General features: G+C 47.7%; 1 protein-coding gene and 1 pseudogene across 2 annotated transcripts; both read right to left on the reverse strand.

Annotated features, from left to right (window-relative positions):
* Positions 1 to 47822: 47822 nt before the first annotated feature.
* On the reverse strand, positions 47823 to 342256 carry tspan15 (tetraspanin 15). 2 transcript variants are annotated; one of them, XM_070876297.1, is made up of 8 exons: positions 342126 to 342256; positions 266618 to 266803; positions 251386 to 251460; positions 240489 to 240584; positions 193745 to 193867; positions 121886 to 121933; positions 120902 to 121018; positions 47823 to 51433 (listed from the first exon to the last, which is right to left on the reverse strand). In XM_070876297.1, exons 1-8 carry the CDS (start codon positions 342219 to 342221, stop codon positions 51248 to 51250), a joined length of 927 nt encoding a protein of 308 aa, XP_070732398.1. In that variant the 5' UTR covers positions 342222 to 342256; the 3' UTR covers positions 47823 to 51247. The 2 variants fall into 2 exon arrangements, with proteins under 2 accessions (XP_070732398.1, XP_070732400.1); XM_070876299.1 differs by lacking the exon at positions 251386 to 251460.
* Positions 147323 to 148000, reverse strand: LOC139260421 (alpha-N-acetylneuraminide alpha-2,8-sialyltransferase-like; annotated as a pseudogene).
* Positions 342257 to 538944: the final 196688 nt, after the last annotated feature.

Raw genomic sequence — 538944 nt, forward strand, 5'->3', positions numbered from 1 at the left:
TCAACATATTGGTCTAGAAAACCATCCCTTATGCACTCCAGGAAATCCTCCTCCACCGTATTGCTTCCAGTTTGGCTAGCCCAATCTATGTGCATATTAAAGTCACCCATTATAACTGCTACACCTTTATTGCATGCACCCCTAATTTCCTGTTTGATGCCCTCCCCAACATCCCTATTACTGTTTGGAGGTCTGTACACAACTCCTACTAACGTTTTTTGCCCTTTGGTGTTCTGCAGCTCTACCCATACAGATTCCACATCATCCAAGCTAATGTCTTTCCTTACTATTTCATTAATCTCCTCTTTAACCAGCATGCTACCCCACCTCCTTTTCCTTTTATTCTATCCTTCCTGAATGTTGAATATCCCTGAATGTTGAGTTCCCAGCCCTGATCATCCTAGAGCCACGTCTCCGTAATCCCAATCACATCATATTTGTTAACATCTATTTGCACAATTAATTCATCCACCTTATTGCGGATACTCCTTGCATTAAGACACAAAGCCTTCAGGCTTGTTTTTTTAACACCCTTTGTCCTTTTAGAATTTGACACTCCATTATCCCGGCTCACAGTCCCATATCCCAGAATACAATCCCAAATCCCAGCACATAGTCCCAAGTCCCAGCGCAGAGACCCATATCCCAGTTCACATTCCCATATCTCAACTCACGTTTGAATCTCCCAACCCACAGTCCCATATCCCAACATACAGTCCCAAGCCCCAGTTCACAATCCCATATCCCAGCACACAGTCACCTATCCTGGCTCACATTCCCATATTCCAGCTTGCACTCCCATATCCTAGCTCAGACTCCCATACCCGGCTCACATTCCCATATCCCAGCACACAGGCCCACATCCCAGCACAGTCTAATATCCCAACACAAAGTTGCATATCCCAGCACAAGGTCCCATATCCCAGCACACAGTCCCATATCCCAGCACATGGTCCCATATCCCAGCTCAAAGTCGTATATCTCAGCTCCCAGTCCCTTTTCCCAACACACAGTCCCATATCCCAGCACACAGTCCCATATCCCAGCTCACAGTCCCTCATCGCAGCACACAGCTCCTGATTCCAGTTCATTTTTCCATATTTCAGCTCACATTCCCATATCCCATCTCACATTCCCATATCCCAGAACAGTCCCAAGTCCCAGCACACAGTCCCAAGTCCCAGTGCAGAGGCCCATATCCCTGCACACAGTTCCATATCCCAGTTCGCAGTCTCTCATCCCAGCACACAGTTCCTTATTGCAGCTCATTTTTCCATATTTCAGATCACATTTCCATCTTCCAACTCACAGTCCCATATCCCAACGTACAGTTCCATATCCCACCACATGGTCCCAAATCCCAGCTCACGGTCCCATTTCCCAACACACAGACCCATATCCCTGCTCACAGTCCCATATTCCAGCTCACTGTCCAATATCCCTGAACACATTCCCATGTTCCAGCAAAAATTTGAATATCCCAGCACAAATTCACATATCGCAGCTCACAGTCCCAAATCCCAGCTCACATTCCATATCCCAACATACAGTTCCATATCCCACCACACGGTCCCATTTCCCAGCACCCAGTTCCATACCCCAGCTCACAGTCCCATATCTCAGCTCACAATCTCTTCTCTCAACAGACAGTCCCATATCCCAGCTCACAAACCGATATCCCAACACACAGTCCAATATCCCAACACAAAGTTGCATATCCCAGCACAAAGTCCCATATCCCAACATACAGTTCCATATCCCACCACATGGTCTGATTTCCCAGCTCACCGTCCTGAATCCCAACTCACATTCCCATATCCTAGCTTGCACTCCCATATCCTAGCTCACACTCCCATATCCCAGCTCACACTCCCATATCCCGGCTCACACTCCCATATCCCAGCACACATCCCATAGCCCAATACAGTCCCAGATACCAACACATAGTCCCATATCCCAGCGCACAGTCCCATATCCCAGCTCACATTTCCACCTCCCAACTCACAGTACCATATCCCAACAAACAGTTCCAAATCCCTGCTGACGGTCCCAAATCCCAATATCCTTGCACACATTCCCAATTTCCAGCACACATTCCCATGTTCCAGCACAAATTCCAATATCCCAGCACAAATTCCCATATCCCAGCACACAGTCCCAAATCCCAGCTCGCAGTCCCTCATCCCAGCACACCGTCCCAAATCCAAGCTTACAGTCCCAAATCCCAGCTCAGAGTCCCAAGTCCCAGCACACAGTCCCAAGTCCCATCACACATTCCCATACCCCAGCACACAGTCCCATATCCTAGCTCACATTCCCATATCCCAACTCACATTCCCATATCCCAGCTGACACTCCCATATCCCGGCTCACATTCCCATATTCCAGCACGCTGTCCCATAGCCCAACATAGTCCCATATACCAACACGCAGCCCCATATCACAATACAGAGTCCCATATAGCAACACACAGACCCATATCACAACATACAGTTCCATATCCCACCACACGATCCCAAATCCCAACAGTCCCAAATCCAAGCTCGCAGTTCAAAATCACAGCACACAGTCCCACTTCCCAGCACGGAGTCCAATATCACAGCACACAGACCCATATCCCAGCACACAGTCCCAAGTCCCTGCTCAAAGTCCTATAGCCCTGCTCACAGTCCTATATCCCAACACACAGTTCCATATCCCAGCTCGCAGTCCCTCATCACAGCAAAATGTCCCATATCCCTGCTCACAGTCCATTATCCCAGCTCACAGTCCCATATCCTGGCACACAGTCCCATGTTCTAGCACACAGTCCCATATCCCAGCACACAGTCCCATATCCCAGCACACAGTCCCATATCCCAACATACCTATTGTGTTCCTAACACAGATGAGACTGCACACAGGGAGGTTAAAGTAACAGTGACCTCAGTCTTTATTAAGACACTCCAGAGTCAGGAACAGGCCTTAGGGGCCGGCTTATATACAGTTCTCCCAAGGGATGCTGGGATCCCTTGGGACTTCAGGGGATGCGCTCCCTGGTGGCGGAACATGGGAGTGTATGCTTTACAGAGACACAACATCACTCCCCGCCAAAGTCAAAGTGAAAACTATTTACAAGGTGAGGAGGTCGGGAGCCTTTCTTTCCCTGGTGGACCGCCTCGGTACAAATGTCTGTTCTGGTGTGTTGGCTGTGCCCTCGCTGGGCTGGCGTGTTGTTGGCCCTGCAGGGCTGCTGGGCTGTTGGGCGTGATGGGTTTGATTTCCTGGTCCGGGGTGGTGTCGTTCATCCTTTGGGTGTGTGTTGTGAGCTCGAAAAAGGTGGTGTCTGCTGTGGGTTGTTCAGGGCAGTCTGTGAACCGCAGCCTCGTTTGGTCCAGGTGCTTTCTGCAAATTTGCCCATTGTCTAGTTTGAATACAAACACTCTACTCCCTTCTTTAGCTATCACCGTGCCCACGATCCACTTGGGACCATGTCCATAGTTTAGCACATACACATGGTCATTCAGATCAATTTCCCGTGACACAGTGGCGCGACCATCGTTCACATTTTGTTGCTGCTGCCTGCTCTCTATCTGATCATGCAGGTTGGGGTGAACCAGCGAGAGTCTGGTTTTAAGTGTCCTTTTCATGAGTAGCTCAGCTGGGGGCGCCCCTGTGAGGGAGTGGGGTCTCGTGCGGTAGCTGAGCAGTACTCGGGACAGGCGGGTTTGGAGTGAGCCTTCTGTGACTTGTTTAAGGCTCTGTTTGATGGTTTGTACTGCCCACTCTGCCTGCCCATTGGAGGCTGGTTTAAACGGGGCCAAGGTGACATGTTTGATCCCATTGCTGGTCATGAATTCTTTAAATTCGGCACTGGTGAAACATGGCCCGTTGTCACTGACCAGTATGTCAGGCAGGCCGTGGGTGGCAAACATGGCCCTCAGGCTTTCAATGGTGGCGGTGGCGGTGCTTCCCGACATTATTTCACATTCAATCCATTTTGAAAAAGCATCCATCACCACCAGGAACATTTTACCGAGAAACGGCCCGCATAGTCGACATGGATCCTCGACTATGGGCTGGAGGGCCAGGACCACAAACTTACTGGTGCCTCTCTGGGCGCGTTGCTCGACTGAGCACATACGCTGCATTGCCGTACACAGGACTCTAAGTCAGAGTCGATACCTGGCCACCAAACATGGGATCTGGCTATCGCTTTCATCATTACTATACCAGGTGTGTGCTGTGGAGATCCGAGATGAACGTCTCCCTGTCCTTTTTGGGTAGCACAACGCGGTTACCCCACAACAGGCAGTCTGCCTGAATGGACAGCTCGTCCTTTCGCCGCTGGAACGGCTTGATTAGCTCTTGCATTTCAATGGGGATGCTGGCCCAGCTCCCATGCAGCACACAGTTTTTTACTAGGGACAGCAGAGGATCTTGGCTGGTCCAAGTCCTAATCTGGCGGGCCGTGACAGGTGATTTATCATTTTCAAACGCTTCCATGACCATCAACAAGTCTGCGGGCTGCACCACCATCAACAAGTTTTCAGGCTGCACCATTTCCACCCCTGTGGTGGGCAATGGTAGCCGACTGAGAGCATCCGCACAGTTCTCGGTGCCTGGCCTGTGGCGGATGGTATCGTTATACCCTGATAGCGCGAGTGCCTACCTTTGTATGCAGGCTGAGGGATTGGTATTTAACCCCTTGTTTTCAGCGAACAGGGATATGAGGGGCTTGTGATCGGTTTCCAGCTCAAATTTGAGGCCAAACAGGTGATGCATTTTCTTTACCCCGAACACACATGCTAATGCCTCTTTCTCAATCATGCTGTAGGCTCTCTCGGCCTTAGACAAGCTCCTGGAAGCATAGGCGACAGGTTGCAACTTCCCCGCAATGCTAGCTTGTTGTAATACACACCAGACTCCGTACAATGGCGCATCACATGCTGGCATGAGTCTTTTACACGGGTTATACAATGCAAGCAGCTTGTTGGAGCATAAAATGTTTCTGGCTTTCTCAAAAGCAATGAGTTGGTTTTTTCCCCAAACCCAATTCTCACCTTTATGCTTAACCCTGGTAGGAAGTTACCAAAATAGTTGAGGAGTCCCAGGAAAGACCGCAGCTCCGTGACGTTCTATGGCCTGGGCACGTTCCTGATAGCTTCTGTCTTGGCGTCTGTGGGCCGAATGCTGTCCGCCGCGATCTTTCTCCCCAAAAATTCCACTTCTGTTGCCATGAAGACGCATTTCGACCTCTTCAGTCGCAGCCCTACGCGATCCAGTCGCTAGAGGACCTCCTCCAGGTTGTGTAGGTGCTCGACGGTGTCCCGATCCCTGATCAATATGTCGTCCTGAAAAACCACCGTACGTGATACCTACTTGTTTCTCTGGAAGATCGCTGCAGCCAATTGAATTCCAAACGGGCATCTGTTGTAGATGAACAGTCCCTTGTGCGTGTTGATGCAGGTGACGCCCTTCGAAGACTCCGCCAGCTCCTGCATCAGGTAGGCCGAAGTTAGGTCGAGCTTGGAGAACGTCTTGCCTCCTGCCAGCATTGCAAATAGGTCGTCTGCCTTAGGTAGCGGGTATTGGTCCTGTAGCGAGAAACGATTAATAGTTACTTTATAATCGCCGCAAATCCTGACCGTGCCATCACTTTTGAGTACTGGAACAATTGGACTGGCCCACTCGCTGAATTCCACTGGGGAGATGATGCCCTTGCGTTGCAGCCTGTCCAGCTCGATTTCCACTCTCTCCCTCATCATGTGAGGTACCGCTCGCACCTTGTGGTGAATGGGTCGTGCCTCTGGGACAAAGTGGATCTGCACCTTCGCCCCAGAAAAGTTTCCAATGCCTGGCTCAAAAAGGAAAGGAAATTTGTTAAGAACCTGGGTACATGAGGCCTCATCGACCTGTGATAGCGCTCGGATGTCATCCCAGTTCCAGCGGATTTTGCCCAGCCAGCTCCTTCCAAAGAGTGTGGGGCCATCGCCTGGGACAATCCAGAGTGGCAGTTCATGCACCGTGCCCTCGTAGGTGACCTTGACCATGGCGCTGCCCAGGACAGTGATGAGTTCTTTGGTGTACGTTCTCAGTTTCGTCTGGATGGGGCTCATGGCTGGTCTGATTGCTTTGTTGCACCACAGTCTCTCAAACATCTTTTTACTCATGATGGATTGGCTAGCAACAGTGTCCAGTTCCATGGCTACGGGTAAGCCATTCAATTTTACATTTAGCATTATAGGTGGACATTTCGTCGAAAATGTGTGCACCCCGTGTACTTCCGCATTTGCCTCCTCTCTCTGTGGCTCGAAATTGCTTTGATCCATCATGGGCCGATTTTCCTCTGCCATGTGGTGGTTAGCAGGTTTTGCAGAGCTTGCCGTTGGAGGTGCCCCATTGTTCCACAGCTCTTGCAAACATACCCTTTGAAGCGGCATGAATAGGCTGAATGGAAGCCTCCACAACGCCAACAAGGTGTGAATTGATTTGCATTCATCCTTTGTTGCGGACTCTGAGTCATCTGGGTCACCTGAGGCCTGCTGGCAGTTGCAGATTCGTGGTTTCTGCCCTTTACATTTCTACTCGCAAACACAGTTCCAGTTAATTTATGAACATTGCTAGCACTTGTGTGCTGAGAGATTTGTTTGGTGTTATCAGTGATGGACATAAACGCCTGTGCTATCGCAATGGCCTTGCTGAGGGTCGGTGTCTCTACAGTGAAAAGTTTTCATCGGATGGTCTCATGGCCAATGCCCAGTACAAAAAAGTCTCTGAGCATTTGCTCCAGGTAGCCATCAAACGCACATTGTCCTGCAAGTCGCCTTAGCTCGGAGACATAGCTCGCCACTCCTGACCATCAGATCGCTGGCACGTGTCGAACCGATACCTTGCCATCAGTACGCTCTCCCTCGGGTTAACATACTCCAGAACCAGTGTACACAGCTCCTCATATGACTTATCTGTGGGTTTCACTGGAGCCAGAAGATTCTTCATGAGGTTGTAGATCGGTGCCCCGAAGACCGTGAGGAGGATGGCTCTCCTTTTTGCAGCACTTCCTTCTCCGCCCAGCTTGTTGGCTGCAAAGTACTGGTCTAGCCGTTCGACATAGGCTCTCCAGCCCTCACCCTCTGAGAACTTCTCCAGAATGCCCACAGTTTGCTGCATCTTTGCGTTGGATTCATATACTCGTCGCCAGTTATTATGTTCCTAACACAGATGAGACTGCACACAGGGAGGTTAAAGTATCAGTGACCTCAGTCTTTATTAAGACACTCCAGAGCCTGGAAAAGGCCTTAGGGGCCGGCTTATATACAGTGCTCCCAAGGGATGCTGGGATCCCTTGGGACCTCAGGGGATGCGCTCCCTGGTGGCGGAACATGGGAGTGCATGCTTTACAGATACACAATACCGTCGCATAATCCCAGCACAAATTCTAATATTCCAGCACACAGTTCCATTTCCCAACACACAGTCACATATCCCAGCATACAGTCCCCTATACCAGCACAAATTACCATATCCCAGCACAAATTCCCATATCCCAGCAGACATTCCCATATCCCAACTCACATTCCCATATCCCAGCTTGCACTCCGATATCCCAGCTGACACTCCCATATGCTGGCTCACATTCCCATATCCCAGCACACAGTCCCATAGCCCAACATAGTCCCATATACTAACACGGAGCCCCATATCCCAACACAGAGTCCCATATAGCAACACACAGACCGATATCCCAACACACAGTACCATATCCCACCACATGGTCCCAAATCCCAGCCCAAGGTCCCATTTTACAGCACACAGACCCATAACCCAGCACACAGACCCATATCCCAACGCACAGACCCATATCACAGCACGCGGTCCAAAATCCCAGCTCACAGACCCATTTTCCAGCTCACAGTCCCATATCCAGCACACAGTCCATTATCACAGCACAAATTCCCATATCCCAGCACACAGTCCCATATCCCAGCACACAGTCCCATATCCCAGCTCACAGTCCTTCATCCCAGCACACAGTCCCAAATCCCAGCTCAGGGTCCCATATCCCAGCACACAGTCCCATATTCCAGCTCAGAGTCCCATATCCCAGCACACATTCCCAAGTCCCAGCACACAGTCCCATATCCCAGCTCAGAGTCCCATATCCCAACACACATTCCCATATCCCAGCACAGTCCCATATACCAACTCACATTTCCATATCCCTGCTCACAGTCCCATATTCCAGCTCACAGTCCCATATCCCAGCACACATTCCCATGTTCCAGCACAAATTCCAATATCTCAGCACAAATTCCCATATCCCAGCTCACAGTCCCAAATCCCAGCTCACATTTCCATATCCCAACACACAGTCCCATTTCCCAGTTCCATATCCCAGCACACAGTCCCATATGCCAGCTAACATTCCCATATCCCAACTCACATTTGAATCTCCCAATTCACAGTCCCATATCCCAACACACAGTTCCATATCGCAGCCCAGTGTCCCATATCTCAGCTCACAATCCCTTTTCTCAACAGACAGTCCCATATCCCAGCAAAATGTCCCATATCCCTGCTCACAGTCCATTATCCCAGCTCACAGTCCCATATCCCAGCTCACAGTCTGATGTCCCAGCTCACAATCTGATATCCCAGCACACTGTCCCATATCCCACCTCACAGTCCCATATCCCAGCTTACAGTCCCATAACTCAGCTCACAATCCCTTTTCCCAACAGATATTCCCATATCCCAGCTCACAAACCGATATCGCAACACACAGTCCCATATCCCAACACACAGACCCATATCCCAGCTCGCAGTCCTTCATCCCAGCACACAGTGCCTCATCCCGGCACACACTCCCGTATCCCAGCTCAAAGTCCAATACCCAGCTCAAATCCCATATCCCATCTCACATTCTCATATCCCAGCGCAGTTCCATTTGCCAGCACAGGGTCCGTTTTCCCAATACACCGTCCCATATCTAAGCACACAGTCCCGTATCCCAGCTCAAAGTCCCATATCCCAGCAGAGTCCTATTTCCCAACAGAGCCCCATGTCCAAGCACACAATCCCATATCCCAACACACAGTCCCATATAGCAAAACACAGTCCCATATCCCAACGCACATTCCCATAAGCCCAGCACACAGTCCAATATCCCAACAGAAAGTCGCATATCCTAGCGTACAAACCCATATCCCAGCATACAGTCCCATATCCCAGCACACAATCCTATATCCCCACACACAGTCCCATATCCCAGCTCAAAGTCCCATATCCCAGCACAACGTCTCATATCCCAGCAGAGTCCTATTTCCCAAAAGACTCCCACATCCAACCACACAATCCCATATCCCAGCTCACAGTCCCATATCCCAGCTCACAGTTCCATATCCCAGCTCACAGTCCCTTTTCCCAAGCTATAGTCCCATATCCCAGCACACAATCCCGTATCCCAGCACACAATCCCGTATCCCAGCACACAATCCCGTATCCCAGCACACACTCCCATATCCCAGCACACACTCCCATAACCCAGCACACACTCCCATAACCCAGCACACACTCCCATATCCCAGCACACAATCTCATATCCCAGCACACAATCTCATATCCCAGCACACTGTCCCATATTCCAGCTCGCAGTCCCTCATCCCAGCACACAATGCCTCATCCCAGCACATTCCCGTATCCCAGCTCAAAGTCCCATATCCCAGCTCAAACTCCCATATCCCATATCCCAGCTCAGTCCCATGTCTGAGCTCACAGTCCCTTTTCCCAACATACAGTTCATATCGTAGCTCAAAGTCCCATATCCATCTCACATTCCCATATCCGGCGCAGTCCCATGTCCCAGCACGTATCCCATATCCTAGCACACAGTCCCATATCCCAGCATTCCATCCTATATCCCAGCATACAGTGGCATATCCCAGTATACAGTGGCAGATCCCAGCACACAGTCCCATATCCCAGTACACAGTGGCAGATCCCAGCACACAGTCCCATATCCCAGCACACAGTCCCATATCCCAGCACACAGTTCCATATCCCAGCATACAGTCCCATATTACACACAGACCCAGGACCCCGCATACAGACCCACAGTCCCGGGTCCCCACACACAGGCACACATTCCTTGCTCTCCACACACAGAACCACAGTTCTGGGACATCACATACAGTCCCACAAGCCCAGGTTTCCACACATACCCACAGTCCTGGGTCTCCCCATACACAGACCCACAGTCCCGGGTCTCCCCATACACAGACACACAGTCCCGGGTCTCCCCATACACAGACCCGCAGTGAAGCGGGGCGCTACCGATTACGACCGCCGCTAAACTCCCGTGGAATTTAGCAGGAGTCATTAGTGGCGCCGCGCCTAGGGAGGCACAAGCAACCCGAATTTCTCCCCCAAAGACTTTGCAGAAGTAACAGATTTTTTTATTTGACAAACGGTTCTTAAATTTACTTGAAGGCTGCAAGAAGTTGTGTGACACAAGCTGGCGTTGATTGATGATGTCTGGGTTTGTCTACTTTTGAAATGGAAAAGAAAAGTGAACTCTTTCCACAAGCAGCTGTGTGTTGATTTTTGGTTTCTAGTATCAGATTAACTCTGTTTCTAATTCACTAAGTGACAACTTTTGCATTGCTGAATGTAAACATTTTGGCCCCTATTCAATTTTAAGTTTTAATTTGAGTGGATGTTTCCTCACATTAACAGAAAGGGTAAAGTAAATGTTGGTCCCTTAGAGGATGAGACCCGGGAATTAGTAATGGGGAACACGGAGATGGCAGAAACTCTGAACAAATATTTTGTATCAGTCTTTACAATAGAGGACACTAACACTCATCATCATAGGCAGTCCCTCAGAATCGAGGAAGACTTGCTTCCACTCTTAGCATGAGTTCTTAGGTGGCTGAACAGTCCAATACGAGAACCACAGTCTCTGTCACAGCTGGGACAGACAGTGGTTGAAGGGAAGGATGGGCGGGGAGCCCGGTTTGCCGCACGCTCCTTCCGCTGCCTGTGCTTAATTTCTGCATGATCTCGGCGATGATACTCGAGGAGCTCAGCACCCTCCCGGATGCACTTCCTCCACTTCGGGCGGTCTTTGGCCAGGGACTCCCAGGTGTCAGTGGGTATGTCGCACTTTATCAGGGAGGCTTTGACGGTGTCCTTGTAACGATTCCTCTGTTCCCTTTGGCTTGTTTGCCGTGGACGAGTTCCAAGTAGAGCGCTTGCAAACTATGTGGCCTGCCCAGCGGAGCTGATCAAGTATGGTCAGTGCTTCAATGCTGGGGATGTTGGCCTGGACGAGGACGCTAATGTTGGTGCGTCTGTTCTCCCAGGGGATTTGTATGCTCTTGCGGAGACATCGCTGGTGCTATTTCTCCAGTAACTTGAGGTGTCTACTGTACATGGTCCACGTCTCTGAGCCATACAGGAGGGCGGGTATTACTACGTCACTAGACCATGAGCTTGGTGACAGTTTTGAGGTCCTGGTCTTCAAACACTCTTTTCCTCAGGCTGCACTGGAGGCGGTGTTGGATCTCGTCGTCAATGTCTGCTCGTTGATAGGAGGCTCCCAAGATAAGGCCACAGGGAAAGTCGTCGCTAGAGTCCTCCTCAACCGTCTTCTCCCCGTGGCCGAGGAGTTCCTCCCGGAGTCGCAGTGCGGATTTCGTCCCCTCCGGGGCACAACGGACATGATTTTTGCAGCTCGACAGCTGCAGGAAAAATGCAGGGAACAGGGCCAGACCTTATACATGGTCTTTTTCGACCTTACAAAGGCCTTTGGCACTGCCAACCGCGAGGGTTAATGGAGCGTCCTCCTCCGTTTCGGATGCCCCCAAAAGTATGTCACTATCCTCCGCCTGCTCCACGACGACATGCAGGCCGTGATCCTTACCAGCGGATCCATCACAGACCCAATCTATGCCCGGACCGGGGTCAAGCAGGGCTGCGTCATTGTCTCAACCCTCTTCTCAATCTTCCTCGCTGCCATGCTCCACCTCACAGTTGACAAGCTCCCCGCTGGAGTGGAACTAAACTACAGAAACAGTGGGAAGCTGTTCAACCTTCGCCATCTCCAGGTCAGGTCCAAGACCACTCCAACCTCTGTCATCGAGCTACAGTACACGGACAACGCCTGCGTCTGTGCACACACAGAGGCTGAACTCCAGGACATAGTCGACGTATTTACCGAGGTGTATGAAAGCATGAGCCTTACGCTAAACATCAGTAAGACAAATGTCCTCCACCAGCCTGTCCTCGCCGCACAGCACTAACATTATTCCAACACTAACATTATCCCAACAGTGGATAGTCAAGGGGCTATAGCGGGGGAGGAACTTAACACAATCACAATCACTAAGGAGGTGGTACTCAGGAAGATAATTGGATTAAAGGCAGATAAATCCCCCGAACCTGATGGCTTGCATCCTAGGGTCTTAAGAGAAGTAGCGGCAGGGATAGTGGATGCATTGGTTGTACTTTACCAAAATTCCCTGGATTCTGGGGAGGTCCTAGCAGATTGGAAAACTGCAAATGTAACGCCTCTATTTAAAAAAGGAGGCAGACAAAAAGCAGGAAACTATAAACCAGTTAGCCAACATTTGTGGTTGAGAAAATATTGGAGTCCATTATTAAAGAAGCAGTGGCAGGACATTTGGAAAAACATAATTCAGTCAGGCAGAGTCAGCATGGATTTATGAAGGGGAAATCATGTTTGACAAATTTGCTGGAATTCTTTGAGGATGTAACAAACAGGGTGGATAAAGAGGAACCAGTGGATGTGGTGTATTTGGACTTCCAGAAGACAAGGTGCCACATAAAAGGTTACTGCATAAGATAAAAGTTCACGGGGTTGGGGGTAATATATTAGCATGGATAGAGGATTGGCTAAATAACAGAAAACAGAGAATTGGGATAAATGGTTCATTCTTGGGTTGGCAATTAGTAACTAGTGGGGTGCCGCAAGGATCAGTGCTGGGACCTCAACTATTTACAATCTATATTAATTAATGACTTGGAAGAAGGGACCGAGTGTAACGTAGCCAAGTTTGCTGACAATACAAAGATGGGAGGAAAAGCAATGTGTGAGAAGGACACAAAAAATCTGTAAAAGGACATAGACTGGCTAAGTGAGTGGGCAAAAATTTGGCAGATGGAGTATAATGTTCTAAAGTGTGAGGTTATGCACTTTGGCAGAAAAAAATCAAAGAGCAAGTTATTATTTAAATGGAGAAAAATTGCAAAGTGCTGTAGTACAGCGGGACTTGTGCATGAAACACAAAATGTTAGTATGCAGGTACAGCAAGTGATCAGGAAGACCAATGGAATCTTGGCCTTTATTGCAAAGGGGATGGAGTATAAAAGTAAGGAAGTCTTGCTACAGTTATACAGGGTATTGGTGAGGCCACACCTGGAATACTGTGTACAGTTTTGGTTTCCATATTTATGAAAGGATATACTTGCTTTGGAGGCAGTTCAGAGAAGGTTCACTAGGTTGATTCTGGACATGAGGGGGTTGACTTATGAGGAAAGGTTGAGTAGGTTGGGCCTCTACTCATTGGAATTTAGAAGAATGAGTGGTGATCTTATCAAAATGTATAAGATTATGAGGGGGCTTGACAAGGTGGATGCAGAAAGGATGTTTCCACTGATAGGGGAAACTAGAACTAGAGGGCATAATCTTAGAATAAGGGGCCGCACATTTAAAACTGAGATGAGGAGGAATTTCTTCTCTCAGAGGGTTGTAAATCTATGGAATTCGCTGCCTCAGAGAGCTGAGGAAGCTGGGTCATTGAATAAATTTAAGACAGAGATAGACAGTTTCTTAACCTAATAAGGGAATAAGGGGTTATGGGGAGAGGGCAGGGAAGTGGACCTGAGTCCATGATCAGGTCAGCCATGTTCGTATTAAATGGCAGAGTAGGCTCGAGAGGCCGTATGGCCTACTCCTGCTCCTATTTTTTTATGTGCTTATCGTATCAGGAATTGATGAATTAACCCATTGTGGTCATAAGAAAAGCTAAAATGGATGTTCTGTTTTTTCTTTTAAGCTGAGGATTATATGGGTGTTGATGGTGGAAGATTACCAAGAGTGATTCTTTGCATACTTTAAGTTCTTATCTGCAGACATTGATGGATCTCAAATGTCGGAATGTGGTGCCAAAAAATAAATTGAAGACTTTGCCTTTCAAATTTAACCTATTTGCAGTCATTTGTTATTTGCCAAACTACATTGTTCGAGGGCGAAAATAAAAGACTTACATCCAAACGCAAGTACAACTTTTTCTGTCTCTTTTGTAAAAACACCAAGCCTGGGTATATTTTGTTTGTGAAATTAAAATTGATTTGATAAATTGATATGAATAGCTGTTCAAGCACTCGGACAGGCACATTTTTCTGAAGCTTAAGCAGATGATCAAATTTTATTTTTGAACAGGTCCAATCTGAGTGGTTCCATCCAAACCATATATTAAGAAATACATTTGTGGGGAGACAGACTGCTATGTTAAAGGCAACTAACATCCCTCATCTTGCAAATGGAATTGCTCTCTGGAACTGGAATGATGTGAAATGATAGAATGTACTCAGGCACTTATCTTGAGAAATAAAATATACAATAAGAATTTAAGTAGAATGAACAAAAATGTGTTGATAATTGGATTGATTTGGGAACTTTGTTAAATGGTAATTGTTATGTATGAATAAAGAGTCTCACCAGATACTGTGAGCTCAAAGTAAAGTGTGACCGTAGTCTTTTATTACAGGTCTCCAGAGTGCCTCTCCAGCCTGAGACCTCCTTAAGTACAGGTGCTCCCAAGGGATTGTGGGATCCCTTGGGACTCCAGGGGATGAGCCCTCTGGTGGTTAAACAAGGTATTTACAGGTTTACATATATAACAACACACTCCCCCAAAGTCAGTAGTGTAACTATTTACAAGGTGAGTTGATCTGGGGCCTTTCTTTCCCTGGTTGATTGTCTTGGTGCAAATGCTGGTTTTGGTGAGTCATTTGTTGGGCTCTCGTTGGGCTGCTGTGCAGTTGGCTTTGCTGGGCTGCCTGGTGTGATGAGTCCTGCTGGGCTGCTGTGGGTGATGGGTTCTGCTTCGTGGTCAATTGCTGTTTCGGTTGCCACTGGTGTGTGTGTTGGGGGGTCAAAAAAGGTAGGGTGTAATGTGGGTTGCTCTGGATAGTCCGTGAATCTGAGTTTGGTTTGGTCCAAGTATTTCCTGTAGATGAGTCCATTTGAAAGTTTGACCCGAAACACCCTACTCCCATCTTTGGCCACGACAGTGCCAGGAAGCCACTTGTCCATAGTCCAACACAAATACAGGACCATTAATCTCAATTTTGCTCAACACATTTGCACTATCATGATATATACTTTGTTGATGCCGCCTGCTCTTTACCTGTTTGTGTAGATCAGGGTGGACTAACTAGAGCCTTGTCTTAAGTGCCCTTTTCATGAGCAGTTCAGCGGGTGGGATCCCAGTGAACGAGTGGGGTCTCGTGCGGTAACTAAGCAGGACTCGGGATAGGCGAGTCTGCAGTGAGCCTTCAGTTACCCTCTTCAAGCTCTGCTTGATTGTTTGCACTGCTCTCTCTGCCTGACCATTGGATGCTGGTTTGAATGGGGCAGATGTAACATGTTTGATCCTATTGCGGGTCATGAACTCTTTGAACTTGGCACTGATGAAACACGGCCCGTTGTCACTCACAAGGACATCAGGTAGGGCGTGCGTGGCAAACATGGCCCGCAGGCTTTCAGTGGTGGCAGCAGACGTGCTTGCCGACATTATCTCACATGCAATCCATTTGGAGTACGCATCTATGACAACTAGGAACATTTTACCCAAGAACGGGCCTGCATAGTCGACATGGACCCTAGACCACGGTTTGGAGGGCCAAGACCATAAATTTAGTGGCGCCTCCCTGGGTGCATTGCTTAACTGTGAACATGTGTTACATTTGTGCACGTAGGACTCTAAGTCCGCATCGATACCGGGCCACCACACGTGGGATCTGGCTATCGCTTTCATCATTATAATGCCTGGGTGAGTACTGTGGAGATCTTCTTGGGGACCACTACCCGATTACCCCACAGAAGGCAGTCTGCCTGTATAGACATTTCATTTTTGCGCCGCTGGTACGGCTTTATTTCTTCCTGCATTTCTAATGGGACACTGGACCAACTCCCGTGAAGCACACAGTTTTTTTTACTAGGGACAGTAAGGGGTCCTGGCTCGTCCAGGTTCTAATCTGTCGGGCGGTAAGGGTGATTGCTCACTCTCGAATGCTTCCATTACCATGACTAAATCTACGGGCTGTGCCATTTCCACCCCCGTGGTGGGCAAAGGCAGCCTACTGAGAGCATCGGCACAGTTTTCTGTGCCTGGCCTGTGGCGAATGGCATAGTTGTGTGCGGACAACGTGAGCGCCCATCTCTGGATGCGGGCCGAGGTATTCGTATTTATCCCCTTACTTTCAGAAAAGAGGGATATCAGTAGCTTATGGTCAGTTTCCAATTCAAATTTGAGCCCACACAGATATTGAGGCATTTTCTTTACCCCATAAACACACGCTAACGCTTCTTTTTCAATCATATTGTAGGCCCTCTCAGCCTTAGACAGACTTCTGGATGCATAAGCAACCGGTTGCAATTTCCCAGGTTCATTAGCTTGTTGCAATACACACCTGACACCGCATGACAACGCATTGCATGCTAGTACCAAAGGCTTACATGGATCATACAACACAAGCAGTTTGTTTGAGCATAACAGTTTTCCAGCTTTTACAAAGGCATTTTCTTGGCTTTTACCCCATACCCATTCATCTCCTTTATGCAGTAAGGCATGCAGTGGTTCTAACAGTGTGCTGAGACCCAGTAAGAAGTTACCAAAAGAGTTCAGGAGTCCTAGAAACCACTGCAGCTCCGTCACATTCTGCGGCCTCGGTACGTCCTCGATTGCCTCCGTCTTCGAATCGGTAACCAAGATGTCGTCCTGGAAGACCATGGTGCACGGGACCGACTTCAGTAAGCTTTCCATATTTCTCTGGAATATCGCTGCGGCTGATCGAATCCCAAATGGGCATCTGTTGTAAATGAAGAAACCTTTGTGCGTGTTGATGCAGGTGAGGCCCTTTGATGATTCCTCCAGCTCCTGCGTCATGTAGGCCGAGGTCAAGTCCAGCTTCGTGAACGTCTTTCCTCCTGCCAGCGTTGCAAAAAGGTCTTCTGCCTTTGGTAGTGGGTATTGAACCTGCAGGGAGAAACAACTGATAGTTTCTTTGTAATCACCACAGATTCTGATGGTGCCGTCTCCCTTAAGGACTGGAACAATCAGACTGGCCCACTCTTTGAATTCAATCAGCGAAATGATGCCCTCTCATTGCAGCTGGTCCAGCTCGATCTCCACCCTCTCTCTCATCATGTACGGTACTGCTCTCGTCTTGTGATGGATGGGTCGCGCCCCCGGAATTAGGTGGATCTGCACTTTTGCTCCTTGGAACATCCCGATGCCTGATTTGAACAGCGAAGGGAACATTTTTAGGATCTGGGCACACGAAGTGTTGTTGACCAACGAGAGCGCTCGGACGTCATCCCAATTTCAGCGTATCTTCCCCAGCCAACTCCTGCTGAGCAGTGTGGTAGCCCGGTACCACCCAGAGTGGTAACTTGTGCACCGCTCCATTGTAGGAGACCTTTATGATAGCACTGCCGATTACGGGAATCAGTTCTTTTGTGTAAGTTCTCAATTTAGTGTGAATGGGAGTCAGGACTGGTCTTGAGGCCTTGCTGCACCACAATTTATCGAAAGTCTTTTTGCTCATAATGGACTGGCTCACGCCCGTGTCCAGCTCCATTGACACCCGGAGTCCATTTAATTCAACCTTCAGCATTATCGGGGTACACTTTGTGGTAAATGTGTGCACCCCATATACCTCTGCCTCCTCGGTCTGAGGCTCTGGTTCGTCGTGATCTGCCGTGGATCTGTCCTCCTCTGCAACATGGTGGTTTGCAGGATTAGCGGGGTTTGCAGCTTGCCTGGACATATGTTGGAGGTGTCCCATTGTTCCACAGCCCTTGCAAATGCACCCTTTGAAGCGGCATGAATGGAAACGATGATTACTCCCGCAGTGCCAACAAGGTGTTAATGGCCTTGCATTCATCACCCTTGAGAGCAGCACTTGTGTGCTGAGAGATTTGCTTGGTATTGTCACTGGTGGCGATGAACGCCTGGGCTATCGCTATGGCCCTTAGTGGTGGACTCTGAGACATCTGCGGATGTGCAGCTGCAGGCATGTGAGGTCTGCCCTGTACATTGCGATTCGAAAACAACATTACTTTGTTCACAGTACTTGTAGCAGCACTCGTGTGCTGAGATATTTGCTTGGTATTGTCACTGGTGGTGATGAACGCCTGGGCTATTGCTATGGCTTTACTCAAGGTTGGGATCTCTACAGTCAAAAGTTTGCAAAGTATTATTTCATGTCCAAGGCCAATGCCAAATACAAAGAAGTCCCTGAGCATGTGCTCCAAATGTCCTTCAAATTCACAATGTCCTGCAAGGCGTCTTAGCTCGGCGACATAGCTCGCCACTTCCTGGCCTTCAGACCTCTTGTATGTGTAGAACCGGCACCTCGCCATCAGAACGCTTTCCTTCAGGTTAAGATGCTCCCGGACCAGTGTAAACAACTCATCATATGACGTCTCTGTGGGTTTTGCTGGAGCGAGCAGATTTTTCATGAGGCCATACATTGGTGCCCCGCAAACGGTGAGGAGGATCGCCCTTCGTTTGGCAGTGTTCGCTTCTCCTTCCAGCTCGTTGGCCATGAAGTATTGGTCGAGTCGCTCCACGAAGGTCTCCCAATCATCTCTCTCTGAAAATTTCTCCAGGGTGCCCACTGTTCTCTGCATCATTGCGGTGGGGTTCGTCATCTATATGTCGTTGCCAGTTGTTATGTGTGAATAAAGTGTCTGACCATACTGTGAGCTCAAAGTAAAGTGTGACTGTAGTCTTTTACTACAGGTCTCCAGAGTGCCTCTCCAGTCTGTGAGGCCTCCTTAAATACAGGTGCTCCGAAGGGATTGTGGGATCCCTTTGGACTCCAGGGGATGAGCCCTCTGGTGATTAAACAAGGTATTTACAGGTTTACATATGATCATATTTTATTGGATAGTAAAGTTTCCCCAGGGGTCATGAATGAGATGAAATAGTAATATAATGGGAATTTTTCTAAAACCATTTTCCTCTGTGATTATGGGTGAATTTCAGGAATCCAAACAGAGGTTAGGAGAAGATGTGTGAGTGCATCCCTGAGTAACATAAATCACGTGGGCATGATTCCTGAAAAGAATTCAATTTGGTATTGATTTCCATTCTATTGAAAGTCAGGCAAGTGTAGGTGAGAATAATTAATTAATGATTTCTCTTGGAGATGTTTGTGCCTTTGCCTATACTGAACAATGAGTGAAATATATTTGATAGGCTGGCCACTACCCTAGACATTGGGACCATGCAGGGAGAGATGATAAATGATCTCGAATCTTTTGATAAGATAACTTAAAAGCCCAGGAATGGCTTGTATCTGGTCAAGTAAGATATGGTCTTGGGATATATGTGTGTGCTGATGTGATATGTTGCACATGAGGCAACTGACATGCAGAAATGCATGGTGAAGATGCACTGAAGAATGGGTCTCAGACATGCTCAGTTACTTGACAACAGCATGCCATGAAATGGTTAACATGGCTCAGGGGAGTAAGACAACTTTTAATCAAGGCACTGACTTATACTCCATAGCAAAACTGACTTTTTTAAAATATAGAGTTAAATACACTGTTACCTGTCATAGGGATTGAAATTAAAGTAAAAAGGAATATAGGACATTACACGGAAGATGTCTGCTGCAGACAGTGTGCCCAGGACCGGTACAGAGTGTAGAAAAATGTTCAATGACCTTTCGTCAGGGTGAGTACCATTTGCATCTATGCATGCCTCCATGACTTGCGATACCCCACTAGTTACAGCCAGCCAACCCGAAAATGACCCGCTTATTCCTACTCTCTGTTTTCTGTCCGTTAACCAATCCTCAATCTATGCTAGTATATTACCCCCAATCCCATGAACCCTAATTTTGTTTAATAACCTCTTGTGTGGCATCTTATCGAAATGCCTTCTGAAAATCCGAATACACCAAATCCATTGGTTCCCTCTTATCTATTCTACTCGTTACAACCTCGAAAAATTCTAACAGATTCACCAAACATGATTTCCTTTTCATAAAGGTGTATTCACTCTGCCCATTCCTAGTATTATTTTCTAAGTGCACTGTTACCACATCCTTACTAATAGATTCTAGCATTTTCCCTACTACTGATGTCAGGCTAACAGGTTTTCTCTCTCTCTCCTTTCTTAAATAGTGGGGTTACATTAGCTACCTTCCAATCTGTGGGAACCGTTCAAGAATCTATGGAATTTTGGAAGGTGACAGCCAATGCATCCACTATCTCTATCGCCACCCTTTTCAAAACCCTAGGATGTAGGCATCAGTTTCAGGGGATTTATCAGCTTTCAGTCCCATTCATTTCTCTAATACTAATTTATTTCAGTTCCTCATTCTCGCTAGACTTTTGGTTCTTTACTATTTCCGAGAGGTTTTTGTGTCTTCTTCCGTGAAGACAGACACAAAGTATTTGTTTAATTTCCATAACATTTCCTTATTCCCCAGTATAATTTCTCCTGTCTCAGACTGTAAGGGACCCACATTTACTTCCGCTAATCGTTTCCTTTTTACATACCTTTAGAAGCTTTTACAGTCTGTTTTTATATCTCTTGCTAGTTTACTTTCGTATTCTATTTTCCCTTTCTATATCAATTTCTTGGTCCTCCTTTGCTGAATTCTAAAATCCCCCAAATTCTCAGGCTTACTGCTCCTTTTGGAAACATTATCAGTCTCTTCCTTGATTTAATAGTATCTTTAACTTCTCTTGTTAGCCATGGTTGGACCACTTTTCCCGTGGGGTTTGTGTGCCTTAAAGGAATGCAATGTTTGTTGTAAATTATGTATTAATTCTTAAACTGCTAGTTGAGTGGAGTTGAGTCCATGATCAGATCAGCCATGATCTTATTAAATGGCAGAGTTGGCTCGAGGGGCCAAATGGCCTACTCCTGTTCCTATTTCTTATGTTCTTACGTTGCTTGTCTACCGTTATACCTTTTGATATCGTTTCCCAATCTACCTTAGTCCTCATACCTATGTAGTTTGCTTTGTTTAGATTTAAGACCCTAGTTTTGAATTTAACTTAACCACTTTCAAACTCAATATAAAATTCTATCATATTATGGTCACTCTTCCCTAAAGGCCCCTTTACTACAAGGTTATTACTGAACCCTTTCTCATTCTTTTCTCCCCACCTGACCAGTCCATTGATATCTTCCTTCAGTCGACAGCTTTCTTCCTGACTATCAACCAAACTACAATTTTTGTATCATCTGCAAACTTCTTAATCATGCCCTCTACATTGAAGTCTAAATCATTGATATATCACAAAAAGCAAGGGACCTAGTACTGAGCCCTGCAAAACTCCACTGGAAACAGCCTTCCAGTCAAAAAAACATCTGTCGACTATTACCCTTTGCTTCCTGCCACTGAACCAATATTGGATCCAACTTTCCACTTTTCCTTGGATCCCATGAGCTTTTACATTTCTGATCTGTCTGCCATGTGGGACCTTGTCAAAAGCCTTGCTAAAATCCACGTAGACTACATCAAATGCACTACCCTCATCAACCCTCCTTGTTACCTCCTCAAAAAATTCAATCAAATGAATCCCTTCCTTCAACCAATCTTGCTGACTGTCATTGATTAATGTCGTGCCTTTCAAAATGATGATTAATACTGTCCCTCGGGCAATCCCAACCCCAACCAGCCCCCTTACGGTTTTAATGAATGTGGGACAGGGGATGCTTGCCAACTCGCTCCCAGGATGCAGGTCGCCTATTTAAATACGAATATGAACAATGATGGACAGGTAAAGACCATCTGGTCCTTCGAGCCTATCCCACATAATTGTGATACATTGTGTATCACTACATATAGGGGTTGAAATTTGGTATTGCCATTTTGAGGTGGTTTCACCGCCTGAGTGCTGATTTTACCGCCAGGTGTTAGGTGCAGGCTCAAACTGCCAAATTGAATTTTTACACCCAAAGATGAGAGCAGTGCTAAAAAGTGGCATTGCACTCATCCTCGGTGCCAACGGGGCGGGAGTTCAGGAGGCCTACTCAATTTCACAACGGGAGGCTGCTGGCATGCTAGGTGAAAGAACAAGAGGAGAAAAATAAACTAAAACTTCTCCGACCCACACACACTGTTACAACTAATGAAAAAATGCATAAATCAATTTTTAAAAAAACTTACCTTGCTCTCTGGGCGATTCCGCACGAGATCCGCTACGTACTCACCACTTTTTGTAGGCTGTAAGGTCGCCTTGGAAACCAAATATCGGGACAACGGCGCTGGATGACAACACCACGTGTGTGGCGTTAGAGGGCGCTGTGTTACCTCTTGCCGCCTTAACCAAAGACCCAACTGAATTTCTCTGGAGGCGTGGACGCTGTTTACCGCCCACGGGAGGTCTTTGCCGCCCCTCTCTGGTGGTAACGGGTGGTGTTAGAAACGGAATTTCGACCTCATACACTCCTCCCTACCCGAAACTATGTGATCTCCGGGGAGAAGCAAAAAAAGAGATTAAAAACCCAAGTCAATTTGGGTAAAGAAATCAGGGAAATTCCTCTTCGACCCATCTAAGCGATCGAAATTAGTCCAGGAGATCACTCTGGCCTTGAATTCTCTGCAGTACTTACCTTCTGTAAGAGGTGATCGCCGCCACATCCAGAAACAAATCCAGCTTTCGCTTGAAGGAACTCAGCGAGTCTGCATCCACCACTTGAAATGGCAGCAGGTTACAGATGTCTACTATTCTCTGGGAAAAGAACCACCTCCTGACATCTAATCTAGATCGAGCCCTAAATTTGTGATCCCTGGTCCTGCCTAAACTATTTAATTGAAGTAACCTGGAACACCATCTATTCCCTTCATTATCTTATAAACTTCAATCAGATCCCCCCTAAGTCTACGCTGCTCTAAGGTATAAAGTCCCAGCTCTTTTAGTCTATCTTGATAACGAAGGTGCTTTAGACTTGGAATTAGTCTAGTGGCCCTCTTCTGCACACTTTCCAGAGCCTCAATGTCACCCACCATGTGAGGAGACCAAAACTGGACACAGTATCCCAAGTGCGACCTGACTAAGATCTTGTACAAGGACAAAATAGTACACCTCGTCTTATACTCAATTGTCCTATGGATACACCCCAACACCCTATTTGGTCTAGCTATCGCTGCACGACATTGCTCATATACCTTTAAGATTGTATGCACTAGAATGCAAAAATCATTTTCTATCTCCACCATCTTTAATGCCTTTTCCTGGAGGGTGTATGAATGTTCAGCATTTGCCCTGCCCACATGTATAACACTCCATTTATCTAAATTATGCATCGATTTCCAGGCTTGAGCCCAATTTCCCAACATATTATCAGCCTAAAGCAGACGAGCATCTTCTACAGTTCTAACACTTGCACAGATCTTGGTACCATCTGAAAATTTTCAAATTGTGCCCCCAAGCTCAAAATCCAGATCACTAATAAAAATAGTAAAAAGTAACGGTCCCAACACTGATCCCTGCGGGACACCACTGGTGATCAGTCTCCAAACAGATCCAAATCCATCTATAATTACTCTTTGCCTGCTCCTGTCAGCTCGTTCTGAATTCAAATCAATATATTTCCGCTAATGCCAGAGGCTCCGATCTTATAGAGAAGCCTCTTATATGGTACTTTGTCAAAAGCTTTTTGGAGATCTAAGTAGACAATATCTACTGGGATTCCCTCATCCACCAACTTTGTAACTTTTTCAAAAAATAAAATGAGATTTGTGAGACATGACCTCGTTTTTATGAAGCCATGTTGGGTGTCCCTAATATGTCCATTCCTATCCAAGTATTCATATATTGCATCCCTTATGATTCCTTCAAGCATCTTGCCTATTACTGATGTTAAACTGATGGGCCTATAGTTACCCAGGACTGTCTTGTCACCTTTTCTAAAAATAGGGACTACATTAGCCTCCTTCCAATCTGTAGGAACCATTCCAGAATGCAGTGATCTATTAAAAATACAGGGCAGGGGCTCGCACACCACATGTGGGAGCGATCACATTGATGGGAGCGAACTATAGACCCCCAAGCAGTCAGAGAGAGATATAAGAACAAATATGTAGGCAAATTTCTGAGAAGTGCAAAAAATACAGGGCTGTAATAGTAGAAGATTTCAACTACCCTAATATTAATTGAGATAAAATTAGTGTGAAAGGTATAGAGGGTGCAGAATTCCTAAAATGCATTCAGAAGAACTTTTTAGCCAGTATGTAGCAAGCCTAACAAGGGAGGGGGCGGTTCTGGACTTAATTTTAGGGAATGAAGCTGGGCAGGTGGAAGGAGTGTCAGTGGGAGAGCATTTTGGTGCTAGTGATCATAATTCAGTTAGATTTAGGTAGTTATGGAAAAGGACAAAGATAGACCAGGAATGAAAGTTCTCAATTGGTGAAAAGTCAGTTTTACCAAGCTGAGATGGGATTTAGCCAAGGTGGACTGGAAAAAGCTACTTGAAGATAAATCAGAGTCAGAGCAGTGGCAGGCATTCAAGGAGATCCGGAGAGTTCAGAGCAAGTATGTTCCCTTAAAGAAAAAGGGTGGAACTAACAAATGTAGGATAAAGAAAAAAAGTGTGGCTTATGACAGATACAGAGAGCTCAATACTGTAGAAACTCTAGAGGAGTGTAGAAAGTGCAGGGGTGTAATTAAAAAGAAAATTAGGAAAGCAAAGATAGAGCATGAAAACATTTTAGCAAGTAAAATCAAGGAAAATCCCAAAATGTTTTATAAATACATTAAGAGCAAGAGGATAACTAAAGATAGATTAGGGCCTATTAGAGACCATAAAGATAATAATCTGTGTGTGGAGGCGGAAGACGTGGCTATGGTTCTTCATGAATACTTAGAGCGTCTGTTTTCACAAAAGAGAGGGGAAATGCAGACTCTGCAATCAGGGAGGAGGAGTGTGAAATAGTAGATGAAATAAACATAGTCAAAGAGCGGTTTAGCAGCTTTGAAAGTGTATAAATCCCCAGGTCCGGATGAAATGTATCCCAGGCTGTTAAGAGAAGCAAAAGAGGAAATAGCAGAGGCTCTGACCATCATTTTCCAATCCTCTTTGGCTACAGGTGTGGTACCGGAGGACTGGAGGACTGCTAACATTGTACATTTACTTAAAAAGGGAGAAAGGGATAGACCGAGTAATTACAGGCCAGTTAGCCTAACCTCGGTGGTGGGACAGTTATTGGAAAAAATTCTGAAGGACAGGATAAATCTTCATGTAGAAAGACACAGATTAATCAAGGACAGTCAGCATGGATTTGTTAAGGGAAGGTCGTGTCTGACTAACTAGATTGAATTTTTTGAGGGGGTAATAAGGAGGGTGGTGTGTTTGATGTAGTGTATATGGATTTTAGCAAGGCTTTTGATAAAGTCCCCCATGACAGACTGGTCACGAAAGTAAAAGCCCACGGGATCCAGGGCAAAGTGGCAAGTTGGATCCAAAATTGGCTCAAAGTCAGGAAGCAAAAGCTAATGGTTGATAGGTGTTTTAGTCAGATTGGAAGGCTGTATCCAGTGGGGGTCCACAGGGCTCAGTAATAGGTCCCTTGCTTTTTGTGGTATATATCAATGATTTATACTTGAATGTAGGGGCTATGATTAAGAAGTTTGCAGATGATACCAGAATTGGCTGTGTGGTTGATAATGAAGAAGAAGGCTGTAAACTGCAGGAAGATATCAATGAACTGGTCAGGTGGACAGAACAGTGGCAAATGGAATCAATCCAGATAATTGTGAGGTAACTATTTGGGGAGGGATAACAAGGCAAGGATATACACATTAAATGGTAGGACACTGAGAAGTGTAGAGGAACAAAGGGACCTTGGAGTGCATGATCACAGATTCATTATAAATCTACCAAAATTCTCTGGACTCTGGGGAGGTACCAGCGGATTGGAAAGCAGCTAATGTAACGCCTCTGTTTAAAAAAGGGGGCAGACAAAAGGCAGGTAACTATAGGCCGGTTAGTTTAACATCTGTAGTGGGGAAAATGCTTGAAACTATCATTAAGGAAGAAATAGCAGGACATCTAGATAGGAATAGTGCAATCAAGCAGACACAACATGGATTCATGAAGGGGAAATCATGTTTAACTAATTTACTGGAATTCTTTGAGGATATAACGAGCATGGTGGATAGAGGTGTATCGATGGATGGGGTGTATTTAGATTTCCAAAAGGCATTCGATAAGGTGCCACACAAAAGGTTACTGCAGAAGATAAAGGTACGCGGAGTCAGAGGAAATGTATTAGCATGGATCGAGAATTGGCTGGCTAACAGAAAGCAGAGAGTCGGGATAAATGGGTCCTTTTCGGGTTGGAAATCGATGGTTAGTGGTGTGCCACAGGAATCGGTGCTGGGACCACAACTGTTTACAATATACATAGATGACCTGGAAGAGGGGACAGAGTGAGGTGTAACAAAATTTGCAGATGACACAAAGATTAGTGGGAAAGCGAGTTGTGTAGAGGACACAGAGAGGCTGCAAAGAGATTTAGATAGGTTAAGCGAATGGGCTAAGGTTTGGCAGATGGAATACAATGTCGGAAAATGTGAGGTCATCCACCTTGAAAAAAAAACCAGTAAAAGGGAATATTATTTGAATGGGGAGAAATTACAACATGCTGCGGTGCAGAGGGACCTGGGGGTCCTTGTGCATGAATCCCAAAAAGTTAGTTTGCAGGTGCAGCAAGTAATCAGGAAGGCGAATGGAATGTTGGCCTTCATTGCGAGAGGGATGGAGTACAAAAGCAGGGAGGTCCTGCTGCAACTGTACAGGGTATTGGTGAGGCCGCACCTGGAGTACTGCATGCAGTTTTGGTCACCTTACTTAAGGAAGGATATACTAGCTTTGGAGGCGGTACAGAGACGATTCACTAGGCTGATTCCGGAGATGAGGGGGTTATCTTATGATGATAGATTGAGTAGACTGGGTCGTTGGAGTTCAGAAGGATGAAGGGTGATCTTAAAGAAACATTTTAAATTAATGAAAGGGATAGACAAGATAGAGGCAGAGAGGTTCTTTCCACTGGTCGGGGAGACTAGAACTAGGGGGCACAGCCTCAAAATACGGGGGAGCCAATTTAAAACCGAGTTGAGAAGAAATTTCTTCTCCCGGAGGGTTGTGAATCTGTGGAATTCTCTGCCCAAGGAAGCAGTTGAGGCTAGTCATCACAGATAGATAGATTTTTAACCAATAAGAGAATTAAGAGTTATGGGGAGCGGGCGAGTAAGTGGAGCTGAGTCCACGGCCAGATCAGCCATGATCTTGTTGAATGGCGGAGCAGGCTCGAGGGGCTAGATGGCCTACTCCTGTTCCTAATTCTTATGTTCTTATGTTCTATGTTCTCTGAAGATAGCAGGCCAGGTAGATAAGGTGGTTAAGAAGGCATATGGAATACTTGCCTTTATTAGCCGAGGCAGAGAATACAAGAGCAGGGAAGTTATGCTTGAACTGTTTAAAACACTAGTTAGGCCACAGATAAAGTATTGTGTGCAGTTCTAGTCACCATATTACAGGAAAGATGGGATTGCACTGGAGAGGGTACAGAGGAGATTTACGAGGATGATGCCTAAACTGGAGAATTTTAGCTATGAGGAAAGATTGGCTAGGCTGGGTTTGTTTTCTTTGGAACTGAGGAGGCTGAGGGGAGACATTATTGAGATGTATAAAATTATGAGGGGCCTAGATAGCTTGTATAGGAAGGACTTATTTCCCTTAGTAGAGAGGTCAACAACCAGGGGGCATAGATTTAAAGTAATTGGTAGAAGGTTTAGAGTGGATTTGAGGGGAAATATTTTCACCCAGAGGGTGGTGAGGGTCCAGAACTCACTGCCTGAAAGGGTGGTAGAGGTAGAAATCCTCACCACATTTAAAAAGTATTTGCATATGCACTTGAAGTGCCGTAACCAACAGGGCTACGGATCAAGAGCTGAAAAGTGGGATCAGGCTGGATAGCTCGTTGTCAGCCGCGCAGACACGATGGGCTGAAATGGCCTCCTTCCGTGCTGTAAATTTCTATGAGTCTATGTCCCATCTCCCGGAGGATCCTTGGGTTGATTTCATCCAGCCCTGCTGTGCTATCTATTTTCAAGTTCTTAATTTTTTCTAAAACAATATGTTAATCAATGTCAATGTTAATAACAAAACTATTATTATTAAATTCTAATATTCGAGCATCATCTTCAAGGGTGAAGACTGATGCAAAGTACTCATTTAATATTTCCGCCATACTCAGTGAGTCCTTTGTAACCTGTACTTGAACACCCTTGAGTGGCCCAATACAGTCTTTGATAGTTTTGACTCTTCACATAACTAAAAAAGGTCTTCCCATTACTGCCACAGTTGTCTACAATCCTTTTTTCCATTATCCTTTTTGCTGATCTAATAACAACCTTTGTTTTATTTAGTTGCTCCTTGTATTCAACCCTGTTTATTTGAGTATTAAATGTTTTAAATTTCTAGAAACATTTCTGTTTACATCTTATTTGCCTTTGTACATAGCTAGTCAGCCACCTTGGTTTGTTCTTACCATATTTCCTTCTTTTGATTTTGGGTACATGTTTTTTCCACATTTTCAATCTTGTTCTTAAAACTTTCCATTTATATGCAACACCAGTCTCATCACCATCGAGGAGGGTGAGCCTATTTACCCATTCCAAATCATTTGCCATTTTGTAGATGCTTGCACTTCTGAAATACGGTATGAGTTGCAGGTTCTCAGTACATTTAGTTCTACTAGCCAATTGGGATCGTATTCTTCTTCTTCTTCGGCAGTCCCTCAGAGTCGAGGATGACTTGCTTCCACATTAATATTAGTTCTCAGCTGTCCGGTCTGTCGCTGTTGGAGTTGTCCATGAGAGTCCTGACGTTCCAGGTCCCAAACTTCATTTTAAAGTGTGGAAGAAATCTGTGCATTAATTATTTTTACGTGGGGTGGCCGTTGCACACCAATTACTATATGGGCTTGACAGAGCAAGGTCTTGGTCCAATGGCAAGGGGATCCAAGACGATGGTGAGAGGTTGTTTCCTTTGGCTGGAGAGTCTACAACTAGGGGGTCATAGTCTCAGGATAAGGCGTCGGCCATTTAGGACTGAATTTCTTCACTCATAGGGTTGTGAGACTTTGGAATTCTCTGTCCCGGATGCTCTGTAGTTGAGTGTATTCGGGGCTGGGATTGATGGATTTTTGGTCGCTGGGGGAATCAAGGGATGTGAGGATTGGGCGGGAGGGTGGAATTGGGGTGGAGGATCATCCATGATCTTGTTGACTGGCGGAGCAGGCTCGATGGGCCGTATCCTGCTCCTAATTTTTATGTTTTTATTTTCTGCCAGTCAGACCCAAAGGCAGTCATAAAGTGTTTGATTAGTCTTTAGCTATCCATCCCTTAGCAAAATACTGCAAAAGCTTAGCATCCTCGTCTCCTTCAACTACCTAGAAAAGCTGTTAATATTTGGAACAGAGGCTTTGGAGATGGAGCAGGGATTTAACAGAATACCAGAAGGACTTCAGTTATGTGGAGGGACTAGAGAAGTTGGGATTGTTCTCCCCAGAGCTCAGAAGATGAAGGGGGAATTCAATAGAGGTGCACAAATCCATCAGGGAATTTGATAAAGTAGATGAGGAGAAACAGTTTTCATTGGCAGGAGGGGATCAGTAACCAGAGAACACAGATTCAAGATAACTGACAAAAGAATCAAGGGGGAAATGAGGAGAATTTTTATTATGCTGCAAATTATGATGATCTGGATTGCTCTGCCTAAAAGGGTGTTTCATCAAGGTGAGGCCCCTTTAACTGGATGAGTCACACCATTACATCACAGGTCAAACCTCACCCTCACATTGCCATCAGACATCACAATAGGTTTGTAAACTTGGTAAATTTGAGGCAGAGGAGGCTGCAAACCAGTTTAAGTGAAGGAAAGGGAGCAGGACAGACTGTGACCAACTGGCTGATCTACCTAGGAGTGAATGTGGTCAGCAAGAACATCTGAACAACTTTGCTTTGTGAAGGGAACACAAACAAGGAAAACATCATCAACCAGCAGATTGGACAGAAGGTAGTGAACTTGGAACGGTTTGTCTTAACCTGTTGGTCTTGTATTATCATTTGTGAAGGTCATAATGAGGACATAATAGTTTAACAGATAACAGTAATTTTGCTGCACAGTCGCATGGAATACTTTGTTGTTATTGGTAGATCTTCCAGGCCATTGTTCATAGGCCTTCTGAGCCTGGAGCCTGGCTACTGATGGATACTGGGCACCAGTCTCAGGTCCCTCACTGTTGACCCTCACTGACCGGCTCCTCCCAGATGATGAGTTTGGTGCTCACTCCCTGATCGGGAAATGTGAACAACTACTTATCATTGGTAGACCTCCCATGCCATTGCTCATAGGTAGTCAATGAGAGTCATCATGGATTTATGCAGCGTCGGTCATGTCTGACTAATCTAATAACATTTTGCAGGTGGTCACTAACATGGACAAGGAAGTGTGTATGGATGCTCTATCTATGTGGACTTCTAGAGGGTTAAATTATGAGGACAGTCTTTGCATGGACCAGTCTTTAATATTCTAGAGAATATTAAACGGTGATATAATTGAGGCATTTAAGATGATCAAAGGGTTGGTAGGGTAGATCAATAAAAACAATTTCCTCTGGCGGAGGAGTCCAGAACAAGGAGGTTTGACTTTAAAATTAGAGCTAGGATAGAAACATAGAAAATAAGTGGAGTAGGCCATTCGGCCCTTCAAGCCTGCACCACCATTCAATAAGATCATGGCTGATCATTCATCTCAGTACCCCTTTCCTGCTTTCTCTCCATACCCGTTGATCCCTTTAGACGAAAGGCCATATCAAACTCCCTCTTGAATATATCCAACAAACTGGCATCAATAACTCTCTGCGGTAGAGAAATCCACAGGTTAACAACTCTCTGAGTGACGATGTTTCTCTTCATCTCGATCTTAAATAGCTTACCCCTTATCCTTAGACTGTGTCCCCTGGTTCTGGACTTCCCCAACATTGGGAACATTCTTCCTGCATCTAACCTGTCCAGTCCCGTCAGAATTTTATATGTTTCTATGAGATCCCCTCTCATCCTTCTAAATTCCAGTGAATACAGGCCCAGTCGATCCAGTCTCTCCTCTTATGTCAGTCCTGCCATCCCGAGAATCAGTCTGGCGAACCTTCGCTGCACTCCCTCAATAGCAAAAACGTCCTTCGTCAGATTAGGAGACCAAAACTGAACACAATATTCTTCACCAAGGCCCTGTACAACTGCAGTAAGACCTCCCTGCTCCTATACTCAAATGCCCTAGCTATGAAGGCCAACATGCCATTTGCCTTCTTCACCACCTGCTGTACCTGCATGCCAACTTTCAATGACTGATGTGCCATGACACCCAGGTCGCATTGCACCTCCCCTTTTCCTAATCTGCCGCTATTCACATAATATTCTAACTTCGTGTTTTTGCCACCAAAGTGATCCACATTATATTGCATCTGCCATGCATTTGCCCACTCACCTAACCTGTCCAAGTCACCCTGCAGCCTCTTAGCATCCTCCTCACAGTTCACACCGCCACCCAGCTTAGTGTCATCTGCAAACTTGGAGATATTACACTCAATTCCTTTGTCTAAATCATTGATGTATATTGTAAATAGCTGGGGCCCCAGCACTTAGCCCTGCGGCACCCCACTAGTCACTGCCTGCCATTCTGAAAAGGACCCATTTATCCCGACTCTTTGCTTCCTGTCTGCCAACCAGTTCTCTATCCACGTCAATACATTACCCCCAATACCATGTGCTTTAATTTTGCACACTAATCTCTTGTGTGGGACTTTGTCAAAAGCCTGTTGAAAGTCAAAATACACCACATCCACTGGTTCTCCCTTGTCCACTCTATTAGTTACATCCTCAAAAAATTCTAGAAGATTTGTCAAGCATGATTTCCCTTTCATAAATCCATGCTGACTTGGACTGATCTGTCACTGCTTTCCAAATGCGCTGCTATTTCATCTTTAATAATTGATTCCAACATTTTCCCGACTACCGATGTCAGGCTAACTGGTCTATAATTCCCCATTTTCTCTCTCCCTCCTTTCTTAAAAAGTGGGGTTACATTAGCTACACTCCAGTGCATTGGAATTGATCCAGAGTCGATAGACTGTTGGAAAATGATCACCAATGCATCCACTATTTCTAGGGCCACTTCCTTAAGTACTCTGGGATGCAGACTATCAGGCCCTGAGATTTATCGGCCTTCAATCCCATCAATTTCTCTAACACAAATTCCTGTTCCTCCTTCTCACTAGACCCTCGGTCCCCTAGTATTTCCGGAAGGTTATTTGTGTCTTCCTTCGTGAAGACAGAACCAAAGTATTTGTTCAATTAGTCTGCCATTTCTTTGTTCCCCATTATAAATTCATCTGATTCTGACTGCAAAGGACCTACGTTTGTCTTCACTAAACTTTTTCTCTTCACATATCTTTCGAAGCGTTTGCAGTCAGTTTTTATGTTCCCAGCAAGCTTCCTCTCATGCTCTATTTTCCCCCTCCTAATTAAACCCTTTGCCCTCCTCTGCTGAATTCTAAATTTCTCCCAGTCCTCAGGTTTTCTGCTTTTTCTGGCAATTTATATGCCACTTCCTTGGATTTAACACTATGCTTAATTTCCCTTGTTAGCCACGGTTGAGCCACCTTCCCCGTTTTATTTTTACTCCAGACCGGGATGTACAATTGTTGAAGTTCATCCATGTGATCTTTAAATATTTGCCATTGCCTATCCACCGTCAAACCTTTAAGTATCATTCGCCAGTCTATTCTAGCCAACTGATACCATCGAAGTTACCTTTCTTTAAGTTCAGGGCCCTAGTCTCTGAATTAACTGTGTCACTCTCCATGTTAATAAAGAATTGTACCATATTATGGTCACTCTTCCCCAAGGGACCTCGCACAATAAGATTGCTCATTAGTCCTTTCTCATTACACAGCACCCAATCTAGGATGGCGAGCCCTCCAGTTGGTTCCTCGACATATTGGTCTAGAAAACCATCCCTAATACACTCCAGGAAATCCTCCTCCACCGTATTGCTACCAGTTTGGTTAGCCCAATCAATATGTAAATTAAAGTCACCCATGATAACTGCTGTACCTTTATTGCAAGCATCCCTAATTTCTTGTTTGATGCTGTCCCCAACTTCACTACTACTTTTTGGTGGTCTGTACACAACTCCCACTAGCGTTTTCTGCCCTTTGGTATTCCGTAGCTCTACCCATACAGATTCCACATCACCCAAGCTAATGTCCTTCCTTACTATTGCATTAATTTCCTCTTTAACCAGCAATGCTACCCCACCTCCTTTTCCTTTCTGTCTATCCTTCCTGAATGTTGAATACCCCTGGATGTTGAGTTCCCAGCCTTGGTCACCCTGAAGCCATGTCGCCGTAATGCCAATTATATCTTATTCGTTCATAGCTGCTTGCGTAGTTAATTCGTTCACCTTATTACGAATACTCCTCGCATTGAGCCTTCAGGCTTATCTTTTTAACACAATTTGGCCCTTAAGAATTTTGCTCTAATGTGGCCCTTTTTGATTTTTGCCTTGGGTTTCTTTGGCCTCCACTTTTACTTTTCTTCTTTCTATCTTTTGCTTCTGCCCCCATTCTACTTCCCTGTCTCCCTGCATAGGTTCCCATCCCTCTGCCATATTAGTTTAACAGCACTAGCAAACACTCCCCCTAGGACATTGGTTCCGGTTTTGTCCAGGTGCAGACTGTCTGGTTTGTACTGGTCCCACCTCCCCCAGAACTAGTTCCAATGTCCCAGGAATTTTAATCCCTCCCTCTTGCACCATTCTTCATGCCACGTATTCATCTGAGCTATCCTGCAATTCCTATTCTGACTAGCATGTGGCACTGGTAGCAATCCTGAGATCCTACTTTTTAAATTTAACTCTTAGCTCCCTAAATTCAGCTTGTAGAACCTCATCCCATTTTTTACTTATATCGTTGGTACCTACATGCACCATGACAACAGGCTGTTCACGCTCCCCCTGCAGCCACTCCGAGACATCCTTGACCCTTGCACCAGTGAGGCAACATACCATCCTGGAGTCTCAATTGCAGTCGCAGAAACGTCTTTCTATTCCCCTTACAATATAATCCCCTACCACTATCGCTCTCCCACTCTTTTTCCTGCCCTCCTGTGCAGCAGAGCCTTCCATGGTGTCATGAACATGGCTGCTGCTGCTCTCCCCTGGTGAGTCATCCCCCCAACAGCACCCAAGGCGGTGTATCTGTTTTAGAGGGGGATGATCGCAGGGGACCCCTGCACTACCTTCCTTCCACTGCTCTGCCTGATGGTCACCCATTCCCTATCTACCTGAGTAATCTTTACCTGAGGTATGACCAACTCACTAAACGTGCTATTCACGACATCCTCAGCATTGCGGATGCTCCAGAGTGAATTCATGCATAGCTCCAATGCCGCAATGCTGTCTGTCAGGAGCTGCAGATGGATACACTTCCCGTACATTTAGCCGTCAGGGACACTGGAAGCGTCCCTGGCTTCCCACATAGCACAGGAGGAGCATGACATGGGTTTGGGCTCTCCTGCCATGACTTAACCCTGAATTAATTTAAGGTGGCAACAATGCCAAAGGTTTCTTACTGATAAAGGAAAAGAAAAAGAAGAAAAATTACTCACCAATCACCAGCCAATCACTTACCCCCTTGGATGTGACGTCACCCTTCGATTTCTTTTTACTTCTTTTTTGCCTTCGCTCCCGCCTGCAGCTGCACCAGCTGGCTCCTCCTCCGATGTTGGGTCTTTCATAAACCTCCCCCGGACTCCCGCTGCTTGGACTGCCGTTCCTCATCCGACGTTGGGCCTTTTATGGGCCTCTCCCGGACTGCTGCTCCTCCTCTGACATTGGTCCTTTTATGGGCCTCCCCCGGGATTGTACCCTTTAATTTATATTTAGATTATATTGGCCCAGAAATTCCACTTTCTCCTTCCCATGGGTGTTCGACTAGATTTTAGGGAAAAAATACGCACCTACCTGAAGATGCCGCGCCCGCTCAACTTTCCGATGCACAGGCCTGGGTGATGATTGGGACGTCTTCATTGAGCATCTCAGCCAGTACTTCCTGGCCAACGAGCTTGATGGGGATGATAAAGCGATCAAGCGCAGGGCGATTCTCCTCACCGTGTGTGGGTCCACAATATACGGCCTCATCAAGAATCTGCTAGCACCGGAGAAACCAGTGGAGAAGATATACACAGAGTTGCGTACACTGGTTTGGAATTACCCCAAGCTGAAGGAGAGCGTCTGAATGGCCAGGTATCGCTTCGATACGCACCATCGCTCCGAGGGCCAGGACGTGGTGAGTTATGTCGTTGACCTGAGACGCGTTGCGGGAACTTGTGAATTTTCTGGATTTTTGGGGGAAACGCTGTGTGACTTTTTTGTGCTTGGGATCGGCCACGAGGTCATTCTTCGCGAGCTGCTGTCCGCCGAATCCCTAGACCTGAGCAAGGCCATCTCGATAGCCCAGACACTCATTTCCACGAGCGATAATACCAGACAGATATCTTCCCAGCATCGAAGCTCACCAGCAAGTACTGAGAATAAAATTTCATCACTAGGAGGTAGAACTGCATATGGCAAGGCCTCCATGTCTGCAGCTGCAAGACTTAGGATGACTCAGAGTCCACTATCGGGCGTGAATGCAAATCCATTAGCACCATGTTGGCGCTGCGGGGGTAATCGTCCAGCCCATCAATGTCGATTCAAGCACTACGTGTGCAAAGGCTGCGAAACAATGGGGTACCTCCAGTGAATGTGCGAGAGTGCTGTGACTCACCACATGGCAGAGTCGGCAGAGGATGATCGATCCGGCGTGGATCACGCAGAACAAACAAGAGTGGCAACTCAACCTGAGGAAGAAGTGTAAGGGGTACACACCTTCACCATCAAGAGCCCTCCTATCATGCTGAAAGTCAAATTGAATGGTAATCCAGTATCAATGGAGGTGGACAAGGGGGCGAGTCAGTCAATTATGAGCCAGAAGGCTTTTCAGAAACTGTGGGGCAACAAGGCACAAAGGCCCAAACTGAGCCCGATTCAGACAAAGCTGCGCACATACACCAAAGAGCTCATACCAGTCATTGGCAGTGCGCCAGTTAAGGTATCGTACGACGGACCTGTGCATGATTTATCACTGTGGATTGTACCAGGCGATGGCCCAACGCTATTCGGCAGAAGCTGGCTGGGAAAGATTCGATGGAACTGGGATGAAATCAAAGCACTATCTTCAATGGATGATGCCTCGTGGGCCCAAGTGCTGAGCAAGTTTCCATCGCTATTTGAACCAGGCATCGACTACTTCACAGGCACCAAGGTGCAGATCCATCTAGTCCCCGATGTAAGGCCCGTTCATCACAAGGCTCGAGTGGTTCCATATATGATGAGGGAGAAAGTCAAGATCGAACTGGACATACTTCAATGAGAGTGAATCATATCACCAGTCAAGTTCAACCAGTGGGCCAGTGCGATTGTTCCGGTGTTGAAAAGCGATGGCACGGTCAGAATCTGCAGCGGCTACAAGGTAACGATCAACCGAGTCTCGTTACAAGACCAGTATGCGCTACCCAAGGCAGATGACCTGTTTGCACGTTAGCGGGGAGGAAGTCGTTCACCAAGTTGGACCTAACCGCTGCCTACATGACAAGATTGACGTGCATTAACACGCACAAAGGACTGTTTATATACCACAGGTGCCCTTTTAGGATTCGCTCGGCTGCTGCCACCTTCCAGACGAACATGGAGAGTCTGCTGAAATCGGTTCTGCGCACCGTTGTGTTTCAAGACGACATTCTGATCACCGGTTGTGACACCTGCACAACCTGGAAGAGGTTCTAAGTCGACTAGACAGAGTGGGACTTAGGCTGAAACGCTCCAAGTGTGTTTTCCTGGCGCCAGAGTTCAAACTTTTGGGGAGAAAGATTGCGGCAGATGGCATCAGACCCACGGACTCAAAGACAGAGGCCATCAAGAATGCACCCAGACCAAAGAATGTGATGGAGCTGCATTCGTTCCTGGGTTAAGCACTTTACTGGAACCGGCTAGAAGGGCTGAATGGCCTGCTCCTGCACCTATTTTCTATGTTTCTAGCTTGTGATGCATCTTCGTGCAGGGTCGGCTATGTTACAGCAAACCAATGTATCGGGCAAACTTCAACTGGTTGCATACGCGTCTAGAAGTCTGTCTAAGGCTGAAAAAGCCTATAGTATGGTAGAGAAAGAGGCGTTAGCATGTGTATATGGGGTTAAGGTCATGCACCAATACCTAGTTGGACTTCGGTTTGAGCTTGAAACCGACCACAAACCGCTCATTTCGCTGTTTTCAGAAAGCAAAGGTATAAACACCAATGCTTTGTCCCCCATCCAAAGATGGGCACTAACATTGTCCGCCTATGACTATGTTATCTGCCACAGATCAGGCACGGAGAACTGTCCTGATGCCCTCAATCGGCTACCATTGCCCACTGATGGGCAAGTGGCACAGCCCGCAGACTTGCTTCTGGTCATGGATGCTTTTGAGAGCAAGGGGTCACCCGTCACTGCTTGCCAGATCAGGACTTGGATCAGCCAGGATCCTGTACTATCACTTGTAAAAAGTTGTGTCCTCAATGGGAGCTGGTCGGTCATTCCCGGGGAAATTGCAAGATGAAATTAAGCCGTTTCACCGACGCAAAGATGAAATGTCCATCCAGTCGGATTGTCTCTTATGAGGTAATTGGGTGGTTTTGCAAAAAAAAGGCAGGGAAACGTTTATATGTGACCTACACAATACCCATCCAGGCATAGTCATGATGAAGGCTATAGCCAGGTCGCATGTTTGGTGGCCCGGCATTGCAGACTTAGAGTCATGCGTACACCAGTGCAACACGTGCTCACAATTGAGCAATGCACCAAGGGAGGCTCCACTGAGTCTGTGGTCATGGCCCTCCAAACCGTGGTCCAGGATCCACGTAGATTTTGCTGGCCCCTTTCTCGGAAAGATGTTTTTAGTTGTAGTGGACACTTACTCTAAATGGATTAAATGCGTAATAATGTCATCCAGCACATCCACTGCCACCATTGAAAGCCTCCGGGCTATGTTCGCCACTCATGGCTTGCCCGACGTCCTTGTCAGTGACAATGGACCGTGTTTCACCAGCTCAGAATTCAACGAGTTTATGACCATTCAATGGCATCAAGCGTGTCAGGTCTGCCCCGTTTAAGCCCGCATCCAACTATCAAGCGGAACGGGCAATCCAAACTATCAAGCAGAGCTTGAAACGCATGACGGAAGGGTCCTTGCAGACCGCTTATCTCGGGTTCTGCTCAGCTACCGGACACGACCTCACTCGCTCACTGGGGTTCCCTCTGCAGAATTGTTAATGAAGAGAGCACTCAAAAGCAGGTTCTCCCTAGTCCACCCGGATCTAAATGATCACGTGGAAACTCGGCGTCACTGGCAAAACATGTACCACGATAGAGCGGCTGTATCGTGTGACATTGATGTTAACGACCCTGTGTTTGTCCTTAATTACGGTCATGGTCCTAAATGGGTCACTGGCACTGTCTTGGCCAAGGAGGGGAATAGAGTGTTTATAATCAAACTACTGAATGGACAAACCTGAAGAAAGCATTTGGATCAGACCAAACTGCAGTTCAGCGACAACCAGGAACAACCTGAAGAGGACATCACCATCATCGACCCACAACACACCCAACCAGCAATCTACCTCGCTGTTAATCAAGAGGATGAACCCATCATTCCCAACAGTCCTGTCAGACCAGCTGCGCCGCAGTGCAGCAATGGTCTGATCAACTCACCCATACCAGAGTTTGAACTCAGATGATCAACCAGGGAGGGTAGGGGCCCGGATTGTCTCAACTTGTAAATAATTTGTATCAAAGACTTTGGTGGGGGGGGGGGGGAGTGATGTTATGTATGTAAACATTGTAACTGTGTAAGACTTGCCACCAGAGGGTCACCTGCTGCTTAGGCACTCTGGAGTTGTATTAAAGAGATGAAGGTCACATCAGTTTTATCTCACAGTACTCAGTCTTGTGGAGTTCTTCCATACTTAACAGTTCGCCCATTCCACAAGCCTGTCTATGTCCTCTTGAAGTCTATCACTATCCTTCTCACTGTTCACTATACTTCCAAGTTTGGTGTCGTCTGCAAATTTTGAATTTATGCCCTATACACCCACATCCAAGTCATTAATATATATCAAAAGCAGTGGTCCTAGTACTGACCCCTGGGAAACACCTCTTGTTGAAAAACCGTTCACCACGACTCTGTTTCCCGTCACTTAGCCAATTTTGTATCCATGCTGCCACTGTCCCTTTTATTCCATGGGCTTCAACGTTGCTGGCAAGCTTATTATGTGGCACTTTGTCGAATGCCTTTTGGAAATCCATGTACACCACGTCAACTGTATTGCCCTCATCAACCCTCTCTGTCACCTCATCAAAAAACCCGATCAAGTTGATTAAACATGTTTTGCCTTTAACAAGTTCACGATAGCTTTCTTTAATTAATCCGCACTTGTCCAAGTGACTATTAATTTTATCCCTGATTATTGTTTTTAAAAGGTTCCCTACTACCGAGGATAAATTGACCGGCCTATACACCCTTTTTTGAAGAAGGGTATAACATTTGCAATTTTCCAGTCCTCTGGCACCACTCCCATTTCTAAGGAGGAGTGGAAGATTATGGCCAGTTCCTCTGCGATTTCTTCCTTCACTTCCCTCAGTGTCCTAGGAAGCATCCCATCGGGTTCTGGTGACTTATCTACTTTAGATACAACCAGCCCTCTAGTACCTCATCTTTATCAATTCTTATCCCATCCAGTATCTCCTCTACCTCCTCCTTTACTACGTTTATGGCAGCATCTTTTTCCTTGGTGAAGACGGATGCATTTAGTACTTCCGCCATACCCTCTGCCTCCATGCGTAGATTTCCTTTTTGGACCCGAATCAGCCCCACCCCTCCTGTTACTACTCGTTTACTATTTATATGCCGATAGAAGATTATTGGATTACCTTTTATGTTGAGCAGTTGCCCTTGATGAAAAAGATCAAATCAAGCAACGTCTCGCACACACACGGTGAACGTTCATTTGCTAATATAGGCAAGACATCTGCCTTGTAAAGACTACTTTGAAACAATCATCAGCCCTAATGGAAATGAGAAATTAATCCTCTCCCATTTTCTGCCGTTTGCTTGCCATGCCCGAGGCTCAGCAGCGAGGTCGAGGCCCAGGAGTGGCACAACGTGGACCAGTAGCAGGGTCGGGGCCCAGGGAAGGAGCAGCACGGGTTCACAGCGAGGCTCACTGCATTCTCTGAAACATAGTAAGAGGACATGTGGGAAGGAGGGAGGGGAACAGTAGGAATATGTGTGTGTGTGTGTGTGTGTATGTGTGCTAGGCCCATGCAGCAGAGCCTGGTCTGCAATCGTATAATGTTGCGGGCACTGTTGCCCAGATGTTCCCCCACATGGAGGCCTGATAACGAGGTCAGGCTCACTACTAACCACCAGATCCAAGATATGATTGTCCCTAGTTACTTTATTAACATGTTGCGTCAGGAAACAGTCTTGTATATTTTGAATATATTTTTCAGCTGCAAATACCACCACAATAGCAGGTAACCATCGTGCCTCTGAATGCCAGGAAAATTAAAATCACCCACCAGACAAAGGTTGCATTTTATATTAAAAGCATTAGTGATCTGTTTCTAAAATAACTCATGTTCAAATGTCTGATCTGGGGGCTGAACAATTACTTATAATTAATCCCGTGAGCTTGGTCCACTTCACCATTTCAAATTTAACTCTGGCTGGTCGGGTTTCCTGGGGCTCGGGAATCCCACCAGCTAAAGGAAGGCAGGGACTGCTGGATGCAGGAGGTAAGTGCCTTTACAGTGTCCCTGCCACCCACTACAATCGGACACGCACCCCCCCCCCCAACCTTTCTGATTTCCCCCAACCCTCCGACGCCCCTCTCCCCGAGGCCTCCGACCTCTCCCCCCCCCCCCCCTCCTCCCCACCCCACCGCCGGTCGCCATCTTGGCCTCCCCCTTCTGGCCCAATGCTACTCCGCTCCCCAACTACCTCCCCCGGACCCCAATCTTCCACCGGCCCCGATTAACCCCTCTGGTCCCGTTTCTGCCCCCTTCATCCTCCTCCGATTCTGATTCACCCCCCTCGATCATCCTCTGGCCATAGAAATGGGAAATGGCCACAGATGGGGGCGGGGCTCTCACCAAGATTGCGGGCCGGAAGAAGTTGCGGGGGTGCAATCTTCCGAAGGTCAGAGGCCAGAAGCAGCATGGGGAAGGCTGGAGGAGAGGGGGGCGGGGGGGCTCATGGGGGCATCCGAGGCCTGGGGGCGGGGTGTGATTGGTGGCCTGTGAGGGTGATCTGGGTTAGGTAGGGACCTTGCATATAGGAGGCACTTACCTCTTGGATCCTGCAATCCTTGACTTGCTGTATATTCCCCATGCAGTTAAAACCAAAATGGAGGTTAAAAAAGAGGCTTCCAGCCTCATATTTAAATTGACGTCCCGCCTTTGTGGAGCAGGTTGGTCACTGCCCCGTCCTGCTTCCCATCCCACTTCCATTAAAATCGGAAGTAGGTGGGTTCAGGTCGGGAATCCAATATTCAACAATTTAACTACCCCCACACCCCAAATCCACCCATTTTTTAGGTTCAAATTCCCCCCATTGTTATTGGAAAGCCATATGAGCCAAAGAAGCAGAAAAGGTTGTGCAGATGATGACATCTGTGAGATGGAAAGGAGGAGATATGTGGTCAAGGGCTCTCCCACATCAGATGGCAACAGGTTGTCATTTATATCCTCCTCAGGCTGCTGCTGTGCTCACCTGCTTGATTTTCCTGCTGCCCTTAAGTATTTTTTTTCCCTCCATGGGCTTTATGCAGAGATCTCTTTATAAAGATACAGGGTTCAGCATGCAACACACCATCACTATCCTTGAGACTCTAACTGGACCATATTGCAGAGCTCCCTAGAGACCAATCCAGATACCTGAAGGATGTACTTGATATTCCAATAGTGTGGACAGCAGCAAATCCTGGGAGATGGATGTGGGTGGGGGGGGGGGGGGGGAAGGTAAACTCGGGTTGGCAGCAGCCTGCTGTTGTAGTGCTGTAGGTGTGAGATTCACACTCAGCAGCCTGTAGTAGTGCTGTGGGTGAGAGTCGCACTCAATAGCCTGCTGTAGATGTGAGATTCACACTCAGCAGCCTGCAGTAGTGCTGTGTGGGATGCGTATTCCTCATTAAAGTTTTAAAAACCAACTGTACCTGCTTGTTAGTGGCAGCTGGTTAGGCTGCTGCAAATGATGGAAAACCCGAGTGGAATATTCTTAATGTTGCTCACTTTCTTGAAGGGGTCCGAAAACAGGCGTTGAGCCCCTCATTAACATGTGAAAATGGCCTAATGCCATTTAAGATGACAGCTGGGGACACTTGAATATTGTCTGATGCCAATATGACACGGGACATATTTCAGGCATCCTTGGGGCACAGGGCATAGCCCACTGGAAGATGGGTGCAATGATGACCAATTTTTCCCTCATTGTGTCAGCTGCAAGGGAAAGGAGCATTTCACTAAATAATGCAGTGCCCCTGATGAGAAACAAGCTGGACATTGACCGCGTGGAATCATATTCCTTTGATGCAGGCAATGGTGTTGATGAATGGGCCCCATGGGTGCAATCAACCACTCCTTATATTTTAGGGTCCCCTGGAATTCGGTAAAATTGCAGAGATGTCATGCTGCTGCTGATTGTGGGAATTCAGGGCATTGCTGATAAGAACATAAGAAATAGGAGCAGGAGAATATCATACGGCCCCTCGAGCCTGCTCCGCCATTTGATACGATCATGGACTCAAGTCCACTTCCCTGTCCATTCCCTATAATCTCTTATTCCCTTATTGGTTAAAATCTTTACAGCCACTGGTGGAGTGCATCTCCAGCAATAATTTCTCTTCCCTCCTTCACACCATCACCTCTGGGGTTGCCCAAGGAGCCATCCCGCTCTTCTTCTTCTTAGGCAGTCCCTCGTATCGAGGATGACTTGCTTTCACACCAAAAAGAGATGAGTTCATAGGTGTTTCAATGAAGGATCTATTATTCCAGGTTCCGAACTACATGTTGAAGGTGGGGGGGGGGAGCGGGAGATGCCTGTGCATGGATTTTTAAAAATGTGTGATGGCTGTTGCACACCAGCCACCACGCTCTATAGGCTGACCCTCAAATGACTCTGTGCCTCATGGGGTCAGCTTCCACGTGCACACTGATGATACCCAGCTCCACCACTTCTCTCAAACCCTCGACTCCTTCTATGCTGACTGACTACTTGTTCCGACATCTAGTCTTGAATAAGTCACAACTTCCTCTAGCTTCACGTTGAGAAAACTGAAGCCATCTTCAGTCACTCACCACTGTCACGACTACTCAGTCAGGCTCAGCCAAAACCATTTGTAATCTTGCCATCTTGTCACTCCTGTGCTGTGTTAAGTAACATATCCTACCTCTCAGAGATTGCTTACTTCCACCTCCACAACACTGCCCGCTTCCGCCCCTGCACACATGAAATCCTTACACATACTTTTAATATCTCTTGGCTTGATTACTTGAATAGTTTCCTTGTGACTGCCTATCCACTTTGACTTCTATTGATCTTCAGCAACTTCTGCAGCATAAGGACTTGTACCAAGTCAGGAATTAAGAGCATCAGAAATTCAATCCACTAAGAACTCAAATTCCTTGGTCCGGTGGACTCAGTATTGCATATTCACTGTAAATACATGGGTTTTGTCACTACATGAGCACTCTGGAATAATTTGTGATCACTTCTTCTTAGGCAGTCCCTTGGAGTTGAGGATGACTTGCTGCCACACTAATATGAGTTCTCAGGTGACTGATGAGTCCAATGCGGGACTTACAGTCTCTGTCACAGGTAGGACAGATGGTGGTTGAAGGGATGGGTGCTTGGGTTGTCCTTCCGCTGTTTGCGCTTGGCTTCCAGCGAAGAGACTCGAGGTTTTCAGAGCCTTTCCGGATGCTTCTCCTCCACTTTGAGCGGTCTTGGGCCAGGGATTTCCAGGTGTCGGTGGGGTCATTGCACTTTTTCAAGGAGGCTTTGAGGGTGCCTTGAAACGTTTCCTCTGCCCACCTTGGGATCGCTTGCCGTGTTGGAGCTCCGAGTAGAGTGCTTGTTTTGGGAGTCTCGAATTCGGCATGCGAACGCTGTGGCCCGTCCATCGGAGCTGATCAAGTGTGGTCAATGCTTCGATGCTGGGGATGTTGACCTGAGCGAGAACACTGACGTTGGTGTGCCTATTCTGCCAATAGATTTGTAGGATCTTGCGGAGGCAGCGTTGCTAATACTTCTCCAGTGCTTTGAAGTGCCTGCTGTACATGGTCTATGTCTCTGAAGCATATAGGAGGTCGGGTATCACTGCTGCTCTGTAGACCATGAGCTTGGTGCCGGATTTGAGGTCCTGGTCTTCAAACACTCTCTTCCTCAGGCAACTGAAGGCTGCATTGGCACACTGAAGGCGGTGGTGGACTTCGTCATCGACATCTGCCTTTGTTGACAGTAGGCTCCCGAGGTATGGAAAATGGTCCACGTTGTCCAAGGCTTCATCGTGAATTTTGATAATCGGGGGGCAGTACTGTGTGGCCCATGCTCTCGTACGCTTCGGGACTTACAGGATATTTTACAGTCATATGTTGAAAAAGTGTATTTCGCCATTAATTCCATGATGACTATTGGTGACCCTGAAACATGTCTACACTATAATGGAAGTCACACCTCTAATGCTTCCTTTAGTGGCTGAAGTCAGTGGGACTGCAGTGATATCCAAAGGCTCAACATCTGTTAATCCTGGAGTGCCATGTTAAACAGCTCCTTTGCTATCTGTGACCTAACTTCCAATTTACTGAGACATTGAGGTGTCAGTCACTGCTGGAGCCACAGGTGTGTTACACAGTGAGAACGCACATCCCTTTGTGCACACAATTGAAGTCTTGTTGTTAAAATATTAGCACTCAGAATTTATTATTAAACTGTTATACAGAAAAAACATTTTCAACAAAAAAAAATAATTTTTCATTTCAATATCACAAAAGATTAAAATCAAATACCCATAAGTAAACATTAATTAAAAGGCCTTTGTAGTAGTAGTCAGAATCACCAGGCTATCTAAATACAGTGCAGACTCACATAAAATTACTTTTGCTGTTTGGCCAGCATATTAAACAACAGTAGAAGAGACATAAAATGCAATTAAATTATCTCTCTGAACACTACAACTTATGAGTGTTGCCAAAGATAACCAATAATTAGATGGATCTTTCAAAAGAAAGTGCCAGTTATATCTGTCAAACTGGACAAGTTTTGAAAATGATTTTTATACACCACAATTTAAAAAAAAAGAATTTATGTACTAAATTAGGTTGTGAAAAATATGATCCTCCTCTTTGGAACATAGGTACAGGAGTAGGTTATTCAGTCCGTCGAGTCTGTTCGGCTATTCAATGAAATCATGGTTGATCTGTATCTTAATTCCAACTACCTGCCTTGGTCCCGTAACCTTAATACCCTTACCTAACAAAAATGGTTGGTGTGATGAAATGCTCCACGGTGAAATTGTAACCCCGAGAGTGGGGTGGGTGAGTGCACCAATACCTCAGGGCTGAGTGACTGCTAACAGGTGCTTCTGTTACGGTTGACATGGATAAACTGTGTCCATGACAGTATTCCTTGTGGGTAGCCAATGTAGATCTGTGAGCACAGGGGTGAACGGGGACTTGGTGCGAGTTAGGAAACAGGCAGCTGAGTTTTGGATGAGCTCAAGTTTATGTAGGGTGGAAGATGGGAGGCTAGTCAAGTCTAGAGGTAACAAAGGCATGGATGAGGGTTTCAGCAGTAGATGAGCTGAGGCAGGCGCGGAGTCGGGCGATTTTACAGACGTGGTAATAGGCGGTCTTGTTGATGGAGCGGATATGTGGTCGGAAGCTCATCTTGAGGTCAAATACGACACCAAGGTTGACAAGCATCTGGGTCGCCACTGGAAGGTATTTATAGTATGTTCAATAATAATGTCCCTTAAATTCCGGTTGAGCTCTTCCTGCGGGCAAACAACAGAAAAAGAGAAAAAAGATGCGCATTTACCTTTTGCTGCTGTGCCCGTTGGAACTTCTGAGCCTGAGGCCTCTCGTGACTGCGTGTCGCAGCATGTACACGTGGAGACGTGCGCAGGCCGGGAGCTGGAGACAGCACTCAATCAGGTGTAGTATAGATTCTCATTCATAGCTAAATTGATTCTCTGCCTGATTTCCTTGCCTCTTTAGTTATGTTTCACACCAATGGATTAATTCCGCTGGTTGGAAAACCTATCATGAGAAGAGAATAACCACAAGTATCGCTTTCAAGGAGAAAATGTCTGTACATTTTCTCCGACTTCTTATCGATTATAACCTGCGTTATTCAGCCCACTGCACTGCTTTCAACATCTGATTGTTCCAGGAAAGAATGACTTTCACTTTAGATTCAGGCTCATGGCTCAGAAAAATCTCAAACCGCTTCTCATTCAGTGAATTACTTTGAAGTGCAGTGAATACGGTTATGTAGAAAAATGCATCAGCCATTTTGCACACAGCAAGATCCCACAAGCAGAAATTAAATGAATGACCAGTTACTCAGTTCTTGGTGATATTGGTTGAGGGAGAAAGTTTGACCATGACACCAGAGGAATTTCTTGTACTTCTTCAAATAGTGTTAAGGGATTTTAACCACAATCTGAAACCATCAGAACAGGTAGACAGAGCTTTGGTTTAAAATATCAACCAAAGGGCAGCACCTTTGATGACGTAGCAGTCGGTTGGAGCAACATGAAGCAGCAGCACTAACTCCTAACATATGACTGATGGGTCTTGTGGTGTTGCTTACGGTAAATCAGTGGCTCTGCACATGAAAAGCACAGTGCATTAGATTGCTGCTAAAGTGCAACTGTGTGTGGCTTTAACGCTACAAGTTGTGCTTGGCCTGAATCAATAGATGTGTCAGAGAGAGATCAATTTCATTCTAGTTTAACGTGTTTAAGGCCACAAAGTACAACTGTTAAGTAAACAAAGTCTGTTGTGAATCAGAACTTAATGATCGTTTGGTCAGGGAATTGTGCTCATCATTATAAGTGCAGGTTAGAAACAGACATTGTTAAATCATTGGATTTTGAAGTTTGTCTTCCCTTTGCAACAAAGTGATGACAAATCGGGGAGCCGAAATTGCCACTTTCCTTAAGGCCTCTTAATATCGGAAAGCGGCGGCCTTGCTGCGGAGTGCAATGGTCGCCGACTTTTTGTATAATGGCTGCCATTATCAAAGTTCCGCTCCCGTGTTATCCCGGCGGTGTCCCGCTACGCACCCCCCCACCCCGCTCCGTTGCTGCCAATCATGCTAAGCGTGTCATCACAGTGCGCACTGCCGGCCTACACCCCCCACCCCCGATGGCAAAACTCCGCCATGAAAATCTTCGGCCTACCTGGCGGTGCCAAAACAAGCTTTTTAGCGGCGGTCCAGTGAGGGTAAGGCCCTCTACAATGGCGGCGTGACGGCATTTAAAGGGGAGGACCTACTGCCACTGCCGCCATGTTTTTATTTTTCGTCCGACTGCCATGTCAGCCCGACAATTATGCCCCCGGGTTCAGCCGGGCCGCCAACAGGCAGCCTGGCACCCTCTCTTGGGCCGAAACCCTCCCTGGTGGCCTAGTGGACCGAAGTTTAAAGATCGTGCAGGCTCTCCCCTTTAAGTGGAGAGCCTGCCATAGTGATGTGGCGCTGTGATGATGTCATCGTGGCGGCCACTCCGCACCGCCCCAACTTCTGCCCCGCTAGTGGTGTCACCACCGCATATCCGCCTCCATTAAGAGTGACTTCCGGATCTGAGTGAAAAAAATACAAAGAGCGGAATTTTGCTCAAGAGGCCATCTCAATCACCACGGCGGTAAAAACCATAGAAATGGGGTGCATGTGCCCTGTTTTGGCCGGGGGCAATTTCAGCCCCCTGGAGTGGAACAAGTACAGTGACATACTGATTTTACAAATGAGTCAAGATTGGGTATAAAGTTGAGGTTCCAGGGTACATGAGCCTCTCTGCTGAAGCAGAGATGGAACTATAATTGTTACAATACTGCTCCCATTGTGAAAGCTATGAGATTATAGCAGTGTTACTAAGCCCTGGTACCGTCCTGCTTGAGGGCCTCGCAGTGAATAATACAATATACTGCTCTATGCAGTGATGAATGATTGCCTTGATAAACACATGGAGAGCTGCTGTAGGGAATTTGAGAGTGGAGAGGCTGTACTGCCTCACAAAAAGGGAACTATAGTGCAGACATCCTAGCTGCTCTGCACTTCCTAGCCGGCGGGATTGTGAAGGCCTGAGGGCAGGTCATCACAAGTCCCAGGTCTTCTTGGGCAGATTGCTATGTCGTTCAAGAGGGGTGACCAATAAATGGAATGTTTTTTTCTCTTTTGTCTCTCTATAGAGCCTCTTGTTTTCTATTTCTCTATTGTTGGCCCATCTCTTGGACAGCACTCTGTTATACTCTGTAGCCACCTGTTTTTGGGGTGTAATGGAGATTGAATTTGACCCCAGTATATGTAAGAAGTTTGAAAGAAGTGCAACAAAATTTCTTCCACCTTTTGGTGAGACCGTGGCTCACTCTCCACTTGTAAATCTTTAAAAAATATGGATGATACACTACATCCCATGGGCAGAGAGCAGGATGAATTCTGTGCAACAGTCACCACACTCTGTACAAACAACTCATCTCACTACACTGCATTTAAAACACAAGATTAGTAATTGCTTGATAGGCTGATCAAACTGTGCCACAATAAACACATTATTAAACAACTAGCTAGTGCCATATAATAAAGGCCCATAATAAAGACTTTTTAATCAACTAAACTGTATTAAAATGTTAATTGACTATACTAACTGACTTGAAATGCCTAAAAATCAACCCTTTATTATGAATCTTTTGCAGAAAACAAGCTATTGCACTCAACAAGTGAGGAATGTGCCTCTGGCGAAGCACTTGTGTGTTAACACTAGAAGCACTTCGCACACTGCCCAACAATGCGATCACAGCAACCGGCTCCAATCGGCAGTCTTCCTGCACCAAGTGCTTTGGGCAATTTAGTGGTAAGGATTTGCTCACCACAGATCAATGAACCAACACAAGACTCCCAAAGTATATGTTTGATGATTAGCTAAATCATACATTGTAAATTAAATTATATAATTTAACCAGTATAAAAATGTGAAACTTGCATTAAACTCTAAAAATGAACAGAAAACCACCTATTCTTATTCAAGTAAAACCTTCCATTAACATCTTCAATCAGTAGTAAAAAAACCTGCCAATATTTAAGAAATTTACAAACTTTGAAATGAAATTTAAAATGCCTGTGCACCAGGAATCTCAGGAGGGTGTACTAAACAATGTAAACTTTCAGTTAAAAAACATACAATTTTGTTACATCAAAATTAATTTTGCAAAAAAAAAAGTGAAATCACGCCAAACTTCTGACATGTTTGCCAGATACAGCCGGTTTGTTAACTGTTGCCCTTACCCGGTGTGATTTCATGAACCTGTAGGGAGCCTCCCGCCAGCTGTACGTATCGGGAAATTTACCATTCATTTAAATGAAAAGAAAATCACAGCCTGAGATTTCCCGATGTGTACTTCCAGCACACTCCCTACGTACAGCTCACGTTCGCAAAATCGCTTCGCATCCTTTTAACAATTAGACACATACTGCAGTCAAATTAAAGAAAAAAATTAAACAAAAAAAACATTAAAAAATCAGCAGGTTGCCTGTCAGTAGCAGTACAGTATTATATTATTACAGCTTAAAATTCTGCAAAATCACCTGATAGAATAGAATAGATAAATCGGTATGGGATGAACTATATAAGCTCATGGTTTGTACAGAAGGAATGGGTAGAATACAGCTATCTGTGTATACAAGTCCAAATCTAAGGAGGGGCCACATCTGCAATTCATCCCTGACCACAATGTATAAAAGGTTCTTCCTGATTCTTCTCTCAATTTGCGAGGTGCAGTGCAGCAAATGAAGCAGCCATCGTTACTAGAGAATGGTCGTACTCAATAAGCTAAGCTGCGTGTGTGTGCGGCGCAGGCCACTCACAAGCTTTTCCATTAGAAATATCGCATATGCGCAGAAATTTAAAGGAACCACACAGTGAAATAAACAAAGTGCACCTTAGAGGAAACATTGGTCATATTATGTCCAAGGAGCAGTAACGAGATGGAAAGGCAGCAAACATCAGGTTACAGCATGACAGGGAAGCATGCTCGCTCTGATACTAAAATGTGCTGTTCACAGGAAATCACTTTTAGAAAGTGCAGTGGGATATAGTGCTTCATATATAGTAAATGGAAAGAACAAGAGTTTGGGAATATTACAAGGCTGCAAGAAACCTAGGGGAAAAGTGCAGAAAATGCTGTAATACACTGCAGGTCTATCAGAATCTGAAAACTGAATAGATGGATTAACAATTCGGGTGCAGACTCTGTTACCTCTGATCTCCACCCAAAACCGGGCTCTGTCTTCCCTCTGTTCAAATACTGAGAAACATGCTGTGTAGTTCCAAAATTCTGTTTTTCTTTTTATCCCTGAACTATCCGACAGATATGGATTGTGTTCTTAAATTGCTGCAGCATTAATCTCATGCTTTAATCATTATCAGTACTCCTGGATTGTGTTACAGCATTGGAGTGCTCCCCCAGGTATCTGTCATTCTGTATAATTACCCCACACAACAAATTTCACATAGTAGCATCAAGAGTCGGTAAACACCAGCAGCATCCTGTCCCCGATGTGCTGACATCTTCACAGTGATGTCTGTAAGGCTGTCCACTTCCACTCATCAGGCCAACATCCACTGCATCATACTCGTAGATGATATCCTCCAGTCGGGTGGTATACAGCCAAGTTATCACAACACCAAAAAACTGAAAGACAGCGAACAAATGAACAGTGAGTGAAAAGCAGAAATAATGTTCAAAATTGCAATATAAAGCTGCAGGACTAGACAGTGTTTTATAATGGTTTCTATTGTCTTCCACAGAATAGATGTTGGAACATATAACAATGTGCATTTATATAGCGCCTTTAACTTAACAAAATATCCCATGATCACAGGGGGATCGGGCTGGGAGATCCACTCATCCATGAGGGACCCTGTCCGACTTTCCCTCCACTCATTTAAGCAACAACTTGCATTTATATAGTGTGGTTAACACAGTAAAATGTCCCAAGGCATTTTACCAGAGATAATCAGACAAAAACTGCCACCGAGCTAAAGGAGGAGACATTAGGACAGGTGACCTAAAAGCTTGGTCAAAGTAGGTTTTAAGGAGCATCTAAAAGGAGGATAAAGAAGGAGAGTGTCGGAGAGATTTAGGGAAGTGGATCTTACTAGAGAAAGATGCGAGTTCAAGGTTAGGCCGGGGGGAACTTTGGGGGAAGTTTGGGTTGGTGGGCTGGGGGAAGGAACAGATGGTCTCAATCTTAGTGACAAAGAAATCCATTAGTTCCTCGTACTTATTGGAGGTAAGAGTGGAGTGGACAGGGGAGAAGGGTTTAAGAAAATGGTTTGTAGTGAAGAGCCCTCTGAAATGGCCGAGCAAGCCACTCAGTTATACCAAAGCTGCTACAAAAGCATGGACTATAGTAGTTCAAAAAGGTGGCTCACCACCACCTTCTCAACGGCCATTAGGGATGAGCAATAAATGCTGGCTTTTAGCGACGCCCACATCCCATGAACGAATAAAAAAAATATCAGGATGACCTGGAGTAGTTGTGAAACTAGTGCGTCATAAACATCCAAATCTGCAAGTCTTGGACTTAAAGTAGCGAAGATGGGAGCTGTACCGAGGAGAACGACCAGGGTGGAAGAGATTAAGAGGCCAAATTACCCCTGTTGTGAGCCTCCCATTAGCGCCTCCGGGGAGTGCGGAAGTGCTTTTGCTGGGGCGGGGAGGCTACAATCTCCCGTGAATTTGCATGGGAGTTAGCGATGGCGCAAATGCATTAGAACTGCGCACCGCTGGTGGCGCCCCGGGCCGCTGCTTCGGTGGCCACTTTCTGCCCCGTGGTGGAAATTGGCTAGCTCCCCGTGAGGCTGCCGCGGGCGATGTCCATGTCAGCCTTGTGCATCGCGAACCAGGTCGCACACCCATCGCAGGGCGAAACTTAAAGAGGTACACTGTGCCGCGGGCTGCCATATTTTCTTTTACCCCCCTTAACGGTGGGCCGTTGTCCGCTCCTTTCGCCTAGTCTGGGCCACAATTGTGCAGCCCGGCACTCCGTTTCGGTACCGGGCTGCGGCCACGGCACCCCTTAGCGCTGGTGACCCCGTGGAGGCCATCAAAGGGCCTGCAGAGCTCGCAGCGTCTCTCCCCTTTAACGGAAGGGGAGGGGCGTTGAAACGCATCAGCGCTATGCGGAGACCCCGCGTAGCACTCCGCAATGTGCCCGGGTAGCGCCCCCGATCCCGCCCTGTGAGGGGCGGTAACCCGAATTTCACTTCCGGGGTGGGACTTCTGCCCCGCCCTGGAGAAGTTAGCGCCCCCAACCGGGGTGATAGGGAATTTTGGCCCCTAAGGGGCCAAAATTAGTGACGGCCAAGGACCACCCAAAGGACAGGCAGCATATGGCCGCTGAGATACCTGATGGTATTTTGGGCGGGAGTTTCGGAAAAAAGGTCCTTGAACGGGCGCCCGGCAGCAAAAGAGGGACTTAAGCCGTCAATCTGGGCGGCAGCGGGCGGGAGTTCCCGATCTCGGCAGTAAAGGTTCTTGCCGTCCAAGTGCCGCCGAGGATGGAGTTGGGCCCACGGAGGGTCAAAGAGCTGAAAAGAAAAATCAATGCAAAAAAAAAACGGAACACCTTCAGGCGACCCCATGCAGGTAAGTCGCTGTAAGAACATTTTTTTTTAAATGTTCACTAACCTTTTTTTTGCAGGTCTTCATACCTATCGTCGGGGTAGACCAGCCTACACACAGCGGTCCTTCCCCGTTCTAGCGCCGACTCCCGCCCGCACCAATGTGGCATCTCGGCGGGCAGGTTACTTGCGCCACTTGGCCGTCCGCTGATGTCAGCGTGGGGTTTCCGGCGGTTCTCCCCTCCCACCCGCTCCAGCCCAAGTGCAAACTGGCACAGGACGGAACCCGAAGAGGAATGTTGGTGGATCTCGGCGCAGTTGGTGGTCAGGCCATCACATTCGGCCCCAAGGAGTTTTATTGGGGACAAGAGCATCAAAGGTGTAAATGAAGGTGTGAGTGAGCAGATCGGTAGCTGCAGAAGTATTGTGGTGAATGGAGGGCAAATGGCAAGACAGTTGAGAGTTTGAAAGTGCTATTGTAAGTGACTTGGCGGGCGGGAAAGAGTATTTTTCCACCATCGGACACGGAAGCAAGTGGGGTTGGAATGGAGAAAAGAAAATGTGAGTGGTGAGGAATACAAGGAAGTAATCAGAGATTGCCTGTCTGTGATTGAGGCAATGGCAATGGAGAGGCCACATAAGAACATAAGAAATAGGAAGAGGAGTAGGCCATATGGCCCCTCGAGCCTGCTCCACTATTCAATAAGATCACGGCTGATCTGATCATGGACTCAGGTCCACTTCCCCACCCGCTCCCCATAGCCCCTTATCTCTTTATCGCTCAAGAAACTATTTCTGTCTTAAATTTATTCAATGTCCCAGCTTCCACCGCTCTCCAAGGCAGCAAATTCCACAGATTTATAACCCTCTGAGAGAAGAAATTCCTCCTCTTGTGTTTTAAATGGGCGGCCCCTTATTCTAAGATTATGCCCTCTAGTTCTAGTCTCTCCCATCAGTGGAAACATCCTCTCTGTATCCACCTTGTCAAGCCCCCTCATAATCTTATATGTTTCGATAAGATCACCTCTCATTCTTCTGAATTCCAATGAGTAGAGGCCCAACCTACTCCACCTTTCCTCATAAGTCACCCCCCTCATCCCCGGAATCAACCGAGTGAGCCTTCTCGAACTACCTCCAAACAAGTAAATATGGAAACCAAAACTGCACGCAGGTGTGGCCTCACCAATACCTTGTATAGCTGTAGTAAGACTTCCCTGCTTTTATACTCCATCCCTTTGCAATAAAGGCCAAGATTTCATTGGCCTTCCTGATCACTTGCTACAACTGCATTCTATCCTTTTGTGTTTCATGCACAATTACCCCCAGGTCCCGCTGTACTGCGGCACTTTGCAATCTTTCTCCATTTAAATAATAACTTGCTCTTTGATTTTTTTTTCTGCCAAAGTGCATGACCTCACACTTTCCAACATTATACTCCATCTGCCAAATTTTTGCCCACTCATTTAGCATGTCTATGTCCTTTTGCAGATTTTTTGTGTCCTCCTCACGCATTGCGTTTCCTCCCATCTTTGTATCGTCAGCAAACTTCCAAGTCGTTAATAAAGATTGTAAATAGTTGGGGTCCCAGCACTGATCCCTGCGGCACCCCACTAGTTAGTTACTGGTTGCCAACCAGAGAATTAACTATTTATCCCGACTCTCTGTTTTCTGTTAGTTAGCCAATCCTCTATCCATGCTAATATATTACCCCCAACCCAGTGAACTTTTATCTTGTGCAGTAACCTTTTATGTGGCACCTTGTCAAATGCCTTCTGGAAGTCCAAATACACATCCACTGGTTCCCCTTTATCCACCCTGTTCATTACATCCTCAAAGAACTCCAGCAAATTTGTCAAACATGACTTCCCCTTCATAAATCCATGCTGACTCTGACTGACCAAATTTTGCTTATCCAAATGTCCTGCTACTGCTTTTTTAATAATGGACTCCAACATTTTCCAAACCACAGATGTTAGGCTAACTGGTCTATAGTTTCCTGCTTTTTGTCTGCCTCCTTTTTTTAAATAGGGGCATTACACTTGCAGTTTTCCAATCTGCTGGGACATCCCCAGAATCCAGGGAATTTTGGTAAATTACAACCAATTCATCCACAATCCCTGCCGCTACTTCTCTGGTTGAAAATCCATCTATCTGTGATTTGAATACATTCAATGAGCTAGCCTCAACGGCTTCCTTGGGCAGAGAATTCCACAGATTCACAACCCTCTGGGAGAAGAAATTCCTTCTCAACTCGGTTTTAAATTGGTTCCCCTGTAGTTTGAGGCTGTGCCCCCTAATTCTAGTCTCCCCGACCAGTGGAAACAACCTCTCTACCTCTATCTTGTCTATCCCTTTCATTATTTTAAATGTTTCTATAAGATCACCCCTCATCCTTCTGAACTCCAACGAGTAAAGACCCAGTCTACTCAATCTATCATCATAAGGTAACCCCCTCATCTCCGGAATCAGCCTAGTGAATCGTCTCTGTACCCCCTCCAAAGCTAGTATATCCTTCCTTAAGTAAGGTGACCAAAACTGCACGCAGTACTCTAGGTACGGCCTCACCAATACCCTGTACAGTTGCAGCAGGACCTCCCTGCTTTTGTACTCCATCCCTCTCGCAATGAAGGCCAACATTCCATTCGCCTTCCTGATTACATGCTGCACTTGCAAACTAACTTTTTGGGATTCATGCACAAGGATCCCAGGTCCCTCTGCACTGCAGCATGTTGTAATTTCTCCCCATCAAATAATATTCCCTTTTACTGTTTTTTTTTTCAAGGTGGATGACCTCACATTTGCCGACATTGTATTCCATCTGCCAAACCTTAGCCCATTCGCTCAACCTATCTAAATCTCTTTGCAGCCTCTCTGTGTCCTCTACACAACCCACTTTCCCACTAATCTTTGTGTCATCTGCAAATTTTGTTACACTACACTCTGTCCCCTCTTCCAGGTCATCTATGTATATTGCAAACAGTTGTGGTCCCAGCACCGATCCCTGTGGCACACCACTAACCACCGATTTCCAACCCGAAAAGGACCCATTTATCCCGACTCTCTGCTTTCTGTTAGCCAGCCAATTCTCGATCCATGCTAATACATTTCCACTGACTCCGCGTATCTTTATCTTCTGCAGTAACCTTTTGTGTGGCACCTTATCGAATGCCTTTTGAAAATCTAAATACACCACATTCATCGGTACACCTCTATCCACCATGCTCGTTATATCCTCAAAGAATTCCTGTAAATTAGTTAAACATGATTTCCCCTTCATGAATCCATGTTGTGTCTGCTTGATTGCACTATTCCTATCTAGATGTCCCACTATTTCTTCCTTAATGATAGCTTCAAACATTTGCCCCACTACAGATGTTAAACTAACCGGCCTATAGTTACCTGCCTTTTGTCTGACCCTTTTTTAAACATAGTTACATTAGCTGCTTTCCAATCCGATGGTACCTCCCCAGAGTCCAGAGAATTTTGGTAGATTATAACAAATGCATCTGCTATAACTTCCGCCATCTCTTTTAATACCCTGGGATGCATTTCATCAGGACCAGGGGACTTGTCTACCTTGAGTCCCATTAGCCTGTCCAGCACTACCCCCCTAGTGATAGTGATTATCTCAAGGTCCTCCCTTCCCACATTCCCGTGACCAGCAATTTTTGGCATGGTTTTTGTGTCTTCCACTGTGAAGACCGAAGCAAAATAATTGTTTAAGGTCTCAGCCATTTCCACATTTCCCATTTTTAAATCCCCCTTCTCATCTTCTAAGGGACCAATATTTACTTTCGTCACTCTTTTCCGTTTTATATATCGGTAAAAGCTTTTACTATCTGTTTTTATGTTTTGCGCAAGTTTACTTTCGTAATCTATCTTCCCCTTCTTTATTGCTTTCGTGGTCATTCTTTGCTGCCGTTTAAAATTTTACCAATCTTCTAGTTTCCCACTAACCTTGGCCACCTTATACGCATTGGTTTTTAATTTGATACTCTCCTTTATTTCCTTGGTTATCCACGGCTGGTTATCCCTTCTCTTACCGCCCTTCTTTTTCACTGGAATATATTTTTGTTGAGCACTATGAAAAAGCTCCTTAAAAGTCCTCCACTGTTCCTCAATTGTGCCACCGTTTAGTCTGTGTTCCCAGTCTACTTTAGCAAACTCTGCCCTCATCCCACTGTAGTCCCCTTTGTTTAAGCATAGTACGCTCGTTTGAGACACTACTTCTTCACCCTCAATCTGTATTACAAATTCAACCATACTGTGATCACTCATTCCGAGAGGATCTTTTACTAGGAGATCGTTTATTATTCCTGTCTCATTACACAGGACCAGATCTAAGATAGCTTGCTCCCTTGTAGGTTCTGTACCATACTGTTCTAAGAAACAATTCCTTATGCATTCTATGAATTCCTCCTCAAAGCTATCCCGTGCGATTTGATTTGACCAATCGATATGTAGGTTAAAATCCCCCATGATTACTGCCGTTCCTTTTTCACATGCCTCCATTATTCCCATGATTATTGTCCACCCCACCGTGAAGTTATTATTTGGGGGCCTATAAACTATGCCCACCAGTGACTATTTCCCCTTACTATCTCTAATCTCTACCCACAATGATTCAACATTTTGTTCATTAGAGCCAATATCGGCTCTCACAACTGCCCTGATATCATCCTTTATTAACTGAGCTACCCCACCTCCTTTCCCTTCTTGTCTATCTTTCCGAATTGTCAGATAGCCCTGTATGTTTAATTCCCAGTCTTGGCCACCCTGCAACCACGTTTCTGTAATGACCACCAAATCATATCCATTTGTCATGATTTGTGCCGTCAAATCATTTACTTTATTTCGAATGCTGCGTGCTTTTAGGTGGAGTGTTTTAATACTAGTTTTTAAACCATGATTTTTAGTTTTGACCCCTCCTGCAGCCCCTTTATATTTATACATATTGTCCCTTCCTATCACCTTGTGGTTTACATTTGCCCCAGTGCTAATCTGCCCTGTTGCCTCCTGCCTTTTGCATTCTTTCTTGGGGTCCTGTTCATCTGAGCTCTCACCACTCTAACTAGCTCAGAGCCCTCTCCTGGGTTCCGAATACTCCTTGCATTGAGGCACCGAGCTTTCAGGCTTGCCTTTTTATTACACTTTGACCCTTTAGAATTTTGTACAGTGGCCCTTTTTGTTTTTTGCCTTGGGTTTCTCTGCCCTCCACTTTTACTCATCTCCTTTCTGTCTTTTGCTTCTGTCTCCATTTTGTTTCCCTCTATCTCCCTGCATTGGTTCCCATCCCCCTGCCATATTAGTTTAACTCTTCCCCAACAGCACCAGCAAACACTCCCCCTCGGACATTGGTTCCGGTCCTGCTCAGGTGCAGATCGTCCGGTTTGTACTGGTCCCACCTCCCCCAGAACCGGTTCCAATGCCCCAGGAATTTGAATCCCTCCCTGCTGCACCACTGCTCAAGCCACGTATTCATCTGAGCTATCCTGCGATTCCTACCCTGACTCGCACGTGGCACTGGTAGCAATCCCGAGATTACTTCTTTTGAGGTCCTACTTTTTAAATTTAGCTCCTAGCTCCTTAAATTCGTCTCGTAGGACCTCATCCCTTTTTTTACCTATATCGTTGTTACCAATGTGCACCACGACAACTGGCTGTTCACTCTCCCTTTTCAGAATGTCCTGCACCCGCTCCGAGACATCTTAACCCTTGCACCAGGGTGGCAACATACCATCCTGGAGTCTTGGTTGCGGCCGCAGAAATGCCTATCTATTCCCCTTACAATTGAATCCCCTATCACTATCGCTCTCCCACTCTTTTTCCTGCCCTCCTGTACAGCAGAGCCAGCCACGGTGCCATGAACTTGGCTGCTGCTGCCCTCCCCTGATGAGTCATCCCCCTCAATAGTACTCAAAGCGGTGCATCTGTTTTGCAGGGGGATGACCACAGGGGACCCCTGCACTACTTTCCTTGCACTGCTCTTTCTGCTGGTCTTCCATTCCCTATCTGGCTGTGGACCCTTCACCTGCGGTAAGACCAACTCGCTACAGGTGCTACTCACGTCATTCTCAGCATCGTGAATGCTCCAGAGTGAATCCACCCTCAGCTCCAATTCCGCAACGCGGTCTCTCAGGCGCTGGAGGCGGATACACTTCCTGCACACGTAGTCGTCAGTGACACCGGAAGTGTCTCCGTTCCCACATGGTACAGGAGGAGCATATCATGTGACCGAGCTCTCCTGCCATGACTTAACCTTTAGATACACTTAATTTGGCGACAACACTGTTAACAGATTCCTTACTGATATAAAAATAAAAAGAAAAGCTACTCATCAATCACCAGCCAATCACTTACCCCTTTGGCTGTGACGTCACCTTTTGATTTCTTTCTACTTCTTTTTTGCTTTTTCTCCCGGCTGGAGATGTACAAGCTGGGCCTTTATAGGCCTCTCCACGCACCCCGGACTCGCGCTGCTCGAACTGCTGTTCCTCCTCCAACGTTGGGCCTTTATAGGCCTCTCCACGCACCCTGGACTCGCGCTGCTCGAACTGCCGCTCTTCCTCCGACGTTGGGCCTTTATAGGCCTCTCCACGCACCCCGGACTCGCGCTGCTCGAACTATCTTTTTATATTTTGTGCTATCTTCCCTTTCTTAATCATTTTTTTAGTCGTTCTTTGATGGCTTTTAAAAGCTTCCCAGTCTTCTGTCCTCCTACTAGTTTTGGTCACTTTGTATGCCCTTGTTTTTAATTGGATACCGCCCTTTATTTACTTTAGCCACTCTTTTCCTTTTTATATACCTATAGAAACTCTTGTTATCTGTTTTTATATTTTGTGCTAGTTTACTTTCATAGTGTATCTTCCCTTTCTCTTATACCCTTTCCTCTTCACTGGAACATATTTTTCTTGAGAATTGTGGAATATCTCCTTAAATGTACACCACTGTTCATCAACCGTCCTACACTTTAATCTATTTTTCCAGTCCACTTTAGCCAACTCTGCCCTCATACCTTCATAGTCTCCTTTATTTAAGCTTAGTACGCTGGTTTGAGATCCAACTTTCTCACCCTCCATCTGAATTTGAAATTCAATCATGCTATGATCACTCATTCCGAGAGGATCCTTTACTAGGAGATTGTTTATTAATCCTGTCTCATTACATAGGACCAGATCTAAGATAGCCTGCCCCTTGGTTAGTTCCGTTACATACAGCTCAAGGAACCCCACCCTTATGCACTTTATGAACTCCTCAAGGCTACCCTGACCAATTTTGATTTGTCCAATCAATATGGAGGTTAAAATCACCCATGATTATTGCTGTTCACTTTTTACAAGCCCCCACTATTTCCTGGTTTATGCTCCGACCAATTGTTAGGGGGCCGATAGACTACGCCCACCAGTGACTTTTTCCCCTAATTGTTCCTTATCTCCACTCAAACTGTTTCAACACCCTTATCATTTGAGCCAATATCGTTTATTACTATTGCAGTGATTCCATCCTTAATCAATAGAGCTACCCCACCTCCTTTTCCTTTCTGTCTGTCCTTCCGGATTGTCAAGTACCCCTGAATATTTAATTCTCAGTCCTGGTCACCTTGCAACCACGTCTCTGTAATGGTTATCAGATCATACCCGTTTGTCTCAATTTGTGCTGTCAACTCATCTATTTTGTTACAAATGCTACGTGCATTTAGACAAAGTGCCTTTAAGTTTGTTTTTTTACCTTTCTTTCCTGCTTGTTTCCTCGCTGCTTCAAACTCACTTTCTTTATTTTTGCTTGCTAATTTCAGCTTTACTCCCCTCCCTACTGAATCTATTTTCAGGTTCCCATCCCCCTGCCAAGCTAGTTTAAACCCTTCCCAACAGCACTCGCAAACCCCCACCCTCCCTCCACCCCTCACGAGGATATTGGTCCTGGCTCTGTTGAGGTGCAACCCGTCCGACTTGTACAGGTCCCACCTCCCCCAGAAGCAGTCCCAATGCCTCAGGAAACTAAAGCCCTCCCGCCTGCACCATCTCTCCAGCCACGTATTCATCTGCTCTAACCTCCTATTTCTGTACTCACTAGCTCGTGGCACTGGGAGTAATCCAGAGATTACTACCTTTGAGGTCCTGTTTTTTAATCTCTCTCCTAGCTTCCTAAAATCTGCCTGCGGGACCTCATCACTCTTCCTACCTATGTCATTGGTACCGATGTGGACCACGACCTCTGGCTGTTCACCCTCTCCCCGCAGACCACTCGGTGACATCCTTGACCATAAGGGAGGCAACATACCATCCTGGAGTCACGTCTGCAGAAACGCCTGTCTGCTCCCCTGACTATTGAATCCCCTACCACTATAGCTCTTCCATTCTTCTTCCTCCCCCGCTGTGCAGCTGAACCACTGTGGTGCCGTGGACTTGGCTCTGGCTGCACTCCCCAGAGCCACCACCACCCCCACCGGTACTCAGAACAGAGTACCGGTTGGAGAACGAGATGGACTTAGGGGACTCCTGAACTACCTGCCTAGTCCTCCACTTCTGTCCGGTGGTCACCCACTCCCTCACTGCCTGCACACTCTTAAGCTGTGGGGTGACCGCGTCTAGAAGCGTGCTATCCACGTAACTCTCAGTCTCACGGATGCACCGCAGTGACCCCAGCTGCCGTTCAAGCTCCAAAACACGGAGCTCGAGTTGGTGCAGCTGGAGACACCTCCCACACACATGGTTGCTCCTGCTGCGCGAAGACTTTCCACATGCCACAAAGGATGCGCAATCCACAGGACTGGCAAGGTGGAGGGGGTGGTCGTGAATATGGGTAAAAAAGTTCAGAATATGCTAGAAATACACAGATCTGTCAGCCTCTGAAAATAGAAAAGATGGATTGGCACAACTAATTCCATCAAGAATGTTAAGCTATCTTTTGTCAATTAGTTACTAGAGTAGTTACTATGGGCCCAAGTTTCCACAGGATAAAAAACGGGCGCCCCTCCGAGCTGGGCGCCCGTTTTTCGCGCCTAAAACGGCGTCAGAAAAAAAACGCGCTATTCTCGAGCGCTTTGCAGCTCCTTGTCTGTTTGGCATGGCGCCCAGGGGGGCGGAGCCTACACTCGCGCCGATTTTGTAAGTGGGAGGGGGCGGGTACTATTTAAATTAGTTTTTTTCCTGCCGGCAACGCTGCGCGTTGGAGCGGTCGCGCATGCTCAGTGTGAAAATATACATTGGCACTCGGCCATTTTTGTAGTTCTTTGTAGTTGTTTAATTTTTGAACATTTTTTAATAAAATCACATTGCCATCAGCACATCAGCACTGAGGCTACCCTTCTCACTGTCTCCTTCCCCTCCCTCCCCTCTGCGGCAACAAACGGCTGTCTCCTTTCCCTCCCTCCCCTCCACAACAACAACCCGCTGTCTCCTTCCCCTCCACAACAACAACCCGCTGTCTCCTTCCCCTCCCTCCCCTCCACAACAACAACCCGCTGTCTCCTTCCCTTCCCTCCCCTCCGCGGCAACAAACCGCTGTCTCCTTCCCCTCCCTCCCCTCCACAACAACAAACCGCTTTCTCCTCCCCCCCCCCTGCTCAGCGGCACGAACGGCTTTCTCCCCCGCCCCCCCCCCCTCCCGCTCAGTGGCAACGAACGGCTGCAGAATTCTCCCTGGCTGAAGCACTTTCACACAGGTAGGAAGATGGTTTATTTAATCTTTTCTTTGCTTATAAATGTTTATTCAGGTTGGATTTATTTGTATAATATTTGTAGAAGTATAAATAAGGATTTATTGTAGAATTTAATGAGTTCCCTTCCCCCCCCTCGTTCTGGACGCCTAATTTGTAACCTGCGCCTGATTTTTTAATGTGTAGAACAGGTTTTTTCAGTTCTACAAAAATCTTCACTTGCTCCATTCTACTTTAGTTTGGAGTACGTTTTCACTGTGGAAACTTTCAAATCAGGCGTCAGTGGCCGGACACACCCCCTTTTGAAGAAAAAATTCTGTTCCAAAGTAGAACTGTTCTACCTGACTAGAACTGCAGAAAAAAAAATGTGGAGAATTGCGATTTCTAAGATAGTCCGTTCTCCACCAGTTGCTCCTAAAAATCAGGCGCAAATCATGTGGAAACTTGGGCCCTATGTACTTCCAGCATTCTCTCTTTTTACTTAAGCTCTCTGGTTTATTTCTGAAAGGTTAAATGTTTTCAGAGATTTGATTTATGGACATATCTCGCAGATCCTGAAATACGACACCTAATGGACCTGATTTTGTGTAAGAATCGTAACAATAAAGAATAAGATTTTGAAATATTATCTGCTCTTAATGGAAACATTAACTTTTTCTAAGGAAACTTTGAAAGTGAAAATGATATATACTGTGATCTCACCCAACTACAGACAGCAAAAACAGTAAGAGAGACAAGGCCAACATTTATCCCTGAACCAACACTAATATGGCATATGATTTGGCCATTTATCTCATTGTTGTTTGTGTGACTTTGCTGTGCACAAATTGGCTGCATGTTTGCTTACATTACAACAGGGACTGCACTTCAAAGGTAATGCAATGGCTGTGAAGTGGTTGGGATGTGCTGAGGGCATGATACACACTATATAAATGCAATTCTTTCTTTCTTTAACAGGGCCAGCTGAAGAGAAAACTGACCAGTGGGGAAGGACTTAGCTTCATTTCTTTTATTTATCTCAGAACTCCAAAAATAACCAGGAAATCAAAATTAATCTCATAAATAGTACCTAGTTTTGGAAGGATTGTGCCATTATTCAAAAGCAAACAGTGACCACGACACAGTCATCACAGGGAGGACACCCTCCATTGTTTTCTGTGGCATTACCACCGTGCTAAATGCCATTATTCAAGTTTGCAGAAAAGTTCTGAATAAAGTTCTGATTTAAGCAGAACTTTTTGGCAAAACAGGGGTACATTTTCTGGTCCTCTTTCTTTGCAGGGCCTCTGTGGGTAAATAACTTCAGACTCACAGCAATATGGTTGACTTTTAACAGCCCTCTGAAATAGCCTAACAAGCCAATCAGTTGTATCAAACCACTATGAAAAAGTATAAGATGGACCACCCAGCATCGACCTAGGCATCGGATTCTGACACGACAAAGGCACATGCAGCTCAGTCGGCCCTGTGGAGTCCTCCTCACTAACATCTGGGGACTTGTGCCAAAATTGGGAGAACTGTCCCACAGAATAGGCAAGCAACAGCCTGACATAGTCACAGAATAATACCTTTCAGCCAATGTCCCAGATTCTTCCATCACCATCCCATGGTATGTATCGTCCCACCCTCAGGACAGACCCACCAGAGGTCGTGGCATAGTGTTATACAGTCGGGAGAGAGTGACCCTGCGAGTCCTAAACATTGACTTAGGACCCCATGAAGTCTCAGGGCATCAGGTCAAACATGAACAAAGAAATCTGGTAGATGGTAGATTACCCCTACCGCCATCCTCAGCTGATGAATCAGTACTCCTCCATTTTGAACACCACTTGGAAGAAGCACTGAGGGTACAGAATGTACTCTGGGTGGGGGACTTCAACCGAATCCTGAAGGACACAACTGCCAGACTGGGCCTGCAGCAGGTGGTGAGAGAACCAACACGAGGGAAAAAATGATTTGACCTCGTCCTCACCAATCTGCCTGTCACGGACGCATCTGTCTATGACAGTATTGTTAGGAGTGACCATTACACAGTTCATGTGGAGACAAAATCATATCTTCACAATGAAGACACCGTCCATCGTGTTGTGTGGCACTACCACCGTGCCAAATGGGATAGATTCAGAACAGATCAAGCAATTCAAAACTGGGCATTCATGAGGCGCTGTGGACCATCAGCAGCAGCAGCAGAATTGTATTCCACCACAATGTGTAACCTCATGGCCCAGCATATCCCTCACTTTCACATTACCATCAAGCCAAGGGACCAACCCTGGTACAATAAAGAGTGTAGAAGAGCATGCCAGGAGTAGCACCAGCCATACCTAAAAATGAGGTGCCAAGCTGGTGAAGCTACAATACAGGACTACATGGATGCTAAACAGCAGAAGCGGCATGCTATAGACAGAGCTAAGCGATCCCACAACCAACGGATCAGATCAAAGCTCTGCAGTCCTGCCACTTTCAGGCATGAATGCTGGTGGACAATTAAACAACTAACGAGAGGAGGAGGCTCCATGAACATTCCCATTCTCAATGATGGTGGAACCCAGCAGATAAGTGCAAAATTTTGATGTGGACACTATTCTCTGATATTTGTGGCCAATAAGTGAGACTTTCAATAGCTTGCACATTCTTTTTAAAACAACCCCTTAAATATCGGCAAAAAAGTCAAATTGTAAAACATTTGAAAAACAAAAATAAAAAGCTTCAAAAAAGTTAAAATAAAACATGAAATAAGTTCAACTCCCCTGCCCAGATATTTTACCAGCTCACTCCAATAAGATAAATTCACCCTTTGGCACGAACACTTCTTTAATTGGACTCAGGCAGAAAATATTTATTTTGCACTCGGTCTACACAACCTTCAGCCAGAGTGCCAAGTGGATGATCCATCTCGGCCTCCTCCTGAGGTCCCCACAGCACTGTAGGAATACCTTGAACACATGCACTGCAGCAGTTCAAGGCGGCGGCTCACCACCACTCTTTGAAGGGCAATTAGGAATGGGCAATAAATCCTGACCTTGCCTCTGTGGGTAAATAATGGAGTGGCCATATCTGCATGGCCTCTGTGGGTATGTAATGGAGTGGTCCTATTTGCAGGGCCTCTGTGGGTAAAGAATAGAGTGGCAGTATTTGCAGGGTCTTTATGGGAAAACTCTGGGGCAGAAGCACTTCCAGATTCTGGGAATAGATATGGAAAAAGATGGTACACTCTAATTACGCTGACAAGCGGCGGTGACAAAAACTTACCAACCAGATCTGTTGCCTGCAATTCCTGTGCCATGTGGGAACTCCAGGATGCATCATGTGTTCTGGACAATCACGTGTCTAGGAAGTGCCTCCCGCTGCTCGAGCTTGAGATCAAGGTTTTTAAACTTGAGAGTGGCTGGATTCACTACAGGGCATACGGTAAGCTGAAAATATCCTCATTCCAGGAGGTGGTCTCCCCGCACCCATAGAGAGTTCAGAATAGAAAGTGGGGTGGCCACCCGGCAGTGCAGGAATCCTCCGTGTGTGCTCACAAACCGTTTTTCAGTGAGGGTGACAACAACCAGAAGGTTCAGTCCATAGCAAATCCATGGCACCGTGGGGCAAGGACTGCACGGGGGCCGCAGAAATTCAATAGAGGATTCAATAGTCAGAGGGATAAGACAGATATTTCTACAACTGCCGACGTGAGTTTTCCATGGTGTGTTTCCTCCCTGGTGCCAGGGTAAAGGATATCACAGAAAGAGTGCAGAACATTCAGCTGGGGTAATGGGAACAGCCAGAAGTTGTGGTCCACGGTGGAACCAATGACGTAAGGAGGAAAGGGTTGAAGAACTGCATTCAGAGTTTTCGGAACTCAGGATGAGACTAAAGAGCAGGACCTCAAAGGTGGTAATCTCTGAATTATTCCTAGTGCCACGTGCTAGTGAGTATAGGAGCAGTAAGACAAGACAGGTTAATGCATGTCTGCAGAAATGGTGCAGGAGGGAGGCCTTCAGATTTCAGGGATATTGGGATCGGTTCTGGGGCAGGAGGAACCTGTACAAGATGGATGGGTTGCACCTCAAGAGTTTGGACCAATGATCTCGCAGGGAGGTTAACTAGCGCTGTGAGGAAGTGTTTAAACTAATTTGGCAGGGGGAGGGACATCAGGATGAAGGATTAGAGAGGAGAAATAAGGTGCAAAGAGGACTGGGAGAGACAAATAACATTACAATAAAAATTAGTTCAGAAATAAGAAGGATCAGATGGGTGGAAACGCAAGGCAGACTAGGATGGGTTTGGAGTGCATGTGTGTAAATGCACGGAGCATGGTAAATAAGGTTGGTGAGTAGCAGGCACAAGTAGCCACATGAGATTATGATATAGTGACAATAACAGAGACCTGGCTCAAATAAGGGGAGGATTGGAAACTTCAATTTTTTTGTCTTATAATACTCTTGTGAAGTGCCTTGGAATATTTTACTAAGTTAAAGGCACTATATAAATACAAGTTGTTGTTGTTGTTGTTAATATTCCTAGTTGCAAGGAAAAAAAGGAGGGGTATCAGTTTTAATCAAAGATTCTATTACAGACCTGGAAGTGTTGATATACTTGAGAGTTCAAAGACAGAATCTATTTGGTTAGAATTAAGGAACAATAGAGAAGCGCTTACGTTGTTGGGTTCATACAAAAGGCCACCAAATAGTTGGAAGGAGATGAAGGAGCAAATTTCAGAAAGTAGTGATAATGGGGGACTTCAATTATCCTAATATAGACTGGGAAAATAAAAGTGTAAAGGGCAAAGAGGGGAGGAATTCTTAAAATGTCTACAAGTAGAGCATTTTGGAAACAGTGATCACAGTATCATTTGGTGTAGAAAGGGTCATGGAACAATCAAAGGTAAAGATACTCAACTGGAGTCGGGCAAATTTCAGTGAGTTGAAAGGGGATCTGGCCTAGGTGGAATGGAATCAAAGATTGGTAGGTAGAACAGTAAATGAGCAATGGGAGGTGTTCAAAGAGGAGATAGTTCGAGTACAGACTAGATACATTCCCACAAGAGGCAAAGGAAGGGCATCCAAAGCTAGAGCTCCCTGGTTGACTAAAGATATAGAATTATAGAAATTTACAGCATGGAAAGAGGCCATTTCGGCCCATTGTGCCCGCGCTGGCCAACAAAGATCTATCCCGCTTAATCCTACTTTCCAGCTCTTGGTCCGTAGCCCTATAGGTTACGGCATATCAAGTATATATCCAAGTACTTTTTAAATGTAGTGAGGTTTTCTGCCTCTACCACCCTTTCAGGCAGTGAGTTCCAGACTCCCACCACCCTCTGGGTGAAGAAATTTCCCCTCTAATCCCTTCTAAACCTTTCCTACCAATTACTTTAAATCTATGCCCCCTGGTTTTTGCCCCCTCTAAGGGAAATAGGTCATTCCCATTCAGTCTATCTAGGCCCGTCATAATTTTATACACCTCGTTAAGGTCTCCCCTCAGCCTCCTCTGCTCCAAAGAAAACAAACCCAGCCTATCCAATCTTTCCTCATAGGTAACTTCTCCAGTCCAGGCAACATCCTCGTAAATCTCCTCTGTAACTAGTGCAATCACATCTTTCCTATAATGTGGTGAAGAGAACTGTACATAGTACTCTAGCTGTGGCCTAACTAGTGTTTTTTCAGTTCAAGCATAACCTCCCTGCTCTTGTATTCTATGCCTCGGTTAATAAAGGCAAGCATTCCATATGCCATCTTCACCACCTTATCTACCTGGCCTGCTACCTTCAGGGATCTGTGGACATGCACTCCAAGGTCCCTTTGTTCCTCTACACCTTTGTGTCCAACCATTTAATGTGTATTCCCTTGTCTTGTTTGCCCTCCCCAAATACATTCCCGCACACTTCTCCAGATTGAATTCCATTTGCCACTGTTCTGCCCACCTGACCAGTTCATTGATATCTTCCTGCAGTCCGCAGCTTTCTTCTTCATTATCAACCACACATCCGATTTTAGTATCATCTGCAAACTTCTTAATCATAGCCCCTACATTCAAGTCTAAATCATTGATATATACCACAAAAAGCAAGGGACTTAGTACTGAGCCCTGCGGAACCCCGGGGGAGAAATTTGGGCATTTACACCTCCCATTGACGCTAACAGGATGCAAACGACTTTTCGCCCAGGTGCGGCGCTGGTACCGTCTCCCACGATATTCAACGGGGGTTTAGCAGTGGCGGTAACCTATAGCACCCCGCTGGCGATGATGTGTCATCACCGGGTGCAGCAACCCACTTTCATCCTGGAACGCAAATTCGGTAGGGCCCTCCGAAGATGACGCGGGCGATGCATACCGGGTTGTATAATTAAATGGGAGGTGGGGAATGTAAAGAAAAAATAACGGCCTTCTTCGTCCTCGATCGTGGGGTCCGTGCCATGATCTTGCAGCCCTGTGTGTGCCGGGCTGTTGCCACAGCACCCTGCTCCCTGCTGATCCAGGGATGGCCCCTTTTCCCACCCGCAGTCGGCAGCTTGGCCCTGCCCTTTAATGAAGGGGAGGGGGGCCCTTTATACTCGGCAGCATTGTGCATTCCACTGCCCCGCTCCCGCCTCGCCCCACTGAGCAAGTGGTGCACAAAATAATATCAAAATAATAAACTCGGCAACTACAGGCAAGTCAGCCTAACGTCGGTGGTGGGGAAACTTGTAGAGACAATAATACAAAATAAAATTGTCTTATATGAAGCTTGCAAAATGCGTTTGATAAAATACCATAACAGAGACTTGTTAGCCAAAATTGACGCCCTTGAGATTAAAGTGGCAATTGGCTAAGAGACTGAAAGCAGAAAGTAATGGTGAATGTTATTTTTCAGACTGGAGGGAAGTGTACGGTGGTGTCCCCCGGGGTCAGTATTAGGACCATTGCTCTTTTTGATATATATTAAGGGCGTCTGTATTTTTAAACAATTTGTTCATGGGATGTGGGTGTCACTGGCATTTATTGCCTATTTTTAACTACTCTTGAGAAGATGGTGGTGAGCCACCTTCTTGAACCACTGCAGTCCCTGTAGTGAAGGTACTCCCACAGTGCTATTAGGGAGTTCCAGCATTTTAACTCAGCGATGATGAAGGAATGGCGATATACTTCCAAGTCAGGATGGTGTGTGACTTGGAGGGGAACGTGGAGGTGGTGGTGGTCCCATGCGCCTGCTGCACTTGTCCTTCTAGGCGGTAGAGGTCGCAGGTTTGGGAGGTGCTGCCAAAGAAACTTTGGCGAGTTGCTGCAGTGCATCTTGTATATGGTACACACTGCAGCCACGGTATGTTGGTGGTGGAGGGAGTGAATGTTTAAGGTGGTGGATGGGGTGCCAATCAAACGTGCTGCTTTATCCTGGATGGTGCCGAGCTTCTTGAGTGTTGTTGGAGCTGCACTCATAGAAACATAGAAAATAGATGCAGGAGTAGTCCATTCGGCCCTTCGAGCCTGCACCGCCATTCAATAAGATCATGGCTGATCATTCCCTCAGTACCCCTTTCCTGCTTTCTCTCCATACCCCTTGATCCCTTTAGCCGTAAGGGCCAAATCTAACTCCCTCTTGAATATATCCAATGAACTGGTCTCAACAACTCTCTGCGGCAGGGAATTCCACAGGTTAACAACTCTCTGAGTGAAGAAGTTTCTCCTCATCTCAGTCCTAAATGGCCTACCCCTTATCCTAAGACTATGTCCCCTGGTTCTGGACGTCCCCAACATCGGGATCATTCTTCCCGCATCTAACCTGTCCAGTCCCGTCAGAATCTTATACGTTTCTATGAGATCCCCTCTCATCGTTCTAAACTCCAGTGAATAAAGGCCCAGTTGATCCAGTCTCTCATCATATGACAGTCCAGCCATCACTGGAATTAGTCTGGTGAACCTTCGCTGCACTCCATCAATAGCAAGAACGTCCTTCCTCAGATTAGGAGACCAAAACTGAACACAATATTCCAGGTGAGGCCTCACTAAGGCCCTGTACAACTGCAGTAAGACCTCCTTGCTCCTATACTTAAATCCTCTCGCCATGAAGGCCAACATACCATTTGCCTTCTTCACCACCTGCTGTACCTGCATGCCAACCTTCAATGACTGATGAACCATGACACCCAGGTTTCGTTGCACCTCCCCTTTTCCTAATCTGCCGCCATTCAGATAATATTCTGCCTTCGTGTTTTTGCCACCAAAGTGGATAACCTCACATTTATCCACATTATACTGCATCTGCCATGCATTTGCCCACTCACCTAATCTGTCCAAGTCACCCTGCAGCCTCTTAGCATCCTCCTCACAGCTCACACAGCCACCCAGCTTAGTGTCATTTGCAAACTTGGAGATATTACACTCAATTCCTTCATCTAAATCATTGATGTATATTGTAAAGAGCTGGGGTCCCAGCACTGAGCCCTGCGGCATCCCACTAGTCACTGCCTGCCATTCTGAAAAGGACCTGTTTATCCCGACTCTCTGCTTCCTGTCTGCCAACCAATTCTCTATCAATGTCAATACATTACTCCCAATACCATGTGCTTTAATTTTGCACACCAATCTCTTGTGTGGGACCTTGCCAAAAGCCTTTTGAAAGTCCAAATACACCACATCCACTGGTTCTCCCTTGTCCACTCTACTAGTTATTTCCTCAAAAAATTCTAGCAGATTTGTCAAGCATGATTTCCCTTTCATAAATGCATGCGGACTTGGACCGATCCTGTCACTGCTTTCCAAATGCGCTGCTATTTCATCTTTAATAATTGATTCCAACATTTTCCCCATTACTGATGTCAGGCTAACCGGTCTATAGTTACCCGTTTTCTCTCTCCTTCCTTTTTTAAAAAGTGGTGTTACATTCGCTACCCTCCAGTCCATAGGAACTGATCCAGAGTCGATAGACTGTTGGAAAATGATCACCAATGCATCCACTATTTCTGGGGCCACTTCCTTAAGTACACTGGGATGCAGACTATCAGGCCCTGGGGATTTATCGGCCTTCAATCCCATCAATTTCCCTAACACAATTTCCTGACTAATAAGAATTTCTTTCAGTTCCTCCTTCTCACTAGACTCTCGGTCCCCTAGTATTTCCAGAACGCTATTTGTGTCTTCCTTTGTGAAGACAGAACCAAAGTATTTGTTCAACTGGTCTGCCATTTCTTTGTTCCCCATTATAAATTCACCTGATTCTGACTGCAAGGGACTTACGTTTGTCTTCACTAATCTCTTTCTCTTCACATATCTTTCCAAGCTTTTGCAGTCAGTTTTTATGTTCCCAGCAAGCTTCCTCTCATATTTTATTTTCCCCCTCCTAATTAAACCCTTTGTTCTCCTCTGCTGAATTCTAAATTTCTCCCAGTCCTTAAGTTTGCTGCTTTTTCTGGCCAATTTATATACCTCTTCTTTGGATTTAACACTCTTAATTTCCCATGTTAGCCACGGTTGAGCCACCTTCCCCGTTTTATTTTTACTCCAGGCAGGGATGTACAATTGTTGATGTTCATCCATGTAATCTTTAAATGTTTGCCATTGCCTATCCACCGTCAACCTTTAAGTATCATTCGTCAGTCTATTCTAGCCAATTCACGAAGTTACCTTTCCTTAAGTTCAGGACCCTAGTCTCTGAATTAACTGTGTCATTTTCCATCTTAATAAAGAATTTTACCATACTATGGTCACTCTTCCCCAAGGGACCTCGCACAACAAGATGGCTAATTAGTCCTTTCTCGTTACACATCACCCAGTCTAGGATGGCCAGCCCTCTAATTGGTTCCTTGACATATTGGTCTGGAAAACCATCCCTAATACACTCCAGGAAATCCTCCTCTACTGTACTGCTACCAGTTTGGTTAGCCCAATCTATATATAAAGTTGCTCATGATAACTGCTGTACCTTTATTGCACGCATCCCTAATTTCTTGTTTGATGGTGTCCCCAACTTCACTACTACTGTTTGGTGGTCTGTACACAACTCCCACTAGCGTTTTCTGCCCTTTGGTATTCCGCAGCTCTACCCATAAAGATTCCACATAGAGTGAGGGATATGCCGAGCCATGTGCTGATGGCCCACAGCGCCTCATGGATGCCCAGTTTTGAGCTGCTAGATCTGTTCTGAATCTATCCCATTTAACACAGTTGTAGTGCCAACCTGCGTGAGAACACCAGCGGCAGGTCGGAGCCATAAAGGAGCAGCGTGGAGGCCTCGGGAGCGGTGTGGAGGCCCCGACCTGCGTGAGAACACCAGCGGCAGGTCGGGGCTATAAAAGGTGCAGCGTGGAGGCATACTACTTCAGGAAGCAGTGCGATCTGGTGCAGGAGGGCAATGGTAGTAAAGACTGATGTCATCAAGGTCCAGGTCGGTGATTGGAGCTTGGGCAGACACAGCAAGAGCGGCAAGAGACTGTAGAGGGACATGATCGGGGCCCAGGAGAGGCGTGAGTTTGGGGCCAGGGGCAGCACGGGCCAGCTCACTGTGATATGTGTGCACACTAGGTCGTGCATGCAGCAGAGCAGATCTTCAGTCGTCTTGGATAATCCTTGCCACTGGACCAAGACCTAGCTCTGTCAAGCCCGTATGGTGGCTGGTGTGCAACGGCCAACACACAATAAAGAATTCTACCATATTATGGTCATTCTTTCCCAAGGGGCCTCACACAAGATTGCTAATTAGTCCTTTCTCTTTAGAAATAACCCACTTCTGCTGCGATGGAGGAGGAGGAGAGAAGGCAGTGCGCCAGGCGCTTCACTCATGAGGCCAATGAAGCGTTGGTGGGTGCAGTGGAGAGGAGGTGGGCGGCACTGCATCTTCAAGCAGATCTGGAAGGAGATAGCTCTGCTACAGCCACGGTGTCCAGGACTGGCACATAGTGACGAAAAAAGTTTAACGACCTCACGAGAGTCATCAGGGTGAGTAACATTTTCATCTATGCAGTCCTCCATGACTTCAAGGATTAATCTGAGACACTATGTGATTGTTCTCATGCTTTTTGTGCCTCTCTACACTCTGTGGGTTGACTCCCGCAATGCATAACAGAAAGGAAGGCTTAGTTTGGCACCCTATTTGTGTTGAATGATCTATGCACATAATTAACATTGTTCATCGCAATGCACTGCAACTGCTCCTATCGCTTTCTGAAAGATCTCTTACACACCTCATGTTAGATGCCTGTAGACTTTGATAAACTCCTGATGAAGCACATGCAAGATCCAAGTGCATTAAACAGAGGCCCCTAGAATATTCATACAGTATGGCCTAAATTATTTTGGTGGCCATCTGTGCCACAACAGCAGATGGACCTTTTTTTAACCATTCCCATTTTTATCTTTTCAGTCGAAGCACTCCCACAACCGCAGGGAGCAACGGTGGACAAGCGGGGGACCGCCTCAGACACTTCAACTCACTGATGTGGAGGAGAGTGTCAACCCCTGTCGGCGCCACAGGTCGGACAGCTGCCGGTGGGGTTGCTGAGCCCCCTTCGGATACTGAGGGTAAGTCAATGAATCGCGCGACTTAAAACATCGGGACTGTGTTCATCTGGGGACGAGCCTGCGTTCCCAGGTTTGAGGACTCGGAGGCCCCTGGGCCAAGTGGCGTGCAGTAACGCAGTGCTGGGGTGGAATCCCGCAGGCCAGCTCTCCTCGGCAAAGTTGGGCTGCTAACAGACAGGCAGAACTAGAACTGGACCTGGTGGCAGTGTCCAGGGCAAATACAGAAATCAACTGTTGAGATTATTGCTGCACTGGGACGGATCCCCACTGCGACAGTTACGAGGTTGGATTGCAGATTGTCGCTGCGAGCTATGAGTCCAGCGAGGCCATCATTGCCCACATACAGAGACTGGTGGCCTCGAGCAGTGATAGTGGAGTTCCAGAGAGTGTGGCGTGTGCCCTTGAGCACGTCACAGACTCAGGCACATCTTAGATACAAGCTCTGCTTCAGCTTGGGCAAGTGATGCAGTCCATGTCTGCCTCCATACGTTCTGTGGCAGAACAGTAGGGAAGTGATGGTGCTAAAGCAGCCCAGCAAGGTGCTCCTTTACATCATTCTCCGGTTGCTAAGGCACAGCTCTGTCGGCAACGGAGTGGCTCCAGGGAGATGGGAGGTGCTGGCATTCCTCAGAGTGACAGCATTCCGTCTTCCCCCCACTCACTCGCCAACCAAGTACCAATGACGGTTGACCACCTGTGACTGGCAACGCTGAGGAAGTGGTGAGCCAGTCAGAAGCCGGGTCTTCCAGGCCAGGAGCTGCTCCAGTGTGTCCTCTGACGCTGTCTCCATTGTCTCAGCCTCCAAGACAGCAGCCCTCTAGCAGCCTTGCTGCAATCCCTGACGCAACATTGAGGAGGAGCAGCAGGCATGGGAGGAGGATGAAGGGAAGGGGGAGTAAAAACATTAGCCATAATCAGTAGGGCGTCCCAAAAATGTAGAGCACTGCAGTATGTCTTGTTAATTAATGCTGGATATTGGCCAGGATGCAGTTGTTTTTTTCAATTCATGTTGTTGACTGCAGGAATAAGATTTTATTTCTATATTCATGTTGTTGACTGCAGGATGCATATTTTATTTTTATATTAATGTTCTTCACTGCAGGATGCAGATTTTCTTTTGCTATTCATGTTGTTGACTGCAGGATGCAGATCTGTGTTTTTATATGTGTGTATCCGTTGAATTATTGTGGGCTTTACTGGAGGGGTGGGGGGGGTGGTTGATACTGGTTGAATCTTTGATAAAATATTTCCTTCCCCTTAACCATTGCTGTCTTGTGTCTCATTTGCAGAGTAAGTGGGGGAATTGCCAGCATGGTGGCATTGATTCACGAGGCTTCGTTCAAACCCCCCCTTCCCCGTTCAAGCAAAGTGCTCAGAGCCTATAGTCCTCTCAGTCTGGCAGTCCCTGCTTATTGGGAACACTAAATTCCAGTCGCCGTGCGTACTGTGCCCTTGCGACCTGGCTGTCAAAGCGTTAACTCACATGAAAGGCTACTGTAGATTCAAGCAGCCGTCGGCGCTAAACCATAGGAGTGTGTGACTACTCCGATATGAAATGGTCCGACTTAATTTCAAAGATGCCACTATAGTGCCTGCTGCACAATGGGAACGGCAGCATTTTTCTGTCGGCTTTTCGGCCGGACGTTAAATCAGGCCTGAAAATTTCACCCGGGACACTAGCGCAGTGTTGCATAACAATTTACATCATCCTGACGGTCCAAATGGAGGTTGTAGTGGTAACTTTTAACGCCGCAACTTTTAACCCTAACCCTAAACCTATGCCGAAAGTTCCGCCTTTGCGTGAAATCCTGGACGCCCCGTTTGACACCCTGAAACGCCATTTGCCACCCCGCCGTGTCGCTAAACGAGGCGCAAATTGGCCGAAAGTCCTGCCCCATAGCTTACCTTGGTTACTATGCAAAGCCATACTTAAGCTGTTCACTGGTTTAAACAGTGGATGATAAACAGCATGGGAACATTCAAAGTCCCACCATTCAACAGTTTCTTGGGGCTCGCAAGGCCACAAAATGATGAGTACAGTCACCCAACTGTTTGGCAACCACACCCTCAAATTATCTGGACTGTTTGGTGGTGCTCAATTTGTGTAAAGCAAGACACCAAGAGCAAATCAGATGAATGACCAGTTAATGTCATTTCTGGTGGTGTTGGTTGAGATAGAAATGTTGGCTAGGATAACAGGAGAACTACCTACTCTTCAAAAAGTGCCTGGGCATCTTTAATGCACCTGAATGGGCAGACAGGGCCTCAGTTATAATTTAAATGGAGAAAAATTGCAAAGTGCTGCAGTACAGAGGGACCTGGAGGTCCTTGTGCATGAAACACAAAACGTTAGTATGCAGGTACAGCAAGTAATCAGGAAGGAAAATGGAATGTTGGCCTTTATTGCAAAGGGGGATAGAGTATAAAAGCAGAGAAGTCCTGCTACAACTGTACAGGATATTGGTGAGACCACACCTGGAATACTGCATACAGTTTTGGTCTCCGTATTTAAGGAAGGATATACTTGCATTGGAGGCTGTTCAGAGAAGGTTCACTAGGTTGATTCTGGAGATGAGGGGCTTGACTTATGAAGATAGGCTGAGTAAGTTGGGCCTATACTCATTGGCATTCAGAAGAATGAGAGGTGATCTTATCGAAACATAAGATAATGAGGGGGCTCGACAAGGTGGATGCAGAGAGGATATTTCCACTCATAGGGGAAACTAAAATTAGGGGACATAGTCTCAGAATAAGGGGCTGCCCATTTAAAACTGAGATGAGGAGGAATTTCTTCTCTCAGGGGGTTGTAAGTCTGTGGAATTCTCTGCCCCAGAGACCTATGGAGACTGGGTCATTGAATATATTTAAGGCGGAGATAGACAGATTTTTGAGCGATAATGGTTATGGGGAGCGGGCAAGGAAGTGGAGCTGAGTCCATGATCAGATCAGCTATGATCTTATTAAATGGTGGAGCAGGCTCGAGGGGCAAGGTGACCTACTCCTGCTCCTATTTGTTCTGTTCTTATTATGTTTACTGTCTCATCTGAAAGGAGACATCTGAAATGAAAATTCTGAAAAAGATAAGTTTAAGTAAAAAAAATTCTAATGTTCAGTGATAATTGTTAGCACTATACCTTTGGGTTACTGAGAACCAAGATAATGGCTGAAAGCATTTTATTCACCCCTTAGTCCTCGTGGCCCAATGGAGGCTATCAAAGGGCCTGTTGAGCTCGCAGTATCCCTCCCCTTTAACGGAAGAGGAGGGGTGTTGAAATGCGTCAGTGCGACGCGGAGAGGCCATGTAGCGTTCCGCGATGCGCCCGGGTAGCATCCCCGATCCGGCCCAAAAGGAAGTAGAGTGCGTGACATTGTGCTCCGCTTCCTGTGAGGGGTAGTAACCGGAATTTTAACGCTGGGCCGAGACTTCCACGCCAGTCGCATAAAGTGCCGCCCCACCTCGGTTACCACCCCCAAACGGGGTATAACTAAATTTCAACCCCAAAGACTATTAAAGGGAAGTGGGATTGGAGAAATCCATTTGAGATCGGAGTAGTGGGGATAATGAATAGGGACGAGTGGGCTGAAAGTTGGGATGGTGGCCAGAGGCTCAGGCTCAAATATTGTTTCTTTTTTTTTAAAGATTATTTTCTATTTTAAAGGAAAGAGCGAGGTCCTCGAGGCCAACACAGTCTGTTTTCTTCAGGAGGTCGGACAAAGCACAGAAGCAATTAAGGCCAGCAACTAGGTGGGATTCATGGCAGGGCCAGTGGTCAGAGGGAGAGGGAGAGGTGCTCGAGCAGGGCTAAGGACAACAGAAACAAAGGCCAGGGGCGAGGGAGGGGAGAAGAACATGGCCAGGGTGCTTGTGGGGTGTGTGGCAGAGCCAGGGGTGCTAGAAGGAGTGGGACAGGGCCAGAGGCAACAGAAGCCAAGTCTAGGTGTGAGATGGGAGCGGTGTAGGGCTGGGAATGGCAGGAACAAAACTGAAAGGGGCTGTAGAATCAAAGGTTGGTAGAGGCTGTGAAGGCTGGCATTGGGGTGAGGGTGGAAGAGTGGGGCAGGAACAGTGGAAGGTTGATGCATAGATGGGGAGGTAGCAAGTTTGGCTTAGATGGGGAGGTAGCAAGAGGCTTTCAATTATTACTATATTAAAAAAAGACAAATATGTACCTTCTGAGAAGGCAAAATGAAGCGAAAAATGAGTCAGGTGACGTGTTTATTCTCTCTTATTTTTCGATTCTGTCTCCCTCTCCCTAACTCATTTTTTCAGCTTTCTCTGTCCTCATCTGCTTCTAGCTTTCTTCCTTTTCTTTCCTTGAAGGTGGGAGGTACTGAATGGCATAGTGTTATGGAGAAAAGAACTCGAACAGCTGTTGGCTGCATTTTCTGGTTGGAATTGCAGGGAAAATGCACCCTTTCCCAACCCCTTCCTCCATCATTTGCACTTTCCACACCCCCTCACTTATATTGTGTCTTCTATCCCTTTGCCATCCTGCTGCTCTTTCCCCTTCCTGCCACCCCTCACTCACAACACTACACCTGGGGGCCAACTTTGCCCCTCCCAATAAGGCCTCTGGCCGCCTGAAAGCGGCCGCCATGGGGCGGCCTGGGATGGCTGCCGAGTCTCTACGGAGGGTCCGCCATTTTGCAAATTGCACTTCATCAGGGCCGGAGCGGTGTAGGGGGCCGCTCCACCCGTTTTCCCCCCGCGGCGCGACCCCTTACCAACCAGCGGCGACCCCTTCCCAAAATTGCCCCGTGGGAAATATCCCATTTGCGTAATTGCCCTGCGGGAGCGGCGGCACCGCTGGTCAGTGCCCCCGACAGTTTTTTATGTCGGTGCACACCTTGTTGGTCGGTGGCGTGGCTGCCCTTAAAGGCGAGGTGGTGCTGCTGGTGATGCCATTTTATTTTTCATTGTCGGCCGTTTGCCAAGTCGGCTCAACAATTATGCCCCCGGGTTTGGCTGGGCCACCAACAGGCAGCCTAGCACCTCCTCTTGGATGCCAAGCCGCTGGCATGGCCAAAACCCAGTGGACCTAACTTAAAAATATGCAGAGCTTGCAGCGGCTCTCCCCTTTAACTGAAAGAGAGAGACGTTGTGAGGTGTCAGCGTGATGTGGCACGTCCGCGTCGCGCTGACGTCATTAGCGTGTCGCTGATGAGTGATTGGAGCGGCCAATCCGCTACAAGGGCACTTCCACCACTCAGCCGCAACTACATTTGCCCGACCAAAAAAACCATCCAAGTGCCGAATATCAATGGCATCTCCGCCGCAACTGCGGCAGAGAAAAACTTCAAAAAGCGGAAGGTGCGCCCCGTTTCGGGCGGAGGTGAATTTCTACGCCTTGACCTCTTCTCTCAAGCCCTGTATCCTGCCCTCCCCTTTGCTCCGTTATCAGTTGTCCAATTCTTAACCCTGCATCCAATCACACCTGACTCCTCCCAAAGGAGGGTGCCTCCCTTCCCTTTAATTTCCTCAGAGACTTTATTTACTTTCAAAATTTAATTTACTTCTGTTTTAAGAAAGTAAACTAAATAACGATGAGGAAAGATACTTTGCCTTTCTCTGCCTCAATGATCTCAGTAATTAGAATGATTACATTTTCTGTCATCAAAATAATCAGAGGCTTCAATTTTTTTACGAAGAAAATTTATAAAGTTAGGATGAAGAAAAACCCTAACCCTAAATGTAGTGAAGTACATTTCCTTCAAACAGTTCCCATTCTGCCCCCACAAACTTGGCAGAAGTTTGTCAGGATCCCATTTACACATGAAGCTGCGGGGAGCTAATCTCTCCCAGCTAATATGTGTCCTGAAGTTTAAGTAAACACGATCATGTCTCTCTCTGATACACATAGCCTGTCTTACAAAAAAGTAAAATAAACATTAAAATATAAAAACAATTGTCCTCTAGTTTTCTTCCCATATTTTTGAAAAACAAATGAGCAGAAATTTAGCTAGAATCTAAAGGAAAATATTCTAGCAGTTCAGCTGATGAAATGGTATTGGGGCATCCTGGAAAGGTGGGTACACTGCAAATGCTCAGATTGCACAAAGTGCATTCAGCTAACAGAATCACATTACTGGGCAAAAATATCAAGTCCAAGGCTTTTGGGAGAGGCTGAAGCTTTCGTGTAAAACTATTCATGAAGGCTCAAATAGATAAATAACTGAATCAATTGAATCAGATTGTTGTGAAATATTTCAATTTTTGAAATCTAAAATGTTATTTAAAACCTTATTTTGGCAGTAGAAATTTCAAATAACGAGAGAAAAATAGGTAGCTGAAAATCTTTCCAGAAATCATTTGAATGATTTGTTGAGGCGGGGGGGGGGGGGGGGGGGGAAGATAGAAATAACAGTGTCACATTGAGGTTTGACAGTCAACCATGACGTGCAAGTGATGAATAATTTGAGCACCATCCACTGTCATCAAAAGAGAATGTCACGGGTAGTCGTTGAAATTTTACCATGGCAATCTTTGCTGGAAACCAAGCCACATAAGGAGATATTAGGTCAGATGACCAAAAGCCTGGTCAAAGCGGTAGGTTTTAAGGAGCGTCTTAAAGGAGGTGGGAGAGGAAGACAGGCGGAGAGGTTTAGGGACGGAATCCAGAGCTTAGGGCCTTGGCAGCTGAACGCACACCTGACAATAGTGGATCGATTAAAATTGGGGATGTTCAAGAGGGCAAAATTAGAAGAGCACAGATATCTCACATATCTCGGGGACGTTGTGGAGCTGGAGGAGATTACAGATATAGGGAGGGGTGAGGCCATGGAGGGATTTGAAAACAAGGATGAGAATTTTAAAGTTGTGGTGTTGCTTAACTGGGAGCCAATGTAGGTCAACGAACACAGGGGTGATTGGTGTGAGTTAGGACACGGGCAGCCAAGTTTTGGATGATGACCTGAAGTTTACATAGAGTAGAACGTGGGAGACCAGCCCACGGAGTGCATTGGAATAGTCAAGTCTAGAGGTAACAAAGGCATGGATGAGGGTTTCAGCAGCAGATGAGCTGAGGCAGGGGCAGAGACGGGTGATGTTACAGAGGTGGAAATAGGTGGTCCTTAGTTATGCTGCAGATGTGTGATCGGAAGCTCATTTCAGAATCAAATATGACACAAGGTTGTGAATATGTGATTCAACCTCAGACAGTTGCCAATGAGAGGGATAGAGTTGGTGGCTAGGGAACGGAGTTTGTGGCGGGTATCGAAGACAATGGCCGGAATATTCTTTTCCTGGGCGGGTCCGGGTGCGGGCGGTGACCCCATTGCTGGCTCAATCCTACTCCACAGAATGACTTTACATTAATAGGGCCTATTAAGCCCAACCACGCATTACTCGGTCCAATTAAATGATGCGGGTCTGATGACGTCATTCATGATGCGTTTTCAGCCGGGATCTTTAAAGGGTCTATGGCCATATTAGATTTGAAGGTTAATGTAACATAGTGCTGTCAGTGCACTATAGTATTGGAGTGCTGCAAACACTTGGTCAATGATTGCACAGAAGCAGAGGGCTGTGCCCAAGTTCTCCGCTGACTCTCTCCATATGCTTATAGAGGGAGTCCGAGCACGCAGGGAGGTCCTCTTCCCTTCCAATAGGTGGAAGAGACATCCCCAGGAGACCAAAACAGACTGATTGCAGATTGCAGAGGAGGGCACCAGAAGGTATGTGGTCAGGACCTGGGTGCAGTGCTGCAAACATGTCATTGATCATATTAATTCTGGAAACGTGATTACAAAGTCACACTTAACTTCAGCCTGCTGTGCCTCTCATCACATCCCCATCACTCTGCCTTTCCAACCCTACTCCTGCACATAGTTACTCACATCAACATACCATGCACCTCCACCTATCCCTCCCTCTCTCTATCTACATTATCACATCCCTATCTCACTAGCCACCCCTCACACTCACCCTCATCCTAGTGCAATCACACCAACTAACACTCAAGGAGGCCACTTGGCTTTGGCACCTTATTCAATCATAGTCTCCCTCTAAAGATTTAATCCATCCATTCCTTACACTCATTCCATCACTCTCACTTAATCTTCTCGTTTTTCCCTCCTAGGAAAGGAGAGGTTGAGGGGGAGAACCGGTGGTGGCCCTCCATCATTTGCAAACCTTACAACAGCAGAGGAGGCTGCTTTAGAAATATCTGGAATCGCCGAGCAACTGGAGGTGGGAGACGGAGAGAAGGGGACAGCTCAGCAACTTGGTGACAAAATTACATAATCATATAGTTACATGACATACATCAATCACTCAAATGGGGACTGATATCAGCAGCCAGTGAATGGTCATTGTGTGCTTAATGGTATCAGTAGTATTCTTCATATGACAGATCTAACTTATCTCTTTACTCTCCCATAGGTCCATCAAGAGCACTCCTCCCTCCACCCCCCCACCCCTGCCCAGGAGGAAGAGGAAGATGACTCCTCAAAGGAGCCTTCAGCCTCTGAGGGCGCATTGCCACCAGACATAAGTGCACCTAGCAGGTCCCACACGAGATAGAGGAGTGTTGTCACCTGGTGTTTCACAACTCACAAGTGCGCAAGAGCACATGGTGGAGACATAGAAACATAGAAATTAGGTGCAGGAGCAGATCATTTGGCACTTCGAGCCTGCACCGCCATTCAATAAGATCATGGCTCATCATTCAACCTCAGTACCACTTTCCTGTTTTCTGTCCATACCCCTTGATCCCTTTGGCCGTAAGGGCCATATCTAACTCGCTTTTGAATATATCTAATGAACTGGCCTCAACAGCTTTCTGCAGTAAAGAATTCCACAGGTTAACCACTCTTTTGAGTGAAGAAGTTTCTCCTCATCTCGGTCCTAAATGGCTTACCTCTTATTCTTAGACTGTGACCCCTAGTTCTGGAACATCCCAGCAACGGGAACATTCTTCCTGCCTCTAACCTATCCAATCCCGTCAGAATTTTATATGTTTCTATGAGATCCCCTCTCATTCTTCTAAACTCCAATGGATACAAGCCAAGTTGATCCAATCTCTCCTCAAATGTCAGTCCTGTCATCCCAGGAATCAATCTGGTGAACCTTCGGTGTACTCCCTCAATAGCAAGAACGTCCTTCCTCAGATTAGGGGACCAAAACTGAACACAATATTCCAGATGTGGTTTCACCAAGGCTCTGTACAACTGCAGCAAGTCCTCCCTGCTCCTATACTCAAATCCTCTAGCTATGAAGGCCAACATGCCATTTGCCTTCTTTACCGCCTGCTGATTCTGCATGCCAGCTTTCAATGACTGATGTACCATGACACCCAGGTCTCGTTGCACCTCCCCTTTTCCTAATCTGTCACCATTCAGATAATATTCTGTCTTCCTGTTTTTGCCACAAAAGTGGATAACCTCACATTTATCCACATTATACTGCATCTGCCATGCATTTGCCCACTCACCTAACCTGTCCAAGTCACCCTGCAGTCTCTTAGCATTGGAGAGTCCTCGCTGAAGGGCACAGGCCACTCCTAGCTCTGCTCAGCTGCATGCAGATGCTGAGCCTCGGCTGCCACCCAGAAAGAGAGCGATCCTGGAGGTGCAGGAAGAAGTCTGAGGGACATGATAAATTTTCATTTAGATAGACATGGATTAATCAAGGATAGTCAGCATGAATTTGTTGAGGGAAGATTGTGTCTGACTAACTTGATTGCATTTTTGAGGAGGTAACAAGGAGGGTTGATGAAGGTAGTGTGTTTGATGTAGTGTATATGGATTTTAGCAAGGCTTTGGATAAGGTCCCACATGGCAGACTGGTCACGAAAGTAAAAGCCAATGGGATCCAAGGAAAAGTGGCAAGTTGGATCCAAAATTGGTTCAGAGGCAGGAAGCAAAAGGTAATGGTTCATGTGTGTTTTTGTGGCTGGAAGGCTGATGCCAGTGGGGTTCCGCAGGGCTCAGTACTAGGTCCCTTGCTTTTTGTAGTATATAATCAATGATTTAGACTTGAATGTAGGGGCTATGATTAAGAAGTTTGCAGATGATACAAAAATTGGCCGAGTGTTTGATAATGAAGAAGAAAGCTGTAGACTGCTGGAAGATATGAATGGACTTGTTAAGTGGGCAAATGGAATTCAATCTGAAGCAGTGTGAGGTAATGCATTTGGGGAGGGCTAACAAGGTAAGGGAATACACAATAAATGGGAGGACATTAAGAAGTGTAGAGGAACAAAGGGACCTGGGAATGCATCTCCACAGATCCCTGAAGGTAGCAGGACTGGTAGATAAGGTGGTTAAGAAGGCATACGGGATACTTGCCTTTATTAGCCGAGACATAGAATATAAGAGTAGGGAGGTTATGCTTGAACTGTATAAAACACTAGTTAGGCCACAGCTAGAGTACTGCATCCAGTTCTGGTCACCACATTACAGGAAAGATATGATTGCACTAGAGAGAGTACAGAGGAGATTTACGACGATGTTGCCTGGTCTGTAGAATTTTAGCTAAGAGGAAAGATTGGATAAGCTGGGTTTGTTTTCTTTGGAACAGAGGAGGCTGCGGGGAGAGCTAATTGAGGTGTATAAAATTATGAGGGGCCTAGATAGAGATCATTTTTTTCACCCAGAGGGTGGTGAAGGTCTGAAACTCTCTGCCTGAAAGGGTGGTAGAGGCAGAAATCCTCACAGCATTTAAAAATACTTGGATATGCACTTGAAGTGCCGTAACCTACAAAGCTATAGACCAAGAGCTGGAAAGTGGGATTAGGCTGGATAGCTAGATGAGCTGAATGGCCTCCTTCTATGCTTTCTATGATTCCAAGTACAGGGGGCTCTGACAGGTTTTACGAGCGCAATGTCTGAAAATGCTTAGAGAATGGAGGAGTCCATCTCCAACATGAGCACCGTATCGCAGGCAATGGCGACTGTAGGCTCATCCACGGCCACCTACATGGAGTAGTTAATGCGCCACTCATAGGTGCACATGGTCTCTATAGAGGATAGATGGCTCTGTATGGGGAATAGATGGCAGAGGCTCATACACCTCCTCTCTAGGAGGGATGTTAGGGTAGACGTGCGTCCTCATGGCCCCACTGATGTGCAGCAAGGTGCCCTCCAGTTCTTTGACAGCAGGAAAGTGAGCAGGCTGCCTCTACCTCTGCTGAAGCCAAAGGGCTAGCATCTCGTAAAAGTACGTGGAAGAGAAAGATGAAAGATTCACAAGGGTAGCCGCTTAGGTGTTTTTTTCAATGTTTATGTAACGTTTTCGTTAATGTGCTGTCAAACATAAAAATCTTTATTTTCACCACTTTCCCGTCTTGGACACATTTGTGTGCACCTTTGGAAGTGGCTCAGTGAGTTGCAGTGAATGGTGAAACATAACGGTACCTCCAGCAATGGTGGTGAGTGTGAAAGGAATGGCTTGGTCATTGCAGGGATGCTTTATGGTGTTGGTGTGGGGTGGTGCCAACCTGGCGCATCATGTAGCGGCTTTATGGGAGCACAACGCCAAGTGAAGTAAATCTGTAGCCTCCCTGGCATCAATGTGCTCGGGTGCTGATGCTCTCTGTCCTGTGCAGCATCAGGTGATTGTGGAGAAGGTTGGTGGTGTTGTTGTTGTTGGTGAGGCCTCACCTGGAACATTGTGTTCAGTTTTGGTCTCCTAATCTGAGTTCTTGCTATTGAGGGACTGCAGCGAAGGTTCACCAGACTGATTCCCGGGATGGCAGGACTGACATATGAGGAGAGACTGGATCAACTGGGCCTTTATACATTGGAGTTTAGAAGGATGAGAGGGGATCTCATAGAAACATATAAGATTCTGACGGGACGGGACAGGTCAGATGCAGGTAGAATGTTCCCGATGTTGGGGAAGTCCAGAACCAAGGGACATAGTCTTAGGATAAGGGGTAAGCCATTTAGGACTGAGATGAGGAGAAACTTCTTCACTCAGAGCATTGTTAACCTGTGGAATTCCCTGCCGCTGAGAGTTGTTGATGCCAGTTCATTGGATATAGTCAAGAGGGAGTTAGATATGGCCCTTACGGCTAAGGGGATCAAGGGGTATGGAGAGAAAGCAGGAAAGGGGTACTGAGGAATGATCAGCCATGATCTTACTTGAATGGTGGTGCAGGCTCGAAGGGCCAAATAGCCTACTCCTGCACCTATTTTCTATGTTTCTATGTTTCTGCTGGTGTGTCTGGAGCTGCTGGTGTTGGAGTTCATTGTGAGGACCAAGGTGAGACAGTATAAACGATACCCATGTTGATGGAATAGATGGGAGGTGAAGTAGAGATGACAGAAGCAATCTGTCAGTGGTTCTTCCAATGAGATGACACTGGAAGGAGACTTTGCTGGAAAGACTTGCAACCTGCAGAAAGCTCAATCTGTGCTGGGAATGCAGTGAGCAACAGCTTCTGCCTGAGGAAAGTGATCAACTGTCAGGTGGGAACTTTTATCGTACATTTCATGCTATCAACTAATCAGCTGGAGCAATGGCCACTCAACTCCCGCTTTAGGTTGACAGATGTGGTTTCCGAGCAGTGTGGTTCCCATTGACATGCAAGTAAACTTAAAATGTAATGAGTAAAAGGCACTTAACTGTCTGAAAATAAGGTTATAATAATTTCAATTAGGTCACCCACCTCTGCTAGTCGGGTTGTTGCTGCACTAACAAGCGAGCCCGAAGGAAAGACGGGTGGAGGTGGGATGACGGCAGGTTCCTGATCCGCTCCCAAAAATATCAACTTTCCCACCCGACCCGCCTCGATTCCCATCCGGACAACAGAAAATTCTGCCCAATCAGCTTCGGTTTTCCCAATATTTCTGCTCATGCAGTACTGGATGTTCGATAAGCAGTGTGACAAATGAGAGACAATGGAGGGGGGTCGAGAAAGGTGGTGGTGAGGTAGAGCTGTGTGTCGTCAACATACACGTGGAACCAACATTGTGTTTTCGGATGATGTCACTGAGAGGCAGCATATAGATGAGAAATAGGAGGGAACAGCATGTAGATGAGAAATACGATAGACCTTTGGGGGACTCCAGAGGTAACGGTCGGTGCAAGAGCAGGAAGAGAAGCCATTGCAGTTGATTCTCTGGTTATGACTGGATAGATAAAGATGGAACCAGGCAAGTGCAGATCCACCCAACTGGACAATGGAGGAGAGGCATTGAAGGAGGATGATGTGGTCAACTGTGTCAAAATTGCAGGTGAAGAATGAGGATGGTTAGTGCACAGAGAATGTAATTTGTGACTTTGTTAAGGGCAGGCTCAGTACTGCAGCAGGGGTGGAAACCTGATTGGCGGGATTCAAACATGGAGTTGTGGGAAAGATGGGCTCAGATTTGGGAGATGGCAACACTCTCAAGGACTTTGGAGACGAAAGGGAGATTGGAGATGGGGTTGTAATTTGCAAGGACTGAGGGGTCAAGGGTGGATTTTTTGAGGAGCGGTTGATGACAACAGATTTACAGGGGAGGGGCACAGTACCTGAGGAGAGGGAGCCGTTATCAGTATCAGCCAACATGCCGGTCTCATGTGGGAATACACATGGGGAATCAAGACCACGTGAAAATGAAGCAGGGCTGGAGGGTAGGTCTGATTGGGCCAGTGTGCACAGATATAATTCAGTCCCCATTACAATAGCACTTTAAAACTCCCAAATGTCTAGCCTTTGGGTCTGTATTCACCACGATAATTCTGCGGCACCGATCTGCTCAATCACACACTCACCTACACCTTTGATGCCCCTGTCCCCAGCAAAACCTTTACTCTCTCCTGTAAAGTATGCAACTGTGAGTATGCTCACAGGTTGGTAGAGCTGTTGAAAAAACAAAAAAAAACAACAAAAAAAAACCCAAAAAAGGCACTTGTTTGAAAGTTTTGGAGTATCCTCCCCTTTAATCAGGGGACACTTGATTTAATTGTTCTTTTTGTTCACAACAAAAGAGGTAGAGCTGTTGGAGGCATGGCCTATTCACTTGGAGCAGTGAGCTGGTGGAGAGAGGAGCTCTTGCTTGCTTGCCTGTGGAGACCTGTGTGTACACCCCAGGAAGATGAGGTCCTTACTACTAGGGGGATCAAGGGGTATGGCGAGAAAGCAGGAATGGGGTACTGAAGTTGAATGTTCAGCCATGAACTCATTGAATGGCGGTGCAGGCTAGAAGGGCCGAATGGCCTACTCCTGCACCTATTTTCTATGTTTCTATGTTTCTAAGAGGAGGAAGGGGCTGACTGAATACAAAACACCTTGAGGGAGAGGAGGAGAGCAGAAACTACTTCAACACCACTACTACAGAGAGTTGGAGAGAGGGGGAAAGAACATCAACATCGAGTGTGGAAGGAGGGAGAGCTCCCCAAAAAGACTTTGTTTTATCGGTGGGGGGAGGAAAGAAGATTAATTCGAAGGCCAGAACATTGCGGGGGGGGGAGTGTGTGTGTGTGTGTGTGTGTGTGTGGAAGTGTGTGTGGGGCTCTTGCTAAAAACTAGGCCCCACACGCCACTAAAGCACCCCTCCCCCATTGCCTGGCCCAGGTTAGCTGTAGCTGCCTGGGTGAAGACTTCGTTAACACCCTATTTAACATCGTTGGGAATGCTGTGCCTGGGTAGTTCCAGCTATCCCGGGTGAAGACATCTTCTCCCCCCACACGAAGACCATCAAATAAGACTGTGTTTTGTGTTTACCATCTGGGGGGTGAACCCCTGCAAGACCCACCCAACGCTGTGAGGGGAGACCTGCTCTCACAGCTTCCCTCTTTCCCACCCCTCTCTCTCTCTCTCTCTCTCTCTGTCTCTCCCCTCCCTCTCTGAGAGCCCCTTTCTCCTCTTAATTAAAAACAATTCTAAGACAACTGAGCAGAGGGAGCAAGGAATCTCCCCAAATCGTTAAGTAGGGGAGAGGTGTGCCCCTTTAAGAGCTCCCTCTGCTCAAATATTAACAAGGCCAATTTAAGATCTTTCAGGCCTGTGACTTTGGGGTGAGTGTAGCCCTTAAAGGGACCCCATAATAGCGACCCCATCTATGCCCGTGGCAGGGTCAGCAAGGACATGGCGTCCGCAGCCACGGCGCCTCCTGCTGCCCTGCCACCATTCAAACTTATGACAAAAACACATTGGGTCAAGAGCTACACTCACCCCAACATGAGCATCGAGGAGTGCGTGCGGGCAATGGCTGGGGTAGTCGGTCTCTCGGCCATTGTCGCAGCCTCCAAGATGTCCGGCAAGGCTGTGTTCTTCCTGGGGTCTGAGTGGGTGGTGTCCCTGGCCCTTGAAAAGGGGCTCACGGTGGGCGGGACGTTCCTGCCGATGGACCCTCTCGAGGCCACCGCGCAGAGGGTCATCATTTCCAACGTCCCGCCCTTTGTTCCCGCTGAGCTCCTCCCCCCCCCAGCTACATCAACTGGGGGAGGTAAGCTCGGGGATCAACCCCATACCGCTCGGCCTCAGGGAGGCCAGCCTCCGTCACGTGTTCCTCTTCCGCCGCCAGCTTTTTGTTCGGCTGCCGCGGGAAGAGACGACAGAGGGAGCCTTCAATGTGGTCCACGAGGGGACTGCCTACCGCGTCTTCTGGACGCCGGATGGCGTGCGGTGCCACGCCCGTAGGGAGGTGGGGTACGTTCGCAAGAACTGCCCCGCCTCGCCTCCAGGGCCGCCAAAACGCCTATGGTGGCCAAGGTTGGCGCAGCCGCCACTCCTCCCCCAGTAGCGTCCACGTGCCGGGAGCCGTAGGTGCGCGGGCATCGTTGGGGCCTTTGTCTTCATGGCCTCCGGCGGCGGGGAGGGAGTGCGTCCAGTCGGAATAATAAACACCTCGAGGCGGGTCCCCTCAGTGTGCCAGACAGCCCCATCACCGCGCTCGGCTAACCTGTCACCGGCAAGCGCGGGGTATCCCGAGCCCGTGCCCTTGATCACTACCGCGGAGCGCTTACCACCCACGGTCAGGCGTGGGCAAAACAAATCAAAGTGGAGGCCTCGGCAGACATGGAGGTATCCCTGCCTCCGCGCCCCCCCAGTCAAAAATGGAGGCAGCGCTCCAACGAGGCGGAGGAGGAACAACAACGCAAGAGTTGGTGCCCACCGCGTGTCCCACATCCCCCACCAGCGCTCTCAAACCACGCCGTAGGCGGGGGGGGGGGGGGGGAATCTGTCCCCGGGGAGGGTGAGACAGTTGAGGCTGCCCAGCCTCTGCCTCCTGGGGGGTAGGGAAGAAGATCTGCCGTTGTGGGGGGCGTGGGGCTGCCGGAAGAATGCATCGCCGCCGGGTCGAGCATCCTGGGGACTGAGGCGGGCTGGGCTGAAAAGGCCGAGTCTGAGCCTGCCCAGCCAACATCCAACATCCCCAGGATTTGCTCGACCTGGCAGAAAAACAAAATGAAAAAATAAATGCTGAACATCCACCCGCTGGGCCGAGGGGTGGTGGCGGGGAGGGTGAAGAATCCCAACCTCCGCCCCTAACTTTGGAGCCGGGGGACTTGGAGGAACTGGAGCAGTACTTTGGTCCAGTTTCTCCGTGTTCCCCGGTGCCTGGGGCGGAGGGGGACCCCCGTCCGCTGCCGCTTTCTGACCAGGCATCACAAGTAAAAGAGCCCAGGGGGGACTCCTCTGCCGCTGATCCTGGGGGTGGAATCAGGACAGAGCTAGGGCCGGATGGTGCGCGGCCGTGCCATTTGCTGTACCTCGTGCGGTCGACGGGCTGACTGCTGGCGGCGACCTCCCAGAGGGGGACGGGGACTCGGTGGAGGGCGCGGGAGAAGATCTGGAGTCCATCGCCATTGAGGTGGTGGATCTCCTCGTGCCCGCTGCTGAGATCCCCTCATTCCTGTAAAGGAACGCTGTGACTTTATGGTCCAAAGCCAGGGTCGTTGCAACCGAGCCCATCTGGCCCTGGACAAATGGTCCGAGCCGGCGCTGCTCATCACGTCCGTCTGCGCCGCCGCTAAAACCATGGCCGCAGGCGGGCCCTTATCAAAATCACAAAGCTTTGAGCTGCGCCGGCTCAAAACGTTCCTCACTGGGTTGCTGAGGGAGTGGAGATCAACAAACGACTCTGCTCCCCCACCCACAATAGGTTAGGTAGAGGTTGCACTATGCTTTTGCCATGAAGATAATCATAGCCAGCCTCAACATCAACGGCGGCAGAGAGGCACGTCATAGATTTAACAATTTTTCGCTCCTGCGGGAGGGGAAATATGCGGTGTGCTACCTGCAAGAAACCCATACCGTTCCGGGAGACGAGGCCACGTGGCTCCTGGAATGGCAAGGAGAGATCCGCTTGAGCCACCTCACCGCCACTTCTTGTGGGTTGGCTATCTTGCTGGCCCTACATTTTCAGCCGGGGATCTTGGGGGTCGAGGAGCCTGTGCCAGGCCATTTGCTGCACATCACGGTTCGCCTGGGGGACGTGCCGCTCCATCTCATGAACGTGTACGCCCCTCAACCCGGCCCGCAGCAAATGCGCTTCTTTGAAGAAGTGTCCAGTCTTCTTTGCAGTCGCCGACGTCGACAGAGCCTTGTCCTCGGGGGGGATTTTAACTGCACCCTCGAAGCGAGGGACCGCTCCGGTGCCCCACAGAGCATGACGGCGATAGAGAAGTTAACTTGGTGGACGACTGGCGAAATCTCCATCCCGACTCCAGCGCCTTTACTTGGGTGAAGCCTGGAAGAGGATGGTCCAGAATCGACCACCTTTACGTGTCTCGGGTGTACGTCTTCTGCATTCCGGCGGCCTCAATGCGGCCGGCGCCGTGCTCGGACCACCACCTGGTGTGGGCGGAGCTCATTTCGCTCCGTGCGAGGACGGGGTCCGCATACTGGCACTTTAACAATCTGCTGCTGGAGGACGAGCGGTTCCAGGACTCGTTCCGTTGTTTCTGGGCCGACTGGAGAAGGAAGCAGGGGGGCTTCCCCTCCTTGAGGCTATGGTGGGACGTGGGCAAGGCTCACGTCCGTGTCTTCTGTCAAGAGTATGCGAGGGGGTCGACCAAGAGGCGAGCAGCCAGGGTGGGTCGCCTAGAAAAGGAGGTGCTCGACCTGGAATCCCGTCTCGGTCAAGTCGTCGAGGACTCGGCTTTGCGAACAGTGTACGAAGCGAAGGAGGCCGCGCTGAAGGTCCTGCGGCTTGTTGGGTCCCGAGGTGCGTTCGTGAGGTTGCGGATCCTGCGGGACCTGGACCGCGGCTCCCCCTTCTTCTACTCACTGGAAAAAAGACAGGGGGTCCATAAGCAGCTCTTGACGCTGCTGGCCGACGACGGGTCTCTTGTCTCGGATCCGGAGGGCATCAGCAACAGGGCCCCGAGAAAATTACGGGGCTCTGTTCTCTCCGGATCCGTCCAGCGAGGAAGCACGTAGAGTTTTGTGGGAAGACTTGCTGAAGGTCGGCCCGGAGGGCGCCGAAAATCTGGAAGCTCCGCTAAGCTTGATGGAGCTGACCAGCGCCCTCGACCAGCTCTCGAGGGGAAAAGCCCCGGGGCTGGATAGGCTGACCATGGAGTTCCACAGGGCGTTCTAGGACGTCTTGGGGGGGGGCGGGGGCGGGGGGGGGGCGACTACGCGTGGGTCCTGGGGGACAGTCTGGCGACCGGGGAGATGCCCCTCTCTTGGCACAGGGCAGCTGACTAAGAAGGGTGATCTCTGCCTACTTAAGAACTGGCGCCCGATCTCCCTCCTCAGCACGGACTATAAAATCTTCGCCAGGGCGATGTCTGCTCGCCCTGGTGCGGTGCTGGACCACATGATCCACCCCGACCAGTCCTACACGGTCCCGGGCCGGACAATCCATGATAACATCCATCTGGTCCGGGACCTCATCCATCATTCCCAGGAGGCTGGTCTGTCGGTCGCCTTCCTATCCCTAGACCAAGAGAAGGTGTTCGACAGGGTGGACCACGAGTATCTGTTCGTAACTCCGCGCGCTTTCGGGTTCGGGACGCATTTCGTCGCCCGGATCCGACTTTTGTACGCCGCCGCGGAGTGTCTGATTCAGGTTCACGGGTCTTTGATGGCGCCCCTTCTCTTTGGGAGAGGGGTGCACCAGGGATGCCCCATGTCCGGCCAGTTATACGCCATCTGCGTGGAGTCTTTTCTGCGGACGAGGTTGACGGGACTAGCTCTGCAAGGGCTGGCTTACGCCGGTCGAGGATCCCGTTGACCTGCGGAGGATGCGTGAGTGCCAGGAGATTTACTCGGCCGCATCCTCTGCCAGGATCAACTGGGAGAAATGTTCCGGACTCCTGGTGGGTCAATGGCGGGTGGACTCCCTGCCGGAGGAGCTCAGGCCTTTTGCCTAGAGCACGATCCATCTCCTCTATCTGGGAGTCTACCTTCACCCCGATGAGGAAGCCTGGCCGGCGAACTGGCAAGAGCTGGTGGCCAAGGTTGCCGCTCGCCTAGGGCGCTGGACAGGACTGCTCCGAGTGCTGTCCTACAGGGATCGAGCGCTAGTCATAAACCAGCTGGTGGCCGCTATGCTGTGGTACCGGCTGGTCACTTTGACCCCACCCCCTGCGTTTGTCGCCAAGATACAGAAGAAGCTGATGGACTTCTTCTGGAACAACAGGAAGCACTGGGTCTCTGCTGTGGTCTTGAGTCTCCCACTTAGGGAGGGCGATCAGACGTTGGTGTGCGTCGGCGCCCAGCTCGCGACTTTCCGTCTTCAGACCCTGCAGAGATACCTTTACGTTGAGCCCCCTCCTAGGTGGCGTGCGCTGGCGACGTATTTCTTCTGCTAGCAGTACAGCCTCAATTATGACACGCAACTCCTGTTTGTGAGTCTGGGGGCCATCAGGATCGCCATGCGGGGGCTGCCTGTCTTTGTTCCAGACCCTGATGAGTTCCTGGTAAGAGTTGCCACCAAGCGCAGTTCTCCCCCGTCTGGAGTGACGGCTGTCCTTCGGGAGTCGCTGCTCAGAAATCTGTACCTCCGCGGTTTTAGGGGGCAGGCGGCTGAGAGGGCTGTGTCTGGCAAGATGACCAGGGTCAGGGACCTGCTCGATGGAAGAGGAGCGGGCTGGATGGCGCCAGATGAGCTGGCACGGCATCTATCCTGGGCCAATGTCCGGCGTGTGGCCAATGCCATCGAGTCGCTAAAACCAGCACTGGGTCCTAACTCCGTTAGGTGTGTCGAGGAGGCTCAAGCACGTGGGGAGATCCTGTCCGAACTGACTCCCGTCCGGACGGAATTCCTCATTGGCGCCAAGCCCCGAAACCTCCCCCGGGAGCCACCGCCTCACAACTTGAACCTTTTCCGGGAAATCACCTCCGTGCCTTTCAGTTCCTGTACGGGCTGTTCTTGCACACTCTCCACCTTGCCATCCTCGTCTGCCGTCCGGACACGCCATGGCGCACCATCTTACCATCCTGAGGAGGCGAGGGTCCCCAATGGAGTGCTCACTACGTGGGAGTCCTCCCTTTATTGGCCTGGAGAGTGTTGCACGGAGCAGTACCATGCAATAAGTTTTTGTCGGTTCACGGGCTCCCAGGCCGCCTGTAATCTCTGTGGTCTAGAGGTGTCCGTGTTCCATGTATGTATTGAATGTGCGAGGTTGCAGCCCCTCTTCCAATATCTGAAGAGGCTGCTCCTCAAATTCTGGTTGCACTTCAGTCCCACACTCCTGATCTTTGGGCATCATGTGCGGAGGGGAGGGGACAGGTCGGAAGGCCTCCTCGTAAGACTGCTTCTGGGCATGGCCAAGGGGGCCATCAGCTGGTCCAGGCAGGGGGCGGTCGAGGGGGTCGGTCAGCCTGACTGCCTGCCTCTCTTCCGCGGTTACATCCGAGCCAGGGTGTCACTGGGGATGGAGCACGCGGTGTCCACCGGTACGCTCGCGGCCTTCTGCGAGAGGTGGGCACCGGAAGGACTGAAGTGCATCATCACCCCCAGCAACCAAATTTTAATTTGAACCTTTAGTGTCTAAAGTTTAATTTGTTTAAATTTGTCGGTTTTAGTGCCCCCCCCCCTTTTAGCCAGGGGGCACTTGTATAATTTGTGTTCTTCGTGCCCCTCCCCAAAAAAACAAGGTGGCACTTGAAAAGTTTTTGGCATGTGTGTCCCCTGCCTTTTAATCAGGAGGCACTTGATTATTAGTTTACAAGAAAATAGTTGTCGAGCTGTTGATCTGTTAGGTTCCTTTAAAGTTTTATTGTTAATTTGTGGGTTCTAGTGTCCCTTTAATAAGTGGGCACTTGGCTTTATCTGTAATTAAAATAGTTGCAAAGCTGTTGAATTGAGTGGCTTAGCCACTCGGCAGTTGTGAGCCTGATGGTTGAGCTGTTCCATTGCTGTGAGACCCGGAGGAGAAGCTGCTATCACTTCCACAGAGCTGCTTGGAGAGAGGAGGACAGAGCTGCCACTTCACTGCTGCTACAGAGTTGGAGAGAGGATAAAAGAACAAGCTGCAGAAAAGAACACCATCATCTATGTGGAAGGAGGGAGAGCCATCTTTTCAAAATCTACAGGTGGGTGTTTTGGTGCACGGTCCACAAAATACTTTCATTTTTAGGTGGGGGGAGGAAAGAAGATAAAGAAGGCTGGAACATCGGGGGGGGGGGGGGGGTGAGTGTGTGGGGTTCTTATTAATAACTAGGCCCCACATACTACTAAAACCATCCCTCCCCCATTGCCTGGCCTGGAACAGCTGGAGCTGCCTGGGTGAAGTTAATTCACTTAAATTACCATCGTTAAGACCCGGTGGAGGACTGTGCCTGGGTAGTTCCAACTGTCCCGGGTGAAGACATCTTTTACCTCCCCGCTCCGGACCTTCTATAAAGACTTTTTATTTACCATCGGAGTGCACCCCTGCGAACACCCACCCAATATCGTGACCCTGCCCTCACAGCCTCCCTCCTTTCCACCCCACCTCCTTCTCTCTCTCTCTCACTCAGAGGCCCCCCTTCCTCCTTTTAATAATTAAAACTACTGAGCAGAGGGAAAAGGCTCCTTCCCCATTGTTAACAAGCAGGGGAGAGGTGTGCCTCATTAAGCGCTCCCTCTGCTCAAATAAGACCTTAAGGCCCGAGACTTGGGGTGAGTGTAGCCCTTAAAGAGACCCTGTTATGGCGAGTCCATCTTGGCCAGTGACGAGGCCAGTGCAGACTTATGCACGCGTGGCAGCAAAGGCCACGGCGGCTTCTGCTGCTCCACCATGATTTAGACTTATTATCAAAAAGAATGGGGTCAAGAGCTACACTCACCCCAACATGGCCATTGAGGAGTGTGAGGGCAATGACTGGGGTAGTCGGCCCCTTGGCCATTGTCGCCGCCTCCAAGATGTACGGGAAGACTGTGTTCTTCCTGGGGTCGGAGCGGGCGGTGTCCCTGGCCCTTAATAAGGGGCTCACGGTGGGTGGGACCTTCTTGCCGATGGATCCCCTCGAGGCCACCGCGCAGAGAATTGTCATCTCAAACGTCCCGTCCTTTGTCCCCGGTGAGCTCCTCCTTCCCCACCTACGTCAACTTGGGGAGGTGAGGTTGGGATAAATCCGATACCGCTCAGCTTCAGGGAGGCCAGCCTCCGTCATCCTTCCGGCGACAGCTTTTCGTTCAGCTGGCGCGGGAGGAGATAATGAAAGGGGTCTTTAATGGGGTCCACGAGGGGACAGCCTACTGCCGTTGGACGGTGTGCAGTGCCACGCCTGTTTGCAAGAACTGCCCTGCTTCCGAAGCCGCAAAAACATCAAAAGCGGCCAAGGCTGGTGCCGCCGCCACTCCTCCCCCCCCCTTTCCGCCCGTGTGTCGGGAGTCATAGATGCGCGGCATCGTCGGAGGCCTCCGGCGTCGGGGGGGGGGGGAGGGAGAGAATCTGCACAGCCAAACAGTCCCATCACTGCGCTTGGTCCCAACACACCGCCGGCGAGCGCGGGGGCATTCCGTGCCCGAGCCCTTGACCACACCTGCTCCTGCGGATGACAGTCGGGCTCAGGCACGGGAAAGCAAATCAGAAGGAGGGAGTGGAGGCGGAGGCAGACATGGAGGTCCCCCTGCCTCCGTATCCTTCCGGACACAAAAGGAGGCGCCATTCCGGGGAAACAGAGGAGGATCAAGGTCCCTCCGTGCTGGAGGACCTGCCACCAGTCCCAATATGTGCCATAGGTTGAGGGGGGGGTGGTCTGTCCCTCGGGAGGGTGAGACAGCCAAGGCTGTCCAGCCTGAGCCTCCCGGGGATGGGGAAGAAGACCTGCTTGTTGCGCCAAAAGAAAATATGGCCGCCAGGTCGAGCACCCTGGGGACTGAGGCGGGCGAAGCTGAAGAGGCCGAGTCTGAGCCCACCCAGTCAAACTTCAACATCTCCAAGGATCTGCTCGACCTGGTCGAAGAACATTCCCAAGAACCCTCACCTGCTGGGTCAGAGGGTGGTGGCGGGGAGGGTGAGGAACCACAATCTCCGTCCATGACGTTGGCGCCTGGGGAGTTGGAGGAACTGGAGGTCTTTTTTGGCCCTGTTTCTTCATACACCCGGTGCATGGGGCAAAGGGGATCCCTCGTTCACTGCCGCTTCCCGACCCGGCACCCCAGGAGGAGCCCAGGAAGGACTCATCCTGCCATTGATCCTGGGGGTGGGATCGTGATGGAGGTAGGGCCGGATGGTGGGCCGAACCGTTCACTGCACCCTGTGTGGTCGATGGACTGTCTGTTCGTGGTGACCTCCTGGAGGAGGACGGGGGCTCGGTGGTGGGCACAGGAGAGGATTTAGAATCCATCGCCAGTGAGGTGGTGGATCGCCTCGTGCCCGCCGCTGAGTCCCCCCTCCTTCCTGCCAAGGAATTTCGGGACTTTATGGCGGAATGCCAGGGTCGCCGCCATAAAGTCCAGCTGGCCCTGAACACATGGTCCGAGCCGGCGTTGCACATCAGGTCAGTCCATGCCGCCATCAAAATCATAGGCGCGGGTGGGGCCTTATCCAAAAAAGACAATCTTGAGCTGCGCTAGCTCATAACGATCCTCGCTGGGTTGCTGATGGAGTGCATGTCATGACATGACATGACTCTGCTCCCTCCCCACAGTAGGGTTAATTAGAGGTTGCACTGTGCTCTTGTCATGAAGATAACCGTAGCCAGCCTCAACATCAATAGTGGCAGAGAGGTGCGTAGCAAATGTAATAACTTTTTGCTCCTAAGGGGGGGGGGGGGGGGGTGGAAATATGCGGTGTGCTTCCTGCAAGAAACCCATACCGTTCCGGGAGATGAGGCCACGTGGCTCCTGGAATGGCAAGGGGAGGTCCGCATGAGCCACCTCACCCCCACTTTTTGTCGGGTGGCTATCTTGCTGGCCCCACATTTTTAGCCGGAGATCTTGGCGGTCGAGAAGCCTAAGCCAGGCCACTTGCTCCGTGTCACTATTCACCTGGGGGACATACCGCTCCATTTAGTAAATGTGTACGCCCCTCAGCCCCGGTGCGCAGCAAGTGCGCTTCTTCGAAGAAGTGTCCACTCTTTTAGGCTCCATCGACGTCGACGACTGCATTATCCTCAAGAAGGGGAGGGGGGATTTTAACTGCACCTCCACCCTCGAGGCGAGGGACCACTCCAGTGCCCTGCAGAGCTTGACGGCGATGGAGGAATTGAGATACCTGGTCGGGTCCTTTGACTTGGTGGACGTCTGGCGAAATCTCCATCCCGACTCCAGCGCCTTCACTTGGGTGAGGCCTGGAAGCGGATGGTCCAGAATTGACCGTCTGTATATATCCCGGGCGTACGTCTCCTGCTTTCCAGCGGCCGGTGCTGTGCTCGGACCACCACCTGGTGTGGGCGAAGTTTGCTTCGCTCTGCGCGCAGGTGGGGTCCGCGTATTGGCATTTTAACAATCTGCTGCTGGTGGACAAGCGGTTCCAGGATTCATTCCGTCGATTCTGGGCCGACTGGCGAAAGAAGCAGGGGAACTTCCGCTCCTTGCAGCGATAGCTGCAGGAAAAATGCAGAGAGCAGTGCTAGCCCTTATACATGGCCTTCTTCGACCTTACAAAGGCCTTTAACACTGTCAACCGCGAGGGTCTATGGAGCGTCGTCCTCCATTTTGGATGCCCCCAAAAGTTCGTCAACTTCCTCCACCTGCTCCACGATGACATGCAGGCCGTGATCCTTACCAGTGGATCCATTACAGACCCAATCAACATCCGGACCGGGGTCAAACAGGGCTGCGTCATTGCCCCAACCCTATTCTCAATCTTCCTTGCTGCCATGCTCCACCTCACAGACAACAAGCTCCCCGCTGGAGTGTAACTAAACTACAGAACCAGTGGGAAGCTGTTCAACCTTCGCCGTCTCCAGGCCAGGTCCAAGACCACCCCAACCTCTGTCATCGAGCTACAGTTCGTGGACAATGCCTGCGTCTGTGCACATTCAGAGGCTGAACTCCAGGACATAGTCGACGTATTTACTGAGGCGTATGAAAGCCTGGGCCTTACGCTAAACTTCCGTGAGACAAAGATCCTCCACCAGCCTGTCCTCGTCGCACAGCACTGCCCCCCCCAGTCATCAAGATCCACGGCACGGCCCTGGACAACGTGGACCATTTCCCTCGGGAGCCTCTTATCAACAAAAGCAGACATTGATTCAACCCTGCCTCCAGTGCATCAGCGCAGCCTTCGACCTGAGGAAAAGAGTGTTCGAAGACCAGGCCCTCAAATCTACCACCAAGCTCATGGTCTACAGGGCTGTAGTAATACCCGCCCTCCTGTATGGCTCAGAGATGTGGACCATGTATAGTAGACACCTCAAGTTGGAGAAATACCACCAGCGATGTCTCCGCAAGAGCATACAAATCCCCTGGGAGAACAGACGCACCAACATTAGCGTCCTCGTCCAGGCCAACATCCCCAGCATTGAAGCACTGACCACACTTGATCAGCTCCGCTGGGCAGGCCACATTGCCCACATGCCAGATACAAGCCTCCCAAAGCAAGTGCTCTACTTCGAACTCCTTCATGGCAAACGAGCCAAAGGTGAACAGAGGAAACGTTACAAGGACACCCTCAAAGCCTCCCTGATAAAGTGCAACATCCCCACCATCACCTGGGAGTCCCTGGCCTTAAGTGGAGGAAGTGTATCCAGGAGGGCGCTGAGCGCCTCGAGTCTCATCGCCGAGTGCATGCAGAAATCAAGTGCAGGCATCGAAAAGAACGTTTGGCAAACCTGTCCCACCCTCCCTTACCCTCAACGACTGTCTGCCCCACCAGTGGCAGGGACTGTTCAACCACCTAAGGACTCATTCTAAGAGTCTTCCTCGATTCTGAAGGACTACCTATGATGATGATGATGGCGTGGGCAGAGCTTGCTTCGCTCTGCACGTGGGTGGGATCTGTGTTCTGGCATTTTAATAACCTGCTGCTGGAGGACAAGCGATTCCGGGATTCGATTCTGGGCCGACTGGAGAAGGAATCAAGGGGCTTCCCCTCCTTGAGGTTATGGTGGGACGTGGAACGTGGGCAAGTCTGTCTCTTCTGTCAGGAGTATGCAAAGGGGTCGACCAAGAGGTGGGATGCCAGGGTGGGGCTGTAAGAATTCACCGACAATTTTTTGGGGACTTTTTGGACATTGCTACTATATTCACTGTAGAGCAGAAGAGCTGGCTGGGGCAGGTCCAAACATGTTTAACGTGAATACCTATCAGCTGGGCGGGAATGAGAATGGCTGAAAGCAGGAACATCATGGTTGATGGGCACCTTTTGTCATGGGTTACAAGTACTGTTTGGTCCTAGTAGACGTGTTCTCCAAGTGGGTGGAAGCCTTCCTTTGCTGATCAACCACGGCGTTGGCGACGGCAAGAATTTTGGTAAGGGAAGTATTCTCCAGGTGGGGACTGTCACAGATCGCGGAGTCCAACCAAGGGAGCCACTTCACCGGGCAAGTCACGCAGGCCACCTTGAAGGTTCTGGGGATAGAGGGTAAATGGCATGTGGCTCACAACCCACAGTCATCAGGGGTTGTGGAGCGACTTAATTGGACCATCAAAGAAAGGCTGCGGAAGGAAACAGGACAGTCCCCGAAAAGGTGGGATGAGGTCCTGCCGTTAGTTTTGATGGGGGTCTGAGCCAGCCTCTCCAGGAGCCTCCCCGCATGAGCTCATAACCAGGAGGGTCATGCACACGCCTGTGATATTTCTAGAGAGCACACAGCGTGTACACAGCCTAAGATGGCAGAAGGTTCCAGAAGTCACCTGTCAGGTGAACTGGTCTGTTTATTACTAACAGCACTGGCTGCATTATTAACAGCACTGGCTGCAGTAACACAAGAGTCCACAGTGTGGAGCTACAGACATGACGCTGTTCCCTCCTTAACGAAGTTATTATAACAATCATCATACATAACTTGCATGGTTTTACATAACAAAAGATACGGACTTTTTTTGCCATAGTTACAAATCAAGCTTAACCACTTGTTTTCTGTTTCGAAAAGGATACCTTCACTCTCGAACAGAACCTTCCAAACATGCCGTCGAATTTAAGCTCATTCCAGGCTGATCCTGAGGGAAGTTTTCCCCCAAGGGATGCCCTTGATTTCCACTTTAAACTCTCTCTAACTTCAGACTGTTTGTTTGCTTGACTCGGACTGACTTAAATTCTGACTTTCTCTTGGATTTGCTTCCAGTACATTGGATGTAGGATATGCTACTGGTGCATCAAAACTATCTGATGAGTCAGAAATAATTGAATCATTCCCACCTTCAACTAATTCCATATCTGTAGGTAAAATATGATCAATGTGAACAAACCTAACCTGTCCATGATCAAACAACTTGACCAAATATGTGCGAGGACCACACATCTTCACCTCTCTTCCTAGTAATCACTTTAACCATTTATGGTGATGATTCTTCACTCTCACCTTCTGATTTAATTTCACACTTCTCTCTTTTACTCTACCTCTATCATGAATCTCTTTCAGTCTTAATGGTGTCTCTTCTACGGACTGTGCCAAGTTTGGTTTTAACAACGAGAATCTGGTTCGTGGCTGTCGTTTGAGAAACAACTCTGCTGGTGTTCTACCAGTAGTTGTGTGAGGAATATTACGATACGTAATTAGAAAATTAGCCAATTTGTGGTCCACTGACAACTGTCATTTCTTTGGATTTGGATCCAACATCTGTTTGATGAGGGCACGTTTTACAATTTGTACAGTGCACTCTGCTGCACCATTTGAAGCAGGGTGGTACGGTGAAACCTTGGTATGTTTCACACCATTTTTGGAGCACCGGGTACTCCCCGCATGAGCTCATGACCGGGAAAGTCATGCGCACGCCCACCCATGTTCTGGTACCGGTTCTCACCGAAGGTCAAGTGAGAAAAGTAAACCGGGGATAAGTTTGTCAAGAATCTGTATGAGAGGTTGAAGCAGATTCATCGGCAGGCAGCCAGTAACATGGGGATGCAGCACCGGAGTAATCGGTTGCCGCTTGAGCCCCAGAGAACGCACGAGTGGAAGGAAGGAGATCAGGTGATGATCCGAAACTACGCTCGTGTAGTGACGTTTGAGCTACTGTATATGGGACCTTACAGTATAGTGGATAAGGCAAGCTCCATGGTTTACGCGGTTAAACTTCCAAGGCGCACAAAGTGGTTCCACGTGAACCAGTGTAAATTGTTTAACCCGGGGGAAGGGTAAGGAAAGGAAACACCAAGGCACTGTAAACAGCATGGTGGATGTGGGTCTTCCTCCCGTAGTGTGGGACAGCGAGAATTCTGTGGTGGGGGCTGTGAGAAGAAGCAGCAGGATCCCATGGCCAAAGGCGCCGTGGACGCCTCCTTACACGCCGACCAGGAGCCGTAAAAGGCTCGGGCAAGAGGCGCCCTAGCGGGGTGGTACTGTACATAGTTTTCTTTTAAAGTGTTTTGGTTAGTTGACCTGAATGTTTTTCTCTGTAAATATGTTGTACGAATGTGTTTCGTGTTGTATTTTAAGAGATGTATTCGGGTTGTTTAAAAGTAAAGTATATAGGGTTGGTTGGACCACGACGTGTTTTCACCAGCGGACATTTGATATTCCAGAAGGATTCTTGAAATATCAGAGGCAACTGTAAGAATTCGGCAACATTTTTTGGGGACATTTTGGACATTGCTACGATATTCACTGTATAGCAGAAGAGCTGACTGGGGCAGGTCCAAACATGTTTAACTTGAATACACATCAGCTGGGCGGGAATGAGAATGGTTGATTCCATGGTGTAATGGTGAGCACTCTGGACTCTGAATCCAGCGATCCGAGTTCAAATCTTGGTAAAACCTGAATTCTTCAGCGCGGGCGGCTGGTGCTGAAGCCCAGCAGGCCGCTGGCTCTGGCCGACAGGATGGCGACCCGCAGGAGACGGCTGGGCGAGACAACATGCATCATGGAGATGTCGGTGATGATGGCCTGCTGGAAGCAAAACGACTAAAGCGAGAGTGCCTGTGCCAAGCAGATCCAGGCTTTCTACACATGCATAGCCAAAGCGGAGGCTGAGCGTAAAGCAGAAGCAAGTTCGGACAGTATGGAACAGACTGGTAGGTTGACTCCCAAACAAGCCCTGAAGTTGCTCCAGAGATATCCCAACAAAAACCACGTATCGTAGAATTCTGTTCTGAAGCACACGAAAGGCTGCTGACTGCCCTCTTCCGTCTATCTGTGAGGCCTGTACCTGATGGATATCACCGCTGTAGGAATTGCATGAATATATTATTCATCAGCCAAAGACTGATGGAACGGAGACATAGCCCTCAGCTGAATCATCTGGATATCTGGTCTACAAATATTCAAGATGGTGGGTCTGGTTGAATAGAAAATAATGCTGATCTATTTTATTTTGTGAAATACATGTAGACATATTTCATATCTGGTGGTTGTGTTGAGTGTACATGAGGATTCATAATTTATCTTTGCAGTTGTCTGTCTCTTTTGTGAGTTGTGAGTTTATTCTCACTCTTTGGGTCTAATGCACCCCATACAATTCCCATTCATGAAGATGATCTCACCCCAAGTCTCTTGTCCGTGTCTTTCTGTAACCAAGTTGTGAGGGGGTGCACTGGAGCAGTCTGGGCTGATGCTGCCTCCTTGCCTGTGCTGCAGCACCCCACTGTCCACCTCCTCCCCAGTGGTGGGAATGTCCAAGATCAGGAATCTCAATCTGGGATGTTCCAGCTCCGACCCATCTCACACATTTGCATACTACACTGTCTTCAATGTGACGTTCAGCTTCCGAATACTTTCATCTATCGAAGTAAAATCACTCCCTTTTCAAGTAAAAGTCAATCTTAACTTTTGGTGACGTCTATAAGAAAAATCTATGAAAGAAGCAGCTCTGGGAGTTGCATATTACATTTTCAACGGTTTACAGATAGTCGGATATAGTTACAGCAACAGTGAGGTTGACGTTGAACTAATCCCCCTTGGTGTTATTTTCAGTATTGGAGAATATGGCACCAAACTCTGTAATCACAGGAGAAAGGATCTTGTGTTACTATGCACCAATTAACTCGGTCCAATAAATGAAAGCAGGAACATCATGGTTGATGGAATGGGAAGCAATCAGTGAGACATTAAGTTAAGTGGCCGGGGTTTCAGGCCATCGAAAGACAAAGGAAAGCGATTCGACCATAGACTAATCGGAGCCACACATCGAGGTACAGCCCAGTTGACAAAGGAACAAGCCAGAGACTTGATTTTGCTTTTCAGTTCGACAGCCTCAGGGGGTAGTACAGTTGGACTTTCGAGAAGATGCATTTTTGCAAGTATAAAAGAGGCAGTCTTGGCTGCCATCTCTCTCTCTCCCCCCTCTTCTACACCTGCTAGCAACGCACAAGGACTGAACACTCCATCTGGGACGAAGAGAAGAAACACCAGAGAGCCTTGCTACGTCGACTGGGAAGGTGACCTTGAGACTGGAATTGAAGACCCAGAAGATACGCCTCATCGGGAGAAGCAGCGAGTAAGCCAGAGGGGGAATTGACGAGCATTTATCACAGCCCACGCATCTTTAAGACCACCGCATAGTGTGAAAGGGTGTCGCGTATCCCAACAAGCCTTAGGTGTTTTAGTGGGGAGGTTTTTGCAAGGATCATTCTGCGTACGCATATTCTGTTGAACAGATCCAGTGCTGCAATTTTGAATCCAAGTAGGGGTGTTTTAGATGTGGGTAGTTCGCGTTAAGGACCTGTTTAGACAGGCCAGACTGTGTGTTGTACTTTTTTTGTTTGTATTACACTACCAGGGTGTGCTTTTACTGGGTGCAGGTGTGTTTTAACTTGATTAAAAGCATTGTGATGGTAGAGACCGAAAAGATCTGTCTATGACTGTACATTACTGTTCATGACTATAATTCTGGTGTCTAGAACTATTGTAAGAGGGGTGATTTGAAACCACCAGGGGCAAAACCACTTACAGGGCGCCTGGAAAAGGAGGTGCTCAACCTGGAATGCCGTCTGAGTCAAGTCGTCGAGGACCCGGCCCTGCGGACGGTGTATGAAGAGAAGAAGGGCGCGCTGAAGGACCTGCAGCTTGTCGGGTCCTGAGGCGTGTTCATGAGGTCGCGCATCCGGTTCCTCCTTCTACTCGCTGGAAAAAAGACGGGAGGTCCATAAGCAGCTCTTGACGCTGCTGGCCGACGACAAATCTCTGGTCTCTGATCTGGAGGGCATCAGTAACAGGGCCCAAGACTATTACGGGGCTCTGTTCTCTCCGGATCCATCCAGCGAGTAAGGGCGTAGAGTTTTGTGGGAGGACCTGCTGAAGGTTGGCCCGGAGAGCGCTGAAAATGTGAATGCTCAGCTAGGCTTTGCAGAACTGACCGGTGCCCTCGACCAGCTCTCGAGGGGAAAGTCCCCGGGGCTGGACGGGCTGACCATGGAGTTCTGCAGGGCATTCTGGGATGTCCTGGGGGAAAGTTTGGCGATTGAGAAGATGCCCCTCTCTTGGCGCAGGGCAGTCATCGTCCTGCTGCCTAAGAAGGGCGATCTCCACCTACTTAAGAATTGGCGCCCGGTCTCCCTTCTCAGCACGGATTACACAATTTTTGCCAGGGCTATGTCTGCTCGCCTTGGCGCTGTGCTGGACCACATGATCCACCCCGACCAGTCCGACAATGTCCCGGGCCGGACAATCCACAATAACATCTATCTGGTCCGGGACCTGATCCACCATTCCCAGAGGGCTGGTCAGTTGGTCATCTTCCTTTCCCTAGATCAGGAGAAGGCATTCGACAGGGTGGATCACGAGTAACGTTTTGGGACTCTGCGCGCTTTCGGGTTCAGGATGCATTTTGTCGCCCGGATCCGACTTTTGTACGCTGCTGCGGTGTGTCTGATTAATGTTAACGGGTCTTTGACAGCACCCCTCCGCTTTTGGGAGAGGGGTGTGCCAGAGTTGCCCCATGTACGGCCAGTTATATGCCATATGTACGCAGCCTTTCCCGCACCTCTTGCGGAAGAGGATGACGGGACTGGCTCTGCAAGGGCCGGGCGTGGAGATCGTCCTCTCTGCTTATGCCGATGATGTGCTCCTCATGGTCGAGGATCCCGTTGACCTGCGGAGGATGCGTGAGTGCCAGAAGATTTATTCGGCTGCATTCTCCGCCAGGATCAACTGGGAGAAATGTTCCGGACTCCTAGCGGATCAGTAGCGGGTGGAGGAGTTCATACTTTTGCCTGGAGCACAACCCATCTCCTCTATCTGGGAGTCTGCCTCTGACGAGGAAGCCTGGCCGGCGTACTGGCAAGCGCTGGTGGCCAAAGTCGCCGCTCACCTAGGGCGTTGGACAGGACTGCTCTGAGTGCTGACCTACAGGGGTTGAGCACTAGTCATAAACCAACTGGTGGTCACTATGCTGTGGTACCGGTTGGTCCCTTTACCCCCTCCCTCTGCGTTTGTCACCAAGATACAGAAGCAGCTGGTTAACTTCTGGAACAGGAAGCATTGGGTCTCTGTTGCAGCTCTGAGTCTCCCGCTTAGGGAGGACGGTCAGGCGTTGGTGTGCGTGAGCACCCAGGCTGCGACTTTCTGTCTTCAGACCCTGCAGAGATACCTGTACATCGAGCATCCGCCTAGATGGTGTGTGCTGGCGATGTATTTCTTCCGCCAACAGTACTGCCTCAATTATGACACGCGGCTCCTGTTTGTGAACCTGGGGGCCATCTGGACTGCCATGTGGGGGCTGCCTGTCTTTTACCAGGAACTCATCAGGGTCTGCAACAAAGTCGCCACCAAGCGCAGTTCTCCCCCCGTATGGAGTGGCGGTTGTCCTTCAGGAGACGGTGCTCAGGAATCCGTACCTCCACGAGCGCGGTCGAGAGGGCTGTGTTTGGCAAGGCGACCAGGGTGAGGGACCTAATGGATGGCGGAGGAGCGAGCTGGATGGCATCAGAGGAGCTGACACGGCGCCGACGTCCGGTGCGCGGCCAATGCCATCAAGTCACTAAAAACGGCACTGGGCCGTGACTCCATTAGGTGCGTCGAGGAGGCTCAAGCACATGGGGCGATCCCGTCTGAACTGACCCCCGTACGGACGGAGTTCCCCATCGCGCCAAGCCTTGAAACCTCCCTCGGGAGCCAGCGCCTCACAACTTGAGCCTCTTCCGGGAAATCCCCTCCGTGCCTTTCAGTTCTGAGCGGAGGGGATTCCTGTACGGGCTGCTCTTGCGCACTATCCACTTTGCCATCCGGACACATCAAGGTGCACCATCTTGCCGTCCGGAGGAGGCGGAGATCGCTAATAGAGTGCTCTCTATGCAGGAGTCCTCCCTTTTATTTATTGGGGACTGGCCTGGTGTTGCATGGGGCAGTCCCATGCAATCGGTTTTTAAGTCGGTTCACGGACTCCCAAGCTGTCTGTAATTTCTGCGGTCTGGAGGAGTCCGTGTTCCATGTTTGTGTGGAGTGTGTGAGGTTGCAGCCCGTTCTAGTTTTTGAAGGGGCTGCTCCTCAAATTCTGGTTGCACTTCAGTCCCACACTCCTGATCTTTGGGCACCTTGTGCGGAGGGGAGCGGGCAGGTCAGAAGGCCTCCTCGTAGGACTGGCCATAGCCAAGGTGGCCATTAACCGGTCCAGCCAGCGGGCGGTCGAGAGAGTTATTCAGCCCAAATGCCTGCCTCTCTCTTCTGCGGTTACATTTGAGCCAGGGTGTCCCTGGAGATGGAGCACGATGTAAGCTCGCGGCCTTCCGCGAGACGTGGGCGCCGGAGGGACTGGTGTGCATCATCACCCCCGGCAACCAAATTTTAATTTGACTGTTTAATGTCTAAAGTTTCATTTGTTAATTTGTCGGTTCTAATGCCCCTTTTTTAGGGGGCACTTGATTTATATTTAATTAAAATAGTTGTGCCACTTGGTTAATTGTATGTTTAAAATAGTTGAGTTGAGTGGCTTATGCAGTCATGTGATGTTCACAAGACTAAATAAAACCCCAGCCAGTTGGGTTTAGGGGATCCACGATGAGGCATGTGGTTGTGAGCCTGGTGGATGAACTGGTAATGTGTACTGTGATTGTTAAGCCTTTGCTAATGAACCAAGTAGTTCTTAATAGCAATGTGTTGCTATGAATTCTTAAGCAAAGAAACCATGAAGCAAATACATTACATCTCCCACTCTGCTTGTTCCATTTGACACGCCCCCATCTTCGCTTCCTTAAGTGCAAGGAGTGCAGATTTGAATGTTTATGCCGCACAACTGGTTTAGCCATTCATCGCCATCTGGCTGGACCACATAAAGCACTATTGAGCTATCTGCCAACATTTCATACTATTCCAAGAACAAAGATAACCCTCCGCTTCATTTCTCCACTACAAACCGTTGTCTTAAACCTCTTTCCCCTGCCCCCTCCACCCTTATCTCCAACAACAAGTGCGTGGAGCTCATAAACTTCTTTGCGGATGACACTAAGTTGGGTGGCAGTGTGAGCTGCGAGGAGGATGCAATGAGGCTGCAGAGTGACTTGGATAGGTTAGGTGAGTGGGCAAATGCATGGCAGATGAAGTATAATGTGGATAAATGTGAGGTTATCCACTTTGGTGGTAAAAACAGAGAGACAGACTATTATCTGAATGGTGACAGATTAGGAAAAGGAGAGGTGCAACAAGACCTGGGTGTCATGGTACATTAGTCATTGAAGGTTGACATGCAGGTACAGCAGGCGGTTAAGAAAGCAAATGGCATGTTGGCCTTCATAGCAAGGGGATTTGAGTACAGGGGCAGGGAGGTGTTGCTACAGTTGTACAGGGCCTTGGTGAGGCCACACCTGGAGTATTGTGTACAGTTTTGGTCTCCTAACTTGAGGAAGGACATTCTTGCTATTGAGGGAGTGCAGCGAAGGTTCACCAGACTGATTCCCGGGATGGTGGGACTGACCTATCAAGAAAGACTGGATCAACTGGGCTTGTATTCATTGGAGTTCAGAAGAATGAGAGGGGACCTCATAGAAACGTTTAAAATTCTGATGGGTTTGGACAGGTTGGATGCAGGAAGAATGTTCCCAATGTTGGGGAAGTCCAGAACCAGGGGTCACAGTCTAAGGATAAGGGGTAAGCCATTTAGGACCGAGATGAGGAGAAACCTCTTCACCCAGAGAGTGGTGAACCTGTGGAATTCTCTACCACAGAAAGTAGTTGAGGCCAATTCACTAAATATATTCAAAAGGGAGTTAGATGAAGTCCTTACTACTAGGGGGATCAAGGGGTATGGCGAGAAAGCAGGAAGGCGGTGCTGAATTTGCATGTTCAGCCATGAACTCATTGAATGGCGGTGCAGGCTAGAAGGGCTGAATGACCTACTCCTGCACCTATTTTCTATGTTTCTATGTTGTCACTAAAATTGAGACCATGCCTTTGCTGCATCCGTCCTTTCCCCTAGCTCACCAAGCCAAACTTCCCCCATTGTTCCCCCCTGCCCTAGCCCTAAACTCGCATGTTTCTATCCTCTCCCCTCATACACTGTCTGATCTAATTTTGTCTGGGAGACCCACCTCCTGCTCTCTTGACCCTATTCCCACTTAACTGCTGACAACCCAATTTCCCTTCCTGGCCCCCATGCTAGCTGATATGGTAAACGGTTCTCCCTCCTTGGGTGCTGTTGTCCTCCTTTTCAAGTAACATAGAAACATAGAAAATAGGTGCAGGAGTAGGCCATTCGGCCCTTCTAGCCTGCACCGCCATTCAATGAGTTCATGGCTGAACATGCAACTTCAGTACCCCCTTCCTGCTTTCTCGCCATACCCCTTGATCCCCCTAGTAGTAAGGACTTCATCTAACTCCCTTTTGAATATATTTAGTGAATTGGCCTCAACTACTTTCTGTGGTAGAGAATTCCACAGGTTCACCACTCTCTGGGTGAAGAAGTTTCTCCTCATCTCGGTTCTAAATGGCTTACCCCTTATCCTTAGACTGTGTATGCCGTCATCCTCACAAAATCTACCCTTGACTCCTCTGTTGCTAACTATCACCCCATCTCCAACCTCCCTTTCATCTCCAGATTCCTTGAATGCGATATCACCTTCCAAATCCATACCCATCTTTCTCACAACTCTATGTTTGAACCTCTCCAATGAGGTTTTAGTCTCTGCCACAGTACTGATACTGCTCATCAGAGTCACAAATGAATGTGACTGGAGTAAACTATCCCTCCTCATCCTTCTAGACCTTCTTGGAGCCTTTGACCCAGTTAACCCCACCATTCCTCCAACACCTCTTCTCCATTGTCGAGCTGGGTGGGATTGCACTTGCCTGGTTCCACTGTTATCTATCTAGTCGCAGCCAAAGAATCTCCTGCAATGGCTTCCATTCCCACTCCCGCACCGTTACATTTGGATTCCCCCAGGGTCTATTCTTGGCCGCCTCCAATTTCTCATCTACATGCTGTCCCTCTGCTTTTAGTTATCTGTCCAAATGTTTCCTCCTTTGGCTCGGTGTCAATTTTTGTCTGATAATGGTCCTATAATGTTTTATAACGTTAACATAGCTGTATAAATGCAAGTTGTAGCTGTTGTTAAAGCCATACATTCTGTCCTTACTTTTATATAATACTTTGATTTTATATCATTATTTATATAACAAAGAAAGTCTTACATTCCTATAGCGCCTTTCACGGCCTCAGGAATTCCCAATGAGCTTTACAGCCAATTAAGTACTTTTGAAGCGTCGTCAGTGTTGGAAACGCAACAGCTAATTTGCACACAGCAATGTCCCAACCAACAGCAATGAGATAATTATTATCTCAATAATCTATGGATAATCTATATTTAGTGATATTGGTTGAGGGATAAAAATTGGCTAGGGAGATAGCAAAACTTAGGCAATTTGGGAAGCAGAGTAGTAGTTGTTTGGAGCAGAGCAATTTCTATGTAGTAAAGGCTGAATAGTTGAGCGCTACAAAATGGACAGACGCTGGGAAGGTGTAATTACAGCATGACAATTTACAGAGGCAATTTGAATTATAAATATGCACAAAGGAATTTATAATGGAAAATGTGACAAGAAATGTGACAAAAATAAGTAGGGCCGGATATTCGAGAGGTTTGCGACCGGGTTTGCGATTTGACCCTCTGCGGCGAAAACCTGGTCGCAAAGCCTGGAAGGGATCCTCGGGTATCTGTTTGCGGCGGTGCTTCCAAGTACCGCCGGGGAGAGGTGCGCCGACGTGCAATGACTTCGATTGCGTTTGCGATCGAGTTTCGGCACTCTCCCGACCCATACGTCGCGCCCAGAATAGCGACAGGTCAAACCTGTCGGTGCAGCACTGCCAGCAGCGGTAAGTCAGAAAACCTGCAAAAAAGGTAAGTTAAAGTTTTTATTAATATTTTTGCAGCGATTACTTAAGGGTCTTGTAAATCTTTTTGGAATGTTTTTTTTTGAATTTCCCACCCCCCCCCCATCCCAAGGCCTCTTTCGCAGCGCAAACAACCCCGCACTATAGTTGGCGAGGATCGCATTTTGCGCCGCGAATGCTTGTGTAACACCTCCCTTACCGCAGATGTAAAGTGTGAAGTTTTGACAAGAAATACATGCAGATGTATGATTTTTAAAATATATTCGAGAAGAGACCAATTTCTAATTCTTAACCGATCTGCATGAGTCGCTGGTACCTCAGTAATGTAATTACATTGCAGGGTTATATTAAACGCTACAAGGACACCCTCAAAGCCTCCCTGATAAAGTGCGACATTCCCACTGACACCTGGGAGTCCCCGGCCCAAGACCGCCCTAAGTGGAGGAAGCGCATCTGAGAGGACGCTGAGCACCTCGAGTCTCAACGCTGAGAGCATGCAGAAATCAAGCGCAGGCAGCAGAAAGAGCATGCGGCAAACCTGTCCCACCCACCCCTCCCCTCAACGACTATCTGTCCCACTTGTGACAGAGTCTGTGGCTCTCGTATTGGACTGTTCAGCCACCAAAGAACTCACTTCAGGAGTGGAAGCAAGTCTTCCTCGATACCGAGGGACTGCCTATGATGATGATGACATTTATTGATTGTTCAAGGATACTTCAAAAAACAAAAATATATGAAGTGCTATGTGAATATAAAAACTCAATAGTTTTGATAACCAAAAATAATTCCTCTCTTCAGTGACGCTTACAGCCCAGACTTTTAAAAAAATGACCATCTGCTGCACTGCAACCAGTTCATTCACTATACTGGAGTGTAGAACCTAATAAGGTAGGTTTCTCCAAATTTACACCAGCTCTTTATTAGCCATTTTCACGTGTAATTGGAAATTCTATAGCATGGGGGAAGTCAAAAGCTCAAGATGGTTTCCTTGGCCACAGTGTTCCTGAGCTCACTAGATGCCTATAACTTTGTGCTGTCTCTGATGGTAACTCCTAAGACCAAGGAGAATTTGGATCCTGAGTGCTGTCAGAGAAAGGAAGTGCATTACCTTTAAATTAATCATGTGTTGCTGGCAGCAGGAGCACTGTGCCGCAGACAGCAGTCAACTATCTCCAGAGGTTCCTCTGGAGGAGATTAATAACAGTCAGAGAACCCAGTTACCATGCTAACAGAAGCAATAGTGGAAGCTCGGCAAATGAAGGCTGTGTGCTTGGTTAACTCCTGTTTAAAAATAGTACATTAATAAATATTAATCCTCATTAGAACAAATACCTAACGCAATGGAAATTATGAACCATTTGACATTGTGTCTGTGCAATAGATGACAGATGTTGAGTTTACAGTCGCACTGTTTTTTCTCCTCGTACTGTCCCCCTTTTGCACACCATTAATAGGCCCACAGGATAGTTAGAGTACAAATACTGAATCCACTGCACAATCTTTGTGCCAACAAATGTAGATTGAAGAGCTGAAGTGATCCTCTTCTGTTTGTAATAATCACTGAAGCTAGACTGCGAGTAACAATTTACAGTCTGTGAGCTCGCTGTAAATGGTTACCTCCAGTGACCATTAAAATCTAATGGTAACTTAATAATACATTTGTTTCCAAAGTCTGAGATGTTAAAATGTTGTGGTTATATTGCAATAATATGCTCATATTAGTGCAGGTGCTGCTTTAAAATGCTCCAGAACTGGAACAATGTAAGGAGACAGAGAAAGGCAATAGCATACAATTGGCTAGAGAACAACAACTTGTATTTATACAGTAAATTTAATGTACACATTGACTTAAGGTGCTTTATAGATAAATGAAAAGAGGTAAGGACGCCAAGCCATAAATTTAGGAAGAGGTTACTGAAGGTTAGGTCAAAAGAAATGGGATTTGAGAAGACTTTTAAAAGGCAGTTTTGTAAGCGAGGAGGCAGTACATGAGGAAAGGATAGTGTTAACAATGTCGGTTGACACGGGGCACAGAAAATAAGTAATCAGGAGTGGAGTGGGGAGAGGATTATGTGGGAGCAGGAGATAGGCATCATGGAAGAGAGAGGTTGGAAAGGACGAGGGACTAGAAAGCACAAAGTGATGAGCTCAGGGATGGAGTGATTTCACTCACTAACCTGACCAACAGAACTGGTAATGTGTGGGAGAGCGGAAATAGAAACATAGAAAATAGGTGCAGGAGTAGGCCATTCGGCCCTTCGAGCCTGCACCACCATTCAATAAGATCATGGCTGATCCTTCACCTCAGTATCCCTTTCCCGCTTTCTCTCCATACCCCTTGATCCCTTTAGCCGTAAGGGCCATATCTAACTCCCTCTTGAATACGTCCAATGAACTGTCATCAACAACTCTCTGCGGCAGGGAATTCCACAGGTTAACAACTCTCTGAGTGAAGAAGTTTCTCCTCATCTCAGTCCTAAATGGCCTACCCCCTGGTTCTGGACTTCCCCAACATCGGGAACATTCTTCCCGCATCTAACCTGTCCCGTCCCATCAGAATCTTATACGTTTCTATGAGATCCCCTCTCATCCTTCTAAACTCCAGTGTATAAAGGCCCAGTTGATCCAGTCTCTCCTCATATGTCAGTCCAGCCATCCCTGGAATCAGTCTGGTGAACCTTCGCTGCACTCCCTCAATACATTTATAAATACCCACCCCCATCCATCCACAGTAACATGGAAAATTGGCTTTGTCTAACATTACTTGAAATCTTACAAATTCTAACCAAACCATAGCTCTAAAGTGTATACTCAAAAGTTAATGCTGAATGCCTCATATAGCAAGATAAATTTAAAATCTAGGGGCTCCATCTACCAGCTGTCTGTTTTTCCCTGAAAACCGGACAACCGGCAGCGAAAAATCTAGAGAATACGTTGTGCAGTCATTTTCCCACTTTATTCAATTTTCAGGGAGTTCTCAAATGGGCGCTCATAACTCCCGCCCATAAAGGTGGGAGATTGTTTAAATATGCAAATCAGAGTCCTATGCCATTTGTAGGAGTCGTATTGCAAGTTGTATGGAGAAATGGGTGAAGCATGCAAAGTGTGTATTATTCAGTTTTATCAGGAGTTAAACATCCTAACCAGGGTCTCTGACAGAGACCGCTGTGCAGGTCACTCAAAAAATGAAAGTTTTTGCTTCATTTTTATGATTTTTGTAGGGTGAGGAGAAGTTGTCATACTCTCCCCTTCACTTCAACAGGCCTACTGCCAGTTCATTCTCCCTCCTCGCTCTCACCTCCAACAGGCCCACTGCCAGCCCGTTCTCCATTACCCCCCACAATCGACCCACTGCCAGCCCGTTCTCCCCCTCCCCTCCAACAGGCCTACTGCCAGTTCATTCTTCCTCCTCGCTCTCACCTCCAACAGGCCCACTGCCAGCCCGTTCTCCATCCACCCCCCACAATCGACCCACTGCCAGCCCATTCTCCCCCTCCCCTCCAACAGGGCCACTGCCAGCCCGTTCTCACCCTCCCCTCCAATAGGCCCACTGGCAGCCCATTCTCCCTCCTCCCTCCGCCCCTCCAACAGGCTCACTGCCAGGCCGTTCTCCTCCCCCTCTCCCCTCCAACAGGCCCACAGCAGCCTGTTCTCCCTCCTCCCTCTCCCCTCCAACAGGCCCATTGCCAGGCCGTTCTCCCTCTTCCCTCTCCGCTCCAACAGGCCCACTGCCAGCATGTTCTCACACTCCGCTCCAACAAGCCCACTGCCAGCATGTTCTCACTCTCCCCTCCAACAGGCCCACAGCCAGCTTGTTCTCCCTCCTCCCTCTCCCCTCCAACAGGCCCACTGCCACCCTGTTCTCAACCTCACCACCAACAGACCCACTGGCAGGCCGTTCTCCCTCCTCCCCTTCAACTCGCCTATTGCCAGCCCGTTCTCACCCTCCCCTCCAAGAGGCCCACTGCCAGCCCGTTCTCTCTCTCCTCCCTCTCCCCTCCAACAGACCCACTGCCAGCCCATTTGCCCTCCCCCATCTCCCCTCCAACAAACCCACTGCCAGCCTATTCGCCCTCCTCCATCTCCCCTCCAACAAACCCACTACCAATCCGATCTCCCTCCTTCCCTCCAACAGGCCCACTGCCAGCCCGTTCTCATGCTCGCCTCCAACAGAGACCCACTGCCAGCCTGTTCTCCCTCCTCCTTCTCCCGTCAAACAGTCCCACTCCCAGTTCTCCCATCTCCCCCCTCCAACAGGCTCACTGGCAGCACGTTCTCCTTCCTCCCTCCAACAGACCCACTGCCAGCCCATTCTCCCTCCTCCCTCTCCCCTCCAACAAGCCCACTGTCAGCACGTTCTTCCTCCTCCCTCTCCCCTCCAACAGGCCCACTTTTCACCCTCCTGTCCAAAGACCCACTGCCACCCTGTTCACTCTCCTCTCCTCTCCCCTCCAACAGGCCAAAGCCAGCCTGTTCTCCCTCTCCCCTCCAACAGAGCCAGAACCAGCCTGTTCTCTCTCTGCTCCCCCTTCCCTCCAACAGGCCCGCTGCCAGCCCATTCTCACCCGCCCCTCTAGCAGGCCCACTGTCAGCACGTTCTCCCTCCTCCCTCTCCCCTCCAACAGGCCCTCTTTTCACCCTCCCATCCAAAGGCCCACTGCCACCCTGTTCACTCTCCTCCCCTCCAAGAGGCTCACAGCCAGCCTGCTCCCCGCCTCCCTCCGCCCCTCCAAGAGAGCCACTTGCCAGCTTGTTCTCCCTCCTCCCTTTCCCCTCCAACAGACCCACGGCCGGGCCGTTCTCACCCTCGTCTCCAACAGACCCATTGCCAGCCCCTTCTCCCTCCTCTCTCTCCCCTCCAACAGACCCACTGCCAGCCCATTCGCCCTCCTCCATCTACCCTCCAACAGACCCACTACCAATGCGATCTCCCTCCTCCCGTCCAACAGGCCCACTGCCAGCCCGTTCTCCCTCCTGCCCTCCAACAGACCCACTGCCAGCGCATTCTCATCCTCCCGTCCAAAGGCCCAGTGACAGCCCGTACTCCCGCCTCCCTCCGCCCCTCCAAGAGAGCTACTGCCAGACCGTGCTCCCTCCTCCCCTCCAAGAGAGCCACTGCCAGACCGTGCTCCCTCCTCCCCTCCAAGAGAGCCACTGCCAGACTGTGCTCCCTCCTCCCCTCCAACAGGCTCACTGGCAGCCCATTCTCTCTCCTCCCTCGAACAGGCCCATTGCCAACCCATTCTCCCTCCTTCCTCTCCCCTGCCAGCCCGTTCTGACCCTCAACCCATCCATTACCAGTCTGCACTGTGTAGAAGGATGTCGATTTTCCGCTGCTCCTAACTGGCAAGCTGCAGTAGGCATCCATTTGGTGCCCACTGGTTGTTGGTAAAATGTAACTGAAAATGTTTCAGGCTTTCTGACTGGCGATGGCTGTGCTGATATTACTGCCTGGTTTGGGACTGACTTGAAAATCTCCACCCTTTGTCTCTGATCCGATTCTTCAAGAGCCTACTTCAGCATTGTAACCGAGGGAAACCATTTTAAATACCAAAAAAGGAAGTCTGTTTCTGGCTTACTGCACTGCTTATTCTAATAAATCATTTCAGAGTGTATATATATTAAAACAGCAATTTCACGTGCACCGATTCTGTTATTTGATACGAAAATTAATTCAGAATTCATTCCAGCATCATTTAGCTGGCTTCAAGAAAATCTTGGAATCTGGTTTGTTAGTACATGTGCATCATTTCCTTGTATGGAATGAACTGCAGCACCTTTCATGAGCTGAGTGAGGAAATCCATATGAATTAAAAACACATCTCCTGTTAATCTGACTGTCCTTTCCAGCTTTCAATAGCAGTTACTAGTATGTAGGTGCGATTAGTCAAAACATCAGAGTGAGTATACCGCAGACCAACTAACCCGCACTGACTATTTTACTAAAATCAGTGAACGAGGGAAACTTCTCTTGAACTGAGGAGCTCAATTAAGCATTTGAAAAACATGTTCAAGATGATAAAAGCACTCAGAATAGTCAATTGGTGGGCACATCGAAGACAGGTTTTAAAGTTACGCACTCGAAATATAAAGGACAGATTAGAGTGAACATTTTCTCACAGTGGTGAATGTTCGTGACACATGTAATGATTGATGTTAATTCAAGTACAGCATTCAAAAAGGCACTGCATAATAACTGAAAGAAATGTTGGAGTATCTGAGGGGGGAGTGGGAATGTTGGAGTATCTGAGGGGGGAGTGGGAATGTTGGAGTATCTGAGGGGGGAGTGGGAATGTTGGAGTATCTGAGGGGGGACTCAAACTGAGGGCGACTGTAGGAGGACACAGATGAGGGGAATGGAAATGGTGAGGAGGAATGTCAGAGGTTACTGGAGGACACACATTATTTGGGTAGAACTTCAAATTAATGTCGCTCACGCATGAACATTGAACATGCTCGGACTGCAGTCCTGTGATTGCTGTTTGTACACATGTGTTGACCCTTTTGTTTTAAGTAGGTTTACTGCCTGTATAAAAATGGTGCGCATTAGAATATAGTATAAGCACATTCAGCATTCACCTGGAGATTTGCCAATCAGCAGCTCTACCTTATTCAACGACCATAAGTAGGCTCAAGGGGCTGTATGGCCTACCCAATTCCTCCTACTTATAAAGCAATGGCCAGGGCCAACGGTGTAACTGCCTCTCCTTGGGGTCAACTGAATAGTAGCTAGCTTCGTGTAGAGTGTCTTATTTTCTCCTTGATGCAAGATCATTTATACACTAAAAGAAAAGATCTAGAGTATGACCATGGTGAGAGTTATTTGACACTGTACGGTTTTATGCATCAATCCATTTGATGTACAAATGAGAATTCCCCAAAAATGTCATTTCCCATCACTCTCCACATAAACTTATCTTTAATTGGTTTCTCTGGTATACGGTATCTCAGGCAGCCAACTGAAACTGCCACATCAGCACACAATTCAGCCTTGAATTAGCAAATACCCATGAATAGGTCCAGCAATCACTACTCAAGAGGAACAATATTCTGGCCCACTAAAGATACTTTAAAGTTGCAGTACCGTTTTCCCAGGTGTTGGGAGGACAATGCCAGAGATGTGTGTGTGTGTGCTGCGCACTCACATTTATATAGCAAACTGCACCTCTGTTCTCCCAGGGGCCCATTGGAGGTTGATTCGTAAAATAGAAACCTGATCAGCTTTTAAAGAGGATGTGGATAAACATTTATAAAAGAAAAATGAAAAGGAAAGGAGAATGGGATAGCTCTCTCAGAAAGAGGGCACAAGCACGATGGGCCGAATGGGGAAAGTGCAGGGAAATAGGACTAAGGTCCCTGTATGTCCTCCTTATCGCACAGCTGAGATCAGCAACTCCCAATTTTACAGCAGACTGGCTGAAACGGAGGCTCTGCAACAGACATACAGCCTGGTTTTATGCCCTGCCAGCGTCTTTCATGAGTTTCCACACCAGCAGCAGAGCTTTGTAATTTTGTCTCTAAAGTACAGGACAATCGCACTATTCTAACACTGCAATAATACAAGAAAAGTAAAGAAGTTTCCTGTCAGAGGCTCACATTTAATTGCTTCTTTAGTCTCAAGAGTTTTCAAAAGTACAATAAAAATGTTTTAATATTTACTTGCAATGATTTTATTACTGAATACACTTCTCCTGGGATAGTCTTGTCAAACAAATTGTTAAAAATATATTTCAAGAGTAAGCCTGCTCTATATATTGCAGCAGATATATCATATGCTCTCGTGAAACAGAACTAGTGTAATCAATTCAAATCGAAGGAGAACCTGAGTGTTAACACTGTGCTGGTAAGCCAAGTGGTAATTCTCGTGAGCAAGTATTACAGACGAACACATCTTTCTCCTCCTGTTTCTACTTAAAATCAAAATTATTAAGTGTTTGGCAATACAGTGCCCGCTTTTAACTCAGTTATCAGGATCCAGACAAAAGATGGAATCATGGAATAAAGGAGCCTGGAATGTACTTATTTTTCACACTTCTGATCTTACTGGTATTTCTTTAATTCTGGACTCTGATATTCACAATGTGACAATAGCAAAAACGAATGGCTTTCCCATCAGGATTTATTTTGTATTTTAACGTGCTTGCTTCCCTTTTGCTTCAGTGTTGTTTTCTAATTAGTTTCTTCCTGTGTGCTGAATAACAGCAAGAGGCAAAACACTAGTGCTATCCTGCTTACACTTTCAGTCATTCCTTCCCCATCCCACGGCAACTGCCTAAGTCTGAACAGAAGTTTGCCACCAATGTTTGCTTTAAGCTGTGCAGCTGTGCAGCTCTCTGGACCTCCCGGGTAGCCAGCTTGCCGGCTTTTCAATGGGGAAAACTACACATGCGTGGTATATTGAATGGGCCACGCAGCCCCTGCACCCCCCAAAAATTAAGGGGAACATTGCTTGCCACCTTCACATAGCAATCAAGAGGAAATCACCATGGTTCCCTCCAGTTCGCAGCACCATCATCATATTCTGTGAGCAGGTCACCCGGCTCATTCACTTGTGGATTAAGGCCGATGAGTGTCAGAGGGAAACATTATTAATTAGTGCATATGCATGCACAAGGAATAAATACCATGCCAAATCTATACAAACATCATTGAGAAAATCCTGATGATTCTCTCTATGCTTTGGTCATTAAATAAGCCTATAATAAAGCAAAGGTTTACCTGTGGTACTATTATACCCAACAGAAGGCCAGCCATGGCTGCATAATGTCCCAAGAACCAATTCAGCACCGCATTTGTACACCCACCGACATAGATAGTGTGAAGGAGAGTTAAACGCTGTGGATAAAATGTAAAATATGGATCACTGAAGAGTTACCTTTCTCTTAAAAGTTTGATGGTAGTGCTGACACCATGAAATATATCTCCTTATACACATTTACTGGGCTGCATATCAGAACATTCTCCAGCAATCAAACAAGTGTCAAGACAATTTTTAGTGAAGTTTCCATGTAGGGGCCAAAACCAGCCTGCGCACAGGACTCGGAATCAATCTGTATACAGGAATTGTAACCAGCCTGTGCACAGTACTCCTAGCCAATCTGTATACAAGAATTATAACTTTTAAAATTCAGCGGCGGTCCGGATGCCTGCACAAATCAGGCTGTCACTCTGCTTGATTGTCATCATTGTGCCCGTTCTATACAGGCGTAACATTGTTTAATTTAGGTCTCAATGTGCTTAGAGTTGGTATAGCCTGCCAGCATATGGGCATCGCTAGCAAGGCCAGCATTTATTGCCCATCCCTAGTTGCCATTGAGAAGGCGGTGGAGGGCCATCTTTTTGAATCACTATAGTCCATGTGGTGAAGGTAAGGTACTCCCGCAGCGCCTCCAACAACCACATTTCCTTTGTGTCAGGTATGACTCCCGCCACTGGAGACGTCTCCCCCGATCCCCACTGACTTCACGTTTACTTGCTGCCTTGATGTCAAGGGCAGTCACACTCACCTCTTTTATGTTGGGACCAAGGCTATAATGAGTTTTGGAGCTAAGTGATGCTGGTGAAACCCAAACTAATCACACATGAAGGGTGGCTGCTTTGGGGTGTATCCAGCACAACACTTTTAGGAGAGGAAGAAGGGAAAGGGAAACGTTAGCTGGAAATGAAGGGTAAATAAAATCAAATCTTTAAAAAAATACATACTTGTTGATCAAGAGTTTTATAGCCACACATTGTATTGGCAACATCCGTCTGAAAGAAGAAGAAAACACACTATTAACTTTTACAAAGAGCAAACTGTTCCCAGTATAGTAAATTGAAAGAAGTACTGGTAAATCGTTGTTTCACCTGGATGACTATCGTGACACCTGAAACAAACATCACATACTCCTAACCTCTAATACAAACACTACATACATACTTCTGACTCCTAATACAAACACTACATACATACTTCTGAACCCTAATACAAACACCAAATACTTCTAATTCAAATGCAGCATAATTTTGGCAGCTTTTTATTATCAGTGCAATGTATATATTTTTGAGATATGGGAGGGGGAATTGAAACAATTACTTCCTCTGTGCACTTGGCATACCAAAGTTGTAAGCATGTTTATAAAGCACAGGTACACACTTTACTGGACCAAGTGTGAAGAACTCTCGCCCTGCACTGGAGCCTATTTGAGTGTTTGCCAACAAAACTTAGTAATTTCTCCAATCTATCTTCCTCGGCAACCATCTGATTTTCCTCACAATCCGCCACTGATTTTGCTGCCTTTGTTTTAAACCACTGTGGACTAAACAGTTGCACAAATCAAACCTGCCCTCAATCCTGTTTGCTCGATTTTCAGCCTCTTCCCATTAACAGCTGTCATTTTCAAACAGTTAATTCCCTCTATCTCCGACGAGATTGTGGTTTTTAAAATTCTGCCAAAACACTGATCACTTGGATGTGATGTTTTGCTAACTGATCAGTTCTGTGCTGACTGAGATGAGTGCACACTGATAGAACTTTAAAGCAGGACATTAGGAATGAAGTGAGTGTGGAGCCTGGAGTTACCTTATTATGCAGATGTATTGGAGTGATGGGCTGACAGCCAGCATGACTGATCAGCAGGACACACCAAAGGCAAGATGAATGCCGCTGAGAGATCTGGTTATGGTTCTCCTCTTTGAAATTTCTTGCATGCTTGTAATTGAGCTCTATATCATATGTTTTACACGACATATCTCTATTAAAAGATTGAGCTTCATCTTAACTATCTCTTACAGCCCGGCCCACAAGACACAGAAAAGAAACACTTACAATTCGGTTCGACAGGCACAGAAAACTTCCCATAAAAATGGCTGTTTAGATACTCCCTTTATTTGGCAGTGTCTTTGTTGCGGCATTAATCCGGGCGGAGCGGTAAATTTTGTGCCGGCAAATGGATTACGTCTGCCATTGCAAAATTCATCAGCTGGGCCCAGAGATTGGAGCAGAGCGCTAAGGGAGGCATTGCACACCTCTTTTAGGGAGCTAGGCTGGCTGAGCAAGTGAAAATCCTGAGCTCAACAGCCTCGGGGGGGGGGGGGGGGGGGGGGGGGAACTCTGAAAAAAATCCACCAAAAACTTTCCCAATACATAACTCACGCCACCACAACATAAGTTGCAAAAAAAACCGAAAAAAAACAATCACACTTACCTGAGGTCGACATTATTTACCTCACTGCGGCCGCTACAGCTCGCACCGGTCGCTTTCACAGATGTTCCCATTAGGGTGCTCTACAGAGTACTATGGATCGGGCGGCAGCCAAAAATCGAGCCGGCGTTGCAACCAGGGGTGTTGCACACTGGCTCGCCTCTTCCAGGCAGTAGCGCGCTGCGCCCCCTCAAAACTGCCACCGAATGTCCCGGCTGGGCGCTGGAGGCTGGCCGCCAGCCCGGAAGTGAATACTGCCGTCATTGCCGCCCCTCCGGGGTGCTAAGAGGGGCAGCAAAAGACCGAAAATCCGGCCCAACGACTTTTGCTACAATAGTGGGTGGATAGTGGATGCATTGGTTGTAATCTACCAAAATTCCTTGGATTCTGGGGAGGTCCCAGCGGATTGAAAAATCGCAAATGTAACGCCCCTATTTAAAAAAGGAGGCAGACAGAAAGCAGGAAACTATAGACCAGTTCACCTAACATCTGTCGTTGGGGAAATGCTGGAGTTCATTATTAAAGAAGTAGTAGCAAGACATTTGGAAAAGCATAATTCAATCAAGCAGAGTCAGCATGGTTTTATGAAAGGGAAATCATCTTTGACAAATTTGCTGGAGTTTTTTCAGAATGTAATGAGCAGGGTGGATAAGGGGGAACCAGTGGATGTGGTGTATTTGGATTTCCAGAAGGCATTCGATAAGGTGCCACATAAAAGGTTACTGCACAAAAGTTCATAGTGTTGGGGGTAATATATTAATATGGATAGAGGATTGGCTAACTAACAGAGACAGAGAGTCGGGATAAATGGGTCATTTTCTGGTTGGCAAAGAGTAACAAGTGGGATGCCGCAGGGATCAGTGCTGGGGCCGCAACTATTTACAATCTATATTAATGACTTGGATGAAGGAACCGAGTGCAATGTAACCAAATTTGCTGATGATACAAAGATGGGTGGGAAAGCAAATTGTGAGGAGGACACAAAAAATCTGCAAAGGGATATAAAGACGCTAAGTGAGTGGGCAAAAATTTGGCAGATGGAGTATAATGTGGGAAAATGTGAGGTTATCCACTTTGGCAGAAAAAAATAGAAAAGCAAATTATCATTTAAACGGAGAAAAATTGTAAAGTGTTGCAGTATAAGGGACCTGGAGTCCTTGTACATGAAACACAAAAAGTTAGTATGCAGGGACATCAAGTAATCAGGAAGGCAAAAGGAATGTTGGCCTTTATTGCAAGGGGTTGGAGTATAAAAGCAGAGAAGTCCTGCTACAACTGTACAGGGTATTGGTGAGGCCACACCGAGAGTACTGCATACTGTTTTGGTCTCCGTATTTAAGGATGGATATGCTTGCATTGGAAGCTGTTCAGAGAAGCTTCACTAGGTTGATTCCTGAGGGGGTTGATTTATAAGGATAAGTTGAGTAGGTTGGGCCTATAATCATTGGAGTTCAGAAGAATGAGAGGTGATCTTATAGAAACATATAAGCTAATGAGGGGGCTCGACAAGGTGGATGCAGAGATGATAGTTCCACTCATAGGGCAAACTAGTCTCAGAATAAGGGGCCGCCCATTTAAAACTGAGATGAGGAAGAATTTCTTCTCTCAGAGGATTGTATATCTGTGGAATTCTCTGCCTCAGAAAGCTGTGGAGACTGGGTCATTGAATATATTTAAGGCGGAGATAGACAGAATTGTGAGCAAGAAGGGAATAAAGGGTTAAGAGGAGAGAGCATGGAAGTGGAGCTGAGTCCATGATCAGATCAGCCATGATCTTATTAAGTGGCGGAGCAGGTTCAAGGGGCCAAATGGCCTTCTCCTGCTCCTATTTCTTATGTTCTTAATCAATTCCAATTCGGAAAGGGTAAATTCAAGAGTTACATAAATTCTAAGAAAACTTTGGAACAGAAACTTTATACATTTATAGCCACCTGCATCTTCTTGTCTTACAGTAGAAATAACCTTACTGGATTGCTTCTCACAAACACTAAACAATCACCTTGCTCTAGAGCTACAAAGGGCATGTCCCAAAATATAATTGAGAACATTTTAGTCATTCTTAATTTGTTGTAAATGTGATTGTGGTTTTGCCTCTACTCAGCTTTCAAATTCTTTATTTATTTCCAATTTCTTGGATATATAATCGCCGTTTCCTTGTTTGCCCTTATGAGATTACATGGTGCATTCCAAGCTACATTTTCTGCCTTCTAAAGAACAGAATGGGAATTTCTGGATCACCATTTTGTCTAAATATTCTCAACTTTCTATCTGCTCAATCTTTATTCTGTAACCAAGTTTCGTCAAGTCTTCAACCTGAAGGAAGCAGAGCCTGTGTCTAAAATACAGGCCATGATTCCACATAAAGTAGCTCAATGACAGTACTTACAACCCAATCCATTATGGATTTAATCAACAAAATAGCACTGATTCCCAATGTGTATCTGGGAGGTGAAGATGTGGGAGGAATGAGATTGCAAATGGAAGGAGTGAACCTGTGTTGAATGTAAATGTAAACACAATGGGAGGAATTTTAAAACCCCTTCCTCCCCCACAACGGGCAGGAGTGGGTCAACCTCCCCCCTTCCAAATCCATGCAATCTTTCTGTTCCTCCAGATTGTGAGTCCGACCCCCCGCTTTTTCTCCACGATCTTTTCCAACTCCCTGTTATGCCCCACAATCTTTGTCAATTGGCGGGAACCATCCCCAACTGTTCTTGGCTACGGGCTTCTATCACAGGCTTTCCTGCCTGGCAGCTGGCCAATCTTTCAATCTAGCCAACTACCAATTGTGGAACAGAATTAAAAAATGACAACGCAGTCCTACCATTAAATTCTGCAGGACCTCCGTGTAACAAGGATTTCTGGGTCCCTTTCCAAACACACTCCCTCCCTGTAAATATCAGGGGCAATAGGTAGAATATATGTAAATATATATATATTTATAAGCTAACTCGTGTTGTGATTATGGAGTGACATCAGTCCCTGAGTTTTGAAACAAACAGGAATCAATTGTGGGAAGATGTAAGAAAGGAATTTTAATGAGCAGAAATAGTGTCAGCTAGTTTGGATGTAGAGGGGGCGTGTAAGAGATAAATAACTCGTTCTGTAATTAGAATCAAAGAGAAATTGGTCATATCTGACAGTCAATGAACAGAGAATAGTAGTAGTACGCATGTGCGCTTGGGGAAGGGAGCAGTAACCTCATTTGGCGTAGTGACATATCAGGCAATACATATCCGCATGTAGATGGAACATGTTTATGTTGTAATGTCACATTAGGGAGACATAACTAATAGGATGCGTTTATTTGTACTAACTGAATTGCAGCCGTTTCGCTGATTGACTCTCCATTATCATATGGCCTATTGCGGATTGGTTCCCTTGGAGGATAAGCCACACCCAGAAGTTTCTCTGGAATGTGTAAATAGAACTGTCCAGCCTAACTTTGCACATTATAACATGATCCATTTTGACTTCAGAAGTCAGAAAGGACACATCCCTCCCCCAGCCGAAGTCCTTCCTTACCCCAGCGCAAGTGCATCCCTCCCCAAGTCAAAGTCTCTAACCCCAGCACAAGTGCTGCCTCTCCCAGCCGAAGTCCCTCCTTACCCCAGAGCAAGTGTATCCCTCCACCAGCCTAAGTCCGTTACCCAAGTGCAATTGTATGACCTTAACCCCCACCCACTCACTCCCCGCCATAAATGGGGCATCGTGTGCGGATTGTTAATAGGTTTATTGGGTACGAAGTGTCAGTGTCGTGACTTCTGGATTTCATCCATTCCAACGATGACGGGTTTGGGTATTAAGGGGGTTGGAAGAACATGATTTGTCTTCCCTGAATTCCCTCTCCTCCCGTCTCTCTCTCTCCCCCTGTCCGCCCCCCCCACCCCGAGCCAGGCTTTCCTCTCCTCCACAAAACCAGGCTCTCTTTCCCCCCCCCCTCCACCCCAACAAAACCAGGCTTTCTCGCCCCCCCCCCCCAAAACAAGGCTCTCTTCCCCCCCCCCCCCCCCATCCCCCCAAACCAGCCTCTCTTTCCCCAACCCCCCCCCCTGCCCAATCCAGGCTCTCTTCCCCCCCACCCCTGCCCCAAACCAGACTCTCTCTCTCCCCCCCTCAGTTGCCTGCCGGTTCTCTCTGTCTGCCACTCTCCCCCTGGCTCGGGGCTCGGCTGAGGGAGGGCAGTAGGTGGTAATCAGCAGGAGGTTTCCTTGCCCATGCTTGACCTGATACCAAGAGACTTCATGGGGTCTGGATATAAACATTTGAAAAGTGAAAGAATAGTTAAGAGAGGGTGCGACCATTCAGGTTGAGGGCAGCTAACTGTGAAAAATGAAGGTATGGCAGAGATATTAACTAAATATTTTGCATTGGTTTTTATAAATGCTGGTGGGAGTGAAAGTGTCGAGCATGTGAGAGTGAGACTGATTCATGGGACAACTGTTCAAGATAACTGGAGAAAAGGAATTAGTTCTGAAAAAATGAGCAGAACTCAAAGTGGATCAGATGGTTCCACCTTAGGCTGTTCAAACAAGTCAGAGAGGAGAAAACAGACTCTGGGAACAATATTCACTCCTCCTTATCATGCTCAGTTGTGGAAAAATTATTGGAAAAAATCCTGAACGACAGGATAAATCTACATTTAGAAAGACACGGGTTAATCAGAGACAGTCAGCACGGATTTGTTAAGGGAAGGTCGTGTCTGATTAACTTGATTGAATTTTTCAAGGAAGCAACCAGGAGGGTCGATGAGGGCAGTGCGTATTGTTATGCTCATAATAAAGTAATGTAACGAAGTACTGTGAACATGAGTAAGTGTGACCTTAGCTCCTTTATTCAAACTCCAGAGTGCCTGTACAGCATGGGAGGCCTGCTAATAAACAGTGTTCCCAAGGATCCTTGGGACTCCAACAGGTATGCCCTCTGGTGGCAGTATGATACAGGTTACCTAGAGTTGCATACATAACATCACTCCCTCCCAAAGTCAACAGTACACTTATTTACAGGGCGAGACGATCTGGGGCTTTTCGCTCCCTTGTCGATTGTCTCGGTATAAATGTAGGTGTGGGTGAGTTGGTTGGTTCTTCGCTGGGCTGTTGGGCAGCTGGCCTTGCCGGGTTGCTGGGGATGGTGAGTTCAGCTTCATGGTCGACCGTGATGTCGGTTGCCACTTGTGTGTGTGTTGGAGGGTCAAAGTTGGTGGTTGCTCTTCGGGTTGCTCGTGGCTGTTTGTAAATCGCAGTTTGGTTTGGTCCAAATGCTTTCTGCAAGTTAGTCCATTAGCAAGTTTGACCTGAAACACCCTACTCCCTTCTTTGGCTATGAAGGTGTTAGCAAGCCATTTGGGACCGTGTCCAGAGTTGAGTACAAATGCAGGGTCATTGACTTCAATATCGCGTGACAAGTTTGTGCGATCATGGTGCATGGTTTGTTGATGCCGCCTGCCCTCGACGTGATCATGGAGATCAGGGTGGACAAGAGAGAGCCTTGTTTTGAGTGCCCTTTTCATGAGCAGCTCGGCTGGGGAAACCCCTGTCTGCGAGTGGGGTCTGGTGCGGTAGCTGAGCAGGACTCGGGACAGGCGGGTCTGCAAGGAGCCTTCAGACACACGTTTCAAGCTTTGCTTGATGGTTTGGACTGCCCATTCTGCCTGGCCGTTGGATGCGATTTGAACGGGGCAGATGTGATGTGCTTGATCCCATTGCAGGTCATGAATTCCTTGAATTCAGCGCTGGTGAAGCATGGCCCACTGTCACTGACAAGGACATCAGGCAGGCAGTGCATGGCGAATATGGCTCGTAGGCTCTCGATGGTGGCAATGGACGTGCTTACAGACTTATTACACATTCAATCCATTTTGAATAAGCATCCACAACAACCAAAAACATTTTGTCTAGAAACGGGCCCGCAAAGGCAACGTGGATCCTATACCACGGTTTGGAGGGCCATGACCACAAACTTAGCGGTGCTTCTCTGGGTGCATTGCTCAGTTGAGAGCAAGTGTTGCATTGGCTCCAAATCTGAGTCGATGCCGGGCCACCACACATGGGATCTGGCTATAGCTTTCATCATTACTATGCCTGGGTGGGTACTGTGTAGGTCACGCATGAACGTTTCCCTGCCTTTCTTAGGCAAAACCACGCGATTGCCCCACAAATGACAGTCCACCTGTATGGACATTTCGTCTTTGCGCCGCTGGAACGGCTTGATCTCTTCATGCATCTCCGCTGGGACGCTGGACCAGCTCCTATGGAGGACACAGTTTTTTACAAGGGACAGTAAAGGATTCTGGCTGGTCCAGGTCCTGATCTGGTGGGCCATAACGGGTGATGCATCCATCACCAAGAGCAAGTCTGTAGGCTGTGCCATTTCCACCCCGGTGGTGGGCAATGGTAACTGACTGAGAGCATCAGAGCATTCTCCGAGCCTGGTCTTTGGCAGATTACATAGTTATATGCAGACAGCGTGAGCGCCTATTTTTAAATGCAGGCAGAGGCATTGGTATTAATCCCTTTACTCTCTGAGAATAGCGATATGATTGGCTTATGGTCAGTTTCTAACTCAAACTTGAGACCAAACAGATACTAGTGCATTTTTTTCACCCCGTAAACGCATACCAGAGCTTCTTTTTCAATCATGCTGTAGGCCCTTTCGGCCTTGAACAAACTCCTGGATGCATAGGCGACCGGTTGCAATGTTTCCGCGTCGTTAGCTTGTACAGCCCCGTATGAAGACGCATCGCAAGCTAGCACTAAATATTTACATGGGTTATACAAAACAAGCAGTTTGTTGGAATTTAAGAGATTTCTGGCTTTCTCAAAAGCAGTCTCTTATGATTTCCCCCATACCCAGGCATCTCCCTTGCGTAGCAACACATGTAGAGGTTCTAGCACGATGCTTAACCCGGATAGGAAATTACCAAAATAGTTGAGGAGTCCCAGGAACGACCGCAGCTCCGTTACATTCTGTGGTCTCGGCACGTTCTTGATGGCCTCCGTCCTGATGTCGGTGGGTCTGATGCCGTCTGCGGTCTGATGCCATCTGCCGCGATTCTTCTCCCTAAGAACTCGACCTCTGGCGCCAGGAAAACACACTTTGAGCGTTTCAACCTGAGTCCCACGTGATCTAGCCGACTTAGAACCTCTTCCAGGTTCTTCAACCTGTGACCAGTCCTGGAAAACCTGGAAAAAGTGCGCGGAACCGACTTTAGCAGGCTCTCCATGTTCCTTTGAAAGATTGCCACGGCCGACTGAATCTCAAACAGGCATCTATTGTAGATGAACAGACCTTTGTGTGTGTTGATGCAGGTGAGGCCTTTCGAAGATTCTGCCAGCTCCTGCGTCATGTAGGCCGAGGTCAGGACCAACTGGGGGAACGTCTTTCCTCCAGCCAGGGTCGCAAATAGGTCGTCTGCCTTGGGTGGCGGGTACTGGTACTGTAGCAAAAAACGGTTAATCGTTACTTTATAGTCCCCACAAATTCTGACCATGCCATCGCCTTTGAGAACCGGAACAATCGGACTGGCCCACTCGTTGAACTCCACCGGCGCGATGATGTCTTCTCGCTGCAGCCTGTCCAGCTCAATTTCCACTTTCTCTCGCATCATATTTGGCACCGCCCATGCCTTGTGGTGGGTGGGTCGTGTACTGAAAACCAAGTGGATCTGCACCTTCGCCCCCGAGAAACTTCTGATGCCTGGCTCAACGACGGGAACTTGCTCAGAACCTGGGCACATGAGGCGGCGTCGACGGACGAAAGCGCTCAGATGTCATCCCAGTTCCAGCGGATTTTTCCCAGCCAGCTTCTGCCAAACAGTGTGGGGCTATCTCCTGGTACAATCCACAGTGGGAGTTCGTGCACTGCTCCATCATAGGAGACTTTTACTGCTGCGCTGCCAATTACAGGGATCAGCTCTTTAGTGTAAGTTCTTAGCTTGGTATGAATGGGGCTAAGCTTGGGCCTGTGTGCCTTGTTGCACTGCAGCCTGTCGAAGGCCTTTTTGCTCATGATAGACTGACTCGCTCCCATGTCCAATTCCATGGATACTGGAATTCTGTCCAGTTCGACTTTTAGCATGATCGGTGGACATTTCGTGGTGAAGGTGTGCACCCCGTATACTTCTGCCTCCTCGGTTCGAGTCTCTAGTTCAGTTTGATCCGCCATGGATCGATCCTCCTCTGCAACGTGGTGGTTTGCAGGGTTTGCAGCTCGTCTGCACATTTGCTGGAGGTGTCCCATTGTTCCACAGCCTTTCCACACAGTGTTTGAAGCGGCACTGATGGGCTCGATGATCACCTCCGCAGCACCAACAAGGTGTTAACTGCCTCGCATTAACGATTGATGGCGGACTCTGGGTCATCTGAGGTCGTGCAGCTGCAGGCGTGTACGTTCTGCCATATGCATTCCTGCCTGAAAACGTCGTTATTTTGTGTACCGTACTTGCCGAAACCTCTTTATGCTGCAAAATTTGTTTGGTGTTATCGCTGGTGGACATAAATGCCTGGGCTATCGTTATGGCTTTGCTCAGGTTCAGTGTTTCAACGGTCAATAGTTTGTGAAGGATGACCTCATGGCCAGTGGCAAGCACAAAGAATTCTCTTAGCATTTGCTCAAGAAATCCATCGAATTTGCAATGTCTTGCAAGGCGCCTTAGTTCAGCGACGTAGCTCGCCACTTCCTGGCCTTCAGACACATGTAAAATCGATACCTTGCCATCAGAACGCTTTCCTTTGGATTTAGGTGCTCCTGGACCAGTGCACACAGTTCTTCATACGATTTGGTTGTTGGTTTCACCGGAGCTAGAAGATTCTTCATGTGGCCATAGGTTGTTGCCCCACAGATGGTGAGGAGGATCGCCCTTCGTTGGCAGCGTTTTCGTTCCCTTCTAGCTCGTTGGCCGCGAAGTATTGGTCGAGTCTCTCCACGAAGGTCTCCCAATCGTCCCCTTCTGAGAATTTTTCCAGGATACCAACAGTTCTCTGCATTTTCGCGTGATTGTTTGTTGTCTCGTCGCCAGTTGTTATGCTCATAATAAAGTAATGTAACAAAGTACTGTGGACATGAGTAAGTGTGACCTTAGCTCCTTTATTCAAACTCCAGAGTGCCTGTATAGCATGGGAGGCCTGCTTATATACAGTGCTCCCAAGGGATGCTGGGATCCTTGGGACTCTAACAGGTATGCCCTCTGGTGGCACTATGATACAGGTTACCTAGGGTTGCATACATAACAAATATGATGTCGTGTATATGGATTTTAGCAAAGCTTTCGATAAGGTCCCACATGGCAGACTGGTCACGAAAGTAAAAGCCGATGGGACCCAAAGCAAAGTGGCAAGTTGGATCCAAAATTGGCTCAGAGGCAGGAAGTAAAGGGTAATGTTTGATGGGTGTTTTTGTTACAGCACTAGGTCACTTGCTTTTTATGGTATACATCAATGATCTAGACTTGAATATAGGGAGTATGATTAATAAGTTTGCAGATGATATAAAAATAGGCTGTGTGGTTGATAATGAAGAAGAAATCGCAGACTGCAGGAAGATATAAATCTACTGGTCAGGTGGGCAGAACAGTGGCAAATGGAATTTAATCCGGAGAAGTGTGAGGTCATGCATTTGGGGAGGGCTAACAAGGAAAGGGAATACACATTAAATGGTAGGACACTGAGAAGTGTAGAGGAACAAAGGGACCTAGGAGTGCATGTCCACAGATCCCTGAAGGTAGCAGGCCAGGTGGATAAGGAGACTAAGAAGGCATACAGAATATGCTTGCCTTTTTTAGCTGAGGCATAGAATATAAGAGCAGGTGGATTATGCTTGAACTGTATAAAACACTGGTTGGGCCGTAGCTGGAGTACTGTGTGCAGTTCTGGTCACCGCATTACAGGAAGGACGTGATTGCACTGGAGAGGGTACAGAGGATATTTACGAGGATGTTGCCAGGAGTGGAGAATCTTAGCTATGAGGACAGATTGGATAGGCTGGGTTTGTTTTCCTGTAGGCTAAGGGCAGACCTCATTGAAGTGTATAAAATTATGAGGGGCCTAGATATAGTGGATAGAAAGGGCCTGTTTCCCTTAAGAGGGATCAACAACTAGGGGGCATAAATTTAAAGTAATTGGTAGAAGGTTTAGAGGGGATTTGAGGAGAAATTTCTTCATGCAGAGGGTGTGGGAGTCTGGAACTCACTGCCCGGAAGGATGGTAGAGGCAGAAACCCTCACCACATTTAAAAAGTACTCGGATGTGCACTTGCAGGGTTATGGATCTAGTGATGGAAGTGGGATTAGGCTGGATAGCCTCTTGTTGGCCACGATGGGCCGAAATGGCCTCCTTCCATGCTGTAAACTTCTATGATTCTATGCTTTACGACTGGAGAACAGCCAATTTAGCACCTTTGTTCAAGAAGAGAGGAAAAACCGAGTAACTATAGCCCAGTTAGTCTAATGTCAGTTAAACCAGGTAGCTATAGACCAATTAGTCTAATGTCAGTTACACCAGGAAACTGTAGAACAATTAGTCTGTCAGTTATAGGCAAACCCTAAAATCTGTTATGTGAAGTAAAATTAGTGAGCTTTTAGAAATGTACAGGTTAATGAAAAGCAGCCAGCATGGAATTTTTTAAAGTAAGCTGTGTTTTCCCAATTTAATAGAGATTTTTGGAAAAAGGATTTTAAAAATGTATTATTCATTCTCGGGATATGGGTGTCACTGGCATTTGTTGCCCGTCTCTAGTTGCCCTTGAGAAGGTGGTGATGTGTGTTCTTCTTGAACCGCTGCAATCCATGTGGTGATGGTATTCCCAGGAGTGCTGTTAGGTAGGGAGTTGACCAAGCGACGATGAAGGAATGGTGATATATGTCCAAGTCACGATTGTATTCTCATGTATCTACTGTCCTTGTCATAGAAACATAGAAACATAGTAATAGGGGATTAAATCTAATAACAATGGTGCAGCAGGGAGGGATTCAAATTCTTGGGGCATTGGAACCGGTTCTGGGGGAGGTGGGACCAGTACAAACCGGACGGTCTGCACCTGGGCAGGTCCGGAACCAATGTCCTAGGGGGAGTGTTTGCTAGTGCTGTTGGGGAGGAGTTAAACTAATATTGCAGGGGGATGGGAACCTATACAGGGAGACAGAGGGAGACAAAAAGGAGGCAAAAGCAAAAGACAGAAAGGAGATGAGGAAAAGTGGAGGGCAGAGAAACCCAAGGCAAAGAACAAAAAGGGCCACTGTACAGCAAAATTCTAAAAGGACAAAGGGTGTTAAAAAAACAAGCCTGAAGGCTTTGTGTCTTAATGCAAGGAGTATCCGCAATAAGGTGGATGAATTAATTGTGCAAATAGATGTTAACAAATATGATGTGATTGGGATTACGGAGACGTGGCTCCAGGATGATCAGGGCTGGGAACTCAACATCCAGGGGTATTCAACATTCAGGAAGGATAGAATAAAAGGAAAAGGAGGTGGGGTAGCATTACTGGTTAAAGAGGAGATTAATGCAATAGTTAGGAAAGACATTAGCTTGGATGATGTGGAATCTATATGGGTGGAGCTGCAGAACACTAAAGGGCAAAAATCGTTAGTGGGAGTTGTGTACAGACCTCCAAACAGTAGTAGTGATGTTGGGGAGGGCATCAAACAGGAAATTAGGAGTGCATGCAATAAAGGTGCAGCAGTTATAATGGGTGACTTTAATATGCACATAGATTGGGCTAGCCAAACTGGAAGCAATACGGTGGAGGAGGATTTCCTGGAATGCATAAGGGATGGTTTTCTAGACCAATATGTCGAGGAACCAACTAGGGGGGAGGCCATCTTAGACTGGGTGTTGTGTAATGAGAGAGGATTAATTAGCAATCTCATTGTGCGAGGCCCCTTGGGGAAGAGTGACCATAATATGGTGGAATTCTGCATTAGGATGGAGAATGAAACAGTTAATTCAGAGACCATGGTCCAGAACTTAAAGAAGGGTAACTTTGAAGGTATGAGGCATGAATTGGCTAAGATAGATTGGCTAATGATACTTAAGGGGTTGACTGTGGATGGGCAATGGCAGACATTTAGAGAACGCATGGATGAATTACAACAATTGTACATTCCTGTCTGACGTAAAAATAAAAAAGGGAAGGTGGCTCAACCGTGGCTATCTAGGGAAATCAGGGATAGTATTAAAGCCAAGGAAGTGGCATACAAATTGGCCAGAAATAGCAGCGAACCTGAGGACTGGGAGAAATTTAGAACTCAGCAGAGGAGGACAAAGGGTTTGATTAGGGCAGGGAAAATGGAGTACGAGAAGAAGCTTGCAGGGAACATTAAGGCGGATTGCAAAAGTTTCTATAGGTATGTAAAGAGAAAGAGGTTAGTAAAGACAAATGTAGGTCCCCTGCAGTCAGAATCAGGGGAAGTCATAACGGGGAACAAAGAAATGGCAGACCAATTGAACAAGTACTTTGGTTCAGTATTCACTAAGGAGGACACAAACAACCTTCCGGATATAAAAGTGGTCAGAGGGTCTATTAAAGAGGAGGAACTGAGGGAAATCTTTATTAGTCGGGAAATTGTGTTGGGGAAATTGATGGGATTGAAGGCCGATAAATCCCCAGGGCCTGATGGACTGCATCCCAGAGTACTTAAGGAGGTGGCCTTGGAAATAGCGGATGCATTGACAGTCATTTTCCAACATTCCATTGACTCTGGATCAGTTCCTATCGAGTGGAGGGTAGCCAATGTAACCCCACTTTTTAAAAAAGGAGGGAGAGAGAAAGCAGGGAATTATAGACCGGTCAGCCTGACCTCAGTAGTGGGTAAAATGATGGAATCAATTATTAAGGATGTCATAGCAGCGCATTTGGAAAATGGTGACATGATAGGTCCAAGTCAGCATGGATTTGTAAAAGGGAGATCATGCTTGACAAATCTTCTGGAATTTTTTGAGGATGTTTCCAATAAAGTGGACAAAGGAGTACCAGTTGATGTGGTATATTTGGACTTTCAGAAGGCTTTCGACAAGGTCCCACACAGGAGATTAATGTGCAAAGTTAAAGCACATGGGATTGGGGGTAGTGTGCTGACGTGGATTGAGAACTGGTTGTCAGACAGGAAGCAAAGAGTAGGAGTAAATGGGTACTTTTCGGAATGGCAGGCAGTGACTAGTGGGGTACCGCAGGGTTCTGTGCTGGGGCCCCAGCTGTTTACATTATACATTAATGATTTAGACGAAGGGATTAAATGTAGTATCTCCAAATTTGCGGATGACACTAAGTTGGGTGGCAGTGTGAGCTGCGGGGAGGATGCTATGAGGCTACAGAGTGACTTGGATAGGTTAGGTGAGTGGGCAAATGCGTGGCAGATGAAGTATAATGTGGATAAATGTGAGGTTATCCACTTTGGTGGTAAAAACAGAGAGACAGACTATTATCTGAATGGTGACAGATTAGGAAAAGGGAAGGTGCAACGAGACCTGGGTGTCATGGTACATCAGTCATTGAAGGTTGGCATGCAGGTACAGCAGGCGGTTAAGAAAGCAAATGGCATGTTGGCCTTCATAGCGAGGGGATTTGAGTACAGGGGCAGGGAGGTGTTGCTACAGTTGTACAGGGCCTTGGTGAGGCCACACCTGGAGTATTGTGTACAGTTTTGGTCTCCTAACTTGAGGAAGGACATACTTGCTGTTGAGGGAGTGCAGCGAAGATTCACCAGACTGATTCCCGGGATGGTGGGACTGACGTATCAAGAAAGACTGAATCAACTGGGCTTGTATTCACTGGAGTTCAGAAGAGTGAGAGGGGACCTCATAGAAACGTTTAAAATTCTGACGGGTTTGGACAGGTTGGATGCAGGAAGAATGTTCCCAATGTTGGGGAAGTCCAGAACCAGGGGTCACAGTCTAAGGATAAGGGGTAAGCCATTTAGGACCGAGATAAGGAGAAACTTCTTCACCCAGAGAGTGGTGAACCTGTGGAATTCTCTACCACAGGAAGTAGTTGAGGCCAATTCACTAAATATATTCAAAAGGGAGTTAGATGAAGTCCTTACTACTCGGGGGATCAAGGGGTATGGCGTGAAAGCAGGAAGTGGGTACTGAAGTTTCATGTTCAGCCATGAACTCGTTGAATGGCGGTGCAGGCTAGAAGGGCTGAATGGCCTGCTCCTGCACCTATTTTCTATGTTTCTATGTTTCTATGTTTCTATCCCACTAAATACGGTGGTAAGTGCCACACAACACGATGGAGGGTGTCCTCGGTGTGAAGACAGAACCTGTTCTCCATGAGGACTGTGCAGTGGTCATTTCTGCCAATGCTATCATGGACAGACGCACCTACGACAGTTTGATTGGTGAGGACAAGTTCAAGTAGGTTATTTTCTTGTGTTGGTTCTCTAACCACCTATGTCCTTCAGGATTCGGCCAGCTCGGTCAGTGGTGGTAGTAGCGAGCTATTCTTGGTGATGGACATTGAAGTCCCCCACCCAGAGTACACCCTTGCTACCCTCAGTGCTTCCTCAAAGTGGTGTTTAACATGGAGGAATACAAATTTATCAGCTGAAAGAGGGAGATAGGTGAATCAGCAGGAAGTTTCCTTGCCCATAGCGTCCGGAGTTAATGTTGAAGACTTCCAGGGCCTCACCTCCCCCCCCACCCTCCCATATTGTCTGGAGGGTCTATCCTGTCGGTGGAACAGGATAAACCCAGGGATGGTCATGGAGGAGTCTGGGATGTTGGGTGATATATATGATTCTGTGAATGTGACTATGTCAGGCTGTTGCTTAACTAATCTGTGGGTCTTTCAACTTTTGGCATCACTGCCCAGATGTTAGTGAGCAGGATTTTGGAGGGTCGACTGGGCTGGGTGTGTCTTTGTCATGTCCGAATCCAATGCCCAGGTTGCAGCTGAGTGATGCACCCCATTTTATTCTCTGTAGTGATTTGATACAACTGAGTGGTTTGCTAGGCCACTTCAAAGGGTACTTAACAGTCAACCACATTGGTTGGGACTGGAGTCACATATAGGCCAGACCAGGTAAAGGCAGCAAGTGTCCTTCCCTAAAGGACATTAGTGAGCCTGTGGCTTTTTAGGAAAATCCAACAGTATTATGGTCACTTTTACTAATACCATCTTTTTATTTCCAGATCTGGATTTAAATCCTTAAACTACCACAATGAGATTTGAATTCAGGTTCTCTGGATTATTAATCACTACACTACTGTGCTCGCGTAATCTCTCAGTTTAATATGCTTTCACAGAACATGAAACAAACAGGACAGCAGGTATGTAATCAATATAATCTGCCCCGTTCTTTCACACACATCCACCCAGATCACAGTGTATCTTTAGAAAAATCACTAAATAAACTGCACCTGAACAAAGCTTTTAAAATTTGTCCTTTAACCTTTCTTCAAATAATTCTGGTAAACAACTGAGCAAGAACCTCTAGAGACTAACAAAATATAGGTCAGTATTTCAGCTTATGTGTGCTGGGAAATTTGGTGCACTACATATGTTTAGTCTGTAAATTCTGGATTCAGTTAACAGTCACAGCACTTAACAAATATATCAAGTCCAAGTCCATGGGCTTAATTTTCCCCGAGCCTGTTTTCTGGCGTACTTGCCTGAGTTGCGCCGCTTAATTATGTGAATAGATGCGCCAGGAAAGAATCTTCGTAGTTTCCCCAATATTTGGCCTCTAATCTGCAGCCGTGCTGCGTGGCCAGTCACCTCGGGGGGTGGAACCTGCGGCTTGTGCTGGAAAAAAAGAGCCAGGCCTTCTGCGCATGCGCGGGGGAAAAAGTGCCGTTTTTGAAATGGCCGTGCATGCGCAGTAGAGCTCCGAGTTAGCAATTGGCCATTTTTAAAGAGCAACTTTGTGTGTGTGCCAGAAGGAGTGCTGTGTTTTGAAAAATTGCAAACTGCATGCAGAAGCAGTACTGTGCGTCTGAGAGCTTTTGAAAAAGTGCTGTGTGTGTCTGAGAGCAGCTGCAGCAATATAGCAATGTAGACCAAGGACAAAGAATTTCTTGGTGGAAGAAGTAGAGACACTAGTTACTGTGATTAAAAACAGATGGCAGGAGCTGGACACCAGCAGAGGTCACATAAAAGTGCCACCAAAATGAATGAAGAAACCAAGTTGCAGAAGATTACTGTGCAGTGGTGAACATCAAGAGATCTGGAAGCCAGTGTAAAAAGAAATGGCAGGACCTTGGTCAAGTAGTTAGTGTAAGTAATATATTCATTTATTCAATGCAATTGTAAATGTGACCAGCTGTATATGTCCCACTCAGCAGAAAGACACCCTCTCTAAATAGTTGCATTTTCATCTTTGCTGAGGAAATTGGCCCACAACAAAAGGGAAAGAACTCGAACAGGAGGAGGCCTGCCAAATCTGCACCCACTGATACCCTTGGAAGAGTGGGTCGCTGCTTTGATGAGTCCTGCCTGGAGAAAAACAATCAGTACTGCACAAGCTGGGCCCACACTCGAGGGAAAGGTAAGTCCTGAAAATTCATCATGGCCCTTCAAATCAACTTGCTGCCTGGCCTGCTATGTGTGAGCCTACTCATGTCACTCATCCTGCCCCCTCCTCTGCTGCTAACCAGTTGACTGTTCTGTTATATTTTGAAGAATCTGAGGCCAATCCTGAAGATGCAGAAGATTCAGACACGGACGAGCCTGACGAGGAGAACATCTTCCAATCCAACCCTTCAGACCAACATGGGGGTGAGAGAGAGGGAGGGGATGGAGATGGATGAAGGCCACATTGCTCTACTGAATCTTGAGGAGGTGGTGGTCATGGAGTTGACAGCCCCTTCCGTGACTAGCGGATTGAGTGCCGGTGGGACATTCTATGGTTTCCCACCTTCCGAGGCTGCGGGTTCCATTGTTGGGGTGCAACAAGTCACATCCAGGGCCCCATTGTCCCAGGTTGCGGGTCCCAGTGGGATGCAGTGAGACACACCCAGGGCCCCACCGTCCAAGGCTGCGGGTCCCGTGGTATGCAGCGAGGCAGACCCAGGGTGAGGGGAAGGCGAACTCGACCATGCTCTCCTGAGATGCAGGATGTAACAGATGTGGTTCAAATGATGTCATTGAGTGCGGAGAGCACTGACCTTACCCGATCACTCCTGGACACCATCAGTGGGGTGAGTGATGAGGTAGCGGGACTGTCGGGAGAAGTAACAACACTCGCCAGGACCATCAGCGAGGAATAGTGTCCATGAAGGAAGGAATGTCAGAGGTAGTGCAAACCATGTCAATGGCCATGAGGGAGGGAGTGTCAGAGGTAGTGTAAAGCACGGCAGTGGCCATGAGGGAGGGAATGTCAGGGGTAGTAGAGGGAGGGAATGTTTCAGTCCGCTGAGACACTGTCAGGGTGCATGAGGGACAGCATGTGAGAATTAGCTGCTGCAATAAGGGAACACGCCCAGACCCCGCGCCCAATGACAGAATCGACTGCCACTCCCACTGCAATCCCCACACCAGCCTCTGAAGAGCCCCAAGCCGGGCCCTCCACATTACTACCTGACTCCCCCCACCTCCCCATCAAGAAGTGCGCATTACCAGAGATGTTAGAAGGAATAAGCTTGGTACCAAGCCCAAAATCACTGTGCCACCGCCTGCGGGCAGGGGTGGTGGAGAGTCCAAGACCAAGAGCAGCGGGTGGTGTTAGACTGAGGGGGATGAGAGATGGGTGCAGCCTTTCTTTGCTGCTGTTGTTGTTGATGTTGTTACTGTTCTCACATTAAAAGTGTTTTGTAAGTTATGTAAATTTACAAGTTTATAAGTGATCTTAAAGTTTTTAAGAGATCTTAAAGAGTCATACTAAAGTAAAGTTTGATAAGAATTATTTTATTACAGTAAAGTTAAGTACATTGTAAACTTTTGAATAAAATATATTTTACATTAAAACTGAATCATGTTCCATTAACATAACACAACATTACGGAACAGCTCCAAACAATAAACATGTCCACGTGCAATAGTTGTCGCTGAGCCCTCAGGCATCAGTAAAGCATTCATGGATGAACTGCTGGCGTGAGGCTCGAGCAATCGTTAAGGGAGCACGATGGTCCGCCCTCCTCGGCCGTTGTGCTCCGGCCTCAGGCACTTACATGGTTTCCTCATCCTCGTCATCATCCTCCTCCTCCTGCTCATCACCTGCATCTTCCACATCATTATCTTCAGCCACTCTCACTGCAGGTGGGTCTTCCACTACCAGCTGCTGCTGTCTCATGATGGCTAAGTTATGCAGCACACAACAGTGAACTGACCGACAATCTCAGGGGAGTATTGCAAGTAGCCTCCGGAATGGTCCAGGCATCGGAAATGCTGTTTCAAGATGCCAATGGTCCTCTCTATGATGCTGCGCGCGGCAATGTGCGACATGTTGTATTCACGGTCAGCTTCCATCTGGGTTACGCGTAGGGGCGTCATGAGCCAGGTGGCGAGGCCGTACCCTTTGTCTCCCAGTAACCAGCTCCGCCCTTCTGGCTGCTGCTGAAACATGGCAGATATAACATTGTCGTGTAGGATGAACGCATCATGGGTGCTCCCACGGTATCTTGTATCGATTGACATGATGCGATGCATGTCGTCACACACGAGCTGCACATTAATGGAGTGGAAGCCTTTTCTGTTCCTGAACATCTCGGAATCCTCCAAAAATGCTCGCAAGGCGATGTGGGTGCAATCAATGCAGCCCTGTACTTTTGGGAAGCCAGTAATCCTTGAGAACCCCACAGCCCTGTCATGGATTGCTAGGGCGGTCATTGGGAACTTGAAGTCATTCCTCCTTGCATACAGTGCAGCCGTGACCTGGCGAATGGAGACATGTATTGCATGTTGAGAGATGGCGCACACATCTCCAGTTGTAGCTTGAAACAATCCAGAGGCATAAAATGAAAGTGCAGCTGTAATCTTCACTTCAACTGACAAAGCAGTCCTCCTGATGCTTCTCGGCTGCAGGTCAGGTCTCAGCAACTCACAGATCTCACGGACAACTTCTCTGCGGAAACACAGCCTTCTGACACAGTCTGCATCACTCAGGTGCAGGTACGAATGCCTGTCTCGATATTCCCGAGGTGAGTAAGGACTCCTGCCCAGCACCGTACCGGTTCTGATGTTCCTGACGTGATGAGCTCTAATCAATTGTCTCCTACGTAGCACAATGATGCAGAACGCTCGCACAAGGTATGGCATTGTCAGTATTGCCCCCATACTTAAAGTTAAACTTTCAAAGCTCAAAACGGCAGGAAAGCAGGCAGCATAGGTTTGCAGTTCTCTCTCTCCCCAAGGTCTGTATGAATGGACCACACCCAAAGATCTTTTGTCCTCTCCTCTCTCCCTCCACCGCCCCCCCCCCCCACCCCCCTTGAGTCTTGTGACCTCTCTCTCCCTTCCCCCTCCCCAGGCACCAAGCCTTCAGATCGGCTGTCTGCGACCCTCTCCGGTTCCCAAGTGAGGTGTCTTCCTGGTCCGCTGTGGTGAGGACCTGTCTGTGGCCCCTGATTTTGTGCCGGCCAAGGTCGCTCCCTTCACCCCGAGCCTCTCAGGTGCCTTCCCGCCGCTCTCTGGCCCCCGATTTCATGCCGGTCCAGGTCCACTCCGCTTCCCGCCCCTAGCCCAGGCCGAATGGTCTCCGATGTACTTACCTGCGCTGATTCTCTTACATTCCGCAAGGGTTTTCTCGAGTGGCCACATATGCTGGCCTAAGAGAAATGGAGTAACTATTAGCTGGCCAAAGTTGCCTAAATGGCCAGAATTGGCGTAGGTGGCTGGTAACGTCCCTATTGAGAAAAAAACTTACCTAAAAAAAACGTAACTAAGTCAGTTACACTGGTGCAAATTGATTGGGGAAACTGGGGATTTTTAAGTTAGACCAGAAAAAGCAGTGTACTCCAAAAAAAAAGAGCAAATACTTGGGAAAATTGAGCCCCATGTGTATGGAGGTGCTGAGCCCTTCAAGTTAAAATGCTGATGAAGGCATTAATGGGGCGAAATTGGGTAGCGCCACGTTTGGGTGCTAAGTTTTATCTGTTTGAAAATTTAGCGCCTGGCGAGATGGGCTGCAAAATTGTGGGAAATTGGGCACTTTTCCCTCAGAAATTATGGGGGGCGGTATCTGAGACGTTAATGGCCTCAATGGGGTGCTATTACCAGAGCTGCACCCAATTTCAGCTGACTTTCATTCAGTGATAATCGGCCTGCTGCTCAATCCAGTTCTTAAAGGGGATGCCGTTTCAGGCAGCACCTGGTCATTTTCATTATTGCTGGAGTTGACCGAGAACTTCAAGGAAGGTCTGCAATGGCTGCTCCAATACCTCATAGAAGGGCCACTTGTTTCAATGACCTGGCATTGGAGACATTGGTGGGGGCAGTGGAGAGAAGGATGGATGCACTGTTCCCTCCATCTGGGAGAAGGCAAACTCCACAGGTTTTTAGGGCCATGTGGGAAGAGGTGGCCGTGGAGGTGTCGGCCAGCATGTTGGTCGACAGAAGCCCAACATAATGCCGCAAGAAATTCAACGACCTCAGTCGGGTGGTCAACGCGAGTACGTTTGCATAACTCTTGTATATCAGCCTCTGATCCTCTGTCTGTGGACACACTGCAAACCAGCACTTCACCCAGCATGCAGCCACCAACCATCTGTGCCTACTCACAGTCACAGCCTCGTTGCACGCCTTGCCTACATTCACAGCTATTTAACCACGGCAGGCATTTCTTCCACATACATAACTGGACTCCTACTCACACAAATTCCTTTCTTTTGCAGGCCAAGATGGCACACAACAGAATAGAGCAGCAGCAGACTAGAGGGGGGGGGAAGCTGAACTGCACCAGCTGACTGACCTGGAGGAGTGAGTGCTGTGGCTCATTGGCCTGTAGGTGGTGGACACCATGGCCGGCGGAGACGTCGAGCCCGCTAGGGGTAACAATGGTATCTTTATCTCATCCCACTTCCCCATTAAACCAGAAGGCCTCCTTATCACTTTCCAGCTCCTCATTCTGTCTGCCTTTCTTGCTCCATTCCTACCACCCTGCCCTAACCTTAACGCGAAGCTTGTGCCATTTATGCTTTTAAATAACCATGCAGCAGATGAGCAGCCTGTGCCTGAGCCCCCTCTAACTGAGTCACGAGGATGAAGAGGGGAGAAGGAGGAGCCAAGCACGGTGTCATTGCTGCTCTCACCTGCAGGCACCAGCTTAGACACTACCCACTCCTCAGAGATTAGCTTAGTACATGGTTCTGCACTGGGTGATCCCAGCGGACTGCAGCACGTTCAAGGGGAAAGGGAACCTCAGGAGCCACCTCCCCAGAGGGCGAGTTCACACGCGAGTTCTGTTGCACAGGATTCAGATGAGGACCTCGATGGAGAAGTGTTCACACAAAGGGTGATGGCCATGCACTTCGAAAGTGGTAAGGAGCATGGAAGAGTGCACCTCCTGCATTGTACACATCTCTGCATACATCATGGAGCCCATCATTGCCAGTGTGCAGATGATGGTGGACTCCCAGAGAGACCATCCAGATCCAGACCTCATGACATGTGTCATGGGCGATGTGACAGCTTCCGTTGCGACACAGGCGGAAGCAACGCAATGTCCTGGTGCTGCAATAGAGTCAATGGTTGCTTGCATGGATGCTCAGATTGCTCTCATGCAGTCTAAGCTTCATGCCACTCAACATCTTGGTGATGTCATGCAATCTCAGCAGCATGCCACGCAGTCGACCGGGGATCACACGGTGTCGCAGTCCAGCAATCTGTGCTCCAGCAGATTGGTGGGGATGCTGAGGTGCTGCCCTGGGGGAGTTGCAGTGGGTCAGTGGAGCAGGAACCTGCTGTCCTCTCTCAGCATTCCTGATCCCACCACTGCCACTCCGCCATTGCACTTGGCGCTGCCTGTCACCCAGCCAGCCCAGACTGCCGCTGCGCAGCCTAAGGTGGTGCAGTATGCAGCCGGGCCTTCCAGGCCCAGAGTTGGTCGAGGGCGTCCTGCAAGGCCATCTGTCGTCTCTGGCCCTGACACACAGCAGCCTTCCACCAGTCATGCTGCAGCCACAGAGGACACACCGCAGAGGAATATTTGAATAGGTCAACGAAAAAGGGGCTATAAGAAAATGCACAAGGGTGATGAATAAGTACACAATTATATATTTTATTGTTTGATCAATATTGATGTTTGCTGTTGTCTCTCATTTCAGTCTTGGGGTTTTGGTATGGAAGGGCAAATTGATGTGATAATGGGGATGTCCACAGGAAGTGGGATGGAAATCAGTGGAAACGAGCTCCAATGAGATGGTCGCGAACCTCCCTTGCAGGATCGCGATGGAGTTGCTGCCTCCTCTGTCGAGCTGTTGCTGCTCCTCCTCCTCCTCCTGCTGTTGCTCCTGCTCCTCCTCCTGAGGTGGCAATGGCTGTGCCCTCATGATGGTCAGATTGTGCAGCATGCAGCAGACGATGACGAAAAGGGACACCCGCTCAGGCGAGTACTGCAGGACTCCTCCCGTGTGGAACCATTGCTTCAGCACTCCGATGGGCTGCTCAATGATGTTCCTGGTGGCAGCATGGCTCTCATTGTACAAGTGCTGGGCAGGAGTGGTGGGGATGCGGAGGGGCGTCATGAGCCAGGTGGATAGCGGATATCATAGAAACATAGAAAATAGGTGCAGGAGTAGGCCATTCAATAAGATCATGGCTGATCATTCCCTCAGTACCCCTTTCCTGATTTCTCTCCATACCCCTTTAGCCGTAAGGGCCACATCTAACTCCCTCTTGAATATATCCAATGAACTAGCATCATCAACTCTCTGCGGCAGGGAATTCCACAGGTTAACAATTCTCTGAGTGAAGAAGTTTCTCCTCATCTCAGTCCTAAATGGCCTACCCCTTATCCTAAGACTGTGTCCCCTGGTTCTGGACTTCCCCAACATCGGGAACATTCTTCCCGCATCTAACTTTTCCAGTCCCTGAGACAAGTTAGCCATTCGGCACATTGCATTTGCTAGAACAATCCGAAACGAATACCATGCCTGGGTTCTCTCCATAGCTGTACCAGAATGTTACCAGGGCACCAACAGTTAAATTATGAGGAGAGATTACATAAACTAGGCTTGTTTTCCCTGGAATATAGAAGGTGACTTGATTGAGATTTTTAGGATTTGAGAGGAATTGTTACAGTAGATAAAAAACCTTTTCTGCTGGTGGGGAAGCCCAGGACAAGGGAACATAACCTTAAAATCAGAGTCAGGCCAGCCAGAAGAGGTTAGGAAATACTCCGTCACACAAAGGGTGCTAGAAGTGTGGAACTCTCTCACAAAAAGCAGTAGATGTTAGCTCAAATAATAATTATAAATCTGAGATCAATAGATTTTTGCTAGACAAAGGTATTAAGGGATATGGAGCCAAGGTGGATGGATGTAGCCGGAAAGTATCAGGCCGGGGGAGGTGTCTTCACCTCGGAAACAGAAGGCTCTCAGTGGTCCCATTTATAAGGGGCTGCATTTAATTAAAAAATAAAATTTGGTTTCTCTTCAGGAACTCAGAACACGATAACAGCCTTGAACCCCCAGATGTGCCCCACATTCAAAGGTATTGGCAAGATATGTCTCACTAGGCGTATCTCTGGTTACCCAATGCCAGGTCCCTTAACATAGTCAGTCCATGCCCCCAGCCGTGACCCTGTTTAATCCTTATTTATGTCTCCAAAAGACTATTGTGGAATTCAGCCATAAGGCCGAGACTCAGCATATCTGGGTCCTGGCCTCATTTGTGGCCTATCTCACATCCTTCCCTACATCAGTGAAAAAAGTCTGAGCATCTCAAGCCTCTCCTCACCGGAATCATCTAAAAACGCTCTCCACAATTATCACCACAATAACATGCATCAATTAATAAAAATATATTTTGTACTATGATTCACAAACTAATAAAGTTGGTCTCCTGCAGTATATCAATCGTATATTTATTCACATTTATCGGCGTGCAGTTTCACAATGCCTTTCATGTGAAGCTGCAGAAGTTTGTAGAATTCATTCAGCATTGAGTGAATTTTACCTGGCATCATATTGTCATAGTAATGATGGTGGAACTGGTTTCCATGCACATCTTTAGAGAAGGGCCAGAATCCATACACCCATACTTCCTCACACAGCTCCATTGCTGCGCTTAATATAATGAAACCACTAGAAAGACGTTTCTCTTTAACACCTTTACCTTTCCAGAATGGACCAACAGTTTTCATGTATGATGGATTTAAAAATATTGCCTTCTGTTTCATTCCAAAATCTTGCAGAGTGTAAGAAACTTTAAATGAAGGTGACGTGTTCATTGAATAAGAAAATGCAGGCAGCAGAATAAATGTATCTTTATAGGCAGATATATAGTCCACAAAAGGTTTTCTCCTTAAATCCAGACTTTGGTACCTCCTTGTAATGATATTTGGATTGGCTGTCACAATATCTGTTTTCGTTCCCACATCATCCATATAATCCCACCTGAATACAAAGTCAGCCTAATTTATTTCCATTCCACAGCTGCTGTTAGTTAGAACTCCTCCATTAGAACATATCCTTTGCCTTGAGAGCAGACCAGTGTGCCAACCGCGACCTTTATTCGGGGGGCTGGCGCAGGATGAAGGCATCGTGGCTGCTGCCAGAATAGAGAGCATTCACGGTCATTATTCTGCGTGTGTGGTCGCACACCAACTGGACAGTCAGTGAGTGGTAGCCTTTGCGGTTACAGAAGATGAGGGCTCAATTTTCCCCAGTGATTTGCGCCTTTTTTTTTTTAAAAAGAGTAGGACACTTTTTTTGGCCTAAGTTTAAAAAATCCAAGTTTCCCTGATCAATTTGCACCAAAGTAACTCAGTTAGTTACGATTTTTTAGGTACGTTTTTTTTTCAGACAAAGGGGACATAACCTGCCACCTGCACCAATTCTGGCCATTTAGGGAAGTTTGGCCAGCTGAGAGTTACTCCAGTTCTTCTTAGGCCGGCGTATGTGGCCTCTGCAGAAAAGCCTTCTGGAGAGTTAAGGAAATCGGCGCAGGTAAGTGCAGCAGATGCCCGGACAGCAGCAACAGGAGAGGTAGAGCGAGGGTAAAGAGAATGGGGGGGCGGGGTGGAGAAGCCTTTTGGGTATAGTTAGGTGAGGGGATGGGAGGGAAGAGGCTATTAGGCCTGGGACAGGGGAGAGGGAGTGGATAGGACTGGGAGGCCACTCGGCCAGGGCTAGGGATGGGGTAGCGGACCGTGAGGCCATTCGGCCTGGGCTAGGGGAGCAGACTGGCAAGGCACTCTGGGCGGATGGAGGAGCGGACTGGCAAGCCCTTCGGCCAGGGCTAGGGGAGCAGACCAGCAAGGCATTCGGGGCTAGGGGTGGGTGGGGGAGCGGACCGGCAAGGCACTCGAGGCGGGTGGGGGAGTGGACCAGCAAGCCACTCGGCCAGGGCTAGAGGCGGGGGAGTAGATCGGGACGCCCTTCGGTCAGGGCTAAGGGTGGGGGAGCGGACCGGGAGCCCCTTTGACCAGGGCTAGGGGAGCGAACCGGCAAGGCACTCGGGGCTAGGAGCGGGGGAGCAGACCGGCATGACACTCGGGACTAGGAGCGGGAGTGGATCGGGAGGCCCTTCAGCCAGGGCTAGGGGCAGCGGGGTAGACTAGCAGGTCACTTGGTTGGGCGAAGCAGGGGGGAGTGGACCGGCAGGTCACTCAGCCAGGGCTAGGGGAGCAGACCGGAAGGCCCTTCGGCCTGGGATGGGGACGGGATCCGACCGGCATCAGGATGCGGGGGGGAAATGGGACTTTAATAATTGGAGGTAAGTTGCTACAATGTATTTTAATGTGTTGCGAGCTGGCTGTATGTTTCACTTTGCAGCCTCAGCCCGCATTGTATCCCTGGTTACCGTGGCAATCTAATCTTTTTGGCGCAGATCAAGGCTCCACCCCCAAAACTAAAGCTCAGGTTAGGCTGCGCCAAAATGAAGAAATCAAACGGGGAAACATAGACATTTTTTTTGGCATACTTGGGCCCCCAAGAAACGGGTGCAACTCCAAGTATGCCAAAAAAACGCTTTGGGGAAAAGTGAGCCCTCAGGATTGTGATGCGGTGCCCTCAAAGCGACATGCGTGCAGTCGATGGCATCCTGCACCATGGGTTTCGGATGTCCCCAAAAGTACGTCACCATCCTCCGCCTGCTCCATGACGATATGCAAGCTGTGATCCTTACCAATGGATCCATCATAGACCCAATTCACATCTGGACCGGGGTCAAGCAGGGCTGTGTCATCGCCCCAATCCTCTTCTCAATCTTCCTCGCTGCCATGCTCCACCTCACACTTGATTAGTTTCCCCCTGGAGTGGAACTAAACTACAGAACCAGTGGGAAGCTGTTCAACCTTCGCCGTCTCCAGGCCAGGTCCAAGACCACTCCAACCTCTGTTGTCGAGCTACAGTACGCGGACAACACCTGTGTCTGTGCATACACAGAGGCTGAACTCCAGGACATAGTCGAAGCATTTACCGAGGTGTATGAAAGCATGGGCCTTACGCTAAATGTTAGTAAGACAAAGGTCCTCTACCAGCCTGTCCTCGCTGCACAGCACTGCCGCCCAGACATCAAGAGCCACGGCGTGGCCCTGGACAACGTGGACCACTTCCCCTATCTCGGGAGTCTCCTATCAACAAGAGCAGGCATTGATGACGAGATCCAACACCGCCTCCAGTGCGCTAGTGCAGCCTTCAGCTGCCTGAGGAAAAGTGTGTTTGAAGACTAGGCCCTCAAAACTGTCACCAAGCTCATGGTCTACAGTGCCGTAGTAATACCCGCCCTCCTGTATGGCTTAGAGACGTGGACCATGTACAGTAGACACCTCAAGTCGCTGGAGAAATAGCACCAGCGATGTCTCCGCAAGATCCTGCAAATCCCCTGGGAGGACAGATGCACAAACATTAGCGTCTTCGTCCAGGCCAACATCCCCAGCATTGAAGCACTGACCACACTTCATCAGCTCCGCTGGCCAGGTCACATAGTTCGCATACCAGACATGAGACTCCCAAAGCAAGTGCTCTACTCGGAACTCATCCATGGCAAACGAGCCAAAGGCGGGCAGAGGAAACGTTACAAGGATACCCTCAAAGCCTCCCTGATAAAGTGCGACATCCCCATTGACACCTGGGAGCCCCTGGCCATAGGCCGCTCTAAGTGGAGGAAGTGCATTCGGGAGGGCGTGGAGCTCCTCGAGTATCGTCGCCGAGAGCACGCAGAAATCAAGCGGAGGCAGCGGAAGGAGTTTGCGGCAAACCAGGCTCCCTGCCCACACTTTCCCTCAACGACTATCTGTCCCACCTGCGACAGAGACTGTGGTTCTCGTATTGGATTGTACAGCCACCTAAGAACTCATGTTAAAAGTGGAAGCAAGTCTTCCTCGATTCCAAGGGACTGCCTATGATGATGATGCACCATGGGGAAGCCCGCTATCCTGGCAAGAACACTCGTGCTGGTTTTCTCTGCTCATGGGGAAAGAGATGTAGTCCCTCCTCCTTCTGTACAAAGCATCTGTGACCTTGCAGATGGAGCAATGGACGGCAAATGGGGAGATGTTGAAGATGTCTCCTGTTGCTCCCTGGAACGATCCACTGGTGTAGAAATTGAGCGCAATGGTGAGCTTGACTGCCACTGAGGGAATCGTCTTCACCCTGATATAAGGCTCGAGGTCTGGTTGCAGTCAATGACAAAGCTCTGTGACCACGTCCTTGCTGAAATGCCGCCTTCGCACACACTGCTCCTCTGTGAAATTGATGTAGGAGAACTGCTGCCGGAATACCCTGGGAGATTAAGGCCTCCTGTTGCCAGCCCCGTGGCGCCTTCTTCCTCTGGCAAGATGTGCTGCTGCCTCTGGTTGTCCCTGTGCTGCTGCATGTATTTGTCTGTGCCTGTACTTTTGCCTTTCCCTGTTCCTCTCCTTGTGGCTTGCTCTATGGGTCTCCCCCTGTGGTGCTCCCTCTCTCTATGCCTTTCCCGCTGTAATTGGCGGCGCCTTTGTCTTCATCTAAGCATCCTCTGACGGTGACATCAGAGCAAGAGGACGAGTGTCAGCACAGCCCTCATGAAGCAACAAAAATGGTTGAACTTCAAAACTGCCATGAGTTATACAGGGGAAAAGTTGGGAGGCAGAAGATCCTTTGAGCTAAAAATCGCTACTATTGGTCCACTCTGCTTAACTGTTGGAAAGCAGAAAAAGGTAATGGCCGAAAATAGTTTCCAAGATGGCGCCCATAAATAGCGCTGCTGCATCCGGTTCCCGACTGCAAGTTGACAGTTCAATCATCATTGCCGGGTGCTAAGGTAGGTTGCGCGAGGCAATTTGACTTCCGAGGCGGTAAGGGACTCAGCGGGGCGCTCCTGGCAAAACCCCTGCCCAATTTCGCGGGGGACGATTTTTGCGTTGTGCCCGGGCGAAATCCATTTTGCGCCCCAGAGGCGCTAACAGCCATCGATAAAAGGGGCAATTTCGCCCTGTAAAAGTCTCAAAATACAATTCAGTGGGTAAATTCATCTACATTATTGTGAAGTATATCGTTTTGGGAACTTTTTATTTGATTTCAACCTTTATTTTGGACATTAGAAATTTCAGTTGCTGAGAAAAATGTACAAATAAATTTCTTGAAATAATTTTCTGTGATTTATGGGGAAAAGATAATAGAGCACCATCTGGCAGTACCATAGGGAACTGCTACAAGCCAGTGACTGGATTAACAGCGAAAGATTGCCACCTACTGGTGTTACATAGAAACCTCCTCATCATCATCATCATAGGCAGTCCCTCGGAAGCGAGGAAGACTTGCTTCCATTCTAAAAATGAGTCCTTAGGTGGCTGAACAGTCCAATATGAGAGCCACAGTCTCTGTCACAGGTGGGACAGATAGTCATTGAGGGAAAGGGTGGGTGGGACTGGTCTGACGCACGCTCTATCCGCCGCCTGCGTTTGATTTCTGCATGCTCGCGATGATGAGGCTCGAGGTGCTCAACGCCCTCCCGGATGCACTTCCTCCACTTCGGGCGGTCTTTGGCCAGGGACTCCCAGGTGTCAGTGGGGATTCAAAGGAGTTGTAACAGTGAACACGATTAATTCGCAGTAATTACCCAAGGCAAATTCGAGCCCATAAACATTTTAATAATATTTCTAAATTCAAATTTAAAGCAGTATCATTTTGCACTTGCAGTCCTGGGCCAGCATCATGGGAAACGAGGGGAACACCTCGCAGCAACACCCAAGGAGCTACTAAAAATAAATGTAAATTATCAACATTTAAATTTAATAATACTTGCTGTGGAAACAACAGATGGGGCTCAACAAAATCTTTGGCTCCTCAGCAGCATGTGGTAGTGTTATAGCCAGATATTACCTGTCTCAAATACTAATATGGGAAATTCGTATTACAGTGCCAACGACTGCCATCACAGGGAAAAATTGACAGGTAGAGTAAAAACCATCTGGAGACATTTTAACACGAGAATGCCCATAGGAAATGTTTACATAGTATTTTCAGTGGAATGTGAACCCACGTACAGATTTTAATATATTATATAGATAATGTATGTATATATCCCTTACTTACATGCTGAGGTTTAATACCAAAACCCCTTCCTGTTTCAAGCACACAATCACGTGTGTTATCCTATATTTAACATGTTACATCTGTAAATGCAATGGGAAATATGAGGTTGAGGACCTCCTTCACTGAAAATTAACTTGATTTATGTTGAAACACGTCACAATTCTAGGTTATGACAAGAGTTATATTTTTCCAAAAGGATGGCCAATTAGTTTCCATATAATGATGGAACTGTTCAGTAAAGTCTGCTTATAGGTGAGAGAATGGGCTGATTATTATTCAGTAGTTTTGCAGTGTCTTGAGTCACACTTTTGTCACTGAAAGCAGTGGAATTAGTCTTACAGTATAGGACTCTCCCATTGGGAAAGAAACTAGAAAGTCTCCTAAGATGCATGTGCAATTAAAACTTTACTCTCTCCTGTCATCATGGTACTATCTGATGCAGCATGAAAACTTTCAGCAGGTATTTGAGCTTATATAGAAAATCCAGTGACTCTGTGGCATGTCAGAGACTGTGACATGCTAGGAGTTTAGCAACATTTCAGATTCAAATTGAAGAGGTGATATGGCTCTCAGACACAATTGCAAAGGGAATCCTGCAGTCCTTTGTATCTTATGGGATAAGTTCTAATCTTATCCTATTTTTTGGATGTTCAACACATTTTTGTCTTCATTTTCAAAAGAACAGAAATAATTACATATCTTATACTGTAGGAAGATTTTCATTTTCCAATTCATTGCCATCAATCTGAAACCTTCACTTTTCAAGCAGAAGAATAAGCAAGCAAGAAGCAACGGTTTTACTTCGAAATGACTGTATAAGGGATTTTAAAGTTTCCAACCTGTTTTAAATATTTGTAATGTAATTCATTATCACTGACATCACTTTTAAACACAACTCCATGGCAGTTCTTTAAAAAAGAAATAAAGGAAGACTTGGATTTATATGGTGCCTTTCACGACCTCAGGACGTCTCAAATTGCTTTACAGCCAATGAAGTACTTTTGATGTGTAGTCACTGTTGTAATTTAGGAAATGCGGCAGTCAATTTGCGCACAGCAAGGTCCCACAAACAGCACTATGATAACGACCAGATCATCTGTTTTAGTAATGTTGAATGAGTCATAAATATTAGCCAGGATACCGGGGGAGAACTCCCCTGTTCTTCTAAATAGTGCCATGGGATCTTTTACGTCCACCTTAGAGGGCAGATAGGACCTCGGTTTAATGTCTCATCTGAAATTAGGCACCTCCGACAGTGTTGCACTCTCTCAGTATTGCACTAGAGTGCCAGCCTAGATTCTTGTGCTCAAGTCTCTGAATTTTGAATTAATGATTTTAATTCATTAAAGGCCCGTGGCTCAGCCTAGTAATGTAATGAAACACATTACAAGGTAAGGATATAAATCCAAGTCTTTTTTTAAAGAACTGCTATGGAGTTGTGTTTAGAAGTGATGTGGAGCAAATGTAGTAAATGAGTAAATGTAGTTGAGGTGCAGATCAGCCTTGATCTAATTGAATGGGGGAACAGGCTCGAGGGGCTAGTCTACCCCTGTGCCCAAGTACATCATACTGAAGTCTCTATGATTACCCAAAGTGAACATCAACATAACTACTTGGGTTATTTCTGAGCTCTTGTTAGTCACTTCTAGCCTCTAATTTTGTAATGCACATTACTTTGGTTCAGCAGACAACATGCAAAATCTGAAAAACCACAAAAGTCTCAAAGCTCTACCTATGGGCACAGTGAATCTTTCTGTCAGTTCTCGGCTAATAAAGCTTTCATTACTCGGCTAATGGTCTTTGGCAACAGTTCCTCTGCACAATGGTCAAAGATCAGAACAATCATTAATGGAGACACTACAGTCTTTCAGCAAGTTCAAATAATACAGGTGATTAACAACTGAATGCAGTTTTCTATTGCCTGCAAATCATTCACTGTCGATAATCTATCAAAATCTGATTTCATAAAGAAAGCACAACCTACTGTCTTTCAGATGAGACATTAAGCCGAGGCCCCATCTGCCCTCTCGGGTAGATGCGGTACTCACACTTACTGATGGTGTGGCATGATACTCACACTTATTGATGGTGCCACGGTACTCACATCTACACAATATACTAACTCTGGATAAATCACTTCGAATGCTTAGAACTGTGCCAAGACTGCAAACTGTTCAGTACATTTTCAGCCTTCAGAATACAGTAATGTTCCCACTCCTCTGCCTACAAACAAATAACAGCAGCATTAAGTGCCTGGTTCATCCAAAGACCACCCCATAATTGCTAGCTGCTGGTCAGACTTTTCCATCGACCTTTATATAAAATGTATACCTATAGGGAAAACTGTGTATACTAAGGGCCTATTTTCCAAGTTAGTGCTACCAACAGGAAATCAAAGATGCACTTCACACCATTTTCCATTCATTAATTTTGATGTGGCCACTATTCCCTGAAATTTGTGGTCAATGGATGATACTACCCACAGCTTGCACATTCTTTTTAAAGCAACCCATTAAATACCAGCATAATAGTTATATGATAAAACATTTGAAAAACAAAAATAAAAAGCTTCAAAAAAGTTAAGTAAAACATGAAATAAGTTCAACTCCACTTCACATGCATTTCACCAATTCACTCACTCCAATAAAATGAATTCACCCTTTGCCACAAACACTTCTTTCATTGGACACAGGCAGAAAGTATTTTTCTGCACTCGGTCTACACAACCTTCAGCCAGAGTGCCGAGTGGATGAGTCCATATCGGTCTCCTACTGAGGCCAATTCGATTCACTCCAAGTGATATCAAGAAACGTTCGAGCGCACTGGATACAGCAAAGGCTATGGGCCCTGACAACATCCAGGGTGTAGTGCTGAACAGTTGTGCTCCAGAACCAGCTGCGCCTCTAGCCAAGCTGCTCCATACAGTTGCAACACTGGCATCTACCCGACAAAGTGGAAAACTGCCTAAGTATGTCCTGTCCACAAAAGCAGGGCAAATCCAATCCAGCCAATTATTGCCCCATCAGTCTGATCTCAATCAACAGCAAAGTGATGGAAGGTATCGTCGACAGTGCTATCAAGTGGCACTTACTCATCAATAATGTTATGTATTAATGCTTGGGGGTCACCAGACACCAGAGGGTGCCGCGATCGGAGATCATCGGGCTGTATGCATGTGGTCTGTGTGCTTGGTCACCTGTATATAAGCTGTGTGTCTTTGTCAAGCTGGCACTCTTGGGCTGGAATAAAGATGGATCAGGTTGCACCTGCGTGAGTTTACAGTAACCAGACTCTTGAGTCATTACAATTGACGACGAGGTAATTTAAAAACCTTCTCATGCACAATGGGCACTGTTGGAATCCTGGAGAGATTCGTGGAGGGCGAGGATTGGGCAGATTTTATCGACCGCCTGGATCAGTATTTTGTGGCCAACGGCATGGAGGCAGAGGCCTACGCAGCTAAGTGCAGGGCAGTTCTCCTCACCGTTTGTGGTCCGAAAATTTACGGCCTCATGAAGAGTCTTCTCTCGCCTGTATGTCCGGCGGAAAAAGGGTATGAGGAATTGTGTACGTTGGTGGGCAACCATCTGAAGCCAAAAGAGGGGATCATATCACACTACCGTTTCTACATGCATGTTTGTGCTGAGGGCCAGGACGTGCTGGATTTGTCGCCGACCTGCGATGTCTTGCTGAGCCGTGTAAGTTCGGGAACATGCTGGAAGACATGCTGCGTGATGTCTTCGTGATGCGATCTTAAGGAAGCTGTTTGCTGCAGAGACGCTGGATTTGAAAAAGGCCATCGCGACTGCCCAGGCATGCAAGATGATGGATGATAATTGGAGGCAGATATCATCGAAGAGTCGGAGTTCTACGGCAAGTACAGTAAACAACATGGCGTCGTCTTCGGGCAGAGCTGCTTACGCGAAACCTGCCGCTGCTCAGAGCCCGCCAACTGGTTCGAACCAGATTTCACCCTGTTGGCGTTGTGGGGGCCTCATCAGTGTCGGTTTAGACAATACTCATGCAACGGATGTTCGAAAGTGGGGCATCTTCACAGGATGTGTCCACAACGGAGCAAGCGTGATGCGGCTCACCACGTGGTTGATGAGGACCAATTCAGTGATGGCACGGATACGCAACCAGAGGAGGAAGTGAATGGACTGTATTCGTTCCTGAGCAAGAACCAGCCAATAGTTGTTAATGTGAAGCTGAATAGCGTACCTGTATCAATGGAACTGGATACGGGTGCGAGCCAGTCGATCATGAGCCAAAGGACATTCGACAAGCTGTGGGACACTAAGGCCGTGAAACTGAAGCTGAGTCCAGTCAATGCCAGGTTGCATACTTACACTAAAGAACTCATACCGGTGCTCAGCAGTGCAGCAATCGAGGTGTCATATGATGGTGTGGTTCACAACCTACCATTATGGATCGACCGAGGTAATGGTCCAACGCTGTTCAGCAGGAATTGGCTCGAGAAAATCAAGCTGAACTGGAATGATGTCAAGATGTTATCCTCGGTGGATGATACTTGTGTGCTCAAGTATTGAAAAAGTTTCCTTCTTTGTTTGACAATTTTACGGGAGCCATGGTGCAGATTCACATGGACTCCAATGCAAGGCCTGTCTATCACAAAGCTCGGTCTGTTCCGTACATGATGAGGGAGAAGGTTGAAATTGAGCTTGACAGACTCCAGCGTGAAGGGATCATATCACCGATCGAGTTTAACGAGTGGGCTAGTCCCATTGTTCCTGTGTTTAAAGAGTGATGACACTGTCAGGATTTGTGGAGACTACAAGGTTACAATTAATTGATTTTCGAAACAGGATCAGTATCCGTTACCAAGAACTGATGACCTGTTCGCCATGCTAGCTGGTGGAAAGTCGGCGAGAGGTGCGTGGAGAAGCGTCGGGAGTCCGTTGGTGAGGCCTATAAAAGGCACAGCAGGGAGTCCGGGGCCCAGAGTCGGCGAGAGGTGCGTGGAGAGGCGTCGGGAGTCCGTTGGTGAGGCCTATAAAAGGCACAGCAGGGAGTCCGGGGCCCAGAGTCGGCGAGAGGTGCGTGGAGAGGCGTCGGGAGTCCGTTGGTGAGGCCTATAAAAGGCACAGCAGGGAGTCCGGGGCCCAGAGTCAGCGAGAGGTGCGTGGAGAGGTGTCGGGAGTTCGTTGGTGAGGCCTATAAAAGGCACAGCTTGTGCAGCTACAGGGAGAAGACAAAAAAGTAGAAAGAAACAGAAAGATGACGTCACAGCCAAGGGGGTAAGTGATTGGCTGGTGATTGGTGAGTAGTTTTTCTTTTTTCTCTTCTATAACAGTGAGTAAACTTTAGCATTGTTGTTGCTTATCTAAGGGTTAAGTCATGGCAGGACAGCTCGGTAACATGTTATGCTCCTCCTGTACCATGTGGGAACTCAGGGACGACATCAGTGTTCCTGACGACTACGTGTGCAGGAAGTGTATCCGCCTCCAGCTCCTGACGGACCGCGTTGCGGAGTTGGAGCTGAGGGTGGATTCACTCTGTAGCATCCACGATGCTGAGAATGACGTGAGTAGCACATGTAGCGAGTTGGTCTTATCGCAGGTGAATGGTCCACAGCCAGATAGGGAATGGAAGACCAGCAGGAAGAGCAGTGCAAGGAAGGTAGTGCAGGGGTCCCCTGTGGTCATCCCCCTGCAAAATAGATGCACTGCTTTGAGCACTGTTGAGGGGGATGACTCATCAGGGGAGGGCAGCAGCAGCCAAGTTCATGGCACCGTGGCTGGCTCTGTTGCACAGGAGGGCAGGAAAAAGAGTGGGAGAGCGATAGTGATGGGGGATTCAATTGTAAGGGGAATTGATAGGCGTTTCTGCGGCTGCAACCGAGACTCCAGGATGGTATGTTGCCTCCCTGGTGCAAGGGTCAAGGATGTCTCGGAGCGGGTGCAGGACATTCTAAAAAGGGAGGGAGAACAGCCAGTTGTCGTGGTGCACATTGGTACCAACGACATAGGTAAAAAAAGGGATGAGGTCCTACGAAACAAATTTAAGGGGCTAGGAGCTAAATTAAAAAGTAGGACCTCAAAAGTAGTAATCTCGGGATTGCTACCAGTGCCACGTGCTAGTCAGAGTAGGAATCGCAGGATAGCACAGATGAATACGTGGCTCGAGCAGTGGTGCAGCAGGGAGGGATTCAAATTCCTGGGGCACTGGAACCGGTTCTGGGGGAGGTGGGACCAGTACAAAACGGACAGTCTGCACCTGGGCAGGACCGGAACCAATGTCCTGGGGGGGGGGAGTGTTTGCTAGTGCTGTTGGGGAGGAGTTAAACTAATACGGCAGGGGGATGGGAACCAATGCAGGGAGACAGAGGAAAACAAAAAGGAGACAAAAGCAAAAGACAGAAAGGAGATGAGGAAAAGTGGAGGGCAGAGAAACCCAAGGCAAAGAACAAAAAGGGCCACTGTACAGCAAAATTCTAAAAGGACAAAGGGCGTTAAAAAAAACAAGCCTGAAGGCTTTGTGTCTTAATGCAAGGAGTATCCGTAATAAGGTGGATGAATTAACTGTGCAAATAGATGTTAACAAATATGATGTGATTGGGATTACGGAGACGTGGCTCCAGGATGATCAGGGCTGGGAACTCAACATCCAGGGGTATTAAACATTCAGGAAGGATAGAATAAAAGGAAAAGAAGGTGGGGTAGCATTGCTGGTTAAAGAGGAGATTAATGCAATAGTTAGGAAGGACATTAGCTTGGATGTTGTGGAATCTATATGGGTAGAGCTGCAGAACACCAAAGGGGAAAAAACATTAGTGGGAGTTGTGTACAGACCTCCAAACAGTAATAGTGATGTTGGGGAGGGCATCAAACAAGAAATTAGGGGTGCATGCAATAAGGGTGCAGCAGTTATAATGGGTGACTTTAATATGCACATAGATTGGGCTAACCAAACTGGAAGCAATACGGTGGAGGAGGATTTCCTGGAGTGCATAAGGGATGGTTTTCTAGACCACTATGTCGAGGAACCAACTAGGGGGGAGGCCATCTTAGACTGGGTGTTGTGTAATGAGAGAGGATTAATTAGCAATCTCGTTGTGCGAGGCCCCTTGGGGAAGAGTGACCATAATATGGTGGAATTCTGCATTAGGATGGAGAATGAAACAGTTAATTCAGAGACCATGGTCCAGAACTTAAAGAAGGGTAACTTTGAAGGTATGAGGCGTGAATTGGCTCGGATAGAATGGCGAATGATACTTAAGGAGTTGACTGTGGATGGGCAATGGCAGACATTTAGAGACCGCATGGATGAACTACAACAATTGTACATTCCTGTCTGGTGTAAAAATAAAAAAGGGAAGGTGGCTCAACCGTGGCTATCAAGGGAAATCAGGGTTAGTATTAAAGCCAAGGAAGTGGCATACAAATTGGCCAGAAATAGCAGCAAACCCGGAGACTGGGAGAAATTTAGAACTCAGCAGAGGAGGACAAAGGGTTTGATTCGGGCAGGGAAAATGGAGTACATTAAGACGGATTGCAAATGTTTCTATAGATATGTAAAGAGAAAAAGGGTGGTAAAGACAAACATAGGTCCCCTGCAGTCAGAATCAGGGGAAGTCATAACGGGGAACAAAGAAATGGCGGACCAATTGAACAAACACTAACAACCTTCCGGATATAAATAGGGTCAGAGGGTCTCGTAAGGGGGAGGAACTGAGGGAAATCTTTATGAGTCGGGAAATTGTGTTGGGGAAATTGATGGGATTGAAGGCCGATAAATCCCCAGGGCCTGATTGACTGCATCCCAGAGTACTTAAGGAGGTGGCCTTGGAAATAGCGGATGCATTGACAATCATTTTCCAACATTCCATTGACTCTGGATCAGTTCCTATCGAGTGGAGGGTAGCCAATGTAACCCCACTTTTTAAAAAAGGGAGAGAGAAAACAGGGAATTATAGACCGGTCAGCCTGACATCGTTAGTGGGTAAAATGATGGAATCAATTATTAAGGATGTCATAGCAGCGCATTTGGAAAGAGGTGACATGATAGGTCCAAGTCAGCATGGATTTGTGAAAGGGAAATCATGCTTGACAAATCTTCTGGAATTTTTTGAGGATGTTTCCAGTAGAGTGGACAAGGGAGAACCAGTTGATGTGGTATATTTGGATTTTCAGAAGGCTTTCGACAAGGTCCCACACAAGAGATTAATGTGCAAAGTTAAAGCACATGGGATTGGGAGTAGTGTGCTGACATGGATTGAGAACTGGTTGTCAGACAGGAAGCAAAGAGTAGGAGTAAATGGGTACTTTTCAGAATGGCAGGCGGTGAGTAGTGGGGTACCGCAAGGTTCTGTGCTGGTTTGCATTGTACATTAATGATTTGGACGAGGGGATTAAATGTAGTATCTCCAAATTTGCGGATGACAAGAAGTTGGGTGTCAGTGTGAGCTGTGAGGAGGATGCTATGAGGCTGCAGAGTGACTTGGATAGGTTAGGTGAGTGGGCAAATGCATGGCAGATGAAGTATAATGTGGATAAATGTGAGGTTATTCACTTTGGTGGTAAAAACAGAGAGACAGACTATTATCTGAATGGTGACAGATTAGGAAAAGGGGAGGTGCAACGAGACCTGGGTGTCATGGTACATCAGTCATTGAAGGTTGGCATGCAGGTACAGCAGGCGGTTAAGAAAGCAAATGGCATGTTGGCCTTCATAGCGAGGGGATTTGAGTACAGGGGCAGGGAGGTGTTGCTACAGTTGTACAGGGCCTTGGTGAGGCCACACCTGGAGTATTGTGTACAGTTTTGGTCTCCTAACCTGAGGAAGGACATTCTTGCTATTGAGGGAGTGCAGCGAAGGTTCACCAGACTGATTCCTGGGACTGACCTATCAAGAAAGACTGGATCAACTGGGCTTGTATTCACTGGAGTTCAGAAGACTGAGAGGGGACCTCATAGAAACATTTAAAATTCTGATGGGTTTAGACAGGCTAGATGCAGGAAGAATGTTCCCAATGTTGGGGAAGTCCAGAACCAGGGGTCACAGTTTAAGGATAAGGGGTAAGCCATTTAGGACCGAGATGAGGAGAAACTTCTTCACCGAGAGTTGTGAACCTGTGGAATTCTCTATCACAGAAAGTTGTTGAGGCCAATTCACTAAATATATTCAAAAAGGAGTTAGATGTAATCCTTACTCCAAGGGGTTCAAGGGGTATGGCGAGAAAGCAGGAATGGGGTACTGAAGTTGCATGTTCAGCCATGAACTCATTGAATGGCGGTGCAGGCTAGAAGGGCCGAATGGCCTACTCCTGCACCTATTTTCTATGTTTCTCTGTTTCACGAAACTGGATCTGACATCGGCCTATATGACACAGGACCTTGTTGACACTTCAAAGAAACTCACTTGCATCAACACCCATAAAGGACTGTTTGTCTACAACAGGTGTCCTTTTGGGATTCGTTCGGCTGCAGCCATAGTTCAGAGGAATATGGAGAGTTTACTGAAGTCCGTTCCTAGAACAGTCATGTTTCAAGATGACATTCTGGTCACAGGTCGCGACACTGCTGAACATCTGAACAATCTTGAAGAAGTCCTACAGCGTCTGGACAAAGTGGGACTCAGGCTGAAACGCTCGAAATGTGTATTCATGGCACCTGAAGTCAAATTCCTCGGGAGGAAGATTGCTGCTGATGGCATCAGGCCCACTGATTCGTAAATCGAGGCCATCAAAAATGCACCCAGGCCGCAGAATGTGACGGAGCTGTGTTCGTTCCTTGGGCTACTCAATTACTTTGGTAATTTCTTACCCAGATTAAGCACTTTACTGGAGCACTTTACTAGTGTTACTAAGAAAAGACGACAACTGGCTCTGGGGTGCGTCTCAAGATAGAGCCTTTGAGAAAGTCAAGAATCTGCTATGTTCAAACAAGTTGCATGTTCATTATGATCCGTGTAAGCGTCTTGTATTGGCCTGTGACGCTTCATCATATGGGGTTGGCTGTGTACTCCAACAAGCAAATGAATTGGGCAAGCTACAACCTGTTACGTATGCTTCGAGAAGTCTGTCTAAAGACGAAAGAGCTTACAGTATATGATAGAGAAAGAAGCTTTGGCCTGTGTGTATGGGGTAAAAAAATGCACCATTACCTGTTTGGTCTTCGTTTTGAACTAGAAACGGATCACAAGCCACTCATTTCATTGTTTTTTGGAAAACAAAGGTATTAATACCAATGCATCGTCCCGTATTCAAAGGTGGGCGCTGACATTGTCTGCCTATGATTACTTCATCCGTCATAGACCTGGCACTGAGAATTGTGCCGATGCACTGAGTCGTTTGCTCTTACCCACAACTGAGATGGAGATGCCGCAACCTGCAGATCTACTGTTAGTAATGGATGCTTTTGGAGTGAAGGAACCCTTGTCACTGCTCAACAAGTTAGGATCTGGACCAGCCATGACCCTATTTTATCAGTTGTGAAACGGTGTGTACGCAGTGGTGATTGGTCTGCCATACCTATGGAGATGTGTGAGGAGACCAAACCTTACAACCATCGCAAGGGTGAGCTGTCCATTCAGTCAGACTGTTTACTGTGGGGTAATTGTGTAATCATGCCTAAGAAAGGGAGAGAAAAATTTGTACATGAATTTCATAGCACTCATCCTGATATTGTCATGAAGTCCATTGCTAGGTCTCATGTATGGTGGCCTGAAATTGACTCTGATCTGGAATCGTGTGTGCATCAGTGCAATACTTGCATGCAGCTAAGTAAAATACCAGTGGAATCTCCGCTGAGTCTTTGGTCGTGGCCATCCAAACTATGGTCGAGGATCCACATTGATTTTGCGGGCCCGTTCCTAGGAAAGATGTATTTTGTCGTAGTGGATGCATATTCTAAGTGGATAGTGTGTGTTATTATGTCATCCAGCACGTCTACAGCTACCATTGAGAGCCTTCATATCATGTTTGCTATTCATGGTTTGCCTGACATTGTTTTGAGCGACAACGGATCTTGCTTCACAAGTCTTGAGTTCCAGGAGTTCATGAAACTCAATGGCATCAGACAATGAGATCAGCTCCATTGAAGTCTATTTCTAATGGTCAAGCAGAGTGTGTCGTTCAAACGATCAAGCAAAGTATGAAACGTGTAACTCAGGGTTCATTGCCGAGGCGGTTGTCATGTATATTGCTCAGTTACAGGTCAAGACCTCATACGCTTAGTGGGTTTCCTCCTGCTGAACTACTGATGAAGAGAAATCTCAAGACCAGGCTTTCTCTTGTTCATCCTGATTTGAATGATCGTGTTGAAAACAGACGTCAAAGTCAGCAATGGTGTCATGATCATGTTGTCGTGTCAAGTGACATCTTGGTCAATGATCCGGTTTATGTACTGAACTATGGTCAAGGTCCAAAGTGGATCACCGGCACTGTTACATCCAAGGAGGGTAACAGTGTGTTTATTGTCGTGCTCAAGAATGGGCAAACATGCAGGAAACACCTTGACCGGGTTAAACTGCGGCACACAGATGAACTGGAACCGAGTCAGTGATCAACCAACCATTGTTCACTCATCAGAGGACTGTGCTGACGTTACTGACTCTGAACCTTCAGTCTTTGATATGGTCATGACTCAGAACGCTCGCCCAGAGCCAAAGTTGAACTGAAACGATCAACTCGTGAGAGGAAAGCCCCAGACCATCTTAATTTATAAAAAGACTGTTGTTAAGATTTTAAAAGGGGGATGCTGTTATGTATTAATGCTTGGGGGTCACCAGACACCAGAGGGCGCCACGGTCAGAGGTCATCAGGCTGTATGCTTGGGCTGGAATAAAGATGGATCAGGTTGCACCTGAGTGAATTTACAGTAACCAGACTCTTGAGTCATTACAAATAACCTGCTCACTGATGCTCAGTTTGGATTCCACCAGGACCACCCGGCTCCAGACTACATTATAGCCTTGGTCCAAACCTGGACAAAAAGAGCTGAATTCCAGAGATGAGGTGAGAATGACTTCCCTTGACATCATGGCATCATTTAACCGAGTGTGATTCAAGTAGCTCGAATAAAATTCAAGTCAATGGGAATCGGGGGAAAGCTCTCTACTGGCTGGAGTCATACCTAGCACAAAGGAAGATAGTTGTGATTGTTGGAGGCTAATCATCTCAGCCCTGGGACATTGCAGCAGGAGTTCCTCAGGGCAGCGTCCTAGGTCCAACCATATTCAGCAGCTTCATCAACAGCCTTCCCTCCATCATAAGGTCAGAAGTAGAGATGTTCACAAATGATAGCACAGTGTTCAGTTCCATTCGCAACTCCTCAGATAATGAAGCAGTCCGTGCCCGCATGCAGCAAGACCTGGACAACATTCAGGTTTGGACTGATAAATGGCAAGTAACATTTGCACTATACAAGTGCGAGGCAACAACCATCTCCAACAAGAGTCTAACCACCTCCCCATGACATTCAATGGAATAACCAGTCGATTTCTCCACCATCAACATCCTGCGGTGGGGGGGGGGGTCACCAGTGACCAGAAACTTAACTGGACCAGCCACATAAATACTTTCGCTGCAAGGACATGTCAGAGACTGGGTATTCTGCAGCAGGTGACTCATCTCCTGACTCCCAAAGCCCTTCCATCATCTACAAGGCACAAGTCAGGAGTGTGATGGAATAGTCTCAACTTGCCTGGATGAGTGCAGCTTCAATAACACTCAATAAGCTTGACGCCATCTAGGACAAAGCAGTCCAGTTGATTGGTACCCCCATCCATCACGTTCAACGTTCACTCCCTCCACCACCGGCGCACTGTGCCTGCAGTGTCTACCATCTACAAGATGCAACTCACCAAAGCTTCTTAGACAGCACCTCCCAAACCCGTGACCTCTAGCACCTAGAAGGCGCATGGGAACTCCACCACCTCCAAGTCAGACACCATCCTGACCTAGAAGTATATCGCCATTCCTTCATCATCGCTGGATCAAAATCCTGGAACTTCCTACCTAACGGACTGCAGTGGTTCAAGGCGACGCCTTACAAGCACCTTCTCAAGGGCAATATGGAATGGACAATAAATACTGGCCTTGCCAACGACGTCCATATCCCTTGAATGAATTTAAAAAACGCTCTTTTTTTGAAATCATGAAATAAAAATCCCAATGAATTATCCTTAAATAAAGGAATGCTAAAAAGTTTGCTTCATAATTTTTGTCAGTGATGTGCACTGGGTATTTTTAATCTTTGGTAACTTTACACTGTAACACAGAGGCAGAAGGATTTATGGCATTATGAAGGATTCAAGAAGCCATATAGTAAGCATAATCTTAGCAATTTTCCAGTGTACGCCTGTGCAGTGTCTAGTGTTGTCTACAGTGACACCAACAGAGAACCTCTCCAGACACCTTAATCCAAAAATATATTAAAAGTTGCTGTGCAATCATAATCATCAGGCAGTGTTTAACAGAAACAGTCGTACAAAGCTCGCCTTCTAATTGTAGCACACCCCACTATATTTGTAAGATCCCCATCAACTTTTTAAATTGAATTTTTTAACGAAACAGATCCTTTCTCCCCATTTTCTCATTGTTGACTAATTACCATCACACTATTGTTAATAGGTCTGCTGCCAATGTCAGTGCTCGCGCGGTAGGCAACGAGTGCTAGAGAATATATGGAACTGCTGGTCAAACTCCAAAGGGTCAGGCGGTGGGTATAGAGAGGGTGAGCAAGTCTGTTGTAGGTGAAACTCAGAAACGACCCGAGATGAAAACTTGTGATGATCAGGTCTACCCGCAGCTTACTAACTCAATAGCAGAAAGGAGTGCCTCCAGCACCAGATTCAGATTCCAAGGTGGGGCTGGAATTGGTTTAGTTTTACAGATACTTTTCCTCCAACAGCAAATGGCCCAGATTTTGCAATAGTAAGCTCTCAGTGCATACCGTTATTTGGACAGCAACCTCCAGCGTTAAATGTGGAAATCCGTAAGTTGCTGTCTGATTTGCCATGCTCCTCCACAAGATTCACTACACCATGCACAGTACTTACTCATTAGTTACCCACTAAACACAACAGAAAAAGTTATGGCTGGTGCATTCAGGTGGAAGTGAATTTTTAGCAGCCTGGTAAGTCTTGATTACTGCCAAACAACTTCTCTGGCCCTGAAAATTTAAATTTCCAAGTGTGGAGTCTCATTCTTTCAGAATTTAATTATTGTTGGAGATTTAAAAAATATTAAAAATTAACAAAATATTTCTTTAAAAATGTTTTCTTTATTTTTTATCTCTCTAACCCCATCTTTCTTTCCCTCTCTTTATTTCGCTTTCTGTACATACGTTTCCTACATTACAACAGTGACTACACTTCAAAAAAAAAGTACTGCACTTTGGGACATCCGCTGGATGTGAAAGGCGCTATATAAATGCAAGTCAGTCTTTCTTTCTTTTACATTGAATTAAATATTTCAATATATAATTCCTGGTTCAGACTATGTGACCGTGATTTTGCCACACGCAGCGGGATCGATGTGGCTGGGATTGGTGGCGTATGGTAAGCCCGTTCCCAACTCGAGCCCACTCTCTGTCGCGAAACTGCCGATGATTGGGCTTGTTAAGCCCTGCAGGCTTCCCAGCCAATTAAGAGGAAGCCAGTCTGATGACACCATTTGATGACGCACCATCAGCCGGTTTCCTTAAAGGGACCATGGCCACAATGATTTTGACAGTTCTTCTGTCAGTGTTCTGCAGCGTTGAGGTGGTCCTAAGGGCGAAAGGGACCTCCCCAGGACACTAACGCAGCCTGGTTGCACATTCCACAGGAGGGCACAAGCGGGGATGTCGTCAGGAGGACCAGGCTGCAATGGTGCAAACCTTTCAATCATTTCAGTAGATCACGAAACGTTACTGCAAAGCCATACTCAACCTCATCCTACTGTGTCACTCATCACATCCCCATCACTCTGCCTTCCCTACTCCACCCCTGCACATCCTTACTCACACCAACTTATCTTGCACCTCCACCCATCCCTCTCTCGCTCTCTCTCTCTGTCTATCTACTTCATCAGTTCCCCATTTCACACTCACCCTCATCCTTGTGCAATCATACCAACTAACAACACACAAGGATAGGCACTTGGGTCCTTTAGCCAATGTTCAAGTACAGTTAATGTTGATGTGTTGTCAAACATAGACATCTTTACTTTCAGCACATTGCGTTCTTAGACAGATTTGTGGGCACCTTTAGAAGTGGCGCAGTGAGTTGTAGTGAATGGTGAGACATAAGGGTAACCCCCACAATGGTAATGAGTGTGAAAGAATGGGTTGGGCACTGCAGGGATACTTTATGGAGATGGTGTGGGGTGGTGCCAACCTGGCGCATCATGTGGCAGTCAGGGTGTACAACGTGAAGTGAAGTAAATGTGCCCATGGTGAGGCCATCACTGGCCTCCCGGGCAGCAATGTGGTCAGTTGGTGATGCCCTGTGTACTGTGCAGCATCAGGTGATTGTGGAGAAAGTTGGTGCTGTTGGAAGAGATGCTGGTGTGTTTAGTGATGTTGGTGTTAGAATCCAACCATGATCAGCCCTAAGAACCAAGCTGAGATTTTTTCAAGGGCACTGATGTTGCTGGAATAGATGGCAGGTGAGGTTGCAATGACGGAAGCGCCCTGTCAATGGTGAGAGCGGTTGCTCCAAGGAGATGACAGTGAATAGACGGTTCACTACAAACTTTTCCAAAGTGCATTCAGCTCAAAAATCCAGCTTCGGGGTCAGAACCCCACAACCACCCCCATCCTGTTTCGAAATACCTGGAGCTGGGGAAGGGAGGAGAGAGATGACAACAGGGGGGGGGGCAGAGAGATAGAGGTGGGGGGAGAGAGAGAGAGACAACGGGGAGGATGGGGGGGGGGGGGGAGGAAGGAAGAGAGAGAGAGATGACGGCAGGAAAGGGTGGGGGAGAGAGACGGGGGGAGAGAGAGAGAGACAACGGGGAGGATGGGGGGGGGGGGGGGGAGGAAGGAAGAGAGAGAGAGATGACGGCAGGAAAGGGTGGGGGAGAGAGACGGAGGGGAGAGAGATGGGGTGGGGGGGGAGGGAGAGGGAGAAAGACTGGGGAGGGAGCGGTGGACACTGGGGAGAGAGGAGGAGAAGAGACTGGGGAGGGAGGGGCAAGAAAGACTGGGTAGGGAAGGGGAAGAGAGATTGGGTAGGGAAGGGGAAGAGGAGTGACTGGGGAGGGAGGGAGTGAGGTGAGACGACTGAGGGGGTGAGGGAAGGAAAGAGAGACAACAGTAGGGGGGCGGGGGAGAGAGAGAAATAATGGGGGGCGGGGTGGAGAGACGACGGGCGGGGGGGGGGGTGTGGAGTGGAGAGACAACAACGGTGGGGGGAGAAGGGAGGCATTTGCCGGGGGTGGGGGAGGGGGCACGGAGAGAGACAACGGGGGGAGGTTGGAAAGCAAGGACGGGGGGAGGGGAAAGAGGACGGGGGGAGGGGAGATGACGACGGAGGAGTGGAGAGAGCTGATATTGGGGGGGGGGGGGGGGAAGACAGACACTGGGAGGGAGGGGGCGGTGGAGCGATGATGGGGTGAGAGACGGGGGGTGGGTTGGTGGACGGGAGAGAGACGACATGGGGGGGGGGGGGGGGGGTGGGCAGGTGAAGTGGAGAGACAGACGATTAGTGGGGGGGCGGAGTGGAGAGACGGGGAGGGGGCAGTGAAGAGACGACGACGGGGATGGGGCGCGAGATGAAGGGGGAGGGTTGGTGGAGAGACGATGGGAGGAATTGAGGGTTGAGACTGGGGAGGGAGGGGGAAGATAGATTGGGTGGGTGGGGGGGTGGGAGAGCAGTGACTAGGGAGGGAGGGGGTAAGGTACTGGGTAGGGAGGTGGAAGAGGAGTAACTAGGGAGGGAGGGAGTGAGGTAAGATGACCGGGGGCAGGGGGGAAGAGATGATGAGGGGACGATGATGACGGAGAGGGTGGTGGTGGAGAGACCACGTACACGGGGAGGGAGAGACTAGGGAGGGAGGCGAGACTGGGTAGGGAGGTGGCAGAGGAGTGACTGGGGAGGGAGTGAGGTGATGGACTGGGGGGGGGGAAAAGAGAGCGACGACGCTGGGGGTGGGGGGGGGGGGGTGGGAGGAGCGGTATGGAGAGACGATGGGCAGGGGGTGGAGAGACAACGGGGGGGGAAGAAGAGAGATATCCACCGGGGGGCAGTGGGGGAAAGAGAGACGATGGGGTGGAGGGGGCTGCACTATTCCCATATCCCTTGATTCCCTTAATATCTAAAAATCTATCGATCTCGCTTGAATATACTCAAACACTGAGCATCCACAGCCCTCTGGGGTAGAGAATTACAAAGATTCACCACCCTCTGAATGAAGAAGTTTATTCTTATCTCAGTCCTAAATGACCGACTCCTTATTCTGAGACTATGACCTCTCGTTCCAGACTCCCCAGCCAGAGGAAATATCCTCCCTGCATCTACCCTGTCAAGCCCTGCAAGAAATTTGTATGTTTCAATGAGATCACCTCTCATTCTTCTAAACTCTTGATTATGGGGCCAAAATTGAGCTCCCCAATAATGCCCGTTACCACACGTTTGCGGCGGCCATGTGGCAGATAACTTCACACTTCTCCACATTATATTCCATCTACCATGTTCTTGCCCATTCACTTAGCCTGTCTATATGCCCTTGAAGTCTCTTTGCATCCTCGTCACAACTTATATTCCCACCTAGCTTTGTATCATCAACAAACTTGCCTATATTACATTTGGTCCCCTCATTCAAATCACTGATATAGATTGTGAATAGCTGGGGCCTAAGCACCGATCCTTGCGGCACCCCACTAGTTACCTCTGCCAATCTGAAAATGACCCGTTTATTCCTACTCTCTGTTTTCTGTCCGTTAGCCAATCCATGCCAGTATATTACCCACAATTCCATGAGTCCTAAATTTGTTTAATAACCTCTTGTGTGGCACCTTATCGAATGCCTTCTGTAGATCCAAATACATCACATCCACTGGTTCCCCCTTATCTATTTTACTAATTCCAACCTCAAAAAAACTTGCTTGTCAAACATAATTTCATAATACCGTGTTGACTCTGCCCAATCCTATTATTATTTTCTAAGTGCCCTGTTACCATTTCCTTAATAATAGATTCTATCATTTTCCCTACTACTGATGTCAGGCTAACTGGTCTGTAGATCCCCATTTTCTCTCTCCCTCCTTTCTTAAATAGCAGGGTTACATTAGCTACCTTTCAATCTGCGGGAACCTTTCTAGAATCTATATAATTTTGGAAGATGACAACCAATCTCTATAGCCACCTCTTTCAAAACCCTAGGATGTAGGCCATCAGGTCCAGGATATTTATCAGCTTTCAGTCCAATTAAATTCTCCAGTACTTTTTTTTTTACTAATACTAATTTCTTTCACTTCCTAAACCTCGCTCGACCCTTGGTTCTTCACTATTTCTCGGAGGTTTTTTTGTGTCTTCTCCCGTGAAGACAGACACAAAGGGCTGGAAATTCGGTTCCGGCCACTTTGCGGAGTTATTCCTGGCAGGGTGCTAAGTATACCGGCCTCTAAAAGTTTGCGCCTCCGACCGGGAAATTTGGTTGAAACTCTGCAAGAGGGAAAGGGGGTGCTAAATCAGGCGATCTACACCTGTGCTCGGGCGCTACAACCGAAAACCTCAGCGGTAAAATGGGAAGTGAAATGGACATGCTCTGGGCCCCCCCCGATAGATCCCAGGCTCTGCCCCCCCCCCCCCCCGATAGATCCCAGGCTCTGCCCCCCCCCCCCCCCGATAGATCCCAGGCTCTGGGCCCCCCGATAGATCCCAGGCTCTGGGGCCCCCCGATAGATCCCAGGCTCTGGGCCCCCCCGATAGATCCCAGGCTCTGCCCTCCCCCCCCCCCGATAGATCCCAGGCCCTGCCCCCCCCCCCCCCCCGATAGATCCCAGGCTCTGCCCCCCCCCCCCCCCCCGATAGATCCCAGGCTCTGCCCCCCCCCCCCCCCCCCGATAGATCCCAGGCCCTGGGCCCCCCGATAGATCCCAGGCCCTGGGCCCCCCGATAGATCCCAGGTCCTGGGCCCCCCCGATAGATCCCAGGCCCTGGGCCCCCCCGATAGATCCCAGGCTCTGGGCCCCCCAAATAGATCCCAGGCTCTGGGCCCCCCAAATAGATCCCAGGCTCTGCCCCCGATAGATCCCAGGCTCTGGCCCCCCCGATAGATCCCAGGCTCTGCCCCCCCCGATAGATCCCAGGCCCTGCCCCCCCCCCCCGATAGATCCCAGGCTCTGCCCCCCCCGATAGATCCCAGACTCTGGGCCCCCCGATAGATCCCAGGCCCTGGCCCCCCGATAGATCCCAGGCCCTGGGCCCCCCGATAGATCCCAGGCCCTGGGCCCCCCAATAGATCCCAGGCCCTGGACCCCCCCGATATATCCCAGGCTCTGGGCCCCCCAAATAGATCCCAGGCTCTGGGCCCCCCAAATAGATCCCAGGCTCTGCCCCCCGATAGATCCCAGGCTCTGGGCCCCCCGATAGATCCCAGGCTCTGGGCCCCCCGATAGATCCCAGGCTCTGGGCCCCCCGATAGATCCCAGGCCCTGGGCCCCCCGATAGATCCCAGGCTCTGCCCCCCCCCCGATAGATCCCAGGCCCTGGCCCCCCCGATAGATCCCAGGCTCTGGGCCCCCCCGATAGATCCCAGGCTCTGCCCCCCCGATAGATCCCAGGCCCTGCCCCCCCCCCCCCCCCCGATAGATCCCAGGCTCTGGGCCCCCCGATAGATCCCAGGCTCTGCCCCCCCCCCCCCCCCGATAGATCCCAGGCTCTGGGCCCACCGATAGATCCCAGGCTCTGGGCTCCCCCCGATAGATCCCAGGCTCTGGGGCCCCCCCCGATAGATCCCAGCCCCCCCCCCCGATAGATCCCAGGCTCTGCCCCCCCCCCCCGATAGATCCCAGGCTCTGGGCCCCCCCGATAGATCACAGGCCCTGGGCCCCCCCGATAGATCCCAGGCCCTGGGCCCCCCCCGATAGATCCCAGGCCCAGCCGAGTCTTAAAGGTGCGCACTATAAGTATACGCATGTGCGCTTTGAGCAGAGCGGGAAAATGGAGGAGCTGGAAGGTTGCCATTGTGCACGCTTTCTCAGCCCCATGTGTTGTATCTTCCTGGAGGAAGGAGGCCCGCGCTACCAGTTTATTGAAGACTTTGAGGGAGGTGGCACAGGACGTCTCAGCTAGAGACACGGTGCCGCGAACTGCGACACAATGTTGCAAGAAGTTTAATGACCTCACGAAGGTTGTCAGGGTGAGTACCGTTTATATTAATGCACCAATGCCATGATTTGAAATTCACTGTCTCACACAATGTACAGTCTTTGCAGTACCTACCCCTTCTCTACTTGTTCCAGGCCATGGTGTTGGTTGGTCAAGTGACCTGAAAAGTGGAGGCTCAGTTCACCAGTCATGCCCGGCGCATGCAAGCGTCACGCACCTACTCAATTGCATACCACCTCGCATTACCCTTTCACTCTCGATATGCTTTTGCAAAACGCCACCCTGAACCGCAATCCTAGGTGGCTCTCACCTCATCCCACCCTTCCCACATGCTCTGTGAGCAGCCACGCAGATTATTATGGACTTCTTTACACATCCAGACAGCAGGAGTTACTCTACTATGGAAGGCACACGTGCCACACGATGAGTTGTACGCTCACTCACACCACCACCTTTTTCTTATTGCAGGCGAAATTGGCGCAAAATCGTCGGGAGCAGTTGCGCACCGGAGGTGGCGAGCCTGATCTGCAGAACCTCACTCAGGGCGAGGGGCACATGTCTGCCCTCCTGGGCACACCAGTTGGCGTGGTGGCGGGCAGCAAGGCAGAGCCCCCTATGGAGAGTGACAGTATGTGAATAGCGTTTGCGAGTTCCGTGACCCCTGATATCAATTGGCCTACCCTCTTTACATATAAATATTTAATGCCACCTTCCTCTCATCTCTTTGCCCCCTCCCCTTCTGCTAACCACATGCCTGTTGCTTTGAGCTTACAGATGATCAGCCAGAAGCGCAGCAGCTTGCCCCTCATCTTCTACATCAGCCGGGGTGGAAGATGATGAGGGAAGGGATCACTGAGCGGGACACTCCATCAGTTCCACCGAGTGGGGACACCACATCGGTGGATGAGCCTGAATTTGTGGGGTTGGAGGAGTCTGAGGCTCCTAGCCCCGGTGGCGTACAGCAATGCAGAGTGTGAGCTTCCCGGCTTCCCGGAGGGTAAGTCGGCTCAGGAGTCCCGCTGACAGATAGTCAGACGTGGACCTGGACTTGGAGGCTATGTTCAGGGAGACCATGCAAATGCACCGCAAGTTCATGGATGCATTGGAGAAGGCCCCGTAGAGCATGGAGGGACTTGCTCCGAGTGTGGGGGAGGCCGCCTCAAGCAATGCCTGTGCCTCTCAGGAGTCCAACGAGCCCATCCTTGCCCGTTTAGAAGGAGATGGGCCCAACCAGCAATAGTGGAGTCCCAAAGGGAATGGCGCTTGCCATGGTTGACGTGGCAGCAGCTATCACATCACAGGCCGAAGCCACACAAGGACTTTGTGATGTGATGCTGTCAGCGATTGCTGGCATGAACTGGCAGACTGCTGCGTTTCAGGCTCAGCATGCTCTGAGTCAGACGCAAAATGATGCCGTGCACACACTGACTGCTGCCATCCTCTCTGTGTTCCCCGCAGTCCAACAGGGAACTGACGGTGACGAAGCAAGCCAGCAATATGTGCTCACACATCTTGCTCCGGATGCTGATGCTCCGCGCCGGGTGAGTGGCAGTGGGCCGCTGGAAATGGAAGGTCCTGTCCTTCCTTATGACAGCATTCCAGCTCCCATCACTGCCACTTCGCCTTCGCACCTCTACACCCGAGCCATCTCAGATTGCCGCCGCTGATGCTGAGGTGGAGGAGTCCACAGCTGAGCCTTCGAGGTCCGTGGCGTCCTGCTAGGCTGTCTCTACTGGCAGCCTCACACACAGCAGCCCTTAACAAGCCTTGCCATAGGCACAGAGGCAACATTGAGGAGGAGCACTAGGCTGGCAGGGGGGTAAAAATAAGGGGTGGAAAATGTGACTGGAACTCTGAGTGAGGACTTTGCCCACCATGGACAGGTGTCCTCATCGTGTAAATAACGGCTCTAAATATGTCATTGAATTGTTTGACGCAACGTATTGTTGAGAGTTGTTGTGCCTAATATGCCACATGGATGCTGTTGTGAGATAACTAATAGAAGGGGCCTTTATCCAAACTTTATTTGTTTGATGCTCTTTCAACAGGACATTTTGTTTTGTTACTTGCTGGGGAGGGGTTTGTTTGTGGTGTTTGAGGCGATTACGATGATGTCGTCAATAAAATTTTACTTTGACCGGTTTACATTGACGTCTTGTGTCTGATTGTGGACTTTAACGGAGCTGTGCCATTATGGTGGCATATTGCACAGTCAGTATTAGCTGCATTCCTCAGTTTCCTCCATTCAAGAGACCCGATGCATTTTGAGCCACTGACGTGTGGCTCTTGCACCGGCAGCATTGCCACGCAGCCTCCTCCATGGATGGTGCTCCTCCTGGTGTGGCTGGCCATTCAGGGCCTCGCCAGGTTCCTGTGCCTCGTTCTCCTCCTTCCTTTCCCCCCCCCCCCCCCAAGTGAGGCCGTCGTTTGTCTGTATGAGAAGGCAAATCTCTCTCAGCACTTCCTCTTGGAAGCGCATCCTTCTCACACACTGCTCCTCAGAGAGGTGGAGATACGAGCGTTGTTGCCTGCAAACTCCTGTTCAGACATCCGGGGCCTCTCCTCATTCATGACCCTGCATGGCCAAAAGCCCTTGTATCTTCACGCCGCATAACTAGAGTGTGGAGTAGGCTATGCACCCATTACATTATTTCCTTCAAGCTGTAAGGACGCTGTAAGAACCCTGTAATGGCAGATCATTCTTCCGATTTAAACTCAGAGGTTCACGAAGCGTGCTGTGCGGAAACATGGCGCTCAATGTGGCCTCTAATTTATGATCCTCCTCCCTTCCTTTAAATAGGCAGCAGAAAGCGTCAACGGACCGTGGAACCGACTGGTTTCTCTGGCGTGACTAGGGGCAGAGGTTAGATGAGGCATATGCACCTAATTTTGCGGGCGGGCCGTTGCATGACGACTGATGTCATGATCTGAATGAAAGTACTGAGCGAAGCGGTGGTGTTTGGCGCCGCTGCAAAATTGGCACCAAATTTCCCGGCGGGGCGCTGCAATCTGTGCTGCCGGGCAGTAAGCAATTCGACACGCATTACTGTCCCTCAGGGCGCTAACGGAGGCGCTACACAACCGAATTTCCAGCCCTAAGTATTTGTTTAATTTCTTGGCCATTTCCTTATTCCCCATTATAATTTCTCCTGTCTCAGCCTGTAGGGGACACATATTAACTTCCGCTAATATTTTCCTTTTTACATACTGATAAAAGCTTTTTTTACAGTCTGTTTTTATGTCTCTCACTAGTTTACTCTCATTCTATTTTCCCTTTCTTGATCAATTTCTTGGTCCTCCTTTGCTGAATTCTAAAATCCTCCCAAATCTCAGGCTTACTGCTCTTTCTCGCAACATTATAAGCCTCTTCCTTTGATACTATCTTTAACTTCTCTTGTTTGCCTTAAAGAAATGTATGTTTGTTGTAAATTATGTATTAATTTTTTAAATGCTAGCTCTTGCTTGTCTACCGTCATACATACCTTTTAATGCAGTTTCCCAATCTACCTTAGCCAACTCTCCCCTCATACTTACGTAGTTTGCTTTGTTTAGATTTAAGACACTAGTTTTGGATTTAACTAAATCACTTTCAAACTCAAATATAAAATGCTATCATATTATGGTCACTCTTCCCTAAAGGCCCCTTTACTACAAGGTTATTAATTAACCCGTTCTTATTGCACAATACTAGATCTAAAACAGCCTGTTCCCTAGTTGGCTCCTCAACATACTGATCTAGAAAACCATCTTGTATACACTTGTATGAATTCGTCCTCCACACTATTACTGCAAATTTGGTTTGCCCAGTCTATATGTAGATTAAAGTCTCTCATGATTACTGTATTACCCTTGTTACAAGCACCTCTAATTTCCTGATTTATACTCTGCCCTAAGTTACCACTACTGTTTGGGTGACAATAAACAACTCCTACCAATATTTTCTGTCCCTTGCTGTTTCTTAGCTCCACCCAAACTGATTGTACTTCTTGATTTTCCGAGCTAAGATTCTTTCTCTCTATTGTCTTTATCCCATCCTTTCTTATCAGGGCTACCCCTCCTCCTTTTCCATTTTGGTAACTCTTCTAAAAGTTAAGTATCCTGGAATATTTAGTTCCTAACCTTGGTCACTTGTAACCACGTCTCTGTAATGACTATTAGACCAAACATATTAATTCTATCGGCGCTATTAATTCATCTATTTTGTTGCGATTGGTTTGCGCATGCAGATATAGTGTAGAGATAATTCTAGATAAACGCAATTCTGGGCACTGGTACACCACACTTGGGAGTACTGTTCTGATCCCTGTGATAACATGTTTAAAAAAAAAATCAATCGCCAAAAAATTAATACATTCCTCTCAGAAGTTAACAGTGATTAAATGGTAGCCTTAGTATCTTTTGATTCATACTTGCAGCAATTGCGTGTTTAATCAAACACCCATGACTGTGTTTAATTGTGCTTCCAGTGACTGTTTAATCATGCTCCTAGGGATTGTGTGTTTAATCGTGTTCCCAGTGATTTTATTTAATTGAATTCCCAGTAATTATGTGCTTAATCGCACTCCCTGTGATTGTGTGTTTAATCTTGCTCCCAGTGATTGGGCTAGATTTTCCATTATTTTTGCACGCATACCATCCACTTAACGTCCATTTTAATGCTGAAATGACGTGTAACGCCCATATATCGCCCATTTAGTCACAAAATGGAAACTGACGCCCATTTCTCGGTCACTTATTGCTGAGCATTACTTTCCGCATGTGCCTAACGCAAAAAAAAGTAATACCGCCTGCCCACTTTTTTTGTGCAGAATCATCAGAATGCGCAACCCCAGCGCCCATAATATCGCCCAGCGTTACTTTCGGCATGTAATTAATGCCGAGATCTCCTAATACCGACTGTCCACTGTTTTTTGTCGTAAAGATCACATTTGCCGATACTAACGCCCAGTATATTGCCCATCCTTACTTTCGGCACCTTGCTTACATATCAGCGACAATATCACTCGCTGAAAAAAACACTGGGAAAAAGTTGAACTAACTGGAACTACTCACAGCGGTATGGACGCCATGTTCTAAATCGCAGGCTGCATCATTTAAAAGGCTGCTCTGCTTCAACCTCGGGGGAGTTCGGATGTACTCTGGAGGTGATGTGAACATCTGAACAAACATCTTTTCATACTGTGGATGATTGGAATTTACTTTAGGTGTCTTGGTGGGAAACATTCATTCTTTGTGAACAATCGGTGGAAAACAGATAGCTATTGGAATAGGGCCTGTCATTTCTCACCCTCTCTTGATGACCAGCACATGCTGCAGACTCGAGATGGCAGAAGGTACATTCGACAGCATCATGTGCCCAATGTAAGAGATGACAGACTGATGAGGAGGACCAGACGTTACACCCCCTGCAAGTACAGGGAGAAGCAGTCTTACCTCAACTTGTGCGACACCACCTGCCTTAGGAGACTGCGCTTCCATAAAGAGGTTATCAGTGAGATATGCCAGCTCATAAGGGGAGATCTGCAGCCTGCCAGCACCATCAGGACCGTGTTGTCCGTCGAGGTCAAGGTCACCATGGCACTGTCATTCTATGCGTCGGGTTCCTTTCAGGCCTCAGCTGGATACATTTACGGTATATCTCAGCATGCCACACATTGCTGCATTAGACAGGTCACTGAAGCCCTGTACGCACGCAGGATGGACTTTATCAGCTTCCCTATGACCAGGGAAGCTCAGACTGAGAGTGCTTAGGATTCTACCGAATTGCTAACTTTCCCAAGGTGCAGGGAGCAATAGACTGTACACACATCGCAATGCGGGCACCTTTTCAGGATGCAGAGGTTTTTAGGAACTGCAAGGGATTCCACTCCCTGAATGTGCAGCTCGTTGTCGACCACCAGCAAATTATTATGGCAGTGAATGCTAAATTTCCAGGCAGCATCCATGATGTTCACATCCTGCGTGAGAGCACTGTATCTGACGTGTTTAACAATCAGCCACAAGGTCAATGCTGAATGCTTGGTAACAAAGGATATGGCCTCGCCACCTGGCTGATGACCCCCTGCATGACACTCACACCGAAGCTGAGAAGCGATAAAACGAGAGCCACAGAGCCACTCACAATATCGTCGAGAAAAGCATTGGAGTGCTTAAGCAGCGCTTTAGATGCCTGGACCACTCAGGAGGAAAGCTCCAATACCACCCTGAGCAGGTAGCTCAATGCGTGGTGGTGTGCTGCATGCTGCACAACTTGGTTATCAGGAGGGAACAAGAATTGCCAGAAGGTTCTGACGGTCCACCTCAGGAGAGAGAGGAAGGGGAGGACGAGGAGATGGACGCTGACATCGGGCCAGACAATCAGGCTGAAGCTGAAGCCATGCCCCCGCCCCCCCTGCAGACGCAGGAAAGGGCCCGTGGGGGCATCTTAGCTGCAAGATTCTTACGTCAGGAGCTCATCAATGAGCGCTTTGCTTGAAAGAATGTTGGTGGTATTTACAAAGCTGCAATACTGCTGGGTGTGCAGGTCATACATCAATGGTGTGCATCACCTTGGTGACAGTTAAAGTTTAAGTTGATCCAAGTTAAGTGTGATTATACCCTTTGATGTTAAGGAATCACCAGTGTGTAACGGTACAACTATCTGAGCCAATGCGCAACAAGGTTATTTTAAATAACATTTAATCCGACCATTTGTTTGAAATCATAAGTATATCTGTAAAAACCACCCCACCCCACCCCCAGCCACAACAAATTTATCACATTTACATCATTACAATGGTCCCCATTTCCCGCAATACAGAACACAAATGCAAACCAACAAGGTAGCCCCCTCGTCCCTTGCCCCAACCCTCCCACCAAAATAGCAGTAGCAACCTAAAAATACGGCCCAGGCAACACCTGCGACCATGCACCTCACTTTCCTCGCCGCCCCCGCCCCCCACCTCTCCTCCCCACCTCTACCCCTTCCCCTCCTGACTCCAAGCCGCCTGCCTGAGGAGCTCCTCAGGCGATGCTTCATTGGGGGCGGATGGTGCCGTTGAGGGAGATGTTTTGGTAGTGTTGGGGCAGTGGGTGGTGGGGGTGATGGTAACCCCGGGGGCTAGCCAGCTCCGGGCTGTCGCTGCCGGGCATGTAGATGCTGAGCATGTCTCGGAGTTCCCCGTGGAGGGCCCCGCGGGGCGGCTGGCCAGCGGCTGGGAACGACAGAACCGCTGCTTGGACGGATACGGGAGAGGACGGTCCCGAGGTGGGAACGTGCTCCGAGCCAGAAGCAAGATGTTACTCCTGACTCCCATGTGTCGTTGGCAATAGGGGTGCGGCACTTCGGGGTGCAGTGCCGTGCTCTGGGACCACTGGGAGCCCTTTGCCACCAGTGTTCTTGGCTAACAGCTCCAGGGCCTCCTCCACCCCTTCCATGTTATGTATTATTTTTTGGACATAAACTCGGTGCCAACAATGTTCCTGGGTGCTTAGTAGGCTTTTTGCTGCTGGTGAATCTCCCTCGTGCCTCCCACAACAGCAAACAAACACACACCACAGCCACATACGCCTTCAGTCCCTCTCTGCTCCTTCTCTCTCTGTATCCTCTTCTGCGCATGTAATAATGACCCCTGACCTCCTGAATCACAGGAAACAAGCATTGCCATGCCATTGCTAAGGATGGCGACACTTTACGGCAGAAGGTCAGAGAGATTTAACGCTAACGCCCATTTCAGATCGCTCGCGGTAATGCCCAATTCTTAAAATGGAGACTAGGGGCTTTGAAAATGGGCGACAAGCCGGCGATCTGAAAACCCATTTTTACCGCCCAACGCCGGAAATAACGCCCATTTTTGGGTGATCTGCACAAAAGTGTAAAATCTAGCCCAATGTGTTTAATAGCACTTCCGGTGATTGTGTGTTTAATCGCACTCCCAGTGATTGTGTTTAATCGCACTCGCAGTAATTGGGTGTTTAGTTGCATGCCAAGTGAGTGTGTGTTGAATCGCATTCCTCTTCACATATCTAAAGAAGCTTTGCAGTCAGTTATTACGTTCCCTGCAAACTTACTCTCATACTCTATTTTCCCCCTCCTAATTAAACCCTTTGTCCTCCTCTGCTGAATTCTAAATTTCTCCCAGTCCTCAGGTTTGTTGCTTTTTCCGGCCAATTTATATGCCTCTTCCTTGGATTTAACACTATCCCTAATTTCCCTTGTTAGCCACGGTTGAGCCACCTTCCCCGTTTTATTTTTACTCCAAACAGGGATGTACAATTGTTGAAGTTCATCCATGTGATCTATAAATGTCTGCCATTGCCTATCCATCGTCAACCCTTTAAGTATCATTTGCCAGTCTATCTTGGACTTTCAAAAGGCTTTTGACAAGGTACCACATAAGATATTAGCGTGCAAAATTAAAGCACATGGTATTGGGGGTAATGTATTGACGTGGATAGAGAACTGGTTGGCAGACAGGAAGCAGAGAGTCGGAATAAATGGGTCCTTTTCAGAATGGCAGGCATGGTTCAGTGCTGGGAGCCCAGCTATTTACAATATACGTTAATGATTTAGATGAAGGAATTGAATGTAATATCTCCAAGTTTGCAGATGACACTAAGCTGAGTGGCGGTGTGAGTTGTGAGGAGGATGCTAAGAGGCTGCAGGGTGACTTGAACAGGTTAGGTGAGTGGGCAAATGCATGGCAGATGCAGTATAATGTGGATAAATGTGAGGTTATCCACTTTGGGGGCAAAAACACGAAGGTAGAATATTATCTGAATGGCGGCAGATTAGGAAAAGGGGAGGTGCAACGAGACCTGGGTGTCATGGTACATCTGTCATTGAAAGTTGGCAAGCAGCGGTGAAGAAGGCAAATGGCCTTCATAGCAAGAGAATTGGAGTATAGGAGCAGGGAGGTCTTACTGCAGTTGTACAGACCCTTGGATGAGGCCACACCTGGAATACTGTGTTCAGTTTTGATCTCCTAATCTGAGGAAAGACGTTGCTATTGAGGGAGTGCAGCGAAGGTTCAGCAGACTGATTCCCGGGATGGCAGGACTGACATATGAAGAGAGACTGTATCGACTGGGCTTTTATTCACTGGAGTTTGGATGAATGAGAGGGGATCTCATAGAAACATATCACATTCTGATGGGATTGGACAGGTTAGATGCAGGAAGAATGTTCCCGATGTTGGGGAAGTCCAGAACCAGAGGTCAGAGTCTAAGGATAAGGGGTAAGCCATTTAGGACCGAGATGAGGAGAAACTTCTTCACTCAGAGTTGTTAACCTGTGGAATTCTCTACCACAGAAAGTTGTTGAGGTCAGTTCGTTAGATGTATTCAAAAGGGGTGTTTAGATATGGCCCTTACGGCTAAAGGGATCAAAGGGTATGGAGAGAAAGCAGGAAAGGGGTACTGAGGTTGAATGATCAGCCACAATCTTATTGAATGGTGGTGCAGGCTCGCAGGCCTAAATGGCCTACTCCTGCATCTAATTTCTATGTTTCCCAGTGATTGTGTTTAATCACACTCCCAGAGATTGTGTGTTTAATAGTGTCCCCAGAGATTGTGGGCCCAAGTTTCGAGCGGCGCCTAGAACGGCGCAGTCCCGACCTGGATGCCCGTTTTTCGCACCACAAAGTGCGCCTAAAAAATCCCTCCAGATTCTCCACCTCGCTGCAGGTCCTCTGCCCTCGGCACAGCGCAGCAGGAGCTGTAGGGGGCGGAGCCAGGTCTCTGCGCTGAAAACAGTGCCGGGACCTCGGCACATGCGCTACAGTGGGCGCGCATGTTCAGTAGCTCCAGGTGCCCAAAATTGTGTGGGAGGGGCCAAAGCACGCAGCCCCTAGCCCAATGGCCTCACTGTGGCTGCGTGCATAAGGCTCCTCCCACGGCCAGCTCCTGCTTCCTCCGGACCCGACTCGACTCCCGCTTCCCGCCTCCGGACCGGATCCGACACCGACCTGACTCCTGCTTCCCCCCCGCCCCGGGACCCACACGACTCCCGCTCCCCCCACCCCGCCCCGGACCCGACACCGACCTGACTCCCGCTTCCCCCCCGCCCCCAGACCCGACCCGACTCCCGCTCCCCCCCACCCCGACTCTCGCTCCCCCGGCCCCCGCACCGGACCTGACACCCGCTCCCCCCCGCCTCCGGACCGGACCCGACACTGATCCCGCCCCAACTCCCGCGTCCCCCCGCCCCCGGACCGGACCCGACTCCCGCTCTCTCCCCCCCGGACTGGATCCGACCTGATCTCCCTCCCCCCGACGTGACCTGACCTCCCTCCCCCCGACCCGAACCGAACCGACCTCCCTCCCACGACCCCCCCCGACCCGACGCCACCTACCTGTAAATCTGGTGCTGGGGACGGGCCCAGCCCGAAGTCTCGGGCCCGGCCCGTTCAGCCTCCCTCCTCCTTCTCCCCCCCCTCCCCCCAATCTCCTTCTCCCCCCCCTCCCCCCAATCTCCTTCCCCCCCCCCCCAATCTCCTTCCTCCCCCCCAATCTCCTTCCCCCCCATCCCTCCCCCTTCTTCCCCCATCCATCCCCCTTCCCCCTCCCCTCGCTGTCAGAAACACACACACAGACAGACAGAGAGATAGAGACACTGACAGAGACACACTGGGGGGGGGGGGGGGCATCCCAGCACGCTGTTGGAGGGCTCCCGGTGCTGCAGTTGGTAAGTAGAAAATGTTTTATTTATTGATTTAAAAAAAAAATTAATTCTTATTAATTTTTTTTGATTGATTTATTGGTTGATTTATTGATGTATTTATCATTTATTATTGATGATGGTTCTTTATTTGTAAAACTGAAGTGTTTAATGTTTGTAAACTTACCTTTAACCCCCCCCCCCCACCCCACCATTCCCTACGCCTGATTTGTAACCTACGCCTGATTTTCTAACGTGCAGACAAGGTTTTTTTGAGCGTACAAAAATCTTCACTTACTCCATTCTAAGTTAGTTTGGAGTAAGTTTCCACTCACGAAACTTTGAAATCAGGTGTAAGTGGCCGGGCACGCCCCCTTTTGAAAAAAAATTCTTTTCCAAAGTGAAACTGTTCTAACTGACGAGAACTGGAGCAAACTAAATGACGAGAATTCCGATTTCTAAGATACTCCGTTCTACACCAGTTGCTCCTAAAAATCAGGAGCAAATCATGTGGAAACTTGGGGCCTGTGTGTTTAATCGCACTCCCAGAGATTGTGCGTTTAATAGCGCCCCTGGAGATTGTGTGTTTAATAGTGCCCCCGGAGATTGTGTGTTTAATCGTATTCCCAGAGATTGTGTGTTTAATCGTATTCCCAGAGATTGTGTGTTTAATCGCACTCCCAGAGATTGTGTGTTTAATCGCACTCCCAGATTGTGGGTTTAATCGCACTCCCAGATTGTGTGGTTAATCGCACTCCCAGAGATTGTGTGTTTATTCGCATTCCCAGAGATTGTGTTTAATCGCACTCCCAGAGATTGTGTTTTTAATAGTGCCCCCAGAGATTGTGTGTTTAATAGTGCCCCCAGAAATTGTGTGTTTAATAGTGCCCCCAGAGATTGTGTGTTTAATAGTGCCCCCAGAGATTGTGTGTTTAGTAGTGCTGCCAGAGATTGTGTGTTTAGTAGTGGCCCCCAGAGATTGTGTGTTTAATCGCACTCCCAATGATTGTGTATTTAATCGCACTACCAGTGATTGTGTGTTTAACTTTACTCCAGTGGTCAAGTTTAATCGTACTCGCAGTGATTATGGGCCCGAACTTGGTGAAATCCAAGGCCTGTCCAAGTGCCACCCAAAGGACCGCCGAGAGACCGGGCCGTACTTTGGCAGGAAAATTCCTCTAAAGAACTGCCAGTACCGCCTGGCAGCAAAATACTGACTTGCGCCTTAAATCTGGGCGGCAGCAAGCAGGAACTCCGAATCTCGACGGCAAATGCGATCCTTGCCAAAGTGGATTGATTCGGGCCCAGGGAGGGGGAACATGTGAAAATAAAAATAAACAAAAAAACCCCCACTTGAATACTTTCACTCGCGAAAAAAATAAATAACAGATGTTACTAACCTTTTTTTTGCAGGTCTACATACTTACCGTTGGGATTAGACCTGCCTTTACACAGTGGTTCTTCCCCCACTGCGTGATTGTGTTTATTCGCACACCAGTGATCGTGTTTAATCGCACTCCCAGTGTGGTGAACCTTCATTGCACTCCCTCTATGGCAAGTATATCCTTCCATAGGTAAGGAGAAAAAAAAACTGTACACAATACTCATCATCATGGGCAGTCCCTCGAAATCGTGGAGGATTTGCTTCCACTCTTAAAATGAGTTCTTAGGTGGCTGAATAGTCCAATACAAGAACCACAGTCTCTGTCACATTGGGGCAGTTGAGGGAAGGGGTGGGTGGGACTGGTTTGCCGCATGCTCTTTCCATTGCCTGCGCTTGTTTTCTGCATGCTCTCGGCAATGAGACTAGAGGTGTTCAGCGCCCTCTCGGATGCATTTCCTCCACTTAGGGCGGTCTTTGGCCAGGGACCCCCCAGGTGTCAGTGGGGATGTTGCACTTTATCAGGGAGGCTTTGAGGGTGTCCTTGTAAAGTTTCCTCTGCCCACCTTTGGTTCATTTGCCGTGAAGGAGTTCAGAGTAGAGTGCTTGCTTTGGGAGTCTTGTGTCAGGCATACAGACAATGTGGTCTGCCCAGCGGAGCTTATCAAGTGTGGTCAGTGCTTCAATGCTGGCCTGGCTGAGGATGCTTATGTTGGTGCGTCTGTCCTCCCAGGGGATTTGTAGGATCTTGTGGAGACATCGTTGATGGTATCTCTCCAGCAACTTGAGATGTCTGCTGTAAATGGTCCATGTCTCTGAGCCATACAGGAGGGCGGGTATTACTACAGCCTTGCAAACCATGAGCTTGGTGGCAGTTTTGAGGGTCTGGTCTTCAAACATTCTTTTCCTCAGGCGGCCGAAGGCTGCACTGGCGCACTGGAGGCAGTGTTGAATCTCGTTGTCAATGCCTGCTCTTGTTGATGAGGCTCCCGAGGTATGGGAAATGGTCTACGTTGTCCAGGGTCGCGCCATGGATCTTGATGACTGGGGGGCGAGGACAGGCTGGTGGAGGACCTTTGTCTTGCGGATGTTTAGAGCAAGGCCCATGCTTTTGTACGCCTCAGTAAATACGTCGACTATGTCCTGGAGTTCAGTCTCTGTATGTGCACAGACGCAGGCGTTCTGTAGCTCGACGACAGAGGTTGGCGTAGTTTTGGACCTGGCCTGGAAACGGCAATGGTTGAACAGGTTCCCACTGGTTCTGTAGTTTAGTTCCACTCCAGCGGGGAGCTTGTTGACTGTGAGGTGGAGCATGGCAGCGAGGAAGATTGAGAAGAGGGTTGGGGCGATGAAGCAGCCCGGTTTGACCCCGGTCCGGACATGGATTGGGTCTGTTATGGATCCATTGGTAAGGATCACGGCCTGCATGTCGTTGTGGAGCAGGCGGAGGATGGTGATGAACCTTTGGGGGCATCTGAAGCGGAGGAGGACACTCCATAGACCCTCACGGTTGACAGTGTCAAAGGCCTTTGTAAGGTTGAAGAAGGCCATGTATAAGGGCTGGCGCTGTTCCCTGCATTTTTCCTGCAGCTGTCGCGCTGCAAAAATCATGTCCGTTGTGCCCCGTAGGGGATGAAATCTGCGACTCTGGGAGGAGCTCCTCGGCCACAGGGAGAAGACGGTTGAGGAGGACTGTAGCGACAACTTTCCCAGTGGCTGATATCAGGGAGATTCCTCTGTAGTTGCCGCAGTCGGACTTGTCCCCTTTTTTAAAGATGGTCACGATCACTGCATCTCTGAGATCTCCTGGCATACTCTCCTCCCTCCAGATGAGAGAGATGAGGTCATGTGTTCGCACCAACAGTGCCTCTCCGCCATATTTCAGTGCCTCAGCGGGGATTCCATCTGCTCCCGTAGTCTTGTTTTTAAGCTGTCTTATGGCTTTTTCTACCTCGTGCAGTGTTGGGGTTTTGCCGAGGTGGTGGCGGGTGGCATGCTGCGGGATGGAGTCGAGGATACTCGGGTCAAAGGCAGAGTCTCGATTGAGGAGATCTTCGAAGTACTCCTTCCAGCGGGCCCTGACTGCCTCGGTGTCCTTGATGAGTGTTTCCCCGTTCTTGGCCAGCAGTGGGGTGGGACCTTGGGTGTTTGGACCATAGGTGGCCTTGACTGCGATGAAGAATCCTCGCACATCATGGCTGTTGGCCAGCTGCTGTATCCCCAGCGCTTTCTCCATCCACCACCTGTTCTTTAGGTCCCGGGTTTTTTGTTGGACCTCAGTCTTGAGTCGTCTGTAATGCTGCTTTGCTGCTCCCGAGTTGGGTTGTTGTTGAAGGCTCAGAAATGCCCTGCGCTTGTGATCTATTAGCTCTTGGATCTCCTGATCATTTTCATCGAACCATCCTGGTGTTTCCTGGTTGAGTGACCGAGCACTTGTTCTGGAGGCCTGGAGGGCAGACCAAGCATTGTGGGCATTCTGCACCTCAGGGTCATCAAGACGTGTCAGGTTAGCTGGCTGTATAGGGCTCTCTTAGCTGGGTTCTTATGTGCCCTGGCACTGACATTTTTACGGTCCTGCTCCAGGTATGGTCTGACCAGGGCATTATATAATTGCAGTAAGACGTCTTTACTCTTATACTCAAATCCTCTTGTAATAAAGGCCAACATATCATTTGCTTTCTTAATCGCTTGCTGTACCTGCATGTTAACTTTCAGTGATTCGCGTACAAGGACATTCAGGTCCCTGTGAACACCAACATTTCCCAAGCTCTCACTGTTTAAAAAATACTCTGTTTTTCTATTTTTCCTACCAAAGTTGATAACTTTTCTCCACATTGTATTCCATCAACCATGTCCTTGCCCATTCACTTCACCTGTCTCTAGCCCCTTGAAGTCTCTTTGCATCCTCCTCATAAGAATATAAGAACATAAGAAATAGGAGCAGGAGTAGGCCATTTGGCTCCCTCGAGCCTGCTCCACCATTCAATAAGATCATGGCTGATTTGATCTTGGCCACAACTCCATTTCCCTGCCCATTCCCCATAACCCTGGATTCCCTTATCATTCAAAACTCTGTCTATCTCCACCTTAAATATATTCAATGATCCAGCCGTCACAGCTCTCTGGGGTAGATAATTCCAAAGATGCACAATCCTCAGAGAAGAATTTACTCCTCATTTCCATTTTAAATGGGCGACCCCTTATTTTGAAACTATGCTCCCTAGTTCTAGATTCCCCCAAGAGGGGAAACATCCTCTCTGCATCTACCCAGTCAAGCCTCCTCAGAATCTTATATGTTTCAATAAGATCACCTCTCACTCTTCTAAAATCCAATGAGTACAGGCCCAACCTGCTCAACCTTTCTTCATATGACAACCCCTTCATCTCAGGAATCAACCTCGTGAACCTTTTCTGATCTGTCTCCAATGCAAGTATATTCCTCCTTAAATAAGGAGACTAAAACTGTATGCAGTACTCCAGGTGTGGTCTCACCAATGCCCTGTACTATTGTAGTAGGATTTCCCTACTCGTATACTCCATCCCCCTTGCAATAAAGGCCAACATTCCATTTGCCGTCCTGATTACTTGCTGTACCTGCATGCTAACTTTTTGTGTTTCATGTACAAGAACCCCTAGATCCCTTTGTACCTCAGCATTTTGTAATCTCCCCCCATTTAAATAATAATTTGCTTTTTTATTTTTCCTACCAAAGTGGATAACCTCACAGTTTCCCACATTATACTCCATCTGCCAAATTTTTGCCCACTCAGCTTATCTCTATCCCTTTGTAGATTATTTGCATCCTCCTCACAATTTGCTTTCCCAGCTATCTTTGTATCATCAGCAAATTTGGCTCGGTCCCTTCATCTAACTTATTAATATAGATTGCAAATAACTGATCTCTGTGGCAACCCATGAGTTACAGTTTGCCAAGATAAAAAATGACCCATTTATCCCGACTCTCTGTTTTCTGTTAGTTAGCCAATCCTCTATCCATGCGGATATATTACCCCCCCAACCGCGTGATCTCTTATCTTGTGCAGTAACCTTTTACGTGGTACCTTATCGAATGTTTTCTGGAAATCCAAATACACTACATCTGCTGGTTCCCCTTTATCAACCCTGCTCGTTACATCCTCAGGGAATTCCAGCAAATTTGTCAACATGATTTCCCTTTCATAAAACCATGCTGACTCTGCTTGAATGTATTATGATTTTTTAAATATCCTGCTACTACTTCCTTAATAATGGACTCCAGCATTTTCCCAATGACAGATGTTAGGCTAACTGGTCTGTAGTTTCCTGCTTTCTGTCTCCATTCTTTCTCAAATAGGGGCGTTATATATTTGATTTTCCAATTTGCTGGGACCTCTCCAGAATCCAGGGAATTTTGGTAGATTACAACCAATGCATCCACTATCTCTGCAGCCACTTCTTTTAAGAGCCTAGGATGCTGGCCACCAGGTCCAGGAGACTTGTCCACCATTTGTCCCATTAGTTTGTCTAGTACTTTTTCTCTTGTGATAGTGATTGTTTTTTTAAGTTCCTCCCTCCGAATAGCCTCTTGATTATCAATTTTTGGGATGCTTTTAGCGTCTTCTACCATGAAGACCGATACAAAATATTTGTTCAAAGTCTCTGCCATTTTCCTGGTTCCCATTATTAATTCCCCAGTCTCATCCTCTAAGGGACCAACGTTTATTTTAGCTACTCTGTTCCTTTTTATATACCTGTAGAAGTTCTTACTGTCTGTTTTTATATTTCTTGCTAGTTTACTCTCATAAACTATCTTCTCTCTCTTTATTTTGTTTTAGTCATCCTTTGCTGGTTTCTAAAAATTTCCCAATCTTCTGGCCTTCCACTATTCTTCGCAACATTGTATGCCTTTGTTTTCAATTTGATACCATCTTTTACTTAGTTAGCCACGGATGGTTCATCCTTCTTTTACAGTCTTTCTTTCTCACTGGAACATATCTTTGCTGAGAGTTAAGAAATATCTCCTTAAATGATTGCCATTGCTCATCTACCGTCTTACCCTTTAATCTATTTTCTCAGACCACTTTAGCCAACTCAGCCTTCATAGCTGGAAAGTGGGATTAGGCTGGATAGCCTCTTGCTGGCTAGCATGGACCGAAATGGCCTCCGTCCATGCTGTAAACTTCTATGGTTCCTTTGTAATTGTCTTTATTTAATTTCAGGACACTTCTTTGAGACCTAGCTTTCTCACCCTCAAACTGAATTTGAAATTCTGCCATGCTATGATCACTCTTCCCAAGATGATCCTTCACTATGAGAACATGAATTAATCCAGTCCCATTGCACATTACCAGATCTAAAATAGTCTGCTCCCTGGTTGGTTCCACAACATATTGTTCTAAGAAACCATCCCGAATACACTGTATGAACTCTTCCTCAAAGCTACCTTTGCCAATTTGATTTGTCCAATCAATATGAAGATTAAAATCACCCATGGTTATTGCCTTACCTTTCTTACAAGCCTCCATTATTTCTTGATTTATACTCTGTGCTACAGTGTAGCTACTGTTAGGGGGCCTATAGACTACTCCCACCAGTGACTTATTTCCCTTATTATTTCTTATCTCCACCAAAACTGATTCTACATCTTGATCTCCTGAGCCAATACCATTTCCCATTACTGCACTGATCTCATCCTTTATTAGCAGAGCTACCCCACCTCCTTTTCCTTTCTGCCTATCCTTCCAAAATGGCAAATACTCCTGAATATTCAGGTCCCAACCTTGGTTACCTTGCAACCACGTCTCTGTAATGGCTATCAGAGCGTACCCATTTATTTCTATTTGTGCTGTCAACTCATCTATCTTGTTATGAATGCTGTGTGCATTCTTGCTTTCAATTTAGTCTTTTTACCATTTTTCCCCACTCTAACCCCATTTTCTGATGCACTCTTACGTTTATACACTCTGTCCCTTCCTGTCACACTTTGGTTATCATTACCCCTATCGCTACCCTGCAGTGCCCCATGAATCGAAACCCATTTCTCCCACACCAATCTTTGAGCCACGCGTTCATAGCTCTGATCTTATTTACCATATGCAAATTTTCTAGTGGCTCAGGTAGTATTCCAGAGATGATTACTTTTGTGGTTTTGCTTTTTAATTTAGCCCCTAGATGCTCATACTCCCTTAGCAGAACCTCTTTCTTTGTCCTACCTATGTCGTTGGTACCTATGTGGACCATTAAAAGTGGATCTTTCCCCTCACCTTCCAAGTTCCTCTCCAGCCCAGAGGAGCCGTCCTTAACCCTGGCAGGCAATACAGCCTTTGGGACTCATGCTCTCGGCTGCAGAGAACAGTATCTATCCCTCTAACTATACTGTCCCCTACCACTACAACATTGCTTTTCACTCTCCCAATTTGAATTGCCTCCTGTATCACGGTGCTGTGGTCAGTTTGCTCATCCTCCCTGCAGTCCTTGCACTCGTCCACACAGGGAGTAAGAACCTTGTAGCTGTTGGACAAGAGCAAAGGCTGAGGATCCTCTATCACTACATCATGGGTCCCCATACCCGCCTCACTTATAACTTACATATCACTTCATGGCATTGCTCATATATCTTGATAAATTTATACCTTGAGAGTTTGATGCATTAGAACACCCAGGTCCCTTTCTTTCTCCACCTTCGACCCACATGCATAATAACACTGCACTTATCCAAATTAACATCATTTGCCAGTCATGATCTAATCTCTCAACACATCAAGATTCACGTGAAGCTGTCGAGCATTGTCTACAGTCCGAACACTCGCACAGATCTTTGTATTATCTGTAAATTTGCAGATCGCAGCTCAAACAACTACATCCAGATCATTAATAAAAATAGTTATGATCTAATTGAAATGGCGGAACAGGCTCAGGGAGCTGAATGGTCACCTCCTGTTCCAATATCCCCTTCCACCATCTCACCCTCTTTCCTCCTGTTTTGCCCTCTACCCTTCTACTTCAAGACATATCTCCCTCCCCATGTCCTCAGTGCCCCTCCCTTTCCTTACAATTTTTCTGTCTTTCTCTCTCTTTGCTCTCCTGCTATCTCCTCTCCTTCCTCTCATCTCATCCCTACTCTCCATTTCCTGTCCTCCCCTTTCACGCCTCTTTCCTTCTTCCTCTCCATCTCTTTCCTTTCCTTCCCCTCAATGCATCCACACCTTCTCGCCCTCCCTCTCCTCTCCCTGTCTCACCTAATCTCCAGTCTCTCTCCTTTGTCTTCACCCTCTCCCCTATCCACGCCTCCCCTCACCAATGTCCTCGACTCTTTCCTTTCCTTCCACATCCCTGCTGTCTCCTCTTCTATTGAGGGAGTGCAGCGAAGGTTCACCAGACTGATTCCAGGGATGGCTGAGCTGTCATATGAGGAGAGACTGGATCAACTGGGCCTTTATACACTGGAGTTTAGAAGTATGAGAGGGGATCTCGTAGAAACATAGAAGATTCTGACGGGACTAGACAAGTTAGATGCGGGAAGAATGTTCCTGATGTTGGGAAAGTCCAGAACCAGGGCACATAGTCTTAGGGATAAGGGGTAGGCCATTTAGGACTGAGATGAGGAGAAACTTCTTCACTCAGAGAGTTGTTAACCTATGGAATTCCCTGCCGCAGAGAGTTGTTGATGCCAATTCGATGGATATATTCAAGAGGGAGTTAGATATGGCCCTTACGGTTAAGGGGATCAAGGGGTCTGGAGAGAAGGCGGGAAAGGGATAGTGAAGGAATGATCAGCCATGATCTTATTGAATGGCCTACTCCTGCACCTATTTTCTATGTTTCTCTCCACCTCACCCTGTCCCTAGTCTATCTCCCCATCCTTCTCTCTGCTCTCTTCTGTGTCCTGTAAATGCTCCTCTCCACTCTCTTCTACCTCTCTCTTCTCCTCCTCCCCTCCTCTTTGCATTACCCCATCCCTAAACCACCTCTTACCTTCTCCCTTCCTCTCCCCCTCCTTTTGCCTCATTCTATCCCCTGTACTCATTTTCTTTCCTCATCCTTCCCTCTACCTCCTCTCCTTTCCTCTTCCCTGCATTACTCTTTCCTCTCTTAGCTCCCTCTCCTCCTCTACCCGCCTCCCAAAAAAGTGCCCCAGTCTTGACTCCCCATATGTAATGCTACTGGAAGATGACTAGCAAATATATAAATGGTAATCACTTTTTTGTTGCAAGGTTGTTCCTGCAAGTGATCATTACTGTTATCTTCTAGTACTGACGGAAACTTTTTTCATGTGTAAGTACTGAAAATCGTAATTACCACCAAACCAGGGATCAACCCATTGCAGTTATGCTTAATATGCTGTACAATACTGCAACTGCATGACATTATTTAAATACAACATATTACGCCACCAAATGATCCTTCGGAAATCTAAATGTTCCATTGGAATGGTAGCCAATGTAATACTTTTCCATCTAGTTAGAAACAACATTCGTGAACAAGTCATACCTTATTGCGTATACAGCATGAGTAAGGTACACCACAAGCTAGTGGTCCAGTTGCACGGCCTTCACAACTATGGTATATATTTGTTGACCAGTCCATGAAATCTTCTGCACCACAGCATTTAAACTGCAAACAAAAACAGATCGATTCGCAAGTTTAGCACAATCAATATCTCAGCTTACTTAAATATAGCATACTGTAGCTTTGGGAAGGAGTCTGTGGCTCTCGTATTGGACTGTTCAGCCACCAAAGAACTCACTTCAGGAGTGGAAGCAAGTCGTCTTCGATTCGGAGGGACTGCCTATGATGGTGAACTACAAGTTGTCATGTATTCAACCAGCATTGTAACCCATGTATAATCTGACCTAAGTTGTACACTGTGAGAACAATGACCACTAGGTGGTGAACTTGTGGGAGACACTCCTAACCTGGACCTTCAGGTATAAAAGGGGAAGCTCCACCCACTTCCATCACTTGAACGCTATGGAATAAAGGACAGATCACAAACTGACCTTCTCTCAAGCATGAGCCTCATGTGCATTTATACTGTATAGCAAGGACGTATCAATGGCGACGAGAAACTGGGATTTAAACCACGAGAGCATGGCCACGAGCAGAACAGACGAGAGGTACTGTGTTAAGGAATGGTTGGGACAGAGATTTAACATTGTTAAAGCAGCACACAGCAATCGGGCATGCCCCAACATGTAGTCGAACCCAGAGGGGGAGTTCGACAGAGACAATGGCAAGCTGAACAGCGATTCACGCCATTGCAAGGGACAATGCGGCCAGTAATGGGGCCATCAACACCTGTTAATGACGCACTCAAGGGCAATCACAGGGGCAGTCAGGGATGATCGACTGGCAAGGGACCTTTTGTTTCAAACAGCAGCTCATGCTGGAGGCGTGGAGGCACACACTCAGCCGGAGTTTGCAGAGATGAGCAAAATACCTGCAGAAATTACAGAAATGAACGCTGGGGGAAATCGCTGGAAGCTGAAGTTCAGCGAGTTGATGTGGAGCACCGATACAGTTCATACACCAGGACGCCACCGATAATAATGAAAGTGCTCCTCAATGGCATCCCAGTATCAATGGAGCTAGACACGGGGGCCATCCAGTCCCTGATGGGTATCAAACAGTTCGAAAAGTTGTGGGCGTCCAAGGCCAGGAGGCCAAAATTATCGGCGATTGACGCACAGCTACGGACATACACAAAGGAGATCATTCCGGTGCTAGGCAGCGCCACGGTAGTCGTGACCCACAAAGATTCGGAGAACAGGTTCACTCTGGGTTGTCCCGGGGGATGGTCCCGCACTACTGGGGAGGAGTTGGCTTGCTGTCATGAACTGGAAATGGGGCGATGTCAATACAATTTCCTCTGTGGAGCGAGTATTATGCTCAAAGATCCTGGACACATTTGACTCATTATTTCAACCCGGCGGGGTTGGAGACACGGGGGAGGGGGGGCGGTGGGGGGGGAATAGAGACATGGGTTGCTGGGGGGAAGAGGAGAGACCGTGGGTGGGTGGGGGTAGAAGAGAGACACGGGGGGGGGGGGGGGGGAGGGGGGAGGGAGAAGAGAGACACGGGGGGGAGGGAGAAGAGAGACACGGGGGAGGGGGGAGGGAGAAGAGAGACGCGGGGCAGGAGGGGGGAGGGAGAAGAGAGACACGGGGGGGGAAGGGGGGATGGAGAAGAGAGACACGGGGGGGGGGGAGGGGGGAGGGAGAAGAGAGACACGGGGGGGAGGGAGAAGAGAGACACGGGGGGGAGGGGGGAGGGAGAAGAGAGACGCGGGGCAGGAGGGGGGAGGGAGAAGAGAGACACGGGGGGGAGGGGGGAGGGAGAAGAGAGACACGGGGGGGAGGGAGAAGAGAGACATGGGGGGGAGGGGGGAGGGAGAAGAGAGACGCGGGGCAGGAGGGGGGAGGGAGAAGAGAGACACGGGGGGGGAAGGGGGGAGGGAAAGAGAGACACGGGGGGGAGGGGGGAGGGAGAAGAGAGATGCGGGGCAGGAGGGGGGAGGCAGAAGAGAGACACGGGGGGGGAAGGGGGGAGGGAGAAGAGAGACACGGGGGGGGGAGGGGGGAGGGAGAAGAGAGACACGGGGGGCGAGTGGGGAGGGGGGAGGGAGAAGAGAGACACGGGGGGGGAAGGGGGGAGGGAAAAGAGCGACACGGGGGGGAAGGGGAGGGAGAAGAGAGACACGGGGGGGAAGGGGAGGGAGGGAGAAGAGAGACACGGGGGGGAGGGGGGAGGGGGAGGGGGGAGGGGGAGGGAGAAGAGAGACACGGGAGGGAGGGGGTAAGGGGAGGGAGAAGAGAGACACGGGGGGGAGGGAGAAGAGAGACACGGGGGGAGAGGGGGTAAGGGGAGGGAGAAGAGAGACACGGGGGGGAGGGGGGAGGGGGAGGGAGAAGAGAGACACGGGGGGGGAGGGGGTAAGGGGAGGGAGAAGAGAGACACGGGGGGGAGGGAGAAGAGAGACACGGAGGGGGGAGGGGGGAGGGAGAAGAGAGACACGGGAGGGGGGAGGGGGAGGGAGAAGAGAGACACGGGGGGGAGGTGGGAGGGAGAAGAGAGACACGGGGGGGGAGGGGGGAGGCAGAAGAGAGACGGGGAGGTGGAAGAGAGAGACGGGGGGGGGTGGAAGGGAGACACGGGGGGGTGGAAGAGAGAGACGGGGGGGTGGAAGGGAGACACGGGGGTGGAAGGGAGAGACGGGGGGGGTGGAAGAGAGAGACGGGGGGGTGGAAGGGAGAGACGGGGGGTGGAAGGGAGACACGGGGGGTGGAAGAGAGACACGGGGGGGTGGAAGAGAGACACGGGGGGGTGGAAGAGAGACACGGGGGGGTGGAAGAGAGACACGGGGGGGTGGAAGAGAGACACGGGGGGGTGGAAGAGAGACACGGGGGGGTGGAAGAGAGACACGGGGGGGTGGAAGAGAGACACGGGGGGGTGGAAGAGAGACACGGGGGGGTGGAAGAGAGACACGGGGGGGTGGAAGAGAGACACGGGGGGGTGGAAGAGAGACACGGGGGGGTGGAAGAGAGACACGGGGGGGTGGAAGAGAGACACGGGGGGGTGGAAGAGAGACACGGGGGGGTGGAAGAGAGACACGGGGGGGTGGAAGAGAGACACGGGGGGGTGGAAGAGAGACACGGGGGGGTGGAAGAGAGACACGGGGGGGTGGAAGAGAGACACGGGGGGGTGGAAGAGAGACACGGGGGGGTGGAAGAGAGACACGGGGGGGTGGAAGAGAGACACGGGGGGGTGGAAGAGAGACACGGGGGGGTGGAAGAGAGACACGGGGGGGTGGAAGAGAGACACGGGGGGGTGGAAGAGAGACACGGGGGGGTGGAAGAGAGACACGGGGGGGTGGAAGAGAGACACGGGGGGGTGGAAGAGAGACACGGGGGGGTGGAAGAGAGACACGGGGGGGTGGAAGAGAGACACGGGGGGGTGGAAGAGAGACACGGGGGGGTGGAAGAGAGACACGGGGGGGTGGAAGAGAGACACGGGGGGGTGGAAGAGAGACACGGGGGGGTGGAAGAGAGACACGGGGGGGTGGAAGAGAGACACGGGGGGGTGGAAGAGAGACACGGGGGGGTGGAAGAGAGACACGGGGGGGTGGAAGAGAGACACGGGGGGGTGGAAGAGAGACACGGGGGGGTGGAAGAGAGACACGGGGGGGTGGAAGAGAGACACGGGGGGGTGGAAGAGAGACACGGGGGGGTGGAAGAGAGACACGGGGGGGTGGAAGAGAGACACGGGGGGGTGGAAGAGAGACACGGGGGGGTGGAAGAGAGACACGGGGGGGTGGAAGAGAGACACGGGGGGGTGGAAGAGAGACACGGGGGGGTGGAAGAGAGACACGGGGGGGTGGAAGAGAGACACGGGGGGGTGGAAGAGAGACACGGGGGGGTGGAAGAGAGACACGGGGGGGTGGAAGAGAGACACGGGGGGGTGGAAGAGAGACACGGGGGGGTGGAAGAGAGACACGGGGGGGTGGAAGAGAGACACGGGGGGGTGGAAGAGAGACACGGGGGGGTGGAAGAGAGACACGGGGGGGTGGAAGAGAGACACGGGGGGGTGGAAGAGAGACACGGGGGGGTGGAAGAGAGACACGGGGGGGTGGAAGAGAGACACGGGGGGGTGGAAGAGAGACACGGGGGGGTGGAAGAGAGACACGGGGGGGTGGAAGAGAGACACGGGGGGGTGGAAGAGAGACACGGGGGGGTGGAAGAGAGACACGGGGGGGTGGAAGAGAGACACGGGGGGGTGGAAGAGAGACACGGGGGGGTGGAAGAGAGACACGGGGGGGTGGAAGAGAGACACGGGGGGGTGGAAGAGAGACACGGGGGGGTGGAAGAGAGACACGGGGGGGTGGAAGAGAGACACGGGGGGGTGGAAGAGAGACACGGGGGGGTGGAAGAGAGACACGGGGGGGTGGAAGAGAGACACGGGGGGGTGGAAGAGAGACACGGGGGGGTGGAAGAGAGACACGGGGGGGTGGAAGAGAGACACGGGGGGGTGGAAGAGAGACACGGGGGGGTGGAAGAGAGACACGGGGGGGTGGAAGAGAGACACGGGGGGGTGGAAGAGAGACACGGGGGGGTGGAAGAGAGACACGGGGGGGTGGAAGAGAGACACGGGGGGGTGGAAGAGAGACACGGGGGGGTGGAAGAGAGACACGGGGGGGTGGAAGAGAGACACGGGGGGGTGGAAGAGAGACACGGGGGGGTGGAAGAGAGACACGGGGGGGTGGAAGAGAGACACGGGGGGGTGGAAGAGAGACACGGGGGGGTGGAAGAGAGACACGGGGGGGTGGAAGAGAGACACGGGGGGGTGGAAGAGAGACACGGGGGGGTGGAAGAGAGACACGGGGGGGTGGAAGAGAGACACGGGGGGGTGGAAGAGAGACACGGGGGGGTGGAAGAGAGACACGGGGGGGTGGAAGAGAGACACGGGGGGGTGGAAGAGAGACACGGGGGGGTGGAAGAGAGACACGGGGGGGTGGAAGAGAGACACGGGGGGGTGGAAGAGAGACACGGGGGGGTGGAAGAGAGACACGGGGGGGTGGAAGAGAGACACGGGGGGGTGGAAGAGAGACACGGGGGGGTGGAAGAGAGACACGGGGGGGTGGAAGAGAGACACGGGGGGGTGGAAGAGAGACACGGGGGGGTGGAAGAGAGACACGGGGGGGTGGAAGAGAGACACGGGGGGGTGGAAGAGAGACACGGGGGGGTGGAAGAGAGACACGGGGGGGTGGAAGAGAGACACGGGGGGGTGGAAGAGAGACACGGGGGGGTGGAAGAGAGACACGGGGGGGTGGAAGAGAGACACGGGGGGGTGGAAGAGAGACACGGGGGGGTGGAAGAGAGACACGGGGGGGTGGAAGAGAGACACGGGGGGGTGGAAGAGAGACACGGGGGGGTGGAAGAGAGACACGGGGGGGTGGAAGAGAGACACGGGGGGGTGGAAGAGAGACACGGGGGGGTGGAAGAGAGACACGGGGGGGTGGAAGAGAGACACGGGGGGGTGGAAGAGAGACACGGGGGGGTGGAAGAGAGACACGGGGGGGTGGAAGAGAGACACGGGGGGGTGGAAGAGAGACACGGGGGGGTGGAAGAGAGACACGGGGGGGTGGAAGAGAGACACGGGGGGGTGGAAGAGAGACACGGGGGGGTGGAAGAGAGACACGGGGGGGTGGAAGAGAGACACGGGGGGGTGGAAGAGAGACACGGGGGGGTGGAAGAGAGACACGGGGGGGTGGAAGAGAGACACGGGGGGGTGGAAGAGAGACACGGGGGGGTGGAAGAGAGACACGGGGGGGTGGAAGAGAGACACGGGGGGGTGGAAGAGAGACACGGGGGGGTGGAAGAGAGACACGGGGGGGTGGAAGAGAGACACGGGGGGGTGGAAGAGAGACACGGGGGGGTGGAAGAGAGACACGGGGGGGTGGAAGAGAGACACGGGGGGGTGGAAGAGAGACACGGGGGGGTGGAAGAGAGACACGGGGGGGTGGAAGAGAGACACGGGGGGGTGGAAGAGAGACACGGGGGGGTGGAAGAGAGACACGGGGGGGTGGAAGAGAGACACGGGGGGGTGGAAGAGAGACACGGGGGGGTGGAAGAGAGACACGGGGGGGTGGAAGAGAGACACGGGGGGGTGGAAGAGAGACACGGGGGGGTGGAAGAGAGACACGGGGGGGTGGAAGAGAGACACGGGGGGGTGGAAGAGAGACACGGGGGGGTGGAAGAGAGACACGGGGGGGTGGAAGAGAGACACGGGGGGGTGGAAGAGAGACACGGGGGGGTGGAAGAGAGACACGGGGGGGTGGAAGAGAGACACGGGGGGGTGGAAGAGAGACACGGGGGGGTGGAAGAGAGACACGGGGGGGTGGAAGAGAGACACGGGGGGGTGGAAGAGAGACACGGGGGGGTGGAAGAGAGACACGGGGGGGTGGAAGAGAGACACGGGGGGGTGGAAGAGAGACACGGGGGGGTGGAAGAGAGACACGGGGGGGTGGAAGAGAGACACGGGGGGGTGGAAGAGAGACACGGGGGGGTGGAAGAGAGACACGGGGGGGTGGAAGAGAGACACGGGGGGGTGGAAGAGAGACACGGGGGGGTGGAAGAGAGACACGGGGGGGTGGAAGAGAGACACGGGGGGGTGGAAGAGAGACACGGGGGGGTGGAAGAGAGACACGGGGGGGTGGAAGAGAGACACGGGGGGGTGGAAGAGAGACACGGGGGGGTGGAAGAGAGACACGGGGGGGTGGAAGAGAGACACGGGGGGGTGGAAGAGAGACACGGGGGGGTGGAAGAGAGACACGGGGGGGTGGAAGAGAGACACGGGGGGGTGGAAGAGAGACACGGGGGGGTGGAAGAGAGACACGGGGGGGTGGAAGAGAGACACGGGGGGGTGGAAGAGAGACACGGGGGGGTGGAAGAGAGACACGGGGGGGTGGAAGAGAGACACGGGGGGGTGGAAGAGAGACACGGGGGGGTGGAAGAGAGACACGGGGGGTGGAAGAGAGACACGGGGGGTGGAAGAGAGACACGGGGGGTGGAAGAGAGACACGGGGGGGTGGAAGAGAGACACGGGGGGGTGGAAGAGAGACACGGGGGGGTGGAAGAGAGACACGGGGGGGTGGAAGAGAGACACGGGGGGGTGGAAGAGAGACACGGGGGGTGGAAGGAGGGAGAGAGAGATACAGGGGGGCCAAAGCGAGAGACACGGCGTGGGGCGGGGGGGGGGGGCGGGGGAGAAGAGATACAATGGGGAGCAGGGGGAAGAGAGAGTGACGTGGGGGGAGACCCACGAGGGGTTGTGGAGAGAGAGGGAAACACTGGGAGGGGGGGGCGGGGAGTGAGAGAAGGAGATGTGGGGGGTGAGTGAGAGAGAGAGGTAGGGAAGCGGGAGGAGAGAGGGGGAACTCAGGGAAGACGTATCACGTTCTTCCAACCCCCTTTATACCCACAGTGGATGAAATCCGGAAGTCACGACACTGTGACTATTCACTTCATACCCAATAAACCTGTGCCCGCACACAATGCCCCGGGGGGGGGGGGTTCTGTTGGGCGTGGCAGCACTTGCAATGGGGTAAGGTACTCCGGCTTGGAAAGGAATGCACTTGGGCTGGGGTGGGTAAGGAACTTGGGCCCGGGGTGGGTGAGGCAATGAACTTGGGCTGAGGTCAGAGATTTGGGAGGCTTTTGCTGGAAGCTCTATCCTCTCTGTGACTGCAGGGGAGTTCTGAAGTCAGAATGGCTTGAATTAGGTTTTGCAAAGTCACTCAGAACTTGTCAGGGCGGTTCCAATTACACACTCCAGAGAAACTCTCAGTGTGGCTTATCCTCCAAGGGGTCCAATCAGCAATCAGGTCATGTGATAATGGAGTGCCAATCAGCCAGAAACACAGTGCAAATAAGCACATCTTAAATCATAGAATCATATCATAGAATCATAGAGGTTTACAACAAGGAAGGAGGCCATTTCGGCCCTGTAGTTCAGGTGCACATCCAAGTACTTTTTAAATGTGGTGAGGGTTTCTGCCTCTACCATCCTTTCAGGCAGTGCGTTCCAGACCCCCACAACCCTCTGCATGAAGAAATTTCCTCTCAAATCACCTCTAAACATTCTACCAATTACTTTAAATTTATGCCCCCTGGTTGTTGACCCCTCTGCTAAGGGAAATAATCCCTTTCTATCCACTATATCTAGGCCCCTCATAATTTTATACACCTCAATGAGGTCTCCCCTCAGCCTCCTCTGTTCCAAACAAACAAATCCAGCCGATCTAATCTGTCTTCATAGCTTAGATTCTCCACTCCTGGCAACATCGTCGTAAATCTCCTCTGTACCCTCTCCAGTGCAATCACGTCCTTCCTGTAATGCAGTGGCCAGAACTGCACACAATACTCCAGCTGTGGCCTCACCAGTGTTTTATACCGTTCAAGCATAACCCTTCTGTTCTTGTATTCTATGCCTCGGCTAATAAAGGCAAGCATTCCATATGCCTTCTTAACCACCTTATCTACCTGGCCTGCTACTTTCAGGGATCTGTGGACGTGCACTCCAAGGTCCCTTTGTTCCTCTACACTTCTCAGTATCCTATCATTTAATGTGTATTCCCTTTCCTTGTTAGCCCTCACAAAATGCATTACCTCACACTTCTCTGGATTAAATTCCATTTGCCACTGTTTTGCCCACCTGACCAGTTGATTGATATTAAGGGCTAGACTGTCCACTATGGTTGCTATCGCTCAAAAATGGGCAATATTTCCAGCCTTAGTGCTTTTATTATTTTTCAGGATCGCTGGAATATCGCCAATTTTAAAAACCGCTAGATTCGCCTTTTTAATTTGGGCAATAGCCTTAGTGATGTGAAATGGGCCTTACCGATGTGTTCAGTCGTGCAAAGCTGGCGTCCATAGCAACGGCCGTTCTGCGCATGCGCGTTTTTTTTCAGGCAAATAACTTTTCCCACAGGGGTTGGCAGAGAGAACAGGGGACCTGGTTTCTATCAATAACATTATAGAACCTTTCTTTTATTCTAGCCCCTGTTGCTTTATGAAATAAAATCTATCAGCCAACTGAGGTGAACGCCATTTCTTTCCTCATGGGATGCCATACCCTAGTTCTGCTTCTACTTGTACTGTGGACCAGAGGGGAAAAAAAATCCATGATTAATATTAACCCTGGCATTACAGCAATGTACTTGTATGTAACTTTTCTCATTTTCTTCTCCCATCTCTATTCTGCAGCATGTGATTAGTGATCAAGACTGGTTGAGAAATTACAGGCCCCGTCACTATAAATTGCTATAAATGCCCTTAATTTGTCCTCAACAAATACAAAGTGATTAGATGATTGGCAAGAGTCAAAAAGGCCCTTATAATCACTCACAAATTGATTCTCCTGACAGCCTTTTACTACAGATCCTCCCCGTAGTGCTGAGTAGTGCCGAGTTATTACAGCTTTTCTTCTGCCTATTTTTGGGCCAGCGATCATTTGAGTGAAATGCCGAAAGTAGCACTCGCCCATAATCTGGGCCATAATCAGGTGCAAGTTTCCATTATGAGCACTATTCTCGGCCTTGTACGAGGATGACGTCATATTTTTAATTTTAAGTAGGCCGGACGATGCAGCTCATTCAACAGTGCTGAAAGTTGGGCCGGCAATAAATGGGCTATAATCGGGTGCTAATTTCCACTTTTCAGCAAATATGGGCTATAGCCCGCATCTCAGCTCTCATATGGGCACTAAATGGGCAATGATGTGCCAAAAGTCTAGCCCCAAATATTTAAAACCAAATTTTTATTTTTTGAAAAGTAGATTTACATGTTTTAAAGAGGTTAAAAATAACCTACCTTATTGTACAGGTTTTTTTTTAAATGTATAAATGATTAAAAAAAAAAAAAAAAAATGTTATCAAACGCTTACACTGCAAACCTTATGCCTACTTTTACCACGCGTAAGAATTTCATGGGCATTCGCTGGGCAGAATTTGGGAAAATAGTCCAACTCTGCCCAGCGAATGCTATCCGGGAATGCTTCGATTGCGAAAACCCGGAACTTATATGGCACTTGCAGGCCTCGTACGCGTCTGGAGGGGCCGCAAATTACGGCCCAATGAGATTAAAATGAGATAGATAAAGGAGGCTCATGATAAATGTGCGGTACATAATACAGTAGGGAACCAGGCTGAGTATGGAAAGTACAGAGACGATCGAATAAAGGGAAAAAGGGAGTAATGAGATAGTATGAGGATAGATTAAGTGGGTAACATAAAAGGGAAGCAAAAGTCTTTTATAAACATAAATAGTGAAAGTATAGTCAAATGAAGGGCAAGACCAATTAGGAACCAAAAATTAGATCTTCTTGTGGAGACAAAGGACATGACTGAGGTACTAAATTAGTACTTTGTGTCTGTCTTCACTGGAGAGATGGATGCTGTCAATGTAGCAGTAAAGGAGGTAGTAGCGATATTGTATAAGCTATAAATAGATAAAGGGGATGTACTTAAAAGGTCGGCAGTATTCAAAGTAGAAAGGTCACGTGGTCTGGATGGGATCTAACCTAGGTTAGAGGGAAGGAAGGGTTGAAATTGTGGTGGCTTTGGCCACAATCTTCCAATGCTCCTTAGATATGGGGTTGCTGCCAGAGGACCGGGGAATTGCAAATGTTACACTCCTGTGTAAAAAAGGAGTGATAAACATGGCTACAGGCCAGTCATTTTAACGTTGATGGTGGGAAATATTTAGAGACAATAATGCGGGACAAAATTGGCATTTAAAAAATGGGCTGATAAATGAAAGTCAGCATGGATTTGTTGAAGATGAATCGTGTTTGACTAACTTGACTGATTTCTTTGATGAAGTAACAGAGAGGTATGATGAGAGTAATGCATTTGATGTTGTGTAAATGGACTTTCAAAAGACAATGGACAAAGTACCACATAATAGACCTGTTAGCAAAAGTGAAGCCGATGGGATTAGAGGGATAGTGGCAGTGTGTGTACAAAATTGGCTAAGGGACAGAACGTAGAGGTGTACGGTTGTTTTTCAGATTGGAAAGAAGTGTGCAATGGTGTTCCCCAGGGGTCGGTAATAAGTCCACTGCTCTTTTAGATATATATTAATGACCTCGATTTAGGTGTATAGGGCATAATCTCAAAGATTGCAGATAACACAAAACTTGGAAATGTAAACAATGAGGAGGACAATAACAGACTTCAGGAGACATAGACAGACTGGTGAAATGGGAAGACATGGCAGATGAAATTTACCACAGAGATGTATGAAGTGATATATTTTGGGAGGAAAAGAAGGAGACACAATATAATCTAAATGGTCCAATTGTAAAGGGGGTGCAGGAACAGAGAGGCCTGAGGGTCTATGTATACAAATCTTTGAAGCAAGGACGTTATGCTAAACCTTTAATAAAACATTGGTTAGACCCCAGCTGGAATACTGTGTTCAATTCAGGGCACCACAGTTTAAGAAAGATGTCAAGGCCTTGGAGAAGAATGATACCAGGGATGTTGGACTTCAGTTATGTGGAGAGATTGGAGAAGTTGCGGTTGTTCTCCTGAGAGCATGGAGGGGTAAGAGGAGATTTGATAAAGGTGTTCAAAATCATGACCGGTTTTGATAGTTTCTGGTTATTTACACTGTTTCCAGAAGGTGCGGTAATCAGAGGATACAGATTTAAGGCGACTGGCAAAAGAATCGGAGGAGACATAAGGAAACATTCTACTTTTACATCGGGAATGCACTTCCTGATAGGGTGGTGGAAGCAGATTCTATAGAAACTTTTAAAAGGGAATTAGATAAAAACTTGAAGGGGAAAAATTGCAGGGCTATGGGGAAAGAACAGGGGAGTGAGACTTGATGAATAGCTCTACCAAAGAGCTGGTACAGGCACAATGGGCCGAATGGCCTCCTTCTGTGCTGTGTCATTCTATGATTCTATGATAATTTGGTCGCTCGCTTGCCTGACTTTTTTTTCTCGTGTTGTTCCTTCTCTCTTTGCCTCTCCTTTTTGGCTTGTCTCTCTCTCTCTCATTCTTCTGCTTCCCTCTCCCGAACACTTATTTTTGATTCTCTCTCCAATATCTTGTGTTTCAATTTCTTTCCTTTTCTTTCAAGTGGGAGGTGATGGATGACAGCAGCAAAAAGAGTCACCGAGGGCTTGAGGCTGCAGACAGCATTTTCTAATAGAAGGTGTCGAGAAAATGTGGCCTGCATCCAATGTTCTCTCTAAGGTGCAAGTGTGTGCGGCCACGCAGCAATCATGAATGTACTATGCAGTGAAATAAATAGGCCGCTCACAACTTCGAGCTTGAGCAGGGGGGTAAGAGAAGAGGGGTTGTGCATCAAACCCCAAAGGCAAAAGCGGGAAAAAGTGCAGCTGTGATTGGAGGATCAGCGAGTTCAAGAGGGGGGAGGTGGAGGTGTGAAATGAGCAGAGCGTAAGAAAGGCGGGAGGTGAGGAGCCGAACCTGGCCTCAGAGCCCCAAAAGAGTCTGAGCTTCAGAAGGTGAGAGCACTCCAGATTCATTGGTCAAGATCTGTGGGAGGAGACTCGGGAAAATTCTCCCGTAGCTGGTCAGCCTGTGAGGGTAGTGGTTGAACTGGATGAAAATGACATCCCTGGATTAAGAGTGAGATTCGGGATTGCTCCACAAGCCAAAGGTCCCAGAAAAGCCCACAGCAACTAAAGGTCACAAAAACAGTGGGCACGGCCTATCCTGGCCAGATAAATACACACAGTATGGGGTGAAGTTGATCAATGGATTTAGTCTCAATGAGCACTTAATGTTTTCTGATGGTTTATGATGCAGATTGCGTTATTGATCATATATAGGGAGCAAGGCAAATGAAAACCTGTTTTTAGGATTGACTGAGCCAGATACCAACCTGGAAACTGCAGATTAATTGAAGCTGTCTAAGTTAATAGCTATGGATACGACACTAGACTATGTGAACTTCATTTCACTTTTGGCGAGATTAATGGATTTTTAAGGTTGTTTATGATCGAAGCCCAGACTTTCAAGCTGTGTGCATTGTCCCCACTCCTTTTGCATTTCATCACTTCTCCTGAAATTGCAAGTTTTTGTGTCGGGAAAAGATAGCTAACAGCCCAGGTGTGGCATGTATGAGGAGAGATAGAATGGGACCAGTAAGAGAGATAGAATGGGACCAGAGAGAGGGGAGTGAGAATGGAGTGGGAGGAGAGGTGGATTGGGACATGGGAGTAGAGGTAGAATAGGACATGGGAGTAGAGGTAGAATGGGACATGGGAGTAGAGGTAGAATGGGACATGGGAGGAGAGGTAGAATGGGACATGGGAGTAGAGGTAGAATGGGACATGGGAGTAGAGGTAGAATGGGACATGGGAGTAGAGGTAGAATGGGACATGTGAGAAGCGGTAGAATGAATCGTGTGAGGAAAGGTAGAATGGGACCAGTGGGAGGAAAGATGGATTGGTACGTGTGAGATTACAAGTATAATGGGACCAGTTATAGGAGAGGTGGATTGGGTCGTGTGAGGAGAGGGAGAATGGGACATATGAGGAGAGATAGAATGCAACCAGTGAGCGGAGAGGTAGAATAGGAAATGTGAGAGTAGAGCAAGAATGGGACATGTGAAGTATCAAGTTAGGCACCAAAGAGCCCTCGCAAAACTGAAGTCAATGGGAGTCAATGGAAAAACTCTCCAGTGGCTGAAAATGGTTTGGGTTCTCAGAGACCAATCACAGCAGCCCCAGGACATCACAGCTGAGTTCCTCAGGCAGTGTCCCAGCCCAAACATCTTCAACTGCTTTATCAATGACCTTCCCTCCATCATAAGTGATGATTACACAATGTTTAACTGCATTCAGAACTCCTCTGGGTTGACAAGTTGCAGGTAACATTTGTTAATATAAGTGCCAAGCAATGACCTTCGCCAGTAAGAGAAAGCTGAATCACTTAACCCTGACTTTCAAAGTAATCATCATTTCCAAATTCATCCACTATCAACATACCAGAAACTTAGACCAGAAGCTTAACTATATCATTCATATCCACACCATGACTATCGGAGCAGTGCTGAGGTTATATACTCTATGAAGAGTAGCTTACCTCCTTGCCCCATCAGTATCTCTCCACCATCTACAAGGCTCAAGTCAGGCGCATGATGGAACACTAACCACTTGGCTAGATGGGTGCAGCAGCAACAATACATAAGAATCTAGAACCATCCAGGACAGATCCATCTGATCAGTGCCCCACCATAAACTCAATCTCCACCTCCTCTACCCCTGGTGGAATCTGGCTGCCATACATATTATCTATAGAATGCACTGCAACAAACAGCCAAACTTACTGTGGTAAAACTTCCCTCCCGTGCGACTTTTACCATTCAGATGGACGAGAGCAGCAATTTCATGGAAACACCATCACCTCCAATTTCCCCTCCAAATCACTTGAATATATCTTGCTTTATTGTCACTGGGTCAACATCCTGAAATTCCCTTCCGAACGCCACTGTGAGAGTTCCATCATTCTAAGGACTGTGGTGGTTTAAGGAGATAGGCCACCATCTCATGGCAACCTGGGATGGGCAATAAATGTGGCCTCACAAGTGTCGTTCAAACAGGGCTGCGTTATCACTCCAACCCTCTTCTCAATCTTCCTCGCCGCCATGCTCCACCTCACAATCAACAAGCTCCCCGTTGGAGTGGAACTAAACTACAGAACCAGTGGGAAGCTGTTTAACCTATGCCGCCTCAGACCTGGTCCAAGATCACCCCAACTTCTGTCGTCTGTCGTTGAGCTGCAGTATGCGGACGACGCCTGCGTCTGTGCACATTCAGAGGCTGAACTCCAGGATATAGTCAATGTATTCACTGAGGCATATGAAAGCATGGGCCTTACGCTTAACATCCGTAAGACAAAGGTCCTCCACCAGCTTGTCACCGCCGCACAGCGCTGCCCTCCAATCATCAAGATCCACGACGCGGCCCTGGACAACGTGGACCATTTCCCATATCTCGGGAGTCTCTTATCAACAAAGGCAGACATTGATGCGGAGATTCAGCATCGCCTCCAGTGCGCCAGCGCAGCCTTCGGCTGTCTGAGGAAAAGACCAGGCCCTCAAATTTACCACCAAACTCATAGTCTACAGGGCTGTAGTAATACCCGCCCTCCTGTATGGATCTGAGGCATGGATGATGAATAGAAGTCACCTCAAGTCGCTGGAGATATATCACCAACGATGTCTCCGCAAGATCCTGCAAATCCCCTGGGAGGACAGGCGTACCAACATCAGTGTCCTCGACCAGGCTAACATCCCCAGTATTGAAGCACTGACCACACTCGATCAGCTTCGCTGGACAGGACACATAGTTCGCATGCCAGATACGAGACTCCCTAAGCAAATGCTTTATGCGGAGCTCCTTCATGGTAAACGAGCCAAAGGAGGACAGCGGAAACGTGATGAGGACGCCCTCAAAGCCTCCCTGGTAAAGTGCGACATCACCACTGATACCTGGGAGACCCTGGCCGCAGACCGCCCGAGGTGGAGAAAGTCCATCTGGGAGGGCATTGAGCTCTTCCGAGTCTCAACGCAAAGAGCATTAAGAGGCCAAGAGCAGGCAGCGGAAGGAGTGCACGGCAAACCAGCCCCACCGACCCCCCTTCCCTCGACGAATGTCTGTCCCATCTATAATAGGGGTCTGTGACTCTTGTATCGGACTGTTCAGCCATCAAAGAACTCACTTTGAGAGTGGAAGCAAGTCTTCCTCGATTCCGAGGGACTGCCTATGATTGATTATGAGGATTCCAAAAACAAATATTCTACCTCTCCGTTACTATAAATTGTGCGGAAAAGATAATATAGTACCACCTAGTAGCGTGGATGGTAAACATTACAGATCTGTCCTGTCATTTAGCTATTAGATCATCTTGTGGCATGACAGATGAAGGTTACAGGTTAAGTGTCAACATTTGTAACATTGTAATTTCTATAGAAAATATTTACAAAGTAGTTTTCAATGGAGCGCTTGCCCATAACAGATTTTGAATAAAATATATAGATTATAGATTATGTGTTATGTTATCTATTACTATAAAGTAGCATATCCTTGATTGACTGAGTAATAGCACATGAATCTGCTAGTAGTGACCTGGGTTCAAATCCAGCACAGACTGATGGAATGAAAGTCTGCTCTGTCTGCTGGCTGTAAGCAATCCATATCAGTGCTTGATGAATGTTTAGGTGCACTAACATGGCTCACTTTGATGAATACAAAAATTTGCCCAGCAGGCATCTTGTAGCATTTTCTGGTGGCTTTCTGGGAAGCCTACAGTGTTTGTGTGTAAAACCTTGTGGAACAAGCTATTACTTCAGAACTGAACACCTGTAGAAAACTGCAAATCCCTTGGCAGATTTCCAGCAAATAAACAAATTCCTAAAGTACATCAGATTGCCTAGAACTCCATTGCAACGTTTGAAGTGGACCTGAGTCCATGATCGGATCAGCCATGATCGTATTGAATGGCGGAGCAGGCTCGAGGGGCCGTATGGCCTACTCCTGCTCCTATTTCTTATGTTAAGATCATCTCTGATAAGATCTCTTTTATCTTTATGATAGCACAACAAGAATGTCACCCCCTAGCAATTCTGAACTCAACTGCTTAAGATTTTAAGGAATTCTAATTAATTTATTAAAAATTCCATAACCAATTATTTATCAAATTATTATTTTTTTGTCGAGTATGCAAGACACACTAAAAGTTGGCACGATTAATACACATTTAAACATTTTCAAGAGTAACCATTAGGGAAAGATTAGTGTTACAGAGAGAGCAGATGCATTCATTTTATGAACTATTAAAAAATCAACAGTTAATAATTGGGTGGCAGGTAATATTGTTGGAATAAATATGGCAACTGCTCCGTGCATGACCCTCAGGTTCGCTCCTGCCTTCCCCATTCTGCTTCACTCAAGCAGCCTCCTGCTGAGCTTAGCGCTGGAAAGAGCGCGTTACACCACAAGATCTCGGTACTGCTGATAATAATTAGCAGGCATCACCAGCCTGCGCTGTTTCCGGCAGGCTTCTAGCGTACTGGAATTTTTAGTTCTATGTTTCCAGCTGCTATGTATGTGAGAGATACATCATAGGAGTTTATTTTCACCTACCACCTGTGAAACTATAGGGTCCGAAATTACCCCGCGCTGGGTTTGGGGCAGTCACTTTGAATTAAATGATAGTTTAGGGTTGGGTGGGAAGCGCTGCCACTGGCACAGAATTTGCCTCTTAAGAGGCAACAAAAGGTGCGGGACAGTAACCAGGCGTTTGTGGACCGCGACTCTCAATGCTACAATGTGTCACAACATCCCTCCTCTTCTTTTAAAGGGGAGGGCCACTGTGAACTCTGCAGCCTCTTTAATGGCGCCCATTGGATGTCGGCCGGGCCAACAGCCTGGCACTTAAGAGGGAGCTGTCGGTCTGCATGTTGGTGACCTGGCCACACCAACGGCCGCCATTGTCAGGTCTGCTATATATGTGGACTTGTATTTACTCTGTACAGCCGCCAGAGGGCTCATTCCCCGGAGTCCCAAGGGATCTCATAATCCCTTGGAAGCACAGGTATTTAAAGAGGCTTCACAGGTGGGAGAGGCACTCTGGAGACCTGCAATAAAAGACTAAGGTCACACTTTACTTTGAGCTCACAGTGTTCAGTATGACTCTTTCTCCATACACAACAACTGGCGACGACATACAAGTATTGTGAACAAATTGATGTTGTTTTCGAATCGTAACGTACAGGGCAGGTCACACATACCTGCAGCTACACGTCCACAGATGTCTCAGAGTCTACCATCAAGGGTGATGAATTAACACCTTGTTGGTGCTACGGGGGTGATCATTGTTTCCATTCATGCCGATTCAAAGGGTACGTTTGCAAGGGCTGTGGAACAATGGCACACCTTCAATGAGTGTGCAGGCGAGCAGCTAAGCCTGTTAAACATGCAAACCACCACGTTGCATAGGAGGACGGATCCACGGAGGATCACTACGAACCAAAGCCTCAGATAGAGGAGGCAGAGGTACATGGGGTGCACACGTTCACCACGAATTGTCCCCCAATAATGCTGAATGTTGAACTAAATGCACTCCTGGTGTCAATGGAGTTGGACACGGATGCGAGCCAGTCCATCATGGGCAAAAAGACTTTCGAAAGGTTGTGGTGCAACAAGGCCTCAAGGCCACTCTTAACTCCAGTTCGCACGAGACTAAGAACTTACACTAAAGAACTGATTCCTGTAATCGGTAGTGCTACCGTAAAGGTCTCCTACGATGGAGCGGTGCACAAGCTACCAATCTGGGTGGTACCGGGTGACGGTCCCACGCTGCTCGGCAGGAGCTGGCTGGGAAAGATACGCTGGAACTGGGACAACATCTGAGCGCTATCGCCCGCTGACATCGCTGTTCGAACCAAGCATCAGGAAATTCCAAGGAGCAAAAGTGCAGATCCACCTAATTCTGGGGCCGTGGCCCATCCATCACAAGGCGAAAGCAGTACCGTACATGATGAGAGAAAGGGTAGAGAATGAGCTAGACCGGCAGCAACGAGAGGGCATCATTTCGCTGATCGAGTTCAGCGGGTGGGCCAGTCCTATTGTCCCAGTCCTCAAGGGAGACAGCACCGTCAGAATTTGTGGCGATTACAAAGTAACTATCAATCATTTTTCCCTGCAGGACCAATTTCCACTACTAAAAGCCAACGACCTCTTTGCAACGCGGCGGGAGGAAAGACGTTCACGAAGCTGGATCTGACTTCAGCCTACATGACGCAGGAACTGGAAAAATTATCGAAGGCCCTCACCTGCATCAACACGCACAAAGGTCTTTTTGTTTATAACAGATGCCCATTTGGAATCTAATCAGCGGCGGCGATATTCCAGAGAAACATGGAAAGTTTACTGAAGTCGGTCCCGCACACCGTGGTCTTCCAGGATGACATCTTGGTCACAGGTTGGAACATAGTCGAGCACCTGCAGAACCTGGAGGAGGTTCTTAGTCGACTCAACTGTGTGGCGCTCAGGTTAAAACACTCGAAGTGCGGTTTCCTGGCGCCTGAAGTGGAGTTCCTGGGAAGGAGGAATGCGGCGGACGGCATCAGGCCCACCAATGCAAAGACGGAGGCAATCGAGAACGCAACGATGCCACAGAACGTGATGGAGCTGCGGTCGTTTCTGGGACTCTTGAACTACTTTGGTAACTTCTTACTGGGTCTCAGCACCCTTCTAGAACCACTACATGTCTTACTACGAAAAGGGGGCAAATGGGTTTGGGGCAAAAGCCAAGAAAATGCCTTTGTAAAAGCGAGAAAATTGTTATGCTCAAACAAATTGCTTGTGTTGTATGATCCATGTAAGCATTTGGTACTAGCATGTGATGCGTCGTCATATGGCGTCGGGTGTGTATTGCAACAAGCTAATGATTTCGGGAAACTGCAACTGCTTATGCACCCAGGAATCTGTCTAAGGCCGAGAGAGCCTACAGCATGATTGAAAAAGAAGTGTTAGCGTGTGTCTATGGGGTAAAATTCGAATTGGAAACTGACCATAAGCCACTTATATCCCTGTTTTCCGAGAGTAAAGGGATGAATACCAACGCATCGGCCTGCATCCAGAAATGGGCGCTCACATTGTCCGCAGACAACTACGCCATCTGCCACAAGCCAAGCACAGAAAACTGCGCCGATGCTCTCAGTAGGCTGCCATTGCCCACCACGGGGGTGGAAATGGCGCAGCCTGCAGATCTAGCCATGGTTATGGAAGCATTTGAGAGTGAGCAATCACCCGTCACTGCCTGGCAGATCAAAACCTGGACAAGCCAGGACTCCTTACTATCTCTAGTCAAAAGCTGTGTGCTTCATGGGGCTGGTCCAGTGTCCCAGTGGAAATGCAGGAAGAGATAAAGCCGTTCTAGCAGCGCAAAGATGAAATGTCTATACAGGCAGACTGCCTTCTGTGGGGCAATCGAGTAGTGGTCCCCAAGAAGGGCAGAGACACCTTCATCAATGACCTCCACAGTACCCACCCAGGCATCGTAATGATGAAAGCGATAGCCAGATCTCACATCTGGTAGCCCGGTATCGATGCGGACTTAGAGTCCTGCGTTCACAGATGTAATACATGCTCACAGTTAAGCAATGTACCCAGGGATGCGCCGCTAAGTTTATGGTCTTGGCCCTCCAAACTGTGGTCGAGGGTACACGTCGACTATGCAGGCCCGTTTTTGGGTAAAATGTTCCTTGTGGTTGTAGACGCATACTCCAAGTGGAATGAAAGTGAGATAATGTCGGCTAGCACGTCCGCTGCCACCACTGAAAGCCTGCGGGCCATGTTCGCCACACACGGCTTACCCGATGTCCTGGTGAGCGACAATGGGCCATGTTTTACCAGTGCTGAGTTCAAAGAATTCTTGACCCGTAATGGGATCAAAATATCACATCTGCCCTGTTTAAACCAGCATCCAATGGTCAGGTAGAGACAGCAGTGCAAACCATCAAGCAAGGCTTGAAGAGGGTAACTGAAGGCTCATTGTAGACTCGCCTATCCCGAGTTCTGCTTAGCTACCGCACGAGACCACGCTCACTCACTGGGATCCCACCTGCTGAACTGCTCATGAAAGAGCACTTAAGACAATGCTCTCGTTAGTTCACCCTGATCTACATGAACAGGTAGAGAGCAGGCCGCATCAACAAAGTGCAACCATGATCGCGCAAATGTGTCACGCGAGATTGAAGTCAATGATCCTGTATTTGTATCAAATTATGGACAAAGTCCCAAGTGGCTTCCCGTCACTGTCGTGGCCAAAGAGGGGAAAAGGGTGTTTCGGGTCAAACTTTCAAATGGACTCATTCACCGGAAACACTTGGACCAAATCAAACTCAGATTCAAGGACTACCCTGAGCAACCCACCTTGGACCCGACCTTTTTTGATCCCCCAACACACACACCAGTGGCAACCAACACCACGGTTGACCACAAAGCAGAACCCATCATCCACAGCAGCCCTGCAGGGCCCAACACACCAGGCAGCCCAGCGAGGCCAGCTGCACAGTGAGGGCCCAACAAATGATTCAAAAACACCAGCTTTCACACCGAGACGATCAACCAGGGCAAGAAGGGCCCCAGATCGACTCACATTGTATATAGTTACACTACTGACTTTGGGGGGAATGTTGTTATATATGTGGACTTGTATTTACTCTGTGCAGCCACCAGAGGGCTCATTCCCTAAAGTCCCAAGGGATCCCATAATCCCTTGGGAGCACAGGTATTTAAGAAGGCTTCACAGGTTGGAGAGGCACTCTGGAGACCTGCAATAAAAGACTACGGTCACACTTTACTTTGAGCTCAGTGTTCAGTCTGACTCTTTCTCCATACACAACAGTGTCAACTAAAACGACAACCGACAGAAAAAAGATGGCAGCCACGTTGCTACCACCTCCCTTTTAAGGCGGCCGGGGCGCCTCAGCCATCACAGCTTCTCGCCTCGTGAAGCTGTCGGTGCATCGCCCCAAGCCGACCTCGCGACGCGTGGGGCAATTTCCCTCTAGGGACACAAAGGGGTCGGCGCAAGATGGTAAGGGGTTATCGCTGTGCATGCGCCAGTCCGTTAATTGCGGCGCAGACCACTTTTCACCGCCGGAGCCCCGGGGACAATTCCGGGGGTGGAGGGTGCTCTGGAGGCACTAACTGGCCTTTCTGAGAGGGGCAAATTCAGCCCCATAGTGTCTGGCACTGAACAAACAGAAATTTACAAAGTGATGCCAACCAGATTGTCCCCTATCCGTCTCTGGTACACCTATGTTCTTTGACCATTTTTTAAGAACAACATAGAGCAGTTATTTATAATCTCTTCCATCTTTCACAACTAACACCCCTGCCCTCCCTGATCACCCCTCAATGGTCCTACCCTCTCTTTAACTATTAGTTTACTTTTAATAAGCTGTCAAAGTTCTTATTATTTTCCTATTAGTTCTTCCAATCTCCCTTTACCTCCCTACTACACGTTCAATATTTCGTATAAGAACAGAAGAACATAAGAATTAGGAGCAGGAGTAGGCCATTCTGCCCCTCAAGTTCATTCAATATCATAGCTGATCTTCTACCTCAACTCCACTTTCCTGCACTGTCCCCGTATCCCTTGATTCCCTTAATATTCAGGTATAGGTCCAGAGGCAGAGGAAGAAGGAGCGGCTGATAACTGTCCGGGGAGATCCCATGGCCGATTCAGGGAACAAAGTTGTTCGGGCCCCCAGCGGCGTTCAGACCTCTCCCCGGCGACGTCCAGGCGTTTGGCCCCCTTCGGAGACGACAGGGCCTCTACATCCCCGCAGTGCTCCAGGTGTGATCTAGCCAGGGCTTTGTGCAGCTGCAGAGGGCTGGCAGCATCCATGGAACAGTGCCAAGGAAGGTAGCTTACTACTGACTTTCATTTTAAAATTTTAATCAACTTGGAAAACTTTTAAACAACTTGGGAAAACTTTTAAAACTTCGGGAGAAACTTGTAAACAACTTGGAGAAACTTTTAAAACCTCTGGAGAAACTTTTAAAACTCCTGAAGAAACTTTTAAACAACGTGAAGGAACTTTCAAGAATTATTTTCTTTTAAAATTTTTTATTAAGGAATTGAATACTGTACCCCAATCTAACAAGAAAATAGTTTGCCGTGTTTTGTTAGCATTATTTTCAGTCGTTTGAAACCGGAGCAGGTGTGCCTCCGACCAGGACATCCCCCCCCCGCGGCGGGCCTACTTCACTCTCCTCGCCGACGGCTGGACCTCTCCTTCCCCACTGGTGACCGGGCCTCTTCTACTGGTGGACATCACGGCTATGACTCTTCCACCCTCCCACTCCTTGTTGACCTCCCATTCAGAACTCCAGCGGACAATTGACCTTCCTAATGCCTGCCCCCCAACCAAGCTTCGGGCCAACATCTCACCGTAGGCAATTAGGCTCATACAGCTGTGCCTGGTCTCCAGTCGTCTTGGACCCCCTTGCCACTGGACCAAGACCTTGCTCAGCTCAGCCCGTGTGGTGGCCGGTGTGCAACAGCCGCCCCACATTAAAAGAATCCACGCACAGGCATCTTCCACTCCATTAACATGAAGTTCAGGACCTGGAACGTCTGGACCCTCATGGACAATTCCAACAGCGACAGGCCGGAATGCCACACCGCCATAGTTACCCGGGAACTTAAGACGCTTTGACATCAACATCGCCGCCCTAAGCGAGACCCAGCGGGCAGGGGAAGGCCAACTCAAGGAACAAGATGGAGGTTACACCTTTTTCTGGGAAGGAAAACCAGAGGAAGAACGGCGCCTTCACGGAGTCGGCTTCACCATCAAAAATGAGCTGGTTGTCCGCCTCAAAGATTCCCCTTGCGGGGTTAATGAACGCCTCATGACTCTTCAACTCACCCTATCCCGGAACCAATGTGCCACAGTCATCAGTGCCTACGCGCCAACACTCGATGCAACGTGTGACCAAAGAGGGTTTTTGTTCCAACCTCGAACCATCCCTGTCCCTTGTCCCCGCGGACGACAAACTGATTCTCCTAGGTGACTTCAATGCCAGGGTCGGCAAAGACACAGCCCTCTGGGGAGGCATGACTGGCAGAGAGGGGTTAGGGAAAGCCAACTCCAGCGGTACCCTACTTCTGACAAAATTTCTAGTACATGAACTTCTCATCACCAACATCCTGTTCCGACAGAGGGACAAATACAAAGCATCGTGGCAACACCCTCGCTCCAAACACTGGCACCTGCTCGACTATGTCATCGTCCAAACCATGGAGCGCAAGGATGTGCGCATCACCCGCGCCATGACAGGAGCTAACAATTGCTGAACGGACCATCGCCTAACCCGATCCATCATTGACATTAACATAGCCCCAAAGCGGATGGGACAGCAGAAGCAGTGCCGCAAAAAAGTCAATGCCGGGGCACTTAAAAACCCAGCTAAGAGAGCCCTATACAGCCAGCACCTCATAGCTAACTTGACGTGCCTTGATGACCCGAAGATGCTGAATGCCCACAGTGCTTGGTCTGCCCTCCAGGCCTCCATAATCAGTGCCTGCAAAGAGACACTTGGTCACTCAACCAGAAAACACCAGGACTGGTTTGATGAGAATGATCAGGAGATCCAAGAACTAATAAATCGCAAGCACAGAGCATCTGTGAGCCTCAAGCAACAACCCAACTCGGGAGCAGCAAAGCAACATTACAGGCAGCTCAAGGCTGAGGTCCAACAAAAAACCCGGGACCTAAAGAACAGGTGGTGGATGGAGAAAGCACAGGAGACACAGCAGCTGGCCGACAGCCATGATGTGCGAGGATTCTTCATCACAGTCAAGGCCACCTACAGTCCAAACTCCCAAGACCCCATCCCACTGCTGACCAAGAACGGGGAAACGCTCATCAAGGACACCGAGGCAGTCAGGGCCCAGTGGAAGGAGCACTTCGAAGATCTCCTCAATCGAGATTCTGCCTTTGACTCGAGTGTTCTCGATTCCATCCCGCAGCATGCCACCCGCCACCAACTCAGTGAAACCCCAACGTTGCACGAGGTAGGAAAAGCCATAAGACAGCTCAAGAGCAACAAGGCTACGGGAGCAGATGGAATCCCTGCTGAGGCGCTAAAGTATGGTGGAGAGGCGCTGTTGGCGCGGATACATGACCTCATCTCTCTCATCTGGAGGAGGAGAGCATGCCGGGAGATCTGAGAGATGCAGTGATCGTGACCATCTTTAAAAAAGGGGGCCAGTCCGACTGCGACAATTACAGGGGAATCTCCCTATCAGCCACTGGGAAAGTTATCGCTAGAGTCCTCCTCAACAGTCTTCTTCCCTGTGGCCGAGGATCTCCTCCCGGAGTCACATTGCGGATTTTGTCCCCTACGGGGCACAACGGACATGATCTTTGCAGCGCGACAGCTGCAGGAAAAATACAGGGAGCAGCGCCAGCCCTTATACATGGCCTTTTTCGACCTTACAAAGGCCTTTGACACTGTCAACCGCGAGGGTCTATGGAGCGTCCTCCTCCGTTTCGGATGCCCCCAAAAGTTTGTAAAGATCCTTCGCCTGCTCCACGACGACATCCAGGCCGTGATCCTTACCAACGGATCCATTATAGATCCAATCCACAACCGGTCCGGGGTCAAACAGGGCTGCCCCTTGCTCCAACCCTCTTCTCAATCTTCCTCGTTGCCATGCTCCACCTCACAGTCAACAAGCTCCCTGCTGGAGTGGAACTAAACTACAGAACCAGTGGGAAGCTGTTTAACCTTCGCCCCAACCTCTGTCATTGAGCTGCAGTACGCGGGCGACGCCTGCGTCTGCGTACATTCTGAGGCTGAACTCCAGGATATAGTCGATGTATTCACCGGGCATATGAAAGCATGGGCCTTATGCTAAACATCCATAAGTCAAAGGTCCTCCACCAGCCTGTCCTCGCCGCACAGCACTGCCCCCCAGTCATCAAGATCCACAGCGCGGCCCTCGACAGCGTGGACCATTTCCCATACCTCGGGAGCCTCTTATCGACAAAAGCAGAAGTTGATAACGAAATTCAACACCGCCTCCAGTGCGCCATTGCAGCCTTCGGCCATCTGAGGAAAAGAGTGTTCGAAGACCAGGCCCTCAAATCTACCATCAAGTTCTTGGTCTACAGGGCTGTAGTAATACCCACCCTCCAAATGGCTCAGAGGCACATGGACCATGTACAGTAGACCCTTCAAGTCGCTGGAGATATATCACCAATGATGTCTCCGCAAGGCGTACCAACATCAGCGTCCTCGTCCAGGCTAACATTCCCAGCACTGAAGCACTGACCACACTCGATCAGCTCCACTGGGCAGGCCACAATGTTCGCATGCCAGACACAAGACTCCCAAAGCAAGTGCTCTATATGGAGCTCCTTCACGACAAACGAGCCAAAGGTGGGCAGCGGAAACATTATAAGGGCACCCTCAAAGCCTCCCATTTAATATGTTCTTGCCCATTCACTTAGCCTGCCTACAGGAAAGGTGGCTCAACCGTGACTAACAAGGGAAATTAGTGATATTCAAGGAAGAGGCATATAAATTGGCCAGAAAAAGCAGCAAACCTGAGGACTGGGAGAAACTTAGAATTCAGCAGAGGAGGACGAAGGGTTTAATTAGGAGGGAGAAAATAAGAGTATGAGAGTAAGCTTGCAGGGAACATAAAAACTGACTGCAAAAGCTTCTATAGATATGTGAAGAGAAGATGATTAGTGAAGACTAATATAGGTCCCTTGCAGTCAGAATCAGGTGAATTCATAATGGGGAACAAGGAAATGGCAGACCAATTGAAAAAATACTTTGGTTCGGTCTACACTAAGGAAGACACGAATAACCTCCCGAAAATACTAGGGACCGAGGGTCTAGCAAGAAGGAGGAACTGAGGGAAATCCTTATTAGTCAGGAAATGTTAAAGGAAATTGATGGGACTGAAGGCCGATAAATCCCCAGGGCCTGATAGTCTGCATCGCAGAGTACTTAAGGAAGTGGCCCTATAAATAGTAGATGCATTGGTGGTCATTTTCCAAAATTCCATGGACTCTGGATCAGTACCTATGGATTGGAGGGTAGCCAATGTAACACCACTTTTTTTTTTTTAAAAGGAGGGAGAGAGAAAACAGGGAATTATAGACCGGTTAGCCTGACATCGGTGATGGGGACAATGCTGGAATCAATTATTAAAGCTGTAATAGCAGCGCATTTGGAAAGCAGTGACAGGATCGGTCCAAGTCAGCATGGATTTATGAAAGGGAAATCATGCTTGACAAATCTTCTAGAGTTTTTTTGAGGATGTAACTAGTAGAGTGGATAAGGGAGAACCAGTAGATGTGGTGTATTTGGACTTTCAAAAGGCTTTTGACAAGGTCCCACACAAGAGATTAGTGTGCAAAATTAAGGCACATGGTATTGGGGGTAATGTATTGATGTGGACAGAGAACTGGTTGGCAGATAGGAAGCAAAGAGTGGGAATAAACGGGTCCTTTTCAGAATGGCATGCAGTGACTAGTGGGGTGCTACAAGGTTCAGTGCTGGGACCCCAGCTATTTACAATATACATTAATGATTTAGACGAAGGAATTGAATGTAATATCTCCAAGTTTGCAGATGACACTAACCGAGGTGGCAGTGTGAGCTGTGAGGAGGATGCTAAGAGGCTACAGGGTGACTTGGACAGATTAGGTGAATGGGCAAATGCATGGCAGATGCAGTATAATGTGGATAAATGTGAGATTATCTACTTTGGTGCCAAAAACAGGAAGGCAAATTATTATCTGAATGGTGACAGATTAGTAAAAGGGGAGGTGCAACGAGACCTGAGTGTCATGGTACATCAGTCACTGAAGGTAGGCATGCAGGTACAGCAGGCAGTAAAGAAAGCAAATGGCATGCTGGCCTTCATAGCGAGAGGATTTGAATATAGGAGCAGGGAGGTCTTACTGCAGTGAGACCACACCTTAAGTACTGTGTGCAGTTTTGGGCTCCTAATCTGAGGAAGGACGTGTTTGCTATTGAGGGAGTGCAGCGAAGGTTCATCAGACTAATTCCCGGGATGGCAGGACTGACATATGAAGAAAGACTCGATCGGCTAGGCTTATACTCACTGAAATTTAGAAGATTGAGAGGGCCTCTCATAGAAACATATAAAATTATGACGGGTTGGACAGGTTAGATGCAGGAAGAATATTCCCGATGTTGAGGAAGTCCAGAACCAGGGGTCACAGTCTAAGGATAAGAGGTAAGCCATATAGGACTGAGATGAGGAGAAACTTTTTAACCCAGAAAGTGGTGAACCTGTGGAATTCTCTACCACAGAAAGTTGTTGAGTCCAGATCGTTGGATATATTCAAGAGGGAGTTAGATGTGGCCCTTACAGCTAAGGGGATCAGGGGGTATGGAGAGAAGGCGAGAATGGGGTACTGAAGTTGCATGATCAGCCATGATCATATTTGAATGCCGGTGCAGGCTCGATGGCCCGAATGGCCTACTCCTGCGCCTATTTTCTGTGTTTCTATATCCCCTTGAAACCTCTCTGCATCCTCCTCACAACTTACATTCCCACCTAGCTTTGTATCATCAGCAAACTTGGGATATACCTGTATTATATTTGGTCCCCTCATCCAAATCATTGATACAGATTATGAATAGCTGGGGCCAAGCACCGATCCTTGCGGCACCCCACGAGTACAGCCTGCCAACTCGAAAATTACCCATTTATTCCTGCTCTCTGTTTTCTGGCCATTAATCAATCCTCAATCCATGCTAGTATATTACCCCCAATCCCATGAGCCCTAATTTTGTTTAATAACCACTTGTCTGGCACCTTATCGAATGCCTTCTGAAAATCCAAATGTACCACATTCACTGGTTCTCCCTTATCTATTTTACTAGTTACAACCTCAATAAACTCTTAACAGATTTGTCAAACATGATTTCCCTTTTATAAATCCATGCTGACTCTGCCCAATCCTATTATTTTCTAAGTGCCCTGTTACCACGTCCTTAATAATAAATTCTAGCATTTTCCCCACGACTGAGGTCAGGCTAACTGGTCTGTAGTTCCCCGTTTTCTCTCTCCTTCCTTTCTTAAATAGCGGAGTTACATCAGCTACCTTCCAAACTACAGGAACCATTCTAGAATCTATGGAATTTTGGAAGATGACAACCAATGCATCCATCATCTCTATAGCCACCTCTTTCAAAACGTGAAGATGTAGGCTATCAAGTCATGGGGATTTATCAGCTTTTAGTCCCATTCATTTCTCCAGTACTATTTTTTGATTAATCCTCATTTCTTTCAGTTCCTCACTCTCGCTGGATCCTTGATTCTCTACTATTTCCGGGAGGTTTTTTGTGCTTTCTTCCATTAAGACAGACACAAAGTATTTGTTTAATTTCGCTGCCATTTCCTTATTCCCCATTATAATTTCTCCTGTCACAGCCTGTAGGGGTCCCACATTTACTTTCGCTAATCTTTTCCTTTTTACATACCTATAGAAGCTTTTACCGTCTGTTTTTATGTGTCTCACTAGTTTACTCTCGTATTCTAATTTCCCTTTCATCATCAATTTTTTGGTCCTCCTTTGCTGAATTCTAAAATCCTCCCAATCCTCAGGCTTATTGTTCTTTCTGGCAACATGACAAGCCTCTTCCTTTGATCTAATACTATCTTTAACTTCTCTTGTTAGCCACGGTTGGACCACCTTTCCTGTGGGGGTTTTGTGCCTTAAAGGAATGTATATTTGTTGTAAATTATCTATTAATTCTTTAAATGCTAGCCATTGCTTGTCTACCGTCATACCCTTTAATGTAGTTTCCCAATCTACCTTAGCCAACTCGCCCCTCATACCTACGTAGTTTCCTTTCTTTAGATGTAAGATCCTAGTTTTGGATTTAGCTAAATCACTTTCAAACTCCATATAAGATCTATCATATGGTCACTTCCGTAAAGGTCCCTTTACTGCAAGGTTATTAATTAACCCTTTCTCATTGCACACTAGGTCTAAAATAGCCTGTTCCCTAGTTGGTTCCTCAACATACTGATCTAGAAAACCATCTTGTATATACTCCATAAATTCATCCTTTACACTATTATTGCATATTTGGTTTGCCCAGTCTATATGTAGATTAAAGTCCCACATGATTATTGTATTATCTTTGTTATATGTACCTCTAATTTTCTGATTTATACTGTGCCCTACATTACCACTACTGTTTGGGGGCCTATAAACAACTCCCACCAATGTTTTCTGCCCCTTGCTGTTTCTTAGCTCCACCCAAACTGATTCTACTTCTTGATTTTCTGAGCTAAGATCCTTTCTTTCTACTGTCTTTATCCCATCCTTTATTATCAGGGCTACCCCTCCTCCTTTTCCAGTTTGTCTATCTCTTCCAAAAGTTAAATATCCTGGAATTTTCCTAACCTTGATCACTTTGCAACCACGTCTCCGTAATAGCTATTAGATCAAACCTATTAATTTCTGTCTGCACTATTAATTCATCTATTTTGTTGTGAATGCATTCAGATATAGTGCTTTTAACTTTGACTTTTTTCTATATTTCCCTGATGTCACCTTATTCAGTGATGCAATCAACATCTATGAAGAGAACTGGCAGTCGAGATTTTGATGCATACCCTTTTTAGAAAAAGAATAATAAAAGATGGACAGAACAGAGACGTTTGGCAAAGTTTTCACCAAGTGTCTACTTGGTTTCCTGAATGTAGAGCAGAACACACCATGGGAAACAAAAACAGCTTATTAATCTCACTCCACTCCAGAGACTTGAACACAAAATTTAGGCTGACAATCCCAGTGCAGTACTGAGAGTGTGCTGCAATATCAGAGGTGCTATCTTTCGGATGAGATGTTAAACTGAGGCTCCGTCTGCTCTCTCAGATGAATGTAATAGATCCTATGGCGCTATTCAAAGAAGAGCATGGGAGATCCCCCCACCCCTGCTGTCTTGGCTAATATTTATCCCTCAACAACACCACTAAAATAGATTATCTGGCCATTATCACATTGCTGTGGGAGCTTGCTGTGCGCAAAGTGGTTGCTGCGTTTCCTAGATTTCAACAGTGACTACACTTCATTAGCTGTAAAGCACTTTGGGATGCCCTGAGGTTGTGAAAGGCGCTACATAAATGTAAGCTTTTCTTATTATAATTTAATAGTTTTTTTAATAAGCTTTTTTATTATAATTTAATAGTTTAAGGCCTTTGATGAGGTACCACACAGTGGACTCACGACAAAGGTTTCGTCATGTGGAGTCAGGGAACAAATAGCTGAATGGATAGCAAATTGCCTAAAAATTAGAATGCAGAGAGTAGGGGTAAAGTATAATTATTCAGATTAGAGGATGGTACAAAACAGTGTTCCACAAGGATCAGTGCTGGGACCACTGTTATTCATAATTCAATGATTTTGACTTGGGAATAAGTAACAACATTTTCAGATGATAATAAACTGAGGGATACAGCTAACACTGAGGAAGAATGCAGCATAATTCAAGACAGTAGAAAACTTGCAGACTAGGCAGTTAAATGGAAAATTAACTTTAGCATATAAATATGAGGTGATGTAATTTGGTCAGAAAAATAGAAACATCACGTACACCTTAGAAAATAAAAAACTGAAGAGCAAAGGGATCTGTCCGCCACAATCAGTAACCTCAACTGTGGCTCAGTTGCCAGCATTCTTGCCTCTGAGTCAGAAGGCTGTGGATTTAACTCCCACTCCAGAGACTTGAGCACAAAAATCTAGGCTGACACTCCAATGCAGTATTGGGGAAGTGCTGCACTGTCGGAAGTGCCATCTCTCGGATGAGACATCAAACCGAGGCCCCGTCTGCTCTCTCTGGTAGACGTAAAAGTTCCTAAGGCACTATTTTGAAGAAGAGCAAGGGTGTTATCCCCGCTGTCCTAGCCAATATTTATCCATCAACATCTAAAATAGATTATCTGGTCAGTATCACATTGCTGTTTGTGGCAGCTTGCTGTGCGCAAATTGGCTGCTGCACTTCCTACATTACAACTGTGTTTACACTCAAAAAGTAGTGCATTGGATGTCTGGTAGTCATGAAAAGTCTTTCTTTATTCATGGCCCGGCATATACCTCACTCTACCATTACCATCAAGCCAGGGTACCAAGCTTGGTTCAATGAGGAGTGCAGAAGAGTATGACAGGAGCAGTGCCAGGCGTCCCAGAAAATGATCTGACAACCCGGGGTAGCTGCAACATCTAAAATAGATACATGCATATTAAACAGCAGAATCAGCATCAAAGCTTTGCAGTCCTATCACATCCAGTCGTGAATTGTGGTGGACAATTAAACAACTAATGGGAGGAGGAGGCTCCATGACTATCTCCATCCTCAATGATGGTGGAGCCCAGCAGGCGAGTGCAAAAGACAAAACTGAAACATTTGCTACCATCTTTAGCCAGAAGTGCCGAGTGGGTGATCCATATCGACATCGTTCCGAGATCCCCACCATCACAGAAGCCAGTCTTCAGCCAATTAATAGGATTAGATACATAGGATTAGATAGGATATATGGCACATTCGGCCCATGTCGGTGTTTATGCTCCACTCGAGCCTTCTCCCGTCTTTCCTCATCTAAATCTATCTGCATAATCCTCTACTCCCTTCTCCCTCGCATGCTTATCTAGCCTCCCCTTAAATGCATCTATACTATTTGCTTCAACCACACCGAGGTAGCAAGTTCCATCTTCTCACCACACTTTGGGTAAAGTTTTTTCTTCTCAATTCCCTATTGGATTTCTTGGTGACAATCTTATATTGGTGGCCTCTAGTTATGCACAAGTGGAAACATTCTCTCTTTATCCACTCTATCAAAACCTTTCATAATTTTAAAGACCTCTATTAGGTCACCCCTCAGCCTTCCTTTTTCAAGGGAAAAGGGACCCAGCCTGTTCATCCTTTCCTGATATGTATACCCTCGCATTTCTGGTATCATCTTTGTAAATCTTCTCTGCACCCTCTCCAGTGCCTCTATATCCTTTTTATTAATATGGTGACTAGAACTGTACACAGTACTCTAAGTGTGGTCCAACCAAGGTTCGATACAGGTTTAGCATAACTTCCGTATTTTTCAATTCTATTCCTCTAGAAATAAACCCTAGTGCTTGGTTTGCTTTTTTTATGGCCTTTCAACTTTTAGCGATTTGTGTATATGTACTCCGAGATCCCTTTGTTCCTCTATCCCAACTAGATTCGCACCCTCCAAGTAATGTGACCTCCCTATTCTTCCTTCCAAAATGTAATACCTCACATTTATCTGTGTTGAACTTGATTTACCAATTATATGCCTATTCTGCAAGTTTATTAATGTTTATTATGTACAGTTTGGTCTCCTAATCTGAGGAAGGACATTTTTGCTATTGAGGGAGTGTAGCGAAGGTTCACCAGACTGATTCCCGGGATGGCAGGGCTGACATATCAAGAAAGACTGGATCGACTTGGCTTATATTCACTGGAATTTAGAAGAATGAGAGGGGATCTCATAAGAAACATATAAAATTCTGATGGGATTGGACAGGTTAGATGCAGGAAGAATGTTCACGATGTTGGGGAAGTCCAGAACCAGGGGTCACAGTCTAAGGATAAGGGGTAAGCCATTTAGGACTGAGATGAGGAGAAACATCTTCACTCAGAGAATTGTGAACCTGTGGAATTCTCTACCACAGAAAGTTGTTGAGGCCAGTTCGTTAGATATATTCAAATGGGAGTTAGATGTGGCCCTTATGGCTAAAGGGATCAAGGGGTATGGAGAGAAAGCAGGAATGGGGTATTAAAGTTGCATGATCAGTCACGATCATATTGAATGATGGTGCAGGCTCAAAGGGCTAAATGGCCTATTCCTGCACCTATTTTCTATGTTTCTATGTCCTCCTGTTATTTGTTGCAATCCTCCTCAGTATTTAGAAATTATTTTTTTGATTTAAAGTCTAAATCGTTAATATAAATTGTGAACAAAAGTGGTCCCAGTACTGATCCTTGTGGAACACCTACTGCCACTGTGAATAGCTACCTTTTACCCCTACTCTCTGCTTTCTGTCTTGAAGCCAGCTAGCTATCCATTTTGCTACTTGTCCCCTGACTTCGCCACCGCGCCGAATGCTGGGTCGGGCCGCACGCTGCACACTAGGTCCGTGCAGCAGAGCTGGTCTCCAGTCATCTCGATTAATCCTTGCCACTGGACCAAGACCTAGCTCTGTCAAGCCCGTGTGGTGGCTGGTGTGCAACGGCCAACACGTTAAAAAAATCCATGCACAGGCATCTTCCACTCTTCAACATGTAGTTCGGGACCTGAAATATTAGGTCCTTCATTGAAACACCTGAGAATTCATCCACTTTTTGCGTGGATGCAAGTCATCCTCGATACGATGATAACTCCGCATTCTCTGACCTTGTTCATCAGTCTATTATGGTGTACCTTATTGAAGGCCTTTTGAATATCTAGATAAATTACATATACTGCATTACCATTGTCTACTCTCTCTGCTACCTCTACAAAAAATTTGATTCACTCCACATGATATCAAGAAACGGCTGAGCGCACTGGATACGGCAAAGGCTCTGGGTCCCGACAATATTCCAGTTGTCATGCTGAAGACTTGTGCTCCAGAACTAGCCGCGCCTCTACCCATGCTGTTCCAGTACAGCTACAACAAGTCCCTGGAGGTTAATCTCGGGTTTTACAATCTACTGCTCAGCTGACAGAGTATTTTGTTCATGCCACAAAATGATACAGAAACATTGAATCACAAGTGTAAAGAAAATGAGCTTTGAGGAAAAATGAGAGAATTTCAAGCTTTACAGATTGGAAAGGCAACAATTTAATGGGTTCCTCACTGAGGTATATAGGGCTGGATTTTTCGGCTTGTTGTCTCCTCTCTTTTCACCCCGGAGTGACGGCAGTGGCAGCGTTAAGCACTTCCGGGACATTTGCTGCTGGTTTTGGCGGGGCGCAGATCATTACCGCCCGAAAGAGGCGAGCCAGTGTGCAATGCCCCTGGTTGCGACACCGGCTTGATTTTTGGCTGATCCATAGTGCTCCATACTGGAACCGTCTGTGAAAGCTGGCGGTCTAAGCTGTAGCGGTTGCAGTGAGGTAGGTAATGTTGACCTCAGGTAAGTGTTTTTTTTTTTTTTTTTGCGATTTATGTTGTGGTGGCACGAGTTATTTATTGGGAATGATTTTGGTGGGTTTTTTTCCCCCTCCAGGCCTCTCACAGAGTGTTCCAAGGCCAGCTGTTGAGCTCAGGATTTTCACTTGCTCAGCCAGCCTAGCGCCCTCAGAGATACACCTCCCTTAGTGCTCTGCCCCACACTCAGGGCCCAGCTGTTGAATTTTGCTGACTGAGGGGCTGTTCTCGGGTGTAAACTTTACCGCCCCGAAATGAGCAGAACTAAAAATCCAGCCCAAAACATATTAAATTAGGAGAGAAACGGTAAAACTAGAATATTATTTCAAATTAAATCAGGGAAGTTGGGCCAGAGAACATAAATGTAAGTTGGTGAAAACTAAACTGAATACAGATATTGTACAGTATTTTCTCTATTTCACTGTATCTCTGTGCTTATTTATCTTTATCTCTTGTGCACAAATGTTCAGAATCCAGGCCAGGGAAAAGAGGGGAGGGCAGAGTTTTTGAGTGGAACTCTTTGTACTGGAGTCAATGCCCTGCACCAACAGCCAGTCTCTGTGGGCCGCACCAAATGGTCAGCCTTACATCAGTTGGCCAGCCTGAGCACTGGGAAATGGGACAGGCATATCTGGGCTTATGTTGAGGCTGGATCCAGTCAGTAGGAGACAATAGTATGAGAGCAGATATGCAAGCTATGTATCGCATGGTCAGTGCAGTGGGAGATCGGATCAGGACCTCAATCAATGCAGAACTTATTTAGTACTCTCAATTACAGCAAATAAATATCCTATTAACAGATTACTCACTAAGTGTTGCAGAAACATTTTGGAAATGTAGTGTTGTCCAGTTTTGCACACTTTTATTGCATACTACAATTTACCTCCTTCACCCTCAAGAGAATTAAACAAAATTATTTGGTAGAATTGTGATATAAAACAGCTTACATTTATATAGCACCTTTCACATCCTTACAGCATCCCAAAGCACTTTACAATCAACGAAGTACTTTTAAAATGTAGTCACTGTTGTAATATAAGAAACATGGCAGCCAATCTGCGCAAACCAGGTCTCACAAACAGCAATGAGATAATGACCAGATAATTGGTTCTAGTGGTGCAGATTGGGGGATAAATATTGGCCAGGACACTGGGGAGAACTCCCCTTATCTTATTGAAATAGTGTCATGCGATCTTTTACGTCCACCTGAGAGGGCAGAAGGGTCGTTGGTTAAATGTCCCTTCTGAAAAACACGCAGCTCCTCAGTACTGCACGGAAGTGACAGCCTAGATTATGTGCTCAAGTCTCTATGTGAGGGTACATCTAAAAAAAATCAAAGTGTTTATTCTCAATTACAGCAAAATTCTAAAGCGACAAAGTGTTAAAAAGACAAGCCTGAAGGCTCTGTGCTTCAATGCGAGGCGTATTCGTAATAAGATGGATGAATTAACTGCGTAGGCAGCTATTAACAATTATGATATAATTGGGATTATGGAGACATGTCTCTAGGGTGACCAAGGCTGGGAACTTAACATCCAGGGGTATTCAACATTTAGGAAGGATAGACAGAAAGGAAAAGGAGGTGGGGTGGCGTTGCTGGTTAAAGAGGAAATTAACGCAATAGTAAGAAAGGACATTAGCTTGGATAATGTGGTATCTATATGGGTAGAGCTGCGGAATACCAAAGCGCAGAAAACACTAGTGGGAGTTGTATACAGACCACCAAACAGAAGTAGTGAGGTTGGGGACGGCATCAAACAAGAAATTAGGGTGCGTGCAATAAAGGTACAGCAGTTATCTTGGGCGACTTTAATCTACTTATAGATTGGACTAGCCAAGCTGGTAGCAATGCGGTGGAGAAGGATTTCCTGCAGTGTATTAGGGCTGGCTTTCAAGACCAATATGTTGAGGAACCAACTAGAGAGCTGGCCATCCTAGACTGGGTGTTGTGTAATGAGAGAGGACTAATTAGCAATCTTTTTCTGCGAGGCCCCTTGGGGAAGAGTGACCATAATATGGTAGAATTCTTTATTAAGATGGAGAGTGACACAGTTAATTCAGAGACTAGAGTCCTGAACTTAAGGAAGGTAACTTTGATGGTATGAGACGCGAATAGGCAAGGATAGACTGGCAAATGATACTTAAAGGGTTGATGGTGGATAGGCAATGGCAGACATTCATAGATTACATGGATGAACTTCAACAATTGTACATCCCTGTCTGGCGTAAAAATAAAACGGTGAAGGTAGCTCAACCGTGGCTAACAAGGGAAATTAGGGATAGTGTTAAATTCAAGGAAGAGGCATATAAGTTGGCCAGAAAAAGCAGCAAACCTGAGGACTGGGAGAAATTTAGAATTCAGCAGAGGAGGACAAAGGGTTTAATTAGGGGGGGGGAAATAGAGTATGAGAGGAAGCTTGCAGGGAACATAAAAACTGACTGCAAAAGCTTCTATAGATATGTGAAGAGAAAAAGATTAGTGAAAGATAGAAAAAGATAGGTCCTTTGCAGTCAGAATCAGGTGAATGGGGAACAAAGAAATGGCAGACCAATTGAACAAATACTTTGGTTCTGTCTTCACTAAGACACAAATAACCTTCTGGAAATACTAGGGTTCGAGGGTCTAGCGAAAAGGATGAACTGAAGGAAATCCTTATTAGTCAGGAAATTGTGTTAGGGAAATTGATGAGATTGAAGGCCGATAAATCCCCAGGGCCTGATAGTCTGCATCCCAGAGTACTTAAGGCAATGGCCCTGGAAATAGTGGATGCATTGGAAATCATTTTCCAACATTCTATTGACTCTGGATCAGTTCCTATGGACTGGAGGGTAGCTAATGTAACCCCACTTTTTAAAAAAAGAGGGAGAGAGAAAACAGGGAATTATAGACCGGTTAGCCTGACATCAGTGGTGGATAAAATGTTGGAATCAATTATTAAAGATGAAATAGCAATGCATTTGGAAAGCAGCGACAGGATCGATCCGAGTCAGCATGGATTTATGAAAGGGAAATCATGCTCGACAAATCTTCTAGAATTTTTTGAAGGATGTAACTAGTAGAGTGGACAAGGGAGGACCAGTGGATGTGGTGTATTTGGACTTTCAAAAGGCTTTTGACAAAGTCCCACACAAGAGATTGGTGTGCAAAATTAAAGCACATGGTATTGGGGGTAATGTATTGACGTAGATAGAAAACTGGTTGGCAGACAGGAAGCAGAGAGTGGGAATAAATGGGTCATTTTCAGAATGGCAGGCAGTGACCAGTGGGGTGCCGCAGGGTTCAGTGCTGGGACCCCAGCTATTTACAATATACATCAATGATTCAGATGAAGGAATTGAATGTAATATCTCCAAGTTTACAGATGACACTTGTTGTATTCCTAACACAGATGAGACTGCACACAGGGAGGTTAAAGTAACAGTGACCTCAGTCTTTATTAAGACACTCCAGATTGAGGAACAGGCCTTAGGGGCCGGCTTATATACAGTGGTCCCAATGTCCATAGTTTAGCACATACACAGGGTCATTCAGATCAATTTCCAGTGACACAGTGGTGCGACCATCATTTACATTTCGTTGCTGCCGCCTGCTCTCTACCTGATCATGCAGGTTGGGGTGAACCAGTGAGAGTCTGGTTTTAAGTGTCCTTTTCATGAGTAGCTCAGCCGAGGGTACCTCTGACCGAGTGGGGTCTCATGTAGTAGCTGAGCAGTACTCGGGATAGGCGGGTTTGGAGTGAGCCTTCTGTGACTCGTTTAAGGCTCTGTTTGATTGTTTGTACTGCCCTGCCTGCCCATTGGAGGCTGGTTTAAGCAGGGCCGAGGTGACATGTTTGATCCCATTGCGGGTCATGAATTCTTTAAATTCGGCACTGGTGAAACATGGCCCGTTGTCACTGACCAGTATGTCAGGCAGGCTGTGGGTGGCAAACATGGCCCTCAGGCTTTCAATGGTGGCGGTGGTTCCCGACATTATTTCACATCAATCCATTTTGAAAAAGCATCCACCACCACCAGGAATATTTTACCGAGAAACGGGCCCGCATAGAAACATAGAAAATAGGTGCAGGAGTAGGCCATTCAGCCCTTCTAGCGTGCACCGCCATTCAATGAGTTCATGGCTGAACATGAAACTTCAGTACCCCCTTCCTGCTTTCTCGCCATACCCCTTGATCCCCCGAGTAGTAAGGACCTCATCTAACTCCCTTTTGAATATATTTAGTGAATTGGCCTCAACTACTTTCTGTGGTAGAGAATTCCACAGGTTCACCACTCTCTGGGTGAAGAAGTTTCTCCTCATCTCGGTCCTAAATGGCTTACCCCTTATCCTTAGACTGTGACCCCTGGTTCTGGACCTCCCCAACATTGGGAACATTCTTCCTGCATCCAACCTGTCCAAACCCGTCAGAATTTTAACGTTTCTATGAGGTCCCCTCTCACTCTTCTGAACTCCAGTGAATACAAGCCCAGTTGATCCAGTCTTTCTTGATAGGTCAGTCCCACCATCCCAGGAATCAGTCTGGTGAATCTTCGCTGCACTCCCTCAATAGCAAGAACGTTCTTCCTCAAGTTAGGAGACCAAAACTGTACACAATACTCCAGGTGTGGCCTCACCAAGGCCTTATACAACTGTAGCAACACCTCCCTGCCCCTGTACTCAAATCCCCTCGCTATGAAGGCCAACATGCCATTTGCTTTCTTAACCGCCTGCTGTACCTGCATGCCAACCTTCAATGACTGATGTACCATGACACCCAGGTCTCGCTGCACCTTCCCCCTTCCTAATCTGTCACCATTCAGATAATAGTCTGTCTATCTGTTTTTACCACCAAAGTGAATAACCTCACATTTATCCACATTATACTTCATCTGCCACGCATTTGCCCACTCACCTAACCTATCCAAGTCACTCTGCAGCCTCATAGCATCCTCCTCGCAGCTCACACTGCCACCCAACTTAATGTCATCCGCAAATTTGGAGATACTACATTTAATCCCCTCGTCTAAATCATTAATGTACAATGTAAACAGCTGGGGCCCCAGCACAGAACCTTGCGGTACCCCACTAGTCACTGCCTGCCATTCTGAAAAGTACCCATTTACTCCTACTCTTTGCTTCCTGTCTGACAACCAGTTCTCAATCCACGTCAGCACACTACCCCCAATCCCATGTGCTTTAACTTTGCACATTAATCTCCTGTGTGGGACCTTGTCGAAAGCCTTCTGAAAGTCCAAATATACCACATCAACTGGTTTTCCTTTGTCCACTTTACTGGAAACATCCTCAAAAAATTCCAGAAGATTTGTCAAGCATGATCCCCCTTTCACAAATCCATGCTGACTTGGACCTATCATGTCACCATTTTCCAAATGCGTAGTCGACATGGATCCTTGACCATAGTCTGGAGGGCCAGGACCACAAACTTAGTGGTGCCTCTCTGGGCGCGTTGCTCAACTGAGCACACACGCTGCATTGCCATACACAGGACTCTAAGTCAGAGTCAATCCCGGGCCACCACACGTGGGATCTGGCTATTGCTTTCATCATTACTATGCCCGGGTGTGTGCTGTGGAGGTCCGAGATGAACGTCTCCCTGCTCTTTTTGGGTACCACTACGCGGTTACCGCACAACAGGCAGTCTGCCTGAATGGACAGCTCGTCCTTTCGCCACTGGAACGGCTTGATTAGCTCTTGCATTTCAACAGGGATACTGGCTCAGCTCCCATGCAAAACACAGTTTTTTTTACTAGGGACAGCAGAGGATCTTGGCTGGTCCAAGTCCTAATCTGGCGGGCCGTGATAGGTGATTTATCATTTCAAACGCTTCCATGACCATCAACAAGTCTGCAGGCTGCGCCACCATCAACAAGTTTGCAGGCTGCGCCATTTCCACCCCCGAATGTGAATGTTTGAAAATGTATAGAGACATTGAAGTTGAGAACGTGGGAATTATATATGGACAGTATAAGCTAACAAAGAATTCATGGAGGAATAGCCATGAAAATCTCAGACTCGAGACTGCAAAATGTTACAATACTAACACAGCTTGAGAAAAAACCCCACAGCTTGCAAAAAACCTCAAGGTCTTATTAGATCATGTTATTAACCTGAAACATTAACAGAAGGTCTTCGTTTAAAATCAGACCATACTTAGGTCGGCTTATGAGTGGACAAAGGGAAAGAGGGATCAAAGAGGATAGGCTGAACTAGGATGTCACTCCAATTGTATTTTGTTACCTTTTACCGAAAATGTATAACCGTCGTCCCTTTACAATGTAACGTCACTTTGTCCGTAGGAAGTGAGTGCGATCTATCAGAGTTGCATTCCTTCTGTCTGATAAGGTCCCTGATCGGGATTTGCTTTTTAAATAAAAGCTTGCTTTGTTTAAAGCACAATCGGTATTCGACTCAGTAATTTCACTGAACCAGATTGAGGGAAAAGAATCCAGAAATCAACACGTGGTGGGCAATGGTAGCCAACTGAGAGCATCCGCACAGTTCTCGGTGCCTGGCCTGTGGCGGATGGTATAGTTATACGCTGATAGCGCGAGTGCCCACCTTTGTATGTGGGCTGAGGCATTAGTATTTATCCCCTTGTTTTCAGCAAACAGGGAGATTTGGGGCTTATGATCGGTTTCCAATTCAAAATTGAGGCCAAACAGGTACGGATGCATTTTCTTTACCCCGAACATACACGCTAATGCCTCTTTCTCAATCATGCTGTCGGCCCTCTCGGCCTTAGACAAGCTCCTGGAGGCATAGGCGACAGGTTGCAACTTCCCCACAATGTTAGCTTGTTGTAATACACACCCGACTCCGTACGACGACACATCACATGCTAGCACAAGTCTTTTACATGGGTTACACAATACAAGTAGTTTGTTGGAGCAAAATGTTTCTGGCTTTCTCAAAAGCAATGACTTTGGTTGTTTTCCCATACCCAGTTCTCACCTTTATGCAATAACACATGTAGGGCCTCTAAGAGGGTGCTTAATCCCGGTAGGAAGTTACCAAAATAGTTGAGGAGTCCCAGGAACGACAACAGCTCCGTGACGTTCTGTGGCCTGGACGCGTTCCTGATAGCCTCTGTCTTGGCGTCTGTGGACCAAATGCCGTCCGCCGCGATCTTTCTCCCCAAAAACTCCACTTCTCTTGCCATGAAGACGCATTTCGATCTCTTCAGCCGCAGCCCTACGCGATCCAGTCGCTGGAGGACCTCCTCCAGGTTTTGTAGGTGCTCGACGGTGTCCTGACCCGTGACCAATATGTCGTCCTGAAAAACCACCGTGCGTGGTACCGACTTGAGTAGGCTCTCCATGTTTCTCTGGAAGATCTCTGCAGCCGACCGAATTCCAAACGGGCATCTGTTGTAGATGAACAGTCCCTTGTGCGTGTTGATGCAGGTGAAGCCCTTCAAAGATTCCTCCAGCTCCTACGTCATGTAGGCTGAAATCAGGTTGAGCTTGGTGAACGTCTTGCCTCCTGCCAGCGTCGCAAATAGGTCGTCTGCCTTAGGTAGCGGGTATTAGTCCTGTCGCGAGAAACGATTAATAGTTACTTTATAATCGCTGCAAATCCTGACCGTACCATCACTTTTGAGTACTGGAACAATCGGGCTGGCCCACTCGCTGAATTCCACTGGGGAGATGATGCCCTCGCGTTGCAGTCTGTCCAGCTCGATTTCCACTCTCTCCCTCATCATGTGAGGTACCGCTCGCGCCTTGTGGTGAATGGGTCGTGCCTCTGGGACCAAGTGGATCCACACCTTCGCCCCGGAAAAGTTTCCAATGCCAGGCTCAAAAAGGGAAGGAAATTTGTTAAGAACCTGGGTACATGAGGCCTCATTGACATGCGATGGAGCTCGGATGTCATCCCAGCGCTATCCAGTGGATTTTGCCCAGCCAGCTCCTTCCAAGCAGTGTGGGGCCATCGCCCGGGACAATCCAGAGTGGCAGTTCGTGCACCGTGCCCTCGTAGGTGACCTTGACCATGGCGCCGCCCAGGACAGTGATAAGCTCTTTGGTGTACGTTCTCAGTTTCGTGTGGATGGGGCTCAGGACCGGTCAGAGTGCCTTGTTGCACCAGTCTCTCAAACATCCTTTTACTCATAATGGATTGGCTAGCGCCAGCGTCCAGTTCCATGGCTACGGGTAAGCCATTCAATTTTACATTTAGCATTATAGGTGGACATTTGGTCGAAAATGTGCGCACCCAGTGTACTTCAGCATCTGCCTCCTCTCTGAGGCTCGAAATTGCTTTGATCCACCATGGACCGATCTTCCTCTGCCACGTGGTGGTTAGCAGGTTTTGCAGAGCTTGCAGCTCATCTGCAAGCTTGTCGGAGGTTCCCCATTGTTCCACGGCTCTTGGAAACATACCCTTTGAAGCGGCATGAATAGGCTGAATAGAAGCCTCCACAACGCCAACAAGGTGTGAATTGCCTTGCATTCATCTTTTGTTGCGGACTATGAGTCATCTGGGTCACCTGAGGCCTGCTGGCAGTTGCAGATTCGTGGTTTCTGCCCTGTACATTTCTGCTTGCAAACACAGTTCCAGTTAATTTATGAACTTTGCCAGCACTTGTGTTATTTGTTTGGTGTTATCACTGGTGGACATAAACGCCTAAGCTATTGCAATGGCCTTACTGAGGGTCGGTGTCTCTACAGTCAAAAGTTTTTGTAGGATGGTCTCGTGGCCAATGCCCAGTACAAAGAAGTCTCTGAGCATTTGCTCCAGGTAACCATCAAACTCACATTGTCCTTCAAGTTGCCTTAGCTCGGCGATGTAGCTCGCCACTTCCTGACCTTCAGATCGCAGGCACGTGTAGAACCGATACCTCGCCATCAGCACGCTCTCCCTCAGGTTAAGATGCTCCCAAACCAGTTTACAATGCTCCTCATACAACTTATCCGTGGGTTTCACCGGAGCCAGAAGATTCTTCATGAGGCTGCAGGTCGGTGCCCCGCAGACTGAGAGGAGGACCACTTTCCTTTTTGCAGCGCTTTCTTCTCCGTCCAGCTCGTTGGCTACAAAGTACTGGTCTAGCCGTTCGACGTAGGCTTCCCAGTCCTCACCCTCCGAGAACTTCTCCAGGATGCCCACAGTTTGCTGCATCTTTGCGTTGGATTCGTATACTCGTCGCCAGTTCTTGTGTTCCTAACACAGATGAGGCTGCACACCGTGAGTTTAAAGTAACAGTGACCTCAGTCTTTATTAAGATACTCCAGAGTGAGGAACAGGCCTTAGGGGCCGGCTTATATACAGTGCTCCCAAGGGATGTTGGAATCCCTTGGGAGTTCAGGGGATGCACTCCCTGGTGGCGGAAAATGGGAGTGCATGCTTTACAGATACACAACAGCACTAAGCTAGGTGGCGGTGTAAGCTGTGAGGAGGATGCTAAGAGGCTGCAGGGTGACTTGGACAGGTTAGCTGAGTGGGCAAATGCAAGGCAGATGCAGTATAATGTGGATAAATGTGAGGTTATCCATTTTGGTGGCAAAAACAGGAAGACAGAATATTATCTGAATGGTGACAGGTTAGGAAAAGGGGAGGTGCAACAAGACCTGGGTGTCATGGTACATCAGTCATTGAAGGTTGGCATGCAGGTACAGCAGGCGGTGAAGAAGGCAAATGGCATGTTGGCCTTCATAGCTAGAGGATTTGAGTATAGGAGCAGGGAGGTCTTACTGCAGTTGTACAGAGCCTTGGTGAGGCCACACCTAGAATATTGTATTCAGTTTTGGTCTCCTAATCTGAGGAAGGATGCTCTTGCTATTGAGGGAGTACAGCAAAGGTTCACCAGACTGATTCCCGGGATGGCAGGGCTGACATATGAGGAGAGACTGGATCAATTGGGCTTGTATCCTCTGGAGTTTAGAGGAATGAGAGGGGATCTCATAGAACCATATAAAATTCTGACGGGATTGGACAGGTTAGAGGCAGGAAGAATGTTCCCGTTGCTGAGGAGTTCCAGAACCAGAGGTCACACTCTAAGAATAAGGGTAAGTGATTTAGGACTGAGATGAGGAGAAACTTCTTCACTCAGAGAGTGGTTAACCTGTGGAATTCTCTACCGCAGAAAGTTGTTGAGACCAGTTCGTTGGATATGTTCAAAAGGGAGTTAGATATGGCCCTTACGGCCAAAGGGATCAAGGGGTATGGAGAGAAAGCAGGAAAGGGGTACTGAGGTTGAATGATCAGCCATGATCTTATTGAATGATGGTGCAGGTTCGAAGGGCCAAATGGCCTGCTCCTGCACCTAATTTCTATGTTTCTATGTTTCAATTCTAATGCCAGTGGATCAGAAAGATCATTTGCCATGCTATTTTACTACTCCCACCCAAAGGAAAGAATCATAGCACCAGAATGTCAAACAGCAAGTACCAAATACACTGACAATATTCTAATCATAGTGACAAGTTAGTACTTACAGATAAAAGCAGTAGAATATATACACTGAGCATGTCCAATCTGAGAGGAAACCATGGGGTAATGAGAAGTAACCAGGCAATGTTCCACAACCATTAGGGCAGAATGGTAACCTGGTTACAGGCTCTTTAAGGGTTTATTAGAAGGGTATGTAAAAGCAATAGAAGTTAAGACATTGCACTCAGTGCAATTCCATTATAGCAATGGAATACCTAAGATTGTGAATCACTGTATGAGGCAGGTTACAGATCCAAATCCAGATTTTACCAATCCATAGTGCAGTGTGGTAGCACATCACTCCAATTCATTAAAAACATTTGCAACAAATGATAGCATTATTCTGGGGATATATTTAATAAAATAATGTGTAAATAGTTCTCAGCATATCCATCTTCAAAAGGAACTGAAAATTCTGATTAGAGAAAGTCCTTTATTAAGCTTGGTGAAATTGATTGATAAATCGGTTGGCAGTTAATAGTGCAGTATGTTAATGTTCTTGAATAAAATGTTTGCAGATTCACAGCTTAATGCATGAAAGATCCCAGCAACCAAACTTAAGAGAAAAACAGATGCATGATCCATGGCAGAGTGCTTTCATTTAATTGAGTACAGGCCTCTAGTATATTCAAACTGTACCATAAAAACACATTGGGGCTAAAGTTCTGGCCTTGTCGGGTCTGTACGGAATACGTACGGACCCGGTGAGGCCCCACAAAAGCCAGTTTATGGCGCACAATGCGCACGCTTTTCTGATCTTCAAGTTTTGGCTTGACAGATCCACGCATCCCCGCAGCCAGCACATTCGCATGGCGAGATTGGAATATTTGCCCAACTCTTGTCCAACGAATGAGCTTAAAACTCTTGCGCTTGGTAAAAGCAAGTGCATAGTCTACTTTTTACCAGTGTAAGTTTTAAAACATATAAAAATAAAATTTAAATACATTTTTATGTTAAAAACCCTGTCCACTAAGCTAAGTTTATTTTAAACCCTATTAAAACACTTTAAAAAAAAAATCCAAAAAATATGTATTTTTTCTAAAATATTTAATTAATTTTAATTATAATAATTTTAATGATGAGTTTAAAATTTTTTTAAATGTTTTTAATGTGTTTTGAGTTTTTTTTTCTCATTGCTAGCAATAAGAACTGGGAGATACAGAGTTCTCATTGCTATCAATGAGAATACTGTACCGTGATTGGCTGTCCAGTCACACGTGACTCCACCTTTTTCATGCGAACCTCAAGGATGGGGGAACGCTCTGAAGTTGAGGAAGAGAAGGCCTCCCACTGCAATCGCAGGCGCCTCTGGGATCACCAGGTACTTTCGTAAAAATGTCTCGGGCGGAGGCGTTCGTCCGAAGGAAGCCTCCGATCCGAATTTCAGGCCTAATATCAGATCAAGGAACGTGCAAGGCATGAAGCTTGCCCTGGATATAAATTTATTAAAACAATACACTGACAACTGAATAAAGAACTTTAGCTGAGAATTTCTACACATACCATAGAATCAAAATTTTAAAACCTCACAAACCTCCTCTTGGACAAAATCCATTATGTTCTTGAAATCCAGGTCATCATAATAATGCTTAATGCCTTTACGGATGTTTTCATTTATAAATTCTAATGTCTGGAAAACAAATATCCAAAGTTAAACCAGCAGCACAAAACCTTGAAGGTAATTAGTTCAAGCAACTACAGCTAATCAACCCAAATATAATGATGGCTAAAGCTGTAGTTCACACAGACTGAGTATTCAGATTTAATCAATAGATATGCAATTATATACAAGTCAAAAACTATGGGCCCAAGTTTCCACATGATTTGCGCCTGATTTTTAGGAGCAACTGGTGGAGAACGGACTATCTTAGAAATCGCAATTCTCCACATTTTATTTTCTGCAGTTCTAGTCAGTTAGAACAGTTCTACTTTGGAACAGAATTTTTTCTTCAAAAGGGGGCGTGTCCGGCCACTGACGCCTGATTTCAAAGTTTCCACAGTGAAAACGTACTCCAAACTAACTTAGAATGGAGCAAGTGAAGATTTTTGTAGAACTGAAAAAACCTGTTCTACACATTAAAAAAATCAGGCTCAGGTTACAAATTAGGTGTCCAGAACGAGGGGAGGAGGGGGGGGGGGGGGGGGGGTGGGGGGAAAGGAAAGTCATTAAATTCTACAATAAATCCTTAGTTATACTTATACAAATATTATACAAATAAATCCAACCTGAATAAAAATTTATAAGCAAAGAAAAGATTAAATAAACCATGTTCCTACCTGTGTGAAAGTTCTTCAGGCAGGCCTTTAGGAAGCGGTTTGCCGTCGGGATCGAAGGCTGAACGGGCCGGGCCCGAGATTTCGGGCAGTGCCCGTCCCCAGCACCAGAGGTAGGTGGCGTTGGGTCGGGTGGGAGTGGGGGAGAGGGAGAGAGGGAGGTCAGGTTGGGGAGGGTGGGGGGTGGGAGGTCGGGGAGGGGGAGGTCAGGTCGGATCCAGTCCGGGGGCGGGGGCGGGAGTAGAGTCGGGTGGGAGCGGGAGCAGCAGTGGCAGACGTAGACAGGTCCGGTCGGGGGGGGGGGAAGCAGGAGCGACAGGCGGGTCGAGTCGGGTCCGGTCGGGGGGGAAGCAGGACCGGCAGCGACAGCGGCAGACGGGTCCGGTCCGGGGCGGGGGGGAAAGCAGGAGCGGGAGTCGGCAGGAAGCAGGAGCTGGCCTTGGGAGGAGCCTTATTCACGCAGCCCCAGTGAGGCCATTCGGCCAGGGCTAGGGGCTGCGTGCTTCGGACTACTCCCACACAGTTTCGGCGCCTGGAGCTACTGCACTTGCGTGCCCACGGTAGCGTGCATGTGCAGAGGTCCCGGCACTGTTTTCAGCGCAGGAACCTGGCTCCGCCCCCTACAGCTCCTGCTGCGCCGAGGGCCAGAGGACCTGCAGGGAGGTGGAGAATATGGAGGGTTTTTTTAGGCGCACTTTGTGGCGTGAAAAACGGGCGCCCAGCTCGGAGGGGCGCCTGTTTTTTATCGTGTGGAAACTTGGGCCCAATAAGACCAAGAATCAAATGCCACATTACAAAATAAGGAAAAGTCACAACCACATTTGCAATTAAACCACCTTGTGCAAGTGCCTACAGAACAACAGCTACTGAATTCTAATAATAATTTGTGGTGTGACGTGCTTCGAGATGATCCGATGATGTAATAAGGTGCTATATAAATGTAACGTTATTTACTTATATTTATTATATTATTCTCAATTATGCAGAGAGCTCTGCCAGCTGCTGGTAAAATCATCAAATTTATTTAAAAGTAGATTATTCTGCTGGTTCTTTATTAACTTTATGGTCGCAATTTTGCCATCTGTGGCGAGTCAGGTGTGGCCGGCAGCGGTGGCATGTGGGGAGCCCTCTCTGCAACCCGTCCTCTTGAAACAATTTTCCCTAGATTGGGCTTGTTAAGCCCGCCCTGCGAGATTCCCAGCCAATTAACAGGAAGCGGGTCTGATGATGTAATTTGATGACGCGTTATCAGCCAGTTTCCTTAAAGGAACTACGTCCACATTGACTTTGAATGTTCTTCTGTCAGTGTTCTGCAGCATTGAGGGAGGTCCTCTTCCCTTCCAATGTGCGGAAGAGATCTTGCTAAGATACCAACGCAGCTTAGTTGCAGATTGCACAGGAGGGAACAAGCATGGTTGTCATCAGAAGGAGCTGTCTGAGTGGCGCAAACTTTTCAATGATCTCATTGGAACGTTACAGTAAAGCCATACTCAACCTCATCCTTCTGCGCCACTCGTTACATCCCCATCCCTCTGCCTTCCCTACCCTACTCCTGCACATTCTTACTCACACTAACTTACCTTGCACCTCCACCCATCCCCCTCTCTCGATCTATGTTATCACATCCCCATCTCATTAGCCACTTCTCACTCACCTTCGTCCTTGTCCAATTATACCACTAACAACACACAAGGGTAGGCACTTGGGTCCTTTACCCAATGTTCATGCAAAGTTTATGTTGGTGTTGTCAAACATTGACATTTTTATTTTCAACACTTTGCATTCTTGCACAGATTTACATGCACCTTTAGAAATGGCTTAGTGAGTTGTAGTGAATGGTGAGACATAAGGGTGATGAGTGTGAAAGGAATGGCTTGGTCATTGCAGGGATGCTTTATGGAGCTGGTGTGGGGAGGTGCCAACTAGGCGCATCATTTGGCAGCCAGGGTGTACAGCGACAAGTGAAGTAAATGTGGCCATGGCATCCCAGGCAGCAACATGGTTGGGTGCTGATGCCCTGTGTCCTGTGCAGCATCAGGTGATTGCGGAGAAGGTTGGTGCTGTTGTTGTGTTTAGTGATGTTGGTGTTGGGGCTGATTGAGGTGGGATTCTGAGGACCGAGGTAAGATTTTTTCAAGGGCACCAATGCTGCTGGAAGAGATGGCAGGTGAGGTTGAGATGACAGAAGCGCTCTGTCAATGTTGAGAGAGGTTGCTCCAAGGAGGTGACAGTGGATAGAGAGTTCACTGCAAACACTTTCAAACTGCATACAGATCAAAAGTGTCTTTCCAAATCCTGAAGGCTTCAGCTTATGACATTGGAAAGTGAACAGCTGTGAAATGGTAACATCCACATCACTTCTGCAGCTGTCAATTAGTCAAAGCAATGGAGAGTCATTGAGTACCCGACACACTTACCTGGCGTGTTCCCCAAGGGACAGCAAACTCGTCAAAAACTTGGTAAAATGGTAAGTCTGCTTAAAATCCCTTTAAAGTACCTGTTAAGCAAGTTAATTGACTGGCCCGCCGCTTGCCATCAGGTCTGAGATCCGCACGCAGACCTGGCACTTGAAAAACTGACACGGAGGCGGGTTCAGAGTGGACTTCCGACACGCTGTCAATCAGGGCCATTTTGACAGCGGGCCAGCCTCCAAATCCGCACTCGTAGGACTGGCAAGATTCTGGCCTAAAGGTGTAAAATAGACCATGTGACAATGTACCCTCCACACACCTCTGGAATTAAGCCAGGTCCTACCCATGTTCTGGGGAAACACGGCGACCCCTACTGAAAGGGCTGAATGTGCTAGAATAAAAACAAGAAAGTAATATGTGCACTCTCCACAAGGTCATTTTGGTAGGAGTGTGACGTGTGGGAAGTTGGACGTTCAAAATTGAGGATAGCAAAATAAAAGAAGGAATCTTTCTGGCATTCTTCATTCTACATCCTCCACACCGTAGACTTACTTTTTTAGGTCCTTTCTAATATAAATTATTTGGATTTTCATATCTTAGATCACTCTCAAGGGAGAGGCTTACTTTCCAAAACCTCCAAGCATTTCTATTCTTGCCTTGAAATCTAGGTAAACTTTCAATATTTTGCCTGGGAAACTGTCTGAGCACTGTTTTAAACTGTTGGAAATTATCCATAGCATCTTCCCAGTCTTCTATCGTGGTACAGGATCACAGCAGACCTTTTTTAATTTTAAAATATCAAGCAAATGTATTAAACAATGAACAATCAAATAGTACAATTATCCAGTTGTACCACATCCCCTGGGACTGTGTACAATTGCAATGTGACTAGTTTACATTGGCAGTTTCCAAATGTCGACATAGGTATTTATAATGGAAAAAAATTGAAAGTGCGCACAGACACAAGAATTTTATTATATCATAAATTATATCAAAGTTTGATTTTTCATTTGTTCATTATTTGTGTAATAAATTTGTCTCCTATTTTAAATAACGTCTAGTGTCATGCTCTGCCAATTTTGAGAACTGAAGTGAAATCTAATGGAGGCAGAAGGGAGTCCAGTGCCTAAAAGCAATCACCAAATAGGTTTGTTTTGTTTTACCAGTTTGATTTGTTTTACAAGAGCACATTACCAAAATCTTTCTTAGATCTCAAGGCAAAGATTGACACTCTCAAAGATATGGGAAAGTAAGGCTCTCCCTTGAGAGCGATCTAAGATTCAAGAGCTGAAATAATATATTGGAAGGAGATTAGAAAAAATCCAACAAATCCATTCACTGTGCTTCATACCTTTAAAAATAACATTTAAAATCTAATAAACACGTTAAAAACTCAACCATATGGAAAAAAACCCGACTCAGAAATGTACCCAATTCCACCTTGTAATCCCTCCACAACCTTCCCCCGTGTGTAGACTGCCTCTCTCCAGAGGGCTTCTAGCTTGCCATTTCTTCCATTCCCAGAGCTTGGATCCTTCAGTTATTGAATAGCTTTGCCCCTTTATCTTCACTGTCAGGAAGATGTGTATTTTTTACCAGTAACAGTCATGTGATATATTGTTTCTGTGTTATGATGATAGGTGAACCATTAACACATTTAAGGACTGCAGTAAACATCAGAATCCTTGCTCTGGGCCCCTAAGTAACACCATTAAAATCTACCAATACTTAATTAAAAAAAACTAGTGCCTGATGTGAATCTCCATTCCTTAGCCTACCGCAGTTGAGAGGTAGGGGGGGGGGGAAGGAAAACTTACATTTATATATTTATATAGCACCTTACATTTTGTCAGGACAGACTGAAGCACTTCACAGCCAATCAATTACTTTTTAAGTGTAGGCACTGTTATTATGTAGGAAAACATGGTAATTAATTTGTGCACAGCAACATTCCACAAACAGCAACAAGATAAATTGACCAATTAATTTGCTTTTTACTAGTGTTGGCCAAGACACCAGGAAAATTCCCAAGCTCTTCTTTGAATAGTGCTACGAGATCTGTTCTCTGCAGCCAAGAGCGTGAGTCCTGAAGGCTGTGTTGCCTTCCTGGTGCTAGGGTTAAGGATATCTTCTCTGGGCTGGAGAGGAACTTGGAGGGGGGGGCGGGGGTGGGGGGAAGATCCAGTTGTCATGGTCCACGTAGGTACCAATGACATAGGTAGAACAAAGAAAAAAGTCCTGCTAAGGGGATATTGGCAGCTAGGGGCGAAATTAAAAAGCAGAATCACAAAAGGTAATAATCTCTGGATTACTACCTGAGCCATGAGCAAATTGGCATAGGATAAATAAGATCAGAGAGATGAACGCGTGGCTCAAAGACTGGTACGGGAGAAATCGGTTTCGATTCTTGGAGCACTGGCACCAGTACTGGAGTAGGAGGGAGCTGTTGGGATGGGTTTCACTTGAACCGTGCTGGGAATAGTGTCCTGGCGAATCAAGTAACCAGGGCTGTAAACTATATATTGGGGGGAAGGGTTCAGGTGAGCGGAAATGTTAAAAGTCAAAGAGAAAGGAGAAAGTAATTGAGTAGGGATGGGTGAAATGATACCCAGATTGCGACAGGAAGGGACAGAATGTATAAAAATAAGTGTTTCAGAAAGTGGGGTCAAAGCAGGAAAAAAGGGCAAAAAGACAAAATTAAAAGCTCTTTATCTGAATGCACGCAACATTCGTAACAAGATAGATGAGTTAATGGCACAAACAGATTTAAATGGGTATGATCTGATAGCCATTACTGAGTCGTAGTTGCAAGATGACCAAGGCTAGGAACTGAATATTCAGGGGTATTTGACAATTTGGAAGGATAGACAAAAAGGAAATGGAGGTGGGGTAGCTCGGTTCATAAAGGATGTGATCAGTACAGTAGTGAGAAATGATGTTGGCTCAGAAGATCCAGACATAGAATCAGTTTGGGTGGAGATAAGAAATAATAAGGGGAAGAAGTCATTGGTGCGTGTAGTAGTCCATAGGCCCCCTAACAGTAGCTACACTGTTGGACAGGGTACAAATCAAGAAATAATGGAGGCTTTTAAGAAAGGTACGGCAATAATCATGGCCGATTTTAATCTTCATATAGATTGGACAAATCAAATTGGCCAAGGTAGCCTTGATGAAGTGTTCACAGCGTATATCCGGGATGGTTTCCTTGAACAGTACATTGTGGAACCAACCAGGGAGCAGGCTATCTTAGATCTGGTACTGTGTAATGAGACAGGATTAATAAATGATCTCATAGTAAAGGATCCTCTAGGAAAGAGTGACCATAGCATGGTTGAATTTCAAATTCAGTTGGAGGGTGGGAAAGTTGGGTCTCAAACTAATGTTCTGATCTTAAATAAAAGCGATTGCAAAGGTATGAAGGGCAGAGTTGGCTATAGTGGACTGGGATAATAGATTAAAGTGTAAGACTGTTGATGAGCAGTGGCAGACATTTAAGGGGATATTTCATAACTCTCAACAAAAATATATTCCAGTGAGAAGACCTTAAGAAAAGGGAGAACCATATGTGGCTAACTAAGGAAGTAAAGGATGGTATCAAATTGAAAACAAATGGCATACAATGTTGCCAAGATTAGTGGGAAACCAGAGGATTGGAAAAAAAATTTAAATCAGAAAAGGACGACTAATAAAAGAGAGAGGATTATGAGAGTAAACTAGCAAGAAATATAAAAACAGATAGCAAGTGCTTCTACAGGTATATAAAAAGGAAGAGGGTAGCTGAAGTAAACATTGATCCCTTAGAGGATGAGATTGGGGAATTAATAATGGGGAAACAGAGAAAGGGCAGAGACTTTGAACAAAAATTTTGTATCGATCTTCACAGTAAAAACATCCCAATAATAGATAATCTAGGGGATAAAGGGAGGGAGGAACTTAAACAATCACTAAAGAAAAAGTACTCGGTAAAATAATGAGACTAAAGGTGGACAAGTCCCCTGGACCTGATGGCTTGCATCTTAGGGTCTTAAAAGAAGTGGGTGCAGAGATAGTAGATGCATTGGTTGCAATCTACCAAAATTCCCTGGAGTCTGGAGAAGTCCCAGCAGATTGGAAAACTGCAAATGTAACATTCCTATTTAAAAAAGGAGGGAGACAAAAAGCAGGAAACTACAGACCAGTTAGCCTAACATCTGTCATTGGGAAAATGCTGGAGTCCATTATTAAGGAAACATTAGCAGGACATTTGAAAAATCATAATGCAGTCAAGCAGAGTCAGCATGGTGTTATGAAAGGGAAATCATGTTTTGACATATTTGCTGGAGTTCTTTGAGGATGTAACGAGCTGGGTGGATAAGGGGGAACCAGTGGATGTGGTGTATTTGGATTTCCAGAAGGCATTTGATAAGGTGCCACATAAAAGGTTACTGCACAAGATAAGAGCTCACGGGGTTGGGGGTAATATATTAGCATGGATAGAGGATTGGCTAACTAACAGAAAACAGAGAGTTGAGATAAATGGGTCATTTTCCGGTTGGCAAACGGTAACTAGTAGGGTGCCACAGGGATTGGTGCTAGGGCCTTAACTATTTACAATCTATATTAATGACTTGGATGAAGGGACCGAATGTAATGTAGCCAAGTTTGCTGATGATACAAAGATGGGTGGGAAAGCAAGTCGTGAGGAGGACATAAAGAATCTGCAAAGGGATATAGATAGGCTAAGTGAGTGGGAAAACATTTGGCAGATAGGGGTATAATGTGGGAAAGTGTAAGATTATCCACTTTGGTAGGATAAATAAAAAAGCAAATTATTATTTAAATGGAGATTAAAAAATGCTGCAGTTTCGAGGGGCCTGAGGGTCCTTGTGCATGTAACACAAAAAGTTAGTATGCAGGTACAGCAAGTAATCAGGAAGGCAAATGGGATGTTGGCCTTTATTGCAAGGGGGATGGAGTATAAAAGCAGGGAAGTCCTGCTACAATTGTACAGGGCATTGGTGAGACCACAACTAGAGTACTGCATACAGATTTGGTTTCCTTATTTAAAGGAGGGATATACTTGCATTGGAAGCAGTTCAGAGAAGGTTCACTAGGTTGATTCCTGAGGTGAAGGGGTTGACTTATGAAAAAAGGTTGAGTAGGTTGGTCCTATACTCATTGGAGTTTAGAAGAATGAGAGGTGATCTTATTGAAACACATAATATACGGAGGGGGCTCGACAAGGTAGATAGAAAGAGGATGTTTCCACTCGTGGGGGAATCTAGATCTAGGGAGCATAGTTTAATAAGGGGTCGCCCATTTAGAACTGAGATGAGGAGGAATTTTTTTCTCTCAGAGAATCTGTGGAATTCTCTGCCCCAGAGAGCTGTGGAGGCTGGGTTATTGAATATATTCAAGGTGGAGATAGACAGATTTTTGAATGATAAAGGAGTGAAGAGTTATGGGAAGCGGGCAGGGAAGTGGAGCTGAGCCGAAGATCAGATCAGCCATGATCTTATTAAATGGTGGAGCAGGCTCGAGGGGCCAAATGGCCCACTCCTGCTCCTATTCTTATGTTCTTATCTTTTACATCTGAGACGGGCTCTTGGTTTAATGTCTCTTCCGAAAGATGGCACCTCACGGAGTGTAGTAATCACTCAATACTGCTGCTTCTTCTTAGGCAGTCCCCCGGAGTCGAGGATGATTTTCAGTACTGTACTGAAGTGTCAGCCTAGATTATGCACTCAAGTCTCAGGAGTGGGGCTTGAACCCTGTTGTAGGGCACTTTTCAAAGGCAAAAGCACTTGCTGAATATATGTATGCATGTATGTATGTTTAAAATGGCAGCCAGATATAAAATGGCTGCCAGGGATTCCGCAAAGCACTAGGGGAATTCAGCTAACAGTTAGCTTGACTACATTTTTGGGTAGCTGATGACACTGCAGTTCCGTGTACAGGAACACTGGAAAGGGTGAGCTCAGCAGAATGTCCTTAATCAACAAACCACAGACAAGATGTCCTAGCAGAATACTGAACAAAGAAATTCCTGTGACTGTAAGGATAATGAGGTTAGGCGCAAGCAGAACCCGAGGACTGTAGAGATAAGGGGTATTGGAGAATATCACGAGGCCATGAATAAGCCCCAGCTAAAACATGAGATGATCACGCAGTCCCCTGGTGCCTGGGGGCCAATTCCATTCGCCCAGTGGAATCGATTTGTAATTTATAGTCGTTACGATTGGATTGTGTCCAGCCGACATGGGCTGAGTAACTGGAATAAACTATTGTAAAACATATAAATATCGATGAATTTCTTTGTTCGGCGGAGTGGAGTGCCTGGAGTTGGACCAGAGGCTCCCTCCCCGCCGGCATGATAAAAGCCGTTTTGGCGTTGGAACCGACCCAGAGTGTTGAGCGATTGTTCCAGCAAAACATTCGCACTTTCCGTTGGCCGCTGTGCACCATCTGGTCTCCGGGGTACATTTTCAAATCACACTACTGAGTCCGAGAAGTGTCGCTCGATATCACGATCCCACTGTCTAAGTGTGTTCCCTACACCTACTTAGTTCCTGGCTGTCACGTGGGACAAAAGTCCTCTTAATTCAGGCTCAGGCTAGGCATTTGAGATATTAGACCGTCTCCTCGTGTCGATCAACCGGCTTCCACCTTCCACACCCTTTATAATTAAATTTTTTTTTATACTCACCCGGGTTTTTCCAAGGGCGTCCAGCGACTCCGGAAATCAAGCTGACTACGCCACTGTTAGCGCGAATGTTTTCCTGGAAGAATCACTCAACACTCTGGGTCGGTTCCAATGCCAAAACGGCTTTTATTACACCGGCGGGGAGAGCGCCTCTGGTCCAACGCCAGGCACTCCACTCCACCGAACAAAGAAATTCATCGATATTTAAATGTTTTACAATAGTTCATTCCAGTCACTCAGCCCATGTCGGCTGGACACAATCCAATTATAACGACTATAAATTACAAATCGATTCCAGGGGACTGCGTGATCATCTCATGTTTTAGCTGGGGTTTATTCATGGCCTCGTGATATTCTCCAGAACCCCTTATCTCTACAGTCCTCGGGTTGTGCTTGCGCCTAACCTCATTATCCTTACAGTCACAGGAATTTCTTTGTTCAGTATTCTGCTAGGACATCTTGTCTGTGGTTTGTTGATTAAGGACGTTCTGCTGAGCTCACCCTTTCCAGTGTTCCTATACATGGAACTGCAGTGTCATCAGCTACCCAAAAATGTAGTCAAGCTGTTAGCTGAATTCCCCTAGTGCTTTGCGGAATCCCTGGCAGCCATTTTATATCTGGTTGCCATTTTACACATACATACATGCATACATATATTCAGCAGGTGCCTTTTCCTTTGAAAAGTGCCCTACAACAATCCCACAGCCTTCTGAGTCAGAGGCGAGAGTGTTACCACTGAGCCAAGGCTGACAAACAAAACTAAATGCGGTCATGGGAAGCATGACATTAAATGGGCTGACAGTCGATCTTCAATTTATCGTATGATCCAATATGTAAACAGAATATTTGTGCAAGTGTCCATAAACTATTACATTACAGACTACATGATAATTCAGTTGTTTTCTTACACATGATAATTCCAATTATCCAATAATTTGAATTAAGCAATGCAACATCATCAAAGTGGTAAATTGGGCTCAAAACAATCATTTGAATTAAGCTACTTTGAATTAGCTGTATGCTAATTTGTATTATGACTGATAGATGAAATTTTGATTTCTTACCTGATTCCTAAAGATCAGTGCCACAATTCCACCCAACAATTCAAGTATCAGCACAATTGCAAGGGTATAGAGAAACTATTAAAAAACAGACAAAATTAAGCTTATTTCTCCCTTTTCTTCTCAAACTTACAAAACAAGTACCAATATTTTTAGAAATCCTATTCTTTGGTTTCCCCAATAGCTTAGTACACATAAACACTACATAATGTGACACCGAGCTGTGTGAATCAAACTGAGTCCCTGTTCTGTATGGGGTTAGTTAATCTTGACAGATATTACAATTGGTATCAGCATCGACAAGAGGAGAAAATTATGGCAAGGTCAAATGCAATTTTGCTGAATTGTCATATCCTATATAGTCAAATATCACTGTTAAAGCTGACATTTGGGTATGGCTTCTTGGGCAAAGTACTGGAGGGCTGTAAGCACCAACAGAACAATAACCCAACACACAGCATTGCTTTCAGGAGAGGAGGGAAGAGAATTGCAGTGAAAGTACTATTCACCATCAGAGCCTAGAAATGCCTGTTGCCACTTAACACGTTTGTGGGACATTCCTTTGTTTGCAGAAGGCTGCCTTTTCATAATCATAGAATGGAATCATAGAATGGTTACAGCACAGAAGGAGGCCATTCGGCCCGTCGAGTCTGTGCTAGCTCTCTGCAAGAGGTCTTCAGCTAGTACCACTCCCTGCCCTTTCCCCTTGGCCCTGCATTTTTGTTCTCCTTCAGGTATTTATCCAATTTCCTTTTGAAAGCCATGATTGAATCTGCCTCCACAACCCTTTTAGGCTGTGCATTTCAGACCCTAACCACTCGCTGCGTAAAAAAGTTTTTTCTCATGTCGCCTTTGGATCTTCTGCCAATCACCTTAAATCTGTGTCCACTGGTTCCTGACTCTTCCGCCAATGGGAAGTGTTTCTCTCTATTGTAGGGTGTTTGTTTTGTTCAGTCTACTCTGATTCTTAGACCTCAGAACTTATAATGGGCAAGGACAACACGTGGCACAAAATTTTAGGTTTAACCCAGTGTCCGTTTTATTACGCAACAAAAAAACGACTAAAACTACAGGACTAGACTGCTGAGAGAAATTTGACTTTAGACATACAATCACCAGAGATTCGTGGTCGTTGATTCTGTGACCTGTTGATTCGTTTTCTGGCCGTTCTCTGCAGCTTCTGTTCCTTTCCTACCATGCCTGCTTGTTGTTTCTTCCTGTGTTCTTCCTCCTGCTTTTGCTTAACTTGCTTATGTGTCTATGTCCGTATATTTATATCCAGGTTTTGAGTAAGTTTCCCGCTGGGACGAAATTTGATTATCGATCTGTTTAACTGGTTGGTGAGGAGTTTGAATGGCTACTAATTTGCACACGGAGTCGACAATGCACAAGATATTTCCTTATGCTGAATGCTGAATACTGTTAGCCAAAAATTTGTATTCCGTAGAGGTCCTTTGTTGTCTGGTCTTATTACAGACTCGATGTCTCCAGTGGCTGTTTTCCCCACCTTAGTCAATCAAGTTCAAAGCCTCACGTAACAACTCCATTGTTGTTCTGCATGAAGTCAGGTTTATGTCCTCGACAGAATGTTTTTAATTGTCCAGCTTAATTCAAAAAGCTTGGATCAATCAATTTTTTAGTTCATGGTCTGCGTTTTTCTGAAGATTAGTAACCTTACACTATCTACTCTGTCTGGACCCCTCATGATTTTGAACACCTCGATTATATCTTCTCTCAAACTTCTCTGCTCTAAGGAGAACAACCCCAGCTTCTCCAGTCTATCCACGTATCTGAAGTCCCTCATCCCTGGAACCATTCTCGTAAATCTTTTCTGCACCCTCTTCAAGGACTTCACATCTTCCCTAAAGTGCGGTCCCCAAAATTGGACTCAATACTCCAGTTGAGGCCGAACCAGTGTTTTATATAGGTTCATCCTTGCATTCTATTTATGAAGCCCAGGATCCTGTATGATTTTTTTTAGCCACTTTCTCAAACTGCCCTGCCACCTTCAATGATTTGTGCACACATACCCCCTGTTCATGCACCACGTTTAGAATTGGCCTCTCTTCATTCTTCCTATCAAAATGTATCACTTCGCACTTTTCTGTATTCATTTCATCTGCCACGTGTCCAACCATTCCACCACCCTGTCTATGTCTTCTTGAAGTCTACCACTGTCCTCTCACTGTTCACTTTACTTCCAAGTTTTGTGACATATGCAAATTTTGAAATTGTGCCCTGTACACCCAAGTCTAAGGGCTAAAAATTCATTATAGCCTGGTTTGAGACGGTGACATCGCCTGGTCACTAACATTAGCGCCAGGCGATGTCTATCGCCTCCAACCGCTAAATTGATTTTTAGCGCCTCCAAAGTGAAGAGCTAAGGGAAGCATTCCACGCTCCTCTTAGGACGCTAATGGTCAATCGTGGGGCACAAGTGAGGGATCCCAAATTAAGTGGTGGTGCTAGGAAACTGGTATCCTAGTGCCTAAAGGCAGGAGTTGAAAAAAATGCAACGGCGGTCCTTTAAAGAGAGTGAGACGGCAGTGAAAGTGAAAAAAATGGCAAATTAAAAGAATAGGAATGAAAGAAAAAGTCAAGGCCCACATGCTGAGCCCTTTCCTTATCGCCCCGGGAGGATGGGGAATGTCTGCCTTCTCTGTCACGATTAGCAGCAGGAGCTAATGCAAACGAACCCACAGATGTTCGCGACCGCAATGCTAACGGGGCGTTGTAAGCGCAGCTATGTCACCATGTGCGCAGCACTAAATGTAGTGCCGCCAGTGAACCTCCACTGAAGTTCTCAGGAGGCGCTAACAATGCGGCGCTCTGGCGGTATGCGCTTAGCGGCCCCTGTTAGCACCCCTTTCAAGCGCTAACAGGTGCCGCTAAGCAAACAAACTTTTTGCCTGTCATTAATATATATCAAGAAAAGCAGTGGTCCTAGTACCGACCCGTGGGGAACATCACTGTATACCTTCCTCTAGTCCAAAAAACAACCATTCACCATTACTCTCTGTTTCCTTTCACTTAGCCAATATCACATCCATGCTGCCACTGTCCCTTTTACTCCATGGGCTTCAACTTTGCTGGCAAGCCTATTATGTGGCACTTTATCAAAAGCCTTTTGGAAGTCCATGTACAACACATCAACCCTCTCTGTTACTTCATCAAAAAATTCAATCAAGTTAGCTAATCCATGCTGGCTTTCCTTAATTAATCCACACTTGTCCAAGTGACTGTTAATTTTGTCTCGGATCATCATTTCTAAAAGCTTCCCCACTACCGAGGTTAAACTTACTGGCCTATAGTTGCTGGGTTAATCTTTACACCCTTTTTTGAACAAGGGTGTAACATTTGCAATTCTCCAGACCTCCCAAGGAGGATTGGAAGATTATGGCCAGTACCTCCAGAATTTCCATCTTTACTTCCCTCAGCATCCTAGGATGCATCCCATCCGGTCTTGGTGACTTATCTACTTTAAGTACAGCCAGCCTTTCTGCAACCTCATCTTTATCAATTTTTATCCCATCCAGTATATCAGTTACCTCCTCATTCACTACGACGTCACAATGCAGCCACTTCTTCCTTGGTAACGACAGATGCAAAGTAAAAAGAAAAAAATGCTTGTTTCTTTAGCGCCTTTAACGACTACCTGACGTTTCAAAGCACTTTACAGCTAATGAAGTACTTTTGGAGTGTAGTCACTGTTGTAATGTGGGAAACGCAGCAGCCAATTTGCACACAGCAAGCTCACATAAAAAGTAATGTGATAATGATCAGATAATCTGGGTTTTGTTTGTTAATTGAGGGGTAAATATTGTCCAAGACACCGGGGATAACTCCCCTGCTCTTCTTTGAAATAGTGCCATGGGATCTTTTACAGTCACCTGAGAGAGTAGACGGGGCCTCGGTTTTACGTCTCATCCGAAAGACGGCATCTCCAACAGTGTGGCACACCCTTAACACGGCACTAGAGCGTCAGCCTAGATTTATGCATTCAAGCACCTGGAGTGGGACTTGGAACACACAACCATATTTGCACACAGCAAGCTCCCACAAACAGCAATATGATAATGACCAGATAATCTGTTAGTGACCCAAGGGTGAGACGTAGGAAATCCTCTCTCTCCAGCACTGTCATATTCTCCTTAATCTATACTACTACCTATCTCCTTTCTTTCCTTCCCTATCTTTTCTGAACACCATGAACCCAAGTTTCGGGCCGCGCCTAGAACGGCGCAGCCTCGACCTGGACGCCTGCTTTTCGCGCCACAAAGTGCGCCTAAAAAAAACTTAGATTCTCCGGCTCCCTGCTGGTCCTCTGGAGTCAGGCACGGCGCAGCACAAGCTGTAGGGGGCGGAGCCAGGTCCCTGCGCTGAAAACAGTGCCGGGACCTCTGCACATGCGCGCTACAGTGGGCGCGCATGTGCAGTAGCTCCAGGCGCCCAAAACTGTGTGGGAGGGGCCCAAAGCACGCAGCCCCTAGCCCTGGCCGAATGGCCTCACTGGGGCTGCGTGCATAAGGCTGCCTTCCACACCCAGCTCCTGCTTCCTCCTGACCCGACTCGACTCCCGCTTCCCCCGCCCCGACCCAAATGGCCTCCCTCTGCCCCCCGCCACCCCCTACCCCCCGCCCCCGACCCGACCCGCGCTCCCTCCCTACCCAAACCAACCCGACCTCCCTCCTCCCCACCCCGACCCGTGCTCCCGACTCCCCCCCCACCACCCCCCCCCCAGTACCGGACCCGCCCCGACCCGCGCTCCCGACCCAACGCCACCTACCTGTAAATCTGGTTCTGGGGACGGGCCCTGCCCGAAGTCTTGGGCCTGGCCCATTCAGCCTCCCTCCCCCTTCTCCTTTCCCCCCCCCCCTCCTTCCCCTTCTCCCCCCCCTCCCCTCCGTCCCCTTCTCCTCTCCCCCCTTTCCCCTTCTCCTCTCCCCTCTTTCCCCTTCTCCTCTCCCCCCCTTCCCCCTTCTCCTCTCCCCCCCTTTCCCCTTCTCCTCTCCCCCCTCCTTCCCCTTCTCCTCCTCCCCCCCTTCCCTCCCCCTGCCTCCCCTCTCTCCCTCCAACGCCCTCCTCCCCTTCCCCTCGCTGTCAGAAACACAGACACTGACCGAGAGTGAGAGACACACACAGACAGAGAGATAGACACTGAGAGAGAAACACTGGGGGGGGCATCCCAGCACGCTGTTGGAGGGCTCCCGGTGCTGCAGTCGGTAAGTAGAAAAATGTTTTATTTATTGATTTAAAAAAATATATTTCTTATTAATTTTTTTTGATTGATTTATTGGTTGATTTATTGATGTTTTTAATCATTTATTATTGATGATGGCTCTTTATTTGTAAAACTGAAGTGTTTAATGTTTGTAAACTTCCCTTTAAACCCCCCCCCCCCCCACCCCACATTCCCTACGCCTGATTTTCTAAAGTGTAGACAAGGTTTTTTCGAGCGTACAAAAATCTTCACTTACTCCATTCTAAGTTAGCTTGGAGTAAGTTTTCACTGATGAAACTTTGAAAACAGGCGTAAGTGGTCGGACACGCCCCCTTTTGAAAAAAAAATTCTGTTCCAAAGTGAAACTGTTCTAACTCACTAGAACTGGAGCAAACTAAATGGCGAGAATTTGAATTTCTAAGATATTCCGTTCTACACCAGTTGCTCCAAAAAATCAGGAGCAACTGAGGCCGAAACTTGGGCCCCTTATATCCAGGAATATTTAGGACTCAATCCTGCCTTTTTTTGAGCCAGGTGTGAGTTATCACCACAATATCATGGGCCCGAATTTGGTGAAGACCTCCGTGCACCCAAGTGCCGCCCAAAGGACTGCCAAGGTCCCTGACGTTTCTTTGGGCGGGGTTTTCATCACTCAAGTCCCTCGAAGTTCGGCGGGCGGCAAATCTGTGACGTATGCCGCCAATTCTCGGCGGCAAAAGCGCTTGCCGTCCAAGTGCCGCCGAGGATCGAGTGTCGAAGGGCTGAAAATTAAAATCATCATTAAAACAAAATCCATCAGAAGGCCTTCAGTCGCTGCGAAAATTTAAAAAAAATGTTCACTAACTTTTTTTTTCAGGGTCTTCCTACCAACCATTGGGGACAGACCAGCCTGCAGCCAGAGGTCCACCCCTTGTTCTGGCTCACCAACTTTAATTACCACATTTCATGCATTCATACATGCGGTGTAAACCTATCTTAGACCTTCTTATATTCTCTCTTAGTCTGATCCTACCCAATACCCTAAACCCTCAGGTACTGTTCCCCTCTCCTTCAAATCTGCGGTCATCACCCCTTTCCTCAAAAAAACAACCCATGACCTCACTGTCCTTGCTAGTTACCCATCTCCAACCTCCCTTTCCTGTCCAAAGTTTTTCAACGTGTTGTCGCCTCCCAAATCCGTGACCATCTTTCCCGGAATACAGTGTTGGAATCCCTTCAATCTGGTTTTCGCTCCTGCCACAGTACTGAAACAGCTCTCATCAAAGTCACAAATGTCATCCTTTGTGACTGTGAGAAAGGTAAACTATCCCTCCTCATCCTCCTGGACCTGTCAGCAGCCTCTGACACAACTGACCACTCCATCCTCCTCCAATGCCTCTCCACCAACGTCCAGCTGGATGGGACTGCATTCGCTGGTTCCATTCTTAACTATCTAATCGTAGCCAGAAAATCTTCTGCAATGGCTTCTCTTTCCTCTCCTGCATCGTTACCTCTGGTGTCCCCTCCTATTTCTCATCAATATGCTGCCCCTTGGCGATATCATCCAAAAACACGAAGTCAGTTTCCACATGTACGCTGACGACACCCAGCTCTACCTCTCCACCACTTCTCTCGACCCCTCTTTAGTCTCTAAATTGTCAGACTGCTTGTCCGACATCCAGTACTGGATGAGCAGAAATTTTCTCCCATTAAATATTGGGAATGCCGAAGCCATTATCTTTGGTTCCCGCCACAAACTGCGTTCCCTAACCACTGACTCCATCCCTCTCCCTAGCATCTATCTGAGGCTAAACCAGGCTGTTCGCAACCTAGGCGTCATATGTTTGACCCTGAAATGAGTTTTCGGCCACATATCCATGGCATAACTAAAACCTCCTTTTTCCACCTCCGTAACATTGCCCGCCTCTGACCCTGCCTCAGCTCTTCTGCTGCTGAAACCCTCTTCCATGCCTTTGTTACCTCTAGACTCGACTACTCCAACTCACTCCTGGCCACCCACATTCTACACTACATAAACTTGAGGTCATCCAAAATTCGGCAGCCCGTGTCCTAACTCATACCAAGTCACAATCAACCATCACCCCGTGCTTGCTAACCTCCATTGGCTCCCGGTTAAACAACATCTCAATTTCAAAATTCTATCCTTGTTTACAAATCCCTCCATGGTGTTGCCACTCCCTATCTCTGTAATCTATTTCAGCTTCACAACTCCACGAGATGTCTGCGCTCCTCAAATTCTGCCCTCTTGAGCATCCCTGATTATAACCACTCAACCATCGGTGGCTGTGCCTTCAGCTGCTTGGGCCCTAAGCTCTGGAACTCCGTCCCTAAACCTCTCCGCCCCTCTATCTCTCTTTCCTCCTTTAAGACGTTCCTTAAAACCTACCTCTTTAACCAAGCTTTTGGTCACCTGTCGTAATTTCTTCTTATGTGGTCAGTGTCAAATTTCTCTGTTTTGTCTCATAACACTGCTGTGAAGCGTTTTACTAGGTTAAAGGCACTATATAAATAAAAGTTGTTGTTATTTCTTACTCTTGTGCTGTCTCTCCCAATCCTTTGCGCACCTTGTTTCTTCTTTCTAATGTTGCATCCTACCAAATTAATTTAAACCTTCCCCAATAGCACTAGCAAACCTCCCCGCGAGGACATTGGTCTCAGCTCTGGTGACGTGTAACCCGTGCATCTCTGAGCTCCATTCCTCTTTCTCCCAGTTTCCTTTCATGAAGTCCCTCTGCCCCCCAGTTAACCACAATTCCAAAGTTTTGCCTTTACTCGCCTTGGCGGTCTCTCGATTTTGCTGTCCTTCCTCTATCTTAGCCAAGGATGATGCTTGCAACACAGGGTCTGAATCTCTCACTGCTCAATCATTGGTACTGAAATAGTCAATGCTCGGCTGGCTCTGAATCTACTCCTCCGCTTCTCCCCAGGGTCTGACATCTGCCACTGCATCTCTGTGGCTTCTGGCTCTGCTGGAATTCTATTGTTGGGGCATTTTTCATTTGACATTGATAGGTCCATTACTCCTGGCCTAGCTGCTGTGGCTCAAACTCCCAAACAACTTGCATTTTTAATTAGTGCCTTTAACAAAGAAAAACATCCCAAGGCACGTCACAGAAGAGTGAGTAAAACAGGTATCAAGCCAAAAAAGTACATTAGAAGGGATGAGAGATGGGTTTCAAGGAGGGTTTTAAAGGATAGGACAGTGGAAGGGTGGAAAGTCCAGGAAGGAGGTTCTCGGCTGCCAATAATGAGGCAAAGGCAGGGTGCTGGAGTCAGAGAACCAAAGAATTATGTGGTATGTACAGCATAGAAACTGGCCAATCAGTCTAGCTATCCCTCTGTTGGTGTTTATGCTCCACACGAGCCTGCTCCCACCTCTCTTCACCAGCACAACTTCTATTCCTTTCTCCCCATGTGTTTATCTAGTTTCCCTGTAAATACATCTATGCTATTCACCTCAACTACTCCTTGTGATAGCAAATTCCACATTCTAACTACTCTCTGAGTAAAGAAACTTCTCCCAAATTCCTTTTTTGATTTAATGGTGACTATCTTATATTTATGGCCCCTAGTTTTGATCTCCCCCACAAGTGGAAACATCTTCTCTACGTCGACCCTATCAAACCCTTCCATAAACTTGAAGACCTCTATCAGGTCACCCCTCAGCCTTTTTTTTTTTAAAAGAGAAAACATAAGAACATAAGAAATAGGAGCAGGAGTAGGCCATACGGCCCCTCGAGCCAGCTCCGCCATTTAATACGATCATGGCTGATCCGATCATGGACTCCAGTCCACTTCCCTGCCCGCTCCCCATAACACCTTATTCCCTTATCGGTTAAGAAACTGTCTATCTCTGTCTTAAATTTATTCAATGACCCAGCTTCCACAGCTCTCTGAAGCAGCGAATTCTATAGATTTACAACCCTCAGAGAAGAAATTCCTCATCTCAGATTTAAATGGGCAGCCCCTTATTCTAAGATTATGTCCCCTAGTTCTAGTCTCCCCATCAGTGGAACCATCCTCTCTGCATCCAACCTGTCAAGCCCCGTCATAATCTTATACGTTTCGATAAGATCACCTCTCATTCTTCTGAATTCCAATGAGTAGAAGCCCAAACTACTCAACCTTTCCTCATAAGTCAACCCCCTCATCTCCGAAATCAAACTAGTGAACTTTCTCTGAACTGCCTCCAAAGCAAGTATACTTTCTTAAATATGGAAATCAAAATTGTATGCAGTATTCCAGGTGTGGCCTCACCAATACCCTGTATAACTGCAGCAAGACTTCCCTGCTTTTATACTCCATCCCCTTTGCAATAAAGGTGAAGATTCCATTGGCCTTCCTGATCACTTGCTGTACCTGCATACTAACCTTTTGTGTTTCATGCACCAGGACCTCCAGGTCACCGTACTGCAGCATTTAGCAATTTTTCTCCATGTAAATAATAACTTGCTCTTTGATTTTTTCTGCAAAGTGCATAACCTCACACTTTCCAACATTATACTCCATCTGCCAAATTTTTGCCCACTCATTTAGCCTGTCTATGTCCTTTTGTAGGTTTTTTGTGTCCTCCTCACACATTGCTTTTCCCCCCATCTTTGCATCGTCAGCAAACTTGGCTACGTTACACTCGGTCCCTCTATCCAAGTCATTAATGTAGATTGTAAATAGTTGGGATCCCAGCACTGATCCCTGCTAGTTACTGATTGCCAACCCGAGAATGAACCATTTATCCCGACTCTCTGTTTTCTGTTAGTTAGCCAATCCTCCTCTATCCATGCTAATATATTAGCTTCAACCCCGTGAACTTTTATCCTGTGCAGTAACCTTGTATGTGGCACCTTGTTAAATGCCTTCTAGAAGTCCAAATACCCTGTTTGTTACATGCTCAAAGAATTCCAGCAAATTTGTCAAAAATGACTTCCCCTTCATAAATCCATGCTGACTCTGCCTAACTGAATTCTGCTTTTCTAAATGTCCTACTACTGCTTCTTTAATAATGGACTCCAACATTTTCCCAACCACAGATGTTAGGCTAACTGGTCTATAGTTTCCTGCTTTTTGTCTGCCTCCTTTTTTAATTAGGGGCGTTACATTTGCAGTTTTCCAATCTGTGTAATGAAGCAGGATTAATAAATGATCTCGTAGGAAAAGATCCTCTGGGAATGAGTTACCATAATATGGTTGAATTTCAAATTCAGTTGGAGGGTGAGAAAGTTGATTCTCAAACCAGGGTCCTAAGCTTAAATAAAGGAGACTACAAAGGTATGAGGGCACAGTTGGCTAAAGTGGACTGGGGAAATAGACTAAAGAATGGGATGGTTGATGTGCAGTGGCAGACATATAAGGAGATATTTCATAACTCACAACAAAAATATATCCCAATGAGAAGGAAAGACTGTAAGAGAAGGGATACCCATCCGTGGCTAAGTAAGGAAATAAGAGAGGGTAGCAAATTGAAAACAAAGGCATACAATGTGGTCAAGACTAGTGGGAGGCCAAAGGATTGGGAAATTTTTAAAAGCCAGCAAAGAACGACAGAGGGAAGATAGATGATGAAAGTAAACTAACACGAAATATAAAAACAGATAGTAAGAGTTTCTACAGGTACATAAAAAGGAAAGGAGTGGCTAAAGTAAATGTTGGTCCTCTGGAGGATGAGACTGGGGAATTAATATTGGAGAACAGGGAAATGGCAGGAACATTGAACAAATATTTTGTATCGATGTTCATGGTAGAAAATGCCAAAAACATCCCAATAGTGGATAATCAAGGGGCTATAGGTAGGGAGGAACTTAATACAATCACTATCACTAGTGAAGTAGTACTAGGTTAAATAATGGGACTAAAGGCGGAAAAGTCCTCTCAATCTGATGCCTTACATCCTAGGGTCTTAAGTGAAGTGGCTGCAGAGATAGTGGATGCATTGGTTGTAATCTAACAAAATTCCCTGGATTCTGGGGTGGTCCCAGAAATTCAACCATGCTACGGTCACTCATTCCAAGGGGATCCTTTACAAGAAGATTGTTTATTAATCTTGTCTCATTACACAGGACCAGATCTAAGATAGCCTGCCCCCTGGTTGGTTCCGTTACATACTGCTCAAGGAACCCGTCCCTTATGCACTCTATGAACTCTTCCTAGGTTCACTAGGTTGGTTCCGGGGATGAGGGGGTTGACTTACGAGGAAAGGTTGAGTAGGTTGGGTCTATACTCATTGGAGTTCAGAAGAATGAGAGGTGATCTTATTGAAACTTATAAGATAATGAGGGGGCTCGACAAGATGGATGCAGAGAGGATATTTCCACTCATAGGGGAAACTAAAACTAGGGGACATAGTCTTAGAATAAGGGGCCGCCCATTTAAAACTGAGATGAGGAGAAATTTCTTCTCTGAGGGTTGTAAATCTGTGGAATTTGCTGCATCAGAGAGTTGTGGAAGCTGGGACATTGAATAAATTTAAGGCGGAGATAGACAGATTTTTGAGCAATAAGGGAGTAAAGAGTTATGGGGAGCAGGCAAGGGAGTGGAGTCGAGTCCATGATCAGATCAGCCATAATTGGACTGAATGGTGGAGCAGGCTCGAAGGGCCAAATGACCTACTTCTGCTCCTATTTCTTATGTTCTTATCTGGTAGCCATAACAGAGACGTGGTTGCGAGGTGACCAAGACTGGGAACTAAACATTCATGGGTACTTGGCAAGTCGGAAGGACAGACAGAATTTAAAAGGTGGTGGGGTAGCTCTTTTGATAAAGAATGGAATCACTGCAATAGTGAGAAATGATATTGGCTCAAATGATCAGGATGTTGAAACAGTTTGGGTGGAGATAAGGAATAATTAGGGGAAAAAGACACTGGTGGGCGAAGTCTATACGCTGCCTAACAATAGCAATTCTATTGGTCGGAGTATAAACCAAGAAATAGTGGGGGCTTGTAAAAAGGAAACAGCAATAATCATAGGTGATTTTAACTTCCATATTGATTGGACAAATCAAATTGGTCAGGGTAGCCTTGAGGAACATAAGAACATAAGAAATAGGAAGAGGATATGGCCCCCTCGAGCCTGCTCCACCATTCAATAAGATCATGGCTGATCTGGTCTTGGACTCAGCTCCACTTCCACTCCTGCTCCCCATAACCCGTTATCCCCTTATCGTTTAAGAAACTGTCTATTTCTGTCTTAAATTTATTCAATTTTATGTGGTACCTTGTCAAATGCTTCCACAGCTCTCTGAGGCAGCGAATTCCACAGATTTACAACCCTCTGAGAAGAAATTTCTCCTCATCTCTGTTTTAAATGGGTGGCCCCTTATTCTAAGATTGTGCCCTCTAGTTCTAGTTTCCCCCATCAGTGGACCATCCTCTCTGCATCCACCTTGTCAAGCCCCCTCATAATCTTATACGTTTTGATAAGATCACCTCTCATTCTTCTGAATTCCAATGAGTTGAGGCCCAACTTCCTCAATCTTTCCTCATAAGTCAACCCCCTCATCTCCGGAATCAACCTAGTGAACCTTCTCTGAACTGCCTCCAAAGCAAGTATATCCTTTCGTAAATATGGAAACCAAAACGGTAGGCAGAATTCCAGCTGTAGCCTCACCAATACCCTGTATAACTGCAGCAAGACTTCCCTGCTTTTATACTCCAACCCCTTTGCAATAAAAGCCAAGATTCCATTGGCCTTCCTGATCACTTGCTGTACCTGCATACTAACCTTTTGTGTTTCATGCACAAGTACTCCAGGTCCCACTGTACTACAGCACTTTGAAATTTTTCTCCATTTAAATAATAACTTGCTCTTTGATTTTTTCTGCCAAAGTGCATGACCTCACACTTTCCAACATTATACTCCATCTGGCAAATTTTTGCCCACTCACTTAGCCTGTCTATGTCCTTTTGCAGATTTTTGTGTGTCCTTACACATTGCTTTTCCTCCCATCTTTGTACCGTCAGCAAACTTTACACTCGATCCTTTCTTCCAAGTCGTTAATATAGATTGTAAATAGTTGGGATCCCAGCACTGATCCCTGTGGCACCCCACTAGTTACTGATTGCCAACCCGAGAATGAACCATTTATCCCGACTCTCTGTTTTCTGTTAGTTAGCCAATCCTCTATCCTTGCTAATATATTACCACCAACCCCACAAACTTTTATCTTGTGCAGTAACCTTTTATGTGGTACCTTGTCAAATGCTTCTGGAAGTCCAATTACATCACATCCACTGGTTCCCCTTTATCCAAGGTTAATGTGGACACAAAGTGTGCACCATATGCAATAGATTTAATATATAGGGACCTTCATGGTCTGAGGATGTCCCAAAGCACTTCATAACTGATGAAGTATTTTTGAAGTGTAGTCAATGTAGGGAAACGCAGCAGTTAATTTGTGCACCAACATTAGCGTCCTCGACCAGGCCAACATCCCCTGCATTGAAGCACTGACCACACTTGATCAGCTCTGCTGGGCAGGCCATATCATTTGCATGCCAGACACGAGACTCCCAAAGCAAGCGCTCGACTCGGAACCCCTTCACGGCAAAGGAGCCAAAGGTGGGCAGAGGAAACGTTACAGGGACACCCTCAAAGCCTCCCTGAAAAAGTGCAACATCCACACTGACACCTGGGAGTCCCTGGCCAAAGACCACCCTAAGTGGAGGAAGTGCATCCGGGAGGGCACTGAGCACCACACGTCTCATCACCGCGAGTATGCAGAAATCAAGCGCAGGCAGCGGAAAGAGCGTGCGGCAAACCTGTCCCACCCCCCATTTCCCTTGACGACTATCTATCCCACCTATGACAGGGACTGTGGTTCTCGTATTGGATTATTCAGCCACCCAAGGACTCATTTTAAGAGTGGAAGCAAGTTTTCCTCAACTCCAAGGGACTGCCTATGAATAAAAATGATATGGTAGGGAAACGCAGCAGCTAATTTGCGCAGAGGAAATCAGATGAATGACTATATGATCTCTTTTTTGATGGCGTTGGCTGAAAGATGGTCAGTACTCTGGGACAACTTCATGCCCGTCTTCGAAAAGTGTCATGGGATCTTTTAAGAGGGGCAATGGGGGCTTTAGTTTAACATCGTATAAGATGCCACGCCACCTCAGCACTCCCTCAGTACTGCACTGAAGTGCCAGCTTAAATTATGTGCTCAAGTCTCTGCAGTGTCAACTTGGGCCTATGACATGACTCGAAAGTGACAGTATTACCACTGAGCCAAATCAATCTACATCAGATCTTTAAAAAAAAAGGGGGAAATAGTTTGCTTAGACTCCGGACATAAAACACGTCGAATTACTCTTCCCTATCCTAGAAGGTATTGTGTCAAACTAACATGAATCATAGCAGTATTCAGGAAACCAGTGCAGCAAAATAATCTAAATTTTCACTATGTTAAGCAGTAGCAAGGACTAACTGAATTGCCAACAAGTAATTATATAGTTGTAATGCATTAAACTATTTAAAATAAACTGGTTAATGCTTTTGTTAAGATAGCAGAGAGAGAAATTCGATACAAACATATTACGTGTACATTTGATAACACAGTAATTTCCAGGCAACTAAAATTTATCAGGGGTTATATTTCAAGAATTTTTCTCCTAATGCAATCAAGTTTTTCCAAAATGACTTCCGGCAAAACCTTGTTTTGCAAGCTAAACAAATAAAGTGCTCTTTATAATCACGCAACAAAGATAATGACATCAATGTCAGCAAAAAAAATTGGACTTTAGACATGGTAATTATTGGTTCTGAAGTGTAGTAGGAGTTTTATATCCAAAATATACATGACTTCAACAGTAATGATTTCCACTTCACATCATTCTTATTCATAGAAGCAGACTGGATCTGAATGGAGTGGTTAGGCGGAAATATCTAATCCACCAGGTAGGAAAATTACACTGAAAATGCAACTATACATTAGGTTCATTCCACCTTGATGCATTTTATTTAAAACATTGATGTAAAGTTAAAAGCTAATAAGAAAACTGTTGTACAAGGAAGAATATCTTACCACTCTAAGAAGGCACAAGTTATCCCGTAGAGATGCTAGAACCCCAATGAAGGAAACCACAAACATCAGAATTCCCAGCAAAATCAGGATTATAGCTGGAGCTAGAAAGGCACCTTGCAGCGTCTTGTATTTCTGCCTTTCAACCTCTGCGTATATGCCAATACAGAGGATGAAACCTCCTATTATCTGAAAAACAGAAAAATAGTATCAGCACTTTAAAAATAAACTGTATTAAAACTCATAATGTTGATTTCTATAGATTGAATAAGTCTCTATAAAGACCAGGCTCATAGAATACTTTACTAACTCTCCTATATTCTGGGGGGGCTCTTCCAGTAAAACTTCTCCACACCCCGAAATGGTTCAACTTCTTTTTCCAGGCTTTTTTATCGTCACTTTTACATGCAAATGGCCACATGATGACTCCTGTATGTGAACTATATCCTTTATGATTTGAAGCATGTACCTTTCACTCTCTGCCATATTGAACTAGTACAACCAAGGGCTAAGCAGTTACTCTATGTAGCAATGAAGCTACGTAGATTCTTGTTATGTCACCTGTTAATCCAGAAGATGGAACACATCAAACACTAGACACACTGTTCCAATTTATTTACAATTAGTTAGTTGATGTATGGCAACAAAGATATAGTGACAATACTATAATGCCCAATAAGAATTGCATACATAAAAGGGGTAAATTTACAACTATTCACATTTATATGGCACTTTTAACATAGAGAAACATTCCAATGCAATTTAGGTGCATGAAAAAACAGACAGCGAGCAGACAAAAGAGAAATTAGGAGAGGTATTCAAAAAAGGTTTCAGTGGTGGGTTTTAAAGAGGGAGGAACAGGGATTCATGGAAACATTTCCATAGCATGGAGCCTAAGCGGCTGAGTGGTAGGGCAAAGGAAATGGATACACAAGAATTCGGAGTCAGAAGAATGCAGAATCCATTGGTTGAGTTGTAGGGCTGGTGAAGATTACAGAGAAAGGGAGGATCAAGGCCAAAAAGGAATTAAAAACAAATTAGTGAATTTTAAATTTGAGGTGTTAGGAAATTAAGGAACCAATATAAGTCAACAAAGAAAAGGGTTATGGGCGAGCAGGACTTGGTGCGTGTTAGGATGCGGGCTGCAGAGTTTTGGATGAGCTGAAGTTTATGGAGGGTGGAGGGTGGGAGGCCAGTCAAGAAACCAATGAAATAGTTGAGTCCGGAGATAACAAAAGCACAGATGTGGGTTTCAGCAGCAGATGGGTTGAGGGAGGGGTGGAAACGAGCGATGTTAGAGAAGTGGAAGTAGGCAGAGTATATAGGGTTGAAAACTTTGCTTAAAGTTGAACAGGGCACTTACCTCTTTTTCAAACATTAGACCCTCCTTAGTCACACTGTCCTGACAGAAACTGTTTCATTCGAAAAAGCTGAGGATGAAATGGATAAATGTCCTCTTGGCCTCAGGGAGCCTACATATCCATGGAGGTCTATTTACTTGAACAAGTATAGGCCAAAGCCAGAACTACAGAATAGCTACCTGCCCTGACACTGTGCTATGTATATATCTAGGTGCACGCCTAGAAACAGAGAAAGTCGGAGCACTTTTCATTACAACAACATAAGAAATAGGAGGAGTAGGCCATTTGGCCCCTCGCGCCTGCTCCACCATTCAATAAAATCATGACTGATCTGTTCATGGACTCAGCTCCACTTCCCTGCCCGCTCCCTTTACTCCCTTATCGCTCAAAAATCTGTGTATCTCTGCCTTAAATTTATTCAATGACCCAGCCTTCACAGCTCTCTGGGGCAGAGAATTCCATAGATTTACAACCCTCAGAGAAGAAATTTCTCCTCATCTCAGTTTTAAATGGGCGGCCCCTTATTCTGAGACTGTCCCCTAGTTTTAGTTTCCCCTATGAGTGGAAATATCCTCTCTGCATCCACCTTGTTGAGCCCCCTCATTATCATAAGTTTCAGTAAGATCACCTCTCATTCTTCTGAACTCCAATTAGTATAGATCCAACTTGCTCAATCTATCCTCATAAGTCAACCCCCTCATCTCCGGAATCAACCTAGTGAACCTTCTCTGAACAGCCTCCAATGCAAGTATATGCTTCCTTAAATATGGAGACCAAAACTATACTCCAGGTATGGCCCCACCAATACCCTATACAGTTGTAGCACGACTTCTTTGCTTTTAAACTCTATCCCCTTATATTATGTCGTCAAATAATTTGAGTCAAAACAAATTTAATTTTGAAATCTGCTCAAATTAACACAAAGGCTTTCATTACCACCACCTGGGGGCTTCATTCGATTACCCCTGAAAACAGGCGCAGGGATCGCAATGTACAATTGGCCCGCACTCGTTGAGAGGAATGGAGGCAGCATGCGACCTTTATGCCGCCTGCTAATTACAATGATTGCAGTGTTCAGCCCAGCCCTCAATGCGCTGCTGAGTGGCTGAATGCTTAGCAGAGGGCCCAAGTTCACGAGAGGCTAGCTCCAATTAAAGCTGGCCTCCACTTCTTAAAGGCAGTGTGCACCTCTTAAAGTGGACGTGCATTCTGCCTGCAGCGGCTCATGCAACTGGTTGGAAGAGTGAATAATGGCTCAACAGCCCAGAGAGACACTGCAAAGTCAGTGGGAGCAGACAGCCGACAAGATCAATGCTAGCTGTCTTGCCGTGGGACATGGACGCAGTGCTGAAAGAAGTTCAACGACCTCACTTAGAGTGGTCAAGGTCAATGAATGCATCATCAAATGCCGTCTCCCATCAACTAGCCTCACACACTGCTTAATGCACCATTCTCCCATCACTCACCTACCAACAGTCTCTATCAATCACGACTCAAACCTCACATTCATAGTTTCACCTCACCCTTACACACTTACCACTGCTGCAAGCCTCACGCCCATGCACACACTACCAGCTATTCAACCATGACAGCACATCACCCAAACACATTACACTACACTGACTGACAAAACTCCGTTCAGTCTGTACGTGACCCTGAGCTTCAGGTTGCCTGTCATTTTAATTCTCCACTCCACTTCCACTCTAATATCTCCATCCTCAGACTTCTGAACTGTTTCAATGAAGCTCAATGCAAGCTCGAGAAACAGCACCTCATCTTTCATTTAGGCACTTTACAGTCTTCTGGACTCAATATCGAGTTCAACAATTTCAGAGCATAACCTCTGGCCATCTTTGGCTCCCTTTCCCTGCCACCACAGCTGCCGTCACCACCACCACCGCCCCCCACTCCTTTCCCTCCCATCCATCTTATGTTTTTTTTTCTTTTTCTCTTTTTTTTCCCCTTTGTCTCCAAATGGCAGCTGGTCATTATTCCGCCATTCACACCCTATCCAGATTAACATAGAAAATAGGTGCAGGAGTAGGCCATTCAGCCCTTCGAGCCTGCACCGCCATTCAATGAGTTCATGGCTGAACATGCAACTTCACTACCCCATTCTTGCTTTCTCACCATACCCCTTGATCCCCCTAGTAGTAAGGACTACATCTAACTCCTTTTTGAATATATTTAGTGAATTGGCCTCAACAACTTTCTGTGGTAGAGAATTCCACAGGTTCACCACTCTCTGGGTGAAGAAGTTTCTCCTCATCTCGGTCCTAAATGGCTTACCCCTTATCCTTAGACTGTGACCCCTGGTTCTGGAATTCCCCAACATTGGGAACATTCTTCCTGCATCTAACCTGTCTAAATCCGTCAGAATTTTAAAAGTTTCTATGAGATCCCCTCTCATTCTTCTGAACTCCAGTGAATACAAGCCCAGTTGATCCAGTCTTTCTTGATATGTCAGTCCCGCCATCCCGGGAATCAGTCTGGTGAACCTTCGCTGCACTCCCTCAATAGCATGAATGTCCTTCCTCAAGTTAGGAGACCAAAACTGTACACAATACTCCAGGTGTGGCCTCACCAAGGCCCTGTACAACTGTAGCAACACCTCCCTGCCCCTGTACTCAAATCCCCTCGCTATGAAGGCCAACATGCCATTTGCTTTCTTAACTGCGAAGGATGACACGTCCAACAGTGCAGTACTGCACTGGAGTTTCAGCCTAGATTTCTTTGTGCTCAAGTTCCTGGAGTGGGAATTGAACCCACAACCTGCTGACTCAGAGATAAGAGCGCTACCCACTGAGCCACAGCAACAAAATTAGACACAAGTAATGACTTGGCCTACAGCACACCAAATTATACTATTCTACGTTTCAACACAAATCACTTTTATCACACTGGATGATGGACAGTCTTGCCAATTTAAAGATTTTTTTCCTGGAAACAGTACATTAAACAGTAAATTTAAAACTCTACTTTACTCAAAAGTCTGCCCTTTTATCTCCCCAAAATATGTACAATGACATTCTTTCAATATACTGCAAAGTTTTACAATACAACATATTTAGATTATTTTCTCTACTTCTTTCCTGAATGCATGGCCAGCAGCATTTATTGCAAGGGGGTTGGAGTACAAGAGTAAGGGCTTTGGTAAGACCGCACCTGGAGTGCTTTGCACAGTTTTGGTCTCCTTATCTGAGAAAGGACATACATGCCTTAGAGGCGGTGCAACAAAGGTTCACGAGATTGGGATGAGGGAATTGTTCTATGAAAAGAGACTGAGTAGATTGGGCCTATACTCTCTGGAGTTTAGAAGAATGAGAGGTGATATCATTTAAATATACAAGATTCTGAGGGGGATCGACAGATTAGATGCTGAGAGGATGTTTCCCCTGGCTGGAGAGTCCAGAACTAGGGTCATAATCTCAGGATAAGGGGCCAGCCATTTAAGACTTAAGAGTTGAGGGGAATTTCTTCACTCAGAGGGTTGTGAATCTTTGGAATTTTCTACTGGAAAGGGCTGTGGATGGTGAGTCATTGAGTATATTCACAGCTAAAATAGATATATTTTTGGACTCTCGGGGAATCAAAGGATATGGGGATCGGGCGGGAAAGTGGAATTGAAGTTGATCATCAGCCATGATCGTTTTCAATGGCGGAACAGGCTCTTTGGTCCGTATGGCCTACTCCTGCTCCTTATGTTCTTAACAATCTAGCTCTTTTATTCACCACAAAAGCGGTAGAGAAAGAAATACAGAAAAATAAAATTAAAATAGGGCCCCCACACATTTTAGTACAGGTAACACTTGCTCATCACGTAAACCCCTCAATTAAACCTTTAATTATTAAGCCTGATTCAAAAATCCATGAAATTGAACTACTACAGCAAAGGATTACATGCAACAAACTTCAAAAAATTGATATATAGAAAGCAGATCCTGCATAAGATGACCTTGGGTGAATAAACTGGTTAAAACTTTCTATAACCAATTTTGTAACAGATTTTATTCGCTTTATCTCTTGATTACTCTCATACAAGGGTTTTCTCTTTTTCAGTCCAATACAATGTTCTACACACATCATCCAAGAGAACTCAACTGAAACAGCTTCTGTCGTCTGTACATTTGGCACATGGGATATTGGTAGAAACTATGTTTTACAGCTACAAACAAAAAAGATCCCGTAAACACAAAATATTGTGCACATGATAAGCTCCTTGTAGACTACAAGCAGTAGCAATGAGACGAGTGACATTTGATGGTCAGGGTCACAAGTAGAACACTTGAGGTTTTTAACTCATCACATCCCGCTGTAGTATGACTGCCTCAAATTTAAATTCGACTGACCTGGGGTCTATTGACAAGGTGCCACATAAAAGGTTACTGCACAAGATAAAAGATCACGGGGTTGGAGGTAATATATTTGCATGGATAGAGAATTGGCTAACTAACAGAAAACAGAGAGTCGGGATAAATGGTTCATTCTCTGGTTGGTAACCAGTAACTAGTGGGGTGCCGCAGGAATCAGTGCTGGGACCTCAACTATTTACAATCTATATTAACGACTTGGAAGAAGGGACTGAATGTAACGTAGCCAAGTTTGCTGACGATACAAAGATGGGAGGAAAAGCAATGTGTGAGGGGGACACAAAAAATCTGCAAAAGGACATAGACAGGCTAAGAGAGTGGGCAAAAATTTGGCAGATGGAGTATAATGTTGGAAAGTGTGAGGTCATGCACTTTGGCAACAAAAAATCAAAGAGCAAGTTATTATTTAAATGGAAAAGATTGCAAAGTATTGCAGTACAACGGGACCTAGGGGTACTTATGCATGAAACACAAAAGGATAGTATGCAGGTACAGCAAATAATCAGGAAGGCCAATGGAATCTTGGCCTTTATTGCAAAGGGGATGGAGTATAAAAGCAGGGAAGTCTTGCTACAGCTATATAGGGTATTGGTGAGGCCACACCTGGAATACTGCGTGCAGTTTTGGTTTCCATATTTACGAAAGGATATACTTGCTTTGGAGGCAGTTCAGAGAAGGTTCACTAGGTTGATTCTGGAGATGAGGTGGTTGACTTATGAGGAAAGGTTGAGTAGGTTGGGCCTCTACTCATTGGAATTCAGAAGAATGAGAGGTGATCTTATCAAAACGTATAAGATTATGAGGGAGCTTGACAAGGTGGATGCAGAGAGGATTCCACTGATAGGGGAGACTAGAACTAGAGGGCATGATCTTAGAATAAGGGGCCACCCATTTAAAACAGAGACGAGGAGACCTTCAGAGGGTTGTAAATCTGTGGAATTCGCTGCCTCAGAGAGCTGTGGAAGCTGGGACATTGAATAAATTTAAGACAGAAATAGACATTTTCTTAAACGATAAGGGGATAAGGGATTATGGGGAGCGGGCAGAGAAGTGGAACTAAATCCATGATCAGATCAGCCATGATCTTATTGAATGGTGGAGCAGGCTCGAGGGGGCCGTATGGCCTACTCCTGTTCCTATTTCTTATGTTCTTATGTAATACAACTCAGAATTTAATTTGCTCTGTCAAGTGCTCCTCTGCAGTGCCTGGATATAGTTAGTTTAAATCTAAGGTGAACATTAGAGAGCCGACCGGCTCTTGATAACTATGATTATGTACTTTGAATCATAGTAGCTGCTCTGATTAGGAAATGTCACTACATTCTGTTTGTGATTTCTCAATATTCTTTCCTTTTACCTTACGCAGAAAACTAACATAACTTCAGTGACAAAAACTGGCATTTGCAAAAAACCCTTCATTTCAGTAAATGATTTCAATTAGTCTGTGTAGGGCATGATGTTAGTTTACACCAGTTAGTCTCAATGCTGATACCTGTACAATACTTGATCAGAAATTGTATTCTTAATCAGTCACCACTTTAAAGATCTCATTGTAGAAATTACCCTAATAATTTGTGAATAAGTAGATATATAAACAGGCTATGCTCATGAATGGAACACAGATTAGTACTAGGCTAAATATTACAATAGGCATATTGGGAACTACTCAGTTCATACAGGTGGTGCCTTTCGCCATTCATGTACCATTCCATTCATTAATTTTGGTTTTCCCTATCCCCTTATAGGGGGAGGTTGACAGCGCAAGATAATTAGTGTGAATGCTTGTGCTGCAAGATTAGGCAGGAGCGAAACTTTTACAGGGCGTTGGCTGCTATAAATTGATCAACCTGTACACTTATTCAGACTGCCAAACCTGTTATTCAAAGTTCTAACTGTAATTTGAATATAAATCAGCACCTCCCCACCTATTAGAAAGGTAGAAAACTGACTAATAGTTTATAAAAGGTTACAAATACAGATCCTTATAACCTCCAATCCTGCCCCTAACTAGATATTCATCCAGTTCATTTTAAAGTCTTAACTGACACAACATTAAAGGGAAAGGAAAGTCTAGCAAGATTTTGCCCCATCTGCCTCATCCTTCCATAGCAACCTATGTATAGAAACATAGAAATTAGGCGCAGGAGTAGGCCATTCGGCCCTTCGTGCCTGCACCATTCAATAAGATCATGGCTGATCATTCACTTCAGAACCCCTTTCCTGCTTTTTCTCCATAGCCCTTAATCCCTTTAGCCGTCGGGGCCATATCTAACTCCCTCTTGAATATATCTAATGAACTGGCATCAACAACACTCTGCGATAGAGAATTCCACAGGTTAACAACTCTGAGTGAAGAAGTTTCTCCTCATCTCGGTCCTAAATGGCTTACCCCTTATCCTTAGACTGTGATCCCTGGTTCTGGACTTCCCCAACATCGAGACCATTCTTCCTGCATCTAACCTTTCCAATCCCGTCAGAATTTTATGTTTCTATGAGATCCCCTCTCATTCTTCTAAACTCCAGTGAATACAGGCCCAGTCAATCTTGTTGTGTATCTGTAAAGCATGCACTCCCATGTTCCACCACCAGCAAGCTCATCTCCTGAAGTCCCAAAGGATCCCAGCATCTCTTGGGAGCACAGTATATAAGCCGGCCTCTAAGGCCTGTTCCTCACTCTGGATTGTTTTATTAAAGACTGAGGTCACTGTTACTTTAACCTCAATGTGTACAGCCTCATCTGTGTTAGGAACACAATAACTGGCGACGAGAATACGAATCCAACGCAAACATGCAGCAAACTGTGGGCATCCTGGAGAAGTTCTCGGAGGGTGAGGACTGGAAAGCCTATGTCGAACAGCTAGACCAGTACTTTGTAGCCAACGGGCGGGATGGAGAAGGAAGCGCTGCAAAAAGGAGGAGAGCGGTCCTCCTCACAGTCTGCGGGGCACCGACCTACAGCCTCATGAAGAATCTTCTGGCTCCGGTGAAAGTCGTATGAGGAGCTGTGTACACTGGTTCGGGAGCATCTTAACCCGAGAGAGAGCGTGCTGATGGCGAGGTATCGGTTCTAAACGTGCCAGCGATCTGAAGGTCAGGAAGTGGCGAGCTATGTCGCTGAGCTAAGGCGACTTGCAGGACAATGTGAGTTTGATGGCTACCTGGAGCAAATGCTCAGAGTCTTTTTTTGTACCGAGCACTGGCCTTGAGACCATCCTACGAAAACTTTTGACTGTAGAGACACCGACCCTCAGTAAGGCCACCAGTGATAACACCAAACAAATCTCTCAGCACACAAGTACGAGCAATGTTCATAAATTAACTGGAACTGTGTTTGCAAGCAGAAATGTACAGGGTAGAACCCACGAGTCTTCAACTGCCAGCAGGCCTCAGGTAACCCAGATGACTCATAGTCCGCAACAAAGGATGAACGCAAGGCAATTCACACCTTGTTGGCGTTGTGGAGGCTTCCATTCAGCCTATTCATGCCGCTTCAAAGGGTATGTTTGCAAGAGCTATGGAACAACAGGGCGCCTCCAACGAGCTTGCAAACAAGCTGCAAGCTCTGCAAAACCTGCTAACCACCATGTGGCAGAGGGCATGGTCGATCAAAGCAACTTTGAGCCTCAGAGGAGGCAGATGCTGAAGTGCACAGGGTGCACACATTTTCGACGAAATAGCCACCTATAATGCTAAACGTAAAATTGAATGCCTTACCCGTAGCCATGGAACTGGACACTGGCGCTAGCCAATCCATCATGAGTAAAAAGATGTTTGAGAGACTGTAGTATTCAGACCAGCCCTGAGCCCCATCCACACAAAACTGAGAACGTACACCAAAGAGCTTATCACTGTTCTGGGCAGCGCCATGGTCAAGGTCACCTACGAGGGCACGAACTGCCACTCTGGATTGTCCCGGGCGATGGCCCCACACTGCCTGGAAGGAGCTGGCTGGGCAAAATCCGCTGGAACTGGGATGACATCCGAGTGCTATCACATGTCGATGAGGCCTCATGTACCCAGGTTCTTAACAAATTTCCTTCCCTTTTTCAGGCAGGCATTGGAAACTTTTCCGGGGCAAAGGTGCGGATCCACTTGGTCCCAGAGGCACGATTCATTCACCACAAGGCGCGAGCGGTACCTCACATGATAAGGGAGAGAGTGGAAATCGAGCTGAACAGGCCGCAACGCGAGGGCATCATCTCCCCAATGGAATTCAGCGAGTGGGCCAGCCCGATTCTTCCAGTACTCAAAAGTTATGGCACGGTCAGGATTTGCGGCGATTATAATGTAACTATTAATCATTTCTCGCTACAGGACCAATACCCGTTACCCAAGGCAGACGACCTATTTGCGACGCTGGCAGGAGGCAAGTCGTTTACCAAGCTCGACCTGACTTTGGACTACATGACGCAGGAGCTGGAGGTGTCTTTGAAGGGCGTCACCTGCATCAACACGCACAAGGGACTGTTCATCTACAACAGATGCCCGTTTCGAATTCGGTCGGCTGCAGCGATCTTCCAGAGAAACATGGAGAGCCTACTCAAGTCGGTACCACACGCGGCGGTCTTTCAGGACGACATATTGGTCACGGGTTGGGACATCGCTGAGCACCTACAAAACCTGGAGGAGGTCCTCCAGTGACTGGATCGCGTAGGGCTGCGGCTGAAGAGGTCTAATTGGCAACAGAAGAGGAGTTTTTGGGGAGAAAGATCGCGGCGGACGGCATTCGGCCCACAGACGCCAAGACAGAGGCTATCAGGAACGCGTCCAGGCCACAGAACGTCATGGAGCTGCGGTCGTTCCTGGGACTCAACTATTTTGGTAACTTCCTACCGGGGTTAAGCACCCTTTTAGAGCCCCTACATGTGTTATTGCGCAAAGGTGAGAAATGGGTATGGGGAAAAAAACAAGTAATTGCTTTTGAGAAAGCCAGAAACATTTTATGCTCCAACAAACTGCTTGTATTGTATAACCCGTGTAAAAGACTTGTGCTAGCATGTGACGCGTCGTCGTACGGAGTCGGGTGTGTATTACAACAAGCTAACGTTGCGGGGAAGTTGCAACCTGTCACCTATGCTTCCAGGAGCTTGTCTAAGGCCGAAAGGGTCTACAGCATGATTGAGAAAGAGGCATTAGCGTGTGCGTTCGGGGTAAAGAAAATGCATCAGTATAGCATATAACTATACCATCCCCACAGGCCAGGCACCGAGAACTGTGCGGATGCTCTTAGTCGGCTACCATTGCCCACCACGGGGGTGGAAATGGCGCAGCCTGCAAACTTATTGATGGCGGCGCAGCCCGCAGACTTGTTGATGGTCATGGAAGCGTTTGAAATGATAAATCACCTATCACGGCCCGCCAGATTAGGACTTGGACCAGCCAAGATCCTCTGCTGTCCCTAATAAAAAACTGTGTACTGCATGGGAGCTGGGCCAGCATCCTCGTTGAAATGCAAGAACCAATCAAGCCGTTCCAGCGGCGAAAGGACGAGCTGTCCATTCAGGCAGACTGCCTGCTGTGGGGTAATCGTGTAGTGTTACCAAAAAAGGGCAGGGAGACGTTCATCTCGGATCTCCACAGCACACACCTGGGTATAGTAACGATGAAAGTGATGGCCAGATCCCACGTGTGGTGGCCCGGTATCGACTCTGACTTAGAGTCCTGTGTACGGCAATGCAGCGTATGTGCTCAGTTGAGCAACGCGCCCAGAGAGGCACCACTAAGTTTGTGGTCCTGGCCCTCCAGACCATGGTCGAGGATCCATGTCGACTATGCAGGCCCGTTTCTCGGTAAAATGTTACTGGTGGTGGTGGATGCTTTTTCAAAATGGATTGAATGTGAAATAATGTCGGGAAGCACCGCCACCGCCACCATTGAAAGCCTGAGGGCCATGTTTGCCACCCACGGCCTGCCTGACATACTGGTCAGTGACAACGGGCCATGTTTCACCAGTGCAGAATTTAAAGAATTCATGACCCGCAATGGGATCAAACATGTCACCTCGGCCCCGTTTAAACCAGCCTCCAATGGGAAGGCAGAGCAGGCAGTACAAACCATCAAACAGAGCCTCAAACGGTCACAGAATGTTCACTCCAAACCCACCTGTCCCGAATACTGCTCAGCAACCGCACGAGACCCCAATCGCTCATGGGGTGCCCCCGGCTGAGTTACTCATGAAAAGGACACTTAAAACCAGACTCTCGCTGGTTCACCCCAACCTGCATGATCAGGTAGAGAGCAGGCGGCAGCAATAAAATGTAAACGATGGTCGCGCCACTGTGTCACGGGAAATTGATCTGAATGACCCTGTGTATGTGCTAAACTATGGAGATGGTCCCAAGTGGATCACGGGCACGGTGATAGCTAAAGAAGAGAATAGGGTGTTTGTAGTCAAACTAGACAATGGACAAATTTGCAGAAAGCACCTGGACCAAACGAGGCTGCGGTTCACAGACTGCCCTGAACAACCCACAGCAGGCACCACCTTTTGAGCCCACAACACACACCCAAAGGATCAACGACACCACGCCAGACCAGGAAATCGAACCCATCACGCCCAATAGCCCTGCAGGGCCAACAACACGCTAGCCCAGCGAGGGCACAGCCAACACACCAGAACAGACATTTGTACCGAGGCGGTCCACCAGGGAAAGAAAGGCTCCCGACCGCCTCACCTTGTAAATAGTTTTCACTTTGACTTTGGGGGGGGGGGGGGGGGGTGGTCGGGGGGAGAAGAGAGTGATGTTGTGTATCTGTAAAGCATGCACTTCCATGTTCCGCCACCAGGGAGCTCATCCCCTGAAGTCCCTTGTGATCCCAGCATCCCTTGGGAGCACTGTATATAAGCCGGCCCCTAAGGCCTGTTCCTCACTCTGGAGTGTCTTATTAAAGACTGAGGTCACTGTTACTTTAACCTCCCTGTGTTAGGAACACAATAGATCCAGTCTCCCCTCATATGTCAGTCTGCCATCCTGGGAATTAGTCTGGTGAACCTTCGCTGCACTCCCTCAATAGCAAGAACGTCCTTCCTCAGATTAGGGTACCAAAACTGAACACAATATTCCAGGTGAGGCTTCACTAAAGCCCTGTACAACTGTAGTAAGTAAGACCTCCCTCCTCCTATACTCAAATCCCCTAGCTATGAAGGCCAACATGCCATTTGCCTTCTTCACCGCCTGCTGTACCTGCATGCAAACTTTCAATGACTGATGTACCATGACACCCAGGTCTCGTTGCACCTCCCCATTTTCATAATCTGCCGCCATTCAGATAATATTCTGCCTTCCTGTTTTTGCCATCAAAGTGGATAACCTCACATTTATCCACATTATACTGCATCTGCCATGCATTTGCCCACTCACCTAACCTGTCCAAGTCACCCTGCAGCCTCTTAGCGTCCTCCTCACAGCTCACACCGCCACCCAGCTTAGTGTCATCTGCAAACTTGGAGATATGACAATCAATTCCTTCATCTAAAATCATTGACTCCAGAATTTATGCTCGCACTGTCCTACCCAGAAGCCATAGCACGTAGCAATCATGTGAAAAGTGATTCTTGACATCAGTCCTGAACTTACCTTTTATCAGTTTGGGCTAAATAAGGAATTCAAAGAAGTATTGTAATCTTTATTAGCCTGGTTAGCTGCAGTCAAGATTATCTTAAAATAATGCTCAAGATCAACTTTTTCTATTCCACTTAGCTTCTCACATGCTTTTAATGGCAACCTCCCACCCAGACCCCACCACCCCAAAATGCCTCCTTTAAAGATGAAGAATCCAAGGGGTATTATAAATTTGTCCCAGATCTTTCAATCTCCCCCCTAGCTAGTTTAAACCCATTTATCAGATTGTCCTCCATTTTTCTTCCAACGTGCACGACCTGTATCGAATTTCATCTGCCATAATATTGCCTGTTTGCAAGTTTTCTTTAAGCCCTGTGCAATTCCCAAGCTCCTCATCATACTCGAGTGCCCCTCTCTGACACCCCAGCCCCTCAGTTTAGTATTATTCAACCAATTTACTTTGAGTGCTGAATCCAGGTAATTTATGTAGAACAGAAACAGTAGGGGCACCAGTACCGATCCCTGGGGCACACCATTTAATAAGAACATAAGAAATAGGAGCAGGAAAAGGCCATTTGGCCCCTCGAGCCTGCTCCACCATTTAATACGATCATGTCTGATCCGATCATGGACTCAGGTCCATTTCCTTGCCCGCTCCCCATAACCCCTTATTAGTTAAGAAACTGTCTACCTCCATCTTAAATGTACTCAATGACCTAGCTTCCACAGCGCTCTCAGGCAGCAAATTCCACAGATTTCCACAACTCTCAGAAGAAATTCCTCCTCATCTCAGTTTTAAATGGGCAGCCCCTTATTCTAAGATTTTGCCCCCTAGTTCTAGTCTCCCCCATCAGTGGAAACATCCTCTCTGCATCCACCTTGTCAAGCCCCCTCATAATCTTATACGTTTCGATCAGATCGTCTCTCATTCTTCTGAATTCCAATGAGTAGAGGCCCAACCGACTCAACCTTTCCTCATAAGTCAACCCCCTTCATCTCCGGAATTAACCTAGTGAACTTTCTCTGAACTACCTCCAAAGCAAGCATACCCAAGTATATGGGGCCCAAATTTCCCCAGGAGTTGCTCCGTTTTTTTTTTGGAGCAACTTGATTTTTCTGGACTTTTTTTTTAGTTGCAATTCTGGCCATTTAATTTGCGCCAGTGTAAGTGAGTTAGTTAGGTTTTTTTTAAGTTTAGTTTTTTTTTCCAAAAGGAGCGTTATCAGCCACTTACGCCCGTTTTGGCCATTTAAGCAAGTTTGGCCAGCTAAATGTTACTCCAAACTAACTTAGGCCAGCGTAAGTGGGCACTCTTGCACTTTTCAGAAAAACCTTAAGAAATCAGTGCAGGCATCCAGAGATAGGCGGGGGAGGGGACCTTGCAAAACACCTTTACAACATTAAAGAAACGTATTTAAAGCACCAAGCACCAAACAAAGCAGTACAGTTGCATCAAGCACAAAAAGTAATAAGCAATTAATCAATCAATAAAAAACAAATAAAAAAATAGAAGGAACCCTTCACCTAAAGCGCCAAGACCAAAGTAATAAGCAGTCAATCAGTAAATAACAAATAAAAAATAGAAGTCCTACCTTAGGGAACGCAGCGGGCCGCCGATGAGGGAGCCCATTTGGCCAGGACTAGGGACAGTGTGCTTTGGGCCCCTCTCACACAGCCTGCAGCACGTACTCACAGATTCGGCCTGCCAGGAGCTACTCTAGAGCGCATGTGCAGAGGTCCCGGCACGGTTTTCAGCCGGGACGTGGCTCCACCCCCAATCCACTGGGCTACGCTACACCACCACTGAGGAGAGGCTGGGGAGCGGCCAGAATCGGGAGGAAGATTTTTGGCGCTTGGAGGTGGACAAAAGCGGCACACCTCGGGTGAGGGAGCCAGAAAAAAAAGAGTTGGGGAAATTAGAAACCAAAACTGTATGCAGTATTCCAGAGGTGGCCTCACTAATACCCTGTATAATTGTAGCAAGACTTCCCTGCTTTTATACTCCATCCCCTTGCAATAATCGTCAAGATTCCACTGACCTTCCTGATCACTTGCTGTACCTGCATACTAACCGTTTGTATTTCATACACCAGGACACCCAGGTCCTGCAGTCCTGCAGCACTTTGCAATTTTTCTCCATTTAAATAATAACTTATTAGATTTGTTCTGCCAAAGTGCATAACCTCACACTTTCCCACATTATGCTCCACCTGCCAAATTTTTGCCCATTCACTTAGCCTGTCTATGTCCTTTTGCAGGTCTTTTGTGTCCTCCTCACACATTGCTGTTCCTCCCATCTTTGTATCGTCAGCAAACTTGGCTACGTTACACTCAGTCACTTCATCCAAGTCGTTAGTATAGATTGTAAATAGTTAGGGTCCCAGCACTGATCCCTGAGGCACCCCACTAGCTAGTGATTGCCAACCCGAGAATGAACCATTTATCCCGACTCTCTGTTCTCTGTTAGTTAGCCAATCCTCTATCCATGCTAATATGTTACCCCCAACCCCGTGAACTTTTATCTTGTGCAGTAACCTTTTATGTGGCACCTTGTCAAATGCCTTCTGGAAGTCCAAATACACTACATCAACTGGTTCCCCTTTATCCATCCTGTTCGTTACATCCTGAAAGAATTCCAGCAAATTTGTCAAACATGACTTCCCCTTCATAAATCCATGCCAACTCTGTCTGACAGAATAATGCTTTCCAAATGTCCTAGTGGCCTACTCCTGCAATTATTTTCTATGTTTCTATGATAGATTTTATATTGAGTTTGAAAGTGATTTAGTTAAATCCGAAACAAAGGTCTTAAATCTAAACAGAGCAAACTATTAAAGGTAAGAGGGGCGAGTTGGCTAGGGTAGATTGGGAAACTACATTAAAAGGTATGACGGTAGACAAGCAATGGATAGCATTTAAAGAATTAATACATAATTTACAACAAAGATACATTCCTTTAAGGCACAAAAACCCCACAGGAAAAGTAGTCCAAGAGAACAAGAGAAGTTAAAGATAGTATTAGATCAAAGGAAAAGGTTTATAATGTTGCCAAAAAGAGCAGTAAGTCTGAGGATTGAGAGGATTTTAGAATTCAGCAAACGAGTGCCACGAAATTGATAAAGAAAGGGAAAATAGAATGAGAGTAAACTAGAAAGAGACATAAAAACAGACGGTAAAAACTTCTATAGGTATGTAAAAAGGAAAAGATTAGCAAAAGTAAATATGGGTCATTAAAGGCTGAGACAGGAGAAATTATAATAAGGAATAAGGAAATGGCAGAGAAATTAAACAAATACTGTGTGTCTGTCTTCACGGAAGAAGACACAAAAACCTCCCGGAAATAGTGGAGAATCAAGGGTCCAGCGAGAATGAGGAACTGAAAGAAATTAGTATTAGTAAAAAAATAGTACTGGAAAAATGAATGGGACTGAAAGCCGATAAATCCCTTGGACTTGATGGCCTATATCCTAGGGTTTTGAAAGAGGTGGCTATAGAGATAGTGGATGCATTGGTTGTCATCTTCCAAAATTCCATCAATTCTACAACGGCTTCCACAGATTGGAAGGTAACTGATATAAAACCAGCTATTTACAAAAAGAGGGAGAGAGAAAATGGGGAACTATAGACCAGTCAGCCTGGCATCAGTCATAGGAAAAATGCTAGAATCTATTATTAAGAACGTAGTAACGGGACACTTAGAAAATAATAATAGGACTGGGCAGAGTCAACGTGGATTTAGAAAAGGGAAATCATGTTTGACAAATCTGTGAGAGTTTTTTTTAGATTGTAGCTAGAAGAATAGATAAGGGGAAAATTAGTGGATGTAGTGCATTTGGATTTTCAGAAGGCATTCGATAAGGTGCCACACAAGAGGTTATTAAACAAAAGTACGGCTCATGGGATTGGGGGTAATATACTGGCATGGATTGAGGATTGGTTAATGGACAGAAAACAGAGAGTAGGAATAAAAGGGTCATTTTCGGGTTGGCAGGCTATAACCAATAGGGTGCCGCAAGGATCAGTGCTTGGGTCCCAGCTATTCACAATCTCTATCAATGATTTGGATGAGGGAACCAAATGTAATACAGGTGCAATGTCCTGAATCCGGAACTCCGAAAACCAGAATTGTCCGAAAAGCGGACATTTTGCACATAGCTGACTGAGTCGTCTGGAAACCGGACTTTTTTTGAGGCAGCCAAGATGGCGACATCGGGCAGCGAGGAAACCGGTAAAAAGCGCAGTGCCAGGGGGCCGCAGGCAGTGGGAATTGGCGAGCGCCGTAAAGCGGCGCGCGGCAAAACCCGAAATCCAGCACGGATTTGGTCGAGGATTCCGGATTTCAGACAAGAAAATCAATAGTCTGAAATCCGGCATTCGCAACCGAATCCGTGCCGGATTTCGGACCTCGCCGCTCAAAAACCAGCATGGATATGGTCGAGGATTCCGGATTTCAGACTATTGATTTTCTTATCTGAAATCTGGAAAAACCCCAAAACCCGCACGGACTCTGTCCCGAGGATTCCAAACGTTGTACCTGTATATCCAAGTTTGCTGATGATACAAAGCTAGGTGGGAATGCAAGTTGTGAGGAGGATGCAAAGAGGCTTCAAGGGGATATAGACAGGCTAAGTGAATGGGCAAGAACATGGCAAATGGAATATAATGTGGAGAAATGTGAAGTTATCCACTTTGGTAGGAAAAATAGAAAAGCAGAGTATTTTTTAAATGGTGAGAGATTGCAAAATGTTGGATGTTCAGAGGGACCTTGTACACGAATCACTGAAAGTTAACATGTAGGTCCCCAGCAAGCAATTAAGAAAGCAAATGGTATGTTGGCCTGTATTACAAGAGGATTTAAGTATAAATCCTTACTGCAATTATATTGGGCCCTGGTAAGACCCCACCTGGAGTATTGTGTACTGTTTTGATCTCTTTACCTAAGGAAGGATATACTTGCCATAGAGATAGTGCAATGAAGGCTCACCAGACTGATTTCTGGGATAGGGAGATTGTCCTATAAGGAGAGATTTAGTAGACTAGGCTTATAATCTCTAGAGTTTAGAAGAATGAGAGGTGATCTCATTGAAACATACAAAATTCTTATTGGGCTTGACAGGGTAGATGCAGGGAGGATGTTTCCTCTGGCTGGCGAGTCTAGAATCAGGGGTCACAGTCTCAGAATAAGGGGTCGGCCATTTAGAACTGAGATGAGGAGAAATTTCTTCATTCAAAGGGTGGTGAATCTTTGGAGTTCTCTACCCCAGAGAGCTGTGGAGGCTCAATCGTTGAGTATATTCAAGGTAGAGATCGCTAGATTTTTGGATATTAAGGGAATCAAGGGAAATGGGGACAGTGCAGGAAAGTGGAATGGAGGTGGAAGATCAGCCATGATCTTACTGAATGGCAGAGCAGGCTCAAGGGATCGAATGGCCTACTCCTGCTCATAATTCTTATGTTCTTATCCTAGTCTTAAAATAATGCATTCTGCATTCAGCACCTCAATGTACTTGTTGTTAAGTCAACTCTAAGGCTGTGATGGCTCAACAGGGCATAGAAAGGGCTTTAAATAGAACTAACCTCACACAAACTTGGGGTCCCCTGCTGAGCACTCAGGCACTCACTCACTCAGCAGTGCTCTCATCCCTGGGCTGCACGCATCAATAATGTTAATTACCAGGCAGCACGAATGTGCACTACTTTGGGTGCAAGCTGATCGCACAGCACGATCCTCGCGCCCATTTTTGGGCATACTCGAGGTACTCAGAAACAGCAGTGACGGCCTTAGAGCAGGAGGTAGAACAGAGGAGACCTGCAGGGGATCAGGAGGCCCTCCATACTCACAGTAAGGAGGAAGTGGGAGCAGATAGCTGAAGCCGCCACAGCAGCAGTCTTGTCCCGAGGAACTGAATCCAGTGCAGAAAGAAATTTAATGAACTCACACTAGTGGTCAAGGGCAGTGAATGAATCTTCAAATACCATATCCCTCAAACTGGACAACTAGTCTCACGCACTGCTCAATGCACCACACCACCATTACTCATCTACCAACAATCTCCATTGATCACACCTCACATTCATAGCTTCACTTTACCTTTGCACACTTATCACTGCTGCAAGCCTCACACCCTGCACACACTGCCAGCTATTCTACCATGACAGGCACATCACAACACACTCACTGACAACACTTCCCTTTTTCTTGCAGGCCAAGGTTGCACATAACAGGAGACAGCAGCGGTTAATGGGCAGGGGGAAGGCACGGCTGCATATCCTGACCCGGCAGGAGAAGACTGTGCCTCACAATATTAGAGAGGCTTTCACTGAGGCCATGGCGATCATGAGGCCGAAACCATTAAAGATGACGGTATGCTCATTTCTAATCCTCCTTCTCACATTCCAATTCCCCCTCATCCCACAATCTTCTCTTCTTTCTTCTTTCAGATACCCAAGAACGCCAAGCTTCCCAGCCAGTGCAGAAAGAGCAAGTGGAGCGTGATAGAGAGGAAGAGACCCCATCATTCGAGCTGACACTTGCAGGCACCAGCTCAGAAACCTGCACTGTGTGCACTTGAGGGTAGTACTGAGATGGGATCTGCACATGCTGAGTCACCGGGCACGAGTGGCCTGCAGTGGCAAAGGGTAACGCAGTTAAAAGCTCCTGAGGGCAAGGTTGCACAGGAGTTCTGTCGTAGAGGACTCAGATGAGAACTCTGATGGGCCAGCCTTCAGAAGAAGGGTGATGGGCATGCACACAGAAATGCTTGGTGCATTGGCAGGCCTGCCAGAGAGCCTGTTGTCACTGTCAAGGAGCATGGAGGAGTCTGGCACCAACCTTGCGCAGGGCTTTGCGCAGAGCTTGGAGCCCATGATTTCCAGGATAGAAGTGATGGGCAACTCCATTAGAGCACCTGTGGATCGAATCAATCTTCCATTTAAGCTCCAGGGGTCCCTTGCAGCTGATGGGCTGGCTTGAAAAAAACGCGCATGCGCAGAATTTTGAATACGTCGCACAGCCCGTTAAAGGGCCGCTCAAAAAAAATTGCAGGGAACATTGGACCCAACCATGATGCAGGGTCTGATAGGTGATGTCTCAGATTCTACTGCAGCACAAACTGAATCAACCCAACGTCCAAGTGCTGTAGTGGAAGTTCAGACTTTCGTCATGCAAGTTCAGCTTGCTGCCACACAAGATCAGACTGCTCTCATGCAGATTCAGCTTGCTGTCACGCAAGCTCAGATGCTGCCATCATAGCTGAGTTTATAAGTGTGGGAAGGGGCTTGCAGGGTGTCACAGCAGTCCAGCAAGCCGGCATCAACAGATTACTAAGATTACTGAAGCGCCGCCCTGGGGAAATGGCAGTGGCTCCGTGAAGCATAAACCTGCTGTCCTCGCTCAGGATGACAACATTTGAACTTCCACCACTGCCATTCCGCCAGTGTCCTTGCTTTTGTCAGTCAGCCAGCCAGCCCAGACTGCCGAGATGGTGGAGTTTGCTGCCGGGCCTTCTAGGCCCAGAGCTGCTCGAGGTTGTCCTGCAAGGCCATCTGCAGTCTCCCCCACTGAAAGTCAGCAGTCTTTCATTAGCCATGCTGCAGCAACTGGGGTAAGCACCTCGTAGACAGGCACTAAAGGAATGCAAAAGGATGATTAGTTGACTTTGTTATGTGGTATTAAATGATTTATAAATGTGGTTTGAAATGTTTGATTTTGTGGTGGCTTTCATTCAGCATTGTGACCAAGAGGACGCTGTGATGTTCCGTGACAGAGGGATGGTAAGGTGGGGCAGTGCTAAGCAACAGGGATCTGGGATTTCATGCAGGGGAACCAGAGTCCGACAGTGCGCTCACGGACAACCCCTTTGCAACGTGGATATGCAGGCTACCTCTTCCTCCTCCTCCTGATGTGGCTGCAGATCCCATGGTGGCAAGGGCTGCACCCTCATGATGGCCAACTTGTGGAAGTTGCAGCAGACCACCACGAATTCGGACACCCGCTCTGTTGAATACAGGAGGGCTTCTCCAAAGCGGTCAATACAGTGAACTGTTGCTCGAGTACTCTGATGGTCTGCTCAGTAAAGTTCCTCGTGGCAGCATGGTTCTCATTATATGAGTGCTGACCACGAGTGGTGGAGTTGCAAAGGGGTAGTCATCTGCCAGGTGTAGAGCAGACAGCCCATGTCACCTAGTCGCCACCCTCAGGTTCGATGTGGTGGCTGGAAATTGCTGGCATAGCGGACTGGCGCGGGATGAATGCATCATAACTGCTGCCAGAATAGCAAGCATTTACCATCATGATGTGCTGGTCGTAGTCACATGCCAACTGCACGTTGAGAGTGGTAGCCACTGCGGTTATATAACATTTCACCATTGAGATGTGGCGCCCGCATAGCCGCGTGTGTGCAATCGATGGCACCCTGCACCATGGAAAAGCCTGATATCCTGGCAAAGCCACGTGTGCACTCCTTCTGCTTCTCTCTCTTTAGAGAGAAGATGATGAAGTCCCCTCTTCTAGCATACAGAGCCTCTGTGACCTCCGGATGCAGCGATAGGTGTTGAACAGCAACATTTTTGCTATGTCGCCCGTACAGCCGAGTGAAAAAATTGAGGGCCACAGTCACCTTGAGGGCCACTGGCAGAGCCCTCTTCACCCTGGTCTGAGACTGCAGGTCTGGTTCCAAGCCGTGGCAGAGATCAGTGACCACCTTCTTGGTTAAGTGGAGCATACTGCTCCTGGCTTAGGTAGAAGTGCTCCATGAAGATCCTAGGTGGGTAAAGCCTCCTGCTGAGATTCCTCCTCCCCCTAACTCTGTGATTAACTTGTCTTCTTTGCTGCCTCAGCTCCAGCTCCCCGTCATGCTGCATCGCAAGCGGGACTGCAACTTCAGCCCCCATGACTGGGATCAAGTTATGTAGTCAAGGATCTTCCAGTAGCAGTCAACGCCTTCCCAACGTCCAGCAGCACTCCTTGCACATTTTAACAACGTTATAAATGTCTTCCAGCAACCCAATACTCCTACAAACTCTACAAGAGCCAGTACAAAAGCAATAATCAACTTACCTGCAAGTTGGATGTATCCCTTTAAGTAGCGCTGGTCCCTCGTGCAGCTGAACGAATGTTCAGCTGCGTGTGTTTAGGAGAGGATGTTTAATGGAACAGTGACGTTGAAAATGGCAAGTCGTGTGTCAAGTCAGCATTATACACTGGACTGACGTCACAATCTGCCTATTCTGCATATTGCAGGCTCACGCATGTACCGCCCGCGTTATTGCCCTCACCAAGATGATGAACAGCATGGGTCGCACCGGAAGTGGACGGAAGCAAGATGAATGCCATTTATTTATTTTTTTAAATCGGCCGTAACTACCAGCACTAAGAGGCCAAATTTCATGACCAGAGTTGCGGTAAATGTTTTTCGCACTGGACGGAGGTATACAGTGGAGTTCCCCGAGGTTCAGTACCAGAACCACTGCTGTTTTTGATATACATTAATGACTTGGACTTGAGGGTACAGGGCACAATTTAGAATTTTGCAGATGACACGAAACTTGGAAGTGTAGTAAACAGTGAGGAAGATAACAATAGACTTCAAAAGGACATAGGCTGGTGGAATGTACAGACACATGGCAGATGAAATTCAACGTAGAAAAGTGTGAGATGATACATTTTGGTAGGAAGAATGAATCGAATCAATACATGCTAATTGGTACAATTTTAAAGGGGGTACAAGAGAGAGACCTGGGAGTGCTCGTGCACAAACCTTTGGTAGCAGGACAGGTTAACAAAGCAGATTCTGGGCTTCATAAACAGAGGCATAACGTACAAAAGCCAGGGAGTTATGCTATAACTATAACTATATAAAACACTAGTTCAGCCCCAGCTGGAGTATTGTGTCCAATTCTGGGCACCACATTTTAGAAAGGACATGAAAATTTTGGAGACAGTGCAGAAGAGATTTACTCAAACGGTTCCAAGGATGAGGGATTACAGTTACATGGATAGACTGGAGAAGCTAGTGTTGGTCTACTTAGAACTGAGAAAGCTAAGAGGAGATTTGATAGAGGTATTGAAAATCATGAAGGGTTTAGCTAGAGTAAGTAAAGAGAAACTGTTTCCAGTGACTGAAGGGTTAATAACCAGAGGGCACATATTTAAGGTGATTGGCAAAGAAACCAAGGTGACATGAGGAAAAACAATGTTACACAATGAATGGTTAGGATTTGGAATGCACTGCCTGATAGGGTGATGGATACAGATTCAATACTGGCTTTCAAAAGGGAATTGGATAAATACTTGAAGGAGAAAAAATTACAAGGATATGGGGAAAGAGTGGGAGAGTAGGACTAACTGGATTGCTCTGCGAAAGAGTAGGCACAGACTTGATTGGCTGAATGGCCTCCTTCTATGCTGTATTATTCTATGATTCTACACAAATGAAGCATAACTTTCTTCCCTTGAGACAAAGGCCAACAATCTATTAGCCTTTTTGATTGCATTTTGTACTTGTCTACTTGCTTTTTAATGATTTGAGTACTTGGACTCTCTTTGCTCCTCTACAGTTCCTAGTTTCTAACCATTAAGAAAAGATTTATCTTTCTTGGGTTCAATGTTGATGATGACCACATTGAACTCCATTTGCCATAGTTTTTCCCACCCACTTAATCTGTCTATGTCCTTCGCAACTTCCTGCTCCCATCAGCATTACTTACTATTATCCCTCCTAACAGTGTCATTTCCAAATCAAATATCTTTATGCGCACAATATCTGATAATATAGCATTGGCTAAGAGTGAAACAGAAACCCTTGTTACAGTATTTAGCTCACTGAATTAACATGAGACTTATTCTGCTCTCGTAGCCTCTGCAAAGTGGAAGAATAAACACCACCATGTAGGAATTATACACAGTAGGTTTATTGTAAGTAATAGATAAACAGTAGCAATAAGTACAGCAGTTTGTACTTTTTTTAAAAAACAGATTTTTTTTAAACACAATCCCTCCTTGGGTTTAAAAAAAAACAAAAAAAACATGACACTTCAGCAACTACTGATAATACTAAATCAGGATTAATATTCATAACAAAGAACTTGTTTGTGGAGTTTCATTTATCCACCACGGAGTATCAATGCGCCACTTCCGCATATATTGGAGTACAGTGGTATGAAAACAATGACTGAACTGGAAATAAACTGCCTGGGAGCAAGGGGAGTAAATGGAGTTGAGGTACAGATCAACCATGATTTAATTGAATGGCAGAATAGGCTCGAGGGGCTGAATGGCTGAGTCCTGTTCCTAGGTTCCTACCTCCCGTACCCTAGAACCAATGACCTGGGAACACACTGCCTGGGATATACGTCCCGTACCCGAGACCTAATGAAATGGGAACACACTGCCTAGGATATACCTCCCTTACCCTATAATTAATGGTCCGGGAACACACTGCCTGGGATATATCTCCCATACCCTAGACTAATGAACTACCATTGAGCCAAGTCTGACATCTTGAAAAAAGAAATAGTCATTGTGGATTTAGAAGAGGAAGATCCTACCAGTCAAACCTATTTGATTTATTTGAGGAGGTTACAGATAAAGTAAGTACTGCAATTCCCTATGATTCTGTTTATGTAGATTTTCAGAATACTTTTGATAAATGTCCCAATTGAAAGACCTCTGGACAACTTAAAAAATACAGAAAACAGGACCACACAAGAAGCTGGTTTAAAAAAGAAGAAACTGAATACTTGAACTGAGTAGAAGATCCTTGGAGTGACAGCACTCGTCACCTTCAATGTCCAGACAATGTAGCACAGCAACTAAAAAAGCAAATCAATTTTCAATGTATAGTTGATCAGTCAGTTGGAGTATGGTTATCCGTTGTGCTCACCATGCTGCAAAAAACATACACATGATGGAGAAAGCGCAGAGAGCAACAAGGCTGATCCCAAGTGTAAAAGAGATGTGATCGGAGAATAAAAAAGGTTATAGAGCTCTGGACATGGACGTCAATGAGGTACATAAAATATCTAATGATAATGATGTTAATTCTCGAACATTACGCCAAATTAAGCTAAAAGAAAAGGCCAGAGGTGATAAATTTAAAGTGCTGACAAGTTAATTGGAAAAAGATATTAGCAAAAACTTCTTCAATCAGAAGAACGAGAATTAATCTGAATAAGTTAATATGTGGGGTGATGGACACAAAATCATTAGCACCATTCAAAACAGGATGTTATATTGGTTAATACGAGTACTGGACGGATGAGCCCAATACCTTTTCTCCTCAACATAACTTCTTAGGCAAGCAATGCATTCTGTATGATAATCTGTTTCAATGCAAAGTTTTGTATCATCCACAAATTTTGAAATAGTGCCCTGTACACCCAAGTCCAAATCATTAATATATATCAAGAAAAGCAGCAGTCCCAGTATGACTCCTGGAGAACACTATATAGCTTCCTCCAGTCCGAAAAACAACCATTCACCACTACTCTCTGTTTCCTGTCATTTAGCCAATTTATGCTGCTACTGCCCCTTTTATTCCATGGGCTTCAACTTTGCTGGAGCACCTATTATGTGGCACTTTATCAAACGCCTTTTGGAAGTCCATGTACACTACATCAACCGCATTGCCCTCATCAACCCTCTCTGTTACCTCATCAAAAATTTCAATCAAGTTAGTTAAACACGATTTGCCTTTAACAAATATGTACTAGCTTCCCTTAATTAATCCACAATTGCCCAAGTGACTGTTAATTATGTCCCAGATTATCGTTTCTAAAAGCTTTCCCACCACCGAGGTTTCTTTCACCTTTCTCTCCAGGATTATTTTTCTTGTTGCTCGCATCAGTTTCCTCATCCTTCATGTCAGTTTCTTTCTTTCTCTGTTGTATTTCTCTCCAAGTGGTACAGAGCTACTTTATATTCCTAAAAATATTCAATTCTTCCTCCATAGTTCCCCTTTTAACATGTGCTAGCCTAGCTTGCTTACTTTTTTCCTCATCCTCTCAAAATCTGCATTCCTAAGGCAGTGAAGAGTCTCTACTGCACACTTTCTCTTCTCCATTGTAAGCCTGATTTTAAACTCTACTGGTTGCTTTTTGCAAGATGTTCTCCACCTCTACCATCCCCGCTTGCTACATAGAATTGTCTAGTACTTGCATGTCAGTACTCTTTCCAAGTAGCTTCTTGAACCATGTGACTAGTTGTTACGCATCAGATTCCGTACTCTCCCTCACCAACTGCAACCCCCCCCCCCCCCCATAACCATTTGAGTTCGTAGATGTCTACTATAGATATCACATTCAGCATCAAATGTCAATTTTAATTCCCATTAAAGACTATTCAGTTTATCTTTGGTAAGTTACATTATCTGTAACATATTTCCCTAAATTGAATATAAAGTTTCAGCTCTAATTATTTTTCCTTGACCTGGTACACTATAACAGATCTCAGTAGTGTTTTTTCTCTCTTCAATGTCACTTACCTCTGGTACCAGCGTGTGCTCTTCACATAAAAAGCCACACCCCTTCCTAACCTTTGTAACCTACAGAGTTATCTATATCAGTCAAAATTCACCCCTATCTACAGCTTTACTTAGCACTGTGATGTCTCAGACAGAATTATTATCTTTTATAGTAAAGCACCAGAGATCTTTGATTTTAATTGTCAAGATTCCTTCCCTTCAGTGTACAGAATTTTGAGGCATCTTTAACCTGATCAATTTTTTTCATTATCAATATTTTGTGTGTTGTCAGGAAAGATGGTACAGACAAGGACATGGACTCATTTAAGAACAGCTCGATACTTTAATGAAAGATTGTTATTCATTGTTAATCTGAAAGAACAAAATCTAAGGTGTTCTTCATCCAAACCTGCTGTTAGATTGTGCCTGCTTACTTATATCAACGACTGCATTCAAATTGCCATCTACCATTTTTTCTAGTTTCATAGTATCTGTATCCTTTCTAGCTCTCATATTCTTTACTTTCCTTTGTTTTAAGTCTGCTGTTTACCCCCCAGCCAAGCCCCCCCACCCCTCCCCCCGCAACATTCAGCTACCTACTTTAAATTCTCCCTCACTGTTCTATGCACCTTCTATGCAAAGGCACAGGTACCATTGTAGTCCAGATGGAACCATCTCATCTGAACAGTTTTCCCAGCCCAGGAATCATCCGAACATCCTAGGTACCTGAAACCTTCTGTTCCGCTTCATCCTCAAATGCCAAATGTTAATGTACGCATACATTTCTCCTTAATTCGTGGCACCAGGATTAATCCTGAAATTACTGCCCTCGATATCTTATTCTTCAGTCGAGGGCCTAGCTCCTCAAATATCCCCTGCAACAACTCTGTTAAACCCTTCCCTAGGATCACCGTGACTTAGTTTGTCTACCCATTCCATTATGTTCCTTACCCTGATACCTGGGAGGGAATACACCATCTGGTCTCCTGGTGCAGCTGCAAAAACAATCTGCCCATACTGCTAATCATTGAATCCCCACAGGTATCACTTGTCTGTTCTCCTGAATAGACTCACTCTAATCACCATGGCTAGCCGTTCATTCACTGATACAGTGGTCTTGCTCCTAACTACTCTCCCCTGTGCAACAATCCTCTTTTGCACTGAGAACTCTATGCCTTTCAGTTAAGTTCAGACTCAGAGGCGGCTTGCACTGGGAGCTCTCATCTATTCCTGCTCTCCCGCAACGCAATCACTCTCCTCTGCTGCATGACAATCATCTGGAACATACACACCAAAAATCTTTCTTCCTCCTGTATGTTACAGAATTTACACAGCTGGTCCTTGAGCTCAGTGATCCTCTACTCAACCATATGACACTACATGCTGACCTGGGATAGTCTGTGGATTCTGAATAGCAGATATCATTCCTATTCTCACAGCTGCAATGCTGCTCTGTTAACTCTCCCTGATTCTGCATCATTAACTACTGATTCCTTGTGATTTTGATAGTAATTGATTCATTTATCTTTATCCTGCTGTTTATCATTGTAATAAAAAGCTAGCATTTACTTTTTCCATTTTCTTTGGTGAAACATAGGAACATAGAAAATAGGTGCAGGAGTAGGCCATTCGGTCCTTCGAGCCTGCACCACCATTCAATATGATCATGGCTGATCATTTTTGCAACTTTAGCACCCCATTCCTGCTTTCTCTCCATACCCCGTGATCCCTTTAGCCATAAGGGCCACATCTAACTCCCTCTTGAATATATCTAACAAACTGGCCTCAACAACTTTCTGTGGTAGAGAATTCCACAGGTTCACAACTCTCTGAGTGAAGAAGTTTCTCCTCATCTCGGTCCTAAATGGCTTACCCCTTATCCTTAGACTGTGACCCCTGGTTCTGGACTTCCCCAACATCGGGAACATTCTTCCTGCATCTAACCTATCCAATCCCGTCAGAATTTTATATGTTTCTATGAGATCCCCTCTCATTCTTTTAAATTCCAGTGAATATAAGCCTAGTCAATTCAATCTTTCTACATGTCAGTCTGCCATCTCGGGAATCAGTCTGGTGAACCTTCGCTGCACTCCCTCAATAGCAGGAATGTCCTTCCACAGATTAGGAGACCAAAACTGCATACAATATTCAAGGTGTGGCCTCACCAAGGCCCTGTACAACTGCAGTAAGACCTCCCTGCTCCTATACTCAAGTCCTCTCGCTATGAAGGCCAACATGCCATTTGCCTTCTACACCGCCTGCTGTACCTGCATGCCAACTTTCAATGACTGATGTACCACCCAGGTCTCGTTGCACCTCATCTTTTCCTAATCTATCACCATTCAGGTAATATTCTGTCTTCCTGTTTTTGTCACCAAAGTGGATAACCTCACATTTATCTACATTATACTGCATCTGCCATGCATTTGCCCACTCACCTAACCTGTCCAAGTCACTCTGCAGCCTCTTAGCATCCTCCTCACAGCTCACACTGCCACCCAGCTTAGTGTCATCTGCAAACGTGGAGATATTACATTCAATTCCTTTGTCTAAATCATTAATGTATATTGTAAATAGCTGGGGTCCCAGCGCTGAACCTTGCGGTACCCCACTAGTCACTGCCTGCCATTCTGAAAAGGACCCGTTTATTCCTACTCCTTGCTTCCTGACTGCCAACCAGTTCTCTATCCACGTCAATGCATTATCTCCAATACCATGTGCTTTAATTTTGCACACTAATCTCTTGTGTGGGACCATGTCAAAAGCCTTTTGAAAGTCCAAATACACCACATCCACTGGTTCTCCTTTGTCCACTCTATTAGTTACATCCTCAAAACATTCTAGAAGATTTGTCAAGCATGATTTCCCTTTCATAAATCTATGCTGACTTGGACCGATCCTGTCACAGTTTTCCAAATGCGCTGCTATTACATCTTTAATAATTGATTCCAACATTTTCCCCATCACCAATGTCAGGCTAACCGGTCTATAATTCCCTGTTTTCTCTCTTCTTCCTTTTTAAAAAGAGTGGGGTTACATTAGCTACCCTCCAATCCATAGGAACTGATCCAGAGTCTATAGAATGTTGGAAAATGACCAACAATGCATCCACTATTTCTAGGGCCACTTCCTTAAGTACTCTGGGATGCAGACTATCAGGCCCTGGGGATTTATCGGCCTTCAATCCCATCAATTTCCCTAACATAATTTCCTGACTAATAAGGAGTTCCTCCTTTCCTCGGTCCCCTAGTATTTCCGGAAGATCATTTGTGTCTTCCTTAGTGAAGACAGAACCAAAGTATTTGTTCAATTGGTCTGCCATTTCTTTGTTCCCCATTATAAGTTCACCTGATTCTGACTGCAAGGGACCTACATTTGTCTTCACTAATCTTTTATCTCTTCACATATCTATAGAAACTTTTGCAGTAAGTTTTTATGTTCCCTGCAAGCGTTAATCTCCTCTTTAACCAGCAACACTACTCCACCTCCTTTTCCTTTCTGTCTATCCTTCCTAAATATTGAATATCCCTGGATGTTGAGTACTCAGCCTTGGTCACCCTGGAGCCAGGTCTCCGTAATCCAAATTACATCATATCCGTTAACAGCTATCTGCGCAGTTAATTCATCCACCTTATTACAAATGCTCCTCGCATTGAGACACAGAGCCTTCAGGCTTGTTTTTTTAACACTCTGTCCTTTTAGAATTATGTTGTAATGTGGCCCTTTTTGATTTTTGCCTTTGATTTCTCTGTCCTCCACTTTTCCTTATCTCCTTTCTACATTTTGCTTCTGCCCCCATTTTACTTCCCGCTGTCTCCCTGCATGGATTCCCATCTCCCTGCCATATTAGTTTAAACCCTCCCCAACAGCATTAGCAAACTAGACATTGGTTCCGGTCCTGCCCAGGTGCAGACCGTCCGGTTTGTACTGGTCCCACCTCCGACAGAACCGGTTCCAATGTCCGAGGAATTTGAATCCCTCCCTCTTGTACCATGAGAATAAGCAAAAAAATCTATTAAAGAACTGTTGCCGTTTACCTTACTCTCACATTCTAATCACAGTGACTTTGGGCCCAAGTTTCCACATGATTTGCGCCTGATTTTTAGGAGCAACTGGTGGAGAACGGACTATCTTAGAAATCGCAATTCTCCACATTTTTTTTCTGCAGTTCTAGTCAGGTAGAACACTTCTACTTTGGAACAGAATTTTTTCTTCAAAAGGGGGCATGTCCGGCCACTGACGCCTGATTTGAAAGTTTCCACAGTGAAAACGTACTCCAAACTAAAGTAGAATGGAGCAAGTGAAGATTTTTGTAGAACTGAAAAAACCTGTTCTACACATTAAAAAATCAGGCGCAGGTTACAAATTAGGCGTCCAGAACGAGGTTTGGGGGGGGGGGGGGGGGGGGGAGGGAAGTCATTAAATTCTATAATAAATCCTTATTTATACTTATACAAATATTGTACAAATAAATCCAACCTGAATAAACATTTATAAGCAAAGAAAAGATTAAATAAACCATCTTCCTACCTATGTGAAAGTGCTTCAGGCAGGCCTTTCGGGACCGAAGGCTGAACGGGCCGGCCCGAGACTTCGGGCAGGGCCCGTCCCCAGCAGCAGATTTACAGGTAGGTGGCGTTGGGTTGGGTTGGGTCGGTTCGGTTCGGGTCGGGGAGGGAGGGAGAGAAAGAGAGAGGGGGGGGGGGGGAAGAGAGGGGGGGGGGGAGGGAGGGGGAGAGGGAGGTCAGGTCGGATCCAGTCCGGGAGCGGGAGTCGGGTCCAGTGAGGGGGGGGGTCGGGTCCAGTAGGGGGGGGGGGCAGGTTGGGTCGGGTGGCGGGAGAGCGGGTCGGGTTGGGTCCAGTCGGGGGGGGGGCGGGGAGTGGGAACAGGAGCGCGGGTCGGGTCGGGTCCAGTCGGGGAGGCGGGGAGCGGGAACAGGAGCGCGGGTCGGGTCGGGTCGGGTCGGGTCCAGTCGGGGAGCGGGAACAGGAGCGCGGGTCGGGTCGGGTCCAGTCGGGGGGAGCGGGAACAGGAGCGCGGGTCGGGTCGGGTCCAGTCCAGTCGGGGGGGCGGGGAGCGGGAACAGGAGCGTGGGTCTGGCCGGGTCCAGTCGGGGAGCGGGAACAGGAGCGGGTGTCGGGTCTGATCCGGAGGCAAGGGGGGGGGGGGGGGAGCGGGTGTCGGGTCTGGTCCGGAGGCAGGGGGGGAGGGGAGCGGGTGTCGGGTCTGGTCCGGAGGCGGGGGGGGGGGGCGCGGGTGTCTGGTCTGGTCTGGTCCAGAGGCGGGGGGGGGGGGGGGGGGGGGGGGAAGCGGGTGTCGGGTCTGGTCCGGAGGCAGGGGGGGGAGCGGGTGTCGGGTCTTGTCGGGGGCGTGGGGGAAACAGGAGCTGGCTGTGGGAGGAGCCTTATTCAAGCAGCCCCAGTGAGGCCATTCAGCCAGGGCTAGGGGCTGCGTGCTTCGGGCCCCTCCCACACAGTTCGGCGCCTGGAGCTACTGCACTTGCGTGCCCACTGTAGCGCGCATGTGCAGAGGTCCCGGCACTGTTTTCAGCGCAGGGACCTGGTTCCGCCCCTCCACAGCTTGTGCTGGCTGCGCCGAGGGCCAGAGGACTGCAGGTAGGTGGAGAATATCGAGGATTTTTTTAGGCGCACTTTGTGGCGCGAAAAACGGGCGTCCAGGTCGGGACTGCGCCGTTCTAGGCGCGTGTGGAAACTTGGGCCCTTTAAAACTAATCTCGGTTCATTATGCAATTTGAGGCACTGGGGTGTTAGGGAATAGCGCCAGCATGCATCTGACTCTGCCTCACTCCTGTGCAATAACCTTGCTCAGTTTTGAAGCCACAAGCTGAAAGGGTGAGCGTGTTATGTAGCCTCAATATCACGCGGCACTCTTTTTTCACTGCATCATCGGTGACCATTGGTCACGAATCTCTTTTACACCATACATTTTATCTGCTCATGTGGAATTATGTAGTTCCTGCAGCAAATAATGCTGGTCCCATCACGTACTATGGGCTCAATTTTGCATAAACCTGTTTTTTGGCACATTACCAGAGTTACGCCCGTTTTTCTAGGTCAGAAATGCACCGGAAAAAATTTGCCAAAGTTTCCCTGATGTACAATTCGAATTTGGCGTTGCGCAGCATGTCCAATTGCCTTGGGGGGTGGAGCCTGCTGTCTGCGCCGAAAAACGGTGCCGCATCTTCTGCACATGCGGGGCGAAAAAAGTTACGTTTCTGACATCGCTGTAATGGACGCGCATGCGCAGTACAGCTCTGAGTTGGCAATCGCCCATTTTTAAAGAGACAGTTGTGTGTGTGAGAAGGAGTGCTGTGTGAGAGCAATGGAAAAATTGCAGCTGCAGCGATACAAGATGCAACACAGTGCAAGGACCAAGAATTTCTTACAGGAAGAAGTGGAGGCACTAGTTACTGTGATTGGGAACAGATGGCAGGAGCTGGACACCAGCAGAGGTCACATAAAAGTTTTGTGAATGTTTAAAAATGTATAGATACATTGAAGTTGAGAACGTGGGAATTGTATAGGGACAGTATAAGCTAACAAACAATTCATGGAGGAATAGCCATGACATCTCAGACTCGAGACTGCGAAATGTTACAACACTAACACATATTGAAACAAAACCCACAGCTTGCAGAAAAACCTCAAGGTCTTATTAAATCATGTTATTAACCTGAAACATTGACAGAAGGTCTTTGTTTAAAATCGGACTATGTTTGGGTCGGCTTATGAGTGGACAAAGGGAAGGAGGGATCAAAAGAGATGAGCTGAGCTGGGATGTCACTCTAACCCTATCTTGTTATCTTTTGCCGAGAATGTATAACTGTTGTCGCTTTACGATGTAACTTCACTTATCCGTAGGGAGTGTGTACGCTCGATCGAGAATGTATATCCTCTTTCTGATAAGTCTTGCCGGCCGGTAAAATAAAGACTGCTTTGTTCAAAGCACAAGAGGTATTCGACTCAGTAATTTTACTGAACCAGATTGAGAGAAAAGAATCTACATTTACAGTTTCACACAAAGAAAAGAAGAAACGTTGGAACCAAGTTGCAGAAGATTAATGTGCAATGGTGACCACCACGAGATCTAGAGGCCAGTCTGAAAAGAAATGGCAGGACCTTGGTCAAGTCGTTAGCGTAAGAAATATTTTCATTTATTCGATGGAATTGCAATTGTAAATGTGACCATCTGTGTGTCCCACCCAGCAGAAAGACATCCTCTTTAAAAAGTTAGATTTTCATCTTTGCAGAGGAAGGTGGCACATAACAAAAGGAATAGAACTCAAACAGGAGGAGGCCCAGCAAATCTGCACCCACTGCTTTGATGGGTGAAAAAAAGCAATCACCACTGCACAAGCTGGGCCCACACTTGAGGGAGAGGGCAAATCCTGCAAATTCATCATGGTCCTTCAAATCAGCCTGCTGCCTGGCCTGCGATGTGTGAGCCTACGCATGCCACCCACTCTGCCCCCTCCTCTGTTCTGTTGTACTTTGCAGAACTTGAAACCAACCCGGACGATGCAGAAGATTCAGACGCGGAAGAGCCTGAAGAGGACAACATCTCCCAATCCAACCGTCCAGACCAAGAACATGGGGTTAAGGGGGAGGGGATGGAGTTGGATGAAGCTCTCACTGTTTTACTGACTTTGGAGGAGGTGCCGCTCATTGTGGTGACAGCCCCTTCCGTGACTAGTGGTTTGAGTGCTGGTGGGACGTTCCATGATTTGACACCTTCCGAGATTGCGGGTCCCAGTGGTGGGGTGCAGCAAGGCACACCCAGGGCCCCACCTTCGGAGGTTGCGGGTCCCAGTGGTGAGCTGCAGTGATGCACACCCAGGGCCCCACCTTCCAAGGTTGCCGGTCCCAGTGGTGTGGTGCAGCGTTGAATACCCAGGGCCCCACCGTCCTAGGCTGCATGTCCCAGTGTTGGGGTATGAGCCACACCCGTGGGGAGGAGGGATAGGAGAGCTCTCCTGAGGTGCAGGATCTACAAGATGTGGTTCAGATGATGTCACTGCGTGCGGAGAGCACTGACCTTACCTGATCACTCCTGGACGCCATCAGTGGCTGAGGATAGCGGGACTATCGGGAGAAGTAACAGCAATGACAAGAGAAATGGGAATGATATCCGGGACCATCAATGAGGGAATAGTGGCCATGTGGGAGGGAATGTCAGAGGTAGTGCAAACCACATCACTGACCATGAGGGAGGAAATGTTGCAGGTAGTTCAGACAGTTTTACTCAACACGAGGGAGGGAATGTTGCAGGTCTTTGAGACACTGTCAGGGCGCATGAGGGACGGCATATTGGAGTTAGCTGCTGCAATAAGGGAACACGCCCCGACTCCGCGCCCATTGACAGAATCAATTGCCACTCCCACTCCAATCCCAACACCAGCCTCTGAAGAGCCCAAAGCCAGGTCCTCCAACTTCCCCCCCGAGCCCTCAACAGGTGCGCAGTACCTGAGAACTTAGAAAGGATAAGCTTGGTACCAAGCCCAGAAACACTGCGCCACCGCCTGCGGGCAGGGGCAGTGGAGAGTCCAAGACCAAGTGCAGTGGGTGGTCTTAAAATAAAGTGCAGGAGAGATTGGTGGGTGCAGCCTTTAGAAATATAGAAATTTACAGCGCAGAAGGAGGCCATTTCGGCCCATCATGTCTGCGTGGCCGACAAAGAGCTGCACGGTCCTTGGTCAGCAGCCCTGAAGGTTACATATAAACCTATGAACAATAAACAATGGCAGAAAGGTAAAAAGCAACCAGCCCAACCAGTCCCCCCCCACACAACTGGGACACCCCTTACACAAACATTCTACACTCCACCCTAACCGGAGCCATGTGATCTCCTGGGAGAGGCAAAAACCAGATTAAAAACCCAGGCCAATTGTGGAAAAAAAAATCTGGGAAAATTCCTCTCCGACCCATTCAGGCGATCGAAACTAGTCCAGGAGATCACTCTGACCATATTCGATTCCCTGCAGTACTTACACAAGAACATAAGAATTAGGAACAGGAGTAGGCCATCTAGCCCCTTGAGCCTGCTCCGCCATTCAACAAGATCATGGCTGATACTTGCCATCATATCTGCGCCAGCCAACAAGAGGTTATCCAGTCTAATCCAGATTACCAGCTCTAGGTCCATAACCCTGCAGGCTACCTTTTAAATGTGGTGAGGGTTTCCGCATCCACCACCCTTTGAGGCAGTGAATTCCAGACCCTCACAACCCTCTGCATGAAACCCCCTCAAATCCCCTTTGACCCCTCCACCAATAGAAATAGGTCCTTGCTATGCACTATATCCAGGCCCCTCAAAATGTTGAACACCTCAATGAGGTCTCCTCTCAACCTCCTCTGTTCCAATGAGAACAAACCCAGCCTATCCAATCTGTCCTCATAGCTAAGATTCTCCATTCTAGGCAGCATCCTAGTAAATCTCCTCTGCACCCTCTCTAGTGCAATCACATCCTTCCTATAACACGGCGACCAGAACTGCACGCAGTATCCCAGTTGTGGCCTAACCAGAGTATTATACAATTTAAGCATAACCTCCCTGCTCTTGTATTCTATGCCTCGGCCAATAAAGGCAAGCAATCCGTATGCCTTCTTAACCACCTTATCCACTTGGCCTACTACTTTCAGGGATCTGTGGACAAGCACTCCAAGGTCCCTTTGTTTATCTACACTATTAAATGGCCTACCACTTAATGTGTATACCTTTTCCTTATTAACCTTCCCAAAGTGCCTTACCTCACACTGTTCCAAATTAAATTCCATTTGCCATTGCTCTGCCCACCTAATCAATAGATTGATATCCTCCTGCAGTCCATGACTTTCCTCTTCATTATTAACCACACAGCCAATTTTAGTGTCATCTGCAAACTTCTTAATCATACTCCCTGTATTCAAATCTAAATCATTGATATATACCACAAAAAGCAAGGGACCCTGTACTAAGCCCTGCACAACCCCACTGGAAATATCCTTCCAGTCACAAAAACATCCATCAAACATTACCTTTTGCTTCCTACCTCTGCGCCAATTTTGGATCCAACTAGCCATTTTACCCTGGATCCCATGGGCTTTAACCTTCATGACCAGTCTACCATGTGGGACCTTATCAAAAGCTTTGCTAAAGTCCATATACACTACATATACGTATGCACTACCCTGATCGACCCTCCTGGTTACCTCCTCAAAAAATTCAATCAGGTTAGTCAAACACGATCTTCCCTTAACAAATCTGTGCTGACTGTCCCTAATTAATCCTTGCCTTTATAAATGTAGATTCATCCCGTCTTTCAGGATTTTTTCCAATCATTTTCCCACCACTGAGGTTAGGCTGACAGACCCGTAATTACTCGGCCTATCTCTTTCTCCCTTCTTAAACAAGGGTACCACATTAGCAGTCCTCCGGCACCATGCCCAAATCCAAAGAGGACTGGAAAATGATGGTCAAGGCCTCTGCTATTTTCTCTTTTACCGCTCAACAGCCTGGGATGTATTTCATCCGGGCCTGGGGACTTATCTACTTTCAAAGCTGCTAAACCCCTCAATACCTCCTCTCTCACTATGTTTATTTCATCCAGAATTTCACACTCCTCCTCGATAGCAGTATCTGTATTGCCCCTTTCCTTTGTGAAAACATACGCAAGGTATTCATTAAGAACCATACCAACATTTTCTGCCTCCACACAAAGATTATCCTCATGGTCTCTAATAGGCACTACCCTTTCTTTAGTTACCCTCTTGCTCTTAATATATTTGTAGAACATCTTTGGGTTTTCCTTAATTTCATTAGCCAATAATCTTTCATGCTCTCTCTTAGCATTCCTAATATTCTTTTAAAATTTTACCTCGTAACTTTCTATATTCCTCCAAAGATTCTATAGTATTTAGCTGTCGGTATATAACACAAGCTTCCCTTTTTTCTTTATTCTCCCCTGTAAGTCCCTAAACATCTAGAGGGCTCTAGAATTGTTATTCCCACCCTTTTTCTTTTAAGGACACATGTTTGGCCTGAACCTTCCAGATCTCCTCCTTGAATGCCTCCCACTGTTCCAACACTGATTTACCCACAAGTAGCTGTTTCTAGTCCACTGTGGCCAAATCACTTCTCAACTTAGCAAAGTTAGCTTTCCCCCAATTTGGGACTTATATTCCAGGCCTATCCTTGTCCTTATCCATAACTAACAAATCTGACTAAAGTCACTGGCACCCAAGTGCTCTCCCACTAATACCCCTTCAACCTGCTCAGCTTCATTCCCTAAAACTAAGTCTAAAACCACCCCCTCTTGTGTTGGGCTTGTTACATACTGACTAAAAAAGTTCTCTTGAATGCATTTTAAGAATTCCGCACCCTCTATACCCTTCACACTATATTTGTCCCAATCAATATTAGGATAGTTAAAATCCCCAACTATTACTTCCTTATGGTTTTTGGACTTCACAGAAATTTGCCTACATATTTGCTCCTCTAGCTCCCTCCCACTGTTTGGGGGTCTATAATACACTCCCAGCAGTGTGATTGCCCCTTTTTTATTTTTCAATTCAACCCATATGGCCTCATTTGATGATCCCTCTAACATATCATCCCTCCTCACCGCTGTAATAGTTTCTTTAATCAGTACCGCAATGCCCCCTCCCCACCCTTTTTACCCCTTTGCTGTTATTATTGTTGTAACTGTTCTCAAATTAAAAGTTTTTTTGTAAGTTATGTAAATTTACAAGTTTAAAGGTTTTGTAAATGATCTTAGAGTGATCTTATAGTAAAGTTTCATACAAGAATAAATTTATTAAAGTTAAGTACAAAAGAACTGTCTTAAACTTTTGAATAAAATATATTTTACATTAAAACTGCATCATTTCCATTATTTGTTCCATTAACACAACACAATATTACGGAACAGCTCCAAATAGTAAACATGGTCCATGTGGAATAGTTGTTGCTGAGTCCTCAGGCATCAGTAAAGCGTTCAAGGATGAGCTGCTGGCGTAAGGTTCGAGCAACCGTTAAAGGGGCACGATGGCCCGCCTTCCTGCGCCGCCGTGCTCCGGCCTCAGGCACTTGCATGGCTTTCTCATCTTCGTCGTCCTCCTCCTGCTTGTCATCTGCATCTTCCATATCATTATCACCAGCCACTCTCACCACAGGTGGGTCTTCCACTACTAGGTGCTGCTGCCTCTTGATGGCTAAGTTATGCAGCATGCAGCATACAGCACACAACAGTGAACTGAACGACAATCTCAGGGGAAACGCTGTTTCAATATGCCAATGGTCTTCTCTATGATGCTGCGTGTCACAATGTGCAACATGTTGTATTCACAGACAGCTTCAGTCTGTGTTATGCGTCGGGGCGTCATGGGACAGATGGCAAGACCGTACCCTTTGTCTCCCAGTAGTGAGCTCTGCCCTTCTAGCTGCTGCTGCTGAAACATGGCAGATATAACGCTGTCACGTAGAATGAACACATCATGGATGCTCCCAGGGGATCTTGCATCGACTGATATGATATGATGCATGTCGTCACACACGAGCTGTTCATTAATGGAGTGGAAGCCTTTTCTGTTCTTGTACATTTCTGAATCCTCCAAAAAGGTGCTCACAAGGCGATGTGCATACAATCAATGCAGCCCTGTACCTTGGGGAAGCCAGCAATCCTGAAGAAGCCCACAGCCCTGTCATGCATTGCTTGGGCGGTCATGGGGAACTTTATGAAGTTATTCCTCCACGCATACAGTGTAGCCGTCACCTGGCGAATGCAGACATGTGTCGCATGTGGAGAGATGGCGCACACATCCCCAGTTGTAGCTTGAAACGAGCCTGAGGCATAGAATGAAAGTGCAGCTGTAACCTTCACTTCAACTGACAAAGCAGTCCTCCTGATGCTTCTAGGTTGCAGGTCTGTTTTGACCAACTTGCAGATCTCACTTACAACTTCTTTGCAGAAACGCAGCCTTCTGACACAGTCTGCATCACTCAGGTGGAGGTAAAACGCCTGTCTCGATATACCCGAGATGGGCAAGGCCTCCTGCTCACCACCCTACGGGCTCTGATGTTCCTGATGCGATGATGTCGAATCAATTGTCTCCTACGTAGCACCATGATGCAGAAGGCTCGTACACGGTATGGCATTGTCAGTATTGCCCTCATACTTAAATTTAACCTTTGAAAGAAGCTCAAAATGGCAGGAAAGCAGGCAGCACAGGTTTGCAGTTCTCTCTCCCCAAGGTCTGTATGGATGGACCACACCCAAGGTCTTATGACTTCTCCTCTCTTTCCCCCCCTTAAATAATTGCAGTCTTGTGACTTCTCCTCTCTCAACCCCCCACCCATTACAGTCTTCAGAAGCGTTCCAATCGGCACCTCGCTCCCCGGTCTCAGTGCAGAAGCGTTCCAATCGGCACCCCGCTCCCCAGGCTTGAAGCCTTCCGATCGGCACCTCGCTCTCTTTCTCTCACCCCCCGTCCCCACAGCTTGTTTTCTAGCCAAACCCGGAGCCAGTGTCCGGGCACAGGGCCGATTCTGCTGGCCAAAGCTACGACCCTCCAGCCCTGCTTCAAGAAGTTCGATGGTGACGTGAGAGTGAGTAAAAAAATGAATAAAACTTCTGAAATTTAACAAATTTACATTTATTACGTTGACAGTTAAAAAAGTTGAATTTTATTATTGATTTTTTACAGTGTTCTTGACTCCCTCCAAAATCTTCGTTTAAAAACAATGGTTCCTTTCAGCGCCAATTTCTCAATGTGCACTGGTTTTCTTAAGTGTCCAGAAGGTTTTTCAGGAGTGGCCAGGAGGAAAAATGTTGCCAAACTGCGAAAAATTATAAAAACCGGTGCAGACATGAGGGAACGCCCCCCCTCAAAAAAAAAAACTGGCCCAGAAAAATTGTAATTAAGTCAGTTATGCCGGCGCAGATCGCAGAGGGAAATTTGGATAAAATTAAATGCGCCAAAAAAAAAATGGTTGTGCCAAATAAACAGCGCAAATGACCAGGTAAAACGGAGCCCATGATTATTCGAAAAATACCCATTTCATGTTGCCTGTCTAAACAATGAAAGCAAAAACAGCGAGCATTTGGATTCATTACAACATAAAAGTTTTAAAAGGTTTCAATCAGGTAAGCAAAGGCAAACATTTGTCTGGGAAGTATGCCAATGTCAGTTAAGAGCATTTCTAATGCATACTAATGTGTAATCAACCCAGAAATGCTTTTGTTGAAGTCTCCAGGTCACCCATTTATTTGGACATTAGCAACTAAACAGACTGCTACAATTAGGTTTTCAATTGCTGATTGGCAATGAAACCCCATTTCTTTCTACACATGCCCAGTGGTACATGCCTGATGTTGTAATGTTTCTGTTACTGCTGGCTAATAATGTGCAGGGCACTTGCTTTATGTGAAGCTTTAAAAAGACTGGGCCCGAAATTCAGTACCGCTGGAAAGCTGGTGCTCTCCCCACCTTTTTGTGGCCATGAGCGCCAAAGTTTTGGAGTGGCTGGGCCACCCCATATTCAGCTCCAAAAGTGAACAAATGGGTTCCAGTGCTAATGAATCATTCCAAAGATTTTTCAGCGGTGTGGCTGTCTTAATTTGATCATTATTACCAGTGAGAAATTCAGCATGCAGGTAAGGGTTTCTAATGAGCCAGCTGCTCATTAAAGGGCAGGGTTTGCATCAAATAAAAAAGGGAAGGTGGCTCAACCGTGGCTATCTAGGGAAATCAGGGATAGTATTAAAGCCAAGGAAGTGGCATACAAATTGGCCAGAAATAGCAGCAAACCTGGGGACTGGGAGAAATTTAGAACTCAGCAGAGGAGGACAAAGGGTTTGATTAGGGCAGGGAAAATGGAGTACGAGAAGAAGCTTGCAGGGAACATTAAGGCGGATTGCAAAAGTTTCTATAGGTATGTAAAGAGAAAAAGGTTAGTAAAGACAAACGTAGGTCCCCTGCAGTCAGAATCAGGGGAAGTCATAACGGGGAACAAAGAAATGGCAGACCAATTGAACAAGTACTTTGGTTCGGTATTCACTAAGGAGGATACAAACAACCTTCCGGATATAAAAGGGGTCACAGGGTCTAGTAAGGAGGGGGAACTGAGGGAAATCTTTATTAGTCGGGAAATTGTGTTGGGGAAATTGATGGGATTGAAGGCCGATAAATCCCCAGGGCCTGATGGACTGCATCCCAGAGTACTTAAGGAGGTGGCCTTGGAAATAGCGGATGCATTGACAGTCATTTTCCAACATTCCATTGACTCTGGATCAGTTCCTATGGAGTGGAGGGTAGCCAATGTAACCCCACTTTTTAAAAAAGGAGGGAGAGAGAAAACAGGGAATTATAGACCGGTCAGTCTGACCTCAGTAGTGGGTAAAATGATGGAATCAATTATTAAGGATGTCATAGCAGTGCATCTGGAAAATGGTGACATGATAGGTCCAAGTCAGCATGGATTTGTGAAAGGGAAATCATGCTTGACAAATCTTCTGGAATTTTTTGAGGATGTTTCCAGTAAAGTGGACAAAGGAGAACCAGTTGATGTGGTATATTTGGACTTCAGAAGGCTTTCGACAAGGTCCCACACAAGAGATTAATGTGCAAAGTTAAAGCACATGGGATTGGGGGTAGTGTGCTGACGTGGATTGAGAACTGATTGTCAGACAGGAAGCAAAGAGTAGGAGTAAACGGGTACTTTTCAGAATGGCAGGCAGTGACTAGTGGGGTACCGCAAGGTTCTGTGCTGGGGCCCCAGCTGTTTACATTGTACATTAATGATTTAGACGAGGGGATTAAATGCAGTATCTCCAAATTTGCGGATGACACTAAGTTGGGTGGCAGTGTGAGCTGCGAGGAGGATGCTATTAGGCTGCAGAGTGACTTGGATAGGTTAGGTGAGTGGGCAAATGCATGGCAGATGAAGTATAATGTGGATAAATGGGAGGTTATCCTCTTTGGTGGTAAAAACAGAGAGACAGACTATTATCTGAATGGTGACAGATTAGGAAAAGGGAAGGTGCAACGAGACCTGGGTGTCATGGTACATCAGTCATTGAAGGTTAGCATGCAGGTACAGCATGCAGGTACAGCAGGCGGTTAAGAAAGCAAATGGCATGTTGGCCTTCATAGCGAGGGGATTTGAATACAGGGGCAGGGAGGTGTTGCTACAGTTGTACAGGGCCTTGGTGAGGCCACACCTGGAGTATTGTGTACAGTTTTGGTCTCCTAACTTGAGGAAGGACATTCTTGCTATTGAGGGAGTGCAGCGAAGATTCACCAGACTGATTCCCGGGATGGCGGGACTGACCTATCAAGAAAGACTGGATCAACTGGGCTTGTATTCACTGGAGTTCAGAATAATGAGAGGGGACCTCATAGAAACGTTTAAAATTCTGATGGGTTTAGACAGGTTAGATGCAGGAAGAATGTTCCCAATGTTGGGGAAGTCCAGAACCAGGGGTCACAGTCTGAGGATAAGGGGTAAGCCATTTAGGACCGAGATGAGGAGAAACTTCTTCACCCAGAGAGTGGTGAACCTGTGGAATTCTCTACCACAGAAAGTAGTTGAGGCCAATTCACTAAATATATTCAAAAGGGAGTTAGATGAAGTCCTTACTACTCGGGGGATCAAGGGGTATGGCGAGAAAGCAGGATGGGGGTACTGAAGTTTCATGTTCAGCCATGACCTCATTGAATGGCGGTGCAGGCTAGAAGGGCTGAATGGCCTGCTCCTGCACCTATTTTCTATGTTTCTATGTAAGGTCCTGAGGGGGGGGGAAGAAGGTTGGAAGGATGACTGGTGTAAGAGGTGCAAGGACAGCCAACAGGTTCACTGATGGACGATGTGGAGGACAGAAGAAGAATACTGTTTCCTGACGTGGGGAGACCTGGCAGACAGGCAGTACATAATGCATGGAGTGAGATTGCAGGGAAGGTGTCAAGCACCTCCATATATGTGATGAGGCACCCTCCCAGGAGGGTGCTGGCCAGTCTGCATCCGGCCCTTTCAGGGTTGCGATGGGATGACAAGGATCCTCCTCCTCCTTCTCAGGTGATACTACTGGCTCGACCTCCAGCGGCTGTCCCCTCATGATGGCCAGGTTGTGCAGCATGCAGCAGACCACGACGATTATGGAGACCCATTGAGAAGAGTACTGCAAGGTGCCACCAAAGCAGCCCAGGCACTGGAATCTCTGCTTAAGGATGCCTATACACTGCTCAATGATGCACCAGTTAGCACAATGAGCATCATTGTATGCATGCTCTGGTGCTGTCCTGGAGTTCCGCAGTGGAGTGAGCAGACAAGTGGACAGGGGATATCCCTTGTCCCCAAGCAGCCAACTGCAATCCTGATTCGGGCCGGTGAAGACATCGGGCACACTGGTCTGGCACAGAATGAACGACTCATGGTTGCTGTCTCCCTTGCCCACTGCCTGTCTGCACGGTGCTGACGGCGATGCCTTCTTCTCCATGCCGCCCTGATTCTGACCAGGTGTACCAGGTGTCGCCCTCCCAACATTCTTCCCATCCTCAGGGTGTACCCTGCCAAGCAGGTCTCTGCAGCCCACAGGACTCCACTAAAAAGTCAGATCTGAAAGTTGCACAAAAGTGCAGGGGTATGTGCAAACCTCTGAGCAGCACTCAGCAGGTTTAATGGAGCTAAAACAATTAATAAAACTATATGAAAAGCTAAATATTGCAGATGCTGGAAAATGAAATAAAAACACGAATAATTAAGAAAACTATATCAAAACATAAATACTGCGGATGCTTGAAAAAGTAATAAAACTATTTACCTACCAAAGGGCCCCAGCGATGTCACGTTCAAGCACCGCATTGAAAACCTCGCGGGGGCACTGCCGGGGAAAGTCCTACCTTTTCCTCAGTGAATTTCGCCGTCATGGTGGCTTTCCAGAGGCCCACACGCTGCTTCCCTCTCCACTGGAAACTTACCTTTACAACGGCTTCATCGTGCCGTTTCACGCGGAAGTGAACAGCGCTCAAATCCTCCCCGAGCTAAATATGGGGACGGTGAATTTCAGGCCCACCATCTCAACCAGTAATACACATAGGGAGGACGTTTTAAATAAAAAGAACTTTTAAATACGTGAATGAATAAAGAGTGCAAGCGTTTAATATATAAAGTCACCTCAAATAAACTATTTTGGGTAGTCAAAAATTAGAACATCACGAGATAGTGTTCCAAAAAACATTCACAGATTTTAATGCGCACTCTTTCCAGAACTTCTGAAATTTCGGACTTCAGTTGGTTTTCAATGCGACACCAAGTATTTAGAAGTGAACTATTGACTAACCATCAAGAGCACCTGCTTCCCACAGAAGTCACAACTGCCATAAGAAAACTTTAATCAAACATCCTTTGAAATCAAACTCCTGTACCAATCCATCTCAACATATAATTTCAGGAATACTTTATTTTTTTTTAAGCCTAACCCCACTAACTACAAGTTCACTGATAAAAAAATATTCTTACAACAGTAGCTATCCTGGGTATCAGAGAAACTAACAGAAGAAAACGAGAGGGGAAAAAAAGAAAGAGGAGAATGTGAGTGTGAACTGGCGGAAGAGTCACAGAAATGGCAGAGAGAGAGATAGAGTAGTTTTAGAGTGAACATTCTGAAGTTAACACAGATTCCATTTTAAGCTGACAGAGGTACAACTTGTGAAGGATATCATCACTGTGATTAACTGCTCACGTCTCTGAGCATAGAGTAAGGCCATTTGTACAGCAGAACAACACAGAAAAAAATGTGCGTGCCAAGTACACGACCAAGACAAAACAATGGCTGAAGAGGACGACAGCCACAGATGGAGCCTCAACATAATTTTCCAAGAGGGAGCGAAAAAGATGGGACCACAAAGACTAGGCAAAGAGCAGGTATCGTTGCAGGGATAGCCTGCATATTCAAAGTTATTAACTTGTCAGCGAACTGCAAATCTAATCTTACTAAGCTGTATGGCAACCGTAGCCTTTTAAAATAATTGTGTTATAGTGTAAGAAAAAGATTCATGTTAAGGCTGACATATTACGATATGTTTAACAAACCATTTTCTAGGATCAAATCTCAATGTTAAGAAAGGTTAACTTGGCCATGTGAGTCTCTTCTAATAGGTCAATCAATTTTCATAGGCTATGTCAGGAATTATAGGTGCAATATCAGGGTGCAAAAAGATTTACAAAGGATGATACCAGAACTGCGAGGTTATGCCGATCAGGAAAGGATGAACAGGGTGAGTCTCTTTTCTCTTGAAAAGAGAAGGCTGAGGGGTGACCCAATAGAAGTCTTTAAAATTATGAAAGGTTTTGATAGAGTAGATAAAGAGAGGGTGTTTAAAATTGTGGGGAAGAGCAAAACTAAAGGCCATCAATATAAGTCACCAAGAAATCAAATCGGGAATTCAGAATAAACTTCTTTACCCAGAAAGTTGTGAAAATGTGGAACTCACTATCACAGGGAGTAGCTGAGGTGAAGAGCATAACGGGAAGCTAGATAAGCAAATGAGGGTGAAGAGAATTGAGGGATAAGAGTGAGATGAAGGAGGATGGGTGGAGAATCAAGTGGAACATAAATGCCAGCATGGACTGGTTGGGCCGAATGGCCTGTTTCTGTGCTCTGTATTTCTATGTAATATGATAGTTAAAATTCACATGTTTTGATGGTGATGATTAAAATTCACATGTTTTGATGACAGCCAGAACTTTCTGTCCTGTTCATCCCTGTACCATTGTTTTTTAGGACTCTGGCAAGAGGGAGTTAACAGACTCCACCGGCTGTTCTGGAAATCTATGTTGAATGGCTCATTGTGTGGCTATTTAATAACCAGAGTAAATAAAGGGGCAAGCTAAATTGTGTATTTTATAAACTTTAGAAGTTTATAGTTGAAATACATTCCAGTCTGTACATATGTGTAAAGATGGACGAAGATGGTTGATACCCTGAACATATTTACACTGAATACTGGAAGTTCCAAGAGTATATTCCGTATATACAGACTGGGCATGTTCTACTATATACATCATTATATTACAATCTTTTTTTTTAAATCGGAAGAGTGCGAGTGTATTTTCATTCATGGCTGTTAAGGAAACCATGTCAATAGCCAACAAGAGACCACTGCCCATGGATATCCAAACATACATATATCAAACTGCCTGTTCAGTAGCACTAGTGGACCAAGACCATAAAACATCTGAAATACTCACTGCACAGAGGTCACAGAAAAAAATAATTACGTTCCTTAAGCCTTTTGCTCCCATTAGCTGCGTCAGGTTCACCCTTTACTCTGGATCCTACTTCAAGTCCATCTCATTTTCATCTTCCCTGGGTTTGCACAACATCCAGCTATCAATGAACTGATTTGCTGGAACCAACTGGCAGCCGACATACTTAGTTCCAGATTCTCAACTTAGCACACCTCTTTTCCAAGTCATTTTGAGGACATTTAACCTCTTCCACTCTGCTGAAGAAAGCAGCTATTTGGACAGTTAATTATATTTCTGCTGCCAGGATAGAGCCAGCTGTTAGCACAGATCTCTAGTTAGGGAATTTCTCAATGGAAAACAGAGGGGAAAGGTTTCAACACCCACTTCCCGAGCAACAATAGCAATTTATTTGAGGACATAGTTATTTGCAACAGAAAAATGCTCTAATTGGGTTCGCTTGATCACATGACCTGATTGCTCCCCTTGGAGGATAAGAGACCCAGCAGTTTCTCTGGAATATGTAATTAGAACCGCCCAGCCCAAGTTCTCCGTGACTTTGCAAAGTGTAATTCGAGCCATTCTGACTGCCAACTCCAGACAGGAGAGAGCTCCCCACTACCCCACCCCCACCAGCCCATGATCCCCCCCAGCCTGAACACACCCCCCCCCCCCCGCAGCCCAAGTTCCAGATACCCCCCCGCAGCCCAAGTTCCTGCCTGCCCCACCCCAGCCCAAGTTCCTGATAACCCCCAGCCCAAGTTCCTGACCTTACCCCACCCTCTGCCGCACCACAGATGGGACAGTACATGTGGATCACGGATTATTAACAGGTTTATTGGGTATGACAGTGTCGTAACTTCCGTTTTTTATCCACTCCAATGATGTCCCTTGACACATACGCACCATGCTTTCCGAGAAATCCGGTGTGGGTATAAAGGGTTGGAAGAACGAGATCCGGCTTCCCTGAGTTCCCTCTCTCCCATCCGATCCCATTTCCCACTTCCTCTCTCCCACCCACAGTTTCTCTCCTCCAGCTGCCCCCATCTCTCTCGCTCTGCCCCGCTCTCTTTTCTCTCTCTCTGCCGACATCTCTCGCTCTCTCCCCACTCCACCCAGTCCCTCTCTCTCTCTCTCTCTCTCTCTCTCTCTCTCTCTACCTCCCCCCAGTCTCTCTCTCTCTCTCTCTCTCTACAACCCCAGTGAGGCGCTGGCTGTAGAGGGCTCTCTTAGCTGGGTCTCCAAGTGCCCTGGCATTAACTTTTTTGCGGAACTGCTTCTGCTGTCCCCTCTGCTTTTGGGGCAATGTTAATGTTGATGATGGATCGGATTAGGCGGTGGTCCGTCCAGCAGTCGTCAGCTCCTGTCATAGCGCGGGTGATGTGCACATCCTTGCGATCCCTGGCTCGGACGATGACATGGTCAAGCAGGTGCCAGTGTTTGTTGCCATGATGTCTTGTATTTGTCCCTCTGGTGGAAGAGTGTTGGTGATGAGGAGTTCATGTTCTAGACATTTTAGGGTACCGCTGGAATTGGCTTTCCCTACCCCCTTCTCTGCCAATCACACCTCCCCAGAGGGCTGTGTCTTTGCCAACTCTGGCATTAAAATCACCCAGGAGGATCAATTTGTCATCCGTGGGGACACAGGACAAGGATGTCTCGAGGTTGGAATAAAAACCCTCTTTAGCCTCATCCGTTGCATCGAGCGTGGGGGCGTACGCACTGATGACTGGTGCACATTGGTTCTGAGATAGGGTGATACGGAGACTCATGAGGCATTCGTTGACCTTACAGGGGGAGTCTTTGAGGCGGTCGACCAGCTCATTCTTGACGGCGTTCTGCCTCTGGTTTCCCTTTCCAGAAGGTGGTGTAACCTCCACCATGTTCCTTCAACTGGCCTTCCCCTGCCCGCCGGATCTCGCTTAGGGCGGCGGTGTCAATGTCAAAACGTCTGAGTTCCTGGGCAACTATGGTGGTGAGGCGTTCCGGCCTGTTGCTGTTGGGATTGTTCATGAAGGTCCTGACGTTCTAGGTCCCGAACTTCATATTGACCGAGTGGAAGATGCCTGTGCGGGAGTTCTTTTAACGTGGGGTGGCCACTGTACACTGGCAACCACACGGGCTTAGCTGAACAAGGTCTTGGTCCAGTGGCAAGGAGGTCCAAGACAACTGGAGACCAGACACAGCTCGATTATCCTAACTGCCTACGGCGAAGTGTTGGCCGCAAGCTCAGCGTCAGGTAGCGCCACTGATGGTAGGTTGGGGGGGGGGGTCAGGCATTAGGAAGGTGACTTCCAAAGTTATTTTAAAAGATTAAGAGTTGATAAAAGTTCCCAATTTATTTCAAAAGTTTCTAAGATATGTTAAAAAGTTTTAAGAAGTTTCTAAGAATTGTTAAAAATCTAAGATGTAAGTCAATAATAGATTATAAAAGTTTCCCCAATTTAAAAAGTTTTGAAAAGTTGTTAAAAGTCAAAGAACATAAGAATTAGGAACAGGAGTAGGCCATCTAGCCCCTCGAGCCTGCTCCGCCATTCAATAAGATCATGGCTGATCTGGCCGTGGACTCAGCTCCACTTACCCGCCCTCTCCCCGTAACCCTTAATTCCCTTATTGGTTAAAAAAAAAATTCAGCTTTTACCAAGATTTGAACTCGGATCTCTAAATTCAAAGTCCAGAGTGCTCACCATTTCACCATTGAACCAACAATGTAGGTTAATAATAGATGTTGAAAAGTATTTCGGTTGAGAGTCTAAAATGTAAGTTTTAAAAGTTCTCCTAAATTGTTTAATGAGTTTAAATGTTGGCTAAAAGTTTAAAAATGAATTAAAAGTTGGTTGGGAGTATGAGACGACGCCACACCTCGGTCCCTTCAGCCGGTTCGGCGCCGGCCTCGGAGTCCCTTTGGCGGATTGAACGCCGACCTTGGAATCCCTTCAGCCGGCCCCACGTCCTCGAGTCCCTTTGGCAGGTCGTCCCGGAGTCCCCTCGGCCGGTCAGACGTCCTCCGAATCCAGTGCTCCTCCCGAGCTGGGTGGCTGTGGACCGAGCGCTTCTCCTGGGCCGGGTGGCTGGCTGGAAGATGCTGCGCTGTACCGAGCCGGAGCCGCTCTTTGTGATGGGAAGACGATGCAGAAACATCAGCAGAGACCCTTTGGTCCAGGCCGGTGCAGAGTCCCTTCGGCCGGGGACAGAAGCGGCCGGTGCAGAGTTCCTTCAGCCGGGGACAGAAGCGGCCGGTGCAGAGTCCATTCGGCCGGGGACAGAAGCGGACAGCCAATCTGGGGTGCCTTGATGACCCCAAGATGCTGAATCCCCATAGTGCTTGGTCTGTCCTTCAAGCCTCTATAACCAGTGCCTGTGAAGACACTTGGTCACTCAACCAGAAAACATCAGGACTGGTTTGATGAAAATGATCAGGAGATCGAAGAACTAATAGATCGCAAGTGCAAAGCATTTCTGAGCTCAAGCAACAGCCCAACTCGGGAGCTGCAAAACAACATTACAGACGGCTCAAGGCTCAGGTACAAAAAAAACTCGGGACCGAAAGAATAGGTGGTGGATGGAGAAAGCACAGGAGATACAACAACTGGCCACGATATGCGTCGATTCTTCACTGCACCTACTTCAAGGCCACCTACGATCCAAACTCCCAAGGCCCCACCCCTCTCTTGGCCAAGAACGGAGAAACACTCATCAAGGACACCGAGGCTGTCAGGGCCCGATGGAAGGAGCACTTTGAACATCTCCTCAATCAAGACTCTGCCGTTGACTCAAGTGTTCTCGATTCCATCCCGCAGCATGCCACCCACCACCAACTCAGTGAAACTCCAACTTTGCACGAGGTTGGCAAAGCCATAAAACAGCTTAAGAATAACAAGGCTACGGGTGTGGATGGAATCCCTGCTGAGGCGCTAAAATATGGTGGAGAGGCGCTGTTGGCGCGGATACATGACCTCATCTCTCTCATCTGGAGGGAGGAGAGCATGCTGGGAGATCTCAGAGATGCAGTGATTGTGACCATTTTTAAAAAGGGGGACAAGTCCGACTGCGGCATCTCCCTGCTTTCAGCCACTGGGTAAGTTGTCGCTCGAGTTCTCCTCAATCGTCTTCTTCCTGTGGCCGAGGAGCTCCTCCCGGAATCACAATGCGGATTTCGTCCCCTATGGGGCTCAACTGACATGATCTTTGCAGCGCGCCAGTTGCAGGAAAAATGCAGGAAGCACCAGCAGCCTTTTTCGATCTCACAAAGGCCTTTGACACTGTCAACCGTAAGGGTCTATGGAGTGTCCTCCTCCGTTTCAGATGCACCCAAAAGTTTGTCAACATCCTTCGCCTGCTTCACAATGACATGCAGGCTGTGATCCTTACCAACGGATCCATTACAGACCCAATCCACGTCCGGACCGGGGTCAAACAGGGCTGCGTCATCGCCCTAACCCTCTTCTCAATCTTCCTCGCCTCCATGCTCCACCTCACAATCAACATGCTCCCCGCTGGAGTAGAATTAAACTACAGAACCAGTGGGAAGCTGTTTAACCGACGCCACCTCCAGGCCAGGTCCAAGATCACCCCAACCTCTGTCACTGAGCTGCAGTATGCGGACGATGCCTGCGTCTGTGCACTTTCAGAGGCTAAACTCCAGGATATAATCAATGTATTCACTAAGGCATATGAAAGCATGGGCCTTACGCTTAACATCCTTAAGACAAAGGTCCTTCACCAGCCTGTCACCGCCGCACAGCATGCCCACCAATCATCAAGATCCATGGCGTGGCCCTGGACAACAAGGACCATTTCCCATATCTCGGGAGCCTCTTATCAAAGGCAGGCATTGATGCGGAGATTCAACATCGCTTCCAGTGCGCCAGTGCAGCCTTCGGCCGCCTGCGCAATAGAGTGTTTGAAGACCAGGCCCTCAAATCTACCACCAAACTCATGGTCTACAGGGCTGTAGTAATACCCGCCCGGCTGTATGGGTCTGAGGCATGGACGATGTATCGAAGGCACCTCAAGTCGCTGGAGATATATCACCAACGATGTCTCCGCAAGATCCTGAAAATCTCCTGGGAGGACAGGCGCACCAACATCAGTGTCCTCGACCAGGCTAACATCTCCAGTATTGAAGCACTGACCATGCTCAATCAGCTTCGCTGGGCAGGCCACAAAGTACGAAACTCCATAAGCAAATGCTTTATGCGGAGCTCCTTCATGGTAAACGAGCCAAAGGAGGACAGCGGAAACGTTGTAAGGACACCCTCAAAGCCTTGCTGGTAAAGTGCGACATCACCACTGACACCTGGGAGACCCTGGCCGCAGTCCGCCGGAGGTGGAGAAAGTCCATCCGGGAGGGCGTTGAGCTCTTTGAGTCTCGACGCAACGAGCATGAAGAGGCCAGCCGCAGGCAGCGGAAGGAGAGCCCGGCAAACCAGCCCCACCAACCCCTTCCCCCGATGAATGTCTGTCCCACCTGTAACAGGGTCTGTGGCTCTTGTATCGGATTGTTCAGCCATCAAAGAACTCACCTTGGGAGTGGAAGAATGTCCTCCTCGATTCTGAGGGACTGCCGATGATGATGATGACAACCCCAGTCTCTCTCTCTCTCTCTCTCTCTCTCTCCCTCCCTCTCTCCCTCCCTCTCTCCCTCCCTCTCTCCCTCCTTCCCCCCAGTCTCTCTCTCTCTCCCCCCTCGCTCCCTCTCCAATCTCTCTCGCTCTCTCTCACCCCCCACTGTCTCTTTCCCTCCCTCCCTCCCAATCTCTCTCTCTCTCTCTTTCTCTCCCTCTCCCGTCCCCCAAGTCTCTCTCTCTCTCTCTCTCTCTCTCTCCCCTTCTCCCTTCCCCCAGCCTCTCTTTCTCTCTCCCGTTCCCCCCAGTCTCTCTCTCTCTCTCTCTCTCCCGTCCCCCAAGTCTCTCTCTCTCTCCCTCCCTCTCTCCCCCGTCTCTCTCTCTCCCTCCAGTCTCTCCCTCTCTCCACCCACCCCTGTCGCTCTCTCTCGCTCCCTCTCTCCTCCCAGTCCCCCTCTCTCCCCCCAGGCTCGCTCTCTCTCCCTCCCTCCCTCCCTCTCTCTCCCCCCAGCCTCTCCCTCTCTCCCCCACTCCCCAGGCTCTCTCTCTTTCTCTCTGTTATATATGTGGACTTGTATTTACTCTGTACAGCCACCAGAGGGCTCATCCCTTGGAGTCCCAAGGGATCCCATAATCCCTTGGGAGCACAGGTATTTAAGGAGGCTTCACAATTTGGAGAGGCACTCTGGAATAAAAGAGCAAGGTCACACTTTACTTTCAGCTCAGTGTTCAGTCTGACTCTTTCTCCATACACAACTCTCTCTCCCTCCCTCCCCCCTCAGTCTCTCTCTCTCTCTCTCCTTCCCTCCCCTCAGTCTGTCTCTCTCTCTCTCCCTCCCTCAGTCTCTCCAACCTCTCCCTCTCTCTCTCCCCGCCTCTCTTTCGCGCCCCAGTTTGTCTCTCTCTCTCTCTCTACCTTCCCAGTCTCTCTCTCCCTCCGCCCGTCTCCCTCCCTCCCTCCGTCTCGCTCCCTCCCTCTCGCCCCCTCCCCCTAGTCTCTCTCCCTCCCAACCCCCAGTATCTGTCTCTCTCTCGCGCTCTCTCTCCCTCCCCCCAGTCTCTCTCTCCCTTCTCCTAGTCTCTCTCACTCTCTCTCTCTCGCCCAGTCTCTCTCTCTCCCCCCCGTCTCTCTCTCTCTCTCTCTCTCCCTCTGCCCCAGTCTCTCTCTCTCTCCCCCCAGTCTCTTCCCCCCTCTCTCTCCCTCCCTCCCCCAGTCTCTCTCCCCCTCCCCCAGTCTCACTTTCCCCACCCCAGTCTCTCTCTCTCTCTCTCCCTCCCCCCAGTCTCTCTCTCTCTCTCTCTCTCCCTCCCCCCAGTCTCTCTCTCATTCTCTCTCCCCCTCCCCCCAGTCTCTCTCTCTCTCTCTCTCTCTCTCTCCCCCCCATCTCTCTCTCTCTCTCCCAGTCTCTCTCATTCCCTCTCTCTCTCTGTCCCTCCCAGTCTCTCTCTCTCTCCCCCTCCCCCCAGTCTCTCTCTCTCTCACCCCCCAGTCTCTCTCTCTCTCCCTCCCTCCCCCAACCTCTCTCTTTCTCTACCCTCCCCCCCAGCCACACACTTTTTTTTCTCTCTCCCTCCCCCAGCCTCTCTCTTTCTCTCTCTCCCTCCCCCCAGCCGCTCTCTTTCTCTTTCGCTCCTCCCTCCCCTCCCCCAGTCTCTCTCTCTCTCTTCCTCTCCCCAGTCTCTGCCCTCTCTCTCTCCCTCCCAAGTCGCTCCCCTCTCTCCCTCCCCCAGTCGCTCCCCTCTCTCCCTCCCTCCTTCCCCCAGTCGCTCCCCTCTCTCCCTCCTCCAGTCTCTCTCTCCCTCTCCCTCTCCCCAGTCTCTCTCCCTCCCAAACTCCCCCCAGTCTCCCTCCCAAACTCCCCCCAGTCTCCCTCCCCCAGTCTCTCTTTCATTCCCCCCAGTCTCCCTCCCCCAGTCTCTCTTTCATTCCTCCCAGTCTCTCTCTTTCTCTCCCCCCCCGCCCCCCCCCCCCCCCCAAGTCCATCTCTCCCCCCGTCTCTCTCTCTCTCTCTCCCCCCCCCCCCAAGTCCATCTCTCCCCCCTCTCTTCCTTCCTCCCTCCCCCAGTCTCCCCCCTCTCTTCCTTCCTCCCTCCCCCAGTCTCCCCCCTCTCTTCCTTCCTCCCTCCCCCAGTCTCCCCCCTCTCTTCCTTCCTCCCTCCCCCAGTCTCCCCCCTCTCTTCCTTCCTCCCTCCCCCAAGTCCATCTCTCCCCCCTCTCTTCCTTCCTCCCTCCCCCAAGTCCATCTCTCCCCCCTCTCTTCCTCCCTCCCCCAGTCTCCCCCCTCTCTTCCTCCCTCCCCCAGTCTCCCCCCTCTCTTCCTCCCTCCCCCAGTCTCCCCCCTCTCTTCCTCCCTCCCCCAGTCTCCCCCCTCTCTTCCTCCCTCCCCCAGTCTCCCCCCTCTCTTCCTCCCTCCCCCAGTCTCCCCCCTCTCTTCCTCCCTCCCCCAGTCTCCCCCCTCTCTTCCTCCCTCCCCCAGTCTCCCCCCTCTCTTCCTCCCTCCCCCAGTCTCCCCCCTCTCTTCCTCCCTCCCCCAGTCTCCCCCCTCTCTTCCTCCCTCCCCCAGTCTCCCCCCTCTCTTCCTCCCTCCCCCAGTCTCCCCCCTCTCTTCCTCCCTCCCCCAGTCTCCCCCCTCTCTTCCTCCCTCCCCCAGTCTCCCCCCTCTCTTCCTCCCTCCCCCAGTCTCCCCCCTCTCTTCCTCCCTCCCCCAGTCTCCCCCCTCTCTTCCTCCCTCCCCCAGTCTCCCCCCTCTCTTCCTCCCTCCCCCAGTCTCCCCCCTCTCTTCCTCCCTCCCCCAGTCTCCCCCCTCTCTTCCTCCCTCCCCCAGTCTCCCCCCTCTCTTCCTCCCTCCCCCAGTCTCCCCCCTCTCTTCCTCCCTCCCCCAGTCTCCCCCCTCTCTTCCTCCCTCCCCCAGTCTCCCCCCTCTCTTCCTCCCTCCCCCAGTCTCCCCCCTCTCTTCCTCCCTCCCCCAGTCTCCCCCCTCTCTTCCTCCCTCCCCCAGTCTCCCCCCTCTCTTCCTCCCTCCCCCAGTCTCCCCCCTCTCTTCCTCCCTCCCCCAGTCTCCCCCCTCTCTTCCTCCCTCCCCCAGTCTCCCCCCTCTCTTCCTCCCTCCCCCAGTCTCCCCCCTCTCTTCCTCCCTCCCCCAGTCTCCCCCCTCTCTTCCTCCCTCCCCCAGTCTCCCCCCTCTCTTCCTCCCTCCCCCAGTCTCCCCCCTCTCTTCCTCCCTCCCCCAGTCTCCCCCCTCTCTTCCTCCCTCCCCCAGTCTCCCCCCTCTCTTCCTCCCTCCCCCAGTCTCCCCCCTCTCTTCCTCCCTCCCCCAGTCTCCCCCCTCTCTTCCTCCCTCCCCCAGTCTCCCCCCTCTCTTCCTCCCTCCCCCAGTCTCCCCCCTCTCTTCCTCCCTCCCCCAGTCTCCCCCCTCTCTTCCTCCCTCCCCCAGTCTCCCCCCTCTCTTCCTCCCTCCCCCAGTCTCCCCCCTCTCTTCCTCCCTCCCCCAGTCTCCCCCCTCTCTTCCTCCCTCCCCCAGTCTCCCCCCTCTCTTCCTCCCTCCCCCAGTCTCCCCCCTCTCTTCCTCCCTCCCCCAGTCTCCCCCCTCTCTTCCTCCCTCCCCCAGTCTCCCCCCTCTCTTCCTCCCTCCCCCAGTCTCCCCCCTCTCTTCCTCCCTCCCCCAGTCTCCCCCCTCTCTTCCTCCCTCCCCCAGTCTCCCCCCTCTCTTCCTCCCTCCCCCAGTCTCCCCCCTCTCTTCCTCCCTCCCCCAGTCTCCCCCCTCTCTTCCTCCCTCCCCCAGTCTCCCCCCTCTCTTCCTCCCTCCCCCAGTCTCCCCCCTCTCTTCCTCCCTCCCCCAGTCTCCCCCCTCTCTTCCTCCCTCCCCCAGTCTCCCCCCTCTCTTCCTCCCTCCCCCAGTCTCCCCCCTCTCTTCCTCCCTCCCCCAGTCTCCCCCCTCTCTTCCTCCCTCCCCCAGTCTCCCCCCTCTCTTCCTCCCTCCCCCAGTCTCCCCCCTCTCTTCCTCCCTCCCCCAGTCTCCCCCCTCTCTTCCTCCCTCCCCCAGTCTCCCCCCTCTCTTCCTCCCTCCCCCAGTCTCCCCCCTCTCTTCCTCCCTCCCCCAGTCTCCCCCCTCTCTTCCTCCCTCCCCCAGTCTCCCCCCTCTCTTCCTCCCTCCCCCAGTCTCCCCCCTCTCTTCCTCCCTCCCCCAGTCTCCCCCCTCTCTTCCTCCCTCCCCCAGTCTCCCCCCTCTCTTCCTCCCTCCCCCAGTCTCCCCCCTCTCTTCCTCCCTCCCCCAGTCTCCCCCCTCTCTTCCTCCCTCCCCCAGTCTCCCCCCTCTCTTCCTCCCTCCCCCAGTCTCCCCCCTCTCTTCCTCCCTCCCCCAGTCTCCCCCCTCTCTTCCTCCCTCCCCCAGTCTCCCCCCTCTCTTCCTCCCTCCCCCAGTCTCCCCCCTCTCTTCCTCCCTCCCCCAGTCTCCCCCCTCTCTTCCTCCCTCCCCCAGTCTCCCCCCTCTCTTCCTCCCTCCCCCAGTCTCCCCCCTCTCTTCCTCCCTCCCCCAGTCTCCCCCCTCTCTTCCTCCCTCCCCCAGTCTCCCCCCTCTCTTCCTCCCTCCCCCAGTCTCCCCCCTCTCTTCCTCCCTCCCCCAGTCTCCCCCCTCTCTTCCTCCCTCCCCCAGTCTCCCCCCTCTCTTCCTCCCTCCCCCAGTCTCCCCCCTCTCTTCCTCCCTCCCCCAGTCTCCCCCCTCTCTTCCTCCCTCCCCCAGTCTCCCCCCTCTCTTCCTCCCTCCCCCAGTCTCCCCCCTCTCTTCCTCCCTCCCCCAGTCTCCCCCCTCTCTTCCTCCCTCCCCCAGTCTCCCCCCTCTCTTCCTCCCTCCCCCAGTCTCCCCCCTCTCTTCCTCCCTCCCCCAGTCTCCCCCCTCTCTTCCTCCCTCCCCCAGTCTCCCCCCTCTCTTCCTCCCTCCCCCAGTCTCCCCCCTCTCTTCCTCCCTCCCCCAGTCTCCCCCCTCTCTTCCTCCCTCCCCCAGTCTCCCCCCTCTCTTCCTCCCTCCCCCAGTCTCCCCCCTCTCTTCCTCCCTCCCCCAGTCTCCCCCCTCTCTTCCTCCCTCCCCCAGTCTCCCCCCTCTCTTCCTCCCTCCCCCAATCTCCCCCCTCTCTTCCTCCCTCCCCCAGTCTCCCCCCTCTCTTCCTCCCTCCCCCAGTCTCCCCCCTCTCTTCCTCCCTCCCCCAGTCTCCCCCCTCTCTTCCTCCCTCCCCCAGTCTCCCCCCTCTCTTCCTCCCTCCCCCAGTCTCCCCCCTCTCTTCCTCCCTCCCCCAGTCTCCCCCCTCTCTTCCTCCCTCCCCCAGTCTCCCCCCTCTCTTCCTCCCTCCCCCAGTCTCCCCCCTCTCTTCCTCCCTCCCCCAGTCTCCCCCCTCTCTTCCTCCCTCCCCCAGTCTCCCCCCTCTCTTCCTCCCTCCCCCAGTCTCCCCCCTCTCTTCCTCCCTCCCCCAGTCTCCCCCCTCTCTTCCTCCCTCCCCCAGTCTCCCCCCTCTCTTCCTCCCTCCCCCAGTCTCCCCCTCTCTTCCTCCCTCCCCCAGTCTCCCCCCTCTCTTCCTCCCTCCCCCAGTCTCCCCCCTCTCTTCCTCCCTCCCCCAGTCTCCCCCCTCTCTTCCTCCCTCCCCCAGTCTCCCCCCTCTCTTCCTCCCTCCCCCAGTCTCCCCCCTCTCTTCCTCCCTCCCCCAGTCTCCCCCCTCTCTTCCTCCCTCCCCCAGTCTCCCCCCTCTCTTCCTCCCTCCCCCAGTCTCCCCCCTCTCTTCCTCCCTCCCCCAGTCTCCCCTCTCTCTTCCTCCCTCCCCCAGTCTCCCCCCTCTCTTCCTCCCTCCCCCAGTCTCCCCCCTCTCTTCCTCCCTCCCCCAGTCTCCCCCCTCTCTTCCTCCCTCCCCCAGTCTCCCCCCTCTCTTCCTCCCTCCCCCAGTCTCCTCCCTCTCTTCCTCCCTCCCCCAGTCTCCCCCCTCTCTTCCTCCCTCCCCCAGTCTCCCCCCCAGTCGCTCTCTCTCCAGTCGCTCTCTCTCTCTCTCTTTCTCCCCCCATTCCCCCCAGTCTCTCTCTCTCTCTCTCTCCCTCCCCCAGTCTCAGTCTCAGTCTCTCCCTCTCTCTCTCCCCCCCCTCCCCCCAGTCTCTCTCTCCCCCCCCCTCCTCTCTCCCCCCAGTCTCTCCCCTTCGTCTTTCTCTCTCTCTCTCTCTCTTTCTCTACCCTCCCCCCCAGCCTCCCTCTTTCTCTCTCCCTCCCTCCCCTCTTCCTCTCTCCCCCCTCCCCTCTTCCTCTCTCTCCCCCTCACCCCCCAGTCTCTCTCTCTCCCTCCCTTCCCCCACAGCCTCTTTCTTTCTCTACCCTCAGCCATACTATTTTTTACTCTCTCCCTCCCCCCCAGCCTCTCTTTCTCTCCCTCCCCCCAGCCTCTCTTTCTTTCTCTCTCTCTCTCTCTCTCTCCTCCCTCTCCTTCCCCAGTCTCTCACTCCCTCCCTCGCCAGTCACTCTCTCTCTCTCTCTCTCTCTCTCTCCTTCCCCCCAGTTTCCCTCTCTCTCTCTCCCCCCCCCGCCCAAGTCTCTCTCTCTCCCCCCCACCGTCTCTATCTCCCCCCTCCTGTCTCTCTCTCCCCCCTTCCCCCGAGCTCCCCCCGCCAGTCTCTCTCTCTCCCTCCCTTCAGTCTCTCTCTTTCTCTCTCCCTTCTCCCAGCCACGCTCTCTTTCTCCCCCCGCCAGTCAGTCAGTCTCTCTCTCTCTCTCTCTCTCTCTCTCTCTCTCTCACAGAAGGCCGCGAAAATGTTTGTGTAGATAATCACAGTGATAATCTAGGCAAAAGTCCTGAAGATAATTAAAAAGCTAGAAACAGCTCCAGCGGCAGCCTCCACGCGGCTCGACACCATTTCCGGCTTCCTCGTACGTCGTACTGCGCATGCGTGACCGAATCTAGCGCCCATGCACAAAAAGGGGGCAGAGTCAACTGCGTGCATGCACACAAGGACACACAAAAAACTAGTGCAAATAGTCATTTAATTTCTCCATCACTGGTTCGTCACAGTGACAATAGCCTTCAACTGCCAGTTGTACAAATTATAATTAAACTCAAACTTCTGCAGTTCATCTGCTTCTTTTCTGTGTTCTCAAATTTTTATAAATTACCAACATCTGCACATAGTACCTCTATTTTCTTTAAATTGAAACTAAGCTATCTTAACCAATGCTCAAATTCTATTATTGTCATATATGACAAGAATCTTTAAATGGAAAAAATGAGGTGAAGAGTAAATTCTCATAACGCAGGAAATCATGTGCTGAAATCAGAATTTTTGTCTATGAGACATATATATCTTGTATATACATCATTCTAAAGTTATGGTAACCCTAAGGATCCTCGAGGGAAGAGTGATCATAGCATGTTAGAATTTCAAATTCAGTTTGAGGGTGAGATACTTGGGTCCCCAACTGGTGTCCTGAACTTAAATAAAGGCAATTACAAAGGTACATAAGAACATAAGAATTAGGAACAGGAGTAAGCCATCTAGCCCCTCGAGCCTGCTCCGCCATTCAACAAGATCATGGCTGATCTGGCCGTGGACTCAGCTCCACTTACCCGCCCACTCCCCATAACCCTTAATTCCCTTATTAGTTAAAAATCTATCTATCTGTGACTTGAATACATTCAATGAGCTAACCTCAACTGCTTCCTTGGGCAGAGAATTCCACAGATTCACAACCCTCTGGGAGAAGAAATTCCTTCTCAACTCGATTTTAAATTGGCTCCCCCTTATTTTGAGGCTGTGCCCCCTGGTTCTAGTCTCCCTGACCAGTGGAAACAACCTCTCCGCCTCTAGCTTGTCTATCCCTTTCATTATTTTAAATGTTTCTATAAGATCACCCCTCATCCTTCTGAACTCCAACGAGTAAAGACCCAGACTACTCAATCTATCATCATAAGGTAACCCCCTCATCTCCGGAATCAGCCGAGTGAATCGTCTCTGTACCCCCTCCAAAGCCAGTATATCCTTCCTTAAGTAAGGCGACCAAAACTGCACGCAGTACTCCAGGTGCGGCCTCACCAATACCCTATACAGTTGCAGAAGGACCTCCCTGCTTTTGTACTCCATCCCTCTTGCAATGAAGGCCAACATTCCATTCGCCTTCATGATTACCTGCTGCACCTGCAAACTAACTTTTTAGAATTCATGCACAAGGACCCCCAGGTCCCTCTGCACCGCAGCATGTTGTAATTTCTCCCCATTCAAATAATATTCCCTTTTTTTGTTTTTTTTCCCCAAGGTAGATGACCTCACACTTTCCGACATTGTATTCCATCTGCCAAACCTTAGCCCATTCGCTTAACCTATCTAAATCTCTTTGCAGCCTCTCTGTGTCCTCCACACAACCCGCTTTCCCACTAATCTTTGTGTCATTTGTAAATTTTGTTACACTACACTCTGTCCCCTCTTCCAGGTCATCTATATATATTGTAAACAGTTGTGGTTCCAGCACCGATCCCTGCGGCATACCACTAACCACCGATTTCCAACCGAAAAGGACCCATTTATCCTGACTCTCTGCTTTCCGCCAGCCAGCCAATTCTCTATCCATGCTAATACATTTCCTCTGACTCCGCGTACCTTTATCTTCTGCAGTAACCTTTTGTGTGGCACCTTATTGAATGCCTTTTGGAAATCTAAATACACCACATCCATCGGTACACCTCTATCCACCATGCTCGTTATATCCTCAAAGAATTCCAGTAAATTAGTTAAACATGATTTCCTCTTCATGAATCCATGTTGTGTCTGCTTGATTGCACTATTCCTATCTAGATGTCCCGCTATTTCTTCCTTAATGATATCTGTAGTGGGGAAAATGCTTGAAGCTGTTAAACTAACCGGCCTATAGTTACCTGCTTTTTGTCTGCCCCCGTTTTTAAACAGAGGCGTTACATTAGCTGCTTTCCAATCCGATGGTACCTCCCCAGAGTCCAGAGAATTTTGGTAGATTATAACGAATGCATCTGCTATAAACTTCCGCCATCTCTTTTAATACCCTGGGATGCATTTCATCAGGACCAGGGGACTTGTATACCTTCAGTCCCATTAGCCTGTCCAGCACTACCTCCCTAGTGATAGTGATTATCTCAAGGGTCTCCCTTCCCACATTCCCGTGACCAGCAATTTTTGGCATGGTTTTTGTGTCTTCCACTGTGAAGACCGAAGCAAAATAATTGTTTAAGGTCTCAGCCATTTCCACATTTCCTATTTTTAAATCCCCCTTCTCATCTTCTAAGGGACCAACATTTACTTTAGTCACTCTTTTCCGTTTTATATAATCTGTAAAAGCTTTTACTATCTGTTTTTATGTTTTGCGCAAGTTTACTTTCGTAATCTATCTTTCCTTTCTTTATTGCTTTCTTAGTCATTCTTTGCTGTTGTTTAAAATTTTCCCAATCTTCTAGTTTCCCACTAACCTTGGCCACCTTATACGCATTGGTTTTTAATTTGATACTCTCCTTTATTTCCTTGGTTATCCACGGCTGGTTATCCCTTCTCTTACCGCCCTTCTTTTTCACTGGAATATATTTTTGTTGAGCACTATGAAAGAGCTCCTTAAAAGTCCTTCACTGTTCCTCAATTGTGCCGCCGTTTAATCTGTGTTCCCAGTCTACTTTAGCCAATTCGGCCCTCATCCCACTGTAGTCCCCTTTGTTTCAGCATAGTACGCTCATTTGAAACACTACTTCCTCACCCTCAATCTGTATTACAAATTCAACCATACTGTGATCACTCATTCCGAGAGTATCTTTTACTAGATCATTTATTATTCCTGCCTCATTACACAGGACCAGATCTAAGATAGCTTGCTCCCTTGTAGGTTCTGTAACATACTGTTCACAGAAACAATCCCGTATGCATTCTATGAATTCCTCCTCAAGGCTACCCCGTGCGATTTGATTTGACCAATCGATATGTAGGTTAAAATCCCCCATGATTACTGCCGTTCCTCTTTCACATGCCTCCATTATTCCCGATTATTGTCCGCCCCACCATGAAGTTATTATTTGGGGACCTATAAACTACGCCCACCAGTTACTTTTTCCCCTTACTATCTCCAATCTTCACCCACAATGATGCAACATTTTGTTCATTAGAGCCAATATCGTCTCTCACAACTGCCCTGATATCATCCTTCATTAACAGAGCTACCCCACCTCCCTTCCCCTCTTGTCTATCTTTCCAAATTGTCAGATACCCCTGTATGTTTAATTCCCAGTCTTGGCCACCCTGCAACCACGTTTCAGTAATGGCCACCAAAACATACCCATTTGTAATGATTTGTGCCGTCAACTCATTTACTTTGTTTCGAATGCTGTGTGCGTTTAGGTAGAGTGTTTTAATACTAGTTTTTAAAACCATGATTTTTAGTTTTGACCCCTCCTGCAGCCACTTTATATTCATACATATTGTCCCTTCCTATCACCTTGTGGTTTACACTTACCCCAGTGCTACTCTGCTCTGTTGCCTCCTGCCTTTTGCATTCTTTCTTGGGGTTCTGTTCATCTGAGCTCTCACCCACCCTAACTAGCTCAGAGCCCTCTCCTGGGTTCCTATCCCCCTGCCAAGCTATTTTAAAGCCCTCCCAACCATACTATCAAAACCACCCGCGAGAACATTGGTCCCGTCTCTGTTGAGGTGTAACTTGTCCGACTTGTGCAGGTCCCACCTACCCAGAAGCGGTCCCAATTGTTCAGGAAACTAAAGCCCTCCCTCCTACACCAATGGGAGAGTGGAGAGCACCAGTTCCAACTGTCACAGGAGATTGGAGAGCACCAGTTCCAACTGTCACAGGACGGGAGAGTGGAGAGCACCAGTTCCAACTGTCACAGGACAGGAGAGTGGAGAGCACCAGTTCAAAACTGTCACAGGAGAGAGAGTGGAGAGCACCAGCTCAAACTGTCACAGGACAGGAGAGTGGAGAGTACCAGTTCCAACTGTCGCAGGAGAGAGAGTGGAGAGCATCAGTTCAAAACTGTCACAGGACAGAGAGTGGAGAGCACCAGTTCAAACTGTCACAGGAGAGAGAGTGGAGAGCACCAGTTCAAACTGTCACAGGACAGAGAGTGGAGAGCACCAGTTCAAACTGTCACAGGAGAGAGAGTGGAGAGCACCAGTTCAAACTGTCACAGGACAGAGAGTGGAGAGCACCAGTTCAAACTGTCACAGGACAGAGAGTGGAGAGCACCAGTTCAAAACTGTCACAGGACAGAGAGTGGAGAGCACCAGTTCAAACTGTCACAGGACAGGAGAGTGGAGAGCACCAGTTCAAACTGTCACAGGACAGGAGAGTGGAGAGTACCAGTTCCAACTGTCACAGGACAGGAGAGTGGAGAGCACCAGTTCAAACTGTCACAGGACAGGAGAGTGGAGAGCACCAGTTCAAACTGTCACAGGACAGAGAGTGGAGAGCACCAGTTCAAACTGTCACAGGACAGAGAGTGGAGAGCACCAGTTCAAAACTGTCACAGGACAGAGAGTGGAGAGCACCAGTTCAAACTGTCACAGGACAGGAGAGTGGAGAGCACCAGTTCAAACTGTCACAGGACAGAGAGTGGAGAGCACCAGTTCAAACTGTCACAGGACAGAGAGTGGAGAGCACCAGTTCCAACTGTCACAGGACAGAGGGTGGAGAGCACCAGCTCAAACTGTCACAGGACAGAGAGTGGAGAGCACCAGTTCCAACTGTCACAGGACAGAGAGTGGAGAGCATCAGTTCAAACTGTCACAGGACGAGAGAGTGGAGAGCATCAGTTCCAACTGTCACAGGAGAGAGAGTGGAGAGCATCAGTTCCAACTGTCACAGGAGAGAGAGTGGAGAGCATCAGTTCAAACTGTCACAGGACGAGAGAGTGGAGAGCATCAGTTCAAACTGTCACAGGACGAGAGAGTGGAGAGCATCAGTTCAAACTGTCACAGGACGAGAGAGTGGAGAGCATCAGTTCAAACTGTCACAGGACGAGAGAGTGGAGAGCATCAGTTCCAACTGTCACAGGACGAGAGAGTGGAGAGCATCAGTTCCAACTGTCACAGGAGAGAGAGTGGAGAGCATCAGTTCAAACTGTCACAGGACAGAGAGTGGAGAGCACCAGTTCCAACTGTCACAGGACAGAGGCCCCAAGTTTCCACACGCTACAAAACGGGCGCCCCTCCGAAAACGGTGCCTGAAAAAAAACGCGCTATTCTCGAGCGCTTTGCAGCTCCATGGCAGCTTGGCGCGGCACCCAGGGGGGCGGAGCCTACCACTCGCACCTATTTTGTAAGAGGGAGGGGGCGGGTACCATTTAAATTAGTTTTTTTCGTGCCGGCAACCCTGCGCGTGTACGTTGGAGCATTCGCGCACATGCAGTGTGAAGGAAACATTGGCACTCGGCCATTTTTGTAGTTCTTTGTAGCTGTTTAATTTTTTAACATTTTTTAATAAAAGCACATTGCCCTTCCATGATCAGTACTGAGGCTTCTTGCAGCAGTGAGAAGGCTGCAGGAAGCCTCAGAAGTTGAGGCAGCCGTTTCCCGACGGCCTTCCCCGCACCCCCCCCCCCCCCGGCCCCCCGCCGTCGGGAAACGGCTGCCTCAACTTCTGAGGCTTCCTGCAGCCTTCTCACTGCCTGAAGCACTTTCACACAGGTAGGAAGATGGTTTATTTAATCTTTTCTTTGCTTATAAATTTTTATTCAGGTTGGATTTATTTGTATAATATTTGTATAAGTATAAATAAGGATTTATTGTAGAATTTAATGACTTCCCTTCCCCCCCCCACCTCGTTCCGGACGTCTAATTTGTAACCTGCGCCTGATTTTTTAATGTGTAGACAAGGTTTTTTCAGGCCTACAAAAATCTTCAATTGCTCCATTCTAAGTTAGTTTGAAGTAAGTTTTCACTGTGGAAACTTTGAAATCAGGCGTCAGTGGCCGGACACCCCCCCTTTTGAAGAAAAAATTCTGTTCCAAAATGAAACTGTTCTAACTGACTAGAACTGCAGAAAAAAAAATGTGGAGAATTGCAATTTCTAAGATAGTCCGTTCTCCACCAGTTGCTCCTAAAAATCAGGAGCAAATCATGTGGAAACTTGGGGCCAGAGAGTGGAGAGCACCAATTCCAACTGTCGCAGGACGGGAGAGTGGAGAGCACCAGTTCCAACTATCACAGGGTCATTGAAGCTAAAGTAGAGATAGACAGATTTTTGAATAAGGGAGTCAAGGGTTATGGGGAGTGGGTGGGAAGTGGAGTTGAGGCCAGGATCAGATCAGCCATGATCTTATCGAATGGCGGAGCAGGCTCGAGGGGCCAAATGGCCTACTTATGCTCCTATTTCTTATGTTCTTATGTTCCCATGCTGTCCAGGAGGAGTTCCTGCTGCCAGCTTTTTGCCTGTTTAGAGTTCGAGCACACATTTGTCAGTTGCCTAATGATCAACAGACTGGTTATGGAAGTTTGTAATCAAATTGAACCTCAAAAGCAGACAGAGTAATTCAATATCTGAACCAAGCAGGTCTGCAGTATCCCAGAACGATGTTGTTGATTAACCAAGTTGTCTTCTCTCATTGATGGGGACTGGAGGTATAGATTTGTCATTCAGGGCTGGGAGTTTTCATTCAGCACCCTGTAAATCAATGCCCTAATGGGTCGAATAGTCCTAGATACACGACAGCAGCTTGCTTGACTGGTGTCCCTGCGACTGGACTCCCTCCATCACAGCTGCACTGTAACTGCAGTATAATCTGCAGGATGCACTGCAACTCACCTCCCTCCTCTGCGACCTCTAGCACCAAGGACTAGAGATCCTTCAAGTTCCCCTCGAAGTCACAAATCTTCCAGGCAAAGTGAAAGTGACTGCTCTCTACATCAAGGCAGAATTCGAGTGTGGCACCAAGGAACCCCAGTAATACTGGTCAATGAGGATCAGGGGAAAAATCTCCAGTGGTTGGAGTCACACCTGGCACAGAGAATGACGGTTGTGGTTGTTGAATGTCATGCATTTCAGCCCCAGTAAATTGTTGCAGGAGTTTCTCAGGGCAGTGTCCGAGGCCCAACTATCTTCAGTAGCTTCATCAATGATAATCTCTCCATCATAAGGTTAGAAGTGATTGCAGTGCTCAGCTCCATTTGCAATTCCTCAGCTAATGAAGCATTTCACGCTCACATGCAGCAAGACCTGAGCAATATGCAGGCTTGGGCTCATAACTGTCAAGTAACATTTGCATCACACAACTGCCAAGAAAAGATCAACTCCAACAAGGAGCCAAGTCATTTAATGGCATTATCATCACCAAATCCCCCACCATCAACATCCTGAGGGTCACCATTGACCAAAAACTCAACTGGACCAGCCACGTAAATGCCATGACTACTAGAGGCTGAGTATTCTGTGACGAGTGGCTCACGTCCTGATTCCCAAAGCCTTTTCATCACCAACAGGGCACAAGTCAGGACTGTAATGGAATACTATCTACTTCTCCGGATGCGTGCAGCTCCAACGACACTCAAGAACCTTGACACTATCCAGGACAAAACAAGCCGTTTGATTGACACCCCATCCACCAGTGTGTACTATCTACTGGGTGCACTAAAGCAACTCAACAAAGCTTCTTCAGCAGCACATCCCAAACTCACCACCACCTAGAGGGGCAAGGGCCGCAGGTGCATGGGAACACCATCACCTCCAAGTCACACACCACCACCTCCAAGTCACACACCACCCTGAGTTGGAAATATATGACCATTCCTTCATCTTCACTGGGGCAAAATCTTGGAACTCCCTGCCTAACAGCTTTGTGGAAGTACTTTCACCATGAGAACATAAGAAATAGGAGCAGGAGTAGGCCATTTGGGCCCTTGAGCCTGCTCCGCCATTCAATAAGATCATGGCTGATCTGATCTTGGCCCCAACTCCATTTTCCTGCTCGCTCCCCATAACCCTTGACTCCCCTGCAGTTCAAAAATCTATCTATCTCCATCTTAAATATAATCAATGACCCAGCCTCCACAGCTCTCTGGGGTGGAGAATTCAGATTCACGACCGTCGGAGAGAAGAAATTCCTCCTCATCTCCATTTCAAATGGGCAACCCCTTATTCTGAAACTATGCCCCCTAGTTCTAAATTCCCCCATGAGGGGAAACATTCTCTCTGCATCTACCCTGTCGAGCCCCCTCAGAATCTTATATGTTTCAATAAGATCACCTCTCATTGTTCCAATGAGTATCTGCCCAACCTGCTCAACCTTTCTTCACAAGACAACCCCTTCATCTCAGGAATCAACCTCGTGAACCTTCTCTGAATGTCTCCAATGCAAGTATATCCCTCCTTAAATAAGGAGTCCAAAACTGTACACAGTATTCCAGGTGTGGTCTCACCTACAGTTGTAGCAAGACATCCCTACTTTTATACTCCATCCCCCTTGCAATAAAGGCCAACATTCCATTTGCCTTCCTAATTACTTGCTGTACATGCATGCTAACTTTGTATTTCATGTACGAGGACCTCAGATCCCCTTGTACCACAGCATTTTGTAGTCTCTCTCCATTTAAATAATAATTTGCTTTTTTATTCTGCTTACCAAATAGATAACCTCACATTTTCCCACATTATACTCCATCTGCCAAATTTTTGCCCACTCACTTAACTTATCTATATCCCTTTGCAGATTCTTTGAGTCCTCCTCACAACTTGCTTTTGTACCTATCTTTGTATCATCAGAAAATTTGGCTACAGTACACTCGCTCCCTTCATCCAAGTCATTAATATAGATTGTAAATAGTTGAGGCCCCAGAACTGATCCCTGTGGCACCCCATTAGTTAGTTTGCCAATCTGAAAATGACTCATTATCCTGACTCTTTGTTTTCTGTTAATTAGCCAAATCTCGACCCATGCTAATATATTATCCCCAACCCAGTGAGCTCTTATCTTTTGCAGTAACCTTTTATGTGGCTCCTTATCGAATGCCTTCTGGAATCTGAATACACTACATCTACTGGTTCCACTTTATCCACCCTGCTCGTTACATCCTCAAAGAACTCTACTAAAATTGTCAAACACGATTTCCCTTTCATAAAATCATGTTGACACCACACAGACTTCAGCATTTGAAGACAATTGCTTAGGGCAACCAAGCATAGGCAATAAATGCCAGCCTTGCCAGCAACACCCATATCCTGAGAAATGTTTTCTTAAACTACAGCAATGCCCCTACACTGGGAGTCTCAAAGCCAACTTGTGCCTTAGCTACCGAGGCTTAATGAGGTGTCGCCCTGCAACAAAAACGTCTATTTATATAGCGCCTTTAATGTAGTAAAAGTCCCAAGGTGCTTCAACGTGAGCACTATCAAACAAAATGGGACACCAAACCACTAAAGAATATTAGGACAGATGACCAAAAGCTTGGTCAAAGAGGTAGGTTGTAACAGTGCCTTAAAGGAGGAGAGGCAGACAGCTTTAGGCAGGAAAAACACATAATGGTGGAGTGATGAAAATTGGGGATGCGCAAGAGGCCAGAATTGGATGAGCGCAGAGATCTCGGATTTGTAGGGCTGGAGAAGGTTACAGAGATATGGATGGATGACACCATGGAGAGATTTGAAAACAAGGATGAGAATTTTAAATTTGAGGCATTGCCAGACTGGGTGCCAATATAGTTCAGCAAACACAGGGGTAATGGGCAAACGGAACTTGGTACAAGTTAGGATATGGGCAGCAGAACTCAAGTTTACAGAGAGTGCAAAGTGGGAGGTAGCAAAGGCATAAATGAGGATTTCAGCAGCAGATGAGCTGAGGCAGGGGCGGAGACGAGCAATGTTACGGAGATGGTAGTAGGCGGTCTAAATAATTGTAGTGGATATGTGGATAGAGCTGAGGTTGCGAACAGTCTAGTTCAGCCTCAGGCAGTCTCCGGGATGAGGGATGGAGTCGCTGGCTAGGGAACAGAGTTTGTGGCGGGGACAAAAGACAATGGCTTCAGTCTTTCCAATATTTAATTGGAGGACATTTCTATTCATCCAATGCTAAATGTCGGACAAGCAACGTGACAAATCAGAGGCAGTAGCGGGATCAAGTAACATAGAAAATAGTTGCAGGAGGAGGCCATTCGGCCCTTTGAGTCTGCACCACCATTCAATATGATCATGGCAGATCATGCAACTTCAGTACCCCTCCATTCCTGATTTCTCTCCATACCCCTGATCCCTTTAGCCGTAAGGTCCACATCTAACTCCCTTTTGAATATATCAAACAAATTGGCCTCAACAACTTTCTGTGGCAGAGAATTCCACAGGTTCACAATTCTCTGAGTGAAGAAGTTTCTCCTCATCTCGGTCCTAAATGGCTTACCCCTTATCCTCAGACTGTGACCCCTGGTTTTGGACTTCCCCAACATCGGTTCTTCCTGCATCTAAGCTGTCAGAATTTTACATGTTTCTATGAGATCCCCTCTCATTCTTCTAAATTCCAGTGAATGCAAGCCTAGCCAATCAAGACTTTCTTCATATGTCAGTCCCGCCATCCCGGGAATCAGTCTGGTGAACCTTTGCTACACTCCCTCAATAGCAAGAATGTCCTTCCTTCAATTAGGAGACCAAAACTGTACACAATATTCAAGGTGTGGCCTCACCAAGGCCCTGTACAACTGCAGTAAGACCGCCCTGCTCCTATACTCAAATCCTCTCACTATGAAGGCCAACATGCCATTTGCCTTCTTCACCGCCTGCTGTGCCTGCATGCCAACTTTCAATGACTGATGTACCATGACACCCAGGTCTCGTTGCACCTCCCCTTTTCCTAATCTGTCACCATTCAGATAATATTCTGCCTTCCTGTTTTTGTCACCAAAGTGGATAACCTCACATTTATCTACATTATATTGCATCTGCCATGCATTTGCCCAGTCACCTAACCTCTCCAAGTCACCCTGCAGCCTCTTAGCATCCTCATCACAGCTCACACTGCCACCCAGCTTAGCGTCATCTGCAAACTTGGAAATATTACATTCAATTCCTTCGTCTATATCATTAATCTATATTGTAAATAGCTGGGGGCCCAGCACTGAACCTTGCGGTACCCCACTAGTCATGGTCTGCCATTCTGAAAAGGACCCGTTTATTCCTACTCTTTGTTTCCTGTCTGCCAACCAGTTCTCTATCCACGTCAATACATTACCCCCAATACCATGTGCTTTAATTTTGCACACTAATCTCTTGTGTGGGTCCTTGTCAAAAGCCTTTTGAAGGTCCAAATACACCACATCCACTGGTTCTCCCTTGTCCACTCTACTAGTTACATCCTCAAAAAATTTTAGAAGATTTGTCAAGCATGATTTCCCTTTCATAAATCCATGCTGACTTGGACCGATCCTGTCACTGCTTTCCAAATGCGCTGCTATTACATCTTTAATAATTGATTCCAACATTTTCCCCATCACCAACGTCAGGCTAACCGGTCTATAATTCCCTGTTTTCTCGCTTCTTCCTTTTTTAAAAAGTGGGGTTACATTAGCTACCCTCCAATCCAGAGTCTATAGAATGTTGGAAAATGACCAACAATGCATCCACTATTTCTAGGGCCACTTCCTTAAGTACTCTGGGATGCAGACTATCAGGCCCTGGGGATTTATCGGCCTTCAATCCCATCAATTTCCCTAACACAATTTCCTGACTAATAAAGGAGTTCCTCCTTCCCTTGGTCCCCTAGTATTTCCGGAAGGTTATTTGTGTCTTCCTTCGTGAAGACAAAAAAGGTGATGGTGAGGTAGAGCTGGGTGTTGTCAGCATATATGTGGAACCTGACGTTGTAATTTGGGATGATGTCATTAAGGGGCAGCATTTAGATGAGAAATAGGAGGGGGCCAAGGATAGATCCTAGATAAGCCATTGGCTCCGACTGAATAGATAGGATTGGAACCAGGCAAGGGCAGTCCCACCCAGCTAGACAACGGAAGAGAGGCATTGGAAGAGGACAGTGTGGTTAACCGTCTCAAGGGTTGCAGGCAGGTAGAGAAGGATGAGGAGAGATAGTTTACCGCAGTCACAGCACATAGGATGTCATTTGTGACTTTGATAAGGGCGATTTCAGTGCTGTGGTGGGGTCGGAAACTTGATTGGAGGGGTTTAAACATGGAGTTGCAGGAAAGATGGGCGGGGATTTGGGAGGTGCCATCACGTTCAAAAAGAAAGTATGTACTCCGTAAATTATAGTTTGACTTGGAGACTCAGTCACAATGATGGGTTTCCACAAATATCAGCACCCAACTGACCAAGGCCTTTATAATCAAAAGGACACCAAATCTTTGAGACACAAACGCAGTATGCCCAAGTCTCTATAGCACAAAGCATTATTATCTATGTCCACGGAGTACAAGAGCACCGTTGTCTCCAGGTTTCAACAAGAGATTGAATTCAGTTAATGGTAGATTTCTGCAGCCTATAAAGCAAGCTTATCCAATCAGCAGTGGCTCAGTTGGGAGCACTCTCGCCTGAGTCAGAGGTTGTGGGTTCAAGTCCCATTCCAGAGAACTGAGCACATAAATCTAGGCTGAGACTCCTGTGTAGAACTGAGGGAGTGCTGCACTGTCAGAGGTGCCGTCTTTTGGATGAGATGCTAAACCGAGGCCCTGTCTGCATTCTGAGGTGAACGTAAATGATCCCATGGCACTATTTTGAAGAGGAGCAGGGGAGTTATCCCCAGTATCCAGTCCAATTATTTATCCCTCAATCAACATCACAAAAACAGATTATCTGGTCATTATCACATTGCTGTTTGTATGAACTTGCTGTGCCCAAATTGGCTGCCGCCATTTCCTACATCACAAGTGACTACACTTCAAAAAGTACTTCATTCGCTGTAAAGAGCTTTGAAACATCCTGAGGTCATGAATGGCGCTATGTATAAATGTCTTTCTTTCTTTCAATTTCTTTAAATTGTAGGGCATACTGTGACCCTCGTATCTCTACACCCATAGTGGCTGTATCAAACCAGCAACTCGATGTCCAACTGGAAAGGACACAATCATCAAGGCATCCCAGGTCCCCAGCCTTTACCAGGGAAAGGGGTGCATCACCCAAGGGTAAGCCCTGTGTGTGTTTGTGTAGCTGGGCAAGGGGCGGGGCGGCGGAATGTCTGTCACCTTAATGTCTCTATACTTCATGGGAGAGCACGGTCACTCCCAGCATCTTTATATCCTGCGAGATATACTGAAACTCAGCTCTACTGCACCATCACCAGAGTGACACTATAATCTGAAGAGTCCCTGCGCCCCAAAGAAGGAACTTTTGACAACAGTCAGTATATCCCATAGTGGTCAATATTAACTCAGAGTCACTACGCCCCAAAGCAGGCACTGTTGCCCAGGAGTTCATGGAGGGCAATATCGCCTCAGATTCCCTCTGCTCCAAACGTCACCCAGTGTCACATCAACAGGTAGTCCATGCCTATTCTGCCATCTCTGGTGACACTCACCCTACAAACACTGTATCATCTATCAGGCTTGTCTCAGTATTAGCACTTCCACCTCCGAATCAGACAGTCTTGGGTTCACGCCCTAATCCAGAGACTGGAACACATAATCTAGGCCGACACTCCAGTGCAGTTGAGAGGGAGTGCTGTACTGTCGGAGGTGCTGTCTTTCGGATAAGTCATTAAACCGAGGCCCCGTCTGCCTTCTCAGGTGGACGTAAAATATCCCATGAAACTATTTAAAGAGCAGGGCGTTCTTCCTGGTGTCCAGGCCAATATTTAACCCTCAACCAACATCACTAAAACAGATTATCTAGTCATTATCACACTGCTGTTTTGGGGAGCTTGCAGTGTGCAAATTGGCTGCCGTGTTTCCCACATTAGAACAATAACTACATTTCAAAAGTACTTAATTGGCTGTAAAGCTCTTTGGGGCATTTGAGGTTGTGAAAGGCGCTATATAAATGCAAGTCTTTCTTTCTTTCTGATAAGATGTGCCTTCTCCAATGGACATAAAAGATCCCATGACATGGTAAACATTTAGTCCTGAACCATGATTACTAAAAATTGATCATCTGGTCACTTATGTCATTACTGTTTGTGGGACCCTGCTGTGTGCAATTTGGTTGCTGCGTTTCCTACATTACCACAGTGACTATACTTCAAAAGTAATTCATTGGCTGTGAAGCACTTTGGGACATCCTGAAGTTATGAAAAGTGCAAAATAAATGCAAGTTCTTTTTTTCTTATCTGTCCAGTTTTGGACTCCTAAATCTTTTTGCAACACCGATATATTTCAGTCCAGCCACAAGGCAGGGCAATTAGAGCCAGATCCAGACTCTCAATGCTAGGTCCAGGGATTGTGTGCCAGCACTAGGGCTTTTGGTTCAAAATTCAGGTATCAGTCAGGTTCAAGGCTATCAGTGCTGGAATATTTGATGTCAGGTCCATTGCTATTACTGCCATGTACAAGGCTCACTGTGCCAAATTTCAGTGCTAAGGCCCTAGGTGTGATGTCAAGGGCCATTATGCCAAGGCTATTAGGGCCAGGGCACTAGGTGCCCTGTACAAGACTATTAGTGTCAGGATACTGGGTGCCATGTCCAGGGTTAGCAGTATCAGGGCTTTCAGTGCCATGTCAGGGACTCTCAATCATGCTTGTGGTGTCTGGGGTGTATGGGACACTCATTGCCAGGTCTGGGGCTCTCAGTCAGCGCCAGGTCTGGCTGAGGCTCTCGGTCAGTGCCAGGTCTAAAACTCAGTGCCAGATCTGTGGCTCTCATTGCTAGGTCTGGGATCCGCTGCCAGTGCCAGGTCCGGGGCTCTCGGCCGGTGCCAGGTCCGGGGCTCTCGGCCGGTGCCAGGTCCGGGGCTCTCGGCCTATGCATGATCCGGGGCTCTCGGCCTGTGCCAGGTCCGGGGCTCTCGGCCTGTGCCAGGTCCGGGGCTCTCGGCCTGTGCCAGGTCCGGGGCTCTCGGCCAGTGCCAGGTCCGGGGCTCTCGGCCTGGGGCTCTCGGCCGGTGCCAGGTCCGGGGCTCTCGGCCTGGGGCTCTCGGCCGGTGCCAGGTCCGGGGCTCTCGGCCCGGGGCTCTCGGCCGGTGCCAGGTCTGGGGCTCTCGGTCTGGGGCTCTCGGTGTGTGCCAGGTCTGGAACTCTCGGCCGGTGCCAGGTCTGGGGCTCTCAGTCTGGAACTCTCTGTGTGTGCCAGGTCTGGAACTCTTGGCCGGTGCCAGGTCTGGGGCTCTCGGCCTGGGGCTCTCGGCCGGTGCCAGGTCCGGGGCTCTCGGCCGGTGCCAGGTCTGGGGCTCTCGGTCCGGGGCTCTCGGTCTGTGCCAGGTCTGGGGCTCTCGGTCTGTGCCAGGTCTGGGGCTCTCGGTCCGGGGCTCTCGGTGTGTGCCAGGTCTGGAACTCTCGGCCGGTGCCAGGTCCGGGGCTCTCAGTCTGGAACTCTCTGTGTGTGCCAGGTCTGGAACTCTTGGCCGGTGCCAGGTCTGGGGCTCTCGGCCTGGGGCTCTCGGCCGGTGCCAGGTCCGGGGCTCTCGGCCGGTGCCAGGTCTGGGGCTCTCGGTCCGGGGCTCTCGGTCTGTGCCAGGTCTGGGGCTCTCGGTGTGTGCCAGGTCTGGAACTCTCGGCCGGTGCCAGGTCTGGGGCTCTCAGTCTGGAACTCTCTGTGTGTGCCAGGTCTGGAACTCTTGGCCGGTGCCAGGTCTGGGGCTCTCGGCCTGGGGCTCTCGGCCGGTGCCAGGTCCGGGGCTCTCGGCCGGTGCCAGGTCTGGGGCTCTCGGTCCGGGGCTCTCGGTCTGTGCCAGGTCTGGGGCTCTCGGTCTGGAACTCTGTGTGCCAGGTCTGGAACTCTCGGCCGGTGCCAGGTCTGGGGCACTTTCATTACGAGTTGCTCTCACCACACACACACACGCAGTAAACTTTTATCTCGCTGCAGTTGATTCTCCCTGTGCTACTTGACACTTACCCAGAAGATGGTGGCGTATGTGACGAGAGCGAATTTGAGGCAGATGTAGTTGAAGCGCTTGCAGTGGTTGTGCGGCCCTGGCGCGCGCTCCCCCATCCCGGCGGTCAGTTGTTTACTTTCGCCGAGAACCCCGAGAGATGAATTTTGAAAATAATCCGTTTCCGGCGCACCTGCTCGTGGCACCGCCCGGCATCTCCAACCCGCCCCCTGGCGCTCATTCACCAATCAGCAAGTCGGGTATCTGCGACTGTCATTGCAGCTGCCAATCAAAAGCAGAAGATACACCAAAAGCACCGCCTCCCAACGAAGTCAAGCGCCCCCCAGCTGCAATGCTGCATTCCTCTTACTCAAAAAGTGAGACTGGTGAGGTGGGAACGTTAAACTACAGGTGAAATTACAGCAGCTTTAATCAAACACAAAGATGTTTTTATGTGGCGTGATTTCGTCGCTAACCATCAGTGGGATGGCAAATGGGTGGCAAAAATTTTTGATCTTAGAAAATCAACAAAGTCGAAATTCCATTCCATATGCAAAGGATTATAGGAATTCGTGACTGCAAAAGGGTGGCAAGGAATGAAAGACAGGATACAACACTTGAAGGCCCAAAGTACATCACAACACCGCAAACAAAAGCGGTTACAGTAGCATTGTGGTGATGTTACTGGAGGTCGGAAGCGGCGAGGAACGGAGGTCGGAAGCGGCGTGGAGTGGATGTCGGAATCAGGGAGGAGTGGAGGGAGGGACTGGCGAGGTTCGAAAGTCGGGACCGACGAGGTCCGGAGATCGGAAGCAGAGAGGAGAGGAGAGGACGGACGAGGCACAGAGGTTGGAGCCCACAGGTGGAGCAGCGTGGACAAGACCAAGGGAAGGTGCAGCATGGGCCAATAGCGAAGATGTGAGGTCATGAGGCACACAATGCATACTATGAATTCCATGTCGAGAGAGGTCCTGTGGGAAGGAAGGAGAACAGTAGGAGTATGTTTGAGTTTGTGAGTATATATTGGCAAATGCGGCAGAGCCTGGTCTCCAGTCAGCTTGGATCCCCTTGCTCCGTCAAGCCGAGTGGTGGCTGGTGTGCAACGGCCACCCCACATTAAAATAATTCACGCTCAGGCATCTTCCAACGTTTAAAATGAGTTCATCAGTCACCTGAGTACTCATTTTTAGTGTGGAAGCAAGTCATCCTCGACCCTGAAGGACTGCCTATGATGATGATGATGATGATGATGACGACGACGTAACCCAGAGGCCTGGACTAATGATCCGGACACGTAAGTTCAAATCCCACCACAGCAAATGGGGAATTTAAATTCAATTAATTAAATAAATCTGGAATAAAAAACTAGTATCAGTAATGGTGACCATGAAACTATCGGATTGTCGTTAAAAATCCATCTGGTTCACTAATGAAATAAATCTGCCTATGTGACTACAGATCCACTGCAATGTCATCATCATCATAGGCAGTCCCTCGAAACGAGGATGACTTGCTTCCACGCCAAAAAAAGGACAAGTTCACAGGTGTTTCAATGAAGGACCCAAACTACATCCTGAAGGGTGGAAGATGCCTGTGCGTGCATTTTTTTAATGTAGGGTGGCCGTTGCACACCGGCTTGACAGAACTAGGTCTTGGTCCAGTGGCAAGGATTACTCAAAACAACTGGAGACCAGCTCTGCTGCACAGACCTAGTGTGCATATGTATTGTAGTGTGGGCTGGTCCATGCTGCCCCTGGCACCTGGCCCCCGTGCCACCCCTGGGCCCCGATCACGTCCCTCCACAGTCTCTCGTCGCTCCGCCCCAATTTCGTTGCTTCTGCTGTTTCTGGCCACACTCCAATCACCGACCTGGATCTTGATGACGCCACTCTTCACAGCCCTCCTGCACCAGCTCGCGATGTACCTTGCAGTGATATGCCTCCACGCTGCTCCCTGGCCACCGCTCCTTTTATGGCCCCGACCTGCCGCTGATGTTCCCACTGCAATGTGGTTGACTCTTAACTATCTGAAATGGCCTAGCAAGCTACTCAGTTGTAACAATAATAAACTGCACTGGCTGATGCATTGCTCTCTATGTTTTTGTGTTGTTTTTCTACAGACTCATCATTGAGTTTTTAAGAACATAAGAAATAGGAGCAGGAGTAGGCTATTCGGCCCCTTGAGCCTGCTCCACCATTCAATAAGATCATGGCTGATCTTCAACTTCAGCTCCACTTTCTTGCACTATCCCTATATCCCTTGATTCCCTTAATATCCAAAAATCTATCAAACTCCATCTTGAGTATACTCAACAATTGAGCCTCCACAGCCTTTTGGGGTACACAGTTCCAAAGATTCATCACTCTGAGAGGAAATTTCTCCTTATCTCAGTCCTAAATGGCTGACCCCTTATTCTGAGACTGTGACCCCTGGTTCTAGACTCCCCAGCCAGGGGAAACATCCTCCCTGTGTCTACCCTGGCCAGCCCTGTAATGTTGCATGCTTCAATGAGATCACCTCCTATTCTTTTAAATTCTAGAGAATGTAGGCCTAGTCTACTCAACCTCTCCTCATAGGACAATCCCCCACCCCAGGAATCAGTCTGGTGAACCTTCATTGCACTCCCTCAAAAAACTCCAGGTGTGGTCTCACCAGAGCCCTATATAATTGCATTAGGACGTCTTTATTCTTATACTCAAATCCTCTTGTAATAAAGGCCAACATACCATTTGCTTTTCTAATTGCTTGCTGTACCTGCATGTTAATTTTCAGTGATTCATGTACAAGGACACCCAGGTCCCTCTGAACACCAACATTTCCCAATCTCTCACAATTTAAAAAATACTCTGCTTTTCTATTTTTCCTACCAAAGTGGATAACTTCACATTTCTCCACATTATATTCCTGTTATGTATGTAACCCTTGGCAACCACACCACCACCACCAGAGGGCCTACCTGTTAGAGTCCCAAGGGACTCACGTAGATAAACAGGCCTCCCACGCTGTACCAGCACTCTGGATTTCAATTAAAGGAGCTAAGGTCACACATACTCATTACATACAGTACTCCATTTCATCCTTTATTATGAGCATAATAATTGGCGACGAGGTAACGAACAACCACGCGAAAATGCAAAGAACTGTTGGTATCCTGGAGAAATTCTCAGAAGGGGACGATTGGGAGGCCTTCGTGGAGAGACTCGACCAATACTTCGTGGCCAACGAGCTGGAAGGGGACGAGAACGCTGCCAAACGAAGGGCGATTCTCCTTACCGTCTGTGGGGCAACAACCTATGGCCTCATGAAGAATCTTCTAGCTCTGGTGAAACCAACAAACAAATCCTATGAAGAATTGTGTACGTTGGTCTGGGAGCACCAAAATCTGAAGGAAAGCGTTTTGATGGCAAGGTATCGGTTCTACGGTCGGAGGGCCAAGAAGTGGTGAACTACGTCGCCGAACTAAGGCGCCTTGCAGGACATTGCGAATTCGATGGATTCCTTGAACAAATGCTAAGAGACTTTTTTGTGCTTGGCATTGGCCATGAGGTTATCCTTCGCAAACTATTGACTGTTGAAACACCGAATCTGAGCAAAGCCATAACGATAGCCCAGGTATTTATGTCCACCAGCCATAACACCAAACAAATTTTGCAGCATTAAGAGGTTTCGGCCAGTACTGTGCCCAAAGTAACATCATTTTCAAGCAGGAATATACATGGCAGAACGTACACGTGGCTGCTGCACAACCTCAGATGACCCAGAGGCCGCCATCATTAATGTGAGGTAGTTAACACCTTGTTGGCGTTGTGGAGGTGATCATCGGGCCCATCAATGCCGCTTCAAGCACTATGCGTGCAACGGCTGCAGAACAATGGGACACCTCCAGCGAATGTGCAGGCGAGCTGCAAACTGCCACGTTGCAGAGGAAAATCGATCAATGGTGGATCAGGCTGAACTAGAGACTCGAACTGAGGAGGCAGAATTGTACGGGGTATACACCTTCACCACGAAATGTCCACCGATTATGTTAAAAGTTGAACTGAACGGAATTCCAGTATCCATGGAACTGGACACGGGTGTGAGTCAGTCTATAATGAGCAAAAAGGCCTTCGACAGGCTGTGGTGCAACAAGGCACAGAAACCCAAGCTCAGCCCCATTCTCACCAAGCTAAGAACTTACACCAAAGAGCTGATCCCTGTAATTGGCTGCGCAGAAGTAAAAGTCTCCTATCATGGAGCAGTGCATGAACTCCCACTATGGATTGTACCAGGAGATGATCCTACACTGTTCGGCAGAAGCTGGCTGGAACTGGGACGACATCCGAGCGCTTTTGTCTGTCGACCACGCCTCATGTGCCCAGGTTCTGAGCAGATTCCCATCGTTGTTCGAGCCAGGCATTGGAAGTTTCTCAGGGGCGAAGGTGCAGATCCACTTGGTTCCCGGTACACGACCCATCCACCACAAAGCACGGGTGGTACCATATATGATGCGAGAGAAAGTGGAAATTGAGCTGGACAGGCTGCGGCGAGAAGGCATCATCGCGCCGGTGGAATTCAATGAGTGGGCCAGTCCGATTGTCCCGGTACTCAAAGGTGATGGCACGGTCAGAATTTGTGGGGACTATAAAGTAACGATTAACCGTTTTTCTCGACAGGACCAGTAGAAACATAGAAACATAGAAAATAGGTGCAGGAGTAGGCCATTCGGCCCTTCTAGCCTGCACCGCCATTCAATGAGTTCATGGCTGAACATGCAAATTCAGTACCCCCTTCCTATAGAAACAGTACCCGCTACCCAAGGCAGACGACCTATTTGCGACCCTGGCTGGAGGAAAGACGTTCACCAAGTTGGACCTGACCTCGGCCTACATAACGCAGGAGCTAGAGGAATCTTCGAAAGGCCTCACCTGCATCAACACGCACAAAGGTCTGTTCATCTATAACCGGAGCCCATTTGGGATTCGTTCGGCCGCGGCAATTTTCCAACGGAACATGGAGAGCCTGCTAAAGTCGGTTCCACGCACCGTGGTTTTCCAGGACGACATACTGGTCACAGGTCGGGACACTATCGAACACTTGAAGAATCTGGAAGAGGTTCTAAGTCGGCTAGATCGCGTGGGACTACGGTTGAAACGCTCGAAGTGTGTTTTCCTGGCGCCAGAGGTCGAGTTCTTAGGAAGAAGAATGGCAGCAGACGGCATCAGACCCACTGACGCCAAGATGGAGGCCATCAAGAACGCGCCGAGACCACAGAACGTGACGGAGCTGCGGTCGTTTCTGGGACTCCTCAACTATTTCAGTAATTTCCGACCCAGGTTAAGCACCTTGCTAGAACTCCTGCATGTGTACCTACGCAAGGGAGATGACTGGGCATGGGGGAATTCACAAGAGGCTGCCTTTGAGAAAGCCAGGAATCTGTTGTGTTCAAACAAACTGCTTGTCCTGTATAACCCATGTAAACGATTAGTGCTAGCTTGCGATGCGTTGTCATGCGGGGTCGGGTGAGTGTTACAACAGGTTAACGAATCGGGGATTTTGCAACCGGTCGCCTATGCGTCCAGGGGTCTGTACAAGGCCAAAAGGGCCTGCAGCATGATTGAAAAAGAAACTCTGGCGTGCATTTACGGGGTGAAAAAAATGCACCAGTATTTGTTTGGTCTCAAGTTTGAGCTAGAAACTGACCATAAGCCGCTCATATCGCAATTCCCAGAGAGCAAAGGAATTAACACCAATGCCTCTGCCCGCATCCAAAGATGGGCGCTTACACTGTCGGCATACAACTATGTAATCCGCCACAGATCGGGCACAGAGAACTGTGCTGATGCTCTCAGTTGGCTACTATTGCTCACCACCGGGGTGGAAATGGCACAGCCTGCAGACTTGCTCATGGTGATGGATGCATTCGAAAACGAAAAGTCACCTGTTACAGCCCGTCAGATCAGGACCTGGACCAGCCAGGATCCTTTACTGTCCCTGGCAAAAAGCTGTGTCCTCCATGGGAGCTGGTCCAGTGTCCCAGTGGAGATGCAGGAAGAGATTAAGCCGTTTCACAGGCACAAAGATGAAATGTCCTTATAGGCAGACTGTCTTTTGTGGGGTAATTGCATGGTCTTGCCCAAGAAAGGCAGAGAAACATTCATACGCGCCACACAGCACCCACCCAAGCATAGTAATGATGAAAGCCATAGCCAGATTGATGTGGTGGCCCGGCATCGACTCAGATTTAGAGTCATGCGTGCGCCAGTGCAACACTTGCTCTCAACTGAGCAATGCACCCAGAGAGGCACCGCTAAGTTTGTGGTCGTGGCCCTGCAAACCATGGTCTAGGATCCATGTTGACTATGCGGGCCCATTTCTCGGCAAAATGTACTTGGTTCTTGTGGATGCGTATTCAAAATGGATTGAATGTGTCATAATGTCTGTAAGCTCGTCCCCCGCCACCATCGAAAGCCTACGAGCCATGTTTGCCACACACGGCTTGCCTGATCTCCTTGTCAGCGACAATGGGCCATGTTTTACCAGTGCTGAATTCAAGGAAGTCATGACCCGCAATTTTGATCAAGCACGTCACATCTGCCCCGTTGAAGCCTGCATCCAACGGCCAAGCAGAACGGGCAGTTCAAACCATCAAAGTTTGAAACGCGCGTCGGAAGGCTCCCTGCAGACCCGACTGTCCCGAATCCTGCTCAGCTACCACACCAGACCCTACTCGCTCACCGAGGATTCCCCTACCGAGCTGCTCATGAAAAGGGCACTCAAAACAAGGCTCTCTCTAGTCCACCCTGATCTCCATGATCACGTTGAGGGCAGGTGGCATCAACAAAGCATGTACCATGATCGCACAAACTTGTCACGCGATATTGAGGTCAATGACCCTGTGTTTGTACTCAATTATACTCAATTATGGACATGGTCCCAAATGGCTTGCTGGCACTGTCATAGACAAAGAAGGGAGTAGGGTGTTTCAGGTCAAATTGGCCAATGGACTAATGTGCAGAAAGCATTTGGACCAAACCAAATTACGGTTCACTAGCATTTACGAGCATCCCGAAGAGGACACCACCAACTTCGCCCCTCCAACACACACACAAGTGGCAACCGACATCACGGTTGACCACGAAGCCGAACTCACCATCCCCAGCAGCCCGGCAAGGCCGGCTGCCCAGCAGCCCAGTGAAGAACCAACCAACTCACCCACACCTGTCTTTGTACCGAGACGATCAGCAAGGGAGCGAAAAGCCTCGGATCGTCTCACCCTGTAAATAAGTGTACTATTGACTTTACGAGGGAGTGATGTTATTTATCAAAGAATCAAGCAGAATACAGAAACGCAGAGAACTGAAAAAAGAAATAGAGGGTAAAAGAGAGTGTAAGTGAAAAGATTAGCAGGTAACATAAAAGGGAACACTAAAGTCTTTTGTAAACCTATAGGGCTGGACTTTCCATTTGCTGCCGCTACCGCCCGTATCTCGGCGGTAATCGGGTGGCATGAAGTATCGCGTTATCAATACCGCCGGATTACCGCCGAGATCAAAAGCCGCTTTTTTTCCCCGAGCGGTAGCGGTAGTGGCCGATATCATGCCTCGGGTAAGGCCGGTTTCGGCTGCAATAGCTGTACTGTGCGTGCACGTTTTTTTTTCTTTCCCAATGGAAACCAATGCAGGGAGACAGAGGGAAACAAAAAGGAGACAAAAGCAAAAGACAGAAAGGAGATGAGGAAAAGTAGAGGGCAGAGAAACACATGGCAAAGAACAAAAAGGGCCACTGTACAGCAAAATTCTAAAAGGACAAAGGGTGTTAAAAAAACAAGCCTGAAGGCTTTGTGTCTTAATGCAAGGAGTATCCATAATAAGGTGGATGAATTAACTGTGCAAATAGATGTTAACAAATATGATGTGATTGGGATTACAGAGACGTGGCTCCAGGATGATCAGGGCTGGGAACTCAACATCCTGGGGTATTCAACATTCAGGAAGGATAGAATAAAAGGAAAAGGAGATGGGGTAGCATTGCTGGTTAAAGAGGAGATTAATGCAATAGTTAGGAAGTACATTAGCTTGGATGATGTGGAATCGATATGGGTAGAGCTGCAGAACACCAAAGGGCAAAAAACGTTAGTGGGAGTTGTGCACAGACCTCCAAACAGTAGTCGTGATGTTGGGGAGGGCATCAAACAGGAAATTACGGGTGCATGCAATAAAGGTGCAGCAGTTATAATGGGTGACTTTAATATGCACATAGATTGGGCTAACCAAACTGGAAGCAATTCAGTGGAGGAGGATTTCCTGGAGTGCATAAGGGATGGTTTTCTGGACCAATATGTCGAGGAGCCAACTAGGGGGAGACCATCTTAGACTGGGTGTTGTGTAATGAGAGAGGATTAATTAGCAATCTCGTTGTGCGAGGCTCCTTGGGGAAGAGTGACCATAATATGGTGGAATTCTGCATTGGGATGGAGAATGAAACAGTTAATTCAGAGACCATGGTCCAGAACTTAAAGAAGGGTAACTTTGAAGGTATGAGGCGTGAATTGGCTAGGATATATTGGCGAATGATACTAAAGGGGTTGACTGTGGATGGGCAATGGCAGACATTTAGAGACCGCATGGATGAACTACAACAATTGTACATTCCTGTCTGGCGTAAAAATAAAAAAGGGAAGGTGGCTCAACCGTGGCTATCAAGGGAAATCAGGGATAGTATTAAAGCCAAGGAAGTGGCATACAAATTGGCCAGAAATAGCAGTGAACCTGGGGACTGGGAGAAATTTAGAACTCAGCAGAGGAGGACAAAGGGTTTGATTAGGGCAGGGAAAATGGAGTACGAGAAGAAGCTGGCAGGGAACATTAAGACGGATTGCAAAAGTTTCTATAGATATGTAAAGAGAAAAAGGTTAGTAAAGACAAACGTAGGTCCCCTGCAGTCAGAATCAGGGGAAGTCATAACGGGGAACAAAGAAATGGCAGACCAATTGAACAAGTACTTTGGTTCGGTATTCACTAAGGAGGACACAAACAACCTTCCGGATATAAAAGGGGTCAGAGGGTTTAGTAAGGAGGAGGAACTGAGGGAAATCCTTATTAGTCGGGAAATTGTGTTGGGAAAATTGATGGGTTTGAAGGCCGATAAATCCCCAGGGCCTGATGGACCTCATCCCTGAGTACTTAAGGAGGTGGCCTTGGAAATAGCGGATGCATTGTTGATCATTTTCCAACATTCCATTGACTCTGGATCAGTTCCTATCGAGTGGAGGGTAGCCAATGTAACCCCACTTTTTAAAAAAGGAGGGAGAGAGAAAACAGGGAATTATAGACTGGTCAGCCTGACCTCAGTAGTGGGTAAAATGATGGAATCAATTATTAAGGATGTCATAGCAGCGCATTTGGAAAGAGGTGACATGATAGGTCCAAGTCAGCATGGATTTGTGAAAGGGAAATCATGCTTGACATATCTTCTGGAATTTTTTGAGGATGTTTCCAGTAGAGTGGACAAGGGAGAACCAGTTGATGTGGTGTATTTGGACTTTCAGAAGGCTTTCGATAAGGTCCCACACAAGAGATTAATGTGCAAAGTTAAAGCACATGGGATTGGGGGTAGTGTGCTGACATGGATTGAGAACTGGTTGTCAGACAGGAAGCAAAGAGTAGGAGTAAATGGGTACTTTACAGAATGGCAGGCAGTGACTAGTGGGGTACTGCAAGGTTCTGTGCTGGGGCCCCAACTGTTTACACTGTACATTAATGATTTAGACGAGGGGATTAAATGTAGTATCTCCAAATTTGCGGATGACACTAAGTTGGGTGGCAGTGTGAGCTGCGAGGAGGATGTTATGAGGCTGCAGAGTGACTTGGATAGGTTAGGTGAGTGGGCAAATGCATGGCAGATGAAGTATAATGTGGATAAATGTGAGGTTATCCACTTTGGTGGTAAAAACAGAGAGATAGACTATTATCTGAATGGTGACAGATTAGGAAAAGGGGAGGAGCAACGAGACCTGGGTGTCATGGTACATCAGTCATTGAAGGTTGGCATGCAGGTACAGCAGGCGGTTAAAAAAGCAAATGGCATGTTGGCCTTCATAGCGAAGGGATTTGAGTATAGGGGCAGGGAGCTGTTGCTGCAGTTGTACAGGGCCTTGGTGAGGCCACACCTGGAGTATTGTGTACAGTTTTGGTCTCCTAACTTGAGGAAGGACATTCTTGCTATTGAAGGTGCAGCGAAGGTTCACCAGACTGATTCCCGGGATGGCGGGACTGACCTATCAAGAAAGACTGGATCAACTGGGCTTGTATTCACTGGAGTTCAGAAGAATGAGAGGGGAACTCATAGAAACGTTTAAAATTCTGATGGGTTCAGACAGGTTAGATGCAGGAAGAATGTTCCCAATGTTGGAAGTCCAGAACCAGGGGTCACAGTCTAAGGATAAGGGGTAAGCCATTTAGGACCGAGATGAGGAGAAACTTCTTCACCCAGAGAGTGGTGAACCTGTGGAATTCTCTATCACAGTAAGTTGTTGAGGCCAATTCACTAAATATATTCAAAAAGGAGTTAGATGAAGTCCTTACTACTAGGGGGATAAAGGGGTATGGCGAGAAAGCAGGAATGGGGTACTGAAGTTGCATGTTCAGCCATGAACTCATTGAATGGTAGTGCAGGCTAGAAGGGCTGAATGGCCTACTCCTGCACCTATTTTCTATGTTTCTATTTCGGGGGGGGTCAGGGGTCAGCCCACGCATGTGCAGTTGAGGAAGGGAGGGGTAGAGAGAGAGAGGGAGAGGAGAAATCGTGGAGCAGCCTGTTTAGAATAGAGAGAGAGAGAACTTATATTATAAACTTATATTTGGAAGATTTATTTAGCTTAAAAATATATTGCTAATAATATAAACAACCAACCATCACAAAATGGAAGGGCAATTAATGGTTGGGGTCGAGGCCGAGGCAAAAGGAAGAAGAGAGCGAAGAGGTTCACGGTGGACGCCCAAACTGCCTTGGTCCACAAAGGATGTGCACGTTGGGACCAATTGACCCGTGGTGGTCGTGGCAAGCCCAGCCCCCCCGCCCCACCCCCTCCCGCCCCCCACGTCTATCAAAGAATATGGACAAAGATTGTCGAGGCAATGTCCTCGGTTGCCTAGGTCCATTTGGGGCCAGTCCAGTGCTGCAAGCGATGGAACGACATTGTTTTGGCTGTGAGAGTAAGTCATAACTTTAATCATGCACTGATTCATTACTTAAAATGTAAAACTGCTGTACTGTGATTTTGTTAATCTCGCTAAACTTGGAGTTACACATTATTACTATCAACGATGTAATTATATGCTTTCCTGTAATTAATAAGATGTGTTCATCATGCATCACTTGCATGCTAACGGTGCATTAATGGGACAGTGTTGAAAGGCATTGCGGGTGGGTAATTGTGGATGTCTATCTGTGTGTTTAATCACTTGCATGTTAACGATGCATTAGTCACCAAGAACGGGGAAACACTCATCAAGGACACCGAGGCAGTCAGGGCCCGCTGGAAGGAGCACTTCGAAGATCTCCTCAATCGAGACTCTGTCTTTGACTCGAGTGTTCTCGACTCCACCCTGCAGCATGCTACCCACCACCACCTCAGTAAAACCTCAACACTACACGAGGTAGAAAAAGCCATAAGACAGCTTAAAAACAACAAGGCTACGGGAGCGGATGGAATTCCTGCTGAGGCACTGAAGTATAGCGGAGAGGCACTGTTGACGCGAATACATGACCTCATCTCTCTCATCTGGAGGGAGGAGAGCATGACGGGAGATCTCAGAGATGCAGTGAAAAGGGGACAAGTCCGACTGCGGCAACTACAGAGGAATCTCCCTGTTATCAGCCACTGGGATAGTCGTCACTAGAGTCCGCCTCAACCGTCTTCTCTCTGTGGCCGAGGAGCTCCTCCCGGAGTCGCAGTGCAGATTTCGTCCCCATGGGGCACAACAGACATGATTTTTGCAGCGCAACAGCTGCAGGAAAAATGCAGGGAACAGCGCCAGCTCTTATACATGGCCTTCTTCAACCTTACAAAGACCTTTGACACTGTCAACCGCGAAGGTCTATGGAGCGTCTTCCTCCATTTCGGATGCCCCCAAAAGTTCGTCACCATCCTCCGCCTGCTCCACGATGACATGCAGGCCGTGATCCTTACCAATGGATCCATTACAGACCCAATCCACGTCCAGACTGGGGTCAAACAGGGCTGCATCATTGCCCCAATCCTCTTAATCTTCCTCGCTGCCATGCTCCACCTCACAATCAACAAGCTCCTCGCTGGAGTGGAATTAAACTACAGAACCAGGGGGAACCTGTTCAACCTTCGCCGTCTCTAGGCCAGATCCAGAACCACCCCGACCTCTGTCGTCGAGCTACAGTATGCGGATGATGCCTGCGTCTGCGCACATACAGAGGCTGAACTCCAGGACATAGTCGACATATTTACTGAGGCGTACGAAAGTATGGGCCTTACGCTAAACATCCATAAGACAAAGGTCTTCCACCAGCCTGTCCTCGCCACACAGCTGTAAGGGGAGCTTGGGGTGTGGGTTCGAATCCATACTCCCCTGAGGTTCTGTACGTGCGATTTATAACGATGGGTGAGTAACGAGGCACCAGACACAGTGGGTAAGAGTGCAAAATGGCTAATGTTGTTTATTTAGAATAGTAAACACAAAGATAGAGGGCATAGGAAGAGGTCATAAATAGCAGTAATGGCACAATCTCACTCAACAACACGAAAAATTGTCGCAACAGGGAAGGGGAAGATAAGAGGTTGAAACATTCCACTCACACACAACCTCACCTCCCACTTCCACCCTTCTTACCAATTCCTATCCTAAATTGAGGGGTTTGGGCTATACTCAGAATCCTATCAACTCTGGGGTTCTGGGGGCACTTATTTCAGCTCGGGGTCCCTCTGGGGTGGGTTTTACATTGTTGGTCGGTTTGGTTTTCCTCCTCGATGTTGCGTCGGTTTCTTCTATTTGCCTCTCGGTTGGCTCCTAAGCAAAAAGCTGCTGGAGTTAAGCACACCTTCCCCAGAGCGAGGGCCCTGTGAAAAGCTGACTCAACTCCCCTTTAACTCAACTCAACCACAACGAAAACTGACTCCCACCTTCTTAACTCAACTCTACAACTCAATGCAAAAGCTATTAATCATTGATGCCCTGGTGTTGAATCCGGTAAAAACATCATTCCAGATCCCTCGTCTGTGTCTTTTTGGTTTGACGTTGTCTTTGGGTTATAGACGGTACAGCAAAGTCTTATTCACATAGCCAAAATCGAACTCGTAGAATGTCCTGAACATTTCTTGAAGGAGAGCCTGGTAGAGGCGTTCTGTCTCTTTTGGGCACCACTCAGGTAGGTGCACCTTGATAAGGTTTCGGATGATGGATGCCACGGCGCAGTGGACCCCCTGGTATAGCAGCTTGTCCATGGAAACCCAAAACCAAACCGTTCTCTGGTCCCTGGGTGGTGGTAGGGCATATGTCCATGTCAGTTGGTTCGGTCGGGGCTGTGGGCAAGGGCTGTCTGGGGTGTGCACTTAACTCGGTGGCGTGGATGGAGTTGGGGTGGCTTACTATGCATGCAACCATGCTCTGGTCCCATCCCATCCCCTCCCCTTCATCCCGCCACTGTCGGGAGAACGCTCTGGAGATGCCTGCCGGGCATATCTTCTCTGATCCCCACATGCGCACACACACACTCCTAACTCCGCCTCCCACAATTTATCCCAACACACATTCACTCCCCCCTGGGTGCCCGTGATGGTCTGGTAGGTGCCCTTGTCCAGTCTCTCCCAATCTGCTGTCGGGTTTCCCATGTCCTTGCTCAGCTTCCTGAGCCACCACCACCTTCCCACCGGGATGTGCCCCTTACAGGTCAGGCGAACCCTCTTCCCAACCACTACCCTAACCCGGGATGCGGTCACCTCAATGTTGGGGCAGGAGACTGATGCTTCCCCATACGTGACCCCGGGGTGGCTGGAGTATCTAGTGGAATTGGACCCCAACCACCCTGGCCACCTTCCCCTGTGGGTATATATTGTGGTCCCCTCTACCCCTGGTGTCCCTTCTCCTGTGGTGACAGTCGGTGCCTGTCCCGCCTGAGCATCCAAAAATAATGGCTTCTTCAGTCTCTCCCCGGTAGCCGATGCACATTCTGATGTAGGTGCACAGGAGCAGGATTTTCCTCATCTCTGGTTCCTCTTCTGAAAGACAAAATCTCATTTGGTTCAAAAATCCTGAGCCCCCTGGCTCATCCCTCCCCCATTTTCCACTATGTCTACACCTCACAGTTTAAACTGTGTGTGCCTATCGGTCTGACCGCAAATCGCAATTTTACTTTAGAAGTCAAGGGGTTTCAACTAATAAACACTTGAAACAACAAACAAACCTTACACAAAAGAGGAAGTGAGAGAAAAAAAGAAGTCCAGGCTCCCTATCCTATTGGCTCAAAAGCCTCACTGTTATCCTCCCTATATTGCAGAGGCCACCTGAGCCCCACTACACTAGAGAAATCTTTATATATATCTGTACACACCTATTGCTCTCCTTTTTAACCTGCTTGCCACCTTTCCCGGGTGGCTGTGCTAATCCCTGAGATGCTCCTTGGTTTTCCTTTTATGCGGGGGAATGTAGGGGGGAGACCACCTCTCCTTTGGCCTCTTGGGCCGGACCGACCTCCGCGGCCCCTCTGTCTCCCCTGCCAAGGTGTCCCCCGAACTTCGGGTGGTGCTGACTGGGCTGGTACAGCCCCTCACCCTCTCCAGGGATGGCTCACTGCCCTCGGGAGCAACGAAAATTTCCCCAGCAGGCTCCTCACTGCCAGGGACTCCCGTATCCTCTGGGGGCTTTGGGTTGTTCAAGGGTTCCACCTGAAACCACTCGCAGCTGATACTCTCACAGCATTTCCTCAGTTCTTCTAGGGACCACTCACTACTGGGACCTGCCGCCACCCTCTCTCTTGCAGGCTCTGGGCTGTCTGCACCAAAGGCTAGGCTATCCCCAACAGGCTCCTCACTGTCGGCGGCCCCTTCCTCCAGTACAACCCCTTCCCTGTCAGGATACTCTCGTTCCCCCAGGGACCACTCACTGCTGGGACCCGCCGCCAGTATCTCGCTTGCAGGCTCTCGGCTGTCCAGACCGAAGGCTAGGCTAGCCCCAACAGACTCTTCACTGTCGGCGGCCCCTGTCTCCGGTACAACCCCTTCCCCGTCAGGAGACCTTGGCTGCGGGGTCACGTCCAGTGACTGGCTGCCTGCCCTGCACGGCCCTTTTCCCCTAATACCTCTCGGGAAAGTAAAACAGGCTGCTAGGGACGGTGGCACCTTTGGCTGTGGAGTCCGAACGGATCTCCTAATGGGTGGAGGTGAGTCCTCGTACCATATGTAAGGTGGGAATCCCCCTTTCTGTGGGTCACAAATCTGTGGGTAGTTTGTACCTGTGAAGCAACTCACTGCTCCTTGTGGTGGGATCGGTGGGGCTGCAGTGGTGGTCTGGGGGCCTGGGCTTCCCATCAGGATTATCCCTCCGGGCTGCCATTTCCCACGAGGTTTTGCCTTGTTGGAGTTAAACAGTTTACATTGGTTAATGTGAAACCATTTAACCCGGCGGGGCATCTTGACCGCCTATACGATGGGGCTTGCCTTGTCGTCAATGCTGTAAGGCCCCATGTATAGTGGCTCAAAGACTCCCACCCTGGCAAAGTTGCGGACCATGACCTGGTTCTCCACCTGCCACTCGTGGTGTTTGCTCGGTTCCAGCAGCAGTCGGTTGGTCCGATGCTGCTTCCCCATGTTAGTGGCCGCCTGCCAGTGAATCTGCTTGAGGTGCTCCAACGGACTCTTGGTAAAGTGGTCCCTATTCACCTCGATTACCTGAGCTTCCGTCAGGACAGGTGCAAGTACATGGGTGGGGGTTCGCATGGCTCTTCCAGTCATGAGCTCGTATGGGGAATCTCCCCTGCTTTTCGACTGGCTGGCCCGGATCCCCATCAAAACCAGGGGTAACCTTTCCACCCACCTCTGCGGGGAATCCCCAGTCTCCTTCCTGAGTTTTTCTTTCAAGGTCCTATTCATACGCTCCACTAGCCCCAAGGACTGGGAGTTGTAGGCGACATGCCACTTCCCCTCAATCCCCAGCACCTTAAGGGTTGCCTGCATGACCTGTCCCGTGAAGTGGCTCCCCCAGTCGGACTCCACGTACTGTGGAAGTCCCCACCTGGAGAACACCTCCCTAACCAATATCCTGGTGGTCCCCGCTGCTGTGGCTGTTCGGCAAGGGAAGGCTTCAATCCACTTTGTGAAAGTGTCCACCAAGTGAAAGTGTCCACCAAAACCAGGCAGTACTGGTATCCTCCCTTAGCCACAGGTAGGGGCCCTATGTAATCGATTTGTATTGATTGCCATGGTCCCTCTACCCTCCTTGCGTGTCCTAGAGACACCTTTTTCTTCTGGGGATCTGGATTATTGGTTGCACAGACAAGACAGTTCGCGCAAAATTCACGAGTGTCTTCCCAGAGCTGGGGCCACCCCCCGACCTGTTCCACCCGTTGCCAGGTGACCTCCGGTCCGGGATGTCCAGCTCCAGGGCCTGCGTGGACCAGCTGAAGGAACTCCCTCTGGTGCTGCTGGGGCACTATCCACTGCTCTCCTTTAAACAACATCTTCTCCCTAACATGAATGCCTGTGCCTCCGTACGGTCCTTCGACCTTTTCTCTCCCAGTCAGTTTGTCCATGACGGACTTGAGGATTGGATCTCGCGCCTGTACCTGCTGGAGGTCCGGGGCCAAAGCCACCCCTGCGCTCCCTTGTGTCCCCTGTCCGCCCCGGAGAGCTGCGATGGGGCCTGCCTCGAGCGGGTTCCACTTGGTTCCCGTTCGGGCTCCCTCTTTGGCCAGTTGATCTGCCTTTTGGTTCCCTGCAGCCCTGGGCTCATGTTTGTAATGGGCCTTTACTTTGTGAATGCAAATGTCTGACCCGGTCCCTACTGCCTGCATGATGTGCTGCAGTAGGGGTTTTATGGCCAGGGGCTTACCGTCTGCAGATGTATACCCGCGACGGGACCAGATGGCTAGGTTCTCCGTGCAGGCATTGCAGGTGAACATACTATTTGAACAGATGGTATAGGGCTGTGGGAATTCGTCGGGGTGGGTGACTACATACATGACTGCTGACAGTTCAGCATGCTGGGCGCTCTTGGTGGTTGGGAGCTTTATGGCCCTGGCAATGCCTGCCTGGGGAATCATAAATCCCGCACCCTGTGAGCCTTTCCCCGCCACCACCGTGCTGGACCCGTCAACATAGATCTCCCGGCCGTGGGGATGGATCCCCGCCCGGAGCCCTATGTCCATGTCCCAGACCCCCTCAACAGAGCAACGGTGGGCTTTCTCGGGGTACAGCATGTTGGCTGCCAGTCGGGGCTCACACATCCCTTTTACTCTCAAATCCATCTGTGAGAGCAGGAGGGTCCAGCGAGCAATGCGTGCGCTGCTCACTGTCCCATCCTTAATTCTCCCATCCAGCAGCATCTGAGTGGGGGTGTAATGAGTGAGGAGGGCGATTGGGGACACTCCTGTAAACACCTATGACCGCTTCATAGCCTAGTGGGTGGCCAGCAGATGCCTTTCATAGTATGAGTATCACCTCTCAACCTCAGTGAGGACCCTGGAGGAGTAGACCACCGGCCTCAGCTGGCCGTGCCGCTGTTGCATCAACACAGCACTTAAGCTATCCCCGCTGGCTGCTATCTCCAGGAAAAATTCCTCGCCCTCATCTACCGCTCCCAGGGCCGGAACTTTCTGCAGGTCTCCCTTGAGGCGGGTAAACGCTGCATCACAGTCCTCATCCCACTCCCACTCCACGCCTTTGCGCAGGAGCCGGAGTAGGGGGGCTGCAATGGCTGCGTAATCCTCAATGAAGTCCCTGCAATAACCGGTCAGACCCAGGAACGACCTCACCCCTGTAACTGTAGTCGGAGCCAGTAACTCCTGCACTGCCCTCCTCTTAGCCTCATCAATGGCTTTCTCTCCTGCCCGCACAGTCAGCCCCAGGAATTTTACCTCTGTCTGGCCGATCTGTGCTTTCTTAGGGTTTACTTCAAAACCCTCCTCGTGCAGCAGTCCCAACAGCTCTGCCAGCAGGGGACCGTGCTCTTCCTCCGAATCGGGGAATAGCAGCAGGTTGTCCACATACTGCACTAGCTGTCTGGGTCTGCTCAACTCTTTCAGGCAGTTGGCCATACACTGATGAAAAATGCTCGGACTGTTGTGGAAGCCCTGGGGAAGACAGTTCCAGGTATACTGCTGTCCTTTGAATGTAAAGGCGAATTTGTACTGGTCCTCCCGCCGCAGCAGGATGGACCAGAACCCATTCGAGATGTAAAGATGGCTGCGGACGCGGGGATGGCTGCGACTAGGTCGGCTACAGCTGCCACTGTAGGCGCACAGGCAGGGATAATTTTATTGAGGACTCTGTAGTCCACCATGGCCCTCCAAGAATTGTCCGTTTTCCTAACCGGCCAAAGTGGAGAGTTCACATGTGTGGCTATTGGTCTCAACACTCCCTGTCTGACTAGAGATCCCAATGCTACCTCTAGGTCTGCCTCAGCCTCCCTGGGAAAATTATACTGCTTCTGGGGCTTAGACATGGGGTCCCCATCTACTCTGACCTTGACCCCATTTACCCATCCACAGTCGTGCTTATGCCTGGCAAATACCGCCAGGTTGGCCCGCACAAAAGCCTGATAGATCATCGGGGTGCCGTCTACCAGAGCGCCGAGGTCATATCCCTCCTTCGGCTTTACAGTGCAAAGGGAACCCTTCCCCTGCTTCCCCTGATGACTGCTGTATCTTCCCCCTCCCCGGTGTCAGCTGTGCCCCACAGACAGTGGTTCCTCAGGTCAACCAGAATTTTCTGGCTGCTGAGGAAATCTGCCCCTAGGATGCCTTTACCCACTCCCTCCCATGGCAGAAGGACACACTTTCACATGGTGTGGAGGGTGCCAATGTGTATCTGCAGTGGTTTGGAGAAGAAGCCCTCATGTTCTTCTCCAGTGAAGCTGGTTAGGCAGTAGGGGATCCCACTGGATAGGGGTGAGGTGGTCGGGTCGTCTACATAAACCAGGGTGCACGAGGCCCCTGTGTCCAGCAGATACTCCCCCCGGACCCCCTCAACCCCCATCATGACACGTGGTCTGCTCCACGCATCATCGGTGACCGGGCAGAGGTACACGGGTTCCTTGGGGGTCTAGTCATTGGGGGGTGTTGGTCTGGGCCTGAGAAACTTCGCCCCCGGTCACAGCTGCGACCTTCCCAGTCTGAGTGCCTGCAGAGCCGCGAGGAGACTCTTGAGTGTGGGGCAGCAGGGCTGGGCACAGCTGGCTTGGGAGGGCTTGCGGCCGCGGAGACTGGGGCTGAGGTTGGGGCTCGTGGACCTCTCTTTTCCTGCCTCGGAGCCCGGCATTCCCTCCTCATGTGCCCTGTCTTCCTGCACCCGTAGCAAATCATCTCTCTGCCTGCCTGCCAATTCCCTTCTTGCCTCCACTCTCCCTTATCAGAGCCGGGGCGGATCTCATACACCTTCCCCTTGGTGGGTTTCTCCCCCACGGTTCTGCCATTGCGAAAAGAGAGGGTCAGCTGCCTCAGCACTGTCTCCTCTGTGGCTTGGGGGTCTCTGAAATCAACCACAGGTTGGCCTGGGCGCGCAACTCCGGTAGGCTGTTTGCCACCAGTGCACGCAGCCAGCGACCACGTCGGTGTGCATCCAGCCAGGTTTGGTCCAAATTCCCCCCACTGGCTTCCTCATACACTGGTCACAGTCGATCAGCGAACGCCTGGGGGGGTCTCCCCAGGTTTCTGGACAGTGGCCTGTACCCGGTCGAACGGACAGCCGTCGTTCAACCCCATGGCCTCCAGGATTTCCTCCTGGAGAGTGGCGACTGTTCGCTGACCCCTCTTGCTCTCAGCAGAGAGAGCCTGACACAGGGCTGGGTCCAGTGAGAACAGGAGCAGTTTGCTCCGTTCGGCCTCATCGCAGTCATTTATGTCACCTACCTGCTCTACTTCCATAAAGTGGACAGAGGGGTCTCCTTTTCGGGTAAGTTTATTCACATGGGCCATCATCTGCCGCAGCGAGGTCGCATTGTGGGGAAGCACGTATTGGTTCTGTAGGGGACCCTCAGCCTGACCCACTGCAGGTGGTCCGAATCTACTCTGCCTGATGGGGCACATTGGGGCTGGTCCCAGAGGTTTAGATTCCAGCATTTCACCCTGCCTCTTCTCCGGGATCCCCAATGGGGCTGTGGGAGAGGGCCTGTAAGATTCTTCCCCCCTATCCTCCTCCCCACAGCCTGTTTCACTATGCTCCCCCTTCCGCACCTCGGCTGGGTTGATAAGGCACACCACTCCTTTACTGGGTGCCTTGCTTTTAGCCGAGCCAAGGGCTTTTGCCTCAGCTAGGGCCAGAGCTTTGGTGTCGGGCCAAGTGGGGATTCGAGTCTCGGGCACTTCCAGAACTTTTGCTCCGGCTAGAACAAGGGCTGCTTTGGCTTCAGCCAGAGCCAGGGTGAGCCGATCAATTTGTTCCTGAAAGGAACGATGATCCGCCTCCGCCCTGCTGTGGCACACCTGAAGCACAACCTGTAGCTGGAGACTCTTACCCTCTTCCAACCTTCCCTGGTTCTGAGCCTGGGCAAGTTCCTCCTGCAGTCCCCTGACGTAACCTTTTCCCTCAGTTACCTGGGACTGAAGATACGCCCTGTGGTTGCGATAGCTTTCTCCATCCCTCTCTCGTTCCTGCCTCTCCCACTTTAAATCTTGATCCAGCTTTTCCCTTTCTTTGCTGGTCTTTACTAGCTCCTCTGCTCAGCTAACTCTGTCTGCGGGACGTCTACCTGCCTGTCCAAGACCTGTATTTGCTTCTGGAAGCAAATCAGCCACACTGCCTTTTCCACTGATCTTTTATGATCTTTACTCTGGGTCCACCTGGCTGCTGCATCCTCAGGCCGTTCAGCCCTCAGCAGCGCCTGCACCCCACTTTCTTGAGCAGTTTATCCTTGCTGGTACATACCTAGCAATCCAACCCTCCATTTTATACTCCTCTCCACCAAGATTGACTGTCTCTTCACCCTCACTCAACGCACGTCCCTTCGTGGTCGCCATTGTAAGGGGAGCTTGGGGTGTGGGTTCGAATCCACACTCCCCTGAGGTTCTGTACGTGCGATTTATAACGATGGGTGAGTAACGAGGCACCAAACACAGTGGGTAAGAGTGCAAAATGGCTAATGTTGTTTATTTAGAATAGTAAACACAAAGATAGAGGACATAGGAAGAGGTCATAAATAGCAGTAATGGCACAATCTCACTCAACAACACACAAAATTCTCGCAACAGGGAAGGGGAAGATAAGAGGTTGAAACATTCCACTCACACACAACCCCACCTCCCACTTCCACCCTTCTTACCAATTCCTATCCTAAATTGAGTCTGTGAGGGGGTTTGGGCTATACTCAGAATCCTATCAACTCTGGGGTTCTGGGGGCACTTATTTCAGCTCGGGGTCCCTCTGGGGTGGGTTTTACATTGTTGGTCGGTTCGGTTTTCCTCCTCGATGTTGCGTCAGTTTCTTCTATTTGCCTCTCGGTTGGCTCCTAAGCAAAAAGCTGCTGGAGTTAAGCACACCTTCCCCAGAGCGAGGGCCCTGTGAAAAGCTGACTCAACTCCCCTTTAACTCAACTCAACCACAACGAAAACTGACTCCCACCTTCTTAACTCAACTCTACAACTCAATGCAAAAGCTGACTCCAACCTCCAACCTCCAACTTCCAACCCCCTTGTGTGTTTTTGCAGCTTTTTCTTATAGTCCGCTCATCTTCGCGCCAAAACTGCATGCCATTGCCTTGGGTCTTTTTCGAATTAAAAAAAAAAGGGTGTGAATGGCAGTTCGATGTGTATCGATCTGTCTGGAATGGGAGATTAGCCACACCTCCTGTATCCTGTCGCTCGCTGATGGGGTGAATGAAGATGATTGTTCACTATCTCGACAGAGGTGCCACTCTGTCTGGGCTGGCCAAAATGATTGCATTAGACCTGTGGGCCTTTGTTTAATTATTCAAACTGATACCCTTTGTGTTGCCTTGTGTATTACTGGGGAGATTTTGGCCTGGACATGTTGCCTCTTCTGTGAGGGTTTTACACGAAAAGCTGGAGAAATGTCTTTTTAAAATATAAAGTTGCCTTATATCCATTTTCATGGAAGAACTGAATGTACACTCTTCCCCGTTACGGTAGCTGGCTCATCCCCCGTCCGGTTCCGTGCCCCTGCAACACTGTCTGTTACTGTACAGGGTGGCCAGAGTCCCATCATCCTCCGCGGTTTACAGGCTGTTGGCTGCAGTTGGTCATTTTAAACATGGCGTCTTCCCATTCTCCCTGTCACATGTCCCCGTGGTTGGTTTTGCAGAACCTTACACAGCACTGCACCCCAGTCATCAAGATCCACAGCACGGCCCTGGACAACGTGGACCATTTCCCATACCTCAGGAGCCTCTTATCAACAAGAGCAGACATTGACGACGAGATTCAACACTGCCTCCAGTGCAGCCTTCGGCCGCTCTAGGTAAAGAGTGTTTGAAGACCAGGCCCTCAAAACTGCCACCAAGCTCATGGTCTACAGGACTGTAGTAATACCCGCTCTCCTGTATGGCTCAGAGACATGGACCATGTACAGTAGACAGCCCAAGTCGCTGGAGAAATATCACCAATGATGTTGCTGCAAGATCCTACAAATCCCCTGGGGGGACAGATGCACCAACATTAGCTTCCTCGACCAAACCAACATCCCCAGCATTGAAGCACTGACCACACTTGATCAGCTCCGCTGGGCAGGCCACATTCGCATGCCAGATATAAGGCTCCCAAAGTAAGCGCTCTACTCAGAACTCCTTCACTGCAAATGAGCCAAAGGTGGAGAGAGGAAACGTTACAAAGACACCCTCAAAGCCTCCCTGATAAAGTGCAACATCCCCACTGACACCTGGGAGTCCCTGGCCAAAGACCGCCCTAAGTGGAGGAAGTGCATCCGGGAGAGCGCTGAGCACCTCGAGTCTCATCGCTGAGAGCATGCAGAAATCAAGCGCAGGCAGCGGAAAGAGCATGTGGCAAACCAATCCCACCCACCCCTTCCCTCAACGACTATCTGTCCCACCTGTGACAGAGACTGTGGTTCTCGTATTGGACTGTTCAGCCACCTAAGAACTCATTTTAAGAGTGGAAGCAAGTCTTCCTCAATTTCGAGGGACTGCCTATGATGATGATATGAATGGGATAGTGTTGAAAGGCATTGGGGATGGGTAATTGTGGATGTCTATCTGTGTGTTTAATCACTTGCATGCTAAAGGTACATTTATGGGACAGTGTTGAAAGGCATTGGAGGTGGGTACTAGTACCTGAGTAATTATCTTATACCATGCTATTGTCAGCTTTTCAGAAAAAAAATCGCTTTTAACAGAGACGAGCGTAGGGCACACCGGAGGAGGTCCTGCAGAGCTGGAAGAGCTCACAGACTTGGAGGAGCGCTCTGCAGCCCTCACATGATCCCCGGGCCGTGCATAATGTATAATATATAAATTATAATGTAATATAATGCTGGGACCATCATGAAATATTATTATAATGCCACGCAGTCTCTGTAAATTCTGTTCATGTTCATTGCATGTAGTGTCTCTCAGTGATCTATAATGCAGTAATGTTGCGCCTCTTCATATGTCTGCGCAATGTAAGCGTTAAAATGTCACCCTGACCCTCCCAACCTACCTCACTCCCTCCCTTGCCCTTCTGCTTACCTCATCTGTTACGTCGAAGTGTATGGAAAATCACCTGCAAATGATGGGCGGGCGGTTCAGTTTACCACTGGCGGTAATAGGCTGCTGAAATTACCACCGACAGTAAGGGGTAAAAGTATAGTCAAAAGAAGAGTGAGACTGAAGGAAATCTTCTCGTGGAGGCAGAGGGCATGGCTGAGTTATTAAATGGATAGGATGCTACCAATGTCAGGAGGAGGGGTAGTGAAATTGGATAGGATAAAAATAGATAAAGAGAACTTACTTAAAAGGTTGGCAATGCTCAAAGCAGAAAAGTTTCCTGGACAACATGGAATGCATCCTAGGCTGCTAAGGGAAATAAGGGTGAAAATAGCAGAGGCTCTGGCCACCATCTTTCAGTCTGCCTTGGATAGCAGAGTAGTGCCAGAGGACTTGGAGGGTTACAAATGTTGCACTTTTGTTCAAAAAAAGGGGAAAGGGATAAATTTGGTGACTACAGGCTAATCAGCATAACGTCAGTGGTGGGAAAACTACTCGAGACCATTGTTAATAACAAAATTAATTCTCACATTGAGAAGCATGAGGCAGCACAAGCACAGATTTGTTAAAGGAAAATTATGTCTGACTAGCCTGATTGAGTTAATCATAGAAATTTACAGCACAGAAGGAAGCCATTTTAGCCAATCGTGTCTGCGCCGGCCGACCAAGATCTATCCAGCCTAATCCCACTTTCCAGCTCTTGGTTCGTAGCCCTGTAGGTTACGGCACTTTAAGTGCCCGTCCAAGTAGTTTTTAAATGTGGTGAGGCTTTCAGCCTCTACCACCCTTTCAGTCAGTGAGTTCCAGACCCCCACTACCCTCTGGGTAAAGACATTTCCCCTCATATCTCCTCTATACCTCCCTTGAATTACTTTAAATCTATGCCCCTGGTTGTTGTCCCCTCTGCCAAGGGAAACAGGTCCTTCCTATCCACTCTATCCAGGCCCCTCATAATTTTAAACACCTCAATCAGGTCTTCCCACTGTCTCCTCTGTTCCAGAGAAAACAGACCCAGCATCTCCAATCTTTATTCATGGCCAAAATTCTCCAGTCCGGGCAACATTCTTGTAAATCTCCTCTGCACCCTTTCCAGTGCAACCACATCTTTCCTGTAATGTGGTGACCAGAACTACACACAGTACTCCAGCTGTGGCCTAACCAGTGTTTTATACAGTTCAGGCATAACCTCCTTGCTCTTGTATTCCATGCCTCAACTAAAAAAGGCCATTATTCCATATGCCTTCTTAACCACCTTATCTACCTGGCCTGCTACCTTCAGGGATTTGTGCACCTGCACTCCAAGGTCCCTTTGTTCCTTTACACCTTTCAGTGTCGTACCATTTAATGTGTATTCCCTTGTCTTGTTATACCTCCCCAAATGCATTACCTCACACTTATCCAGATTGAATTCCATTTGTCACTGTTCTGCCCACCTGACCAGTACATTGATATCTTCCTGCAGTCCGCAGCTTTCTTCTTCATTATCAGCCTATTTTAGTGTCATCTGCAAACTTCTTAATCATGCCCCCAACATTCAAGTCCAAGTCATTGATATATACCACAAAAAGCAAGGGACCCAACACTGAGCCCTGTGGAAACCCATTGGATACAGCCTTCCAGTCACAAAAACACCCATCAACCATTACTCTTTGCTTCCTGCCGCTCAGCAAATTTTTGATTCAACTTACCACTTTGCCCTGGATCCCAAGGGTTTTTACTTTCATGACCAGTCTGCCATGTGGGACCTTATCAAAAGCTTTGCTAAAATTGAGTAACAGAGAAGGTTGATGAAAGTAGTGCAATAGATGTTGTATAAATGGTCTTTCAAAAGGCATTTGATAAAGTACCACATAACAGATTCATTAGGAAAATAGAAACATGTGGGGGCCGAAATTCACCGTCCCCGAAGGGACAGCAACCGCGGAGTTTGGGCGGGCGACCGAAAAGAATCGATCAGCCACTGCGGTCGGATGATTTTCCCTCCCCGAGCCATATTCAGCCCAGGGGGGGGGGGATTTGAGGCATGTGCACTTCCGCCAGAAACGGTACGGTGAAGCCGCTGTAAAGGAGACATTCCAGCGGAGAGCTCTGCAGCGTGCGGGCCGCTGGAAAGTGGCAAGGACAGAGATTTTCAGCTACAAAAAGGTAAGACTTTTCCCAGCAGTGCCCCCGCGAGGTATTCCAATCGGTGCTCGAACGGGACACTGCTGGAGTGTTGCCACGATTGGGGCCCTTTGGTCGGGAAATAGTTTTATTAATTTTAGTATTTTTATTTAAGATTACAGCATCCACTAATTATTTTTTAATAGTTTTATTAATTATTTTGGCTCCATTCAAACTGCTGAGTGCTACTCAGAGATTTGCACATACTTTTGTACAACTTTCAGGTCTGACTCTTTAGTGAAGTCCTGTGGGCTGCAGAGACCTGCTTGAGGATAGGAGGAGTGTTGGGAAGGCGACACCTGGTACACCTGCTCAGAAGCAGGGCGGCATGCAGGAGACAGAAATAGACAGTTTCTTAAACGATAAGGGGTTATGGGAAGCGGGCGGGGAAGTGGAGCTGAGTTCATGATCAGATCAGCCATAATCTTATTGAATGGCAGAGCAGGCTCGATGGGCCATATTTCTTATGTTCTTATGTAGAAGGCGTCGCCGTCAGCACCATGCAGACAGGCAGCGGGCAAGGAAGGCTGCAGCCATGATTCGTTCATTCTGCGCCGGACCAGTGTGCCTACCGTCTTCATCGGCCCGAATCAGGATTGCGGTTGGTTGCTTGTGGACAAGGGCTATCCCCTGTCTACTTGGCTGCTCACTCCACTGTGGAACCCCAGGACAGCGCCAGAGCATGCATACAATGATGCTCATTGTGCCACCAGGTGCATCATCGAGCAGTGTATAGGCATCCTTAAGCAGAGATTCCGGTGCCTGGACCACTCTGGTGGCACCTTGCAGTACTCTCCCCAGTGGGTCTCCATCATAGTCGTGTTCTGCTGCATGCTGCACAACCTGGCCATCATGAGGGGACAGCCACTGGAGGTCGAGCCAGCAGTGCCATCGAAGAAGGAGGAGAAGGCGCAAGAGGAGACGGAGAAGGAGGATTCCCATCGCTCCAGAGCTAGGAGGCATCGACTCAGCCACCCTGGAAGGGCCGGGTGCAGACTGACCAGCACCCTCCTGGGAGGATGCGTCCTCACATATATGGAGGTGCTTAACACCTCCCCTGCAATCTCCCTCCATGCATTATGTGCTGGCGGTCTGCCAGGTCTCCCCACATCAGGAAACAGTATTATTCTTCTGTCCTCCACACCGTCCATCAGTGTCTCCAGCTCCATATCAATGAACCTGTTGCCACTCCTTGCACCTCTTACACCAGCCATCCTTCCAGGCTTGTTCCAAACTCATCCCCCCCCCCGGGCCTTGCTGAAAACAATGCCCTTTAAAAAGGCCAGGGAGCAGCTGGCTCATTAGAAACCCTTACCTGCATGCTGAATTTCTCAGTGGTGATAACGATCAAATTAAGACAGCCATACCGCTGAAAAATCCACTTTGGAAGGACTCATTAGCGCTGGAACCCATTTGTTCACTTTTGGAGCTGAATATAGGGTGGCCCAGCCACTCCAATATTTCGGCACTAATGGCCACAAAAAGATGGGGAGAGCACCAGCTTTCCAGCGGTACTGAATTTCGGGCCCATGATATTAAAAGGACGGGGTAACTTTGGTATGTAATTGGCTAAGGGATAGGAGGCAGAGAGTAGTGTTGAACAATTCTTTTGACTGGAGAGAAGTATGCAGTGCGGTCCCCCAGGAGTCGGTATTGGGACCATTGTTTTTCTTGTATATAAATGACCTGGACTTGGGTATAGGGAGTACAATATCGACGTTTGCAGATGATGCAAAACTTGACAACATAGTAAACAGTGAGAGGGATAGTAACAAACTTCAGGAGGTCATAGACAGACTGATGAAATGGGCAAACACACGGCAGATGCAACTTAATGCGGATAAGTGTGAAGTGATGCATTTTGGGAGAAACATCATGGAGAGCTTCTATTTTAAGGGGGAGCAAAAATAGATTGACCTCTGGGTGCATATTCACAAATCTTTGAAGGTGGCAGGGCAGGTTGCTAAGGCAGTTAAGAAAGCATATGGGATACTGGCTTTGTAAATAGGGGCATGGAATACAAAAACAAGGAAGTCATGCTAAACCTTTACAAATCACTAGTTAGACCTCAGCTGGAGTATTGTGTACAATTTTGAGCACCACATTTTAGGAAGAATGTCAAGGCCTTGGAGGGGTATGGAGGAGGTTTACCAGGATGATACCAGGGATGAGGAAGATTGAGAAGAGGGTTGGTGCGATGTCACAGCCCTGCTTGATCCCGGTCCGGACATGGATTGGGTCTGTGATGGATCCGTTGGTCAGGATCACGGCTTGCATGTCATCGTGGAGCAGGCGGAGGATGGCAACAAATTTTTGGGGGCAGCCGAAATGGAGGAACACGCTCCATAGTCCCTCATGGTTGACAGTGTCAAAGGCCTTTGTAAGGTCAAAGAAGACCATGTACAAGGGTTGTGCTGTTCCCTGCATTTATCTTGCAATTGTTGCGCCGTAAAGATCACGTCCGTTGTACCCCGTAGTGGACGAAATCCACACTGTGACTCCGGAAGGAGCTCCTCAGCCACAGGGAAAAGATGATTGAGGAGGATTACAACGATGACTTTCCCAGTTGCTAAAAACAGGGAGATTCCTCTGTTGTTGCCGCAGTCGGATTTGTCCCCTTTTTTAAAGATGGTCACGATTACTGCATCTCTGAGATCTCCTGTCATGCTCTCCTCCTTCTAGATGAGAGAGGTGAGGTCATGCATTCGTGCCAATAGTGCCTCTCCACCATACTTTAGTGCCTCAGCAGGGATTCCATCCGCTCCCGTTGCCTTGTTCTTGAGCTGACGGATGGCCTTTTCTATCTCACGCAGGGCTGGGGTTTTGCTGAGATGATATCTCCGCAAGATCCTGCAAATCCCCTGGGAGGACAGATGCACCAACGTTGGCATCCTCAATCAGGCCAACATCCCCAGCATCGAAGCACTGACTACACTCAACCAGCTCCGTTGAGCGGGCCACATTGTTCGCATGCCTGACACAAGACTCCCAAAGCAAGCACTCTACTTGGAACTCCTATACGGCAAGCGAGCCCAAGGTAGGCAGAGGAAACATTTCAAGGACACCCTCAAAGCCTCCTTGATAAAATGCAACATCCCTACCGACACCTGGGAGTCCCTGGCCAAAGACTGCCCTAAGTGGAGGAAGGGAATCCGAGAGGACACTGAGCACCTTGAGTCTCGTCGCCGAGAGCTTGCAGAAAACAAGTGCAGGCAGCGGAAGGAACGTGCAGTCCCACTCACCCTTTCCTTCAATGACTGTCACAGGTGGGACAGACAGAGACTGTAATTCCCGTATTGGAATGTTCAGTCACCAAAAAATTCACTTTTAGAATGGAAGCAAGTCTTCCTCGATTTCGAGGGACTGCCTATGATGACGATGATGATGACCAGGGATGAAGGACTTCAATTATGTGGAGCGACTGGAGAAGCTGGGATTGTTCTTTTTTGAGCATAGACCTGTATTCTACCTGGAGGAAAAAAAATTGCAGGGCTATGTGACAAGGGCGGGCTTGTGGAACTAGCTGAAGTGCTCTTGCAGAGATCTGGCACAGGCTCGACTGGCCGAATGGCCTCCTTCTGTGCTGTAAGCATTCTATGATTCTATTCTATGATTTGCTGATTTCCATACAACTGCATCAATATTACATTACGTTTTACACAGAGCATCAGCATTTGGAATCCTTGTTGGGAAATTCGATGCAAAGTCAAAACATTCTGAGCTCCATGGAGCTGCCCTTCACTCGCTACTGGTGTTCACACACTGTCATGTCATGTGGCTCTTGGGCTCCACAGCACAGGATTGGAATGGTGGAAAGACAATGGGTTCAATTTTCCGTGGTCATTTGAGCCATTTTTTTCCCACATTCCCCCCCGCGATCTGTGCCGGCGTAACTCACTTAGTTTTGATTTTTCTAGACCAGTTTTTTTTTGACATATGGAAGGGATCGCCGCCGGTTGGTATGGGGTCGGCACGTGCACGCCACGGCGGGAAAACGGGCGGAGTGGCCCCCTACATGTTCCCTCATGTCTGCACCGGTTTTTATAATTGTTCGCAGTTTGGCCAACATTTTTTCCTCTTAGGTCGGTGTATTTGGCCACTTTCAAATAACCTTCTGGGCACTTAAGAAAACCAGCGCACATTCATAAATTGGCGCTGAAAAACGCCATTGTTTTTAAATCAAAGATTTTGGAGGGAGTCAAGAACACTGTCAAAATCAATAATAAAGTACAACTTTTTTTTTACCTGTCAATCTAGAAGTGTAAATTTGTTGGATTTCAGAAGTTTCCTAATTTTTTTTACTCACTCACACGCCACCACCGAGCATCTTGAAGCAGGGCTGGAGGGTCGTAGCTTTGGCCGGCAGAATCGGCCCCGCGTCCAGACACAGCGGCTCAGGGCTCGGCTACAAAACAAGCCATGGGGGGCGGGGGGGAGGGTGGAGGAGAGAGAGAGAGAGCACAGTGCTGATCGGAAGGCTTCGAGCCCGGGGAGCGAGGTGCCGATCGAAGCCTTCTGCACTGAAGACTGCAATGAGTGGGGGTGCGGGGAGGGAGGGAGAGAAAGGGAGAAGTCACAACACTCCAATTAGTTAAGGGGAAGGAGGGGGAGAAAGGAGAAGCTACAAGATCTTTGGGTGTGGTCCATCCACACAGACCTTGGGGAGAGGGAGAACTGCGAACCTGCCTGCTTTCCTGCCATTTTGAGCTTCTTTCAAAGGTTAAATTTAAGTATGAGGGCAATATTGACAATGCCATACCTTCTGCATCATGGTGCTACATAGGAGACAATTGATTTGACTTCATCGCATCAGGAATATCAGACCCCGTAGGCCTTACCCACCTCGGGTATATCGAGACAGGCGTTCGTATCTCCACCTGAGTGATGCAGACTGTGTCAGAAGGCTGCGTTTCCGCAAAGAAGTTGTAAGTGAAATTTGCGAGTTAGTCAAAGCAGACGTGCAACCTAGAAGCATTGGGAGAGACTGCTTTGTCAGTTGAAGTGAAGGTTACAGCTGCACTTTCATTCGATGCCTCCGGCTCGTTTCAAGCTACAACTGAGGATGTGTGCGCCATCTCTCCACATGCAACACACGTCTGCATTCGCCAGGTGATGGCTGCACTGTATGCGTGGAGGAATGACTTCATCAAGTTCCCCATATCCGTCCAAGCAATCCATGACAGGGCTGTGGGCTTCTCCAGGATCGCTGGCTTCCCCAAGGTACAGGGCTGCATTGATTGTACCCACATCGCCTTGTGAGCACCTTTTGGAGGATTTTGAGATGTGCAGGAAAAGAAAAGGCTTCCACTACATTAATGTGCAGCTCGTGTGTGATAACATGCATCATATCAGTTCAGTCATTGCAAGATACCCTGGGAGCACCCATGATGCGTTCATCCCATATGACAGCGTTATATCTGCCATGTTTAAGCAGCAGCAGCCAGAAGGGCAGAGCTGGCTACTGGGAGACAAAGGGTATGGCCTCGCCACCTGGCTCATGACATCCCTACACGTAAACCGGACGGAAGCAGACCGTGAATACAACATGTCGCACGTTGCGACGCGCAACATCATAGAGAGGACCATTGGCATCTTGAAAGAGTATTACCGATGCCTGGACCATTCCGGAGGCTACTTGCAATACTTCCCTGAGATAGTCGGTCAGTTCACTGTTGTGTGTTGCATGTTGCATAACTTGGCCATCATGAGGCAGCAGCACCTGGTAGTGGAAGACCCACCTGCGGTGAGAGTGGCTGATGATAATGATGTGGAAGATGCAGAAGACGAGCAGAAGGAGGAGGAGTACGACAAGGATGAGGAAGCCATGCAAATGCCTGAGGGGATTGGCGGAGGAGGGCGGGCCATTGTGCCCCTTTAACTATTGCTAGAGACTTGCACCAGCAGCTCACTCGTGAACTCTTTACTGATGCCTGAGGGCTCAGTGACAATTATTCTACATGGACATGTTTACTGTTTGGAGCTTTTCCGTAATGTTGTGTTGTGTTAATGGAACATGATTCATTTTTAATGTAAAATATATTTTATTCAAAAGTTTACAATGTACTTAACTTTAATAAAATTATTCTTGTATCAATCTTTACGATCACTCTTTAAGATCACTTAAAACTTAAAGAACACCTATAAACTTGTAAATTTACATAACTTACAAAAAACTTTTAAATAGAGAACAGTTACAACAACAATAATAATAACAACAACAGCAACAGCAAAGAAAGGCTGCACACATCTCTCCTCCCCCTTATTCTAAGACCGCCCGCTGTGCTTGGTCTTGGAGACTCCACCACCTCTGCCTGCAGGCAGTGTTTCTGGACTTGTACCAAGCTTATTCTTTCTAACATCTCGGGTACTTCGCACCTCTTGATAGGGGTCGGAGGGGGGGAGGCATCGGCATCAGATAGCATGTTGGAGGCCCCAGGCGGTAAGTTGGAGAGCCCGGCTTAGGGCTCTTCAGAGGCTGATGTGGGGATTGGAGTGGAAGAGACAGTTGATTCTGTCAATGGGCGCGGGGTCTGGGCGTGTTCCCTTATTGCAGCAGCTAACTCCAACATGCCGTCCCTCATGCGACCTGACAGTGTCTCAACAACCTGCAACATTCCCTCCGTCATGTCAAAACTGCCTGAACTACCTGCAACATTCCCTCCCTCATGGTCAGTGACGTGGTTTGTACTACCTCTGATATTCCCTCTCTCATGGCCACTATTCCCTCACTGATGGTCCCAGATATCATTCCCATTTCTCGTGCCATTGCTGTTACTTCTCCCGACAGTCCCGCTACCTCATCACTCACCCCACTGATGGTGTCCAGGAGTGATCAGGTAAGGTCAATGCTCTCCGCACGCAATTACATCATCTGAACCACATCTGTCAGATCCTGCACCTCAGGAGAGCACGGTCAAGCTCTCCTTCCCCTCCTCCCCACAGGCATGGCTCGCACCCCAACACTGGAACCTGCAGCCTCAGAAGGTGGGGCCCTGGGTGTGCCTCGCTGCACTCCACCACTGGGAGCCACAGCCTGGGACGGTGGGGCCCTGGGTGTCCCTCACTGCACCCCACCACTGGGACCGGCAACCTCGGAAGGTGGGCCCCTGGGGGTGCCTCGCTGCACCACACCACTGGCATCTTCCACCCTTCAGGATGTAGTTCAGGACCTGGAATATTAGGTCCTTCATTGAAACACCTGTGAACTCATCCTTTTTTGGTGTGGAAGCAAGTCATCCTCGTTTCGAGGGACTGCCTATGATGATCACACCACTGGAACGGGCAGCCTCCAAAGGTGTGGCCCTGGCTGTGCCTCGCTGCACAACACCACTGGGACCCACAACCTCGGAATGTGGGGCCCTGGGTGTGCTGCGCTGCACCACACCACTGGGACACGCAACCTCGGAAGGTGTGAAACCATGGAATGTCCCACCAATATTCAAACCACTAGTCACGGGAGGGGCTATCACTTCCATGAGCAGCACCTCCTCCAAAGTCAGTACAACAGTGGGGGCTTCCAGCTCCAGCTCCATCCCCTCCCCCTCACCCCCGTGTTGGTCTGGAGGGTTGGATTGGAAGATGTTCTCCTCTTCAGGCGTGTCTGCATCTGAATCATCTTCTGCATCGTCAGGGTTAGCCACAAGTTCTGCAAAATATAACAACAGTCAAATGGTTAGCAGCAGAGGAGGGGGAAGGATGGGTGGCATGAGTAGGCAAGGCAGCAGGCTGATTTGAAGGACCACGATGAATTTGCAGGACTTACCCTTTCCCTTGAGTGTGGGCCCAGCTTGTGCAGTACTGATTTCTTTTTTCCAGGTAGGATCCATCAAAGCAGCGATCTTCTCTTCCAAGGGTGTCAGTGGGTACAGATTTGTCGGGCCTCCTCCTGTTCGAGTTATTATGTGGCACCTTCCTCTGCAAAGATGAAAACCTAACATTTTAAAGAAGGTGTCGTTCTGCTGAGTGGGACATACAGATGGTCACATTTACAATTGCAATTCCATTGAATAAATGAAAATATTATTTACATTAACTACTTGACCAACGTCCTGCCATTTCTTTTTACACTGGCCTCCAGATCTCATGGTGGTCACCATTGTACATTAATCTTCTGCAACTTAGTTCCAGCGTTTCTTCATTTCTTTGGGTGGAACTTTTATGTGACCTCTGCTGATGTTCAACTCCTGCCATCTGTTCTCAATCACAGTAACTAGTGCCGCCACTTCTTCCTGTAAGAAATTCTTGGTCCTTGCACCACGTTGCATCATGTACTACTGCAGCTGCGATTTTTCTAATGCTTTCACACAGCACTCTTTTCACACACACAACTGGCTCTTTAAAAATGGGCGATTGCCAAGTCAGAGCTGTACTGCGCATGCGCGTCCATTGCAACGACGTCAGAAACGTCACTTTTTTCTCCAGGCATGCGCAGAAGGTGCGCCATCATTTTTCGGCGCAGACAACAGGCTCCAGCCTCCGAGGTGACTGGATACGCTGCACGGCGCCAAATTCGAATTATTCATCGGGGAAACTTTGGCAAATTATTTCCGGCGCATTTCTGGCCTAGAAAAACAGACGTAACTCTAGTAAAATGCCAGAAAACGGGCTTGGGGAAAATTGAGCCCAATGTTCATCGGAGAGGCCCGTCTAATTTGTGGAACAGAAATTGCACCGAATACTTACCTCGCAATTCTCCAATATCTGTAAGCCCGTTTCTAGCTCGGCGCGGCACAGCAGAAGCGGCTGGGGGCGGAGCTACAGCCCTGCACCAAAAACAGTGTCGGCAGCTGCGCCATGCACAGTAGCTCCTGGACCTCCCAGCGAGTCCTCTCTCCGGGCGATGACCCTATCCCAGGCCGAAGGGATGTCGCCCCTATCCCGGGCCGAGTGGTCTGACTGCCCTTACTTCTTCCGCAGCAGGCCCGCCCGGCATCTCGCTGGGGGTGGGTCCCGCCCGAAGTCCTCGTCGGCGGCCCGGCATCTCGCTGGGGGCGGGCCCCGCCTGAAGTCCTCGGCGGCGACGGGACCCATCTGACCGGCATCTCTTCAGTAGGCTGTTGGACGGTTCCCGATGCTGCAGTAGGTGAGTAGGAACTTTAAATTTTTTATTTATTGATTGATATTTTATTATTTTATTTAAAAAAAAATTTTGATTGCTTTATTGATTTATTTATCATTTATTATTGATGATGGCTCTTTATTGGTAAAAGTGAAGTGTTTAATGTTTGTAAAATCCCCTAACTTCCCTCTAACTTCCCTCTAACTTCCCTCCACCCCCCCTGACCTCTCGCTCCCTGTGCCTAATTCCTAAAATGTAGGCAAGATTTTTGAGCGTACAAAAATCTACATTTACTCTATTTTAAGTTAGTTTGGAGTAAGTTTTCGCTGCCTACACTTGCAAAACAGGCGTAAGTGGCTGGTAACACCCCCTTTTGAAAAAAAAACTGTTCTAAAACGAACCTATTCTAACTAACTAGAATTGGAGCAAACTAAATGCCGAGAATTGCAATTGCTAAGATACTCCATACTAAACTAGTTGCTCCAAAAAAATAGGAGCAACTCGAGCCGAAACTTGAGCCCGTTGTTACTAACTTAATTCTGCACTGCACCAGGAGTGAAAAATTAAAACATTTGTGCTAGGCTTTGTCTTAACTTTAAGTTTCATGATTACCCATGTACTTCAATGTAAACTCTTGATACGGCTCAGATCACAATAACACCAGCATTAAATAAAATCTCTTAAAATAGAATTACTACCCTGCCAGTGGCCTGTCTCCACGGAGTCTCTCAAAGCTTACAAAAAAGACAATTTCCTGTCATTTCTGTTTGTCATTCCACCCCATTGTGTATGGTGATTGCTCAGTTGTTCACAGCAGTTAAATCTCCACAGATCAGAACTGACCTGATATGGAGGCACGTCTGCAGCATTATCATCTCTTATATCTGAGGTCTGCTGACTGTGTTCTTAACGTCAAACAATTAACAAGCCATAGATCAAAATATTTCTTTTTACGTGTGCTCGTCATGGTGAGGGATGTTAGTGCTCGTGAATGGAAACATTTCCTTTGCTGGCACCCAGGACAGGTATAACACAATCAGATAGGTGCGGAGTAAATCTTCTACTCTACCCCAAACATGCATCTTGCTCTCAACTTCAGGAAAGCATCCTCTCCTGCACTAGTGGAATCGTAAAATGACAGCACAGAGAAAGCCATTCAGCCCATTGCACCTGTGCCGGCTCTTTGAAAAAGCTATTCAATTCGTCCTTATCCCCAGCGCTGTCCCCATAGCACTGCAAATTATTTCTCTTCCAGTATGTATTCAATTCCCTTTTTAATGTTACTATTGAATCAGCTTCCACCATCCTTTCAGGCAGTGCATTCTAGATCACAAAAATTTGCTGCTTAAAAATAAATGTCCTCATGTTGCCTCTAGTTCTTTTGCCTATCACCTTAAAAATGTGGTTACCGAGCTTTCTGCCAATGGAAACAGTTTCTCCTTATTTACTCAATCAAAATCATGAACACCTCTATCAAAAGTCCTCTTAACCTTCTCTGCTCAAAGGAGATCAACCCTTTCTTCTCCAGTCTCGCTACCTAACTGAAGTCGCTCATCCCTAGTGCCATTATAGTAACTCTCTTCCGCACCCTCTCTAAGGCTTGACATCCTCTAAAGTGTGGTGCCCAGAATTGAACACAATACCCAGCTAGCCAGTGTTTTATATAGGTTTAACATAACATCCTTGCTTTTGTACTCTATCTGCTGGATTTTCCGGTGATGTCTGCCTTTTTTTCAACCCGGATGGACAGCAATGGTGGCGATGAGCTCTTCTGGGCGGGCAGTCAGCTTCCAGCGACCTGTGGGGGTTTTATGGCTGGTTTTGCGGGGGTGTGGAGCAGTACCGTCCAGAAGAGTTGAGCTGGTGTGCAGCGTCCCTGGTTGTGACACTGGCTCGCTTTTGAACTCCCGCCTGACCCATACACCCTGCAGTGTGTTCTGCTGGGACCACCTTAAAAAACGGGCAGTCCAACCTATACCAGCTGCAGTGAGGCAAGTAATGCCCATCTCCGAGTAAGTGTGTTTGTTTTTTCTTTTCTTTTTTTTTTTGCGATTTATGTTGGGGTAGCGTGAGCAATGGATTGGAATTGTTTTTGGTGGGGTTTTTTTCCAAGTTTTTTTTTTCTCCCCAGGCATCTGAATGCTCCCGGGCAGGCTCTTTAGCTCGGGATTTTCCCATGCTCAGCCGGCCTAGCATCCTAAGAGAGGTTAGTGCTCCGCCCACACTCAGGGCCCAGCTACCCAATTTTGATGACTGAGACGCAAACTGTTCCCAGGCACAAACTTTACCAGCCTGAAATCAGCAAAGCCGAAAATTCAGCCCACTAATGTCTCTATTAATAAAACCAAGCATCCCATATGCTTTTTTAACAACCTTCTAACTTGTCTTGCCACCTTTGTACATACACCTCCAGTTCTCTGTTCCTTAAAATGCCATTAAAATTGTACCATTTAGTTTATATTGCCTCTCCTCATTCTTCATATCAAAGCTCCCATTAAATTTCATCTTCCATGTGTCTGCCCATTTCACCAGTCTCTCTATGTCCTCCTAAGTCTGTTACTATCTTCCACATTGTTTACTATATTTCCGAGTTTCGTGTCATCTGCAAACTTTGAAATTATGCTCTGTCACCTAAATTTAGAATATATATCAAAAAGAGCAGTGGTCTTAATACCGACCCCTGGGGAACACCACTGCACACTTCCCTCCAGTCTGACAAACAACTGACTCTGTGCTTTCTGTCCCTTCGCCAATTTTGTATCCACACTGCCACTGTCTCTTAAATCCCATGATCTTTCATTTTGCTTGCAAGCCTATTATGTGGCGCTTTGTCAAACATGTTTTGTAATTCCATATACACAACATCAAGCGCACTGTCCTCATCTACCCTCTCCGTTACTTCATCAAAGAACTCAATCAAGTTAGTCAAACACGATTTGCCTTCAACAAATCCGTGCTGACTTTACTAGATGTTCTAGATGAATCTATTTGGCTTGAGTTGACGAACAGAGGGGGAGCTGTTACATTGTTGGAAGTTTTTTTTATAGAGCTTCAAACAGTGAGGAGATAGATGAGCAAATTTGTTAGCAAATTTCAAAGGGGTGCAACAAAAATAGAGTAGTAATATGAGGAGATTTTACCCTTATATAGACTGAGAAGAATATAATGCTAAGGGTAGGGAAGGAGAGGAATTTCTGATGTGTACAGAAGAACTTTCTCGATCAAAATGACTCCAGTCCAACAAGGAAAGAAGCAGTGTTGGATCTGGTTCTGGGAAATGAAGTAGGGCAAGTAGACTGTGTTACAGTAGGAAATCATCTAGCTAACAGTGACCACAACATAATTCAGTTTAAAGTAATTATGGAAAGAGACTAGAAAATATCGAAGCCAAAAATGCTCAACTGGGGAAGAGCTAATTTCAGTGATTTAAGAAGAGACCTAGCACAGGTAGATTGGAAAAGGCAATTGCAGGGCAAAGCAGTAACGGAGCAATGCAGGACATTCAGTGAACAGAGAGTCCAGCTACAAACTAGGCATATTCCTTTTGAAGGGAAAAGGTAGAGCATCCAATGCTAATGCGCTCAGGATAACAAAGGAAATAAAAGTTAAAATTAAGCAGAAAAAGGAGACTTATGTCAAATGAGTGAAGCAAAATTCAGTTAATAACCAGGAAATTATGGAAAGTGCAGGAGGAAAATGAAAAAGTTAACATGGGAGGCAAAGAGATGTTATGTGAAAAGATTAGCAGGCAACATTAAATTGAACCCTAAAACTTTTTATAAAGATATAAAGTGTAAGAGGTTAGCTGAGGAAAATGTTGGGCCTATTAAGGAATCAAAGGGTAGAGGCAGAGGACATGGCAAAAATATTAAATGAGTAAACATAGAAACATAGAAAATAGGTGCAGGAGTAGGCCATTCGGCCCTTCGAGCCTGCACCGCCATTCAATAAGTTCATGGCTGAACATGCAACTTCAGTACCCCATTATTGCTTTCTTGCCATACCCCTTGATCCCCCTAGTAGTAAGGACTACATCTAACCTCTTTTTGAATATATTTAGTGAATTGGCCTCAACAACTTTCTGTGGTAGAGAATTCCACAGGTTCACCACTCTCTGGGGGAAGAAGTTTCTCCTCATCTCAGTCCTAAATGGCTTACCCCTTATCCTTAGACTGTGACCCCTGGTTCTGGACTTCCCCAACATTGGGAACATTCTTCCTGCATCTAACCTGTCTGAACCCGTCAGAATTTTAAACGTTTCTATGAGATCCCCTCTCATTCTTCTGAACTCCAGTGAATACAAGCCCAGTTGATCCAATCTTTCTTGATATGTCAGTCCCGCCATCCCGGGAATCAGTCTGGTGAACCTTCGCTGCACTCCCTCAATAGCACGAATGTCCTTCCTCAAGTTAGGAGACTAAAACTGTACACAATACTCCAGGTGTGGCCTCACCAAGGCCCTGTACAATTGTAGTAACACCTCCCTGCCCCTGTACTCAAATCCCCTCGCTATGAAGGCCAACATGCCACTTGCTTTCTTAACCGCTGTACCTGCATGCCAACCTTCAATGACTGATCTACTATGACACCCAGGTCTCGTTGCACCTCCCCTTTTCCTAATCTGTCACCATTCAAATAATAGTCTGTCTCTCTGTTTTTACCACCAAAGTGACTAATCTCACATTTATCCACATTATACTTCATCTGCCATGCATTTTTCCACTCACCTAACCTATCCAAGTCGCTCTGCAGCCTCATAGCATCCTCCTCGCAGCTCACACTGCCACCCAAGTTAATGTCATCCGCAAATTTGGAGATACTACATTTAATCCCCTCATCTAAATTATTAATGTACAATGTAAACAGCTGGGGCCCCAGCACAGAACCTTGCGGTACCCCACTAGTCACTACCTGTCATTCTAAAAAGTACCCATTTACTCCTACTCTTTGCTTCCTGTCTCTCTGTTTTTACCACCAACGTGGATAACCTCACATTTATCCACATTATACTTCATCTGCCATGCATTTGCCCACTCACCTAACCTATCCAAGTCACTCTGCAGCCCCATAGCATCCTCCTCGCAGCTCACACTGCCACCCAACTTAGTACTTCGCCTCTGTCTTCACAAAGGAAGCGGATGATGTGAAAGTTACACTAAAATAAGATACAAGATAAAAACAATGAAGATTCACAAAAAAGAGTGGAAGGTGAAGTGCTTCAAATAATCGCTGGGGATGTCAGCGCTGGTGACGTTAGTGCTGGTAATGTCAGCAAAGGTGATGTCACTATATCACAGGTACAGGAAATGTCTGTCAGTACATCACAAGTGCAGGAAAGGTCACAGGAAATGTCACAAGAACAGGAACATGCTGAAGAAGAATGTATCAGGAAGGATGATGGCGAGGGTGATGCACAGGAACTGCAATGTATGCGCAGTCCTTCACAGGAATTGTATCATATAGAACAAGAGAAAGTGATGGAACCAACGCTATAGGTCATCTTTATGAATACCGATATGAAACCTATCTCTATTTAAAATGTATGCTGTGCATGAAAGGCCAATGATGTGGCTTAGCTTTCATGTTGATTTAATAATGGCTGTTACCTGATGTCCAGGTTTGTAATGACAAAAGTTCCACTATTTTGTTGCATGCAATTACTTCATGAAAATAAATCTGAATGGCTTGCATAGTGCAGAATGTTATTTAAAGTTTAAAAATGTGTGCTAGCTATACTGCATGGCTTTCAGCAGAATTTTCAGTCTATTGTCAGCTTAAAAACTTTCAGCTGAATTTACGTATGTTTTATGTTTTACATATAAAGTTGTGTTGAAGTAAATCAGTACAATGTTCTTCAAACTAATTTCTCCTGTGATGTATTCTATGTAGTGTATCCTTGTCCTTCTGGACCTGTCTGCAGCCTTTGACACAGTTGACCACTCTATTCTCCTCCAACGCCTCTCCACCATCATCCACCTAGGTAGGACTGCACTCGCCTGGTTCCATTCTTATCTATCTAATTGTAGCCAGAAAATCTCTTGCAATGGCTTCTCTTCCCACTTCCACATCATTACCTCTGGTGTCCCTCAATGATCTATTCTTGGCCCCCTCCTATTTTTCATCTATATGTTGCCCCTTGTCGATACCATCTGAAAACACAGAGTCTCTCCACATGTACGCTGACAACACCCAGCTCTACCTCTCCACCACTTCTCTCGACCCCTGCTTGGTATCTAAATTGTCAGATTGCTTGTCCAAAATCCAGTACTGTATGAGCAGAAATTTTCTCCAATTAAGTATTGGGAAGACCGAAGCCATTATCTTTGGTCCCCGCCACAAACTGCGTTCCTTAACCACCGACTCCATCCCTCTCCCTAGCTTCAATCTGAGGGTGAACAAGACTGTTCGCAACCTAGGTGTCATATTTGACCCTGAAATGAGAATAGCAAGAACGTCCGTCCTCAGATTAGGAGACCCAAAACTGAACACAATATTCTAGGTGTGGCCTCACCAAGGCTCTGTACAACTGCAGTAAGACCTCCCTGCTCCTATACTCAAATCCCCTAGCTATGAAGGCCAACATGCCATTTGCCTTCTTCACCGCCTGTTGTACCTGCATGCCAACTTTCAATGACTGATGTACCATGACACCCAGGTCTTGTTGCACCTCCCCGTTTCCTGATCTGTCACCATTCAGATAATATTCTGTCTTCCTGTTTTTGCCACCAAAGTGGATAATCTGCCATGTATTTGCCCACTCACCTAACCTGTCCAAGTCACCCTGCAGCCTCTTAGCGTCCTCCTCACAGTTCATACCGCCACCCAGCTTAGTGTCATCTGCAAACTTGGAGATATTACATTCAATTCCTTCATCTAAATCATTGATGTATATTGTAAATAGCTGGGGTCCCAGCACTGAACCCTGCGGCACCCCACTGGTCACTGCCTGCCATTCTGAAAAGGATCCGTTTATTCTGACTCTCTGCTTCCTGTCTGCCAACCAGTTCTCTATCCACGTCAGTACATTACCCCCAATACCATGTGTTTTAATTTTGCACACTAATCTCTTGTGTGGGACCTTGTCAAAAACCTTTTGAAAGTCCAAATACATCACATCCACTGGTTCTCCCTTGTCCACTCTACTAGTTACATCCTCAAAAAATTCTAGGAGATTTGTCAAGCATGATTTCCCTTTCATAAATCCATGCTGACTTGGATCGATCCTGTCACTGCTTCCCAAATGCGCTGCTATTTCATCTTTAATAATTGATTCCAACATTTTCCCCACCACCGATGTCAGACTAACCATTGAACTAAGGAAAGAAAGTTGGATATAAACACTTGTCGGCTGACACAGTTTAATAGGAAATACTGTTCATTGTTCTGATTTTCCCTTTCTTGCTTCTTCTTGGCTCTGTCGATCTTGAATTTATCATATAGCACTGCCGATTATTTCCAATCGAATGTGGGATTGTTGCACGTCTTTCTGGTGCAATAACCAGCTCCAGATCTAAACTGGCATTCTCTGCAATTTTAGCTTCTCTAGTTCCAGTAAATTTCCACTGATGAACACTCGTGAAAAATTTTATCTAGTTGGAGTCCGAAAAATAAATTATATTGCCTTTGGCTCCCGCAACTAATGTGCATGCAGCTCGCCATTGTTTTGGTGCGTGCAGTCACTGACTCTAATCAATCTAGTACAGTGATCGTGATTGGCTGATTTTGCAGTACTGACAAATACAGCAGTTGTCATTGGTCATTGAAATAACTCGCAATGAAGTCATCGCTATTGGTTTTGACGTGATTTCTGCCTATTTTCTAATGAAAATTTCTGCAAAATGCTCACTTTTTGAAGATGGGAACATTGATTTTTGTGATAAGTGGTCCGTAAACTAATATTGGTGCGAATATGAAGTACTTCCACAGAGGGGACTACAGGAAAGCTTTTTTTTGAGACTCTGCCCATGATCTACTACTGATACTATAATTCCAGATTTATTGAATTAATTGAATTTACATTCTCCAGCTGCCAAGGTGGGATTTGATCATCCAGGCCTCTGCATTACTAGTCCAGTAACATTACCACTATGCTACCATTCCCTGTCACTCTCATTAGATCCTTGGTTCCCCACAATTTCCGTTATGTTCCTTGTGTCCACTGTAAAAACAAATACAAAACATTTGTTTAACTTCTTTGCAATTTCTCTATTCCCCATTATAATTTCTCTTGTCTCTGCCTTTAAGGGACCAACGTTTATTTTTGCTAATCTCTATTCTGTTTTACATACTTGTAAAAGCTCTTACAATCTGTTTTTATATTTCTTGCTAGTTTACTCTCATTCTATTTTCTCTCTCTTTATCAATTTCTTAGTCATCTTTTTTCTAAATTTTACAAAGCTTCTTGACAACATAGTAAGCCTCTTTTTAACTACTCTAGTTAGTCATTGGTGTACCACATTTTCAGTGGAGTTTCTACTCCTCAAGGGAATTGAAAATTTTGAATTATTTATTTAAATATTTGCCATTGTTATCTACCATCATATCTTTTAATCTAATTTCCCAATCAACCGTCATACCTCCGTAATTGGCTTTGTTTAAAGTTAAGACCCTAGTTTTGGACTTGACCACATCACTCTTATACTTAACATGAAATTCTATCATATTATGATCACTTTCCCGCAGAGAATCCTTTACTATAAGATTACTGATTAACCCTATCTCATTACACAATACTAGATCTAAAATAGCCTGTTCCCTAATTGGTTCCTCGACATATTGTTCTAGAAAGCTGTCTCGAATGCATTCCATGAACTTGTTCTCCAAGCTACTTTTGCCAATTTGGTTTGCCCAGTCTATATTAAGGTTAAAGTCCCCCCTCCCCATTATTGCATTACCCTTGTCATATGCTCCTCTAACTTCCTGGTTTATACTTTGTCCAACACTATGATTATTGTTAGGGGCCTATGAACTACTCCCACCAGTGTTTTCTGCCCTTGTTATTTCTGCGCTTCCACCCATACTAATTATTCTAATTTTGTTTTCATTATTTTTTTGCATATTTATATTCTCTGGTGCATTTACTGGATTAGAAACACTGTTGATATCCTATATTGTCAACACTGACAGGAGATTTTAATAAGATGTAAGCTGTAATCTTCGCTTGACCACCAGATTTCCCTCGTGTCCCTAAGGCACTTTTACATTGAAGAAGACATGTTGGATGCAAGCTCATGTTACTCTCAGCAGCACTTGTAACATAAAGACACTTTTTTACATTTTCATACTGGATCCTGAGGAAATGCCTCTCAAGTGGAGGCTCCTGACCTCCATGTCCTGGTTTTTTCTATTTACGTTTCTCCTGCAACTGCTCCAAATCCTTCGGAGGCAAACAGTAATCTCACATGCACATGCTGGGTTGTAAATAAAGTAATAATTGCACTTACAGAACTAGTAAAGAACATTCTTGTCACAACTAACAGACTAACCTGAGAACAACAAACTGTTTATTTGCATTCCCCTCCCCCCACCACTATCTGTAATGTGCTTGCTACCAGAGTTTGTGGTTCATATCAGTATCAACAACATAGGTAGAAAAAGGGATGAGGTCTTGCAGGCAGATTTTAGGGAGCTAGGAAAGAGATTGAAAGGCAGGACCTCAAAGATAGTAATCTCCGGATTACTCCCAGTGCCACGAGCTAGCGAGTATAGAAACAGGAGGATAGAGTAGGCCGGACGGGTTGCACCTCAACAGAGCTGCGACCAATATCCTTGCAGCGGGAGGTGGGGGTTCCTAGTGCTGTTGGGGAGAGTTTAAACTAATTTGAAAGGGGATGCACACCAGGATATAGCATTAGAAAGGAGAAACAAGGTGCGCAAAGGATTGGGAGAGACAGATAACACCAGAGTAAGAAATAGAACAGTATTAGGTGCAGTCAGACTAAGAGAGAATACAAGGTCGAAGAGAAACATAGAAAATAGGAGCAGTAGTAGGCCATTCTGCCCTTCGAGTCTGCACCTCTGGCTGATCCTCTATCTCAACACCATATTCCCGCTTTTTCCCCATACTCCTTGATGCCTTTTGTTTCTAGAAATCTATCAATCTCCCTCTTAAATATATTCAGTGACTTGGTCTCCACAGCCTTCTGTGGTAGAGAATTCCACAGGTTCACCACCCTCTGAGTAAAAAAATTTCTCCTCATCTCGGTCCTAAATTTCCTACCCCATATCCTGAGACTGTGACTCCTTGTTCTAGACTTCCCAGCCAGGGGAAACATCCTCCCCGCATCCAGTCTATCCAACCCCATCAGAATGTTATGTGTTTCAATGAGATCCCCTCTCATTCTTCTAAACTCTAGTGAATACAGGCCTAGTCGATCCAATCTCTCCTCATACGACAGTCCTGCCATCCCAGGGATCAATCTGGTGAACCTTCACTGCACTACCTCTATGGCACATATATCCTTCCTTAGGTAGGGAGATCAAAACAGCACACAATACTCCAGGTGCGGTCTCACCAAGGCCCTGTATAACTGTAGTAAGACATCCTTGCTCCTGTACTCAAATCCTCTTGCAATTAAGGCCAACATACCATTTGCCTTCCTAACTGCTTGCTGCATCTGCATGTTTGCTTTCAATGACTGGTGTACAAGGACACCCAGGTCCCTCTGTACATCGACACTTCCCAAGTCATCACCATTTAAATAATAGTTTGTCCTTATGTTTTTCCTACCAAAGTGGATAACATTTATCCACGTTATACTGCATCTGCCATGTGTTTGCCCACTCACTCAATCTAAATCGCCTTGCAGCGTCTCACAATCCCACCTAGTTTTGTGCCGTCAGCAAACTTGGAAATATTACATTTGGTTCCTTCATCCAAATCATTTATATATATTGTGAATAGCTGGGGCCCAAGCACTGATCCCTGTGATACCCCACTAGTCACTGCCCACCACCCCGAAAAAGACCCGTTTATTCCTACTCTCTGTTCCCTGTCAGTTAACCAATTTTCAATCCATACCAATGCATTACCCCCAATCCTATGTGCTTTAATTTTGCACACTAACCTCTTATGTGGGACTTTATCAAAGGCCTTCTGAAAATCCAAGTACACTACATGCACTGGTTCTCCCTTATCTATTCTACCAGTTACATCCTCAAAAAACTCCAGTAGGTTTGTCAAATATGATTTTCCTTTCATAAATCCATGTTGACTTTGTTTAATCCCTTTGATATTATCTAAGTGTGCCGTTATCACATCCTTTATAAAAGACGCTAGCATTTTTCCTACTACTGATGTAGTTCCCTGTTTTCTCTCTCCCTCCTTTTTTAAATAGTGGGGTTACATTTGCCACCCTCCAATCTGCAGGAACTGTTCCATAATCTATAGAATTTTGGAAGATGACAACCAATGCATGGCTATTTCCATGGCTACCTCTTTTAGTACTCTGGGATGCAGCCCTGGGGATTTATTGGCCTTCAGTCCCATTAGTTTCTCCAGCACTATTTTCTTACTAATAATAATTTCCTCTTGCTCACTAAACCCTTGGTTCCCTAGAGTTTCTGGGACGTTATTTGCGTCCTTTTCCATGAAGACAGAACCAAAGTATTTATTTAATTGTTCTGCCATTTCCTTGTTCCCCAATACAAATTCTCCCATTTCTGTCTGTAAAGGACCTACATTTGTCTTCACTAATCTTTTTCTTTTCACGTACTTGTAGAAACTTTTGCAGTCGGTTTTTATGTTCCTTGCAAGTTTACTCTCACACTCTATTTTCCCCCTCTTAGTCAATCTCTTGGTCCTTTTTTGCTGAATTCTAAACTGCTCCCAATCCTCAGGCTTGCTACTTTTTCTGGCAACTTTGTATAACTCCTCTTTGGATCTAATACTATCCTTAATTTCTTTTGTTAGCCATGGTTGGGCCACTTTTCCTTTTGTGTTTTCACGCCAGAAAAGAATGTATAACTGTTGCAATTCATGCATTATTTCCTTAAATATTAGCCACCATCATGCCTTTTAATGAATCTTCCCAATCTATCATAGCCAATTCATTCCTCATACCTTTGTAGTTTCCTTTATTTAGATTTAGGACCCTAGTTTCGGATTGGACTGCTTTACTTTCCATCTTAATAAAGAATTCCTGTTTGGTGCCGTCCCCTACACTACCACTAATGTTTGGAGGCCTATAGACAACTCCCACCAAAGTTTTCTGCCCCTTGGTGCTCCTTAGCGCCACCCAGACTGATTCTACATTTTGATTTTCTGAGCCACTATCCTTTCTCACTATTGCTCTGATTTCATTCTTTACTAACAACGCCACACCATCCCCTGTTCCTTTTTTCCCATCCTTCCTAAATATCGAATATCCTTGGATATTCAGTTCCCAACCCTGGTCACCCTGCAACCATGTCTCCATAATTGCAACTATCCGTTTACATCTATTTGCGCTGTTAATTTGTCTACCTTATTACAGATGCCTTGTGCATTCAGATACAATGCTTTTAAATTTGTCTTTTTAACATTATTAGACATCTTAACATTATTTTGTACTATAACCCTATTTGTCTTATCGATATTTTTTCTTACCTGGACCCTATTTGTTAGTGCATTCTTTTGTTTGTATGTTATATCCCTTCCTGACATAATCGGGTTATTCTTACCACAATCACTTTCCTGCATTGCTTACAGTGCAAGTCTGTAAACGCACGAAGCGTGGTAAATAAGGTTGGTGAGCTGCAAGTACAAATAACCACATAGGAATATGATGTTGTGACGATAATGGAGACCTGGCTCAAAAAAGGGTAGGATTGGATACTAAATATTCCTGGCTTTAATGTGTTCAGAAAAGAAAGGAGGTGGGGTGGCAGTATTGTTTAAGGAGAATGTTACAGTGCTGCAGGGAGAGGATGTTCTGGAGGGGCCAAGGACAGAATCTATTTGGTTAGAGTTAAGAAACAATAGAGATGCCATTACACTACTAGATGTATTCTATAGGCCACCAATTAGTGGGAAGGATATAGAGGAGCAAATTTTCAGGGAAATTACAGAGAGGTGCAAGAACTATAGAGTAGTGATAATGGGGGACTTCAACTATTCTAATATAGATGGAGATAGTAATAATCTAAAGGGCAGAGAGGGGGAAGAATTTCTGAAATGTGTTCAAGAGAATTTTCTTGATCAGTACGTTTACGGGTCAAGGAGGAAGGAGGCATTGCTGAATTTGATTCTGCGGAATGAGGTGGAGCAATTGTCAGTAGGAAAACATTTAGGAAACACTGATCATAGTATCATAAGACTTAGATTAGCTATGCAAAAGGACAGGGAGCAATGTAGAGTAAAAATACTTAATTGGAGGAAAGCCAATTTCAGTGGGTTGAGAATGGATCTAGCCCAGATAAATTGGAATCAAAGATTGGCAGGCAAAACTGTAATCGAACAATGGGCTGCCTTTAAAGAGGAAGTGGTTTGGGTAGAGTTGAGGTACATTCCCACGAGGGGGAAAGGTAGGGCAACCAAAGTCAGAGCTCTCTGGATGACGAAAGAGATAGTCAGATGAAGCAGAAAAAGGGGGCATATGACAGATGTCAGGTTGAGAATACAAGTGAGAACCAAGCTGAATATAGAAAGTTCAGAGGGAAAGTGAAAAAGAAAATAAGAGGGGCAAAGAGAGAGTATGAGACTAGAATGGCAACTAACATAAAAGGAATCCAAAAGTCTTCAATAGGCATATAAATAGTAAACGGGTAGTAAGAGGAGGGGTGGAGCCAATTAGGGACTCAGAAAGGAGACTTAAACATGGAGGCAGAAGGCATAGCTGAGGTACTAAATAAGTACTTTCCATCTGTCTTTACCAAGGAAGAAGATACTGCCAAAGTCATAGTGAAAGAGGAGCTAATTGAGATATTGGATGGGCTAAAAATTGGTAGAGGAGGTACTAGAAAGGCTGGCTGTACTTAAAATAAATAAGTCTCCAGGACCGGATGGGATGCATCCTAAGATGCTGAGGGAAGTTAATGTGGAAATTGCGGAGGTACTGACCATATGCTTCCAATCCTCCTTAGATACGGTGGTTGTGCGAGAGGACTGGAGAATTACAAATGTTATACCCTTGTTCAAACAACGGTCTAAGGTTAAACTCAGCAACTAAAGGCCAATCAATTTAATCTTGGTAGTGGGAAAGCTTTTAGAAACAATAATCAGCGAAAAAAAAATGAACAGTCACTTGGACAAGTGTGGATTAATTAAGGAAAGCCAGCATGGATTTGTTAAAGACAAAATGTGTTTAATTAACTTGATTGAGTTTTTTGATGTGGCAACAGAGAGGGTTGATGAGGGCAATGCAGTTGATGTGTTGTACATGGACTTCCAAAAGGCGTTTGATAAATTGCCACATAATAGACTTGCCAGTAATATTGAAGCCTGTGGAATAAAAGGGACAATGGCAGCATGGATATGGAATTGGCTAAGTGACAGGAAACAGAGTAGTGCTGAATGGTTCTGTATACAGTGCTGTTCGCCAGGGGTCCGTACTAGGACCACTGCTTTTCTTGATATATATTAATGACTTGGACATGGGTGTATGGAGCACAATTTCAAAATTTATGGATGACACAAATCCTGGAAGTATAGGAAAAAATGACAGACCTCAAGAGGACATAGATAGGCTGTTGGAATAGACGGACACATGGCAGCTAAATTTAATGCAGAGAAGTGCAAAGTGATACATTTGGTAGGAAGAACGAGGAGAAGCAATATAAACTAAAGGGTACAATTCCAAAGGGGGTGCATGAACAGAGATACCTGGGGCATATGTGAACAAATTATTGTAGGTGGCAGGGCAGGTTGAGAAAGTGGTTAAAAAAGCAAAAGGGATCCTGGGCTTCATAAATAGAGGTATTGAGTACAAAAGTAAGGAAATTATGATGAACCTATATGAAATTGGTTCGGCCGCTACTGAAGTATTGTGTCCAATTCTGGGCACCACACTTTAGGAAGGCTGTGAAGGCCTTAGAAAAGGTGCAGAAAAGATGTACAAGAATGGTTCTAGGGATGAGGGACTTCAGTTACAAGGATAGATTGGAGATGCTGGGGTTGTTCTCCATAGAGCAGAGATGGTGAAGAGGAGATTTGATCGAGGTGTTCAAAATCATGAGGGGTCTAGACAGAGAAGATTGAGAGGAATTATTCCCATTGGCAAAAGGGTCGAGAACCAGAGGACACAGATTTAAGGTGATTGGCCGAGGAACCAAAGGTGACATGAGGAAAAAAATTTTATGCAGCGAGTGGTTAGGATCTCGAATTCCCTGCCTGGTGGTGGAGGCAGATTCAATTGTGGCTTTCTAAAGGGAATTGGATACGTACCTGAATGAAAAAAAGTTGCAGGGCTACGGGGAAAGGGACTAGCTGAATTGCTCTTGCAGAAAGCTGACATGGGCTCGACGGACCAGATGGCCTCCTATGCTGAAATCATTCTATGATTCTATGTAAGCATGCAAGGCAAGAACCATTTGGGGAAGACAGCTGGAAGTATGACGGTCCCAGCAATTACTGGTGCCCACTATTGGGCCTCTGTTGCAGCCTTTGGACAGAATAAGGGTATGGAATGAGAGATTGGCACATATGGACACATGGTGCTTTTTTGGAAGCTGCAGGTTAATTCTCTTGCCTTGTCTTGTCGTTAAGCTGTACATGGCATTGCAGGTGTCAAAGGGCTCAATTTTCCCCGTTCGTTTCCGCCATTTTTTTGGCGTATTTATTTTTTTCAAAGTTTCCCCCTGCGATCTGCACTGGCATAACTGATTTAGTTACGATTTTTCTAGGCCAGTTTTTTTTTATGTTCCCTCATGTCTGCACCAGTTTTTGCAATTGTTCGCAGTTTGGCTTACATTTTTTTCTCTTAGGTTGGCTTATCTGACGAAAAACCTTCTGGTGAATTAAGAAAACCAGCACACATTCACAAATTTGCGCTGAAAGGGAGCAGCATCGCGAGAGGAAGTCGGCGGGTGAGCGGGACTACAAAGGGCAGAGGCAGAGAGGGAGCAGCATCGTGAGAGGAGGTCGGCGGGTGAGCAGCACTACAAAAAGCGGTGGCTGAGAGCAAGCAGTGACAGAGAGGGAGTAGCATTGCGAGAGGAGGTCGGCGGGTGAGCAGGACTACAAAGGGCGGCGGCTGAGAGCGAGCAGCGACAGAGAGGGAGCAGCATTGCGAGAGGAGGTCGGCGGGCCAGCGGGACTACAAAGGGCAGAGGCAGAGAGGGAGCAGCATCGTGAGAGGAGGTCGGCGGGCCAGCGGGACTACAAAGGGCGGCGGCTGAGAGCGAGCAGTGACAGAGAGGGAGCAGTATTGCGAGAGGAGGTCGGCGGGTGAGCAGGACTACAAAGGGCGGCGGCTGAGAGCGAGCAGCGGCAGAGAGGGAGCAGCTAGCTGCAGTTGCAGCAGAGGCGGGTAGTAAACAAAGAAGTAAAAAGTAATCGAGGTGTGATGTCATAGCCAAGAGAGTAAGTGATTGGCTGGCTGATTGGTGAGTAGCTTTTGTTTTTTCTTTTTCTTTTTTCTTCTCATCAGTAGGAAACCTTTGTCATTGTTGCCAAATTAAGTAAATTAAGTAATTTAAGGGTTAAGTCATGCCAGTTGAGCACAGCGCCATGCCAAGCTCCTCCTGTGCTATGTGGGAAATCAGGGACACTAGCATTGTCCCTGACAACTACATGTGTGGGAAGTGTGTCCAGCTGCAGCTCCTGACATACCGCATTGCGGCACTGGAGCTGCGCATGGATTCACTCTGGAGCATCCGCGATGCTAAGGATGTCGTGAATAGCACGTTTAGTGAATTGGTCACACCGCAGGCAAAGGTTACTCAGGCAGATAGGGAATGGGTGACCATCAGGCAGAGCGGTGGAAGGAAGGTAGTGCCCTGCTCCAAAACAGATACACCATTTTGGGTACTGTTGGGGGGGATGACTCATCAGGAGTGGGCAGCAGCAGCCAAGTGCATGGCACCATGGCTGGCTCTGCTGCACAGGAAGGCAGGAAAAAGAGTGGGAGAGCTATAGTGGTAGGGGACTCTATTGTAAGGGGAATAGATAGACGTTTCTGCGGCCACAATCGAGATTCCAGGATGGTATGTTGCCTCCCTGGTGCAAGGGTCAAGAATGTCTTGGAGTGGCTGCAGGACATTTTAGAGGGGGAGGGTGAACAGCCAGTTGTCGTGGTGCATATAGGTACCAATGATATAGGTAAAAAACGGGATGAGGTCCTACAAGCTGAACTTAGGGAGCTAGGAGTTAATTAAAAAGCAGGACCTCAAAGGTAGTAATCTCAGGATTGCTACCAGTGCCACGTGCTAGTCAGAGTAGAAATAGCAGAATAGCTAAGATGAATACGTGGCTTGAGGAGTTGTGCAGGAGGGAGGGATTCAAATTCCTGGGACATTGGGACCAGTTCTGGGGGAGATGGGACCAGTACAAACCGGATGGTGTGCACCTGGGCAGGACCAGAACCAATGTCCCATGGGGAGTGTTTGCTAGTGCTGTTGGGGAGGGGTTAAACTAATATGGCAGGGGGATGGGAACTTATGCAGGGAGACAGAAGTAAGTAAAATGGGGGCAGAAGCAAAAGATAGAAAGAAGAAAAGTAAAAGTGGAGGGCAGAGAAACCCAAGGCAAAAATCAAAAAGGGCTACATTACAGCAAAATTCTAAAGGGACAAAGTGTGTTAAAAAGACAAGCCTGAAGGCTCTGTGCCTCAATGCGAGGAATATTCGTAATAAGGTGGATGAATTAACTGCGCAGGCAGCTATTAACAAATATGATATAATTGGCATTGCAGAGACATGGCTCCAGGGTGACCAAGGCTGGGAACTCAAAATCCAGGGGTATTCAACATTCAGGAAGGATAGACAGAAAGGAAAAGGAGGTGGGGTAGCGTTGATGGTTAAAGAGGAAATTAACACAATAGTAAGGAAGGACATTAGCTTGGATGGTGTGGAATCTGTATGGGTAGAGCTGCGGAATACCAAAGGGTAGAAAACGCTAGTGGGAGTTGTGTACAGACCACAAAACAGTAGTAGTGAGGTTGGGGACGGCATCAAACAAGAAATTCGGGATGCATGCAATAAAGGTACAGCAGTTATCTTGGGTGACTTTCATCTACATATGGATTGGGCTAACCAAACTGGTAGAAATACGGTTGAGGAGAATTTCCTGGAGTGTATTAGGGATGGTTTTCTGGACCAATATGTTGAGGAACCAACTAGAGGGCTGGCCATCCCAGACTGGGTGACGTGTAATGAAAAAGGACTAATTAGCAATCTTGTTGTGCAAGGCCCCTTGGGGAAGAGTGACTATAATATGGTAGAATTCTTTATTAAGATGGAGAGTGACACAGTTACTTCAGAGACTAGGGTCCTGAACTTAAGGAAAGGTAACTTCGATGGTATGAGACGTGAATTGACTAGAATAGACTGGCGAATGATACTTAAAGGGTTGACGGTGGATAGGCAATGGCAGACATTTAAATATCACATGAAAGAACTTCAACAATTGTACATCCCTGTTTGGAGCAAAAATAAAGTGGGGAAGGTGGTTCCCCCATGGCTAACAAGGGAAATTAGGGATAGTGTTAGATCCAAGGAAGAGGAATATAAATTGGCCAGAAAAAGCAGCAAACCTGAGGATTGGGAGAAAGGACTGGCAGAGGAGGACAAAGGGTTTAATTAGGAGGGGGAAAATAGAATATGAGAGGAAGCTTGCTGGGAACATAAAAACTGACTGCAAAAATCTCTATAGATATGTGAAAAGAAAGAGATTAATGAAGACAAATGTAGGTCCCTTGCAGTCAGAATCAGATGAATTTATAATGGGGAACAGAGAAATGGCAGACCAATTGAACAAATACTTTGGTTTTGTCTTCATGAAGGAAGACACGAGTACCCTTACGGAAATACTAGGGGACCGAGGATCTAGCGAGAAGGAGGAACTGAAGGAAATCCTTATTAGTCAGGAAATTGAGTTTGGGAAATTGATGGGATTGAAGGCCGATAAATCCCCAGGGCCTGATAATCTGCATCCCAGAGTACTTAAGGAAGTGGCCCTAGAAATAGTGGATGCACATTGGTGATCATTTTCCAACAGTCTATCGACTCTGGATCAGTTCCTATGGATTGGAGGGTAGCTAATGTAACACCACTTTTTTAAAAAGGAGGGAGAGGGAAAACCGTGAATTTTTGACCAGTTAGTCTGACAGCATGGATTTATGAAAGGGAAATCATGCTTGACAAATCTCCTAGAATTTTTTGAGGATGTAACTAGTAGAGTGGACAAGGGAGAACAAGTGGATGTGGTGTATTTGGACTTTCAAAAAGCTTTTGACAAGTTCCCACACAAGAGATTGTTGTGCAAAATTAAAGCACATGGTATTGGGGGGGTAATGTATTGACGTGGATAGAGAACTGGTTGGCAGACAGGAAGCAGAGAGTCGGGCTAAACGGGTAATTTTTAGAATGGCAGGCCATGACTAGTGGGGTGCCGCAGGGCTCAGTGCTGGGACCCCAGCTATTTACAATATACATCAATGATTTACATGAAAGAATTGAGTGTAATATCTCCAAGTTTGCAGATGACACTAAGCTGGGTGGTGGTGTGAGCTGTGAGAAGGATGCTAAGGATCTGTAGGGTGACTTGGACAGATTAGGTGAGTGGGCAAATGCATGGCAGATGCTGTATAATGTGGATAAATGTGAGGTTATCCACTTTTGTGGAAAAAACATGAAGGCAGAATATTATCTGAATGGCGGAAGATTAGGAAAAGGGGAGGTGCAACGAGACCTGGGTGTCATGGTACATCAATCAATGAAAGTTGGCATGCAGGTACAGCAGGCGGTGAAGAAGGCAAATGGCATGTTGGCCATCATTGCTAGGGGATTTGAGTATAGGAGCATGGAGGTCTTACTGCAGTTGTACAGGGCCTTGGTGAGGCCTCACCTGGAATATTGTGTTCAGTTTTGGTCTCCTAATCTGAGGAAGGACGTTCTTGCTATTGAGGAAGTGCAGCGAAGGTTCACCAGACTGATTCCCGGGATGGCAGGACTGACATTTGAGGAGAGACCGGATCGACTGGGCCTGTATTCACTGGAGTTTAGAAGGATGAGAGGGGATCTCATAGAAACATATAAAATTCTGACGGGATTGGAGGTTAGATGCAGGAAGAATGTTCCCGATGTTGGGGAAGTCCAGAACCAGGGGTCACAGTCTAAGGATAAGGGTAAGCCATTTAGGACTGAGATGAGGAGAAATTTCTTCAGTCAGAGAATTGTGAACCTATGGAATTCTCTACCACAGAGAGTTGTTGATGCCAGTTCGTTAGATATTCAAGAAGGAGTTAGATATGGCCCTTACGGCTAAAGGGATCAAGGGGTATGGAGAGAAAGCAGGAAAGCGGTAGTGAGGTGAATGATCAGCCAAGATCTTATTGAATGGTGGTGCAGGCTCGAAGGGTCCGAATGGCCTACTGCTGCACCTATTTTCTATGTAATTGTTTTTAAATCGAAGATTTTGGAGGGAGTCAAGAACACTGTCAAAATCAATAATAACGTTCAACTTTTTTTTACCTGTCAATCTAAAAGTGTAAATTTGTTGGATTTCAGAAGTTCTCTCATATTTCAACTCACTCACACACCACCAGCCAACGTCTTGAAGCAGGGCTGGAGGGTCGTAGGTTTGGCCGGCAGAATTGGCCCCGCGCCTGGACACAGCGGCTCGGGGCTCGGCTACGAAACAAGCCGTGGGAGGCGGGGGCGGGGGGGAAGGAGAGAGAGAGAGAGCGCGAGATGCCGATCGGAAGGCTTGGAGCCCGGGGAGGGAGAGGGAGAGAGAGAAGTCACTAGACTCCAATTAGTAAAGGCGGTGGGGGTGGGGAGAGGAGAGAGTGGTGCCAATCGAAAGGCTTGGAGCCTGGGGAGGAAGCGAGAGAAGTCACAAGACTCCAATTAAGGGGTGGGGGGAAGAGAGGAGAAGTCACAAGACCTTTGAGTGTGGTCCATAAATACAGACCTGGAGAGATACAACTGCAAACCTGTGCTGCCTGCTTTCCTGCCATTTTGAGCTTCTTTCAAAGATTAAATTTAAGTATGGGGGGCAATACTGACAATGCTATACCTCTGCGAGCCTTCTGCATCATGGTGCTACGTAGGAGACACTTGATTCAACGTCATCGCATCAGGAACATCAGAGCCCATAGGGTGCTGGGCAGGAGGCCTTACCCACCTCGGGTATATCGAGACAGGCGTTCGTACCTCCACCTGAGTGATGCAGACTGTGTCAGAAGGCTGCGTTTCCGCATAGAAGTTGTAAGTGAGATCTGTGAGTTGGTCAAAGCAGACCTGCAACCTAGAAGCATCAGGAGAACTACTTTATCAGTTGAATGCACTTTCATTTATGCCTCCGGATCGTTTCAAGCTACAACTGGGGATGTGTGCGCCATCTCTCAATATGCAACACATGTCTCCATTCGCCAGGTCACGGCTGCACTGTTCGCGCGTAGGAATGACTTCATAAAGTTCCCCATGACCGCCCAAGCAATCCATGACAGGGCTGTGGGCTTCTCCAGGATTGCTGGCTTCCCAAAGGTACAGGGCTGCATCGATTGTACCTACATTGCCTTGTGAGCACCTTTGAAGGATACCGAGATGTACAGGAACAGAAAAGGCTTCCACTCCATTAATGTGCAGCTCGTGTGTGATGACATGCATCATATCATGTCAGTCGAATCAAGCTACCCTGGCAGCACCCATGATGCGTTCATCCTACACGACAGCATTATATTTGCCATATTTAAACAGCAGCAGCCAGAAGGGCAGAGGAAGACAAAGGGTATGGCCTCGCCACCTAGCTCATGATGCCCCTACGTGGAACCCAGACAGAAGCTAACCGTCAATACAACATGTCGCATATTGCGACGCGCAGCATCATTGAGAGGACCATTGGCATATTGAAACAGCGTTTCCGATGCCTGGGCCATTCCGGAAGCTACTTGCTGTACTCCCCTGAGATTGTCAGTCAGTTCACTGTTGTATGCTGCATAACATAACTATCATGAGGCAGCAGCACCTGGTAGAGGAAGAGACACCTGCGGTGAGTGTGGCTGATGATAATGATGTGGAGGATGCAGGTGAGGAGGAGGAGGATAATGGAACATGATTCAGTTTTATTGTAAAATATATTTTATTCAAAAATTTACAATGTATTTAACTTAAATAATATTATTCTCGTATCAAACTTTACTTTAATATCACTCTTTAAGATCACTTAAAAACTTTTAAATCATTTATGAACTTGTAAATTTACATAACTTACAAAAAACTTTTAATTTGAGAATAGTTACAACAGTATCAATAATAATAACAACAACAACAACAGCAGCAAAGAAAGGCTGCACCCATCTCTCATCCTCCTTATTCTAAGACCGCCCGCTGCGCTTGATCTTGGACACTCGACCACCCCTATCCGCAGGCTGTGGCGCAGTGTTTCTGGGCTTGGTACCAAGCTTATTCTTTCTAACATATTGGGTACTGCGCACCTCGTGAGGGTGAGGGTAGTCGGCAGCAGGCGGCAAGTTGGAGGGCTCGGCCTTGGGCTCTTCAGAGGCTGGTGTGGGGATTGGAGTGGGAGTGACAGTTGATTCTGTCAATGGATGCGGGGTCTGGGCGTGTTCTCTTATTGCAACAGCTAACTCCAACATGCCATCCCCCATGTGCCCTGACAGTGTCTCAATGACCCGCAACATTCCCTCCCTCGTGTTGAGCAAAACTGCCTGAACTACCTGCAACATTCTCTCCCTCATGGTCAGTGACGTGGTTTGCACTACCTTTGACATTCCCTCCCTCATGGCCACTATTCCCTCACTGATGGTCCCAGATATCGTTCCCATTTCTCGTGTCATTGCTGTTACTTCTCCCGACAGTCCCGCTACCTCATCACTCACCCCACTGATGGCATCCAGGAGTGATCGGGTAAGGTCAATACTCTCCGCACGCAATTACATCATCTGAACCACATCTGTCAGATCCTGCACCTCAGGAGAGCGCGGTGTTGGCTTGCACCCCAACACTGGGGCCCGCAGTCCGGGACGGCGGAGCCCTGGGTGTGCCTCGCTTCACCACAGCACTGGGACCCGCAACCTCGGAAGGTGGGGCCCTGGGTGCGCCTCGCTGCACGACCCCACTGGGACCCACAACCTCGGAAGGTGGGGCCCTGGGGGTGCCTCGCAGAACCCCACCTCTGGGACCCGCAACTTCGGAAGGTGTGAAACCATGGAATGTCCCACCAGCACTCAAACCACTAGTCATGGAAGGGGCTGTCACCACAATGAGCAACACCTCTTCCAAAGTCAGTAAAACAATGGGAGCTTCATCCAGCTCCATACCCTCCCCCTAACCTCCATGTTCTTGGTCTGGAGGGTTGGATGGGAAGATGTTCTCTGCTTCAGGCTCATCCGCGTCTGAATCTTCTGCATCGTCAGTGTTTTCCTCAAGTTCTGCAAAAGATAACAGAACAGTCAAATGGTTAGCAGCAGAGGAGGGGCAGGGTGGGTGGCATGAGTAGGCTCACACATCGCAGGCCAGGCAGCAGGCCGATTTGAAGGACCATGAAGAAGTTGCCCTCTCCTTCGAGTGTGGGCCCAGCTTGTGCAGTACTGATTGCTTTTTTCCAGGCAGGACCCATCAAAGCAGCGACTCTTTCTTCCAAGGGTGTCAGTGGGTGCAGATTTGGCGGGCCTCCTCCTGTTCGAGTTCTTTCCTTTTTATTATGTGCCACCTTCCTCTGCAAAGATGAAAATACAACTTTTTAGAGAGGGTGTCTTTCTGTTGGGTGGGACACATACAGCTGATCATGTTTACAATTGCAATTGCAATTCCATTGAATAAATGAAAATATTACTTATACTAACTACTTGACCAAGGTCCTGCCATTTCTTTTTACACTGGCCTCCAGATCTCGTGGTGGTCACCACTGCGCAGTAATCTTCTGCAACTTGGTTCCAGCGTTTCTTCATTTCTTTGGGTGGAACTTTTATGTGACCTCTGCTGGTGTCCAGCTCCTGCCGTCTGGTCTCAATCACAGTAACTAGTGCCTCCAGTTCTTCTTGTAAGAAATTCTTGATCCTTGCACTGCGTTGCATCTTGTATTGCTCCAGCTGCGATTTTTTCAATGCTCTCACACAGCACTCAACGTTCTCACACACACAACTGGCTCTTTAACAATGGCCGATGGCCAAATCCGAGCTGTAATGAGCATGCGCGTCCATTGGACCGACGTCAAAAATGTAACTTTTTATCTGCATGTGCGCAGAAGGTGCAGCTTCGTTTTTTGGCGCAGAGAGCAGGCTCCACCTCCCAAGGTGACTGGACACGCTGCGCGGCGCCAAATTCGAATTATACATCGGGGAACCTTTGGTAAAATATTTCTGGTGCATTTCTGGCCTAGAAAAACAGGCATAACTCTGGCAATATGCCAGAAAACGGGCTTGGGGAAAATTGAGCCCAAAGAACTGGCACTTACTGACCCAGGAAAATGGTCTGAAGTCAATGACATACACAGCAGGCACATGGAAGTGATGTTCTGACACTATTCCAATGGCAGCTAGTATGGCTGGTGTGCAACAGCCACCACACGTTAAAAAAATCCACTCACAGGCATTTTCCACCTTTCAACATGTAGTTTGGGACCTGGAATATTAGGTCCTTCATTGAATCATCTGTGAACTCATCCCTTTTTGGCATGGAAGCAAGTCATCCTCGATACGAGGGACCGCCTATGATGATGATGAGTATTACATAGGAATTACAACATGGAAACATGCAATTTAGCTCAACCAGTCCTTGTTAGTGTTTATCCTCCACATGAACTGTATCCTAATTCCATGGGACAGCCCTGTTCCCATATCCGTTTATCTCCATTTCCTTCAACCACCTATCTAACCTATTCTTAAATGTTGACCTGGTCCCTGCTTCAATCACTAACTCCAATTGACTTTTCCAGTCTCACAACCCTCAGTGTAAAGGTTTCTCCTGCTCTCTGTCCTGAATCTTCTACATTTAATTTTCTATCTACGTATGTCCCCTCATTCTAGATGCCTCAGTCATTGTAAACAGTTTTTAAAAATCTTCCATGTCCTATCCCTTCATAATTTTAAACAATTCTAGCAAATCACTCCCTAATTTCCTCTGTAAACAACCCCATTTATATTTCCTCATACCAGGCACTATCCCAGTGAATCTGCACAGTACTCTCTCAATCGCCTCAACATCCTTCCTATAGTTTGGTGCCCAAAACTGGGCACAATACTCCCAACTGTTCACCATTACATCTCAACTTTTATATTCTTGTCATAAAATGCTGGATTCCACTAGCTTCTCATGGCCTTATCTACTTTAGGTGAGGCTTTAAGGCCTTGCGAACCTGAACCCACAAATTCTTCTGCTCTTCCACATTATCCAGCTTTTCCTCCATTCAAAGTATCTTTATTAAAATTATTATTATCCGCTTGGATACCATTCCTTCTAGCTTTATATCCAAATTGAACATATGAACAATGACAGACAGGAAAAGACCCTCTGGACCATCCAGCCTGACCCATTCAATTGTGATACCTTAGGTGAGAAATTCGATTGTGTAGTGCCTCATTTCGCCCCCGGAGAGGCGATAATACGCCTCAAATGGCTTAACGCCCGGCTGTGCAGGTTGTAGCGCCCGCCAGGAAATTTGGTTCCGGTGTACCGGCAGCGCAAAACGCTACCTAACTTCAGTCAGATCATGACGTCAATACACATGCAATGTCCCGCTACCGCTCCCCTCACAAAATTAGATGTGTCTGCCTCATTTAGCTTCCGCTGCTGAACATGCTGGAGAAACCAGGCGGTCCCACCTTCTTTAGGCGATACCTGGAGGCTATTTGAAGGGAGGAGCAACCGGATTAATTGGAGGTCACAGTGAGTGCAACGTTTCGACTGAGCATGGTGTGTGAACCTCTTTGCAGTGGCAGATTTATCTGACCTTACAGGTTCCTAGCAATTTGACTTTGAGAATTAAATGGGTGCATTACTAGCACACCAGCATCGCCTTCTACATGCTCTTATTAGGCGGCGTCAAGATAGAAGGGCTGTTGGCCATGTCGGCCCACGACTGAGAAGACCCCATAGATGTCGGGACAGGAGGCCTTACCCCCCCACGGGTTTACCGGGAGCAATGCTCATACCTCGACATGTCAGAGGAACAGTGTGTCAGAAGGCTGCGCTTCCGAAACGAGGTCCTCGCAGAGATATGCCATCTCCTGCAGCCAGACCTGCAATCTGACATTGGCACCAGGACTGCACTGCCCGTCGCAGTGAAGGTCACTATTCCATGGCCTGCTATGCCTCCGGCTCCTTCGAGGCTGCATCAGCGACGTGACACAGGTTCTGTACAGATGGAGGATGGAGTTCATAAGTTCCCAAGGAGCAGTGATAAACAGGATGAGCGTACATGTGGATTTGCCAGGATAGCGGACTTCCCGATGGTTCAAGGAGCCATTGACTGCACACACTTGGCCTTATGAGCACCATTCCAGAATGCCGAGGTCTTCCGGATCAGAAAAGGGTACCACTCCCTGAATGTGCAACTGCTGTGCAACCACACGCAGCGCATCCATGCAGTGAATGCCCGCTATCCTGGCAGCGCACATGATGCATTCATCCTGTGTGAGAGCAATGTGCCACGAATATTTGAGCCACCACGGGAAGGGTGCGGCTGGCTGCTCGAGAACAAAGGATATGGCCTGGCCACCTGGCTAATGACCCTCCTCCGCAACTCCACCACCCAAGCGGAGTATCGCTACAACAAAAGCCATGCGGCCACCCGCAACAGAATCGAGCAGACAATAGAGGTGCTGAAGCGGGGTTTCCAATGCCTGGACCGCTCTGGAGGCAGTTTTCAATACTACCCTCAACAGGTGTCACTCATTGTAGTGTGCTGCATTCTGCATAACTTGACCATAATGAGGGCCTGGGCATTGCCAGTGGGCATTGTGGCCCCACCTCGGGAGCCTGCCAAACCCCCATTTGGCCAGCCAGACAAGCAAGAGGAGCAGCAGCCACGGAGGAGGCACCATGGCAATGCTGCCGCTGAGAGGGCCATACGTCAGCGGCTCATAATGCATCGCTTCTCTTGAATGAAGTAAGCTGATGGATGCAGCTGATATTGACTGGGCTATGTGCTACGATAATGGCACAGCTCAGTGAATCCACATGAATACACAAGATGGAAATGCAAATGATCAAATTAGCATTTTATTACCTGCATCAAAAGTCTCGACTCAAACAGCGCACCAAAAACCCCTCACCAGCAACATATCTAGCAGACATCTCAAAGCGTTGGAGAAGTGCCTCCACAAGATCCTGCATATCCACTGCGAGGATAGATGCACCAACGTCAGTGTTCTTGCTCAGGCCAACATCCCCAGCATTGAAGCACTGACCAAGCTCGACCAGCTCCATTGGGCGGGCCACAGCGTCCGCATGCCCGACACGAGACTTCCTAAGCAAGCACTCTACTTGGAGCTCCAGCATGACAAGTGAGCCCCAGGTGGGCAGAGGAAATGTTTCAAGGACACCCTAAAAGTCTCCTTGATAAAGGGCAACATCCCCACTGGCACCTGGGAATCCCTGGCCCAAGACCGCCCAAAGTGGAGGAAAAGCATCCGAGAGGGTGCTGAGCACCTCGAGTCTCATTGCCAAGAGCATGCAGAAATCAAGCGCATACAGCAGAAGGAGCGTGCGACAAAACAGGCTCCGCACCCACCCTTTCCTTCAATCACCGTCTGCCCCACCTGTGACAGAGACTGTAATTCCGCATTGGACTGTTCAGTTACCTAAGAACTCGATTTTGAGGGACTGCCTATGATGATGATGACCAGCAACGAATAAAAAATGTAACAAATGCCCCTTGAAAGAGCATAATACACAATCAACTTCAGCAATATGTCTACAAATGCCTCTGCCATTTGTAATTCCATATCAGCTTGCATGTGCCATATTAGGCCCACACCCATACACCAATAGCAGGCGTCAAACAACAGAAACGAGATATTTACAATGATATTTACAGGGTGAACCAAAGCCTTTAATGAGACTTAATCAGCAATTTGCCACCCTTAATCTCATGCCTACTGCTCCTCCTTAATGGGGCCACAGTGCCTGCAGCAAGGCTGCTTGAAGGCTGCTGCGTCTGTAAGACACACACTACAGACGGCCTAGGAGGACGCCCTGGACCAGCTCTGAGCCTGGAAGGCCCAGCTGAAGGCCCACCACCTCAGCATCGGTGGCAGTAGTCTCGAATGGCTGGGGTGTAGACCGAGGCAGGTGCAAAGGTGGAGTGGCAGTTGTGGGAGGCGGAATGCTGTCATCGTGAGCAAGGACAGCACCTTCCATTTCTAGTGGCCCACTGCCACTCCCCCAGAGCAGATTCGGAGCAATCCGGGTATGGTTCTTAATGAATACTTTGCGTCTGTTTTCACAAAAGAGAGGGGCGATGCAGACATTGAAATCAGGGAGGAGGAGTATGTAATATTAGATGAAATAAACATAGTGAGAAGGAAGTATTAAGGGGTTTAGCAGCTTTGAAAGTGGTGAAATCCCCAGGCCCAGTTGAAATGTTCCCAGGTTGTTAAGAGAAGCAAAGGAGGAAGTAGCAGAGGCTCTGACCATCATTTTCCAATCCTCTCTGGCTACAGGTGTGATGCTGGAGGACTGCTAACATGGTATGTTTGATTATAAAGGAAGAAAGGGATAGACCGAGTAATTACAAGCCAGTCAGCCTAACCTTAGTGGTGGGTAAATTATTGGAAAAATTCTGAGGGACAGGATATAAATCTCCATTTAGAAAGACACGGATTAATCAAGGACAGTCAGCATGGATTTGTTAAAGGAAGGTCGTGTCTGACTAACTTGATAGAATTTTTTTAAGGAGGTTCGATGAGCATTTGATGTAGTGTATATGGATTTTAGCAAGGCTTTTGATAAGGTCTCACATGGCAGACTGGTCATGAAAGTAAAAGCCCATGGGATCCAGGGCAAAGTGGCAAGCTGGATCCAAAATTGGCTCAGAGGCAGGAAGCAAAGGGTGATGGGTGTTTTTGTGACTGGAAGGCTGTTTCCAATGGGCTTCCGCAGGGCTTAGTACTAGGTCCCTTGCTTTTTGTGGTATATATCAATGATTTAGACTTAAATGTAGGGGGTATGATTAAGAAGTTTGCAGATGATACTAAAATCGTCTGTGTGGTTGATAATGAGGAAGAAAGCTGTAGACTGCAGAAAGATATCAATGAACTGGTCAGGTGGCCTTGGAGTGCATTTCCACAGATCTCTGAAGGTAGCATTCCAGGTAGATAAGGTGGTTAAGAAGACATACGGAATACTTTTCTTAATTAGCCGAGGCATAGAATACATGAACTGTATAAAACGCTAGTTAGGCCACAGCTAGAGTACTTCTGGATAGCTCTTTGTTGGCTGGCATGGACACAATGGGCCAAAATGACCTCCTTCTGTGCCGAAAATTTCTATGAATCTGTGGGAGCACAGATTGCTGGCCTGCTTCGGCACCGTCACTTCCCTTTTGGACTGTGGGGAACACAGAGAGGTTGGCAGCAGTCAGTGTTTGCATGACACCAATCTGAGACTGAAACGCAGCAGTCTAAGAGTTGATGCCAGCAACCAGTGACTGCATCACATCATGAAGGCCTTGCGTGGCTTTGGCTTGTGATGTGATAGCTGCTGCTATGTCAAACGTGGCAGGCGCCATCACCTTTGGGACTCCACTGTCGCTTGTTGAGCACATCTCCCTCTCGAGCCGGTCAAGGATGGACTCGATGGGCTGCTGAGAGGCACGGGCAATGCTTGAGGCGACCTCCACCAACCTCAGAGCAAGTGCATCCATGCTCTACGGGACACTTTCCAATGCACCCATGAGCTCGCGTTGCATTATCAAGGACTCTCTTGACATAGCTTCCAATTCCAGGTCCACATCTGAGTGTTTCTGAGCAGGACTCATGGGTCGACTCACCCTCCGGGGAGCAGGCCCCCGAGCTTCCCCTCTTGCTGCAGGCCACTGGGGCCAGGAGCCTCTGGCTCTTCAAAGCCCAGGAATAGCGTGTCTTCCACTGAGGTGATGTCCCCACTCGGTGCAGCTCAATATATTACCACCAATACCTGAGGCCTCGATCTTGTAGCGAAGCCTCTTAGCCAAAGCTTTTTAGAGGTCCAAGTAGACAGTGTCTACTGGGCTTCCCTTATCCACCATCTTGGTGACTTCTTCAAAAATACAATCAAATTTGTAAGATATGTCCTTTTTCTGAAGCCATGTTGGGTCTCCCCAATATCCAAATAATCATAAATCGCTTCCCTAATGATTCCCTCAAGCATCTTTCCTATTACTGATGTCAAACTACATCGGATTACATAGGAGATATGACACAGAAACAGGCCATTCAGCCCAACCAGTCCATGCTCCATGTGGAGCATTTATGCTCCATTCAAGCCTTCTCCCGTCTTTTCTCATCTAAATCTATCAGCATAACCCTCTATTTCCTTCTCCCTCATATGCTTGTCAAGCCTCCTCTTAAATGCATCTATACAATTCACTTCAACCACCCCCTGTGGTAGCGAGTTCCACATTCTCACCACTCTTTGGGTAAAGAAACTAATGGGCCTATAGTTACCTACGTCCATCCTGTCACCATTTTTAAAGATAGGGACTACATTAGCCTTCTTCCAGTCTACAGGAACCATCACAGAGTGCAGTGAATTATTAAAAATCTGGGCAGCGGGCTCGCACAGCACTCATCTCCCTGAGGACACTTGGGTGGATATTATTTGCCCCGACTGCTCTATTTATTTTCAGATTCTTAATTTTATCTAAAACAATATGTTCATTTATATAAATATTGCAGCCTGGAGTTTCCACTCAATGATGCTTTTTTCCCGGGACAATTTGCCCGATATCGGCATATGGCACCAGGAAAGAGGGAGCTGTTCCATTGTGATGGACTCTGCTTAAACCAGGCTGGCACCAGTGTCCTGACGAATCAAATAATTAGGACTGTATATGGGGCTTTAAACTAAAAGGGGGGGGGGGCGCGGTCTCAGGTGAGGGGAAATTTAGAAATCTAAAGAGAAAAGTCAAGGCAATGGATCAGTGTAGCAATTTGGGTAAAAATAAGTAGAGTGTGACAGGAAGAGACAGAGCACTTAACGGTAATAGTGCATCAGCGAATAAGGTGAAAGCAGGAAATAATGGTAAAAAATTTAAATTAAAGGCTCTTTATTTGAATGCATGAAGCATTCATAACAAGATAGATGAATTAGTGACAGAAATAGAGACAAATGGCTTTGATCCAATAGCCATTACAGAGACATTGTTGCAAGGTGACCAAGGTTGGGAACTAAACATTCCAGGATACTTAATGTTTTGAAAAGGCAGGCAGAATGGAAAAGGAGGGGGTACCCCTGATAATAAAGGATGACATAAGGTCAGTAGTGAGAAAGGATCTTGGCTTAGAAGATCAGAAAGTAAAATCAGTATGCGTGGAGATAAGAAATAACAAGGGGTAGAAATCAATGGTAGGAGTCATTTATAGGCCCCCAAACAGCAGCTGTACAGAGTATTAACATATAATAGGAGCTTGTAACAAAGATAATACAATAATCGTGGGGGACTTCAATCTTCATATAGACTGGGCAAATCAAATTGGCAAAGGTAGTCTGGATGACGAGTTCATGGAATACATTCAAGACAGTTTCCTAGAACAATACGTCATGATACCAACCAGGGAACAGGCTATTTTAGATTTTGTATTGTGTAATGAAACAGTGTTAATTAATAATCTGATAGTAAAGGATCCTCTGGGGAAGAGTGATCATAATAGAATTTCACGTTGAGTTTGAGAATGAAATACTTGAGATTAAATAAAGCTAATTACATTGGTATGAGGGCTGAGGTGACTAAGGTAGATTGTAAATGAGATTAAAAAGTATGAAGGTAGATGAGCAGTGACAGACATTTAAAGAAATATTCCAAAATTCTCAACGAATATATATTCCATTGAGAAATAAAAACTCAATGGGAAAAGTGATCCATCCATGGCTAACTAAAGAAGTTAAGGAGAGTATTAGATTAAAAGAAGAGGCTTTTAATGTTGCGAAGAATAGAAGTAACCGTAAGGATTGGGAAAGCTTTAGAAACCAGCAAAGGATAACCAAAACATTGATAAAAAGAGAGAAAATAGAATGAGAGTAAACTAGCAAGAAATATAAAAACAGATTGTAAGAGCTTCTCCAAGTGTGTAAATAGGAAGAGAGTAGCAAAATTAAGTGTTGGTCCGTTGGAGGCTGAGAAAGGTGAAATTATAATGGGCAATAAGGAAACTGCAGAGACAATAAACAAATATTTTGTATCTGTCGCCACAGTATAAGACACAAAAACCATACCAAAATTAGTAGGGAACCAAGGGGCTAATAAGAGTGAAGAACTTAAAGTAATTAATAATAGTAGAGAAAAAATACTTGAGAAACTAATGGGACTAAAAGCCAACAAATCCTCTGGACCAGATAGCTATATCCTAGTGTTCTAAAAGAGGTGACTGCAGAGATCGTGAATGCATTGGCTTTGATCTTCCAAAACTCCCTAGATTCTACAACGGTCCCAATGGATTGGAAGGTAGCAAATGTAAGCCTGCTATTCCAGAAAGGAGAGAGAGAGAAAAAGGGGAACTACAGGCCAGTTGACCTGACATCAGTCGTCGGGAAAAATGCTGGAATCCATTATCAAGAAGTGGTAACAGGACACTTAGAAAATCATAATATGATTAAGCACAGTCAACATGGTTTTATGAAAGGGAAACCGTATTTAACAAATTTATCAGAGATTTTTGAGGATGTAAATAGCAGGGTAGACAAAGAAGAATCTGTGAATGTCGTATATTTGGATTTCCAAAAGGCATTCGATAAGGTGCCACCTAAAAGATTGCTTCACAAGATAAGGGCTCATGGGATTGGGGGTAATATATTAGCATGGATAGAGGATTGGTTAACGGACAGAAAACAAAGGTAATTTTCTGGTTGGCAGGCTGTAACTAGTGGGGTGCCACAAGGATCAGACCTGGGCACAATCTATATTAAAAACTTAAATGAATGGACCGAGTGTAATGTATCTAAGTTTGCTGGTGGGAATGTAAGATGTGAGGAGGACATAAAGAGCCTGCAAAGGGATATAGACAGGTTAAGTGAGTGGGCAATAAGGTGGCAGATGGAGCATAATGTGGGGAAATCCGAGGTTATTCACTTTAGTAGGAAGAATAGAAAAACAGAATATTTTTTAAATGGTAAGAAACTATTAAATGTTGATGTGTCCTCGTACAGGAAACACAGAATGTTAGCATGCAGGTACAACAAACAATTAGAATGGCAAATGGCTTGTTGGCCTTTATTGCAAGGGGGTTGGAGTACAAGCGTAAGGAAGTCTTAGTGGTTTGGTGGGACCATTCCTGGAGTACTGTGCAGTTTATCTGAGGAAGGACATTTTTGCCTTGGAGGCGGTGCGGCGAAGGTTCACTAGATTGATCACTGGGACGAGAGGGTTATCCTATGAGGAGAGATTGAGTAGATTGGGCCTATACTCTGGAGTTTAGAAGAATGAGAGATGATCTCATTGAAACATATAGGTAGAGAAATTGCACTCACCCCAAGAGGAGGTGCCGGACTGCCTGTTGGCAGCCCAGCCAAACCAGCGGCAGCCATTGTTGAGCCGACTCCAGAGTCACCGACAATTAAAGTAGGATGGCGGCCCATCCGCCTGCCCCTTGTCGGTGAGGCCTGTCGCACCATTACCGCCTGTTTAAGTCATTGACTTGTTGGGGGGAATTTTAATCCCCAAAAATGGATGGGTTGGGTTTAGGGGGACGTTAAAGTGTTATAAATCTGAATCCCGAACGACACCCTCCTCCAACCCACTCCCAGGAGGCGTGTCACCAATTTAACTATTATGATGAGGTTGACCTGCTTCAGAATTCAACTGCATTTTAAATTTAACTGAGGCTGGTCGGGTTTCACAGAGCTAATGGAAGGTGAGTACTGCTGGATCCAGGAGGTAAGTGCCTTTACACTTACCTCCTGGATCCAGCATCCTTGCCTAACCCACCCCCTGTGATCGGAGACACCCCCTCCATGAGGCCTCGGATTCCGTCCCCCGCCTGGCCTCGGATTTTCCCGGCCGCTTCTGAGCACCCTCACTCGCAACCCGCCTCCCGATTAAAATTCTGGCTGATGAGTCTGGGAAAGGTCTTGTATAATTTTAACAATGTTTTCACCTACACCTCCCCATCATTGATATACCAAGGAAAATGGAACCTGCAAAGTAATTAAAGTCATCCAAATCTTAATCTTCTGTTCTTGTGTTGTTTAGCTGATTGATTGGAATGTCTAAAATTTTATGTGTAAGTTCTGAATATTAAAAACAGTGGGGTTGAAATTGGAGAACTTACCACCCACTGCCGCTGACATTCCTCTCGTCGAACCGCCCAGTGCCATTTTTGTCGTGGCCTGGAGTGGGCAGGAGAGGAGAGCCGCCGGGAAGCGCCCGCCGATGTCAGCAGACGGCCGATGCACGTAAGTACACTCCCGCCCACCGAGATGTCATATTCATGCGGGCGGGAGTCGGCGGCAGGACGGTGGTGGACTGCTGAGTGCAGGCAGCTCTATCCTCAACGGTAAGTGTGAAGTTGCTGTAAAAAAGGTTAGTGGTTTATTTAAATTATTTCTTTACAGGTACTTACCTGGATGGGGTCCCCTGAAGGTCGTCAGATTTTTTTTTTGTTTTTGATGCTTTTCATTTTTCGACCGTCCCTGGGCCCGACTCCATCCTCGGCGACACTTGGGCAGCAAGCGCCTCTGCCACCGAGAAAGAGAGCTCCCACCCCGCCGGCTGCCGCGCAGATTGGCGGCATACGTCACAGATTTGCCGCCCGCTGACCTTCGAGGGACCTGGGTGATGAAAACCCTGCCCAAAGAACCATCAGGGACCTCGTCGGCCATCGCCGGTCCTTTGGGCAGAATTTGGGTGGACGGAGGCCGTCACCAAGTTTGAGCCCAGTAGGTTTAAACGACTGAGCCAAACAAAGTTGAATTGCTACCCCACAGTCTGTGAGTAAAAGGGAGTGGATTACGAAGCCAACACTCTGCTTCTCTCTGTCAATTTAAAAAGCAGTTCGCTGGTTTCAACAAATTCATTTTGAACTGAGGTTTATGCACAGGATCAATAGTATTGTCCATGGTACCCATATAGCTGCTGTACTTTGGGCATAGACATCTCATTTTGCTTGGTGCAGGAATATGGTATACCGTGCCAGAGGCACACTGCACATGACAATGCGCTTGGCCGCTCCTATAGTCCCTGTACATACTGTGTAACGCTGTGACCCGCTTTTAATGTAAATTGTGGAAAAGGCAGAATATGTCACCCAGTCACCGTGGTCTCTTGCATCTTGCTTGATAACCTTTGGGGGTCGGAGAGAAATTTCGCAGAATCTTTTCCTTAAATTGGCCTAGTGTTTTCTGGCTTTTTTTGCCACTCCCAGAACACTGCATAACATTTTTTGGGGGAGGGGGAAGAAAGGGGTGATGGTGTTCAGCGGTCATACCATGCCAGAATGGAACAGGGTGGATGGACCAGTTGGTCTTTTCCTTTCCTTCTTCATCGTATCGTATGTTTGTAAAGACCTGACAGTGTTGCAACCACTAAGTGCAAATGCTTCAATGCAGGGTGCGAATGCTTCAGAAAAACATAAGAAATAAGAGCAGGAGTCGGCCAATTGATCCCTCGAGCCTGCTCCGCCAATCAATAAGATCATGGCTGATCTGATCTTGGCCTCAACTCTACTTCCCTGTCCCTCCCCATAATCCTTGACTCCCCTATCATTCAAAAATCTGTCTATCTCCACCTTAAATATAGTCAATGACCCAGCCTCCACAGCTCTCTGGGGTAGAGAATTCCAAAGATTCGTGACCCTCTCAGAGAAGAAATTCCTCCTCATCTCCATTTTAAATGGGCGACCCCTTAAGGCAGGCTCCTTCACCAATGTTTAACATAGCTTCTTAAAGTGGGCTGTTCAAGTAAAAGAAAATACCTGCCGTTCCACTTTGTTTATTCTTTCTCTTTAAATAATTATTCTTTGCTGCAGAGCTCTGTAGTTGTTTATCACATTTTTAGCTTCACTGCTTACACACAAAATGACTTTAATGTGTACATTTAGCTTCTTAAAGCTTCACTCTAATTGGTACTTCAGTCTCCTAACCCAGGGATATTTCATGGCGTATTGCTCCATTTTCCCAAGATGTTGGAGGAAGAGGTGGAGGATCAAAAGAGTGTATGATAGGTATGCTGGCATCGTCTGCACTTATTTGGAATTTGTCCTGATGTCATCAGCCCTCTGTACAGACTATGGGCTAGATTTTCCACTTTTGTGCAAATCGGCCGAAAAATGGGCGTTATTTCCAGCGTGGGTGGTAAATATATGGGTTTTCAGATCGCCGGATTATCGCCCATTGTCAAAACCCTTACTTTGCACTTTTTAAAATGGGCATTACTGCGAGCGATCTGAAATAGGTGTTAGCATTAAATTTCTCTGACCTTCTGCCGTAAAGTGTCGCCGTCCTTAGCAACGGCATGGCAACACTAGTTTCTCGCGTTTCAGGAGGTTAGGGGTCATCATTACATGCGCATAAGAGGAGACAGAGAGAGAGGGAGCAGCGAGGGAGTGAAGGCGTGTGTGGGTATGGTGTGGGTGCTTGTTTGACTGTTTTGGGAGGTAGGAGCGAGAATTTCGATCTTAATACAAATTGTGAGCAAAAAGTCAGCTATTACCGGCGAGATATTTTCACTAATTTGGTGCCTACAATAGAGGGAATGGAGGAGGCGACACAGCACGCTGTGGAGACTGACACTGGCGAGAGCAGTGAGCTGGGAGAGGAGCAATTGGGAGGACGAAAGAGAGCGAGGAGATTCTTGGACGAGGCAAATGCCTCCCTCAAGCAGGAGGTCGCGTTACGCTGGGGTGAATTGACCCAGGGAGGGCGTGGGAAGCCCATCCCAAAGGCCTACCAGAAGATATGGGTCGAGATAGCCAAGGTAGTCTCATCGGCGACCAACGAGGTGTGTGAGGGCAACCAACGCCGCAAGCAATGGAACGACCTTGTCGGATCCGCAAGAGTAAGTATTACATTTATTTACATCTACTTATATATTTACATAATTTGATTTGTAAGTGTAATGAGTGATTAAAATCAAATGTGAGGTCTTTCACTTTTACCGGGAAGGTTGTACTCAAAACCTGCGTTCACGGTGTACATCTTTAGGTAAAGAATGATAATGATCATAATAATCATGATTACATCTGTCGCTTATGTATTGTATCAGTCTCTGTGACAGTCCCTAGCAATGATATCATGCAATGATCTCATGCCATGTCGTCCTGTTGTTACCTTTTACAGAAGAAGGTTTGAAAGAATAGGGCCAAGCAGAGGCGAACGGATGGGGGACCACTAGTCATCAGCGACATCACTGATATCGAGGAGCAGGTGCTGGCACTAGTGGGGACCCACCCACGGTCGGCCACGCAAACAGCTGCAGAACCTGAAGTGATGCCACGTGAGTAAAGTATACACCATTGCGTGATGTAAAGTCAATAGATGCCACGCCCACTCATATCCGAACAATAATATATGATAGATGATTGCTAAAAGTGTCTTCTCAATAATGCTGGCCTCATGAGAATCATTGCAATGCAGAATGTGTTGAGGGCCATGAAATATGATGTCTGTGATGATTTTGATAGCGGTGGTGCTTTTGTCATGTATATGCTGTGTGTAGCGCTGGAATCACCTTGTGACCCTAGCACCCTCTTCTCCTCTAATAACCTCATTTGTGTTTTGCAGCTCAGCCAGCAGCACATCCCCAGGCAAGACCGCCAAGCCCAGAAGCTGAGGGCGCAGGGCCGGACTCGCCACACGATCCTCCATCTGGTGCTGAGGAGCACCGATTCTTGCCCATGGATCTGCTGGCTCCGTTCTCTACGGATGACATTGTGGACTTTGAGGACCCTGCATCGCCAGGCTCCATAACTCATTCGACCCCAACACAATCTAGTGTTCCTGCGGCCATTCATACCTCCACTGTGGAGTACTGGGCCCAAGCGCCTTGCCACAGGGCACCCCAGGTTTTCTAGACGCGGCAGGTCTCCTCTACGAGCGGCAGATCAGAGCGGCGACATGGTAGACTTGTCCAGGAGGACTGTCAGCAGATCCTCCAGACATTGGGGGACATATCCCGACAGCTGGCCAGCATGTCCGGCACCATGACGGAGTACGTTCTGCGGATGGTGGAGGCCCTGGAGGCGATAGCCAGGAACACTGATGGCAGAGGATTCCCAGTGGTCCCGGAGCGCGGCACTGCGCCCCAAAGTGCCGCACCCTCAATGCCAATGACACATGCGAGCCAGGAGGAACATCTTGCTTCTAGCTCAGAGAAGGTTCCCACCTTGGGACCCTCCTCTCCCGTATCCGTTCAACCACTGGCTCTGCCTTCATCTCCTCCAATGACGCAGCACTTGAGGAGCTCCTCGGCCAGGCGGCATGGAGTCAAGAGGGGAAGGGGTAGAGGTGGGGAGAAGAAGGGGGAGAAGGAAAGTGAGGTGCATGGCTGCAGGTGATGGCTTTGTAATATTTCCAACTTAGTGTATCAAATTTGTTGTAAAGTCTGGGGTACGGAGGAAGGGGGCTACCTTGTTGGTTTTCATTTATGTTCTATGTTGCTGGAAATGGTGACCATTTGAATGATGTCAATGTTATAAATGTGTAGTGGGGGGGGCGCGGTTTGACAGTTATATTTATAATTTCAGACAAATGGTCGGATTAAATGTTTTTTATTTAATATAACCTTGTTACGCATTGTCTCAGATAGTTGCACCATTACACACTGGTGATTCCTTAACATGAAAGGGTATAATTAAACTTTACTTGAATGAACTTAAATTTTAACTGGCACCAAGGTGATGCCCACCATTGATGTCCGAGCTCCACACACAGCAGTGTGTCAGCTTTGTGAATAACAGCAACGTTCTTTCAGACAAAGCGCTCATTTATGAGCTGCTGACATAAGAGTCTTGCAGCTATGTAGTCACTACGGGTCCTTTCCTGCGGTCAGGAGGGGGGCATGGGCATGGTTGAATAGTCAGCCTGATTGTCTGGGCCGAGGTCAGCGTCCACCTCCTCGTCCTCTCTCTCCTGAGGTGGAATGTCAGTCCCTTCTGGCTATTTTTGCCATCTCCTGATAGCCAAGTTGTGCAGCATGGAGCACATGACCACGAATTGAGCTACCACACAAGAGATTAGTGTGCAAAATTAAAGCACATGGTATTTGGGGTAATGTTTTGGTGTGGATAGAGAACTGGTTGGCAGACAGGAAACAAAGAGTAGTAATATATGGGACCTTTTCAGAATGGCAGGCAGTGACTAGTCGGGTACCGCAAGGTTCAGTGCTGGGACCCCAGCTATCTACAATATACATTAATGATTTGGACAAAGGAATATCTTCATGTTTGCAGATGACACTAAGCTGGGTGGCTGTGTGAGCTGTGAGGAGGATGCTAAGAGGTTGCAGGGTGACTTGGGCAGGTTAGGTGAGTGGGAAAATGCATGGCAGATGCAGTATAATGTGGATAAATGTGAGGTTATCCACTTTTGTGGCAAAAACAGGAAGGCAGAATATTATTTGAATGGTGACAGATTAGGAAAAGGGGAGGTGCAACGAGACCTGGGTGTCATGGTACATCAGTCATTGAAAGTTGGCATGCAGGTACAGCAGGTGATGAAGAAGGCAAATGGCATGTTGGCCTTCATAGCGAGAGGATTTGAGTATAGGAGCAGGGAGGTCTTATTGCAGTTGTACAGGGCCTTGGTGAGGCCACACCTTGAATATTGTGTACAGTTTTAGTCTCCTAATCTGAGGAAGGACATTCTTGCTATTGAGGGAGTGCAGCGAAGGTTCACCAGACTGATTCCCAGGATGGCAGGACTGACATATGAAGAAAGACTGGATCGACTAGGCTTATATTCACTGGAATTTAGAAGAATGAGAGGGGACCTCATAGAAACATATAAAATTCTGACAGGATTGGACAGGTTAGATGCAGGAAGAAAATGTTCTCGATGTTGGGGAAGTCCAGAACCAAAGGTCACAGTCTAAGAATAAGGAGTAAGCCATTTAGGACTGAGATGAGGAGAACCTTCTTCACTCAGAGAATTGTGAACCTGTGGAAGTCTTTACCACAGAAAGTTGTTGAGGCCAGTTCGTTAGACATATTCAAAAGGGAGTTAGATGTGGCCCTTACGGCTAAAGGGATCAATGGGTATGGAGAGAAAGCAGGAATGGGGTATTGAAGTTGCATGATCAGCCATGATCATATTGAATGGTGGTGCAGGCTCAAAGGGCCGGATGGCCTTCTCCTGCACCTATTTTCTATGTTTTACCTGATCAGGGTGGTATTGGAGCTCTCCTCCTGAGTGGTCCAGGCATCTAAAGCGCTGCTTAAGCACACCATTGGTTTCTGGACCACATTGCGTGTAGCTCTTTGGGTTTCGTTGTATCGTTTCTCGGCCTCGGTGTGGGTGTCACGCAGGGGAGTCATCAGCCAGGTGGCGAGGCCATATCGTTTGTCACCAATCATCCAGCATTGACCTTGTAGCTAACTGGTAAACATGTCAGATACAGCTCTCTCACGCAGGATGTGAGCATCATGGATGTTGCCCAGAAATTTGGCATCCACTGTCATAATTATCTGGTTGTGGTCGCCAACAAGTTGCACCGTCAGGGAGTGAAATCCCTTACGGTTCCGAAAAACTTTTGCAACCTGAGAAGTTGCCTGCATGGCGATGTGCATACAGTCTATTGCTCCCTGCACCTTGGGGAAGTTAGCAATTCGGTAGAATCCTGGAGCCCTCTCAGTCTGAGCCTCCATGGTCATAGGGAAGCTGATAAAGTCCATCTTACGTGCGTACGGCTTCAGTGACCTGTCTAAAGCAGCAATGTGTGGCATGCTGAGATATAACGCAAATGTCGCCAGCGGAGGCCTGAAAGGAACCGGACGCGTAGAACAAAAGTGCCACGGTCATCTTGACCTCGATGGACAGTGCGGTCCTGATGGTGCTGGTAGGCTGCAGATCTGCCCTGATGAGCTGGCATATCTCACTGATAATCTCTTTGTGGAGGCGCAGTCTCCGAAGGCAAGTGTGCTCAGATAAGTTGATGTAAGATCACTTCTCCCTGTAAGTGCGGGGGGTGTATGGTCCTCCTTATCAGTCTGGTACGTCTTAGATTGGGCACGTAATGCTGTCGAATATATTTTCTGCCATCTGTACTCTGTGCATCTGTGTCGTCTTCAAGACAGGCTGAGAAATGGCTGGCCCCATTCCAATAACTATCAGTATAATACCGATTGTTCACAAGCAATAAATATTCCCACTAAGACACCTAAAGTAAATTCCAATCATCCACAGTATGAAAAGATGTTTGTTCAGATGTTCACATCACCTTAAAAGACCTCCAGAGTACATCCAAACTCCCCCGAAGTTGAAGCAGAGCAGCCTTTTAAATGATGTGACCTGCGATTTAGAAAATGGCGTCCATACCGCTGTGATTAGTTCAGGTTAGTTCAACTTTTTCACAGTGGTTTTTTCGGTGAGCGATATTGTCGGCGAGATGTGTGCGAGGTGCCGAAAGTAAGGATGGGCGATTTTCTGGGCGTTAGTTTCGGCAAATGTGATTTTTACGACAAAAAACAGTGGCCGGGCGGTATTATTAAATCTCAGCATTAATTACATGCCGAAAGTAATGCTGGGCGATATTATGTGCGTTGGTTTCGCTCATTCCGATCTTTCCGCCCCAAAAAAGTGGGCGGGCGGTATTATTTTTTATCGGCGTTACATACATGCCGAAAGTAACGCTCGCCGATAAGTGACCGAGAAATGGGCGTTACTTTCTGTTTTGTGGCTAAATGGGCGTTTTATGGCCGTTACACCTCATTTCAGCATTAAAATGGACGTTAAGTGGGCGGTGTGCATGCAAAAATAATGGAAAATCTAGCCCATCGACATTTGTATTGGACAAAACAGGAAGATATAGCAAGCGGTGACAATAATTCCCCAAGAAAGCTGTTGTAATAAAACTGAAGCATTTTGTCTCTGATTTAGTTTGGTTATTTAATTTTTCATGGTAATTAATGGGTTAAAATCTATCTCCATTTACAGAAATCACATCCTATGTTAACTCAGTACATTGTGATGATTGTTTAGTTGATTGCCACACAATCTGCTTGAGGGAGAAGCAAGCCACTCATTTTAAATACAAGTGTCATATGATTCTTTTTAAGGTATATGTCTGATTGGTAGCTTTTTGAATCAATTGACAGTTATTGAAATTCAAAGGGATTTTCTAAACCCAAATTAGTGGATTTTATTTGGAACGCTCAAAGGTAGTAGGGTAGGTTTTTAACTTGCCACCTGGTGTAAAACTGTGGATGATGGGCTGTCATGGAAATGACGATGGACAGTTTCTATTACAGGCCTATCTGCAACCCCAGTTTTACTGCTGGAGAATTGTAAATCTACCCAGTCGGTCTGCAACTGCCAAAGAGAGTTAGTTAAGGCAAATACCTTCAATAATCAATGAGAAAAGAGGGAAGGAAATTGATTACTCTATAATTTTATACATGAGTTGCAATTTTTTTTTACAATACCAAGAGTTAGCAAAGTTTATGAACTATTGTAAAAAATCTATTTACAGTTACTGCTACTATTAACTTGTTCTATTGCAGTGTTCGCCGCGGCTCAGCGGTAGCACTCTTGCCTCTGAGTCAGAGGTTGTGGGTTCATAATCCCACACCAGAGACTTGAGCACAAAAATCCAGGCTGACACTCCAGAGCAATGCTGAGGGAGTGCTGCACTGTTGGAGGTGCTGTCTTTTGGATGAGATGTTAAAAGAGCCTCATTTTTCAGGTGCATGTAAAAGATTCCATGGCACTATTTCGAAGAAGAGCATGGGAGTTTTTGTCTGTTTTCTTGATTTGGCTGATTACACAGATTGCCAGTTCTGTGGGGTGGGGGATAGCCTGTGGATACACTCTGTCAATACCATCTCTGTGGGACCTGTCAATAACAGACTGCAACTTCAGGATTTTCTGCATGTGAATGTGCCAAATCTCGAAGTTATGATCAGTTTCAAAGGTGGAATAATGGTGAACGCTGCCATAATCCCGACCGCAAATTTCAAATTCCATTAACTAGATAAAATATCACATGCGCAGTAGAATCGGGTCAGTCCCTCCCTCCCCCTCCACCCGACGCTCTGTGGGCCCGCTACCGCGTTTATAGCATGTAAAAGTGTAAAGATAGGATTTTACAATTGCCACTGTGACAGAGCCTACAGTTGTAATGTGTGGTCTCTGCTTTCGTTACTCTATGAAGCGTATTTACTGGCAGCACATTTTAAGGGATTATTTTGTTCTAATGTTTCATAAAGCCTGCAAATAATAAATAGTACAATTGGCAATGCACTTTAAACATAAAACTCTAAAAATATACAAAATAAACCACATATGGGTGGGGGGGGGTTGCTGGCTGAATGAGGTTTTAAATGAGCAATCGGCAAGTTCCATTGTTTGAAATGTACTGCTGCATACAGATATCTTGTCAGCAACATCTTGAAATGGATGAGTCTGGACTTCAAACATAAATTAATGGGATACGGAGCTGATAAAGAGCACATTCAGGTTGTGTACAGGCTAGGTAAACTCTGCAGTGAAAATTCACTTAAATTAAGTTTCACTTTACAATGACAGTGACGTATTTCACATGGAGATGGATCTGCATTATGGCTTGTGTTCAAATCCCTCCATGGCCTCCCTATTTCTGTAACCTCCTCCAGCCCTGCAACCCTCCGAGATATCTGCGCTCCTTCAATTCTGGCCTCCTTAACATCCCCAATTTTCATTGCATCCCACTTGACAGCCATGCCTTCAGCTGCCGAGGCCCTAAGCTCTGTAGTTCCCTCCCTAAACCTCTATGCCTCCCCCCTCGTTCAGCCTCATCCCCCCTTCCCCCCCACGTTCAGCCACTGTTCACCCCCCCTCCCTCCCGTGTTCAGCTTCCGTTCACCCCCTTCCCTCCCCTCCCGCATTCAGCCTCTGTTCACCCCCCTCCCCCCGCGTTCAGCCTCCTGTTCAGCCTCCCCTCCACCCACCGCGTTCAGCCTCTGTTCCCCCCCCCTCCCCACCCCCCCGCGTTCAGCCTCTGTTCACCCCCCTCCCCCCGCGTTCAGCCTCCTGTTCAGCCTCCCCTCCACCCCCGCGATCAGCCTCTGTTCACCCCCCCTCCCCACCCCCCCGCGTTCAGCCTCTGTTCACCCCCCTCCCCCCGCGTTCAGCCTCCTGTTCAGCCTCCCCTCCACCCCCGCGATCAGCCTCCGTTCACCCCCCCCCAGTCCGTGTTCAGCCTCCGTTCATCCCCTCCTCCCGCATTCAGCCTCCGTTCACCCTCCCCCCCCAACACGCGTTCAGCCTCCTGTTCAGCCTCTCCCCCTCCCTCCCGTTCAGCCCCTTCCACCCCCTCCCTCCCTCCCCCCCCCACCCCCTCTCCCCTCATTCCTCGCTGTCAGAAACACAGAGAGACAATGACAGAGAGAGATACACAGAGAGAGACATGGACAGAAACATGAAGAGGCTTCCCTTCACATAAAGATAGAACTTCTATTTTTTATTTGTTAATTAATTACTTATTACTTTCAGTGCTTCGTTTAGTGCTTGGTGCTTTACAGGTACTGCTTTGTTTAGTGCTTAGTGCTTTAAATGTACTTATGCTTCTTTAATGTTGTTGTGAAGGTATTTAGTGCTTTGGAAAATCCTCTAACTTCCCTCCCCCCCACCCCACCCCCCCCCGTTGATTTTGATGTGTCTGCCTCAGCTGGGAGCCTATTTATAAAAAGAGAAACAACTGTCCTCACTCAGCAGATATAAGGCAAAATATCATCGCGAGAGGTTTTAGGCCATTTTAAGTGATGTGTTTAATGCTTTAGTCCTTTGTGTTTAATGCTTCCCACTCCCCGTCCCTGGCTGTGCCTACACTGAACTTAACTCTAGCTAAGGTTTTTCAGAACTTACAAAAGTGGACGCTTGCTCCATTCTAAGTTAGTTTGGAGTAAGTTCTCGCTGCCTAAACTTGCAAGACGGGCCTAAGTGGCTGGACACTCCCCCTTTTGAAAAAAAAACTGAACTAAAACAAAACTAAACTAACTCACTAGAACTGGAGCAAACTAAATGCCGAGAATTGCAATTTCTAAGATACTCCAAACTAAACTAGTTGCTCCAAAAAAATTAGAGCAACTCCACCCGAAACTTGGGCCAAATGGACAATTCTTTTTTAGCTACTGGTTCTATTCTGTGCCTTGACATTATCCTCCTTTTAAAGCAGAACAGCCTTCGCTTTGCTGCTGACTGAAAATTCCGGGCTATTAAGGCATGTGAAGAAAATAGTTGAGGACCCAATTGTAGTGTATGAATAAAGAGTCTGACCAAATACTGTGAGCTCAAAGTAAAGTGTGACCTTAGTCTTTTATTACAGGTCTCCAGAGTGCCTCTCCAGCCTGTGAGGCCTCCTTAAGTACAGGTGCTCCCAAGGGATTGTGGGATCCCTTGGGACTCCAGGGGATGAACCCTCTGGTGGTTAAACAAGGTATTTACAGGTTTACATATATAACAACACTTCCCCCCCCCCCGCCCTCTGCCCCCGCCCCCCCCCCCCCCTGCAAAGTCAGTAGTGTAACTATTTACAAGGTGAGTCGATCTTCCCTGGTTGAACGTCTCAGTGCAAATGCTGGTTTTGGTGAGTCGTTTGTTGGGTCCTCGCTGGGCTGCTATGCAGCTGGCCTTGCTGGGCTGCCTGGTGTGGTGAGTCCTGCTGGGCTGCTGTGGGTGATGGGTTCTGCTTCGTGGTCAACTGCTGTGTCGGTTGCCACTGGTGTGCGTGTTGGGGGGGTCAAAAAAGGTAGGGTCTAATGTGGGTTGCTCTGGATAGTCCGTGAATCTGAGTTTGGTTTGGTCCAAGTGTTTCCTGTGGATGAGGCCATTTGAAAGTTTGACCTGAAACACCCTACTCCTCTTTTTGGCCACGACAGTGCCGGGAAGCCACTTGGGACCTTGTCCATAGTTCAACACAAATACAGGATCATTAATCTCAATTTCACGTGACACATTTGCGCTATCATGATATGTACTTTGTTGAAGCCGCCTGCTCTCTACCTGTTCATGTAGATCAGGGTGGACTAACGAGAGCCTTGTCTTAAGTGCCCTTTTCATGAGCAGTTCAGCGGGTGGAATCCCAGTGAGCGAGTGGGGTCTCGTGCGGTAACTAAGCAGGACTTGGGATAAGCGCGCTTGCAGTGAGCCTTCAGTTACCCTCTTCAAGCTCTGCTTGATTGTTTGCTTTGCTCTCTCTGCCTGACCATTGGATGCTGGTTTGAACAGGGCAGATGTGACATGTTTGATCCCATTGCGGGTCATGAACTCTTTGAACTTGGTGAAACACGGCCCGTTGTCACTTACAAGGACATCAGGCAGGCTGTGCGTGGCAAACATGGCCTGTAGGCTTTCAGTGGTGGCAGTGGACAACTTGCCAACATTATCTCACATTCAATCCATTTGGAGTACGCATCTACAACCACTAGGAACATTTTCCTAAGAGCGGGCCTGCATAGTCAACATGAACCCTAGACCACGGTTTGGAGGGCCAAGATATTAACTTAGTAGCGCCTCCCTGGGTGCATTGCTTAACTGTGAACATGTGTTACATTTGTGCACGTAGGACTCTAAGTCCGCATCGATACCGGGCCACCACACGTGGGATCTGGCTATTGCTTCCATCATTACAATGCCTGGGTGGGTACTGTGGAGATCACTAATGAAAGTGTCCCCGCCCTTTTCTGGTACCACTACCCGATTACCCCACAGAAGGCAGTCTGCCTGTATAGACGTTTCATCTTTGTGCCGCTGGTACAGCTTTATTTCTTCCTGCATTTCTAATGGGACACTGGACCAGCTCCTGTGAAGCACACAGTTTTTTACTAAGGACAGTAAGGGGACTTGGCTCATCCAGGTTCTAATCTGTCGGGCGGTAACAGGTGATTGCTCACTCTCGAATGCTTCCATTACCATAACTAAATCTGCGGGCTGTGCCATTTCCACCCCCATGGTGGGCAATGGCAGCCTACTGAGAGCATCGGCACAGTTTTCTGTGCCTGGCCTGTGGCGGATGGCGTAGTTGTATGCGGACAACGTGAGCGCCCACCTCTGGATGCGGGCTGATGCATTCGTATTTATCCCCTTACTTTCAGAAAAGAGGGATACCAGTGGCTTATGGTCAGTTTCCAATTCAAATTTGAGCCCAAACAGATATTGATGCATCTTCTTTACCCCATAAACACACGCTAACGCTTCTTTTTCAATCAGGCTGTAGCCCCTCTTCTTCTAGACAGACTTCTGGATGCATAAGCAACCGATTGCAATTTCCCAGATTCATTAGCTTGTTGCAACACACACCCGACACCGTATGACGACACATCACCTGCTAGTACCAAACGCTTACATGGATCATGCAATACAAGCAACTTGTTTGAGCGTAACAGTTTTCTAGCTTTTACAAAGGCATTTTACCCCATACCCATTCGCCTCCTTTATGCAGTAAGGCGTGCAGTGGTTCTAACAGTGTGCTGAGACTCCGTAAGAAGTTTCCAAAGTAGTTCAGGAATCCTAGAAATCACCGTAGCTCTGTCACGTTCTGTGGTCTCAGTGCGTTCTCGATTGCCTCTGTCTTTGAATTGGTGGGCCTGATGCCATCCGCCGCGATTCTTCTCCCCAGGAACTCCACTTCAGGCGCTATGAAAACGCACTTCGAACGTTTTAACCTGAGCCCCACACGATTAAGCCGACTAACAACCTCCTCCAGGTTCTGCAGATGCTCGACTGTGTCCCGACCTGTAACCAAGATGTCATCCTGGAAGACCACGGTGCACGGGATCGACTTCAGTAAGTTTTCCATGTTTCTCTGGAATATCGCCGCGGCTGATCAAATCCCAAACGGGCATCTGTTGTAAATGAAGAGACCTTTGTGCGTGTTGATGCACGTGTTCGATGATTCCCCCAGCTCCTGTGTCATGTAGGCCGAGGTCAAGTCCAGCTTCGTGAACGTCTTTTCTCCCGCCAGCGTCGCAAAAAGGTCATGTGTCTTTGGTAGTGGGTATTGATCCTGCAGGGAGAAACGACTGATGGTTACTTTGTAATCACCACAGATTCTGACGGTGCCGTCTCCCTTGAGGACTGGAACAATCGGACTGGCCCACTCATTGAATTCGATCGGCGAAATGATGCCTTCTCATTGCAGCCGGTCCAGCTCAATCTCCACCCTCTCTCTCATCATGTACGGTACTGCTCTCGCTTTGTGATGGATGGGTCGTGCCCCCGGAATTAGGTGGATCTGCACTTTTGCCCCTTGCAACTTCCCAATGCCTGGTTCGAACAGCGAGGGGAACTTGTTTAGGAAGTGTCGTTGATGGGCGACAGCGCTCAGACATCATCCCAGTTCCAGCGTATCTTCCCCAGCCAGCTCCTGCCGAGCAGCTTGGGGCCATCCCGGTACCACCCAGAGTGGTAACTTGTGCACTGCTCCATCGTAGGAGACCTTTACAGTCACACTGCCGATTACAGGAGCAGTTCCTTTGTGTAAGTTCTCAGTTTAATGCGAATGGGAGTCAGGACTGGCCTTATGGCCTTGCTGCAACACAATTTATTGTAAGTCTTTTTGCTCCTAATGGACTGGCTCGCACCCGTGTCTAACTCCATTGACACCGGTAGTCCATTTAATTCAACCTTCAGCATTATCGGGGGACACCTTGTGGTAAATGTGTGCACTCCATTTACCTCTGCCTCCTCGGTCTGAGGCTCTGGTTCGTCGTGGTATGCCGTGGATCTGTCCTCCTCTGCAACATGGTGGTTTGCAGGACTAGAAGGGTTTGCAGCTCGCCTTGTCCCATTGTTCCACAGCCCTTGCAAACGTATCCTTTGAAGCGGCATGAATGGAAACGATGTTCACCTCCGCAGCGTCAACAAGGTGTTAATGGCCTAGCATTCATCACCCTTGATGGTGGACTCTGTGACATCTGTGGACATGCAGCTGCAGGCATGTGAAGCCTGCCTTGTACATTATGATTCGAAAACAACATTACTTTGTTCACAGTACATGTAGCAGCACTCGTGTGCTGAGAGATTTTCTTGGTATCGTCACTGGTGGCGATGAACGTCTGGGCTATCGCTATGGCTTTACTCAAGGCTGGGGTCTCTACAGTCAAAAGTTTGCGAAGTATTACTTCATGGCCAATGCGAAGTACAAAGAAGTCCCTGAACATGTGCTCCAAATGTCCTTCAAATTTGCAATGTCCTGCAAGGCGTCTTAGCTCGGCGACATAGCTCGCCACTTCCTGGCCTTCAGACCTCTTGCACGTGTAGAACCGGTACCTTGCCATCAGAAAGCTTTCCTTCGGGTTCAGATGCTCCCGGACCAGTGTGCACAAATCATCATATGATTTCTCTGTGGGTTTCGCTAGAGCAAGCAGATTTTTCATGAGGCCATACGCTGGTGCCCTTTAAACGGCGAGGAGAATTGTTTGGCAGCGTTCGCTTCTCCTTCCAGCTCGTTGGCCACGAAGTATTGGTCGAGTCGCTCTACGAAGGTTTCCCAATCATCTCTCTCCGAAAATTTCTCCAGGATGCCCACTGTTTTCTGCATCGTTGCAGTGGGATTCGATATCTATATCTCGTCTCCAGTTGTAGTATATGAAGAAAGAGTCTGACCAGAGACTGTGAGCTCAAAGTAAAGTGTGACCGTAGTCTTTTATTGCAGGTCTCCAGAGTACCTCTCCAGCCTGTGAGGTCTCCTTAAGTACAGGTGCTCCCAAGGGATTGTGGGATCCCTTGGGACTCCAGGGGATGAGCCCTCTGGTGGTTAAACAAGGTATTTACAGGTTTACATATATAACACCAATGAGCTAGAGCTCACAACAACAACAACTTGTATTTATATAGCACCTTTAACGTAGTAAAATGTTCCAAGGCGCTTCAAAGGAGTGTTTTAAGACAAAACAAATATATTTAGAAACATAGAAAATAGGAGCAGTATTTTGAATCAGCCACCATTCAATATGATCATGGCTGATCCTCTATCTCGACACGATATTCTCGCTTTTTCCCCATACCCCTTAATGTCTTTTGTTTCTAGACATCTATCTATCTCCCTCTTAAATATATTCAGTGACTTGGCCTCCACAACCTTCTGTGGTAGAGAGTTCCACAAGTTCACCACCCTCTGAGTGAAAAAATTTCTCCTCATCTCAGTCCTAAATTTCCTACCCCATATCCCGACACTGTGACCCCTTGTTCTAGACTTCCCAGCCAGGGGAAATATCCTCCCCGCATCCAGTCTGTCCAACCCCGTCAGAATTTTATACGTTTCAATGAGATCCCCTCTCATTCTTCTAAACTCTAGTGAATACAGGCCTAGTCAACCCAATCTCTCCTCATACGACAGCCCTGCCATCCCAGAAATCAATCTGGTGAACCTTCGCTGCACTACCTCTATGGCAAGTATATCCTTTCTTGGGTAAGGAGACCAAAACAGCACACAATACTGCAGGTGCAGTCTCACCAAGGCCCTGTATAACTGTAGTAAGGCATCCTTGCTCCTATACTCAAATCCTCTTGCAATGAAGGCCAACATACCATTTGCCTTCCTAACTGCTTGCTGCACCTGCATGTTTGCTTTCAATGACTGGTGTACAAGGACACCCAGGTCCCTCTGTACATCGACTCTTCCCAAGCAATCACCATTTAAATAATACTTTGTCCTTATGTTTTTCCTACCAAAGTGGATAACCACATTTATCCACGTTATACTGCATCTGCCATGTGTTTGCCCACTCACTCAACCGCTTTGATTCGCCTTGCAGCATCTTTGCATCCTCCTCACAACTCACAATCCCACCTAGTTTTGTGTCGTCAGCAAACTTGGAAATATTACATTTGGTTCCCTCATCCAAATCATTTAAATATATTGTGAATAGCTGGGGCCCAAGCACTAATCCCTGTGGTACCCCACTAGTCACTGCCCGCCACCCCGAAAAAGATCCATTCATTCCTATTTTCTGTTTCCTGTCAGTTAAACAATTTTCAACCCATGCCAATACATTAACCCCAATCCTATGTGCTTTAATTTTGCACACTAACCTTCTGTGGGTCTTTATCAAAGGCCTTCTGAAAATCCAAATAGACTACGTCCACTGGTTCTCCCTTATCTATTCTATCAGTTACATCCTCAAAAAAACTCTAGTAGGTTTGTCAAACATGATTTTCCTTTCATAACTCAATGTTGACTTTGTTTAATCCCGTTGATATTATCTAAGTGTGCCATTATCACATCCTTTATAATAGACTCCAGCATTTTCCCTACTACTGATGTTAGGCTTAACCGGTCTGTAGTTCCCTGTTTTCTCTCCCTCCTTTTTTAAATAGCGGGGTTACATTTGCCACCTTCCAATCTGCAGTAAATGTTCCATAATCTATAGAATTTTGGAAGATGACAACCAATGCATCTACTATTTCCATGGCTACCTCTTTTAGTACCCTGTGATGCAGATCATCAGGTCCTGGGGATTTATCGGCCTTCAGTCCCATTATTCTCTCCAGCACTATTTTCTTACCAATAATCATTTCCTTTAATTCCCCTTGCTCACCAGACCCTTGGTTCCCTAGAGTTTCTGGGACGTTATTTGTGCCCTCTTCCATGAAGAGAGAACCAAAGTATTTATTTAATTGTTCTGCCATTTCCTTGTTCCCCATTACAAATTCTCCCTTTTCTGTCTGTAAAGGACCTACATTTGTCTTCACTAATCTTTTTCTTTTTACGTTCTTATAGAAACTTTTGCAGTCGTTTTTTTATGTTCCTTGCAAGTTTACTCTCATACTCTATTTTTCCCCTCTTAATCAATCTCTTGGTCCTTTTCTGCTGAAATCTAAACTGCTCCCAATCTTCAGGCTTGCTACTTTTTCTGGCAACTTTGTATAACTCCACTTTGGATCTAATACTATTCTTAATTTCATTTGTTAGCCATGGTTGGGCCACTTTTCTTTTTGTGTTTTTACGCCAGAAAGGAATGTATAACTTGTAATTCATGCATTTGTTCCTTAAATGTTAGCCATTGCCTATCCACCGTCATGCCTTTTAATGAATCTTCCCAATCTATCATAGCCAATTCATTCCTCATACCTTCATAGTTTCCTTTGTTTAGATTTAGGACCCTAGTTTCGTATTGGACGACTTCACTTTCCATTTTAATAAAGAATTCAATCATGTTATGGTCACTCTTCCCTGAAGGACCCCGCACAACAAGACTGTTAATTAATCACTTCTCATTACACAATACCGAATCTAGGATAGCTTGTTCCCTAGTAGGCTCCTCAACACACTGGTCTAAAAAACCATCTCGTACACACTCCAAGAATTCCTCTGTCACAGTATTATTACTAATTTGGTTTGGCCAGTCTATATATAGATTAAAGTCATCTATGATTACGTGCATCTCTAATTTCTTGTTAGATGCCATCCCCTACACTACCACTACTGTTTGGAGGCGTATAGCCAACTCCCACCAATGTTTTCTGCCCCTTGGTCCCTGCACCTTGCTACTGAATCACACGAGGCATGTACTGCAGACACGGTCACTGCGTGACCTTTCTTTATTCCCAGGACCAAGAAGTGATGACCCTGCGTGGGACCTCCCTTTAAATACCTGAGTACCCAGGTGAGGAGTGTCTCCCACAAGTTCACCCCCTGTGGTCAAGGTGTGCATTTCCAGGACATATATACAGTGTACAGTGTGGTTGCATGAAGGTTAGTTACATGAAGGTTACAGTTGTGTGAAGGTTGCATACATGACATCACCTCCCCCCTCACGCCTTTTTGTGTCAAAGGTTAAGTCTTTCAGGTGGTCGACGCTCTCTCATGGAGCGCCGCAGTTGGGGCTCTGGTGGCCGAGCCTTGGCATGCATCTCTGTCACCTGAGGTGATTCCGGCCTGTCCAGGCTGGCCGCAGGGACTGTGCATGTTGGTGAATGTCCTTGTTGCTTGTCCACTGGCAGAGGTGTGAGTGACATCTCATGCTCTTCCTCAGGTTCCTCAGTGTCTATGCTGAACCTTTTCTTTACTTGGTCCAAGTGTTTGTGGCATATCTGCCCATTGTTGAGTCTGACCACTATGACCCTATTCCCCTCTTTGCCAATTACGGTGCCCTCAAGCCACTTGGGTCCCAAAGCATGGTTAAGAACAAATACTGGGTCTTCAATTTCTATACACCTCCCCCTTGCGTTTCGATCATGGCACTCAGTTTGGGACTGGCGCTTGCCCTCAACAATTTCTGCCAGGGCTGGATGAATGAGGGACAGCCGCGTTTTAAGCGTGCGTTTCATGAGTAGTTCCGCTGGCGGGACTCCCGTGAGCGAATGCAGGCGGGACCTGTAGGCCAGCAGGAGGCGCGATAGGCGGTACTGAAAGGAGGGTCCTTGGATACGGAGCATGGACCGCACGTTCCGCCTGGCCATTGGAAGCCGGCTTGAACGGCGCTGTCCGGGCGTGTTTGATGCCATTACCTGACATAAACTCCTGGAATTCATGGCTGGTGAATGTCCAGAATGTCCGGCAAGCCGTGGGTCACGAAAACCGTACGCAGACTCTCCACTGTGATGGATGTCGTGCACGAGTTTAATATGATGCACTCGATCCATTTCGAGTATGCATCGACAACGATCAGGAACATTTTTCCCATGAACAGGCCCGCGTAGTCTACGTGAACACGTGACCATGGCCTGGTGGGCCAGGGTCATCGACTGAGGGGGGCCTCCCTGAGGGCATTGCCCAGCTGGGCACAAGTTGTGCACCTGCGAACCCAGTGTTCCAGGTCTGAGTCAATTCCCGGCCACCATTCATTAGCATGATGCCAGGGTGCTCGCTGTGGAGTTCCCTGATGAATGCTTCCCTTACTTTCTGGGGCATGACTACTCGGCTGCCCCATAGCAGGCAGTCGGCTTGGATGGAGAGCTCATCCATCCGTCTGTGAAACGGTCTGACCTCCTCGGGGCACGCCCAATCCCCAGTCAGAACATATTTCTTTATCATGAACAGGAGGGGGGTCTCTGTTGGTCCAGATTTTGATCTGGCGGGCTGTGATAGGGGAGCCTGCGGTGTCAAAAGCCTCAACGGCCATGACCATCTCAGCGCTTTGCTTCGACGCCCCCTCAGTGGTGGCTAGTAGGAGCCTGCGGAGTGTGTCAGCGCAATTCTTGGTGCCTGGCCGGTGCTGTATGGTGTAGTCATACGCAGCCAGCATGAGAGCCCATCGCTGTATGCGAGCTGACACATTGGCATTGACAGCCTTGCTGTCGGACAACAGGGATGTTAATGGCTTGTGGTCCGTTATTAGCTCGAACCGCCTACCGAAAAGGTACTGGTGCATCTTTTTCACCCCGTAAACACCAGCGAGTGCTTCCTTTTCGACCATGCCGTATCCACACTCTGCCTGAGAGAGCGACCTGGAGGCATAAGGCACCGGTTGGAGTCGGCTGTCATCATTACCCCGCTGCAACACGCACCTAACCCCATAGGATGATGCATCACATGTTAAAACCAGTTTTTTACAGGGGTCGTACAAGGTCAACAGCTTGTTAGAACAAAGCAGGTTCTGAGCCCTATTGAAAGCCCGTTCTTGACCGTCCCCCCAAAACTATTCAAAACCTTTATGCAAGAGCACGTGTAACGGCTCCAACAATGTGCTTAAGTTCGGCAGAAAGTTCCCGAAATAGTTCAAAAGTCCCAGGAATGATCGCAACTCCGATGTGTTGCCGGGCCTGGGCGCCCGGCAGATCGCCTCCTCTTTAGCTTCGGTGGGCCGGATCTTGTCTGCAGCAACCCTCCTGCCCAAAAACTCGACCTCTGGGGCCAAAAACACACACTTGGGCTTTTTCAACCGCAAGCCTACCCGGTCTAGTCGGCGTAGCACCTCCCCCAGGTTTTGGAGGTGTTCCTCAGTGTCTCGACCCATTATAAGGATGTCATCTTGGAATACGATCATTCAAGAAATGGATTTAAGCAAGCTTTCCTTGTTCCTCTGAAAGATAGCGGCCGCCGAACGAATGCCAAATGGACACCTGTTGTAGATAAATAGCCCCTTGTGCGTCGTGATGGTGGTCAGAAACTTGGATTCTTCAGCTAGTTCCTGAGTCATGTAGGCCGAAGTGAGGTCCAACTTGGTGAATAGCTTGCCACCTGCCAGCATGGCAAAAAGGTCCTCTGCTCTCGGAAGCGGGTATTGGTTTTGCAGTGTCACTCGGTTGATGCTGGCCTTGTAGTCGCCACAAATCCTGACCGAGCCATCCACTTTGAGAACAGGAACGAAGGGACTTGCCCAGTCACTGAATTCAACGGCCGAAATTATGCCCTCTCTGAGCAGCCTGTTCAATTCACTTTCAATTTTCTCACGCATCACATACGGCACCGCTCTGGCTTTGTGGTGCACTGATCTGGCGTCCGGGGTGATGCGTATCACTACTTTGGTGCCCTTGAAAGTCCTGACACTGGGTTGAAACAGTGCCCCGAATTTCTGTAGGACCTGTGAGCATGTGCTTCGCTCCACAGCTGAAATGGCATGCACATCCCCCCATTTCCAGTTCATCTCGGCAAGCCAGCTCCTCCCCAAAAGTGCGGGGCCGTTTCCCGGGACAATCCAGAATGGCAGCCGGTTCTCTGATCCATTATGTGTTACCACCAAGTTTGCACTGCCTAGCACTGGGATGATCTCTTTGGTGTACGTCCGTAGCTGTGTGTCAATGCGTTCCAGTCTTGGCCTGCTAGCTCTGTGTGGCCATAGTCTCTCAAATTGTTTGGCGCTCATAAGGGACTGGCTGACTCCTGTGTCCAGCTCCATGTGCACCGGGATGCCATTCAATAAAACTTTCATCATCATGGGTGGCGTTTTGGTTTATGAGCTGTGGACATCAGCCACATGAAACCGCTGAACTTCAGCATCCATGTCTTTGCCCCAAGCATCATTCTGCATTGCAGACCCCTCGTCCGGTTCCTCTGTCTCGTAGATTAGCCTCGCTACAGCCTTCCTGCACATTATGGTCAAATGTCCAATGATGTTGCAATTCCTGCAGATAAATTGTTGGAACCTGCAGCTTTTTGCAGTATGTCTACCCCTACACCTCCAGCATGAGCTGAGGTTGTTGTTAACAAAAGGACTGTTACCAGGCATTCCTCTCTGATTGTCCCTTTGGTTATTTCTAAGCACTCTGATGGTGGGTGTCAATGGCCCACCCTAGAGTCTGTTGCTGCCTGGCCGGTTTCAAAATGCCCTTGCCTGCTTGTGGGGTCCTGAGCCGCGTTCACAATGTTAACTCCCTGGTCCATCGCCACATTGGAACCAGAGCTGCCCGCGTAAATTAGCTTGGTCTCCTCTTCCCCTGCCATGAAGGTCTGAGCTATCAATGTCGCCCTTTCTAAAGTCAAGTCCTTGGTCTCTATGAGCTTCCTGAAAATCCCGGCCCTCAATGAAGAAATACCTTAACATCTCCCCCCTGCGGGTGTCTGTGAACTTACAGAGACTGGCCAAGCGCCGCAGGTCCGCAACGAAGTCCGAGATATTTTGTCCCTCCCGACGCCGGTGTGTGTAGAACTGGTGCCGGGCCATGTGTACGCTACTCGCCGGTTTGAGATGCTCACTGATCAGCTGGCTGAGCTCTTCGAAGGACTTGTCCACCGGCTTCTCGGGTGTGAGCAGGTCTTTCATCAGCGCATACGTCTTTGGTCTGCAGCTGGTCAGTAGATGCGCCCTCCGCTTGTCAGCCGCTGCCGCTCCCAGCCAGTCCTTCATGACGAAACTCTGCTGCAGTCTCTCAATGAAGTTGTCCCAGTCCTCATCCGCACAGTAACGTTCCTCTGTGCTACCGGTGGCCATCCTCGTGGTTCGGTGATTCTCGTTTCTCGTCGCCAAATGTGGTGTCCCTGCACCTTGCTACTGAATCACACGAGGCATGTACTGCAGACACGGTCACTGCGTGACCTTTCTTTATTCCCAGGACCAAGAAGTGATGACCCTGCGTGGGACCTCCCTTTAAATACCTGAGTGCCCAGGTGAGGAGTGTCTCCCACAAGTTCACCCCCTGTGGTCAAGGTGTGCATTTCCAGGACATATATACAGTGTACAGTGTGGTTGCATGAAGGTTACAATTACATAAATGTTACAGTTGTATGAAGGTTGCATACATGACAAGCTTCACCCAGACTGATTCTACATCTTGATTTTCTGAGCCAATATCCTTTCTCACTGTTGCTCTGATTTCATTCTTTACTAACAATGCCACACCAGCCCCTGTTCCTTTTTGCCTGTCCTTCCTAAATATCGAATATCCTTGGATATTCAGTTCCCAACCCTGGTCACCCTGCAACCATGTGTCCATAATTGCAACTATATCATATCCGTTTACATCTATTTGCGCTGTTAATTTGTCTACCTTATTACAGATACCTCGTGCATTCAGATATAATGCTTTTAAATTTGTCTTTTTAACATTATTAGACATCTTAACATTATTTTGTACTATAACCCTATTTGTCTTATCGATATTTTTTCTTACCTGGACCCTATTTGTATGTTATATCCCTTCCTGACATAATCGGGTTATCCTTACCACAATCACTTTCCCGCATTGCTTCCTTTTCTTCTCCCTTTAGCATTCTAGATTTCTCTCCACCCCCGAACTGCCGCCCCCCACCCCCCATTTAGTTTAAAGCCCTGTTTAGCTCCCTAGTTATTTGGTTCGCTAGAACTCTGGTCCCAGCATAGTTCAGGTGTAGTCCGTCCCCATGGAACAGCTCTCTCTTTCCCGAGTATTGGTGCCTGTGTCCCACGAATCGAAACCCACTTCTCCCACACCAACCTCTGAGCCACGCAATCATCTCCCTGATTCTATTGACCCGATGCCAATTTATTCGTGGCTCAGGTAATAATGCAGAGATTATTACCTTTGTGGTTCTGCTTTTCAATTTAGTCTCTAGCTGTTCAAACTCTCTCAGCAGAATCTCTTAGTCCTACCTATGTCATTGGTACCTACATGTACCACGGCAACTGGATCCTCCCCCCCCACTCCAAGTTCTTCTCCAGCCTGGAGGAGATGTCCTTTACCCTGGCACCGGGTAGGCAACACAGCCTTCGGGACGCACGGTCTCGGCTGCAGAGAACCCTATCTATCCCCCTAATTATACTGTACCCCTACTGAAACCACCTGCCGCATTACTCCCCCCACTTGAATGGTTTTCTGCACCACAGTGCTTTGGTCAGTCTGCCCATCCACCCCGCAGTTTGCACACTCGTCCACAAGGGTTGCAAGAACTTCAAATCTATTGGACAAGTGCAGGGACTTCACACCCTCCTGTCCCTGACCACGTGTCAATTCTAAAGTATTTAATCTAGAGGGTGCGGTTGCCTCCTGGAGCAAAAAGTCCAGGTAACTTTCTCCCTCTCTAATGTCTCGCAATGTCTGCAGCTTGGACTTCAGCTGCTCAACTCGGCGCTGAAGTTCGTCGAGCCACAGACACTTGCTGCAGATGTAGTCGCCCTGGACCAAAATGTCCAGAAGCTCCCACATACTACAGCAGTAACACACCTCCTGTTTTCCCATTATATTATTTAATTAATTAGTTTAGCATTTAGTTTAATTAATCAAGTATTTACCCTATATAGTTTATTAAGTTGGTTAAACAAATAAAGGTTAGTTTTTAGTATTTAGTTATATGCTCTGTTAATGTAAAGAAAAATTTAGCCCACAATCATTACCAATCACTTACCTGCCTTACCTGTGATGTCACACAGCAGAGTTTTCCTTAACCGGAGCTGTGCGATGTCCTGGGAGAGGCAAAAGAACAGATAAAAACCCAGGCCAATTGGGGGAAAAATCTGGAAAATTCCTCTCCGACCCAACCAGGCAATCGAAACTAGTCCAGGAGATCACACTGGCCGTATGCTGTGGTCTGCTGTGGCTTTTATCCCCACTCTCCGGCCTCGGTCTGCTCCCGCTCAGGCACCCCGCTGCTCTGCGGAAAAAGTTAGGAAAGTAAGGCAAAGCAACACCTCCCGTCCCCACGTCACCGAACTCTCTTACTTACCAAACTCTTGTTTTCTCAATCTGAGCTGATGCACTCCAAGCATGCAGCCGTAGCTCTCGGTTTTTAAACTGCTTGTGTCTCAGATGATTCATCACTGGTCAGCTGTTCAAAGAACCGGTTTTAACTAGTTTTAACTAACTGGCTATTTGACACCGAGCCACGTAAGAAATTACGGCAGATGGCCAAAAGCTTGATCAAAGAGGTAGGTTTTAATAAGAACATAGGAACAGGAGTAGGCCATACGGCCCCTCGAGCCTGCTCCGCCATTCAATAAGATCATGGCTGATCTGATCATGGACTCAGTTCCACTTCCCCGCCCGCTCTCCATAACCCCTTATTCCCTTATCATTTAAGAAACTGTCTCTTTCTGTGTTAAATTTATTCACTGTCCCAGCTTCCACAGCTCTCTGAGTCAGCGAATTCCACAGATTTACAACCATCTGAGAGAAGAACTTTCTCCTCATCTCTGTTTTAAATGGGTGGCCCCTTATTCTAAGATCATGCCCTCTAGTTCTAGTCTCTTCCATCAGTGGAAACATCCTCTCTGCATCCACCTTGTCAAGACCCCTCATAATCTTATACGTTTCGATAAGATCACCTCTCATTATTCTGAATTCCAATGAGTAGAGGCCCAATCTACTCAACCTGTCCTCATAAGTCAACCCCCTCATCCCCGGAATCAACCTAGTGAACCTTCTCTGAACTGCCTCCAAAGCAAGTATATCCTTTCGTAAATATGGAAACCAAAACTGCACGCAGTATTCCAGGTGTGGCCTCACCAATAACCTGTATAACTGTAGCAAGACTTCCCTGCTTTTATACTCCATCCCCTTTGCAATAAAGGCCAAGATACCATTGGCCTTCCTGATCACTTGCTGCACCTGCATACTATCCTTTTGTGTTTCGTGCACAAGTACCCCCAGGTGCCGCTGCACTGCGGCATTTTGCAATTTAAGGAGCGTCTTAAAGGAGGAAAGAGAGATAGAGAGGCGGAGAGGTTGAGGGAGGAAGTTCCAGAGCTTGGGGCCTAGGCAGCTGAAGGCATGGCCACCAATGGTTGAGCAGTTATAATCAGAGATGCTTAAGAGGGCAGAATTTGAGGAGTGCAGACATCTCGAGGGGTTGTGAGGCTGAAGGAGATTACAGAGCTATGGAGGAATTTGTAAACAAGGATAAGTATTTTGAAATCGAGGTGTTGCTTAACCGGGAGCCAATGTAGGTCGGCGAGCACAGGGGTGATGGGTAAACGGGTCTTGGTGCGAGTTAGGGTACGGGCTGCCAAGTTTTGGATGACCTCAAGTTTACATCGGGTAGAATGTGGGAAGCCAGTCAGGAGTGTGTTGGAGTAGTCAAGTCTAGAGGTAACAAAGGCATGGATGAGTGTTTCAGCAGCAGATGAGCTGAGGCAGGGGCGGAGACGGGCAATGTTACGGAGATGTAAATAGACGGTTTCAGTTATGCCGTGGATATGTGGCTAGAAGCTCATTTCAGGGTCAAATATGACAGGTTGCGAACAGTCTGGTTCAGCCTCTGACAGATGCATAGAGAGTGATGGATTCGGTGGCTAGGAACGCAATTTGTGGCGGGAACCAAAGGTTTCGGTCTTCCCAGTATTTAATTGGAGAAAATTTCTGTTCATCCTGTAGTGGATGTTGGACAAGCAGTCTGACAATTTAGAGACTGTGGAGGGGTTGAGAGAAGTGGTGGTGAGGTATAGCTGGGTGTCGTCAGCGTACATGTGGAAATTGACGCCATGTTTTCAGATGATGTCATCAAGGGGCAGCATATAGATGAGAAATAAGAGGGGGCCAAGGATAGATCCTTGTGAGACACAAGAGGTAATGATGCAGGAGTGGAAAGAGAAGCCATTGCAGGTGATTTTCTGACTATGATTTGATAGATAAGATGGAACCAGATGAGTGCAGTCCCACCCAGCTGGATGGTGGTGGAGAGGCGTTGGAGGAGGATGGAGTGGTAAACCATGTCAAAGGCTGCAGACAGGTTGAGAAGGACTCACCTGCAGTGAATAGTCTGAAACACAGAAACAGAATATCTAGGGGGTGAAATTCCATTGCGCCCCATTGGAGGGCGGTAACATCCGGGAAGCGGGACATTTTGCTCAAAATAACGTACTCCACTTCCTTTCTGGGATGGTAGTGCGGAGGGCATGTCTGGAGCGGGACGCAGTGCTACGTACTGGGTCGTGTCGTGCTGCCACGTATGAGGGGTTCTTTCTTTCATTAAAGGGGAGGGCATGCTGCGAACTCTGCAAAGGGCGAGGGGCCCAACACTTCACCACCAGGGAGGGAGTGCCGTGGCAGCAGCCTGTCACAGAAGTGGAGTGCCGGGCTGTAACATCGCAGCACGCACCCCACGAATTCGACAAGGCAAGTCGGACATATTTTTTTAATTGCTCACCGCACCTCCCCTTTAATTTTCACCCTGTGAGCAGGGTGCGACATGGTTTGCGACCCGACCGGTGGCGGCCTCACAGGGCGCTACTGCAGTTTTGCTCAGGGGTGAAACGGATCACTGCTCACGGAGTTTTACAGGAGGTGGTAGCGGCCCTGCACCCCGGGTGAGAAGATTTTTACACCTGGGCGCTAACAGGAGGCGCAAACGATGCAATTTCTCCCCCTTAGTACCCAATCCTGCCCTTTTTTGAGCCAGGTCTCTGTTATCGCGATGACATCATATTCTCATGTGTCTTTTTGCGCCTGCAGCTCACCAACCTTATTTAGCACACTTTGTGCATTGACACCTATGCACTGTAAACCTATCTTAGATTTCTTGTATTCTCTCTTCATCTGACCCCACCTAATACGGTACTATTTCTTACTCGAGTGCTATCTGTCTCTCGCAATCCTTTGTGCACCTTGGTTCTCCTTTCTAATGCTACATTCTGATGCCCATCCCTCTGGAAAATTAGTTTAAATCCTCCCCAACAGCACTAGCAACAACCGCCCCTCCCCCCGCTGCAAGGAAATTGGCCTCAGTTCAGTTGAGGTGCAACCGGTCCAGCCTGTACAGGTCCCACCTCCCCCAGAACCGGTCCCAATGTCCCAGGAATCTAAAGCCCTCCCTCCTGCACCATCTCTCCAGCCACGTATTCATCTGCTCTATCCTCCTATTTCTATATTCACTAGCTCGTGACACCGGGAGTAATCCAGAGATTACTAACTTTGAGGTCCTGCTTTTTAATCTTTTTCCGAGCTCCCTAAAATCTGCCTGCAGGACCTCATCCCTCTTTCTACCTATGTCAGACAACACAGAAACAGTGGAGGATTTGAGAGAGGTAGTGCTGGGTGTTGTCAGTAAACATGTGGAACCCTCAAGTGTTTTCTGTGATGTAATTTGTGACTTTGATTAGGGCCGTTTCAGTGCTGTGGCAGGGTTGGAAACTAGATTGGAGAGATTCAAACATGGAGTTGTGAGAAGATGGGCCCGGATTTGGAGGTGCCAACACATTCAGGGAGAAAGTATGTTGATGGCATGTCTGACAGTGCAGCACTACCTCAGTATTACATTGAAGTGTCAGTTTAGATTGTGTGCTCAATTCCTGGAATGGGGCTTGAACCCACAACCTACTGATTCAGAGGTGAGAGAGCTACCACTGAGCCAAGGCCGACATAAGAAATTTATATTTACTTAGCAATTCTGCCAGTAAAAGTTCTGTACCCTCCCTTCCAGTGGGAAGGTTATGAAACTCTTTCCCCTGGCAACAGGACCTCATTGATTTGCTTTATATAGGTATACACCGTAGACTAGATTATCTGTCAGATGCCACCTGCGATGGCCTGGAATAATACTGCAATATAGAAATGTTGAGGTCCCCCGCAAACAAAAGGAAACTGCCCCAGAAGCTCCAGAAGGACACCACATTTAAAAAATTTTAAAGAACAAATAAAATTCCTCTTTTTGGGTCCAGGCCACAATCGCGACCTAGACCTTCCTAGTGGACCCGAGGGAATTTAGAGCCACTATATTCCAGATAAGACTGTAAATATTTTGTGATGATGCACACACATAGGAATTTAACACTGAGTGGGACCAAAATTCAGGAGCCAGATAAGGCCTGTTACCATGGTTTTACGGCAACCATGCGGCGGAATTGAGTGGCCACCGCGTTCCAGTCGATTGGCCGCTGCGACCCACATTTTTATGGCGGTGTCCACTCTGCCCCAAACCCCCGACTTCCGCTGGGGAATGGGTCCTGCGTCCGTAATGACGTCATTAAAGTGCACACTGCTGCCGCGCGGCCACGCCACCTATTTTCATTATAAAAAGCCGGCTTTTTTTGTGACAGTGCCCCCGCCAGCTTTTTAAGTCGGTGCACTTTGCCGGGCTACTTGAGACCGCCAGAGGAGAACAGGCGTTTGGTGTGATTGGGTATTTTTTTAGAAAACTTTTTTGGGTTTCTCTGTGGGGATTTGGTATACCTGCATCGGACTTTTGAGAACTTTTTGAGAGGTTAGACCACTTTTTCACTCTCATTGAATAGTCGTGGCCTGTGGGTCTCATTTTCTGCTACACATGGGCCTGCTTGTGAGGGTCGAACCTGCAAACAGCATGGGCTCAGTGTTGGCAGGGGAACGCCTTGTACACATTGCGAGAGACAAGGCGGCATGCAGGAGAAGGTGGCACCATCAGCAACGGGTACAGAGGCAGTGGCCAAGGCAGGCAGCAGCGATGGCTGCCCAACATGGAGAAGGGCCTGCAGAAAGCCACAGATCTCCACGTAGAGAGGGTGGCCAGAAGGGAGATGGCGTGAGGAGAAGGGTCAGTTACACTGACCCCCCTGCACCACATATTGGGCCAGGAGCCATGCCAGCAGCAGCCTGCAGAGGCTCAGGAACATCACTAGGAAGAAGGCGATCAGCCAGGTGCCATCGGAGGGGCCCAGCACAGACCTGGGGGAAGGGGGCCCTACCATCAAAGGGTGTACAGATGACAGTTTTCCTTCCTGGAGCTCAGGGATAAGCAATATTTGCGAAGGCTGCAACTTAGAAAGGACATACTGAGGGAGCTATGCAAAGTCCTACGGCCAGATCTCCAGATCTACAGCCTCACACAAGGCTCAGGACAGCTCTCACCGTTGAGGCCAAGGTCACCATAGTTCTTAACTTTTACGTGACAGGCTCTTTCCAGTCTGCAACTGCAGACATCGCCAACATATCCCAATTCTCCACCCATTGCTCCATCTGGCAGGTGACTGATGCTCTGTATAAGAGAAGAGTACAATATATCTCCTTCCCGATGACCAGTGAGAAGCAGGTGGAGCGGCAGGCCAGATTTGTCAGGATTGCAGGGTTCCCCAGGGTGCAGGAGGCTATCGACTGCATACACGTTGGCCTGAGGGCGCCACTGAACCATCCCGAATTCTTTATGAACAGAAAGGGATTCCACTCCCTGAATGTGCAGCTCGTATGCGACCACCAGCGTAGGATCCTGGCAGTTGATGCCAGCATTCCAGGCAGCAGCCACGATTCATTCATCCTGTGCCAGAGCAGTGTCTTCACCAGGCCAAACCACAATTGTGGATATGCTTGGGGACAAGGGATATCCCCGTCCACTTGGCTGCTGACTCCACTTCGGAACCCTAGGACTGCGGCCGAGCATGCATACAACAATGCTCATTCTGCCACCAGGTGCATCATCGAGCACTGCATCAGGACCTCAAACAGAGGTTTTGTTGCCTGGACTGCTCTGGTGGCACTTTGCAGTACTCTCCTGAACGGGTCTCCATATTTGTGGTGGTCTGCTGCATGCTGCATAACCTGGCTCTCATGAGGGGCCAGCCGCTGGAGGTCGAACCAGCAGAACCAGCTGAGGAGGAGGTGCAGCAGCTGAAGGAGGAGGCACAGGAGGAGGAGGAGAACCAGGATCCCCTTCGCCACTGTCATGTATGTAACCCCTATGTAACACCACTGCAATACTGTATATATTGCACACCTTGACCACAGGGGGTGAACTTGTGAGAGACACTCCTTACCTGGTCATCCAGGTATATAAAGGGAGGTCCCACGCAGGGTCATCACTTTTTGGTCCTGTGAATAAAGGTTCAGGTCGTAGAGTGACCTTGTCCATAGAATGTGTCTCGTGTGGGTTTTGTGCCATTGAGCAAGGACATTACATTGACGACGAGAAACGGGAATCAACGACCCACGAGAATGGCCACCGGTAGCACAGAGGAACGGTACTGTGCTGGTGAGGACTGGGACAATTTCATTGAGAGGCTCCAGCAAAGCTTGTCATGAAAGAATGGCTGGGAGATGCAGCGGCCGACAAGCGAAGGGCCCATCTGCTGAGCAGCTGCGGACCTAAGACTTACGCGCTCATGAAGGACCTACTAGCACCCGAAAAGCCGGCGGACAAAACCTTTGAAGAGCTCAGCAAACTAATCGGTGAGCACCTCAAACTGGCGAGCAGCATACACCTGGCCCGACACAGATTCTATACCCACCAACGTCGTGAAGAACAGAGCATACCGGACTTCATTGCGGACCTCCGGCGTTTGGCCAGCCTCTGTAAGTTCACAGACACCTGCAGGAGGGAGATGTTAAGGGACTTCTTTATTGAGGGCATTGGTCATGCGGGGATTTTCCGAAAGTTAATTGAGACCAAGGACTTGACTTTGGAAGCGGCGGCGTTGATGACTCAGACTTTCATGGCGGGGGAGGAGGAAACCAAAATAATATACACACGCAATTCTGCCTCCAACGCGGTGGGGGATCAGGGAGTCAATATCATAAACGTGACTCAGAGCCCCACAGGCAGGCAAGGGCAGTTCGACACACCCCAGGCAGCAATAGACCCCAGAGTAGGTTTTCACAGAGACAGTGGCAGGCTGAACGGACATTTACGCCATCACAGTGGACAATGCGGTCCGGGATGGGGCCACTGATACCCGCTAACAGGGTACTCAAGAGCAGTCAAAGGGACAATCAGTGAAGAATGCAGGGTCATAGCTCCTTTGTTCACAACAATGGGAATCTCAGCCCATGCTGGAGGTGTGGGGGCAAACACTCTGCCAGGACTTGCAGGTTTCAACAATTTGTCTGCAGAAATTGCAGAAACCTCAGTGGCCATTCAGCTCGAATGTGCAGGCAGCCTGTAACCAGGCTAATTTATGAGGCGGATGGACCAGAAGAGGGGTCTGTGAGGCAGGATGACTCTTGGGGCAAATCAATGGATGCTGAAATTCAGCGGGTTCATGTGGCAAACATTCACAGCTCATACACTAAAACGCCACCAATGATGATGAAGGTTTTATTTAACGGCATCCCTGTATGCATGGAGCTGGACACGGGGGCCAGCCAGGCACTCATGAACATTCAACAATTCGAAAAGCTATGGCCACTCAAAGCCAGTAGACCCAAACTAGAACGCATTGAGACACAACTACGGACGTATACCAAAGAAATCATTCCAGTACTAGGCAGTGCAATGTTGGCGGTCACACACAACAGATCAGTGAACCTGCTGCCGCTCTGAATTGTCCCGGGCAATGGTCCCGCACTGTTGGGGAGGAGCTGGTTAGCTGAGATGAACTGGAAATTGGGGGATGTGCACGCAATGTCATCTGTGGAGCGAAGTTCGTGCTCACAAGTCCTACAACAATTTGAATCACGATTCCAACATGGCGTCGGGACTTTCAAAGGTACCAAAGTAGTGATACGCATCACCCCGGATGCCAGACCAGTGCACCACAAAGCCAGAGCGGTGCCGTATGTGATGCGGGAGAAAATTGAGAGCGAATTGGACCGTTTGCTGAGAGAGGGCATCATCTCGCCCGTTGAATTCTGCGACTGGGCAAGCCCCATCGTTCCCGTCCTAAAAGCGGATGGTTCTGTCAGGATCTGTGGCGACTACAAGGCCACTATCAATCGGGTATCCCCACAAGACCAATACCCGCTCCTGAGAGCGGAGGATCTTTTCGCCACGCTGGCAGGCGGCAAGCTGTTCACCAAATTGGACCTCACTTCAGCCTATATGACCCAAGAACTGGCCGACAAATCTAAACTACTGACCACCATCACTACGCACAAGGGACTGTTCGTTTATAACAGGTGCCCGTTTGGCATTCGGTCAGCGGCAGCGATTTTCCAAAGAAACATGGAGAGCCTGCTGAAATCCATTCCTGGAACAATCGTATTTCAGGACGACATCCTCATCACGGGTCGTGACACCGAGGAATAACCTGGAGGAGATGCTACGCCGACTGGACCGGGTAGGCCTGCGACTCAAGAAGTCTAAATGTGTGTTTTTGGCTCCTGAGGTTGAGTTCCTGGGCAGGAGGGTTGCTGCAGATGGGATTCGGCCCACCGAATCCAAAACGGGCAATTTGACGCGCGCCCAGGCCCAGCAACACATCGGAGTTGCGTTCATTTCTGGGACTGTTGAACTATTTCAGGAACTTTCTGCCGAACTTAAGCACGTTGTTGGAGTCGCTTCACGTGCTCGTGTGTAAGGGTGTGGTTGGTTTTGGGGGGACTGTCAAGAACGGGCTTTCAATCGGGCGCGGAACCTACTTTGTTCAAATAAGTTATTGACCCTGTATGACCCCTGTAAGAAATTGGTTCTGACATGTGATGCATCATCCTATGGGGTTGGGTGCGTGTTGCAGCAGAGTAATGCTGAGGGCCAACTACAACCTGTGGCTTATGCTTCCAGGTCGCTCTCTCAAGCAGAACAGGGATATGGGATGGTTGAGAAGGAGGCACTCGCATGTGTCTATGGTGTAAAAAAAATGCATCAGTACCTTTTTGGCAGAAGGTTCGAATTAGAAATGCCATTAACAAATTACAAGCCATTAACATCCCTGTTGTCAGACAGTAAGGCTGTCAATGCCAACACGTCAACTCGCATACAGCGATGGGCTCTCATGCTGGCTGCTTATGACTACTCCATCCAGCACCGGCCTGGCACCGAAAATTGCGCTGACGCACACAGCAGGCTTCCACTGGCCACCACCGAGGGGGCAGCGGAACAAAGCACTGAGATGGTCATGGCGGTTGATGCCTTTGACAGCGCAGGCTCCCCTATCACAGCCCGCCAGATCAAAATCTGGACAAACAGAGATCCCCTCCTATCTCTGATTAAAAAATGTGTCCTGACTGGGGATTGGGCGCCTGCACACAGAGCATGCCCTGAGGAGGTCAGACCGTTTCACAGGCAGATGGATGAGCTCTCCATCCAAGCTGACTGCCTACTATGGGGCAGCCGGGTAGTCATGCCCCAAAGGGGCAGGGAGGCATTCATCAGGGAACTCCACAGCGAGCATCCAAGCATTGTGCTGATGAAGGCCATTGCCCGGTCACATGTTTGGTGGCCGGGAATTGATTCAGACCTGGAACACTGTGTTCGCAAATGCACGACGTGTGCCCTGCTGGGTAATGCCCTAGGGAGGCCTCGCTCCACCCGTGGCCCTGGCCCACCAGGCCATGGTCACGTATTCATGTAGACTACGTGGACCCGTTCATGGGAAAAATGTTTCTCATTGTGGTAGATGCGTACTCGAAATGGATCGAGGGCATCATTTTGAATCCGTGCACGACATCCACCACCGTGGAAAGTCTACGTGCGGTCTTTGCAACCCACGGCTTGCTGGACATCCTTGTTAGCAATAATGGCCCATGTTTCACGAGCTACGAATTCCGGGAGTTCATGTCGGGCAATGGCATCAACCATGTCAGGACAGCACCGTTCAAATGGCCTCCAATGGCCAGGCGGAACGTGCAGTCCAAATCATTAAACAAGGCATGCTCAGGATTCAATGCCGCCTATCGCGCCTCCTGCTGACCTATAGGTCCCGACCGCACTCGCTCACGGGGGTCCTGCCCACTGAGCTACTTATGAAACTCGGTTGTCCCTCATTCACCCAGTCCTGACCAACATAGTTGAGGGCAAGTGCAAGTCACAAAACGAGTACCATGACCGAAATTCAAGGGGGAGATGTATAGAAATAAATGACCCCGTATTTGTCCTCAATCACGCCGTGGGGCCCAAATGGCTTGAGGGTACTGTAATGGACAAAGAGGGGAACAGGGTCATCGTGGTTAAACTTAACAATGGGCAGATATGCCGTAAGCATCTGGACCGAGTAAAAAAAAAAGGTTCGGCATGGACACTGAAGAACCTGAGGAAGATCATGAGATGGTGCTCACACCACCGCCAGTGAATGAGCAACAAGAACATTCAGCAGCATGCACAGTCCCGGCGGTTAGCCCGGACAGGACGGAATCACTACAGGTGACAGACACTCACACCAAGGCTCAACAACCAGAGCCCCAACTGCGGCGCTCCACAAGGGAGCGTAGACCACCTGAAAGACTTAACCTATGATCCCAATAAGACTTTGGGGGGGGGAGGTGATGTCATGTGTGTAACCCCTATGTAACACCACTGCAATACTGTATATACTTAAGCAATGCTCACCTTGACCACAGGGGATGAACTTGTGGGAGACACTCCTTACCTGGTCATCCAGGTATAGAAAGGGAGGTCCCACGCAGGGTCATCACTTCTTGGTCCTGTGAATAAAGGTTCAGGTCATAGAGTGACCTTGTCCATAGAATGTGCCTTGTGTGGGTTTTGTGCCATTGAGTAAGGACATTACAGCCACCCACCCAGGAGGTGTCGTCGCCATCCAAACCCTGTAAGGGAGTTGCAGAGATGTCTGATTGCTGCTTGATTCATATAATTTCATCCCCACATGACCCTTCAACTTCCATTTTCAGATAATTCATCCCCACATGACCCTTCTGCTTCTACTTTCTGTTAAGTATGGAAGAACTCCACAAGACTGAGTACTGTGAACTAAAACTGATGTGACCTTAGTCTCTTTAATACAACTCCAGAGTGCCTAAGCAGCATGGCAGACAACCTATTATACTCCCTTGCACGAGGTGTGCAGGTGACCCTTGGGCCTCCAACAGTTCCGCCCTCTGGTGCAATATTTACATACATAACATCAATATTTACATACATAACATCACTCCCCCCCCCCCCTCAAAGTCTTTGATACAAATTATTTACAAGTTGAGATGATCTGGGGCCCTACACTCCCTGGTTGATTGTCTGAGTTCAAACTCTGGCATGGTTGAATTGGTCAGACTGCGGCACTGCGACGCGGCTGGTCTGACAGGACTGTTGGGAATGGTGGGTTCATCCTCTTGAATGACAGCGAGGTCGATTGCTGTTTGGGTGTGTGTTGGTGGATCGATGATGGTGATGTCCTCTTCAGGTTATACCTGGTTGTTGGTGAACCCCAGTTTGGTCTGATCCAAATGCTTTCTGCACGTTTGTCCATTCAATAGTTTGACTATAAACACTCTATTCCCCTCCTTGGCCAAGACAGTGCCAGTGACCCATTTAGGACCATGACCGTAATTAGGGACAAACACAGGGTCGTTAACATCAATGTCACGCGATACAGCCACATGATCGTGGTACATGTTTTGCCGATGACGCCGGGTTTCCACATGCTCATTTAGATCCGGGTGGACTAGGGAGAGCCTAGTTTTGAGTGCTCTCTTCATTAACAATTTTGCACGGGGAACCCCAGTGAGCGAGTGGGGTCGTGTCCGGTAGCTGAGCAGAACCCGAGATAAGTGGGTCTGCAAGGAGCCTTCCGTCACGCGTTTCAAGCTCTGCTTGATAGTTTGGATTGCCTGTTCCTCTTGACCGTTGGATGCGGGCTTAAACGGGGCAGACCTGACATGCTTGATACCATTGCGGGTCATAAACTCGTTGAATTACAAGCTGGTGAAACACGGTCCATTGTCACTGACAAGGATGTCGGGCAAGCCATGGGTGGCGAACATCGCCCGGAGGCTTTCAATGGTGGCAGTGGATGTGCTGGATGACATGATTATGCATTCAATCCATTTAGAGTGAGCATCCACTACAACTAAAAACATCTTTCCAAGAAAGAGGCCAGCAAAATCTACGTGGATCCTCGACCACGGTTTGGAGGGCCATGACCACAGACTCAATGGAGCTTCCCTTGGTGCATTGCTCAGTTGTGAGCACGCGTTGCACTGGTGTAAGCATGACTAAGCCCGAGTCAATGAAGGACCACGAAATTTTCGACCTGGCTATAGCCTTCATCATGGCTATGCCTGGGTGGGTATTGTGTAGTTCGCGTATAAACGTTTCCCTGCCTTCTTTTGGCAAAACCACGCCCATTACCCCATAAGAAACAATCCGACTGGGTGGACATTTCATCTTTGCGTCGGTGAAACGGCTTAATTTCATCTTGCATTTCCCCGGGAATGGCCGACCAGCTCCCACTGAGGATGCAACTTTTTACAAGTGATAGCACAGGCTCCTGGCTGGTCCAGGTCCTGATCTGGCGAGCGGGGGCGGCCCCTCACTCTCAAAAGCATCCATGACCATAAGCAAGTCTGCGGGCTGCGCCAATTCCACCCCGATAGTGGGCAATGGTAGCTGACTGAGGGCATCCCCAAATAATAACTTCATGGTGGGGCGGGCAATAATCAAGGGAATAATGGAGGCATGTGAAAAAGGAACGGCAGTAGTTATGGGGGATTTTAACCTACATATCGATTGGTCAAATCAAATCGCGGGGGTAGCCTGGAGGAGGAATTCATAGAATGCATACGGGATTGTTTCTCAGAACAGTATGTAACAGAGCCTACAAGGGAGCAAGCCATTTTGGATCTGGTCCTGTGTAACGAGACAGGAAAAATAAACGATCTCCTCGTAAAAGATCCTCTCGGAATGAGTGATCACAATATGGTTGAATTTGTAATACAGATTGAGGATGAGGAAGTTGTGTCAGAAACGAGCATACTATGCTTAAACAAAGGGGACTACAGTGGGATGAGGGCAGAGTTGGCTAAAGTAGACTGGAAACAAGGACTAAACGGTGGCACAATTGAGGAACAGTGGAGGACTTTTAAGGAGCTCTTTCATAATGCGCAATAAAAATATATTCCAGTGAAAAAGAAGGGCGGCAAGAGAAGAGATAACCAGCTGTGGATAACCAAGGAAATAAAGGAAAGTATCAAATCAAAGACAAATGCGTATAAGGTGGCCAAGGTTAGTGGGAAACTAGAGGATTGGGAAGATTTTAAGCAACAGCAAAGAATGACTAAAAAAGCAATAAAGAAAGGGAAGATAGATTACGAAGGTAAACTTGCGCAAAACATAAAAACAGATAGTAAAAGCTTTTACAGATATATAAAACGGAAAAGAGTGACTAAAGTAAATGTTGGTCCCTTAGAAGATGAGAAGGGGGATTTAATAATGGGAAATGTGGAAATGGCTGAGACCTTAAACAATTATTTTGCTTCCGTCTTCACAGTGGAAGACACAAAAACCATGCCAAAAATTGCTGGTCATTGGAATTTGGGAAGGGAGGACCTTGAGATGATCACTATCACTAGGGAGGTAGTGCTGGACAGACTAATGGGACTGAAGGTAGACAAGTCCCCTGGTCCTGATGAAATGCATCCCAGGGTATTAAAAGAGATGGCGGAAGTTATAGCAGATGCATTTGTTATAATCTACCAAAATTCTCTGGACTCTGGGGAGGTACCAGCGGATTGGAGAGCAGCTAATATAACGCCTCTGTTTAAAAAAGGGGGCAGGCAAAAGGCAGGTAACTATAGGCCAGTTAGTTTAACATCTGTAGTGGGGAAAATGCTTGAAACTATCATTAAGGAAGAAATAGCGGGACATCTAGATAGGAATAGTGCAATCAAGCAGACGCAGCATGGATTCATGAAAGGGAAATCATGTTTAACTAACTTACTGGAATTCTTTGAGGATATAACGAGCATGGTGGATAGAGGTGTACCGATGGATGTGGTGTATTTAGATTTCCAAAAGGCATTCGATAAGGTGCCACACAAAAGGTTACTGCAGAAGATAAAGGTACGCGGAGTCAGAGGAAATGTATTAGCATGGATAGAGAATTGGTTGGCGAACAGAAAGCAGAGAGTTGGGATAAATGGGTCCTTTTCCGGTTGAAAATCAGTGGTTAGTGGTGTGCCACAGGGATCAGTGCTGGGACCACAACTGTTTACAATATACATAGATGACCTAGAGGAGGGGACAGAGTGTAGTGCAACAAAATTTGCAGATGACACTAAGATTAGTGGGAAAGCGGGTTGTGTTGAGGACTCAGAGAGGCTGCAAGGAGATTTGGATAGGTTAATTGCATGGGCTCAGGTTTGGCAGATGGAATACAATGTCAGAAAGTGTGAGGTCATCCACCTTGGGGAAAAAAACCAGTAAAAGGGAATATTATTTGAATGGGGAGAAATTACAACATGCTGTGGTGCAGAGGGACCTGGGGGTCCTTGTGCATGAATCCCAAAAGGTTAGTTTGCAGGTGCAGCAGGTAATCAGGAAGGCAAATGGAATGTTGGCCTTCATTGCGAGAGGGATGGAGTACAAAAGCAGGGAGGTGTTGCTGCAAGTGTATAAGGTATTGGTAAGGCCGCACCTGGAGTACTGCGTGCAGTTTTGGTCACCTTACTTAAGGAAGGATATACTAGCTTTGGAAGGGGTACAGAGACGATTCACTAGGCTGATTCGAGAAATGAGGGGGTTAACTTATGATGATAGATTGAGTAGACTGGGTCTTTACTCCTTGGAGTTCAGAAGGATGAGGGGTGATCTTATAGAAACATTTAAAATCATGAAAGGGATAGACAAGATAGAGGCAGAGAGGTTGTTTCCATTGGTGGGGGAGACTAGAACTAGGGGGCACAGCCTCAAAATACGGAGGAGCCAATTTAAAACCGAGTTGAGAAAGAATTTCTTCTCCCAGAGGGTTGTGAATCTGTGGAATTCTCTGCCCAAGGAAGCAGTTGAGGCTGGCTCATTGAATGTTTTCAAGTCAAAGATAGATAGATTTTTAAGCAATAAGGGAATTAAGGGTTACGGGGAGAGGGCAGGTAAGTGGAGCTGAGTCCACGACCAGATCAGCCATGATCTTATTGAATGGCGGAGCAGGCTCGAGGGGCTAGATGGCCTACTCCTGTTCCTAATTCTTATTTTCTTATGTTCTTATTTATCAGCACAGTTCTTTGTGCTTGGTCTGTGGTAGATAACATAGTCATAGGCGGACAATGTTAGTGCCCATCTTTGGATGCGGGATGAAGCATTGGTGTTTGTACCTTTGCTTTCTGAAAACAGCGAAATGAGCAGTTTGTGGTTTGAAGCTCAAACCGAAGTCCAAATAGGTATTGGTGCATTTTCTTAACCCCATATACACATGCTAACACCTCTTTCTCGACCATACTGTAGGATCTTTCAGCCTTAGACAGACTTCTAGACGCGTATGCAACTGGTTGAAGTTTACCCAATATATTGGTTTGCTGTAACACACAACCGAACCCGTACAAAGATGCATCACAAGCTAGCACTAATCATTTACACGGGTTATACAATACAAGTAACTTATGAGAACAAAGTAGGTTTTTGGCCTTCTCAAAGGCTGTCTCTTGAGATTTACCACAAACCCAGTCGTCACCCTTACATAGCAACATGTGCAACGATTCCAGCAAACTGCTTAACCCGGGTAGAAAGTTACCAAAATAGTTGAGGAGTCCCAGGAACGAACACAGCTCCGTCGCATTCTGTGGTCTGGGTGCATTCTTGATGGCCTCTGTCTTTGAGTCCGTGGATTTGATGCCGTCTGCCGCAATCTTTCTCCCCACAAATTCGACCTCTGGCGCCAGGAAAACACACTTGGAGCGTTTCAGCCTGAGTCCCACTCTGTCGAGTCGACTTAGAACCTCTTCCAGATTGTGCAGGTGTTCGGTGGTGTCACGACTGGTGATCAGGATGTCATCTTGAAACACAACGGTGCGCGGAACGGATTTCAGCAGACTCTCCATGTTCCTCTGGAAGATGGTAGTAACCGAGCGAATCCCAAAAGGGCACCTGTGGTATATAAACAGTCCTTTGTGCGTGTTGATGCACGTCAATCTTTTCGAAGATTCAGCCAGCTCCTGTGTAATGTAGGCGGAGGTTAGGTCCAACTTGGTGAACGACTTCCCCCCCTGCTAACGTTGCGAATAGGTCATCCGCTTTGGGTAGCGGGTACTGGTCCTGTAACGAGACTCTGTTGATCGTTACCTTGTAGTCTCCGTAGATTCTGACCGTGCCATCTCTTTTCAACACCGGAACAATCGGATTGGCCCACTCGTTGAACTCGACTGGCGATATGATTCCCTCTTGTTGAAGCCTGTCCAGTTCGATCTCGACTTTCTCCCTCATCATATATGGAACCGCTCGAGCCTTGTGATGAACTGGCCTTGCATTGGGGACTAGATGGATCTACACTTTGGCGCCTGTGAAGTTGCCGATGCCTGGTTCAAATAGCGACGGAAACTTGCTCAGCACTTGGGCACATGAGGCAGCATCCACTGAAGATAGTGCTTTGATGTAGTCCTAGTTCCATCGAATCTTTCCCAGCCAGCTTCTGCCGAATAGCGTTGGGCCATCGCCTGGTACAATCCACAGTGATAAATCATGCACAGCTCCATCATACGATACCTTAACTGCCGCACTGCCAATGAGTGGTATGAGCTCTTTGGTGTAGGTGCGCAGCTTTGTCTGAATCGGGCTCAGTTTGGGCCTTTGTGCCTTGTTGCCCCACAGTTTCTCAAAAGCCTTCTGGCTCATAACTGATGCCTCCAGCATAATAGGAGGGCTCTTGGTGATGAAGGTGTGTATCCCATACAATTCTTCCTCAGGTTGAGTTGCCTCTCTTGTTTGTTCTGCGTGATCCGCACCGGATCGATCATCCTCTGCCGATTCTGTTACGTGGTGAGTCGCAGTACTCTTGCAGATTCGCTGGAGGCGCCCAATTGTTTCGCAGCCTTTGCACATGTAGTGCTTGAATCGACATTGATGTGCTCGATGATTACCCCCGCAGCGCCACCATGGTGATAATGGATTTGCATTCACGCCCAATGGCGGACTCTGAGTCACCGTAGATCTTGCAGCTGCAGACATGTCGGCCCTGCCATATGCAGTTCTGCCTGCTAGCGACGTTATTTTATGCACAGTACTTGCCGATGAGATTCGATGCTGGGAAGATATCTGTCTGGTATTAATGTCCTAGGGGGAGTGTTTGCTAGTGCTGTTGGGGAGGAGTTAAACTAATATGGCAGGGGGATGGGAATCAATGCAGGGAGACAGAGGGAAACAAAAAGGAGACAAAAGCAAAAGACAGAAAGGAGATGAGGAAAAGTGAAGGGCAGAGAAACCCAAGACAAAGAACAAAAAGGGCCACTGTACAGCAAAATTCTAAAAGGACAAAGGGTGTTAAAAAACAAGCCTGATGGCTTTGTGTCTTAATGCAAGGAGTATCCGTAATAAGGTGGATGAATTAACTGTGCAAATAGATGTTAACAAATATGATGTGATTGGGATTACGGAGACGTGGCTCCAGGATGATCAGGGCTGGGAACTCAACATCCAGGGGTATTCAACATTCAAGAAGGATAGAATAAAAGGAAAAGGAGGTGGTTAAAGAGGAGATTAATGCAATAGTTAGGAAGGACATTAGCTTGGATGATGTGGAATCTATATGGGTAGAGCTGCAGAACACCAAAGGGCAAAAAACGTTAGTGGGAGTTGTGTTCAGACCTCCAAACAGTAGTAGTGATGTTGGGGAGGGCATCAAACAGGAAATTAGGGGTGCATGCAATAAGGGTGCAGCAGTTATAATGGGTGACTTTAATATGCACATAGATTGGGCTAACCAAACTGGAAGCAATACGGTGGAGGAGGATTTCCTGGAGTGCATAAGGGATGGTTTTCTAGACCTATATGTCGAGGAACCAACTAGGGGGGAGGCCATCTTAGACTGGGTGTTGTGTAATGAGAGAGGATTAATTAGCAATCTCATTGTGCGAGGCCCCTTGGGGAAGAGTGACCATAATATGGTGGAATTCTGCATTAGGATGGAGAATGAAACAGTTAAAACATGGTCCAGAACTTAAAGAAGGATAACTTTGAAGGTATGAGGCGTGAATTGGCTAGGATTTATTGGCGAATGATACTTAAGGGGTTGACTGTGGATGGGCAATGGAAGATATTTAGAGACCGCATGGATGAACTACAACAATTGTACATTCCTGTCTGGCGTAAAAATAAAAAAGGGAAGGTGGCTCAACCGCGGCTATCAAGGGAAATCAGGGATAGTGGCATACAAATTGGCCAGAAATAGCAGCGAACCCGGAGACTGTGAGAAATTTAGAACTCAGCAGAGGAGGACAAAGGGTTTGATTAGGGCAGGGAAAATGGAGTACGAGAAGAAGCTTGCAGGGAACATTAAGATGGATTGCAAAGGTTTCTATAGATATGTAAAGAGAAAAAGGTTAGTAAAGACAAACATAGGTCCCCTGCAATCAGAATCAGGGGAAGTCATAACAGGGAACAAAGAAATGGCGGACCAATTGAACAAGTACTTTGGTTCGGTATTCACGAAGGAGGATACTAACAACCTTCCGGATATAAAAGGGGTCAGAGGGTCTAGTAAGGAGGAGGAACTGAGGGAAATCCTTATTAGTTGGGAAATTGTGTTGGGGAAATTGATGGGATTGAAGGCCGATAAATCCCCAGGGCCTGATGGACTGCGTCCCAGAGTACTTAAGGAGGTGGCCTTGGAAATAGCGGATGCATTGACAGTCATTTTCCAACATTCCATTGACTCTGGATCAGTTCCTATGGAGTGGAGGGTAGCCAATGTAACCCCACTTTTTAAAAAAGGAGGGAGAGAGAAAACAGGGAATTATAGACCGGTCAGCCTGACATCGATAGTAGGTAAAATGATGGAATCAATTATTAAGGATGTCATAGCAGCGCATTTGGAAAGAGGTGACATGATAGGTCCAAGTCAGCATGGATTTGTGAAAGGGAAATCATGCTTGACAAATCTTCTGGAATTTTTTGAGGATGTTTCCAGTAGAGTGGACAAGGGAAAACCAGTTGATGTGCTATATTTGGACTTTCAGACGGCTTTCGACAAGGTCCCACACAAGAGATTAATGTGCAAAGTTAAAGCACATGGGATTGGGGGTAGTGTGCTGACATGGATTGAGAACTGGTTGTCAGACAGGAAGCAAAGGGTAGGAGTAAATGGGTACTTTTCAGAATGGCAGGCGGTGACTAGTGGGGTACCGCAAGGTTCTGTGCTGGGGCCCCAGCTGTTTACACTGTACATTAATGATTTAGACGAGGGGATTAAATGTAGTATCTCCAAATTTGCGGATGACACTAAGTTAGGTGGCAGTGTGAGCTGCGAGGAGGATGCTATGAGGCTGCAGAGCGACTTGGATAGGTTAGGTGAGTGGGCAAATGCATGGCAGATGAAGTATAATGTGGATAAATGTGAGGTTCACCACTTTGGTGGTAAAAACAGAGAGACAGATTATTATCTGAATGGTGACAGATTAGGAAAAGTGGAGGTGCAACGAGACCTGGGTGTCATGGTACATCACTCATTGAAGGTTGGCATGCAGGTACAGCAGGCGGTTAAGAAAGCAAATGGCATGTTGGCCTTCATAGCGAGGGGATTTGAGTACAGGGGCAGGGAGGTGTTGCTACAGTTGTACAGGGCCTTGGTGAGGCCACACCTGGAGTATTGTGTACAGCTTTGGTCTCCTAACCTGAGGAAGGACATTCTTGCTATTGAGGGAGTGCAGCGAAGGTTCACCAGACTGATTCCCGGGATGGCGGGACTGACATATCAAGAAAGACTGGACCAACTGGGCTTGTATTCACTGGAGTTCAGAAGAATGAGAGGGGACCTCATAGAAACGTTTAAAATTCTGATGGGTTTAGACAGGTTAGATGCAGGAAGAATGTTCCCAATGTTGGGGAAGTCCAGAACCAGGGGTCACAGTCTAAGGATAAGGGGTAAGCCATTTAGGACCGAGATGAGGAGAAACTTCTTCACCCAGAGAGTGGTGAACCTGTGGAATTCTCTACCACAGAAAGTTGTTGAGGCCAATTCACCAAATATATTCAAAAAGGAGTTAGATGTAGTCCTTACTACTAGGGGGATCAAGGGGTATGGCGAGAAAGCAGGAATGGGGTACTGAAGTTGCATGTTCAGCCATGAACTCATTGAATGGCGGTGCAGGCTCGAAGGGCCGAATGGCACCTGCACCTATTTTCTATGTTTCTCTGTTTCTATTATCGCTCATGGATATGAATGCCTGGGCTATCATGATAGCCTTGCTCAGGTCTTGGGATTCGGCGGACAGCAGCTTGCGAAGAATGAGCTCGTGGCCGATGCCAAGCACAAAAAAGCCCCGCTGCATTTCCCCCAAAAATCCAGCAAATTTGCAAGTTCCTGCAAGGCGTCTCAGGTCGGCGACATAACTTGCCAAGTCCTGGCCCTCGGAGAGGTGGTGCATGTAGAAGCGATACCTGGCCATTAAGACGCTCTCCTTCGGTTTGAGGTGTTCCCGAACCAGCGTACACAACTCTATATATATCTTCTCCGTTGGTTTCTCTGGTGCTAGCAGATTCGTGATGAGGCTGTATATTGTGGACCCACACACGGTGAGGAGAATCGTCATGCGTTTAATCGCTGTATCGTCCCCATCCAGCTCGTTGGCCATGAAGTACTGGTCGAGATGCTCAACGAAGGCTTCCCAATCATCACCCTCTACAAATCTCTCTAAAGTACCAACGTCAGCCATGACCACGTGAAAGTTCATAATCTGTTACTCGTCGCCAATTGTTAAGTATGGAAGAACTCCACAAGACTGAGTACTGTGAGCTAAAACTGATGTGACCTTAGTCTGTTTAATACAACTCCAGAGTGCCTAAATAGCATGGCAGACAACCTTTTACACACCCTTGCAAGAGGTGTGCAGGTGACAGTTTCGCCCTCTGGTGGCAAGTCTTACACAGTTACAATATTTACATACATAACACTTTCCATGGCCATCCCACTGAGTGCCTTCATACATAATTGGCCACTCTCAAATGACACACCTGCTCAGATATAGGTGCAAAAGTTAAAGATTTATGATATCATCCAAATCAGTGCAAGAAACTAACAGAGCAAAACTTACACAAAACCATCATTACTCACCCTTGTGCATTTCCTTATAACCCCTCTTATGTGTGCCTAATCTACTACTACACCAACAGTGTCTCCCCTGTGGCTGCTTCATGGGTCTGGGAAGGCTGCTTTGTTTCCTGTGTGGAAGCTGCAGATGTCCTTCTAGGACGCGCTCGACCAGCTTTGGGCCTGGAAGGGCCGGCTGCAGACTGGTCAACACCCTCCTGGGAGGGTTCAATCTGGCTTGGTTCGGGCGAGGCCATGCGTGGCGGCACTGGCAGAGTGACGGGTCTGGGGAAAGGAATGTTGCAATCCTGAGGGAACGCATCATCCGCATCCTGGTCTGAGGAGCCTGAGTCACTCACCTGGGGCGGCACTTTACCACCTACACCAACCGGAGGGAGCTCAGTTCGGGGCTATGGCGCAACACCGGAAGGTCCCCCGTGGCCTCTGGCGGACCTAGCTGCGAAGGCAACACTGAGATTTCGGGTGGCATCAAGCTGAGACTGCCTAAGAGCAGCAAGAATCTCAAAACCAGCAGACTAAGCAGCAGTTTGACGCTCCGTGGCAGCAATGTGACGCTCCATGGCCTGTTGCCCAGAGTACATAAAAGCATTCACAGCTTCCAGGGTCATGGCCATCCTCTCCAAGCCAGCACCGATGCGCTCATTCCTTCGCACCTGTGCTGCAATGGCAGAGGTGCCACCTCACCTACAAGTTGTGGCATCACAGCTGGCTCCGCACGGATAATCAGGGAGTCCACCATCGCCTGCACACTGGCAATGATGGGCTCCATGGAGTGCACAGAGCTGTCGACTATGCGGGAGGCGGACTCCTCCACGTTCCTCACCACTTCCGACAGACTCTTTGGCATCCTTGACAGTGCCCCCAACATTTGGGAATGCATGGCCTCCACCCTTCTCTCATAAGCCGCAACATCAATGGGCTCATCTGAGTCCTCCTCGATGTACTCGCCCCCTGGAGAGATGGCACCTGAGATTGCCTAGCCCTGTCACCATGCTGCAGCCGTCTACACCACGTTGCAACACCCAGTGCAAAGCCCAGTACTAACTGAATTAGATCAGACCTCACACTCCCAGTATCTGAGCTGGCACTTGTGGGTGGAAGCAGTGACTCGTGCTGCCAGCATTGTCCTCCTCTTCCTCATCACTGAGATTTCCAAAAGATAGAGTATGCTCCAGGGTGTCAGCAAAGCTGGAGCCCTCATGCTGTCATAAGGCATATCGGAACTGATGTCCTCAAGGGTGTCATCGAGGCCTGGCACTGGTGTGACAGGTGGTGCCTCGCTCTCCTGTGCTGCCACTCGGCCTCTCATCTGGAAGCATAAATGGGAGAAGGGCTGCCGTGAAGGGGAGGTAGGGGATTGACGCATGGAGGCTGCAACTAGCACACTTTTGGATGGAAAGACACACATGCTATGAGGCTGCAGAGTGACTTGGATAGGTTAGGTGAGTGGGCAAATGCATGGCAGATGAAGTATAATGTGGATAAATGTGAGGTTAGCCACTTTGGTGGTAAAAACAGAGAGACAGACTATTATCTGAATGGTGACAGATTAGGAAAAGGGGAGGTGCAACGAGACCTGGGTGTCATGGTACATCACTCATTGAAGGTTGGCATGCAGGTACAGCAGGCGGTTAAGAAAGCAAATGGCATGTTGGCCTTCATAGCGAGGGGATTTGAGTACAGGGGCAGGGAGGTGTTGCTACAGTTGTACAGGGCCTTGGTGAGGCCACACCTGGAGTATTGTGTACAGTTTTGGTCTCCTAACCTGAGGAAGGACATTCTTGCTATTGAGGGAGTGCAGCGAAGGTTCACCAGACTGATTCCCGGGATGGCGGGACTGACCTATCAAGAAAGACTGGATCAACTGGGCTTGTATTCACTGGAGTTCAGAAGAATGAGAGGGGATCTCATAGAAATGTTTAAAATTCTGATGGGTTTAGACAGGTTAGATGCAGGAAGAATGTTCCCAATGTTGGGGAAGTGCAGAACCAGGGGTCACAGTCTAAGGATAAGGGGAAAGCCATTTAGGATCGAAATGAAAAGAAACTTCTTCACCCAGAGATTGGTGAACCTGTGAAATTCTCTACCACAGAAAGTTGTTGACGCCAATTTACTAAATATATTCAAAAAGTAGTTAGATATAGTCGTTACTAGTAGGGGGATCAAGGGATATGGCGAGAAAGCAGAAATGGGGTACTGAAGTTGCATGTTCAGCCATGAACTCATTGAATGGCGGTGCAGGCTCGAAGGGCCGAATGGCCTACTCCTGCACCTATTTTCTATGTTTCTATGTTTCTATGTAGGCACTGGCGCATTCAGGGAGAGAGATCATTAAAGGAGGGCCTTCACTTACCCACTTTCAGGGAGAGATAGCATTAAAGGAGGGCCTCACTTACCCATGCTGCCCACATCGGCAGTATCGGATGCCACAGGGGTGGTCTTATCTACAAGCATAAATGGGAGAAGGGCTGCCATGAGGGGGAAGTGGGGGATTGCCGCATGGAGGCTGCAGCTATCAGACCTTCAGAGGGAAAGGCACAGTGGGCGCTGGAGCATTCAGGGAGAAATAGCGTTAAAGGAAGGCCTTCGCTTACCCACATAGGCATCAGCAGTACCGATGGCCACAGGGAAGTCAGTATGTCTGCCGACGAGCGCCTCGACCCTCTCCTCCAAGAGTGTGAGGATTTAGACGTTGGGCTCGCCACCCTCCGTCCTCCTTTGCTCCATCCTGTTGTGTGCAATTTTGGCCTGCAAAACATAGAATGGTTGGTGAGTACCACTGTGATGACTCATCAGAAATGAATGCACAAGTGTGTCCCTGAAATGCAGCTGCAAATGTAAGAAATGTTGAGTATGGAGAAAGAGTCAGACTGAACACTGTGAGCTCAAAGTAAAGTGTGACCGTAGTCTTTTATTGCAGGTCTCCAGAGTGCCTCTCCAACCTGTGAAGCCTCCTTAAATACCTGTGCTCGCAAGGGATTATGGGATCCCTTGGAACTCCAGAGGATGAGCCCTCTGGTGGCTGTACAGAGTAAATATAAGTCCACATATATAACAACACTCCCCCCTCCAAAGTCAGAAGTGTAACTATTTACAATGTGAGTCGATCTGGGGCCCTTGCCCTGGTTGATCGTCTCAGTGTGAAAGCTGGTGTTGTTGAATCATTTGTTGGGCCCTCATTGGGCTGCAGTTGGCCTTACTGGGCTGCCTAGTGGGTTGGGCCCTGCAGGGCTGCTGTGGATGATGGGTTCTGCTTCGTGATCAACCGTGGTGCTGGTTACCACTGATGTGTGTGTTGGGGGATCAAAAAAGGTAGAGTCCAAGGTGGGTTGCTCAGGATAGTCCGTGAACCTGAGTTTGATTTGGTCCAAGTGTTTCCGGTGAATGAGTCCATTTGAAGTTTGACCCGAAACACCCTGTTTCGTGAAGCCACTTGGGACTTGTCCATAATTCAATACAAATACAGGATAATTGATTTCAATCTCGCGTGACACATTAGCGCTATCATGGTATACACTTTGTTGAAGCCGCCTGCACTCTACCTTTTCATGTAGATCAGGGTGAACTAATGAGAGCCTTGTCTTAAGTGCTCTTTTCATGAGCAGTTCAGCAGGTGGGATCCCAGTGAGTGAGTGGGGTCTCGTGCGGTAGCTAAGCAGGACTCGGGATAGCCGAGTCTGCAGTGAGCCTTCAGTTACCCTCTTCAAGCCTTGCTTGATCGTTTGCACTGCTCTCTCTGCCTGACCATTGGACGCTGGTTTAAATGGGGCAGATGTGACATGTTTGATCCCGTTACTGGTCATGAATTCTTTGAACTCAGCACTGGTAAAACATGGCCCATTGTCGCTCACCAGGACATCGGGTAAGCTGTGTGTGGCAAACATGGCCCGCAGGCTTTCAGTAGTGGCAGCGGACGTGCTAACCGACATTATCTCACATTCAATCTACTTGGAGTACGCGTCTACAACCACAAGGAACATTTTACACAAGAACGGGCCTGCATAGTCAATGTGTATCCTAGAGCATGGTTTGGAGGGCCAAGACCATAAACTTAGCGGCACCTCCCTGGGTACATTGCTTAACTGCGAGCATGTATTACATCTGTGAACACAGGACTCTAAGTCCGCATCGATACCGGGCCACCATACGTGGGATCTGTCTATCGCTTTCATCATTACGATGCCTGGGTGGGTACTGTCGAGGTCATTGATGAAGGTGTCTCTGCCCTTCTTGGGAATCACTACACGATTGTTGCACAGAAGGCAGTCTCCCTGTATAGACATTTCATCTTTGCACCGCTGGAATGGCTTTATTTCTTCCTGCATTTCCACTGGGACACTGGACCAGCTCCTGTGAAGCACACAGCTTTTGACGAGAGATATTAAGGGGTCCTGGCTTGTCCAGGTTTTGATCTGACAGGTGATTGCTCACTCTCAAATGCTTCCATAACCATGGCTAGATCTGCGGGCTGCGCCATTTCCACCCCCATGGTGGGCAATGGCAGCCTACTGAGGGCATTGGCACAGTTTTCTGTGCCTGGCCTGTGGCGGATGGCGTAGTTGTATGCAGACAACATGAGCGCCAATCTCTGGATGCGGGCCGATGCGTTGGTATTTATCCCTTTACTCTCGGAAAACAGGGATATAAATGGCTTATGGTCAGTTTCCAATTCGAATTTTAGCCCAAACAGGTATTAATGCATTTTCTTTACCTCATAGACACACGCTAACGCTTCTTTTTCAATCAGCCTGAGACAGACTCCTGGATGCATAAGCAACTGGTTGCAGTTTCCCGAAATCATTAGCTTGTTGCAATACACACCCGATGCAATATGACGACGCATCACATGCTAGTACCAAAGGCTTACATGGATCATACAACACAAGCAATTTGTTTGAGCATAACAATTTTCTTGCTTTTACAAAGGCATTTTCTTGGCTTTTGCCCCAAACCCATTCGTCCCCTTTTCGTAGTAAGACATGTAGTAGTTCCAGCAGGGTGCTGAGACCTGGTAAGAAGTTACCAAAGGTGTTCAAGAGTCCCAGAAACGACCGCAGCTCCATCATGTTCTGTGGCCTTGGTGCGTTCTCGATTGCCTCCGTCTTCGCGTTGGTGGGTTTGATGCCGTCCGCCGCAAGCCTCCTTCCCAAGAACTCCACTTCAGGCACCAAGAAAACGCACTTCGAGCGTTTTAACCTGAGCCCCACGCAGTTGAGTCGACTAAGAACCTCCTCCAGGTTCTGCAGATGCTTGATTGTGTTCTGACCTGTGACCAAGATGTCGTCCTGGAAGACCACGGTGTGCGAGACCGACTTCAGTAAACTTTCCATGTTTCTCTGGAATATCGCCGCCACTGATCGGATTCCAAATGGGCATCTGTTATAAACAAAAAGACCCTTTTGCGTGTTGATGCAGGTGAGGGCCTTCGATGATTCCTCCAGTTCCTGCATCATGTAGACTGAAGTCAGATCCAGCTTCGTGACCGTCTTTCCTCCCGCCAGCGTTGCAAAGTGGGTATTGGTCCTGCAGAGAGAAACGATTGATAGTTGCTTTTTAATCGTCACAGATTCTGACGGTGCCGTCTCCCTTGAGGACTGGGACAATAGGACTGGCCCACTTACTGAACTCGATCGGTGAAATAATGCCCTCTCGTTGCAGCCAGTTTAGCTCGATCTCTACCCTTTCTCTCATCATGTACGGTACTGCTCTCGCCTTGTGATGGATGGGTCGCGCCCCCGGAATTAGGTGGATCTGCACTTTTGCTCCTTGGAATTTCCCGATGCCTGGTTCGAACAGCGAAGGAAATTTGTTTAAGACCTGCGCACACAAAGTGTCATCAGCAGGCAATAGCGCTCGGGCGTCGTCCCAGTTCCAGCGTATCTTTCCCAGCCAGCTCCTGCCGAACAGCGTGGGACCATCGCGCGGTACCACCCAGAGTGGTAGCTTGTGCACCGCTCCATCGTAGGAGACCTTTATGGTAGCACTGCCAATTACAGGAATCATCAGTTATTTCATGTAAGTTCTTAGTTTCGTGCGAACTGGAGTTAAGACTGGCCTTGAGGCTTTGTTGCAACACAACCTTTCAAAAGTCTTTTTGCCCAGGATGGACTGGCTCGCATCCGTGTCCAGCTCCATTGACACCAGGAGTCCATTTAGTTCAAAATTTAGAATTATCAGTGGACAATTCGTGGTGAATGTGTGCATCCCATGTACCTCTGCTTCCTCTATCTGAGGCTCTGGTTCATCATGATCCTCCATGGATCTGTACTCCTTGCAACATGGTGGATTGCAGGTTTAACAGGCTTAGCAGCTCGTCTGCACACTCGGAGGTGTCCCATTGTTCCAAATCCCTTGCAAACGTACTCTTTGAATCAGCATGAATGGAAACGATGATCACCCCCGCAGTGCCAACAAGGTGTTAATGGATTTGCATTCATCACCCTTGATGGTGGACTCTGAGTCATCTGCGGACGTGCAGCTTCAGGTATGTGTGACCTGCCCTGAACATTACGATTCGAAAACAACATTACTTTGTTCACAGTACTTGTGGCAGCACTTGTGTGCTGAGAGATTTGCTTCATATTGTCACTGGGCTATCGCTATGGCCTTACTCAAGGTTGGGGTCTCTACAGTCAAAAGTTTGCGAAATATGGTTTCGTGCCCAATGCCAAGTATGAAAAAGTCTCTGAGCATGTGCTCCAAATGTCCTTCAAATTCGCAATGTTCTGTTAGGCATCTTAGCTCGGCGACATAACGCGACACTTCCTGGCCTACAGACCTTTTGTAGAACTGATACCTCGGCATCAGAATGCTTTCCTTTGGGTTCAAATGCTCTTGGACCAATGTGCACAAATCGTCGTACGATTTCTCCATGGATTTCACTGGAGTGAGCAGATTCTTCATTCGGCCATACGTTGGTGCCCCACAGACGTTGAGGAGGATCGCCCTTCGTTTGGCAGCACTCTCTTCACCATCTAGTTCATTGGCCACGAAGTATTGGTCGAGTCGCTCCACAAATGTTTCCCAATCATCTCCCTCCGAAAATTTCTCCAGGATGCCCACTGTTCTCTGCATCTTTGGGTTCGCTCTCTGTATCTCGTCGCCAGTTGTTGAGTATGGAGAAAGAGTCGGACTGAACACAGTGAGCTCAAAGTAAAGTGTGACCGTAGTCTTTTATTGCAGGTCTCCAGACCTGTGAAGCCTCCTTAAATACCTGTGCTCCCAAGGGATTATGGGATCCCTTGGGACTCCAGGGGATGCGCCCTCTAGTGGCTGTACAGAGTAAATACATGTCCACATATCTAACAAGAGGGAGCCTCCATTGCGCAAACCCACACATATATATAGAGGCATCAACAATGAAATGCTGCTTCAGTGACTATACAGTGAAGGTGGGAAATAAGAGAAGGACGAAGGAGAGGCTTGCAGATGGAAGGTAAGCAGTTGATGGAACAGGTACTCACTTTCATCAGATGGATGATGTCGTTCAGCCGTTTTCTGCACTTCGTGGTGGTGTGGTTATGAATGGAGGTCCCTGAGACCTCAACAGCATTCTCCCTCCAAGCATTGGTAAATACTTCGCAAGTGGGTCTCCCCGTGTCTGTGTAAAGGACTCACCTCCTTCCCTCCACAGCCTGAATCAGGGTGTCCAACTTGGCGTCCGAAAATCGGCTTGCCCTTCTTGGTCCAACAGCATCAGCCATCCCTCAACACAACTCATTCCCTCCTCAGGGCCAAGGAGCAACTGGCTCGTTAGCTGCACATGACCAGAAGGATGAATTTACCTGTGGTTATCCCGCTCCAATCAACCCACCCACATCGCTGCAAACTCCTGATTCCTACTGCTCATTACCGACGGCAGCCATTTTTTTGAAGAAATTGCCGAAATTGGGCCGAGTGGCGGCTGCAAACATAACAGCAGTAATGGCACTAAAATGGCAATAGGTGCGCCAGGTTTCTGGCATGCCTGAATTTCGGCCCCATTTTGTGTTGACATTGTGGAGCTGAATTCCTGATATACTCTGCCCATGGCTGGAGGCCTTCTGCCTGCACCATGGACTTGGAGAATTTCCCCTCAAATAAACAGGAGAGTGTTAGCTTAAAGAAATAGCTGTCAAGAAGCATAAACCAACCTACTGTGCTGCCCCTGACATAGGAAAGGTGGAGTACAGTTTACTTATGGCAACAAATGTCTCGTGAGCAATCAATACATCAAAGATGAGGGTTTAACATACAATGAGAAAAAGCAAACAAACTGGCTATTCCAAAAATTAAGTACGGACTCAAATATTCAAGGTATATAAGCAACAACAGGAAATTTGTTCAACTTTAATACTATTCATAAAGAATTTGAAAACTTTATCTGATTTTGAATGGAATTAAACTGCAGTGAAATATCAGTATCATTTCTAATTTTGTCCTTTCTTTCCTGAAGGTGCTGACTCAAGCTGGGATACAAGTGGCCATTCTTCATTTCTGTGACTACGTAGTCAGCAGGCTATTCAATTATTGGGCATCACAGTCACTTCAATGCTGTCCTTACTAGCTACTCAATTTCTAGTGGGAGCCACTGGTTGGTTGATTTTTGTTCCTTCTCCCTAACCCAGGAGTGCGAGGCTCGTTGTAATACCAAACTGGCAGCCAGTTGAGATCAGCTAATTCAGCACACACCAGGATCCCAGTCCTTTTCAGTCTGAATGTCCTAGTATTACATCAGATCATGTCAAGTGTCAGCTTGGCTCAGTTGGTAACACACTCACCTCTGAACCAGGCCTGGATCCCCTGTGGATTTTCCTTGTCTACCCTGCTTCCTGGGGTCATCATGTGGAAGGTGGTGATAGGCCCTAGGAAGTGTTGTTAACGGTCCAGATGTCCCCCAGTGGAAGGAGAGGACTTTGTAACAGCTTCCTTTCCTTCCGTTTATTCAGCAATCTACTTACCTTTGTACGTAGCCACTGTACTGATGTTCAGGAAACTTCTAACCTTTTAACTGCCTGGCCATCTCATCTGCAAAACCTCTGGGTTTTTGCAGATGGGCATTGGTGAGCTCCATCTGCATGCCAGTAATCACACCGAGAGCTCATTGTGCACATGAAATGAACCAAGATCCTGGGAAATGGGTTAGGGTTCGCGTCAGTTGTGCAGATGAGGTTCCCACCCTGCCGGAACTTCACCCCAAAAGGAGAAACTATCTCCATGATTTTGCTAATTAGGATAAGAACATAAGAACATAAGAAATAGGAGCCGGAGTAGGCCACATGACCCCTCGACCTGCTCTGCCATTTAAATCGATCATGGCTGATCTGATCATGGACTCAGGTCCACTTCGCTGCCCACTCCCCATAACCCCTTATGCAAACCAGACAATCGTAAATTGAGATATTTACATATGGAGCCTCCTTTTCGTAGTAAGACATGTAGTGGTTCTAGCAGTGTGCTGAAACCAGGTAAGAAGTTACCAAAGGAGTTCAAGAGTCCCAGAAACGACCGCAGCTCCGTCATGTTCTGTGGCCTTGGTGCGTTCTCCGTCTTCGCGTTGGTGGGCCTGATGCCGTCCGCCACAATCCTCCTTCCCAAGAACTCCACTTCAGGCTCCAGGAAAACGCACTTCGAGCATTTTAACCTGAGCCCCACGCGGTTGAGTCGACTAAGAACCACCTCCAGGTTCTGCAGATGCTCGATTGTGTTCCGACCTGTGACCAAGATGTCGTCCTGGAAGACCATGGTGTGCGGGACCAACTTCAGTAAACCTTCCATGTTTCTCTGGAATATCGCCGCCGCTGATCGGATTCCAAATGGGCATCTGTTATAAACAAAAAAGACCCTTGTGCGTGTTGATGCAGGTGAGGGCCTTCGATGATTCCTCCAGTTCCTGCGTCATGTAGACTGAAGTCATATCCAGCTCCGTGAACGTCTTTCCTCCCGCCAGCGTTGCAAAGTGGGTATTGGTCCTGCAGGGAGAAACGATTGATAGTTACTTTGTAATCGTCACAGATTCTGACGGTGCCGTCTCCCTTGAGGACTGGGACAATAGGACTGGCCCACTCACTGAACTCGATCGGTGAAATAATGCCCTCTCATTGCAGCCAGTTTAGCTCGATCTCTACCCTTTCTCTCATCGTGTACGGTACTGCTCTCGCCTTGTGATGGATGGGTCGCGCCCCCGGAATTAGGTGAATCTGCACTTTTGCTTCTTGGAATTTCCCGATGCCTGATTCGAACATCGAAGGAAATTTGTTTAAGACCTGGGCACACAAAGTGTCGTCCAGCGTATCTTTCCCAGCCAGCTCCTGCCGAGCAGTGTGGGACCATCGCCCGGTACCACCCAGAGTGGTAGCTTGTGGACCGCTCCATCGTAGGAGACCTTTACGGTAGCACTGCCGATTACAGGAATCATCAGTTATTTTGTGTAAGTTCTTAGTTTCGTGCGAACTGGAGCTAAGACTGGCCTTGAGGCCTTATTGCACCACAACCTTTCGAAAGTCTTTTTGCCCAGGATGGACTGGCTCGCATCCGTGTCCAGCTCCATTGACACCGGGAGTGCATTTAGTTCAAAATTTAGAATTATCGGTGGACAATTCGTGGTGAATGTGTGCACCCCATGTACCTCTGCCTCCTCGGTCTGAGGCTCTGATTCATCATGTTCCTCCATGGATCTGTCCTCCTTGCAACATGGTGGATTGCAGGTTTAACAGGCTTAGCAGCTCGCCTGCACACTCAGAGGTGTCCCATTGTTCCACAGCCCTTGCAAACGTACTCTTTGAATCAGCATGAATGGAAACGATGATCACCCCCGCAGCACCAACAAGGTGTTAATGGATTTGCATTCATCACCCTTGATGGTGGACTCTGAGTCATCTGCGGACGTGCAGCTGCAGGTATGTGTGACCTGCCCTGAACATTACGATTCGAAAACAACATCACTTTGTTCACAGTACTTGTGGCAGCACTTGTGTGCTGAGAGATTTGCTTCATATTGTCACTGGGCTATCGCTATGGCCTTACTCAAGGTTGGGGTCTCTGCAGTCAAATGTTTGCGAAGTATGGTTTCGTGCCCAATGCCAAGTATGAAAAGGTCTCTGAGCATGTGCTCCAAATGTCCTTCAAATTCACAATGTCCTGTTAGGCGTCTTAGCTCGGCGACATAATGCGCCACTTCCTGGCCTACAGATCTTTTGTAGAACCGATACCTTGGCATCAGAACGCTTTCTTTGGGTACAAATGCTCTTGGACCAGTGTGCCCAAATCGTCGTACGATTTCTCCATGGATTTCACTGGAGTGAGCAGATTCTTCATTCGGCCATACGTTGGTGCCCCACAGACGTTGAGGAGGATCGCCCTTCGTTTGGCAGCACTCTCTTCACCATCTAGTTCATTGGCCATGAAGTATTGGTCGAGTCGCTCCACAAAAGTTTCCCAATCACCTCCCTTGAAAATTTCTCCAGGATGCCCACTGTTCTCTGCATCTTTGGGTTCGCTCTCTGTATCTCGTCGCCAGTTGTTGATATGGAGAAAGTGTCGGACTGAACACAGTGAGCTCAAAGTAAAGTGTGACCGTAGTCTTTTATTGCAGGTCTCAAGACCTGTGAAGCCTCCTTAAATACCTGTGCTCCCAAGGGATATGGGATCCCTTGGGACTCCAGGGGATGAGCCCTCTGGTGGCTGTACAGAGCAAATACATGTTCACATATCTAACAAGAGGGAGCCTCCATTGCGCAAACCTACACATATATATAGAGGCATCAACAATGAAATGCTGCTTCAGTGACTATACAGTGAAGGTGGGAAATAAGAGAAGGACGAAGGAGAGGCTTGCAGATGGAAGGTAAGCAGTTGATGGAACAGGTACTCACTTTCATCAGATGGATGATGTCGTTCAGCCGTTTTCTGCACTTCGTGGTGGTGTGGTTATGAATGGAGGTCCCTGAGACCTCAACAGCATTCTCCCTCCAAGCATTGGTAAATACTTCGCAAGTGGGTCTCCCCGTGTCTGTGTAAAGGACTCACCTCCTTCCCTCCACAGCCTGAATCAGGGTGTCCAACTTGGCGTCCGAAAATCGGCTTGCCCTTCTTGGTCCAACAGCATCAGCCATCCCTCAACACAACTCATTCCCTCCTCAGGGCCAAGGAGCAACTGGCTCGTTAGCTGCACATGACCAGAAGGATGAATTTACCTGTGGTTATCCCGCTCCAATCAACCCACCCACATCGCTGCAAACTCCTGATTCCTACTGCTCATTACCGACGGCAGCCATTTTTTGGAAACAATCGCCGAAAATGGGCCGAGTGGCAGCTGCAAACATAACAGCAGTAATGGCACTAAAATGGCAATAGGTGCGCCAGGTTTCTGGCATGCCTGAATTTCAGCCCCATTTTGTGTTGACATTGTGGAGCTGAATTCCTGATATACTCTGCCCATGGCTGGAGGCCTTCTGCCTGCACCATGGACTTGGAGAATTTCCCCTCAAATAAACAGGAGAGTGTTAGCTTAAAGAAATAGCTGTCAAGAAGCATAAACCAACCTACTGTGCTGCCCCTGACATAGGAAAGGTGGAGTACAGTTTACTTATGGCAACAAATGTCTCGTGAGCAATCAATACATCAAAGATGAGGGTTTAACATACAATGAGAAAAAGCAAACAAACTGGCTATTCCAAAAATTAAGTACGGACTCAAATATTCAAGGTATATAAGCAACAACAGGAAATTTGTTCAACTTTAATACTATTCATAAAGAATTTGAAAACTTTATCTGATTTTGAATGGAATTAAACTGCAGTGAAATATCAGTATCATTTCTAATTTTGTCCTTTCTTTCCTGAAGGTGCTGACTCAAGCTGGGATACAAGTGGCCATTCTTCATTTCTGTGACTACGTAGTCAGCAGGCTATTCAATTATTGGGCATCACAGTCACTTCAATGCTGTCCTTACTAGCTACTCAATTTCTAGTGGGAGCCACTGGTTGGTTGATTTTTGTTCCTTCTCCCTAACCCAGGAGTGCGAGGCTCGTTGTAATACCAAACTGGCAGCCAGTTGAGATCAGCTAATTCAGCACACACCAGGATCCCAGTCCTTTTCAGTCTGAATGTCCTAGTATTACATCAGATCATGTCAAGTGTCAGCTTGGCTCAGTTGGTAACACACTCACCTCTGAACCAGGCCTGGATCCCCTGTGGATTTTCCGTGTCTACCCTGCTTACCATTGCTTCCTGGGGTCATCATGTGGAAGGTGGTGATAGGCCCTAGGAAGTGTTGTTAACGGTCCAGATGTCCCCCAGTGGAAGGAGAGGACTTTGTAACAGCTTCCTTTCCTTCCGTTTATTCAGCAATCTACTTACCTTTGTACGTAGCCACTGTACTGATGTTCAGGAAACTTCTAACCTTTTAACTGCCTGGCCATCTCATCTGCAAAACCTCTGAGATTTTGCAGACGGGCATCGGTGAGCTCCATCTGCATGCCAGTAATCACACCGAGAGCTCATTGTGCACATGAAATGAACCAAGATCCTGGGAAATGGGTTAGGGTTCGCGTCAGTTGTGCAGATGAGGTTCCCACCCTGCCGGAACTTCACCCCAAAAGGAGAAACTATCTCCATGATTTTGCTAATTAGGATAAGAACATAAGAACATAAGAAATAGGAGCCGGAGTAGGCCACATGGCCCCTCGACCTGCTCTGCCATTTAATACGATCATGGCTGATCTGATCATGGACTCAGGTCCACTTCGCTGTCCGGTCCCCATAACCCCTTATGCAAACCAGCCAATCGTAAATGGAGATATTTACATATGGAGTTACCATTTGTGCCCAAGTTTCGGCTTGAGTTGCTCCTATTTTTTTGGAGCAACTAGTTTAGTATGGAGTATCTTAGAAATCGCAATTCTCGGCATTTAGTTTGCTCCAGTTCTATTTAGTTAGAATAGTTTCGTTTTAGTACAGTTTATTTTTCAAAAGGGGGCGTTACCAGCCACTTACGCCTGTTTTGCAAGTTTAGGCAGCGAAAAGTTACTCCAACTAACTTAGAACGGAGTAAGTGTCGATTTTTGTACGCTCAGAAAAACCTTGCCTACAATTTATAAATTAGACGCAGGTAGCGAGAGATGGGGGGTCGGAGGGAGGGAAGTTAGGGGATTTTACAAAGCATTAAACACTTCACTTTTACCAATAAAGAGCCATCATCAATAATAAATGATAAATAAATCAATAAATCAACCAATAAATCAATCGATCAAAAAAAAAATGTTTTTAAAGAAAATCAATCAATAAATAAAAAATGAAAAGTTTCTACTCGCCTATTGCAGCACCGGGAGCCCTCCAACAGCCTGCTGAAGAGCTGGTTGGGCGGGTACTGCCGCCGAGGAGGGAAGGGCAGGCAGGCCACTCGGCCCGGGATTGGGGCGACGTCCCTTCGTCCAGAGATAGGGTTGCCCGGAGACAGGACGCGCTGGGAGGGCCAGGAGCTACTGCGCACGCGCAGAGCCTCCACTGCGCATGGCACGCAGCTGCCGGCACTCTATTTGGCGCAAGGCTGTAGCTCTGCCCCCAGCAGCTCCTGCTGTGCCGCGCTGAGCTGCAACTGGAACTACAGATATCGGAGAATCACGAGGTAAGTATTTGCCGCTTTTTCAGTTCTAGAAATTATGTGGGCCTCTCCGAGGTGTGCTGTTCTCCGGGGATACGAAACCTGGGCCCAAAGTAACCAGCAGATAAATAAGCCGTCTTCCTTTCGAAAAAAAATTACATTTTAGACTGACAAATCCCCAGAACCTCATGGTTTCCACCCAGTGTTTAAAATGAAGGAGGTGAGGAAATTACAGATGCTTTCGCCATAATCTTCCAAAGCTCTCTCTCAATTGTCCTTTGTGTGACATTGTCCAATTTGAACTAAAAAAAAGGATAGATCCGAGTATTTTTTTTAAATACTGGAAAGTTAGGAACAGTGGGGGGCCAAAGAGATTTCGGGGTCCATGTGCACAGATCACTAAAATGTAGTGGTCAAGTACGAAAAATAATCAAAAAGACTAATGAAATGTTAGCTTTTATATCTTAGAGGGCTACAATATAAAGGGAAAGAAGCTTTGCTACAGTTATACAAAGCCCTGGTTAGACCATATCTGGAGTACTGTGTACAGTTCTGGGCACTGCACCTTAGAAAGAATGTATTGCCCTTGGAAGGAGTGCAGCACAGATTCACCAGAATGTTACCTTGGCTCCAAAGATTAAATTATGAGGAGAGATTAATAAACTGGGCTTGTGTTCCCTGGAATGTAGAAGATTACAGGGTGATTTGATTGAGGTTTTTAGGATTTTGAAAGTAATTGATAGGGTAGATATAGAGAAACTTTTTCTGCTGGTAGGTCTAGGACAAGGGAACATAACCACTATTCTCGCTAGGCTGCGCAGCCGTGCAGTTCCCTGAGGTTGCCGCGCACCAGGCATTGCAGGCCATGCAGTCCTGTTGGCATGGGCTCCAGCGCACAGGCTCTTTTCAATTGCGTCTCACAGGCCCGTTTTTTAGGTCCGCAAGAGCGGGCTTCAGCGCCTGCGCATTGGATTGTTTTAGCGCCTGCAATCTGGAACCCGCTACAAGCATAATCCTGAGCCCTGAGGTACTGAATGTGAACTGTCTGATTAGCCACACGACCATTTTTGCGGCCTTTTGCGCATGTGTGCGGTATGCCAGAGCCGCACATGCGCATTACCCAACAATTGCAGCCTTGCAGCGTGGCCACGTTTTCTTCAGCTCCATGGGAGAATTGAATCCATTGGTGGTTCAGGGGAGAAGAGAGGATCGCAAAGGGGAGAGAGAGAGAGAGATTGGGGGAAGGGAGGGAGAGAGAGAGAGACAGACTGGGGAGAGAGATTGTGGGAGAGAGAGAGTCTGGAAGGGAGAGAGAGACTGGGAAGGGGGAGAGAGAGAGATGGGGAGAGAGAGAGAGAGAGACTGGGGGGAGAGAGCGAGAGAGACTGGGAGAGAGAGACAGAGGCTGTGGAAAGGAGAGAGAGACTGGGGAGGGAGACTGGGGAGAGAGAGAGGGAGATTGGGGAGAGAGAGTGACTGGGAGAAAGAGAGAGAGACTGGCGGAGGGAGAGAGAGAAACTCGGGGAGAAAGAGAGAGACTCGGGGATAGAGGGAGAGAGCGAGACTGGGGAGAGAGAAACTGGGGGAGAGAGAGGCTGGGTAGAGAGAGAGACTGGGGAGAGAGAGGCTGGGGGAGAGAGAGGCTGGGTAGAGAGAGAGAGACTGGGGAGAGAGAGAGACTGGGGTGAGAGAGACTGGGGGAGAGAGAGGCTGGGAGAGAGAGAGAGAGACTGGGGGAGAGAGAGGCTGGGAGAGAGAGAGAAATTGGGTAGAGAGAGAGACTGGGGAGTGAAAACAAGGGAGAGATGGGGGAGAGAGTGATGGGGGAGATGGATTCCCTGTGCTTCTTACAATAGCAGTAAAAAAATCTTTAACATTCACCAACAGGGCCTCATTTAATCGTCTCTTCTAAAACCTGCAGGTGGTTATTGCTCAGGATTACACTGAGCTGGGACACTAAGGGCATTCAATGAATTGTGAACAGGTTAGTGGAGCGGATGTCTGATATGAGCACCTTCATTATCACAAGAGCACAAATAGGAAAGCTTTGTCGAGAAGCATTTCCCTTAAGATGTAAAGAATTCTGCTCATTTTTCAACATTGACAGGATTTCAAATATTTTTTAAATGGGAGCAAAGCTCTCTTGGGCCCAAATTTGTCCAGGAGTTGCTCCGTCTTTTTTAGAGCAACTTGATTTTTCTGGAGTATCTTAAAAATCCCCATTCTGCACATTTAATTTGCGCCAGTGTAAGTGAGTTAATTAGAATTTTTTTTAGTTTAGTTTTTTTTTCAAAAGGTGTTGTTACCAGCCACCTATGCCTGTTTTGGCCATTTAAACCAGTTTGGACAGCTAATAGTTGCTCCAAACTAACTTAGGTCAGTGTAAGTGGCCACAATCCTTGCAGAGAGTTAAGAAATCAGCGCAGGTAGCCAGAGATAAGGGAGAAAGGGAAGGAGAGGACCTTGCAAAGCACTAAACACCTTCACAACAACATTCAAGAAGCATAAAAACCATCAATAATTGTAGTGTCCTAGTAATGACTCCACGAGGCAGTGTGTTGTACTTGAACTGTAGTGACTTTAGTCCTTAATTAGTTAACTCCAGAGTGAGGATCACACCTGGTGACCTGCCTTTTATACTAGGCCAGGCACACCTGTACAGATAACATACGAGTCTCCCACTGCTGTGCCCTCTGGTGGCACACCTTGTGATAGTACCAACAGTGGCCATGTAGGATACATGACATCACTCCCCCCTGAGCCCTCAGTGCAAATCACCTCTGCATTGACTGTGCTCTAGGTTTAGCTCTATGTGGGCTCTGTCTGGTTGACCCTTGGCGGGTCACTTCAACCTTGGGTGAGTAGTTGGTGCAGTAGCGTGTTGGTGGTTGCTGTTAGTGTGTGTATGTCCCTGACCACTCCATTCTCCCCCCCCCCTCCCACATCGATTATGGTGGGGGTTCCTGGCATTCATGTATATTCAAGTTCCGGTAAGTGGGTTTTGCATTTTTTTTTGTGTGTGGCTCCGTGGTGCGACAAGTGCATTAGATGCCTTATCGATGCAGTGACAGTGCATGAGGACACGCTAGTTCCGGAGCTGCTGGGTTGTGTCCCTGCAGTCTGGTGCCGGCTCAGTGCCCGGTATTGGCAGGGGGAAGCCAGTTGGCTTGTGTGTCCTGCTCTCGGGGCTGTTGTTGTGGTCCCTAGCGTCAGGACAGTTCACAGATGCCTGTGACCTCCCTGTCCTTTCTTTGCGCCCCGGGTGGCTGCTGTTCCCTGAGGAGCTGTCATCAAGCAGTGCACAGGGAACTGCTGACTCGCTGGCCTGGGCATCATTTGGTTTTGAATCCTGACTAGTGTCTGTTTCCTTTGGGGGAACAGTGGCGGGTGACCCTACATCTAGGGGTATGGCCTTGTTGGCGATGGGGTCTGGGGACTGCGCCTTAGTACAGTCTGTTCCTTCAGGCTTGTGGCAGTTGGTGCCATCAGTTGCCTGAGAGGTGGAGCCAACCAGGGGCAGGGTATTGATACCGGTGCCATTGCCCTGCTGAGGTCGCTTGCTCTGCAGCTCGTGTGTGTTAGCTGTTTGTGGCCACACTCCATGGTGCATGACTCTGCTCCCCGGGACACAGGCTACAGCATTGGGTAGCTCGCTGGACCTGTGTGCACCCAATGGGTGTCTGCCCGCTGCGTGCAGTTGAAATCCTGCATTGCACAACTTTTCCTTACTTATGATGGACACTCTGTGGGTCCGATCGCGATCGCGCGACTTTTCCTCGCTGGTTGCATGTACACACTTCAGATTATCAGTTACACATTTAACATGATCAGTTATACATTTTGTCTCTGACTTACAGTTCTTATTACATTGCTTGAGTGTGTGGAACTGTCCCTTTAATTGTAGTGGGTTGTAGGTCTTCTTTAAGAGAGCCTTGCTTGCTTTATCCCAATCCGCTTCTCCGTTTGGTGCCACGTGTTGCTCCATCAGTACTGCACCTCATCTTTGTCTTCAGCGCCTCACCTCGTAGTTTGGGCGCCATTTTTCCTTTGTCCACGATGTCGACTGCGGTGATACTCTTCTCCCCGGGTTCTGCCTCCGAAGTTGGGAAGTCGCTTCTGGATCCGATTTTCTTCCTCCTGAGTCTTGCCACTGGAACCTGGAAAGTGTATTCGGGTCGTCTCAGCTGGATCACCTCCGCGCAATCGTGTTGAGCGGTCTGTGTCTCGGGTGCTGTGCTGGTCTGCTCTCCGGTGTCGGGTCCACTCTCAGGTGAGGGCTTGCTTTGCCTCTGAGCACAGAGGGCTTCGATCGCTGGAGGGGTGAAGTCTTCCCATTTCCAATGGATCTTCTCCATCCACCTTCTGCCGAGCAGCGTTAGTCCATCACCTGCAACAATCCACAGAGGTAACTCATGCACAGCGCCATCATAGAGTACCTTTACATTCGCACGTCCAACGACTGGGATTATTTCATTAGTGTAGGTGCGCAGCTTTGCCTGAACTGGAACCAACTCAGGTCATTCAGCCGGATTGTCCCACAGCCTTTCAAAGGCTCCTTGATTCATCACTGACTGGCTCGCCCCCGTTTCCACTTCCATGAAGGCTGGAACTCCCTCTATCTCGACTTTCATCTTCAGCGGGAAACATTTGGTGATGCAGGTAAACATGCTATGTACCTCCCTGTGGGACTGGGCTGCCTCTCTGTCCATCGATTCATAATCCATGCTGGATTCATGGCCATGTGCAGACTCTTCATTGACACAGTGAGTCATTTTTCTCACACATTCGCTGGAGGCGGCCCTTTGTGCTGCAGCCTTTGCATACATAGTCTTTAAAACGGCACTGGTGAGGCCTGTGATTCCCTCCGCAATGCCAGTATGGTGCTACTCGATTAGCCCCCCTCGGTGGACTCTGAGTTAAGGGACTCGGGGGCCTGTTCTCTCTTCCCTGAGAGGGTTTGCGCTCTACAGTCCAGCCTCTAAACGGCGCCACTATGTGCACAGTACCTGCCGGGTTTGAGTCCTGAGGGTGAGACATCTGCCTAGAACCGCAAGTCGAGATCGTGAATGACTGGCTCACAGAGATGGCCTTCTGCAGTGTGACTGTGGTATCCACCGACAATAGCTTATGAAGAAGGCCCTCATGGCCAATTCCAATGACAAAAATGTCCCGCAACGCTTCGTTGAGGTGGGTGCCGAACTCGCACGGTGCCGCCAGCCTCCTGAGGTCTGCAGTATACTTCGCGATTTCCTGGCCTTCGGGCCATCGGTGGGTATAGAACCGGTGTCTGGCTGTGAGGATGCTCTCCTTGGGCTTGAGTTATTCCTGGATCAGGGTTACGAGCTCCTTGTACGACTTGGTCGTTGTCTTGGCTGGTGTCAGCAAGTCTCTGACGAGGCCAGAGACATTGGGCCCACAACTGGTTAGCAAGATAGGAGATGGGGTAGCATCGCTGGTTAAAGAGGAGATTAATGCAATAGTTAGGAAAGACATTAGCTTGGATGATGTGGAATCTATATGGGTAGAGCTGCAGAACACCAAAGGGCAAAAAACGTTAGTGGGAGTTGTGTACAGACCTCCAAACAGTAGTAGTGATGTTGGGGAGGGCATCAAACAGGAAATTAGGGGTGCATGCAATAAAGGTGCAGCAGTTATCATGGGTGACTTTAATATGCATATAGATTGGGCTAACCAAACTGGTGGTAATACGGTGGAGGAGGATTTCCTGGAGTGCATAAGGGATGGTTTTCTAGACCAATATATCGAGGAACCAACTAGGGGGGAGGCCATCTTAGACTGGGTGTTGTGTAATGAGAGAGGATTAATTAGCGATCTCGTTGTGCGAGGCCCCTTGGGGAAGAGTGACCATAATATGGTGGAATTCTACATTAGGATGGAGAATGAAACAGTCAATTCAGAGACCATGGTCCAGAACTTAAAGAAGGTAACTTTGAAGGTATGAGGCGTGAATTGGCTAGGATAGATTGGCGAATGATACTTAAGGGGTTGACTGTGGATGGGCAATGCCAGACATTTAGAGAACGCATGGATGAACTTCAACAATTGTACATTCCTGTCTGGCGTAAAAATAAAAAAGGGAAGGTGGCTCAACTGTGGCTATCAAGGGAAGTCAGGGATAGTATTAAAGCCAAGGAAGTGGCATACAAATTGGCCAGAAATAGCAGCGAACCTGGGGACTGGGTGAAATTTAGAACTCAGCAGACGAGGACAAAAGGTTTGGTTAGGTCAGGGAAAATAGAGTACGAGAGAAAGCTTGCAGGGAACATTAAGACGGACTGCAAACGTTTCTATAGATATGTAAAGAGAAAAAGGTTAGTAAAGACAATCATAGGTCCCCTGCAGTCAGAATCAGGGGAAGTCATAACGGGGAACAAAGAAATGGCAGACCAATTGAACAAGTACTTTGGTTCGGTATTCACTAAGGAGGACACAAACAACCTTCCGGATATAAAAGGGGTCAGAGGATCTAGTAAGAAGGATGAACTGAGGGAAATCCTTATTAGTCGGGAAATTGTGTTGGGGAAATTGATGGGATTGAAGGCCGATAAATCCCCAGGGCCTGATGGACTGCATCCCAGAGTACTTAAGGAGGTGGCCTTGGAAATAGCGGATGCATTGACAGTCATTTTCCAACATTCCATTGACTCTGGATCAGTTCCTATGGAGTGGAGGATAGCCAATGTAACCCCAATTTTTAAAAAAGGAGGGAGAGAGAAAACAGGGAATTATAGACCGGTCAGCCTGACATCGGTAGTGGGTAAAATGATGGAATCAATTATTAAGGATGTCATAGCAGTGCATTTGGAAAGAGGTGACATGATAGGTCCAAGTCAGCATGGATTTGTGAAAGGGAAATCTTCTGGAATTTTTTGAGGATGTTTCCAGTAGCGTGGACAAGGGAGAACCAGTTGATGTGGTATATTTGGATTTTCAGAAGGCTTTCAACAAGGTCCCACACAAGAGATTAATGTGCAAAGTTAAAGCACATGGGATTGGGGTAGTGTGCTGACGTGGATTGAGAACTGGTTGTCAGACAGGAAGCAAAGAGTAGGAGTAAATGGGTACTTTTCAGAATGGCCGGCAGTGACTAGTGGGGTGCCGCAAGGTTCTGTGCTGGGGCCCCAGCTGTTTACATTGTACATTAATGATTTAGACGAGGGGATTAAATGTAGTATCTCCAAATTTGCGGATGACACTAAGTTGGGTGGCAGTGTGAGCTGCGAGGAGAATGCTATGAGGCTGCAGAGTGACTTGGATAGGTTAGGTGAGTGGGCAAATGCATGGCAGATAAAGTATAATGTGAATAAATGTGAGGTTATCCACTTTGGTGGTAAAAACAGAGAGACAGACTATTATCTGAATGGTGACAGATTAGGAAAAGGGGAGGTGCAACGAGACCTGGGTGTCATGGTACATCAGTCATTGAAGGTTGGCATGCAGGTACAGCAGGCGGTTAAGAAAGCAAATGGCATGTTGGTCTTCATAGCGAGGGAATTTGAGTACAGGGGCAGTGAGGTGTTACTACAGTTGTACAGGGCCTTGATGAGGCCACACCTGGAGTATTGTGTACAGTTTTGGTCTCCTAACTTGAGGAAGGACATTCTTGCTATTGAGGGAGTGCAGCGAAGGTTCACCAGAATGATTCCCGGGATGGCGGGACTGACATATCAAGAAAGACTGGATCAACTGGGCTTGTATTCACTGGAGTTCAGAAGAATGAAAGGGGATCTCATAGAAACGTTTAAAATTCTGACGGGTTTAAACAGGTTAGATGCAGGAAGAATGTTCCCAATGTTGGGGAAGTCCAGAACCAGGGGTCACAGTCTAAGGATAAGGGGTAAGCCATTTAGGACCGAGATGAGGAGAACCTTCTTCACCCAGAGAGTTGTGAACCTGTGGAATTCTCTATCACAGAAAGTTGTTGAGGCCAATTCACTAAATATATTCAAAAAGGAGTTAGATGTAGTCCTTACTACTAGGGGGATCAAGGGTTATGGTGAGAAAGCAGGAATGGGGTACTGAAGTTGCATGTTCAGCCATGAACTCATTGAATGGCGGTGCAGGCTCGAAGGGCCGAATGACCTACTCCTGCACCTATTTTCTATGTTTCTATGATAGCGCGACGCTTATCAGCCAGTATGGCCGGATTGTCTCCTGCCAGGTTGTTTGCTGTGAAGAAATGTTCTAGCCTCTCCACAAAGGCGTCCCAATCATCACCATCAGCGAATTGTTGCAATGTACCAAGGGTAGCCATTTCTGCATGAAAGTTCGTAATCTCATCGCCAATTGTAGCGTCCTTAGATGCTCTAGTAATGACTCCACGAGGCAGTGTGTTGTACTTGAACTGTAGTGACCTTAGTCCTTTATTAGTTAACTCCAGAGTGAGGATCACATCTGGTGGCCTGCCTTTTATACTAGGCCAGGCACACCTGTACAGGTAACCTACGAGTCTCCCACTGCTGTGCCCTCTGGTGGCACACCTTGTGATAGTACCAACAGTAGCCATGTAGGATACATGACAATAATAAATGTAAAAAAAAATAATAAAACTTAAGTCCTACCTTCATAACTCAGTCCGGGAAGTCAGTGGGCCTGCCGGTGCGAGAGGCCATTCTATTGGGGATAGGTGCGGATGGGTGAGACATCCGGGCGGGAGAGAGAGCGTAGGTAACTGGCCACACACAACACACAGCAGGCTGGGCTCGCAGAACATGGAGGCTGCAGGAGTTAACTCCGAAGGACTGGTGGACTTCTCTCTCCGAGGACTGCTGACTACCCCCAACGCTCCCCCCCCACCACCCCGATCAAAACACTCTCCGCCCCTAGATCAAAACTCCTCCCCCCAAATCAAAACTCTCCTCATCTCCCCCCCCACCCCCGCCGCATCTAAACTCCCCCCCCCCCGATCAAAACACTCTCTCCCCTGGATCAAAACTCTTTGTTCCCCTCCCCCCTCCATCCAAACTCCTCCCCCCCCCCCAACCCCGATCAAAACACTCTCAGTCCCCTGGATCAAAACTCTTCTCCCCATCCCCCCCACCAATCAAAACTTCTCTCCCCCCCCATCAAACCGCCCCCCACCCCCGCCCAATCAAAACACTTTCCATCCCCGGATCAAAACTCTTCTCCCCCCCCTCCCCCACTCCAATCAAAACTCTTCTCTCCCCCCCCATCAAAACTCCCCCCCCCCCACCGCCCCCCGCCCAATCAAAACACTTTCCATCCCCGGATCAAAACTCTTCTCCCCCCCCAACCAATCAAAACTCTCCTCCTCTCCCCCCCCCCATTAAAACTCCCCCCCCACCCCCATCCCACCAACCGATCAATACACTCTTCCCCGCCCCCCCTCCCCCCCGGATCAAAACTCTTTGTCATGTATGCAAACTCTTTGTATTCACTATGTAACTATGTACAATGTACCACCTGAGGACGCTGCTATTGGAGAACCCAGAGGTTTCCTGGCCTGGTGTGCAGGGGCATATAAAAGGCAGCCAGCCATGCTGCCCCTCACTTTGCAGTCGTATTAAATGGACTGAAGTCACACAGCTCTTACTCACAGTTCAAGACCTCGTGGAGTTATTCGATGGTAATTGCAGACATAATAACTGGTGACGAGAATACGGACTTTCACGCGATATTATGGCTACCTTTGGCACACTAAAAGACTTCGCAGAGGGTAATGATCGGGTGCCTTCACGGAAAGGCTCAAGCAATATTTCGTGGCAAACGACCTGGCAGGGGAGACGGACACATTGGCGGAGAAGCACAAGGCTATACTGCTGACCAGTTGTGGACCCGAGGTCTACCGCCTTGTCAGGGACTTGCTGGCACCCACGAAGGCCAAGGATAAGACTTACGGTGAGCTGACTGAACTAATTTGCGATGACTTCCTACCAGAATCGGATCTCACTGGCAAGTACTGTACGTAAAATAACGCCGATTGCAGGCAGAACTGTTGAACTAATAAGAACTGGTCAGAGCAGAGCCTACATGCCTGCTGCTGCTAGGCCACCAAGGGGTGTAAATGCAAAATCATTAACACAATGCTGGCACTGCGGGGGTAATCAAGGGGCCCATCAATGTCGATTTAAAGACCATGCGTGCAAAAGCTGCAAAACAAGGGGCCACCTCCAGCGAATGTGCAAGCGTACTGTGACTCACCACGTGGCAGTGGAGGTGGCAGAAGAGTTCCAATCCAGCGTGGATCACAAAGGACAAGCTAGAGAGGCAACTCAGCCTGAGGGAGCAGTGTGCGGGGTCCACACCCTCTCCCCAAACGTCTTCCCATGATGATAAAAGTCAAATTAAATTGCGTTCCTGTATCCATGGAGGTGGACACGGGGGCGAGTGAATTATGAGCCAGAAGGCATTTGAAAGGCTTTGGGGCAACAACAAAGCACAAAGACCCAAGCTGAGCCCAATTCAAATAAAGCTGCACACTTACACCAAGGAACTGATACCAGTTATTGGCAGTGCGAACGTAAAAGTATCCTATGATGGAGAGGCACACGGGTTGCCACTGTGGATTGTACCAGGCGATGGGCCAACGCTGCTTGGCAGAAGCTGGATGGGGAAGATTCGGTGGAACTGGGAAGACGTCAAAGTGTTATCGTCAGTGGACAATGCTTCCTGTGCTCAAGTGCTGAGCAAGTTCCCATCTTTATTTGAACCAGGCATCGGCAACTTCACAGGCACCAAAGTACAGATCCACTTGGTCCCTGAGGCATGGCCCATTCATCACAGGCTCGAGCGGTCCCCTACATGATAAGGGAGAAAGTGGAGATCGAATTGGACAGACTTCAATGTGAGGGAATCATATTGCCAGTCGAGTTCAACGAGTGGGCCAGCCCGATTGTTCCGGTACTAAAGAGCAATGGAACGGTCAGAATCTGCTGCGCCTACAAAGTAACGATCAACCGAGTCTCGTTACAGGACCAGTACCCACTACCCAAAGCCGATGACCTTTTCGTGACATTAGCAAGGGGAAAGGCGTTCACCAAGCTGGATCTAATCGCTGCTTACATGACCCAGGAGCTGGTTGAGTCATCGAAAAAATTAACATGCATTAACACGCACAAAGGACTGCTCATGTACGACAGGTGCCCGTTCGGGATTCGCTCGGCTGCAGCTATATTCCAAAGAAACATGGAAAGCCTGTTGAAATCGGTTCCACGCACCATCGTATTTCAGGATGACATCGTCATCACTGGCTGCGACACCTCCGAACACCAGCACAACCTGGAAGAAGTTTTAAGTCGACTAAACAGAGTTGGACTCCAGTTGAAACAATCCAAATATGTCTTCCTGGTGCCAGAGGTAAAATTCCTGGGGAGGAAGATTGTGGCAGACGGCATCAGACCCACGGACTCGAAGACAGAGGCCATCAAGAATGCACCCACACCACGAAATGTAATGGAGCTGTGCTCATTCCTGGGATTCTTCAGCTATTTCGATATCTTTCTTCCAGGGTTGAGCACCTTGCTGGAACCGTTGCACAAGCTGTTACGCAAGTGAGACGACTGGGCTGGGGGTAAAAATCAAGTGGCCACCTGCTGTGTTTGAATAAGTTGCTGGTATTATATGACCCATGTAAATGTCTAGTTTTAGCATGTGATGGATGCGTCGTCGTACGGTGTCGGGTGTGTTTTGCAGCAAGCCAATGCAGTGGGCAAGCTCCAACCGGTTGCATATGCGTCCAGAAGCCTATCAAAGTCCGAAAGAGGCTACAGCATGGTCGAAAAGGCCTGTGTTTACGGTGTAAAAAAGATGCACCAATATTTGTTTGGACTCAGGTTCGAGTTAGAGACGGATCACAAGCCCCTAATCTCACTGTTTTCGGAAAGCACAGGCATTAACACCAATGTTTCGTCTCGAATCCAAAGATGGGCACTAACACTGTCTGCCTATGACTATGTAATCTGCCACAGGCCAGGCACTGAAAACTGCGCCGATACTCTCAGCCGACTACCGTTGCCCACCACTGGGGTGGAAATGCCACAGCCCGCAGACCTGCTACTGGCCATGGATATCTTTGATAGCGAAGGGTCACCCGGATCGGCACGCCAAATTAAGACCTGGACCATCCATAATCCTCTGCTATCCCTTGTAAAAAGTTGCATGCTCAATGGGTGCTGGTCAACGATCCCTAGAGACATGCAAGACGAGATCAAGCTGTTTCACCGTCGCAAAGACAAAATGTCGATCCATTCAGATTGGCTCCTATGGGACAACCGCGTTATCTTGCCAAAGAAAGGCAGTGAAACCTTCATATGTGACCTACACAACATCCACCTAGGCATAGTCATGATGAAGGCTATCACCAGGTCCCACATCTAGTGGCCCGGCATTGACTCAGATCTGGAGTCGTGCGTGCACCAGTGTAACACATGCTCACAGGGAGGCTCCACTTAGTCTCTGGTCCTGGCCCTCAAAACCATTGTAGGGGAGGATGAAAACCCCCTCATTTTACCCAGAAGGAAAAGGGCTGTGGGATCTGTCTGTGCTGCAATGTGAAATTGAAACTGAGACAGTTTGACCTTGGCAGAGCAGTGATTGGACGGGGGAGGACACCGGAGGGCCAATGGTGGGACAGAGTCAGCCCGAAGCATGGGGCGTTCAAGCCAATGGGAGAGCACTTGCTTGAAAATTGTGGGACTGACTCATCGCCATTATCGGGCTATTGTCTTCCCCATGTTTACACTATGGAAGGAAATTATGCAGACCTTCAGAAAACTAGGGAACCCAAAACAAACCAAGGGCCTACACAATGGCTACAGGAGGTCAACCCAATCAACACCTACTCAAACCTTGAGTAGGTTAACATCAGTGGAAAAATCCCACAATAATCTAAAACAGCTGCATTTTTCAAAATCACAAAGCCCACCAATGGGAAGGATCGATTTCAGCAGGAGAGGCGGACTGGATAATCTGGCTATAAAAAGGGGTTTCTGACGCATTGTGTATGGTTCCCTGCCCTCGTGATCCAACAACCAGCAAAGCCTCTTGATACTGAAGGAAAACCAGTGTCCGAAGACACCGAAGATAGAAGAAACAAACCACCAGACTGCAGAAGGCACAGTAGTGAGTATAACCTCTGGTCCCTGGAACTCCCAACTCAGTTAGGCCAGGAAAGGTGGGAGGTTGGGCATTGTACTGCTAAACTTGTGTAAAGATTTTCGTTGTGTCCGTTTAGTGGGATTTAGGGGGATTGTTTTGTTGGTGTATTGCTGTTTGTTGAGATACACCTTGTCAACTAAATTGGAAGCCTAAGTTCCTCTTGGAATCACCTTGTCTCAGTTCTATTGTATTACATCTCCTGATCGTGAGTTTTGTCAGAACAGTGTAAGGGAAGCTAGGAGCGCCTCGAAAACGCTCAACTGTGTGTCACAGGCTAGGGAAGAAGGGGTTAGGAGTGTTTGACACTCACAGGTGCCTCACAGGCTAGGCATAAGCTGTGGGGATGCACGAGCCTCAAGACCTTCTTCATAAGCTGTGGACGCAGTCTCTCCAGGGGTGCTCTTGCAGCACTCAGGGTACCTCACAGGCCAGGCATAAGCTGTGAGGGCAGAAGCCCAGAGAGAGACACCCAAGGCACAACAACACTCCCCGAGAACCCATTACACCATGGTCTAGAATCCATGTGGATTATGCGAGCCCCTTTCTGGGAAAGATGTTCCTGGTTGTTGTGGACGCCTACTCCAAATGGATTGAATGTGCAATAATGACATCCTGCACGTCTACAGCCACCATTGAAAGCCTTAGGGCCATGTTTGCCACCCATGGCTTACCCGAAATTCTTGTCAGCGACAATGGTCCGTGCTTCACCAGCTCGGAATTCAATGAATTCATGACCGTAATGCAATCAAGCATATTAGATCTGCCCCGTTCAAACCCGCATCCAACGGCCAAGCGGAGCGGGCAGTCCAAACCATAAAGCAGAGCTTGAAACGTGTCACGGAAGGTTCCTTACAAACCCGCCTGTCCCGGGTACTGCTCAGCTACAGGAGACAACCCCACTCACTTACCTGGGTTCCCCCTGCAGAATAATGAAACGAGCACTCAAAACCAGGCTCTCCTTAGTACACTCTGACCTTATTGATCAGGTGGAAACCAGGCGTTATCAGCAAAACACGTACCATGATCGCGCGGCTGTATCACGCGACATCACTGTAAATGACCTTGTATTTGTGCGGAATTACGGTCAGGGCCCCAAATGGGTCGCCGGTACTGTATTAGCCAAGGATGGGAATAGAGTGCTGTCAAACTGCTTAATGGTCAAATATGCAGAAAACATTTGGACCAAACCAAATGACAATTCACAGATAACCAGGAACCACCAGAAGAGGACCTCATCTTCAGCGACCCACCGACACACGCCCAATCGACAACAGACCTCGCTGCCAACCACGAAGATGATCCCACCATCCCCAACAGTCCAGCCTAACCAGTCGCGCTGCAAGATAGCAGTGGCCCAAGCAACTCACCCAGGCCAGAAGCGACACTCAGACGGTCAACTAGGGAGCGCAGGGCTCCGAGTCGCCTAAACCTGTAATCAACTCGCATCAAAGACTTTGGGGGGGAATGATGTCATGTATGCAAACTCTTTGTATTCACTATGTAACTATGTACGACATACTACCTGAGGGCGCTGCTGTTGAAGGTTTCCTGCCCTGGTGTGCAGGGGCATATAAGAGCAGCCAGCCATGCTGCCCCTCACTTTGCAGTATTAAATGGACTGAAATCACACAGCTCTTACAGTACAAGGCCTTGTAGAGCTATTCGATCATAATTGCAAACAAAATACTCTTCCCCCCCCCCCGCCCCCAATCAAAACTCCCCCCTCCCCCCCCCGATCAAAACACTCTGCCCCCCCCCCAGATCAAAACTCTTCCCCAACCCCCCCCCCCATCAAAACTATCCTCCTCCACCCCCCCCATCAAAACTCTCCGCACTAAAAAGCACAATCATCAATAAATAAAAAATAAAACTCAAGTCCTACCTCGGTGCGGGAGGCCACTCAGCCGGGGACAGGTGTGGGACTCTCTCCTTGACATGCAGCAGCCCGGCTCGTGTCGTGGCACTACTCGGTCTGGGATAGGGGCGAGACATCGGGTCCCACGCTGCAGAGGAGCTACTGCGCATGCGCAAAACCTTCAGTGCGCATGCGTTGAGCTGCCGACACTCTTTTGTAATTGCCATGCCAAGCCCTCGGGCAGTCCACGGAGTGGGGAGAATACGGAGCTACATTTTCGGCGCCATTTTGGGAGCAGAAAGTCGGCGCACCTCAGGCAAGTGCGCCAAAAAAACCAGAGGGCCAAATTTGGGCCCCTTGACACTGATTCTCTCTTCTCCAATTGCTCCAATGTTCTTTGCACAGGGAGAGAGAGGGACAGGGAGTGAGAGGGACAGACAGGGAGAGAGATGGACAGACAGGGAGAGAGAGAGAGACAGGGACAGAGAGAGAGAGACGAACAGAGAGAGAGAAACAGGGACAGAGAGAGAGAGCGAGACAGGGACAGAGAGAGATAGACAGCCAGACAGGGACAGAGAGAGAGAGAGAGACTGGGACAGAGGGAGAGATAGAGGAGAGTGCAAGAGACAGGAACAGGGAGAGAGAGAGAGACAGAGGGGGAGAGAGCGAGAGACAGGGACAGGGAGAGAGAGAGAGACAGAAGGGAAACAGCAAAGGTCAGGGATAGAAGGAGAAAGACAGGGACAGGGAGAGAGAGCAAGAGACAGGGACAGGGGGAGAGAGAGACAGAAGGGAAACAGCGAAGGTCAGGGACAGAAGGAGAAAAACAGGGACAGGGAGAGAGAGCAAGAGACAGGGACAGGGAGAGAGAGACAGAAGGGAAAGAGCGAAGGTAGACAGAGAGAGAGAGAGACAGGGACAGGGAGAGAGAATGAGAGATAGCGACATCGGGAGAGAGAGAGAGACAGGGAGAGAGAGCAAGAGACAGAGATAGAGGGAGATGGACAGAGAGAGATAGAGAGGGACAAGGGCAGGGCCAGAGAGAGAGAGACAGCGAGAGAGAATGGGTGAGGGTCCAGGCGGGCATGGGTAGTCCGTTCCCAGGGACTGAGCTGTGGCAGCACTTTGGAACAACACAGATGGAGATGCAACACATGTACAATAGCCACTGGAAGGAGGCTAAAGCAAACAACTTTTAGGCACGTGGTGATAAAAAAAAATTGTAATTCAGAATAAAAATTTAAGCCAGAAAAAATACGGGCAAGTGATGTTGAATATCCCACAGTAAGATCCAGTAAAATTTTGCCAGGTGTCTCCTTTTTGAAAAGTTTATCAGGGTTATTTAACTCATGTTATGAGAGAGGGGAAAACGTTTGTTCCCTTGTTTGTACCTCAGAGTCTGAGAGATGGAGGGAATGGCAGCAGAAAAAGAGGAAACAACTTCTCCAAAACTCATTGCTAAGGCTGAGGATAGATAACCTCACTGCCTTCTTAGGAAGTTTAACTACTTTTTTCATTTTCTTATTTGAGCTCCGTTTGGAATTAGAGTTTATTTTATTAATTTGCATGTTTAATGACAGCATTGAAGAGGGAAAGAAAAACTTGGAGCAACTTCTTCTGTCAAAGCGGCAGTGAGACTTGAAAGAATTTAAAGATTTTTAATGAATTTTTCACAAAAAATGAGTGTTAAACACACTTTTTTCGCCTTAATTTTTGAATTTGGAAGAAACAAGCAAAAAATCAATTTTCCCCTCCAAACAAGTTTCAACCAGGTCTTGAAGTGCAAACGCTTTTAAAGAGGCTCTGAAATACTTAAAACGTTTTAAAATTTAAGTTGCTTAATATTTGATTTTGAACAATTGACTGAAGTGAGTAGTTTTACAAAAACATGCAACCATGCTGTTGAGGAGGGGGACGGCAGGGGAGGATTTGTAGGAGTTACATACTACTTTTTACTGACTTAAAAAAAATATATTATTAAGACATTTAGGACGAGAACCAAAAAAGGGGAAAAACACCAACCATTTTATTTTGTCTGTCGTTCTATAGTCCAAGCGGTCCCAGGAATAATATAAATCTAGATTTTCTCTTAAACATTTGGTGGAGTGTTAATAGAAGAGTTATGTAATGATGTATAAAAATTGCAGGTAGCTACTTTAGAAGAAACCACTATTTGTTTATTGAGAAAGACACAGAAAATACTGTGATTAAACTGATAATTTACAATTTAAATTTTGTATAACATAGAAATAGAAAGAAAGATAGAAATCTACAGTGCAGAGGTCATTTTGGCCCATCGTGTCCGAGCTGGCCAACAAAGAGCCACACGGCTCTCGGTCAGCAGCCCTGAAGGTTACATATAAACCTATTGACAATTAATAATGGCAGAAAAGTAAAGAGCACCCAGCCCAACCAGTCCGCCCCACACAACTGCAACACCCCTTGCACCAAGACATTCTACACTCCACCCCAACTGGAGCTATGTGAGAGAGGCAAAAACCAGATAAAACCCAGGCCAATTGGGGAAAAAAATCTGGGAAAATTCCTCTCCGACCCATCCAGGGAATCCAAACTAGTCCAGGAGATCACCCTGGCCGTATTCGATTCCCTGCAGTACTTGCCATCGTTTCTGCACCAGCCACCAAGAGGTTATCTAGTCTAATCCCACTTACCAGCTCTAGGTCCGTAAGCCTGCAGGTTACGGCACTTTAAGTGCCCATCCAAGCACCTTTTAAACGTGGTGAGGGTTTCTGCATCCACCACCCTTCCAGGCAGTGAGTTCCAGACCCCCACAACTCTCTGCGTGAAGAAGCCTTCCCTCAAATCTCCTCTGATTCTTCCACCAACCACCTTAAAACTATGCCCCCTCATAATTCACCCCTCCACCAAGGGAACTAGGCCCTTGCTATCCACTATATCCAGACCCCTCAAAATTTTGTACACCTCAATGAGGTCTCCTCTCAACCTCCTCTGTTCCAACGAGAACAAACCCAGCCTATCCAATCTGTCCCCATAGCTAAGATTCTCCATTCCAGGCAGCATCCTAGTAAATCTCCTCTGCACCCTCTCTAGTGCAATTACGTCCTTCCTATAATACGGCGACCAGAACTGCAGTACTCCAGCTGTGGCCTAACCAGAGTATTACACAATTTATGTATAACCTCCCTGCTCATGTATTCTATGCCTCGGCCAATAAAGACAAGCATTCTGTATGGCTTCTTAACCACCTTATCCACCTGGCCTGATATTTTCAGGGTGGACAAGCACTCCAAGGTTCCTTTGTTCATCTATACTTTTAAGTGGCCTACCACTTAATGTGTATACCCTTTCCTTATTAGCCCTCCCAAAGTGCATTACCTCTGAATTAAATTCCATTTGCCACTACGCTGCCCACCTGACCAGTAGATTGATATCCTCCTGCAGTCCATGAATTTCCTCTTCATCATCAACCACTTTTAGTGTCATCTGCAAACTTCTTAATCATTCTCCCTATAGTCAAATCTAGATCATTGATGTATACCACAAAAAGCAAGGGACCCAGTACTGAGCCCTGCGGAACCCCACTGGAAACATCCTTCCAGTCACAAAAACCTCCATCAACCATTACCCTTTGCTTCCTACCTCTGAGCCAATTTTGGATCCAACTAGCCACTTTGCCCTGGATCCCATGGGCTTTAACCTTTGTGACCAGTCTACCATGCGGGACCTTATCAAAAGCTTTGCTAAAGTCCATATACACTACATCGTACGCACTACCCTCGTTGACCCTCCTGGTTACCTCAAAAAATTAAATCAGGTTAGTCAAACACGATCTTCCCTTAACAAATCCCTGCTGACTGTCCCTAATTAATCCTTGCCTTTCCAAATGTAGATATGTCCTGTCTTTCAGGATTATTTCCAATAATTTTCTCACCACTGAGGTAGGCTGACAGGCCTGTAATTTCTCCCTTCTTAGACAAGGGTACCACATTAGCAGTCCTCTGGCACCATGCCTAAATCCAAAGAGGACTAGAGAATGATGGTCAAGGCCTCTGCTCTTTCCTCTTTTACTTTGCTCAACAGCCTGGGATGCATTTCATCCAGACCTGGGGACTTATCTACTTTCAAAGCTGCTAAACCCCTTAATACCTCCTCACTCACTATGTTTATTTCATCCAGAATTTCACACTCCTCCTTGATAGCAGTGTCTGCATTGCCCCTTTCCTTTGTGAAAACATACGCAAAGTATTCACTAAGAACCATACCAACATCTTCCGCCTCCACACAAAGATTACCCTCATAGTTTCTAATAGGCCCCACCCTTTCTTTAGTTATCTTCTTGCTCTTAATATATTTATAGAACATCCTTGGGTTTTCCTTAATTTTACTAGCCAAGAATTTTTCATGCTCTCTCTTAGGGCCCAAGTTTCCACACGATAAAAAACGGGCGCCCCTCTGAGCTGGGCGCCCGTTTTTCACGCCACAAAGTGCGCCTAAAAAAACCCTCCATATTCTCCACCTCCCTGCAGGTCCTCTGGCCCTCGGCGTGGCGCAGCAGGAGCTGTAGGGGGCGGAGCTAGGACCCTGCACCGAAAACAGTGCCAGGAGCTCCCAACTGTGTGGGAGGGGCTCGAAGCACACAGCCCCTAGCCCTGGCCGAATGGCCTCACTGGGGCTGCGTGAATAAGGCTCCTCCCACGACCAGCTCCTGCTTCCTGCCGTCTCCCGCTCCTGCTTTCCCCCCCCCACCGACCGGACCCGACTCGACCCGTCTGCGTCTGCTGCTCCCGCTCCCACCCGACTCGATTCCCGCCCCCGGACTGGATCCGACCTGACCTCCCCCTCCCCGACCTGACCTCTCTCCCCGACCTGACCTCCCTCCCTCCCTCTCTCTCTCTCCCTCTCCCCCCCCTCCCCCTCCCCGACCTCCGCCCCCCCCCGACCGGACCCGACTCGACCCATCTGCGTCTACCGCTCCCGCTCCCACCCGACTCGACCCGACTCTACTCCCGCCCCCCGCCCCCGGACTGGATCCGACCTGACCTCCCCCCCCCTCCCCGACCTCCTCCCCCCCTCCCCTCCCCGACCTGACCTCCCTCCCCGACCTGACCTCCCTCTCCCCCGCCCCCCCCCCCGACCCGAACCGAACCTCTCTCCCCTACCTGACCAAACGCCACCTACCTCTGGTGCTGGGGACGGACCCTGCCCGAAGTCTCGGGCCCGGCCCGTCAGCCTTCGGTCCCGACGGCAAACCGTTCCTAAAGGCCTGCCTGAAGAACTTTCACACAGGTAGGAACATGGTTTATTTAATCTTTTCTTTGCTTATAAATTTTTATTCAGGTTGGATTTATTTGTATAATATTTGTATAAGTATAACTAAGGATTTATTGTAGAATTTAATGACTTCCCTTCCCCTCCCCACCTCGTTCTGGATGCCTAATTTGTAACCTGCGCCTGATTTTTTTAATGTGTAGAACAGGTTTTTTCAGTTCTACAAAAATCTTCACTTGCTCCATTCTACTTTAGTTTGGAGTACGTTTTCACTGTGGAAACTTTGAAATCAGGCGTCAGTGGCCGGACACGCCCCCTTTTGAAGAAAAAATTCTGTTCCAAAGTAGAACTGTTCTACCTGACGAGAACTGCAGCAAAAAAATGTGGAGAATTGCGATTTCTAAGATAGTCCGTTCTCCACCAGTTGCTCCTAAAAATCAGACGCAAATCTGATGTGGAAACTTGGGCCCTTAGTATTACTGATATCCTTTTTAATTTTACCTCTCAACTTTCTATATTCCTCCAAAGATTCTACAGTATTTAGCCGTCAGTATATGACATAAGCTTCCCTTTTTTTCTTTATCTTCCCCTGTAAGTCCCTAGACATCCAGGGGGCTGGAGAATTGTTATTCCCACCCTTTTTCTTTAAGGGCACATGTTTGGCCTGAGTCTTCCAGATCTCCTCCTTCAATGCCTCCCACTGTTCCAACACTGATTTACCCAAAAGTAGCTGTTTCCAGTCCACTGTGACCAAATCACTCCTCAACTTATTACAGTTAGCTTTTCCCCAATTTTGGACTTTTACTCTTGGTCTATCCTTATTCACAACTAACTTGAAACCCCTTCCACCTGCCAAGCTTCATTCCCCAAAACTAAATCCAAATAAATGTTTGAAATTGGAGATTTTTGGAGTGCTTTAAACTAAATAGTAGGGGGAGGGTTCAGGTGACCAAAAATTTAAAAAGGCAAAGAGAAAGGAGAAGGCAATAGAGCAGGGCAGCAATGTGGGAAATGATAACTAGACTGTGACAGGAAGGCACAGAATGTATAAAAATGAGAGTGTATCAGAAAGTGGGGTCACAGCAGGGGAAAATGGTAAAAAGACTAAATTAAAAGCTCTTTATCTGAATGCACACAGCATTCTTAACAAGATAGATGAGTTGACGGCACAAATAGATATAAATGGGTATGTAAATAGCCATTACAGGGACGTGGTTGCAAGGTGATCAAGACTGGGAACTGAATATTCAGGGGTATTTGACAATTTGGAAAGATAGACAGAAAGGAAAAGGAGGTGGGGTAGCTCTGTTAATAAAGGATGAGATCAGTGCAGTAGTGAGAAATTATATTGGATCAAGATGTTGAATCAGTTTGGGTGCAGATAAGAAATAATAAGGGAAGAAGTCACTGATGGGCATAGTCCATAGGCCCCCTAACAGTAGCTACACTGCTGTACGAGTATAAATCAAGAAATAATGGAGGCTTGCAAGAAAGGTACGGCAATAATCATGGCCGATTTTAATCTTCATATTAATTGGACAAATCAAATTGGCAAGGTAGCCTTGAGCAAGAGTTCATACAGTGTATCCTGGATAGTTTCCTTGAACAGTATGTTGTAGAACCAACCAGGGAGCAGACTATCTTATATATCGGCGAGAGGTGGAGCAGGGAGATCGAGCGGCCTACAAAAGCCCAGCGTCGAGGAGAGGCTCGGGAGTTCGTGAGTTGGCGAGAGGCGGAGCGGGGAGATCGAGGCGGCCTACAAGAGGCCCAGTATCGAGGAGAGGCTCGGGAGTTTGTGAGTCAGCGAGAGGCGGAGCGGGGACATCGAGGCAGCCTACAAGAGGCCCAGTATCGAGGAGAGGCTCGGGAGTTTGTGAGTCAGCGAGAGGCGGAGCGGGGACATCGAGGCAGCCTACAAAAGCCCAGCGTCGAGCAGTCAGCTGGTGCAGCTGCAGCAGGGAGAGAAGGCAAAAAAGAAGCAGAAAGAAATCGAAAGGAAACGTCACAGCCAAGGGGGTAAGTGATTAGCTGGTGATTGGTAAGTAGTTTTTCTTTTTCTTTCTTTATCAGTAAGTAACATTTAGCATTGTTATTGCCAAATTAAGTTAATCTAAGGGTTAAGTCATGGCAGGACAGCTCGGACACGTGTTATGCTCCTCCTGTACTATGTGGGAAGTCAGGGATGCTTCCGGTGTCCCTGATGACTACGTGTGCGGGAAGTGTATCCGCCTGCAGCTCCTGACGGACCGCATTGCGGCACTGGAGCTGTGGGTGGCTTCACTCTGGAGCATCCATGATGCTGAGAATGACATGAATAGCATGTTCAGTGAGTTGGTCTTACCGCAGGTAAAGGGTACACAGCCAGATAGGGAATGGGTGACCAACAGGAAGAGCAGTGGAAGGAAGGTAGTGCAGTGGTACCCTACGATCATCCCCCTGCAAAGCAGATACACCGCTTTGGGTACTGTTGAGGGGGATGATTCATCAGGGGAGGGCAACAGCAGCCAAGTTCATGGCAACGTGGGTGGCTCTGCTGCACAGGAGGGCAGGAAAAAGAGTGGGAGAACTATAGTAGATTCGATTGTAAGGGGAATAGATAGGCGTTTCTGCGGCCGCAAATGAGACTCCAGGATGGTATGTTGCCTCCCTGGTGCAAGGGTCAAGGATGTCTCGGAGCGGGTGCAGGACATTCTGAAAAGGGAGGCTGAACAGCCAATTGTCATGATGCATATAGGTACCAACGATATAGGTAAAAAATGGGATGAGTCCTACGAGAAGAATTTAGGGAGCTAGGAGCTAAATTAAAAAGTAGGACCTCAAAAGTAGTAATCTCAGGATTGCTACCCGTGCCACGTGCTAGTCAGGGTAGGATTCAAATTCCTGGGACATTGGAACCAGTTCTGGAGAAGTGGGACTAGTACAAACCGGACAGTCTGCACCTGAGCAGGACCGGAACCAATATCCTAGGGGGAGTGTTTGCTGGTGGTGTTGGGGAGGAGTTAAACTAACATGTCAGGGGGATGAGAACCTATGCAGGGAGACAGAGGAAAATAAAATGGAGGCAGAAGCAAAAGATAGAAAGGAGAATAGTAAAAGTGGGGGGCAGAGAAACCCAAGGCAAAAAACAAAGAGGGCCACATTACAGCAAAATTCTAAAGGGGCAAAGTGTGTTAAAAAAACAAGCCTGAAGGCTCTGTGCCTCAATGCGAGGAGTATTCGGAATAAGGTGGACGAATTAACTGCGCAGATAGCAGTTAATGGATATGATGTAATTGGCATCACAGAGACATGACTCCAGGGTGACCATGGCTGGGAACTCAACATCCAGGGGTATTCAACATTTAGGAAGGATAGACAGAAAGGAAACGGAGGCGGGGTGGCGCTGCAGGTTAAAGAGGAAATTAATGTAATAGTAAGGAGGGACATTAGCCTGGATGATGTGGAATCGATATGCGTGGAGCTGCGGAATACCAAAGGGCAGAAAATGCTAGTGGGAGTTGTGTACAGACCACCAAACAGTAATAGTGAGGTTGGAGACAGCATCAAACAAGAAATAAGGGATGTGCGCAATAAAGTTACAGCAGTTATCATGGGCGACTTTAATCTACATATTGATTGGGCTAACCAAACTGGTAGCAATGCGGTGGAGGATTTCCTGGAGTGTATTCGGGGTGGTTTTCTAGACCAATATGTCGATGAACCAACTGGAGGGCTGGCCATCCTCGACTGGGTGATGTGTAATGAGAGAGGACTAATTAGCAATCTTGTCGTGCGAGGCCCCTTGGGGAAGAGTGACCATAATATGGTAGAATTCTTTATTAAGACTGAGAATAACACGGTTAATTCGGAAACTAGGGTCCTGAACTTATGGAAAGTAACTTTGACGGTATGAGGCGTGAATTGGCTAGAATAGACTGGCAAAGGATACTTAAAGGGTTGACGGATAGGCAATGGCAAACATTTAAAAATCACATGGATGAACTTCAACAATTGTACACCCCTGTCTGGAGTAAAAATAAAATGGAAAGTGGCTCAACCGTGGCTACCAAGAGAAATTAAGGATAGTGTTAAAACCAAGGAAGAGGCATATAAATTGGCTAAAAAAAGCAACAAACCCGAGGACTGAGAGAAATTTAGAATTCAACAGAGGAGTACTAAGGGTTTAATTAAGAGGGGGAAAATAGAGTACGAGAGGAAGCTTGCAGCGAACATAAAAACTGACTGCAAAAGCTTCGATAAATATGTGAAGAGAAAAAGATTAGTGAAGACAAATATAGGTCCCTTGCAGTCAGCTTCAGGTGAATTTATAGTGGGGAACAAAGAAATGGCAGACCAATTGAACAAATACTTTGGTTCTGTCTTCTCGAAGGAAGACACAAATAACCTTCCGGAAATACTAGGGGACCGAGGGTCTAGTGAGAAGAAGGATCTGAAGGAAATCCGTATTAGGCGGGAAATTGTGTTAGGGAAATTGATGGGATTGAAGGCCGATAAATCCCCGGATCCTGATAGTCTGCATCCCAGAGTACTTAAGGAAGTGGTCCTAGAAATAGTGGATGCATTGTTGATCATTTTCCAACAATCTGTCGACTCTGGATCAGTTCCTATGGACTGGAGTGTAGCCAATGTAACCCCACTTTTTAAAAAAGGAGGGAGAGAGAAAACAGGGAATTATAGACCGGTGAGCCTGACATCAGTAGTAGGTAAAATGATGGAATCAATTATTAAGGATGTCATAGCAGCGCATTTGGAAAGAGGTGACATGATAGGTCCAAGTCAGCATGGATTTGTGAAAGGGAAATCATGCTTGACAAATCTTCTGGAATTTTTTGAGGATGTTTCCAGTAGAGTGGACAAGGTAGAACCAGTTGATGTGGTGCATTTGGACTTTCAGAAGGCTTTCGACAAGGTCCCACACAAGAGATTAATGTGCAAAGTTAAAGCACATGGGATTGGGGGTAGTGTGCTGACGTGGATTGAGAACTGGTTGTCAGACAGGAACAAAAGAGTAGGAGTAAATGGGTACTTTTCAGAATGGCAGGCAGTGAATAGTGGGGTACCGCAAGGTTCTGTGCTGGGGCCCCAGCTGTTTACATTGTACAATAATGATTTAGATGAGGGGATTAAATGTAGTATCTCCAAATTTGCGGATGACACTAAGTTGGGTGGCAGTGTGAGCTGCGAGGAGGATGCTATGAGGCTGCAGAGCAACTTGGATAGGTTAGGTGAGTGGGCAAATGCATGGCAGATGCAGTATAATGTGGATAAATGTGAGGTTATCCATTTTGGGGGCAAAAACACAAAGGCAGAATATTATCTGAATGCCGGCAGATTAGGAAAAGGGGAGGTGCAACGAGACCTGGGTGTCATGGTTCATCAGTCATTGAAAGTTGGCATGCAGGTACAGCAGGCGGTGAAGAAGGCAAATGGTTTGTTGGCCTTCATAGCTAGGGGATTTGAGTATAGGAGCAGGGAAGTCTTGCTGCAGTTGTACAGGGCCTTGGTGAGCCCTCACCTGGAATATTGTGTTCAGTTTTGTTCTCCTAATCTGAGAAGGACATTCTTGCTATTGAGGGAGTGAAGCGAAGGTTCACCAGACTGATTCCAGGGATGGCTGGACTGACATATGAGGAGAGACTGGATCAACTGGGCCTTTATTCACTGGAGTTTAGAAGGATGAGAGGGGTTCTCATAGAAACTGTTGTGCATCTGTAAAGCATGCACTCCTATGTTCCGCCACCAGGGAGCTCATCTCTTAAAGTCCCAAGGGATCCCAGCATCCCTTGGGAGCACTGTATATAAGCCGGCCCCTAAGGCCTATACCTCACTCTGGAGTGTCTTATTAAAGACTGAGGTCACTGTTACTTTAACCTCCCTGTGTGCAGTCTCATCTGTGTTTGGAACACAATAACTGGCGTTGAGAATACGAATCCAACGCAAAGATGCAGCAAACTGTGGGCATCCTGGAGAAGTTCTCGGACGGTGAGGACTGGGAAGCCTATGTCAAACGGCTAGACCAGTACTTTGTAGCCAACAAGCTGGACGGAGAAGGAAGCGCTGCAAAAAGGAGAGCGGTCCTCCTCACAGTCTGCGGGGCACAGACCTACAGCCTCATGAAGAATCTTCTGGCTCCGGTGAAATCCACAGATAAGTCATATCAGAAGCTGTGTACACTGGTTCGGGAGCATCTTAACCCGAGGGAGTGCGTGCTGATGGCGAGGTATCGGTTCTACACGTGCCAGCGATCTGAAGGTCAGGAAGTGGCGAGCTACATCGCCGAGCTAAGGCGACTTGCAGGACAATGTGAGTTTGATGGCTACCTGAGCAAATGCTCAGAGACTTTTTTGTACTGGGCATTGGGCCACGAGACCATCTTACGAAAACTTTTGACTGCAGAGACACCGACCCTCAGTAAGGCCATTGCGATAGCACAGGCGTTTATGTCCACCAGTGATAACACCAAACAAATCTCTCAGCACACAAGTGCTAGCAATGTTCATAAATTAACTGGAACTGTGTTTGCGAGCAGAAATGTACAGGGCAGAACCCACGAGTCTGCAACTGCCAGCAGGCCTCAGGTGACCCAGATGACTCAGAGTCCGCAACAAAGGATGAATGCAAGGCAATTCACACCTTGTTGGCGTTGTGGAGGCTTCCATTCAGCCTATTCATGCTGCTTCAAAGGGTATGTTTGCAAGAGCTGTGGAACAATGGGGCACCTCCAACGAGCTTGCAAACGAGCTGCAAGCTCTTCAAAACCTGCTAACCACCATGTGGCAGAGGAAGATCGGTCCATGGTGGATCAACGCAATTTCGAGCCTCAGAGAGAGGAGGCAGATGCTGAAGTACATGGGGTGCACACATTTTCGACGAAATGTCCACCTATAATGCTAAACATAAAATTGAATGGCTTACCTGTAGCCATGGAACTGGACACTGTTGCTAGCCAATCCATCATGAGTAAAAAGATGTTTGAGAGACTGTGGTGCAACAAGGCATTCAGACCAGCCCTGAGCCCCATCCACACAAAACTGAGAGCGTACACCAAAGAGCTTATCATTGTCCTGGGCAGCGCCATGGTAAAGGTCACTACGAGGGCACGGTGCACGAACTGCCACTCTGGATTGTCCCGGGCGATGGTCCCACACTGCTTGGAAGGAGCTGGCTGGGCAAAATCCGCTGGAACTGGGATGACATCCGAGCACTATCACATGTCGATGAGGCTTCATATACTCAGGTTTTTAACAAATTTCCTTCCCTTTTTGATCCAGGCATTGGAAACTTTTCCGGGGCAAAGGTGCAGATCAACTTGGTCCCAGAGGCACGACCCATTTACCACAAGGCGCGAGCGGTACCTCACATGATGAGGGAGAGAGTGGAAATCGAGCTGGACAGGCTGCAACGTGAGGGCATCATCTCCCCAGTGTAATTCAGCGAGTGGGCCAGCCCGATTGTTCCAGTACTCAAAAGTGATGGCACGGTCAGGATTTGTGGCGATTATAAAGTAACTATTAATCGATCCTCGCTACAGGACCAATACCCGCTACCTAAGGTAGACGACCTATTTGCGATGCTGGCAGGAGGCAAGACATTCACCAAGCTCGACCTGACTTCGGACTACATGACGCAGGAGCTGGAGGAGTCTTCGAAGAGCCCCACCTGCATCAACACGCACAAGGGACAGTTCATCCACAACAGTTGCCCGTTTGGAATTCGGTCGGCTGCAGTGATCTTCCAGAGAAACATGGAGAGCCTACTCAAGTCGGTACCACACACGGTGGTGTTTCAGGATGACATATTGGTCACGGGTCGGGACACCGCCGAGCACCTACAAAACCTGGAGGAGGTCCTCCGTGACTGGGTCGCGTAGGGCTGCGGCTGAAGATGTCGAAATGCGTCTTCATGGCAACAGTAGTGGAGATTTTGGGGAGAAAGATCGTGGCGGACGGAATTCAGCCCACAGACGCCAAGACAGAGGCTATCAAAAATGCGCCCAGGCCACAGAACATCACGGAGCTGCGGTCGTTCCTGGGACTCCTCAACTATGTTGGTAACTTCTTACCGGGTTTAAGCACCCTTTTAGGGCCACTACATGTGTTATTGTGCAAAGGTGAGAACTGGGTATAGGGAAAACCAAACAAATAATTGCTTTTGAGAAAGCCAGAAATATTTTATGCTCCAACAAGGTGCTTGTATTGTATGACCCATGTAAAAGACTTGTGCTAGCATGTGAAGTGTCGTCGTACGGAGTCGGGTGTGTATTACAACAAGCTAATGTTGCGGGGAAGTTGCAACCTGTCACCTATGCTTCCAGGAGCTTGTCTAACGCCGAGAGGGCCTACAGCATGATTGAGAAAGAGGCATTAGCGTGTGGGTTCGAGGTAAAGAAATTGCATCAAATTTGAGCTGGAAACCGATCACAAGCCCCTCACATCCCTGTTCGCTGAAAACAAGGGGATAAATACTAATGCCTCAGCCCGCATACAAAAGTGGGCACTCGCGCTATCAGCGTATAACTATACCATCCGCCACAGGCCAGGCACCGAGAACTGTGCGAATGCTCTCAGTCGGCTGCCATTGCCCACCACGGGGGTGGAAATGGCGCAGCCTGCAAACTTGTTGATGGTGGCGCAGCCCGCAGACTTGTTGATGGTCATGGAAGCGTTTGAAAATGATAAATCACCTGTCACGGCCCGCCAGATTAGGACTTGGACCAGCCAAGATCCTCTGCTGTCCCTAGTAAAAAAACTGTGTACTGCATGGGAGCTTGGCCAGCCTTCCCGTTGAAATGCAAGAGCCAATCAAGCCGTTCCAGCAGTGAAAGGACGAGCTGTCCATTCAGGCAGACTGCCTGTTGTGGGGTAACCGCGTAGTGCTACCAAAAAAGGGGAGGGAGACATTCATCTCTGTTCTCCACAGCACACACCCGGGTTTAGTAATGATGAAAGCGATAGCCAGATCCCACGTGTGGTGGCCCGGTATCGACTCTGACTTAGAGTCCTGTGTACGGCAATGCAGCGTGTGTGCTCAGTTGAGCAACGCGCCCAGAGAGGCACCACTAAGTTTGTGGTCCTGGCCCTCCAGACCATGGTCGAGGATCCATGTCGACTATGTGGTCCCGTTTCTCGGTAAAATGTTCCTGGTGGTGGTGGATGCTTTTTCAAAATGGATTGAATGTGAAATAATGTTGGGAAGCACCGCCACCGCCACCATTGAAAGCCTGAGGGCCATGTTTGCCACTCACGGCCTGCCTGACATACTGGTCAGTGACAACGGACCATGTTTCACCAGTGCCGAATTTAAAGAATTCATGACCCGCAATAGGATCAAACATGTCACCTCGGCCCCATTTAAACCAGCCTCCAATGGGCAGGCAGAGCGGGCAGTACAAACGATCAAACAGAGCCTTAAATGAGTCACAGAAGGCTCACTCCAAACCCGCCTGTCCTGAGTACTGCTCAGCTACCGCACGAGACCCCACTCGCTCATGGGGTGCCCCCGGCTGAGCTACTCCTGAAAAGGACATTTAAAACCAGACTCTTGCTGGTTCACCCCAACCTGCATGATCAGGTAGAGAGCAGGCGGTCGCAACAAAATGTAAACAATGGTCGCGCCACTCTGTCACGGGAAATTATCTGAATGACCCTGTGTATGTGCTAAACTATGGACATGGTCCCAAGTGGATCGCGGGCATGGTGATAACTAAAAAAGGGAATAGGGTGTTTGGAGTCAAACTAGACAATGGACAAATTTGCAGAAAGCACCTGGACCAAACGAGGCTGCGGTTCACAGACTGCCCTGAACAACCCACAGCAGACACCACCTTTTTCGAGCCCACAACACACACCCAAAGGATCAACGACACCACGCCGGACCAGCAAATCGAACCCATCATGCCCAACAGCCCAGCAAGGCCAGGCTCACCCAGCAGCCCTGCAGAGCCAACAACACGCCAGCCCAGCGAAGGCACAGCCAACACACCAGAACAGACATTTGTGCCGAGGCGGTCCACCATGGAAAGAAAGGCTCCCGACTGCCTCACCTTGTAAATAGTTTTCACTTTGACTTTGGTGGGGGCGGTGTGATGTTGTGTATCTGTAAAGCATGCACTCCCATGTTCCGCCACCAGGGAACTCATCCCCTGAAGTCCCAAGGGATCCCAGCATCCCTTGGGAGCACTGTATATAAGCCGGCCCCTAAGGCCTGTTCCTAACTCTGGAGTGTCGTATTAAAGACTGAGGTCATTCTTACTTTAACCTCCCTGTGTGCAGTCTCATCTGTGTTAGGAACACAATAGAAATGTATAAGATTCTGACGGGACTGGACAGGTTAGATGCGGGAAGAATGTTCCTGATGTGGGGAAGTCCAGTACCAGGGGACATAGTCTTAGGATAAGGGGTAGGCCATTTAGGACTGAGATGAGGAGAAACTTCTTCACTCAGAGAGTTGTTAGCCTGTTTAATTCCCTGCCGCAGAGAGTTGTTGATGCCAGTTCATTGGCTATATTCAAGAGGGAGTTAGATATGGCCCTTACAGCTAAAGGGATCAAGGGGTATGGAGAGAAAGCAGGAAAGGGGTACTGAGGTAATGATCAGCCATGATCTTATTGAATGGCGGTGCAGGCTCGAAGTGCCGAATGGCCTACTCCTGCACCTATTTTTCTATGTTTCTATGTTTCTATGGTACTGTGTAGTGAAACAGGATTAATAAATGTTCTCAGAGTAAAGGATCCTCTCGGAAAGAGTGATCATAGCATGGTTGAATTTTAAATTTAGTTGGAGGGTGAGAAAGTTGGGTCTCAGTCTGGTGTCCTGATCTTAAATAAAGGTGATTACATAGGTATGAAGGCAGAGTTGTCTAAAGTGGACTGTGAAAATAGATTAACGAGTAAGACGGTTGATAAGCAGTGGCAGTCATTTAAGGAGATATTTCATAACTCTCAACAAAGATATATCCCAGTGAGAAGGAAAGACTTTAAGAGAAGGGAGAACTATCCATGGCTATCCAAGGAAGTAAAGTGTGATATCAAATTAAAAACAATGGCATACAATTTTGCCAAGATTAGTGGGAGACCAGAGGATTGGAAAATGTTTTTTAAACCAGCAAAGGAAGACCAAAAAATAATAAAGAAAGTGAAGATGGATTATGAGAGTAAACTAGCAAGAAATATAAAAACAGATAGTAAGACCTTCTACAGGTATATAAAAAGAAAGAGAGTAGCGAAAGTCAACATTGGTCCCTTAGAGGATAAGACTCGGGAATTAATAAAGAGGAACAGGGAAATATTTTGTATCGGTCTTGACGGTAGAAGACACTAAAAACATCCCAATAATAGATGAGCAATGGGCTATAGAACTTCCCTAGCATCGGGAACATTTTTCCTGCATTTAACATGTCCAGTCCCATCAGAATTTGATATGTTTCTATGAGAACCCCTCTCATCCTTCTAAACTCCTGTGAATACAGGCCCAGTCGATCCAATCTCTCCTCATATGTCAGTCCTGCCATCCGAGGAATCAGTCTGGTGAACCTTCGCTGCACTCCCTCAATAGCAAGAACGTCAGATTAGGAGACCAAAACTGAACACCATATTCCAGGTGAGGCCTCACCAAGGCCCTGTACAACTACAGTAAGACATCCCTGCTCCTATACTCAAATTCCCTAGCTATGAAGGCCAACATACCATTTGCCTTCTTCACCGCCTGCCAACTTTCAATAACTGATGTACCATGACACCCAGGTCTCGTTGCACCTCCCCTTTTCCTAATCTGCGCCATTCAGATAATATTCTGCCTTCGTGTTTTTGCCCCCAAAGCGGATAACCTCACATTTATCCATATTATACTGCATCTGCCATGCATTTGCCCACTCACCTAACCTGTCCAAGTCACTCTGCAGCCTCTTAGCATCCTCCTCACAGCTCACACCGCGACCCAGCTTAGTGTCATCTGCAAACTAACAGATATTACACTCAATTCCTTCATCTAAATCATTAATGTATATTGTAAAGAGCTGGGGTCACAGCACTGAGCCCTGCAGCACCCCACTAGTTACAGCCTGCCATTCTGAAAAGGACCCGTTTATCCCGACTCTCTGCTTCCTGTCTGCCAACCAGTTCTCTATCCATGTCAGTAGATTACCCCCAATACCATAGAAACATAGAAACATAGAAAATAGATGCAGGAGTAGGCCATTCGACCCTTTGAGCCTGCACCGCCATTCAATGAGTTCATGGCTGAACATGCAACTTCAGTACCCCATTCCTGCTTTCTCATCATACCCCTTGATCCCCCTAGTAGTAAGGACTACATCTAACTCCTTTTTGAATATATTTAGTGAATTGGCCTCAACAACTTTCTGTGGTAGAGAATTCCACAGGTTCACCACTCTCTGGGTGAAGAAGTTTCTCCTCATCTCGGTCCTAAATGGCTTACCCCTTATCCTTAGACTGTGACCCCTGGTTCTGGACTTCCCCAACATTGGGAACATTCTTCCTGCATCTAACCTGTCTAAACCCATCAGAATTTTAAACGTTTCTATGAGGTCCCCTCTCATTCTTCTGAACTCCAGTGAATACAAGCCCAGTTGATCCAGTCTTTCTTGATATGTCAGTCCCGCCATCCCGGGAATCAGTCTGGTGAACCTTCGCTGCACTCCCTCAACAGCAAGAATGTCCTTCCTCAAGTTAGGAAACCAAAACTGTACACAATACTCCAGGTGTTGCCTTACCAAGGCCCTGTACAACTGTAGTAACACCTCCCTGCCCCTGTACTCAAATCCCCTCGCTATGAAGGCCAACATGCCATTTGCTTTCTTAACCGCCTGCTGTACCTGCATGCCAACCTTCAATGACTGTTGTACCATGACATCCAGGTCTCGTTGCACCTCCCCTTTTCCTAATCTGTCACCATTCAGATAATAGTCTGTCTCTCTGTTTTTACCACCAAAGTGGATAACCTCACATTTATCCACATTATACTTCATCTGCCATGCATTTGCCCATTCACCTAACCTATCCAAGTTGCTCTGCAGCCTCATAGCATCCTCCTCGCAGCTCACACTGCCACCCAACTTAGTGTCATCCGCAAATTTGGAGATACTACATTTAATCCCCTCGTCTAAATCATTATTGTACAATGTAAACAGCTGGGGCCCCAGCACAGAACCTTGCGGTACCCCACTAGTCACTGCCTGCCATTCTGAAAAGTACCCATTTACTCCTACTCTTTTGTTCCTGTCTGACAACCAGTTCTCAATCCACGTCAGCACACTACCCCCAATCCCATGTGCTTTAACTTTGCACATTAATCTCTTGTGTGGGACCTTGTCGAAAGCCTTCTGAAAGTCCAAATACACCACATCAACTGGTTCTACCTTGTCCACTCTACTGGAAACATCCTCAAAAAATTCCAGAAGATTTGTCAAGCATGATTTTCCTTTCACAAATCCATGCTGACTTGGACCTATCATGTCACCTCTTTCCAAATGCGCTGCTATGACATCCTTAATAATTGATTCCATCATTTTACCCACTACTGATGTCAGGCTGACCGGTCTATAATTCCCTGTTTTCTCTCTCCCTCCTTTTTTAAAAAGTGGGGTTACATTGGCTATCCTCCAGTCCATAGGAACTGATCCAGAGTCGACAGATTGTTGGAAAATGATCAACAATGCATCCACTATTTCTAGGACCACTTCCTTAAGTACTCTGGGATGCAGACTATCAGGATCCGGGGATTTATCGGCCTTCAATCCCATCAATTTCCCTAACACAATTTCCCGCCTAATACGGATTTCCTTCAGATCCTTCTTCTCACTAGACCCTCGGTCCCCTAGTATTTCCGGAAGGTTATTTGTGTCTTCCTTCGAGAAGACAGAACCAAAGTATTTGTTCAATTGGTCTGCCATTTCTTTGTTCCCCATTATAAATTCACCTGATTCTGACTGCAAGGGACCTACGTTTGTCTTCACTAATCTTTTTCTCTTCACGTATCTATAGAAGCTTTTGCAGTCAGTTTTTATGTTCCTAGCAAGCTTCCTCTCACATTCTATTTTCCCCCTCCTAATTAAACGCTTTGTCCTCCTCTGCTGAATTCTAAATTTCTCCCAGTCCTCAGGTTTTCCGCTTTTTCTGGCCAGTTTATATGCCTCTTCCTTGGATTTAACACTACCCAGCGGTACCTCGAAACTGCTGGCGTAACTCAGGTAAGGAAATTCTCACTCACCTGATTACTGCCCACAATGGCCAATACCGCTCATAAACTGGGCAGTAAGCCATTGGAAATTCCAGACCTATATCTTGGTGCCCTGCCCAACCCCCTGCCGAATTAATTTAAACCCTTCCCCATTGCACTAGTTAACTTGTACACGAGGATATTGGTCCCAGTTCTGATCAGGTGTAACCTCTCCATCTGAAACTGGTCCCAATGTCCTAGAAATATGAAGCCCTCCCTCCTACACCACGTTTCTAAACACGCATAACCTCCTATTTCTACTCTCACTCGCACATGGCACTGGGAGTAATCCAGACATTACGACCTTTGAGGTCCTGCTTTTTAACTTCCTCCCAAGCTCCTTAAACTCTAACTGCAGGACCTCAAACCTTTTCCTCTATGTCATTGGTTCCTACATAGACCACAACCTCTGGCTCTTCCCCTTCCCCCGGGAGAATTTTCTGCACCCTCTCCATGATGTCCCTTACCTTGGCACCAGCGAGGCTCCCTGGTGCAAGGGTCAAGGATGTCTCGGAGCGGGTGCAGGACATTCTGAAAAGGAAGGGTGAACAGCCAGTTGTCGTGGTGCACATTGGTACCAACCATATAGGTAAAAAAAGGGATGATGTCCTACGAGACGAATTTAAGGAGCTAGGAGCTAAATTAAAACGTAGGACCTCAAAAATAGTAATCTCGGGATTGCTACCAGTGCCACGTGCTAGTCAGAGTAGGAATCGCAGGATAGCTCAGATGAATACGTGGCTTGAGCAGTGGTGCAGCAGGGAGGGATTCAAATTCCTGGGGCATTAGAACCGGTTCTGGGGGAGGTGGGATCAGTACAAACTGGACGGTCTGCACCTAGGCAGCACCGGAACCAATGTCCTAGGGGGAGTGTTTGCTAGTGCTGTTGGGGAGGAGTTAAACTAATATGGCAGGGGAATGGGAACCAATGCAGGGAGACAGAGGGAAACAAAAAGGAGACAAAAGCAAAAGACAGAAAGGAGACGAGTAAAAGTGGAGGGCAGAGAAACCCAAGGCAAAAAACAAAAACGGCCACTGAATATATAGGGGCTGCAGGAGGGGTCAAAACTAAAAATCATGGTTTAAAAACTAGTATTAAAACACTCTACCTAAACGCACACAGCATTCGAAATAAAGTAAATGAGTTGACGGCACAAATCATTACAAATGGGTATGATTTGGTGGCCATTACAGAAACATGGTTGCAGGGTGGCCAAGACTGGGAATTAAACATACAGAGGTATCTGACGATTCGGAAAGATAGATAAGAAGGGAAAGGAGGTGGGGTAGCTCTGTTAATAAAGGATGATATCAGGGCAGTTGTGAGAGACGATATTGGCTCTGATGAACAAAATGTTTAATCATTGTGGGTGGAGATTAGAGATAGCAAGGGGAAAAAGTCACTGGTGGGCGTAGTTTATAGGCCCCCAAATAATAACTTCACGGTGGGGCGCGCAATAATCAAGGGAATAACGGAGGCATGTGAAAAAGGAACGGCAGTAATCATGGGAGATTTTAACCTACATATCGATTGGTCAAATCAAATCGCACGGAGTAGCCTGGAGGAGGAATTCATAGAATGCATACGGGATTGTTTCTTAGAACAGTATGTTACAGAACCTACAAGGGAGCAAGCTATCTTAGATCTGGTCCTGTGCAATGAGACAGGAATAATAAACAATCTCCTAGTAAAAGATCCTCTCAGAATGAGTGATCACAGTATGGTTGAATTTGTAATACAGATTGAGGGTGAGGAAGTAGTGTCTCAAACGAGCGTACGATGCTTAAACAAAGGGGACTACAGTGGGATGAGGGCAGAGTTGGCTAAAGTAGACTGGAAACACAGACTAAATTGAGGAAGAGTGAAAGACTTTTAAGGAGCTCTTTCATCGTGCTCAATAAAAATATATTCCAGTGAAAAAGAAGGGCGGTAAGAGAAGGGATAACCAGCCGTGGATAACCAAGGAAACAAAGGAGAGTAACAAATTAAAAACCAATGCGTATAAGATGGCCAAGGTTAGTGGGAAACAAGAAGATTGGGAAAATGTTAAACAACAGCAAAGAATGACTAAGAAAGCAATAAAGAAAGGAAAGATAGATTACGAGGGTAAACTTGCGCAAAACATAAAAACAGATAGTAAAAGCTTTTACAGATATATAAAACGGAAAAGAGTGACTAAAGTAAGTGTTGGTCCCTTAGAAGATGAGAAGGGGGATTTAATAATGGGAAATGTGGAAATGGCTGAGACCTTAAATAATTATTTTGCTTCGGTCTTCACAGTGGAAGACACAAAAACCATGCCAAAAATTGATGGTGACAGGAATGTCGGAAGGGAAGACCTTGAGACAATCACTATCACTAGGGAGGGTAGTGCTGGACAGGCTAATGGGACTCAAGGTAGACAAGTCCCCTGGTCCTGATGAAATGCATCCCAGGGTATTAAAAGAGATGGCGGAAGTTATAGCAGATGCATTAGTTATAATCTACCAAAATTCTCTGGACTCTGCGGATTGGAAAGCAGCTAATGTAACGCCTCTGTTTAAAAAGGGGGGCAGACAAAAGGCAGGTAACTATCGGCTTGTTAGTTTAACATCTGTAGTGGGGAAAATGCTTGAAACTATCATTAAGGAAGAAATAGCGGGACATCTAGATAGGAATAGTGCAATCAAGCAGACGCAACATGGATTCATGAACGGGAAATCATGTTAAACTAATTTACTGGAATTCTTTGAGGATATAACGAGCATGGTGGATAGAGGTGTACCGATGGATGTGGTGTATTTAGATTTCCAAAAAGCATTCGATAAGGTGCCACACAAAAGGTTACTGCAGAAGATAAAGGTTCGCGGAGTCAGAGGAAATGTATTAGCATGGATCGAGAACTGGCTGGCTAACAGAAAGCAGAGAGTTGGGATTAATGGGTCCTTTTCGGGTTGGAAATCGGTGGTTAGTGGTGTGCCACAGGGATCGGTGCGGGGACCACAACTGTTTACAATATACATAGATGACCTGGAAGAGGGGACAGAGTGTAGTGTAACAAAATTTGCAGATGACACAAAGATTAGTGGGAAAGCGGGTTGTGTAGAGGACACAGAGAGGCTGCAAAGAGATTTAGATAGGTTAAGCGAATGGGCTAAGGTTTGGCAGATGGAATACAATGTCGGAAAATGTGAGGTCATCCACCTTGGAAAAAAAAACAATAAAGGGAATATTATTTGAATGGAGAGAAATTACAACATGCTGCGATGCAGAGGGACCTGGGGGTCCTTGTGCATGAATCCCCAAAAGTTAGTTTGCAGGTGCAGCAGGTAATCAAGAAGGCGAATGGAATGTTGGCCTTCATTGCGAGAGGGATGGAGTACAAAAGCAGGGAGGTCCTGCTGCAACTGTACAGGGTATTGGTGAGGCCGCATCTGGAGTACTGCGTGCAGTTTTGGTCACCTTACTTAAGGAAGGATATACTAGCTTTGGAGGGGGTACAGGGACGATTCACTTGGCTGATTCTGGAGATGAGGGGGTTACCTTATGATGATAGATTGAGCAGACTGGGCCTTTACTCGTTGGAGTTCAGAAGGATGAGGGGTGATCTAATAGAAACATTTAAAATAATGAAAGGGATAAACAAGATAGAGGCAGAGAGGTTGTTTCCACTGGTCGGGGAAACTAGAACTAGGGGGCACAGCCTCAAAATACGGGGGAGCCAATTTAAAACCGAGTTGAGAACGAATTTCTTCTCCCAGAGGGTTGTGAATCTGTGGAATTCTCTTCCCAAGGAAGCAGTTGAGGCTAGCTCATTGAATGTATTCAAGTCACGGATAGATAGATTTTTAACCAATAAGGGAATTAAGGGTTATGGGGAGAGGGCGGGTAAGTGGAGCTGAGTCCACGGCCAGATCAGCCATGATCTTGTTGAATGGCGGAGCAGGCTCGAGGGGCTAGATGGCCTACTCCTGTTCCTAATTCTTATGTTCTTATGTTCTTATGCAACATACCACATGGGGTCTCATATCAGCAGTACCAGAACTGTCTGTCTGTCTGTCCTCCTGACTACCAAATCCCCAATTACTACTGCATTCTTACACTTTGCTGTACTCCCCTGTGCAGTCCTTTGCCAGGCTCGGGACTACACTCCTTCGAGGTGTCGTCACCCTCACTGGTATTCAATGCTGAATATCTGTTTGAGTAACTCTTGGAGGATTCCTGCACTGCCTGCCTCTTTCTACTCTTCTGGGTGGCCACGCACTTGCTATTCTGAACTCTTACCTGGCTGAGGGGTGACCACCCCCTGGCACCTGAATCCAAGAAACAGTCAGTTACCCGTTTTCCCTGCATTGAATCCAGCTGCCTCTCAAGCTCAAAGTCTCAGCATGAGTTTGCTTAGTTGGAGGCAATTCCTGTAAATGTGGGCCTCCGGAACACACAAAGCACCCTGATTACATAATTAAATTACACTGCTGTTTTTCTATTCGCTCCTCAAAGCCAAAACTAATTATTCACTCAAGCTTGACAAGAACCACTGAGGTCACTGAACAGAAAGAAACTATACTAAAGCTAGATACTTATCTTAGAAGTCGCGTGTTCTATGGCTCCACTGCTATTGCGTTGAATGTGAGAAACTGCCTCCCTTCTCTAGCAAATTCCTACTATCAGCAAATTATCAGCTTCCACTTTATCTGCAATCCACTCCGATTGCAATTCACTAGTTGGTTTTCACCTGGCAACTCACAAGTCAGCAAATCAGACAAAGGTGGCAGGGAGAGCTGTGGAAAGTCTATGTCAGCCAAGCTCTGCTCCACTGAGCACAGATGTTGTACCCTTGATAGAAAAGATAATCTTGAGGGGCAGCAGAAAACCTGCAATGTACTGGCATGTCTTCCATACACACTGTCCACAATTGCAGAAAGAATGGACGAGTCCAGCTCAAGCCTGAGTCGACTGATGGCGCAGGGCATTGCGAGGTTACCTTCCATGGAGCAGTCAGTACCCAACATTCTGCCTCCTCTCCCAATGTCTGAGTCTGTCCCTGCACAAGTGCAGGTAGACCAGTCTTTGGCATCCAGAGATTGCCAGCCAAGGTCAGTTGGAGCAGGGATCTGAGCAGCCTTCCTCTACCTTTTCTCTAGCAACAGGGGTTGCACCACGTAGGAGTAGCAGGAAAAAGAAGAAAAAAGCTTTGTAGTTTACCAAGGGTATGAACATGGGTGTATGAGAAAATATTATGTTGTTAAGATTCTGTTGTTTAGTTCTAATGTGTCTCTACTTATCTGTAGAATAACTCCACGAGGCCTAGTGATGTGCTTGAACTGCTGTGACCTTATTCTCTTTATTCAAACTGCAGAGTGAGGCAGCAATGTGGTGACCAGCCTTTTATACAGCTACTGCCTGGGCCTCTCACAGTTTCACCCTCTAGTGGTACCAGCATAGTATGTACAGAGTATATATATATGATAACATTCCCCCCCAAAGTCTTTGATGCGAGTTAGTTTCAGGTTGAGGCGATCCGGAACTCTGCGCTCCCTGGTTGATCATCTGAGTGTCACTTCTGGCATGGGTGAGTTGGTCGGGCTACTGCTGTCTTGCAGCGCTGTTGGTCTGAGTGGACTGTTGGAGATGGTGGGATCATCCTCGTGGTTGGCAGCTAGATCAGTTGCTGATTAGGTGTGTGTAGGTGGATCACTGAAGGTAAGGTCCTCTCCCGGTAGTTCCTGGTTATTTGTAAATCGTAATTTGGTCTGGTCCAAATGCTTTCTGCATGTTTGTCTGCTAAGCAGTTTGACAAAAAACATTCTATTCCCCTCCTTGGCTAAAACAGTGCCAGCAACCCATTTGGGGCCATGACCATGATTCAGCACAAACACCGGGTCGTTTACATTGATGTCGCATGATACAGCCGCGCGATCATGACACATGTTTTGCCGATAACGCCTGGTTTCCACCTGATCGTTGAGGTCAGGATGGACTAAGGAGAACCTGATTTTGAGTGCACGTTTCATTAGTAACGCCGCAGGTGGACCCCGGTAAGCGAATGGGATCATGTCCTGTAATTGATCAGCATCCGGGATAGGCGGGTTTGTAAGGAGCCTTCCGTGACGCATTTCAAGCTCTGCTTTATGGTTTGGACTGCCGGCTCCGCTTGGCCGTTGGATGCGGGCTTGAACGGGGCAGACCTGACATGCTTGATGCCATTGTGGGTCATGAATTCATTGAATTCTGAGCTGGTGAAACACGGACCATTGTCGCTGAACAGAATGTTGGTCAAGCCATAGGTGGCAAACATATACCTGAGGCTTTCAATGGTGGCAGTGGACACGCTGGATGCCATTATTACACATTCGATCCACTTAGAATAGGTGTCCACTACAACGAAGAACATTTTTCCTAGAAAGGGGCCCACATAATCTATGTGGATCCTGGACCATGGTTTTGAGGGCCAGGACCACAGGCTAAGTGGAGCCTCCCTGGGGGGCATTGCTCAATTGTGAGCAAGTGTTACACTGGCGCACGCACGACTCCAAGTCCGAGTCAATGCCGGGCCACCAGACGTGGGACCTGGCGATAGCCTTCATCATGATTATGCCTGGGTGGGCACTGTGTAGGTTGTGTATGAAGGTTGCCCTGCCTTTTTTTGGCAGGACGATGCGGTTTCCCCATGAGGCAATCCGATTGGATGGACATTTCATCTTTACGACAGTGAAGCGGCTTTATCTCGTCATGCATTTCTCTTGGGACCACTGACCAGCCCCCATTGAGGACGCAACTTTTTACAAGAGATAACACGGGGTCCTGGTTGGTCCAGGTCCTGATCTGGCGGGCTGTTATGGGTGACCCTTCGCTTTCGAAGACGTCCATGACCAGCACAGGTCGGCGGGCTGCGCCATTTCCACCCCGATGGTGGGCAACGGTAGCCGGCTGAGGACATCGGCGCAGTTCTCAGTGCCTGGCCTGTGGAGGATCGTATACTCGTAGGCTGACAGTGTTAGTGCTCATCTTTGGATTCGCGATGAAGCATTGGTATTTATTCCTTTGCTTTCCGAAAACAGTGAGATTAGGGGCTTGTGGTCAGTTTCTAACTCGAACCTGAGTCCGAACAAATACTGGTGCATTTTTTTTACCCCATAGACACAGGCCAAAGCCTCCTTCTCGACCATACTGTAGGCTCTTTCGGCCTTGGATAGACTTCTAGACGCATATGCAACCGGTTGGAGTTTGCCCGCTACATTTGCTTGCTGTAAAACATACCCGACACCGTATGACAACACGTAACATGCTAAAACTAGACGTTTGTTTGGGTCATACAATACAAGCAACTTGTTTGAACACAGCAAGTTTCTGGCCTTTTTGAATGTGGCCTCTTGATTTTGACCCCAAACCCAGTCGTCTCCCTTGCATAGCAACTTGTGCAACGGTTCGAGCAAGGTGCTCAACCCTGGAAGAAAGTTACCGAAATAGTTGAGGAGTCCCAGGAACGAGCGCAGCTCCGTTACATTTCGTGGTCTGGGTGCATTGTTGATGGCCTCTGTCTTTGAGTCCGTGGGCCTGATGCCGTCTGCCACAGTCTTCCTCCCCAGGAATTCTACCTCTGGCACCAGGAAGTCACACTTGGATCGTTTCAACTGGAGTCCGACTCTGTTTAGTCGACTTAAAACCTCTTGCAGGTTGTGCTGGTGTTCGGTGGTGTTGCGACCAGTGATTAGGATGTCATCCTGAAATACAACTATTGTGTTCCTAACACAGATGAGACTGCACACAGGGAGGTTAAAGTAACAGTGACCTCAGTCTTTATTAAGACACTCCAGAGTGAAGAACAGGCCTTAGGGGCCGGCTTATATACAGTGCTCCCAAGGGATGCTGGGGTCCCTTGGGACTTCAGGGGATGCGTTCCCTGGTGGTGGAACATGGGAGGGCATGCTTTACAGATACACAACATCACTCCCCCCCCCAAAGTCAAAGTGAAAACTATTTACAAGGTGAGGCGGTCGGGAGCCTTTCTTTCCCTAGTGGACCGCCTCGGTATAAATGTCTGTTCTGGTGTGTTGGCTGTGCCCTTGCTGGGGCTGGCGTGTTGTTGTCCCTGCAGGGCTGGTGGGTGAGCCTGGCCTTGCTGGACTGTTGGGTGTGATGGGTTTGATTTCCTGGTCCGGGGTGGTGTCGTTGATCTTTTGGGTGTGTGTTGTGGGCTCGAAAAAGGTGGTGTCTGCTGTGGGTTGTTCAGGGCAGTCTGTGAACCGCAGCCTCGTTTGGTCCAGGTGCTTTCTGCAAATTTGTCCATTGTCTAGTTTGACTACAAACACCCTACTCCCTTCTTTAGCTACCGTGCCCGCGATCCACTTGGGACCATGTCCATAGTTTAGCGCATACACAGGGTCATTCAGATCAATTTCCCGTGACAGTGGCGCGACCATCGTTTACATTTTGTTGCTGCCGCCTGCTCTCTATCTGATCATGCAGGTTGGGGTGAACCAGCGAGAGTCTGGTTTTAAGTGTCCTTTTCAGGAGTAGCTCAGCCGGGGGCACCCCTGTGAGTGAGTGGGGTCTCATGCGGTAGCTGAGCAGTACTCGGGACAGGCGGGTTTGGAGTGAGCCTTCTGTGACTCGTTTAAGACTCTGTTTGATTGTTTGTACTGCCAGCTCTGCCTGCCCATTGGAGGCTGGTTTAAACGGGGCCGAGGTGACATGTTTGATCCCATTGCGGGTCATGACTTCTTTAAATTCAGCACTGGTGAAACATGGCCCGTTGTCACTGACCAGTATGTCAGGCAGGCCGTGGGTGGCAAACATGGCCCTCAGGCTTTCAATGGTGGCGGTGGAGGTGCTTCCCGACATTATTTCACATTCAATCCATTTTGAAAAAGCATCCACCACCACCAGTAACATTTTACTGAGAAACGGGCCCGCATAGTCGACATGGATCCTCGACCATGATCTGGAGGGCCAGGACCACAAACTTAGTGGTGCCTCTCTGGGCATGTTGCTCAACTGAGCACATACGCTGCATTGTCGTACACAGGACTCTAAGTCAGAGTCGATACCGGGCCACCACACGTGGGATCTGGCTATTGCTTTCATCATTACTATACCCGGGTGTGTGCTGTGCAGATCAGAGATGAACGTCTCCCTGCCCTTTTTGGTTACCCCGCAACAGGCAGTCTGCCTGAATGGACAGCTCGTCCTTTCGCCGCTGGGACGGCTTGATTAGCTCTTGCATTTCGGGGATGCTGACCCAGCTCCCATTGCAGTACATAGTTTTTTGCTTGGGACAGCAGAGGATCTTGGCTGGTCCAAGTCCTAATCTGGCGGGCCGTGACAGGTGATTTATCATTTTCAAACGCTTCCATGACCATCAACAAGTCTGCGGGCTGCGCCACCATCAACAAGTTTGCAGGCTGCGCCATTTCCACCCCCGTGGTGGGCAATGGCAGCCGACTGAGAGCATCCGCACAGTTCTCGGTGCCTGGCCTGTGGCGGATGGTATAGTTATACGCTGATAGCGTGAGTGCCCACCTTTGTATGCGGGCTGAGGCATTAGTATTTATCCCCTTGTTTTCAGCGAACAGGGATATGAGGGGCTTGTGATCGGTTTCCAGCTCAAATTTGAGGCCAAACAGATACTGATGCATTTTCTTTACCCCGAACACACACGCTAGTGCCTCTTTCTCAATCATGCTATAGGCCCTCTCGGCCTTTGACAAGCTCCTGGAAGCATAGGCGACAGGTTGCAACTTCCCCGCAACGTTAGCTTGTTGTAATACACACCCGACTCCGTACAACGACGCATCACATGCTAGCACAAGTCTTTTACACGGGTTATACGATACAAGCAGCTTGTTAGAGCATAAAATGTTTCTGGCTTTCTCAAAAGCAATTACTTGTTTTTTTCTCCATACCCAGTTCTCACCTTTACGCAATAACACATGTAGGGGCTCTAAGAGGGTGCTTAACCCCGGTAGGAAGTTACCAAAATAGTTGAGGAGTCCCAGGAACGACCGCAGCTCCGTGACATTCTGTGGTCTGGGCGCATTCCTGATAGCCTCTGTCTTGGCGTCTGTGGGCCGAATGCCGTCCACCGCGATCTTTCTCCCCAAAAACTCCACTTCTGTTGCCATGAAGACGCATTTCGACCTCTTCAGCCGCAGCTGTAAGGGGAGCTTGGGGTGTAGGTTCGAATCCACACTCCCCTGAGGTTCTGTACGTGCGATTTATAAGGATGGGTGAGTAACGAGGCACCAGACACAGTGGGTAAGAGTGCAAAATGGCTAATGTTGTTTATTTTGAATAGTAAGCACAAAGATAGAGGGCATAGGAAGAGGTCATAAATAGCAGTAATGGCACAATCTCGCTCAACAACACGAAAAATTCTTGCAACAGGGAAGGGGAAGTTAAGAGGTTGAAACATTCCACCCACACACAACCCCACCTCCCACTTCCACCCTTCTTACCAATTCCTATCCTAAATTGAGTCTGTGAGGGGGTTACTCACAATCCTATCAATTCCGTGGTTCTGGGGGCACTTATTTCAGCTCGGGGTCCCTCTGGGGTGAATTTTACAATGTTGGTCGGTTCGGTTTTCCTCCTCGATGTTGCGTCGGTTTCTTCTATTTGCCTCTTGGTTGGCTCCTAAGCAAAAAGTGCTGGAGTTAAGCACATTTTCCCCAGAGCGAGGGCCCTGTGAAAAGCTGACTCAACTCCCACCTTCTTAACTCAACTCTACAACTCAATGCAAAAACTGACTCCATCCTCCAACCTCCAACCTCCAACCTCCAACCTCCAAAACCTCCAAAAAAAACCTCCTTGTGTGTTTTTGCAGCCTTTTCTTATAGTCCGTTCATCTTCGTGCCAAAACTGCATGCCATTGTCTTGAGTCTTCCTTGAATAAAAAAGGGTGTGAATGGCAGTTCGATGTATATCGATCTGTCTGAAATGGGAGATTAGCCACACCTCCTGTATCCTGTTGCTCGCTGATGGGGTGAATTGTTCACTATCTCAACAGAGGTGCCACTCTGTCTGGGCTGGCCAAAATGATTGCATCAAACCTGTGGGCCTTTGTTTAATTATTCAAACTGATACCCTTTGTGTTGCCTTGTGTATTACTGGGGAGATTTTGCCTGGACATGTTGCCTCTTCTGTGAGGGTTTTACATGAAAAGCTGGAGAAATGTCCTTTTAAAATATAAAGTTGCCTTGTATCCATTTTCCTGGAAGAACCGAATGTACACTCTTCCCCCTTACGGTAGCTGGCTCATCCCCCGTCCGGTTCCGTGCCCCTGCAACACTGTCTGTTACTGTACAGGGTGTCCAGAGGCCCATCATCCTCCGCGGTTTACAGGCTGTTGGCTGCAGTTGGTCATTTTAAACATGGCATCTTCCCATTCTCCCTGCCACATGTCTCCGTGGTTGGTTTTGCAGAACCTTACACAGCCCTACGTGATCCCGTCACTGGAGGACCTCCTCCAGGTTTTGTAGGTGCTCGGTGGTGTCCCGACCCGTGACCAATATGTCGTCCTGAAAAACGACCGTGCGTAGTACCGACTTGAGTAGGCTCTCCAAGTTTCTCTGGAAGATTGCTGCAGCCGACCGAATTCCAAACGGGCATCTGTTGTAGATGAACAGTCCCTTCTGCGTGTTGATGCAGGTGAGGCCCTTCGAAGACTCCTCCATCTCCTGCGTCATGTAGGCCGAAGTCAGGTCGAGCTCGGTGAATATCTTGCCTCCTGCCAGCGTCGCAAATAGGTCATCTGCCTTAGGTAGCGGGTAGTGGTCCTGTAGTGAGAAACGATTAATAATCACCGCAAATCCTGACCGTGCCATCACTTTTGAGTACTGGAACAATCGGGCTGGCCCACTCGCCGAATTCCACTGGGGAGATGATGCCCTTGCGTTGCAGCCTGTCCAGGTCGATTTCCACTCTCTCCCTCATCATGTGAGGTGAATGGGTCGTGCCTCTGGGACCAAGTGGATCCGCACCTTCTCACCAAAGTTTCCAATGCCTGGCTCAAAAAAGGAAGGACATTTGTTGAGAACCTGGGTACCTGAGGCCTCATCGACATGTGATAGTACTCGGATGTCATCCCAGTTCCAGCGGATTTTGCCCAGCCAGCTCCTTCCAAGCAGTTTGGGGCCATCGCCTGGGACAATCCAGAGTGGCAGTTCGTGCACCGTGCCCTCGTAGGTGACCTTGACCATGGCGCTGTCCAGGACAGTGATGAGCTCTTTGGTGTACGTTCTCAGTTTTGTGTGGATGGGGCACAGGGCTGGTCTGAGTGCCTTGTTGCACCACAGTCTCTCAAACATCTTTTTACTCATGATGGATTGGCTAGTGCCAATGTCCAGTTCCATGGCTACGGGTAAGCCATTCAATTTTACATTTATCATTATAGGTGGACATTTCGTCAAAAATGTATGCACCCCGTGTACTTCAGCATCTGTCTCCTCTCTCTGAAGCTCAAAATTGCTTTGATCCACCATGGACCGATTTTCCTCTGCCACATGGTGGTTAGCAGGTTTTGCAGAGCTTGCAGCTCGTCTGCAAGCTCGTTGGAGGTGCTCCATTGTTCCACAGCTCTTGCAAACATACCCCTTGAAGCGGCATGAATTGGCTGAATGGAAGCCTCCACAATGCCAACAAGGTATGAATTGCCTTGCATTCATCCTTTGTTGCAGACTCTGAGTCATCTGGGTAACCTGAGGCCTGCTGGCAGTTGCAGATTCGTGGTTTCTGCCCTGATTATTTCTGCTCGCAAACACAATTCCAGTTAATTTATGAACATTGTTAGCACTTGTGTGCTGAGAGATTTGTTTGGTGTTATCACTGGTGGACATAAGCGCCTGTGCTATCGCAATGGCCTTACTGAGGGTCGGTGTCTCTGCAGTCAAAAGTTTTTGTAGGATGGTCTCGTGGCCAATGCCCAGTACAAAAAAGTCTCTGAGCATCTGCTCCAGGTAACCATCAAACTCACATTGTCCTGCAAGTCGCCTTAGACCTGACCTTCAGATCGCTGGCACGGGTAAACCCAATACCTCATCATCAGCACTCTCTCCCTCGGGTTAAGATGCTCCCGAACCAGTGTACACAGCTTCTCATATGACTTATCTGTGGGTTTCACCAGAGCCAGAAAATTCTTCATGAGGCTGTAGGTCTGTGCCCCGCAGACTGTGAGGAGGACCGCTCTCCTTTTTGTAACGCTTCCTTCTCCGTCCAGCTCGTTGGCTACAAAGTACCGGTCTAGCCGTTCGACATAGGCTTCCCAGTCCGCATCCTCCGAGAACTTCTCCAGGATGCCCACAGTTTGCTGCATCTTTGTGTTGGATTCGTATACTCGTCGCCAGTTATTGTGTTCCTAACACAGATGAGACAGCACACAGGGAGGTTAAAGTAACAGTGACCTCAGTCTTTATTAAGACACTCCAGAGTGAGGAACAGGCCTTAGGGGCCGGCTTATATACAGTATTCCCAAGGGATGCTGGGATCCCTTGGGACTTCAGGGGATGCGTTCCCTGGTGGCGGAACATGGGAGTGCATGCTTTACAGATACACAACAACAACAGTGCGTGGAACCGTTTTCAACAGTCTCTCCATGTTCCTTTGGAAGATGGCTTCAGCCGAGCGGATCTCGAATGGGCACCTGTGATACAAAAACAGTCTCTTGTGTGTGTTAATGCACGTTAATTTTTTTGACAACTCAGCCAGCTCCTGGGTCATCTAAGCGGAGGTTAGATCCAGCTTGGTGAATGCCTTTCCCCCTGTTAATGTCGCAAAGAGATCATCGGCTTTGGGTAGCGGGTACTGGTCCTGTAATGTAATTTGGTTGATCATTACCTTGTAGTCACCGCAGATTTTGACCGTGCCATCGCTCTTAAGTACCGGAACAATTGGGCTGGCCCACTCGTTGAATTCGATTGATGATATGATTCCCTCACATTGAAGTCTGTCCAATTCAATCTCCACTTTCTCCCTCATCATGTAAGGGACCATTCGAGCCATGAACAGGCCGTGCCTCGGGGGACCAAGTGGATCTGCACTTTGGCGCCTGTGAATTTACCGATGCTTGGTTCAAATAGGGATGGGAACTTGCTCAGCACTTGAGCACAGGAAGCATCGTCCACTGAAGATAGTACTCTGATGTCTTCTCAGTTCCACCGAATCTTCCCCATCCAGCTTCTGCGAAGCAGCGTTGCCCGTCGCCTGTTACAACCCACAGTGGCAATTCGTGTATCTCTCCATCATAGGATACCTTTACGTTTGCACTGCCGATTACTGGGATCAGTTCCTTGGTGTAAGTGTTCAGCTTTGTCTGAATTGGGCTCAGCTTGGGTCTTTGTGCTTTGTTGCCCCACAGCCTCTCAAATGCCTTCTGGCTCATAAGTGACTAACTTGCCCTCGTGTCCAACTCCATGGAAACAGGAATGCCATTTATCTTGACTTTCATCATCATGGGGGGACTTTTGGTAGTGAAGGTGTGCACCTCGTGCACTGCTTCCTCGGGCTGAGTCGTCTCTCTAGCTTGTATTTTATGATCCTTGCAGGATTGGAAACCTCCTGCCGACTCCTCTGCATGTTTTGAGTCACAGTTCTTCTGCACATTCGTTGTGGATGGCCCTTTTGGCCGCAGCCTTTGCACACATAGTGTCTGAATCGACACAGATGGGCCCGATGATTAGCCCCGCAATGCCGGCATGTTAAACGATTCCCATTTACACTCCTTGGTGGACACTGAGTCGGACTAATTCTTTGATCAACAGTTATTTTCTGCACAGTACTTGCCAGTAAGTTTTGATTCTGGGAGAATCTCAACATTGAGGTCGTGAACACCTGGCTTAAGGTGATGGTCCGCTTCCTATCCCATCCCATTGTGAAAACGTCCCGCAACACATTGTTGAGGAGTTCATCAAATTCGCATGGTTCTGCGAGCCTTCGTAGGTCTGTGACATATTCGCTAAATCCTGGCCCTCAGTGCGGCGGTATATGTAGAAGCGATACCTGGCCAGCGAAACCCGAGTAAAGGCTTCACCCTCTGTAAACTTTTCTAAACTACCAACGGCAGCCATCGCTGCGTGATCTGTTCTCGTTGCCAGTTAATGTGTCTCTACTTATCTGTAGAATAACTCCACGAGGCCTAGTGCTGTGCTTCAACTGCTGTGACCTTAGTCTCTTTATTCAAACTGCAGTGTGAGGCAGCAATGTGGTGACCAGCCTTTTATACAGCTGCTACCTGGGCCTCCCACAGTTGCACCCTCTAGTGGTACCAGCATAGTATGTACATAGTATATGACAAGTTCAATCACATAAAATGTATTAATTTGTACCATTTGCTCATGTTGCCCAGTCTTGGTTGCTGGGTGGCAACCCGGCTTTACAGTTAATGAATGGGAAGACATGCATTGTTGGGGATGTGCAATAGGTGTTTTGTTGATTGGAGAACTGCTTTGTGTCAGTGGGATTGGGGGTCAGGGAGGAGGAGAGTTGCCATTGGATGTGATTGGTACATCGATCCAATGGTGGTAACTAACTGAACTGTATAGCTATAAGGGAATCCGTGGCATCCCCGGCAGCAATGTGAGCGGCTGATGCTGCAATGAGGCCGCCACCTTCCTCCTCTTCCTATTCCGCTTTCTCCTCTTCCTCGAAATTGTCTGCAGTCAATATGTGGTCTGCGCCTTGTTCCGCCTACAACTCCAATCCTCGCTCTGCGCAACATGGCACAATCACTCTGGTGACCCTGGCTGGCCAGTACTGAAGTGCACCTCCAGATGTGTCCAGACACGTGACCATAAGAACATAAGAACGTAAGAATTAGGAGCAGGAGTAGGCCATTTGGCACCTTGAGCCTGCTCCACCATCCAATGAGATCATGGCCGATCTTCTACCTCAACTCCACTTTCCTGCACTATCCCCATATCCCTTGATTCCTTTAATATCCAAAAATCTATCAATCTCCGCCTTGAATATACTTAAAGACTGAGCCCCCACAACCTTCTGGAGTATAGAATTCCCAAGATTCATCACCCTCTGAGTGAAGAAGTTTCTCCTCTTCTCCTAAATGCCCAATCCCTTATTCTGAGACTGTGACCCCTGGTTCTAGACTCCTCAGCCAGAGGAAACATCCTCCCTGCATCTACCCTGTCAAGCGCTGTAAGAATTTTGTCTGTTTCAATTAGATCACCTCTCATTCTTCTAAACTCTAGAGAATATAGACCTAGTCTTCTAACTCTCTCCTAATAGGACAATCCCCCCATCCCAGGAATCATTCTGGTGAACCTTTGTTGCATTCCCTCAGTGGCAAGTATTTCCTTCCTTAGGTAAGGGTACCAACAGGCAAGGTGAAGTGCATCTTGAGCATGCCGATCGCCTGCTCAATGGCATATCTGGTTGTCATATGGCTTTCATTGTACCACTCTTGGGATTCATTGGTTGGGTTTCTCACAAATGTCATCAGCCAAGTTTGAAGGGGGTATCCTTTGTCTCCTGGCAGTCACTCCTTAAGTCAACTTCTAGGTGCAAAGATGTCCAGGAGCTTGGACAGCCACTGGATGAAAACATCATGGCAGCCCACCGAGAATTTGGCGTGCACATGCATCAACCATTCTTTGTGGTTCCACTCCAGCTGCATATTGATAGAATGGGACCCTTTGTGGTTTATGAATACTTTTGGTTGGTCTGGGGGTAAGTGGATTGCCACGTGTGTATAGTCAATGGCTCCCTACACCTGTGGGAAGCCAGCCAGAGACGCAAACCTGAGCATCCATTCATTCTGACTAGTATCATCACAGGCAAAATTGACATGATTGCCTGCCCTAGCAAACAACCCATCAGTGACCTGCCGTACGCATTTATGTGCAGTTGACATGAAGGTCGAGGATAAGTCTCCAGCAGCGCCATGGAAGCATCTGGAGCTAAAAAAAAGTTGAGGGCGGTGGTCACTTTCACAGCCACTGATAACGCAGGGAGCAGGTCTTCTTCTAGAAGGCTGCAGATGTCTGTCACCATCTGCTGCGACAACCTCGGCCTCCAGAAGCACTTCTCTTCTGAGAGGTCGAGGAAGCTGAGCTTCTGCTTGTACAACCTGTTATGTGGGTAGTATCTCCTGTGAGCTCGACCCCTCTGCTTTACTACCCTCTGCGCTGCTCCCCCCCCTGCGTTACTCCCCTCTGTGCTGCTCGCTCTCGGCGCTGCTCCCCCTCTGTGCTGGGACATTGGCCAGCTCTCTAGTTGGTTCCTCAACATATTGGTCTAGAAAACCATCCCTAATACATGCCAGGAAATCCTCCTCCACCGTATTGCTACCAGTTTGGTTAGCCCAATCAATATGTAGATTAAAGTCGCCCATGATAACTGCTGTACCTTTATTGCACACATCCTTTATTTCTTGTTTGATGCTGTCCCCAACCTCACTACTACTGTTTGGTGGCCTGTACACAACTCCCACTAGCATTTTCTGCCCTTTGGTATTCTGCAGCTCCACCCATACCGATTCCATATCATCCAGGTTAATGTCCCTCCTTACTATTGCATTAATTTCCTCTTTAACCAGCAACGCCAACCTGCCTCCTTTTCCTCTCTGCCTATCCTTCCTAAATGTTGAATACCCCTGGGTGTTGAGTTCCCAGTCTTGGTCACCCTGGAGCCATGTCTCCGTAATGCCAATTACATCATATCCGTTAACTGCTGTCTGCGCAGTTAATTAGTCCACCTTATTCCGAATACTCCTCGCATTGAGGCACAGAGCCTTCAGGCTTGTCTTTTAAACACGCTTTGCCCCTTTAGAATTTTGCTGTAATGTAGCCCTTTTTGTTTTTTGCCTTGGGTTTCTCTGCCATCCACTTTTACTATTCTCCTTTCTATCTTTTGCTTCTGCCTCCATTTTATTTCCCTCTGTCTCCCTGCATAGGTTCCCATCCCCCTGCAGACCGTCCAGTTTGTACTGGTCCCACCTCCCCCAGAACCGGTTCCAATGTCCCAGGAATTTGAATCCCTCCCTTTTGCACCACTCCTAAAGCCACGTATTCATCTGAGCTATCCTGCGATTCCTACTCTGACTAGCACGTGGCACTGGTAGCAATCCTGAAATTACTACTTTTGAGGTCCTACTTTTTAATTTAGCTCCTAGCTCCCTAAATTCGTTTTGTAGGACCTCATCTCGTTTTTTACCTATATCGTTGGTACCTATATGCATCACGACAACTGGCTGTTCACCCTCCCTTTTCAGAATTCCATTCATGTTAGCTGCTAATGTTAATGGTTCCCTCTCCTTGGGTACTGCTCACCTCCCCTTCAAATCTGCCGTCATTATCCCTCCTCACAAAACTTTCCCTTGACCCTTCTATCCTTGCAAAGTACCGCCCATCTCAAACCTCTTTTCCTCTCCAAAGTCCTTGAACGTGTTGTCATCTTCCAAATCTGTTCCCATTTTTCTTGCAACTCCACATTTGAATTACTCCAATCTCGTTTCCACCCCTGCCACAGCACCGAAACAGCCCTAATCAAAGTCACTAATGACATAACCTCAAAACACAATGTCGGGTTCCACATGTACACTGAAGACACCCAGCTCTGTTGACTCCTCCACTGCCTTTGCATTGTCAGACTGCTTGTCTGACACAGTCCTGGATGAAAGAAAATTTCCTCCAATTAAACATTGGTAAGACCGAAGCCATTGTGTTTGGCATCCGCCACAAACTCCGTTCCCTAACTACTGATTCCATTCCCCTCCCTGGTTACTTTTTCAGGGTGAACCAGACTGTTCGCAACTTCGGTGACCTGAGTTGATCTTCCGAAACTATATCTTCTCCATCACCAAAACCACCTACTTCCACATCCGTAATATTGCCCAGCTCCGTCCCGCCTCAGCTCATCTGCTGCTGAAATCCTCATCTATGTTTTTATTACCTTTAGACTCAACTGTTCCAATGATCTCCTGACCAGTCTCCCATCTTCCATCCTCATTAAACTTGCACTCATCCAAAACTCTGCTGGATATATTCTGACTTGCACAAGTCCTGTTCGCCCATCGTCCCTGTGCTTGCTGACTTACATTGGCTCCCAGTCCATCAACATCTCGATTTTAAAATTCTCATCCATGTGTTCAGGTCCCTCCATAGCCTTGCCCCTCCCTATCTCTGTAACCTCCTCCAGTTCTACAATCCTCCAAGAACTCTGCATTCACCACATATGGCCTTTTGACCAACCCCACTTCCTTCACCACACCATTGTTAATGGACCTTGTAGCTTTGTATTTGATATTTGTTATTTGGCCCATTTAATGGGCAACATGGTCAGCACTTTGATGTGACAACATTAAGGTGTGCCCTGGAAGCACAGGAGCATGCCTGAGCACTACATTTGCCCTCCGTAATATTATACCAGGTTTACAGTGATGAGCAAGCAATATGCTTTCCTAGGCAGCATATTAACAAGCAGCCACATGAATTTAGTTAGTCATATCAATTGACTTTATGTTATGGTGCAGGGTCAATCTTTTACTTGAATTGATGTGCAGTGACTGCTGCCATTGTGTCAGAGAAATTCACTACGGAATAGGTGAGTTTTATAACCACTGTAGGGTCACGCTGTGAAGGAAAGGTTCTTAGTTAATAGAGGTACTCCTAAACTTGTGGCACTGTCCCATCAAACACTCCCAGGGCAGGTACAGCGCAGGTTAGATACAGAGTAAAACTCCCTCTACACTGTCCCATCAAAAAACACCCAAGGAACCTCCAGCATGGGTTAGATACAGAGTAAAGCTCCCTCCATACTGTCCCATCAAATACTCCCAGGGCAGGGGGAGCACGGATAGATATAAAGTACAGATCCTTCTCCACTGTCCCATCAAACACTCTTTCAGCAGGTACAGCACAGGTTAGCTAAGAGTAAAATTCGCTTCACACTGTTCCAACAAACATCCCAGAGCAGGTAAAGCATTGGTTAGATAGCGAGTAAAGTTCACTCTGCACTGCCCATCAAACACTCCAAGGCAATGTTTCCGTTAAACTGCACGGCCACGCAGCGGTCTAGAGGTCCTGCGCAGGCCATTCACCGGCTTTACAAAGGAAATAACGGTGCATGCGCAAAAGATTGAATGGTTCGCACAGCCAGTTAAAGAGAACATAGGAACTGGAGTAGGCCATTGAGCCCCTAAAGCCTGTTCTGCTATTCAATGAAATCATGGCTGATCTGCAACTTAACTCCATATACCCGCCTTTGGCCCATATCCTTTAATACCTTTGGTTAACAGAAAGCTATCAATCTCAGATTTAAATGAACAATTGATCTAGCATCAATTGCCATTTGTGGAAGAGAGTTCCAAACTTCTACCACCCTTTGTGTGTAGAAGTGTTTCCTAATTTCACTCCTGAAAGGTCTGGCTCTAATTTTTAGAATATGCCCCCTAGTCGTAGACTCCCCAACCAGCAGATCCTATCTGTTCCCCCTAATATCTTGAAAACATCGATCATATCACCCCGTAACCTTCTAAATTGCTTAAAATGCAACCTAGTTTGTGTAATTGCTCCTCATAATTTAATCCCTCGATCTGGGTATAAAAACATAACATAAGAAATAGGAACAGGAGTAGGCCATATGGCCCCTCGAGCCTGCTCCACCATTCAATGCGATCATGCCTGATCTGATCATGGAATCAGCTCCACTTCCCTGCTCGTTCCCCATAACCCCTTATTCCCTTATCGTTTAAGAAACTGTCTATTTCTGTCTTAAATTTATTCAATGTCCCAGCTTCCACAGCTCTCCAAGGCAGCGAATTCCACAGATTTACAACCCTCTGAGAGAAGAAATTTCCCCTCATCTCAGTTTTAAATGGGCGGCCCCTTATTCTAAGATTCTTGTTCTAGTCTCCCCCATCAGTGGAAACATCCTCTCTGCATCCACCTTGTCAAGCCCTCTCATAATCTTTTACGTTTTGATAAGATTACCTCTCATTCTTCTGAATTCCAATGAGTAGATGCCCAACCAACTCAACCTTTCCTCATAAGTCAACCCCCATCATCCCCGGAATCAACCTAGTGAACCTTCTCTGAACTGCCTCCAAAGCAAGTATCCTTTCGTAAATATGGAAACCAAAATTGCACGCAGTATTCCAGGTGTGGCCTCACCAATACCCTGTACAGCTGTAGCAAGACTTCCCTGCTTTTATACTCCATCCCCTTTGCAATAAAGGCCAAGATTCCATTGGCCTTCCTGATCACTTGCTGTACCTGCATACAATTCTTTTGTGTTTTATGCACAAGTACCCCCAGGTCCCGCTGTACTGTATTCTGGTAAACCAATGCTGCACTCCTTCCAAGGCCAATATATCCTTCCTAAGGTGTGGTGCCAAGAACTGCTCACAATACTCCAGGTGTGGTCGAACCAGAGCTTTGTATAGCTGCAGCATAACTTCTACCCCGCACACCCCAAAAAATTGCAGGTATAGCACGGGTTAGATACAGAGTAAAGTTTCCTCTACACTGTCCCATCAAATGCTCCCAGGGCAAGTACAGCAAGGGTAGATACAGAGTAAATGCTCGCTCTACACTATCCCATCAAACACACCCGGGGCAGGTATAGCACGGGGTTAGATACAGAGTAAAGTTCCCTCTGCATTGCCCCATCGAACATTGCCAAGGCTGGTACAGCACATTGAGATACAGAACACAGCTCGCTCTACATGTGGGAGTATGATATCGCTATTACTGAGATATGGCTGAAAGAAGGGCAGGAATGGCAGCTCAGCATTCCGGGTTATCGGGTTTTCAGACGGAATAGAGGATAAAAAAAGGAGGGTGGTCGCAGTATTGATTAAAGAAACAGTTCCAGCTGTGAGGAGGGATGATATGTTGGAAGGATCATCAGATGAGGCCATATGGGTTGAACTGAAGAACAAAAAAGGGCGATCACACTGCTGGGAGTGTACTATAGACCCCGAAACAGTCAGAGGGAGATAGACGAGTAAATATGTAGCACATTTCTGAGAAGTGCAAAAACTATAGGACAGTAATAGTAGGAGCTTTCAACTACTCTAATATTAACTGGGATAGAATTACTGTGAAGGGCAGAGAGGGTGTAGAATTCCTAAAATGCATTCAGGAGAACTTTTTTAGCCAGTATGTAGCAAGCCCAACAAGGGAGGGGGTGGTTCTGGACTTAGTTTTAGGGAATGAAGCTGGGCAGGTGGAAGGGGTATCAGTGGGAAAGCATATTGGAGATAGTGATCATAATTCAATTAGATTTAGGGTAGTTATGGAAAAGGACAAAGATAGACCAGTTATAAAAGTTCTCAATTGGAGAAAAGCCAATTTTATTAAGCTGAAATGTGATTTAGCCAAAGTGGATTGGAAACAGTTACTTGAAGGTAAATCAGTGTCAGAGCAGAGGGAGGCATTCAAAGAAGAGAAACTGAGGGCTCAGAGCAAGTATGTTCCCTTTTAGAAAAAGAATGGGACTAACAACTCTAGAGCCCCCTGGATGTCAAGGGGCAAACAGGCTAGGATAAAAAAAAAAATGGAAGGTTTATGACAGATACCGAGGGCTCAATACTGCAGAAACCCTGGAGGAGTATAGAAAGTGCAGGGGTGAAATTAAAAAGGAAATTAGGAAAGCAAAACAAGAGCGTGAAAAATTATTGGCAAATAAAATCAAAGAAAACCCAAAGATGTTTTATAAATACATTAAGAGCAAGAGGATAACTAAAGAAAGAGTAGGGCATATTAAAAACCATGAAGGTGATCTGTGTGTGGAGGTGGAAGACGTCGGTATGGTTCTTAATGAATACTTTATGTCTGTTTTCACAAAAGAGAGGGACGATGCAGACATTGCAATCATGAAGCAGGAGTGTGAAATATTAGATGAAATAAACATAGTGAGGGAAAAAGTATTAAGGCGTTTAACATTTTTGAAAGTGGATAACTCCCCAAGCCTAGATGAAATGTATCCCAGGCTGTTAAGAGAAGCAAGAGAGGAAATAGCACAGACTCTGACCATCATTTTCCAATCCTCTCTGGCTACAGGCATGATGACAGAGGACTGGAGGACTGCTAACTAATATGTATGCAACACTATGTAACCAGCATTCTACCGCCATCAGAGGGCGCATCTGTTGGAGTCCCAAGGGATCCCAGCATCCCTTGGGAGCACTGCATATAAGCAGGCCTCCCATGCTGTACCAACACTCTGGAGTTAGAATAAAGAGACTAAGGTCACACTTACTCACGTCTACAGTACTCAGTTACATTGCTTTATTTGAGATATAACAGTAACATTGTACCATTGTTTAAAAAATGAGAAAGGGATAGACCGAGTAATTGCAGACCAGTCAGCCTAACCTTGGTGGTGAGAACATTATTGGAAATAATTCTGAGGGACAGGATAAAGCTTCATTTCGAAAGACACGGTTTAATCAAGGACAGTCAGCATGGATTTGTTAAGGGAAAGTTGTGTTTGGCTAATTTGATTGCATTTTTTGAGGAGGTAATCAAGGAGGGTCGATGAGGGCACTGCATATGATGTAGTGTATATGGATTTTTGCAAGGCTTTTGATAAAGTCCCACCTGGCAGACTGGTCATAAAAGTAAAAGCCCATGTGATCCAAGGCAAAGTGGCAAGTTGGATCCAAAATTGGATCAGAGGCAGGAAACAAAAGGTAATGGTCGATGGATGTTTTTATGACTGGAAGGCTGTTTCCAGTGGAGTTCCGCAGGGCTCAGTACTAGGTCCCTTGCTTTTTGTGGTTATGATTTAGACTTGAATGTAGGGGGTATGATTAAGATGTTTGCAGAATATACAAAAATTAGCTGTGCGGTTGATGATATAGAAGAAAGCTGTAGACTGCAGGAATATATCAATGGACTGGTCAGAAGACTGGCAAATTGAATTAAATCTGGAGAAGTGTAGGTAATACATTTGGGGAGGGCTAACAAGAAAAGGGGATACACAATAAATGGTATGTCACTCAGAAGTGTAGAGGAACAGAGGGACCTTGGAGTGCAAGTCCACAGATCCCTGAAGGTAGCAGGACAGGTAGATAAGGTGGTTAAGAAGACCTATGGGATACTTGCCTTCATTAGCCGAGGCATAGAATATAAGAGCAGTGATGTTATGCTTGAACTGTATAAAACCCTAGTTAAGCCACAGCTGGAATACTGCATACAGTTCTGATCACCACATACAGGAAAGATGTGATTGCACTAGAGAGGGTACAGAGGAGATTTACGAGGATGTTGCCTGGACTGGAGAATTTTGGATAGAGCTGGGCTTGTTTTCTTTGGAACAGAGGAGGCTGAGGGGAGACCTCACTGAGGTGTATAAAATTATGAGGGGCCTGGGTAGAGGGGATAGGAAGGATCTATTGCCCTTAGCAGAGGGGTCAACAACCAGTGGGCACAGATTTAAATAATTGGTCGGATGTTGAGAGGGGATTTGAGAGGAGGATGGTGAGGGTCTGGAACTCACTGCCTGAAAGGGTGGTAGAGGAAGAAACTGTCACCACATTTAAAAAGTACTTGGATATACCCTTGCTGTGCCATAACCTACAGGACTACGGACCAAGAGCTGAAAAGTGGGATTAAGCACTTTGTCAGCCGGCGGGGACACGATGAGCCGAAACATCTCCTTATGTGCTGTAAATGTCTATGATTCTATGCTACATTATCTGATCAAACATTACCTGGACAGGTACAGCTAGAGTTAGATACAGAGTAAATCTTGCTCTACATTCTCTAATCAAACATTCCCACGGCAGGTACATCAGGGGTTAGATACAGAGTAAAGCTCCCTCTACACTGTCCCATCAAACACTCCCAGGGCACGTACAACATGGGTTAGATACAGAGTAAAGCTCCCTCTACGCTGTCCCATCAAACACTCCCAGGGTAGGTACAGCATGGGTTAAATACCAAGTAAAATTCATGCCACACAACCTCATCAAACACTCCCAGGACAGGCAAACTGGGTGAGATGCTTCCTGTCGCTGTCACTGTTTTCATTGTTGTTGTGTAGGGAGAAAGAGTCAGCCTGAGTACTGTGAGCTCAAAGTAACGTTTGACCATAGTCTTTTATTGCAGGTCTCCAAAGTGCCTCTCCAACCTGTGAAGCCTCCTTAAATACCTGTGCTTCAAAGGGATGATGAGATCCCTTGGGATTCCAGGGAATGAGTCCTCTGCTGGCTGTACAGAGTAAATACAAGTCCACATATGTAACAACATTCCCCCCCAAAGTCAATAGTGTAACTATTTACAATGTGAGTCGATCTGGGGCCCTTCTTGCCCTGGTTGATCGTCTTGGTGTGAAAGCTGGTGTTATTGAATCATTTGTTGGGCCCTCGCTGGGCTGCTGTGCAGCTGGCCTCGCTGGGCTGCCTGGTGTGTTGGACCCTGCAGGGCTGTTGTGGATGATGGGTTCTGCTTCGTGGTCAACCGTGGTGTCGGTTGCCACTGGTGTGTGTGTTGGGAGATCAAAAAAGGTAGGGTCCAAGGTGGGGTGCTCAGGGTAGTCCGTGAATCTGAGTTTGATTTGGTCCAATGAGTCCATTTGAAAGTTTGACCCGAAATACCCTGCTCCCTTCTTTGGCCACGACAGTGCCGGGAAGCCACTTGGGACTTTGTCCATAATTTAAAACAAATACAGGATCATTGATTTCAATCTCGTGTGACACATTTGCGCTATCATGTGTTATGCACTTTGTTGAAGCCGCCTGCTCTCTACCTGTTCATGTAGATCAGGGTGATCGACCGAGAGCCTTGTCTTGAGTGCTCTTTTCACGAGCAGTTCAGCAGGTGGGATCCCAGTGAGTAAGTGTGGTCTCGTGCGGTAGCTAAGCAGGACTCGGGATAGGCGAGTCTGCAGTGAGCCTTCAGTTACCCTCTTCAAGCCTTGCTTGATGGTTTGCACTGCTCTCTCTGCCTGGCCATTGGATGCTGGTTTAAATAGGGCAGATGTGACATGCTTGATCCCATTACGGGTCATGAATTCTTTGAACTCAGCACTGGTAAAACATGGCCCGTTGTCGCTCACCAGGACATCGGGTAAACTGTGTGTGGCAAACATGGCCCGCAGGCTTTCAGTAGTGTCAGCGGACGTGCTAGCCAACATTATCTCACATTCAATCCACTTGGAGTACGCGTCTACAACCAAAAGGAACATTTTACCCAAGAACGGGCCTGCATAGTCAACGTGTACCCTAGACCACAGTTTGGAGGGCCAAGACCATAAACTTAGCGGCGCCTCCCTGGGTACATTGCTTAACTGCGAGCATGTATTACATCTATGAATGCAGGACTCTAAGTCACATTGATACCGGGCCACCACACATCGGATCTGGCTTTCGCTTTCATCATTATGATGCCTAGGCGGGTACTGTGGAGGTCATTGATGAAGGTGTCTCTGCCCTTCTTGGGGACCACTACTCGATTGCCCCACAGAAGGCAGTCTGCCTATATAGACATTTCATCTTTGCGCCGCTGGAACGGCTTTATCTCTTCCTGCATTTCCACTGGGACACTGGACCAGCTCCCGTAAAGCACACAGCTTTTGACTAGAGATAATAAGGGGTCCTGGCTTGTCCAGGTTTTGATCTGACAGGTGATTGCTCACTCTCAAATGCTTCCATAACCATGGCTAGATCTGCGGGCTGCGCCATTTCCACCCTGTGGTGGGCAATGGCAGCCTACTGAGAGCATCGGTGCAGTTTCCTGCGCCTGGCCTGTGGCGGATGGCGTAGTTGTATGTGGACAATGTGAGCGCCCATCTCTGGATGCGGGCCGATGCGTTGGTATTTATCCCTTTACTCTCGGAAAACAGGGATATAAGTGGCTTATGGTCAGTTTCCAATTCGAATTTTAGCCCAAACAGGTATTGATGCATTTTCTTTACTCCATAGACACACGCTAACGCTTCTTTTTCAATCACGCTGTAGGCTCTCTCGGCCTTAGACAGACTCCTGGATGCATAAACAACCGGTTGCAGTTTCCCGAAATCATTAACTTGTTGCAATACACACCCGACGCCACATGACGATGCAGCACATGCTAGGACCAAATGCTTACATGGATCATACAACACAAGCAATTTGTTTGAGCATAACAATTTTCTTGCTTTTACAAAGGCATTTTCTTGGCTTTTGCCCCAAATCCATTCGCCCCCTTTTCGTAGTACGACATGTAGTGGTTCTAGCACTGTGCTGAGACCTGGAAAGAAGTTACCTGTCAAGTATTCAACTATCATTGTAACCCAGGTATAAGCTGACCTAAGTTGTACACCTTGAGAACATTGACCACAAGGGGGTGAACTTGTGGGAGAGACTCCTAACCTGGACTTGCAGGTATAAAAACAGAAGCTCCACCCACCTTCATCACTTGAGGTCTTGGTAATAAAGGTAATTGGTCACAGAGTGACCTTCTCTCAAGTATGGGCCTTGTGTGCATTTGTACTGTATAGTAAGGACATATCATTGGCGACGAGAAACTGGGATTTAAACCACGTGAGCATGGCCAGTGGCAGCACAGACGAGAGGTACTGTGTTGGTGATTATTGGGATGACTTTATTGAGAGACTACAGCAAAGTTTCGTCACTAAGGAATGGCTGGGACAGGATTCGGCCGACAAACACAGGGCTCATCTCCTGACAGTTTGTGGATCCAGGACGTACTCCCTGATGAAGGACCTTCTAGCGCCAGAGAAGCCGGCGGACAAGACGTTCGAAGAGCTCAGTAAGTTGATCGAGGAACACCCTAAACTGGCGAGCAGCATGCACATGGCGAGACACCGGTTTTACACGCATCGGTGGCGAGAAGGGCAAAGCGTTCCAGACTTCGTGGCAGATTTCCGGTGACTGGCGAACCTACGTAAGTTCCCAGATGCATGCAGAGCGGAGATGCTGCAAGACCTTTTTATTGAGGGCATCGGGCACGCTGGGGTTTTCAGGAAACTGATTGAGACCAAAGACTTGACCTTGGAAGCAGCGGTTCTGATAGCCCAGACATTTATCTCAGGGGAGGAAGAGACCAGAATGATGCATGACAAAAATCTTGGCTCAAATGCGGCAAACGACCAGGGAGTCAACATTGTTAACGCGGCACTCAGTTCTCCAGGCAGACAAGGGCAATCGGACATGCCCCAGCATGTAGTCGAACCCAAAGGGGGAATTCAACAGAGACAATGGCTAGCTGAACGGCGATTCATGCCATCGCAATGGACAATGCGGCCAGTAATGGGGCCATCAACACCTGTTAATGTTGTGCTTAAGGACAGTTACAGAGACAGTCAGAGACGATCGACTGGTAATGGACCATTTGTTTCCAACAACGGGGCCTCCAGCTCACGCTGGAGGTATGGAGGCAAATACCCAGCCAGAGCTTGCAGGTATCAGCAACATACCTGCAGAAACTGCAATGTCAGCGGTCACTTGGCGCGTATGTGCAGGAAGCCTGCAGCCAGGTTGATGTACGAGGACGACGGGCCCGATGTAAGCCCTACGAGGCCAAATGAATACTGGGGGAAATCGCTGGAAGCTGAAGTTCAGCGAGTTCATGTGGAGTACATATACAGTTCATATACCAGGACGCCACCGATAATGATGTAAGTGCTCCTCAATGGCATCCCAGTATTAATGGAGCTAGACACAGGGGCCAGCCAGTCCCTGATGAGTATCAAACAGTTCGAAAGATTGTGGGTGTCCAAGGCCAGGAGGCCAAAATTATTGCCGATTGACACACAGCTACGGACATATACAAAGGAGATCATTCTGGGGCTAGGCAGCGCCACAGTAATCGTGACCCACAAAGATTTGAAGAACAGTTTGCCACTCTGGATTGTCCCAGGGGACGGTCCCGCACTACTGGGGAGGAGTTGGCTTGCTGTCATGAACTGGAAATGGGGCGATGTCAATGCAATTTCTTCTGTGGAGTGAGTATCATGCTCACAGGTCCTGGACAAATTTGACTCATTATTTCAACCCGGCATTGGCACTTTCATGGGAGCCAAGGTAGCGATTCACATAAACCCGGACGCCAGGCCAGTACACCACAAGGCCACAGCGGTGCCGTACGTGATGCAGGAAAAGATAGAATGCGAATTGGACCGCCTGCTGAGGGAAGGCATCGTCTCGCCAGTCGAATTCAGTGACTGGGTGAGTCCGATCGTGCCGGTGCTCAAGGCGGATGGGTCGGTCAGGATATGTGGCGATTGCAAGGCCACCATCAATCGGGTGTCACTCCAAGACCAGTACCCGCTACCGAGAGTGGAGGACCTCTTTGCGACGCTATCCGGTGGCAAACTTTTTTCAAAATTGGACCTGACCTCAGCTTACATGACCTAGGAGCTGGCGAGTGAGTCGAAGAAGCTGACCACCATCACGACACATAAGGGGTTGTTTGAGTATAGCAGATATCCGTTTGGGATTCGTTCGGCCGCCGTGATCTTTCAGTGAAATATGGAAAGCCTCCTCAAGTCGATTCCAAGGACGGTGGTTTTTCAAGACGACATCCTCATCGCGGGTCGCGATACTGAAGAACACCTCCACAACCTGGAGGAGGTGCTACGCAGACTGGACCGGGTAGGACTGCGACTGAAAAAGGTGAAGTGCGTCTTCTTAGCTCCAGAGGTAGAATTCCTGGGGGGGGAGGGTAGCAGCAGACGGGATCAGACCTACTGTGTCCAAAATGGAAGCGATCCAGAGAGCACCCAAACCCCGTAACACGACGGAGCTGTGTTTGTTCCTGGGGTTTCTGAACTATTTTGGTAACTTTCTTCCCAAATTGAGCACGCTGTTAGATCCGCTACACGTGCTCCTACGCAAAGGTCGCGATTGGGTCTGGGGGGACAGCCAGGAAAGGGCTTTTGATAGAGCACGCAATTTGTTATGCTCCAACAAACTGTTAACGTTTTTGACCCGTGTAAGAAACTTGTTTTAACGTGCGATGCGTCGTCCTATGGGGTCGGGTGTGTGTAGCAGCATGTGAATGCCAAGGGTTGGTTACAGCTGGTAGCTTATGCCTCCAGAAGTCAGTCACAGGCAGAAAGGGGCTACGAGATGGTAGAAAAGGAAGCGCTAGCATGTGCAAATGCAGTAAAAAAAATGCACCGGTACCTGTTTGGAAGGAAATTTGAGCTGGAGACCGATCACAAACCCCTAACGTCCCTTTTGGCTGACAACAAGGCCATAAATGCGAATGCATCGGCCCGCATACAGAGGTGGGATCTCACATTAGCCGCCTATGACTACACAATTCGGCACAGACCGGGCACTGAAAACTGTGCCGATGCACTCAGCAGGCTCCCACTAGCCACCACTGAGGGGGCAGCTGAGCATGATGCTGAGATGGTCATGGCTGTTGAAGCTTTCGAAAGCGAAGGCTCACCTGTGACAGCCCGTCAGATTAAAGTCTGGACAAATAAAGACTCGCTACTGTCTTTAGTTTAGAAATGTGTCCTGAATGGGGACTAGGCAGCCACGAATGGGGCATACCGTGAGGAATTGAAACCGTTTCATAGGCGCAAGGATAAACTCTCGATTCAGGCCGATTGCCTACTGTGGGGAAACCGAGTAGTCATCCCCAGATGGGCAGAGAGATGTTTATCAGAGAACTTCACAATGAGCACCCGGGCATTGTCATGATGAAGGCAATTGCCAGGCCACACGTTTGGTGGCCAGGAATAAATGCAGAACTGAAACTTTGTGTTCGCAGGTGCAACACGTGTGCTCAGCTGGGCAACGCACCCAGGGAAGCCCCCTTTAGCCCCAGGTCCTGGCCCGCCAAGCCATGATCACGCATCCATGTTTTTGGTTGTAGTAGACGCCTACTCCAAATGGATTGAGTGTGCCATTTTAAATTCAAGCACATCCTCTGCCTCAGTAGAAAGTCTACGGGCAATGTTCGCCGCCCATGGTCTACTGGATGTCTTGGTCAGCGACAATGGCCCGTGCTTCACAAACACTGAATTCCAGGACTTCATGGCAGGTAATGGAATCAACCATGTCAGAACAGCACCGTTCAATCCGGCATCAAACGGCCAGGCGGATCGAGCAGTGCAGATAATCAAACAGGGGATGTTCAGAATCCAAGCCGCTTATCACGCGTCCTGTTGGCAAATAGATCCCGACCACACTCGCTCACAGGGGTTCCACCCGCAGAGCTGCTAATGAAAAGGACGCTCAAAACCAGGTTATCCCTTATACACCCGACTATGAAAGAAATTGTTGAGAGCAGGTGTCAGTGACAATGTGACTACCATGACAGGAATGCGAGGGCACGAAGTATTGATGTCAATGACCTGTTTTTGTCCTTAATTACACTGCAGGGCCCAAATGGCTTGCAGGCATTGTGATTGCCAAAGAGGGGAATAGGGTTTTGGTAGTTAAACTTACCAATGGACAAATCTGCCGTAAACACGTGGATCAAACTAAAAGGAGTTTCAACAACCCTATAGAAGAAGCAGAGGAAGAACATGATGTAGAGTTTACTCCACCACAGGTGACCGAACACTGGAACCAAGTGGAGGAGAGCCAGGCCTGAGGCACCGCAAACAGCAGACACTCAGGCCAGTGCCCAACAACCGGAGCCCCAACTCAGGCGCTCTACAAGGGAGCATAAACCACCAGAGAGACTCAACCTGTGATCCCAATAAGACTTTTGGGGGGAGGTGATGTCATGTATTCAACTATCATTGTAACCCATGTATAAGCTGGCCTAAGTTGTACACCTTGAGAACATTGACCACAAGGGCGTGAATTTGTGGGAGACACTCCTAACCTGGACTTTCAGGTATAAAAGGGGAAGCTCCACCCATCTTCTGCACTTCAGTGCTGGCAAATAAAGATTACTGGTCCCAGAGTGACCTTCTATCAAGTATGGGCCTCGTGTGCAATTATACTATATGGTAAGGACATATCATTACCAAAGTAGTTCAAGAGTCCCAGAAACACCCGCAGATCTGTCACGGTCTGTGGCCTCGGTGCGTTCTCGCTTGCCTCCGTCTTTGCGTTGGTGGGCCTGATGCCGTCCGCCGCAACCCTCCTTCCCAGGAACTTCAGGCACCAGGAAAACGCACGTCGAGCATTTTAACCTGAGCCCCACGCGATTGAGTCGACGAAGAACCTCCTCCAGGTTCTGCAGATGCTCAACTGTGTTCCGACCTGTGACCAAGATGTCGTTCTGGAAGAGCACGTT

Source organism: Pristiophorus japonicus, chromosome 3 (genome assembly GCF_044704955.1).
Source record: "Pristiophorus japonicus isolate sPriJap1 chromosome 3, sPriJap1.hap1, whole genome shotgun sequence".
Classification (NCBI taxonomy): domain Eukaryota; kingdom Metazoa; phylum Chordata; class Chondrichthyes; family Pristiophoridae; genus Pristiophorus; species Pristiophorus japonicus.

Excerpts from the sequence above, each read along its gene's own strand:
- tspan15 (XM_070876297.1), bottom strand. The coding sequence starts at position 342,221 with ATGGGGGAGCGCGCGCCAGGGCCGCACAACCACTGCAAGCGCTTCAAC. Across the intron at positions 240,585-251,385 it reads CACTGATCTTTAGGAATCAG|ACATTAGAATTTATAAATGA; the intron begins GTAAGAAATCAA and ends TTTGTTTTCCAG. Across the intron at positions 121,934-193,744 it reads CATGCTGTATACGCAATAAG|ACGGATGTTGCCAATACAAT; the intron begins GTATGACTTGTT and ends TTCTTCTTTCAG.